General features: G+C 36.9%; 1 protein-coding gene and 2 long non-coding RNA genes across 14 annotated transcripts; all 3 read left to right on the plus strand.

Annotated features, from left to right (window-relative positions):
* The first annotated feature begins 48,613 nt into the window (after positions 1–48,613).
* LOC125689613 (uncharacterized) lies at positions 48,614–74,808 on the plus strand. 5 transcript variants are annotated; one of them, XR_007375362.1, is made up of 7 exons: positions 48,618–48,668; positions 48,882–49,124; positions 54,213–54,361; positions 55,412–55,576; positions 66,901–67,045; positions 72,400–72,467; positions 74,380–74,808. It is a non-coding gene; the product is annotated as an uncharacterized LOC125689613 (long non-coding RNA). The 5 variants fall into 5 exon arrangements; XR_007375360.1 differs by lacking the exons at positions 72,400–72,467; positions 74,380–74,808 and adding an exon at positions 67,738–68,547 and having other exon boundaries at positions 48,614–48,668; positions 49,004–49,124; XR_007375361.1 differs by lacking the exon at positions 72,400–72,467 and having other exon boundaries at positions 74,380–74,806.
* Positions 74,809–143,150: 68,342 nt separating this feature from the next.
* Positions 143,151–148,535, plus strand: LOC125689296 (uncharacterized). Of its 3 annotated transcripts, none has more exons than XR_007375174.1 (4): positions 143,151–143,180; positions 145,747–145,998; positions 147,825–147,999; positions 148,449–148,535. It is a non-coding gene; the product is annotated as an uncharacterized LOC125689296 (long non-coding RNA). The 3 variants fall into 3 exon arrangements; XR_007375173.1 differs by having other exon boundaries at positions 148,322–148,531; XR_007375175.1 differs by having other exon boundaries at positions 147,828–147,999; positions 148,322–148,531.
* A 4,178-nt stretch (positions 148,536–152,713) lies between these two features.
* On the plus strand, positions 152,714–408,314 carry CHRM3 (cholinergic receptor muscarinic 3). Of its 6 annotated transcripts, none has more exons than XM_048936918.1 (4): positions 152,714–153,022; positions 233,524–233,636; positions 294,238–294,343; positions 404,905–408,314. In XM_048936918.1, exons 3-4 carry the CDS (start codon positions 294,243–294,245, stop codon positions 406,724–406,726), a joined length of 1,923 nt encoding a protein of 640 aa, XP_048792875.1. In that variant the 5' UTR covers positions 152,714–153,022; positions 233,524–233,636; positions 294,238–294,242; the 3' UTR covers positions 406,727–408,314. The 6 variants fall into 6 exon arrangements, with proteins under 6 accessions (XP_048792875.1, XP_048792876.1, XP_048792878.1 ...); XM_048936919.1 differs by lacking the exon at positions 152,714–153,022 and adding an exon at positions 217,781–217,878; XM_048936923.1 differs by lacking the exons at positions 152,714–153,022; positions 233,524–233,636; positions 294,238–294,343 and adding exons at positions 339,514–339,561; positions 397,290–397,375.
* The last annotated feature ends 38,073 nt before the right edge of the window (positions 408,315–446,387 follow it).

Genomic DNA, 446,387 nt, shown 5'->3' on the forward strand with positions numbered 1-446,387 from the left:
CTTCTCTGGGTTATCCATGCAAAACAGCTTTCTATCTACCTACAGAGTCCCCTTAGTCAATGGAAGCTACACAGTTTTCCATGTGGCCGTGGCATTCTTGTTGACTGTACTTTTCTAGTCTCTTTCAAAAGCACATGAGCCAGTCTCTGTCTGAAAACCTTACTGAAATTGCAATATATCTGCTGTTTCTCCTCCAATCATGAAGCCTTTACTTCTTGTAGGAGGAAATGAAACTGGTTTGGCATGATTCATTCTTGACACACAAAAGTTGGGGATTATTAATTTTTCCACTTTACACAATATGTTCACAGGTTGCTTGTTTATTTGCTCCAATGTGTTTTCCATGAATGCAAGTTAGAATATCTGCAATTTTTGGACATTTTCTATAAGTTACATCTTTTGGCTTCTGCTATTTTTTCATATCCATCTGTCACAACTTCTCAAAACAAACTACTAAAAACACTGAGCTTCTATTACTGAATTCTTCCATTTTTCTGGAAGAAAATCAGCTGAAGGCAGTTTGAAAACATGATTAAATCAAGTATCAACTTGCTCTTCACTACACAAAACTGAAGTCTTGATCCTTCATGCCTGATATTAATTATGATAGTATCTGATAGCAAATTAGCTTTTTACAGACAGTGCAAAAAATCATTATTTAGAAACTTTCAGCGTCATACATCAATCACTTCCAATTTCTGCAGGGGCAAACTAACAATCTGTCTTGCTTACAATCTGCCTCTGGGATAGAAGTGGTTTCTTCTTGCCATTCATTTCTTCTATTAGATTTTATTTGCGACTTTGTTTTTCTAGTCCAGACTTTGTTCTGTTGCATTTTTACACCCATCTCTATTAGTACGACCTGGTGTTCTCTTTCTACATACTTAATTTTTGTCTTAAAATGTTCACCAAGATATTTCATCATATGTATATTTCCTTAACCATGTGTCCTTAGCATTCTTTTTAATTATTATTATGTTTAACACCTTTTACTCATAGAAGCTGCTTGAAATGATCTTTCCTTCCAATTCTCTGATTTCACTGAAGTCTTACTTTCTGAAAGCCATTTTTATTCTGCTCTTAATTATTTTCTCTGTATGAAGGATCATGAAACTATAATGGCATGCTCATTTACATCCAAGTTGTTTTTCAGTGTAATGATCTCAGAATTCTTTCAGTTGAAATGATATGTGTAATTCCTCCCTTAGAAGGGTCCTACTACATTAATTCTACTAGGAAAAACTTGTATAGCAATCAGTTATGTTCATTTTTCATGTTGAAAAGCAAGAAATATGTTATTAAACATTTCTATTGATGGTCACTCATTTGAGGATTTTGAAATGCCAGATTGACATCACTCTATGCCATCCTAAAATTGCAATAAATATTTCTGCTTGAGATTACTCACTGGATAATTTTATATTTTGAAAAATTTTGCCACTTAGTCCATTCTATTTTTCCTCATTTGCATTTTATTGCCAGTTCTCAGTGGAATTCTCAGCTGTGACTGAAGTGTGAATATCTTGAGACAATCAGCTACTGTGGAAAGATAACAAAAATTTAAATGTAAAAATTAAAAGTAATTTTTACACGCTTTCATAATAAACTTAATTCTGTTCAATTCCTTTGATATTCATGTTACCAGTTTGTCTCCTAATTTCTCGTTCAGCACTGTGAATGTGCTGACATTCACATGCTTCTCGTTCAGCATGTGTGTATCCATATGCACGCCTGAACTTTTCTGGATGTTGAGCTAAGAGGGCAATTTTGCAACCTATGGAGGCTAAACCATTACAGATTGAACTGAAGAGTATTTTTCTGATTCCTACAGGTGGCAACAAAGCTGCATACTGTCTATGGATTTAAAAACTTTTGGGTACAACAGGCCTGAGAAATATGAGATATTTATCAGTTTTGGAATTGAAGCAACGAGGAACTATGATTTCAGTCTGCATAAAAAGGAAAATTTTAACCCTGTGTTCCCTTAAAACCCTGATTCTACAAGGCTTTAAACACCTGTTCTATTTCAAAGTATGTGCACAATTGCTTAATTGGATCGAGTCCTGATTTTTTCAAAAATATAAATGAACTTTATTAAAAGTCAACAAGCTTGTGCTTTGTGGCTTACTTTCATGTTATTTCATTTAAAGTGCAGGGATGCAATTAATTCAGATGGAGCTGAGTTACAGATATTAAATTTACATATTAAATACTAAATTGAGGACAAATTACTAATGGTCAAAGTCTTCCAATTCTATAGTTGTCTGCAGTGCAAAACTATTTCTTCAGAACAGTTTCCTGTTATTAAGCAAATTTATAAACTATACACAACTCTTTTCACTTAATATTCACTTCATAAATATATGCATCTTTCTTAAACTACCTCACCAGAAAGACGTTAGCAGATAGTCATGGAATAATATTCTAATAGAGATAATAAGTTAGCATAAACAAATTATGATGTTTATCCACTGGAAATACTAAATACTGAAATCCCTAGAATTAATTTGCAGAACACTAGTTCTGTCTTGTTAAGATGAAGGTTGATTCTGATTTATAGGATCACTGCAAAGTTCCTTATTAAACTGTCACTCAGAGACTGTAAGACTGGAAAACCTATTACTGTGTTAATTAGGTCTGTGGTAATTTTCAGGCTGGTGATGACAGCTGTCCGCATGTGGTCTAGCATATACATACATTTATATACAATGAGAATGGCAATACTACCTGTATTGGTGTAAAAGATTCTGAACAGTTATTACAAAATAGAGAAGGATTCTTCTTTGCCCCTTAGAGGACAACATCACAATCCAGGAAAAGTCTTCAAAGGTTAGATTTTTCTTTTTCTTTTTGTATAATATGTGCAATAGCAAAACATGGTGCAGCTCCATTTCATTTTGTTCTTTTTTAGTTCTTTCTTACCCAGGTATGACTGCCTGGGAACATAAACACCCATTTATGTTCCTCTAGGTAAAAATTATATTGAGAAAAATTTAGGGAAATGAATACCAAATTAAATTGTTTATAAACATTATATTTCTTGCATGATCTTAGCCACAGAAATTCAGAAAATAATTCCTTTCTAAATCATATTTGAATTTCTGGACTATTTCAGATTGGATTTAGGTGATAGGTCCACCCACCACTTCCAACTCTTGATATCTTGCAGTCGATTAATCTTAGTTTCAGAAAATGGTGGAGAGAGATCTTCCAAATGTGCTCATGTGTCATGGAGACTAATCAAAGTTTGGCCCCTGGGCTGCACTGTATACATTTGTTAGGTTGTGAAGCAAACTAAGGTATGATATTCAGATTCATAGCTGCTCTAGAAAGGGTTTTATTCTCTTCCTTCATAACTTCACTACCAAGGCATTCACTTGTCCATGTAACAAGCACGCTGAGTCACATCTGAAAAATAGATTATTTGCTGAGTCACATGGGCAAGTTTTAAACGATCTCTCAAAGCTAAGTGGAGTCAAGACAGAAGCATTAAAAGTTATACCATCATCTCCTAAATCTTAATCATTTTTTCCTTTTCTTTTGTTTTAGCAAAAGCAAAAATAATTTTAAAAAATGTTTTCTCCCTTCTTGTTCCAGCATTGCATTGTATATGTTCTTGAGCATGGAAAGCAGATAAATTATACAATTTAAACCATTAAGTAAGCAAGTATTTGTAGGCTTGCAATAATACCTATAGTAGGAGAGCATGTCAAATGTATTTCTATGAATATTGCTGTTTCTGCTCATTACAATATAGAGCTGCCCAAGCAAGTAAAAATTTTGAATTCAGTGGACAGTCTCCCTTTGACTGGGTAGTAGGCTTTGTGCCAAGGTCTCACACACTGCCCTTCCAAGAAAAGTAACTTAATATGTATTTCCCCACCTCTGGCTTCAAAGATTTCCTGACTTTATTTCTCGCATTCCCAATCTCACTTTCATCTACATAATTTATTTCACCATATTTTCTTTCAGAACTTCAGAATTCATTAGTTGGAATAATACTGGAAATTATGAAGAACTTTTTGGCATTTAAAAAATCATGGACTGCTCAGCAGAAATAAGAAAATTCTGTTGCTTGGAAGACAAGCCCCACTTAGTGTGCAGTGAAAACTTCTCCCATACATACAAATTGTTCCATTTCCCAATTGATATTCAGGAAAGTCACACATTATCTTGCCCCTATCACCAGTTCCCAGTTTCTATTGGTCAAAGATTTAAAAAAGAAGTTGCCAGTGTGTAAAACATGTCAGAGCAAAGAAGTTGAAAACACATCTTCCTTTTGCCAACAAGTCAGTTTATAGTACCAACTTTACTGACTCACATTTCTGGTGTTGTGGGTACAACCTTTCAGACAGAGCTATTTCCACTGAAGCAGAGATGCTAAAAAAAAATGAGTTTTCAGAGGGAGGCCAAAGAAATCCAGGGCTGTTGTGAATGCTTTAGACTTTCTGCTGATTTTACTGAATTATTTTTAATGTCTGGTATAGCATAAAAGATTTCAATCTCGTGGTCACAATATTTCTTTGACTGACTTCTCAGAATCAGAGTATGGGTCATTCTGGATACATTCATATCTCGTAACACGTTAGGCAAAACATTATCAGAGCAAGATGTGACTTCATGTGTGTATGAGAACTGCTGAGTCAAGGCCTTGACCACTAATTGAGCACCTGCAGAAAGGACCCTGTCAGCCCTGGCAGCACAGGTGAAGGCAATTCAGCTGTGTGACCAGAAGGGGTGGAGCCTGGCTGCATCCCTCTTAGACTTCATTTAAGGGCTGACTGCCACCAGGGAAGGATCTTTGGTTGGAGATCTCTCCTTGCTGAAGCTTTCTCCTGTGAGTCTAGAGTATTCTGATATGGGTGAGAAATCTTCTTCCCTTTCTTTTTAGTACCTTTCTATTGTGCTGGTTCTTCTACACCTTAGTTGCAGTGACTTTCCTGTTGTATTGATCTATCCAATTACCACACTGTGGGAGTGGCAACTGGTGGTATTTTGACATTTGAATATTTAACAATTACTGTTTAATGCCGACAATGCTCAGACTATTTTCTACAACCTATGGAGAAATAAGTTATACCACACTATTGTGGCTTTGGTATGGTGACTAGCTTATACTAAATCAATGTTCTTTTTCTTAACACCCTACTAAAAACAAATCCAAAATGTCATAGTTAAATGATGGTGTATGCTGAACTTTAGCATGTGGCTTGTTGAAGGGGTGTCAGTGAAGGCAATGGGAGGACTTGATGATCTTTAAGATCTCTTCCAACCTGACCAATTCTATGAGTCTACATAGACGCATCATAATTCAGGAGTTAATAGCTGTTAATACAGCAGCTCTAGCAAAAATGGTAAGGTGTATCAGGTGTGATGAATTGCAGTGTATGTAGCATCACTAAAATAATTAATTGCTGGTAGTTGCACCAGAAGTAGTTACTTCCATGCTTATAATTATACTTATTTGAATAACTGTTATGTACAATATCTATTCTCATTTGTTTTCAACAACAATAATTTAACAGAGGTAGTAGAGATGTATAAACTTCTATTGCATATTGTAAGAAGTAACTACAGAAATACCTTAAGAAACCTGGATTTTTTTTTTTTACCTTTACTGATTTCTTACTACAAAAAACTCTATATTAGAATATAGCAGCAGCATGAAACATCAGTCTGTCAGTCTCTCATGCCAATATGTTTATTTCCATCTAGGAAGTTAGAAGAGCATTAAATTTGTAACAGCAGTGCTATAAGGAAATGCTTGGTCTCCTATCTGCCATAACTATCATGGCTTGTGAACTTACTGAGTTTCCTGTTATTAATGTTATTATTTGGCCCAGAATTAAAATGCAGATTTGGCTTAGTCAATTACTTAGCAATCTGTGAAGTGGCTTAACTCTGTGAAGTATGGTATTAAAAAAAATTGATTTTGGTTTTGAGGAATACACAGTCCCTGCTTCTGTCTGCAATTCAGTTAAATAAAAGTGAATTCAGTTGAGAAATTGCCATAGTTGGACTAATTGCGTATAATAGCATAGGAAAATGCAAGGATTATAGATGAAATTAAATCCTTTAGCAAAGCCTATGCTAGACATTTTTGATTTCTTTTCCCTCCCCCCCACCTCACCCTGCAATAAACCATGAAAAATTGAACCTCTTGCTAAATTATTTTCCTTTAATTAGTCAGATTTCAAATAGAATATTTTTCATCCCTTGTCTTCATTTCCTGGCAGCGAGCAGAACAAATAAATTAATTCCATTAAGACCCATTACAGAAATGATATGGAATACTAAATCTGGTCAATAATAAACTGACCTATTGAATCATCTTGTGGTAAATTAAAAATCATTTTAACAGCCCCCAAGCTAACCTATTAAAAACAACAAATTCCTTTTAGTTTCAGATGTAAGAATTGAAGAAACTGAAGGGCTAATAATGTCTAAACTGAGTTCTGTGGTTGTTTATGTGTATGTGATTCCACAAAAATGTCAAGCTTCCCAGAACAACTTTTACGTAAATGTTGTCAAGATTTTCATTTATATATGCTGGCATAATGTTGTAACTATCTGCACCACTCTACATTGCTGAAGGTACTGTCTTTTGTGAAATGCACCAGAAAGAACAGAACGTTCAAAAGCATAAAAAATAGGTCCTTGAGAAGGAAATTTGTTAAGAATAATAGTATCCAAAATTATGAGAAGTGTATTGTGAAAACAGCAGAGAATCATATTTTTGTTGGCTAGTATATAATTAAAATTTAGGAGTCATAATTATTTCATCAGTGTATTTTTCTACATTTTTCATTTTGTACATCTTTGTATTTCACTGGGTAGATAGGTGCGTTCATTTTATTTTCCTTGTGAGCTTCATAATCTAAATTTATGTAAAAAATGAATTTCCCTCCTGGCAAAATGCAGTCTTCAAGGTTACTGAGGATTATTGCAAAACATAATGGAATTATCTAACAGCATCTATCATGGATTGGATGAGAAGCATTGGATTCAAAAGCATGAAGAGACATTAAGATTAACCTTTATTGGAAGGATTTGTAGACTAACTGCAATGCAGAAGTAATCAAGAGGGGGAAAATACTAGATTACATGGAATATCTGTGGATATCATGGAAGTCTGTGTTTTTGGAGGTCTTTATAAGCAAGGTTGAAAACGCATACTATCAGAAATATACTTAATCCAACATTAGGGGGAGAACGTAGATTAGATGATCTCTTGAGATCCCTAGAGCTGTGTACATTCTTTCAGAAGCCGAAAATGTGAAATTAAGCTTAAATGTCTAAAAGTATATCTACAAGACATATTCAGGCTCAGGAACATGCCTTTGAAGTGAATTTCACAATTGCTTTCATTCTCCACATCTTGGTTTGATAGTAGATAGGCCTCAGCGAATGAACTTAGTTCATTTTGGTAAAACTAAGCTGGAAGATGTAACATGGGTTCACATTAATAAATGATAGCTGCTTATTAGCAATGAATTTACGGGATCAAACTATACTTAGTCTGAAGTAGAGCAGCTTTAGTGCAGACATAGGTCCTTAAACTATCTCTTTTGCTCTACGTAACTTCTACTGTTAGGCTATCCTTCTTTCCAGTGTAAATATTACTTAAGACTTTTGCTAATTATGACCTTTTATTCCCAAAGAACTAATACAGCCAGAATCTGTTGTACCTGTGCAACTTTGATAAAAGATAAAAAGAAAATGAAGGAAAGGAAAATAAGAGACAGAACTTAAGCTATTTGTAGTCACTTTAAAAAGCAACAAATTTTGTTAAACCATATTTATTCAACATATTAGAACATCTATATGAGTATCTTTCTGTCTCTTCATATATACACTTATATATTTGTAAATCACTTCATTAGTTGAAGGCAGACATCAGGAGTCAGCTCAGAAATCATTTTTATTATTTCCTAAATTTACTTTTCAAATTAAATATTTCTAGTACAGATGGTAAACTAAATCGAGAGCTTTTTGCTAAAAGAATGTTTGTTTTTTTTTCCTGATTAGTATCTCTCCCATTCTACATTTTAGGGAGAAACTCTTTCGAAAATGGTAAGTTGCCATTAGAATACAAATCAGCAGATCACTTAGCCATCTGATAGTCTTGCTTCTCTTGACTCCCCATGCTTTCAGTATCATCAGGCAACAAAGACATAAGTCCAACAGACTGGCATGTGAAAACAGGATTTGTACAATTGGCCTACATTTGACTTCTGATTTCTCTGATATTAGAACCTTTTCTTGCTGCACTTCAGGTTTGTTTCTAAATGCATAAATGGGTTTCATCTCCATTAATGGTGGCATGGCTGTGGCCACTCTTCCCTCTACAAAAATGTGCACAATGTGGCTTTGTTTACAACAGGGAAAAGGAACCTATAGTTAAGAGAAGTCCCTAACAGAGAAGCTGGAAGACTAGAGAGGCCTGGAGTCACTGTGTTTGAATAAATTTTTATGTAAGGTGCAAATTGCAGTGAGCTGTTGCGAGTACTGGATGAGACAGGGTAATTTGGTAAATATCAGTAAGAGAAGATTAGCTAGTGGGAGTGCATCCAAGTTCACTGCTATACTCAAAGTTGTGCTGCTTTTTCATGCTTTACCACATAAGCAAAAAGATAGTAAAAAAAGAAAAAAGTTTTGTGAAGCTTACATCTAATTACTATTGAAATTAGCTCTTCCTGGAAAGAGCTAAATGGTGAACCAATATATCTGCAACTTAGCGGAATTGCTAAGAAGTGCACAAGTTTGAAAACGGCTTTTTTCTAGTTTTAAGACTACAGATGACGTGACTCCAAGGCATTCTTTCCCACGAAGACTTGGGTATTTCCTGGAAAAGGTTTATTAAAGCTGAAGGACAATATCTGGGCCAAAACTACTACACTAACCTGATATCAAAAAGGGAATTACTGTACATATGTTAATATGCTTTTGAGATGCACATATACACACATATATAGCAATTACTAGAAAGTCAGTAACAAGCTGGTAATAGCTGATCAGAAAGACTGAAAATTGAAATGGTTAACTGCTTAGAATAGCAGGATCAGCTCCTCTGACGAATTCCATAACAAGGTGAGATTCCTAACTTGCACCCTATATGCTATTTATGATCCGGCTTCACAGTACTGCAGATCTGTCCTTTCCCTCAATCACTAGTTTGTTAGAATCTTTAAAGTAGTCTAGGCAGCTGACAGAAGATGAGAGTGGACTTCAGAATACATATATTCAGGAAATTTTGGACTCTGAAAAACATGCTGCCAATAATTGCCTCACTGTCTTATGAAACCATTTTTCTTTCTCCGGAGAGTGCTGCTGACTACTTCTATAAGCTTTGATTACAGAAAAACACAATCGCCTATTCAAGTAATGAAGAACCGTTTTCTCTTTTAAGTATACCCTGAGCTGAGGTAGGCTGTGGCATTTGTCAAGATAGCACACCTGACAAGGAAGAAGATAAAAAAGAGAAGCACATTCCTCTGTGAAAAGTTGTATTCAAGTTGTCTTAGAATCAGATAGTGACTTCCACCCTGTGCATGCATGCGAGACAGCCTCTGACAGCACAGCAGGGTATCATTTCCTTCTGCCCAAATCCACTGTCCCAAGACTAAAACTGCACCTGTGTTTAACTCCCTCAGTTAAATGCAGTGCAGTGTCACCACCTGCTTACAAGCTCATGCCCTGGTGAACTGCTGTAAATGCTATGATTATAGCAACTGCAGGAGACCACTCCTCATTGGGCTTTTCCTCCCAGGCTCTAACTTTTGTCTCCCAAAGGGCTGTGACCTTAAGCTTAAGGTTCAACATCCAGCCAGCTTTACTCCACAAGAACTATTAGGCTTTAGGAGTGACATTTTTGGTGAGAAACAGACTTCTAGCTGTGGTTGTTAGATAATAAATCCCACTTTTTACAAACAACAAAGGAATCTTTATTGAGACACAAGTCAGTGATCTCTACTGGGTTGTATAAGATGACATTAATCTTAGTGTCTTTTCTTTCCCCCCAAAGGGAATGAATAATGCCTTAATCAGAATCTTCTGTTAAAGTTACAGAACATTGTTCATTCAACAGTCCTTATCAAAATCATCCAAAAAAAAAAACAAAAAAAAAACAAACAAAATAGTTTAATCTCCTGTTCCATACTAGTATTAGACTTTGACGTATGCAGTCCTACTTGTTTGCCTTAAGTACTGTGCTGACAGTTCCCTAAATATGCAAACATAAGAAAAGAGTGATCTCCTATTGCATGCTCAGGCCTTTCCAGATACCATATCTACTGATTTTTTCATAGAGGGGGCAAGAGGAAGGGAAACTCTAGGCAGCCAGCATGTAAATATTCTTTTGAATATTGTCCAGACAGATGGCTCTTGTACATGACAGGTGGACTCCTCACAGCCATGCAAGTGTTTGAGGAAGTTGGTAGATGCTTCAATAACTGTAGTGAATATATAGCCCAGGTCAGAAATTTGTACCAGGAGACAAAGTTAGCGATGCTTTACAGAAGGCAGAGAAGGAAAGGACAATTATTTTATTGGTGCATTGGAGTTTCTTGGAGGACGGGTGAGTCAGTTGTGTATGTGTGAGAGAGAGAGAGAGAGAGAGAGAGAGAGAATGATACTATGTGGTTTCTCAAGAGAGCTCAAATCAACTAGCTCACTGAAAGCAATCCGGAAGTCTAGAAAGGTTTTTCATACTCCTACAGTAAAGTAAAGCAGTCATTCTCCTGGTGAGCTCAATTTTCTGCTAGTCTTATTAGCGTAGTCTACAATACAGTAATCTTTACTGCTTCACATAAACCACAATTTTTCATGCAAATGTGCTTGGTAGGATCTTGTAAGAAGAGACTGTGAGAGTATTTTTTCTAAAAAGGTAATTACTTCATGTCACTCACAGGTCATTGGAGACCTCCTCACAATGAGGCTTTGTTCCCTGCTTTGATGGGCTATTCTGACCACAGAACTGCTTATGTAACAGAACAGTTGCAGTCCTCCCTTCTAGAAAATGGTCATAAGAGGAGGTTTTATTTTTAAATATATTGGCTAAACAGAAAGAGTACATATTGTATGTATTATGTTCTGCTGTCAAATACCAGAGTTACACTCTCTAAAACACTTAGTCTCCTTTCCAAATAAAGGAACAGAAGTAGCAAGGAGGAAAGAAGCAGCAAAATCATTGGATCTGATACCCAGGAATGATCAGTATAAAAATCTTTTTTTCTCTCTGTCATTTTTATTATTTTATTATATTTTTCACAGAATCACAGAATTGTAGGGGTTAGAAGGGACCTCCAGAGATAGAGTCTAACCCCCCCTGCCAAAGCAGGTTCCCTACACCAGGTATCACCTTGTTTTTAAACTTGTAAGAGTGACTCAAGTTGTTTTTTTTTTTTTAAAGCTTTTCTCTTGGAATTGCACTGAAATTTTCCTCTTAAATGAAAATTAAGGTTGAATTAGACCAATAATTTGTTTAAAATAAAAAAGCAAATATCACAAGACATGAGTGCATTATACTAAACTCACCTCAGAAATGCTGGCTGTGAGTTCAAAGTCTCTTGCAGAATAATACAAGGCGTTCATGAATTGGTTTCAGGAGTAGCTGACATGAGAAGTCCAAGTAAATTTGGTGACATTTAGTCTCCATATCAGTAAATGGAGACCAGGAATAATGTACTTATTCCATCATGATGAGAGTACTGTATGTGGTCATGTACAGCAAGATGTCACGTTTGTAGTCCTTGAATGTCAGAGAGCTTCTGGTGAGGGTGAACTGCTGTCTTACTCTTACTTCTCCTTTGGCCATTCTTCTGTGCCATTTCTGCTCCTTTTTTGCAGGATTTTGAATTTTGCACTCAATTTTGACATAGTTTACATTTCAACATTTTTTTAAACTTATTTTTTGAGGAAAAATGTATATCTTGTTTACTTTACCACAGGTCATGTTTATGTCTTTTCTCCATCTCAGCCTTCAAAATTAGCTGTTTGACACTGTGGGGAGAAGCCTGTGCTAAAACTGGAATACTGACTTCACAGACAGTGCAGTAAAAATTAACATGAGAAGGTCAACTTTGTGCTAAAATATCCCTATAACTTTCTGACAAGGAAAAATGAAGCTTCTGTTGACTTTGCCAAACTAATCAGAAACAGTGATTTGCATCCACACCTCCCATTTCCTTAAGATGCTGAAGGCTGATATTCCTACATAAGCTGAAATGTAGGAGAGTTAATGTATCAGCTGATTTGTATTAGGGGAACAGTCTGCAATATCCTAAGCTATTTGAAATGGCCATGGTTGGAAAAAGCGCTGTTTTTAAGCAATATTGGCTGACATTTGTGAATCTAAATTCTGCTATTCTAAATAAATATGAATCCAGAGAAGCTACATTGACTCTGCTGTGTTCTTACTGGGGTTTCTGAGAATGAAGTTGTAACATGACTCTTAAATTTTAGATCTTCTAATTTCTAAATGGAGATGTATGTCCTTCAACGCATGAAAGGACTATTTGTTCACTTCTATTATAATGGGGCTTCTTACAGGTTGCTAATATGTTCCCTGGGAATCACATTGCAATATAGAAGGAGAGGCAATTCCTACTGTTGGGAATAAAGAAAGAGAAGTGATGGTGTGAGATTTATTCTACCAAATATATAAAAAGATTTTATTGGAAGTGGTTTTGATTAAGAATGCATTAATTTGAATTCTGCTAACTAAGAAAGTGAGCAGAAAAAAAAAAAATCTGGTGCTTAACATCCTGAAAAATGAGTTCATGTTTTGAGTGAGTCAGCAGGTTGTGTGGGAGAAAGAGTGAGGAAGATTTGTTGCAGAGAGGAAAAAAAAGCCTGAAATACACCAGTGCACTGAAAATGGTAAAATAAGGTTGCTGTTATTAGTGGGGAGGTGTCTGGTCTCCATTTTCCTTCTTTCCCTTTTTTTTTTTTTTTTTCCTCTCCTCAGTCCTCACTGAACCAGTGTATTTGGGAAGAGAGACTTTGAACTATTCAAATTTGTGTTGCTGAGTAAAGTGCACAGAAGAGCCTACTGATCTCTCATCTGAGTATATCCACTGTTCCCTACCACACAGAGAATTGTAGAATGATTAAGGTTTGAAAAGAGCTCTATGATTATCTAGTCCAACCATCCACTAATCTCCAGTACTGTCCATTAAAGTACCAGAGGGTATGGTTTATTTACTCTTTCCTTAGACAGTTCTAGAGTCAGTGACTCCACTGCTTCCCTGGGCAGCCTGTTCCAATGTTCCAATGCCTTACCATTCCTTCTGAGAAGAAATGTTTCCTAATATCCAACCTGAACCTCCCCTGGTGCAAGTCTCCCTTATGGAGACTTCCTCTTCAGACTGAGCAATCCCTGTTCCTTCAGCTGCTCCCCATAAGACTTGTGTTCCAGACTTCTCACAGCCTTGTTGCCCTTCTCTGAACACACTCCAGAGCCTTGATGTCATTCTTATAGTGAGGGGCCCAAATCTGAACACATTACTTCAGATGTAGCCTCACCAGAGCTGAGTACAGAGAGACGATCACATCTCTGGTTCTGTTGGCTATACTATTTCTGATACAAGCCATGATATCTTTGGTCCTCTTGGCCAATTGGGCACACTGACTGTTTTGTGAACGCCTATGATTATTAGTAGTCAGACATTCCAAGCAGATTCATCTCACTGATTTAAGCAACATTCCAGCTGTATAATTATGAGGAAGATGTGTCAAAGTCCATGTGCTAAAGTACCCTAGAATAACCTGTGTTTGCCTCTGATTATCTAGAAATTTGATCTTGCTCTAGAGTCTACAATCAAATTTCTTACACCACTGCAGTGTTATGCAAGTATGTTATACAAAATTCTCTTTGCCAAGAACTGTCCTTTTAAAAAGAAAATAGTTATCTCTGCAGAATACTGGTCATTTGTCCCTGTTAATTTTACATAATTTGGTTCTATTTAGGTTAAGATTTAATTTTTGAATCCAATTTTAATGATTAGCAATATAGCTTTTACTTGGTGAGTTCTTGAAATATTTCTTTGAGCATCTCAGGATATGTCTGGAACAGGAAATTTTGCAAGTACTTTCAAACAATCTATGGAAATAACAGGTATTGATTTTTCTTTATTGAGGAGGAAATCTCAAGTGCATTCCTGTGTGTTTGCAAGAATATGTTAGTAGGAGAAATACAGGAAAGTTGAGAAGTGAATGTTCAAAGAGAAATTCTGGGATTAACTTCAAAGGAAATGTAAATGTTCTCTTTGTTCTTCAGTAATGCATTTTGTGTAATTTGATGCATCTTTTAGTCAGATCCAAATAAGTAAGGGCTAAAAATGAGAACATATTTCATTTCTCTGGCAGCTCAAGTCACTTCTTTTGATCCCCAAGGTACTATCTGGATCTCTGAGCATTATAAATGACTTTGTATCTTTAGCCTGGAGTTAAACCTCCCCTCAGATATGAGTCAGCCATTCTTTTATTTATTTATGTATCTATTTATTTATATAAACTTAAATCCTGAAAGTGCTAAACTTAATTCAGCTAGAAAAAAATTGACACTATTTTTAACTTTGAAATATCTATATATGGGACACATGAGTGAATACAGAATTGAAAGTTAAAATGAAACTTATGTATCTAGATATGGCATGCATTGCTATTTTTACCGATTACTACATTGAATAACACTAAAAGTTAAAGTGATGCTGACTTGGGACTTTCATATAACAAACTCCTACAAATGTATATAATCACATCCTCATTCCTTGTACGGGATAAGTCAGAACATCTCACTCAAATTTAAGTAAAATCTTTCTTTGTTAAAGGGCAAAAATTCTTCACACTCATAACAGTAATAGGATCTTCCAGTAGAACAAGGTCCTGCACTGTAAATAGGTAGCTCCAAAAGTATTGCTTTCTATTTATTTCCATGAAAACTACAATGGATGGAGCACAACAACACTATTTGACAGAGCAAATTCTCAGCTACAAAACACTGTTTTTCTTCATAGCCACCACTTATAGCTGTGCATTTTCACCAGAGATGAACAAGACCCTACATGCCTTGCTCATTAAAATCTGTACCAGCAGAGGTGACTTGCTGTCACTTTGCCACTATTGTAATACACCATTCACACCTCACTGTGCTCACATCTGCTGTTTGGTCTCCAGAAATGTTTAGCAAACACTGATGAATATCAATGAGTGCGAAGTTTTCCAGATGGAGGAATTCAGTTCCACACCTTAGCTGCATAAGCACTTCCATGTCATATATCATTTTGCCAGTCTTCCCCTCTGCTGCTATCTGTCATGTGACAACAAATTGTAATTGGTGGGAAGGTTGAACTTCTACTACCATACCACAACCATCTGCCTCTGATGCTATGGGCTGGCATAAAATAGGAGGCATTACTTTTGGAGCAGCCCTTGTAAATAAACACATTTAGAGTCTAAAATACTACTGTTAACAGAAGTTGTAATCTTTATGCTTTGGAAACGTGCAAGAAGCATTATATTATGAAATATTGTAGTATTTTATATATTAAAGCATAAAAGTAAAAAGGTGTGGAATTTTCACCTAAAATTGTACAGAAAGCTGGTGACGTTTTCTGCCTTCCAGAGAGTTCTTCCTATTAAATCAAGCTTTGTACGTTCTTCAAATATATTTTCTATTGAGAATTCAATGATATGTGAGGATTTCATAGCTTTCCGTTTTGTTTTGAAGGAGTTATCCCCATCATCCTGATAATCCTGGAGATTAAAACTCACAAGAAGTGATGAGCAGGACACTTTCCTATCCATAGCAATAATGGGAAAAAATTATTTCTATAAGCCTTTAGGGGCTAAACAAATTTCTCTGGGAAATTCCTGCCTGAAAAGTGTAAAGCACCATCTTCAAAACCTGTTAATATGAAGTGAAATAAATAACACAAGTAAAAAGAGTTTATATATATGTGCTTTTTATGCATTTTTTTATTAATAACTGTAGTTCCATGTTAAGCGTATTTTGGACTTAAGGTCTGTGAAGATCATGAGACATCATCAATCTCCCTTCCAAAGAGTAGGATTTATTCCCATAGCTGGCAGAGCTGAATGGATTTAGCATGTGGTGCTTATAAAAACTCACTGTCTGTTATATGCTTGACACATGGCAATCACTTAAAATCTACTGGAAGTAGAGCATAAAATGTTCCTCTATATAGTGAGGGATGACAGTGTTGGAGCAGAGAACACTGCACTTATGAAGAAAGCCTATGGACACTGTCTTTCACATGCTGTTTTTCATCCTGCTGTGAGAGGCCTCACTGAGCGACGTGAGCTTGCAATGCTGGCACCGGGCAGACGAAGGGAAATCAGTCTGAGCTTCCAGTGCCCTATCAAACTGAAAACAGACAACTTCGATAGAAAAGAAGTCATGTTCACTTTCAGTGAATATGTCACTGCTGACTGCACCAGAAAATTATGATGACATGCGTATGTAGATACTGAATAAAAAGAAAAAAAGCAAGAGACAGAACACTTCTGGTACTAAGATGCCAAACATCAAGACTCTGCTTTGGAAACAGCAAACTAATAAACTGAACATGGCAGTCAATATCCTGACTTTCAAGCAGCTCTAGCTTTAAAGTGAGGATTTTGGGGAAAAATCCAGTGGTGCACATAGGGCTAATGGCCACAAAGATGACTGTGATAGTCCCTTTTGGCCTCGAATCCTATGAATACTAGGCCTAAATGTAAAGCCAACAGGAATAAAATTCTGAGTTCATTTTTTCTTTCCTACAGTTAATACAATCCAAACTCTTTCTAGCTTTTTAAATGCCTGAGGTAGACCATTGCATTGTTATTTACAGATTAGAGTTTGTTCACACTAAGGGAGGAAATTAATTCCCCAACCTCTTTCACTTAGTATCCTGCCAGCTTCCTTTTGTGTTATGACAGTGCTTACCTCCAGTGCATCCAGCTGGGGACAAGAGCACAGGGGGTGAAGGGGATAGGAATTCCTCAGGAGGCTCAGAGCTTGGTGTATGAATTTTCTTCTTTGCTTGACAAAGTGACATAAGCTTTTACAATGGGGTTTTCTGAAGGAATTTTGAAGTTGTTCATAATGAAATGTTGTTATTTCTGGTTTTTGTTTTTTTTTTTCTCTCCCTCTGTGTGTGACCTCTTCACAGCTACACTTTTCCCAAGATGTTCAATAGTTGTATTTTATGTGAAATATTTATGTTGGCTTATTGTCATGGTGTCACCTCATCAGAATAAATTTTCAAGAAGCACTTCACTAGGGTAAAGAAAGACCTCTATTCTAATATTACAAATTCAGAATTATGACCCTTTCTTCCAAGTGGGAATCTATATTCTTTTCAAACAAAATCTCCAGAAAAGTTGGAGCAAGACATCTGCATCCTGATATACACTCCCCTCAGGACATGGATGTCCTACTCTCCCTAGTTTTCAACTTCTGGCTCAGTTACTCCTTAAATACTGCATACAAACTGAAACTGTTCATCAAAAAAAGGCAAGTTCCCACTCTCCATCTCATCTCATGCCCAGCAGGGTACCTGAAGCATATGTACTGAAATTGCTTGAAAAAAGTTCCAGCATCTTGGTCTATCTCCTATATACGCTAATAATGCTTACTATAAAACAAGATTTGCTCAGAAAGAATCTGAGGAAGAGTAATTAATCCAAGTCTTGGAGTTAACAGCTGCAACCGTGATGTAACAAGAAGCAGCAGTTCTTTTCACTACAGGAGCAGAGAGAAGCTATATGTCATTTATGTAGAAGGAAGAGAAACAAAGTGTCCGTCATTGTCCCTGCTGGATTTGCAAATCCGTGAATGGGGTAAACCCTGACTTTAATGTATAGCTTGCTGCCAGATGAACAGCAGTGCAGTACTGCCATCTTCACTTACTCTTTCTTCTGTCTCTTTTATTTGTTTGCTAACCCAAATCACCACTGTTCACCTTCAGAGAGCAGGAAAACCTCTCAGGGTACAGACGCTCTGTTTGCACAGCGCTCAGCATGATCTTGACAGAAGCTGCAGAGCTCTTGCAGCACACGAGATTAACCTCAGTCATCAAATGCTTCCAGAAGGAAGGAGTATTTTGAGGGAACAGACTCCCATGATCCTGAGGGAATTCAGGATGTTTTTTCACAAGAATTGTCCAGTTTGTTGTATTGACAGTGTTTTTACCCTGGCTTGACAGTGCTGTATCCTTGTCACTCTCAGTTTAACCCCAGAAAATCCAGGGAATGAATTCTGAGTGCATTTTGTTGGTTGTTGTTTTTTTTTGTTTGTTGTGTTGTTGTGGTTTTTATTTTTATTATCTATTGTATTTTTATTAATTAGTTTTAATTCAAGAACTTTTATCTAAACAGACTTGTTCCATTTCATCTTTGAGATTTTCTGAGCATTTTCTCATGGTAAAAGACTTTTCTCCCTAATGTTTAGGGAACCAGCACCCAAAGTTCCATCTCTTTCTCTTCAGGGTTCTGTAACAGTTACATACATTCTTTTTCAGAATGCTTGAAGAGATTGAGTCCATATTCATGAAGACATTACTCACAGGGAGCCTTTCACTGCATGGTGAATAAGAGGCTAGATTTGTTCTTTTCCACTAACCCTCAACAGACAAATAGCCCTTACAAATCATAGGAAGCTGACATTTTGATTTTAAAAAATAAACCTTGTTTCTGTCTTATTAAGTGCTGCCTAAGCAGTCTATCAGCTGCTGAAAATGATTGAAGAGTGACAGTTCTCTCTTTTTAACTACTTTCCATAACTCTATGAAAGCTATGAAGGAAATCACTATTCAGCTACCTTAGGGGACTGCAGATCTGTTACCAAGCCTGGTAGCTTTGCTATTGAAGTGTTCTCTCTCCCTGTAGCTCTAATTACTGGCTTCTACTATCTACATGACTAGGTTGAAGGGAACACCAGTTCAAATGTGAAAGTCTCTTCCTGGCAGGTTTCAGCCCAAGAAGATTTTGAGAAAGCAACAACAAAAGTCTACAAGTCCAGCATGGAATTCAGATTTTCTGGAATATCTGTACAAAGTACTTTTGAGCTAGAGAGAACGATTCTGTAAATTCCATACGTATCAATGCCTTATTCTATTTACTACAATTCAGCAGAGAAACTCAGTTTCTCTGAGATTCTAGCCACAAGGTTTCTGGAAACTCATGAATCACTACAGCAATATACATTACCAATACTTTCTTAAAAATTCAGTCAGTCTGAATGTAATGTGCTGTCCTTACAGATGTTGTTATTAGCTTTATATTCTGCCACTTCTTATAGTCCTTATAATAGTGGAAGTCTGGGGATATAGGACAGTATATTTGCACAAAGTTCTCCTGCAAGTAATCTTTCCCAGAATGAATGGAAGACTAACTATAAGGCTCATTTCTTTCCTGTCCTTTATGACACTTCAGAAATGCAAAGACAAATTACAACAATTCACCTCAACAGCTGGTGAATTTAGCACTGATCTGCTTATAAAGTAGCAGCCCAATACAACTGTGGTACTTTACAAGCAGCTTATGCAAAAATGTTCACTGCCGTCATGAGACTGTGTCATTATCATATATCACTTCAAAAATGATGATGCACAGCCTCTGTTAGTTATTTTTTTTCATTTTAGAAGGAGCTTTTCTAAAACTTATTCATCAGTTTTCTTGTAACTATAGAATACAATTAGTTAAATCTAAAGATAGTAACATTGTAATTGTAATAAAGCTATGATTCTTCATGTCTGCTAAACAATTTCTCACACTGAGTACTAACAAAGTATAGAACATTAAACATTTTATCACAGTTCTTCATAGTAAGCAACTTCTTGCTCTTAAGATAAATACTATAAATATTGGAAACTGTTTTCTTCCTTTACAAAATCCAGGTATTGGGGAGTAAAGAATCCCAAATACACCATGCTAAAGTGCATAGTCTTTGCCAGAATTGGTGATCTTGACATAAAATACATGAAGAATTGATGTTGATTAGGAAAATACATCAAAAACTGTGCCCACTTCCGCAGTTAGGATCTGTGCTATCAGTTTTACAGTGTCTCCCTCACAACATACTAAGCAGAGAAACTGCATATGTTGATCAGCAGAGATAAGTTTCAGATAATTTTAGTGATTCATCTTGTTTTCAACTATCAGACAAGACCTGCTGATATAAAACCAATTATTTTCACAAGAACTTTTGATTATACTCTTATACTAAATTAGTATTTGTAGTGAAAACGCTAAGTCATGGCCTGAAGAAGTGATTGATCACCTGGTGAGAAGTCAGGGCCAACACAGGGGAGATCAGATGCATGCAATCAGGATCCGCCCCTTTACAGACCTCACTTAAGGGTTGGCAGTGGAGGTGATCTCTTGCTGGAGATCCCTACATACCTGTGATCTTCCAAAGGTAAGCAGATATTTTCTTCTTTTCTGTGGCTGCTGTGTTTGGGTGTGTTCTCATTTGCTGGAGCCAAAGACTTTGCCACCCTGCAATTATCACAGTATTTTTCATCCCTTTGTAGCATTACAGCATTGCTTTTCAACTAGGGCATAGTGTGTTTAGTCCTGCAAGTCAGCAGACAGGGTGGAGAAATTTTCTTCTTCTACATTAATCTATTAGATTTTGTGTTTGAAACATTGCATGTCAAGCTGATCTAAAGACAAACTGATATAATACGCTTATCTTCAAAAAAGCTGTGAAGAGGATGCAAACTAAGACTCAAGTACTTGTCTAAACCATGCTTTCCTTTATGACTTTTTCTTTCCGCACGCCTTCTCCAAGCCCCTAAAATTGCATTTGTCTTGTATGAACAACAATGAAAAACCAAACTGAAGCTGTTAGGCAAGTTCTACTTTTAAAGTCATTCTTACTCTTTATAAGCTATGCCTTGCTAATGGTGAATACTGGGAGCCTCAAGAAAGAACATCTCAATCTTGGAGTAAGCTGCAGGGGAACGTGTGTGGAGAAAAATGTTTATAAAACTTAAGATAAATAAAAACAGTGAATTGTTTCATAGTCTATTTCTATTTTTCAGTCTGAAGTTCTTCGGGTATTAGTATTTTAGGAGATTTTTTTCCAGTAATTCTGAATATACCTACAGTGGTAAACAACTTGCTGAAGTACACTGCCTGGACATTGACACACAGCAGCGTTGCATTGCCAAACTGTAGAGCTGTTCCTAGCCTGCTGTGGCCTGTGTTACAAGTAGTCTATCCATCTATCCCAGGAATGGTTTTGTTGTCAGAGTCTGGGAATGGCTACCTTATTGTGGCAGAAATGAGCACTTCATAGGAGAGATATGGGTTGTTTTGCACCTATTGGTCTCATTGCCACTTTGCCTCTCATACACGTGCACTTTTTTTTTTTTTTTTTAAGCACTCTCAAATTTAGAAGGAAGGTGGTGATTTCTTCTGCTTTGGCTTTCGTTTCTTTCACTTTTTTTCCTTAAAAATTTGCTGGTTACTTCAGCTGCAGCAGCACAAACTTCCCCACAGTAAACATAAACAAGAAAAGTGAATTTCAGCAGGCTAAAACATCCTAAAATAGGCTTCTGGTTATGTATTACTATTCTCCACGTATTTCCTCAATGAATTTAGCATTGCTATCTCCATGATTAGTCTCTGATAAATATTATCTTTTTTAGAAAATAAAAGCAATATTTATTTGTTCTGGTGCATAGTGATACATAGCTATCTTTCACTAACAAACTAGACTACCGGCTTCACTGGATAATTTAATTTTATTTACAAGGGAATAAAATTCTTCAGTGAGAATAACTAGCTGTGCCTTTAATTTTTGAAAGCGACGATGAAGTAGGCTTTCAGAGAACAAAGTAAATATTTACTGACAAGTTATATAAGGCAATTAATTCTATAGGAAGTGCACTTCCCCTTTTTTATGTAAGAGACTCATTGTTTCTGAAGAGGAGTTTTGCCAGAATAATGGCTGTACTACACACTTACATAAAAGCAGAGAATGATATTCATAAGTAGCCATCATAAGTAGTATGCAGCCATTCTTGCGTTCTGCTGTGGTAAATGTTTCCTAGACTGTACAGTACATATTAAAGAGTCCTAGTTAGCATACTGCATGAGGATCTACACATCACATGTGCTTACTGTATCAAAGCCTCAGAAATATTTCCTCCTTATAAGCTGGCAATTTTACTAACTCAAAGTATCAACACCTTATGGCTCTAAATCAATTTCCTCAGGGACAGTAGCATAGAATGGGTAAATATCTAAAAACAAAAATATGAAAAAGGCCAGCTCCATTTTGTTTTCTGCTGCTAACCATACCCCGGTATCCCTCTCCCCCAAGTTCTCTGCCTTTCTTCCACACAGGACAGCCCACAGTAGGCACTCAATCTCAAAAGTTACTACTGTCTTGTTTATGTAGCTGTACAGCTTCTTCCATGTGCAATTCAGGGTAATTAAGAGCAATTAGTTCCTGAAATAGCCCTACCCAGCTAAAATTACTCTTTATGAAGTTGTACTCAGTCAATGACCTGTTGCAGATAACTTAATTGAACAGAGATTGCAGCAGTCAGGAAGGCCCTTTTAAAATGATTGTCACAAGCACTGGGAAAAGAGGGCAAAGTGGAGTAATGGAAACTGAAAGCTCAATATTTACAAAAAAGAAGTGAGAAGTGCTCTCCTGAGGTTATTTTCAAACCTGGTCAGATTTGCTGAGGACCTCTGATATAGGATATTTTTCAGAGAGGGCATGTGGAGTGGTACAGCTTCTAGCACAGAAGCTCACAGGACGAGCAGGGATGATCTGATAAAACCCAGGCTGACGTCAAGGCTGCCTATGCTGTAGGCCTGAAGAATGCCTGGGAAAAGGCTCTTCCTTGTCTCTTGTTGGTTTGGGCTTGAGTTCTGCGCATACACATTCAGATGTGCAAGCCATAATTACATAAATGCTTCAATGCAGAAGTAAAACCTAACTTTTATTACTTCTAGAATCATAGGTAGCCAGCCTCGAGGATGAGTGCTGGGTCCTTGTTTGTTCAGTTTCACCTGTCTTTACTGTTACAAAGAGTAAATCTATATAATCTGGGATGTTCTTGCTCATGTAATTTCTTCCAGAAGATGCTGTATTCTTAGGAGACTGTAGGACACTCATGCTCATCAAAGAATAAGGTAGGAAATTGTATGGACTCTCTTCAGTAACATTTTCATAGTCTTGAGTTGTTTGAGGCAAAATCCTGAAACTTTCTTCAAGATAACCATGAGGTAATAATCTGAAGAACAACTCTGTAAAAGCCGAGGCAACACCTTACCTGATTTAGAGGGCTATTTGTGCTTAAAATTAAGCTCTAGATTCAAGGTTGACCTGGCTGTAAACTAAAGTCTGTAGTGTCTCAAACGACCAGAACCTTCGTCAATTCAATTTATGTGGTATTTATGAGCATGGCAGAATTGAGGGGGGTGTTGTTTTACAGAAGTATGCTACTTTAAGTTTTGTATTTAATTATGAAAATATTTCACTGTTTTATCCTGATAATATCACTCACAGTAGAGCTCTTCCAATTCCGAAGAATTGTACAGAGAGACAGATTTTTAGGTTTAAGAACTACATTTGCAACGAAGGAGAACTTGTTACTTTTTTCCATTTTTTTTTCTACTGAAGCATACTATTTTACAATTATTTTAGTTTTGTGAAAGCAAGAATGTATTTATTGGAAATGCAAAGATGTTATGATGCTGGACTCTCAAAATAAAATTGAGAGATCTTTGTTGTGATTGAACAAAAATAACATTCTTTTGCTTATTGTTGTTAGCTGTAGAGCTCAATAATGGGGATAAACCATAGGAAGAAGCTCAAAACCTGTTATGGAAAATAAATCACAATTAAATCTTCCATAACTTTATACCCCTCTGGATAACATAAGTTATTACAAACTAAAATTCTCAGATATGGTACCTGGTATGTATACCACTGTACATTCTATTTTTACATGAGTCCCAGGGTAAGTTGTTCTAAGATTTATGTCAGTGTCAGATTTTTCCCAGCTATGAGACTAAATTTTTTTTTTTTAATTTCTTATGGGAAGTTGATAAGGAATCATCACTGAGGACAAGCTGAAGTGAAACTACAGCTCTCCAGGTCCAAATTTTCCTGCTAAGCTCTATTTTATAGGAACATAGAATCATTATGTTTAATGAAAAAAAAAAAAAGTCATTAAACCTAAAATGGAAACCCAGTCAACCCTTCATTGCCTTTCACATTGTTCACAGAGAGTGTCCTAGACTAAGAAGAGAAAAAGACAATAACTATTTTTAATTATTATTTTGATCTGTACTTGTTAAAAGTGTACTGTTGTCTCTCAAAGAAACATGAGTGATCAAATTCAGCAAGGATGTTGAATTTTTCTATAAAAGAAATTGCAGTGCTTCCTCAGAAACAGGAAGGTACTAAGAAGATTGAAATCATTTCATTGTTAATCCTTGGAAGGACAGGTAAATGTCTGGAAAATGACTTTAATGAGGTGAGAAAATGCAGTACAAGCTCTCCCCCCCTCAAAAAGGCAAACAGAAATAAAACACAGGATATTTTTGTTCCAGGTTTAATTAAAAAAAAAAAAAGAAAAACTCTTTGTAAATACAAAGGTTTCTTTTACCTAATGGTAATCTGTAAACACTGCAATGAATTAACCAATTAACCAAACTTTAAAGAAAAAGATATAATAACAAATCAGAGCAACTTTTTGGTAATGGATTTATTTCAGCTTAAATGTAGGCTCAGACATATCAGGCTCAGACTTGTGTCACTGTCAACTAGATCAATCTACCCCCATGATTGGGGGCAGTAGGCCCCTGGGCCCCTCCAGCCCCACAAAATGGGAAGGAAAAGGCAAAAAGGGTAGGGAGATGGGAGCTAGGCTCAAGCAAGTGGGGGGGAAAAAAAAAACGAACAGTGGCAATGATCTATGGAGGAAAAATTATTTTACTAACTATGATATTGGAATGCAAGGTAATACAGTACAATCTAATTGAAATTGAGACTGATAAATCAAATAAAATAAGAGAGAGAGTGATCTCCTGAAAAGTTCCTGAGACTGATCAAACCTGAAGAGCTTGGTACGGCTAGGAAAGCACGCACCAACACCCCCTGCAAGTAGTAAGAGACCGCACAACCAGGAAGGGCCAAATCCCATGACTTCCACAACGATGTACAGAGACAGGTACCTGGAACTGAGCATTAACAGTTTAACTCCAGTGCACTACGTGATGTTATGATGTGGAATACCAAAAATCACAAAACCATGACAACCTCTTAGTTCTCTGTTGGCAGTGACAACTTTAGTCAGTTACAGTTTGTAGTTTGCTGTATTTTGTTGTTTTTGTTTGTTTTTTCTATAGGGGAATAAAAGACGGGAAGAAACAGTGAACACAAGAGGGATATTTCATGGGTGAAAATGAGTTAGTTTTCATTTTTGGTTAGTACTTTTTTTTTTTTAAAAAAAAAAAACCATTCCAGAAGCAAGACTTGCACGCAAATTCATAATGTCCTTTGCTTTCATTTTATTTTGAAGCACAGATTCTTTAAATGTGATTTTCAATCAACTGAGATTTTGCACAGTCTGACTTTAGATTCATAAAATGTATCTTACATGAAGTAGCTGCATCAGTAACCTGCAACACTTTCACTCCAGTGAAACAGCCCTTTATAATATCTTTATCCTTGTGTATGTTTGGCATCAGTGAAATGTATTTGTAAAGCAGAATGTCATAACATGTTATTTTGATTCTGAAACTGAGCGTTTGTGAAAGGGCACAGATAATGGGATCTTCAATGAAAGGAGAGGAGCACAAATTGAGTATACCAAAATGCTAAGTCAGGAGACAAAACTCTGCTTGGGATATGATTGTGTAAAAACTGAACTGACAAAATACTAGAGCATATTCAATGCTTGTAGTTTCATATCCTCACAGACATGAGGAGACAAAATCTGCTTTCTGTTCACCTCATTTTCATCCTGGCTTCTCTGAGATTAGTCACAATAGTGTATGTTTCAGTGTAAAATGTTCAACATCTTACTCTCCCTCCTGATACTAGGTTTTAATTAAGTGCTTATGGTTTGAGCAATGCCGAAATACAATAACGATATCATTTCAGTTGAAAAAAAGAACACCAAAAACTTCGTGATAGTCAAGGCCAACCATGACAACTAGTACTAAAAGGTACACTTTGCCTTCTTAAATTTATCAAGATGCCCAGCACTGATTTTATTCTTCCATCTTGAACCCTTTGTCTTCTGTTATTACCACCTATTTCTCAGACAGGTTGTTTGAAACACAGCTCTCAATTTTCAACTTTAAACAATTTCTCCAGGTGTTTTATTCGGTGATCTTTTTCTTAAAGCCTAAAAATAATGTTTTCTATGCTATGCTCAGAACAGACAACAATAATCTTTTTGTTTACTGAAGTGATCTCATGGGGAATCCTCACATGAACTTCAAAATCAAATCTCTTTTAAGCAGTTTGCCCTAGATGCCATCCTGTACTTCATTCTCACTTGTATTATCATATTATTTTATCTATTTTTTTTTTCACTTTACCTTTCACTGAAACCTTTTTTAAAATGCTCTTCCAAACTATTCCAAATTATCCAAAATTTATTAAGACACAATATTTTCCTGTATTTCCAATTTCCTAAAAACTTTTCTGTTGTTCTTGTTCTTTTAAATTTTTAACTATGAATTAAAATTCATTTGTAGACGTTACTGAAGGTTTACAATTCCCTCCCCTCCCTTTTTTTTTTTTTTTTTTTTTTTTTAGCAAGAATTGACATGTTTAGACTATAGAATGTGTTTACCATTGAAACTTCTCCACAGCTCAGTAGGTTTTCTTCAAAACTCTTTTCAGTGTGCGTTCTTTAGGAAGCCCTAACTATTCTTGTTTAAGGCAGAATGAATTGTTAGTGAGAACAACTAAACTATATTGCCTTAAAGCTTAAATGTATCAAGTACTTTATAGTTTGTGTAGTTTTCTTCAATTATTTCACTTTATCGCATAACAGTAAAAGGTCATTTTACTGCAAAGTGCTCTCTAAAATATTCATAATTTACTGTTTATAGTTTTTTAAAATTTCAAACAAAAGTGAATGTGCAATTTGTGTGTACATTTATTCCTTGAATTTTGAGTCATAAGATTCATTAAGTAATCCATTTTTTATTATGAATTTTGGTATTGAATTTACTTCTGTCTTGGTCTTCTTCCTGGCTTTTTAAAAATACTGCTTAGTGGTGTAATACATGATGTGCTAGCTAATGATCTAAAGTGATCAGGTAACCCACATGGATGCTATCTTTAAGTACTTCTTTCCTTCTTAGCTCAAGATATTTCTACTATTTTTGTGGTGGTTTTTTTGTTGTTGTTGTTGTACCAGCGATTAAATACAATTGCCCTCCTGTAGTAAACAGTCTACGTTGTACCTTGCAAGATCTTTCTCTAACACTTCTGCAAGAAACTTTTCCCATTTCTTTTCTGCCACTTTATAAGTCCTAATGTATTGTACATATTAAGATTAATATTATTTAATGACTTATATTTTCCAGTTTTCTAAATATCAACCTCTACAATGGCAGTCATGTCTATCTACGTGTTTTGATAGCTATCCTCCACTCACCTTTAAAACATACAGTCACTAGAAATAAGTAGCCAACATCATCTGAACCTAAGATTCAAGGCTGGGTGGAGGGAATGAAACATGGGGAAGCCAATTGCAATATAGTGATGAGGGATGAGGCAAACTTGGAAATATTGCTGTAGATGGCTGATAGAACTGGAAAGATGAATTTATGATGTGGTCATATCACTAAAATCTGCATTTCTGTTGCTGTGAAGTGATCCATGGTGTGACCCATCATGCCTGGTAGGCACTTATACTGGCCACAAATCAGTCTGGTAGCTGCTGTTCTACTCATTCCTAACACTGGAAATATCACATAATTTGTGATAACTGCATTTGGGTTCTCATCAGAATACAAAAATAAATTCAGCTAATGTGTATTAATAAAACCTAAAGTCTTTAATGTTGTAAACACTGAATAAGCTAGTTAATGTTTTCAAATGCCATGAGTCGGTCAGCATGTGTCAGGAGGAAAAACAGTAACTCTAGTGTATTTATACACTTCTTATGTGCCTGAATAATTCCATTCTTTTCCATACGTTTTCTTCAGAGGTGACAGTTTTGAGCCTAAGCCTGCTGTTCAAAATAAGTTGATTTTGTGCTCTGTTTAGGATTTCAGGTGAGGCTGGCATACACGCGTATGTGGTTACATTACTGCCAGATTTCAGTGTAAACAAAGATAAAGGTTTTTTTTTTTAACTTTTCTGTTCCACTCTAGATGAATAAGATATGAATTTTTCAAACTCCTCTAGTGGTGCACATAGCGGCAGAAAAATAAAGACCTACACTGCAAGATGCAAAGGTTCAGACTTGAGGCTTGGACTGGCATCAGATTTTTATTCCATGCTGGGGGTACATCAGGTTCCACACTGTGGTTTCAGTGCATCTGGGGGAAATCTTAACCATATTACTGCCTTGTTATATTATCTAAGTAAAGTAGTTTACACTTTACAGCATTTAAAAGTTTTTTTTTTTTTAACCTTGTTCTGATGTAATTTTTACCATAAATAACAAATCTATATTCCTGACAAAAGCTAATGAAAACCATTGCAAGCTTCACATTTCCCTGATTAGACACTTCACAGTTTTCCCTGTTCTTTTTGTGGTAGTAGGCAGCTGTCCTCGGGAAGTCATTTACTCTAAATGGTGAACACTACTGTGACTCTATGAAGGAGGGTGTTCTGGATCCAACCTGTGTTCTCAGGACAATTCATGCATTTCATATTGGACAGCGTAAGAGGCCTTGAAGCTCATCTCTTATCTAGTCAGCAGTGTACACTGGTTTCAGATGGTATAAAATGCAGGAAAGTACTGTTTTCGGCTTGCTAATTAGGCTGTTTATTTTGTCCTCTCACTTTGCTTCAGGCCCTTTGGAAAAGAAGTTTTAGAATGAATTAAGTTGGAAGAGACCTTAAAAACCAACTAGTTTGAAAACCTGCACTGTAGGCTAGATCAGGTTGTAAAAAGCCCCATCAAACCTGACCTTAAATATTGTCAGGAGTGGCAGATCCATAGCTTCTGTGGACAACCTGTTCCAGTGCCTCACTATGCCCATAGCAAAGAATTTCTTCCTAATGTCTGATCAAATCGTACTGTCTTCTTGTTTAAAAATGTTGTCCCTTGTCCTATCACTACGCTTCCTGATAGAGTCCATCCCCATCTTTCCTGCTGGCCCTCTTTAGGAGCTTGAAGGATGCTATAATTTATCCCCAGTCATCTTTTGTCTGTGTTGAACAACCTCTTCTCTTTCTGTTGGAGAAGTAAAGTACTTCCTTCTAGAAAATAATACAGTTTTGCTGTTAGTAGGATCAAACAGTCAATTCATTTCATCTAATTTTAAGAAACCAGATTATAAACATTGGATTTACTAGATTTAGGTCTTCAGGCTTATGTAGACTTTTGTGGCATCAATGTGCAGAAAAATATGCACTGTGGCCTGAGCCGGCAACTAGCTTTTGAGAAGGAGCTGTAAGAAAACTGTTGGTGAGAGACTGTTCTGCAGGTGTAACTAAGCATCCATGCTTTCTGTCAATGTCCTTGCTTATCCTGATACAAGACTATTGTCTCGTACTGTTGTATATACAGCCATGGTACTAAAGGGTTGCATGGTCATTGTGCCAGGCAGATGTCGCTGGTGTCTGCTGAGCATAATACCAGGGTGTATGCTCTATCAGCCTGCTGCTACTGCTAATGAGTACTTGGTGGAGACTCTACTGGCTGGCTGCCAATAACTAGTAACTACTAGTACTCTACTAATAGTATGAGTATCTCTCTATTAAATTAATGTACATTAACTCAGCACCGTGTACTTTCCTCAGGATCAGTAAACTTTACACAGAAGCGCTAGCGCTTTTGTATTACACACCATCAAACTTCTGGAATTACATCACCTTGGGATCAAGTGCTTAAATTTTTATTTTGTATCTTACCACACAAATAGAAATGGTTATGACAAGAGTTCTCCTAACAGGATTTTACAAGTTGGAGTCACCAGCAGCAGGAAATCACTGATATTTTTTCAGATTCTTGTGTAACTGGAGGTACTGATATGTCTTTCCCTGCCATAAAAAAAGCAACAATACAGTCCAGAAGACCACAGATATGTAATGCATGACTCTGGAAAGGACCCTGCCTTCCATGAAGATCCGATCAAGTCTGCTAAACCAGCTGCATACTTTCCTGACCTCAAGTCTCTCCCTGGTACAAAAGCAATCTGAATGTCTATCAGAAAGGATCAATCCTATGACTTTGTTTGCCTTTCACGTTTTTTGGAAGCAGCTAAGAAGGGGGCCAAGTCATGGTGTGTATGTAGCATTGGGCCCATTAAAGCAGCTGTTCTGACTCAAAATTTATTGTCCGCATTGCTGTTCTATGGAAGCTAGGCTCAGTTTGACTGAGTGAAATGTGTGAGAAAATGCTGGATCTTGAGCCGTACAAGTATTAGTAGGAAGTCATGCAGTTGCGGCCATTGGATCTGTAGCATTTAGCATCTCTAGGATTCAAGATAAGCCCCCTGACATGAAGAACTTAAAAAAAAAAAAAAAAAAAAAAAAAAAAAAAAAAAAGGCAATGGAAAAAAGGCTTTAAAGGGATCCTAAGGAGGGCAACTTAACAAAAGCAAGTCTTAGAGCTGTTCCGTGATGGAGGCTGTGGGGACGGCTGATCTCTGGTGAGATCTTTTGTCAAGTCTGAGGAGCAGATCTGTGGTTAGCCTGGCACCATGTTGGCCTTCTATTGCATGTGTTAGCCAATGAGTAACTGCTCTTTCTCTGTGCTGTATACAGCCTGTTTGCAAAGTATCCTTGCATATGGTAAAAGATGCCTGTTCTAAGGTGACTCATGAGGGAGGGTAATTTATGCTATTGGTTTAAAGATTCCTGTTGACTTCAGTGTTTGCACTTCACTATAAATGTTTTAATTATTTGATAAAACATGATTAGAAGGGAATGCAAAGGGAGTCAGTGGAAGAGGACAGAAATGGAGAGGAAGGGAGGAAAGCAAGGCAAAAGTATTTCCTCTGAACCTCATTTGAAGCACAAGTCAATGGTGCAATAAGAGTGCGTCCATCATGACCAGAATGTGCCCATACCTGAGCAGGAGAGGGTTGCTGAGAGATGGTGCTCCGTAGACAACCCTAATGTGGGGCTGCAATTCAATCCCTTTGGCACGGTGGGTGCACTGGCTCCTTCAAATTCATTCTCTCCTGATTTGCTCACCAAGATTGAGAATGAAGAACAAAAAGTAAGAAACAGGATATGAAGTTTCCTTTGTTTCTTAGAATTGTGTCATAGATGAAACATTTAATTATACACCAATCAAAATAAATCCCACATGTAATGAATATGAGTGCATTTTCTTTTACTGTCAAATAAAATTTTTTGTGTAATATAGCACAAAACAAATAGCTCAGTTTCTTTTACTACAAGCCTCCATGGAGCGTGGAAAATTCCAGATACATCTCATTAGCTTTTCTGCATATATGTCTGTAATTATGAAGTGCTATCATTGATCATTTTCTTTTTTCAAATTATTTTATAACGTAGAAAGATTTGATTGACAAAAAGTACAAAAGGAACAATTTGCTTAGACTTCATAGATATTTCCAACACTTTGGCTGATGTCCATCAAGATCATTAAAATCAATTAAGCAGTTAAGTATAGGACATCTATTGTTCTGTCAGAGAATCAATAGACCCTTTCAAATCTCCCATAATTTTGGGGATAACAGCTGACAATTTAAAGAATTACACTTTCATAGAAGCATAGGTTCTATCTCTGCATACAATGACTTTGCTAGGTTTATTTGTCTCTTTAAAGGTAAACTTTTTTTTGCGATTGGAAATATAATGTGATCTCTAAGATAGACATTCAGTCTACATTCCAGGTCTAGTATGATGAATAAGCTGTATGAAAACTGAAGTATATCTGATTGCCTTACTCCAATCAATTTCATTATAATTGCTAAATATTTAGTCCACTAACGGTGGGCCATTTGTAGCTGCAACTATATTTAGAAAAAAAGAAAAAAGAAATGTTTTTATCCAAATAAGAAAGATATGCCCCACATCATAGCTATGTGGCTGAATCACTCAGTTTCAGTCATTGCAGCAGCTGAAGCAGGATCTCTGAGGAAAGACAGACTGACAAAACACACAGGGCCCAGAATATACATTACTGTAATAGTAACATAGAAATAGGTTTAACCTATTTGGTGAGATAGAATTATTTCATATGAATTATGTCTCCATTCAGGAACCACAAATTCAGAGTTAGGGCAGCATTTGCTCCTATATGCGTAGCACCTCACAAGTAGGACTGATAGCACTTAGAGGCATCAGTGGTGTTGATTGGTAAGTGTTAAATGACTCTTGTGCTTTTTGTTATTTAACAGCAGTGGCTGGGCATTTGAGGAACTGGTGCTAATCATGCTGGAAACAAAGGATTACTGAATAACATTACCAGGAAACTTCTTTATAATTGAGTTTAATACTGATGGAGTGGAAAAGGAATTTCTTAAAGTCAGTATCTACAGTTATGTTCAAATCTAATCTGTGGTCAAAGAGGAAGCATGCTATTCATACAGGTATCAAAGAGTGTAATTGAAAATGAAAAAGTTTTTGATCTCAAGTAGTTCTTGCTGAAAAAGAAAGAGTAATAACAGGAAGAAAGCATAATAGTAAATTTGTATACAAATGTCCTGCACATGCTACTCTTTTCCTTGGGGTTATGTTCTCTTTTTCTCTATTCCAGCTGTGGTGGTTTTTTTTTTGTAAGTCATCAGCATCCTCACCATGAGGAAGAACTTGTTCATATTGATGGTTGCACCTCACTTGGGGTTCTTCTTATATGCTTACTAACGTGCACCTTGATCTTTCTTCATCAATCTTCAGCTCCGTGTCACATCCATATTAATTATATGTGGTGCCTTTTATATATGGTAAGTACAGTTTCTTTGTTCTTTCTGACCTCTAGTTTTTACAGCACCAGGGCTCTATTTCTTTGTTTGGTGAGGAGTTGATATCCACAAGGCAACCAGTGTCAGGTTGTGCTCTCCCTCTTGTATTTGGTTCCCACTCTCCTCTGCATTTGGTGTCCCCCATTCTCGAGGCCTGCTCTATCGCATCAGACTTGTATTTCTCTGAGGGGTGTTATTAGGATAGAGACATAAAATCATGTTAGTAGAGCGCAAAGACAAGCTTAACAAATTACTCAGACACTTGGTAGTTAGCAAAATGTTACAACTAAGCCACACTAAAAGAAAGTTGCCAGCTAGTTCAGACAGAACAAACTGGTAGTCCTCAAACCTGAGGACTTGCAAACTCAATACAAAGCTTATGGCCCTTTCAACAAGGTAATGCTTTAAGTTATGTGTAAGTCTAGCAGTATATCGTCTAAAGCTAGCAATTTGTTCATCTGACAAGATGTTTAGATCAATACTAATATATGGTCTGCCTTCGGTGAGAAATAATAACCTGCTTTTTTCTACTGAAAAGTCAAATTAAATTTGTTTCCGCATTCAGTAGGTGGGCTCTTAAGCACTTATTACAGTGTAACATAAACTGTAATAGAAGGTGTCCACAGTAAAATAACAAATAAAATATCATTAATGTATATAATTTCATTATGTAATGTGAGAGTAAGACTAAACATAAGCATAGTAGATTTCATAATCCATATTGCCATATATATTTACTCTATCATTGAAAGCATAAGAGTAATTGGATAACACTTTATTTGTTACTTTAAGAGGAAGTGCTAAATTTCTATAGTGGCAATGTTAATGAAGATACTCCGAATTATGCTGTTCTTCTCCTAAATTAGAAAACTATTCCTGCTTCTCTTTGTTGCTTATATTAACAAAAACATACCTGCCCTGGCCGCATTTTTCCCTTCTATGAGCAGCAGCAGGATCCCACCACCCTTATGAAGCAGAGGCTCAGAGATGCTGCATTCCTTGTGCTGTGCCATCAGCTCTGGCTGCCAGCATGCCCTCTGATGGCTTTCTTTAATCCTCTTTCTTGCATAGGTGGGGACCAGATACATTTCTGAAAATAGTGTGATGCTGTCAAAGTGAGAGGTTGGAGTTTATAAATAAACATCCTGCAGCTATTTGGCTTGCTAGAAAGAAGCAAAATGTTAACAGCTGAAATTCCACTGTGAAAATGTTCTTCAGCATCAGTCTTTTTTTCCCCTATCCTCTCATGTGCTTCAAGAACAAGGGCAAGTTTGACTCTGACAAACTGTTGACTGTCATATGTGCTAGCTATCAGATTTCACTACCACTGCTTTCTGTCCTAGCAGTGGTATTCCTAAATATGTATGAAGAACATGTCCTTCATCAGAAAGCAATAATCAATATCAGTAAAGGAACAAACAACCTAAGGTATTTCTGTGGTCCACAGTGTCTTTCCACTCTACCTCAGCACCCTTTGAAGTCCTCTTATACGTCTGGGAAATTTTATAGCCATGTGATAGCAGGGAAGGAGAAAAGCATTTGCCAAAAGGCTTAAATACTTCAGAATCAGCAGCAACTATGGTGTTCTCCATATGGCCTTCACTTGAAGCACTTGAAATTAGAAAGGTGTGAGAAAATATTCCCAGGGAAAAGAGGAGCTTTGGCAAGAAAATATTCTCTTAATACTCATGAATTAGAATCATTTATTTTTTGTGTGCAACACAGCACTGATGAAAAATGAAATGCTACATTGTCTCCTTTTTGTCTATGGAGTAAATATTAGAAGGGCTGCTTTGGAGTTAAACTGTCTGATATTTCTTCAGTTCTTACATTTTGGCATTTCAAATTGCACTATATTTTCTTCATAGAACCCATGGAAAGAGCACCTGCAGGTGGAAATCCATGTAGAGAGAAATACCTGCATATCTGTTCTATTGACATGTTTCTAACAAAACCAAAAGGATGTGGCCAAATGCCTGCAGCAAGTGTGGGATTCTGCTTTGCTACAGTGAAATTATATATAGTGCCACATCTGAACTGGGCAACAATTAGCTGAATATATATATCTGAAAGATACACATTTTTATATCTCTAAGTGGCTACTGTGGTTTTCAGTGTTAAATTTTGGTTATTCTGCTGTTTCTTATTTTTCTAAGCTTAAATTTCTTCCAGCTCTTTATCGTTCTCCTTGCTAAATTAGAAATATGACATCTTATGTTATAGAGTACATATTACATCCTTTCATTTCTGTGCAGTTTGTTCTATCTAAACCATTGGCTAATCCTGATTCTGCATATATATAATCTCTCACATAACAGCCGACTAGTGTTTTAATTAACCATCTTGTTGGCACAATCATCTCCATTCGTCTTTATATTACTGTCAGATGACAGGTCCTCAAAAAATCTATTAGATTTTTAGATGTTCTTTAAAGAATTGAGTTCAATAAATGTAATGTGGTACACATAAATGAGTAAATGACAATGTTATATACAAGTTCCTTATTTTTGAAGTACTGTAGTTACATTCTAAAAAATCTTTAAACAGAGCAAAACTGAAGCAAAAAAGTACTCCCTGTTTAATTGCATTTCCTCTGCTGTGCTGTTTTTTTTTTTTTCCTTTTTCTTGAAAAGTGCTTCCAAAAGAGCTCCCCAGAATATTTCAGAGCAAAGATTTATAATAGAGAAGATAATGGTAAATGATAGCAAACTTGCATATTGTATTTGACTGTTCTGCAGTAAATAGGGAACACATTATAAAATCTCAATGTAGAGTATCTCTTATGTGAGATTTCTGTTTCTCCATTTTAAAAAATCATATTGTTGTTACACAGAAATTTTTTTTTCCCATTTTTATACACAACCACCTCCTAAACAAAATCTGGATATCTGCATATTGTAACTTCTCGAACTTTTCATTAAGTAAAAGCACAGTGTATAATTCTTATGGGAAGAAATTCTGCCTTTCAAATGAACTTCATCTTTGAAAGCATTTTACCTTCTCATGCAACTTAAAAAGAAACAAAGAAAGAGATAATAAATGGCTATAAGTGCTCGTTAGCTCAAAGTCAAAAGGAATACATAATTTTCATATATATATATATAATATTTACCCAAGTCCAGTTTCGACAAAAGCTTTGTTTGTATAATCATTTCAAACCAGGTTCTCCATCTTTACTCTGCTTTCCTAATAATGCTAATGGAATGGGCTGAGTTTCTGGATGGAGCAAAGCAGAAGTGCAGCAGGTTTTAGCAACAGATGCAACTCTCTTACAGTTTGTCAGTGTGCTTATATTGTCATTTTCTTAAGTTAACTCCTTATGCAGTGGGAACAGTTAATTTAGATTCTAGCCTTCTCCAATTTTTTTTACATCAGTGCAGGCTCTGAGCGCAGACCGGCCTAATATGTTCAGGTAATGCAAACAGATGGGTTCTTTGCATTATACTGCCATCAGTATGATTTATCACAGCCACTCCCAGAATAAGACATTAGATTTACTATATATTCCCTCAAGGACCAAGTTTTAGAGCTTAAAGTGGGGAGCAGAGTTGATGAAGAGATGAAGGCGGTAAGCCTTTCTACGATCATCAAGTTGATTTTTATGTCCTTCTGGTGCCGAGCCATGGGTACATAAAGTTAGGCTGAAAGCAAGCTTTTCATGAAAACATTTCAAAAGCTCTTCTACACAGCAATACATCCTCCTTTCTAAAACACAAAAATGCCAAATGCTAAGTACTTACTACCTCAGCTACACTGCACCCTGTTAATGCATTAACACAGGAGTTCTGTTGACTACTCCTCTCCTTGTCATATATATCACAACAATGAATCAACTCAGGGTCAGAATATTAGCATTATGTTCATGTGGTCTGAAAAAACTGTAAATTGTCTTTCACCTATGCTCTCCCAAATAACAAACGAAAACAAACCTCAAAGCAAAACCAAAGCAAAACTGGAGAAAATGCTTCTTTTAACTATTTCTGGACTAATTCTAATTTTTTACAATAATTTCTTACAGAAAAATTGTTTCCACGTGTATGATGTAATCAGGTGTCTGCCATCTGCCACATGAAACTGCATCGTGCTGAGATATTTCTGCCTGCTGGTGGGAGAAGTAAGGGACTGAGTCAGTAAGAGGCAGCCACCTACACCTGCACTTAAGGGAGAATAATTTACATCTTAAGATATCAACACCAGACTTTCCAAACAAACAAACCGATAGTTCACTTTCTTATCTGCACATTTAGACATGACAGTTCCCTGTAACTCACTTGCAGTGTTTTGTTTTGTGTGTTCATTTCATCGCATTGGTGTTACATTTAAGGATTTTTTCATGCAGATGTACACAACAGAACTGTGAAGGTGCAGAGATTGTCAGACACAAAGTATGAAACTACTGCAGAAGCAAGCAGATGAAACATCATGAAATATTTCTGAACAATACACAGCTCAATTCTCTACCCTTATTTTGCTTTCTCTATGCCCTTAGCTTAATGTCAGTTTTCCACTAGAGAAGTCAAAAAAATGTATTCTGTTATGCTTACCTTTTTTGTGGTACATTCCAGCTAGCTACAACCTTCAACTACTGGACCTACAAGTTAAGTATATTATGGAGTTGGATGCATCTGGCCGTATGAATCTGTAAACCAAGAATATATTGTGTTAAAGGAATAAAAAAAAAAGCCAAAACATGCACTTTCTGCTGGGGGTGGTTTTGCTGACTTACTTGAGTTGGTTGCTGTGAGTAATGATAGCACCTTAAGAATTTAAGAAACAGTAAACTAAAATTTCTCATCACTTTCATTTTTATGAAAAAAAAAATAATGTTTTAAAACCAGTAAAATTAAAATGTATGCAAGTAACTTTAGTAAGGGTTCATGCTTTCTATCATTGTACTTGAATTATGGTTATGTAAAGATATATATGCTGCGATATGTCTCTTAAGAAGTACTTCATAAAGAGATTGGAAAAAGTAGAAAGTTACAGAATTACTAGAGAAGGATGTGCTGCAGATTTCAGCAAAGAGAAAATTACTGTAGGAACAGGTGACTAAATTCTCTATTTGTCATGAATACTGTTATCATTAGCAAAGATTAAAAAAAGAAGAAAGCAAACAAATAAATGAAAGATGAAGATAGGAATGATTTCCACAAATATGTTTGGAATTCTAGAAAATAGATATTTCAAAAGAAATAAGCCTCCTCTTAAGAGTTAATAATAATTTAAACTTGGCAATGTGTCCATAAATACAAACCGTCACCCTAAGTTCTGATTTCCACTAGTAAACTTCTAGATAGTGTTAATTTCAAACCCAGAAAACTTGTTTCAAAAAATAGATAGGCAGACATTCACCTGGAATATTGTATATTTTATAATAGGAATGGCTTTCTGACTCATATATTTAAATTGAATAAGGAAAACTTATCCCTTCCCCATGAGGCTCTCTGTATTAAATCTTGTGTATTGCAGTGTCTACACTGCAAGTGGTAAGTCAGTCAAAACAGGGGATTATCATCTCTAGCCATTTTCTCTCACATTTTTCAATTGTTTTTGTACTCCTGCTTTCTTACATATCTGTATAATATGTGAAAATAAGCCTTTTGATACTCTCAAGATTATTTTGCGATTCTTCATTTACTGAATTTCACATATCTGGATGAAAAATATTCTTTATGCATGTCTTTAGCTTGTTTTTAGCATTTCATATTTCCCTGAAAAATTACGATGATTAAAGTCATATCTAATATTAACAGGAACAAATAAATTTTTAAAAATAAGATGACAGAGTGGAGCTTTATAGTATAACATTAATAATGTCTTAGTTCAAATCTACATGTCGCAATGATTAAAAATAGAGCCAGATCCTACAACTGTATTCATATTTGCACTGATAGTCTCAAAGACAGACATGGAAACACACAGTGTAGGAAAAGCATCAGAATGTTGTAAGCATCCAAGGAAATATTTATCCTTTAAATGAAACATGGATAAATAAGTGCTGAAGAATGATGCTCAAAAATTCCATACTTTCAACCTAAATATTGGAGGTGCTTATAACTCTCTGTTTCTAGGATTACTGTCTTGTACCAGACTGATTGGTGTTGCCCTGAATGAAATTTCCCCAAGTGAGAGGATGCAAAAAATTCATTTTGAAATATTTTCCCATATCAATATTGAGATAACATCTGTTTCTCATGAGATCAGGCTACTCTCTGCTTCAATCCACCTCTAAAAGGGCTTAGTAAATCCAGTAAATGTCATAAATGTCTTCTTGATATTCTTTGTTTTCGTATTTCAGAAGATTATGGCATCTAGTTAGGAAATATAAAAAAGTAGCATGTAACAGTAAAAGCATTCGTGTCTTCCACCTCACACATTTTGAATTCTCTATATCACCAGTATGTTGAGATTGTTCGTTAACACATAGTTAAACTGTGAATGTGGTTCATATACATGGTTTGGGTCTTGATTTCCTGCTTGGCAAGGCTAGTGTTACGTGTGTACACATAGGATTCACTTACCATAAGTGGACTACACTGCCAAACTCAGGTCTCGGTGTAGATGAATTTGTGTGTATGTTAGCTTAGATGAAAGTCACGTGGTTACAAATAGTGGATAATTGCATGAATACAAGAATGATTAAATTCCTAGATAGTGCTTACAGAGTACTGCCAAAGAAAAGTCTTCAGGAAGAATGAAGGAATAAATCAAGACTGCACTATTAACAACCCACATCTATTCTACTTGCATCGCTTACATACTACTCTTTGGGACTTTCTGTTCCCAAGCTCATCATGTAGCACTCACAAAGAACAAGAAAACATAATTTGCTTCTAGATTTAGCAGTTTACTTCTTACATAAAGGCACATTGATGGATGACTGGACTCTTTAAATGAACTGGACATCACTTTAGGGGAAGTGGCAGCTGGTATTATATAGCTTCTTTGAAAAAAATCCCTGTGCTGTTTTTGCTAGCAAGCAGCTCATATGTTATTGTAGACAGGAACAATGCTTACATTAACATATTAGATAAGATACAGCTCTACCAGTGGTTACCATATTTGTGCTTGCTTACGTTAAAATATTATTGAGATCAGGACAAAATCAAACACCAAAAACTCTTTATAAGTCTATCTATTTGACATTGGCAGGTACAGTATCTCTGTGGATGGGGACTGGTTACCTGGAAACTTTGGGTGAAGTACCTCTTGTTGATATATTCACATAGATACAGTCTGAAGCAAAACAAGAGGCACTTCTTTCTTTGAAAATTGAATAAGCGATCACAGATACAAGAGCATTAAGGGAATGACATCTTTCATCAAATTCATGCAAGGCAGAATTGAGAGCAAATTTGAATTTGCTTGTCCCTTGTTCCATGTTGCTCTTGTGCTCTGATGGAGATACAACAGAAAACCTCTTGACACACGTTCTTTCTTTGTAGGCAAAAATGGAAAAAAATGAAGAGGCAACTTCTTTCAGAATTAAGTTACAAACCTTAAATGAAGGATAGAGGTAAAAATTATCTATGGTGTATAAATAGATCCATACATTCATAGAGATTCAGCCATCCTTTTTTTTTTTTTTTTTCCCTAACTGAATACTTTACTTTTAACATAACAAAAAAAAAAAAAATCCTAAAAATATCTCCTGTGCAAAAGGATACAGTTTTTTATAGTTAGAAATATAGTCTATATTCCTCTTAGACATTGTGTTCCAAGTGATATAGAAGAATCTATTGTCATGTTTTCAAGGGCAATTGCTCATTTTTACCTGTGAATTTTTGATAAATAGTTTTACAATAAATAATTCAGAATACATATGTAAATGACAAGTAACAGCTGTTCTAAAAATATTTCCTGGGCAAAGAACAATTTCATACTGCCAGTAAATATTTAAAATTACATTGCACTGAAGGAAAAAAAAATTCCTCTCACATCAAATAAATAATGTCATATCGTTTGCACTGAATGCTTCTGACATGCTGTAGATGTTCTACATACTGGCATTAGATGTAAATGTAAAATATAAACCTCGCATTTCAAGATAACCTTTTATTTTTGAGTTTTTCAATTCATACAATCAGACTCCAAGTCATATTCTTCTGTGACACTGACAGGCTCCTATGGTTATGTAAGGATTTCAGATTTAATTCTTGTTTGTTTATTTCTAAAAGCTTTTGTGTATGAGAACTGTAGAGAGCGGCTTACTAACTTAAATGAATCTTAAATCAAACGCAGAAAACCCAGGAAAAAAGTGCAAAATTATGGTTTTTTTGTTTGGTTGGTTGGCTTTTTAAGCCAAAATCAAGGACTGTATCACTTCTGCTGAAATTAGAGTAGTATTTAGCACAGCTGTAGTATTACATACTTCTACCTACATTTGAGAAATCAGGGCAAACTGTTATGTTATAACAATGTCATAGCCCATTCCCAGACAGATATAATAAAACCTTCAATTTTTCAAAGAAATGATGTACTCTGTATTTCTTAACACAGATTTCATTGAATATGTCTTTTGATCCAGCTGTAAATATCCTCTCTTAGGTATCATATCTGCATATCCTTCTTGGATGGAAAAGAATGGAGATAGGAGTGAGCTCAGGCTTTCTGTGAATACAAGAAGTACTCACAATACAGTACAGTAAGTACAAAGTCAACATTATTGAACAGAGCTGGGTGAAATAACAATTTGAAGCTGAAGACTCTTGTCTAAGAACAAAAGAATGGCATGATGGTTAAGATCAAAATGGTCTTTGACCTCTCTTACTGTCGTAAACAGTGGACAACCAAAGATTTCTCATAACAGGTTTTATGGATCAGTTCAGTCACTGAAGTTTTTGTTGAAATTTCCTAATATTCTTTCTGCTTTTCAAATTGCTATCCTTCAAATAATGATGGCTACTCTCAAAAAATTCTTTTAAAAATAATGATTTTAAAAAGGAGATGATAAGTTCTGCAATTAGTAAGCTTAACAACATGGTAAAACCACTCTGAGTTTATGAAAGTTATGACTGTTACAGCCTGCTGACTCTATAGCTCTGGGTGCATTCTAGCATTTGTGTGTACTCCCAAATAATCTCTGACAGACTGTCATAGTTCCCAAAGTGTCATTAAATGCCGTAAAACATTATGGTAAATCACACATAATAATTTGTTCTTGTCTGTTCTCAAATTTGTTATTAATGTTTCAGGTATGATTGTTGCCTTACTTTTGAAAGGGTAAAAATATTTGATTGTTACATATTTATTTGTAGTTGAGTTTAAAGACATTCTTACCTCAGTATCAAGGTGGCATATCCATTGATGAGGTCTAGTGATGACAAGAAATGACTTGTCTTAAATAAGATCTATATTTACATCATAGTTAATTAGTACAAGTATTTCTCACAAGAATCATTTTAAGCATGCCAGAAAATGGTGACATAAATAAACAAAAACAAACAAAAAAAAACAACAACCAGGAATATTTCTTTATCAAGCTAAAACAGGAACTCTTAGGTTACAATTTGTAAGTATGATTGCCAAGAAAATCTACAGCAGTGTGAACTATTCTCTAGACTAAAAACTGTTTCACTGAAGATAAATTCATAGAATCCGAACTGTAGAATATTTTGGATTGGAAGGGACCTGAAAGATCATCCAATTCCAACCCCTCTGCCTTAGACAGGAACACCTCCCACGACACCAAATCACTCAAAGCCCCGTTCAGCCTGGCCTTGAACACCATCAGGGAGGGGACATCCACAGCCTCTCTGGGCAACTTGGTCCAATGTCTCACCACCCTCATAGTAAAGTGTTTCTTTCTGATATCTAGTCTAAATCTACTCTCATCCAGTTCTGTTTCTACATGCCCTTATAAAATGTCCCTCTCTCCAAATTAATGTATCTTACTAAATACTGCTTATATGGATAATGCGTGCCTGGTTGCTAGCCTCAGTGCTAAGTCTTATGTTTCTAACTCTTCTTATGTTCCATTTTACTAATATTAGCATATGCACATGATGCCTTGATGCAAAGAACAGTAATCAAAAATAATGTTTTCACACATTACAGCTGTTTCCACAGCTGTACAGATGGTGGCTCTGTGGATGACACAGCAGATGGAACATTCGTCTGGAAGCAGAGCTGGGTAAATGTAGCATAATGGGACTTCTGAACACTTTTGTGAAATGTGCTAGCTTTCACACTTGTAATTTAAGCCACTTCTACTTCTTTGTTCACTGAAGAGCAAGAATGGAAGCTTTTTTCATTATTCACATAAAAGATCTGCAGTGGTAATCTAAAGGAAACAATGGGGCCTCCATCAGCAAAGAAATATAGAGTTATTTGGTGACCACATAGCATGTTACAAATATAAAACATGCATTGTAATCAATAAAAGACAACTTACGTGTGTAAGCTAATAATGCCAGCAGTTGCTCAAATAATTACTAACAGTACACACACAATAGTATTTGTGGTTGGAGAAAAGGTTATTCACAATAGATATAGTAATTATATCTAGTAATTGGCTGAGAGTCCAAATTCAGTTTGTTCTCAGGTCGACTACCTTTAGCTCTGGAGTCCCCGTACTCAAAGACAATAGCTCCTGTGCAAGCATCATTGCTTTTTAGTCAACCATACTCTAATCACTCAGAAAATGAAGACTTCAAAGAATAAAATTCCCCATTTAATGGAAACTCAACATTTCTGTGTAGACTTACACACTGTTCAGAACTCAGCAAGGAAATATCATATATCTTCATTAATAACTGACATATTGACACATCTCTTAACAGTCTCCAAGTGAAGGTGGACAAGAATGCCAGTAAGTGGAAAATAGTGTTAAAGGAGTGGTTACCAGTGATCTTTATCAGAGTAAAAGGTTGTGCTCTTCGTTGTGTTTACAGACAAGATTTTCACTCCTTGTGCAATCTTTTAATATCTATTTATTTATTTATTGAAACAAAAGTAATGTAGAAGACATGATCAGTGTAATGTCTTGTTTTAGATACCTCTTTCCTAACCCACATCTGTATATGCCTCAGCTTTGTTCAGACCTGGCCAGTATTACTTAGCAGTACCTTCCTTGTAAGGATTTCAATTCAAAACATACTTAAACTCATTTGAAAGAGATTTTGTTTCAATAGAAATGAATGTAATTGTATTTTAAGGTAGGGAATTACCACACTGCCAGTGATGTGAAGATGATTGTGGTTTGTAAACTAGGTATGTATCAACAGATGCATGTTTTGAAAAGCAAAGATAGTAAAGATGATGAAGGCCTAGGATGCAAAGGGAATGTAGCAGAGTATTCTTGTGATAGATTTGTAATAGAAAATAGATTAAACACGAATCTGGTAGAAATGATTTGGGCACTGTCTGAACGATGGAATAGATCAATTCTAAATCAGCTCTGCTTTCTGTATTCTTACACTTATTTTGCAGAAGGAAATAAACCTATCAATTTATTATCATTAAATAAAATAAAAACCAAAATAAAACAAAACAAACAAAAACACGTTCTGCTATTGCTTTCCAAAACTTGTAGAAACACATAAATTCATGTTAATGGAATAACATGAAGTCAGTGATGTTCTATCAGTTCTGTTTCTAGGTGTATTGATTTGAAGACAGAACCTGCGTTTATTTGTCCAAATGATTGGCAAAGCAGGAATAAATTAAACCTGATGGAAACAAGTTTTCTTTATTGATGTCAGTGGATCCAGATATACGGTTCTAAAACAGGCAATGAGAACATGAGTGATTTGATTTTCTTAATTAAAAGAAAATTGTTAGCAGTTCCAAGGGGACAAGCCCACCCAATCATTGTTCTCAGGGCTAACCCACCCATCCATTCTCCTTTCTGATATCAATTGTTCTATTTTAACTTCCTTATCTTCTGTATTTCCTTCTTGAATTATAGTATTTTAAAATATAAAAGCTAATAAACTATGCCAGAAACTTAAAATTCAAAACTACAGATTACAGGTGATTGTGATGTTATCTGAGTTGTTCTTCAACTGTTAGCAAGTATTTTATAATTACTACAGAAAAAACTTTATTAAGTGATTGAATTGATTAAGCCAATAATATAGAAAATCAGTAGGTTATAAATGAAAATATTAACAGTTTTAACTTCAAAAAAAACCTGCCATTATTAATAGCTGGATCGTTGCATATAAAAGTAATAAAACACATGCTCACTGGATTTTAGCTTTTTGAATGTACTCCATCTACTGTGGTTTGAAAACAATTGAAAACAACAGAGCCATGCTGACTGAATTGGATCTACTGTATTTCTACAGTTACAGTGCACCGTGCTTCTACTAAGTAACTATTTTACTCATGCAATCACTGCTGTTCTATACTTGTAATGCATTAAGATCATGCATATGGTCTGATTTGATGGCTAATCTAGCAAGCAAATGCATGACTGTGAATATTCATTTCATTCCTAAGATATACCAGTATTGGATGTATCAGTTGTTGCATCACAAGCTGGAGCTGTAGACAATATTACATTTATAACTAACAAAATTTAATACACACATATTGAGGTTGAAAAAAAGGATTTTACTAGTGTAAAACAGCAAGCAGTGAACACTGACATGACCAATATGGAACTTGGTTACAAATAATGTTCTGAACTACTCGGCAACATTGTCATAATAAGCATTGCTACCACTGGAAGCTGACTGAAATACTACAAAGCCCAACAGACTCCTGTTCTCTCTGCCTTGGTCAGAGATCTATCTCTTTATTTTGGTGACAATTGTTTGCTATTTTGGATAATAATAAACAACATCAGCATCTTTTAAAGGAAGTATTATCATGAGATGAGCAAAGCAAACTGGATGTCGTTTGATCACAGATTTTAAAAGAATCCCCATATATAGTCATGAATGGCATTGAAGTTTTAAATTTAAGCTACCTAATATGGCTTCTCTAATTTGTAAGTCTTCTATCCTTCTAATCAGCAGAAGTAATATTTAGCAAATTTCATTCCTTCTGGTTTTCTGTATCTTTTATCATACCTGAAGAATCACTTACTCTAAATACAGGAAAATGACATGAACAATGCCCTTGAAGAGCAATCCAATTGGCAACCACTATCTTTTGTTATTGATAATCAGACAGACTTAATATGAGAAACTTAATATGATCACAGATTGTTATAAAGTGTCATGTTATAGTACTCTGCATGATAACAGGTATATGACATAACTTTAAAACAACCCTACTAGAACGCCCTTCATGCTGCATCAATCTTTAAATAGGACTGTCTTTGGAGAAAATAGAAATGAGACAGGGAGAAGAGGCAGGGGATGGAAGATTATGATAGAAGAAGTACTAGAACACAGTCTACTAAGAGGGAAGAAAAAAAGAATCACTGGAGATATTGAGTATAAATAGACAGTACCTATATTGACTAGCAGATAGTTGCCAAGATCCATGGTATTGCAGTAATGAGAAATGTCTGCTCTCTACAGATACAAAATATCACTGTATGTTGTGTAAAATTCATTGCCAATATTTTTTTCATATCATATGTGCTAATAAAAAACAATAAATATGAAGACTGACATCGTGTAATTTCAGAAAATTTCTGAAGCATCTGAAATGTGTGCAAGAAATTAAAGGTTTTCTACCAAACGCTTAGGATCTTCTGACACTTAGGCCACAGGAACTGTAATTTGGAAGGTATAATCCAATCAGTATCTGGTTACCTATAATAAAATAATGAGATAAACCTAGAGAAAGATAGAAAGCCATCAAACTATTTCTATCAGCAAATATTGAGAGAAACTTACTGTGAAGAGGACAGTGGTTTCCTAACTACTGAACTCACTGGGATGTGAAAAAAATTAAAGACCCTGGTTTTAATTATTAAGTTTGATTTCCTTATCCGAGTACTCCAAATGAATCCAGAAACTTCTGTTTTGCACAGAAACTGAGCTTTTGTTAAAAATAATACACATCTGCATACTCTAATGAAGTGCTGTTTGAACATCCATAGATGTATAAAAGCCAATTCCTAACTTTACTTTACAAAACTTGTAAATCCTTTAAGACCAGAATATAGACGTGTCCTTATCCTTGACTGGTTTGATTGGGTACAAAGGATACCAAACAGCTTTTAGTTTAATGAATGTTATTCCACTCTGTCTTTCAAAACTTCTGAAGCCCATCTCTCAGATTCCACCCTTAGAAAAAGTACTTTCTAATCAGTGCTAGCCTAGCCCACTTTGCTAAAGCTGGTGATTTTCCTGATTTTGTCACAGCAGCTTCTGAAAGTTTTATGAAATTTAACTTCTTCCATCAACACAATACTTGTTCTCCCTTGACAAACAGAGTCTACTAAGAACCTGGAAGAACCTGAAAGCCTTTGGACTGCTTAATGGGTATAGAAACATACAGGTTTAACAAATTGCATTTATTCACTACACATTGCCCCAGCGAAGGTAATAACAGAGTCTATTTTGAAAGCCATTTTTTGGTTTAAAAAGTGGTGATAATCACTAATTCTATTCATCACATGAGAACAATTTAGGTAATGTGCCATATACAAGAGAATATGAACAGCAGCAAAAATATAAAAATATGAGTTTAGTAAGTGATTGCCCTTTCAGTGAAACTTACTCACCAAGGTGTCATTTCTCAGAAAAGTTCATATCCTATCTCAAAAATTATGTCAGTTCTTGGGAATCAGTAACTTGCTATATGTTACAACTAAATCTCTTTATACTAAAATGTTATTCTGTATGTGTACACAGCATATTGCAACTCCTTTCCACAAAACTGGTTCATCAAAATGAGGTTTTTTTTGTTTTCTTTCGGAATGGGAGAACTCAATAATCACACCAGATATTTATTTGTATACATTCTTTGTAAATAAAAAGAATTATGTCAATGTCTGACATCTCTGAATGCAACAGGAATCAAACAAGAAGGGAAATATCTGCTCCCTGGTCCACTGTTTTGTAATTTACACTATTGAGGATTTTGAGCTTAATTTCAGTTCGTACTATAACTTCTTTCTTTTTAGAGTCCACTGATTTTTGCTGTTTTTGAAGGGGCTGTCTCTGTTGTTTCTGTCAGACATATGCACATTGCTGCAATCCAGTCAATATTTTACCCCACCCCTGATAGCAGACCACAGGCTCTCTTTATGGAATATTTTTGCAGTATCATGCATCGTCCAACTATATTGTTTTAGGATAGTATTCCACAGAAAATATCAACTCTAATTTCTCTGATTGAATAGCTACCAAATCCAGTTTTCATGAGGTTTTCTCATACTTCAAGTATGCTTTTTTTTTTTTTTTTTTAATGGATTCATAGTTAGCCTCTGTATGGGACCTGCTGAATCACAGCCTGAACCTCTGATTGACCACCTGAGGCGAGCAATGAGTCAGCCATGGGAACACAGCTGAAGGCAATTCACCTGTGTTGCTGGAAAGGGTGGAGCCTGGCTCCACCTCTCCTAGACCCATTTAAGAGCTGGCTACCAGTGGGAAAGGGTCTCTTCTGGAGATTCCTTCTCTGGAGTTTTGCAGTGAACCCAGGATGTGAGTAAGCTTTCCATCTGTTTTCTTTCTGTTATTGTACTCTGTTTTGTCACTCTGTTTTTTTTTGTTTTTTTTTTTTTTTGTTTTTTTTTTTTTTTAATTATGACATCTTTATGTTCTTTGTTTATGCAGCCTCTTCTACTAAAAAATTGTAAGGAGTTTTTTTTGTTTGTTTGTTTTTTTTTTTTTTTTTATACTATGTTCAATTTTCAGAACAGAGAACTGATTGCAAGCATTTTATATACTGCTATTTAGAGGAGGTATTCAGTAATGCATCCCATTGGTGATAGCTGAACTTACTGGTTGACTGCAATCATCTACTTTATTCTTGAAAGATTGGCAGTCAGTGCACCACTGACTGCCACTGGTGGTGAGGGAGATCCTGGTGACAGTGAAGGCCTGTTCACTTCTGCTGAAGCAACTGTAGAAGTTGAGTATCTGAAAAGCAGAACAGAGGTAAGATTTTTTTTCATCTCCCTGACTGAATGTGATATTCACCTTCAGAAATACTAGACATGTTAGAGTTTTGCCTATTTATAATCACAGTGAAAAGTCTTGATATGACTACCACTTCCTGAGGCATCTCAGGAATTTCAGACTTGTAAATGACTAAGTTGGGTGAAAGTGAATGTGTACTTGAATAATGCCAAAAAGATTTAAAAAAAAAAAAACAACTAGTTTATAGTTAACATCAACAAAACTTGAATCTTCATTAATGTGGAAATATATTGATGTTGAAACAATTTATTGAATGGCACGCTTGGAAAAGACCAGATAAATATGTGGTGAACATTACACTGACATATAGTCTTAAACTCCATTTAAGCAATTACTTCTGAATCACTACTTCTAAAAAGGTAATTTATATGTGTCAAATGTATCTGCCTGTCTCTGGCTTAGTATAATCAAAAGTATGACTCTTTTTGAAGCCAGGGAAGAAGTAACTACGTAACATGTGCTAAGGGAATAGAAGGAGGAGTAGAATAGCCAAATATAGCTTTTATCCCTGTTCCTTCTCCATTTCAATTTTGGCCTTGGAAAACATGTTTATTTTCGTATTATTCCCTGAGAAGGTATGAATAAATATAAGGTCATAATCTTTTTTTATGCAACTGTTGAAATTCACATCAAAATTAACAGAATGTTTATAACAGCAGATTACTTCACCCTAAATAATTTGTGCAAAATAATTCATGTCATGAGTAGTTTATAATGTAACTTATTCCACAGCAGCGAATTTGCCTTGACTCATTACATCATACCTTGTAAACATGGTAACTCCTCCAAAAGTATTTCTCCCTTCTTAAAACATTTTTTCACAGTGTTCCACATCTTGCTGGCAAGAAAGATTTGAATTACAGCTCATAAAGCGTTACGTTGTTACCATGTGGATCATTCTGGAATTAGTTTATTCTTGTAATTAAAGGCATACTGCAGTGTGGTGTCTACTGTGCCATTCCATCTATAGCAGGGTATCAACTGCACTGAGGATTTGTTCTGGTTTTGTCTAAATGCTCCTGTTCCCCTACTAATAGCACTTCTTTAAAAAAAAAAAAAAAAAAAACACCTGGTGCTTATGAAAAGAACATGCGACAGAGGAGTTTCTAAGACACATGTTGTGGTATTAATAGAAGAGGGTCAGAGATTTCATAAAGCTTTTTTTCATTCCTAACTCTGAAGTCTCTCTAGTGCTTTTCAATTCACATGTAAATATTGCAAGAAATGCTGTTTGAAAAAAAGATATGAGGTAAATTGTATTTTAATTCAGTTTGAATTTAGAAGGCATTATAGGAATTGATCTTTCATGTACTTAACATACGTGTATTAATGTGGTTAATCTTGTTTGGAAGAGCATCAGTGAAGTTGAAACTAGCTTTTTAACACATCAAGAATTGCAGGAAACCTCTTAACGAATTATTATTTCTACAAAATTGTTTACATTCAGATATTTTAACTAAATCTAATGCTGGCTTTAAGTAGAACCACATTCATTTTAGCATACTGTTAAAGTGCATATAAATCCTAATTTACCTTTGTTGTGTAACCTAATGCAATCTATTAAGGAAATAGTTCTTTTAATAACAAGACTCCAGGAAACAGAGAGCTCAATCACACATAAAGAGACAATAAGATTACTGTTAATACCCATTTAACCTCTTAATAGCTCACTCTGGCTAGCACACACAGTTGAAGGGTCAATGTGTGTCCAGTTCAGAGATACATGAACAGCTGTCAGAGCAAGAAGATCAGAGAAACCAAGTGCCATGGGCCCATCTGAGCAGAGATGTTTGACTTTGCTGTCTGGGCAGCTATTCACAGGTTGCATAGTTTGGCCAGTCTTAGTTAATCCCCATACTTCAACACTTCTGCCTGAACTACCATCCCCCTAAGATTTCTTCTGTCTTTATCCACACACAATGTAAAGTGTGTATTTATTTCTTCCATACTTATCCCCCACATCTTTATTAAATTTCTCTTTTTTTTTTTTCTGGAGTTGCTGGCATTCATAAACATCTTCCTAATTAATACAAACATTGTTAAAGGAAAAAAGAAAAATTGATTCCTCTGCAATATTTATTCTAATATTTTTTGTGGTTCAAAGCATCTGTTAGTGTAATCAGTTAGGCTTAGTTATAGTGTGATTATGCTATTACTGAAGAAATTTTTATCTCATCATAAAGGTGGAAACATATTTTTTTACCATACTAAGCAAATAATTCCTTTATTAATAGTCTCTTAAATTCTTTATATTTAAATGGTCGTAAGGGATTGAAAGACTTACAAATTATCAATTGGTTTTACCACAAGTTTATAATGTGCTGCTGGCAAACAAGATTTTTTAAAGTTTAAACAATAGATTAGTGTGAGAAAACATTGATCTGAAGATTTTTGGGCCTCTGACACCTGTAAATCATCTCAGGAATATGCTTTCTATTAGGACTGACTGCACTTTTCACTTCTGATCTGAGCGTCACAAAAGTAATTTCTCTGAGGATGCCTTCACAAGTCTTGGCCACAGTTGAAAATGCAAGCCTTGTGCATTTATTTCCCAGTTGTCAGAGTTTTGCCCAGTATTTCATTATAAAGATGGCCATGGATGTAAGGAACTGCAGTTTTTCAGGAGAATTTGTTAGGTTTGGATACTGGTTCTCATAGTATTTTTGTGTTCTAGATTTTATTTCTTGCTTGAAGTAACCTGGTTAAATAACTAGTAGCTCAGAAAAGCGAACAATTTTTTAATCTCCCTCTAAATTATTATCTGACTGTTTTCTGGTGGCTGAATAGTCAGGAAGCACAGTTTACAGTCTCATTAAGAAAGCCGAAACAAAATTGTATTTTGTATCTGGTTTTTAAAACTCTTAAATGCACATGGACAACTCAGGACTCTAAACTTCCTTCCAGAAAAAGAATGCATTCACCAAAGGTACTCAAGGACATAACAGATCAAATGTTAGACAAGATTACCCATAATTCTGTCTTGCATCTTGTTCCTCCTGTATTTTGCTTGAGACATTTGTATTTAGTTAGCCATGGTTACACAAGCCACATTAGACTAATGGTATTCTCACTTTATCTTTTAAGCGATAAAGCTCCAAAAACATAAAGACTGCAGTGAAGTTGAAAAGAAAAGGGTTAAGTGAGGCAATTTCCAGCTTTCTTTTATAATGACCTGCTCATTCAAAATATAGGCACCTTTGCAGATAGGCATCTTGGCTAGCTGCACAGCACATCCAGAGCATTTAAAGGGTCTTTCCCAGGATTTGCTGCGATTCATCTCCTCCTTTCTGCACCCGACCTTCATTGTGTCTCCTCCACACTTCTGTGGCCTCCACACCACATGTGGGCCCCCTGAGAACAATGCCAGGCACATCAATCCTCATGCTGCTTCAAGGGCGTTTCATGAATCCTGTTATGTCTCCAAATTGTGAAAGCGACATTGAAACAAGGCTTAGGAAACACTAAGTAATCATAACATTACCTGAACTATTATAACATTTTAACAAAGAAATTTGGAGGTGAACTGTTTCATCAACTGATGGACTTCAGTCATTAGCATAACACCTCTCCACAGCCTCCAGGAACAGTGCCAGCAAACTCCTGCAACTTATCTTTTTCAAGGTGTCATATGGGCTCCAGGAGCTTGGCTTTATGACAAGCACTGACTGCCTCTGTGTCCACAAAGAACAGTCAAAGCCAATCATGTGCTGTTTGTGCAATCAAAGGGGAGAGATAAGATCAAAAGCACATAGAGAAGAACAAAGTAAAATTAAGCTTTGGTTAAAAATTAAATAATTATATATACCTGGTAAAAACATGTGAACAAACATATATATTATATAATAAAATCCCTAGGTAAGCAGAGAATGCTTAGCGTCTGAAAAAACCAAGAACACATGTAGATTAGTCTTAAGCACAGGATTTTTTTGTGTATCGCACAACTCTAGCTCCCAACTTTAACTTCTTCATGTCTGATTCTTTCATCTCAACTCAGGGCATGCACTTGAGAGGGAAATATTTACCTTATTTTTATCTGAATGAATAGTCACAAAAGCTACTTGTTACGCACTTTCTCATGGCAATATTGTCAAGCAAAGCACTTTGTATAAAAAATTAAGCAGAATTGTTCATGTTGGAATGGTCCCATATTCTCTCTGTGAAGAGAAATGCGTGAATAAGATTACTATTACCCAATACAATTAAAACAGCAAAATGCTTCAAACAGCATTCCAATGAATGCCTCCATATTTTTAAAAATGTATTTACTAAACACTAGCAGTAAGCTGTATTCTGTTCAGGCATATTACACAAATAGTGAGAGTATGTAGATGAAATGAACATGCTAGCTATAAATAACCCATTCAGATTTTCTTCTAATATATTAACAGGCAGAGGTCTGAAACACTGTATTTAGGCTTTCTTTTTTTTCTTCATATGAAGGAAAGAAGATGACTTTTAGTAGCAGAGCAGATTATTTGCAGTGCTAATGTATTTTATCCAACATCGGGCTTGAACATTTATCACAATAGGAAGAATTATTGCTACTGCTAGTTGTGGAGGTTTCTCTTTCATTTGGGAATGCTAAATTCTACAATATGAAAGTTTTGTTTGGGAATATACTGGCATAAGTTTACCTGACTCTGCAATGAAATTACTGACCAATGTGGAAAGATGGATGCCAGAATAAAAAGTAGGCAGTTGGTTGCAGAAGTGGAAACTGATTAACTGAGATATGAATACAGGCTGCACACAACTGGAGATTTGAAGAACTTTTTCCTTTTTTGTTATCTCCAACTGTTTCTGTGTCTGAAGAGTTTCTGTGGAAAACATTAGTTTTACTAATGTAATTTTACTTATGTGAATTTACTTATGTAATATAGTTTTACTTATGTAATTTTTGAAGTCTTGATCTTCTGAAAAATTTGAGTTAATTGAAATTTAGAGCTGACTCATGTTGTTGCCCGCCTGCAGAGCAAACAACAATGGACTGTTTCGTTTTTGTTTTTTTTCCTCAAAGCTGGGCATGTCTTCTCTCTATGTTTGAAGGTACTCTAAAAAGTAGTTACCGTTTCATGACCATTAAAAAGGAGGAAATAGCTGATCCTTACATCCTGTTTTTCATGCTTGGATGAGGAACTCTTGTACTCAACTCTTAAACACCAGCAGCTGCTCAGGAAAAATTTGCTAACTTTCAGGTATGCTTCTTTTCAAGAATATTCTTTCTTTGAAGAATATATTTATTTCTGTGCTTGTGCATTGCTGTGCATACCAAACATTTGCCATTCATTTTTCCTTGACAGAGAATTCAACATCAGCATAAATGCTGAATAATATAGATCAGTATCTATGAATTTTCAGGATGATAAAATGGTTCTATTGCCACCACAAAGTTCACTTTCTTGATGACTGTAAGATGCTTTGGAACATTTTTGTTCACTTGTTCTCTCACTAAAACTGATGTCATTTCACATAAGAGAGAAAGTCTGTTCCTGCTTTCTCCATTTTCAGCTTGCTTGCTTCTCTGTTTTGGGTTAAAGTGTTTTCATTATTCGAGAAAAGTTTGAATGCTTTTAAGTTGATACGCTGAATGGTAGTGTTGTCTTCATTCTCAGTCATATCAAATAGAAAACAATATTTTCTGAACTGTGGTTTCTGGCTCAGTTAAACTTCATATGGTCATTATTATCTGGTGTGCTGTTTTTGTAAGGCAAACTAAACCACAGTAGTACAGATTATTTAGATTATATCCAATATAGGACAAGGACAGTAAGAATACCTCTAGGTGGCATAACAAGATGACTTTTCCTGGCATGTAAAGCCAACTAATAACAGCCAGAGCCATTAACATGCCAAGAAGCACTTAGAAATAGCAGGGAAAACTGGATTAATGAAGTGCAATTAATAATATTTTCTAAAGTTAAGACAATATTCACTGAGTTAATGTAAGATAATTCCTTAATTTATGAATGTTTCCATAACTGAAATTCCAGAATTGTCAAAAGATACCAATTGTCAATATAAAGTCACATGATAAAACAGAAAAAGTATAATAAAGGAAACTATTTTCACCACAGTACACTGAGTTCATTCCATATCACTAAAAATATTGTTTAGTAGAGAAGTTGTGCATGGATTTCTGAATGGCATTTTGCTGAAACTGGGTGACAGTAACTGGAAATGGATGCTATTGTCTTCATCACTTAGAAAGCTTCTTGTACAAATGATTTTGTCCTCTTCCATCCCAGGAATTCATCATGTTGCACCATTAAGACTTGCGGTTTCTTCCAAAGAAATCAGCCAGGAATTAGATGAACTTCTGCTCTATCCTCTGTACTTGTGAAAGCAGGATATCCACATACTCAGCTACTAGATTCCTTACTACGTGCTTTCTTTCCTGGAATTCTTTCAAGGTATTCTAAAATTTTACCATTATCTATGTTGGTTCCAAGTTACACGTTTTTGTAACTATGGTGCTGAGCCATTATTAACACTTTTTTCCTCTCCAGCAGGTTTTATTAGGTTGGGCTAACCTTAGTTGCACAACTTCCAATTCAAATTTAGCCTACCTGTAGGTGGTTTAGGGTGTCCTTACATAGCTATCTTTAAAATGTCATGCAGCTACAGATTCCATTAATATTAGAAGAACATCTACATGGGTCTGAATACTTTTTTTTTTTCTTCTGTTAAATGACAAAGTTTATATTGTAATGAGTTCAGTTTGGTTCTTGTTTATGAGACTATTCAATAGAATTCAACTGAAGTATTGGAGATCATGACATTATACAGTTGACTACTGTTGAGAAAATAAAACAACAGAATTTCTAAATCAGTAGGATAATAGGTTTTCATCATATGAAGTCAATGCAGTTGGAAAAAGCCTTTTATCCTTCAATACCCACATTACTGCAATTTAGTGAGAAACTGGGCATAATCACATAGTGTCATGTGTAAGCAGTGCAATTGCAAGGAATATTATTGCTCTTCTGCAGAACAAGGGTCTGGAAATGTTGTATATATTTCAGCTGAAGGTCTTGAAACCCACTGCATGAAGTCTCAAAAGTGAAACTTCAATTATGGCTATCCTTAACAGAACAAATTCACTTTCATTATTAATATCTGCAAGCCTGTGTTTTCCACTTATCGGATACACAGATGGGTGTGCAGCTGTGCCAAGGACAAAGGCACTGAGACATTGCTCTGCATGTACAAAACAGTGACCTGACCCTAGTGGAAGTACAGCTATGGACCGGAACAACTGAAGCCTATTCTGAGGCTGCCAGCTCAGGGTACTGCCAGCATCAGGTGCACCAAAGGAACTATACATTAAATGGGTCTCCATCATTAGGAAGAACGTATATTCCACTCCAGTTTCTCATTATTGTTTTTAAAAAATACAATGAGATGATATATAGCAGAACTTCCTTTACGTAGTTAAAGTGTTTGTTCACTCTCAGCAGATGTGTCATAACAGTAGGCAGGAGAGCTGTATCATGCACTCCTCACAACTACGCTCTAGGTTCAGGACAGCTTGCAAAGAAGAGAAAGCTCTCCCTCCTCTAATGGTTAGTATGCATGAATTGGTACAGCCCAGAGAGGAGTTAAACAGTGGGAGAGGCAGAATGCAGGAAATTTTCAGCACAAAAAGAAACCTGGGAAATTCCCCAGGGGACATGGGACCTGGGGCAGTAGCTACTGGCAGAGTACCATTATAGCTGTGCCTGCATGGGTTGGAAAGCAGGAAATCGATGAGGTACAACCAAGGAGGAAGGTTGTGGAAAACTACAGGAAGAGCTGGAGAGAAGGGCTTACTGTGCAAGAACTTAGTAAGCAGCTGCAGGAGATATTTTTTTCCTCAGTCGTCTATTTCATCATCTTCCCTGAGAGGATCTCATAGATTTCTCCTTCTTCCACGTAGTTATTCAGTTCAATTTAAACCTGTCTTTAATGACAAGGAACATTTTGGTGCCTCTTATGATCATCTTCTTTTGATGGTTTAGGATTCTGTCACAAAGATAAGGTGTTTGCAGCAGGGATGGGGAGGAGTTTCTGCAGGGGTGGCGACTGTGAGAAGAGGCAGAGGGCTGTTCCAAACTCAGAGATGGTTCCAACAGATGAAGGAAGGATAGGACACTACTGAGCCCATCCGTCAAGCTAGTTAGGGCTCTGTGATAACATATTTAAGAAACTGTGGAAAGACGCTTCACAGAAGCAGAGAGAGAGAGGAATGGGAAAAAATGTAAGAACCACAATGCTGCAGACACCATGGTCACCTAAGAAGAATGGGGAGGAAATACTCCAGATACTGGAGAGGAGATTCTCCTGCACTTAGAGAGAACATGGTGAAACATATTGCCTTCCTGCAGCCTTCCTCCTTCCTAGGCAGGAGCAGTCTGGCTGGTGATCTGCAAGGTTCTTAAGTCTGTGGGTGACCCAGCCTAGGGTGGTCTATTCCCGAAGGACTGCACTTTATGGGACCACGTGCTGGAATATGGGAGGATAATAAAGATGAAGAGACAGCAGGGACAAAATGTCATCTGGGTAGGGTTGTGGCAGGCAGCCATTGTTAAACTCTCTACAGCAAGTACAATATTCTTTCTCTGTGAATGCTACAACAAATACAAAAACAGAGAAAAACTCATGTTTAACATATGAAATAACCCATTAATATGAAAGACTGCTAAAGGGCATCCCTACTACTTTCCAAAAATGATCAATCAAAAACTATTATATACCTGTTGTCATGGTTCTATGTTTTTTGTTTTTGTTTTTTTTGTTTTTGGGTTTCAGTATTCCACATCAAAACATCATGTAGTGTACGGGGCATTAAAGTGTCACTGCCCCAATCCCAGCTACCTATCCCTGTACATTACAGAAGTCACGGGATCTGGCCCTTCCGGGTGGGGGGGGTGCTCTCTTGCTGCCTGGCAGTGGGTGCTGGAGGGTGCTTTCCTAGCCGTTCCAAGCTTTTCAGGTTTGAATCGGTCCCGGGAACTCTCTCTCTCATCTTGTCTGATTTATTAATCTCAATTGCAATTAAATTGTATCTATTGTGTTATCCTGTATTCCGATATTATAGTAAAATAAGTTTTTCCTCCATAGATTGTTGCCGCTGTTCTTTTCCTCCCTTCCTTCCTTCCCATTTTGTGGGACTGGGGTGGGGGGGGAGGGCAGAGGCCTGTCGCCCCTGTCACGGACATAGATTGATCTGGTCAAATCCGTGACAGATTTTTGGCGCCCAACGTGGGGCACGATTGCTTTTTAGCTTTTTGAACGAATCTCTTTTTCTCTCTGCTCTTAGAGAGCTTCGTTAGGGAGCATTATCAGTAGTTCAGGTTTCTGTGCTGGAAAACCTGACCTTGAAAGATTAGGCGTACTGCCAGTGTTCTGGGATATTTGTAAACTTTGAGCACTACTTAGTCTGAGTAGTGCCTTTTTTCTTTTTTTTCTCTCCTCTTGTTAGCTTCAATTCATTAACCCTTTTTTAGCAAGCACCAGCGATGAACCCACTCGTTATCGTGGGGGTGCTGGGTAAAGGATTAAAAGCAATGGTGTTAGTCACAACCTACTGGCCAATAATCCAGCTCATAATTATGTGTTGTGGAATTGCAACCATATATAGGTACCTAATGACACTGATGGAGACACCTATGTTTTACCTATTTGCAATGTGGTATGATTTGAACTTTGACATCTACATCCCAGAAGGAATGGCTAATTTCACGAACAACTACATCCCAGAAGGAATGGCTAATTTCACAAACTACATCCCATATGGAGTAGCTAATTTCACAAACAACTACATCCCAAATGGAATAGCTAATTTTACAAACAACACAATGTTCAGACCAGTCTCCGGGTTTTCTTTTCGGTTTGTGAAACGTTTTTCGAATCCTGAATTAATAGTCATGTTGGTGTGCATGTCATCAATTCTCCTGAATGTATTCCTATGCATTCGTATTAAGGGAAAGGAGTCTCTTCCGAAACCAGAGAATGATGATTGGCAGGGAATATGGAGAGGTTTAGGAAAGGTTTTAGAAGCATGGGGACCCGCAGTGTCATGGGATTTTACTCTTGAACACCTGTGGGATCCTGAGAAACTAAGCCAGTATTTGAGTCAGGGACTATGCGGCTTACATAAATCTAAGGAGGTACAACTTATTTGGGGTTTGGCTTGTGCTTACCGTGCCCTATATAATACCATTCGGGAGAGAGAGAGTTTCCGAGCTGAGGTTCAAGCCAAAGGGGAAAATCCCCAAGTCAAATCTAATCAATCACAGGAGACACCAGTAACAATACCGGTTGCTCCTGTGGAGGGCAAGAAATGGAAACGAGTGTCTTCGCGTCTTGAACGAAAAAGAGAAGAAGAGGAGGAGGAGGAGGAAGATCCAGGCGAGGGGCCCTCCTCAGAACCACCACCACCACGAAAGGCAAAAGCGAAAACTAAGAGACATGCAGAAGAGAGTGATGAAGAGGAAGTCTCTATTACTACTCGCCGGCCTCTAAAGATGACTGAAATTCAAGGTTCAAGAAAGGAGTTCACACGGCGCCTGAATGAAAGTATTGTTTCCTGGTTGGTTCGCTGTTGGGACAGTGGGGCCCATAGCTTGTCTCTGGATGGTAATGAAGCTCGCCAACTGGGTGCCATTGCCAGAGATCCAGCTATTGATAGAGGAATTAGTCGATGTTCGGATGAGGCTGCCTCCCTCTGGGAACGGGTGTTAACAGCTGTGAAGGAAAAGTATCCCTTCAAAAATAGCTTGAAGATTGCAATGAAAAAATGGGATACAGTTGAAAAGGGTATCCAGTATTTGAGGGAAATAGGCGTGGTGGAAATGTTGTATGACCCTGACTTTGTTCCTAACCACCCACAACAAAACCGCGACCCTGAAAGAGTGAGGACAACGCCTGAGATATGGCAGAAAATCGTGACTACAGCGCCGGACAAATATGCCGCTACACTAACGTCAGCGTGTGACAGATACCAAGAACAACAGAGAACGCCCTTAATTTATGAATTAATTGTTACGCTTCAAAACTACGAACAATTGCTGTCTCCAATTCATTCTGCCGTTGCTGCAATATCAAGAATGACGGAGCAAGTGTCTCAACTGATTAACCGTGACAAACCTGTAGCAGTATCAGAGACGCTTGATGAAGATCAGGATAATCAAAAGAGTCTAATGAAGGAGATGAAGGAGGTGAAGGAGACGGTGAAATTTATGCGAGCCCACCTAATTAAAGACGATGAACCTTCCTTCTTACGTGCACGATCAAAAATCTCAGCTGTTAGAGGCAGATGCTCTCCGGCTCAAGTAAGGAATAATACACCGCGAATTGCCTTATGGTATTACCTACGTGACCATGGAGAAGACATGGGGAAGTGGCACGGTCAACCTACTCCTGTACTACGAGCCCGGGTGAAAGAATTACAAGGCAGATCAACCACCAGTGCAGTTGCTCCAGTTACCACAGATAATGAATAGAGGGGCCCTGCCCTCAGTCAGGGGGGGGAAAGGGATAATAGAGTATATTGGACTGTGTGGATTCGATGGCCTGGCACATCAGAACCACTGAAATATAAAGCCCTGGTGGACACTGGTGCACAGTGCACTCTGATGCCCTCGAGTCATGAAGGGACAGAATTAATCCATATTTCTGGAGTGACCGGGGGCTCTCAAGAATTGACTGTGTTGGAGGCCGAGATAAGCCTCACTGGTAAGGACTGGCAAAAACATCCTATTGTGACGGGCCCAGGGGCTCCATGTATACTAGGTATTGATTATCTCAGAAGGGGGCATTTCAAGGATCCTAAGGGGTATCGATGGGCCTTTGGAATAGCTGCTGTGGACACAGACAAGATTAAGCAGCTGTCTGTTCTGCCTGGCCTGTCAGAAGATCCATCTGCTGTGGGGCTGCTGCGAGTAAAAGAGCAACACGTACCGATTGCTACAAAAATGGTGCACAGGCGTCAGTACCGCACCAACAGGGATTCTTTGCTCCCCATTCATAAGTTAATTCGTCAACTAGAGAGCCAGGGAGTGATCAGCAAAACTCACTCACCTTTTAACAGCCCCATATGGCCAGTGCGTAAAGCCAGTGGAGAATGGAGGCTGACGGTGGACTACCGTGGTCTGAATGAAGTCACACCCCCACTGAGTGCTGCTGTGCCGGACATGTTAGAACTCCAGTATGAACTGGAGTCAAAAGTGGCCAAATGGTATGCCACCATTGACATTGCTAATGCCTTCTTTTCCATCCCTTTGGCCAAAGAATGTAAGCCACAGTTTGCTTTCACATGGAGGGGCATTCAGTATACCTGGAACCGTTTGCCCCAGGGGTGGAAACACAGCCCGACCATTTGCCATGGGTTGATTCAAACTGTATTGGAACAGGGCAGTGCTCCTGAGCACCTGCAGTACATTGATGACATCATTGTGTGGGGCGATACAGCAGAAGAAGTCTTCACAAAAGGAGAGAGAATGATCCAAATTCTTCTGAGTGCTGGTTTTGCTATTAAGCGAAGCAAAGTGAAAGGACCTGCCCAGGAGATTCAATTCCTAGGTATAAAGTGGCAAGATGGCCGTCGTCACATCCCGACAGACGTGATCGACAAAATCACTGCTATGTCTCCACCCACTAGCAAAAGAGAGACACAATCTTTTCTGGGTGCAGTGGGCTTTTGGAGAATGCATGTTCCAAACTACAGCCTCATTGTAAGCCCCCTTTATTATGTGACGCGAATGAGAAATGAGTTTACATGGGGCCCTGAGCAGCAGCAAGCTTTTGAACAGATTAAACAGGAGATAGCCCGTGCCGTGGCCCTAGGGCCAGTACGGACTGGACAGGGTATAAAGAACATCCTCTACACTGCTGCTGGAGAGAACGGTCCTACTTGGAGTTTGTGGCAAAGAGCCTCAGGAGAGACACGAGGCCGACCCCTGGGATTCTGGAGTCGGGCATACAGAGGGTCTGAAGAGCACTACACTCCAACTGAGAAGGAGATCTTAGCCGCTTATGAAGGGGTTCGGGCTGCTTCCGAAGTAGTCGGTACTGAAACACAGCTCCTTCTGGCACCTCGACTGCCAGTGCTGAACTGGATGTTTAAAGGAAAGGTTCCCTCCACCCACCATGCTACTGATGCCACTTGGAGTAAGTGGATTGCACTGATTACACAACGAGCACGGATGGGGAACCTCAGCCGTCCAGGAATCCTAGAGATCATCATGGACTGGCCTGAAGGTAAAAAGTTTGGAACACCACCAGCAGAAGAAGTATCACGTGCTAAAGAAGCCCCACCATACAATGAACTACCGGAGAATGAAAAGAAATATGCCCTGTTCACAGATGGATCGTGTCGTATTGTGGGAAAGCATCGCAGATGGAAATCTGCTGTGTGGAGCCCCACACGACAAGTTGCAGAGGCCACCGAAGGGAAAGGAGAATCAAGCCAATTTGCAGAGGTAAAGGCTGTCCAACTGGCCTTAGATGTCGCTGAACGAGAGAGGTGGCCAATGCTCTATCTTTACACTGACTCATGGATGGTAGCAAATGCCTTATGGGGGTGGTTACAGCAGTGGGAGCAAAATAACTGGCAAAGAAGGGGTAAACCTATTTGGGCTGCTGAACTGTGGAAAGACATTGCTGCCCGAATAAAGAATATGATTGTAAAGGTGCGCCATGTAGATGCTCATGTGCCCAAGAGTCGGGCTACTGAAGAACAGCAAAATAACCATCAGGTAGACCGAGCTGCCAGAATTGAGGTGGCTCAAATAGACCTGGACTGGCAGAACAAGGGTGAATTATTTCTGGCTCGGTGGGCCCATGAGACCTCAGGTCATCAAGGGAGAGATGCAACATACAAATGGGCTAGAGACCGAGGGGTGGACTTAACTATGGATGCCATTGCACAGGTTATTCATAACTGTGAAACATGTGCCATCATCAAACAAGCCAAGAGGATGAAACCTCTGTGGGAAGAAGGGCGATGGCAAAAGTACAAATATGGGGAGGCCTGGCAGGTTGATTATATCACCTTGCCACGATCTCGCAATGGTAAGCATTATGTGCTTACTATGGTGGAGGCAACCACTGGGTGGCTTGAAACATATGCAGTACCCCATGCTACCGCCCGAAACACCATACTGGGTCTCGAGAAACAAGTCCTGAGGCGACACGGCACCCCAGAAAGGATTGAGTCAGATAATGGGACTCATTTCAAAAATTCTCTTGTAAATACTTGGGCCAAAGATCATGGCATTGAGTGGATTTACCATATTCCCTATCATGCTCCAGCCTCTGGTAAAATTGAACGATACAATGGACTGTTAAAAACGATGCTAAAAGCACTGGGTGGCGGAACATTTAAGCACTGGGAGAAGCATTTGGCAGAAGCCACCTGGTTAGTCAATACCAGAGGATCTATCAATCGTGATGGTCCTAACCAATCCAGTTCCCTACATACCGTAGAGGGAGATAAAGTCCCTGTTGTACATGTAAAGAACATGTTAGGAAAGGCAGTTTGGGTTCTTCCAGCTTCTGGAAAGGGCAAACCTCTCCGTGGTACAGTTTTTGCCCAGGGACCAGGATCCACTTGGTGGGTAATGCAGAAGAATGGGGATGTCCAGTGTGTACCACAAGGAAACTTGATGCTGGGGGAGTGCAGTTACTAATTCTATGTATATGTACATAGCCATGTGTGCATTTTAATCATTTTTTGTTTGTTTGTATATATGTATATATATTTTAAGCATGATGTAACGATGTAGAATAAGGGGTGGAATGTCATGGTTCTATGTTTTTTGTTTTTGTTTTTTTTGTTTTTGGGTTTCAGTATTCCACATCAAAACATCATGTAGTGTACGGGGCATTAAAGTGTCACTGCCCCAATCCCAGCTACCTATCCCTGTACATTACAGAAGTCACGGGATCTGGCCCTTCCGGGTGGGGGGGGTGCTCTCTTGCTGCCTGGCAGTGGGTGCTGGAGGGTGCTTTCCTAGCCGTTCCAAGCTTTTCAGGTTTGAATCGGTCCCGGGAACTCTCTCTCTCATCTTGTCTGATTTATTAATCTCAATTGCAATTAAATTGTATCTATTGTGTTATCCTGTATTCCGATATTATAGTAAAATAAGTTTTTCCTCCATAGATTGTTGCCGCTGTTCTTTTCCTCCCTTCCTTCCTTCCCATTTTGTGGGACTGGGGTGGGGGGGGAGGGCAGAGGCCTGTCGCCCCTGTCACGGACATAGATTGATCTGGTCAAATCCGTGACACCTGTGAAATTCTACTTAACGAAATTCAGCCATCAGAAACTCGTACATACAGACATGGAGACAAGCAGAGCTTTTTTGGCTATTATGTTTTGATCCTTTGAGGATCACTTGAATTCCAGGTTAAATGTATTCCTCTTTTAAATTAAATATCTGATTTATTTTATTTCCTCAGAGACTAAGCTGAAGCGATAAGGCTTAAACAAAAGCCAAGTGTGATCAGTAATAATATTATTTTTGCAGCCATGACTCTAGATTCAAGCAACATTTCTCATATATTCAAGTTATTCTATTTTCTCTGTAGCAAATTGATTATTATGGTTAAAAAATAATTCCATTACCTTGGTCTCAATATTGTCTGTATTGCATAAAGACAGGGCGAAACTGAGCTTTGTAATATCTACCCAGTAAAATGCTATGAAATTCTATCCTGGCTGTTACTAAAAAGAAAGAGAAGGGAAATTCCACAGTCCATTAATGTAAAGATAAATCTCCCAGTTAAAAACACCAATTATATGTATGAGTAAATCTTTCTGTATATGTAAGTTGCAGAATCACTGTCTTTGTTGATCAAGTTTCCTATAAGTTTGTTCACTGCTATGTAGTCTGATGGTAACAGCAAAGAATGATACTCCACTCAGAATAGAATTCAAGTCCTGTGTACCTTGTATCTTTCTTCCCAATAAGAAAGCATATCTTCTCCTGAGCTGTAGTTTGCCCTATACTTTTAATGCGTATCGTTACTACATCTACTTAATGATAACTTACTTCTGATGTTTCTTGTTTCCCTGTGTGTGCTCTAGGAAACATCTATAGGAAATGCTTTTGAATTTAAAATTAAAATAACTTACCCAAAAGCAATGGAATATATATGTAAGCGTTAGCAGGACTGACTTAGATCACAGTTTTGAAAGTGACTTTGAGTGAAGGAAGAGTTCGATGGTTCTTTGAAAGCTGATTTCCTAGGAATTTTAATATGAAGTCTGATCAACTAGAGGGTTCTCAGAGTGATGGTGCTTACTGCAGTAAATATCTCTTCACAGACATTTATTTAAACTAGATTTCAAATAATTAATTAGGTGTTTGTGTTTTTTAAAAAATACTATTACTTTTCAAATGCCATTTTTTTTTTCTATCATAACTATCATAAAATAAAGTGTAGTTACTTATCACTAGCGTTTGGTTAGTGTGATAGAGTTGATAATTTTTTTGCCCATGCTTAGGAGAATTCCTATATCATAAATCTGATTTTGGCTTTGTTTTAAGTCAGCTATTTTACCTGTGGGTATTTAGGTTAGTTTGACTTGATTAATTCTGTAACATGTTATACTTGTTAAATTGTCCTTTCCAAATGTATCAGAATGTACAATTACTCTGAACATATATTCATTCAACAAATATCTTATTGACATCAGATTTTTAGCTATATAATTTCATCAGCATTTTTTCAGATTTTATCTTTTTAAAATCTTTTTTTTATCTTTTTAAGATCATTTCACATTATTATTCTGAAAACTTAAAACATCTGTTTCATGGATAGTGATAGGACAAGGGGGAATGGTTTTAAACTGAGACAGGGGAGACTTAGGTCAGATATTAGGAGGAAGTTTTACACTCAGAGGGTTGTAAAGCGCTGGAACAAATTGCCCAAGGAGGTTATGGATGCTCCATCCCTGGATGCATTGAAGGCCAGGCTGGATGTGACTCTGGGCAACCAGGTTTAGTAGTTGGTGACCCTACCCATGGCAGGGGGGATGAAACTAGATTATCTTTCTGGTCCTTTTAAACCCAGGTTATTCTGTGATCCTATATGATTCTGTGTAATATCAAAAGCAAGACTTTTTGATCTTGTCAAACTTCACCCACATAAAGAGTCTTTGGGTAACCCAAAAGGGATCCAGAAGTTTTAAATATTGAATAACTTGAGCTAAGAAATCCCCCAAAATACAGTTATCAGAAAAGTTAGCTAAGTTCTAGTCACTTTAACTTAGCTGTCTAAGGTAATGAAAAAAACACATTGACTTCAAAATATCACTTTGCATGCAAGCTGCTGATTGAAGCTAATTTAGAACAGAAGATACTGATACTGATTCCATTACAGTTGATGCAACTTGAATTTATCTAGATCTTGAAGACCTGCTTACATCCTTACTAACAGATAAATGAAGGAAAAGCAGTATGCATTGGCAGCATATCGTGTAGGAGCAGTTTATTTTGATTTGTAAACTCTAACACCCATCAGAGCAGGTGAACATCAAACTGATTTTATTGTGCTTTTTATATTACAGTGAAGTGATGTGTAAGTAACACAGCACTGTGTGGGAATGAGTTTATGTAAGTCTAATTAGTACATAGAGATGAATGTAAAGATACATATGTATGCTTAACCACAAAAAAAAACCTGGCATATTTGTCTCTAAATTGCACGTTTAGTATTATGCAAATGATACAAGATTTTTTTTCCTCTTTAGCAAAGGAATCACAATGTATTTTTATATATCCAATGGAAATCTGACAGAAGATAAGGCTTAATGTTGAAGTCTCAGTTCTAAAGGACAAAGTCATTCATCAGTGGGAAAAGGCAATTATCTGCAGAGGTGAAGACTCTCCTGTTGGGTAAGTCTGTGGAGGAACCTTTCATTTTTTTAAATTAGTAGACAGTTCATCCTGATCTTTGAAAACCTTTCAAGTCTGAATACTGCCTACAGTATACAAGATGTAATTGAAACTCTGTTTGTCTGAGATCAAACCTGGGGGAAATTGTCTGAAGTTGAGTGCACTAGTCAGTTCAATTTAAAATAACCTTCTGGAGATAGCATGAGCTTTGTTTGTTTGTGTGTTTATTTTTCAACGTGTAATCTTCCTACCAATTGTTGGATCAAACTCTTTAATTAAAAAGATGGGTGTTATTTTGAACAATCAGATTTGTTTTATGAAGAAACAGAATTTCAAGAAAAGGTCTATTGTGATCAACACAGAAGGATGTGGAACATTTGTCTTGTTTTGTGTCAGCATTTTTTTTTCCTTACCAATAAAGTAGTGGAGTTTTGAAGCTAGATGTTTCAGCTTGGGGAAAAAAATGTCAGCTAGATTTTGCATCACAAATGCAAGGCAAGTAATTGCAAGAAAAATCCTAACAGGACATCTGCCTGTGTGTGGAATGTAGGTGTATATCTAGCAGAAAACAGACACAGACAGCTTGCAACTTTGCTGGATCATTTATGTAACTTTCATATGTTATAGAAAATTAAGAAAAACATTAAATGACAGTGGAAAGGATTTTCTAACATTTACACTCCCCTTCATAGGACAAAAGACTCTACAAGCTGGAAACCAGTTGTTTCAAAGCCTGTTCCTCCAGGAGGAACAGCAATGCCAAGAAAATTATCTTAATGGTTTTTTTCCTCATGTTTGGGTCGACACAATTCTATCCTAGCTACATTTACTGGCAAACTTACTAAATAAACAAGGCTGCCCAAACTCTCCATCTCATGTGCTGGTTGAAAGTGGAAGTTTGATTACACACGCCCTTGTTATGGACTGATCATTATCTCTTTGTATATGGTTTGTGGGGTGGTATTTTTGTGAGGGGAAAAAAAGGGTGAACAGAAGTACATGCAAATAGAGTCTGCAGGTTTTCTGTCTTCTGCCAAGTAATTGTTAGCAGTCTATCCACTGGAGGTTCTATTGCTTCATTTTAATTGTTGGGAAAACAATATTTAGACAATGTGCACCTCTCCATGGTGAAAAGCAAAAGGAGTCAGAAGCAGGCAAAGAAATAAGTAACCTTCAAGAAATGTGTGGATGAAAACTATATTGGAGTCAAATTTGCCCAAGCTGAGGCACAGCAATATGGAGTATTATGACTGGAACATTTACATGCTCCAGATACATCCTTTATATAGGCCATTGAAATGGCATAAAAATCTGAGGGGACCAAGCTAGACAAAGTTATTTCATCTCACCACAGTCACTTATTTCACATAAATGACAGTATTCTGAATGGAATTTTTGTTTGGAACAAAGAGCACATAGCATGAGGAGTACTTTTGTGATTCTGCAATGCAAATCTTCTAAGTGAATTATTTCACAATCTTTACCATGAAACATATTTTAAATGAGGATATTTATTTTGGTGTTTATTCTCGCTCTGAAAACTTGCTATCACGAAACTGCCAATAAGATTGAAGTTTATACTGAAATAGAATTTGAGCCTAGAACCACTGGCAATGATTGAAGTGTCTAATGCACAACCAAATAGAATATTTGCAGATACCGTATTGGTCAAATATTACTCAGAAATTTTTTAGGCAGAAAAAATTGTTGATGTCTTTAGTGAGATCTTAAATTACAGTGTATACTAATTTGTGTGCCTCAGATTTTAGATAAGATTTTCATGTTCATTACAAGTGTTGAGTTAATTTTTTTTTTTCTACCACAATACTGCATTTTATCCCAGTACGTTTTTTCCCAGAATGTAGTTCCTAGGAGACTAGATCTAGGCAAAGCTAAAGGCAATCTCTACATGGTTCTTCATGTATATAACTATAGTTATAGTTATATAGTTATAGTATAGTTATAGTTATAGTTATAACTATAATCTGAAGGATATTCTACGGATGGGACTCAAAACTGCTCTTATACCAGCCACAGGATTCCTGCCAATGCAACTGTATTGTGCCCATATTTAGGGAGAAAAGCAAACAAGGCCAAAAACTATTCTCTTACATTTTGCATCTGACAGAACTGTTTCATGTCAGCCTGGCCCAAAGATCTTGGCTTTAGGAAAAACTACTTGAACTCAGTCCAGAAAAGCAATTTGAGGACCAATTCCCCAAGCAGATAATAGTTCTGGGGCAATTTCAGACATGGACAAAAATCTGGGCCAGATTGGGAGTTCAGCCGAGTTTTATATTTGTTTGTCCTTGGGGCATGAGCAGATGATTAAGAAGCCATGGCTTGTGATCATTGAAGCATCGTTGTGATCATTGCTATGAGTAGGACTGGGAGGAGGAGCCTGAGCACCCTCTTGTTTTGGTGCCTTGCCCACGCTTGGTGATGCTCTAGCTGCAGTCCCCCAGCTTGTCTCTGAACCTAACTGGCTCCAGGCATGTTTGGCCAAGACAGTCTGTCACCCCAGGGGTGTGCTTCTCTGTTCTACATTTGTTCCCTTGAGGTCAACCCTCTTCTTGCATGTTTATCAATGTAAAAAATTAGCCCTTGGTACCTTCTTCTTAGCAATTGTATAGTTTTGTTGCTTTTTTTTTTTTTTTTTTTGTCAGAGAAAGATAGTTTAGAGTAGACAAACCAAGTTTAGCACATTAACACAGTTGAACTTTTGTGATTAGAATCTCTCCTAGAAAGAGCATGCTATATCTTTGAGTACAAATGGTGATTTTAATATTAAAGTGACAAGTTCTACATTTCATCAAACATAACCCCAGATGCAAACCAGAAAAATGAAGTATATAACAAGCACGGTGAAAATCAGATGTGAAAGGTATACTTTATCTGAAAAAAAAAACTACTAGAAAATATTAAAAAGATAGTGAAATCATAAAGCATTGTCAGAAATAATTAAAACACTGAGAAATTATTTTTCACAAAATAGCAGCAGTAGCTTTATCCATGTAACTCAACATTTTTGCTTTTGTGCCATGAACTAGTAAAAAACAGGGAGGAAAATATCAAACTTCACACTGAATTATTCTGCTCAGCAGTAAACTATTAGCTGCTTCTGTACAATTTCAGAGAATATTATACACCGCAGTTCAAACATTGCTATGTAGGATTTTCTGTTAGTAATTCACAGTTGACACAAGTGCATTCAATCGGCTCTGCTACTGACAGGACACACAGCTTCTGTAGCTTAGTAAGGAGAGACACTGGTGAAAATTACTGAAAATATTCCTGTAATTATTACAAAATAATGTCAACTGTAAGATATTAATATAACGAACTTTTAGCAACAATGAGCAGTCATGGAAGAAAGATATTCATGGATTGGTGTATAAGATTTTACATGGTCTAACCATATATCTGATCTGGCTGGATAATTGCCAAATTTCCTATGTCATTCGAGATGGGAAGGAATGGGGGGCTCACAGTCACTCCTGCCCAAAGAAGGCCTCAGCAGTAGCCTTGAGGTGGGGAACACATAGCCCAAACAGCTGGTGAAGCCTGCAGCATGTCCCTCAGGAGAGGACATCATGATATTTCAGAAAGAGGCAGTTCTGTTTTTTCAAAAAAGTCCTTTAATTAATTCCCTTTTCATGGAAAATGTAAATATTATGTTTTTCCTGTTGTAAACAAAAACTTAAAAATAATGGAATTCCACCTAGGATGACTAATTCAAACTTTACTAAGGAGATCATTTTATTAGTTTTTTGTTTTGCTCTGTTTTTTAAATTAACCTCTGCTTTGTTTTGCATTTCTTCTTCATAGAAGAATAACATTACATCAATTTTATTCTTATATGAAGAATTATATAATAGGAAAAGAATTCTATTCTTCTGTTTCATATAAGAATGCAAGCTAGAAAGTTGTTTTTGGGCAGCTTGGCATAGTGAGAATCAAACAATTTCTTATTGGTTGAATTTTCAGAGCACTGAATCCTAATATGTTGACTCATAAGCTGAACTTATAAAAAGAAAAATACATTATAAGTTATTGAATGTATGCTAATTAATTAACCAAGAAAATGGACTTCAAAATTTCAGTTGTACAGTAGGTAGTCCAAAATTTACATTTTCTCATTGTGCAAGAGACTATTACAACATCAAGTACCATACCAGTGATCAGACTAGCATGCCTTGTGCACATTGCCTTCACAAAAAGGCCAGTTGTCATTCTAGAATCAGTTGGATCTCTCTCTAGGTGTTTGGAAACAAAAAGTATATCTTTTTTTGTTTAAAACTTTCTCTGGATGCTTGACCCCTGCTATTAATGAAAATAGCTGTGATGAAGCTGCAGTCATATAAAGGAATTCTGTTTTGTATTTAGCCCTTTGTGCTAGCCATGGTCTCTTTCACATATACAAATATTTCTATCACTGCTAAATCCCTACTGCAAAACAAGAGTGCAGAAACTAAAATGTAAAAGATTGGTTCATAAGCAAACACCATATCTGGTGCTGTGACATTTAAATCTTCATCAAAGCTGCCACAGACCAACCTGACCTTTTGTTAACAAGAGCTAGTCCTTGGTGTTGTTCAAATCAAAGTTTGCTTGAACAATTTACTCTTCAAAAGTGTAAAACACTTCATGTTTACTTCTTAAAAATTACTTTCTCATTACTTTTCAAAGTTAGTACTTAAAACAAAACCTGGAAACCTCGAAGTAAACAAAAAGTGAAGAGAAAGAGAACAGAGCAATTCTGAAAAGGTTATAAAAATAACTGTGATAACTGTTAAAGGCATTTTTTTTTTTTTTGAATAAGAAGTATTAAGTTTGCTTTGCATTCTTAATCCAGTAAAAAACGCAACACACTGATGGATTTTAACACAAGATTTTAAACAGGTAATATTGATAGCCTGCACTAAAAAGCCCATATGCTACTGATTCTTCCACAGCCCACATCAGACATTTGTGCAGGTAAGAAAGCTTTGAATCTCTATGTCAAAGTTTGAGAGAACAATAATAGCCACCTTTTTTGTCCTTTGAATATCCATTTATGTCCCTTGAATACCCACGTATGTCCATTTCCCAAGATCGTATCAGCAGTAGAATCCCATTCCAAGACTCTGTGGCACCTTATGTTCTGCTGCTGCTGCTGAGGTTTCCCTCATGGAGGCGCAAGGCTGCCGCTTGCCACCTATGCCTTACATTATGTGGGAATTACATGAGGAACAAGTCCCCAGGTGCCACTGAAGCTCTGTGAGAAATTAGGGACCCACGGCCCCTAATTCACTATCCCATGCAGGGAACATAACCCACATCTGCTCCTCTCACTCTCCTTTTCCTTTACATAGAATAAACCAGTCTGAGAAGACATATGTTAAGAGGCAGGGAAATGTCAGAGCACAACACAAGAAAACATGTGAGTGACATGTTTATACTACAGTTCTGTGCTTTGTAAATTCTTCCTTCTGTTTTTTTTTTTGTTTTGTTTTGTTTTTTAATCTTTCTTTCAAGGCCATTTGAAAGGCTACTGGTGCCTTTCATGCTGATTTGATTTTCCTCTTTTGTTTTCATTCCTGTGGTTTAACCCATCTTTCTCTGCAAATGTCTTCACTCTGGCAACGTCATCATGGTATTTTCATGTCATTTTTAACGATTATTATTAACTCCTGAACTCCTATATTATTATTATAACTGTTTAAAAGATACCTTTCAAAGAGTCCATCTTTTGCTTTAAATGCCACTTAGTCATTCATGACCTTGGATTACATTTTGGTACTCCTGTTCCCTCTTTTCCAAGTTCAGGAGTTAATCTCATTCTCCTTTTAACAAGCCATCTGTGGACTCTGAATTTCTTTTGGCTAATCCCCTGTGTGCCTCTTTCAAAATTTCCCTCATAAAAGCCAACTCCTTATCCTTTTCTCATAATCGCCTTCCTAGTTCTCCCTGTAATGTTGCTATACTTCCCTTTGACTTAAGAATTTTACTTCAACACATGGCTCAGCTGGTGAAACAATAGCCTGTGACCGACTGTTGTGCTTTAAACCAATAAAGCAGGTAATAGTTGCCAGCACTAAATAAACAGCACAATGAAGTTTCTATTTTGCACGGAACAAACACACTGGATTTTTTTTAAATTTAATTTCCACACTTCTTCATAATTGGATCACTGATTTCTAGCTTTCTCTAATTGCAAATACATCTTCCTAAGAGCATGGTCTCCTTGGGCACTCTTGCACACTGTGCAAAGGGGAAGATGTAAGGAAGGAGTCTACCTACAAATTCAGGTTCTGTTTTGGCTAGCTTTAGTATCTTTTGCACTATAGAAGCAATGCTCTTTAGGAGCATAGGAGCATGCTTTTGGTGTGTCCTTGCTAAATGAACACCACTGACAGTTTCAGATCAGATCAAGAGGCATCCAGAGCAAGAGCAATGTGATCGGGAACTGTCCCATCCCACATCCATGCTGTGTGCAAGCCAAGAGAGAAAAACCTCTGCCTTTACCTTTAAGAGTCTTATTCTTAGTAGGCAGTCTTAGAAGCATTGAAATCCTCTGGAACACAGGTAGCCTTAACATGGATAGATGAAAAGAATGGCTGTGAACTTTCCCTATTTTTTTTTTTTTTTTTTTTTTTTTTTTTTTTTTTTTTTGAGGTTTTGAGCATTTCTGGGCACTTTCTTGAGGTTTTTTTCTTCTTTCTTTGGAAAATGTTTTCACTCAAAAAAGTAGTGCTTTCACCACCACCAACAATGCAAACACAGAAAAATGAAACTATCTAATGTAAAAAGAGCCTCCAACCATAAATATTAAAAGGAATCTTAAGCAAGAAATAGAATGGATAGTTTCAAAAAGTTAAAATAAGTATGAAAACCTGTGTCAACACAGCACTTACTATAAATCAGAGATGTCTGTAATACAGTCAAAATAAACCCCTATAGTACTGTAGCAGTAAACCAGTTACTCTTTTTATAAATCAAATTATTTGTTAACAACCCTACGGGGTTTTTCCAAAGCAAGTTTGAACAGAAATACTCATTTTCAGAAGTATAAGGTATCCAGGTTGTCTTGACCTCAGGGCTTCTGACTGGTTTATCAAATTCTGCTGTGTTCATTTAATGTAATACAGATACCGAGATGGCGAGAGATTGATATTCACTTTGTGGTGCAAAGTTCAGTGATTCCTTTGAGGTGTGAGCACACATACCTCCACTTGCCGTCCATGACTGTGACAGCTATCTGCAACTCTCCTCTCTTATTTAAACATGCAGAAAAATAAGGGGGGAAAAACAGTTATTGATGTAATCCATTTTTTTGTTGCCTTTTATTGCAGTGGCAGGGAGCACAGGGCCTGGAAGACCTCATCCTCACTGGTCAAGGCAGGTTAAACAATAGCAAGAGAAAGAGATAATGAGAAGAAAAACACAACCAATAAAAGGAAAGAGAGAAAAGCGGAAAGCTAACTGTAACATAATGCCAGGCTCATGCTCTTGCCGTCAGACCCATACACAGCATGTGTTCTATTTTGGCAGGCACTCAGCAGGTGACTGCTGCCACTCAACCTATGCCACTGTGTCCCCTTTGTCCTCCCAGTCATGGAGAGGGCAGGTACTGCATGACCCAGGCATGCAGAGGAATGCAGTACCCTTAGGGACGTGTATTTAAACAGCTGAGGTTTCTCCTTTTAATTACCTTCTGCCCTTCCAGCCTGAGAGACAAGCTCACCACGGCTTTTTAAGATTGACTAAGAAACCACAAGTAATAATTTGCCCACAGTAAACAAGTCAAAAGCTGTCATTTTCCAGAAACAACATGATTTTAGGAACTTAGGCTTTAGAGAAATAATAAATATTGCAAGTTTTATGAAAACTCTATGATGGACACCATGATGGATGGAGAACTTAGGTAGTTATCCAATGATTTTACACATTCAGAACATCCAAACACAGTCACCAACACTGTGGAGCAGATAGAAGAATTGCAGGATGGCACGTTTCTCTCTGAATGGGATGGGAGTTGATCTCACTGAAATTCACAGTTGCTGTGGGAACATGCCACACAAGATGTTTTGCTGCATGGAATAGCTTTCAGTGGATAATAAGCTCTGGCCCCCATCCTTTTGGAAGGATATTTATGATATCACCTTGTAAGCTCAGAAATACAGCATCAGATATACAGCACAGTCCCATGTCACATTTTTCTTATTTGGATCCACAAGAACTTAGGAGTGCTAGCTAGATCTGCAGTTCCTGGGAGCTGTAGAATGGCTTGGGTTGGAAGGAACCTCAAAGATCATCAAGTTCCAAGTCCCTGCCACAGCCAGGGTTGCCAGCCACTAGATCAAGTACTAGATCAGGGTCCCATCCAACCTGGGCTTAAACACCTCCAGGGACAGGGTATTCACATCCTCTCTGGGCAACCTGTTCCAGCACCTCACCACTCTCTCATCAAAAAACTTCCTCCTGACATCTAATCTAGATCTCCCTTCCTTTAGTTTTAAAACCATTCTGCCTTGTTTTATCACTATCCATCTGTGTAAAAAGTTTATTTCCCTCATGTTTATAAATTCCCATTAAAAATTGGAAGGTGAGTCTTCTGAGTGCATTTTCTCTTCAGTGCAAAAGGATCAAAAAGAAAGCACACAATATGAGGATATTTGGTTGCTCTGGTCATTCTCCATTCTGCCTGGGCATTCGCACCAAGTTACTGACCATTCTCCACTGTGTTGCTCTCTCTATGCTTTTCCATAAAAATTTAAATAAGAGCATTGAATTACTCTGATTTTATCTCCAGGATAACCTGTTAAACAACTTAAGCCTTTTGTCTGAAACCTTTTTTACATGTTGTTGGCAAGAGGCAGTAGCCCTGTTTGTTCTAAGCAGAAGCAGTTTGCCAAGCAAGCCAGAAACAGACCTTGAACCCAAGTCACTCCAAATTTACCTGGTACCTTGGCACGTTATCTCTCACCAGCCTCCTCTATTTGCCTTTCACAGGGTGGCCAGGAGCCAAACTCCACACCTCTGTGGCTCTGGGTAAGGCTCCACTTGGGCTTTGACAGGTGTGGAGGTTTCTACCTGCCTCTACTCTATGGTTAGGGATGAATGGAAGTATATAAAGCCAAGTCAAACTCATCCAACACGAGACTTCAAAGGAGAGTTTCTGTTCACAGACCATAGCCTCTGCTGGCAGTAGTGTCACAGATGTGGGAAGAAACTAGATCTTATCATTTTTCTACTTCTATGTTTAAAGTCACAGTATAGCAAAGAGAAGATAAGTGGTGAGATTTTCTAATTTTCTTCTAATGAGTATAAATTACAGTGAGAGAAAACTGGCAATGATTTCTGTGTGGCAATATTTATACCTGTAAGTGAGAAAAGAAAAATGAAATAAGTAAAATGTAGTGTGTTCATAGTAGAGAAGGTTCATTTCATTTTTTTTTTTTTCCACCAGGGAACAATCTGTTCCAAATTTAAAATAGAGCTATTTTACATGCCTTGAATACCCATTTACTATTATTATCACCTTTATTTAAGAAAAATAAAGAGCCTACGCATTTCAGAAGAAAAAATCTGCCAATCTCAAAATTGATCCCAATGGATACAGATCTCTTGTACAAGGTAACAAAAGTTGCTGTGAGACCATAAGTCTATTGCTGCAATTACTTGGAAAAACATTGGGTGAGGGAACCTCGGATTTCTGGATAGTACTCACACAATGCTTTGACAATTTCTGCAGCACTAGGCTTTAGTCAGTATCCTGCCCACATATGGCATCTCAAAGATAGTGGATTTCTCTAGGTAGCTGCCTTATTATTATGCATACACTTTTTTCATCCTAAGAGACAATTATGGGGCAAGAGCAGCTTGGTAAGGACGTTCCCCATGTCTTCTGTGACACATATCCTCAATGTTACATTTTACATTAGAATTGTAAAATCATGGAATTGCTCAATTTGGAAAAGACCTTAAAGACCATTGAGTAAAACACAACTTAACCATACTACTCTAACTAACAACCCTCTGCTAAATCATGTCCCTGAGCATCAAATCCAAATGGTTTTTAAACACATCTAGGGGTGGTGACTCAACCACCTCCCTAGGGAGCCTATTCCAGTGCTTAACAACCCTTTCAGTAGTAAAGATTTCCTGATATCCAACCTAAATTCACCCTGGTGCAACTTAAGGCCATTTTCCCTCATCCTGTCACCCGTCACCAGTGAGAAGAGACCAACCCCACTCTTGCTGTAAGCACCTTTCAGATATTGGAAGAGAGCAGTAAGGTCTCCCCTCAGCCTCTTTTACCCCAAGCTAAACAGCCCCAGTTCCTTCAGCTAAGGAACTAGCTAAGTTAAAATATATTTTTGGATGTAACCTATGGTATAATTATCAGAAATGACTCTTTTACAGAATTCTTGGCTTGAAAGTTCCACAGATCAAAGAGAGCTGTATAAATAAATGAGTCTTCACATGCTTGGAGGATAGAAAAGCAGGAAAATAGCTTTTTGGAGAGAACAATATACAATTTTTCTCCAAATTAGCAATTTTTCAAATTAGCAATTTTTTTTAAATTATTTTTTCCAGCATGTATGATAATTGAATTAACAAGAGTATTTGAAACTGTACTCAATGTATACTTTTTTTAACCTCTGGAAGAAAAATCATCTATAATGAAGAAGTTTATAATTGTTATACAAGTAGTCTTTAAAAATACACTAAAAAACATGTCAGAATATTTTATAAATTCCATTCAAGTGATTATATCATTATGATATAAGGTTAAGGTTTAATAACCTGTAGTGGGAATGCTAAGTCACAGCCTGAAGCAGTGACTGAGCACCTGATAGTAAGGCAGGACCAACCCAGGGGAGCTCAGGTGCATGCAGTGAACTGGAGTGACCAGAAGGGGTGGAGCCAGGATCCACCTCTTCCCAGACCTCATTTAAGGGTTTTCAGGGGGGTGGCAATAGTGTTTTGTTGGAGATCCCTGATGCCTTCTAAAGGTAGGCAGTTTCTTTATTTCTGTGCCCACAACTGCTGTATTTGAGCATATCCTTGCTTTCTGTTATCTAGGACTTTGCTGCTATGCTGTCATTGTTGCTCTTTCCATCATGTTATAGTGTTATATAACCCAAGTGTGCTTCGATATAAACACTTGGTTTGTACAAGAGCTGTGCAGTTAATTCCTAGCAGATTTCTATCTGAGGTGATTAAAAAAAAGCATGTATATAGGTCGCTCTAAAAGTAATGTATCCTATTTATTTCCATGGAAGTGACAGTAGATACAAAGAGCACATTAATGTTATTTGATAGAGCAAATTCTTACCTAAAAAACTCTCATTTTCACCATAATCACCACCATGAGCTATGCAATGAACAAGAGCTTTTATGCTGGGCTTCTAACAACCTGTACTAGCGGAGATGACCTACTGTAGCTGTCACCTCTGCTAAAATGCACCACCCACCACCTCACTGTATTCATATCCACTGATCTCCATAAACGTCCAGCAAGTACTGATGAAAGTCAATGTGTGCAGTTTTTACTCCTGGAGGAATTCATTTCCATGACTTTGCTTCATATGCACTTTCATGTCAAATATCATTCTGTCAGGCTGCCTCTCTACAGCTTTCTGTTGTGTGCAAGCAACATGTAATGGAATGTTGGCAAGAAAGATCTATTGCTATACCACCAACATCAGCCTCTGATGTTGTGGGTCAACATAATAAAAAAGGAAACATATCTGTCTTTTGTCTTGAGGAACACTATGTAATGAAATACAATGGTAATTTAGATTAGCACAGGAAAGCAGAGAATGGCAGGGAATGCCAGAGTTACTTAACAACTTTTAAATTATCTCTTCTTCATATTTGTAAAATAAGTATTAAGAAATGAAATTTCCTTCCTAAAAGCAGTTTGCTTTTACAGGTGTATTGTGGTTGATAACGTCTATAATCTAGTACATGAGTCTTAACTTCTCATTTTTCAGAGATAATTTCATAGATGGGAATATTTGCTCTCTTTCTTCTCTAAATAAAAGAAGCAGAGGCTAGTATCATGTTGTCTTGAGATACATATGGTCTAAGGCTAACTCCTGGAATAGACTGCATGTCACCTATGCTCCTGGATATCTTCTGGTGCTTGTTGTATTAGGCCCAATATCATAATTTCTTGGGTTTTGTTTATAAGATATCTGATGTGATGTTAAAGTTCACCTCGTTTTCAGAGCAGGCAGCCGAAGGCTTTGTGTTTCGTGCCCTGAGCTCTGTCATAAAGATCTCTAAAGCTTTCTCAGAATTATTGCAGGGCAGTGGGAAGCCAACTGTAGAGTTTATAGAGTTCATAGCACTGTAGATTCTAAGTCTTATTTCATGGAAAGCTATTGTGACATCATTTAGCCTTGAAGAAAACATTGTAGGCTGAGTGCAGTGTGTATCTTCTACATAGTACATGTAGGGCCCAAGTCTGCTTTCTGTTATTACACTGTTAATTTGTGTAGGATGTGAGTTAAGAAAATACTTTATAACATGCCATTTTATTAAAATCTCAGAGATGAAGGATTGCTATCAAGATGAACAGATGCAGAATAATTAGGTACTAAATATATGATATAATTGACTTCCACTGAAAATATGGCTTGGAAGGATAATTGCTGATATCTTTCTCTTATATAGAAAATGATATTGCAGGTTATGAATAAATAAAATGAAAGGAATTGAACCTTTTAAAAAAAAAAACTTCACTGGAACAAAACGTCTTTGAGAACAGTAAGTAGCAATATGAATAAGAACTGCGATTAAAGATATATTCTTAGGTATTTGTTAAATTTTACACCAGATGATGCGCTACTATACCTAATACTTAAAGTTAGAGTTATGCTATTCTAGGCCCTGCTATTAGACATCCCCAGTAAATGAAACAAACTATTTGTGAGATGGTGGAAACCACTGTGTGAACCCCTTTCTCTGAGCACGTGGGTGGTGGCCACCCTACTAAGACCAAGGAGAGCTGTGGGGGACCCCAGCCCATTTCCGTGTTCACCAGTCTGGTTGGGCAGAGATCAGCTCGGGTTGCCATTTTGCAGAGCTGAGGCACTGTGTTTGAGCATGGGTTTCCATCACACAGGAAATTGAGGAAGTTGCCCTTGACATTGGATATGGCTTGAGCAGTTTAAAGTGTGAATTAGTTCATGCTGGGTATATGTGTAGTGTTTCAGCATTTCTCTTCACTTTTATAGCAAGTAAGATCCTTTCACTCCTGTGTTACACAGGAAGATGTGATATAAATCCACTCCTGCATGTTTCTTTGCATTTTGAAATATGACAGATGCCTCAGTCTGCATTTTCCTGTACATCACAGTTACTTGCATTGTTTAGAAAGGAGGAACACCTACCAGTTAGGTAGGCTTCCACTAAATAAGCAGCAAAGAGTTCATTTACAGGACCAGAATGACATATATATTCTTTAAAGAATCCTTAAAGTAGCTCAAATTTCACTCATGAAAGAAAATAAGTATAAAAAGCTTCAATTAATTTCTGCAAAATCAGTGTGGCTCTTTTCTTTTTTTAATCTACTCATTAAGAAACCACTAACGTTGTTTAAACTGGAATACTACTATTAATATTTTCATTGCATGTAGTACTGAGAATTTATTAACTATTTGAAAGGGGCAGATAATAGCAGGACAAGGAAAAATAGTTTTAAATTGAAGGAGAGAAGATTCAGGTTGGATACTGCAGGGAGTTCTTTACTATGAGAGTGGTTAGGTACTGGAACACACTGCCCTGAGAGAGGTTGTGAATAACCAATCCTTGGAAGTGTTCAAGGCCAGGGTGGATGAGGCCCTGGGCAGCCTGGTCTACTATTAAATGTGGAGGTTGGTGAAACTGCCTGTGGCAGGGGGTTTGGAGGTTCATGATCTTTGAGGTCCATTCCAAACCAAGTCATTCTATAGTTAATGGTTAATTTGACATTTAAAGTAGCATTGAGGACTATTTCAGGAAGAGGCTTTTTTTTTTTTTTTTTTTTTTTTTTTAATTCCAATCAAATGAAGAAAAATAAAAAATAGTGATCAAGATTCATAGAGAATAGCAGAAGATTAGGCAGTCATGGCAGTTAGAAGAAATTCCTGTTCATGTCCTTGTACTTCAAAGCTCATTTCTTAGTAAAGTTGTAATAATAAATTATAAATATTCTGCACAGTAAATTTTAAAGTATTTAAAATGTCATTTTGCTCTTTGGTCTCTGTTGTTTCAGTCACAATAATAGTATAGTCATGTGACATACCTATGGAAGTATGTGTGTTTCATTTTAATGTCTAAATGCAAAGAATATATAGAACAAATCCTGATCAATTAGATCTATGTCCATCATAATTTCGTGCCTTTCAAGAGCTACCTTTTACAGAAGACTGTAACACTAATTCCAGACTGGTCACAAATAGTCATTTTTCAAATGCATAGTTTCAGATAGAAACAAAGCAGCAGCAAAGCAATTAATGTTAGCAAAGTAGTAGCATGCACAGTGTCATTAAGGTTATATGCGGAAAAATATTTTTTTCTATTGGTAGCTTCCTAGGAATCCACCCAGTTTATCGTTCGAAAAAACAGTTATCCACAGTGTTCTATACTTAATTTAGGGCCACATCCTTTTCTAGAAAGCAGGAACTTACTATTTACCTAAATGGAGTAGGAGATACGAAATGAAATGTGGCTGATTATTAGATAAAATGTTTATCAGCAGAACTCTTATGTCTATTTGACTTCAAGGAAAAAATCCAATTGAAGTATACATTTCTGCAGTCTTTGCTGGTTTGAAAAATAGCACCCTCACCTGTGAGAAGCAGACTTTGCCATGGTAACTCACTGTTTATTCCCAGCTTAGGTAATTTCTATGGATAAATTACTCTAAGCTCATGCAGACACCATTGATAGCTTCCGGCATCTGTGGCCAATTCCAATGCAGCACAAAAAGGCATGAGCAAAACACATGTACTTCAGAGAGCATTGCTCAAAGGAGTCACTTGAGGTGTAAATAATTTGAGCAATAGACATTCCAGAGAACTCATCCTCTCAAGTTGTTAGTGTCACGAAACTGCGTCCTTAAAAATTCAATGCTGCTGTTCATTTGCTTCAGCTAAATCATATCAGAGAGCAAGGTACAATGAGAGGTTTAGAAGGAGAAATGTAAAAAGCCTGAACTGTTTTCAGCAGCACCTGCTGCTGCTGTTGACAAATGATCTGAGGAGATTGCATTTATTCCCTGAGTGGTATGATAGTATGGATATTTCATGGAAACCCACTTCCATGATGCAGGGAAGGGTAAACTATACCAAAGCCATTGCTTAGATAGAATTATCTATCTAATCAACGCCAGAGAGATTGCACTTCAATGCAGGCCTCACTGACTTGCTGCCCTGTTCAGAGCACATCTGCCCACACAGCCAGGATAGGAAGCTATTGGCTTTGTCTGGGCCTGGGGATGAGGAGAGAGAGAGTTGCTCCACTTGACTTTTCTTCTTGAGGCTGAAGGACAAGCAAGGATGAAGGGGCAGAAACAGCTTCTGCTGTGCAGGCAGTATCCCCTGCTGTTCTGGCTTCTGTCATCCCAAGCTTTTCTCTTCTTACAGTAGTAGGCTGTGACTGGTTTTGGTATTGTTATGTGAGGAGGCACAAAGATTCATTTACTGTAGCGCAAAGAGAGGGAATGGAGGACAAGAATATGATTATCTTGCTCCCAGGGGTGGCCGCTGCTGTTATGGTGGTTGTGAATGCTGTTGGAAGCCAGGAAGGCACATTGTGGAGGGATGACTCTTGCCCTCTAGCATCTTCTACATTGCAGAACACCTCTGAGCTCTAGCACACCCAAGTTGTACCGTGAAGCTGCCACATCTTTCTTTGCCCTTTGCAGACCTATAGTGTCATCTTTCTCTGCTGAAAACTCCCACATGAGAATTCTATCCCAATGCCCTCTGACATCAGAGAATGTCCCGAGCTGTCCTCTCCCCACAGCTGCTTTGCTATCCAGCCACAACAAGATCTTTCACCCAACTGTGTATTACATACATCTCAGCACTTCACTGAGTGCATTTATTTCGCTTTCAGACTTGTATGAAAAGCCTATTAACAAAGACATATGTCTACACTTCCATAACACCTTATCTAACAAAGACAATCTTTTCTCTTAATAAAGTGTGCATGGCAGAGCCATTAATAGTGAAGGCTATACAGCACCACTATTTGTTTTCAGAATGAGTTAACACTTTCAAATTTTCAGTGTTTGCTCCTTCCTTGCTACCTCATGTTTGAGCTTTCTGTGCACAGGAAACAGTTCAAATAATTATTCACCTATTTGAACAATAATACGTAGCCTCTCTGTAATTATAACCAGTATCACTTTGCTGTATTTTACACTTCTATAATTTTAATTCTACTAAATTAATTTGACAAGGAATTTTAATCCAATCCTACATCCAGGTTCAGGGAGAAACAATTAAACTGCCGTCAAGTTAAATTTAAATAGGTAGTATCAGGCACAAGGGAGAAGCAGAAAGACCAGTTCAAGGTTTGCCTTTTCCTGTAATATTTCCCTGCCTACCTCAAGCTTTTTAAAAATTCGTGCTTGAGGTATATTAGGAAGGTGTTTCAGAATTACAAAGCTATTCAGTTTAGTAGGGAAAAAGGGAAGCCCTTTTTTCCTAATTCGCTGATCATATTTTTATTTTTACTTTTTAGGAAAACAATCATCTAGAGCATGATGAGACAAAGTCTTCAGCAAAAAATTTGTTGATTATAATGTATTTTCTCAAAAAAATCAGTCACATCTCTCCTGTTAATTAAGTCCATCCTTTTGTAGCAGGTTCCCTTCTCTGCCTGGATAATTCACATTCTTCCTCCTAAGGCTGCCTCTATAGGTGCTGCACAGTGAGATGCCAGGAAATCTGGCAGCTAAAAATGCTCATTGCCTTATCAATTCCATTTCAAAAAGTTGAGTGAAACTTCCATCTCATTATTTCTCAAAGAAACTCTTGAACCCAGTGGAAAATATTTGTTTACAAGAAAATTTTTAGCAATTTGGAAGCATTCTTATAAAACACGTTTCTGACCCCTCTACAAAATGCAATATAACCGCAGCTTAGACTTGAAATGCTTTTTGCCAAATGCCATGTGGACACTATTAATATAAGCTGTTTACTACAAATATGAGAATGTTAAAACTGAGGATACAATTACTATAATGATAGCTCTTCACTGCAAAAGAAGTACTCATACCTGGTGCCGTAATAGCACTGTTGCATTAGAAACCACAGAGATTCACAAGCAGAGTGGTGAAGTAAGTTATTACCTAACAAGGAACTAACCATTGGGTAAGTTTTCCATAATATAAACAAGTCATGCCTCCTGGTCTTGAAATTCATCTTCAAGATATAAAATGCTTATTCTCAAGTTGTTTCGCAATTGTGGATTAGATATGTTACAGGTGGAGTTTAGATGTTAAAGGAAAATTGGCTTAACAAAAAGAACAAAGCAGCTGTATTCAGTGCACAGAACAAATAGAAACACTTCCACACCCTTTCAGTCACACATACCCATAAACAAATGCACCAGTAGTACCTGAATTTCCTGCCACAGGGATTTTCTGCCTGCTCTTGACAGCTGTTATGAGAATTCTTATATAAAGCTTATAGTTGATATCTGATACCAAGCTGGAAAAAATGCTTCTCCAGCTTTTAGGCTCTACACAAAATCCGTGATGTACCTTCACCAAGGTATGAAAAAAATGTCTTCACATCTGCATATCAAAACAGACTTAGTGAGCTTAGCAAGAACTTGAGTGATTCTTGAGTACCTAAAGGAGCAGTAATACATATGTCCTTCACTGATACTAAACACAAAGTGTGACATTTGAGGAGGGAAAAGGTATAAGACAGGAACCTGATGATGCTTCAATGGGAAAATCATCCTGCAGTCTTTCCCTCTGCCTTTTAAGTTTCTGTGGTGGTATTAAGAACATGGCTGTCTTAAGCTTCTTGTGAACAAGAGCATCTTGTGTCTGAGCTGCCCCTCTTGAGCTCTGTCTTTTTTGACCACGCATGCTGTGCCAATTTGGCTCAGAGCAGTGTTTATATGTGAAGTGAATCCTCTGGTTTTATTTTTCATGTATGGCTTGGTTCTCAGAGCAGTTTTGGTATATGTGAGAAGGGTACATTTCAGAAACTGCATCCCAAAAGCACTGCCTAAAGTTTTTCACTGAAGCACCATCCTAGTTCCTATATGCACTTTGTGATGATGAGTTTCTTTGTGACACAAGAAGTAGAAGTTCAATGGGAATAACTATCTTTGACTTTGCAAAGGGACAGTATTCTGCCTGTTTTGCTGTGCCGGAAAATGGGAGTTATTTCTGCAACTGAAGGCATATCTCATGGAGGTTGATGTTTTCATGGTCCACCATGGGCTGGAAGAGAGAAGGCACTGTGGATAGTGTTCCAGCATGGAATAGATTGATAATTTCTCCCAAGAGGTGAAAAGAAGTGTGAGATGGCTGGGACTTGTAGAATGGCACAAAGCCTGTTACTCAGGAGACTCTTTGTTGTCCCAGAGGCCGATTGGCTCTGCACCACCTCTCCTCTGTCTTTCTATTCCTTACCAGGATTCCAGAAGCACATTGTTTCACTCAGCATTTCCATGCAGATCCATAAACAGGTACACATCTGTGCTCAAAATATGTTCCCCTAAGTAGCTTTTGGCAATTGCATTTCCTTAAATAAGCCTTTTTACTCCAGGCATGGAGGACAGAAGTCAAAATATGAAGGGCAGCACAGGACAGAGCATGAAGATGTGTACTTCCAGATGAAGTAGAAAATGAGGACTTACTCATCTGTCTCTTCTAAAAGAGTGGGAAAGTAACTGGGAATGTAGTTCACATCTGTCTGTGAGAAAGCAGGAGGATGAGCATTCAGAAGTTGCAAAGGAATACCCTGAGATTCAAATGAAAATTTTAAATGTGAATATAGGTTGAGAAAATTCTGTAACTGTGACAAGAAAAATGCAGGTGCCTTTTAAAAAAAAAAAAAAAAAAAAAAAAAAAAAGCAACAGGATAGATATGATTTTGTTGTGTTCTATCAGGTTCATTAGGAAGAGTCTTACTCAGTTAAAGATGGGAGGGCTATAGGAAAATCAGATTGAATGAGTAAGTTCAAGGTTGTGACAAGATTCCCTCAGTAATGTTTAAAAAAAAGTTTCCTTGGTTGTGAGGGAGGAGACAAAGATCAATAGGCCATAAAGATTCTTCTCTTTGGAGAGGAAAGTATGTAAGTAAAGAAAAATAGTTCTGCAGGAAGATTTGGCACTTGTCAATCAACATAATTATTACTATAGATTATATAAATTATTATATTAGAAACTATTCAATCTAAATGATAAATCATTGTAATTTATTATGAACACTGCATGTAACCATGGATGCATTGCCAGTTTCACGCTGGTGACATTATCAAGACCTGAACTAATAAATGATGGTGAGAGATATTGTTGACTGACACGTCTTTCATCTTGGAGTGCAGGGTTAGCCAATTTGGCCTTAAATGAAAAAGAAATCATTTTCAATCTACATATCAGTTCTGTTTTGTTAGCAGATTGTTGACTTTTGTTTGCAGATCAGCATGAGTTCCTGATGACAGCTGACTCACACATACTGTAAACCAAGAAATATCAAGTAAAATGATGTTTAGCAGTAAAATAGCTAAAACACGTAACTAAATATTGACACGACTTCTGTCATGTGAGTAGCAGCATGTTTTTATGGGTCTTTTTTTTAAATGATGAATCTTGAATACTTAATATTTTGTTGGTGCACAAGATTCTGTCTACTGTGGAAGTCTTTACCACTTTAAATTTCAAAAGTGGTGCAGAGATGACACAGTTTTTCCATTTTAAAAGTGCAGCAGAATGAAGGAGTCCCCCACTGAGCGCTCAGCAATGGCATTTTGGGATCTTCTGCAAGTTCTGTTAGGGCCTATAGACACAAGGTGAGATGGTGTGGCATTTTCTGAAGACTGAAGAGTGCTGTGGATACCAAAGGAGGTTCCAACTCATTCATTAGAGTGTTGAACTCTCCTATTTCTTTCAGGCATTGTGCCATCTGACCAGAGCTGCTCAGTACTGCAAAACTGCTAAGGCTTTCTTTCACTTACACTTTGCTTCTGCCATGTACTCTGTACTTTCTGAAAGAAGAATGTGAGTTTTCAGCCCAAATTTTCAAAAGCCCAATAGCGTGATTTAACCTGCTTTGGCAGGGGGGTTGGACTCGATGATCTCTGGTGGTCCCTTCCAACCCCGACAATTCTGTGATGGATGCAGTGAATCCAACTTAGCAGGAACTGAGGAGTCACAAACAGGCTTGGATTGGCCACAAAACCAGAGGGATTCTCTGACAACTGACATCTCTTAAAAGACGAAACAGATGCACAGAAATAATAAATTATAACAAAATTAGTGCTGCATAATTCATTAGGACTTGTCATTTAGATGCAGTTAACATCTCCAGAGTATTGAGGAAAATAAAGATTAGTGTAATGTGTTTTCTCACCTGTATTTCTTACCTCATTTTTAAAAGGAAAAATACTCTTAGATATCTATACCAGATTTCTGCTTTCACAGATTGTATTTATTGGTAAACCTTGCTATCTTATTAGCATTTTTATGTAGAAATTATTGAAGAGATTTTTATACAGAAAGATTTCATACTTGGTTCAACACATTGGTTCTATGAACCTGCTATTTTTGGATCATGAATAGGGAAAGTGAACGTAGGGAGATGAATGGATGAGGTAAACTTTTTAATATGCCTAAGAAATTGTTTCTCACTTGGAGATCTTATAGGCAAATTATTTCAGCTAAACTGTTTTCTGATGGGAAATTAGATTCAATGACATGGAAAATTAGTTAATTTATTTTGCTTTTACCAGATTATTCATTCTGGTATTTTAATATTTTGTTGTGACATTGCAAAATATAACATTTGTGTCTCATCTAAAACAATCCCTTATTGTGATTTTTTTTTTTTTCAGTTTTAATGCAGAGGCTTTTAATAAAAGTAATGTCAAAATGGCAATTAATACTTGTGGTTTGTCAAAAAGTGGAATTTTGTTTGTTTTTAACTCTGTTAGTGCTGAAATTTTGCTAGCCAAGCAACCAGGCAACCAACTTAAAACCAATTAGTTTCACATGGTTAATTTAAAATGGTAGCAGGAAAACTATTTTATACGTTTTTCAGTGGTATAGTAAAGAGTAATGGTAATGAGTGTTTGGAAAGTTTACTCTGTTCTCACATGCTTCAGAGATGATTGATGACTTTTTTTTGTTGCACTACTGTCATGTTTCTCTATTACTGCAATTATATTGGATCTTACTTCATTAAATTTGTATTTCAGTTGGGCATCCCAGGAGCCTTCTTCCAATATACTTTTTTTCTAGTCAAATGTCACTGTGCCTGTTTAAGTGTGCAACCAGAACAGTTAAAAGGATGTCACACTGTTCATCTTCTGTCTAAGACACAGAGAACTGAAGAGCTCTTGTTCAGAGCCAGAACAATTGTTCTTTTTTTTGAATAGCATTCAGTAGTGATTCTTATCATCAAATGGATCTCAGTGGTCACAACTTTAGTTCAGAGCTTTACTGTATGTGGAGATCTACAAGAAAAAATAATTTACATGAAAAATTCGACAATCTTTCACAATGCTTAAGATTCTAGACTACTGTATTTTTAAGTTAAAATATTAAAGTACACTAATGAATTCAAAACACTAAAAAATGTTGTATGTTCTGGTCATTTTTGCTGCTCTTATTATGTGTGCTTTATGTAGAAGGATTTTAACTTAAAAATTTCAGGAAATTCTAAAATATCTGTAGGAATATAAAGTTTTTCTGGTTGCCATTAATATTGACCTCCATGGATTTTTATCACAGAATCATAGTATCATAGAATAGCTTGGATGGGAAGGGACCTCAAGGATCATCAGGTTCCATCTCCCAGCCACAGCCAGGGTTACCAGCCACTATATCAAGTGCTAGATCAGGTTGCCCAGGGGCCCATCCAGCTTGGCCTTAAAAATCTCTAGGGATGCATTATTCACAACCTCTCTGGGCAACCTGTTCTAGCACTTCACCATTCTCTCTGTCAACAGTTAGATTAGATGTCAGAGGGAAAATCTCACTTCCTTTAGTTTGAAACCATTCTGCCTTGTCCTGTCACTATCAACACATATAAAAAAAAATTGATTTTTTCCTTATGTTCTCATGTTTATAAACTCCCTCTAATTATTGGAAGACCACAGTGAAGTCTCACCACACACCACTTTTTATGAGAATAGATTTGTGGTTCTGTAACTGAATGAAAATTAAGGCTTTAGTCATTGCTTCTTTTCTTGACCTGTCTACAAAGGAAACTGAATTTTGCTTCAGCTATTCTTTGTTCAGTGAAAAATTAATATCAGATTCATCTTCACATGGTTTAAGAGGGTATGATAAGAGATGTAAACAAAAACATTGTTTTCTCTCGCGTCTAACGTCAATATGCTGCGTGAGGGAGGGAGTTGGGAGGAAATTGAAATTTCCCCATGAAGGATCATAAATCTAGATCTGTTACTTATTAATGAGTCCCCATCTAGCTCTTCACTCTCAGTAGACACTGCTTAGAAAAAATGTGTAGCAGATTGTTGGGGAGGTAATCAGAGAGCATGTAAGAACAGGTGTGAATAGTATGCTCTCTCCATTACTTTGCTAATGTACCTTATATCCTTGTTGAAAAAGTAGAAAAAAAAATTGAGTGAAATGGAATGTTTCACTTTCCTTGCCTGCTTGATCTGCACTTATTACCAAATTGGTAGCAAAACCAGTTGTGTTTTCCACTTAGGGCACTTACTCAGAGAGAAATAAAAAGCAACAACAAAAACGAAGTTCCTTGTCAAGATGAGTTTGGTGTCAATGTTTGCTCTCTTGTTGCTTTGTCACCCATTAGATTTGTGAGAGATGGCATTTGGCCCAAGGTTTTTGTTTTTTTTTGAAAGCTGGTGAAGGAAATCCACATAAAGACAAAGGGGATTTATAATTAGACAACTGAGCCCAAAATAGGACTTTGGGCCTTAAGTAGCTATTTAAGTAAGCTTTACAATACATATAATTGAAAAATGCAACACAAACCAATGTTCTATCATTGGGAAGAACAGTATTGAATCTGTATCTTCACGAAATGGCTAAAACAGAATAGGATGGTCTTGCCTGGGATGTGGATGGAGAAACTGCATTTTTTCTTTCAAGATGAGGTACTGAAATAATTGGAAATAAACAATAAAAAAGGAGCAGGGCTCTAGAAAGTTGCAAGGTAATACCATCCTTTCACTTTATTTATGTGAATCTGTCAGATTTATTACTAACAAGATGATGGAAAAATGCACTTTTTCCCAAACATCTAATTTCAATCAATAGGTCAATGGGCTGGAACAAATAAAATTTCTAACCCAAACAACTATGATCTGTTCTTGAACATATCCCAGTTAATTCGGTTTCATTTCAGTACTTTTCTGCAATAACAGTGACAAGAGCTCTGTTGTATCTCATCTTGCTGTTGTGCACAGCAGTATTCAGTAGGGGAGGCAGATCTATGGGAAAAGTCTATATCTTTTGTACCTGATGATAGCCAAATGTCTCCTAGGCAGTGGATGATGGGGACGTGTGTGAAAGAGCATTCTGCAACACATGCGTGCCCATGGGAATTGCTTTGTAGCAAGAGGTAAGCAGAATAAGCCAAACGTCTCATCTAGTAAGCAACAAGCTCTGTCTTTTGTTTTAATCAGTGGCCTGATGCTATTGGATGCACACACTTTTGGCTGAACGCAGCCATAAAGAAAAGACCAGTCAGTCTAATATCATGAAGGATATTGCAACCTGGACACTTGATGCCTCTAGTCACCTTTCTGCAATGGAGGGATGTGTGAAGCTGACGTAGAGGAGTCAAATGAGAAGTCTGCTTTGATTTGTCAACTTTTTCTTATTTTCTTTTCTTTTGACTGTGCTTCAAGTGTGTTATGTTCACTTAGTTGTTAAAACAACCAATGAAATTGGTGCTATAGCAGCAATAGACCTGGCTACCTCTTCAGGACACTGCACTGTGTCTGTTTTATTAGGGTTAATGTAATATAATTGCTTAGTAGCAGATCAGGAGTCACAGGTGTTACAGAAGAGGTGGACATCTTGAGCATATGGTATCTCATGTTTATTTTTCACCTGTAGTATGTATATAGGCTTTGATTTCTTTTTCTAGCTCAGCTGCAATCATATCCATTTCATCTATTTTCTCCTTCCTATCCTGCCTTCCCTTTGTCTCTAGCATCAGGCTACAGACAGAAACTTGAGCTGAGGTGTCGTTGCAGTTGATTTACTGTTTTAACCTTTGCTTTTGCTTCTACGTTCTTCAGCATTCTCTATCAGAGATGTCTATACTCCCTTTAGCGGTTCCTAATTCATCTTGAGTTTTATTCTCAGTTGTTACGTTTCTTGACTTTTCAATCCCAACTATTTGCCAGAAATATTCTTTCTGTTTTTTGGGCTCTCTTCTTAGATCTCACATCTATTGTAGAAAGAGGACATAAGGCCAGGAATGAAGGAAGGGAAGATTTTTTTTCTCAGGTGTTATCAGAAGTTTTTTCTCTTGCTTCACGTATAACTTAATTCTGTTTTGATTTACCCTGGTTACAAGAGCACATCCACATTTAAAATACCGTAACAGGTCACCTATATTAGTCCGTACACATCTTGCACTTAGAGACCTCATGTACATTATTTAATAGAAATGTCTTAAACATTTCCAAGATCTATGTCCAAAATCCAAGTCTGATGAAATTCAGATTATATTTAGATGTGTCTTATCCATGCAGAATAATCAAAGGCATAATACCTTAAGCCATGTATGTCTGAGTGGCCTGCTCTTAATTGGGATAATTCATTTTCTTCATTGTGGCTGACATGGTGCATTTTGGATTTAGAAGAAAAGTAATACTGATAATATACACCAGTTTTCTCCCAAATTCAACTGTGGAGAAGTGAGTGAACAGACATGTATTGCTTCACTTCCTGACAGTTTAACCCATAACACTGAGTATGAACAGTATTTTATTGCTCAGCCCCCTTAGTTTCTCATGATGTGTGAAGATCACATTTGCTCAGCTGTGGCTCAGTTGCATATAGGTGTCTAATCTATGATTGTTCCATTCTACTCTGTACTGATATGGTCTCACCTTCAGTACTGTGTGCAGTTCTTAGCAACACTAAATAAGAAGAACATAAAAACTATTCAAGTATGTCCAAAGAAGGACTACAACAATAGTGAAGTGTCTAGAGGGCAAGATGTATGAGGAATGGCTGAGGTCCCTTGGATTGCTCAGTGCAGGGGAGACTGAGGGGGACCTTGTGGTGGCCTGCAAGGAACAGAAGGGCAGAACTGATTTCTGCTCTCTGGTGGCAGCAGCAAGACCTAAGGGAACAGCATGGAACTGTGTCAGGGGAGGGTTGGGTGTTAGGAAAAGGCTCTTCACCAGTGGGTGTTGGACACCAGAACAGGCTGCCCAGAGCAATATGCAAGGCCCCAAGTGCCTTCAAGGAGGTCTGAACAATGCTCTCAGACATAAGGTTTGCATTTTGTGTGGTTCTGTGTGGAGGTGGTATCTGGACTCAATGATCCACCTGGGTTCCTTACAACTCAGGATATCCTATGATTCTATTTCATTTTCACAGAATTGGAGAATGTCAGAACTGTAGGGATTGGAAGGAAACTCTGGAAATCATCTAGTCCAAACTTTCTGCTAAAACAGGCTTATTAGGGTACATTGCAAGGACTCCATGCAAACTGACTAGGACTCCATGCCAATTTTTCTCTTTTCTTTGGATAGAATTCATGCAAGTGAACTTGATGAACAAGTTTCTTTCCTCAAGTGCTTTTTTCTATGTCATCTGGAATAGACACTTTGTGATTTAGTAGCAGGGAATGCATTGCAAAGTCTTTGACCAGCTTGAAAATTAACCCTTTGGCTCTGCTTGTTTCTATGAGAAAAAGCATCAGGGAACCCTGGCAAATATCACTGAAGCTAGTGTGTAAGTTTTTCAGCTGCAGAAAATTTGACATAAAAAATGGGACTGTGTAGCAAAGCTGTGAAGAAAACAGAAATTCTACTACTATAAACCTAATTTTTATTTATTACTGATTTCAATACTAACTGTAATTCCTTCTTTCATAAAACTGACAAAGTCAAGGTTATAAATTAACTTCCCACTAAGAAGAATAAGAAAGGGTCCTTCACCATCTCATGCTTTCTTCTTCAGCTTGAAGATTCAATAAGAGAGCGCAATTCTTTTTTTTTCCTGTTGCAAAATGATATATATGTGATAATGTACAGTACAGATGACTACAGAGTAATATCACATCACAGAATATAAATATCACAAACCAGAACATAAAAGTAGTTTTTCTTTATAGGTATTTAACACAGTTTTCTAATTCTGTTTTAACTTCAGTTTTGTTAAACAATTTCATTCTCAGCTACTCCTTTTACTGACATAACTGCTAAATTTTGAGATTTTTTTTTTTACAGCTCTTTATTGAGCTATATGGAAGCACTGAAAAAATAGGATAGAAATCTCAGCCTTTTTACCTTGTTGAAGACAAAGATTTATATCCAGATTGATTTTCAGTTAAAATGGATCTACAAGTCAATAATGAGGCTGATAAAGTATGGTTCCAACAAAGCAGGATATTAAGAAGTTTGTATTAGAAAACCTTGTGGATTCAAGCATCAGACTATTCTTTCAGAAAAGAGAAAGCTGACATTAGATTCAATATGCTTGAGTGAGCCAAGGCTTTTGCAATTTTTTAAAAATTCTAATAGAATTCATTAACAGTGACTAGGCATCTTATCAACTTACTTTCTCATTTGGAAGCAAACTTTTGAACTCTGAGGATTCTGAAAAAAAAAATCTATTTTTGCAAGAAACTCTCTTTTCAAGGTGTGTGCTCCTTTAGGGAAAAAAAAAAAGACTCGAACAAAAATTCTGCAGAGTTTAACTACAGTAAAATTCAACAAAATAAATTATTGTGTGGTATCTGATTAAATTACTAAATTAATGCTGGGTTCTGTACACTACCACAGAAATGCAGCCTCTTTCAATTTTTGTCAGTATATAAACAAATGCTGCATTCATCAGCCAACCATGCAATCTTCAGAAAAAGCACTCATAAACTTTGGAGCTGTATAAATCTCTCCCGTATCTATCCCAAATAGTACAGCAAATAAAGCAACTACATCTGTGAAATGAAGGACTGAGAATAGTCATTCGTTATTCTCCTTGTTAATAATCCTGTTCTATTTACCTATTTTATTTTTTTCCTTCTGTAGCTCAGTTCTCCTAGGTCCTTTGAGCAGGACCTGAGATAGCTCTCATTCTGAAGTTTTCTTTTTCATTTAACTGCAGTTATAAAAAATCATAGGTGTATGTGCTTGTTCTAATATTTATCTTAAATTTCCAAATAAAGTAAACTAATTTTCCTAGGTAATGATGCTACTGAATCAAGTGCCAGCTTCATTCATTTTTGAGTAGTGTGCTGGCAATTCTTTTCTTATCTTTTTTCTCACTTTTTAATTTGAATACTTCTATATTCTGACTACTCTGAATATAGAAGTAATAAAAGAAAAAGAAGAAAAAAAATACCAAAGCAAACAAACAAGCAATGCAAAGGAAAAAAAACTGAAAAAAATACAAAGCTGAATGCTTATTATTTTCCTGTAAGAGAGATAGGTTGCTCGGTATTTCAAACAAAAAGGCCAGCAGCATAGGCACGTGTGCACAGATATGTCCTGCAGTCTTATTAACCACCATGGAGTCATTGTGCATAGATTACGATGTTCTTTATCAAAATAAATGTTACCTGCTCTGTTTTTATGGAAAAAAACTTAGTCCTATGAAGTTGGGTTACAAAAAAATAATGTGTTATTTAGGGTTCTCCAATAACTTTGTATTAAGTTGAAAAGACATTCAGCAGGGCTCCTTCATCAGATGTGCCTAGAAGTGTTACTAATTGTTCAAGTAAACATGCCCATTTGTATGTTTCATAAGGAAATTATCCTAGCGCCTGCAGAATTATGCTGATGCCACAGAAGAAATCTGCGAAGACACATTGTGAAATGAATTGACAGTAGGCATTCTGTGGGCCTTTCTGGGCTAAGTAATTCTTGAGATATTCAATAGTGAAGAAAATGATTAATTCCTAGACATTATCCATATTTTCTATATAAGTTTTCCTGTGAATAGTCTTTGTTTCACATATTTATTTTTTATGATGATAATCAATTTATCAAGTGTTGTCTTTTTCTGTATTATTTTTTAACTTCTTTCCCTTCCAGTGTCTCCAAATATGTGCTAAAATACTGCAGTATTTATTTTTTCTTCCATTTTCCCATACTTGCTTCAGCTAGATCTCCTGTAGAAATACTATACAATGTGGCAGAGAACGTGAAGTGGGAAAGGAAAAAGGAATTTTTTAAATCTTATTATAGTTAGTCCATGTTGATACAAGTCACTAAGGCATAATGCACTTTGTATTTGTTCCTCCTCAGTCAAACAATGATATGTATGCAGAGGTTTATATAAGGGTTTCAAATAATGCTTATAGGGAATTCATATTACTTATCTCAGGCTGTTACAGCATTTTTTTTTTTTTTTTTCAAACTAGAGTTTCTGCATTTAGTCCTTGCATCTGATTAGGAGGCAATTATACTGCACATGGATGACATTAATGACAATCACTCACAGGTAAAAGGAAATTTAAACTCTCCAGTTGTTACTGTGTTAAAGTCTATACTATCGAAAAAAATGCTGTGATAGTTCAATTTATTGTATAACCACAGGGTGGACAGCTTTTCCTTCTGTGTCTAGTGGTAACTAAATTTCATGGTCTACCGTGTAACTAGACACAATGGAATACTAGAAAGTATGTGAAAGATTAAATTATTGATGTCAGCATGTTCCTCATAAAGATATTTACAGAGAAATAATTTATTGAGAAAACAATTATTCCCTTCCATTAACATAAATTTATTCTGTAAGGCATACCTTTTGGAAACATAGTGATGATGATCTGTCAAATCTGTGTCCTATATTCTCACTTGCTTGGGAAAAATATCTCACTTGCCTTAGCTGGGGAACTTCTAATCTACAAAATGGGATGTGAGCTGAAAAAAATTAGATTCCTTCAGCAGTATTTTGGGCCTTACTATGTTTAAAATATATAATTAAAAAAAAAAAAAAGCTTTATCGTAGTTTAAAAATGAATCAAATTTCTACAGGCTATTTACTGCAAATGACTGACAGGGGCTGCAGTAACACCTGAGACAAAATTCATTCTTTTCTATATTTCTTATTGAGTAAAAATACAGAGCAAGTAAAGCCATGTCTCTACCTGTGTAAAAATTCTTTTTAATCTGTCCTTATGGTTTATTCAGAAATGTCTCAGCTCAAAAGGCCACAGGAAAAAAAAAAAATGCATCTTGACAGAAATTTTTCACTTTTATGAAACCTATAGGCTGCTTAGCTGGGTCATGATCAAATTCATTCAGGAAGTTCCAGCTGAGCGGAGGTGAACACATCATTAGCTTCCATTTAAAAGGATGGCCTTAGCTAATGTGTCTTTGGTACTTGCCTTCCAAACCCAGGAGAACACATACTATCATCTATACTGTAAGTTTCATCAGTGTTTTATACGCATTGGAAGATTGTGAAATGGGATGCATCCGAATTAACTAAGAAACTGATTTCCGTAACAGGAGAAAAAAAATGCTTGCTAAAAGGGAGGAAAGAAAAAAAAAGAATATTTGTTTGCTGGCAGGTACTTTTGGTGTTTACAAAGAAGGTAGGGAACTTTCTGTCTCATTAACTTTGTACGTAAGAAGATGAATACAATTGCATGAGCTTTGAGTTTCTAACTGAAATATGAGTTCTCGGTGATATTGATGTCTATCTGAAGTATGAGTCAAAAGATAAACTTCAGCTTTACTTAACAGAACTCACTCACCTTTAAACCCTATTGGGGAGCATGGGGCATTTCTAGACTGCTATATAGCAATATAAGCTGTCTGAAAGCTGGAAATTGCATGTCTTTTTCCTTGGTGGGATTAAGATTTATGTAGCTGTATTTGGCAGAACGAAAGCCTTGAATAAACAGCAACTCTTAGGATTGACCTCACACAGTCTTTGAACTGAAAAATCAAAAATAAATTGTTTAGCAATGGACACTGACAGGAAGTCTGGACCAACGGTAGAAGAGTGGCATCCCTCATTGCTTTTCCTTGTTGCGGTATCAGCCAGCATCAGTAGAGAAATGAAGAGACCTTTTCTCTCCCCCAAAAATAAAGAAGAGATGCTGTTGGTTACAAACATACGTATTTTTATGCTTAAAAGAAGAAAAAAGAATGGAATGATCCATTTAGCTATATATATAGTTATGTTGGATTTTAAGGTGGGAACAATTCTATACCACTTTATAATGTTTAACGTCTGAACTAAGAACCAAAAAAGCTGAGTGTTTGCTGAGAGGTTTTATAGATTTTAACTCTTGTATTGCTGTGAAATCATTTGTTGTTATTAATAATACTGAATTATGGAAATATTATATTGTGTACACAATGAAAGCAATAGAATCACATTTAGATGCTACTTAATTGCACCAGATTTTAACGTGTGCTGCCCTGGGTATCATTTCCCTGAATGTGTCACAGCTTTCAAAGAGCCTGAGTTGGATAAGGTAAGTATGAGAGAAAACATCTCTCGCAAGTCAGCCGTTTTAAGACTTTATTCCCTATCATCATTTTCCTATAATGATACTAATAATATTAACAGTAATAAAATAATAATATATTACTATATAATATTGTATTATAAAATAATATAATATATAATATATATAATATAATAATTGTAATAATAATAATCTTTTTCCTTTCTCTATTATTTCAAAATAGTAGTTCAGGTATGATTTTTATCTATTTCCTTGAATGTACAATGAGTTTATTCTTCCTCCTTGGAATAGCTAAGAAACATGCAGACTGTTGCCTGAGAATTTTTATACACCAAACTTTATGGAAAGCTCCTCTGTTTCTGAGCTGTTATGTTCAGTTAAGAACTGACAACTTTACAACTGCATGATGAATTTTTTCCTACAACTAAGGCACGAAACAATTTTGTAGATGCCTAATAATAGTTGTGATAGAAGGATGTTTTAATTAACACAGCTTTTACTGCATTTCTATTTATCTAAGCATATCATGAAACTCCTAATTTGAGAACATAAAGAAAAGTCTAATGATACAGTAAATTTAACAAAACCTACAATGTAATTTTACAGTATGCTTTTCTCCAGTCAGATGTCCCTTATTTATCAAGAAAATGTAAGTGCAAAGTCCTGCCAAATATTATCAGACTTGAGCTCTGCTAAAGTGCAGGTGGCAGTGAATCACAATGTGTCATTATTTCAACTGCTCAGAAATGTCCTGGAAGAAAGCTTTTCACTTAAAAATACAGAGCCAGCAAGTTCAAAACTTTCTGTGAGCATTCATGCATGTTTTGTGTATCTGTCTATATAGGTATGAACATTAATATAATCAGTTCTTAAACAGAAGGATTTCTTGACTTCAGGATGCAGTATTGTGTTGGTTTGACATTACATTTCTTCCTACATCTCAGAACAAGCACACAAACACTTAGGCAAAGAACAAAGGGCATGTTATGTATCTCACCAAGTCAGCTGCCAGATGTGATAGTCTGCTGTCTGCTTACTGAATGTCAACTTTCTGACAGGTAAACTCATATCATCTGCGTCCAGCACTTTCTGCAATGAAATAGTTGTGTGGCTTTTTGTTTAGCTGGCTGCTTGTTGTTGTTGTTTGTTTTTTTTACTTTGTGAAATACAAATGGGCAATGTTGTAGCAGTGGAGTATTGAAGTTTTCTGTCAGATTTAATAAGATTTACAATTAGAATCTTCTCCTTTTCTGAAACTTAGGTAAACAAACAAACAAAGAGACATTTCAAGATGTTCTGATTTGAAATTTTCAGTTATACAAACTGACATTCAAATTACAGTGTTGACCTCAGGGAACTGTACTTTTTTTTACTTGTTCTGTTGTTGATTTGTATGGAACTGAATTTTAGGAAACATGGAAAAAATTAAGGAGTATAAGAAAGTGAGGACTTACAGCCAAGTTCTTTCAGCAGTTAGGTCTTCGTGGCAATCATCAAATGTTACACAGAAACAGGCTGCCTAGAGAAGCAGAGGCTGTCCCATCCATAGAAGAGTTCAAGGTGTCAGCTCTGCCCACGTCAGGGTTTTGGAGATAGATGCTAGTCAAAATCCTTTCCAACCTAAGCCATTCTATGATTTTATGATTCTAAGTGATGGAATTTTGAGAAAGAAAACAAATCTATTGAATTTATTGCAAACACTCATGGTTTATGAATTCACCTAAGTGAATTGTTGATTGCTTTCTTACTGGAACTGAGTGAGACTGAAAACTATATTTAAAAAAAAAATCTTCAACAATATGGAGTTAAATACTATTTATATATTTCACAAAACAGTCAAATTTCACACAGGTCAGACTTTTAAGATCAGCAAAAATTTATTGGCTGGCAGAACTTTGGTAGGTATTTGTATATATTATGCTTTATTATGGTATATTACATACTCTTTCAATGTACACTCATCTACTTTTCTACCTGTCTAATACTTCGATGAAGCTTAAGACTAATAGGCTTTATTTTCCTGGCATAAGGGGATGGCATAAAAATGCCAAATAAGAGGCAAATGAAGAATTTTTTGTGTGTAAGTGAGTTCTTATTGTAGTACCATCCAAGGATATAAAGGTAATAAAGGTTGTGATGCAGATGCAGATATGAGAGAACTCAGATATATTACAAAAACCTTTTACTGAAGGAACGGCTCCAGCATATTACAGGTTCAGAAAAGTTCAAAATGGAGTTGTATACTTTGTAGTATGCCTTTGTAAAGCACCATTCATTTTGCGTGTACTACACACTATTTATTACAGACTTTTCAGAAACTGTAGCATTCTAAATCTATTTCTATTCTGCTTCCCTCTTCCCTCACTGATCTGTTGCCAGTAAGAAGGTGTCAGCACTCAGAACTGTGACTTCGAAAGACATTTTACAAAGAGAATCTCCGGGATCAAAGGTGGAGCAGAACCAGTTTAGAGAAAACACATCTATCCCAGGAAAGGTAGAGAATGTGAACAAGTAGTAGCTTCCCCTGAATGTTATTATTTATATTCCTTGACTATATGTTTAGGTGAAATTATGAGTGGCTGAAAGTACAAAATATTTAAGACCATTTCCCTAGGAAGGGATAGTAGTTGTAAGTTGAGTGAAAAAAAAAAAAAAAAAAAAATGTTCTCTAATGATTTTTCCTGAATAAATTGTGACTTCTGGGGGGAAGAGAGAGAAGAGAGAAAAAAAAAAAAAAAAAAAAAAAAAAATTTGGTCAAACATACAAACTGAGAAAATAGTCTTTAGCAAGTCCCTTTGCTCTTTTTGCAAAATAATTCAAAGCACTGAAATAATGATGTGCTAAATGATAGAAGTGGTATTTTTCCCATCCACTGTAGCCAGCAATTGCAGGCTGTAATTTTCAGCCTGTCTAGGCACTCTTGATAATTGACACTAAACTGAACCTCTGCATGGATATTTTAAAAGGTATGGATATTCTTCTGCAAGGCTGAGTATTCTATCTGAAGCAGCCAAATTATATCACGTTGCTGTCACCTCTGTCTCTCTGCAAAATTCTACTTATGTGTTTGTATTCCTAAATAAAACAAGGGTTGTACTGGGAAGTGTCCGAGGCAAAGAATGGAAGCAAAAGAACCTCAGCATTATTTGAAAAGTACCAAATGATACATTTGGAAATAGATTTCTGTCCCTGGCAGAAACTGTAGAAAATATCAAGTGTTATATAAGAGGGTGTTCAAATGGACAGCAGGCTACTGTGAACCAAGAACTTCCTCATACATCCTGATTAGGTGACAAAATCGAACAGTTAAATGATCTTATTGAAAATAGCATTCATTTATTACAGTTCCCATTCATTACATACAGTACAACTAGAAAACAATAACAAAACAAACAAAAAAAAAAAACCTATTTATCAATCAACTGTTTCTGGACCTTCTAAAGCAAAGGTTGAAGATGGAAGGCTTGTCATTTTGTACCTTTTCAACTTTGCTGCATTTTTTTTTCCCATTTATTAATGCTATTTTGATTCCACCAGAGTTACTGTATATAAGCATCAGAAGTCCAGTATTTTTGTCTGTGTGCCCTAGCCTGCTCCTGGGCAGTATAAGTGCTTGATATGTGGTCAACACTACATTAAGTACCACAGACTGCATATGTAACTGCTCATAAACAGTCATATGACAGACAAAAACTTTCATTTAGCAACAGATGTCTCTGCTAATGGTTAGGAAAAAACATGCAGGAAAAACAGGTAAAAGATCCTGAGCAACACTGCCATTTTCCTAAGAAGATGGAACTCTTATTTTTAAATACTGCAAGATTTTTCATGAAATATACATATGTATAAGGAAGAAGAAAGAAGGAAATACATTCACCTGGAAGCAGGTACTGTACTGTCTCATGATAATTGAAATTGTGTAGACTCCCCCAGTATGTAGACCGAAGAATTAATCTCTGTCTGCTATGAGTTTTTATTTTCTCTTGATTCCACTGCTGAATTGAAAAATTAGTTTTCAGAGTTCTGGCCAGCAATACTCCTAGCAATGGATTTTCTTACTGCAAAGTAAGCCTTGTTCCTATAAAATAACCTGGTGATACGTGAGCTGATTTGAATATTCTTCTTATGTCTGCTAGTCAGTTAAAGGTAATGGTACACTAACTCCAGAGTGCTTGAGAGTCATACACCATCCTGCTGGAATGTTATCCATACCACTCTCTCTAGCTTCTGATGACAAGTGATTTTTAAATGCATTTATTTGGTTCATTTCTTATTTCAGAATCTGAGCCTAAATTCAGTCTCAAAAGGTTAAGCGTCCATAAATGTAATCTACAACACCATTTAGTGCTGCATTTACATTTGCAGCTATATGTACTTCTCCAAAATATATGATTTAGGCAAAAATAACTTGATTCAGAGGAAGCGCAGGAATATTCTCTGTCTTATAGTAGACAATTGAGAGTCAAGCTAATGGAATCTGCTGACCTTAATGCCTGTGAATCTATATATTTGAAAATATACTTTTTGAACACACTTATTGTTATGAGGAAGAATCCAGAGTTAAAATAATAATAATTATAGCCCTTTAGAAAACTGTTTACAACAACTTTGGTTTATACACTGATGCTCTCATAAAAGTTCTAGGAGGATCTTTTGGCTGGCAAAATATTCCATTCTGTAAGAAGGTTGCTTGATACTGCTGTGGAAATTAGATATGCTGTGAAGTAATACACCATGGAGCATGTCAAGGCTTAGAGTGAAAGGCAAATACAGTCGTGTTTACATTGCCAGGGCTCCAATTTATTCCTAAATATTTATTCCTAAATTCAGCACGGCGTTTCATGCATGAGCAAAATTTTATTTTTTTGTTAAACATGTAAATAATACAAAGTAATAGTTTCTTCCCTTTTTTTTTTTTTTTTTTTTAAGAAAGTGATTTACCTCAAAGCATTTGCATTCTGCCAAGTCGTTCCCAACATAACCTCAAGGATCATGCCTTCAGGAATGTGAGGTCAAGGGAGGAATGTCATCCTCTTAGGCTTTTTCTGCCACAGCACCTGAAAAATAATTGGCAAATGATTAAATCAGAGATTTTCAATTGCCATGGCATTCAAGGAATTAGAGCCTTAGCAGAAATATCTGTTCCCCAGCTGAATTTCTCCCTAGGGCTTCATGATCTGGATAACATTAAAATGCAGAATCAAGGATGAAAGAGAAAACTCACGTTTTTCTCTGGAGTGACAAAACTTCTCATATGGTAGCAGTTTAAGGGAATAGGCATCAATTGCCTTTCCTTCCTGAACAAAGATGTACAGCAGTCACGAATTGACCACTTCCAGGAGTCCAGTTCTTAAACTGAACACAAAATGTGTTAGTGGACTTGCTTTACAAAGGATTATTCTGTTGCCAGTTCCATTTTCACTCCCAGTGAGCTGCTTTATGTGAACCCCAGCTCCTTTAGCTCATCTATTTGGAAACTGTATCAAAGATTCCAGGGATGGAGAAGGCTGAATCAGTTACTATTTTGATCAAATTAGGTAACCACCTAAAACTCAGTTATCTATGTGTAAAGTTAACAAGGACTCCTTGAGATTAATACTTTTCATGAGAAGAAAAAAATTTCTATAGAAAATGAGAGAGGTCTCTAGCTAAACCCTGGATAAGTAAGTAATGCAAATAGTCATTCTACTGGCATCTACTGGGAACCAGGTTCATATTGTATGTGTGCGTGTTATTTTCATAGCAACTAAATCTAAATTTTAATCTTTCTGTTAGAGAGTTTTACTTCCCCAGTAAAAGAGCAGTCAAGATGGTAATAATTATGTAGTCTGAAGCATATTAGTGATGACTCTTCAAAAAGTAATTTCATATCTTCCCACTTTGCTGTCCCATTTATCTAGCTCTGAGCAGAGCAACTGCAGAAGAATGGAAGGTAAGTGGGAGGGAATTAACTTTAATCTGCTTCTGTTGTACTGATTTAATGACACGTTCACGTTCCGTGTTCCTCTGGGAAGGATGAGACAGCAAAGGACCAAGTGAAATAAGGAGGTAGTGGAAGTGGAAAATAAGCTGGAATGCAGTAGATTATGAACAGCAGCTAGAACAGACTAACTGTTCTAACCGAAGGGAAAGCTCTACTGTAGAGTAGGAGATAAAATAGAAATTGAACCAGGTGAAATTCAGTGCCAGCAGAGAAAGTGAACAGAATTTGGATGGGAAAAAAAAAGTAAGTAAAAATAAAACTGCTTTCTCAGGAGCAGAGATAGAAATTGAAAGACTTTCTGAGAAGATGTATGATAAAGATTCAGAAAACAAGTTGGAAGAGAAAATGCAGGAACAAGAAAAATAAAAACAGAAAGTGGGGGATTAGTGAGGTTATTGAAGAAATAAAAATTAAAGCAAAAGGTGCCAAAGAGCTGGAGGTGGGAAAGAAAGCATGTCAAGAAGCAAATGAGAGTACAAGCAATGAAGAAATTTCAGACAGAAAAATAAATAACTGTGCTTATGTCTATCATTTATAAAGTTAAATGACAACAAAAGATAGACTCAGTGTCAAGATAGTCTGAGGAGAGAGGTTCAGATAGTTTGGCTCCTGTTCTTCATGTAGAAAAGTGACTTATGACTATTCTACTATTGTAATTAATGCTGAGTAGTATCATGACCTGCAAGTGATTTGAATGAAATCAATAGGGCTGTTTTCTGAGGAAGGATTTGACTGCTTCTTTGCCCCAGGTCAATAGGAGAATTCTGATTGCCTGAAGGAAGGAGGGGAAAAAAAAAAGAAAAAAAAAAAAAAGGAGAGAGAGAGATAAGGAAGTAAGATAAAAAGCTGTTATGAGGGAGAGTTATAGAACAAAGTGCTTTCTATTACAGATAATACATGCACTGGGAAGAGTGTATAATAAGTACATGAACTAAAACAGCAACTAAGAATTGCCAAATTTGGAAAAGACCTCCAATTGTCCACATACCACCAATATTTCCTCATTAACCAATGTCCTTTAATACAGCATCTAAATCTTTCTTGAACATCTCCACAGGGACATTGACACAATCACTTGCTTAGAAGTCTGGTCCAGTGCCTGATCACTCTTTCAAAGATGAAAGTTTTTGTAATATCTAACCTGAATTGCCCCTGATGCAACTTGAGACCTTTTCCTCTAGTCCTGTCACTAGATATGTGGGAGAAGCCAACCCCCACATCACTGCAACTTCCTTTCAAATAGTTGTAGAGAGTGATAAGTTTACTTAGCCTCTTCTTCTCCATACTAAATAATCCCATTTCCCTCAGCCACTCTTCATAAGACTTGTGCTCCAGACCCCTCACCAGTTTCACTGCCCTTCTCTGGACATGGTCCAGGGCTTCAGTGCCTTTATGGTAATAAGGGGCTCAAAACTGAACACAGAAGGATGATCACTTCCCTGTTCCTGCTAGCAGTGCTATTTCTGATACAAGTCAGAATGCCATTGGCTTTCTTGGCCCACCTGGGCGTGCTGTTACCTCATGTTCAGCTGAGCATCAAACAACACCGTGATCTGTTACTTTTACAATGTCTTCCAGCCACTCTGCCCCAACCCTGTAGCATTGCCTGGGGTTGTTGTCGCCTAAGTGTGTGATCCAGAACTTGGTCTTGTTGAATTTCATCCCATTAACCTCAGCCAGCTATCCAGCCAGTCCAGATTTTTGAGGGCGTACTCAATTCTGTCATCCAGGTAATCGATAAACGTATTAAACAGAACAGGCTCCAGTTCTGACCCCTGGGGAATACCACTCATGACCAGTCACTAGCTGATCCATTCACCACCACCCTCTGGGCCTGGCCATAGAACCAGTTCTTTAACCAGCAAATAACATACCTGTCTAAGCCACAGGCTGTCAGCTTCTCCAGAAGAATACTGTGGGAGACAGCATCAAAGGCTTTGTTGAAGCCTAGGTAAACTACAGCAACAGCCATTTCCTTATCCACCGAGGGGGTCACTCAATCATAGAAGTTGGTCAAGCAGGGTCTGCTTTTCGTGAACCCATGCTGGCTGAACCTGATCTTCCAGTCGTCCTGCACATGCCATGTAATCTCACTCAAGGTTTCCACTCCATAACCTTTCCTTGTCACAGAGGTTTGGATAAGGGGCCTTACTTATATTACTTACTATGTTATTTAAATGTAGTATAAACAGCTCTTAAGAGTAGTTTCTATTCCAACCACTAAATACAGATGAAACTACTACATAACAAGAGGCTTCCATCACTGGAAATCCCTGGATGACTTGAACTTTTTTCACCAAATAATCAAAATATGTTTTAAAATTGCATGTAATATGAGCAATAGCCCATTAACCAACATGCTATGGCTATAGCTTCCTGGAATTTGGGTAAATTCTGTTTCATATAGATAAAAAAGAAATTGTCTTTATTTGTTACCCTTTGAAATAAAAATCCTGAGAACTTTTCTCAGGGATTGTGTAGTGCTCTGGGTTAAGTGAGAACATCCATTTGATTCATTTTTAGTTTTGTCTCCGTCCAGTTCAATCAGTTGAATACCAAGACCTGAAACAGAATTTGTGAACTAAAGCATCAGTCTCTTAGTATTTCAGAAGTTCATTTTAAATTCATAAATTCACTGAGGACTTGAGGTTTAATTGCAAATAATCAAATTGCATTTACACCAGAATTATATATTTGTTAAACAGAACTTTCAGTAGACAAGTTTGGAAATAAAGAACACAGAACAAAACAAAAACATTCAGCAAGCCACTCAAGAAGCAAAACAAATTGATATATACTAGTGAAACCAAGTAGTTCAAATTGTGTAATTATGCTGTTAAAGGAAGCTACAAAGAGTAGACAAAGGCACATGTAAGCTTAGAAGAATTCGTAGTTTTCTAGGTATTCAAGTAAATTGTATTTCAATATTCATGATCTTAAATACCGAAACGTATGTTTTTAGTTAGCATGACTATAAAATTATAGAGAAGGGAATAATTCAGAACAGAAGCAAGACGAATATAATGAGAACCAGTGACAAGAAAATAAATTCTATTATCATATTACCCATTGTTTTACAAAATGCCTCCATGCTATTGGAAATCCATCTAAGCCCATATTTGCTTATTGTCAAAAAATATCACTCCAAGATCTTGTTTCCAGACAGATCGTTGCTAAACAGGTCTATTATATCTATGAATAATTTTATTTTACACTTGTTTTGTTTGCAATGAGCCAGTACACTATGGAGATGTATCCCTGAGTGAAAATAACTTCATATATCTTCATATATGACTACTGTTGTGCAGCAAATGGCAATCAGTCACAGTAAATCTAATAAAAGAAAAAATGCCAGAAATGAATGCAGTGCTATGAATTTTGTCATACTGTCTGGGTTTGTGATTCAGTAGGTTTTCACAAATTAAAAAGTCTAGAGCCTAGTATAATAAAGTTGAGTGCTTACAGAGAAATACATTAACTAGATTCATCAAACAGGTATCTCTGTAGCCAGGTCACTACTTCATCCCTACTCCAAAGCCACCAGCTTCTTGAACACTGCTAGTTATCTGCCCATAGCTGCTGACATACTCTTGTTTCATCTGTAACCCCGTTACTGTCAGGAGAAATGAACTACATTTTTACAGGCAAGTCTTCAATTCTGAATAAATATTACCATCTTTTTAAAAAAAAATGTAGGTGGAGGTGAAGCAATTTATCAGAATAGAGCTGTTGTTGCACTGGCTGCAATAGAGAGCAGTTATGTAAATTGATGTTGTCCTGATTGATTGTCAAGGCTCTAGATTCCCATAGCACTCAGGCACAGGGTGCCCAGAGATGTTTTGCAGCTCTTCATAAGCCACTTGGACACAGGCCTGGGTAGCTTGCTTGGGCAGGGATGGGATTAAGTGACCTCCAGAAGTTCTTTCCAGCCTTAGCCATTCTGTTATCTAAGACGTTAGATGTCCTCAAATTTAATAATGCCTACTCATTTTAATGTATATATTTTATATATAATATATACGTATATAAGGTTTTTCCTCATAACTAGAAGTACTGCTTTGTATTGCAATGCCTCTTGGAAAAGCAAGATTCTCTCTCTCCTTCTCTGGAGACGTTCAAGACCTGCCTGGATGCCTACCTGTGCTACCTGGTGTAGGGAACCTGCTTTGGCAGGGGGGTTGGACTCGATGATCTCAGGAGGTCCCTTCCAACCCCTACAATTCTGTGATTCTGTGATTCTGTGATTTTTTCAAGTATTTTTAGGATAGGAGTTGGGAAATAGGAACCAAATGCTGGAAAACTGATTTTGAAACTTCTGAATATAAAAACATCTGAGCTTTAATTACTTATAAATTTAAGAATTATTCTTAGAGACATTTTCTCTGCTACTGGTAGATATTTAGTACTGTTGAACAATTTGGTTGTATGACTTAACCTACTAAAAATCCAATATATATAAAATGAAGTAAAATAAAATAAAATAAAAAACTGTTCATATTGGAATTTTCACTGAACTTCTCATCCCTCTTTTCGTGTAATTAAATTACTGTATCTTAGCTTAATAAAGAGATCTTTTTTACCTGGATACATTATTGATGAGAAATTCAACAGTTACATTTGCTAAAGGTCATGGTAACATTGTGGATTTTTTCATTCTTTATCCAATCTTTAAGCCAACAAGGACAGCAACAAATTTTGTAAGATCATTAGCATGTTTAGAAACAAAACATTAGCTGTGCTTTCATTTAATTAGCATTTCCTTCTTTCTAGATTAAGAATTTTGCCTTGCAGCCTGAATGTATTTCATTATTTTTATGCAGCTGATTTTAAGACAAATTAATGATTGCTGTCACCTCCCACAGTGTCTGTGTATGCACTCTGCATCATACATGTGTCCCAGGTAGAAGACAACATGGTAAGGACAATAAATATGTTCGAAAACAAAGCTTTCCTCTACTTCCAGCCTTCAATCCAATGCAAGGTCACAGATGACAGTATCTAACAAATACTTCTCCCTTATGATTCATTTGAAAACACACAAATTTTTTCCATCCTTTTCAGTTGCAGTTAAATACTGCAAAATTTCCAACCCTAACATCATCTGAAACTGAGTCCCTGCATTTTCTAACTGAAAATCTAACTGAAGACACTCTTGGAGGAGGTCAGAAAGAGAGGATGTAGGCTGGGAAGAATGGAATACTTCTTTCAATAAAGCAATGTTCTTTTCTGAGATTTTCTCTGTGACTCATTTGTTTAGAGACACAACAGTGAAGGAGGGCAGTGGGATGCTGAGATGCTAATCAGGAAAAGAGACTGCTCTCCCCTGCAAGCTGGAGTGTCACCGCAGTTCCTCTCTTATCTCTAAAATTCAGTCCCTAAAATGTACATTCATTTGGGTGATGTAAAAAGAAATTGCAGTCTTTACTGTGGTAATTGTTCCTGCATTTTACACCTTGATTCTTTTCTTTCTTCTGCCTAATTGTCACAATCTTAGTTCTCTGCTGCAACATGGGGGGCAGCACTAACCCCACAGAGGGCAGCAGTCAAATGGTCCCACATATCTCAGTTTTATTTTCAATCCTCTTATTCTCTGACATAATAACATCTCTTTAATCACTGCTGGGCTACAACAGACGTGATACAGGACTGATTTTTTTATCAGTTGCCCTGGAACAGATTACCTGTTACAGAGGCACCCAGTAATACATGTTTTTTATAATGCCTAAAACTGTCTAGTCCTGCCTGTCCTATCTGGAGAGATTTTGGTACCATTCTCTCTTCTGGTATCCCTTTATTAATTAGCATGTCACTTAATTTTAAATATTGCTCCAAAAACTGCACTGAAAATTGCTCATTTTGCATTTCAAATTTCTATTTCATGTTACAGATTATTTTTTCACTGTGCATTTTTACTCACACAGATTATAAGAACTTAATTAATGAACATACAATGTATTCCTTCAACGACTGTAACCAAAGTGACTTAAATGTTGACTGGTGTAACATAATATACAGCAACAGATCGAAGAAAAGCAAACATACAAAATGAGCTGAGCATATTTTGTTTGTATTTCCACACAAATAATTTTTTACATCAGCTGCCTGTCTGGCAAACTTCTGTGCCTATATATGGGAAAGTTAATCGGAGTAGGTGCCAGAAATCATACAGTAGATTCAAAGGAAAACAGGAATGTGACTGCGTGTCTCTGAGGATAACTGCTTGGTGCCAGTCCAGATATGTTTCCGGCTGAATAGAACTCACTTAAGAGGATACCTCAGTGGGCTTGCTCTATCTGAAGGCAATGTTGTCCATTCCTTCTGGATATTGGGTTCTGTGAAACTATCCTTTCAGTTGTGAAGCAGTAGATCCTGCTCACACAGTGCCTCCTGTCATCACTGAGACCTTATTTGACCATCAATAAGACATTAACAATGAAATTGTACACATGAGAAATCAATGTTGCAAAGAAATCTGTATGGCTTCTCTAGTTTGGGGTTTGCAGGCCACAGCTGCCATTTGAAAGAGTGAATAAACAGTGGGGCAGGGGAAAACTACTCTCATTACTGCAAAGGACTCCTCAGCTGTTCTTTGCCCGAGGAATGTCATTGTTGTATCCTTGTCAGTCATTGAAGTGCAGGGAAAGTCAGTTGGTGTTCTCCTAAGATCTTCCTTCATCATTGCAGAGTGATGCCACAACCGAGTGCTGAAGTGCACTGGCAGCTGTGGGAGCCAGGTTCCCTGGTGCTGGCTGAGGTAGCATCTTTCATTCATAATTGGATATTTTTAGCACTCCAGAATGTGCTAACTATGGGGACCTCTCTGGACAAAAATCATGATCAAAATCTGTGGATGCAATAATACCTATTCGAGCAATCCTAGGATTTTTTTATTATTATTTGGAGGTTAAATTCAGAAGTGTGTTTAACGTGTTTGAAAATCAGCCCAGTGGTAAAAGATGCTTCCTAGAGATGCAGAAAGAGATGAACAGTGCTATTTCTCCCATTGCAGTTCTTCATTGCTCATGTTGCTGTCTAGCAGTTAACCCAATATCTGCACAGCAGGAAGCAGGTTGGGACAATCAATTAATATTGATTCCTATGCAGCATAAGACAGCAAATAATGCATTTTGTATTTGTTGTTGTATTTATATTTGTTTATTACAGAGTAAACATTTAATCAAGGCTGTGAATAATAATAATAATGTATTTCAATTATTTCTTTTATCTATAAAGAAAATCTAATTTAAAAAACATCCACAAATTATCTAACAGTTATCTGACATTTCACATAGTAGTCAATTGAGAGGAAGTGCTCATATAAAAGTAAGTTAAAACAGCAACAAGTCTAGAATTTGCTATTATAAATAATGCAACAAGTAATGTTATTACACTGACATCTTTTCCACCAAAATTTGTCTACCAACACTTTTCTTTTTAACATATTTGTTTTTGTTTTTTTTACAAAGTGAAGTATTTTATGGATTACTTCATAGAAAAGTATGCACATGTCATTAAGAGGATAAACCACTCTAAACAAAAAGTTGTATTTATTGAAAAAAAAACACAAAAAAAAAAAAGAAAAAAGAAAAAAGAAAAAAAAAAGTAATTTTCCAGCTTTCATTTTGTGACAAATAAAAAGAAGGATAAAGAAAAGGCCTTTCTTTTTCTACTGGCCAGATTACATTTCCAGTTCAGCAAGTAATCTGTCCAAATGTGATCTGGAAATTCTATTTCCAAATGTGTCGTAGAAATGCATTCTGTTTCCAAAACTGCATCTATCCATTAGTAATTATTTGAAGCTTCTATTCAGGGCCAACACAAAATCATTTTTCATGTTTGCCCCAAGAGAATACTGACAACATGTAGAAATCCCATCTGCCCTCTCAGATAATGTCCAGACACTTTCAGTTCTAGCACACTGTATTTCTAGCAAGCAAACTTTTCCATTTGTTTCCCTCTCTTCAATCAGAACGTAGTATTGTAAGTATGAAGTAAATCCAGTGTTAAATAGACTATCGTAGACCAGCTGAAGCTTTGGTGCTTCCAATAAAACAGTTGTCTGATTAATAACTGCATATGTTCTCCATAACACTAATTACTCCTGCTTTCAGAAGGAAAATTAAAGTGTATCCATGCAACAAATGACTGTGCAGATGCAGTCTCAGCTGTGAAATTTTAGAACCTGTCTACTTCATTTAAGTCATAATCATGATTTTTAATTCTATTCGTTAGAGTTCCTTGCATTTATGTCTCGTTTACTGTGTAAGTACATCCATAATGATGCTGAGATTGAATTAATTTTTTTTTTTTTTTTTTTGTCCCTGTTTGAAATTCTCTTGAAGAGAATAACTATAATATAGTACTGGAATGGTATTTTATTTTTCAAAAGTTGTTAAACTTCTGGAATAAAATATATTTGTCTCTTCAAAAGAGCAGCACTCTAGTAGCATTGCACTTTCTTGTTTCATGCACATTTCATGCACTGCTTCTGAGATGTTCATTTACCTTTCATTGCCATAATTTACAGGTTTGATACTTCTTCTGTGCAACCACGGTGGAGCTTTCTCATCTGTTCCACAAAGAAAAAGCATGGAAGTTGGTTTTTAATTTTTATGAGCTCTCACTGTGATCACTGAAATGTAGTTCCACTGGAATTCCCTAGGTTACCTATGCAAAATTTGGATTGGAAAGTTTGCTTCTCTTTGGTTTTGTTTTTCTGTCTCTTTTGTTGCATGGCTCAGAGTTTTGTTAGGTTTGATATGAGGGCTGCCTAGGCTGCACTACTGACCAGCCACACAAACCAGGCTGGGGCACAATTGAACTCCACAATCTGGGAACAGCAGCCCACAGAGATGCCTGCCTCTCTGCCTCTGTGTGTACGTCCAGCCTCTCATCTGCAGGCTGAGTCAGCACTGAGTGCTGCAAATCTAAGGCATGGTCATCTATGCAAAACCTGAACTTTACAACAATTGCATGAAAATAAACCAGATATTATGCAGCTTTTACGGTTTCATAGCATTGAGGTCTATGAACAAAATTAATGTTGACTTGATAGTGATAGAGATTGAATACTGATAAAAATCCCTGCAGAATCAATGGAATGTCTTCAGCGTTAAAGATGAAAAAAGATGCAGTCTTCTTTTAAAGACAGTATCTGACATAAAATTGAACATTTTAATCACAACAAGAAGAAAAAGGAGAAGAAGAAGAAAAAGAAAAAGAGAAAGAGAAAGAGAAGGAAAAAGAGAAAGAGAAAGAAAAAAAGAAAAAGTGAAAGAAAAAGAGAAAGAAAAAGGAAAAGAAAAAAAAGAAAAAAGAAAAAAAGAAAAAGAAAAAGAAAAAAAAGAAAAAGAAAAAGAAAAAGAAAAAGAAAAAGAAAAAGAAAAAAAGAAAAAGAAAAAGAAAAAGAAAAAGAAAAAGAAAAAGAAAAAGAAAAAGAAAAAGAAAAAGAAAAAGAAAAAGAAAAAGAAAAAGAAAAAGGAAAAGAAAAAGAAAAAGAGAAAGAAAGAGAAAAAGAAAGAAAAATAGTAAAAGAAAAAGCGAAGAAAGAGGAAAAGAAAAAGAAAAAAAGAAGAGAAAAAGAGGAAAATACTGTTCTGACTGGGATGGATTTTAAAATAAAAGTTGCAAGCAACGCCAACCTATTTCAATACAGTGTTCCCATATGATTTTTACTATTGATTTCTAATTAAGGTGGAATTAAGACATGATTCAGAGCAGTCACTGATGGTTTGTAATAGCAATGCCTGGTAGTTGACTTTACTTGTTTTATTTTTGGCTCTGAACATCTGCTTTCAGTTGCTTGAAACTCTGTGGAATGCTCAATTTATTGAACAGACAGGTGGAATCAGCAAATAGGCAGTTTTGGCACCTTGAGAGCTCCAGAAAAATGGTTAAATAGGAACTGCTTTATTTTGGGAAATGGATTTCAGTTGTGTGCCCCAAGTACTTCAAAACTGTCCATAAATTCTTCTAAAAATCTTATTTTTCTGTTCTCTAGAAATTTAACTTGCTCAGGTCAAGACCCAAGGAAAAACACAAGCCCTTCCCTGGAGAGTGTTCTGGGCTATGTCTTGATTACTGTTGTTTAGGTTTTCTTTTCTTTTCTTTTTATATTTCTTTTTAAATTTGGCTTGACAAGCAGGAGAATAAGATGTTAGGACAAAGAAAAGCTATGTGTCAAACATTAATCTACAAACTGAAGGTCTGTTGGAAATGAATGTAACAAGAATGTGTGTTTAACAATATCACAGTTTTGATTGTAAACAAACAAACAAAGCCCCTTTTTTGTTTTATTTTGTTTTGTTTAATGTTTGTTATTACATTTTTTTAACTGAGAGTATATTGAGCTAAGGATTGAGACATTTAAAGAAAATATTTACATATTACATTGATAACGAGGTTTTTCCAGCACTGAACTTCAGCGCTGCATCCAGCTTAGAGGCCAACTGTGCTGCAAAATTCAGTCACTGAAATGAGCACGTTAACATCTTGTTGCAAAGCTGCATTAATGAATGTCTGAAAGGCATATGCACAGGGAAATGCCCTGTGTGCTCTGACAGTGCTGCTCCTTGCTTTTGCTTTTTGGGCAGGCTCAGCCCACCGCACTAGCAGTCAGGGAAGCAGAGTCCAGCTGCCCACCACCGGCCAAAATGGCATACTGGGGGGGCTGAATCACAGCAGCAGCCTTCGATACACCACGAGGTGAGAATTTCTGTCTAGAAAATTAAAAAACTGGTTTCAGTAAAACTGATTAATGATTTGTTCAGTGGCTCCAAAGGAGGGCCTGGAAATCTCATTGAAACCAGCTCAGTCTCAGGGATGTTAGAAAAGGACTGATTTTTTTCTTCTATGTAGAAGGTAAGTCTTAGGTTATGCTGCATAGCCCTGGATCCATAAGGAAAGCTAGGATGGACTCATTTTGTTACACGTTTTGAAAATAAAACACAATAAAATGTGGTAAATATGGCAATCATATTTGAAATACTTGGCTACTTACAGACAAATTGGAAGATGAAAAAATACTGTTTTTTAATCTGAAAATGGTGCTGCTTGTATGTGTAAGTGCTAGAACAGAGAATAAATCTAATGGCCATATGCCTTCTCTCGACTACAGCCTTTTAAGTGATTGAAAGTAAGGTTTTTGTTCTCAAGTGTCTGCTGTTGGTTAGTTGTGGAACTTGACCGCAACCGTTTTAGAAGGTTTTGAAGCATGTCTGTAATATGGCTGAGAAAACAGTTTTTGTGCTGAAAATTATTTTTATTGGTAACAGACTGACAAAGGAAATTTTATACATTCAATTGATTATCTACTTTTTTGGCAACAGTGTGGCTGTAGTTCACAGCCTGCAATAAACATTCATTTCTTCCTACATCCATTTGACTTTTTGCTCATTTTTTTCTGATGAAAAAAATTTAATGGGTACTAAATGGAGTTAAAAAATGAGGTAAGTATCAATATGATATATATCTACACATTTGCATTGTGCATATCTAAATGAAAGGCAAGCCTCAAAGTTGTTCAAATTGATAAGTAATGGATTTTCTGAAACTTGATGCCTTCTTAATCATGCCTGGAGGTGCTGTATGTGCAAAGCCGCTCGCTGAGTGCTGCCAGCAGTGGCAGGGTCTGCAGCTGGTGTTACTCATGCACTAGCTCCTCTCCTCCTTCTGTCAACACATTGCCCGGACTGCTCAGCCCACAGCCAGAGCCTCCCATCACCCTTCCTACTGATTTGTTTTACACACATACAGCTGCTCGTGAAAAAAAAAAAGAGAAAAAGAAAAAAGAAAAAAAAAAGAAAAAAAAAAGAAAAAGAAAAAGAAAAATGAAAATGAAAATGAAAAACAAACCTTGCAGGTTGTTTCTGCCTTTCTGCCAGCCTACAGCAGTTGTGCATAATTGGGGAATTTGAAGATAACATTCTGACCACACTTTGGAAACAGAATATTCATTATGCTATACTTAAGGATTTATAGTATTAAAATAAGAGGTAGAGAAAGGCTTTTTTTTGTTTGTTTGTTTTTTTTCTCTTTGATAACATCTCCCACAATCTGTAATTGGACACTCACTGCACAGTATGTGTGTCAACAGAAGATTTTGTTCTTACTGCTCCTTCATGGGCAGCAAACACAACTTGTGCACTGTGTGACTTCATCATCATGTGCTACCCTACAATAAGCTGATACTTTTATTGGGCTATTTATGGGAATTGACATGCCCTTTTTCCAAGGAACAGAGGTAGCAGAAGGATTCCACATACTTTGTTCCCCATTTCACAGCACTTTGGTTTCCTTCAGGGATTCACTATAAATAGTTGAATTCATGGTTTTTAGTGCCACCTCTAATTAAAATTAAGCAAGTTAAACCACAGCCTTTCATGTCCCCTGACATGAAGAAATCTTTTTTTTTTTTTTTTCTATTTTCTAATATTTTTGAGAAAAAAAAAATGTATTCTACTTTCCCTGCTTGACTGCATAGTTTAAAGTGACACTGTGCTGCAGTCTGAGTAAGAAATCTTATTTTCATATAATTTCAGGAGCCAAAAATATTCAAAATCTATAGAACAAGGTTTTAAAATGTAAGGGAGTAGAGAGAAACTTCCAATACTGTCATATCCAATTCCTCTATTATTACATGCAACATAGCTATTCTCTGATTTCTTTTCCAATTTAACTGAAACAAATTGCCAGATTTTTCAAATCAAAATATTGTATTGGGAGCCAGACTCGCCTCTAATAGCAAAAGAATCAATTCTACCAAATTTCTAATCAACTCCTTCTATCTCCAGCAGCTGAAAATATGGCCCTGCTAGGGGCTGCTAAATATAAGGAAAGGAAGGGGAAGAAGGAATGAAGAAGGAATTATTCTGCATAACTTTTATGATCATGGTGGCTTCATCACTTTGAAGCTCAACTTCGGAATGGTATTTACCTGTCAAAATTCCATCTCATCACAACCCAGAATCATATCAATAATCATTCTTTAGAAAGTCTTCAGAAAAGGTCTTTAGTTTTAGCTTTCAGAGCACATATTGCTGTCTCATTTGAAAGTATTCTTACAGTGTTACATTAAGTGAAATTACAGGAAAATAAGCGTGTGGAAAACAAGCATTTTTTAAAAAACGTCTTAGGCTGATTTTCCCTCTGGTGCAAATCCATGAGACAAAGGCATAAGAAAGAAAAAAAATGAAGTACTATTTAAAGACTTTGGAAGGAGAGCAGGGTCCTTCAGACAAACAGAGAGATCCAGAGTGTTATGACAAAGAATCAGAGCAGTGTCTGGACAGACCTGGATGTACTTGGAGCTGAAAAGCATAGAGAATTTTTTTTACGCAGAATCATTGAAAAGAGATTTATTGTACTTTTCCTTTTGTGCGGCTTAAAATTCCTCCAAACTTAAACCTGTATCAAGTACTCTTCATTAGTCACTGTATTCATTAAGGACCAACTGTCAAGTAAAAGTATAGCAGCTCTGGGCTTGTAGCTGAGTCGGGCTCCAGGCGGCTGTTGTGTGCGATGTGATGAAGAGCCTTTACCAGGACTGAAATGAGAGTGTTGTTTTTGTTACACGTTATGTTGTCCCTGCCTGAGTTTTTTCTAGTGAATGTTATAATCCCTTAGTTTAACCCGCAGTTTAAGTTGAAATATATAAATCAGGAAAGGAATATTTGTATGTGTGTTTGAATCCAAATTCCTTCTTTGTTTATTTAACCATGAGAGAAATGTTTCTTATTTACTAACTCTTGTATCTGATGTAGAGAAGCAAGAGATGTAATGCTTGACCTTGAAATCCTGATCGTTTAGGTTGTGGGGGAGGCATCCAATATTATTAGATTTTTCACTCACTCCAGCTACTCTTGGAAAAAACAATGGAAAATTTGGCTTCTCTAGAAAAGAATAGAGATCAATATTTTGTATTATTTATTTATATAATTGACTACATTGAGATAAATCAAACTGTAATTTTGAAAAGCTTCATGTTTCTTACTGACAGCTGATCAGATATTTGTAGAGAAAGCCATTAGCAAATCCCATGTGCAGTGCTCACCATTTATGTGGTATATTTACAGTTCTTTACAAAGCAAGTGATAGAAGAATAAGTACTTTGCCTTAAGGAGCAATCTGAGAGGCTGATTTTCTTTGAATGTGGAGTTACACAATGGTGAGTACAGCTTATGAAAGGGAGCCAATTTGGAAATCAAGTTAACACTCCAGAGAGAAAGACTGTGTTCCAAAGGGAGAGACAGTCTGGAAAGTATTCTAAGATATGAACAAGTAAACCTCAGTGTCGCAGATGCAACCACTTTTAATTGCTGTATTAATAGTTTTGGCATTCACCACAGCCTGGATTTTATAGAGCTATGAACAAGCCTGGCACAATGGTTATACCATAAAATAGTGCTAAAGGCTTTGCAACCAGTGATCTGAATTCTAGCTTAGCTGTGGTTGAAATTTTCCCCATATCAGAATTCCCCAGTAAGTGGGAAATGTGCACAGCCAAAGTTAAAGCATTTTCCTAACCAGCTGAACTCTGTATTCTCTATCAGCAGGAGATTTAAAAAAAAAAACAAAACAAAACAAAAAAACCCCACAATATTATTTGTGCAGGAAGGTGTACTTCCAGATTCTTTTCTGTCTTTTACAGCTCTGGCTTTCTCTGAATGGGGATTAGGATTGACTCCATGAAAACCAGTGTGGGTAGGTTGTTCAAATTCACTAGTAGGAAAAAAAAGTGAAGAAAGGCAACTTCTAAATCATTTGAACCGAGAATTAAAAGACAGCACTCTCTTGGACAACTTGAAGGAGAAAGTATTTAATATGCAAGAAACATCTTGGAGGAAATCATTAAGAAGTTTAAAAAGCAAAGAGTGAAGGATAGTGTCACTGCCATGGCAACATTTACTTTTCAGATCTGTATAGGTATGCAGTTGGATTCCTATGTAAAGTAATGCCTGAAATATTAGTAAAGAAAGTGGCACTGTTATTACTCTGTTCATAGACTTTGGGTTTGCAAATATAAGAAAAACTCAACATATGTGAAGACATTAGGCATATTTGCAATGCTGTGTACATATTGTCTTTAATTAATCAGCCTTTAGATTTGCTAGCAGAGTTTATTCATTTTGTAGCTTAAGTAGATGTGTTTTACTTCTCAGGGTGAGATTAGTGTGATAGTTGTGTCTTTATATCAGTTGCTCCAGTTGCCCCTCCATACATTTTTTTATAACATATCTTTATCATCCTACTGATTCTCTCTCTAAATGAAACAATACTTCAATTTCACTCCATATAGCAGTCAGTCAGTAATTCTAATATCATATCTTGTCTGTTTGAGAACATCTTTGTCATATCCTTTTTAAAGACAGAATGATAAGAAATGAGATAAATATTCCCAACAAGTACATATAATTGATCCTCATAATGACATTATGAGGTTTTTTGTTCTGTGTTTCAGTTCATTCCTTCCAGCAATTCAACAATTATTAGGGCAGAAGATATGAGCACCTCGAACTTCCCTTCCATTTTACAACTTGATATTTTTTAATAATTCAGTTCAATGACAGCTGTATTCCCTTCCTCCAAGCATTCTGACCTGTCTGAAGGTGCTCATAGATTTCTGTACTTACATTTACAGTGCAAACATTTGTTCCTCAAATGTACACACTAATATAGCCCATCTTACATTGCAAGGAGATCTCCTTTTTCCAATTAGCACACACAGAGTCAACTTCTCCTCACAAATTTCCAGGAGTAATTAAACAAACAAACAAATAAAACAGAGCAAGAACAACACAAAAGTGCTGAGATCTCAGGTTTACTTTTCATTATTGCTCTCTGCACTGCAGATGAGTCAGATTAACTTCCTTCTACTGATTTCTATCTGCTGGTAGTTAGGAGGAGAAAAAAGTTCCTATCAAATGGCTTGAAATATATGAAACATTATTTTTAAGTGATAACAAATTTTCTGAAAAAACAAAATGAAAGCAATAGCCCCTAATACATCCTCTTCCCACTTAAGCTGGAAGCCAGCATTCAGGGACTGACAGTACCTATGGCATGGGACTGCCTGTCTGCATGCCTTCTGCACATCTTCCCACCTCCTTGCTTCTGACAGCTGTCCACAACACTTAACCAAGTCCTCTCATGGAGGGTTTAGTGCTTGCACCCCATGGTGCTGCTCCTCTCTCTTCCCCTCTTGACTTCCTTACTCTTTTCTTCTCTCTTTCTCTTTCAGTATCCCCATCTTTCAACTCCCACCACAGATAGTTCCCCTCCTCTCTCATCCCACAAGATGCATCACTTCCTGCCCTCAGTTTCACCCCAGGGACTGATGAGGACAGTGGCTGTGGAAGGGTTAGGCCCATCACTCCTCCTGATTCTGGACTGGACTACACCCCATCTTGGCACAAGCCTATCTGCAGATGTCCCCCATGGAAGAGTATAACCATTTTATTTCTGCACTCTGTTTACCCTTTTGTTCCCCCACATCACAGAAATTACGCACAGCTAACAATTTTCTACAGCCTTTTGCAGTTAATTGCATCCACTGCCTTTTCAAAAGTCTTGTGGTGTAACACTTATCGTTCTTCCTTTGGGTATGTTTATGATAATTCTATTTTATGTTGCTTAATATTTCCAGCTTTATCATTTTCTCTCTCTATATAAGGACCTTTTTCTTGCTATTTTCCCAGAGTAGAGACTTTAGATACATAAATATACCAAATATGTCTGTTATAAAATGTTGCCTACATTTCCTCACATGCTAGTATACCTCTCAATTAAATGACTCATACAGATCAATGACTCAAAGATGCTTTATATGCAGATATATTCTATGTTTATCCCGCAGACCACCCACTGCCAGCAAATACAATTATCATTTTATAATTGAAGGAGAGCTGGAGGGATAGAGGAGTGTGTATACATGCATTTGTACGTGCTTGTGAGTATGCGTCTCACTTGCTATATACATACATATGGACAGATAAATGGATGGGCACATGGATGAACGAGGTGCACATTCATACTTACTGGAGTAGAAAAAGGAAGTTAAGTAAGTAAAATGTCCTGGGCAATATTATAGCAGAACAATCAAAATGTAGTATACTGGCATCATACGTACTGCAGATTAATATTAACGGCTGCATTGAGTGCAGTGCTAATGGTATTCCAAGCCTCCTGCCCAGGCTGACACTGATAGAACACCTGCATTACAGCAGTCAGGGCAGGAGATGGGAGAGCACTGGCCAGGCTGATCCTCTCCTCCTCGTCCACAACCACACCTTTCTGTCACTGCCTGTCTTTTACTCAATTAGGATAATCACGTTTAGCTGAGGAACTAATTGCAGAAGATTAGATAATGAGTTTGTATTCTATGTGAATGCATTTCATCTGGGCTTTAAAAGAAAGGCAATGCCAGAGCAACAAAACCTGGAAATGGTTTTGAAAGAAGAAAGCCTGCTGTGACTTGATTTGTAGCATGACATATTACAGTCACAATGAGTAAGTGTTTGCAGTGCTAACAGGTGTTTACTTCTATGCAGAGGTGGATGGGAATTTTTCATCAAATCATACTTTGAATTTCTCATGCTGGATTTGTCTGAATTTTCAAATTTAATTTGCGCAGGGAAAAAATTGGCATTTTTTTTTTGTCCTTTCTGTCATAATAAGGTCATAATAATTTATGCTGTTAGTCAAAATACTAATTTTAATTTTGGTATCTTATTTTTTATACAGAAGTGTTTCTATTTTTGTTGCAATTAAAACTTAAAACTGAGTTTTATAAAAGCATAAAAAGTACATATTTGTTCTGAAAAATAAGATAAAATATTTCAGTGAAGTAGCAATTCTCTTAAACCAAGTAGTAATAAAATTAATATAGCATATTTCAAATGCATGAATATGCAGTGTTGTTAAACTAGTGACTGCCATTTATGACAGTGAAAAACAGTGAAATAAAAAATATAACTTTGGGGCTTGGAAACAATCTTAAATTCTTCCAAACAACTTAAAATCCAAATGTTAAGTTTCTGTATTGAAGAATGCATTTATAGTGCCAGAAGGATAAAGGTATTTGAAGAGAGTGGAAATGAAAACTATGTGATTAATTTCACTATTTATTTTACTTTTTTGTTTTTTTAGACAGACATTACACAATGAAAACTGACATGCTGCATAAAGTAGATAATTATGGTTTACACGTGATCAGCAAAGAACTCAGAATACTTCTCCAGTCTTCACAGCAAAGTCAATATAGCAAAAAAGGATGGATTGCAGCAAGCTATGCAAAGTGAGAAAGCAGTTTTGACAACCCAAACCTCCTGACAACTGCCTGCAGAGCTGAGGGGCAGCCCTCTTCCCAGCCCTTTGGCAGAGAAGGCAGAGGGATGGTGTGAATTCTTGGCCAGCTGGCACAGCACCAGGGGCTGAAAAGGGCACTGAGGCAGCAAGCCTCACTGTGAATGTGTGAGACGTGACAGCTCTGAAAATGCAAAACTCAGGGTCTGCACATGTGAGGATGTTCATATCCTCACAGCAGGATTTCTCAGTGACCTTTCAAGTGCTGTTATTAAGCCAGAGGAATTTCAGTCAATTCCTTAGTAGTTAGGACAAGCAGGTTTCTTGTTTAGCTGCTTATATGTCTACCTTGGGACATATATTTAGAATGTTAGGTTTAGATATGATATTTTTTGATGCACCTGTATTTCTTCAACCATCTCACCCAATGACTCCACTAGAAGCAGCCAACCCTCACACTTTCACATGGCTTCTAGAAGCAGACATTTAGCAAGGAGATTTATTTTGAATTTACCATTGTGCAGTGAGATACATGAATTTTCAGTTCATGCCATTTAGATTTTCTTTTTCCTCAAATAATAATTCTATATATATTCTCCAGATTAATGGGATTAGGTTGGGAGGGGGAGTATGATTACCATGGGCCCACACCACCACTGGTAGTCTGATTCTGGAGCTTTTGTTCCTTTCTCATGGACCTTTCCATTTTCATCCAAGTTGCCAATTTTTTTTGTCAGCTTTCACGAACTGTATTTCCAGCTACTTGATAGTATGATACAGAGATCATGACCATGGTTTTGTAACAATGGTTTAGATTCTTTCCAAGAAGATGAAAATGGAAGTGGGTGTTGCTTTATATTCATGAAAGCTATCATCTTAATTTCATGAAAGTCACAATAACTGTTCTTGTACTACTGCAACCAAGACTGAGATTTTGGACAAGTGGTATTAAAAGAAAATTTCCAAAGTACCTGATATAGTTTAAATATTTGGAGTAAAATAAGGGGGGAAAAAAAAAAAAGTTACTGCATGTAATCTGCTGACATGACAGTTCTGCCATATCATTTCTTCCTTTTTTTAGTAAAGATAGAACAACTTTCATTCATTTCAGCTAATTATGTCAATGTCTAGAGAACTGAGACACAGTGATTCCAATGAACTCCTATATGTTGTGTCAAGTCTACTGCCTGCATCTGCTCATCAACTACAACATTCATTTCATATCTTATGCATTGTGTGACTGGAAAAGGAAAATATTTTCCCTCCCTCTCTGCCAGTTTATAGTGCCAGTGCACCACTGTATCATTCAGAGTATGACACAGACTCTCCAAACCAAGGTGATGAGGTGAGATCACCCACATCATATTTTTTATAAGCTTAAATCTGTATGTATTAGTAACAAGCAGAGCATGCCAGTTATTTGACAGTAACTTTATTTAACATGTTTCAAGGATCCTTCCAGCAGGATAGTCAAAACATAAATGATTGTCTTGAACTCTGAGAGACAGCCTGGAGAATCCCATCCATAAAATGACTGTTTATATGTTCATGTGCTTACAAACAGCAGGGGTGGTAGCAGCAGCAGATTCTCTATACTATGTAGAATTGGTGTGTTTCAGACTCAGATTGCATGAATCAACAACAGGGATGAAAAGAGAAGCCATTTTTCATGCTTTTCTTGCACATCCTGACTGCCAGCGTAGTGTCAGGCATTAGAGCAGTTTATTCACACAGGTGTCTCCTCTGATCACCTACCTCCATCTTCTTCATCTTTGCCTCATCCTACTGAGGAAAAACATTAAAAAGTCTAAAAAGTATTTGTTGATATAAGAAAAGTTCTTGACAATTACATATTTGGGAAAATGCATTCATGTTGAAATTCCTAAGTAAAGAATTTATTTTCTCCTTTAATAATGACCATTTATCCATTTTGTCTTTCTTTTGGGAAGCCTGTATCTTTAAACTTACTGAAATAAAGCAAAGCCCTCACTGGTCCATCACTGCCATTCACAACACCTTTCTCCTGCAAGAGTGCAGAGAAATCTAGAATTAAATTGGATACTGCGAGTAAAGAAATACAATTTATATTTAATCAGTTGGCTGGACTACATAATTCTGTTCAGGAACTTCCTTTACGTGCAGTTGCTGCAGCAAGCTGGGGAGGAAATATCTCCTCTTATGCGACAAACCTTAACACAAGTCTACAAGGAAATTTTCTTAATGTTTTCCCTCCATGCAAAGCCACCTTGCACTTCATCAAGAGCTGCTGAGAGCTTTGCCCAGAATAAACTGTGGCCAAAAATCTGACAGCCGCTGCTTGCTTTGGTGGAAGAAAAGGTCATCATCTTACAGACTAAGAGTAAACAACAAAGATCATATGGAAGGTGAACCAAGCAGCTCCTTCCCCCTCTTTATTGTCTTAGCTGAGCTAAACATTGTACTCTTGTAGCCACATTCTTTACTACTGCCAGACTTATTTCATGTACTTCTCTCTTCTTTTCCTCTGATGTCCTGATCAAGGTTGCATTGAAGAAAACAGACATATTACTTTAAGTAGACTTTATTTTGTATCAGTCTCCTTTCTATCTTTTGCTTTTTGACCAGCCATCCTTTGTTACAAAATAAGTAACTATTTTTTTCACTGATTAACCTGTTCTGTTTTTTTTCCTTTGGGAGGCAGAGAAGAGTTGCGGAGTGTGGCTTGTTTGTTTGTTTGTTTTTACAGTAAAAGGATGGAAGGAACTTGCAATTGCACTGATTTCTTTAGACTGTCTGGGCAGTTTATGTTTGCACATCTGTACCTTCCAACTTTCCTACTTCTGTGAGAGCTACCTCCAGCACATTCCTGGGTTGTACCAAATGACTTCCTTGCATTCCCTCAGCAAGGCTCATTTGTTATACACTTCTGTGTTTGACTGTACTTGCCTTTGAATTTTCAATTTATATCTTCCAATCAATTTTTAGGTCCACTGAAGGGTTTGAACAATTCTCTTTAATTACAGACTTTTTCTTGCATTCTCTGCAGGCAGTGACAATAATTCGGGAACGCTAATAGGAATTAGACAATAGTGGCTACAGTGTTTCTAAGCATTTCTTAGAACAGCTGTGTTTTAAAGTAAAAACACAAAACAAATCTTTATTTATGGCGTTAAGCAGTCTTGAATTTTCCTTAAGATGAAATGCACTTCTCATTTTAGATGTATAGTTTCTTCCAAAGCATTAGTGCTTTTGGCTGGCTAACCACTACATTCCTCCTACCAAATTATTAATTACACAATCTATCAAAGCACGTAGTCAGATAAATGGCTTGCCCTGCCTTCCTTGCCTTTTTGCTGTCTCAAATCATCTTCCCACACACATGAATGGATGAGCATCATGGCATACTCTCCTTAACCCTTAACCTGAAAGAAGTCAGGGTTTGGTATTCATGACTGAAGGCTGAGAAGAAGGAGGGAGTTTTAGAGCTAGTGGGAAGAGCACTGCTCTCTTCTGTGCCCATGGGGTGACTCTGTGGCCACTACATGAAAGGTTAATACAGGTCATAATGTCTTTACCCATCCAAAATCTAAATATTCTGATGGAAGGAAAACCTGTAAGGAGACCAGAAGAGAGACATACTTGACCTTATTTTTTACTGTGTCATGATAATCATTTTTGCTAATATTCATACTTCTTGTTTGAGTAATACAACCTTGGCCCCTAGGATTTTGTAGAACTCCTTCCAGCCTCCCATACTAATGATATTATTCCAGAATCCTTTCTACATTATTTTTTTCTGTTATGTTTGAAATCTTACACAGTTCAAATGGAAGTTTAAAGTTTACCTGCCCCCTCATCTACAGCTGTCAGTTACCCAATCAAACAACTCACCTACAGAAAATAAAGGAGCAAGTATTGATTTTATTTACTATTCTTATTTCAATATTCTCCTTAAAAATCTTAGTAATTTATCTGTAGTGTCCAAAAGAAATCCAGAAAATTTGGTAGTTCTGGAATATCTGTAAAAATTCAGCTCTTAATTATTCCCTCAAAGCCAAGGAATGAATTACGAGTTTAATCCCACTATACATCTTCTTTATTAAGAATATGTTTGGGAGAGTGGAAAATACAGCTTGTCTCACTTAAAATGCTCTGATCCCACATCAGCTCAGTTTTAACTTTGATCTTCTGAATACTAGAAAATATGAATCTCAGTAACTGAGGAATTTTCCTAGTGCTTTCTCTTCTTAACCTGGAACAAACACAAAGTAACTCTTTTCTTCTCAGGCTGCAGCCCTGTGTCCTGCTGTGCCTGAAGCACAATCTTTATGAAGATGCCATTCCAGCTACCCAACATGCAGATTTTTTCTGTGGAATCTGGCTCTAAGTTCTGACAGTAAAACTGGCATCACTGAATGCCTCATCAGTCCCAAGGTCCTCTCCATCAAAGTGATTTAAGACTAGAAAGATCTCCTGGTGGAAGTGTCTAAGCTAGCCATGACTCCTTGGCAGGCACTTGAGTAGTAGCTTCTAGCACTGAGAAATACAACTCTGGACATGTATGTTTCTCCTTTTGCTCCAACCCCCTCCTGGCATGCGAGCTGTATCAATCTACCATTGTCACTTCAAATTTGAGAAGTGAGAAAATGAAGTACTTTTGTCTTCAAAAGCTGAAATGAGATGTGATAATGTGTTTCTACATAACAGCTGACGATTTTCCCCTGCCTCAAAGAGAATTGTGACTATGTATGAAATACTATCTGTAGCTGACAGATCAAAACATATCAAAAAATGCTAAAGTGTAGACAGATAGGTGATCACTGTGATTAAGCAATTCTGATGGAGAGTTTTCAATGTCATTTGTCATGAAAAAAAAAAAAACAAAATCCGAAGTATCAACAATAGGAAGCAGGAAGAACCTGGAATGTGTTGAAATAAATATTACAGACTATTCAGAGATTTCATATTATGCAACACACACTTATTGTGACCAAAATACAGCAAAAAAAAAAAAGTTTTTTTCTTTTTTCCTTTTCAATTAATACAGTTGGATTGATTGCAACGATCCAAATATATACAGCTTATATTTTACTTGTATACCTTTGGTCTTATTGAACCTTGCATTAGGACCACATTTCTGTGTACTGATGACATTGAAAATAAAAGAGACAACTTCTATAGGTAGCAAATTTAGGTTCCCATGCCTTGATAAAGTTCTCTAAAGATGTCTCTACTCTGAAAAGAAGTATTTCTGTCACACTCCGTTCATCAGTGTTTTTAGTTGACCAGCTGAAATTGTTCAACGTGCAGACTGATGTGAATTTTCCTTGTGTGTATAATGATCACAACACAATTTCCAGAGTAGTAGTTCTAACATAGGGCAGTGGACTGAACTTCTTCCAGCAGACACATGAACTATAGGTGTGATGATGATATTTTTATGCATTTTCAGATAAGAAGTACTCAAAGCTGCATTGATTTTTCTCAACTATTTTAAGACAGCAATGTTGATTTTCAAGTGAAATTGTTAAGGTCCATATGGTATTTCCTTTATCTCTTTGGGGAAAGCATGCATGCCCATTGACTCAAAATAATAATAATAATAATAATAATAATAATAATAACAACAACAACAACAACAATGCTCACAATAATGATTTTGTCAGGAAAATTTGATTCATTTCAACATGAGATCTCTAATTTCATAAATCTATCATTTTGGAAGACTGCTGCATATCTAGGTAAAAAAATAATAACTACATTGTGCTACCAGCCAGATCAAAATAATGGAAGTGATGGATTCTGAGTTTGAAGATGTTGCAACTTTAATTAAAGTTAGGAACTATGATTCTCTGTCTGGACAAACTACTGAACTCACTGTCTCTATTAAAAGATAAGGAAATTGACGTATGCATTTGTTACATTTTAACATACTTTCAATTTGGTTGGTAGCAATCAAGAGGGTTGTCTTTATATAAATAAGGTGTCTTAGAGTTGTGTTAATTCATGTTTATTAAAAAAGGAAATAATTGTTACTCATTTTTAATATCTTCTTGCTGGAAGATTTCTTTCTTCAGTTAACTATTGACCATAAGAACACTTGCAATTATAATTACTTATTATCTTTTCTCCAGAATGAATATATTTTTAAAAATAATCTAATACTATCCTTATTGCACAGTTGTTCTAACTACATGGACTTATTTACAGCCCTTTCTGTTCCTTTACTGTCCTGATGGGAGCCTACTGGACAAGGTACAGTAACAGCATTTTATGTTATCTCTGTGCTATACCTTTTCGTTCAGACAGGCAAGAGAATCATTATTGCAACTGATAGAAACTCCCTCAGATGAATGTTGGAATGCTGCAAGGTAGACTAAAATATAATTGGTGCCAGAGACTTCTCACAGCTGATGGCAATTTGCCAGTCATGTTTAGATGTTGCAATTGCCCCAGTTCTCCATGATATCCCACAGTTCCTGCAAAAAGCAACAGCCAGTAAATCATCAAGCAAAAGCAGACAGAAAACCACCCACTTGCTGTTTCTTTGTGTTTTTTTTTTTTCATCTTGTTTTCATTTGGTTCAATCTAAATACTTTGCAGAGTTCATAAACTACAAAGTTTAGAAAGGAAAAAAAGGAGGTTTTTGAACCAGGAGGCAGGAAAAATCTGAAAGAAGTGAGGACATCCTTACCAAGTGCTTGATTGCTATCACCCTGAACTGCCAGCATCCTATTTCTGGGATTGAGATAAGAGATGTCAGGGTTCACAGCAAACCCTGAAACACAGGGCACAGTCCCTCCAACACCCCAGTTAAGTCACATTTTCAGAGGCTTTGTTCTCCATAGAAAGAGAGCTTCCTTGCTCTGTTGCAAAGTGGTTTTAATTCTCTTCCTTACTGAGTTTTTGAGATCTATAGCTGCTTTCATTTTTGAGTGCTTGTTTGGAAAAAATGAAAGAATGAAGTGTAACAAAAGAAAAAGACCTAAATGTATATGCCTTGTTTAACAGATGGTTGAGGAGAGTGGGATGGCAAAGGCATAATGATCTGAAAATAACTGAAGGATGGAGTTAGGAGACAGTACTGTGTTAAGAAAAGATGTTGTAGATTATTAAAACAAAAAAGGTTTCAAAAGAATGGTCTGTTGGAAGACTTTGTCTCTGTCTCTCTCTGTCCCCTTTCTTCCGTTCTTCTAAACAAATAGAATAAACCATCCTTTCCTATGGAAGATGAAACTACAATACAATGCAACACCTGAAAATGTAAAAGCTAATATTCAAAGAAGACACTTTCAAATGAAAAATTTTCCCAGATAATAAAGATGATCAAGATTTGAACTTACTTGAAAAGATTCTGATCAGTCATCCTGCTGCTGCTGATAACAAGAAGTACATTTCAGACAAATGCATTTTTTTTATTAAATTTATTTTTTTTTCTGGCTTTCACACTTGATAGGGATATGTCTGATTAAATTCTGAGGCAAATCAGAAGAAATTCTCTTTACACAATAAAAGTTAACTTATTAACTTACTCATTTTAGGGGAAAATAAAAAGTCAAAAAAAGTTAAAAAAAAATGTCCAAAGGTAGCATCAAATATTTACTACGTACAGAACAAACTCTACAAATGTTAAATTTCATGTACAGTGCTAATCCTCAGAGGAAAAGGAATAGCTTATCAATTAAGGGAAGATAATTAAGTATGCTAGATTTACCACATCCTTCTTTTTTTTTTTTTTTTTTTTTTTTTTTTTTTTTGTTATTGTTTTGTGTTTTAAGTCCTTCTGATGACATGTGACTGACTGTCACTCATGCAACCTAAAGTCTGCTAAAAATTTAATGGAAAGCTCACTGTGGCCAACTCTGTAGAATTCAACATTACTGAAGCTTCTCTCACTTAAATTAAGTTGAACACAAGAGCTAAAAAAAGGACATATTTTTCACAAATTGTATGTAAAATTGAGACAGATAAATTCCAAATTTCAATTTGAACTAATTTGCCACTGATTTTAGAAGTGAATTTTACTTACATCTTGTACATTAAGAAATTAACTAAGCATCCTAACTTCTGCTCCTCTGAATATATGCTGCAGTTTGAACATCTCAGTTTCTGGTTTCTAGCCCGATTTAGAAACAAATGTCTATACCAAATGCACATTCACATTCATTTTAATTCAGATAAATAAATGCGAATTTCCTGTTTGTCTCCCTCTACTAAGGATGGATGATAGGGCAGTCTCAAAACGTGTGAATTGTAGAATTTTTTTGATGAAATTGAATTGGAAGTAATGCCTGCTAGTGAGCTTTCATCTCAGACTGATAAAATGTACATACTGCTGCAGTCAGTGGTGAGAAAACTCATGTAGACCTGCATATCAAATGTCTCTCCTGCAAGCACACATTCACCACTCCTCCTCTAAAGGATGACTGAAGAGAGAACGCAGATCCATGAATCTGATTTTAGAGTACAGACCTTGGAAGAAGTTCACAGAAGTTATTTATGAGCTTTTAAACAATTGCTAGAGGAAAAAAAACAAAAGTCTTGGCAGCTATTCCCAGAGATATTCCTGGTTTGAAGCCAACGAGTAGCCTATCAGCTAGGTTTACACAGCCATATTCCTTCTTGGGCACTAGGGTTTTAGCACAGTGAACCTTTCACTGCCACACTGTGTCATAGTCTCAGCAGAAGGAACTAATAATACTGGCTATAGTGCCTGCGAGTGGGACTAAGAGCCTAACGGTTACAGCACAGTCCATACTCTCCTTGAAGATGTTCTTAGGCTTAGTTTTGCCCAGTTTACTAGTTTATGCACTCCCTGTGTTCTCCACACAGCTAGTCAAAACAGAGCAGCTAGCCAAGGCCCAAGGCATAGCAGAGTATGATTATGACATCTGTTTTGTAGGTACAGTCTTGTCCCAAAACAAAGCCTTTAACACAAATACTCTGTAGAAATCCTCCATAAATTGAGACATGCTGCTTGGGCACCCTGAGGGTGAAAACAGTACCAAACTTCAGTACCTGGTACATGGGTGTCCAACCTTTTTCACTGAGTGAAAAGGAATTGTCCTGGGCTGCATTCACAAAAGTCACTATGAAAGTAATGCCTCCTTTTTTTTTTTCCACATGGAAACTATCACAGCTACAAAGAGTACAACAACACTATTTGATAGGACAGACTCTTATCTACAAATCACTGTTTTTCAACACAGTCACCACCACTAGCTATCCATTTTCACCAGCAATGATCAAGAACCAGTGGAGGTGAACCATTGTCACTGTCACCAGAGCTAAAACTCATCACCTCGTGGTGCTTAGATCCACTGTTTGGTTTTCACGAACATTCAGTAAATGTTGATGAATGTCAACGGCTGCAACCTTTTCCACAATGAGTAATTTAATGACACACCTTTGCTTCGTACACACTTTTGTGTCAGATGCCATTTTGTTACCACCATCTGTCACAGAGCAACAAAATGGAATAGAATGTTGGTAGGAAAGTCCATCCTCTACCTCCATGCCACCAACTCTGACCCTCAAGTTGTTGACTAACCTCATAAAACAGGAGGCATTACTTTCAGAGCAGCCCTTGTAAAATATACAATATTGTCAATATATAAGTAACAGAACACTGTAATTTTTAATACTTTTCTTAAAATACTAGGAAAAAAAAAAAAAAAAAAAGAGGAACAAAAGCATAAAACTAGTGGAGAATTTGACCTTGTTTTTGTGAATCTGATGAACTAGTCTGCTTGCATGTCTGTGGCTGCAATACTTAGTGAGGTCTCATGGTGTTCATCAGGGATTTTTGATGAAATGTTACTCTTCCTGCACTTCATCCTTGACAATTTTTTACAAATATGCATGCTGCCATAAACCAGGGCCACTCCATTTGGTGAAGAGCTGCCACCTTTATAGCATGAGTAGCCACACTGCCAGCTGGGTTGGGACACATGCAAGCCTCAGGCCATCGGATGGACATGCCTGCTCTTCTATCTTGTACAAACATTTTAGACATTGTGCTGTGGTGTATTACATAAATACATAAAGAATACAACTATCAGTTCTCTTTCAGCAAGTCTTGGTTATTGCAGGTTTGAGGTCACTGTCCCATCCCTCATCATAACAGCTCTTGATGCAGGAGTCCCAGCTCTGAGTGCCTGTTAGCATTAGTGCCTCCATGAATCCCTGAGCTGGAAAAGTTCTATGTCCTTTCTGGACAGCTCTCGGTATTGCCTCACTTAACAGAAAAGAGGTTTTTTGTTTGTTTGTTTGTTTGTTTTTTAATTAGATTTTAACATTCTAATAGAAGAGAATGACTTGTCTAGGGAATCAGATCTTTGTAACTTGGGCAGTATGGCATCCAATAAATAGAATAAATAGAGAATATTTATGTGTACATATTATGAACATCTGCAGACTAGCATTTCATAGAAACAGCTATACCTCAGGGATTCAGAAATATACATGGAATATGTTCTTAGAAAATTCATTCTCACAATTTTTCTGACTCACTGAGCATCACTGACTACTGTCTGCTGGTGGCTGTGGTTAATTGGCTGCTTCTGCTTATTGTGCCTGGATTCCTTTTCTCATGCACACATACACTGCAAATTCCCAGCAGTAGGGATAACTATTTAGAGATAACTTCAGTTGCCTTCGGTTTACATTCCCTTCCCCATAGTTTAGCAAGGGTAAAAAAATAAAAATAAAAAAATTTAAAAAAAAAATTTAAAAAAATACAACAGAATTGGAGTTGTAATTGTATAGACTACATACCCAGCTTTGCAAAAAATAAATAAAATGAAAGCAGCTCACCATATTGGACTCTGTGATGCTTTGTGCCTGTGGGTGTAGGCTAATGATCACAATGCACCTCTTTGTAACTGAATGCTTTTTTATTTTGTATATATATAAAGGCAAAATACTAACAGCAAAAACAGCAACAATGACAATAAATTGAATAAGTCAATATATACCATAATTGGTGTTTCCTACGCAACAGACATACACGAACCCAATTTAGTATGGACAAAAGGGCATACAACCTCCTATTGTCCACCCACATATGTAAGGGCAGTTATACAAATTAGAAGATTATTTTTTCATCCAATATTTGTAATTTTTTTTTGCAGACCACAATCTAGTCTTAATGACAAGAGCACGATAATATCCCTGATAGTTTCACGCATTTTGTTTCAGCTGCAGAAAGTCTTGTAGGCAGACCTTTTGATTAGAGAGATTTAAAGAGTGGAAAATCCTATATTTTTCTAGGTAAATTTGTGCAGTGTTTTTTTACTCTTGTTACTAAATTGCATGTAATTTCTACTCTGAATTTGTCTAAATTCAATTTCCAGGCATTGAATTTCATTATCCTTTTCTTACTAAATTAAAAAAGTCATTATAGGATGTTTTCTCTCCACAGAGGTACTTCTGAAGTCCATGATCACATCACGTGTTAAATTAATTAACTACTCTGAGTCTCTTAAATCTTTCTAGGCCTCAAGCAAGTTTGGAGCTCTTTTCTGAGATTTTTTAATCTTTAAGAATCCTTTTCTGAAACGTGGGTGAAATCAGACTCTGTCTGTTGGAGTTTCCCTGTTACAACACAGGACTGGCACACCCCTGTTCCTCACCTATAGTCCCCAGGTCAAACAGCCAAAGCCTGTCTGGGTTCACCTTTTGTAAGTACAACTCTGAGGTGGGAATTAGAATGCAACTGTTTGGCTCCTAGATGTCTGACCTTGTATTTAGATATGTGAAAAGGCATTTCCTTCTAAAAGGAAAGGAAAGGAAAAGATAAACTTTTATAATTGCATTGTCCTCAGTATCATATAATATTTTACTATATTTTGTCTAATTAGTTTCTCTTATTAATAAAAACTTGGTGATTTCTCCACATGATATTTAGGACTGCTGAAAATCACCAACCTGAGGAACTCAATATATAAAGTTGAACAAAAGATTTATATTATGTATTTCAGTGACCATTCCTAGCATTAGATTTTCTGAGCAGAAAGAAAATGAATTTAGAGGAACGCTTTCAGACTAAATCAATGTTGGAGTAATGGTTTTTCATCCTCTTGCATCACATTTTGGAGTGAACTTTAATGAACTTGGGAATGGAACACTGAGTGAAAAACAGGTCAACTGGGATCTTCAAATTTGCTGTTTGTGCAGAAATTAGGCATCTTAATATCTTTTCCAGGGCACCTTATTTTAAAGATACTGGAATTTGAAATATACCAATGAAATAAACAGTGCAAGATTTGCAGAAAAATAGCAGATACTTGTCAGTGCAGAACTTAATTCTAACAAAAGAAAGTGTATTCTGCTGTCAATTAAACCTGGAAATTTGTTTAGTTCAAGGGCTGCTCTGAAAGTAATTTCTCCTATTGTACTATGTTGGACCATGACATCAGTGGCAGATGTTGGTGTTATAGCAGTAGAGGTTGGTGGAAGTACAAGCAAAGTTGTGCCACTGAATTCTTCCATGCAGAAAAAAAAGCACACATTCAGCGATGCTTGTTAAATGCTTCTGGGGACCAAACAGTGAATGTGAGCACACACAGGCTGTGGGTGGTATGTTTCAGCAGTGGTAATAGTGACAGTGGATCACCAATGCTGGTGCAGATTTTTATGAGTGCAGTATGCACGTTCTTGTTAATTGCTGACAAAAAATGGTGGAGACTGTGTTGAAATATGGTGTTTTGTAGCTGAGAATTTGCTCTATCAAATACTGTTACTGTGCTCTTTGTAGCTGTTGCAGTTTCCATGGAAAAAAAAAACGTAAGGCACCTACGTATCAGTTATCTGTCAGGAAAGGTGTTTGGTGTAGTACAGTGCACAAAGGATTAAAGAAGCACATTAGGTTCTGGGCTGTGCCCCAGCAGCTGTGCTGGACCTTCCGCTATGGTCTTGTTGTAGAAGTTGGAGCCAAAGGCCAGCAAGGACCTTGATTTCTGTATTCACTTGGGGGACCCTGACCAGGAAGTTTGGGATGAAGGTTACTTTCTCCTTGTAAACAGTACACAAGTTTTATCGGCAGTTCTCAGAGTGAAAATGATAGTGGAATGCATGACGCCATTTCCACTCTTACTTCTTTGAACATGTCTGCTCTTTAAGAGAATGGAAGAGGATAGCCTGACTGCTAGTTTCAAGATTCAACACTGTTAACTCCAATATGAAAACAATGCATTTGAAAAATGCATGTGACAGATTTTCTGTAGATTAACGAATATAATCATGAAGAACAAATTAAATGAAGGAGACTTCCAGAGAGAGTAAATTCACTTAACAATCTGGAGAAAGGGCAATTTATATCTAAATATAGCTCTTCCGAAGATGAGCATTCACGAACCCACAGCATTATTCATACTGTGGGAGAAAGTTTTTCTCCTTAAGGCTTCTTTGAGTTTTTGCTTTTATTTCAGAGAACAGAAATTTGATAAAAAATATTATAAATAGAATTTAAAAAACTGAAATAGAATGACTTCTCTTTTCCCTTCCTTCACTGATTCATTACCGTCTGAGAAATAAACATTCTCACACTGAACAGGTTTCTGTGGGCGAAGGTACAGTTTCCTTATCCAATAAAATAGAAGTTAAATTTGGACCTGGTCTCAGCTAGTTATCATCATGTAAGCAAGGAGGCAGCTGAATGCTCACTCAGAGCAAACAGACTATTTTGTTTTAATATTTCCTTCACAGAATGCATAACTGGAGTGCACAAATGGGCTTATTCCTTCTAGTAGGCAAAAGCTATTTCTTGTTGACTCCTGACCAACCAGAGGACAGGCTGAAATATCCCTTTTATGAAACTTTGTCTTCTTTTTTTTTAACTAGATAAATAAGTAAATAAATCAATAAATATTTATTCTCAGGTAATATAGAAAAAGTCTTAAGATCATTTGAAAATTTCCCAGACTAGAGACAGTCTCCTGTTCTAAGTCTTATTAGAAATGTAAGTCTTCATTTCCTCTGACCTTAATGAAAGCAGTGTGGTTAAATCCAGGGTAATCATTTTATGAGGCAGAGCTACATCTCTCCAGCATACTTGCATAGAAATCAACCGAAGCAAATTTTCAGTAATGTCAGGATAGAAAAGCTGCAGTACATACAGGCGGCATTGACTGTACAATAATTTGTCATGTTTTTCCAGCTAAACAGCTTTGCTGATTTTATGGAAGATGTCTGAAACAGAGAACAGTCATATGAGTTTTAGAAAATAGTTATTCTTCAAGCTGTTAATCTAAGTACTGTTTGACTGATAATACATCAATATAATATGATAACTATAAACTTAATTCTACAACAGTTACCAGGAAAGTGCTCCTTATTTACTCAGCTGTGAAAATAAATTCAGATATTCCATTGATAATTATCACAGATCTATGGTTCTATTAATGACATATATTGAGGATGAACTATAACAATGAAGTTCATTTTGGAGCATTTTCAGCAATTATAGAATTTCAGATGTCAGAAAACATATTATTTCAACAAAATACACTTACTTCTAAGATGCTGTTCTTAGACTTGTGCATAATTCATTTTTTTTGTTGTTGTTGTTTTAATAGTTCCTTTATAAAGCTGGTAGGTCTAATCAGATCTTGCAGAATTTCTGTTTATCATTTAGAAAAGTGAGCAAGACTCCACCAAAGAAAACCAGCTATTGCAAATAGTACACCTCAGTTCATTACTGAAAGTTGAGGGATTGTTTTTCTGAGAATATTAGTGGTAATTAGAAAGTTCTTTGCATCCATAAATGAAAATTAAAGGTCTTCAGATTCATATTTATTAAAACTTCATGGGCTTTTAAAACAAAAGTAACAGTACTATTACTAAAGTAATTTATTTACAGATTAGCAGTTTTTATTCCTACTAACACCACATCCAGTAAATATCGAAAAGGTTTTGGTGAGATAAGGCAACCAGAAATATGAATATATTACTAATCAGCTATGTTTTATGGTTGAGATGAAATTTTGATGAATCAAAAGTGAAGTGATGGGTGGTGCATTTCAGCAGTGGCAACAGCAAGATTAGGGACAAATCCCATTCCAAATGGCCACACAGACTGTTAGGAGTGTGGCATGCAGGCTCTTGCTCCTTCCTGGTGAAAATAAATATCCAATGATTGTAATTAAATTGAAACATAGTGTTATCAAGCTGAGAATTTATCAAATAGTGTCATTGTGCTCATTGTAGCTGCTGTGTTTTCCGTGGAAATAAATAGGAGGTATTACTTTTGAAGAGACCTGTATCAGAGAGTCATAGAATAATAGAATGATTTGGGTTGGAAAGGACTTTTAAGATCATCCAGTTCCAACTCCCCTGCTACAGGCAGGGACACATCCCACTGGACCAGGTTTCTCAAAGCCCATCCAGCCAGGCCTTGAATGCTTCCAGGGAGGAAGGATTCACAGACTTTCCAGGCAACTTGGTCCGGTGTTTCACCACCCTCACAGTAAAGAATTTCTTCCTGATATCTGCTCAGAATGCCATGAACTTTCAAATATGATGGATAGTAGCATGGCAACTTCACCTATCATTTCCCTGAGAACCCTTGGATGGATCTCATTGGATCTCTCACCAGTGAAGACTAAGGCAAAGAAGGCTTTGAGCACCTCAGCTTTCTCTGTATGTCTAAAATACACTTTCAGATGCATGCATATATGTGTAGAACAGCGTGTAACCATACTGCACACTCCAGCTAAGTTCATGCAATAAATGTTTTCAATTCAGCTGTGACTGACTGTGCAACATGCACTGTCTGAACACAGGCATTCTCTGAGCATGAATTAGGTTACACTCTATATGAAAAGCAATTTACAGATCTAGTCCCTGATAGATTTCCTTTACACTCACTTTTTACTACTGTTAGCAATGATAGAGCTGCAAAGGGAAAATTCAATAACTGCCGTTCCTAGTGAGTACTGTGTATCTCGAAGACCTAGAACATTATGTCTTAAAAGTTTCTGAACTTGTAAGCTAGCTCCTGTTTTGCACAAGGTAAAAGATAAGTATAGAAATAGAACTGAGAAAATCTGCTGCTTGCTTCTTCGTGGGCATTGGGAGAGTTATATTGAAATCCTTATTTTATCAGAGCCAAATCAGGGGAAGTGAACATAAGTATCTCATTCAAGGTCTTCTCTGTAACCCATTTATTTCCCTTATACCATATAAAAAGACATGTTCAGTCTGGATAAAACATATCCTGGAATCTATTAACTCAGAAATATTTCCATCTCTAGTTGTTTGAGATGTATATTGCTGGTGGAATATGTTCTAAAGAAGAAAAAATTATTCACTTGAGCAACATCCTGATTTATTAACAAACTTATTTATGAAGTTTTTCATTACAGCAGGAAGATTCTGGCTTATCTGTTTGCTTTTAAAATGAAGTTAATTCACTTTTAAAATGAAGTTTTTGAATCATGCCAGTGAGGCAAATTGGCAAGTGTTTAGGATGAGAATCTCACTTTTTCTGCATATCCCTTCTTTTCTCTTCTCACTCTCATCTACATGTTACTTTATCAGCTTAGTTGTTTTCCCCCTTCTTACTTGGTTTCTATTCTAACACAACCACGTCTGATAAGTGGTTGCAAACCCTAACCTTTGCCTTATGTTTGTGACAGGTTAGACTGCGCCCCAGTTTACAATGGGACATGACAATGTGAATGTCTCTGTATGAGAACGGCCCTGACATAGTGATAGCAGGGTCAGGCCTTTCATCCTGCTTGTTATGTCATCTGTGAGCAACCATATGGCCTTCTTCTGTACAGCTCTCTCTGCTTGCATGCCAGTAGACCAAACAATGACATTTATTTTGTGTGTGTTTTTTTATTGCTTTATTATTGCTGCCTTAATAATATCAGGTGAGTGATGATGGCAGCTTTCTGTGTACAAATACCTAAATACTAGCTGCTTGTTGCCATGGGACAGTATAGCATTCAGATTTAGATTTGGATTCTCAGGGCTTGTTGCTCTCACTCCAGATCTGAGGAGCTCTGCTACAATTTGTGCAACTTGTTGATATCAATAAAAAAGACTACCCATTAATGAGAAATGGTTCCAAGTGTACATTAAACCCATAAGCATGAGGAGAGATATGCAGGGTTTTATGACTTCAGATACTGAAATGCACTTAATATTTACAAAGTATTACATTCTTTCACAATAGCAGTAAGACAAGGAAGTTTATTTTGCTGCGCTCAGGTTTCCAAAAATAATACCTTCAACTAAAACTTCCCTCAACAAAACAGAAAATCTTTATATGTTCCAGTATTGAAGCATAATGCAGATCCTGAAGAGTATCTTAAAAATATGAAGAGGAACAAATTATTGTATGATTTTAATATTTTAATATGATTTGATACAGGATACATCAAAAGGTACAACATACCATTTCCCAGAATCTCTTCAGCAAAGTCTGAATAACCAGGAAAAATGCCTACTATGAAAATACTATGAAAAACAGTAGCCCCTGGAAAATGGTGAAAATAAATTACGTCAGATAACAGAAAACTGGAAGCAGAGTGTGTTTGGTGGATACAGAACAGGAGCTGATGTTTAAGAACAACATATAGGCAGAAGGAAAGAATTCAGAATATCAGGACTAGAGCACGTTTTCTTCATTTGCCATCAGATGTTTCCTTTATTTACTTGATTACAACTTTTTAAAGCAATTATTGAAAGGACACAAGCTCAAGGACCTATCACCCTACCAATTATCTCTGCCAATGGAAACGATACACCACTGAAAACAGTCTGGCCTCGCCATTCTGCCCCCCACACCTCAGATATTTATAGACCTGGATCAGGTCCCCTCTCAGTCTTCTTTTCTCAAGGCTGAACAGACCCAGTTCACTCAGCCTTTCCTCATAGGAGAGATGCTCCAGGCCCTTCACCATCTTCGTGGCCCTCCGCTGGACTCTTTCCAAGAGATCCCTGTCTTTTTTGATGTACGATACTGAGTTATAAGATGTTACTCTCTATAAAACTGGGTAAGTATACTAAAACAAAACACTTCATTCAAACATGTGATGCCTTTTGTACAATTTGTATGCTGATGTCTATGGAAAGAGTTGTCAGGAGGCTTTCTTAGGGTCTGTTTTCAGTTAGCTGAATAATGCCTGTCCAAGGATGTTTGATGTTGTCAACCAAAATTTGTTTGAATTCTTGCTCCAGCATCACCTCATTAGTCTATATCCAGCACTGATGGAAAGGATGGATGTGGCACTGAGGGACATGATTAGTGGGCATGGTGGACATAGGCTGATATTTGGAGTAGGTGGATCTTTTCCAATTTTATGATTGTATTATTCGATGATTCTATGACTGACAACTTGCAAATACCCAGCCACACCAGCTCTTGCACTGATAATAATTCTTTAGAATACACAGGCATGAAAAATTGCAGCATTTTTCAAAACCTGACATCTGTTTATGTACCTATGTATTTTTGTATGCATTAAATTTTAAATTGAATGCAACAACTATTGATAAAAAAATTGAGCTTTTATTTCTGTTCTGAATGAACATCTTATACCTAAAATTCAGTCCATTGAAACCAATACTCCTTTCATTTCACTAAAGCAGTGTGAAGTAGCATTACTGAAGATTAACAAATGAATACATGAAAATAACTACTTTATGGTACATTTTTTGCCCTCTCTTAGGCATTCTTCTTCTCATTTTAATATTGATAACACTGGCAATATTGTTTCTGCTGTGTCTTGAGATGCAAGTCAGGAAGAAAATATAAGACTATTTTCCAAATTAAGCAGGGGAAAATTCTCCTTTTGTAATGTGGTTCATAGTGTTCAATGTCATTTGGACATATGACTTAAAATTATTATATAGCCTAAAAATATACTAAGAGCAATATAACATCACAGGGTGACTTACAAAGGGTATATGAGCATATATGCAAATAACAGATGAGAAAGCAAATACACTGTAAATGTAAAAAATTTTTACATTTAAAGCTTGAAAATTTCCTCAAAGAATGTAAAAAATATCACTGTCCTGTGGAAAAAAAAGAAAATCTTACCTACTTTCAGAAGCTAAATTTCAAAATTTTGATGGTGTATTTAGCTGCAAAAGCTCATTATGAATATACTTAAAAGGCATGAGGAACACAATATTGGAAAATGTTATCACTTCTAACATAATTTTTTTTTTTAGAATTAATAAATTGTCTTCAGTATAAAAGGGTACCTACACTTAGACAAAGATCCTTGTACTTCCTTAGTGGCTTCTATTCTGACTCCTTTCCTATGCTGAAACCTTCCATATTTATTGTTTCCTTATTACATAATTTCCTTTTCCCACAGGTTAAACGTATGTTGCTTACCATGATTTCTAACTTTTGCTAAACTTTTACTTATTTTCTTTCTGAAGGATATTTTATTTGACATTTTGTGTAACCTTATGCCATTTAGCACTTATACACCAACCAAATGAATGAAGATTAAGTGATGGGACTAAAGCAGTACAGAAGTACAAACAGTGTGAGCACAGCCTGCCCTGAGAGCTCTGCACAGAGGTCAGTGACATAAAAAGTCTGTCCTTCATGGGCCTGTCATTTCATAGCTACCTCCTTTATACTTTCCATGGTATTTGCACCTTGATCTCCAGAGGTCTTACAGTTTCCCAGCTACACTTCCACAGCCCTGTGGAACAGCATTAATCCACTGCTCTTGACTCATATTGATTTGGTTGTGTGAGCAATGTAACCTGTTCTGACAGAACCTCTCTGAATGTGCTATGAAGTCAGAGGTTTTCCAGCCATTTTTCACTCAAGTGAACACAAAATAGTCTTGCTGTGCCAAAAAATAACAGGCCATCACACTAAGTGGTAATATTTGTGTTTACACTTAGGGTCATAATACTGTCATGACACAGCTAACAGCTGCAAGGTAGGCAGCTCTGGAAAAAAATATCTCTACAAACTGTAAAATTTCATCAGTCCTGCTACTACAAGATCCTGGATTTGCTTTCCTGAGGGCTTCATATAATGCATCTGAAAGGATCTATGCCTTCCTTTTCATAAAAATTTTGGAACACAAAATAGACGAAAGTAAACCAGAGCAGTTAGTATAATAACCATTTGGGTCACTTTATATTAACATTGCATATCTAACAGTCTGTCTATCAATACGTACATTTGTAGTGGGTAGTTTCTTAGTTTTTAGCTGTCTATAGTCTCTACAAAAATATGCATGCTTATCAGCGTGTGTAAGTTTTAGGTCTTGGCTTCACACAGCAAAATCAAATATTTACAAAATGTGTATAATAAAATCTTCCATTTATTAGTGTGATTTATATTTAATATCAGTGTGTAATAGATTCATAAAGCGTCAGCATAGCCATTTGTTTGTACTTTTCAAATGCTTAGAATTTTTGGGGGGGAAAAGCGTGTGGGGAAAAAAATTATCAACTCTATACTCTTGCAGGGCCTTTATCTCACCAATAAACTTTCTGAAGTTGTGCACACAACTTTCAAAACAGGTCCCCAAGGACAAAAATAAAATAGAATCATAGAATCCTTAAAGTTCGAAGGACCTCTGAAAGCCATCTAGTCCAACTCTCCTGCAGTGAAGAGGGACACCACAGTAAGATCAGGTTGCCAAGGGCCTGATCCAGCCTAACCCTGAAAGTCTCCAGGGACAGGGCATACACCATATCAGGGCCTTAGCACCACCACCACCATGGTAAAAGATTTTTTCCTCATATCGAACCTAAATCTACTCTCCTGAAGTTTGAAATGCATGGTTGAAATTAAGATTAGACACAATCAGAATGTCAAGAATAAAGTACTGTATTGCAAATGCTAAGTCACAGCCAGAATCAGCGATTGAGAACTTGGTAGGAAGGCGGGGCCAACCCAGGGGAGCTCAGGTGCATGGAATACACCTGAGTGACTGGAAAGGGTGGGGCCAGGATCCACCCTTTTCCAGACCTCATTTAAGGGTTGGAAGTGGTAGTAAGGGTTTCTTTTGCTGGAGATCACCGTAAACCTGAGGCCTTCTGAAGGTAAGCAGCTCTTTTCCTTCATTTCTGTAGCTGCTGCACTAGGGCTTGTTCTAATTTGTTGCAGCCAAAGACTTTATTGCCCTGCTATTATTGTGGTACTTTCTATCCCTTTATGGCATTACAACTACAAAAGAAAAATTAGAAGTCTGATTTCATTGTATATTATAAGATATAAGCTGTGTCACACCCTCTATCCTGCCTCGCTTTTAGGTCCAAGAGCTTTTCGGATGTGTGTTTCTTAAGCTCTTATCCCAACTGATTAATATATAATATTATCTGGTGGTATGACTCAGAAGAATTTATGGGCATGACTTCTGCATTTGGATATAAATATGAGCACAGGAAACATATGAAAAATCCACAAGTGACTCGGATGGAGATAATTAGACTCATATTGATAGCTGTTTTAAAAGCTCTTGATTTATGAACGTTTTAATAGCATAATTCACACAAAATTAATTATACTGTAAATTTCAAATAGTGGATCCTGAGCATTTATAGGCTGTTTATGTAACAATTTTTATTTAAGGTCCTCAAAGTGGATCACAAAAATGAATTTATTACAAAAATTAAAAAATCTTGCCTCCCTTCAAAACACTATTTCATCTTCTGGCTGCCCCAGCACAGAAATGAGCATTTTTCAGGAACCGTATGGGAAATAGCTTCAGCCACGTGCACCAGATTTTCAAATAGATAATTTCTACCTGAACATAAAGGTCTCAGGGAAGCAGCCACATCATTCTCCTGCACTGTTGAGCTGCAATGATTTTGCTGCAGTGATGCACCTGACTATATGTAAGGGATTTCTGTGAGAACTTTTAATACTTCTAATGATGATCAAGTGTTATAGTCTTTAATTTTTTTGAATATCTGCAGGACAGTACTTGTTGCTACCTTGTCTGTAGCATGACATACTCCACTGAAGTGGTACTGCAAAGAAATGCAGGCATTCCTGTATGGAGTGAATTGGAAAATCATGTGTTTTTCATTAGCTGTAAGAGGACTCTGAGACAGCTGGTTTATGGTATTACAAAGTATATGAAAAGCCTTGACAGGCTTTGACTCTGTGCTTGAAGAATCAGTGAAGTACTTGCCATTCTGCTGTGACTGATGAATGGGAATTCTATGGCTCAGAGAAGGTGTGGGGCTTTGAACACAGGCACTTTCACTTTTGTACAAATGGGCACTTGCTAATTTACTCCTGCTCTATTGTCTGTTTGTGGTTCATTAATGAATCTGTGTTGGTCGCAGCCTCCCAGAGATGTTTTGCAACATTTCTTGAATCACAAGCAGCTGGTCTGCTGTAGGAGCACAGAGCACAACTCCAGTCCTCCTCACTCTGTCCTCTTCAGTGCAGGGCCAGCCCAGGAGTCAGTGGGGGGAGTAGGAGCCAGTTCCAGAGTGGGATAGCCACCTTCCACGGGTCTACACACTGAGAATGGGCTGCAGCATAAGATTAGCAGGAAATCAGTGCTAACATCAAATCGTGTTTTCTGAGCTTTGCCACAGTTTGATTACCTTGGTGGCACTTCCGAACTGATTCTTCTAAAAACTTTTCTTTCCAATTTCTAAGTCATTACACTTTCAAAACAGTTGTGTAGGAATTTTCGTTGTTTCTAGCAAAACTAGTAGAAAGAGAATTATTTATATAGTAAAGAGTAGCAAACACATATGTTCTGAAAAAGTCAGATCAATCATCTAAAAATATAACCTGCACTTTAAAGGTGAAGTTTTTCAGGAGCTGCACGAATTGGCAAAATGCTGATTTGTCTCTGTTGCAATCACTTCTTCCAGATCATTTGATACCCTGCAGAAGAATTTCCTCACCATATTCTGTCTAAGAACTGGACTCAATCAATCTCAATCAATTTCCATTAGTGAGAAAGCTGTCTTAAAAAAAAAAAAAAAAGCTGGTTAATTCACCATAGAAGAAACACCATTTTATTTGTTTTAAATCTGTCCAAAATGAAATTCATGCTGACTTAAGAACAAGTAACTGAGATGCAGAATTGCTAAGGATATGTGAATGAGTATTTTTCTCCACTCAGAGTTACTCTTCCAAAAATTTTCTATTCTCAAAAACTGAACTAATGAACTTTTCTTTTTCCCAAGGTGTTTTCCAAAACACATTGATCTCATGGTACCAGTTCACCCATAGACGTATAGTAGGTTAACCTTGGCTGACAGATGCCTACCTAGCTAGGTAGCTACCTAGCTAGATGCCTACTCTTACTCCCTTTTCTTGACAGTCTGGAAGGAAATATTGAATGAGAAGCTCATGGCTTGATGTAAGGACTAGGAGGTCCTTAATGAATTACACTCATGGATAAAACAGTTCAAACCTGGGGAAAAATGATTTCATTTCTTGATAAATTGAGTTAGAGTTGAATGATGAGAAATAAAGAGAAAATGCAAACACTTCTCCCTTCCTTCCCCCTCCCTCCCCAGCTCATTTCCGGCTTTTCTAACTTATTTCTTGCGTTCCATATAGCACCTAGGGCTGAGGAATAAGAGCTGTTTTCTGCCACTCCATCTTTCTCACTTTTTTTCCCCCTCTCTTCTCCAGCATGGGTCCTCTCTCTGGGCTGTGATAATTCACGATAAATCTGCTTCACACAGGCTGCAGTATCTCTACATCAACTTGCTACGGTTTGTGGTCCATCACATGCTGAAGAGTGGATATCTGCTCTGCCAAGATGTCTTCCATGGGCAACAGGGAATCTGCTCTGGCTTCTGGAGCACCTGCTTTCTCTGCTCTGGCAGTGTGTCCTGCAGTACGCATGTCTTGCAGTTGGACTGAGGCATCAGTTGGAAGTAGGTATGTCTGGCATGGGACCACCCCTTTGCCAACACCTCACCATGTAAAGCCCCTTACGTGGGGCACAGCACAGTCCAGTGGCTTTTCTGTATCTTTGCTTTGTTTGTCACGGAGCTTGGTGGAGTGTTGGAAAACTCATGTTTTGATTCTTAAAAGCATTTGAGATATGATAAAGTGTTTATAACAAGGAGCAAGTGTTTAGATAGATACTCTCAAGTAACAGCTTGGTTCGCAATATCTGGTTTGCAATAAATGCTTAGACAATCTATTGGAATTTTTGTAATTTATTATCAGTTAAAATAAGATTCTCAAAACTAAACCTTGCCAACCTGAGTAATCTGTAAATTTTTGAGTTTAAAATATTTTGTCTTAAATGTTAAGAAATTTATGCTGAGCAACATTATCTGCTCTGATTTTTGCCCAGCAGATTCTCTGACAACTGCAACTTTACTGTGTCACCTTTTATGTCTGATTGATAGCCCTTCTCTAAGTCAGAGTCTAAGATTAATGATCCAGATCCCTAGTCTTGGTCACCTGATTCCCAAGAAGGACTTGGATTTGAATTATGAAGGTTAAAAAAAAGAAAATATTTTTCTTGTCTTGCAATGGCTGAAAGGTCATTCATGAGCACAAGTGGTTTAAATAATTTATTGTGAGTTACTGAGACATAACAGTTACTGATCTGTCTTTCACTACAGTGATGTTGTATTTTCTTAACTGTGTTTTTTTTTCTACTGCGTTAGAATTAAATATTCTGCAGTAACCAAAAATGCTTAAGTGCACTTTGTAATGATGCATCAGACCTTTGTCTTTCATAGTCTGACTAATAGAAAAGTGCCTTTATATGACTACCTTTTTAAAAAATAAATGTTCTGTTTGGGAATGGCATGCATTTATCAGATTTGAGTGCATCATTTATTTCTGAAGTAGCCTGTGCCTACTCACTTGATTTGAGACTCCAGTGCTGATCTTTTTGGACTTCTGTGTTGACATTGAGAGTGTTCACTCATTAAGCTTGTCTTTATTTTGTATGCATCATTGTTTGATACATACATGCCTACTATGTCTTTTAGTAACTCTGAGAAGTTGCCTAGAAGTTAAAAATCACTCTCTTGGCTGCTGGAATTTCACAACTTTCATTATGTCTTCAAGACAACTAACAAAATCTTTTTTCCCCCCATTTAACTTAAAATATTTATATAACCTGAAGATATTCTGGATCTTATTCCCTGAGAGAATATGAAAGCTTGATCTCTTGACAAGCGTACTTACCAAAATGTTTTTCCAATTTCTTATTTTTTTTGAATGCAAGTTCTTCCTTGACTATAACTGTAAATGATTCTGGTTGCTGTGCAAAACAACCAGAACACCTTTCTTCTTCCATCTGCTTTCTTTCCTTGTCCTTTGACAGTGAGAAATGACTATAGACAGGAGTTAAGATCTCATCATGAGGATAAGGCCATCATGGCCTTTAGTTCAAGGAAAAAGTAGTATTAAACAATCATATAATTAAGAAGTAGCTGGAAAACAAAACCATATCAGAAAGAAAAGGAAGCATGGGATTCTACTACATGTTTGTTATGCTCCATGCTGAACCAGCCCCCACACTGGCCACTTTTTAATGATGAAGCCCATTCCAGCCTGAAGCCGTCAATTCTTCTGTGTCCCTCTGAGTGGTCCAGGGGTCCATGGGCTGCCACAAATTCCCATGTTTCAGCTCTACAGCCCAGCTACTCCCTTAAGCCCCTAGAGTCTTACTCCTCCTCTGTCTTACTCAGTGTGTCCTGCCCAGGCTGAACTGGACACTCTTGGGGCTGTTCCTTCAGCAGGGCAAGAAGTGGAAGCTGAAGGTGAAGAAGCAAAGTGAAAGAATGAGAAAACGCAGCACTGAATAGAAGAAATGGGGGAAAAGGTTTTAAAAACAGAAGTGCTGCTGCTACAAAGGCTGATGCTCAAGTTGTACTTCTGCTGGCCATTAAAGGGAACCAGAGGAGGACTAAGGTATGTTCGTTTTCGTTATGTTAAGGAATGCATCTTAATTTCTGTGTGCCTTACTGCTAAATCTGTTATTATTTTATCCATTTAAAAAAAAGAAAAAGGAATAATTATATTGAGCTGACAAAGGAGTCAAAAGGATTAATTAATTGAAATTCAAGTGTTACAAAAATCCAATAATTAAGTTACAAGTAATAAGCCTGGAACTGGAGTTCTTGTTGTAAGTAGGCTGGCTTTATGTAGACAACACACTTTTTCTGTTAGACTGTGTATGTATATAACTTTCAAATGTTATACTCAAAGTTACTTGAAATGTTTATCATTTCAGAAATTTATGAACTACTTGCATCCTTGTTCAACATTCTCAGAAACTGTTGTGAAATGTGAATACAAGTGTGTTCTCAAGTCTATTAAACAGTAGAAGAAGCCATAGAACTTGCCTTTTTTCTTTCAAGGCTGCTCCCTTGGTTGGCCTTAGTGATGACTGTGATCATCTGCCAATGAAGCTGTTTTGACTTTGCTTGCACAGTGAGTATGACCTGGCTTTATGGATGAGTGTACAGTTTGCATTGATTTACATCACACAAAAAAATAAATCAGATGAAACAGCGCGAGCAGATTGTGCCAGACTGACTTGATCCCTTATTTTGGACAAGATAAGTATTCTCTTGATAAGGATAACTCTGTAGATTTGATCTCTTTGGCACTCAGTAAAGCTTTTGGCGTAGTGACACATGGGGAATTGTTCACTAAGCTGAAGAGGATGAGGATTAGCAAAATAATATAAATACAGTAAGGCACAGGCCAAATGGGGGACAATGAGATGCTTTATGCTGACAGTCAGCTGGATGGATGGATGCTGCTCGTGCACTTCCTCAGGGAACAGCAGCCCTTCACCCTTGGCTGAGTAGAGGGATCTGCCAGTGGGGCTCCCTGGGAGATGACACTTCGGGGCACTGCCAGTACTGACTGATGAGCGCCTGATAACCACATGAGAAGTAATTATGAGGGCATAGTAGAACATAACGTGGGAAATATGGTAAGGTGAAATGGTGTAATGCCTGCAGGGGGTAAATACAGGAATTTCTGCTATGAGCTGGGAGCTATCACCTGGAAACAGGACAAAAATTAAATCCTTTCTGGTACAATTGGGCCACAGGGTAACTGCTAGCCAGCAACGTGATGGAGCAGTGAAAATGGCAAAACACACTAACTTACAGTTCACAGTACTCCCATCCCTTCTGAGCCCTTTATAACTGGCCATATTTAGAACCTCATCTAAAATAGGTAATTCCACCTAGTCTGAAGGAAGCTCAATTCAGAATAAAGAGGATATGCAAAAGAATGATTGGATATGCAGAAGACCAGAGGGACAATGTAATAAAAAAGGCTAGGAGAGGATTAGGTTAGCTTTGCAGAAGGAAAGGTATGGAAGGATCATCATAAAAAATCTTAAAACATCTGAGAGTGGTGAGATAGCTAAAGTCAAGGCTAGTATTGTCAGGAAAGATAAATTGATATAAAGTATTCAGAAATAAATTGAGGAGTAAAATTAGAAGTTCCTAACTGTTATAGAAATGAGTTTCTGATGTCCCAGAGGAGTAAAAAGGAAGGAGGAAAAATTAAGAAATGATGTTAATCATCTGAACTTCTGAATGAAACTAAGCAACCTAATCTAATGTGATGAAGGAGATCTAGAGATGAGGAAGTGGTGTTGCCCAAAAAGGTCCTTCAAGGATGTATTTGAGGACTGCTTAACTGAGATAACTAAACTGGCTTCCTGCTGAGCTCACTTAGGTCTTAGCTGGAAGCAGAAAACCAGAGGATGACTACACTGGCTCTGTGGTCAGCAGTGGCATGAAAAGAGCGGGAGGCCAAGGATATGAAATCAGTGTTAACAGAGACCTAGCTGCAATGTATCCTTAATCCTTAATGTATAGCAAAATGTATACATGTATAATGTATAGCAAAAAAGGCATACTGAGCAGCCACTTATTCAGTTGTCCACCATCTTTCCTCACCTTTTTTGCACTGATGTTCTCTGTGAATACTTCCATGGTCAGAGTGAGTGGGTCTTGATCTCTCAGAGGCATCCCATATGTGGTCTTATGCTGGGCAGCAAGAGGAGAAAATAAGCAAGGCATTGAGAGGTGCGCAACCTCTCATGCCAGATTTACTTCTTATTCCCATAGACACCTCAAGAAACATAGTCCAGTGACATTGCCTATTTTAAAACTTATTCTTCTAATTAGTCTTGACCTCTGTGCCTTCTTCAGAATACATTGTGAAAACCCATCTCATGCCCAGGAGCTGTTTGAACCTCTGATCCCTGCTCAGCAAAGATCTTGTTATACTCAATGGATTTTTTTTTTTTTTTTCTCTCTGCAGAAGGTATTATTTAGAAGTGTCATTGCAGCATTTATTCCCTTACCTTAGGCTCTCCTGAACCGTTCCTTGACTCTTATGACACTTATTTCTTTATACAAGACATTATCCAATGAGTATTTTCTAGGATTGTTGATTTTAATGTGTAAACGCTTCCTTTAAAGGTTCATTTTGCATGACTCAAGGTTAAATATATTTATTACAGAATTGAACTAGGCAACTGTGGTCTGATTTATGAAGTACTGATAGGTATTTAAAAGCAAGGCAAATTCAAAGGCAAGCCTTTGTGATGAATCTTAAAACAAACAAACAAAAAAAAAAAAACCACAAAATGCACAGTTTTGTAAAATACATTCTGCTTCATATACATACGTGATTTTTACCACGACCTCAGACACTAATGAGGTTGTTATAGACACAAACCTGTGTATTTTTGACCCTACTCTAATCATACTGTGATTTACCATCCGTGTCTTCCCACCCCTTCCCCTCCGGATGGTTTCTGTGTTAATACATTATCCACCTCCACCTGAGATCAGCTTAGTTATATTGTGGATGCTTCCTACTGGTAAGCCTTTAAACAAATATAATTGCTACTATGAGAAACAAAGGGGAAATGGTGGTCAAATTATCTAAGAATATTTTCAGTAGAATAATAATTAAAAAATGAAAAACAAAAGCAAAAACAAACAAAAAAATCCACACTATTTCCAACATAATCTGCAGAAGCAGAAACTGCAGAAGCACCCTGTGAGCTTAGGGTATATCTGTGTGCAGAGGCTTTGGGTGCAAAGGCCCCAAGGACAGCCACATTCTGAAGGGCTGTCTGGGTTGGCTCTATCAGCACTTTGAACCCCACATGACGTTACAGGGTATGGTGTGATTTTTAGATGTAAGGTGAAGGAAAAGGTGTAGACAGTAAAGTAAATGCACACAAATCTGGAGAACAGAGGGATCTTTCCATGGCAAAAATTCTAGTTTTATTTTAATTATTATTATTTTACTTTTAATCCCAATGATTTATTTAGGACATTATGAATTTTTCATTGAATATAAAGCAGTACATTCACTAGGTATATGAAAATGTAGTACCCCAAGTATGACATACCCTTTCACTGGCTCTAATTCTGACCGGTTTTGTGAGGATCCTACAGCTCATGTCCCATAAAAATCCCAGCATTGTGTGTGACAGTGCAGAGCAAGGTGACCCCATGTTTGTAACAGGGAGTGTGATGATCCTTGAGGTCCGTTCCAACCCAAGCCATTCTATGATTCCTGCAGACAATAAGATTAACAGAGTATCTGAACCTTTCCAAGCATCTGCTAGTGCTTCCTTTGTATTTTCCAGTGTGCCACTTTGTAGACTTTGGTGTTACATGTATACAAGACCTCAACAGAGGAATGTGTCCTTCTCCCTGTGCTGCGGGAATCTCGTGTTGAACAGTACTGACCATGCAAGCACTGAAGTCTAAGCTTTCTCCATGTCGAAAGATTTCGAGTTGAATTTATTCATCTTTTATGACATAAGAAACACAGAAGTTCAGGACACCTCAATCTGTGGAGATAATTCAACACACATCTCCAGGATCTTCTAAAATGGGCAAGATTCCCCTACGTCTTTCTGGTCCAACAAGTTCAAATTACACATGAGCATCCATTAATGAATTATTTGTCTTGCTACAAGCTTGTGACATGCTCAGATTAGCTAGAAGGGAAGAATATTTCAAGGATATGTCTTGAAAGTTACCTAAAAATGGATCAGTACCATATTAAGACATGCTAAGGAGCTGTATGGTAAATGCCACATACACCATTAAGAGAAATATTGAATATGCAACGGGAAATTATTTCTTTTCCACAGAGAGGACCACAGACTTCAAGCAATAGTTGCTCTTCTGTTTCGGTCAAAACCAAAAGAAAGGAGAAGACACCGCAGCCTAGTGGAACGGTTCCTCCGTCTTCTCTTTTGCTGTGACCCCTTTTTACTTCACTGGCTGCTGGCAGGGGCCAGAGGCTCGCGCGCCTCTGCTCCGCGCTGCCCCGAAGCAAATCCCGCTGGGGCGCTGCGGGCACCCGGCACCTCGCCTCCGAGCCGCCGCCCGGCGGCCACAACGCGCCCGCTGCCCACCCGCAGGACTCCGGCTGGGCGGCCTCGGGGCAGCCGCCCGGGCCGGGCTGGGGGCGGTGGGCGGAGCAGTGTCCCGTGAGGTCAGCGGCGGACGGGCCAATGAGCGGCGCGGCGCGGCGGAGCCAGGGCGCCCCTCGTGCGGCGGCTGCATGGGGAGGGCGGCGGTGGCGGCGCGGGGCGGGCCGGAGGCGGCAGCAGCAGCGGCGGTGGTGGTAGCAGTAGCAGCGGGGCGAGGGGTCCCGGTTCGCCCCCGCCCACCCGGGGGCCGAGGCTAAGGGGCGGTGTCCCGCGAGGCACAGGTGCAGCGGAGCGGGTGGGTGTAGCGCGAGGCGCGGAGCGCCGTGCCCTGCCCCATTGCCCTTCTCTTGGCGGCGCCCGGCGGGGGATGTGCTGGCCGCCGGGGGCGCGCCGCCCGTGGGAAGCGCGCTGCTAACGCCACCTGGGCGCCGTGGGAGCGCCCGAGGAGGAGAGGAGCGAAGCAAAGCGGGCGGTGAGGAGTCGTCGGGATCGAGGCAGGTAGGATGCGGAACGCTGTTTCGGGGGGGGGTCTGAGCGTTCTGCTTTGGGTTTTCTTCCTTCTGTACGGGATCGACCGGGCTGGTTGCGCTGCGGGGCCGCCCGCGGTGAAAGTTGCTGTGTCTCCACCTGCTGCCCTCCGCTGTCCTGGGGTTCGGGGCTCTGCTAGGGGCGGTGGATCGGCCCCTTCCGCGCTGCCCTTCTTTGGGCTCGCCTCTCCCGCGGGGCGCGTGCGGAGCGAGAACCGCAAGAGTACAGCGCAGCCTTCTCGTGCCGTCCTGTCCCGCTGCGGGTGCCTGCACCGCGCCGCCCGGCTCGACGTGCCGCCCGTTGACCACCGGGTGTGCCGCTGCCCCGGCTGGGGCTGCCCATACGGCTCCTTGCTCTCCGCCTGGCTCCGTGTCTGGGCGAGGGCTTTGCTGTAGCTCCGCTTCCCCCGTGGGCAGGGTGCGAGGGGCAGCGCTGCCGCCGGGTGTTGGGGCAGAGCCCGAGTGCTTGCTTAAAGCCGGAGACGACCCTGTTCTGTGTGCTATTCAAGTGTCGGGGTAGAGAAAGCCGACTGCCCTCACGTCTGTGGGGCGATAGAGCTGCTCCTGTGGGTTTCTGTATCGATTCATGGGCTGCCGGTTGCCTGGGATTACTTCTGGAAAAATGCAAATCCCAGCAAATATCTGTGCTGACCATATATAGAAATAGTCACAGGCAGAGGAACTGTAACTTCGGTATTACTGATACATGTCGACAAACTTTAAAAGAAAAAAAGAAAAAGGGGAGGGTGGGAGGGGTGCAAAAAAAAAAAATAATCCAGGTCTACTTGTGAGAAAGGTTTTGCTGGAGTAATGTATTTTCCCATGCTTACACACCACACTGACTAAAAGGCTCATATTTATTTATTTCATTTTAATTTATACATACGTACATACTGCAAAGTCAGTGAATGGCCTATTGATTTTCCTTCCTCTGCTGCTGTGTATATAATTTGACAGTCTGTGGCTTGCTGCCTTGTGTGGGACCGGGGCTGCAGTAGGTAATGCTGCTTTGGCAGCATGGAAGCCCTGTTTGGTGGGTTTATGCATGGATGTGAGTTGGTGGCTTGTGTGGTAGCAGTTCTCTGTTGTATGGAAAAAGTACTACAGGGTTGTTAGTGTTGTGTGTCCCAAAAAGTTTTTGTGGCCCTCTTATTCTTGTCTCTTTTCAGTAGTTCTGTTATTGTCAGAAGCTTTTACATATGCAGTATTGCCTTGTAGAGGAATATGGTGATAATATTTTATAGTTCTGAATCTCACTTGAAGTAATGTGTTCTTACCTTGGTGTCATTCACCTGTTAGCAGGGTAACTTTAGCTTTAGCAAAGAAGAATCACTTGACTTGAACTGAAGCACCACAGGCTGTTCTTTTAGGCTATTCAGATGTTGAAATCTTGCTGGATCTTAGCAGTAAAGCAGTGCAATGCTCCAGGGATAATCCAGTGTGAAATTTGTCTGAATTGCTACCAGCTCTATCGAAACAGGTTGCACATTTTCTTCTTCTCTTCTACATCTGTATGCTGCCGCCAAACCCAGAAATTGGTTTGTTTCATTCAGAAGCAAGAGAACAGAACTTATTGAAGCTGTTCTGAGCTACAAAGCCATGTCATTCTTAAGTAGATGCATTGCAACTTTCTGGAGCAGCTGATTACCTACTTTGTATCGTGTATCTGGATACTGTCAAGTACAATCTACTTTAATTTATTTTACTGAGGGAAATTTAAAGTTCATCTTACTGTTGGCAATATATTAATAAATTGTGGGATGCAGGCTGTGTTCTAGAGTTGGAGTCTCAGAAGCAGATTTTCATGGTGAAAAGCAGCTGTGACTGCATGAAAGATTGCAAATTCACTCTGCTCAGTGGTGTCTGAAATTTCACTTCTAAATAGGAGTGCTAAGGATTCTGATCTCTTGGTTACTTCGTAAGCTGGTCTGAAAAACCCACTTACTCCTCTTCTAATTCTAGAGCTGTAGTTACTGCTTTTAACACTCCCCTTCTCTCCCTCTCTGAAGTCAGTGCTTGCATTTCAGTCTCAGGGCTGCAAATGATTTCAGGACCAAATCCTGAAATGCAAAAGAAAAAAAAATCTTCTTAGAAATTTCTCTCAAATAAAACAAAATTATGGTTTTTATGTTCATGCCTTCTTCCCTCCCTCATCCCTCCTCCCAGCAGACAGAAAGCTGCATGCCTTCTTGTAGTGTCGACAATTACCACGCTTATGCGATATTATGTGACTGGAGAAGGAAGGGGAAGAGTGCAAAAGGTGCTTGATGCTGGAAGAAAGTTTAAAGTGATCTGGATGGTGGTAATTAATTTTGTTCATTATGAAATACTGGCTTCTTTGCCATGAAGAAGAGTCTGTACTCCCAACAGACAGTGCTTGAGGATGAGAAAGTATCTGTGAGGAATGTGAAGGCAAAGAAAGCTCTGCTCTGTGCATGGAAATGCATGCTTGCTGAGCTGAGTACATAATATGATAGAACAGTTTACTAATATTATTAGTATCTCTTACTGTAGTGACAGTTTCTCATTTAATAAAGACTTATAATTAGGTTTCAAAATAGGGAGCAGTATGGAGCCATATGTGAGGGAGGATACACAGTGCCACCACCGCCAGTACCTTCAGCTATTTTTAAATGCCTTTGTTTGTGCCTGTGTAACAAGTGTTTAAATACAAGCTGGAATGAAAAGGAAGATCCTGTTAACCCCGCAAGTGGTCTGTTCTGCAAATTCATTCACTTTTGCTGTATCCTCCCCATCTTCACTCTGTTTCCTCTCCCAGAGCAGCCTCACGCCTGGCTGCTGGAATAGGTGAGGCTGTCACCTCCATCTGGCAGGTGAATGATTGCAAGTCAGCCACACCTCCACACAGTGACTCCATCCACCCAACACAAAATGCTGCAGAATGCATGGTGAAGTATATCCGTGGGAGTGCACAGTAGAAAAAAGAAATTAGTTTTAAGTTTAATCTAAGCCCTGTATACAATATTTACATTGGGAACTTGTGTCTTGCAACACAGCCTGCATGCAAGGCTGGCTAGGAGCCTCAGCAAAGGCAGGAAAAGCCATTATCCTGAGTATAACCTGTTGAAATTGCTGTGTGTGAAATAGAGGATGAAGGATTAACCCCCTCATTTATTCTGAGTATGTGGTTTCATGGTGGAGAGATCAATTAGTGTAAAGGAAGGCAGGGTTAAGTGAATTGTTTCATTAAATGTTTGCAAACTGAAGGCAAGAGCTTTACTGTGGCTGGAAGATTTTTCTGAGGGGGGAAGGGGAATCTGAAATATGTAATTTGTATTATAAATGATAAATATTCAATTACTGAAATGAGAGCTGGGGCAGTTTGGTACTTATGGAAATTAACCTCAATTGAGATAGGTACAGAGAAACATTGAGAGAACAGCTACATCGTAGATGATGGGAAAATGCTGCTACTGATCAGTGTTCATACGTTTCCTACTGGCTCTTGTGCTTTCCTTCTAAAGTCACCACAAACAGAAATTATTTACTTTAGAAAACTTTCATGCAACCAGACCCTGGATTTTGCTCTCTAAGGCAGCTCAGTGTGCCAAGGCAGGCCCGTGTCACTGAGCTCTGTGCCACTCAGTGTTCAATCCCTTGTCTTGTTCCTGCTGTGAGCTTGTGCCTGGCAGTGGCAGCAGTCTGTAGCAAGTCCTTGTCAGGCAATGAATGCTGTTCAGAGTGGTCAGGTTACTTTTAACAATTGATGGAGTTATGCTCAGAATAAGTGTTTCAGATTTTAATTTTTTTAAATGAGAATGTGATGACATGCAAAGATAATCCGGTGTGTGTAGACAGTCTGATCTTGTGCACTCCCAGTATACTCCCAATGGGAGGAACCGAGAAATCATCATATGAAAAAGTTTATAATGTGGAGAAATTAGAGGTTGCCCTCTTTCTTCATAGTCTATGAATTCATAAACAAATGGACTGGATGAGAAATATATTTTTATATAAATATTTATACATATTTCTCACTCACTTCCCATTTGTTTATATATATGTAAATATATTTACAAAACACACACATGCATCTTTTGTGTGTGGTGTGTGTGTGTGTACATAATTGCTTAGAGTGTCTGTGATAATGCTCTGGTATGCCTCACTTTTGGTAAAGAGAATAAGTACTCACAGATGCTGAGATTAGATCAAAGCATTTTTTTGTAGTGTTTAACAATTCCTCTAGCAGTACTCATGTATGCTATTCTTCCCATTACTACCTTCCTTGCAAGCACTGCTTGTGCTGGACGTGAAGATTGAGAAGTTTGCATTGGCCCTGGAGTTCTACATCTGGCATAAAGACACCTCTTCCCTGCCGAGTCTGCAGATTGTCACAGCACAATGTTGTACCACAGCCCACTTACTCCTGCTTGTACTTTCAAACAGGAGACAGTCCCTCCAGCACCCAGGACTCCAGGTTTTTGAGAAATCTTCTTAGCATCCCTGCGTGAAGGTCAGAGGTATCATCTGTGGGAAATAACCCTGATGGTCTTGAAAGGAAAAAGTACTGTATATTATCTACAAGGATTCATAAAAATAGCTCTAAGGGGCAATCTGCCACAGGCCTTCGACTCCATCATTCCATTATAAAATAAGTATATTTATTGACTTCAGTAATTATGTGAGCTTCTAGGAGCAGAAAATACATTACTAAGGAAGTCAAGTCACTCTTAAGAAATCTTAATAAATATGTAAAGAAGCAGCAAAGCAATTCACTGCTTTAAACCTTGCATTATCAACAGTTATGTGAAGTCACACTGCTCTTTATAGGATTGAAATAAAAATTCAAGCCTAAAAACCAATGACAAATCTCTCAGAAACCTTAAATACCTCATAGAAGGTACTGCAATGATGACAACAGATAATTTGCTGAGATAATAGAAGTTTCAATGTAGAATATTAATTACTACTTTTGGTTTCATATGACCTGGAAAGCATTTATCAGTTTCATGACTATTACTCAGGAGTGAGAGAGCACAGGTCATTATCTTGAAGGAACACACTTGCATTCACTGAAAATGCAAAGGACATTTGCAAATGCAAAACACTGGAACAACAATGTCAAATCCATAGAGAAAAGTATTCAATTCTCTTTCTTTTCACTGGTGTAGTGGAGCTTGTCCCGCAGGATGCTATTATGTATGGATGTGTGCACATCCTTGTGTTCTCATAGGACTTCCTGAAATACCACAGAGGCTGGGTCCAAATGGGAGCATTAAAGTAGCAACATGCTGCATGTTTTGAAGTGTAGAATATGTGCTATGCGTATAGAATTTGGTGATACAAAAGACTCGGTTTTATAGCTGTGAGCTTAATGGTGGTCACCTGCTCACATTCTTACTGCTTTCTTTTTAATCAGATGTTTTTTTTAACACTTTCATATTTCTCTAGTAAAAAATAAAGTGTATTAATTGCCACATCTTTTAACATTAATTTCTGAATCAACACAAAATATTGCTATAGCAACAAATCCTTTAGAACTTCACTGCAGACAATTAGTTGAAGAACTCAATCTCAGTATATAACAAGCACAATAGTAAGAACTACTGAAAGGAAAAAGGAACTGGCTTTCAAAAAGAGGAGCTGTACTGCTGGCACTCAAAGTTGTCATGGAAGAACAGAATTTGAAGATTTTTAGAATTATCTTTTTATTAAGCATCCCCATTTGCTGCACAAAAGTGTGTGCTTGCTTCTAACAAAATAATTACAGCACGCTGTAGAATACATCACCCCATGGAATAATCTGTGGATCTCTCTATCATTATAATGATGTTTCATTGTAAGATGCTGCTGCTTCTCTTAGGAATGACTTTTCTTCTGTCTTGACAGTGTATGTATGGGGAAACTCATAAAAATCATTTGGATTTGGTGCTCAGGGACATGATTTAGCAGAGGGTTGTTAGTTAGGGTAGTATGGTTAGGTTGTGTTTGACTTGATGATCTTTAAGGTCTTTTCCAAACTGAGCAATTCTATGACTACTTGGGCATTTAATGACCCAATTTTTTGAAGTCAGAACTGTATGGTGCTCTGTGTCTACTTTTTCACCAGTTAAGACGTTCTTCTCTTTTTTGTTAGAATGAAAAAAGATTGCTATTTAATTTTTGTCTTGTGATGTCTCTTGATGATGAATAGATAAGGGAAGTTATGTATGTGTAAACATACAGAGGTCAGGAGGCATGAGGGGTGTGTAATTCTCAAACAGTTGGGGAACAGTGTGTGTGTGAAAAGGTGAGTGGAATGGAATAATCTTGGACTGTGACTGGTGTTATAGTTTGTGACAAATTTTGAAAGCTTACACATTTTCAAGGGGAGCAAAGTTTCTGAGGATGATGATTGAGAGGAAGTAAGCTATGAGGGACCATAAGGATGGATGAAAGATAAGAACAAGAAAATTGTCAATTAAGGAAATGAAGGAAAGACTTAAAGCAGAACTGGTGTTTATAGGAAGAAAGCTTTATGGTAATATTCTGAGACTCGTGTACGTGGAACAGAGAAAAAGGGTAAAAGAGACATAAATAGAATAATTGGATTCCAGCTACTGAAGGAAGAACTTAACTGTGGGAGGGATCCTGGGGAGGATGCGGTAGGCTCCTGGCGAGGAAGGGATTTGTATCTATACACCTTTGCTTATCAGTGAAGTGGATGGCAGCTTCATAATAGCAATTCATTGAGTGTGAAGGCTGATTTTTGTGCATATGATTAAGGCATTTCTCTTTATGCTTAGTGTCCTTGTATTCCACTGTACCTTTTCTTGTTTTCCTAGCCAGACTGTTAACATTGTGAGTAATGGTAAATGACAAATGGTAAAAATGCTATTCCATGGAAGATCATATCTCAACAGTTTTCTCTCATCAGAAAAATCTCTGCTTTGATATCGTTCCAGGCATAACATCACTGTTTTCAAGCAGTACATCTAATTTCTTGATTGCTCCTCTTTTTAATAGATTTCTCTTTTGTTATGTGAGAAATATTAGCATTCCATAACAAAAGCTACTGAAGCATTACCAAAAAACTACAGTGAAACAATGCTATGAGTGTTTTACTTACAGGATTTTTGGGAGACAAATAATTCTTGGAATACATATGTAAAAATCTTTCTAAAATGCCTGCTACAGAAAGTATCTCCCAATAAATTGAGAATGAGGAAAGTCACTTTGTTAAAACATCTCTCAAGAAGCACTGAAGACATGAAGAATTGAAGTCATTTGTTGGGTCTGGAGACACCAAAGTAAATTCAGGGCAGGAATTTAAATCTGGTGATGACGTTTCAGGGTGCAGAGTTATGTTTATTTCAAGTTACTCCAGTTACAGTATTTTGTACTTACTTTTTGTATAAAAGCTCACATTTCCTGGAGAGAGATGGCGAAGTTCACTTTCTGTTGGATATAGGGGCATTGGTCTCCTTTGGAAGGCAGATGATCTCCAGACTCTGGATGTTTAAAGTTAATGAGGAAAGGCTTTGAAATAAACATTATTCCATGTGAGAGGAACAAAAAAGTCTATATTGAAGCAGGAAGTTGGAAGGACTCACCTTCAGATGTCTGTGGAACAGAATCTTATAGGAATACAATTGAAAGGGTAAAGGCTTATGATGTAGAAAATTGTTGCTTAAGAAATAATAACATACAATTAAGGCAGAGGGAATTAATATAACCAAAAAAAGAAAAAAAAAAAAAAAAAAAAAGTATCTTCTTTTCTGGAAACTGCAGCTCAATAGCTAATGGCTAGCGATGGCATTGCAAGATAAGTCATTGGTTACCTTTTTCCTTGGTCTTCTATTCCACGATTCCACTGCACTCGATCAACAACCTTGACAATGTTTGACACTGCTGTTGATAGACTGTCAGGTGTGTGCCACAGCCAAATTTTTCTGTTTCAGTCATATGAGCTGTTTTTGCTGGAAAAGGCTTCTAAATAAAAATAGGAGTGACTATTACTTTTCCTCCCATTCTGTATCTTCATCTAAAACATTCTGTTGTTCTGTGAAAGCAAGTACATGGAAGGTGCAGATACCTGTGAAGAGAAACTATATTTTTTCAGAGGAAGCAGATGGTCTTTATACTATTCACTACTGAATTAGTTATTTTCATTCTTACTCAGCTCAATGAAAGCTATGTTTGTTTGCTAAAGGAAATGCTAAAAAGGCAAAAAATGTGCAAGCAAATTAGAAAAAAGGGGTTTATAAAATACCAATAGGTTTGTTCATCCTTGAAAAATGGTAGGAGACCAGGAAAAGAGGAAAAATATGCAGAAACCTGTCAAGTCTTTAAAGAGAGTTGGGGAGAAAGATTACTTTCTGCTACAGCCTATCTAGAAATGTCTAGCTTTCTTTTGCAACTGTGTTAGCTCGAGTGTTTCCAGCTTGAGTTAAACTCTCATAGATGAAAGAGCCAACAGCAAATGTTTTCCTCGTAAGCACATTTGATTTTTCTGGGTGTACAATACAAGTGCAATACACCAAATCACAAATTTATATGAACCTGTAAAGAGCTACTGTGATTCTTTCCAAATGCTTTGAGAACTGATGAGTTTTTGTACTGATTTCAAGGTTCTAGACTCCAGAAATCAAAGACATCAGGTGCTTATTCTGTAGGTTAAACTTTCAGTAAAGTATACATTCAAATCTGTGTATTTATCCTATTACTGTGATTCTGAAAATTAAATTTTATCTAAGCCATGTTTGCTGTTACTATAGCCTAAGTGATCTATTGTTAAAAGTCCACTCCTAAAAGTCATGAAGAAAAGTTTGGGTAAGAAAAATGTCATTTGTCATATGACACAATGCAGAAGTGAATGTGTTTATTCACAGATGGCAACTATTGAAGCTGAATAGATAGTGTGATTCTTAGTAGTGTTTTTTCTCTGCCTTCTCCCCAAAAAGGTTACAAAAAGAAATTGTAATTCTGGAAAGGCTTTCTTATTAGGAGTACTAAGCAAGCATGGGTTTAGTTTTATATATTTGCTCTAGATGTTATCTAGAATTAAATTAAAAAACAAAAACAAAAAAAACAAAAAACCAAACCAAAACAAACAAGAGTAGATGTGGGACTTGAAACCACTCACTTGAGAAAGCATATGTTGAATCTACTGTGTAGGGATGTCATCCAGCACGTAGAGATGTAATTCTTCACAGAAGTTTTGTACTACACATGGAGATGTTTTAGAACAGTTGTGAGCAAATCTGCTGTTGATGCAAGTTTCTAGGAGCAGCTCATGAATTACGAGCATAGTAAAATACAACTTTAGGCACCTGAAATGGAAGAACGAGAGTGATGAGATTCCTGTAGCCTGCCAACAAGACCTGGGAGGTCAGTGAAAATCCAGAGTATACCAGAAGATGTTGTGACTTAAAAATACCAGATAAGATCTCAACTGAATTTCATTTAAAAGAAAATAATGTATGAAAAATATGTTCCATCTATTTTCATTTCCACAATGTTAGCTTGCATGCAGAATTCTAACTTGTCATATCTGCAACTTAAGAAAGTGGAGGTTCAAAGATGAATATGATCACATATGTTGTTTGCAAGAATAAATTATTTTTTTCTTGAAGAATTTGTAATGTACTGATTACTCTTCAATCTAGCTGAATGTCAAGCTACAAGAGATCAGACAATATTAGCATGCAGAGATCTTATTCTCTTATATCAGTTTGAAGCTTTCCATGGTACAGTGAGTCATCTGGCAGGCCAGTGTCTTTCTCTGTGTCAGATCTCATCAACTGATTTCACTTGATAAGATGATTGGGTCAGTTTTTTTTTTTGTTTGTTTGTTTCCAGGCATAATGCACTTATTTTACAACAGTCACTTTTTTTTCTTTTTTTTTTTTTTTGCTCCTGCTTCTCTTAAAATGGTTAGCAGTTAGTATTTTATGGTTGTCATAGAGCTTGAAGGTTCATTAAAATAAATAGACTATATACTTTTCTTTTCGTGAGGTGGTACCATTTTCTTCATATGGATTATGAATCAGGTTTGGTAAGAATTTATATTGTGTTGTAGCCTATTGTGATTGTGTGACTTGCCTCACACTGGTCCTCCATTCTAGGTTGTAGTTGGAATCAGGTGTTACAGTGTTGTTAAGTTTCTGAATATTAATATTGAGTGGACTGTGAAACTGAAATTCAAGGTTACTCAGTATTTTGTATTGATTGTGTTTGAAACTTATAGGGTTTTTTGGCTGGTTTTTTTTTTTTTTTTTTCCCTATATTTCTTAGTTTTACTGCATTAAAAATAATGGCTAGCCTTTCGTTGCATTTTTCAATTAGTAATGCTGCTGCTCCTGATCACAAAGCCTTTATTTTTTTATTTTTTTTTTACATTGAGGATTTACTGACATCTGGGTTTGAATCTCCAGTATTAAACAATTATTTTCTTATAGATCCTGTGAGGTACTGCACCTAATTTATGACCTGTTCTATGTTAGTATCTGCAGTATAGGAAATACAGGATTATTACCATACAGTTTTTGACAGAAGTAATGAGACTTGAGTCCTTATATATATATATGTATGTATATATATATGTATGTATATATATGTATATATATACTTGTGTCTCATATATATGGAGAGAGAGAGAAAAAAATTGAAAGTCTAGTGTTAAAGGTGGTAAACTGAGATCTAAACATATATACTAAAAAATTATAGTGCCCTCTAGCCTCAGTGCTGACTGTTCCAGGCTGTTAAGGATTAAGAGCAGTGGCTGGATGTAGAAAAAATTCTTTCAGCATATTTTGCTACTTCATCCAGGTTTTACCAAAAAGGTAAAACACTAAGAGGATGTGATCATAAATTTGATGTCTGTATGTATATACCATCTGGCTGTTTTCATCTGTTTGTTCTGTTTTGTAAATAGTAAGGAAACATTCCAAAAGGTGTGGGGTGAAACTTAGCACAGCTGAGTTAAGGTTGTTTACTTCGTATTTTACATGAGCCTGGACTTCTCTTCCTTTTTCAGGCTTAGGGAGTAGAAAATATAGTTTACTCTACTTTGCTCAGTATTACTTCAATATTTTCTCTAAGTTTTTTCAGCTTTCCAATAGGAACTGTTCAAAAAGCCCCACTACCAAAACCACAATTCTCTCCTAGTTAAAATGGAGCACAAGCCTAAGTTCTAGAAACATGTGGCCAGGCAGTTGTGTTTGAACTAATGAGATGTACTACATGTACAAAGCATACTTCAAGGCACGTCCTAATCAACTTAAACAAAATAAATTAAAATAAATATCCCAAATTATTTGCAGCATTTAAATTATATTAATCTAAATAGGATTAAAACTTTAATATGTGTAGCTATTTTCATGTCAAGATAAGCTTAAGCAATATTCTTCCTCTGATCCCAGCTCACAATAACAAGCAGACTAGAATGCTTCACTTAAGGGCTATTTCCTTTTTGAAGCTCTAGTCTCCACTTTCTGTTCTCCTTCTGGTTAGTTCTGTAATTTTTCTGAGTGCAATTTTGTACATATTTGCAAGTTTGGCTCAGAGACAGTGACCCATATCTCTACCTGTATCTATTTATATGATTTATATATGTGAATGTTCATTGAGAGAATTATAGAACTTAACAAATATTTCAAAAAGCTAAGTACGAAATCATGAGAGGTTGCTATTCACAGCCTCAGGAAGAGTTCTTTTTTTGTGTATGTCTACAACAGAGTTAGTAGAACATTAGAGTAAATGCACACAAAACAGTTTGACAGTTGACAGTTTATGCATGTACCATATCACTCAAGAGTTGAAGTTCTCCAGAACTCCCCAGTTGTATGGTACTAAGTAATCTTTTCAAATTGGCCTGCAAAAGTGAAAGATCCTCGTTAAAATATTGCTTTAGCAGGAGTAGGGTTAATTATGGATTTATGATGCCTAGGAGCTTTTTCTTTCCTCAGCAAAACTTACACTTGAAGAATGCTAAGTGAAAGCTGAGTAATATACAGAAGAGAGAGATGAGCATTTGGTCACTTCTTTCAGCTAAACAATTTTCAGCAACTTACTGAAACACTGAGATTAAAGTTAATAGATTGATATCCAAATAGTAGAGTATCAAAGCTTTACCTTGCTACTAAATCCTTTCTATCTGGGTTTAGTGAGATGTTAGGTCCAGTTGAGCTGTTAAGGTGGATTTCAGAGGTATCATCTAAATATGTGAATCTTCATAATTATTGTTCAGAATGCTTTAAAATGAATAAATGACTATTAAAATTTATTGTAGTTAAAGCTTTGTACTAAGTGACCTATAACAAAATAATCATTGAGTACTTGCTAGCCAGTGAAAGCTTAACTAAATTGATGGCAATATAAACTCCACTTAACTAAAATCAGACATTTTAGTTAAGAAAAAGGCACTGAAATATGAAGGTTATTCATGAATTCATTATATGACAGGAAGATGCACACAGTGTGTTTGAATAGCTAGTTTTACTTTCCACACAATATCTGCACTTGCTTAAAAAACAGCTGTAGAAGCATCACAATGTTAATGTTGAAGAGCTTAATGCAAAGAAATGTGGGTTTGAATTAGTTACATCTTACTAGATGTCATAACTTCTGTCAGTCTTTGTCTCCTCTAAGATCATCCTTAATTTTCTGCAGAGCACCTAGTATAACATATTCTGCTAGGATTCTATATAGCTGTAGCTGAAGCTTTTCAGGCCTCTTGGTGGAGGGGAAAAAGAAGAAAATGTAAAGACTGGTGGACAGGTTATGTAGACAGACCATACCAACTGCTTTTTTCCCTTTAGCTGTTAGTGTCCTGTACTGCATTCCTTCTGTGTTGTTTCTTATCTTTCTCGGGAGGAAAGTTGCTAAAAGTATCTGCTGAGTATTACAAATTTCACTTTGAAAAAGAAAGTGCTTATTCCGGTTATTCTCTTATATCTTAATCCATTTTCCTTTTCATAAGTATTGAGGTGAGAATTCCCATGTTGATATTTACGTGTTTTGGCTGCTGATCTTTCATATTGTTGTAATAATAGTGAGCCTTAAGAGCACAAAAATTCTTATGCTGCAGAGCAGCTTTATTGTGTAATGACTTCAGTACAGACACCTGAGAGAAGTAACTCTGGTCTGAAGAATTTGTTTACTCTTCTTACAAAGCCTGTGAAAATTAATTAATCAGTTAACTACAACCAAGAGAACTCCACTGATTTCTCAAGAGATGGCCAGTGGATCTTGGTAGTTCACAACAGTTGCATTTCTACTTCAGGAAACTTTTTAACTCTTTAGCCTAAGCAACAAACAAGCACATGCTGTCTCATTTTCATGAAGTTCTTGATCTGAGATTTATTTCAGCTATATCACAATATGCTTGCAAGCCTGTAAAATGCTGCTCACTAACAAGTTTATTTATGCAAAGGGTTTCATTTTTACCTTCTGCCAAATGGTGCTGCTAATCTCTCTGAACAAACTTTGTTTTTCCTATCTCTGAAGAACTGACTTTATTCTGCAGCCATTGACTCCATGGGGCATTAACTATGGGGCAGGTCAAGTGGTAATGTCTTTTCTGGGTACTTTATGTAGAGGAAGTTCTTGAAGTGAGTTTCCAGTTTTCCAACTGTCTTTTAAAGCTTTTTTTTTTTTTTTTTTTTTTTTTTCCTTGAAGATATTTATTTGAGTTTGTAGGAAATTCGTTGCTCAACTGCAGTGCTATAGAAATCCAAGCTTTCACCAAACTGGGTTCCTGAAACAGAAGTTCAATGACAAATTTAAGTCAGCACTGCTATATTCAGTGTAGCAGATGTCTTATCATTAACATGAACTACAATTAATATAATAAATTTATCAGAAGAAAGTATACTGATGAAAAGTGAGTTAAAATATGTACTGAGGTATTGGGAGCTCTCATACAAGGGAAAAAGGTAGAATTAGGGTTGATGTTGAAAGATTATCATTTTTTCTTTATTTGAAGACATGAAGTTTAAGTTTTGAAGTGAAAAGCTTTGTCCTTTGTGGTCAGGGATACTTCCTTAAGAGGGATATTCTCTAGTTCCTGTTGGTCACAGTGACAGGGCAGTTTTGACGTATGTAGATTTTCAGTGCTGTCCTGCTCAATAGCTATTGCTGTAATCAGGGTGGAAAGAGTTCCTCCATATGCTGGCACAAATTGAGCTCATTTTTTTTCCCCTCTGTTTGTCTGCTCTTTGCAGAAGGGATTCCTGCACTGGGCTGCAGTTGCAGACCTCCTCTAGACGTGCACAAGTCTGGCAAGCCAGCAGAAAGTGAGAATGTGGGCAAGAATTGCCAGACCATCACAGTCCATTAATTTTACCTTAATTATACTTTGGCCTGTGATTAATACAGGTCACTGCTGCCTGGTCACATTGTAGATCATGGTGAATATTGTACAAAGACAAGTACAGCTCCTCTAAGTCGTTTTGACTCCTTGGCTTAAACAATCATTGTTTAAACAGGGTAAGGAAACTGTTTATTTTAAAAATATTTCCAAGAAGTTCTAACCCCTTTTGGGGTAAATGGAAGTGTTTCTGCTCTGACATTACTTTTAACGGTAAAAAGAAAGCAGGTTAAATATAGGAAAGGTAATAGAAAACCTGTTTTTTCTTTCTCAGCAAGTCAAGGATCAAAATTTCTTTGCATTGGGCTGACCAATTCTTTAGCCGAAAGGCTAGGCAAAAGCTGCAGCGATGAGTTGACCAAGCTAGAATTATATACATGAGAAAGAGGTGTGCAGAAAATGCTGGTCTAGGGGTACGTAGATGCAGCCTAAGCTTCTGCAAAACTTGCATTTTTTCAAGAGGAGCTTTACCAGGTAAGAAGGCAGAAGTCATTAGTTTAGGGTAGTTTATTTGCCATACAGGTCACGTGCTTGGTTCTGAGGAGTTTTGAATATTGAGCTATTCATTTTCCTGGAGACCACCCCAGACATGCAGCTTTTCTGGTCTGCAGCACTTGCTGGATATACTTTGTGTAACCAGCTAGCAAGAACTTACCAGCACATCTTTCTTTCTGTCCTATTAGCGATTCAGATGTTTTATTTCTCTGTTTCATACCATGCAGCATAGCTTTGATGGGATAGTCCAGTACCCATGTCTCATGGACAAGGAAGAGCTACTCAGGAGTGCCCTGAGAGATTGCAATGACCCTAACATCACAGTGCTGACTGCCAAGCAGTTTGCCAAGCGCACACTTTGTGTCCTAGTGTCTTCAGGGGATCTGTTGTGCCTGGAGGTGTATGACTATGAAACACAGCAATTCTGGAGCTGTCTTGGGTAGTCTGCCCTGCGAGGGAAGAGGTAAAGGTGTGGCCAACAGTCTGTACATACCTTGTTCCTATTCATTGTTCATAATCTTTTGAAAAAAATTGCTGCAGTTTGAAGCTTAAATTGTTTTGGGAAGCTGGAAATGTATGCATGAGGTTCAATTCTCCCCCACCTCACTTACCGTGCAGCCTGAATGATAACTGTAGGCTATGCACATGGACTTTTCTTTCAAACCTAAGTCTATTCTCATGACTTTTCCTGGTAAATTGAGTATAACAGAGTTGTTTGACAGTAGGTGTTTCAGACTGGCTTCTGTTTTGCCAGAAAGTAAACCAAACTTGAACAATAGTCATTCAGATTGAACTAAAAAATAAAATAAAAACTGACTTCACAGTTTTATTTAAAAACCAAAAGATTAATACTTAAGAGTAACTCGTGTATCTATACAATAAACAGGAGGATTAAAATTATAAAATTATAAAATTATACAAAATACAGGAGGATTAAAAGTTGAGTCACTTCAAGACATAAAGCAAATTAAATTATTTACATGCAAAGCCATTGTAAAAACCATTGAAGACAAAACTCTTTATGTGTAGTCCTAATGAAGGTTCTTTTCTTGGGAGTAGTTGTTTTACTGGCACTTTCTTTCCAGGGTAATGAATAAGGCAATAAATGTGTGTATGCTAATACAGTTCTGCAACTGCTGCTCTTGCTCCAGGATTGTAGGGGTCTGGCAGTAACTTTCCTAAATGGTGACTATGCTCATCTGTTTTAATTATATGGCATAGATGCGGTATGTTTTTGGAAGCTCAAAATACCTCTGAACATCACATACAGTTTCATGAGATGCTTGCTCATAGGATCAGATGATAGCTATCCTGCGGTGATGAACAAGTGAGAGTAAAAGCTCTTTTCACTGAGAGTCTTACATAATTATTTACAAAATGATGGAATGAATCAAGGCTGGGTTGTCTGGACATACATGCATGCTTACAGGTTAATACAGGCATAGGAGCTACACTGTCTTAATTTTTATGTAAGGTTTCCACTAGCCCCTGCAAGAGTAGGAAAATAACATTCATTAATTGGTCAATAATAGCTTTCTGAAAATGACAACAAACTTTTGCAGTTATATCTAATTCTGTAGTACTTGAGTACTTGAGACCTCAGGAGCTCTTCCATTCTCTCATGTACATATATTCTTCATTGCCTTGATATCTTAGAGAATTTTGTTCTTGTGTAGAAGTAAACAAAAATGTTCCGTCTCTGCTATTTTAAGCAAGAAGTGGAAACTTTCATAGGTGAAACAAAGAGCTGAAATGTAAACTGAAACAGCTTTCAAGTAGAAGTTCAATTTTGGGGTTATAAACTCATTTTGTAAGACTTAGTGAATCTTTATTGCTTCTTTTGAATGTGAGTATGATTGCAAAACCCTGTTAGCATTTCTCTGAGGTAACAGGATGGAGGAAATGCTGGTTTGAGAAGACTAATCAGCACAGAAAATTTTTCACTCTTTAATTCACTCTGCGTACTTCTGTGGGGGCAACCAGCTAATAACAATAGTATTTTTCTAAAAACTGTGGCTTCCTACTGTTCTGTTGTTGTTTTTTTTTTCTTTTTGCCTCGTATTTCCTTCACCTGCTTGTTAGTTCATACAGAGTCTTGAAAAACTGTAGTCTCAATGAAATCTCTCATTTGGTGTTATAAACTACAGGATGTATTTATAATATTTTCAAAATTTTGCAGGATATTGGCTTTTTACAAGCTGTTACTATATAAATTTTAACTTCTGGTGTGCTTTTTTAATTCTCCTATTTTTGATTCTTTGATTGAAGATTAGGTGCCAGCAATAGCATGTCAAGTTTGATGCTGCTCTGCCACTGAAATAGTAGTAGGAGAACTGTAAAACAATTGCATTAAGCTTGCAATGATCCCAATTTGTCACACTGGATACTGAATACCCTTTCCTAGGGTGTAGATCTGTGAGAAATAAGTTGAACACTGTTTTGATCATCAAGCGCTTAAGTGAGATGAATGACACCAACATTGATTCAAATGTGCCTACTCCTTTCTTGCCAGCTTGCTGGAATAAACTATATGCTTAATCCTTCTCCCATAGGAGTAAATAGTATTTCATGAATTCACCTCTACAGAAATAGGGTCCTATTAATCTTTTAATGTTGAGCTGAAGCTGAAATATCTTCTTAGACTTAGTTTAAATTGTTCCTAGTAAGTAACTTAAACATAGTTCAATTTTTCTACATCTTGGTCTTTTTCTCTGTAATTCTCATGTTTATTCAAGTTTTATTTTAGTTAATTACCATTTACAAAATTGAAAAGCTACATCAGATGAGCTGAAGATGTATTGAATTAATATATAATATTAATTAATTGAACAGCAGAAGGGTTCTTATCTTAAATATCTGGTTTAAATTATATTTATTATTATCAGTGTAAGCCATTTTGAGTGTGAGGAAGTACTAAGTACTACATAATCCGATAAATATACTCAATGTACAGAATTTGTTTTGCCAAATACTGTCACATGCTATATTTTAATAATCCAATCTGATACACACCTGATAAATTCTTGATACTATTCTCATTCCAATCAAATTTTTTTTCCTATGAAACATGATTATGTAGGGGTAGTTTTACATTCGCGTAACTAATTTTCACTTCTAAACTGGGGTTAAACTGTGAAATAAATGTTTGCTCTGGTTCAGTTCTATCAGCTTATGTTGGGGAGGTGAAATGGAGGTAGGTGGAATACTGGTGTTATAAACGGTCGGGGTATGGCTTAAACAAGAAGTTGTTTGCTGCAGGTGAACCTTAAAAGCCAGGATCATCACCTTGCTCACTGTTGAAGATACACAGAAAATCTTAAAATCTACACCCATGCTCTATGGACATGCAGGAATGATACAATTATCTAACATGGAAATTCTACTTGAACTCAAGGTTAAGACTCATCCCAAAGAATGACATCAGATAACTGCTTATAAACGAACACAGAGCTGTTCTTAAAAGTCTTTTTCAAAGCTTCCATGTGAATAGTGCTTTCCACCAGCAAGCTTGCGGGATTTCAGTGCAGAACTGATGCCCATGGCTGGTGATTCCCATAAAGACACCATTGTGTGTGCACTGCTTGGTGCTCTTCCAACTGACATACCTACCAAAGGTAAACTGTATTTTTTTTGTTGTTGCTTTGCCAAATATTTTCTCTGTAAGAACCTAAGAATTTGTCTCACTTTTGGTTTTTTTGCATGATGCAATGTATGTTGCTCATTGTTACTGTAAGGTGTTTAGCATAGTAATGCTTCATCAATATTTGAATTTATTACATACCCTGGGATGCGATTAGAGCCTGTTGCAAAGCATTCAAGCTTTCATATGTCTTAAAGTAGTTCACAAGAGACTTATTGTCAAGTCAGAGAGGTATTTCCATTCTATTTCTGCATGACATTCTCTTAAGATCAGATAAAACTTGGTTCAGTTAGGTGATGTCATTTGTTGATACATACTGGTAAAGTGTCATCTTTGACATTTGTCAACCCTACATATCCATAGTTTTACTGGTAGATGTTTTACTAGAGGATGCTTTTACTTGATTTGAGTACTATAATCTTTTCTCCTTGGCTATGACAGACCAATTTTGTTTATTCTGTTAGACAAACGTTCCTTTGCCATATGGTAGTCTTCTCACAGGCACACACATGCATCTTCAAATAAATTGTTACTGTATTTTCTGTTAACTCTCAGTGTTTTTTTCTTTGAAGCACATCAGTTTCAGAACAGTTTGTTTCTTTAAAAATAACATACTCATTAATACAATAGAAAAAATAAATGAAAGTGATGAGAAGTAGAATGGAGTAAATTGTAAGAACAGGTATTTCTGAAGTCTTGGAGAGGAGAGAGAGTAATCAAAAATAAAATATTCTTTTTTAAAAAAAAGTTCATGCTTTTAGTTAACTAGATTACTTTCTTTCAAAATAAGTTTTTATGCCAACTTCTAAGTATTCTCAGATATTCATGGGATAACTTGAAAATATTAATTAGAACTTTGGTTTGCAACTGAGACAAAATCAACATCCAGAACTACCTCCAAAGACATGTGTATCAGAAGATAGTAGACTTTTTTAGTCTATTTGAAACTGCATTGAAAGTATTGCTTTAAAATGACATCTGATGATGATAATGAATGAACATTAAGGGGAAAAAAAAAATCAACACATTGGAAAGCTCTTTCCATTTATTGGTAGAAGGGAAATGAAATATTTGCAGTTTTAGCTTGCTTAATGCTTCCAGTTGTGTCTGTAGTCTAAAAAATCTGATCAACTTTCTTGATCTAAAACGCTTCTTCAGGTAAACAAAACATAATTTTTTCTGAATTTTTGTGGAGGAAGAAATAAAAATGCTTGCTTAGGACAAATTGACATGAGTGAGGTTATTTCAACTCAGGTTTACTTTTTAATATTTGCCTGAATAATTGTAAATGATGAGAGTTGCTGCTCTGTCTCCTGTACTTGACTTCTCTCTCTAAAGCATGAGAGTTGTTAGCATGTGTGTCCTGGCTCGTCCAGAAATTAAAGCTGACCCAAAGTAAAAATGTCTGTGTTATTTCATAAAAACTGTCTATTTACCAAAAGTGAAGCTTCTGTTAACTTTGCTTATGTGAGGGAGCCTGAGAATGTACTTGACACTAGTATTTCTGCCATTCTAAAGGGAAAAATGAAGCAGTCTGTGGAAGACCGTATACCCACAAGTTCTAAGTAGCTTGAGAGCAGAGGGAATGTGCTCTTTGCAGTGACCAAGTATGGACTGGGAGGAAAATAAAAGCACAAGATAGCTTTGTGGTTGTTAGCCGTTATTCATGAGTAGAAGGGAGAAGTTGCTCTCCTTGTCCCTCCCTGCCTGCAGATGGCCCAGCACCCTTGATGTGAGGGGCCAACCTGGTACAGGCATGGGAGGAGGTGTCTGCACTGTTGGGTAGCCAGCTCAGGCTGTGAGCAGGGCAGGAGGAGGACATGCAAGGGGAAGAAGTCCAGGGAGTCTGGGACCAGGCTGGGCACTTGGGGAGGGAGGATGCAAGATTTGTCTCTTGTTCAAAGCTTCTCCTTTCTTGGGAGGTGCCTTACCTGCGCTGTCTGGGAGGTGGTGGAAGCATGTGGCTTTGGCAGTCTGTTGGCCCCACAGGAGGAAGGAAAATCTTCTTATTTACAGGACAAGTGATCTGTTGTTTCTAGTGACTCCTGACACAAAATGCATAAGCAGTCCTGGAAGCAAGGAATTGAAGTTGGGAACGTGCTCGTCACTTTATTACATTAATTAAGCTATCAATGAAATATATGTTAAATTGATTGAAAACAGTCTGCTTTCTCAAAAGAAACTATTCAAAAGGAAGCCTGTCTCCTCAGTGCTCTAGAAATAAAGATGAAATCACTGACAATCATGCTGTCTACAGATTTGTCAAAACAATAAATAACTACAGCACTGTATCAAACAAGTTACACAAGTGAAGCAGCCACTCCATAAAATGGAGGACGGCAGACCTCATCCATGGGGATCATCATGACCTGAAATGTGTTAAATTTGAAGGGCTGGTGACCAAGTCAGATTCCCCTAGGTGGTGCTGTGGAAGAAAAGGTTAGTGGCGTTTCCATAGTCCTGTATATATGTAGCGAGGTAGTCAGTCAGTCAAAAAACCAATTTCTGTTATTTGTATTTAAAGAAGGGTGGGAGGAAAGGGGGAGGAGAAACAGACTAGAGAAAAAGACGTTAACACTATGAGTTAAGAGAGATGCCTCTGAACAATAAACTTTAGAGCTCAGTTTGCTAACCAAATTGAAGACTGTAAGTGCATATGATCATAGTGCAGAGGCATTTTCAGGATAGCAAGCCAAGAATTAAAGTATTCTTTGCTCTAACACTACATACAAATGCAAGAAGACTTGGAGCAAGGTTTATCTTTTTTTTTCTCTTTTTCTTTTTTTTTTTTTTATTTTTTTTTCCCCAAGCATTGACAAAGAAAAGTTACCAAAATCAAGAAGGTTCAGGTTCTGCAGCCTCAAGCACTCATAAAGCCTCCATTCCCTGCTGGCAGAACTGCTCTGGCAAGCTGTCACAATAATGTTAACTGTCATATGAATGAAATGCAGTGGGATAAATGGTAGAAATGAGAAGGCTTGCTAAGTGTGGGAGGCTACGGGGAGAGGAAGGACTTTGTGTAAGGATGTACTGCCTTCCACCCTTAAATTGGCTTAATTATCTTGGACCGCAAAGGAACATACTTGACTTTTTTCAGACGATTAATTTGCATATAGGAATTATCTGATGGCCTTACTAACAAGATATTTTGGTTAAAATATAGTTCAGTCACATTACATTAGTCACTTCTGCACATGTTCTTTAAGTAGCCGACATACTTGTCTGATCACAGACCACTTGCTTTATAATTATGTCCTCATGACATATGTGAGTTCATCTTATTGAGCAATTGCTACTATTACTAGAAAATGAAAAAAAAAAAAAAGCAAAACAAAAACCTAAAAACAAAAAACCACAAAACTCTTTTCCAGAAAACTTAGGCCCAGTTTAAGTCTACATTTTTGCTTTGTCTTGACTCTATATCTGACAATACTAAAAATCTTCCTGATGTGTTTTTTCAGGAAGGGTGAAACTTTGCATTTGTGTCTCTGCAGTTTGTAAACAGAAGTGTTTCTGAAAGATGATATTTCTCTTGTCACGTATTTGTATGAGCCTTTAAGTACTGCTCAGTGGAGGGAATTAAAGCATTTCTTTTAAAGTAATATATTGTAAAAATGAAGTTCTCATTGTTGACTTTGTTATGTACTTTGGATTTGTGATAAGGCTCTAATTTCAGTTATTTGAACAAAAAATTTAGAAAGTGCTGTTGATACTCAGGAAACTTGAAACTAACAAAAAACGTTTTCCCAACTCTTTTCCCTCTTTTCCCTCTGCTTTAAAAAATTCTATAGCTGGAATTTCGCTGTAACATTTCTTTCCTCAGCAAATGGTAATACAAAGGTAGGCCTGAGTAAGGGTTTAGACTAGACTCTTATTTCAATGATTAAAAGAAAAAAGTGATGTTAGTACGTTAGCTGCCATATGCTGTTTATTTTGGAGGACTCTGTGGGAATAATTCTTCCACAATACACTAATAATCGGGAGATGTTTAATTTAAAGTTGTCTTCTAAGTAACTATGATTAACTTCTACGTTAATGCTTAAATAAGAATTCAAAATGTGTAGGGCTTAAATAATTTGTATTCACTTAAAGAAGCTGCATTCAAGAAAGATCCCCTGTGCTTTAAGACCACAAAATTATTTTAAAAATTTAATGAGACTTAATTGAAAAAAGCTGGTGCTTCAGGTGCTTCTGATATTACGCTAGTAGTGTGCTACTCGCCTGAAGAATTTTTTAACAATATTAATTATTAGAGCTTGTTTTTTCAATTTCAATTAAGCTTTCCAAGCTAAAATACTGCTGCCCTCCAATCTCACCCCAACAGCTTTGACTGGGAGCAGCAGAGGGATTTGTCTTGCTCTGCGTCTGCCTTTTTCCCTGTGTTATATACATAGATACTGCTGGGGGACTTTCATACAATAACTGGGAATGGTCACTGTTGTCATTCATCTAATGGAGGAGATGGCATTCTTTAAGAAGAAAACCTTTCCAGTTTGCCTTCATTAATTCTTGTTCACACTTCTTTGAATAGAAGTGTGGCCTCTGAACATTTGATAAGTAAACATCAAAATGCCACTTACTTCCTCAGTCAGCTTTGTGCCTGGTATATTGATCAAATAATTTCTCTTTAATATTATGAATCAAAATTATTTCTGATAGTCAGCTGTTTTCAAAATGTTAGTACAATAAAAATCCTGTTACATTAAAATAAAGAAGATTTTCTTAGCCCTAATCACACTGCCGTGTTGTTACTATTCTTCTTTCAATATTCTCATCCCTTGTGAAAGGGGAGAAAGATGTAGGAAAAACAAACCTGTAGTGCCAGTGTGCACTCCACAGTTTGTTCTATTAATATCTACTGCGTTTTTTTTCACCCTTCTAGGAAACAGTGTTGTATATTCTACTGAGTAGTGGAAGCAGACATTCATAGGATTTAGCAAGCTAAACTTGTTTATTTTTCTCTTCTACCTGGCATGCAGTGCATTTCCTGAGATCAGAACATGTGTGGACAAAGAGTTTACTTTTGCATTATTTTCTGTTTAACAGTTTAATCTCTTCCTGCTGATCATTGTCTTGGGTCTTATGCGCTTTTTCTGTCATACTGCACTATGAACTCCTTAAACTTTTTGCATTGTAAAATGTTGAGAAGAGTCTTGCAGTACCATACTTCTGGACAGTGTTAAGGCAGAACATCAGTATTTCATATTTCTCGCAAGCACTTTGCACTGCTCTTATCAAAAACAACTCTCAAACTAAAAGTTTTCGCTTGAGTTCTGTGAAAGCACTTTGAACTGCACACTGTTTGCAATTCCCAACATTTGCTTATCCCACGAACATGCAAAAACAGTTGATTAGGACTTGATTATCTTTGCAAGCCTAAATATTTGCAGCTTCCAAGTCTTTGGGTCAGCATTTCTGTTGCAACTTCTATCAAGAACTGTGTACCCCTCTCCCCCTCACTTTTTATTTCATGTCTGCCATTATTTTCTCACTTATTTTTAAGCCAGTTCAAGAAAAAGAACAAGTTATTTTTGGTCTTGTTGTCATGCTGAATATCAGTTATCTATTCTGATATAAGTTACAAACAAACAAAAAAAAAAAAAAAAAAAAGAGAGAGAGAAACAACAGGAAAAATAGGCAACTGATTCAATTCATTGCTTCCTTATTCCCATAAGAACTTTTAGAAAATGGTCTGGGAGCCTAGAGACGGGGTGCTCTTGCCTCTATTCTGCAAACTGAAGTTGGTCACTCTGGGCTGTTCAGTCCCTGCTGACTCAAGCATCTGGTCTCATTTTTAATGTTGATATTATTAGCATTCTGTGTATATTCAACTGATACTACACTCAGTCATTGCAGTGAGTGTTTGAAACAGGGTACTGAATCTCAGCCATTTATCATACGTTGACCTCAAAACTTTTGGCACAAATGTGCCAAATGCATGTTCAGTAGTATACGCTAATGTCTGACTTCCCTACTAGGGCACAGTTTTGCTTCAGAGATGAGTAAGTAACTCAGGAAACACAATTTCACACCTGTCACTGTGCTGGGACGATACAAACATTGTTATGATTAAGGGCGCAGAAAAGGGTGTGCTGAAAGCAGGTTTTAAAATAAATAAGAAATCCTGTTTTAGCTGTGAATGCTATCAGTAATAGTCAATGGTGCAGCCATGTTTCCTTCTCCCTTGTAACTTCTCCGTGACCATAGTGTGCAGAGAGATTTAAAAGCTCATGTTCATATCCTTCTGATTCACCATGTAGAAGGAAGTGCACAGAATGGGTATTTACTATGATATCTGTAATAGTGTACGTAGTGATCTTGTGCATGTTCATTCTACATTTTTTTTATCAGGATTATGGGCATGTCTTCCTTATTTTCGTTATGCTATTTGTTATATTAAATATTTCATAGTACTAGAAGGCAGCTGGACATGAGTTAAAAAATAAAAAAACTGTTTTTTGTTAAGTGATTTCTGATTACTTAGTGCTTTCTGGCATATGTGATTGCATAAAAACTACATAATTACTGAGAGGGATGATGTCCAGAGATGATCCCTTCCAACTTCTGCCATTCTGTAATCTTTGTGCAGGTGCCTATTTGTATGTTGCTGAGCCAATAATGTCTGCTAGAATGCAATTAAGGAAGGAATAAGAAATCAGAGTACAGAAATGAGTAGTATAGCATTCAAAACTAAATAGTTTTGCTATTATCTGTGTAGAAAAGTTCAGAGAGCTGCTTGATTTTATTTGTAGATTTGAAACTGGTGAAAAGTGGAATTGCAAAACACGAGTAAAACTGCTGTAGCAATGCCTGAACATGATGCTGTCCGAGAATCACGGTCTGAAAAGGCAAAGCTCTGTTTTTATTTAGGAAAATAAGTGCTCTTACAATATTCTAGATTTCTGACAACCATAATAGATTTCTGACATAGTGGGATCATTTAATTTTCACTCCATAACATGTGTAGTCTCTAAACCAAAGAAACAAAGAGGCAAAGCAAAGGAAAAAAAGCTTCAGAGGAATCTCCAAAATGCAAACAGTTTTCTTGAAAGGAGCAGTGTGAAGCATGGGTTAGAGAGGCATGCACACTGGCATAAGCAGCGTTTTCTCTTTGGACAGAGATATGAGATTTGCAGAATGATTTTGCTGCTTAGAAAACTCAGAAAGAACATAATGTACCTAAAAAAAGAAACAGTATACATGTCCTGCAAAATGAAGTGATTTGTTTAATAAACTACTACATCCCCTATTGGAATAATTTCCCTGAACATGATGGAACCTGGGTGTTCCTTATGCATTTGACAATGAAATATTAATTGTAAGATAGCCAAAGGTGAAGCAGTTGAAGGTAAAATCTAATTGAATGCGAGAAAAGTAAAAGATGATGGAAAAGATTTTGCTACTGTATCACCTCTGACATGTAAAAATAAATAAAACAAAGAAGGAAAATAAAAATAGCCAAGGGTATTGCAAAAATTCTAATAAGCACCACTGGGAAAAAAAACAAAACAAACAACCCATAACAACAAGGCAGAACATGTACCATGAATGAAGAACATATTTAGTTAAACCACCTTCATAGGCACAAATAATATAGCATAATAGTGTAACGAGGACAATTCTAAAAGCCAGTATTCAGAATTCACAATGAAACTGAGGGGGAGAGATGGGGAATGAAAAGGCAGATGAGCAGGAAAGAGTAGTAAATATCTTCTCCTTCACTACAGAAAGCAAATGTGAATGCTTTAGGATGGTGTTGTGATCAGGAAGAGGTGCACGTAGTCACATTTCTGAAGTCTTCCAGAGCTGATCCCTGCTGTGCTGTTGTACTGAGGTTTTGCTTCGATGCTGCATCCTCCCCACATTCAGAAGCATACAGGAGAAACTCTTCCTTCTTTCCCCAGGTCATTCTTGCAATTGGTTTATGTATTGGTTTATCAGCTGCATTCCAGGGGTTCATCTTGCTGTTGCTCCTTGTTACTACTTAGTATAAGTATATAAGACAATAAGCTAGGAATATATCCACGGAGTCATAAATGACATAAATAATTCAGTACATGTTGATACACAGTTTTAGTGTGAAGCACAGAAGCACCAATTTTGTCAGATTGAGATTTTCACCTGCTGCAGAGCTGGACAATATTCAGCACTGGCAGAGCTTCACAAGCATCCAGTTGAGAAGATAGCAACATAATAATGTTGACTAAACAAATAATTTGCTGTTTATAAGCCAGGTTTTGCTACACTTCCTTTGAAGGATCCAAACATTTATCTGAAGTACTATGTTACCATAGTTCATCTGAGCAGCACTTTTATTCTTGAATTTGGAGGCATCAGGTGTGAACCTGGTTGAAGACCTGGTTGTCTATTAACTGACTTGCAACAGCTGAAGAAGCTTCAAGATAGCAAATATGCATTTAGAGGTCTTCTGGAATTATTAGCCAGCTGTGTCTGACTGTAAATATTTTTTTAAACTTTATCACATAGTGTTTCTTCTTTGAGGAGCATACTGATGCTGATCTTGTGTCACAGATTTTGATTAGTTAAAAAATAAAGCTTTGTCTGCTTGATTTAAACAGTTCAGTTTGTTTATGCCTTCAAGGAAACTTCTGCTAGGTTTCAGTTTTCAAACCTTTTGCTTTTGTATGGCTTAAAATGCATGTTGTTAGACTAAACATGATCTGAAACTATATGCAGACAAATGCACCAGCATTTCCACAGGGCTAATTCAAATCAGTTTTAATTAATTATCCTTATTAAAAACAATTTGATTGTTTGCCAGAATTTGACTTGTATTGCCAAATCTTATGCAGGCAATCGTTGAATGACTGGAAATATGTGGGTGTGTTTTCTATGTTACCTTACAAGAATGAATTGGGGCTTTTTCTATTCTCCAGATTTTGCAGCTAAAACAAAAAAACATTCTCACAAAACTGAAACCACTGAAGGCAGCAGCTGTTGAAATGTTGAGAGTAAGACTTGGGTAATCAGGCTATCATCTGTTTGTACACCAGAGTGCTTACATATGGGAGAACAGCAAACCTCAATACCTACCTGAGGTATGAGGGACCCTACAGTAGTGCTAAGCACTTCTTCTGGCCAGAGAGCTGCGTGAGGGGCAGCTGATGGGAGTGCAACCCCACTTATTAAATCATATGTAAATGCCTGTAGGGTACTGGGAGGGCTTGGGTTGGCGCATAGTTTGAAGATCTGTGTGGAATTAAGACACTGGACTGTTCCTGTAAGTACAACTCAGACACATACAGAATCAAAGTCCAGGAATTTAAGACAGCTTTTAAATATCTAAAAGCTGCAGGGTCTCAGAGGTTAGTGGGATATTTGAGAGCTGTTCTTTTCAACCTATGTATTTGAATTTCATCCAGTTGCTGGTCTGGGCCTAACAACCTCACAGGACCAACCATTAATATTTACCCTAAACCACAGGAAAAAAAATATTGTTTAAAACCTTGTTTAAATAAGGTATCTCCTGTGAAGGAGGGCTCTGATGCAGAGCAGTATGTCATGACACTTTTATAAGTGTATTTCAGGGTGAGATAGTTGTGCTTAATTCAGTTAAAAAAATAAAATAAAATCATGATAGGTTGCAGAAGTCTGAGGTAATCGCTGTGTATAACTTGTTAAGGACTTCTGGGGCCTGCATTGTTTAGCCCCCAGTTTACTTTCTAACTGTAGATATACAGTTAGCTGGAGGGGGGGAGAACAATATAACTATTTATAGCAGTTTTATTCTTTCAAGGACTTCTTTTCATATGTATTCACTGAAAAGACAAGAGATAGAAGAAATGCAGTATTTAGGGTAAATTCAGGTTACTCATTACATTTCCAAAGTATGCAGCACATATTAAAAATAAATAAAATTGCATGTCATTCTGGGGAGCGCTTCTTAAAATGCTTTTTCATTCCAATTGCAAATGAATCCATCCCACACTTCAAAAATGTGAAAAAAAAAAAAAAAAATGAAGAAAATCATTTGAAATTAAGTGCCAACACAGAGAATGTGCTTTTTTTGTGAAGCAGATCAATTTTGGTAAAGCAACATTCTCTGGTATGTAATTGTTCAATTGTAGCTTATTTTTGAACTATCTCTAGTAAAAGGTGACTCATTTATCCACTTTTTTTTATTATTTGTGCATGTTTTATTTTGTATGGCACATTTCCATTTCAGCTTGGGAGCTTTATGAACATTAAGGTTTATAGAGCTCTTTTCTGCAGATATTATCCCTATTACACAGGAAGGTAAGCAAATGCAGAGGAAGGTTAATTGAATTGCCCTGCTGCAGCAAGTATCAGTGCTGGAACTACAATTTGGGAATGATCGTTCCCAAGTCAGTACTTTAATATAGCACAGGGGTCTTTTCTCTAGATTTGTAGCCATAGAAAAAAGAAGGGTAGAAAAGACCAACAATAAAAATTTTAAGCTCTAAGGTACAGGTTTTCATCCATTAATGCTGTTCTTTTTTTTTTTTTCCTTTTATAAGTTATTTCCAATAATAGCCTTCTTTTCTTCATGTCATAACAGGCAAGATATATGGAAACAACTGTAGTCAGTAGCAATCATGCTATTCCTTTTAGTGATCAGTCTTTTCTTTTGAAAAGACTTTTCTGCTGGTATCTGCTTAAAACAGCTCACGTGACTAACAAAGGAGATTATGTTGCATTCTTAGTGATGACTATGGTATTGACTGTTTAAGAAAATACATTTACTGTCACTATACTTATAAAAGTGATTCCCTCTCACTCTGCTGTACAAGTGATCTGTGTGACACCTATGCATAGCTGACTTATACCAAAGCTATTAGGTGTTTGTTATAGCTTTAACTGTGTTATTGTTATGCTTTAAATCAGGACTGAAAGCTGAGATCTGGTTGTGAAGTTGCATAATTTCTTCATTTCTGGTATGATTTCAGAAGAAATACTTAGTTAAAGCTGCTACTTTCTTCTAATTTGAGTTTCTGTGAATTGCCTACTTTGGCAATTCTGTTAGACTTGTAACAGAGACAGAGGTGCACACTGCTGGCATGTGACCTATTTGATGCCAAAAGTCTCAAATACAAGGTGGTGCAAGGGAAGAGGGGACTCTCACCTCCCTTAGAAGGGAGCTTATGCCTGCAGCACTGTAATATCAGCCTCAGGTGCTGCTCTGCCTGTCACGGAGCCTGCATGAAGTTGCAGGGAAACGAAAGCTGCGTAGTGATGGAAAGATGATGTGCTGGAGGTTTGCTCTGCCTGTACCCTTGTGAGGAGCTGACCTCACAAGGCTATGAACAGTTTACACCCTTTGCAGGAGTGATTCCTTTGTAATCCAGTGTTTCAGTTGTGCATTATCCTGAACATTTAGCACAACTATGTTTACAGAAAACTTAAGACTTTTATGTGGCAGTGGAGAGGCAATGATCTCTGTTCCTTCAGGAGGGCATTTTAACAAGCTTTTTTTCTTTCTTTCTCTCTCTTTTTTTTTTTTTTTTTTTTTTTTTTTTTGGTCAAAAGCTTTATTACTTTCCTGGGACTGTTTTTAGACTAGTGTATCTGGGTCTTAAACTGCATATCAAAAAATGGTTTACCACAGCATCTGCAAAATGTTCTGAAGATGCTGACAAATACCTGATAATTACAGTCCATATTCAGATATTGGATACTAGTGCATATAGACTTGCCTAGTTGTGGCAATAGTTTTAATGCAGGAGCAAAACTTACATGCTTCCTTTTTCTTGATCAAATGCTTTAAAAAAAAAAAAAACAAAACCACAGAGCTCTAATTTTGCCCTTTCCCTAAAATAAATTAAAAAAACAAACACTGAAACAACATCAGAGTCCAAATGCATCTGCCTACTGAAGGAAAGCATCCTTCTTTACGACCATGGTTACTGTACTATGGAGTAAGGGAATGTGCCATTGCTATACTGCATGTTCACCTCCTAATTTATCCTTTCGTAGGGTGTAAGTATATCTGTAATTTCCCTAGTCCCAATGTCCTTTAAAAGTACCGCTGTATGTGGGGATCCCCAGCGCAGCTCTGTTGTTCTCTGGCTACAGGGGAATGAATATTGAACCTGCACGGTGTTTTTCTGCGTATCTCTGTGGAAACTGCACAATGTCAGTTGAATTTTCATTGTTAAGGATATGGAAAAAGCAAACAAACAAAAGTGTACTGGGATGCTATAGAACACTTTAGGAAGTATAAACTTTTAAAACTTGAGTTTACTGCAACTCCACTGATAATTCCTAACATGATGTTGAACTGTGTTTTGAGGGCAGTAGCAGAGCTTGGTCATCACATGAGACTACAACTATGAGATCGTCTATTGACTCGTAATACTGAACTTTTTTCTCAGCTCTGTAGAGGCTGCCTTCTTTCTGAACGTACCTGAACTAGTCTGAGTTTTAACGAACTCTAAAGGATCAATGCAAGTATTTGGTTCTCCCCCGATTTCCTGCAATTGCTATGACTCACTGAAAGAGATGAGGCTAGAAACCTGCTTGTTCCTTCTAAGCTGTTTATAAGGAATCGGCAGGCACTGATGATGAACGTCATGTGTACTTAAAACTGAAGCTATACCATAATACCTACTGTACCTATTGTGCATTAGTCTCTAATAATTCACATTAGCAAATGGTGAACTGTTCTGGTTCAAAGTTTCTGAGAAATGAGAAAATTATATAGTTCTTTGTAACATCAAGGTTAGTTGTGCCTAGCTAATTTCTAGAGACCCTGAGGCCCATGTTGCCATGAGGTAAAAATTTGACCTCTTCTCTGCTTTTTCCTGGTAATGCCTCAAATGAATAGTGTAGCTGTCTTCAGAGCATTTGAATGAGCTGAGAAACATGGGGACTGTTTGTAGCATGGATGGATTCCCCAAGTAAAGACCTATCTATCCTGTACGCGCTGTGCAATAGAGAGAAATAGGGTTCTTGTTATATTCATCTTTGAGTTAGCAGTCAGCACTTCTGTTAAATATTCAACATAAAATTAGGAGATATATTTTCTGCTTATGAGAAATAGGCCACTACTGACTGGCTAATTTTGTCTAATGTTTGACTATAATTTTGCAGCTTTTTCTGAAGTAATATATTGGGTAAAATACATCCCTGGGAAACAGCAAACCTGTCCGACTTTAAAGAATGAGATACAAAGCAAAAGAGACTATGGGCAATAGTGAGGCATGCAACATCTGTATATACTCCCTGTCTACTCTTTAGAAGAATATCACATTTTGAGAGTTAACTTGATATAATCTGACAGGTCTCTTTTGACCAGGCCCATGTTCCCAACAGGGGCAGTTAGTTGGGGTACCTGCAAAGGTGTGGAGCTGAGCATAGCCAAAAGCATGTTCAGCCAGCAGACCTGACATGTCAGCTGGTCAATGACACTGCTCTATCATGACATCCATGTGCTCTGCCCAGGTAGCTAGCGGGTGGCCTGGCTTCAGGGCAAGGAGCCTTTTGGAGGGCCTGGGCCCTGCTGGTGTAGGTCTGGCAGGTAGGTAATGTGCGGTGCAAAAGCAGAGCCTGGTGAAAAGGGGCAGCCATGAACCAGTTCCTGTCTCTTCACTTTGAAGACCCTTTTGCTTCATCTACTGTGGAGATGCTTCTACTGTGGCTGAAAATGAGTGACGAAAGAACAGTTTGAAGTCCGTAAAGCACTTGTGAGGGAGGTGTGATGTCCTTTGGCCATCCCTTATCCTGCTCTGTCCTTGTGTGAGAAGAAAGTAGTTGCATGTCCTCAGGCCTCCCGCTCTGGAGCTTTTCTCCTTCTTCTTTGCCTCATTTATTTAATAGAATGTTTCCATAGGTTGAAGACTTCATTTTATTTCTTTTCCCCTTGGATGAGTTTGAATTTGTGCTGATTATGCAGGGATTCAGAGTGCCAGGAGGTGGGTTGCTATCGTTGACACTATGCACTGGTTGTTTCAGTAGTTATTCAGATATTCTGAGTTCCTGGAACTAGTCTGACATCAGCCACTGTGATCCTTTCTTGCTATTGTCACTTGAGATTTTAACTAGTTTTATTTCCCACTGTATTTCCAAAGGATCACAAACTGCAAATCAGTAGGATGCTTCTGTGGCTTCTTTTGGCATTAGTATAGATGAGGCCCCGAAGGACAAAATGATGAATGGAATTAATTTTTGGCGTTGAAATGCATAGTTATATATGAGCTTCTGCATGGATTTAAAATATTAGAGTTGACCTTAACTGTTCAGGATGCCTGAACAGACCCTGAGCATGTAAATCTATATGGATAATCATGGGAAGCATTTTCTGTTTTTAAATAGATTTCACGACATGCAGTCAAACTTCACTAAACTTGAAGCCAATCCATTTTCAAAACTGGAAAAAACAAATTGAATGTCTGTTTAACTGACTTGTAGAAATTGATTAGACTATTACTATGAATAAACTACATTATCATTTTTAATAACAGAAATAATTCTAATTTCAGTAACTAAAACTGGAAGGTGAAGAGTTCGGAGCTAAAGAGTATGTTAGGTTTGAAGAAGATCAGAGTTGCAACTTTATATTAGATTTTAATGCAAGGTTCTGTTTATTGTAACAGTTTGTTACCATAGAAGTATAAACTGAAAGGTAGCAATGATGAGTTAGTGTAGTACATTATATTAAATAAACTTGTCCTGTTAGCGCTTCATGCAAGGCTTTGTTTACATTACAGTAAGCTGTTTTCTGCTGCATTTACAATTCTGCTATACAAATAAATTAAGGGATCTCATGACAGTATGATTTACTCTCTCTCTGCAAACTGAAAGACATTAATATTTTTAAGCATATTTGCTTGGAAGTGGTTACGTTAAGGCTGCTATTAGAGCATCATCAAATCTACCATCTAAAAAAGAAAGTAGATGAAAGTCAGTCTTATCTTCTTGTTCCTATGCTGGATAGGCAAATATTGAATATTGTGTTTAGAATTCAATGCTATTGCAAACAATATTGAATAAATTTTTAACAATATATTCCTGTCCTGCAGTAACAAATGAGCATCTGCAAAATGAAATAAATTGAAGGTAGTGAACACAATCATATACAAAACTTTGACTGTTTGAACTTGTGTTGTACAATGTTCTGTTATAAAAATCAGTGAGTTTATCCTTAGCAGCAAGGTGAATGATTTGGCTTGTAGTAAAGTTGTTATTGCTGATGATAGATGATCTGTGCGGAAGCAGAGTCTGAACTTCTAGTCCCAGAAAAACTTGCAGGTCTGAAATTAATGGTTGAGTACAGAAAAAAAAGTGATTTTTCTATTTAGATAAAGGAACAAAATTTGTCTGTACTCCAGGTACTGAAGTGGCATTAAACATTCATGTTTTTATTTTCAGTATATGTAGGACTGTGAAAGAAATTGTCGCTCTGTTATACTCAATGATCTGTGCTGTTGTGCTGTTTGCTTCCATATTTAGCAGGTTTCTTTATTCTTTTTCTCCTCCTTGTTTACGTGTTTATTTTGGATATTCATAGTGCAATGGCATCAGTTTCAAGGCAGTTTGAGCTGTTCACTCTGTCTTCAAAACATTTCCTCCAGTGTCGAAGGTTTTGTTTGTAAGACATCTAAGTAGGTGCGTATAATGCTCATGGAAATTAAATGTTGGTATTTGGAAAAGCTGGAAATATTGCTCTAGTTTTAAATAATGGTAGGCTGAGGGGACAGGGCTGGAGGCAGATACTACCACAAAATTATAGAATACACTGAGTTGGAAGGCATCCCCAAGCCAGGAATCCAGCTCCTGGCTTAACACAGTACCACCCCAAATACAAATTCTATGTCTGAAAGCATTATCTAAACACTCCTTGAACTCTGGCATTTGGGGTCATGCCCACTGCCTTGGGCAGCCTGTTCCATGCCCACCACCCTCTGGTGCAGAACTAACCCCCAGCTCGGGACACAACTCCTCCCTGGACACAGCTCTGTGCTATTCCCTTGGACCCTGTCGCTGTCAGCAGATAGCAGAGGTTGTATTTTTCATGGTTTTTCTTGTTACCTTTGTAACAAGTGGTGGGTAGCACTGTGGAATAAAATCTCAGTTTTGTAAACTCCTCAGCTGTACCCCCACTTAAATTATTAAATTATTATCCTATGTTTTCTTTTTTCATAATGAGCCTTCCATTATATTCCAGTAGTACAAAACCTTACAGAGAATACTGATAAGGAAATCTCCCAGGAAAACACAAAATACTGAAATACAATGCAAAATTTTCTAACTTAGAGATCTTCCTTGTCTAGAAACTTGTTAAAAAATTGTTTTGATTACTGTAGCCGTGTTAAAGCAGTATGAAGTTTTTTAAAAATAAATCCTCTTACATATCTGCCATAGCTATTCGGACAAAATAGCCAGTGATGACCAGTTTGCTATCCTAGTATGGGTGGAATCAAAATATAGTTGCATATGAAGGTTCATTTTTTATACTTACTGAAGTTTGTGTGGCTTAAAATTACACTGTCTATTCTGTAGTCATGTTGCGTTCCATTAATTACAAATTCATTTCCTCAGAGACTCTTATTACTGTTGCTTTTCAGCTTCTTCCCGTATATTAAATTATGAGGACCCTCAGGTGAGAGATGCCTCTTACTGCTAAAAAGAAAAGAAAGGGAAGCAGAAATCAGTCCTACCCAGGGAGCTGTTGTCTTCCCAGGAAGCTGTTAAAAAAAATAAAAAATAAAAAATTCTGAGGCATGCAGGTGTGGAGAGCAATTTTTTTTTTACATTGCCAAAGTTTTTTCTGTGTAAAAATCACATAATTGAAAGATTTTACTGTTAAAAACAGACAATTTAATTAACGTGATCTTTAACTTTTTCAAAATTTGAAATTCAATATAAGTATTTAGTTTAATAATTTCTTATTCTTTTCTAGAAAAATGCCCTCTTCCCCCCCCCCCCCCCCCCCCCCCCCCCCAAAAAAAAAAAAATAGTAGGAAATAATTTTCTTTTTGGTAGGCATTATTAATGGAGCTTTCCAATCCAATCCAAGCAGTGTGTACAAGAAAGTTAGAGCTACGTCACTTACTGACGTAATAGACGTGTTCTCAGCATCCAGACTACCTGTAAAAATTTTATGGAGTCAGTCGATAATGTTAAGCTGAAGTGAGATTGTGAGGAACTTGCCAGACTCCAATTTCACTATATGAAGAAAAAACAGGTGGTTGTGGTTTTGTTTCTTTGTTGCTTTTGGTTTATTTTTTTAGTTTTTCTGTTTGTTTGTTTCTTTCTTTCTTTTTCAAAGGGTGGTGTTGGGGAGTTGGTTTTTTTTTTTTATCTTTTAAGCTTTCTACTTACTGGAAAGTTACCCAAATTCTCTTTTATAGTCTAAAATATTACGAAGAGATGGTCACTATCTGCATTCTTCTAATTTTTCTATCCTTTTGTTAGTGTAATTCCTTTGCTGTATTAATACTGAAAGAAAAAGTAAGCTGTGGAAATGTATAAAACTATAGATCTGTAAAAAAAAAAAAAAATAAATAAATAAATCATAGAATCATAGAATTGCTTGGGTTGGAAGGGATCCTAAGGATAATCTAGTTCCAAACCCCCTGCTGTTGGCAGGGACACCTCCCACTAGACCGAGTTGCTCAAAGCCCCATCCAGGCTAGCCTTGAATGCTTCCAGGGTAGGGTCATCCAGAACCACTCTTGGTAACATGTTCCAATGTCTCAGCACCCTCACAGTAAAGAAATTCTTCCAGACATCTAGTCTGAATCTACCTTCTTCCAATTTTAAAGCCTTTTCTCCTTGCTCTGCTGCTACCTGCCCTTATGAAAAGTCCCTCCCCAGTTTTCCTGTAGGCCCCCTTCAGATACTAGAAGACCCCTGGAGCCTTCTGTTCTCGAGGCTGAAGAGCCCGAACTCTCTCAGCCTTTCTCCCACAGGGTGCAGCTCTCTGATCGTCTTCATGGCCCTTCTTTGGATGCACTCCAACAGTTTGTTGTTCTTCTTGTGCTGGAGGGCCCCAGAAATGGACACAGTACTTCAGGTAGGGTCTCATGAGAGCAGAGTAGAGGGACCTCCTTTCTAGTGCTGGTCACACTTCTTCTGATGCAGCACAGGATACAATTGGCCTTCTGTCCTGCAAGTGAAAGCTGGCAACTGCCAGCTCACATTGAGTTTTTCACTAACTGACACACCCAAATTCCTCTCCTCAGGGCTGCTCTCAAGTCATTCTCCACTGAGCCTGTATTTGTGCTTGGGATTAACCCAACCCAGCTGCTGGACCTTGCACTTAACCTCACAAAGATCAACAAGGCTGGCATGGTCCCCCTCTCAAGCTCGTGCAGATCCCTGTAGTATGTCAACTACACCAGTCAGCCTGGTGTAATCTACAAACTTTCTGAAGGTGCACTCAATCCCACTGTCCGTGTTGCCTACAAAGTAGTGAAATAGTACTGGTCCCAGCACTGATCCCTAAGGAATGCCACTCATCACCTGTTTCCACTTGGACACTGAATCACTGACCTCAACTCTGAGTACAACCACTCAGCAAATTCCTTTTCTAGTAAATGTCCATCCATCACATCCATTTTTCTCCAATTTAAGACCAAGTTGTTGTGCAGGACAGTGTCTATATCCATATTCAGAACTGATTTCAATTTTACTACCAGCTTTTTCCTTAGTTTCCTTAGTTAAATGTTGCATGCAGTGACAGGAGACTGTGGAGATCTGCTGATTGGTCTCTGTCCTTTAACATTGTACTTACAGTTGGGAAAATATGCCTGCATTTGAGCTTGTTCATGGAAGTACTGAATATTCCTTTCCTGTACAAAGAGAAATGGGAGATATATGGACCTGGGGATGAGTGCAGGGAGCAGATAAAAATTACAATTCTTTGATGAATACTGTAGAAATTTTCACGTAGTCAATTGTAAAGCAGCTCTCGGGGTTGCATCCTCAGCAGATGCAGCCTCTGTGCACGTTTGCTGTGGTGGGGAGAAGGCTGTTTAACACTGGTGTCAGGGTAAGACAAGTTTTGGACTGTGTTTGGAGCATGCAGAGGTTCTGGAGGAAGAAGCTTCCTCTTTGGCTTAAGCAGCCTTTGAAATGCTGTCATCAATCCCTGCCTGCACTGGTGATAAACTCTTGTTTCTCTTAATCCTGGCTTTGTTTGAATTATGCAGTGTATAAAAAATACAGCTTGTTGAAGAAAAAACAGTGAACGTTAAAAGTGAACCTGTGTCCAAGGAACTTCAGAGGACTTGTTACTCAAAGGATAGTTTTTACCTGCCAGTGTATGTCTGGTGTTATATGAAAGATTTTCAACTTTTCTTGTCTGTATATTACCACAGTTAAGCTAGACGTTTTCTTTGTTGTTCTTAAGTCACCTCCTCAACTGATCATGCAAAACTGGTTTCAGGAAGGTGCTGTGCATGTGTGCCATCATTCATGAAGTGCCAGGTGGAGCTGCAGCAGCTACATTGCCTCTGCAGTTGTTGATGGCATGCTCAGAGTTTAGTGGCAAATGCCTGCAAATTTTAACAGAGTTAGGGTACCAGAATCTCCTAGGCCACTTCAAAAATATCTAAACTGAATTATTATTATTTTTTTTTGTTAAGGACTCTACCCTAAATACACATTTCAGTTGGAGGAACATGTGTTTTCACTGTGTTAATTCTTGAAACTGTAAGGATCAGACTTTGGAAGTATTCTTACTACATAAACAAGTATTCATATAATTCTGAAAGATGTTGTTCCCTGTATCCTATGTACCAACTTTCCAAATTTATTTCTTTTGATGTGTCTGGTCAATTCATAATGCCTTTATTGTTTTTATTGTGTCAGGTGCTCCGGTGTATTATTCTTATACCTCATACTTCATGTACTATCAGTTTGATGCACTTATCATACATTTCTAATCTAACACAACAACGTATAAGAAAGCTCTTCTTTTACATCACCATGATTTGTTTAAACTGCTAGCAGATGATAAGCTTACATATACGAGTGTGATTCTAACCATGCAACAAGATCAGAACCAATCAGCCGTAATCTAAGGGTTTCAGGCGGGAATGGAAAACACTTTAGAGGAAAGTGTGTTTCAGAGGCATGTGGGATAGAAGGAGGCAGGACAGTGTCCAAGAGGACAAGTCACTTCTGTTTGTTCATTCTCTGTATTAAGTTTGATGCAAATTAGTTATTCATTACGCTGAATTACCAAAGCCATACAGTACTTATTTATAAAAAAAAAAAAAAAAAAAAAAAAAAGTAAAGCTATCCAATTAAAAGGAAGTCAGATTTCAAAATTAGTGCTGAAGGAATGATGTCAAATGACACTCATCAGAAATAGAATACTTACAGTTTTTCAAAATAAGTATTACATAGGTAATATATAGTTATAAATGTATATGGTGAAACAATGAAGTGGCTGTGTAGTGATTCTGATTATATACTCAACCACTTGCCTAGTGATATGAGAGGTCATGCTGGATGTATTAGACACAGAATCTACTTCCTTTTCTGCTAAGGACACTTGAACACACGGCTCTCCTGTCTGGAGAAAGTACTCTGTTAACCAGACTAGAAATAACTCGGAAATAAGTTGTGTTGTGCTGCTCTGTATAGAAAATTAAACATTCAGTGGAGCAGGGACTGGAACCAGATGTCTCATTTCCCAAGGGACTAATCTAGCCACCAGGCTAGAGAGTTATATTTTCTCATTACTCCTCCCTTTCTCCATTTATGTACAGTTTATCCACTGGAGACAGTTCCAATTGGCCTGTAGCATTAGAAATTATCACACTGGCATATAATTTTCCCCGGGGCATAATTGGGCCATGCCTAATTCAAATGGAAAGAGAGAATGATTAGCCAAAAGTTAGATATTTCAGTAGGTCAGGCATCAAAACCTGCATGATTCATCGCACAGATAGTGTTATTTTTATTTGCTTTAGCATAGGAATTTTTGCAGCCTCAGGGTTGCCTCAAGGAGCCAAGAGAATTTCAGTTGCAGTCTGAATTTAAAAGAATATAAGAAAATCATCCCTTGGGCTGCAGGTAGGGAGATAATTCTTCCCTTCTATTTGGCACAGATGAGGTATATCTGCAGTGCTGTGACCAGCCTTGGGTTTCCCAGTTGATGAGATATGTGGTCGTACTGAAACGAGTTCAGCATGGAACCACTAAGATGAGAAAATCACTAGACCCTCTCTCCTATGAGGAGAGGTCGAGAGAGCTGGGATTATTCAACCTGAAGAAGAAGGAGCTCGGAAAGGAATGCATTCATGTGAATAAATATCTGCTGGTAGGCAACAAAGAGAGAGCCAAGCTCTCTTTAGTTCTTCTCATTGACAAAGCAATGTGTCCATGCAAGGAGCAATGGGCACAATCTGAAATGGATGAGATTCCAGCTCAACACAAGAAAAATCCTTCTGTTTCACCACACTGACAGAAACAGGTTGCCCTGGGAGGCTGTAAAGTCTTCCTCCTTGGAATTATTCAAATCTCAACTGGACATGGACCTGGATACCTGCCTTATCTGCCTGTGCTGCCTTGTGGTTGGACTAGGGAGTCTTCAGAAGCACCCCTCCCAGCACCAGTCTTTCTGCCAAAGATGTTTAGTTCTGTTATTTTTCTTTTTGACAGATCTGCATTAACACTATAAATACTTCTCAGCCCTGTTTCTCTTGATCTCAGATTAAAATGTGAAATTAAAAGCTTGTGAACAGTATAAACAATACTGAAATCTTCTCTTAAATTCATAAGAGAGAAGCCAATTAGACTTATGAGACCAGCATGATTACATAAAGATAGTATTGGTGGAAGAGTCTCTGTCCATTTTTAACTGGAGCTGAGTTGTGTCCATATTAGTCATTGAATTTTCCTGAATGGTTGTAGTATATGTGATATTTTTGACATATTAGCAGTTTGATTCTGCCCAGTGGAAGAGGCTTGACCCCTCCAATACTGCAGTTTTTGGGTCTATGTTCAAATCTAGGTAAACTAGGGCAGGTTTGGGCATTGTTCCTCGAAGCATCTCCCCAGTGCCTTACACCACTCATCCCTGTGCACAGTTCCCTCGGCTGTACCACAGAATGTCTTGTAGCACTGTGCAGTGAACTGTACTAAGGTACAGCTGGAGGCTAAGAATAGTTTTCACAGAGCTGTTTTCAGCCATCATTGGTTCCCTGCCCCAGTTTACTGCTCGGCCCCAGACACCAGAATCTGAGTAGCTGGAAGGCAGGGCTGCTGCACAGGGAAAATGCTCTGCAGCCCACTTGGGGAAGCAAATACTGGGTTTGTGTGTCACAGGCAGTCAGGTAGAGAAATACTGTTGTATTTCTGAATAGAGCTGGAAAGGTATGTGTAAGTATTATCTCCATGGAATCAATAACCATATTTCTAAAACATGTTGTTTTAGTCATTTGTACAAAATTTGAACTGTCACGCTGTAAAGTCTTGGATTTTATGGTATTCAAAAAACATGCCGGTGCTTTCTGAGAAATTGAGTAACTGAGCAATTATTTTTGCCTTTCAAAATATATTTTCGGTTTCTTTACTAAAGATTTCTATTCTTCATGAAATGCAGAAGAACAGAGCAAGGTGTGAGCAAGACCCAAGCAATTTTCAACTTTCAACTTCCTTGTTTTAATAGACAGAGTTTATCAAACGGAATCATTTGCAGTTATTAGGAAAGAAAGCAGAGATAAGCTTGGTAGATATCAGAACGTGCATATTGCAAAGTCAGTCATGAAGACATCCATAGGGATTTGTTAAGCTGTGCAATCATGTCATAATGAATTATAGAATGGCTTGGTTTGGAAGAGACTTCAAAGATTATCTAGTTCCAGCCTCCCTGCTTTGGGCAGACTCACCAATCATTAGATTGAGTACTAGATCAGGTTGCCCATGCCCCCATCCAGCTGGGCCTTGAATACCTTCAGGGACAGTGCATCCACAAAGTCTTTGGGTAGCCTGTTCCATCACCTTAACACACCCTCTTTAAAAACAAAAACAAAAAACACCCCCATACCTCTCCTCCCTCTCCCCCCCCCAAAAAAAAGACAACAAAAACACCCACACAAAACAAAATCAGAACAACGAAAAAACTTCTCCCTAGTATCTAATATAAATCTTTCCTCCTTTGATTTAAAATTATTTTCCCTTGTCCTATCACTGTTTCCCTTTGTAAAAAGTTGACTTCCATCCTGTTTTAGAATCTCCCCATAATCGCTGTATAAGAAAGAGTATAAGGGGATTAGTTTGTATTTGATTTCAGTGCTTTCAAGCTCATTGGCTCAATTTGTTAGCCAACTGACCGGTAAATGAGAGAACAAATAGGATGTTCACAGAGGGGCAAGTTGTCACTTTGAAATTTGACATTTTTCTTTCCACAGATGAATATTAAATATCAAATACTCCTACTAAATTCCAAAGGATTGAGAATCAGAGTTAAATTAACCGAAGGGTACTGGAAGCAAATCTATAGAAAGTGGTCAGTGGAGAAAAAAACCCAAAACACTGAACAAAATGACATCTATGGTATATGAAGTGGTATTGTGCTTAGCTTTTCTTTTAATTTCCTTTCAATTAATCAGTTCTTTCCTTGTTCTCCTCCTTTGTTTAGTTTGACTGAAGGAAAGCAATTATGTCATTTCAGTAGTTATCAACAAGTAGGCTGGGACAACATCTTTGCTGCTTATTTACTTAATGATGAAATGGAACTCATTTAATGCTTTCCTTTCAGTCTTTTGTCATGTGTTTTTTTAAAATTCATTAATGATCAACTTTATGAAAATTTCCTTTTATAAAAGACTGAGGGAGAAATATATGTATTACATATTTTGTTAAATAAAGTTCAGAAATGAGTGGAAGGTATGCAAGACAAGGAACCTAAGTGCCCAAATGAATAAAGTACCTATTTTCACCTATATATTTCAAACTACTACTTATGCTACCCAAAACCTGGGTACTGAGAGACTCGTAGGCCTTTTAGTATCAGAGTAAGCAATTTTAATTGCAAAGACTTTTCTCTTTCAATCTTTTTTAATAAAACAGTAACAATGAGGACATTCAATTAAATTAGTTAATTTATATTATCTTGTCATATTTTCACTTTGACGTAATACAGAATGATAGCCAGTAGCTGAATGAGCAGTATAAGTGAAGAAAAGAGCATTTCTATACCTACACAATATATCGCTTGTGAATTATAACAGACTGAACAAAATCAGTAAAACAGTAAAATTTGAATCACTGAATTTTCTCTTTGTAGATTAAGGGAATTGAAAGTGATAGTCCTGTTTGACATCAATTTGATGAGTCAATGTTTTTGTTTCCAGCTAATTTCATTTCAGTTGTTGAAAATAATATACAATAATTTCATGTTTTTCTTGAGGTTTTTTCCCCATTTGCTGGTTGTTTTTTTTTTGTTTTTTTTTTTTTCTTCTGCCACTATGGTCTTTAAATATTACCACTGAAAGAATTTTTGACCATCTGACCACCTGTATTTCAATGGCAAGTTTCAATTTTACTCTGAAGTTCAGGTGTAAAAATGAAAACTTGTTTCAGATCTACCTAATTCAAGATAATTTTGGGAACGTATTCAAAGAAGAAACTATCTTGCAGTTCAACAAAATGTATGGTTGTTTCTTGAGATTCATTTCAAATCCCTTGAATTGTGTTTTCCATAAGAGAACTTAGCTTAATATTTTAGTTAACTTTCAGTAACACTTAACGTTTAACATATTTTTCAAACTTGTTTAATAAATTAAAATGAAAAATATTGGGAGTATCAAAGAATGTTTATTACTTTAATTAAAAAAATGAATTAAGTAATTTAAAATTTTCTATTTTTGTGGGGTATTAAAAAATCTTTCAATATGGAGAAATGCTAGTACTTTAGAAACCATAATAATAATGATTTATTCTGCAACTTTAAATAGCTTTACAGTGGCTTTCCAGCTAACTTCATTCCTAGCAATTTTTTTTTTTTTCTGGTTAGCTTCTTTTTAACACTTTTTTTTTTTGTGTGTGTGTGTTTTTAATTTTACCTTAGCCAACTAGTAATACCTAAATTATCTTTGAAGCTGTTCATACAGATGTTCTACTATTTCTAAGGAGAAAAATCTGTGCAAGAAATATCCATTGCTACTAAACCTTGATTTTGATGTATCCTGAAAAATGCTGAAAGTGGATGTCTGCTACTAGTTGGTTCTCTATGGGGAGCAATTCTTGAACTTGCTTAACAGCTCTCCAGCTGTTCCTTCTCAAACCTCTGTGCTGTTTATCTCTCAGTGGGGCTGCTTAAACTGTAAGGTGATGCTGGAAGTGATCATTGTACTGGTTAGGTTCGCTGCTCATCTGAAAACAGGAAAACCAGGCAGTAACAAATTTCTTGATTCTGCTTATTTCCTAGAGCAGGGAGGCTTGTGAAACTACTGCTGGAGCAAAAGCCACCTGATCACCTTCCCCCCCACTCCTTCCAAACTCTCTCCCTGAAGTTCCTTCCAGTCTCTCCTTTGGCATTGTCTCTGAGCATCCAGATAATTTTTTAAGTGAGTAATTTCATTGACTTTGGTAGGATAACTTGAATATGTAAAGCTAGACATATTTGAGTACTTTATTGAATCAGGGACCAATTTTTCATAATTTTCTCTTTATTTTTAATCTAAATGAGTGGGTCAGTCTCAGGAACCAGATGTCTTACTCTCAGAACTCTGTACTTTGTCAGTTGTAATCAGCCCATACTCTAGTTGGTGTTTTTTTTTAAACAAACATTTATTTGATGGAGTGGTGGCATTAGTGGACAAAGAAAGGGCAACTGATGTTAGCAACCTGTTCAAGGCCTTCAGCATGGTTCTGTACCACATTCTCATCTCTAAATTGGAGAAATATGGATTTAAAGGATGAACTATTTGGTGGATAAAGTATTGATTGGATGGTCATAGAGGGTTGTGGTAAACAGCTCTTGTCTGGATGAAGGCTGGACACGAGTGGTGTTCCCCAGTGGTCTATCTTGAGACCAGTGCTTTCAGTATCTTTATCAGTGACATAGGCAGTGGATTTAGTACACCCTTGACAAGTTTGGTGACAACAAGAAGATGAGTGATGCAGTTGATACAACAGAAGGACCTGGAGGTTTGAAAAGTGGGCCCATGACAATATAATGAGGTTCAACATGGTTGAATGAGGTTGTACTTGATTCAGGGCAAACCCAGATATGTGCCCAGACTAGTCAAAGAACTCAATGAAAGCAGCCCTGCAGTGAAAGACTTGGAGATCCTGGTCGATGAAAAGCTGGGCGTGAGCCAACAGTGTGCATTTGCAACCCAGAAGTAAATGCCTCCTATTTATTTCCATGGCAACTACAAAAGATAAAAAGAACACAATAACATTATTTGATAGAGGAAATTCTCAGCTGCAAAACACAGTTTTTCAATGTAATCACCACTATTAGCTGTGCGTTTTTGCCAGCAATAAGTAAGAGCCTGCATGCCACTCTCGCAAAAATCTGCATGGCCCTCCAGAATGTGGCTTGTTTTTCACATCACTGTCGTCACTGCTGAAATGCACCATCTACCACCTCACTGTGTAGTCTTCAGAAACCTTCAGCAAGCATCCATGGATGTCAATGAGTGCAATGTTTCCTGCGTGGAATAATTCAATGACATACCTTTGCTTCATATTAGGTTCCATGTTAGACACCAATTTAGTCAGGCTTGCCCGTCTGTTGCTATCTGTTACACAGCTATAAGGTGTAATGGAATGCTGATGGGAAAGTTCAGCCTCTCCACTACCATCTACCTTTGATGTCAATGGCCAACATAATAAAAAGGAGGCATTACTTTTGGAGCAATTCTTGTAGATGATATTTAAGATTCCTTTCACCCCAAACGATTCTATCATTCTGATTTTTTTTTTAATGACATGAAGCTGGGCGAAGGGTTTTTAAAATATTGAAGAAACTCTTTGTAAGCTTTGAGAGTGGATAATTCTTATTGTGCAAATTTACTTGGTCTATAGGATTTCTAAATTGTAAACACAGATAAACATTCTCCAAAAGTCATTATTTGCCATCATATTCATGTTTTGCTTGATGTTATATCTCTTCAGAAACTTTTTCAGATACTTCTACAGAGGATTTAGTATTAGCTTGTTAGCATTATGAGCAAGTGTAAGTGCACATTGAAATAAGCAAATATTTTCATTCATTTGGCATTACATTCAACCTAACCAATATTAATAGTCAGAATTCAACCAATCATTTAAATTTGTTAATATTTACAGTTTTTGTTATCAGAAAGTGTTGGTTAGAAGCTCTCAAGAGTTACGCAATTGAGTGATTCTTATGACTTTTAGTTCCAGTAGAGCTGCTACAGAAAGTTGACTAAATTTTTGTAGCCACAATATTTTTATTTAGAAAAGGAATAGCAATAGTCAGTGGTCCACAGCTAGTCTTTAATTTGTTTATTTTCCCAATATTATTGGGAGATTACAAATCTTATTAGGACTCAAGCTGTAATAACAATGATACTAGGTACAGAGATCATGGCAGAAATGTAGAGATCAATTCATTAGAAAAGAACTACACCTCTTCCATTTTATAACACTTTATTTTTTTCAGTTGTTTAATAGCTGTTAAAAACCTGTTTTTAAATTAATAGGAAATCCAAGTGATAGAGTATTTCTTGACCAGATCTTGTAAAATATTTGAAATCTAGCAACAAAAGAGGGCAGGATCACATGTCCAAGGTTTTTCAACTTGTATGCACAGTAGCCTCTATGTACTTCTTATGTCCATCATTGCAAAGATTACTTTAATTCCATGTTCTTTTTTGTTTAATGTAGTCCTTTTTAGCAGAAATAGTTTACTCTTAAAATCAGCCATAAAAATGGTCACATTTTCAAAGATAAAATATCCACCATCTAATCCATTTTCACATCTGCATAAAGGAAGCTCTATGATAACAATGCATTTTCTCAATTAATTGTATTCTGTATATAGTGTTTCACAAGTTTTCAGGAGGAAAGTATAACAGATAACTTTATTCACACCTTCCATTAACTAAGAGGGAAAGTTTTATTCCTTTCTTCCTTAGTTTGCTAAAGTTCCTTTCTTACTTTCTAGTTGTCTTTTTCATACAACTTTCTTAAGTTGATTACTGTATGAAATTTTTGATAGGATCAAGCAGATTTTTAGCCGTATACCTTTCTAAAAGTACACTGTTCTAAGAAAAAAAGGCAATGTTCCATTTGACTTTTTTTTTTTTTTTTTTTGCAAAGCATGTCTGTTTCTTAACCTTAAAGTATTCTATTCCATGTCCTGCTCTTTTATCTTTTTATCTGCTAAGAGTTTTTGATGGCATTAACAATAGAAAAGTATCTTTCCATGCATTTCCTCATTTTCCTCTGTCAGATTTAAATACTGTTCTTCCCTCATGCGTTCCTTGTAATTTTAGTATGGATTTCTCCTAGGTTCCTCTTCTGATTATGTTTGTTTTAAAGCAGTGTGAGCAATTGATACATCTCATTGAATGTCTTTTACAAAACTTTTTTCCCTTTTTGAGTGGCTGTCATTGGTGCACAAACTGCTCTAAGATACTGTTGCTGCTGTGTAAGCTACACAGCTCTTATTTGTATTTGCAATTCTAATAACCTTGTCATTGTCCTTTTTGTTGCCATTGGAAAGTTTTGCTGACTGAGTAAATTAATGTACTGAATCTTCTGCCTTTAAAACCTGCAATCAAGTCTGTTGTGAGGCAGAAATGATTTTTTTTTTTTTTTTTTGGCAGTCTTACCCCAGTCTTTCCTTGAATTTCTATTCCGGAATAAAGCATAACATAGAATAATTGCCCTTTCCTGCTTTGGTTGGTTTGAGTGTCAGGGATGCTGCAGGTCAAGGCTGAAGTATGTAAAAGCTTGCTCAGCTCATTACTACTCTTTGTTTTACCATGTTAGATTTCTTGTAATGGATTCTTGAAATCATTTATAAGGAAACAGTAAGCTAAACTTCTCATGAGAAAGACTAGCACAAAGATGAGAGGATTTTTGCCTTCGTATAATTTCCCAGAAGCACAAAAAATTGACTTTTCTTAACGTTTTTATGGTTCCCACTGTATATTCGTCCTTTGGTTTAGATCTTTAAACTAAAACATTAAAGTTTTAAAAATTCCTTTGTACATGATATGAAAGGTTAGTGATTGCCTTGTTTCACTGTGTCATGTTGTTCAGGTTTTATGTAGTAAGAATAGAATATAGATCTTCTTAAAGCATGCAGAAATTCTTAAAGCATGCAGCATTGCAAGAAATGCAATACTTAACATGTTAATTTACTAAATATGCTATCCACTGCAGTAGTTTTATTTGAATACCATCAACTTGGGTAATGATAACATGGTTAGTCTGCATTAATTATTCATTTAGTTTTACAGCTTTATTGTGCACTTGTTTGTAATGAACCAGATAAATTTGGCTTCTGTTATGTGAAGTCATAAAGAAAAACAGATCTACCTTTTGTTTCTGAGTGAGTAACTCTGATGCTTTCTCTCTGTTAAACTGTACTTGTGTTATTGTTTCCTAATGATGCAAGGTATAATAAAGATTTCAGAGAAATATTTAAGCACATTGCAAGTGCTAATGATGCAGACGTTGAAATCTTGGCAGCATCTTTCTATCTATATAGCAGTCGAGTATCTACCAATTTACTGAGAGAGAAAATAAAAAGCTGAGAGGATAGATGACATCTTCCAGGTCATTTCTGTAAGAGTAGATGATTTGCACTTTGGCATATGATTGTGAGCAGGTTACTAAAGGAGAAAACTCTTATAAACAGCGTGATAGCGTAAAGTGCACCAGTTGTCTTCCCAGTTAAAATACACTGAAAGGAAATGACAGCTGTGCAGAGGATAATTGAGACTTCAAAAATCTTCTGTTTTATATCAAGCAGGAACATCAGATGCAGGAGGTTCTTTCTTGCATGCACATTCTATTTTAGCTTCCGTATCCTGCTCTTTTTCAGCACACCTGGTTTACCTCTTTCATTGATCAAGGTGAGAATCCTCTACTTCCCATGCTATTCTCTCTCTTTTCTCTCTATCTCTCTTGTTTAAAATGTAGATTGGGATCTGTGGGAAGACAAGATTGTTATTTTTTTTTTCTCCTAGTTAATTCCAGTGACTGCCCGTGCAATTCAGAAGTTTTAATAGCTTAAAACTAAAACTGTTTTATTTTCCTTTGTGATTTAAGCCACCAAATATTTTTGTTACCATAAATCCAAAATTACCCTTTTGTTTCTCCAACCAGTTGTATTTATGTTACTAAATAGAAATGAAACATAACTTTCTCCACATTGAAGTTTACTCAGTGGAAACCATCCTCCCTGACAGAGATCTGGTGTCCTCGAAAGATTTAGCTCAGTGGATGATTTTAGATGACTATAAGTGTTATGGTCATTATGGTATTATTCAAAGTAGGTAGTACTGAATGGTTTTCTGGTTGTAAATTTTTCTTTTTATATATTTTCTCTTTTCACTAGCTGAGATATTGGAAAGCACCTACACCGTTACTGGCAGCCTTTACCTTTCATTAACAAGGTTTTCAACAGTTTGTTTCACTATGGATTTTGCTTTTAGTCAGAAAGAAAAATACTGTAGTGAGTAATCAAGTTGGCAGCTGTAAGTGCCTAATAACCAGTAAAGGGTAATCTGCAAATAAGTAATACTTTTCCTGTATTTATAATAAAAGGAGTTTTACAATCATTCAGGAAAGTATGGGGATTAATGTATGATAGAGCTGATAAGAAAACAAATGACAGACAAGGGCCATATTTTAAGTCCGTGTTGATTATTCTGATATTAAGCAACCAACAAAGCCTGGTGTGTGCCCTTCAGCTGACGCTTCTACTTTCCCCAACTATGACCGAGTCTTTGTCTCTTTAAGAAAACTACTCATATTTCAGAAGGGCCTTTATAAAGCTGATGTGAATAACTGTCCTTTGGTTACAAAAAAAGCAACAGAAAAGGAAGGATGTGTTAAGAAAACTGCCGCAGATGAAGTAATTGTCATCTTTATAAAATAGTTCTGTAACTTGGGCTCGGTTCCTTCCTCTGCCTGAAAGGTATTTCCTCCCTGGGACAGTGTAGGGACTGCTGGGCTGTAGGGAATTTAGGTGTTTTTAATGGCTGTTCTCTTAATTTCTGCAAATGGCGTTCTTGTTATTTCTTTGCAGAGAGTGGGAATAAAAATATTTTTGGGGAGCAGGCAGGGAGGGGGAAGCCTTTATAGAGCTGCTGGGGCATGTGTCTCCTATCACCTGAGTTAGCAAGCAGACTAGGACACTGGAAGGGGAATTATTGAATATAGTCTTTTTTTTTTTTTTTTTTTTTTTTTTTTTTTTAATCCACCCTCCTCTTTGTCCTCAGAGAGTTTCTTACTTTTTATTTGAGCCTTGTTTAGGGTCTACTAGACCTTAGTTTAATTTTCCTACCAGGGTTCCCGGAAACCCTGGTATGGGTGGGGCTGATGCCTGCCCAGTTCTTGCCATCTGCATGCCCATGGAGGAAAGCCAGACCCAGAGGTGCTGGGACCACTCACCTTGGTGTTCTGCAGACAGGCACTGCAGGACCGTGTCCCCACATTTTCACATCAGCTGGATTTGCTGTTTCCTTAAGAAATTTTGTAGTGCTAAGCTTTTTGTCAATAAACAGCCTCATGCGGCTACCTTGCATTCCTTGAGCCATGAGGCTACCTTGAGGAAGGACGGGTGTTATTGCACATGGAGCACTGAGTCCATCTATAATTTAAGCAGGGATTTGCTGTAAGCCATATAGTCTAATTCTTCTTGCATTCAGAGTTGAGGAAAATTATCTGTAGTAGAGCAGGTAGCTTAATAATAATAGTAATTATTACTTAGGTAGCATTTAAAATATTGTGTGTTCTGAGTTCAAACGTGAAGTTTCAGAGTTGTGATGGCAACATCAGTGCAGTAGATAATGCCTAGAAACAAAGCACAAAGTGCTTAAAGGCAAATGACTGTCAGAAACTTCAAAATCTCAGGGGGAAAAAAAAAAAAGAAAAAGGAAGCATAGTATTTAGACTACAATAATAAAAATTTGGACTGCTGCATGTGGATACATTCCTTGAGACAGCTGGAGTGGACACAATATTTTTGTTCTGAAAGAGGTACCACAGCCAAAAATGAGAACAGTTTCTTCTTTTCTCTTAGAAAAATAGGAAAAGATTTCTTTTTCCTGTCTTGATCAAATAATTATTTTTTTTACCTACCCAAACTGTGTTTTCAACATAGAAATGAAACTACAATGCATACAGTATTTATATGCTATGGCAGAAATAATTTTGTCATTAAGATTTATCACTGATCAAAGATGCTTGTGATAATCTAGCACTGATTTAAATATGTTAGCAGGCACACTTGCAGAATGGCTTAGACTATATGAATTTGGGTGTAAATATGGCAGTATATCTATCCATTTTGAGGGTATTACTATGTTGTGAAGAACATGTGTGACAGTGAAGTTGAGTCACAAGTATTAGAGCGCTACTAGAAACTGTGAGCTTAAATCTGAATATAAACATGCTAATTATGTGTGGTTTGTTAGTCTGTGCACGTTGTATATGAAGAAATTGGGCTCAAAGTTACATTTCACCTTCACTGTCTGAAATAACATTATTTGCATTCTCTTTATCATGGGACTTATCTCAGAAAATGTTAATTCTTAGATGTTCTTCAAATGTGAGCTGATCAACTTGCTGTTGATCCACAGAAGTACAAAGGAGAAGGAAGCTGTACATGATGCTGTTTGAGCTGCTGATAAATTTTCCCTCAAAAGGTACAAATTTTAGCCATAGAACATTGGACTTTTTTTTTTCTTTATGTTTGAGACAAGAAACTGAAAAAAGTGCCATTCAAATATAAAAATAACAGTTGCATTTTTTTCTAACCGCAGCAAGAAACTAAATCAACACTATGTATTAAAAGATACTGCAGCTCCCATTTAGCTTAGCAGCTACTGTAAACATCCTCTTTGGCTTCCACGTTTTTTTCTTCTCAAATGTGTGAAGTTTATTTTTTAAGGAAGAGGGCTAATGGCTATCTCATTTTACCCTTCATATGCTTATCCCTCTGAAGTGCTTTCTGCAGCATTGTGTCTAAAATTTTTTGAATGCAGGATTTTGTTTTTTGCTTGTTTTCCCCTTCAAAAATGTTTTTTTCTTGTTTTCTTGAGGAAATGTAGGCAAAATAGAATCATTTATTTTAGGAACATAGCAATACACGAGAAATCTGGTGTGCAGAGATACCCACATTTGCACCAGATTTGTGCATGGCTCTGCTTTCCTGGATGTCTTTAGCAGTTGCACTGAAGGTGGCACTTTCCTTGGACACATGTACGTGCTGTTACATTTTTCCCATGTGTTTTGACTTCTTGTCCTGGCCTCTCATGGAAATTTACTTTGGGGAAAGACTTGTCAAGAAATAAATGTTCCTGTCAAATATTCATGCCAACAAATAATTGTTTCTGATTGGACAGATTTTCATTGGTTAGATATAGTTAACAGTTGTTCATTTCTTTTCTTAAAATTTTGTTTCCTTATTGGGAGATGTAGACAGGGAGGACAAAGTAATGCAAGGGTTTGCTGTACCTCTTGTTTCCCTCCTGCCTTGATCACAGTCAGTATCTTCTTGGCACATAAATAAAGCTGAATTTCATTTATAAAAAGGACACGTGTACAAGGAGAGATGTGGAGTGGCATGCTCTGTGGAATCTGTGATATTTAGTCCCACTATGTATCACCTTCATTATTTTCAAAGAGTTTGTCCTTCAGATACATCATAACAGTAGTTTTTTTCCTGACTCAGTTATGTTTATTGCCAAACTTGTCTAACTTGCCATTTATTTTTTTTCCTAATAGTACTCAATCATGCTTAGATTTCTTTGTCTTTCTTGTACAAGTTTTATTTTCACTCTTTTCAAATGTCAGAAAAAATGTTCAAACATGATGGTTTTCAAACTCATTTTGATGTTTTGGCTTTGTGCTCTCAGTTAAGACTCCTTGCTTTTTGGTTTAATACATTGCCACTGTTCTTAAGAGAAAAAGATTTGAAGCATTGCTGTTTGCTAGCACATCTCTAGAAGCTGTGAAACTGTGGGCTATCGAAAGAGTGCTTTTGAGGAGTGATACCATTTGCTGAGAGTGGAGCTGGGGGAGCTCAGTTCCATCTCCACTTCAAAGCACTGTGGCCTGGTACCCTGTCAGTGCCTGTGAGGAGCCAGCTGTAGGCCTGTCCCAAAGGTAGATTAATGCTGCGTGGGACTGGAGGGGAGAGCAGGGGCTGTGGCCTGGCAGTGCTTCCTTCCTCTGCTGCTTCCTTCGAGAGTTCAAAGCTTTCTCATTCAGTACACACATAACTTAGTTGCCTGCCCTCTCCCGTGGAACAAATGTGAATCCTGAAATAGTACTTCTACCATTGCTTAGAAGTAGTCGTTGTTGTTGGTGGTGTTGTTTTGTTATCTTTCTTCTCAGCATTATTTGTGTCTTAATCTTTGTGCATATGTTCACAATGGTGCATACTTCTGCAAAGTAAAACAGGGAATGTCCTCGCCACTGTCCTTGCCTTCCAAATAGGATTTCATCTGTATGTGATGTCTTCCGAATTTAATTTCCTAGTGAACTTCCAAATATGATAAAAAAACATATTTCTTCTTTGCCTTTCATCTTAATACTACTTCCTTGCTTTGATGTATTATTTACTTCTGTAACTTTATTATTTGACACCTGAGATCATGCTAGACTACAGTGTATGAGAAGCCCAGCATATAGACATGCACAATATTTAAAACTAGTTATAAATGTTCTGAAGACAAACAGAAAATGGAAGCAGAAACAAAAAAGTGGAAATTAGTTGAGCCTAAACATTTTGTTTTAAATAACTGGGTTGGAGAAACAGAATTCAGAGAATGTGACAGTGTCAGAAGCTATGGCATTCTTCAGACAAACAAAAGCGAAATTTGAGGGGGGGGAAAAGGGGGAAAACTATTTTTGTTGTTTTATTACTGAATAGTCAATAATGATGGAGAGAAAAAAATATCACTATTTCTAGACCACTGTTTCTGATTCCTTAGAAATACCATAAGTCCAGTGAGAAATCCAGCCACCATTATGATAGATGACATCTGCGTGTTTCACAGAAAATGGCTCAAATGGCTGGAAAAGTCTAACTTTGTGAATGCAAAGCAACTTACATATGAAACAGAAGTGCGACCTGAACACTGCTACATAAATATTAGTAGCTGACTTTGTTTTTTTCCCCAAAGATACACAAGAACAACACTGTTTCTAATGGTCCTCCTTCCTAGTACATCTGTATGCACTGTGTTCTGCCATGAGACAATAATTGAGTTAAATGTGAATAAGTAGTGTAGCCCTGTCAGATTTGTGCTCTGCTCAGGTTAAATTTCGCTTCTCAGCAGTGCTAATTACAGTGTTGCACTAATATTAACTAAACTGCCTTCTTCACATTACTGACCTGGCACTTCTGATTCAATTTCAGTGAGCTTAGGCTTTTGGCTTTCTGCACAGTTCAGGATGTTTTCCAGTTCCATTCTGTGTGAAATAATTAAAGATCAGTAAAGACATAAAAAATGATGTTCTCTGTATTTTTCTGCCATCATTAGAAAGTAATTGCATTAAGAGTATGCCTAAATACATCTGTGGATTTTTAAAAAATGCAACAGTATTGCGTGCCTGAAAGTAAGACAGAATCAAACAACTGTTTCCTCCCACCCTCCCTCCTTGGTAGCTCTAACATTCCTGTTTTCTTCCCTTTGTGTTTTTGATATTTACTTCAAATTCTGCATTCAGATGCATCTTCTTGACCAGTTTAAGAGACTGCTGAGAGGATGGCTGTCAAAGGAGATTTCTTCATCTGTAAGAGGAGATTTACTATGACTACTGAGGGAAATTCAAATAAATAGTTCTACAACTATTAAATCTTCTTAGGCAAAGTGTAAATATATATGTATTTGACTGGATAAAACTACAAAACTTTTTATTATATTATATGGAATTTAAAATTTATTTTCATAGTTTTAATTAATCCTGGATTATCTGGAACTTGAGCCAAGTGACCAAGGATTCAAACTATCATCCTGACGAAGATATTCACACCTATCTGATAATTTGCTGTTTAGGTGCTGGAAAAATTCTCTACTCAATGAAGCCATGTGCAGATACTTACATGCTCTGTGATGGTACATGTGGCAGTGAACAACATATTCCCTATAGCTGGAGCAAAATTTCCTTCTTTCTTTGTGGCCAAGGACTGTTCAGGGGCAGGATTTCTGAAGGAATAGAGGAAGTTTGATGATCCTTCACATTATAACATTGTGGTAGGCACAGTTTTCTCTCTGACAGTGACACAAAACATTGGCTTGGAAAACTATAGGAAAAGATGTTTAAAGTCTTTTCAGTGTACTGAGGAGTAAGCAGGAGCCCTGTATTCTAGCTTGACAGCAAATAGAAGAAAAAAATGAAAATTAAAGCAAGGTAGTTGCTTCCCTAAAAGTGGTGTGGAAGTTTGGTATTCACACGCTCACTCAATACCACATAATCATTTATAAGAAACCTGAAGATTGTCTCAGAGAAACATTGACAACTCTCATGCTTAATGTGGAAGTGCCCAATAGTATTACTGTGTGTTTATCCTCTGAGAAGATAAACAATGAAGATGCTCATGGCTTAAGGCGGGCCCTGAAAAGGATTGCAGAGCATAAGTCTGTCTTTGCAAATGTTGAATTAAAGCCATCTTAATTTATAGCTATAACATAATACTATCTGAAGGTTCTGCTCATAAGTGCACTTCTTTATTATGGTTTCAATAGCTTCATCATTTTAGACACCAGCTTCTGCTTCTCTTTGATGCATCCAGATAACTTGAATTATATCATTAGCAAGTGAGATGCTCTTATGCCAAAATCTCCTGCCAGTCAGCGTCTCATATATCACCCTTTTACTTTCCTTACTGCTCTTCTGCATAATATTTCTCTATGTGTTTCTGCAGAATCTCTTTCAGCTTTCTACTTGCATAATGGCTTACCACTTAATTAAACTAGCTGGCTGAGTATAAACAGGACTATTAATGAGAGATAGCATCTATACATAAGATAAAAATATTTTTACTTTAGCTCATTTAAGAGGATACTTCAGTTTGTGCTAAGTGTAAGGGTAATTTGGGTGGGAAGTGCTGTGGGAACCGATGGAAGGAAATTATTGTCCCTCTTTATATAACTGTTCCTCTAAAGACTATCATTTTTAAAATTTAAGGAATTTATAGTGATCAAGCTCTTTTGGAGGGAGAGAGGAAAATTCTTGAAATATTTGTTTTACTGAAAGTGCAAATTTATATTAACAGGTCCAGAGCCACTGAAATAGTCACCTTAATCAGGGTGATTAAGTGATGTTTAAAATCAGGCTTGGCATTGCTTGGTGTATGTACCTCAGCAAGTTTTATCTTCCCAAGGTCAGTTTCGATGAAGTTAAATTTAGCTTTAGTGCTGCTGTGGCCAGGTGGAGCTTCCCTTTATCAGAATGGTAGGGGCTGAGCTGATGTGGGAATGCTTCTTTGAAATAAAATTCCTTTGGGTTGTTGACTTAAAAATTATGGTGATGTTTATTTCATCTAGCCTTAGAATATTACTCATCTGACTTAATTTTAAAACTAATGAGTTTAGTAGGGAATACAGTTTTTCATAGTTGATCTCTAAAGCTGTTCAATTCCAAAAAACGTTCTTTATGGCACCTAACATTACTCAGAAGGAAAGCTGACAGAATGGTTTCTCTTGTGGTAGGTTCTTCATTTACTGTGGTATGGTGGATAGCAGCATCCATCCATGTTTTCCTGCCTACCAAAGGGACAATTCAAGTCCTAAGGTTCATCAGAAAACAGTGGAAGCATGTAATGATGTGTGTGGGGGGGGGAGATGTGGATGGAAGAAGGGGAAAACAGTATTTTTAGTGCTTTTATCAATGAGCTCAAAGCAGTAAAGCTTTTTTTTTTTTTTTTAAACATTTCTACCTTTAAGATGCTCTCATGTTTAAAATAACATTTATTTTTTAAAAAATGTTAAGTTGTTCAAAAGAATGTTACGTGTTAGACTTTAAGTCATGGCCCATCTTCCATATCCTTGCTATTGTGAACAACTGTGGTAATACTGTTTAGTGTTTTGTCTTTGCTCTGCTTAAATTAATATAGCTACTTTTAAAAGCTTGATAATTGAGTCCTTTCTTCCAAATTGCAGTTCAGACAAAGGTGGATCATAAATTGTGACGTGTTCTGAAACAGTAGAAGGACTCTAATTGTCCAGGTGCCAGGCGTAATTATTTCCTATGATTTTACCCTTAAGTATGGAGTTAAGCCCATTCTCTATGAAATTTAAACTGTTAAGCTTCTAGAAAAACCATACAATACAAGTTATCAGGGGAGACACAAAGGCCATTGAATCACAAACATGAACATAGTAGAGATTTACAGAAGAGTACTTTGCTCTGATTAATAAACGGTCAAGCCGAGCACTAATTGCAATGCTATCAATTTCATGAAACAATAATTACAGTAGGTTGTCAAAGCTGAGAGGGCACAAAGTTAAGAAAAACAGAAGCAAGTTCAAAGGATGGGGCAAACTCATCAACAGTCGACTTTGATGTTTGATACATTTCCCCATGGGAGTGCTCAAAGAACTGGCATTGCCTTGCTTGAACCTCAGAACTTAGTCAGCTCTGCTTTTTTCCCTCAAGGAAGAGCACTTCAACTTAGCAAGATGAGATGGTTTAAAATAATTGTTTACATTCTAAAACTTACTAACTAGCAACCTTGCTGAGGGTCAAGGCAGCTGTCAGTACCCCAGCTATTTTAGAAATTTGGCTGCTTTGTTGGATTGATGAACAACAATTTCTAGATGCCTGCTCATCTCTGACAGTAGGCAGGGTCTGTGTGTGCACAATTCTAAATCAATAAAACACAGTAACATACAAAAAGCTAAAAACAGACCCTATCCAGGTTATGTATGTAATTCCTATGTATTTTAATACAAGTAAAATAAGAACAGAATTACTAAAAGCTGCCATTTATCATTTCTGATGTTAACTGATCTGCTTTATTCCCATCTGATACTTTGCTCCACAAAAGCAATCATGTGGAGGATTTTGTGGCACAGTATTTTCAGTTTTTCTCTTCTTCTCAATGGATGCAGGGCCAGGCATCTAGCTCCTCTTTAGATGTAACTAAAAGAAAATAATGAACCTAATTGATTTTATGTAAATAAGTTTCTTAAAGAAACAAAAGAATATTATTATTTCTTTCATGGCTTTAGCATTCGCCTCATTCTCATGAAAAAATAATTTTGCTATGCTTCAGTGTGTTAGTGTTTTTATCTATCTGAGGCTTTGTATACATGAGTGTTTGTTTCTGATCACTGATGTGGTTTAATACAAATTCCCTATTGGTCCCTGCTTAGTGCTTGGTGATTCTGTACCTGGTTTTGACAAGCATGAGCTGGTTTCTTCTCAGAGGAAATGAAACCAATTTCAGATCTGTACCAGTGCAGTTTATCCCATTCTCTTTCCTACACAAGGTATTTACATGAACTGGATTATAAAAGGCTTGAAATCTTAAATCTGGTTTATAATCGTTTTCAAGGCAGCTAAAGCAGAAAACACAATGAATTGTGTTTTTATTTTTTTTTTTAAGCTTTGATCTTTTTAAAATTCATTTTCTAAATTACTTTTTCTTGTTAGATGCTTACCTTTTGATTCTTACTGCATTGTCCTACTGCTCAGCTTTGAGGTATTCCCTCTACATGGCAAAGAGCTCTAAAAAGAATTAAGTTGTTGGTTTTGTTTATTAACTTCACAATTGTATACATAAGCATAATAGTTATAATTGTTGTAATTACTATCATTTAAAATTATAGGTGTAGTAAGTGTATTCTTTTAAACTATCCTAAAATAAAATTTACTTTTTATCTGAAATTGGAAGGTGGAAACTGGTGCTTGTTTTCCACCAATTTATACTGGTTGAGAAGTGATGTACATGTTCAGCCTTCTTTGTTAGTGTTAGTTGTGAATTACACACAACTTGAGCAGTCAATTTACCAATGAATGTTTAGTTTCCATGTCTGTGTGAAAGAAGTCCATAAGAAGATGGATCAAGCATTTCTCTTTCCCTATGATTTATAAGAGCAACTGAAAAATGCTTCTTTGTTATCCTCAACACATACCAAATGGAGAATTAATTTAAGCTTATTTAGAAAGTGCAAGGAAGGAGAAAAAGGGGGATGAGCTACCGTTAAGAGAGGATGTGAATTCCCAGTGTCGTGGATTAGAAATGAATCAGCAGCCTTGCCATTTCAAGGCATACGTCTCATGTGATGTATGGCTTCCAGATGATTGGAACTGACTAGTGTTAAAAACATGGTAATGGGCTATTACTGGAGCTTGTTGAAAACGTAAAGTATCAAGTTTAGGAAAGCACTTTTACAACTGTGGTTTTGTTCCAATAATGAAAGAAATGGAAAGCCTCCATTTTGTCTTGACAGAAGACAAGATGGGCGCCTTCTCTCCTTCCTCCCCCATCACTGGATTGGCACAACACCACACAGCGTGCTGGCCCAGCTACACAGTGTCAGTGAAATCCAGCTCTGTGCAATGAGTTTCTCTTTTCCCTGGTTTGCAAGTGGGCATTCTGGATCTTCTGAGAAACATTTATCATCCAGATGTGACTACAAGAACATTTTCCAGTAGACTGTAAGACTTTAAAAATTCCTATTAGCTTCAGCATATTCAGTCAGTGTGCTCCTGTCCAGGTCAGCTTTATGAATCTTCTTTGGGATGTGGTTTTGCTCACTTGTGGGCTTGTGTGACTTAAGGATTTGAGTTTTCTCCAAGATCCTAACACGCAAATATCCACATCAGGAACAGACAATGTCAGTATAAACATGTGTTGGGAATTATTGTGTCATGTGCCTTTTTTTCTGGAATTATACCTCTTAGAAGAATTTTTTCCTATTCCTCCAGCACTGTCCTAGTTTCAGCTGAGACAGTGTTACTAGTTCACCAATTTTTCAGTTGATCCTGTGTGATGGATGTACGTCTGGGGCTGCTCAGCAGGAAATAAATGCAGCTGTTATGGCATGTTGGCAGGGTGAGGGGTTGGGGTGGAGCCAAGAAAATGGGCCTGAAGGGCTTATTCCCCTTCCAAATTGTTTAAGGATTGTTTAGTCTGGAGAAGAGGAGGCTCAGGGGAGACCTCATTGCATTCTACAACTTCGTGAAGGGAGGTTGGGGTGAAGACGGTTTTGGCCTCTTCACCCAGGCAACGAACAGGACTTGGGGAAATGGCCGCAAGTTGTATCAGAGGAGGTTTAGGTTAGACATGAGGAAAAGCTTTTTCTCTCAGAGAGTGGTCAGACAGTGGAATGGCTGCCCAGAGAGTTCCTGGAATTGCCATCCCTGGCAGTGTTCAAGAGGTGTCTGGATGAGGAGCTGCGAGATACGGTTTAGTGCTTGTGGTAGCAGTGGTAATGAGAAGACGGTTGGATTAGATGATCTTATAGGTCATTTCCAGCCTTGTGATTCTATGATTCTATGATTCCATATCATGTGGAATCCTGCAGAAGGCCACAAAGCTGGAGTTGGCCCACTTCTTGGAGACTAACTGGATGTCAGTCAGTGGGTTGTGAGATATTGTGCTGCTACTGGATCATCAGTCAGCAAGAAGTTGTATTGTTGGTGGGTGGGTTAGCCAGTGGCAAATTTCAATGCGGATTTATACAAGGACTGCTCTGAAAGCAGTGCCTTCTAATATATTACGTTGCCCCATGACATCAGAGGTGGATGTTGGTGCTTGGAGGTTGGAACCTTCCCACCAATATTCCATTGCATTTTTTGCCATGCAACAGATGGCAGTGGACAGACAATCTGATAGAATAGTGCCTGACATTGAAGTGTGTATGAAGCAAAGATTTGGAATAGAATTCCTCCATGTGGAAAACATTGTACCCATTGATATTCATCAATGCAGCTGAACGATTGTGGAGACCAAAGAGTAGATGTTAGCACAGCGAGGAATGTGTGGTGTATTTTTCAGCTGTGGTGACAGTGGAAGCCAAGTTATGTTCTGGACCTTCGTGCACAGCTGTCACACCACAGAAATGAAGTGTCTTCATCAGCTCTTCCATGCAAATTAACTAATAGTGGTGACTATGTTGAAAACCATTGTTTCGTAACTGAGATTTTTTTCTATCAAACAGTGTTATTGTGTTCTTCAAGTCTCTTGTAGTTTCTATGGAAATAAATGGGAAGAATTACCTTCAGAGCAATCTACATATATTATTTTGTTATAATTGCTTTTTTTTTTTTTCTCTTCTCCTTTCCTTTCTTACTGAATAGTTTGTAATCTCAACTGACAAACTCTATTTTGCTTCCAGTTCTCCCCCTCATCTCACTGAGTGAAGGAGTAAAAGGCTGTGGTGCTTAGTGGCCTGCCAGGTTAAACCAGAGTGTGCATTTTGATTTGGATGAAATTTTGATTTGGTGTTCCAAAATTACCTGGCAAAAGGGGAAGGCATAGCTTTAGCATATTTGATGGACTGAGTTTGTCTGGTCATATAAAATGAGCAAATGCCAAGCGTGTTTTGAGGTGATGTTAACATAAGAAAATCAAGGTTTTCAAATACATTGCAACAATATATTTAACAGATGATTTAAAAAAAAAATTGTAAAAACAAAATTGCAGTTGGTTTTACAAGGAGATGGGGAACATCCATACTGTTATTTGAGAAAGGATGCCCAACAGTCAGGGTCACTGTACTGTCCGAGTAGGCTCTGGGGCAGTGCTCAATCACTGCAAGTTGACAACTGAAACACCACCCTCCAGAAATTGGCCCTGTTCCTATCCATCTGTAACTTGGAGTGATGGCACTTTCTACTCCATGGTAGGGGAAGAGCTCATGAGTGAGTCTGTATTGGATAGTTTGTTATGCTTCTACCTAGTGTCACTTGTGCACTTGTGACAGAAGGCATACAGCACTCTTTTTCTGAATACATGTGCTTCTGTCTCTGTTTAACGAGCACTTTTACACTGACTTTGCTCACCTTGTCTGTGTATTTAAAATTTATGTACTTCCTGAGTTATAGAATCATCTGGTTTAGAAAACATCTTCAGGGTCAAGTCCAACCACAAGGATCAAATCCAACCACATGCCAAGTGCATTGTCTTTGCTGGTGACAGCTACAGCAACAATTAACCATATTAATCCTGAGGGATACTGTGTGCTTTGAGTAAACTGAGCAGTGTGTTGTCACAGCACCTTTTGTTTAGTTCCCTGGTAACCCTATGCCTCAGTAATGTGCGCTATGAAAGAAAGTACAAACAGGGAAGAATTTCAAAGGACAGTTTGATGCAGTTTGGATGACTTTCACAGGAAAAGCTTCCCTCCCTCAGCATGTTTGCCATGCATTGGTAAGGGAATGTCAAGAAAGTCACTGGGTATTTATTTCTCAACCCCTACGTAAGTTTCACTCCTGAAGGTTTTCAGAAATTGCAAAGTAATTTATAGGTCTTTGAGAAATAACCCTGATTTCTGACTTCAGCTTGTGTCTTCCAGGGAGCAAGTCATTTCTGTTGCATGAGATATTGACATCGTTCATTATTAAATGGTTAGAAGTTCAAAGAATAAGTTTGGATGACTGTGGAATGGCTGGATTTATGCTTGTCATTAGAATAGTTAGAAAATTTTTGACAAGCTTAGATTCTTTTCTTATTAATAATATTTTCATACTACAGCATGGAAATGTCTGCTGGAATAAATCTATGCAGAAAGAATTACTAGGTAAGATAAGGGAAAAAGACAGGGATGAAAGAAGAAAAGCTTTCTGCAGTTCAAAATAAAATAGATATGAAATGAATCACTGAACCTTAAAAATAAAGGTTCACTTGTTGTCCGGTGTTTGTAAGCCTGAATATTCTGTCTTGTGTACTACTGATAACTGTACATCAAACAGTATTAATGACTGTTGATACTTTCAAAATGACTGTAGATACTTTCAATAATGAGAGAAAACCACTACTTTTTAACTGTATACAGAGCAAAAATAGGCAGGTAGTGGAGCAACATATATGATAAGGGGAATTTTTAGCAAATGAGAAAAATATTTAGATTTATTTTCCTTTGGGAATCAAGAGAGTCTTCTCTTTTTCTTTTTTAAAAATAATTGTGGATTGTCACATCTGGCATCTGGAAGACTGTATTCATCTTTGCGTATCTCTGTCCTTGGTAGGCAGAGACATAGATTCACAGAATAAACTTGTTCCCAAATTCAAATTGGTTTTGTTTGCAAAATAAGGATTTTTGCCTCTTAGTTCTGTTTAGGGTTCTTATCTGGGACTTCAGCTTCTCCAGCATCAATGGCTATGGTTATACAAAAGCACCTGGCAACACTGGAAACTCCTGCATCAGAATAAAACAAAACAACTTCATTGCTTTTGGTTATAGAAAACCCTGGAATTGTCTCTTTCCTGTGGCTTTCTAGCCAGAACTTGGTAATTTAAAAGTGATTGCATACATGAAGTCTTCCTGTGTCTCTAGAAGAGACGTGCATTTTTGCTTGGAAGTAGGTAGGTGCCTACAATTCCCTTCACTGTGCACGCTTTTTCATTCATTTCCATTCATTCTTTCTGTTGTCCTAAACCTAGTTTATTCTAGTTGGACATCAAAGTAATAAAGCAGGAGTGAGTCATCCATGCTTTTGATGAGATAAAGACATCTTAACACCAAGTTTTATTTTAATTGCTTTTTATGCTGCACAAGGGAATTCTAAATAGCCAAATGAGCTTTCTGTAGACATCTGTGATTAGTAAAACTGGCTGTTCCCAGAAAATGATAACCCAGAGAAGAATTGCTTTTTGACAATTGAAAAAGGAAAATGTTAGTTTTTTGCCCCTATTGGCTATGTGCCAAATTGTTGTAAATGCTTCAGAACTGATGAAGATGCTTACAGCAGGAAGCAGTAACTAAACATTTTAAAATTTTATTCTAAACTTCTACCTTTAACTTAGAAGTCAAAATACATATTTTAAAAAATTCAAATCCCCTTTTAGCTGTAGGATAGTTGATGAATCTGAGTCTATATGTGACTTGATTGGCTGTTGTATTAATATTATTCCTATATCTTGATAACCTGTCACACAGATGAGTCCTCTGAGTTGGAATGCAAAGAAATAAAGGAACTTTTCCAAGGCCTTTCAGGAATGGTACAATGAAGCAAGGAATGGATCATCTTACTAATGAAAGTCAGTCAGGTACAATCATCACAACCTTATCTGCTGACATTGCTATTTTTAAAATAGTGTCAGATCTTTTCCTGACACTATTCTGGGATAATCAGGTGATTTCAAGGGTGTAACACTTCCTGATTTAATTTACTTGTCTCTAGCCAAGCAATGAACTGAAAAATAAGCAAACTACCTGTGAGATGTTAGCAGATTTCTGACAAAATTGTACAGCTTCCTGGCACAACTCCTGAGGAAAATTTTCAGTGTAATTATTCATAGGGAAAAGTCAGTTCTACAGTCTTCAAAGTACTCGCTTTCTCACATAGTGATGAAGGTGTCTTTGGATGTGGGTGCTTGCTAGACCTTTTTCACATCTTGAAGTATAAGGACTTTCTGGATGTCCTTGATTCTTTCCTTTTAGGAAGTACAAATGACATAAGCATCATGGTTTTTTTTGCTAATGATGTACAAATGTGTACACCTTGACGTCTGCCTAGCCATAGTTGCATACAGCCCCCTATGATATGAATTGTCATTTAAATAGTTTTGTCTTAGATTCCAGAATAGTTGCAATAATTAACCTCTGAAAAAATGTCATCTTTACTACAGAATTGTGCTTTAGAGAATATTTATCTTTTAGGGAAAAAGATTCTTCACTGGAGACAGCAGACATTACTCTTTCATGTCCATGAATGATGAGCAATGCTTAACCTCAAAATGTCTGTGAATCAGCCTCTCATAAGAAGGCATTACATTTCCTGACTGGAGTCACATTTTTATTTTTTTTTTTTAATTCTTTCTCTCTGTCCCTTTCCCATTCCTCTACCCTTTTCAATGTGCAAATATCCATGCGGAACCACTGCATTCATACCACTCCTGCCTTTCCTCCATCTGCGTGCCCTTCGGAGCCCGCGTTTCGGAGAAAAGAAATATACAAACCGTTTATTCATTCATTCAGCTCTTTCCTGCCTCTTCCTTGTTTGCAGAGCGAGCAGGAAGCTATTTGTGCCTGGTGACTCACCATCAGATTTTACGAGGGGATTATGCTGAACATCTCTGATTCACACACTCACAGCTTTGTTGGAGGTCAGTGCCTTGGCAGCGCTCCCCTCAAATACCCTGTGAGTACTGAGCTGTTGATCTCAAGAGCTTGAAGTCATTTCTGCCTTCCATGATAGCTGCTGCAGAGCAGCTACCAGTGTGAAAAATTCTGTTTCTTTAGTGAAAATTTATACCAGGCACCCAGACACTGTCCAGATAAAGTTCCTGCAGGCCTCCTCCTTTCCCCTGTATTCTGAAGTGTGCATCTTCTTTTGCTTTCCTTAATTCAGAGATCAGTGGAGGTAAACACACAAAATCTGATTAGATGTTGGTTGTGGCCTTTCCTTTTGTACCTCCTCTCTTACTCCATAGCTGCTTCCTGGTCCTTTAGCTCTCTCTCCTAGAATTTTCTGCTGCTTTCCTTGAGGATGTGAATCTTCAGGATCCCAGCCTGGTAGCCTGTGACTCAAGCAGCTATCAGCTCTGAGAAGTTAAGGAGATTTCTGTGAATTTCAGTCAAGCTGCTGCAGCATGCTAACTGGTGGTTTGCCTTTTACTTTTTTGTATTTCTCTAACCCTCTCTGTGTGTTTTTGAGCGCATACCTGTGATGGAACTCTGATAATGTATGTATTCAGCAGCGTATTGAGAGGTCCAAGAGACAGTCCTATGAGCAGTAATAGCTATGAGCCGCCTAGTTAACTTTGCTTTCTAACTTTGCTTTCTTCCACCATACTGATGATACAGTACTTTATTTCTTGCAAAATGAGATGTAGTACAGGTTGTATGCAATACCTTGAAAATGGGAAGGTTAGTTGATGGTTTACCAGTGATACAAAATGTGAAAAATTGTCGTGGATTTGCAACTATTTTTGTGTTGTAGTCATTTTTAGATTAAAAAAAAAAAAAAAAAAAAAAAAAAGTTACTTCTCGAATGCATAGAAAAACCTTGGAAAAGTTGAAATAAATTCTTCAGTAATGAATTGCTAATGAATTCAGTAATGATTTTGCTATTGGATACTGCCAGCCAACCCCGCTCCATCTAGATTCCCCTGTATTGCTCCATTCCTGCAGAACTTCTACACAGAGCAATTCTGCCTCCCATGAAAACACCAGGCCCTTGTGAATCTCACCCTTCCTGTACAGTCTTAATTCATATAGATTTGTGTTTCTGTTTTAAGCTGTCTGCATCTTCCTATCCCAAACATATAAATTGTTCCTTATGTCTCTGGTCACATCTGTTTTACAGACTCGTGGGAAATTTTTTGGTTCTGGTTCTTCTCCCTGTTTTGCCCAATAATTCTCCTGCTGTTTACTATTCATTTTGTTTCCTCTCTTTGCAGACAGAAGTCTCCTGAGCTACAGGTGTGCCTGGTGCCAGTAACTTAAAGTTGGAGTTGCTTTCCTTGCACTTTCTGTTTGGGCATTCTTTCATTACTGATTCCTATTTCTGCTATGAATTCATCTGAAACTTGTAGAAATCTCATGTCTTTGAGACTTTCAGCTGCTTTACTTTTTTTGAGTGTTTTCCTTGAAAACAAGGAAGGAGGCAACTATCTATAGAGAGGAAATTTCTTCTTTTTGCATGGTTGTGATTTCATTGTAGCTGATTTAAAAAAAAAAAAAAAAAAAAAGAAAAGGCTTAGCTGGTATTAAATTTGTTCATTTGAGATAGAGAGGAAAGTTATAAGGAGATTTCAGGAGATTGAGATGATGCAATACACAGAAGACACGTGGCTCAGTAGTTTTGTCAAGTGGAAGGAGGCTGGGGAAATGGGTGTGCCTAGGGAACATACCTGGACATTTGCTTTTGGAAACAACTCTGATCTCACTGGGCCTTTTTCTGAAGCAGTGAAGCACCCCTGTACTCCTTCAGCTTTGCAGAAAGATGATGTGTTTAAAAATGCTTCAAACAGAAGAAAACTAAGAAGATAAAAAGGATAAAAGTGTTTGTTTATTTTAAAACATAAATTGTACTGGAAGAAAAACTCCTATAATATAGAGAACATAGAATATAGTTTATTAAAAGATATTTAAAAGTAAGTACAGTGTGTAAGATTCTCCTTCAGTTAAAGGAGACAGGATTGAATGCTTTCATCTTTCTGGGGCCTTCAACCCTCTTGACATCTGCTGGAAAGGTAGCATGGTAAGATGTAGGCAATCAAGGAGGCTCCCGGAACAAACTGAGGTTAACTTCCTGAGCCAGATGATAGACAGCCCTAACAAGAAGATGCAGTGATGGACCTGTTGATATCCAGTATGAGTGAACTGATTGATGACATCAGTATTAGAGGCTTCCTGGGCTGTAGTGATCATGCAGTGATGAAGTATCTCTCAACACTCCTGAGGGATATCAGACAAGCAAAGAGTAAAATCAAGAAACTTTACTTTAGGAAAGCTAAATCCCATCTCTTCAGGGAGTTAGTCAGCAGAGCTGTCAGGTTTTTAAGGAAACTTTCCCTAGGGCATATGATATCTCCATCCCCAGGTGTAGGAAGTCAGAGAAAGAAGGCAAGAGTCTGGCATGGCTGAAACTCAAACTGCTGATCAAACTGGAGAGACCAAGAAGATGCACAGGCTGTTGAAGCAGGGACAGATAATTTGGGAGGAGTATAAGAATGCTGCTAGGCTGTGTAGGGATGGGTCAGGAAGACCAATGCACAGCTGAAACTGGATTTGGCAAGGGGCATGAAGAAGAACATAGCTTCTTTAGGTATATCAACAGGAAAAAGAAAGTCCAAGAAGGTGTACTGTCTAAGTGAGCAATACAGAAGGTTGTTGAGAACAGAAAAAGACTGAAGTACTCCACAACCTTTTTTGCCCCAGACTTCACTGGCAACTGTTCTTTATGCTTCCTTATAGGGAATGGTTAAGAAGTGGGCAACGGTACAACAATGCCCTCGGACTGTATGGGAAGATCAGGTTAGCGACCACCTGGAGAACCTGAACATCTTTCTGTAAATCTGTGTGTCCCAATGAGATGCATCCCAGAGTCCTGAGGGAACTGGCTGATGTAGTTGCCAAGTCATTTTCAATGGTATTTAAAAAGTCATGGTGGTGTTGGTCAGGTGAAGTCCCTTGTGACTGAAAAAAAAGGCAATATAGCACCCATTTTTAGGAAGATGACCCAGAACTAGATAACTTTTAAAGGCCCCTTCTAACTCAAACAATTCTTTGATTCTATTTCTTAACAGAAAGTCTTCAGCTATCTCACTTCAGTGGCTTATGCTCTGGTTTCTAAAGGAGAATGTTCAAATCTTTGGAATAATGAAATGTGTTCAGGTCACTGGGCAAGAAAATCTTTATTTTGGCTGAATGTACAAAGTGGACTTCAGTACTAATTCTTCAATACAGGATTAAAATCATATAATTACTGCCTTAGACAACTGTAGAAACAAAATCTATTACAAAAATAGTTTGCTTAGCCTGGAAAGAGGTAGTAATTAAGGTTTGTTGACTTATCATGGTCACCATTTAAAATATTCAGCTGCCTGTCAAAAGGGAGTAAAGCCTGAGAAAGCCCCCCCCCTTTTTTTTTTTTACTTGGAGGAAAAAGATAGTGTGTTTACAATCTCACTTTCTGAGACTGGCCTTGTATCACTGTAGTTATTGATATAGGTAGTAAAGATCTTTATTAATTTTATTGGGATTTACTGAAGCCAAACTCCAATTAATGAGTATTTTTCATCTTCCCTCTTCTCTTTTTTTTTTTTCTTTTTCTTTTTTCCCCTCCAAGATGTTTTATCTGTAGAAGCCAGTTTCTGAGACAATCCTTAGGTTGTTACATTTTTGCATGTACTTCTCCACTAGCTTTGTTCAGGATCGCTGAGCACCTCATTGTTTTCATTAATTCATGGATAATTTGCTTCAAAAACAAATGGTTTTTTTTAAAGGCAGTGTGCAGTATTTGGCTTCCATGTTTTTTTCTGTATTATCTGTTTATATGAGGTTTTTAGTGCAATGGAGAAGTTTACTATCTTAATATCTTCTAATTCTAAAGAAGAATCCTGTTTTTTTTTCTTTTTATAGTTATAGCCAAATTATTATTTTAAGGCAGCAATCATGTCAAAAAGGTTTATTTTATTCTAATTACTTCTTATATGTTCTCATCCACCTGATTTTGAAAGCCTAACAAGCAGAATGTGATTTTTCAATTATCTTAAATGTCTGACATTTACTTCTGTGTTACTGACCTTGAGTCTGATACTACAGTGAGGACTGTTTTACAGCTACTTAAGAGGATTTTAGGAATTTCAAATATATGCTTCTAATTATTTAAACTGGAGAACAGGGTTAAACTTGATGCCCTTTTTCTATATAATAATACTATTTTTGTGTTACTGATGTACTGTATGAAATGCATTGGTATTTGAAATGTTGATTTCCTGCAGCTTACTTAATTATATATATTTTTGTAAGCAAATAAAGAAACAAATAGGCTTCAAGTATGAAAAACTCTCTGTGAAGGACATATTGGAAGATTATTATCTTTCTATTAAGAAAAAAAAAAACAGTAGTAGTGAAATTGTATTGAAAATGAAACTATATTTTTGTAGAGGTTTTTTTGTTTGTTTTGTTTTGCTTTGTTTGTTTTAATGGAAGACCTGCTTTTTCTTAGAGATGGAAACAACAAAATACAAATCTAAATAAAAGACTTCTGCCTTTATCCCATCATCCCTTAGAGTTTGCTCTTTGGAAACATACATGCAAACTTGCTTTGTATGTTCAAATTTCAAACTAGTTTTTTTTAAATCTTCTAATCCTTAAAAAAAACAAAAACAAAAACAAAAACAAAACATGTTATATGCTTAGAACTGATTCAGGAATATAATTAAGCACCTTTGTGAAATGGCTGTTTAGAGCAATAGTGTATACCTCACTACTTGGTATAGTAGTATATACCATATATATGTATATGGTATATATATACACGTATATATATGTGTGTGTGTGTGTATATATATGTATATATGTATATATATATGTAGTGTATATATATATGGTGTATATATATATACATACGGTATATATATATATATGGTATATATGTAGTATATACCTCCTACTTGGAGTCACTGTGAAGTTGCAAGTTCAGAGGACACACAGTTGAATTGCTGTTGACAGCACATGCTCTGGATGGTACCTGCATGGAATATAAGTCACTTTTTCACTGTAATCTCTTTTAAAAACAAATAAATATAGAATGTATTTCTTTAATAAAATATTTGTTTGTATTCCAGCAGGATGAAACAATTGTATCTATTTGTTTTCCCGTACCCTTCTGAAAGCTGTTGCAATGCAGGATTAGGTTTTGTACTTGTAGGATTTATTAGGTATACAATTATCCTGTTATGTTGTATAAAGAACAGTTATAAAGTTACACGGCTTTGTGGGTAGTATGAGATAATGATCACGAATAATAAAGATGAAGGGAGAAAGTTGTGACTGCACAAGAGTATTGTGTTTTAATCAAAGCATCTTTTGTTGATGATGTTTTATTGAATTATTCTAATTGTTTTATTATGGGATTTGAGATAAATACAGTGTAGAGATTAGTCTTCGCCAGCCTTAAAATCGTTCTCCTTTCTGAGGAGTCAATTGGTAAAGGACAAGTGCTTGTGTTCTTCTCCTTCACTACTTGTGCCGTATGTTTGTGCTCATCTTCATCAGTTCCCTGTTTCAGAGGCACACTGATTTGCACTGGGGATACTTAGCAGTGCTTACCATTCAAATGTAGCATTAAAGCCCTTTGCTATGCAAACTTCCCAACACAACAGGTGTAAGGCTTCTGTACTCAGAACAGCACTGCTTGTATTTTCAAGCAGACCCAGCTGAAATTTCCCTCCAAATTTATCTCATCCACTCCTGGCCAGAATAAAGAGCATAGGCTGGGGGACTAGAAAGTGTAGGAATTGCTGAGTTGTATGCTTGCCAAGAAGCCCCCAGAAGAGCTTGGGCTTGGTTGGCCTTGACTGAAGATGCTGAGAGAGCTCAATAGGAGAACCCTGGTCTCACCTTGCTGTGAGGTGGCACAGGCAGGAATGCTGGAAGAAAATGGCCTTGCTTGTACTTGTAGCATATAGTGGGGGAGGGGAGGGGGGGGAAGTTGAAAAGCATGTAAACAGAAAGAAAAAAAAAAAACAACTTTCCATTTTGTGCATCCTGTTGGCACATATCTGATAGAAAATGGGAAAATCAATTCAGAAAATAAGCTGTCAAATTCCATCTGACCTATGCTGAAAACATCTATTTCAGTTTTGTAATTTAGCTTTTACTAGGCCTTTTTTGTAGCATCTGAATGTAGAATGTCATGATGTCTACCTACTTTGCCACGTTTTGAGTCCAGGAGGTACTGGATATTCTCCAGAGTAGAAATTTGCAATAGCCAAAATGTAGTCTCTGAGTCTTTGAAAGCAGCAGAAGTCAAGTGTAATAGCAACCAATAGTCGAAATGTTTGTATTGACAAATCAGATATTGAGAAGAGAGATTGAGTTGTCCTTTTTCTATAACTCTACAAATATTGCTCTTTTTGAAGCACAAGCATTTATACCTGTTTTATCTACAAAAAAAAGATATTGGCATAGAGTATTTTAAAGAAGGGTGTTCTGAAGTCTATCAGGTTCTGAAAACTGTTTTTCATTTGCATTTCCAATTCTTATTCCAATTAAATAGATCGTATGACTCTTCAGACATTGTCCTAAAGTTTGCAGTGTGATTATTTCTCCATATATAGCATGTTCTTGCCTTGTTTTTTGGAAGCTTTTTTAATATCTGAAGGTTACTCTTTAGGTCATAGCTTTTATAGGTTTAGCATAAGCCTTTAATCTCACTTTAATGATTTTTGGTTGTAACTTACTTTCATAATTATTACTAATAAATCTACCACATAACAAAGTACAGAACATCCTGTAGTATCAGAATTCTTTATCTTATTTGTTTATATCGAATTAGTAGAAAAAATACTGCCCATCTCTTCTTATTTCCCGAAAAAGAACCTTCCAAGACACTGTAATAGCTTTGTGTCTTCCTAGCCACACAGACAAAGAGGGATGTAGAAGAGCATTCAGATTTTGCTGACAGCATCTTAGTCAGGGAAACGGCATCAGTTGTGTGGGAAAAGTTTGCTGATTTTTATTGTTTCCTGGGGTTAATTTAGAATAAGGATTATACTAAAACAGTAAGAAGAATAGATCTTAAAAATTGTGTTTTATCACCTTCTATAAAATCAGTGATACGATTTGACTATATAGGGCTTGTATAGTGTGTACTTATGTCTTAATAACAGAAGGCATCTGCTGAACTAATATGCTCAGCAATTTAGAGGGTTGCATATATTGTGAACTGATGGACATTCTCCATTTACCGCAAAGCTATTTGAATTTCTTGCATGTTACATTTCGTAGCAAAGTATTTGTTCTTTAGGCATTTTGCTGTACTATTTTCAATGTTTTGGTTTCATCTGGGACAGAGCTGATTTTTTATTTTTTTTCATAGTGTCAGGTACGGTGCTTTATTTTGGCTTTGGGAGAAAAGTAATACTGATAAAAAAGTGATATTTTAGCTGTTACTGAGTGGTGCTGTACAAAGCCAAGAGCATTTCAGATTTTCAGCTTCTCACACTGTCCTGTCGGGGGGGCACACTGGGGGCACACAGATTTGGGAGGGGGCAGAACCAAGACAGCTGACCTGAACTGGCCAAAGGTTCATTCTGCACCATATGGCATCATGTAAAATAACTTCATGAAACTGAGGGTAGTTGTCCAGTGGGGAACTGCTACTGATTGGTTGGGCATTGGTTAGTAGGTGGTAAACTGGTTTGTGCATAACTTGTTTGATAAATATATGTATTATTTTCATTACTGTTATTTCTCTCTTCCCTTTCTGTCTTAGTGTATGTTTTTTTCCTTGACCTGTGAGTTCTTTTTTTTCATCCCAGTTCTGTCCCCCATTCCACTGGGAGAATGGGGAAGTGAGAAAAAGGTTGGGTGGTGCTGAGCTGTCAATTGGGCTAAACCACAACATGCAGGAAAATAAATGTACTCAAATTTTCTAACCATTCTTTGTTACCATCTCTTGTTACTTCCTTTGTACTCTCAGGATCTTACTTCCAATGTAATTCTTCTAGCAGATAGAAGAAACTTGTGGTCTGTGCCTCTGGTATCTCCATTGTCTTTTCATCCCTCAGCAACAATGTTTTGTTAAATGAGCTCTTTGTCTTCCTTCCCTGAGAGACAGTTAATTGTTGTCCTAGCCCATGTATTTCCTATTTTGAGCTTCTGGCCTTCCCTTTCCACAAGCCTGCCGCTCTATAAAGTGTCTTGTGAAATGCAACTTTGAGGAGAAAGCAATGCTTCCACTGTTTGATACCTCATCTTTGTGATTTCTAGAATAGGGGAAATGAGTACCATTGCTTTTCAACTTCTTCCCAACTGAATTTTATATGTTGTTTTTTCTATAATGCGCTCTGTTGCATCCTTTTTAGAAATGCCTGTATTTTTCTGGCTTGAACCTGTAACCATGAGGTCCCTGGAGGGTTTTTGACTGATGCCTGACTCTTGTAAGCACACAGACACTGACTGTGTTTTAGCTGGTGGTATGATTTAATAAGAAAGCAGCACTGATGCTGAGCTCAGTACCGGTTTATGGTCAGGCAGCAGAGCAAGATGTGAAGTCTTAGGAATGTGTTTATCTTTCTTGTATGACTCAGAAAATTACCACAGAATCATAGAATGGCTTGGGGCTGGAAGGGTCGTTAACTATCATCTAGTTCCAACCCCCCTGCTGTGAGTAGGTTGGCACCCATTAGATCAGGCTAAGAAGAGAAAAGAAAAAGAAGTTTGTCTTACCAATAATTCTCAAGTCCATATATCTGCAAAATCTTTCCGATTTTGCAATAACTTACGTTGTTACGTCTTCTAGTGAGTTTTCTTCACTTTAGAATGTGCAGATGTGAAATCACTCTCCATTCTGAAGTGCTACTATTTCTTTTTATTTTTTCTTCTTATACGTTTAATGGAGGAGGGGAGAATCTTTGACATTTCACAACTGCATCTGTCAGAAGAAAATAGTGTGAAAGCTCCAAGGCCTCAAAGCTAGGGCCTTTGGAGCCTATATACATCACAGTGAGGGAAATCATAATGAACTCTAGACAAACACATTACGTCAATAGTTGCCAGATGAAGACAGCTAATGCAACTAATATGAAGGCCATGAGTTCTATTTATAAGGTTGTCACTAACCTCATTGTGTGCACTGCAAAATGGCCAGTTATTGACAGCTTAAATTACCTTATATAGTGAGACTGTATCCTGCAGGCTCTGAAACTGCAGCTTTCTTTCACCCACCTCTTAAATTCTTTCTTTGCTCTCAAGAAACAAGGACTGTTCTCATATTTTTAATCCCAGGTAGTATATGCAGTAGGCATCTGCAGCACCACATTGCATGCCAGTAGGGAGAAAGAATGACACTTCTAAGGGGAATAAAACCAGACCCTGTGCTACTGCCTCTCTGCTGATCCATCTCCCCATTGCTTATAATGGTTTGTGTTGAGGTGCCATGAAGCTGTTCCAACTTCATTTCTCTCTGGCAGGTTTTATTACATTGTATGTAGTATTTGAAGATTTGTTATTTTTTTTCTACAAGTGATGATATAGCTGGCATAATTAATTAATTAATTAACACCAATTCATTAAAGGGTTAGTAGCTATTCAGCAGGCATTCATTCAGGGGAGATTCAGGTTGGATATTAGAAAATGGTGTGTTTCAGAAAGAGTGGTCAGGTGCTGGAATGCGCTGCCCAGAGAGGTGGTGGAGTCACCAGCCCTGGAGGCATTCAAGGAACCTTTATGTGTTGCTTTGAGGGACATGGTTTAGTGAGAACTATTGGTGATTGGTGGATCATTGGGCTGGACGATCTTGTAGGTCTTTTCTATCCTTGGTGATTCTATGATAGACTACCTGTTATACCATCAGTTCTGACTTTGTTCCTTACTCCCTTGATTTATTCCTAACCTAATGGCAAAAGGTGAGGAAATGATAGTATGGAAAAATAGGTTGTGCAGGAGCATCTGCTTCCCCCAGCTATTGTTTGGTTCATGGAATATGAAGCCATAACTATTTGATTTGCAGTATCAGTGGCTGTTTACAGAATTTTACTGTGTTGAGAAGCGGAGTCCTTGGCAGGTGGCATCTCCTTTTTGCCACTGATGCATTAAGAATATTCAAAGAGGGAGGGGTGCCAACATAACCATTTTCTGCAAGGTGGAAAATAGGTCTGAAACTTTTCATTTAGGAGAGAAAGAGGGGAAAAGAGAAAAAAGAAATAAGTAGTTGACAGGTACAGATCACAGTTGTTCCTGACCTCCTTTGGCAGGGACTCAGTTGGAGACTGAATACTGCTGTGAAAATCAGCCTTGCAGCACCTGTAGGTCACAGAAAGGAATGTTCATGGCAGCACTGAAGACCGAATGTCACATTTGCATTACATATTTGCTCAGAACAGAGCTCCCTCACAGGAAATACATTAGCCCTATTTCTTTGCTTGATGCTCTGCTAATGAAAAAGAGTGAGTGACAAGGGAAGTTCATGCATTGATTTAGGAGGAAAGACTTTTAAAAATTGCACAGCAATTCAAAATGATGCTCAGATGATAAATGCATGGTTTATTCTCATCCACCCCCATGTAAGAGGTGATATTAAGCATCTGCCCATATGAAATGACAGTAGTCACTCTGCTATTCTGTGCTTTTACAGCAGGAAAACAGGTATTTTTTCAACAAAGAGCTTAAAAGCCATGCAGACAAATGTTAGCACAGCATTGAGCCTTCATGCCGATGACAAATAAATAGCCTAAATGCAGATGCAAACCATGGTTTGAAATTAAGATTAAGGAAATTAAGAGAAAATTGTTAATCTTAATACTTCTAATAAATACTTGGCAGAAATAAGATACCGCTAGTGACTGTTACCTACCTTCCTACCTCAACTTCAAGCCAAACTGATGCTGTTCATGCAATCATTCTTATTTTGAAATAAAATATTAATAATTTTTATATGTATCAGCATTTAAGTCTTAAATTCATTGCTATTACTGAATGAGGTTGAAGTATAGTAGGGGATTGCTGTGTAAAAAGCAATAAAGGATGTGCAAAGGAAATGTAACTTGTGTTCCTCAGTTTAATTTTCTCTACTATAAGCATTGCTCGCTGTCCAGAGATCACAGGTGTTTGGCCCTTTCCTCCTGAGTCAGAATTGAAAATCCATTGTTTGAAAAACTAGTATCAGCCAAATCCTTGTGAAAATTGAGATTTTTTTTTTTTTTTTTTTTTGAACAAAGCATGCTGCCAGATATACTTTTAATTAACTGTGCTCCTAGTACAGCTTAATTACATTTACTTTTTGGACATTTATTCTTTTTGGAAAATAGCATTTTAATGGAAAGTCATATTCTTTGGCCTCTGAGGAGCTGATTTTTTTTTGGATTGAACTTGATTGGTTACACTTTGAAAATAGGTCAGTAACTAATAGCATTTGTATAAGGACTAAAAAGCACTTTATCAGCACTCATTAGCCATTGTGGTTATAAGGTCTCACTGTTAAAACAAACTTGATACTTTCAAGCAATAATAGGCAACTCCACAGTTCTAAAATATTACATATTCATAACATAAACCGAAGATTGATTAAAACAACAGTTACATGAGTTGCTAGGGGCCAAAATGTTCAGTCATCTGGATATGATCCAGTTTAGTTCATTATAAAGGGACAGATGCATCCAGTTTCTCTTCCTGCTGTACACAATTAATATATTGTTATTCTTCAGTGTGTTATCATAATCAGTTGGCATTTAGCCTGCCATCAACGCAAATCTTGGCGTAATGAAACCTAACAAGAGATTTTCATGCAGATAAGGAAAATTGTATACATAGCAATCAATTTGAACACCATCACTGATTTAAAACGAGCTGAACATCAAGCATTTATCATGAAAGTTCCTTAGCATTTGTTTACACGTGTTTATTACAGATGTTTACATGGTGGGTCCTGATTAGCACCGTGTAGAGGTGGTGAGACCTTGGGGTTTTTTATTTTTTTCTTAATGCTTCCAAGTAGTGGCCATGGTTTGATTTTGAAAAGGAAAGAACTGTGCTCAGAATCAGTGTTGCATGCATGTAAAATACATTTTGATGAGTGAAAACTGATGAATGTAACAAGCAAATACATATTTTGGAGGGCTGCGTGCTTTGTTCCCGAGGCTGTCATTTAATGTATAGGTGAGCAGCAAGGGAGCAGGCCTGCAGAGCCTGGTTGAAGGGAACGTGAGAGATTCAGGAACATTCTCAGTGTCAGCTGAGCATTTGCAATTAGCTTTCCAAGAATCACCTTTCACATGCTGTGAAATACATTTGAAATAGCTCTGACTTCTGATTAGTTTTCAGTGTGGGATGCTTGTTAGAAAATAAACTTACCCTGATTGGAATGACAGGACAGAATTTGATAGAGAACGATGGTCTGCAAACTACTGTCAGTTATTATCATATCCTTGAAAACAACTTTTCCAGTTAGTGGAATCAATTGCTAATTCATGTTCCATCTGGATGCTTATGTAGTTACTTCAGATACTGAAAAAATTGCCCTTTTTTAGTAGTGCTTTTGTGGAGATGGCAATGAGGCATAGGCATGGTCTAAAGCGAACCCAAAGTTATCTCATCGTTGTAAACTGTGTCCTTTCTTGCTTCTCTGACCTTAAAACCTGTGTGCTCAGTGTGTGCTGCCCACTGTGCCGCTGAACTACTCCTTGTTCAATCCTGGGGCTGGTTGCACTGTCCCTTTGTGATGCTGATGTGCAAGGTTCATGGTCTTCCACCTGGCTGTGGGTACACCTCCAGCTATGTGTTTGCATTTAGCAGGGCAGGAATAGCCTCTCACCATCCCACCATGCCACTTGCATGCTGGCAACAGACCAAGACTAGCTGCTATGAGCAGATTTGTAGCTGTTAGTATTTTTAATATTTTGGTCTTTGTTTCCTTTTTTTTAAAAAACACTTAAAATATTATTGTTGTAAGATAGTCCAGACTGCTGCAGGAGAGAAATTGAGAGTTTAATAACTTTCAAAAATACTTAGAAAAAGCCTCTGTTGGGTATATTGCCTTATTTGTTCTTATGTGTACTCAATAAATAAATAAATAAATAATAAAAAAAAAACCCAACAAGCAAATAAACAAAAAAAAAAAAAACAAAAAAAAAAAAACAAAAAAAACAAGAAAAAACCCACAACAGTGTTCATCCTTGCAGAGTTCGTTTTTCTTTCTTAAGACATGGCGTTCAAAATACCACAGGCCAAAATGTGAGTTTTCCACTATTTTCAGTGGTGTAATTAGAGAAAGTAGAGTTATTCAGAAAATAAAGTTTACCTGGCCAGGCTGTGTTCATTGTACTCATTGACTGCTTTTTGTGTCCTACAACTTCTCACATTGCAAAGAAGCATTAGATGAACTTTGTGAAAATTCTGGGGAAAGTGCTGCTGTGGTGGAAAGGACAGTATATGCTGGTGTACATTGAAAAGAAAAACAACAACAAATCTTTTGGAGTCATCGCATGAATTTCATATATTTTAAGGGAGAGAATAGAGAGTGAAAAATTCTCCACATTTTTTACAATGTTTTGTTTGTTTTGATTTTATAATTAACTGAAGTCTAATCCTGTTCAAGAGATGTTACCCTGGAGGGGAAAATCTAGTTACTTGATTGTCTATTTTGTCTTGGCAAAGCCAGGCTGGTACTTTTTCTTATATTCAGAGTTAGGAATGGTGAAAAACAAGTCATTTAAATGATGCAAGTAGATGTCTTTATCTGAACACCTTATGAGAAAAGAATATTCTAAAACTATTGGTTCTTGAAGACTCTATGTGAAATAAGATCTTTTAAAAGATCCCAAATGACCATATCATTTTTTTTAACATTTTTTTTAACATTTTATTTGAACGTAATTGCCCTAATTAAGTGTAAATTTTAGAAATTTGTATTGCGTAATTCATTGGCGTGTTGTAATAAAGCGGACAATTTTTAATACTGCATTAAAAATACTACAGCAAACACTGAGATGCTGTCTCTGCAGATAAAATACTTCTCAACAAGGGCATATTATGAGTGCATATCCATAGCCGCAGAGTCAGGTTAAGATGTCTGACTTTCCTATGTGCCTGCCTAATCCTGTGCTGCTCTGTCCTTAATGCCAGCACTGCTGGGTCTGTAGCCAAGGGGTGATTGGCTGGAGGAGAAAGACCTGACTTGAAAATAAAGTATTCCCCAACTCCTATTCTCTTGTGCTGAAAAGACAGCAGGGATGCAAGAAGCAGGAACAGTAAGAAGTCTGGTGTAGGATCTGCTACAGAGTTGCTGAGCATCTGCACAAAGTCCAATCATGTTTGAAAATATGTAGTTTTATCCTTTTGAAAGAGAATTAATAGGAAAGTATTTATAGGAATGGGAAGTAATAGGAAAGTATTTATTTAGAGGAACATACATATTAAAAATGGTTGTTATTGACTGGAATGTCTTTTTCTAAGCATGTTTGTTTTAAATTTCACAGAAGTCTCCACGGTGATAAAATATTCCCATATTTTTGTCAGTTAAAAAATGATTTCCGCTGTTCAATAATTCTGGATAAGAATATTTAGTTCTAGAAAAATTGTGTGATGACATTTGCTACTCATCCAATTTTAATAAATTTGTATTTGACTTGGCTAAGTCCTTACTTCAGTCTTTATAACAGATTTTTTGAGAAGGCAGGACAGAAGATTAAGTATTTGGAAGGCTCATGCAGTTTCTTGAATCAACAGAATTTACTTGTAAAGGACAAAAGATGTAAGATGTGGTTGCAAACAATTTCCGGAAAACAGTCAGAAAATTATATTCATTTAAGTTGAGCTTTTCTCTTTAAATGTGAAAAGAAAATCAATTTGATAACATTTAAGATCTACACAGTTCCATGGAAAGTGTAAAACCTCACCTGAAACAAACCTCTGAAGTTTTATTCTGTGTCTGATTAAAAACATATTTGGGACTCCCATGGTTTCAAAGTGATTTGTGAAAGGCCAGCCACTGTGTTCTGATAACATGTTCACTTTAGTCATAACTTTATTTTAACTTCTAATTTGAAATAAAGATTCTTCTGCCAGAAAATACTGAAAACTGAAAATGCCAAAATGAGATTCTTCAAAATGTAGACCTCTACCATCCCTTTTCACTCTGAGCAGAAATGTATCTTCTCAAATTTGTCAAATGTTTTGTTGAATCAGCATTTCTGCAACATTTCTTGGAGTGTGGAGGTAGCACGAAAGAATGATTCAGTATTTTTTTTTATTTAGTAATTAGCCCTGGTGAAATTTGAGTAAAAGTACATAAAATGATTATCACAAAACAAAAATTAACAAAGACTCTGAATCTTGAAGAGTTTGAAAGCTACAAAACCTTCAAAAGAACTGCAGATGAACTAACTAAACAAAGTGCATTACAGCTGTTATAAAATAAATTCTTGCTAGATGATGATAGTATGAAACAAGATTTTTCGAACTTTCCTTAATAGTATGTTTTAAAGAGCAATGAAAGTTAAAATTGTGTTTTAAATAAGGAATTATTAGTTTTTATTATTTCTTTGTCTTATTATCTTTTGTGTTTTTGTCTTTTTTAGATCTTGATCGTTATGGCAAAATCTTTCAGTGGTGTGTGGTATATCCAGCTACAGGCCGGATGATCTACAGTCATCTGAAACATGATATATACATTTCCTCTTCCTTGTTCATGGTGAGTTTTGTTCTTGTATTGCATAGTCGATAAATACCTTTTTTATTTACTTCAGAGAAGGAACTAAAATCTTACAATAAACTGCATTGGATGGTGCTCACACTGTTTTTATTTGGATTAGCCTAGCATTGTTAATTTAACTTATGCATAGAAATCAGTTCTTAAGCTGTTCAAGGATTTTTATAAAATCAACTTGCAAAAATTGCCTCTCTCTTTAGATGACTTTGGAGCTATGCAAATCTTTATACACACCTTGAATTGCTGTTTCTCCTTTCAGATTGAAAGCATTTTTATCTCAGTGTTTAATATTTTAGGTCAAAATAGATTCAAGCCAAATGCTTTTTTTTTAGTATCAGACATATCACAATGTATTTTTTGTATTTAAGGGGAAAAAGAAAAGCAACATTGTTAGAAATATAATTAAAAACATAGGAAAAATATGTTGGAGAAAATATTTAGAGGAGTTTTCACTTTTGTCTTTGTATTGTCTATACTTTATGCCTACAATTATTCCGCTTGTAGTATCCATGAGTAGTGTTAATAATGTTAAAAACAAGGCTTTGCATCGTACAAGAAAACTTCCATTTATGCTTTCCACAGAGTCCAGACATGCAATAGTGTGATCCAAAGATCCAAAGCAAACTGTTCATTTGGCTAAACAAAAATTTAACACTGACAAACCAAATTTGGATATCACAATGTTTCACTGACTGTTCTTCAATACACCATAAAATAGCAGCCCAGAATCCTGCCCAAATATTAGGTCAGTCATTTGAAGTTAAAATTCTTATGGTCTTGTCCTTCTCCTTTATAATAAAGGATTTTAACCTGGCTCTTACAGCAGTTTATTTGTGGTTGATACCAAATTTTATGAAATAGATTATTGATTAGCTACTGTTAAAAACTATATGTAAAAGTTTGTTACCTTATGTGTAGAGTACAAGTTGCAAGAAAAGGTCTGACAAGCCAGCATGAAAAGTATTTTTTATTTCAACTCCTGTTCTAGATTTCTGAGTCCTTAGAAATATGCAAGAGAAAAAAAAAAATATCAGAGATGAAAGCAGTGAGAATAGAAAAGACAAAACAATGGAATTAGTCAAAGCCATTCTTATTATGTGCTTAAGTACTGTAATGAAGTAACATAGAAGCAGTACAGTTTCCAAAGATGTGTTTGCACTTGATAATGGAAAGACATGTTTAAATATCCTGTATAAATGGATAGGGATATTTGCCAGCAAAATTCATTACTGTTATTTTTGGTGGAAGTAAGTTATTTACACAGCGAAATGGCCAGAGGTATAGCACGCTTTTTTCATCCTTTGGAGGACACCTTTCATCTACCTCTCTTACCAGTGTCAACCTGGCTTTAAATTTCAAATGACATGCCTAAACCAGACAGATCTGATACCAGAGAACCAGATAAATAGCAAAGAAAACATCACCTCACTTGTTTCCACTGGCAAATTATTGGAAAAATGTGATGCTGTTTGATGGTTTTATCTAGTACCTGTTGATTCTGTGAGGCAGTTCCCCGGGTATTCATTGAGTCCTGCATTGTTCCCTAACCAGGCTTTTTATTTGCAGAATTAGCTGATTTGCTTCAAAGACTTGACCTTTTCTTTTCTCCTCTTCCTTATCAGCAGCGTGCCATGCATTTCTGAGCCTGTTTTTGCATCCTGAATGTGCACTGATTCATGGTGAAATAAGGGCTTTGTGACAGGTCTAGTGGAAGGACTAACCTCTTTAAACAGAGAAAAGGGTGTCTACTCTGTATGTGTTAACACTGCAGGATTTTGTCTCCTATTACAGAGATCTGCTGCACCACATTTTACTGAAATTATTCTCTGTGTCCACCCACGTGAGAACAGAATATAGTCTACAGTGTTTCCTTCGTGACCAAACTAAAAAAAAAAAGTCATATTTTAAATTCTTGTTTAGGAAATGTCATTGTATGTTGTGCATATGATTTAAAACAACAACAACAACAACAACAACAACAACAACAAAAAAAAACACCAAAACCCACACAAGAAAAAACTTCTTGCTATGGCAGTCTATTCATCAGTTGTACCCTTCAAGCAAAGAGGACAGGTGTGAGAAAGGCATATTCATCTCCCCCTCACTATCATGCCCTCTCAGCACGAAGTACAGATTCTCAATAATCCAGAAACTTAGCTCAAGGCTTCTCTTTCACTGGATTTAATTTAATGTGGACATAAGGAAGTAGACTGAATGTTACTACACGATGCAAATTCTGGAGGATGTTTTCCTACCACTGAAGCAGGAATGTTATCTTGAGACTAGATGGGTCTTATTTGCTGAACTCAAACCCTACAGAAGTAGGAAGATTCACAATAGGAATGGACATACAGAATCTGTAAAATAGTAATTTATAATCATTGTAACAGTACCAGTTTGCTCCCAAATCTCATACTCCTTTAGTTAGACCAGGGAAACCTATTAGAGAAAGATGTGTTGAGCTGATGGTGTCAGCCTTTTAGAGGGTGTGCTAAAATGCAGGAAGTTACATGAAAGGGAGTTGGAATGTCTTACAAGGAGTACTGGAAATGTAAAATTTACAATTAGAGCACACACTGTATCTTCATTTTGATTTAAACCAGCTGATAACAATTTTGGCATGTCTCTGGGGATGAAAAGTACAGCCAGCTCCGCTGAGATTAAGAACAGACAAAATCAAACAAAATATGAAACTTCATATAGTGTTTTAATATTTGAAGGCTTTTTTTTTTTGTTTTTTGTTTTTGTTTGATTATGAATATGTAAAGTCAGCACAGAATGACAAAAAAAAAAAAGCTGTAAAGAGCAGATGCTAGCTGCTGTTTAGGAGACATTTATGATAATCAAAATGAGGATATATAAAACATTAAAGGTCAGAACATCTACAAACAAGATAAGTGGGTGAGACCATATGTTAAGTTACAAGAATAACTGAAGAATTTTAAGTATATGATCTCATTATTTGGAAGGCAACTGAAAAAAAAAAAAGCCTAGAAAGCTCAATTAAAGGACTGCACTGGGTATCCCAAAGCCTGAGTACTTACAAGCTATATTTTGGAGTGTTACACAGTGTAGACAACAACTTCTAAGGATAACATCAACAATTGCTTGGTGGTGTTAGAACTATATAATCAGATTTTAAAAGCAAGCAAAGAAACAAAAATCCAGAAAACCCACACACCAGATTATCACAAAAAAAGACAAAACTTGGAGAAGGTCGAGCCCTGGATCTCAATTTCAGGTACCCTTCTTAGCTCAAAACAATCTCTGTCAAAAATCACATTCAGAAACTCCTTAGACCAATACTAAGTAATGGATCAATTGGGTGTTGGATGTTTATACTGCTGAACTCTAGTTTCAGCCTCTTTGCTGACGGCTCAATGCAGTTCAGTGTTGTAACTGAAGTAAGGTGTTTTATTTCAGTGTAAATCATGGCCAGTAAGTATGAAAACCAATCCTTTCTTTGTTATTCCCATTGCTTTCTTATTGTGAACATTCATTGTTCAATAGATTAATTTTTTGTTAGGGTGTTACTCCACCTGTTCTCACATAGATGCCTACACTGAATCTGGATCTATCCTTTCTGCTATGCTAACTGGTAGCTGGGCTTTCTGAACACATCACGGGCTTCCTCTGGATGCCAGAGTAAATGGCATAACAGGTACACAAAATGAATCAAAATGAAGCATGCATTATTTATGGAAGTAATCACAACCCTGCTGAGACACAGTCTGCTATGTGATGCCTGCAGCAAATAAACAGAAACAGATGACTAAGTGTCAGCATTTGTCTTGAAAATTTCTGGTCCAGGTGAATTTGAACCAGGTTTTTTGCTGTGTCTGAACATTCAAATAGTTAGTTTCCCTTCCTTTTCCTTTCCTTCTGTACTTCATTATCAAACAAATACTGTGTCTACCATGTGTCAAGACTCCTGGATAACTTTTGCCACAGAAGCTTCAAAAACTATGGAGAAACTCTCCTCAAAGTTGGTTATTGGTTAAGGCAAAGCTCAGTAACACAGGAGGTATTGCTGTTGGTTTGCACTCTGTTAGGGATTTCCTGTTAGTAGGGAATCTTAACTAATAATGTTATATCATAACAGATCAGTGCATCATTTTTCTTTTTTATTTCCTTAAGATACAACTTGTGTCCTCATAACATGACCATAAGATTTGGTTTTAAATGAACTGCTGCAAGAAATTGCTTTATCTGAATAGTAACAGTGAAAGATTTTCATTTGCTGTCAGTTTGCATTTGTGCATGGTTTTCTGCTGAGTTCACAAACTCTGCTATATAACTTCTGTGGGCTTTTTGCATTAAAAAAAAAAAAAGAAAAAAGAGTGAGAAGAGTATGTATGGTAGTGCTGCTGTTGTGTTTAAATTCTATACTGATCTGAGTAGCATCATTTGTGTACTAGCTTGCAAGGCAGGAGATGTCAGTCATTGTGTCCTGTGTCCTCACCATATCTTTTGGATTTCTCTTGATTATTGGTGAAAGTCAAGTTTTTGGGAACTGCTTTCACATGATGACAGACACTAGTTGTCAATATATTTTGATCATTCACCTCCAAGTTTTGTTTACTTCGGTCTTAAAGTTTAAGGTGAGTCTGCTGCCCAGTGCTTGTGTTGACATTTCTAAGGGCACCTGAGCTGGCAGGAGGGGACACGCAGTGTCACTCTGTGTAGCATTACTTCTTCTGCACACTTATACTTCTAAACCACACAGCAGTCTGGTTTTCAGTGTAATTAATTTCACTTTGGGCAGTTTAAATACCTAGGGAGTATTAAATATTGTATACCTTGGGACCGTTTTTTGCTATGAAAATTTAGGACCTTAAATTTTCCTAGAATTAACCACCCAAAAATTTACCTAGAAAATGAACCATGTTTCTTCTTGACAAAACCTAAATTTCAGTCTTCTGGGAATCTATGTAGTCTGGTGGGCACTTACATTGCACTGGAAACAGATGGTGCTTCCTACATCCCTGAGAAGCTTGAGTTTGGTAACTCACAGAGTTTCTCACAGAAAGGTTTCAACGGGGAGAAAAGGTTCTTCTTGGGAGAGTCAAGGGAGCATAAAAAAGTTTACTACTAAGAGTACTAAAAAGAATGAATGATGACATTTTTTTCTTTGTTCTTACATAATTATCAGGCAAAGTTCCTTTCTGTTATTACTTTTGGAGGTTTATGTTACATAAATATATATGTTGGAACTAAATTTTTTGATGAACACAATTCTGAAATAAACAAGTTTATATTGAGATGTTCAAAGCTGTGTGGTGTCAACTGTGGAAGAGGAAAGCTGTCCTTTGCTAATCATGGGGAGGAAAAAAAAACATTAAAAGCTTGACTGAAAACATTTTTCCAGTCATCTAATTAATTGGATTTAGATTTAGATTAGATATTAGGAGGAAATTCTTTACTCAGAGGATGGTGATGCCCTGGAACAGGTTGCTCAGAAGTTGTGGGTACCCCATCCCTGGAAGTGTTGAAGACCATGTTGGATGGGGCCTTGGGCAGGGAGGTGGAACTAGATATCTTTAGGTCCCCTTCAAACCGTAGGTATTCTGTGATTTTATGTGTTTGAGGGTCTTTCTTCTTGGAGGGTCTGCCATCACAGCCATGGCAGCACTCCCCGTAAATTAGCACCAACTGCATATTTGCCATTTGGACCTTTTGGCAACCTTTTAGCAGCACGTCACTGATGAAATTGCTGAATAACACAGACTACTCTGAATTGCCATTGTGAAGAGATATAGATCTGTTTTTCACTTTTTTTTCCCCAGTATTATTTATTGTTATTTATAATATAGTAATATTATTCTGTAATTTCCTCAATAGCAGAGAACTGTTTTAAGGACCTGTGGCAGAATTACATGTTAAACAGAACCAAAAAACCAAGGTCATGGGCTCTCACCCTGTACAAGCATTGGTGATGATAATAATTTTGACACACATTCAAAAAATGGCTTTGCAAAGCACAATTTAAAAATGGGTAAGAATCACTGCTGCTCTTGGACTTCCCACTGATCTAATGCCTATATTTCCTCTCTCTATGATTATAGTTTTTAGCGAGCATTAGCAATGGTAGAAAAGAGGAAACATCATTTGTGAAGACACAGTTTCTCAAAAGCAATTTGCATTTCTCAAATAATGGAAAAATAGCTAAGGTTTTGAAAGGACTAATGAAGTGCCAGAGAAGGGGAGGAATGAGATTCTTAAGTTTAATTCATGCTGTTATAGTAGGCATCCTTAGTTCAATTCTGCATCAATTGCTTTTAGATGTTATCTGTATTAAATCTGAGAATTTATTCATAAATTCAGCTTTTTCTAAAATGCTTGTCAATAAAAACTTTTAGGTATTAGCAATCTGTTAGCATGAATAGAAATTTCTCATGAAGACCAAACTGTTTGTCCTAGTTTCATTTGGGATAGAGTTAATTTTCTTCCTAGTAGCTCGCGTGCTGCTGCATTTGCAATTTATGATGAGAATAATGTAATCTAGAAAGCTACATTAGTGCCAATTTTTAAAAGTAGAGTAGCCAGACTTTCTGCTAGAATAATTACTTTTTTTGTAGATACTTTTGCTTTTTTTCAAGTCTGTGGTAGTGCCAAATTGTTACTATGTACCCTTATTTGCCAGGAAATTAATGAAGTTGAAGTAAAGCATAAAGTCATCAAAACTTTTAAGGACCTTGTCTGTTTTCTACAGCTGTACGTAAATATCTCTTCTGACTGCATTTTCTGTGATTTAAGTGCATTTTACAATGGTTTGTAGCAGCTCATATGAAATATAATTTTATGTGTTCAGGCTTTTTTTTTTTTTTTTTTTTTTTTTTTTTGCAAATTCTTATTTTTGTTGTAAATTATTTGCTGAAATGTCACTGTGAATAGAATATCAAAAAGTAGTTCTCAATCATGCTAAAATATTAAGGAAATAGCAGTTCAGGTACATCAGGATACTGGTTTCAAATAACTGGAACTATTGGCTTAGTGAGATATATTTATTATTTCAAACATTAATATATGCTTTATATGTTAATTTGCGGGATGTCATTAACTGTTGTCATTTTTGTGTAATGTGTATAGCTGTATGTACGTATATATAAACAAAAGGGAAGCACAGCTTAAATAATATAGAAGCAGATTAAAAAAGTTGTTTGGGGGAAACGAGCAGCATCTTCTTTTGTAAGATGAGCAAACTTGGCAAGTAATGTCTTTTCTTTAAAAAAAAGCCTGCACTATTTTGTGCTTTATCTGTGTTCTGAATCCATTACTGTGCATCTCTGATGATGGATATCTTTAGAATGACAGTAAGTTTCATCTGGTGTAGAGACAGGCAAATCCAGAAGGCAATTCTTCTCTGATATTATCTAAGATATTATTGTAGGAGGGGTTATATTATCCTCTGGAGTTGACTGTGAATGCAGTATTATTTTTTGTATTAAAAACGAGCCAAGATAAACATGAAGAGCTCAGTTCTATACTTCCTGTAGTTATCTTTATTTCGTTGGAGCTACAGCAATTGTGTAGAACCATAGAATGATTTGGAGTGGACCTTTAAGATCATCTAGTCCCGTCCCCCCCCCCCCCCCCCCCCAGCTATAGGCAGAGACACAATCCATTGAGCAATTGTACTTGAGCAAGTGATTCTGCATTTTAAGTGCACAAAGGCTCCCTCAAATGGTAGGATCTTTCTAGCAGGAAGAGACAGTTAACTATTGTTATTGTGCAGCACAATAATAAAAAAAAAATGTCTTCAATTATACTGGCACTTAAACCAAATCAGTGTTGCTCTTCAGATCTTTTGTTTCCTTGATGGTTTGACGTTCACAGCAATAACACTCTCCAAGTGTTGTATTTTACCTGCTCCCTTTTTATACATAAGCAGGATATTAAATTTCTTAGAAATTGGAGTTTATTTGGGAAATAAAAAAAATTGAAGAAGCAATACTCTTTAAATCATTTCCTACTTTTTGTTTGTTTCTTTTTTTGTTGTTTGTTGCAGGAAAAGACCAATGTATTTCAACAGTATCCACTTAATTAGTTTGTACAACACAATTTCTCTTTTGTCATTTCTTTTCTAGAAAATCCTAGTCTTATTTATTACTAATTTTTCTGGTTTGGACATGCTTGTGCAGCTCATTGCCTTTCATGCTAACTATGCTATCTATACTAATAATAATATTTGCTTCCAAGTAGTGTCTTTTGCACAACTTACAATGGAAGAACTGCACTGAGGGACGTGGTTTAGTCCCTCATGCATGGTGGTGATGAGTCAGGGGTTGGACTAGATTATTTTAGTGGTCTTTTCCAAGCTTAATGATTCAGTGATTCTGCAAAAATGGTGCTTTACACATTAGAGTGTTACCCATTATGGTAGCTTTTCTCCAAATACTTGTTATTTCTACTATTTTCAAAGTTTCCTGTCTGTGGTGAGAGTGCTTGTTTACTCATGTAGTTTTCCATGGATTAGACATTTCCCCTCCAAAATGAAATGAGCGTGCTGTTTAATAGTCATGTTTCAGCACAGCGGTGTGGTCATTTAAGTGGCGTAGAAATTATTTCCCACTGGAGAATATATAGGTTTCTTCAGGACATAATACTTACAATCTGAGTTTCATTGCCAGCCAAGTGAAGTTAATAAGTTGACTCTGCATTATGCAGGATCTCCTTGAATAGTGCTAATTTATCAGTGCCACACATTAGAGCTGAAACCTTCTGGGTGAGAAATAACAGAAAGGTTTCAATCATTTATACTAATAAAAGAGAATGTGCCATTTGGGGTTACCCTGACCAGATTTCAACTTGTATTACATCCCGCATAATAACCTTCTTAGTACATTTCAGTAGCATAGTCTGCTAGTCTTTAATTCTTCCTCTAAGCTGTTCTGTGGCTTGGCACAGCTAAGCAGCTGCTGTGTTGCCTCCTCAAGGTAAATTCACTTAAAAAGACTGGAAAAAAATGATTACTTTTAGAAACAGGTAGCACTGCAGTAACATTTAAGATGTGTTTAAAGTGTCCTATGGTCTGCATATTGCTGTCTGAAAGACAGTTAATATTTTGGCTTTACTTCATGAGTGGTAGAGAAGAACTTTTTTCATTTAAGAAAATCATGAAATTACGAAGTTGGGCTGTCTATAAAACAGCTATCAAAGAGCTGTTGAAGGCTTTTGAGAGAGGCTTTGTGGGTGTGATGATGCTCAGGGGAGAGAGAGAGAGAAAGTGTAAGGGATCTGCTGTGAAGTGTTGAATCCTGTGAGACTAGAAGCATCAGACAACATTTCCAACAAGAGCCTGGAGCAATGCATTAGCGTGTGCAGTAGGTGATGTCAAGTCTGAAAAGCTTAGATTAAATGAATTCAGGTGTTGATGCTAGAAAATCTCTGAAGAATAGCGTTAGTTACTATCCAAGGATTGCTCTTGCCAAAAGAAGTTGGGAGGTAATTTAAATTGCAGTGTGACACGACTTTGTGTTAACTCCAAGCAAGGTCTTAAAATGCAGGTGATTTAGTTCTGCATGTGAGTCAGCTCTGGAGTAGGAATACTTTTAGATTTCCTTTTGTTTTGAAAATGTACATATTTGAAATAATTCAAGCCCAAGTCACCATATTTGTTAAACTTCTAGTACAAATCTTTGAAACAGGAACTCAAGTCTAGCTGAGAAGAAAGAATTCAAAATGGATTTCTTTAATAAGAAGTGTGCCAGTTTTCTTTAACAGGCACAATAAGGAGGGACAACTCTATATAAATGTAGAGTATACATAGAGTGTGTCAATTTATTTTTGAATATATTAAAATTTTGTATAAGCAAGATGTTTTGATTTTTTTTAAAGAATTCTTGCAAGATTAAGGAACTTCTTGTCCATTGTGTTTCATAATAATTAAGCCTGTGAATGGAAAGGACAAAGCATAAAGAAGCTTTCACTGTTTTTAAAAGGCCTGGTCTTTAGGAATGGGTGATTTCATTTCTGTGTTTAAGAAGGATATGGTAATGCTACGTTGTTTGATAGCGTTCGGTGCTCCCAGACTTTGGCAACATGGAACTGATGGCTCAATGAGAGATAAGTAGAACTTCCAATTCTGATGCAACACGTGGGAGGGGCTTTGCACACCCTCTGCTGCTACCTTGCCTGTAATCCTGAGCCACTTATAAGCTACAAGATAATTCAGCTGTTGCTGAAGAGTCATGGCTATTTCAGAGGATGAACGCTATCACTTTATCATTGCTTTAGTGAGTAGCGTGAGAATGCTAACAGTTACTCTATTTGGTTGATTTAAAGAAAGCTATACACTTTGCTTGTGAACCATTTTGCACAGCCACTTTTAAAACACATTTCTCAGCCATATCACTGTTGACAGAATTTTTTGTTATGTTTGACTTTTATTTTTTGCTCTCAGTGTTATATGTACTTCAAATTGAATTGATGATTGTAAGGTGTCCAATTACTGATAAGCTCTTATCTACATGAAGGACTGAAGCTAAGCTCATTTACTTCCCCTCTGCCCCTCTTCTCCTTTTCCTTAAATATGTCATAATTAGATGAGAAAATCAAGAAAGGCACCAGTCACCAGTATTCATGTGCAGAAATGCTTGTCGTGGTCTTGTTATGCTCTTGCTCAGAATGCGCGTTGAAGTTGTGTGATGCAGTGCATTTAAAAATCTGCCTGTGGTAGGTCTGCATTAAATCACTGAGACAAATGGATGCTTTTCAAGCTTGATGGACTGCATAACTATAGTATTTTTGAAAATGCTTTTATTAATCCTTTAAGTTTCAGCTTCCTGATGAAGAGAGGTGAAAAATCATCCAAGTCTAGAAATTTTTGTGACCACAGGACTAGCCAAACCTCTCATGAACACACTGAGCCACTAGGATACATTCTTGAAGCTGAAGGTGCTCTCCCTCTCCATCCTGCCCCGTATTCTAATTCCTGAACTGTGCAGATGTCACTGTTTTCCATATGTATTTTGTGCATGCATTCCCACAAATTCTTTGTAGCTGAATCTTTGAGATTCCAGTACGCTTGTTAGAACGGTAGGTTTTTTGCATTTCCCAAACTCACTTTAATATTTTCAAGGATCAAAAAGGTAAGTTTACATTCTTTTTTTCCCTCAGTAGTTAAATTCATGCTTATTTTCCAAGAAATTCATGTAAAATTAATTAGTTTTCCCAAAGGGGAATTTGGTGCTTTGCAAGCTAAATAAAAATAAACCACTTTCTTTCCTCCACCCTTTCAAATGAGTAGTGTTTCAAGCGTGACTAACCCATCATCTCTGCCTGTAGCAGTGTGGGTTTCCACGTGCCACCCAGTCTTTGAGGGGAATTGTGCTAAGCATAAGAATTAAGAGCCTCAAAATTCCTTGTTTGTGACAGAGTAATGCTCTCAAATCCATGAGCATCTGTTGGATGTATCTCACTGCAGTTCTGTGGGATTGGTGCTGCCCCCAAACCTGTTGAGAGAAGGATGATTGCCCCGGCACAAGCTCAGAAAGAAAAGCTCATATTCTCTTGCAAATATTGAAGGCCCAAAGAAAATAGAGCAGAAAACAGGAATAATGGAGGGCTGAGCGTAGATGAGTACTGCATGAGAAAAAAAAAAAAAAAAAAAAGTAAAACAAAGAAGAAAGCATGTATCTACTTTGAAATAAAATATCTTTTGTTCTGAAGTTAGAAAGTTTCTCCTGACCAAGACTACTTGCCTCTCAGAACAGGAGAACTCCCTTCTGAAATATCTTCCTTAGAAAATAGGTCAAGCATCTTCTGTCACGGTGATGTTTTCTTTATGAGGGAAAGGGCAACATGAAAATTATTTACTAGTAATTCTTGTGAACTGTAGTCGTCTATTCATTGGCTGAATGCAGATGACAGTAAGTGGTGTATTAGGTTATGAGTTGAATTAGCAGTGTTAATTGGCTATCTGAGCTCTCCATTTATTGTTTTTTTTCTTTTCCATGTGTCTTTTCCAGGCACGTTTTGTGGACCACGCATGAAATATAGTCAAAGTAGTTGACTACTTCATACATATTTATTTACCTTCATTCTATGGTCTGCTTGTTCAAATGTGCAAACTCCTCTGATTAACTTGCTACTTGGTTAATCTGGCTCAGTGAATACTGAGTGCTGCTCTTTGAAGTGCAAAAAACTCAACACATGGACATTTTATCATTTTCTTTACTTTTTGAAGTTAAATGTATGTAGACTAATGGTGACAGTAACAGTGGTACAGGAGTGATTTGGGAATTTTTTTTTTTGTGGCTGAGAAACTTCAGTTTCAAACTTCAGTCAGTGTGTCAATCTTCCAACCTTATGTGGTGGAAAGTGGACACATTTTTGAACTATGCATGTATACATATAAAGGTTTTGCTTTAGTAAGATTTGGGTAAATACATTCCTTACAGGTATGTCTCCAAACCATGTCTAATATGACCTAGGATAATGATATTTTTGAAATGTCTGAAGGACAGTTGTTAACCTTAGTAGATTGCTTTGGACTGACTTTGTCAGTTAATAGTTGGTTTGCATGTAACCTTTATTTCAGAAAATGAACTCTTCTTGCACTGCTTGCGGAAGCAATGACAGCAATGAGTAGTGGAAGGTAGGGTGCAACGTAATGTGCCTGTCACTAAAGGAAACTTGAAGTTCACCATGCATTACTATATGATGCTGACATGGTTCATTATTTTTCCTATATCTTTCCATGCTTTTTTTTCAGATGTCCAAATCAGCTGTCTGATTCAGATATGCCAGCCCAGAATTTATCACAAGCAGCAGTGGCAAGTTCTGCTGTATCATAGAATGGGATAGGAAGTCAGATGCTGATCTGTGCAATACTGTGTGGCTTAATGCAGGGCTCCTTCAAAAGGATTTAAGTGATGCCTTGAAGGTGTGGTTTGTAATATGGCTTTCTGCAGGGCAATATCTGGACTGTGTCTCCAAGGCACTGGCAGTTGTCGCACAAAGAGGATGTTGTCCAGAGTTAAATGAACCTGCACCTAACCTAGAGTTAAATGCACCTCTGTGGTGCAGTTACCATCCTATGGTAATAATGCCTCCTATCCCTCTCTCCTCTGTTCACTGTGAGCCCACACTTGGTGGGAGTGGGGCAAGATTTTTTGTGGGAGCAGTGGAACAATTGCTTCAAATACTCCTTAGAAGGTTCTCATACAGTAATTTCTGATTGAGCTCAGATTTGTTTCTCATTTGTATTTCGTAATTTGGGGAAATAATGACTAAACTGAACTCCAAAGCATGTTTAACCTGGACTTCAATATAAATAGAAATGTACTTTTTTTTCTTTTCCCCAATAAACCTGTGGAGCAGCTTCTTCAATACTTACTTAGTTCTGTAAGAGGTCATAAAAAAATTGGGATCATCTTGTGAGGTCTATGATTATTTGGACCTGTGCTTTTGTATGGCCCTTTTCAGTTACCACAGTGTTTGTTCTTGCTTGTGAAAGAAACTCTAAAATGCATTTCTCTCCTTATTTACTGATGGATTTATTAATGTATTCAAAACTGATCATTGCCTTTTTTCCTGCCACCAGTTGCTTTTAAAACTTTGGGCTTCAACTGAGCTGGCGAGTACAATCCATGAAAGACAATAATGAAGACCATTAATGAAGAGAAGAATAATTTTTACACAATACCAAATGCTATAAACTATGTGTAATGTAGTCTATGAGTTAGAAGGAAATTCTTAGGGCGATTGGAGTCTGCAGCAACTTTGAAATTAAATAATGAATTTAATTAATATTAGTAGATGCTATGATTCTTTGTTGTTGAGCAGGTCGATATACCTGAAACTCACCTTGCTAGTATCATACCATATCATATCTAACCAATGGCCCACAAAAGCAGAAGTTTCTTTGTGAAAGATGTTAAATAGTTTATCACGCAGCATTAAGACATGGTGGCATAGTAAAATCATAGGGCTGATTCACCCTCAGCTAAACGTGATAGGCTTTGAAGAACAGCCTCACTTGTTCATGTGTGATGCCCTTTAAAACAAGCAAATACAGAACTTCCTTCCTGCAACTGGTTCATATAGCAAGTGCTGGCATCAGGAGAAGCAGAGCAGAGTATGATACCTTGATCTGTGTTTTCTCTTAAAGACCATCAATGCTCAGCATTCTCACAACAGCAACAACTGTTGTGTTGATGATATCTGATAGAGTTAGGCAGCAAAAGGGATGTTATAATTAGAGATCTTGCAGCACTGTGAAAATGTTGAAATCCTCTTTCTAACGATGTGCATTACAACTGCCAAAGTGACAGAGATGGCCAGGAGTACTTCAGCACCTGAAAGGTTCATTGCAAGAGTCTTAGCACCAAAAACTGGACAGATCTAGGTGTTAAAAAACAGCAACTCTAGTATGCCTTTTCTTACAGCTTTCAAACACTCTTGCATCCAGCTAAACCCCTCCATGGATTTGACAGATCTCTCCTTGTGCCTTCCCGTTCTCATGCAGGCAGCTCCCTTTCTCAGCTAGTCTGCTCTCCATCTTGAAGCCAAAAGCACTGCTTGATGAAACTCTTCTCTTTACCTTCTGACTGTGCCTGGTGTTTAAGTACTCTCCCCAGTGATTTTCTCAGACTTCAGAACATGTAGGACTCCTTTTTAACCTGAAGTTTCTGGTCTCCCACTGAAGAATTATCAGCTTTCTGAACTCTAACCATTCCTACAGGCATGGCAAAAGATAATTCCTCTATAGCTTGAGACTGCCAGTTGGATGCAGTCCAAAGAGGCAATTTGTTAATTTACACATTAGCTTTTTCTTTCATCTCTGTGGGGCACAAATACATAATTCCCTCAGCTTTGTCTTGTTCTCTCTCACCTCTGGAGGTTGCATTCACAGCCTAGCCTCCAGAGAGATCACTCATCCCTGGTAGGCAGCTCGTGACCTGACGGGCCATGGCTTCCCTTCTGCCCTATGCCAGCTGCTAGACTGCATGGCCACTCCTGCCCCTGTGAAGGTGAGTGCAAGAGGTGAGGAACCTAGAGACCAGCTTGAGCTGCCCCTGGCCTTTTCTCCCTTATCCCAGTGCTACCCTTCTTCTAGCCACAGGACTTCCAGCCCCAAGGGGAGGCCCATGAAGTCTGTGCAGCTGGTGATGTGCAATCCTTGCCTCAAGGAAGCTAAGCTCTGAGCTGGGGTTCTCAGTCACTAGACCTGATAAAGCAATGTGGATTTGGACAGCAGGAAAAGGAGATACTGCATTCAGTGAATGTGTTAGCATTCACTGAAACTAGCTTTTATAATCAATTTTTTTTTTTCAAAAATTTTAAATTCATTTTTCATGATTTTTTAATTTCTTTTTTTAATTTTAATCTATTTTTCATTATGGTGTTAGAGAAGCCGAGGCTCTCTCTGCCACAGTGGAGGAAGCATTACAATTTCATGGTCTACAGAATTGAGAATCATATGTTATTGCAGGCCTGTTAGCTTAAAGTTCCTGTAGAGTGAAGTTTTAAAATGTCATTGGTACAACAGTTTGCTAAGGTATGCTAGCGCTGTTTTACAGAGCTTTGGCATTTTGTGTTACAAGATATTTCTTGAATAAAGGAGATTATTTATTATCTCATCCCTCTAGGCTGAAAACCAATGCAGAGGTTGTCATTTCAGGTGTAGATTACAACATGTAACAGATATTATTTGAATTGTTTCAGATGTATTTGAGCAAGAGATATAAAAAATGATGACATAAATTTGTATTCTTGAAATTTAAAATATTTGGTTTCAAATAGAAATGGTACATTATGGTAAATTCACATTTAAGAATATCTTATCTGAACAACAAGGTACAATGCTAGTTTCCTTTTACCCATGTGAGGGATAAATTAATATTTAGGAACAGAAGTGAAAGTGGTTTGGTTTTTTTTTTTTTCTTAATCCTATCCTAGAAGTGCTGAGTCTACAAAAATATTCTGTACCTTGGAAATACATAATTTTTTTTTTTTGTCTACAGCTTGACACAATGTAATTTTAGTGCTGAGATGTTAATAGCATTTTCAAGGGAATAATTCATACAGTTCTATTGCTTATGTCAGTGTCAAAGAGAAAAGAAATTTACCAGACCTGTGGAGCTGTTAAAAGGCAGTGCAAGATTGTACAATGTAGTTAAGGGTGTGCACATCCTTCATGGTGCAGAGCACTGCCTGCCGGATGGGAGCTGGGAGCATGCTTCAGATTTCAGTTTCTGCCTTGCTTTTTAGTTTTGGAGGCAATAGGTGATATTCCAAAATTTTCCATTTTCTCATGCTTTACCCATTTAGTAGCGTACCTGAGCCATGACTGGGCTATGAGATATCCCTGACTATTAATGTGCTGTAGAACAAGTTGTCTGCAAGGATATATTTGCCTGACCCAGCAAAGTGATTGTATTAATGCTTTAAATTGCACTTTGCTCTTGTTTTTAATATGCCTTCATGGTTTCTGGGTATAATCTGGCTCTTCCCCTACCACGACTCTCCAAATTTCAGTGGAACTGCTGGCGTGTTTAAAACAAGCTGTGCACTAAGTGCTCTGGTGGACAGAGGCCAGAGCACTCCCTACAGTGCAGGACAGAGCCCTGGCTGCTGCTGCCTGAACGTATACCTGCCTCCAGACTGGGGTAAACCAGAATGAGAGCTATAGGAAGCCTCATGGTACTGTGAAGCCTCAGAAGACACCCACTTGCTCACAGTAAATAAAAATGTGAGGTAGTCAACAATGGCGGCTTCTTGCTTTCAGAAGCTACTGTCAAATGAGAGGTGCCTTTTGCAGCAAAGAATTGGTCAGTTAGGTGTTTCATCATTGTGCTCAGACAAGCTCCTGCTGCTGAGTACTGCTCTTCTCTTCATATGTTCTTCCAGACATCATTAAGCTTCTTTCCCATTAGATGGACTGTGAATGCCTTTAACGTTGAATAAATACAATTTGTGGCTTAATCTACTCACAGACTGCATTTCTGCCATTATTGTTTGGGAGGAAGCAGCAGGAGATCTCTATTCTGTCTCTGATTCCCATTAGACCACAGAGGCATTCCGAAGCCCTTATCAATAAAACAGTTTATATGTCTTTCTGGGTACACATAGAAGTGATGTGGGGGTGTCATATAGTTCAGACATGTACTTTGGCAAGCATTATCTGGTAGGAAAGTCTTTAACATGATTTTATGTGTATCCTATTGTACCAGTTTGTGTGATTCTTTTTTTTCCTGTTTAGGAGATTTTTGATAATCAAAACTATTTTTTAGTGAGCTTATCTTGGATAAACTAGCTTATTCTTTATAACAGAAGAGATAAGGAAAGCAAAAGGGGTGATGTTGATTAGTATAATGTTAAACTGAGTTTATTGATCACTGAACTCAAGATACTGATTCTTTTGCTCAGTTGTCTGCCTTATACTTATTCTGTTTTTATTTTTGTTCTTTTCTTTATTTAGTTGTGTGTAAGGTAATCTCTACAAAAAAAAAAAAAAAAAAAAAAAAAAAAAAGCTCTGCTTAGAATGGCATTTTTAGAGTAAAATTTAAGATGTTTTTAGGAATAATTTGTGGCCCTAGAAGCCCCTGTTACACATCATACTGAAGAGATTTTTTTTGAACTGCTTGTTCTGGCAGGTATATCCCCCCCCTTATGCCTGGTTATACTGCTTGTTCCAAATCTAAGTAGATTTAATGAGATAGCTCCAATGCCCAGGAATCATGTAGGGGGAATATTTAAAATGCTAGTCAAGCAAAGTTCAAGACTTGTGTTTACTGAACTAGTGATGCATAGAAAGAGGCAAGTAGCTCTCTAGGTTCCTGCAAGGAATCACTTGGCTTGGTGACAGAAGATGAAATTATGGTTTTAGGACAAAAATGGAGTGCAAGGAGCTAGTAAAGCTTAGAAATAGGGAAGCGTAACTATGTGACTAAATGCTTCCTTTCTGTTCTGCAAAGGCAAAATGGTAAAATACAACTCATGGCATTGGAAGGCTCTGCCTAGATGGGATAAGAACAGATTTTATGCAAATATCACTAAAACCCCTTTAAGTTACAGATCTGAACTAGCAAGATTTCTGTCTTTTAGGGTTTATTGCACTACCCTGACTATGCAGCAATGGATCACATCTTCAGAATGAAAATCTCTGGGTGCATAAAGACATTCAAGTACCTGAGTCCCTCTGCTTAATTTGCTTGAACAGAAAGAGCTTCAGAAAAGCAGAGGTTGTTACATATGTTATGTCTGCATCACATTAAAGCCACTGCTGAGCATTAAGTTTTGAAGGATATCACCCCCCAGACTGAAATAAATATTGATATCCTACAGTCTTGACTGTGGTAATAGAATGGTACAGATAATAATGAAAACATGGTAGCAATTCATTGTGATTGAAATAGGTTCTCTTTATAAAAATCTCATTTTTATTTGTATGTAGATGGATCATTTCCCCCCCTTTCATGATTATAGTTCAGTCTTCAAACTAGTTGCCATACAGTCAAATGTTTTGGTTTTGTGAACTTACCAGGGATACTGGAGCTTGTGGATTGCCTTTCTTGGTGATGCTACTTCATGCAAGCTGGTGTGAAGTGACTCAGCCCTATTCAGTTCCTACCTATTGCCATTGTTCATTTTCAAGCCTGTTTAATTATGTGTTTCTAGCCAAAACACATGCTGGCGTCTGCTAAGTGCAAAGTGCTTTGGGTGAATGAAAATAAACAGAGGATACGTTTTTTTCTCTTTTCCTCAGATACTGTAGGCAGTGAAATAACAACTGCAAAGCCATTTTTCTGTGCTTTGTGTAATTTCTGCAACATTCTGTATTTGCCAGTCATATCTTTTTCTCCACTGTAATACTGAGACCCATTACTTGCCTTTCCTTATCTCTGATCCTCTTTATTTTAGTAGAGATCAAATCCATTCTCTCTGACACTCTTTTATTATTATTATTATTATTATTATTATTATTATATTTTTAATTAATGCCAGGAAACATAAGGTCTGGTGATCCTGTGAAAAATCCTTTCTATTTTACTGCTCCAGTAAAAATAGAGGATGAAGAAAAATGGTCCAAAATCTAAAATAAGTCAAAGATTCAAAAAAGTGTTTGTTGGACATATGCTTCTTGATGGCTATATGTAAATTCTGTGCTTGTCAAAATCTACAGATTAAGAGATAAGAAAAGCATGTTGCTACATATGAGGGGATCTTCCTGTACACTATTTGGAAAGTATTTAAATCTTCCTTAAACTAAACAAACAACAAAATAATACTCAGCATGAGGAGGAGTTGGCACAGAAATACGCAGAAAACAGAAAGAACTAATATTGTTACACTCATGGATTAGCAGAGCTGAGCTTTGGTCACTCAGGTTTTGAAGACCCCCCAGGGATGGTGCTCTCCCTGCTCTGAGAGTCATAGAGTTGCTTCTGCTTAGCCTTCTGGTCCCTCTGACACTGCCAGGCTCCTCTGGTTCAGCACCTCCAAGAGGCCAGCAGGCACATCACTTTATGCCTGTGGAGAACCATGTGATGCCTGTGAGGTGAAGGTGACACATTTGCAGCAGAAAGACAGGGACCTCAGAGATGAGAGGACAAGGATGTTTCTTTAAGATTTCAAAAGCAAAGTAGTAGATTAAATAAGCAGGTTTCTCCCACTTCTGAGAGCAAATGTTGCTTTAATTAAAATCTGTAGAGTACACTACATCCCTGCTAGAAAGTGAGACTATCATTTTTTTCAAAGGAGAAATGGTAAAGTTTTGTCTTCTTTAATTACAGTGGAGATGAAGGGTATTCTAAACAGTAAAATCTTTGCCAAGTACCCTAAGTTGCCCTAGGTGGTGCCTTTCAAGATTGTCATTAAAATATGACCGTGCTGAGCATAGCTTTGTCTTTGCTAGTCATGTGTCTGCTAAGAGTCTTGTTGGTTGTTTGGCTGATAGTCAAAACTTCTCCATGACACAAGCCAGTCTAGTTCACTACAGTACTAAAATATATGTGTTTTCTGGAGAAAATGGTTTATATTAAATTCCACACTCTGCAATTCTTGCTGAAATGCCTTTAAATATCTTGCAAGATATTTCAGGACAGGGGACAATACAGTAGTAGTTTTACATGATATAAGGAAACAAAGTTCTCCATGTTGTATGAATGTTTATGATTTGAAAAATTAATATTTATTACCATTAAGTGATAGTTGTTTATAGAAAGTAAGTTGGTGTTTATTGGATACAAGTAATCCTATGAAAGTCTGATTCGGAAGGCTGTCAATTGCCTTCTTTTTATGGAATATAATGACAGGCTTCAGATCTTTTCCACTGAGCTTTCTCCGAAGGAGCTCAGCAACCACAGCAGTGTGTCAGAAAGCAGTTTGCCTTTCCACTCAATTAGCTTGTGTTGCCTTTGTCTCTTTTCTGAATTTGCTTTAAAATCCTGCTAAGCCCTTCCTTCTATTGTCTCATCCCCTTCAGGTCATAGGCGACAGTGCTTATGAAAGCTCTTGATGAATCATTAGGGGCACCTCTTGCCTTTCTCTGGCTGTAGGATGGCTGAGCAAGATGGGACTGACCAGGGAAAGGCGGTGTGTGGGGGCCTGGAGTCTGGCCAAGGGGCTGAAGGATAACTAATTTACCTTGGTGGCTGCCAGGTAGAGCTTTTGGCCAGGTGGAAGCGGGTTGTTGTGTTGTGTGGCTACTTAAGTGCATGCTCGTAGCCAGAGTCCATTCTGATGTTCTGGAAAGGTAGCTCAAAGAGTGCTCATATATCTGAGTGTCTGAGGAAGGATATTTGTTTTGCTCTTTATAGCAAATTGCATCATGTACTGTTTCCTTCATTTGGGAGATTTAGGTGACAATTTCGAAATGGTAGGAACAACACATTGCTTTTATACCCACTCATCAATGAGCATAAGTAGAAAACAATTGTAATAGCCTGATTTTGTGATTAAAGTTTCAGAGATGCATAAGTGGACTGATTTTTGTTGCTCATCTTCACACTTGTGCAGGCTAAGCAGGAGTTTGTGTTTGTTCAGCTATGGCTGTAAGCCTGCTTTTTTTTTCTGTACAGTGATTCTAGGGGATCTGTTTGTTTACAGAGGTTGAAGACATATGGGTATGAGACAGAAGGGAGAAATCTTATTTAAGATTTGGAATGGTAATAGAGATATGGCCATGAGAAAATACCTCCATGAAGTCTGAAAGTCTGACTAAATGCAAACTGCTTATGAAGTGACCGTGTATTTAGTCAAATTCCTGCACTGCAGTTATTTATGAAGCCATGTTTACCTCCAGGGTTCAATAAAATGGCACTGAAAACTGTAAGAAAATAAGAAAAAAACTATACAACCTTATTCCAGGCATCACAGTGGGGAAAGACATTAAGGATTGGCTTTTGAAATTAGCTTTTTCTGTAGGTTTCTGCATTTCAGTGCTTCTTTCAGTGTTATTTATCTATTGACAGTCATAAAATTTTTCTAGCAGTGCATCAGGAACTCATTCTGATTTCTGTATACTACATTTTGATAACCTATGTAGTGTTTCTCTTAATCGCGTTCAAGAGATGCAAAGTATCTCTAACAGACATTTCTAATACCAGTTCATGGTGTGCTATCCTTAATAAGAAACTTGCTGTCTGCAGCTGGGATCAGAGTAATATATTGCCTGTGACTAAGCAGAATGGAAACTTTCAGACTTGCTCCAGATAAAAGAATTTGAAGCTTCCAACTATGCAATTGTCACCTTAGTTGATTATAGGCATATGTACACATTCACGTTAACTAGACCTGAATTTTGTACATCATACTTAAAGAGGTACTGAACAACATTTTGGGTAACCAGCACAAAAATGTCCTGATTCCTTGGTGAAGGAAAGTTCAGAAAAGGAGAGCTGGTGTGGTTGTCGTCTGGAAAGACGCGTGGCAGGGCTCCAGCTTCCCCGCTGCACTTTCTGTTCGTGTCAAACTATGCAGAAAATGGCTCTTGTCTCCTACTTGGAGAAATAGTGCGGAAGGGCTCTGTAGAAAACATTTGAGACTTGTTAAGTAACTACTGGAGCGCTTCTGCGCTCTGTTCTGGGATAGAGGGGCAGAAGTGTTTGAATGCTTGGCTACAAGTGAAGAGCAGTGGGGAGGAAGGGATATTTATGTCAGTGAAACTCTGCAGATGAAAAGTCTCTGTTCTTGCCAACTGATTGCGTATTTAGCAACACCCTGTAAGTTCTCATTCTCAAAAGAAAAGGCCAAGGAAGATAGAAATCTTGTACTGTAATTTATGGGTAACTATGAGGGAGGGGCAACATCAGTGCTCAAGATAGCAAGGAAGCCTAACAACAAACCCTTGGTTAAAGTCTGGCCTCTTTACCTTCAGGCTGCTTCATTTCCAGTCATGGACCATGGTGCTGCCCCAGACACTCACCTGCCTGTCTGCTCCAAAGCTCCTGGTCTCTTTGCTGGCACTGAAGTGCCAGGTTTGCTGCTTGCTGGAGGATTGCATGTGGGACATCAAGAGGATGTCCAGTTTGATAAAACCTGACAACTACTATCCTCTCCTGATTTTTCAAGCTGTGTCTCATGAGACCTCGACCAGGAAATCAAAATATATCAAAAAAGACTTTATGTTCCTTGGGAAGATGTTGAGGGGATTGGGAGCACAGGTAGTGTTCTCCTCAATCCTCCCAGGTAGTATTCTCCTCAATCTTCCCAACTGGAGACTGGAATCTGAAAAAAAAGGAGAATGGATCGGCTGAATCACTGGCTGCGTGTGTGGTGTCATGCTGAAGGCTATGGCTTCTGTGATTTAGAACACAATTTTGACAAAGCAGGAATGTTTTCATGGGATAGGACAAGGAGGGTAATACTAGGCAGCAAGCTGGCTGGGCTTATTGACAGAGCTTTACACTGAAACTGTTGGGGAATGGGATATACCACTGAGTTATAGAGAATGAGGGAACACTGTCATTATAGGAAGCAGTGAGGGAAAAAATGATTTGTTCTGGAAGTTTGTGGGAGGGGTCCTCTAGGAATGTAATATGTCTGAAAGCCCAGCTGAAGTGCCTCTATACCAATACACTCAACTTAGAAAATAAGCAGGAGGAGTTGGAAACCATAGTGCACTTGGAAAACTATCACAGAAACATGGTAGTATGATTTGCATAACTGGAATACCACCACTAAGGGCTATAAGCTTTTTAGAACAGATAGGCAATGTAGGAGGGGTGGGAGAGTTGTCCTCTATGTTAAAAACAAACAAACAAAATTAGATAGACTGGGAGGAGCTCCCTCTAAGAAAGACTCAGAAACAGGTTGAGAACCTGTGGGTTAAGATTAAGGAGGAAATGTAATCTTAATCTAAGGATAGCTTGCAGTCCACTACAGGCCACATGATCAAGGGAAGCCTGTTGGTGAGGCCTTCTTGCTTCAGCTGCAAGAAGTCTTATGTTCACAGGCTCTCATCCTGGTCGGCAGTGTCAACAACATGGGAAAACAATATGGTGAGCTGCAAGTGATCTAGGAAACTCCTGTAGTTCACTGGCAATAACTTTCTGATTCACATACTGGGCAGACTGACCAGAAGTGAAGCAATGCTGAATCTGGTGCTCACCACTGCAGAGGAAATCACTAAAGACATTGAGACCAGAGGCAGCCTGTACTGCAGCAACCATGCTTTGGTGGAGTTCTTGAGGAATGTGGGCCTAGCAAAGACTGGAGACAGGATCCTGAACTTCTGGAGAGTGAACTTCTGCCTGTTTAAGGAATTGTTGGATGAGGTCTCCTGGGAAGCTGTCCTTAGAGACCAAGGAATGGAGCAAAGCTGGGTACTCTTTGGATGCCTTTTTGAGAGTGCAAGAGCTCTCCATCCCTCAGAATAATAAAGCGGGCAGAAAAGGCAGGAAACCAGCATGGCTTGGCAAAGATCCTTCTGGTCAAACTAAGGGAAAAGAAGGGCATGTATAGGTAATGGAAATGAGGACTGTCACCTGGGAAGAATATAGGGATGCTGTCCAGGGCTGCAGAGATAGGATTAGGAAAGCCAAGGAACAGATGGAACTGAACTTGGCGAGGGAGGTTAAAAACAACAATAAAGGATTCTGTAGGTATGTTGGCCAGAAGAGACAGACCAAAGAAAGCACACTCTGAGAAAGGAGAACTGACTACAACAGATATGGAGAAGGCTGAGGTGCTCAATGAGTTCTTTGCCTCAGTCTTCACAAGCAACGAGGATTCTCATATTTGTCATATACCTGACCTCTTGGTGGGAACTGAAGGAGCAAACTCCTCCCCACTGTAAGGGCAGAGCAAATCTGAGACCACCTCATGAGACTGAATGTGTGCAAGTCTATGGGACCATGGGACCAGATGACATGCATTCCAGAGTACTAAGGGCTGGCTGATGTGGTTATAGAGCCACTGTCCTTCATATTTGAAAAGTCATGGCTGTCAGGCAAAGGCCCTGCTGAGTGGAAAAGGGGAAACATCACTCCCATACTCAAGAAAGAGAGAAAGGAAGACCTGAGGGAACTATACAGGCCAGTGAGCCTTAGCTCTGTGCCTGGGAAGATCACAGAACAGACACTCCTGGAAGATATGTTAAAACACATGAGGAATGAGGAGGTGATCCAAGACAGCCAGCATGGCATCACCAAGGGCAAATAATTCCTGACCAATCTGGTGGCCTTCCATGATGGACTGACAGGATCGCTAGACAAAGGGAAGGCACCTGCTGTCATCTACCTGGACTTGTGCAAGGCCTTTGGCATGGTCTCCCACTACATCCGTATCTCTAAATCAGGGAGGGATGGATTTGAGTGGTGGATGATTCAGTGGAAAAGTAATTGGCTAGAAGGTCACAGTCAGAAGGTTGTGGTCAATGGCTCCATGTCTGAGTGGAGGCTGGTGACAAGAGGTGTTCCCTGAGGGTTTGTCTTGGGACTGGTACTCTTTAACATCATTATCAACAACATGGATGATGTTATCAAGTACACCCTCAGCGAGTTTGAAGATGACACTAAGCTTAGTGGTGCACTTGATACTGCAGAAGAAAGGAATGCCATCCAGAAGGACCTCGATAAACTCAAAAGATGGGCTCTTGTAAACCTAATTCAACAAAGAAGAGTGCAAGTATTTGCACTTGAGTCTGGGTAATCTCAGATGTATACAGACTGAGAGAAGAACTCCTTGAAAATAGCCCTGCTGAGAAGGCCTAGGGGGTCCTGGTAGATTAAAAACTGAACACAGGCCAGCAGCATGCACTTGCAGCCCTGAAGACCAACAGCCGCACTAACAGAGGGGTGGCCAGCAGAGGGAGGGAGGTGACTGTCTCCCTCTACCGTGCCCTCATGAGACTCTACCTGCAGTATTGCAACCAGGCCTGGGGTCCCCAGCACAACAAAGAAGTGGAGCTGTTGGAGCGGGTCCAAAGGATGCCACAAAGATTATCAGAGAGACGGAGCATCTTTCCTATGAAGCCTGAAGCAGATGGGCTTGTTCAGGCTGAAGAAGAGAAGGCTCCAGGGATACTTTATTGCAATGTTCCAGTGCTTATCAGGAACTTATAAACAGGAGAGAGACTGACTTTTTTACGTGGTCTGATACTGATAGGACAAGAGGGAATGATTTTAAACTAAATGAGGGAAGATTTAGTTTAGATGTCGGGAAAGTTTTTTGCTGAAAGGGTGGAGAGATGCTGGAACAGGCTGCCCAGAGAGATAGTGATGTCCCCTTCCTGTAGCAGTGGATTGGAACTTGATGATCCTTGAGGTCTATTCCAACCCAAGGTATTCTATGATTTGCTTAGCTCAGTAGCAGCTCAGCTTCCCGCTGTGATATGATGATGGTGCCCAGGAAAGGTCAAGGGAACTAGGACAAAGCAAAGCTCAGAAGGAAGCCTGGAGCTGACTCTTCAAATTCTCTCAGCAGAAAACAGTAGCTCCTTGGCCATCATCACACAGACAAAGAGATGATCTGATGGGAACAAATGGTGCTCTTTTTCGTCCTTTTCTCATCCTTCACTTCTGCTTCTTCAATCAAAGGAGGTCTTGCAACAACACTTGAAAATCAAAAATCTTTTAACCCCCATTTTGGTCTCCCTCCTCTTTTTTTTTTTTTTTTTAATTTTTATTATACAGTATTAGAAAGCAAATATTATTTTCTGTGCTGCGTTTTTCTTTCCTTTTCATGTTTGTGCATGTTACTTGTCTACGCCTTGCCCTGATCTTCTGCAGGCTCTCTCTGGAATTCTAGAGATGAAGAGTTGTATGCTAGGCTGCCAAGTAACATCTCTCTCTTTGCGGAAATAACTTCCTTTGCAAAGAGGCAGTCACTTTTCTTCTACAGCCACTAACCACGTTGACTCTAGCACCTTTTTCTCCTCCAAGCCTTTGCCTTTCCTGTCTCTGAGACCATTAATTGACTTGGGTGTCTTTTCTGTCTGTCCAGGAATCTTGTTGGTGATGCAGAGCTGCTCGTACACTTCTCGGCAAGTTGTGATGTCCAGGTTAGCTCCCAGTTGGATGCTATCCCTGACTTTCCTTTTCCTCTTCAGAAATGTGCAGAGCTGTGCCAGACAGCATAGATATTTTTATTGTAACTTGACTATAGGTTTTGAGTGTCAGTAGGAGAGAACTCAGGCAGTCTTGGCAACCACATATTCAGAAATGCAGGCACACAGGTCCTGTTAAGAACTCTTGACTTTGCTTTCCAATATATATTTTAGTGAGTTTTATTCCCTTTTTGCTAATCATATAACACAGTTTGGTTTGCTGGTGTAAAAAGCTTTGAAGGTGGTATTCAAAAAATAATTAGTAAGATTTTTCCCTTACAATTGCTTATCTTGACCTTGTTTATAAATATTATGTAATGCATTGTCTGCAGCGACAGGGGACCCTAGTCAGTGACTCAGGAGTCTGATCCTACTAAGTTAACGACTGAAACTCAATAACATTTTCTCTGTTGCACTGGTAATATGCATAAAGAGTCTTCATAGGAAACAAAATGTCTATTGCTTTGTCATGTGGCACAGCTAATCCCAGGAGTACCTAAGCATGCTGATCCTTTCTGGGAGATTGCTCCCCATTCTCCTATGTGTGATTGTCATGAGAAATAATTCACTAGAATTTTCTCTTTAGGCAATGGCAATGACTTACACCATTGAACTGTTTGAAGTATTATATCTCTAAGCTCTATAATGAGTAGACAGACAAGTCGATAAAATGCTGGATCATGTTAATAATTTATTGTAGGGATAATTATACAGGAAATAAAAGGGACAAAGAAGGCTATCATCTGCTTGCATCATTTCACAACACTGTGAGATGTATTATATGCCTGTCTCATTGTGGCTCTTAATGCTGTTTAAGAAACATTGGCCTGTAACTGCACAGAACACCTTAGAGAACTATTAGCACAGCCCATAAAATTCAGAGAGACTAGTTATATACTCAAGGTCTGAACATCAGGAGAAGAGCCTTAAAAGTTTTTAATCGGGCTGAACAGTAAATTTGTAATTAAAAATAAAAGTAATTTAGTATAAGCAATCAGTTTTATCAATATAGTGCATTCTTCTTTACCAGAACATTTCTCATACCCAGGTATCTATAGGTTCAGGTTACTTTCTGGTGTTTTCTTCCTGTCTGAGATACAATACATTAATCAATAAGAGGTGCTCTGGTACTAACAAAATATTCTTGCTTTCATTCTGCATGAATACGATGGTCATTTGAAAATTGAAGCCAGGATGGAGCACTGAAATCATTCCCGGTGTCAGGCTGTAGCAGTATTCTCAGAACATTTCAGCTGGACCAGAGATACTTTTCACAATGCCACCCCCCTTTAGAAAACTTTTAAAACAATATAAAGCGTACAGGTGCTGAAACTAAATGGCTGCTAGTATATTGGCCAGCTCATTTGGAAAAAAACTTGCACATTATGTCTGTGCTAAATGCTGTCATGGAGTCCACAAGACTGTGAGCATGTGGTTCTATAATTTGTGTGTGTGTGCACATAAGCTTTTTCTTCCAGCATGAAGAAACCATACAGATCAATCATATTCATTTTATTGAACCAAATAACTTGGGCTGACCAAGGGGAAAAAGGATGGGAAGGCTGAAGGTCTGGTTAACTACTTAATTTTAGATACTACTTCTGTTTTGATTGCCTAAACAGTGAGGATAATTTCACTACAGAAATTACAGTACCAAAATTAAGCTTATTTTGCAAATTACTCTCTCATTTGAGGCAGAAAAAGCAGATGGGTTACTATCTTTCTCGCTTCCCCTTTTCATTACAGCTCATGTTTCCCAGTGCTTTATGTCATATTTAAAATCAGTCACTGGAAGCAGTCCTTATCTCTTCCAGCCTTGCTCGAGCCCAGTGCTAAACTTACATTTCTGTCACATGGAGCTGAACTTGTTACAACAGGAGGGAACATGCTCTCCATGGACTTTTCTCTTGAATGATCTCAATGAAACCTGGTGGTGAACTACTGGGACAGCTCTCCAGCCTGCAGGCAGAAGAGAGCCCAATGCACAACTGATTGCCCCCATTCTCTGCAGGCTTGCTTGCCCTCTCCTGAAGCTGCCCTGTCCTGCCACAAAGGTCCCTCAGAGCTTCCCTTACACTGTGGCAGAAATTCTGTTAAGTTCTTTGGGCTACTCTTTTGAGAATGAATGCTCATGAAGTGTTGTTAAATTTTCAGATTAGTTCAAGACAAAGCTTTGTAATTTCATTGCACATCATCTCCAACTTTTTAATAGGTAGTTTAAAACATTTTCACTTCTGACTTTTCTTTTTGAGAAGGGTAATGTGTCTCCTTGATTGTTATTGCCTTTAACTTTTGTATAATTTTGGCTCAAAGAAGGAGAACTTCATCCAAATCAGAGATACATTAATGCAGATGAGCAGATTTTTGACATGTGAATCATGATAGATATTTAAAATGCAATTAAAATTATTTACCAATACTAAGAGAAGTTCAGATGCAACCATAGAAATATGGACTTTTTATAATACACCTAGACTAAGCTGTTTACATGTATCTTGTAAGATATATTTGAATTGTGCAGTGTCCCTCAGATATAGAATAAAGCATTCTCTTTGAAGAAAGAGAATCAAAGCAGCTGGTTGCAAGCAGGGTAACTTCTCTACCCGTGGAAATTAGTGCTGACCTGCACTTCTCCAGGGCAGGTGACATGGCTTCTCCTCACAAATATCATGGCCAAGGAGGAATTGGAGGAGGAACACCCTTTGCCTTTCAAAATTCCACAAAAACAGACTTGTCTCTTGGATCAGGTTCTTCTTGCTGCCTACACTCACAGATGAGGGCATTGATTGCACAAGCAGGGTGTGTCCCCAGTTGCAGCTGGGGGCTTTTAAAATAACTGAGAGATATTGTGCTGTTTTTTGTGCATCTCTGGACAAAGCCAGTAACATGTTCTTATCAAAGCAAGCTGCTCCTAGGGCATGATGAGGTAAAGATACTTGTCTGGGATGGCACAGGGCATGTTGTGAAGCAGGCACCTACAGCCTGGCTTGCATTTGTTCACTGCACTGCCTGCCTGGTGGGCCTTGCCACTTGCGGGTGATAGCACAGGCTGCCTCTGATGGATCCCCACAGGAAGATGCACTCAGTCCCCAGGAGACAAGGAATGTATTTTCTTTTTTTCTCTTCCTTTTTTTTTTTTTTTTTTTTTTCCTCCTCCTAGAAGCTGAAAGGTGTGTGTGAAGCACTTTCAGTAAAATGCTGCTGGATGCAAACCCAAGCACATCATAAAGGACAAGCTTTGTAGGGATGAGAGCTTTTCTAATGTGCTCAGGTACTCAGGGTTAGTTTGAGAAGGTGACAGTGCACTTTGATGTCCTGAGCTGCAAATATTTAAAGACAGCATACCAGGAAAGGAATAGTGGACAGGTGATTTGCTTCTTTCTTCTGAAATGTTATGCTGTGCAAAGAATGCCTTGAAACTGAAAGATCTGAGAAAGAAAAATCTTCATGTCTCGGGAGATATATTATCAGTCCTAAGAAGCTGAAAATCAGGTAATTCTGTAGTTCAATTTGTTTTGATCTGTGTATCATTTTATCTTTTGCGCTAATTCACTCAAGCATGTGTGGGTTTGGAGTTGCTGGGAAGGTTTTAATTAGAAATGTCTGAACAGATTAACAGTAGTTTCAAATATTTGAAAATCATGTTTTTGCAGTGATCACTAGAGAAGGTGAGATGTTTGCTGTTGCAGCCTCTCTCCATCTTCCTTTTCTTTACCACTGGTGTGTTAATACTGACAGGCCACTGACAGATAGCGTTTCAGATCTGCTTGTACTTCACTACAATCTGCTGCAGTGTTTTTAAAAAGTGTTTCAGTGTGTAATTGTATAGTGGTCAATTGAGAATGGATTCTGTTGGACACAGGTTCTGATTTCATATAGGGTTCTCCTGAACCAGAGATGCCTGAACCTGCACTCTCTGAACCTGCACTGCCAGGATGGGGCAGGAGCCTTATATTACTGCTATATATAGCAAAACAATAGCTGTTTTCAAACGATCCATTTCCATAATGATATATTAGCTCTCTTCGATCACTTCAGCTGATCATAGGAAGAACTCCAGTTAAAGCATTGCATGATGAGTGAAGTGATTGATACATTATTCCTCTACATGATATGTCCACTAGAAACTTTTTATCACCTCTGTAAAAAAGGTGAGGGAGTGGATTAAAATATTTCAGAAGTGCCAGCGAATTTTCCAGGCCTCTGTGTTTGACAATGCAGATTTATTATTTCTGTTGAAATGTTCTTTTGAACAGTGATGACATAAGGTGTACAAGGCACACATGTCTCACTAAACTTGGAATGACTTTTACTAGGATTTTGGTAGTGTCTATGCTACCCTCATAGGAAAGAAGGAATTTTTGTCTTAAATTACCCACCAGTAGCACCAAACAACAAATATATGGTGACAGTGCTAGCCAGACATTACAGATAACAATCTCCATCTTTGCTCTGTTTTAAAGAGTAATTTCAATAGTCATGCTGGCATAATTCTGGGGTAGCAGAGAATCTGTCCTCCAGGGCATTTGTTGTTCTAGACAGACAAGTAATTTTCTACCTTCTTCAGTGGCTGTGTGCTAATCAAAGTATTTGCTGGGTCACTTCAGAACTTCTATCTAGCACACTACTTTTGTGTTTGTCATTCAAAAGGTCAAATCAATATATGCAGAGGCAACTATGAGTGCGTGGAGGATTTCCTCATGGATTGCCAGAGTACTTTCTGTTGATGTCAGGTCAGCTGCTGGAAAGGGAGAGGTGGTATGATTCTGCAGGGTCAGGAGATGGCCCCTGCCTGCTTGGTGTTCTGGGGGGCACATGGACAAGGCAAAGTAAGAAAGTAATTGTGAGATGATGCCAATGGAATCGAAGCATCTTGGTGTGGTGTTAGTGCTATGAGCTGTGCTGAGGTGCCTCCCTCCTGTTTTAACTTGTAATTTCATTTAGGGAGTGTCTGAGTAAGAGCCGTGTACTGATCCAGCAGCCGTCTTCATTCATCATAATAGTACCCATGAGATGTAGCTGAGTCACTGAGCTGGGTTATTTTTTCTAGCATGCATCTGTGTTTTATTTGATTATAAAGTCCAGATCCTTCTGCTTTCTGTTACAGGCTTTTTATCTTACTCTGGTCGTGTCAAAATCAATTTGTAATTCTGTGATGTAGACATGAAATTACTTTTAGTATGTTATGTGTATCCAAGAGTGACTGACATTTAATATTTTATTCTGAGGGTCTCATTAGTACTGTGTACCCATAATCTACTCTGTGGGTTTAATGCCAGTGAGCAAGTGAGCTATTGAAGAACATCCATTTTTTTTACTTACAGAATGGACAAAGAGAATAAAGTGGAAAAGAATAGATTCGTAATGGTCGGCATTTCTGTGTTTGTAGTTAAGAAGATTCAAAGGATTTTAGTTCTCTGTGTCAGAAGATTATATTTAATAGTAATTCATGCACACCAAGCAATGGGAGAATCATGGCAAAACTTGAAGAGATGGAATTTCTTTTCAAGCATGAGAGCAACGGCTACACCATGAATGAAGTTTTGTGTCTCATACTCAGGGGCTAGTTGCCATAATCTAGAGTCCATTCCTTATCTGTGTTTCAGTCACCATGTGACTGCATGCCATTTATGACTGCTGGCTGGCTTTATTTGTGCTGTCCTGTGAGTGACAGATTCTAAAGACCTGAATGGAGCTGTATGCCAGGTGTCAACGGAAGTTAGGGAAGATTATTTTCTTACTGTGACATTACTGTGTGGCCACTGAAATAGTTGTACCCTTTTATGTCTAGAATTTAATGAGCCTGGGGAAAGGGCAACAACACGCAGGAGAAGAAACGAGACAGAAGTGAAGGAAAAAGAGAAATGTGGCAAATTCAGTTGTGCAGTGTGGCCCAAAAGGAGCTCAGCTGAAAGCGTTCTGTCAGAAATGTTATTAACAGACTTATCTAAGTCTTTGAGAATTTATCTGTCTTTCTTCCTTTTGTCTGAGTCTTTGCTTTGTTATCATTGTGGAAAGATACTCTCAGTATTTCTGGTGCACCTTAAGTTAATGTGGAAGAGAGATCTGGGTAGATATAACAAAAATCTATTTGGAATTTAAGGAACAATGGAGGAGTTTGTGTTTGTCTCCAGTAGATAGAAATATTTGCCTGTACTTGATAGCTGTAAGTAACAATGTGAGAAAATTAGTTTACCATGTGTTTAGACTGCAAATGTGAGGTTGATAGGTTGTATGGAGACTTGATATTTATGCTTCATTTAATATGTTCAGGGAAGTGCCACCATCTTCTCATATGAGCTGTTCATATAATACCATGCAGTGTGATCACTGCCACTCAAGTCCATTGTGGATTTTGTAGTATATGTGTACAGATAAATATTTTTAAAAAAACGTAGTATTGACAGCTACCACTAAAATGTCATCAGTTGTGACTGTTCTTTTCTTGAGTATTTTTCAAGGGAATGTGATTAAGCTATAGTAAGAAAGTTGCTGCAGAAATTTTGTATTTGCAATTTACTGCACTGATGTATTTTGAAAGGCTTTGTTTTTTGGTGTAGTTGCTGAAGATTGCTTGATGATTTTTCCATAAATTACATGTTTCTTTTGTACTAGCCATTTCACATCAGTATTAAGAAAAATAATTATCATGTTATTTTTTTTTCCTGTGGCAAAATCAATATCTGTTCACTCAATAAAATTATTTTTATTAGATAATATCATATAATGGATTAGAAAAATGTTTCATTCTTCCAACATTAGTATTTACTTTGCAATATTTCTGGGTTGCGCTAGATTTTTATTTTTTTTAACTGTAGATAATATAATAATAATAATAATGTGTTATATGTATAATTTTACATATATACATATATTGCACATTTATAATTGCCAATTGCTAGTCTACATCAAAAAATGCCTTTTACGATATAAATCCTAGAAGTCTAACATGTTCAATTACATCCCCCTGGTTGCTTTTGTAGTCTGTATTAATATGAAGTTATGATACGAAACATCCAATTAACCCCAATTATAGAAATTGCATAGCATCATTATATGATCTCATGGCTACTTTAGCAGCTCACTGAAAGGATAAATTGTCTGAATTCCAAATCTGAAAGAACTGTCTCAAAAGAACAACTATATTGCGTTAATGGTGTGGTGCTACATATAGGACATGCCACTACTGATTAATGATAGAATGCTGAAGTTTCTTCTCACTCCTAATCTTTTTTGCGTGTGTAGTCTTATACACCATTAACTTACTGAACAAGAGTGATGGATACAGTAAATGGGAGTGAGACTCTGACTTCCAGGACACAGAAAGTCATACCCCTGTGTTATATGTCTTCTATTGCAAACTCTCAATGTTACCTGAAACAGTGCTTGTGGGAAATTTTAGGTATCTGTGGTATCTTTAGAAATTCTTCCTGTTTTGTTTTTGTTGTTGTTATTGTTTTTGACAGCATTTACTGGTTTACAAATAAGTGTTGTTTTCAACTTTTATGGTTCTAAAAAGTCAAAAGATTTTCTCATATATTTAGGGGGAACATTTGGATGTACTTGTGTTACCACAAAAAATTGATAGTTTTATCTTGTTAGCCAAGGGGTAAATAGGACTTGTCAGAAAGATCAGTGTAAATACTGTATGGAAAGAAATGAAGAACAATGCAATGAATTGCTTCTGAATTAATAGAAATATCTTGGAAAGCAGGTAGAGTTTCACATTGTAAAGCACAGTATTTCAAATCTCTTTTCTCTTGGAGAATTCTTGAGATGATTTCAGAATATTTACTTCTATCACACTATGTCATACTTCATGTCACGTGTCTTGGTGGTTTTACTTCTGTTTGTTTAAAAAACAGCAAAAATAGGAAACACAGAATCTTTTTTTTTTTTTTCTTCTGCCTTTTCATCCAATTCCTTTAAAATCCATTTTGCTCTTGATGCTACACTTCATCTCTTAATGCTAAATTCCCCTACCCTATTCTGGGTACAGCTGACATGTCTGTTGTGGTTATGCAAGATCAAGATAAATGGCAAGGCAAGAATAAATCAGATTGCGCAGTCAGATTGCAGAATTACGTGTGCTAGGGGAAGGATACACAGATGAGATGATTGCTTTCCAAACTGCTCTTTCTAGACTTTCTGCAGTGTTTCTGAAGTTGGTTTTGATCCTTACAGTGACCGTCATCATTGAGCCTTTGACTTTCAGCAGTCCATCTGTCCTGCTGTAGTATAACATTTTCTCATTTAGAGAAAAGCTGTTCAGCATTGCAGAGAATGCCTTTTTAAATATTTTCGTTACATTGGATCTTACTTTATAGAAAACATTTTAAATGACTTTTGTTCTTTTATTATGCTAAATCCATGTTGAGTTTGTACTTAAAGAAATTGTAAAATTCTATTAAAATTGATATTCAGATAGTTATATATTTAGATGTTCTATCAAAATTATGTGCGGAAACTGTGTTTTGAGTAGAGAGAAAATAACTAAAAATATATGCCGTGTTAGTCTAGAACAAGTCAATTGTATTCCATGTCATGTGCTTGCAGAAAAGAGTAGACTTTTTTTTTTCTTTTCTCCTTTGTCTCCTTCAAGAATACGCTAGGCTTTTTGACTAACTTCATTTGATATCATTTACACTCAGCTCATTTCTTGCCCTCTGTTGTATCAAGCTAGAAAGCTCAGAACTGCATTAGAACCATCTTTTTATGGGAAATAGCATAGCTGTTCCTAATGAAGTGCGTAACTGTCAAGCTGATGTGGTTGTATATGAAGATTGGCTGTCAATTTACCAGATTATAATAAAAAGAAAAATAAATTGCAATTCTTAGCATTCAAAGTTATAATGTTTATTTCCTAATTTTTGTTCCATAGTCATTTTATCAGAAATTATTATTTTTGAAGATGAGAAGTACTGCTGTTGGCATCAGCATATTTTCCTGATAGATTTTATTCTCAGTGGCTCTTCTCCCTTTTCAGACCCTTTGGAAAAAAAATGTGTGGAAGGACAAGAGGTGGAGAAGGAGAGAGATGTCTGTTTCTGAAGTTCAGTTCCTATGCAGCGGAGCAAGATGTTGCAGACAGGCTGTCAGTTACAGGATAGTAAGCTTCATCTCTTATGTGCATGACTCCCTCCCGTGCCTGAGCTGACTTTAAGAGTTTGTTCACTTATTCTTAGACTTCTTGGCCTGTAGCAAGGCTGCCTTGCAGCATTTTAGCATTTCATGGCAATTACATCACTGAGAGTTCAGCTAAGCTTGTCAAGGTTGTCTGCCTGACTAAAGGAGAAGACAAGAACAGGAAAGGAAAATGTGGGGATAAGGATCAAGAGCTGAGTGAAGAAGTAGAAATAAAAAGGAGCAATAAGAATCTAAAGTTAGATACATAACATACTTAACCTTTTTGCTTTGGGTGCTCTTGCAGCCACTGTCTTTTGGACTGCAGAGGCAAAACTGCAGATTCTGGGAATCTTGCCCCTTCCAAAATTGTATAGCTACTTGTTTGATATTATTTTATAAAGGGAAAAATCAATCAGCTTTGTCATCTCCAGCAGAAGAATCAAAGTGAATTAGTAGTGAGGAAATATTGTCTATTTCTTTTTTTTCTAGTTTTTCTATTTCCTTCTCCATTATTTTAGGAAAGAAATATCCTAGTTTCTAACTTCAGTGTTTAGCAGCCTGTGTCACTTTGACAGTCAAAATGAACACACTAGAAATCTTTAACAAAGCATAGACAAGCTACGTGTCAGATTTTCACGTGCACTTACAGAAAGATGCACCATTTTTTTGGTCAAAGAATATACATTAAAGGAAAGGTGTAGCTTTAGTCTTTTAGCTTAGGATACTTTGTTCATTTTTTTTCCTTCAACTTTTAGAAATAAAGACTTAGTACTTACATGTGCCATGTTACTGAAAAGGAAACGTGCTTCAGTTGAACTGTCTTCAGTTGAAGTGGATATCACTTTTGTCATTGTTCTCAAATAGCTTTCACTGGGTGAGTTCAAACAAATATAAATCATACTCTTACATTTCTATGACAGCAAGTATTTTGACCCTGTAATTCAACAAGATCAGGAGAAAATATTAAATGTCACATACTCTACCTCAGTCTAATGTGGCTGTATATACAAACATCTTGTTTACATTTTCCTCAACACAAGGTATTTCTAGGAGATAGCTGACTGAAATGAACTGTGCCCTTTCTGGGACTGTTATTTCAGTTCACAAATGCACCTTTGATGCAAATCTCCTGATTTGCAGCTTTATTGTAGGAAAACCATCTTGGCACATGCAAAGTAGGTACCTGTGGTGAAACTAAACTGGAAGGGAAATGCAGTGCAGAAGCCAAAACTGTGAGAAAAGGACTTTTGGAATTCTGTGCATTTCGTGTACTTTAATTTACTGTAACCTCTATATCAAAATGCTTTGCTTTGGACTTTGAATCTCTCTTTCAAGCAGTGATATGGAAAACATTTAATATGAGTCTGTAGTCCTTAATTTCAGCCCAAAAGTCTGTCTGGAATCAAATACAGCATATTTTCAGTAGTTCCTATTGATCTGTGTGTGAAATATAGAGATGAAATAAAATACACATGCGTACACAAAAACAACAAGAAAGCAATCTAGATATATATATTTTTTTTAATATGCTCCACAGTATCTTGTTTTGTGCTGAAATATTGGGAAGGAGAATTAATCTTCATCTTGAGCCCTTCCAGTCTTTGTTGTATTACTTTCAAAACTGTATTTGATACACAAAATGGAAGATTTCTTATGTCACTGTTTTTGATTGATGAATTTGTTTTGCTTTAGTATTAAGAATGTTCCCTTATGAAGACATTCATTTCAGAAAAATTCTAAAACTAATTTTAAAAATTCTTATGATTCCCAATCTTTATTTCAGAGTAGCATTGCCTGGAAACTAACCCCCCCCCCCCCCCAAAAAAAAAAAAAAAAACAAAAAAAACCAAACAAACAAACAAACAAACAAAAAAAAACAACAAAAACAGTCTTACAGAGTTTCATTGTATTTAATTTGAAATATTTTATATATTCTGTTTGTAAACCAATTGTGGAAACAATTGTTTCAGGCTTCATTGTGGAATAAAAAAACTTAATCAGTCTTGAAACAGCTATATCTATCCGGAGACAATACAACCTCTTATCTATGTTTTGATATGTAGGATTAAAGATTATTAAACCTCTTATCAGCATTTTTATATATTATACGTAGAATTAGAAATATAGGTTGCCATGCTCTGTATTCTGTTTGTCAGCATTTGTTGAAGTTGCATTGCAGGGATACAACTCCGTGGTCTGGTCTTATTTTCAGTCTGTAAATTCAAAATTAAAAAAAAAAAAAAAAAAAAAGTAGTAAATCCTGCAATGTTTAAATGCATTAAATGTAAATCAGAAGACAGTGCAGGCAAAATTCAGCAAATCACTTGCATCTTTGGTCTGCTCTTTATTTAATTTGAAAAAATGTGTTGTTGGAAAAGAAAGAAATCAGAATATATAAAGGAAGGGAAAAATCTTTGTAGTAGGTATTATAACTCTTTTTCTATTAAGAGGTATACAAAATAAAGAGTGTGAAAACATTTGGTGCTTTTTACCTGACTAGGTTAGGATCATGTGTATGTTGTCTCTGAGGACAGACTGGGGTACTAATCCTTGTAAAATTGACAACCTGATGATATTTTTATTTGTGTCTTTGTAGTCAGTGCAGGAAGATTCTGTGTTTTATAGATGTGTATGTATTCAGTGTGCTTCCTTGGAAATCTTGTGCTGGCGTGATATTAGCCAGAGCCAATTTCATTCTTGGAAAGCACCCAGGCAGGGCTCCTAACTCTTCCTTTCAAAGTCTTGAAATGATGCAAACTTACCAATTCCCCTGAAGTTGATAAAGATTTATGTTCTGTTTCTCTGACTTCTGAGAGAATTTTTTTTCATATGCAAGACTATTAACATGTCATATGCAGTTGTGAGGAGTAAGTATACAATACATACTGCAGAATGTTTCATGTTAATTCATCTTTGTCAGTAGTAGATGTGACAGTGACGTATTACTAATAAAAGATATAAAAAGAAAACTGTACCATCTCAATGTATTATATTAATTATATTACCTTAATTTGGCTCTGGTATGGCAGCAGGTGTGGGGATGCTCCAGTACCTCAGAGTTCCCCACCCACCAGCTCTTCATCAGCCCACTGGACTCTGCCAGCTTGCTGCAGGATCTGGTACTGACTTTGCTGAATATTGAGCTGAACATGAAACTGGTTAGCTAAATGGTGTCACTGTGTGACTTCTGGCACAAGGTACTAAACTAAATTGGGTGAAAATGGGAGAAAAGAACAGTCAAAGTGCTTGTAAGTCATGCTGTAAGGGCAGATCACCTGTCGTTCTCAAACAAATCAGCCAGAAAAGCAATGCCAATAAAGATAACGTGGTGACATCTGATTTACACCTAACTTTCATGTTAGCTTTAGATCCTATGTGTATATATCAAATGAAATATAAAAGATATGACTTCTCTGCTTGAGTTCATCGAAAGTTCAGTAAGATAGAAAGAGCTGTCACTTCATGGAAGTACTTCTTTAGTCCAGAGATGTGTGAGAGCATGGTGCAACCTTGACATACCTTCCTCAAAGGGTAATCCCTGTGTTTCTCAAGTCTTCTTATATATCCAGCTGACTTCTACAGATGTCACCAAATGTAGAAGCTTTTCCTTTCTTGCCTGATTCTCTACTCTTGCAAAACCAAAGCTGAGCCTTGGGAGAACAAGTAAGGCTGGTAACAGCTCAGGGTAGTTGAAGTATTTGGAACTTCCTTGAGAGGAATGGGGAAGGATATCAACAGCAGTATCAACATGGAGAATGATGTTTTTGAATCTTGTTTGCCCCTGTAGCTTCATGTTTTTCTCAGTTCTAACGAAATCATAAGTAAGTTTCAGGGAACACTTTAGGTGTCAGTGGTTTGGTATAATTCTCCTTGGCTGAGTTTTCTCTTTGCAGAGATTTCTGTTGGGAAATTCCGACTTGTGGAGTGTTCTCATCCATAGAAAATTGTACATTCTCAGAGATAAATAAACTTGCAGTACAATTACATATGAAGAAATATTAGAGTGGCATTAACAGCTTGAAATTTAACTACATGGAAAGTAAGAGATAACCGTGAAAAGGAGAGTTAGAAATGTTTAAATGAGGTGTTTTCAAATTCAGCCTCCAGTTTTTCTTAGATATGAGAATTCCTTTGTTAGTCTGGTTTTGAGGATTTATTCTCCGTCACCTCTCAATTACAGTACTCTGCACTCACGTCTTGCTGTCAGCTATTTAGACCTTTGTAAATAGAAAGCTATGCGGTATACTTTCTTGCTGTTTTTTGTTGTTGTTATTTTTAAAAAATTATTATTATTATTATTATTATTATTATTATTATTATTATTTACTTTTGAGAGAATTGCTCTACTGTTATTCAACCTGTTGACACATGGCGTATGTAGCCATTCCATTCAAGATTGAAATTGTTGTTTTTTTTTTTAAAGAAAGCAAAAAATGATGTACTATTTTAAATGGAATGCTGAGCAGTGCAACTTACATTTCAGTAACACATCTGCAGTCAAAGATTTTTTCATAGCACACTGACACACAAGTGGTTAGATAGACTACTTTTTACTTTGTTAATCAGAAATATGTGTCCTGCTCAAAGAAAAGCTAGAAGGATATTGCCAAGACATAGTTGTGTGATTAATACTTCTCTGTCTTGACTTTTGTTGTTGTTGTTTTGAAGCTACATTTAGGTGTGTAGAGTTGTCAAGGCTACCACAGTCACCGCTCACTTTAGAAGGTTTAGATTTAATTTTACTTGAAGCGCAATATAACTGTTAATAAATATCTTTTGGATTTGAGGAACTTTGCAGATTGATTTTAATGATCTATTCCAGTGTAGTGTGTTTGCAACTTAATATGCTTGGTCTGGACCTTGTTAGAGTTTCATGTTACTGTGGTTTAACCCAACAGGTTGCTCAGCACCAGACGGTCATTCATTCACTCACCCATTCCCAATGGGATGGGAGAGTGAATATTAAAAAAATAGAATTTATGGCTTGAGATAAAACTATTTACTAAGATGGGGAGGGAGATGGAAATAATAATTGTGACAAATATATATGTATATAACAAGCGATGCACAAGGAAATGCATGCCACCCTCTGACTAATGCTCAGCTAACCCCCTGAACTGCAGAAAAGGAGGAGATGAACTCCCACCCCCTTCAAGACTCCTCCTGCATGATGTCTTATGGTGTGTAATATCCCCTTGGCCAGTTTAAGTCAGCTGTCCTAATTCTCTTCCCTCTCAGCTCCTTGGGCCCTTTAAGAATGGCCTTGGCTCTGTACAACACTATTTAGCAGGCAACTATAAACATTGGACTGTTATCAACATAGTTTTTCTCATAGAACCAAAACACAGGATCATATCAGACACTCTGAAGAGAACAATTTCACCCCAGTTGATAGTAAGATGCATATACTTCTTTTAAAATTCACAGGATATCAGAAAAAAAATTACTACAACATTCTGACTTCCTTCTTACATCATTACAAAGTGCATCACTTTATGTGAATTTGTCCTTAATAAATTTCACAGTTTTAGCAAAAACAGATTCAGATAATTGTTAAAATGCAACAATAATTAGTGAAGCACTAAATGTTATATGAAATTTATATAAAAATAAACTTCAGTGGAACAAGAGGAGTTTACTGAGCTAGTTGTTTTTTTTTCTTAACTCTTAATAAGTTGCAAAAATGATGCACTTCAAATACATTCAATTCCTCAGGTAATGTGTATTATTCGATATGCTGTTCTGAGGGTAATACTGCATCATTAATTACCTGTATCTAGTAAAATTTGGTAGTCAAATGACTTAAGCAACTATGCTGATAAGGAAAATATTGCATAAATCGTAGAATTTATGTTATGTTAGAAGCTTAATCCAAAGGCATATTGTTGGAACTCTGAAGGGATTTAGCTAAGCACTTTTCAACCATACTTAATGCTCAGAAACAGCCAAGACCCAATTCAGCTCTTAGACCAAGCCTCTGATGGCTCTGATTTATTCTTTCTACTGTAAAAATTACACTAGTTTGAAATCTAAAGAGTAAAATAGGAACTGTAAATTTCCCAGCCAACCATTAAGGCAAGTCTTGGGAAATTTTTGCACGGGGGAAAAAAGTGTATATTATAATATTATTGCTACAGTAGTTTACTTTCAATTCATCCGTTTTAAAATGGTGAGATGGTCACAAGGAAAATGGCCATGGAATCTGAAGTGATATAAAAATTTTAATGTATATATTTTTTTAATTTCCATTATTCCTGTGATATTTTTCCACTTGTAAATCATGCATGCAGTCCAATCTCATGGCAGTGAAAGCTTTTAACGCAACAGTCTATTGTAAGTCTTGGTCTGCAGGTAGTATATACAAGATAATTCTGTTAGGTGTGTTTTAAACAGAGTAGGTGGTTTTGTTCGTTCTTAGCTGTCAAGCTTACTTATTAACTATATAAGTAGAAATCAAAGCCTTTAACTTTTCTCAGAGTGATTCCTTTCTTTGTGCATATGTATGCCATTCAGTATTTGAATCTACCAGGAGAAGTTGTCAGGCTAAGGCTGGCATTTGGTGTCCACTGTATGTGGCTAAAGTGCTTAATCTAATACAAGCAAAAAAATAGATTCTCTACTCATTTATGAAACATGTTGGCTAAATCTACAGAATTTATTTCCTTTACAGTTTTCAGATAATTGTTTTCTAAATTTCTAAGTGACACTTCATCAAACACAGGACTTCACACCTTATCTCAAAAAAAAATATTTTATGCATTGTGGCAAAGGGGTAAAGTTGGCCCAATTTGGTTAAAGAAAAGACCTCTTCCTTCTGGTTTGATAGGAAAGTTTGGTTGCATTATATTCATCCAGAAATTGTTGAACACAGATTATTTTTCCATTATAAAATTTGTCTGTCACTCTTTTCAAATTTCTTCTGGACAAATCCACATGGATCAGGTTTTATTAATCCCAGTGAAAATCCAATGTGGAGGAGTTTAGGAATTTTAACTGGATTGTTTTCTGCATTAAATCACAGACAGTAATTAAGCAATTGCTAGCTACTTCCTAGCTAACAATTTCTATCTTCCATTTATGCAATTGATCAACATCAGTTATTAACAACTGTAAAATATATATATATATATATAAAATGCACTAATAAACATGGTAAATCTGAGCAAGCAGTTGCTGCATTACGTCCAATCCTGTGGTCTCCGTTTCTGTGGAGATGGAGCTTTAAGAGCTTTAAGAACTCTGAATAATTCATTTGTCCCAGTAACAATGTGTGAAGGCAAGGATACTCTACGGTTTCAGCAGCAAAAGCTTCAAAGCAGTATTAATCTTGGGTTTCACAATAGAGATATCCAGCTATGCTGAAGTCAGGTATTCTCTGTCTTTCAGTCCTCCTGTCACAAGTTTCTGTATTACCAGAAAAATGGCTGTTCAAATGTGTTGTGAAGCAAACTGGGAAACTGGTTCATCTCTTTTTTTTTTTTTTTTTTTTTTTTTTTTTCCCTTCTTGAGAGAGACGAAGAAGAAGAAAGAAAAACTACCTTCTGAAACAACTGCAGCTCTGGTCCAGGTTGTAGCAGAAACTTTTCATGTGGGAAATTCTGCTGTTGCAGCCAAGAGGGCAAGCATGGTGTCTGATCGAGTAGGAATAAGTTTCAGAGAGAGGGAGAAATAATAATGTATTCAACTAGTATTAATGCTGTCTAATATTTTATTTCATAAACTGGAATTTAAATCCTTCTGTACACATCCAGGGAGATTACTTACTGGTTATAACTTCCATATGACAAGAGTATAGGAAGTTATAAGATTTAAAGTATCTCAGAAGCATTTTGCAGCTGCCTCCAGAATAGCATATTTAAAGTTAAAATTGTTAAGTCTGCAAATATGTTTGCCCTGACTCAAAGACAGCTATCACGTTGTGAATAACTCTGCTGTTTTATGGTAAGACTTCTGTTAATCAAATCCAGCAGCAGATTAGCTTCAAATGTGGCATAGTAGCAGTAAAAGTGGTGATGAGTTATGTCTTTTGAACCTTTCTAGTTAAAAATGTTAATATAATAAATATCAACAATGATCAGGTTTTATCAGAATGAGAAAAAAATTCAAAATCAAAAGCATATTCTTCTGTCATTAAATAGAGCTTCCCATCTCTTGAGCAGTAGTTCTATCGTCGTTATTAATTTATCTGTGGCCTACAGAATCACCCAGAAATATGTGTATGATCTGCATCAAGAAGAGGCAAGCCATAGTTTGTTCCTGTAGAATTAATCATCCCATGAGATATGGAGTTTCTGCCATCTTTATCCTCCTGTATGTCAGTCTACCAGAACAGTACAGTAAACATGTAGGAACAAGGATAAACATGCAGAAGAACAAGCATAAGATGAAACATATTAGCCAAAGACAGTCGTTGTTCAGAAAAAAAACATTCCACAATTTGTGGTAGTGGTTGCTTAGCAAAAGTCAACATCAAACACATAGCTCTGAGAGAGCCAAGGGAGAGTGCTGTATGAAATGTGAAAGAGAAAATTAGTTATTGACTGCTGTGGTGGAGTAAGGGCAGGAGCTGTTGCTTACAGTCACATTCTCTGTTTTGCAGAAGTAGGGTAGGAGACCAAATGCTGCTCATTGCTGGAATTTGTAACACAGCAAGCATTTTACCTTTGTAGGGTCTGGGAAAAGGCAAGAGGATATTTTCCTAAAACACTCCTTGACATTCACACACTGCACTGTAATAAACAAAGATTTAATAAGAGCACAAGAATAAATCTACCTCTAAACACTTTTATAACAGCAGCTCTTAAAATGACACCCCTTTTGAATCCCATCTTAGAATACATTAAATTGGGATAGCAATTCATTTGAAGGCTTACTAAAAGAAGTGTTTTGTTTAAACTTGTACAAAAATATTTGAAAGATTGAAAAGTTGATACTAGGAATTAAAAATCAATTGTTTTTTATCAAAATCAGTCGCAGCAATAGTATTAACTGATACTGTTGAGTGATCAATAACATCATATCAATTTCCTTCTCAAAATAATCTTTGAATATTATATCTTACTCAATTTTGACAGGAAAAGGGGAGGATTTTGCTATTTTGGCTTTATGATGATGGGCTAGTTGCCACCAGCTGATTTCCACATTTGGAGTAAGGATCCTCATGGAGGACACCCACTTGCTCAGGTTTTGCTACAAAGCATAATCAGGCAAAAAGCACAAAATTGCAGTAAGAAAATGTTAGGTATGATAGGAAAACACATTTCATTACAAAGGTTCAAGCAAACCTGTGTAATAGATGTGTATGTAATTGTTTTGTTTGTGGTGGGTACCTTTGAGAATAGCAGCCATGTTTTGTCATGTGTGGTGTTGGCTCTTGTATAAAACTTTGTAATTTTTCCCCCCAACACTTCTCACAGTATTTCTTTTATTGATATAGCTGCAGGACAACTTCAACTTTTTCTTTAGAAAATACTATTTTTTCCATTTCCTATTTTGTGTTATTACTTATTCCGTAAAAGAAACAACAACTAAAACAATTCTTCAAAATTGCATTTAAAATCTCTCTAATCAAGTAGAGCCCATGTATTTCAGACTGCAATAGCTCGTTAACGTAATTGGTAGTAGTATCCTTTCATCTTATCTTGTAGGAGCTGGAATAATATTTGTCAATATAAAGAAGTAGTCTTTAAGCTGCCAGCATTTAATGACCATACCAGAGACACTGGGAACAGGGAAGGTTCCAAAGGAATCATCACTCTTTGTTGCAAATACTTTGTAAAACATTGGGTATACTACTTTTTATTAGATTAAGTATAAAATCATAAAACTTCATTGGATTAAATTTTTTCACTGCTTTGAAGGCAAAACTTTCAAAGAGAGAGTTATCTGATTCATTATTATTATTATTATTATTTCTAATCAAGGGAATGTTGGTTCAGTGACAGTGCTTGGGTTATGGAGTGCCTTTGAATCCCTGCGTATTGCTGTACTGACACAATTTACTCAAGGCAAAGCACACTCAGATTGCTTTTCTTTCTCTCAAAAAGGAGTTTCTCTGTTCATCTCCTCTAGCTTTTGAGGCAACAACACTCTTAGTCCAGATCTACTGCAGGCCAATAGAAAGAGGGAAGGTATGCTGTGGTAACAAGCAATTTACATTTATCATTTATCTTACTGTAAAACTAGGTAGCAGATTGAGAGATTCAAAAGAAATACATTTGTATTTCTGTTGCTGAAATATTCAGATTTTGTTAGCAAACATGCTGTCTATCATTAGATACTTGCTAATATTTGTCTCTTACTTCAAATGGTCTTGCTAAATCATTTGAACAGGATACAGCTCTGCAGGGATTGCCAGCAATTCTGTCACATCAGAGAATTCCTCCTTCTTTTTTTTTTTCTTTATTTTTTTTTCTTCTTCCTTGGATGACAATCACAGGGTGAAAGTGGCAAGTTCTTGCGAGATGTTTTCTAACATCTGGCTAATTATGAGCTCCTCAGGCACTTGAGCTAAAATGCTGGAAGAACTTCTGAGCTCCTCACATAATGAGGTGACTTCCTGGCATCTTACATGCAGCATCCCGTCCAAGTGTCCTTTGGATGAGATTTTCACATTCCATCTTGCTAGTGAGTCTAAAGAAGCAGGCACCCTGAATGAGAATGTTTACCTATGAATACAACTGAGACATGTTTTTGTTTTATAGTAAAGTTTCAGCTTCAAGTAAATGTGAGATTCAGGACTGTAAGATGTCTACCAGCCTAGAAAGTAAACAATGCTATCAGTAAACTCAAAAATAGGGAGTATCTTTTTGTTCATTTAATTCAACTACTGTTATCTAACCATAAAAGTAAACTGGACAGTTACTTGTAAAATACTTGCCTTCTGCTTTTTGTCACTGATTGTCTTAGATAGCCAACATTATTTTCTCAATCACTACTTGCTGGAAAGCAAACATTTAAACAAAAGATAACACTTGAGGAAGTTTAGGTTTCATATTAATGTATGTTGAAAAAATATGATAATGATAGACATCTGTCTTGAACAAATGCTTCTCAAAATGCATTAGCTTTTTTTTTGTTGTTTTTAAATGCAGTAGTTTTCTGCTTGAACATACCTGCTAATAGCTAAAATTCTCTCAAAAAATCATTTCAATTTCAGTAAGCATGCAAAACTGGAGTACTTTAATAGATTGGGCTCTATTTGTAGGAACAACCTAGAAAGACAAGACTGTGAGTTTGTCTGGAATCTTTATCAGCTTGACTCTTTATCAGTTTCTTTAGTAATGAAATGAACTTGAAGTAATCTTTAAAGTGTTATCATTAACAGTACAATGATGTAAAAATGCATTCCTATAAAAATGAACTGCTATATTTACTTTTTTTAATCTGAGGAAGAAAATGAGAGAATTTACATATAATGAACAAGGGGAAATCAGATCTTTTTTTTAGTGTATGTATTTATTTCTCCATCTGCTGAAATGCTTAGATTTGATGATACACCAACCGGACACAGGAATTTTGTTTTCTCATTTTTCAACTTAATAGCAAATGATTTTTCATTGGTAAAGTTCTTTCAGTGTTTCACTTAGAATTGACTCTTGTCAGGTGGAAATAATGCTTCCCAGAATCAGTTGAGGTATAATCAAGTAATTTCTCCTTAGAGCCTCTCATCTGTAATTTTCCCACATTGCCACAGCTCTGATCAACTATTCTGGGATTACTTACTACCAAAAGGCTGTTATTTTTTATTTATTTTTTATTTTCTAAGATTAGAAGAGTGAACAAATGGAGCATTTTCTTTCTTTTGAGGAAAGAATCTTAAATAAACTGACTTTTGGATCACCAATGGCTGTACTTTTCCCAGTAAAAGCCATGATTAGTTTTGTTTTTGAAACCACCTTTTTTGTTTGTTTGTTTTTGTTTTTGTTGTTATTTTGGTGGGAGGGGGGCTGTTTTCTTTTTTTTTTTTTTTAACACTAAAGTGATTTAAGAAAGAAAGATCAGTCTTCACAGCATCTTCTTACACTTCTTTTGAGAACTTGGACAAATTATTGTGTTATGTATTTGTGTCTATTTTCAATCTGCAAAATAATAATTATATTGTATGTCTTGTTCATATCTGTATTATATTGCTTAGTTTGATTTTATATCTGTAAAGCATTCAAATATTCTAGTGAGTACTTCAGGAATAATTAGATAACCAACCAACAAACAAAAACCAACAAATTGCTGTCTTTTTTGTATAGTTCTTTTCCTTTATGTAACTGTGCAGAGTTGTAGTGGTTTTGTTTGCTTGTTTCTTTCTTTCCTTTTGCTTTTTTTTTTTTTTTTTTAACTTGATCTGTATCTATATCTTGATGCTCTTGATGTTATATATTTGCTAAAAGTTTTGTACGACCTTTCACCTTTTGACTTAGGAATTCTATATCTATAAGAATTTAAATAGGTGAGATTGTAGAATTAGTTACTAGGCACAATTAATCTGGTTTCGGGAAACTTCGGCAGTTCACTGGCACAAAAAAAGTTGAGTTTCCTTTGGTGAATGAGACGCAGCTTAACGTATCCTTTTGATTCAATTTGGGATCACCGTGTTCTAGAATGTGCAGGTCCAGAGAGTGTAACAGTCTTCCCATCTTATTGATTCTTACAGTGCTTTCTGAAACTGCTTAGTGGGTTATAGAATGTGTAGTCTGCTAGTTTCTTTCACCATCAAGTAAGATGGGGAATGTATAGGTCTTTAAAAAAAACCTAAGTGTAAGTGGATGCTTGCCATTCTGAGAGCTTTCATTGCTGGATCAATAGTGTTAGGCATTGAGAGTCCCCTTATTCTACTTGCTTTTCTTTAGAAGTACAAAGGTGGATTCTTCCAAATTTCTTCCTTTTTAAGAATCTATTTGTCTGTAATATATAATAATTCCTGTGGCATCATCACAATTTTCAAAATTTCACACTGCTTTTTGGATTTGCACACCCCATCTAGAATACTGCGTCCAAGTGTGGAGCCCCCAGTACAAAGAAGATAGGGAGCTGTTGGAGAGGGTCCAGAGAAGGGTCACAAAGATGATCAGGGGACTGGAGCACCTTCCCTATGTGGACAGGCTGAGGGAGCTGGGCTTGTTCAGTCTGGAGAAAGGAAGGCTGAGGGATGGCCTCATTGCAGCCTTTCAGTACCTAAAGGGAACCTACAGAGGGGAGGGGAATCAACTCTTTGAAAAGGTTGATAACTGCAGGATTAACTGCAGGACAGGGGGAAATGGTTTTAAGTTGAGGGAGGGAAGATTTAGGTTGGATGTCAGGGGGAAATTCTTTACAGAGAGAGTGGTGAGGTTCTGGAACAGGCTGCCCAGAGAGGTTGTGGATGCCCCATCCATAGAGGTGTTCCAGGCCAGATTGGATGGGGCCCTGGGCAGCCTGGTCTAGTATTAAATGTGGAGGTTAGTGGCACTGAATGCAGCAGGGGGGCTGGAGATTCATGACCCTGAGGTCCCTTCCAACCCTGTTAACACTTTTTAAAATATTCCCAGTTGTTCATTCTCCTCATTGGGCTGAGAAAGAATTGTTTCTGTGTTCTGTAATCACACAGGTACTGGGTTCTTGGAAATTTCACTTGCTGGAAGTTACATGATAGGAAAGGAAGTTTTGTGATTGAATTTAACTGCTGAGAGGCAGGTATACTTAAAGGCCTTCAAAATTACTATTAAAATAGAACTAACCTATTGTTTGAAGTTATATTCCTATTTAATTAGATCTCTTATAAGATAACTGTAGTACTCAAAGGAACAGATGAAATAAAATAATACAGTTTCATCAGTGCTTCACCAGCTGTATTCCAGAAAAGAATGAATATTAGTAATGCTTACTTCTCTTTTAATCTTTTCATCACTTCAAGGGAGTTGATTCTAGAATTTTTTCATTGACTAAATGTAGATCAAGATTGACCTGATACTTAGTGTGGAAAAAAGGCACATACAGACAATTACTTTTTTAAAGTCATAAATAACTTTACAGAAAGGATAACAATCAGAGTTGAAGCAGTTTGTCTATAAGTAGAATTTTTACTTGGATCGCAATACTATTTAAAAAATAGGAAGGTAGAAATAATTGCCTTAGCACCTGTTGGAGCTGAGCTATGCTGTACTGAGGTTTAGAGGAGGAAAAGATGTTCACAGGGCCACTGAAACCCCTATGCTGATAGACAGGTAGCATGATTGGTGCTGTGTGGGTGGTACTGTAGCTCTGTGCTCCTGCAAAAGGCTTTTCAGTGCAATGACAGTCTCTTTCCCATGGATGTTGTTAAGCGATGCATCATCTTTGGAACTAGGAGAGAATTTGGAGAAAAGGTGCAGAGTAACACTTTGCTCAACACTGCTTCAGGTCTCGATTTAACGACATGTTGTAGTATTCCTAACAAAGCTAGAGCTTATGAGTCATGAAACTGACTGACTTCTCAATTGGCATATATTTATAAAGGTTAAAGGAGGAGGAAGGGAAACATGGAATAGAACTATTTTGGTGTATGACATCAAACTCCTTTTTACTTTATGCATTCTTAATGCTTAGATTTCCTTCCAGAAATGTCAACTTAAAAATAGTCAAGAAGAAATGTAGAAATTACTAAGTTAGCTGTGTTGCTTTGACAGACTTGATGTGCACACTAGAAGTTAGGTTTAGTAGTCAGAAGGTTTTAGACCATTTTCAGACTGTTGGGTAGAGAGTAGTATTTGCTGGTTTGAAAAATCTTCAGATCTTGCCCACATCAATACTTAATGGAAGGAAAAGAAGGCAGGATTTTTATTCAGACTCTGGATTTAGTTTTGAGGGGAGTCCAACTTGCTTAAAGTTATCTGTCAAGATGTTGAATGTTTAATCTAAATTAGCCATTGGGCTCGTGGAGAGAGGCTACTGCAAGGGTGATTCACATAAGACAAAAATAAATAGTTGTTATATCAGGAGCTCTCCTAAGGATTCCTGAAGTCACAGGGAAATCGAGCCTTTGGGAATTTGCTGAAGGAAAAGCTATAGTGTTTTTAAGAACTGATACAGTTATCCTTTTTGTAGCACTGGAGGGGTGTAATTCCTCCCAAAGTGAATTCACTCAGAAGTTACCTTTATGACCCATTTTCTGTGAGAGGAAAAAAAAACAACAACCTCTCACACACAAGTCCTGTTGGGTATTCTGTATTGGCATCTCATTATACTAATGCACGACTGCTATTTGAGCTCAGCCTTGGGGGTTTTAACTCCGGCTTTGACATTTTTGTACTGAATTAAGAAAAATAGCTGCACTTTGTCTCATTTTCTGTAATGTCAGTAAGATGCGTAATTTCTGTAATTTCATTGTTAGTTTGTAATAAATCAGGATATTCCTTGTCTCAAGAACCCATGAAAATGATCACAGAATTTTTTGTCTATACAGTCTTTATTAAGTAATCTAAAATCTTATTCCAGTGAGAGCCCTTGGTTAGGCTGAATGCATGCTAATGTTGTGTTGCCTTCCAGAGGCAGCCATTGTGTAAGGCAGTGCTGCTGAAGATCTTAATTGTCCCAATACATCTTGGTGTGCTTTAATGCCTCTAAATTAATAATGCAATTTAATACCGTTATTAGGTTTTGAATTGCATTACTTCAGCAGAAACATAAAGCTAATGTGATTGTGTACCATAGGGATGGAAGCACCTGTATTTTTAAAGGCTTGTCCCCCACACTGCAGTTATTTAGTCCAGTTTAGGAGGCTGACAAAATATTTTGCTTATATACTTCTGGGGGCCACTAAAGACCTTACATGTAGCTTATGACTCACAATGAAAGGTCAAAAGCCACAATTACACCATGTCTTAGGAACACAATATAAGAATTAAAGGTCATTGCCAATAGGTTGAGTGCCTATGGAAGCGATAAATATGTTAAACAAAAGGTATTTGTTGGTAATGCACTATACACCAGATTACAGGGGAAATGCAGTAATAAACAGAATTAAAATCAGTAGTCTCTGCTAATCTTTTCTGAGGATTTTCATTCTTACCTTCAAGTTTGGTTATTGTTTTGTACAGAGCTTTCATTATTGCATGAAATTTAAAAGGTAGATACTTGAAAATTTTAATATTGCTGCCGGCTTGGTTCACATCAGTTTCTGATTGATCTAGTATGCTAAAATAAATAAATAAATAAATAAATCTAAATCCTCTCCAGATGTATAATATACAAAACGAACAAACAAAAAAGTAACTGCATAATTTCCTTTGCTCCTTAAAGCATCACCATGAAAACTGTATACGTGGAAAAAACAGAATTGTTATGCTCTGTGGCGCATCACTTCTGCTCTGAATGTTGAATATGATTATGTACAAATAATATTACCACTGTTTGATTTAAACTGAAATAGAGAAAGAAATATATGTAAGTTAAGTGCATGGTTATCTCAGCTAGAAAATGCTTCTGGGGTTACTGTCAAAGGAAATTTATATTTCTACTTTTTTTCTAAATGATAGCACTGCCATTACTAAAACGATGTGTAAAATCATGGAATAGCAAAGTGGTACTGCAACATTGTAGTGATTATCATGAATCAAATAGAAGTGCCTGCTCTTGTGATATTGCCTGTGGAAGTCAAAGCCTACATCCGGTGAGAATAGCTTCTGGTCCTGTCCTGTTCTAGATCATTCTGTTTCCTCCATAGGTAGTGTGTGTATAGGTCTCATCAGAGTTAAATCCTACAGTCACCAGATGAGTTTATATTCTTCTGGAGTCACTTACAGTATTTTGCTCATATTAATTCACCTGGGTAAACATATATCAGTAAGTGTTACCACCCTGAACAGTATTTTGTTACTAACTTTTTTTTTTCTCTCTCTTTTTTCTTTTTCCATACTCAGATGTAGCAAATAAATATATATTACCTGAGCAGAATAGTTAAAACATTAAAGGAAGACTATTGGCTTACTTTCCCTGGATTGTTTTCTAGTTTTAATAATGTGTTGTGATTGGGATGTTGTGGTATACTTTGTAATTTTGTAAGGCTGTTTGGTTAAATTCTGAATTTAATGACAGAACATGAAAGTATGCAAGGGTTTCAAGTTAGGATTGTTGTCTTTACAAAATGCCAGTATATCTCATGTTAGTATACAACAATACATATTATATAGAGTATATAGATCCCTTATAGATGGTATATTACATAGGAATGGTGTTGTATGTACAGTGTTTTCCTTCTGTATGGGTTAATTTACATTCTGATGGTCTTGAGTCTTACAGTTATAAAAATAAAGAAAGAATCCTAACTTCTCACTTTAAACAAATACTGTTCTTACTGTCGAATGCAATTTTCAGAGAGTCAGAGGTAGTAGCACTGCTGCTTTCTTACCTGCGATTGCAAAGCAAGGCAGCGTTCTGCAGAGCAAACTATGTGTAGATGATACGTGCCCCCTAGAGGTCTGCAGGCATCAAAACATTCCTCGTTTTGCCCCTAACCTCAAACTTGCATAAATCATGAAGCCTGGACAGACTTGCAGAGCAAGGGGACGCTGCCATTAGGGAAAGAGCTCGTAGTTTTGACCCCATATTTACAATGTAATAAATCCTCCTAGAGCCTGACAGCCATGTTCTTCATTTTCTGCTTATTTTTTTCTACCATGTGTCCACGTGTCTCTGACATAAATGTGTGTGCTTCAAAAGCTGGGCAAGCCATTGACATACACACCTACGTTAGCCTAATTGTTACCTAAGTTAGTTGTATTATCCACTAATCATTCTGCAGCTATAATTCCCTGAAAGGTACTTTGTAAAACACAGTGGGAATAGGTAGCTTGTTTATTAATTTGTTTTGGTAGGAGGACAGTTACTTTAAAGACAGTTCTTAATTTAACATTGAGGCATTGTTTGTATTTTTAAAAAGTATTGGTAGATTTAAAAAAAAAAAACAACAAAAAAAAAACAACAAAAAAAAAACCACTTTAAGTCTTTCTTTCTATATGTCGTTTTTTCTTTTTCAATTTCTCCTGCTTTTTGTTCCCCACCCAAACTCTGTTCAGCTTTTTGTTTGTACACACATTCACAGAATCACTGAATTGCAGAGGTTGGAAGGGACCTCTGGGTCCAATCTAGTCCAACCCACTGCTAAAGCACGTTTAGTACAGTAGGTCACATGGAAAAGTGCCCAGGCAGGTTTTAAAACCTCCTGAGACAAAGACTTCACAATCTCTCTGGGCAGCCTCTTCCAGTGCTTTGTATCCCTCAAAGAAAAGAGTTATTCCTTATGTTTCTATGGAAATTCCTGTGTTGTGGTTTGTGCCTGTTTTTGTCCCATGTCTTGTCACTGGACGTTGCTAAAAAGAGCCTGGCTTCATCCAGTTGACTCCCACACCTTAGATATTTATAAGTATTGGTAAGATTCCCTCTCAGTCATCTCTTCTCCAGGGTGAACAGTTCCAGATCTGTCAACTTTTACTCATATGGAAGATGTTCCAGGCATTTAGTAGTCTTTGAATGACAGTACACAACCTTCTGGTGTGTCAGCCACTCCTCCCAGCTTTGTATCATCAGCAAACTTGCTGAGGGTGTGTTCTGTCTCTTCAATCCAGGTCACTGATGAAGGTGTTGAGCAAGACCAGGCTCATCACCAACCCCTGGGGAACACCACTAGCTGCAAGCCTCCAGCTAAATTCTGTTCTGTTGTTCACAACCCTTTCAAGATGTTAATAGGGAAAAGTAATTGCTAAACTATTTTTTCTGATGGTGATTTTCTTTATGCTAATTTGGTGGCAAATTTACCATACAACTTTGGATTCAGCTGCATAGAAAATTGCAGTACATGTGATCTACAGTAGAGATGTTGGCAAATGTTCAGACATGAGTAAAGGCGTGTTATGGAATCAAGGCTTACCAGGGGTAAGGAGCATGTCCTTGTGGTGTCTGCTTTTCCCCATTTGTACTCACCAGCCCTAGTGCCTGCACAGTTGTTCACTGTAACACCCAGGGAGATCTCTAGCAGTAAACTGCATTTTTAGCCATGAGAAATTGTAGTTAGAAGTCAAAATCAACACCTTCACCTATATTGTTGTGTGTTATATTACTTGCTGCTGTAATCTGTAATTGATATATAACTGTATTTGTACTGGAATTTATGCTACCTTTATGGAAGGAGCTGTGCTCTGAGACCCTAAGCAATCAACCTGTTCCTTTGATTGTTTGCTTCAAAGAGTACTGTGTGTCAAATCACCTAGAACAGCCTTTCCTGGATAGCGGGTGGATAAAAATAAAACCTCAGATTATGTTAAAAACCAATTAGTTGTAAATTTCACATCATATGGATCTGTAGCATGTGAGAGGTAATTTTCAGTCTCAGCCACCCAAAGCGCAGCCATCCTAAGCTGCATTTTGTGGGCAGCTCAGGTCAGTCCATAGCCCCTTGCTATGCTCTGTATTCCTTTCACTACTTTTGTGCTTCACCACAGGATACAGCTCCTTCAGAAAATGGACAGGACTACGATGCATTTTCTTGCTCTTTCTTAATTGCCTTTCCTCAGAGGTGCCACCATGCTGGCTGCAGGTCCAGCTCGGTGCTGTGGCCAAGCCACTGGAGCCAGCTGTGTCTCACACATGGTAGCCTCAGCCTCACCTTGCAGAGGCTCTGCAGCAGCTGCTTTTATTTCTTCAGCCCCCTCAAAAAGATCTAGTGAAACAAAAATTCAAGCTGTTGTTACATCTGTAGATGTAACAGTGGAAGGAGTTGAGCATTTAATATTTCTCAACATTTTTCTTTGTTTTATATATTTGAATACAAAAGCTGCCTTGCAGACAATGTCTGGGTTAATTTAGGAGATCATTTAAGGTTATATACATATGCTATTAACTGTCTTTTGATGTGTGAGTTTTGATAGGTAAGTGTGTGGGAGGTGATTGCACCTCTTGCCATAGCTAATCTCTTTTCTGCACTTATAAACATTTTCACTAACCCTGTAATTTCATGTCAGAAGTTTCACTGAGACAATTGTTGGATAATTTTGTGTATATTTTATACAAAATCGAGTTTTGAAAGGAGTTTATGATCATGGAGTCTTTCCTTCTATTGTGAAGCAGGCATAGGTATGAAAGAGCAGCTTTCAGGCTCCTTCCTGCCTGGGTAGCTGATGACCAGACAGCATCTTTCCAGTGAGAGGCTTACTGACTTTCCAGTGTCAGGAAATCCCACTTGCATTACCCACAGTGTACTCAGCAGCCTCCCGTGGTCATTTAGTATTTCAGTACAGTGCTGTCCTATGCTCTCAAATAGAGCACATCAAACACTTCTGTACGTAAGTCACACCCAAATGTTTTATCAAGTATTGATATTTTTAATGTTTCCTGAGAATTTCTTCTTTTCTTTTTGAGGTAATCAGTGACACTGACTCTGTAGGAGAGGGAAACGTCTCAATTTCAGTGATTGGAGAAAAAGGTTATTAGTCAGGGAGTAATGAATGCCTTAAAATCTTTGAATAGCTGTTACTAGTGTTTCTATATGGAAGAAACAGAGCAATATGTTTACCCAGGACGTCTTTTTCAGATAAAACTGCCTTCCATGAGAAAAGGTACGTGTTTTTTACGTGGATACATACACATATATATATGTCTGTGTGTATATGTGTGTGTAGGTATGTATGTAGGGGAGCCTTAGCTGATTCAAAATTGCAGGATGGATCAGAATATTTGTAAACTAAGGAGTGAATGAAAGAGTCATTTGTAAAGACTGTAAATACAGTCATTCTGGGTAACAATTTATGATAGTAAAAGTGAACAGTGAAAATGGGATTCATCCAACCAGGTTTAGATCTGCTGTGTAATAGGTGTCATGATTATCCAATAGTGTATATAAAATTATACATGAAATTTTAAAAACCTTTTAAAGGAAAAACAATCTTTGTTTTCTTAAAAAAAAAACGGAGGTGCTAGAGGTCAGCTATCAGTAAGCACCAAGAGGAATAAAAATCTAAGGGATTGTAAATTTCTCAGGTTTAAAAAGCTTTCATGATTATATATTGGATACGTGGAAGATATAAGTAATAAAGAGTAGTTAAACTGAAGTACACTTCTACATAGTATTTTTGCCAGCTGTTTTCTTCTTTCCTAACTGCTTGTGCTACTAATTATTTTCAGACACTCTAGTGTACTTACTAGTTACTTTGTAAGTGAAGTAAACTGACTTGAGCACTTTTAGGCTGACAATATCTGCAAAATAACCACTCAAATTTGCCAATAAAATGCTGAAGTCATTATCTGGAGTAAACATCATTTTACAGGTTGCTTCCACAGTGTGGAATGTGAAAATAAGCAACAACAAACAGTTCCCAGCAGCAAATTATACCCTAATCTGGGTGTAGCATTTTTGTAGCTCTGTTACCACAGACCTGTTATTTTGAGTTTATAAACATTGCACTTTCAGTCTCTTACTTTCATCTTGTCCAGAGTGATTCTAACATATATCTAATTAGATTCAGTGGAAGAAGTGCAAAGCAGAAATACTTTTAGCTTTTAGACTTTTCTATACCTGAAGCTAAAGAATCAAAAGACTTTCTGGCCTTTAAAGTCCATTGAATATAGAAGCTGCAGGGCAAATATTTTATAATGCTTTTCCTTCTGATGTTGTAAAGTCATCAAAATTATATCCATAAAACTACTTTTACACTACTACACTATGAAGTGCCTTGTATCTGTGTAGGTATATTTAAAAAAAAAAAAAAAATTCCCAAAGTTTAGTTCAAAAAATAATAAAGTACCCAGTGAATAATAAAGTACCTGGTGATGATTTCATGTGAAATTCATTCCTTATTATGTACAAAGTTTTATATATCTATGCAATCTGTTTCTAACAGTGAGAAACTTACTCCATAATACACTTCTGAATAAATACAGGAATTCAATTTCAAAGTGCAGAGTCAATGTATGTCAATTCATTTTATCAAGTAAACATAACAGAAATTACTGTATCCACAGTACTGCTTTCAACAGAAGTAGTTCTCTTATTTAAAGGCTTTTTTGACACTTGTCTCAAGTGAGGTTTTATCAAAAATAAATTAAAAGCAAAAGGCATTCAAGGTGCACTTCTTGCGCTAGATAATGTTTCTGATGAATAAAAGGAAGGAATTGTAAAGTGTGATCTTCAGATCTGGAACTTGAATAGAGAGAGTCCACCTGTGCAGATAGCAACATCTTTTAAGCTGTCATGGTCACAGATGTATTTGTAATACTGGAAAACTCAGATACCTCTTCTTCATAATTGCCCCCATGCATGAATCCTAACTCAAGTTTCTTAGTTGTACTAGCTCCCAAACCACACCCAAGGACTGGTATCACAATTTATTGGCCAATGCTTAAAAGCACCCCTTAAATTGAATTTCTGTCATAGAAAATCACCATTGAGTTCAGAGTGGCTGTTGTTGGATTTGGTATGTCCAGGATTCATGTTGATGGAGTAGGGCATAAGGGTTTTGTATTTCTTTTCTTTGGACAAGTCTCTCGGAAAAGAGGACTAGTGAACTATATCAGCATAAAAGAAAAAGTGCCACTGTTTCCCAGATGTAAAATATAAGTTAGCCATCTTCTGTGATTTTATCCTGGTATTTTGTACCAGATGTGTGGGGATACAACTTTCACATCATTCCTTCACATGAGCTTTGATTGTCTTCACAAGCTGAATGGCCAACTGTTTTTGATTGGTTTTCATGGTGAGAGGAGTTTGTTACTTTCATAGCTGGGTTTAGCAACAGTACAAGATTTTTTTGAGGAATTATAAAATAGAGCAGTAAATTCTGAAGCTGAGTCACTACCTGTGTGGTTAAGGGTGTAGATCTGAATACATGACATGTTTCCTTGTGCTACAGTTAGTTCCCTTGCCTATTCTGGTGGGAGTAGTGACACAAACAAGTTGCAGCTTGGAACAGAAAAACCTAGCTGCTTCAGGAGGTGTATCTGGAATTAATGTTTGTCAGCCAAATCTTGAACTCAGCAAAGAGGGCATCAAAGTGTGCTCCTACAAAAGGGTTTGCCACACTGATGTATCCAGGTTCCTTCCAGCTAAAAATTAAATGGCACTGCTAGTGATACAGTTATTGTATATTCCCTCTTTTGAGCTGTCTTTCATCTGATCTGCTTCCTTTCCAAATAGGAAAGAGAGACCTTCTTGATCAATGGCATATAGAGCTGTATTTATGTCATCTTTTGGTGAGAAAAACTGGACTAAATGCCTGTTTTCTTCAGAAAATGAATTATAAAGTGATCTCAGCCTTGTTTGTTAATAACTTCATAGAATCATAGAATCATAGAATCACTAAGGTTGGAAAAGACCTAAAAGATCATTCAGTCCAACCGTTCACCTATGTCTTATAATTGCTGTTGTTTTTTACTGGGAAAAAAAAAAACAAAAAAAACCACAACAAACTAGACATCCAATATAGCCAGTACACACTCTTTCTGGTCTTCTGCCTTGTTTTGTAACACCCGGGAGTGAAACCTATTGGCATGCTGGTAAGGCTGAAACACTGAGCAATCACATGCAGCATCTGCAGATTCAGAATCATTCTTCTGTGTTTAAGCAATTCAGAGGGGTTTTGAAGCCTTCAACTGCAATAGCATGTAATAAATGGGATAATAATAGCACGTGGTCCCACTTGGCATTAATTATATCTAGTTAATTGAAACACAGCAGTAAGTGGCTAATCCTGCTCCTTCACTTCAGGAATTTACATTTTTTTGTGGAGGAAAATATGTTGTATAAGTTTTAATTATTGTTATATAGGTCACTGAAAGTAATGTCTCCTATTTATTTCCATGGAAACTACAACGTATACAAAGAGCACAATAACACAGGTTGATACAGCAAATTCTTAGTGACAAAATACTCTTTTTCAGCATAGTCATAATTATGAGCTATACATTCTCACCAACATGAGTCTACCTGGCACGCCAGTGGAGGAAACCAACTGTTTGCTTAAAAAATGCTATAACAGCATTATTGCTAGGAAAGTGTTGCCCACACAGTCCATCTTTCATCAGTCTGAACAGATGGAGGTCAGAAGTTGAGAAATCTGCACAATACAGTGTATGTGCTAAGACAATCCAGCCAAGATTGGTAATGTATTTCACAGTTTTCAAAATGGTACCAGGCCTGGCATTACCTTGTTGCAAGAAAGGCTGTCTTCTTCTGGCCTGACTGGAAGTGATCCATCTCTGACATCACAGTCCAACATAATAAAATTGGAGGCATTACTTTTGGAGCACCCTTCGTGGTTTTTTTTGTTTGTTTGTTTTTTTTGCTTCCTCTGTTTGTGTCAACTTTTGATACCAACAGTATGTTAAATTAAGCTGAAAATAATATTTGGAATCAGATTCCTTTTGTTGTTGTTGTTCTACTCTTTTAATGGAAAGTAGTATTCCAAACAGCTTTCTAAACTGGTTAGTTTGAGAGACAGCATTATTTGGGGAAGAAAAGGAGAGCCATGTACTGATTTCTGCCCATGCAATGAGCTGTCCCTGGAGTCCAGGTGAGCTCAGCAGCTCTCTGAAGCTCTCTGAATAGCAACTCTGAAGGTGCTATCTTCCAAGATCCCTTCCTCACTCAGATGCAGACTCTTTTGTGTTGTCTCAGGCAAATAGTTATCCTCACTCCAATGTGGTCACTGTGTTTGAAAATTCATCTGAAAACATTACGATTATACTTAGCCCCTTGTGTAGCACTGTGAGTAACTGAAGTTGTCAGTACTGTCTTATTTCCAGATATATGCAGTATGTGGATCCTTGAGTTGTTCTTACTATTTTCAGCTGTCTAAAAATTTGTAAATATATTAAAGGAAAACGGTATTCAGCTACAGAAAGCATTAACAGCTTTTGTTTCCTCTTGATACACACAAGTACACTCAGCTTATATGTCTGTGTCATTGCTGTGCATTTGCAATCTGTTCTTATAATTCCTCCTCTCTCTTCTGTTTTGTTCACAGCCTACATGCTGACACACTACCAGTTATGTTTCCAAAAGAGGAGTTCACAGAAATACACAGTGCCTGATCCTACTAGCCACTTTGATGTTCCTCCTGGACCATGTAGGTAAAAGAAACACATCTATAATATATCTTTTTAAGTAGTAAGCATATCAACAAACAGCTGATTTTTTTAATTTTTTTTTTAATAATAATGCTCACTTTGCCAGCTTGGGTTCTTCTGGAGTTTTTGGACCACAAACTCATTGAATAATGCTTTCCAAATTTGTGATGTGTTTTATTATGAAGAGACATGCAGCTGTAAACCGTCATATATCAATAAGTGTTTGGTCTCTATGCCACGTGTATTGGAAATTGCTGTGCATGCTAGAAATGCTGCAATGACTATCATTCATGTAGGTGTACGTGAGCTAACTTCAATAGTAGCTGCAGTGATGCAAATTTTGGCTTAGGCAAAAGCCCAATAGAGAAACTGAGTAAATTCTCAAGCAGTTGGCAAACCCTGAGCTTCTTGTTATTACAACTGCATAACTAGCTGAATGAGAGCCAGGCTGAAAAGGTTTACAGGAATGAACCTCTAGGCCTGTTTTAAAAAGAATAGTACAATATAATGCTTTTGGCAAGTAGAAGAAAGATGCTTTCAGATTATTTCTGCTATTCATCTTGAGCTTCTGCAAAATGCATCAATTTTCTAATGGATTTCAGATAAAGAAAAAATGTAGCCCATAATTCAGTCTTGCTGTAGGAAAGAGTAATTTCCTGGAAAGTGTATTTTCTATTCCAGTTTTGATATGCTACCTGGGCTTAGGTTCTCAGAAGTAATTTCCCCTGTAAAAATTAACTTAGGCAAAGAACTAGATATTTCCAGATAAATTGCTAGCATTTATTAGCAGTTGTCTGATTTCTTCATTGCATGTTTAACTGTTTTGTGATCCAGTTGCAGAGGTATTTAAAACTATCTACATTAATTATGAATTTGTAGGCTGCAACATTCATATCTGACGTAGTCGGTGTTTTTCCACATTTCTTACATTTCTGTAAAACTTCCATGCTGATTTGCACTTTGTTCTTCGTTTTGTAGAAATGAAACATACTTGTGTAACAGTGATCTATATGGTCTGTATTTACATTTGTAGGCACACCCCTTACATGGAAGACTGCTCTTCTCACATACTCACTTGAGGGACTGTGGCACTGACAGTTTATTGCGATTGTTGCTGGAGTGTGTTGAGATTTCAATCAGTCAGTTCTACTTGTCTAAACAAACCTTCTAATCAAGTCATTTCAGGAAATCATTTACATAGCATGCTGTTTGAATCTTTATATCTTTGAAGCTAGCAACAAGCAGCTCATGTACATCCTAAATCAAGGCAAACCTCTAATTTCATATTCTGAAATTAGTACATAGTGTCTTGAACAACATTATACAGTTGACCATACTTGATTATAGTTTTTTTTGCCTTTTGTGTTGTGTTGGCCATTTTCCAGCTTTAGTTTGATTTTTTTATTTCACAGATTTTGAGTATGGTAAAGGCTTGTAGCTTCTTTTTCTTTCAGGTTAGTCTTTGTGAATAAAATCCTGAAAACACGTACGTTTTCTGTTTAAGTAGTTAAATTGAAATTGTCAGTATTTGTAAGTGAGTTGCTAGCTCTAGATGGAAAAGAAATCTATGCTGTTTGGTTGGAGTATCCAAAATCTTCCTTGGGTTGTAGCTAAGGGGGCAGGAAGAAATTCAATTCATTATACTGTAGAGGATACTGACTCTGCAGCAAATGTTGTCTTTTGGTTTCAGAGGCACAATTGCCATTCAACAAGAATTGTTTTAATTGTTACTGAAATTGAGAGTGTTCCAAAAGGATTGGAATTAACTATCTTTAGTCATAGCCTAAAAGAAAAGTAAAGAGTCCAAGTCATATAATTCATTTCTACAAATGTTACAGAGCGCATCTCTTTCCCCTTGTAAGTATGTTTGTCAATTAGACTATAATATGACACTGGGATAACAGTGAGCATATAATAAAGTGTTATAGCACCAATCCAGTCTATATCAACATAGCTTTCTTTTTTCCTGCTACTAAGTTAAAAATGACAAGAACCATTCATGTAAATATATCTAATGGATTGCTTTATGTTTATGCTGTTGTGCTACCTCTTAAGGGATTACATATGTGAAGAAATAATCAAATAATGTTCTTTACTCCAAGGAAGTGGAGTAAAGCACTGCACAAGAGTGCAATGCTTTAAACAGAGTTTGTCGGTTCATCGGAACGCATTATATTATTTGAGAGGAGCAGCATTGTTTTGCTTAGCAAAGGTGCATTAGCTCTGCTGTTTGGGCTGTCAGAATCCTAAAATCTTACTTTGAATGCAAGGGTAATGGTCATTGTGACATGCATTTGTCATTTAACACAAGTGATGCTTGTGCTTTATGAGCTTTTAGCAAAAAAATAGATGTTTGCAAAGTTTGTGGTACAAAATGACTCACTAATGCAAAGTTCAAAGTCTAAGACAATTGTGGTAACTTTCAAGTCTAAACTACATCATGTCTGATCTAAGAAGAGCCAGAGGAAATGTCTTGTATTGTTGTATTTTTACTTGCTTGCTTAGTTTTAGAAATCGTTATTGGTTAGAAGAAAAAAATTTTTACAAAAAGGAGTAACCAATACAAAGTGTATGTAATTTGTGAATACACTTGTCACGAGTTTATGCTGTAAGCAGTTGTACAATCAGCCGGATGTTTCAGTGCTTACTTGCTTAGTTCCTGTTTATACAGTCCCCTTGAAGTGACTTGGATTGACATTATTTCACAGGAAGCATCACAGTTTAAACCGTTGTGTATCTATGGCTCATGTGTTGAGTTAATGAGTCATTCACAAGGCACTGAACGCTATAATGTTTAAAACAGATGATAAATGGCAGAAATCGATTTTCTACAGACAAATTCCTATTTGTTTCTAGTTATTTAACAAAGTCTAAGCAGTAGCTCTTGATAGTGAAGGGAGGACATAGACTAGTGTTCAGCTCATTCATTCAACTTTGCTTATTTATTTTGAAATAGAATAGTTGAATTCCTTGGAGTAAAAAAGGTGACACAAACTGATCATTTGTAATATGTATCTTGAGAGAAAGCATACATTTTATACTAGGATTAGATTTGTTACTTAAATGAGTGATAGAACTATTTAGATACTTAAACTGAAGTGTACAAAATATATTTGCTCTCAGATATAATTCCCTGTAGGATCCGGCATAAGCAATTATTTCCTTACGTGCATTAAAAACTCAAGTGGAGTGGTTATGTCTGAATTCCATTCCCTCTAAAAACTCCAACTTTTGCAATGAATATCTTTCAGTATCTTTTTTTGGGGGAGGAAGACTGTTAGTTTTCACAATTACATATTTCTATTTCCTTTGGCAATAAAAACAAACAAAAAAATCTTGCATTTTCTAGTCACGTACTTCACCAGGCTGGTCATGTCTAACTTGTAAGGGCTGACTAGTTTGCAGCTGTAGGTGGTATGTGAGATATAGAATTCAGGAAGAGCATGATTTCCATAACCTTCAAAGGAAATACATTATAAATAAAATACAGTTCTCTAAGGGTTTACAAAACCATTCTGTTTACAATTTAAATTACATTAAGCTAAGTAAAATAGTACAGTAAAATCCTCAAGGGATTTAAGTTTGAACATTACACTACTTCCATTAATTGGAAGTATTTTACTGTCTCTCTAATAGTTTATTTTCTATTGAATATATATATATATATACACACACATACATATATATGAAATTGAAAGTATTGTCCTGATAACAGGACTAATTCTTTCCTACTCTGTATTCCAAGTCTTTCTGTTCAGTTGATTGAAATAGCTTTATTTGCTTACCAGTCTTCATTTCTCACTACTTCATTTTTGGTGACCATCCCTATTTGGCAGATTTTCTACTTGTAAGCAAACTCAAACTGACACTGAGACTCTTGACTAACCTGAAGTTCTGGAGAGCACTAGGCTTTCTTTTGTTAGAATATTTTAATCTACTCATCTAAACCACACAGCTTGTTTCTCCCAGGTTATTCTCAGAGGGAACTGTTATTCAGGGACTGGAACAGGAGGAAATCCATTTGTCTTCCTACTTTATAAAAGTAATTCAGATACAGAGAGAATATTCTGTAAATATGTGCATAGTGTATTGTGTGTGTGTGTAGCAATATGATTTGTTACACATGCAGTTTCCTTTCTTTTCTTGCTAGAAATGTATGCCTATTCAGTTTCATACAGGATCTAAATATGGTAGTCCACTTTAAAGCATTTAAAGATAGAATGACTTCTAAGAGAGGATGATAGGATCAGTACTAGGAAGGTTTTAGAATACCTCAGAGAAGTACTTAATTCTAAGAGTGATTTATTCTCTCTTCCTTTTTCACCCTGTGGCAAGACATCCAGACGGAACTTGATCAGGTCATCATTTGGAACAGCAAGGAAGACAAGACAGTAAATCTGTAGTGCCAGACTCCTCTGATATTCACAGCTTTTCAATATGGTTATCTAAGCACATATAGGCTTACAGAAGCTGACACAGCTTATATAATAGAAGCAACAGTCCCATAAGGGATACATTCTTATTCTCTTTTTAGAGTAATTTTTAAACCAGCTGCTAATTCCCATGTAAAGCTCTGTGTTTCATGTAAATTAATTTCAAGTGATTTTTTGAAATGGGAAAACAAATCTTTCCAACTAAATATTAACATTATTGAAAATGTAAAAAAAAAGAAATTACACACAAATTTTTATCTAATTAATGAAATGTTTTCTTTTTTTAAAGAGTACATTTAGAGGGCAATATTAATTAAGCTAAAGCTGTATTGAATAAAAACTTACTTACCTGAAGGTTTCAGGTTAGCTTGAGTAAGTCTTGCAGGAGGGGAGGTTATAGAAAATATCAAAGCTTAGACATATTTTCTATTGACTCAGAACCTAACGTTGTTAAGAGAAATGTAAGAAGGATTAGTCACAAAGGTCTAAAGAAATTATTTCTTCACGATATTTTTTAAGATTTTCATTAAGGATTAAATAAGTTTACAACTTCATTGTATGTACTTAGAAATCATTTATATTTCCTTTCCACCGTGCAAATTTATTTTCTTTTTTCAGTATTGTATTTCTGCTTATCAAAAATAACTTTTGTTCCTAGTGTCACACAGCCACTGCATGATTGTGAAGGTAAGAAACTCTGTACGAAATTTACTATACTGTTTCAAATAGTAATCGGTTTTTTTTCTGTATTATTTCTAACTTTCTCCAAATGTATGCAAGAGTAGTTTTTATTATGCAAGTAGATTATATCATAATTATGTCAGATTCATTCCTTTCTTTTTCCCCATCCCTTGTCATTAACTTTACAGGTAATATTGTAAGATTTAGTTATTATTGTCTATTTTGAAGCAGAGAACATAGGAGGAAAGGAAATGGTTCAAAAATAGAAACTGCATTTATGGTACTTTTTCTGCCTTTTTCCATTTTAGACAATAGATGAACAAGTGATTAGAAAATACAGCTTTATCTTCAGTTCTCGGGCATGCTGTATTAGGAGTGCATGAAAGCTGGAGGGTTCACAGTCAGCACTGAGCAAGATGGTCACTGCTGATTTGCTCAGTGCTGGGTGAATTACTAAGGTTATGGTTTCATGCCAGTACATATCTCCTGAAAAATGCTCGCATTTTATTGGGATGTTATTGCAGAGCTGATTTGACCAAATAAGGCTCCAAGGGCCAATGCCCTAAGATATAGCAACTCTTCAAACTCCACAGTCTCAAAGTCAGCCCCTGTATTCATTTAAATGTAACTTAATGCAGTAGTCTGTGTGTGACGAAAAATAAAAAAAGTTCCTTAGCATTCATTCAAAGCATTTTAAAATCTCTCCTTGTTTACTGAATTTGTATTAAGTTAATTTGATGGAAACTCACTGATTCTGGACAGAATAAGTAGGTTCTAGTTTATCCTTACAGAATGTGCTGATACCCTGCTATGGAGATGTGGATCTGGAAGATCTGGAAGCAAATTTGCTATAGCTTGTAGTGACTTTGTTGGGGACTTCTTAAAATTTATTGTAGGAATTAAGAAGAAGTTAGTAGCTTGTGTGTACATCTTCCTAAGAAAAATACTCCATCCCTTACAAATATTGCTATATTATATTGTTAACAGAGAAACAATACTGACAAAGTGATGAAAGGTACTTAGGAATTTATGTGTCTTAAATGTAATGGTGTAAAATGAATGATTCACTATGATTCTTCAATTTCAAACTCTCAATTTAATTAAGTGATTAATTAGTTAAAAAGGATTGTTTCTAAAGTGGAGTGAAAAGTATTTGGAAAACCAACATGTGGTAGTTTATACATCTGTAGTAGTTTACATATCTCTGGTCGTAAAGTAAAGCAGAGGTTGAAAAAATGTCATCAAGAAATTTATAGGCATTGCTGATCACAAACTTGAAGAAATGGGCCAGCAGCTAGATTAATTATGGAATCTTTTATGGAATCTTCGTGGCCAAATAATCTAAAAGCAAATTCTGTTGTTTATTTTAAAAAGAACTCCGATAACACAGTGAGAAAAAAAATAAAAAAATATTCACAGCAAGCTGTTAGACTGTTGCTTAAAAAAGCTTTAGCTTAAGAAACATTTAGCTTTGCTATGCCAGAAACTTATGTTGACACCAGATGTGACATGAAGTTCATATATGTGGTCAGAGCAGGACATTGTTTGGTGTCTCCTGAGCACTGAAACTCCTTTGGAGTGGGATGATGAGGATGAGGAGGCAGGATTGGCAGCAAGGGACTAGATCCCCTCCCTCTCCTCCTCCTACATTCATGAACTTTTGCTTCTCCCATGATTTTTTACATTTTTTAGTTCGGTTCATACAGAAGGGTAAGAGGAGAATGGCTCCTGCAGAGACATACTGTATGGCCTGGATTTGGACATGCCAAGGACAAGAAGGTTGAAGCACTGTCAAACCTTTAAAACCCAGGGTTGCCCAACGCACCACAGCCCTGGGTAGCTCACAGTGTGCAGAGCAGCCTGGGATGTGGTCAGGCATCCACTGATGTACCAGCTTCCCCATATCTCTGGCCTCATCTGGCAAGTCAAAACTTCCAGAATATGCTAGAGTATGAAGATGACTCTTCTCATGTGTATTTTTGGAGGAGAAATTTTTCTTACATCATGCAGGGCAAGGCTGGAGAGAGATTAATGTTGTGGACAAAAGAACCTGTCATGCTGAATAATTAATCAAAGAATATTTTAACACCCATATATTATAGGTAAAAAAAAAAAAAAAAAATTAACAGAAACTTTTTAAAAATATCACATATATATATCATATATAGGAATATATAATATATATGTAAACACATAATATATTATATATTATGTATTGTAACATAGTATTTATAGATATGTCTCTATATATCTATATACAGATGGATAGATATGGTTATCTATTTGTATATATATATAAATGTGAAGTATATATGTCATATTTATATGCCCAAAGGATACCTGAGACAGGGTATTGCAGAGCTTTGACAGGGAAGTTGTACAATCCAGAACAAAGCTCTTGGTAGCATGGCAACTAGGACTCAGTAACTCAAATGTCCTCTGCTTGTAGTTGTAACCTGAAGTCAGACAAAACATTCTCAATATTTCAGTTTGTCTCTGAGCCCACTTTTTAGCATTTCCTCATAGATTTTTCCACTGCTATGTGACATCTGTTGGTGTGGGTCTCAAGTTCTTTTATGTACTCATCGAACACTTCCTTTATAACCACTAGATGACTGATCTGCAAGCAACAGAGCTTGCAAGAGAAGACTTTTCAGGCTGATTTCTGATTTTCAGGTGAGCTCTGGTCCCGCCTCCTGTGCAACTTTCCCTAAAATTATTACAGTGATGGTGTGGCTTCACAAAGGAATTTGAACAGGTAGAGTCTGTAGTGGTCTGAAAAATACTACCCAAGAAAATGCCTCTTGATGAGCTTAATTTCTACTTACTGTAGAAATTCCTAGCAATTTCTTTTCCTTTAAATAGCAGCCAACTGTGATTATTACTGACCATTACCTTTACTCTGTCTTCTGGGGACTGTTTGGGTTATACACCTAAACATCAGCTGGCATCAAAAAAGATATGAATAAGGACAAACAATTTTTCTTACTAGTCTTTTCAAGTGGAAAAACTCAGAAATCTCAGGACTACCAATCTATCTCCCCTTTTTCATTTTAGCCTCATATTTTTATATTTGGCATTAGTAGATGTTCTATTAGCTATTTTTAAATTATCTGTAATTGCTGAAGACAAAGGGTATAGTTCTTGCTGAAGTCAGTTTGGACAAAGCATACAAAATGTCTACAGAATATATAAAGACATATAATTGGATATCACTGTATGCTTAAATTAAATGCATAGTGCACGTGCAATTATGACTGCTTGCAGTATGTTTTAGCAGTTTAAGCTCTAAAAATGTGAACTTAAGCTCTGTAGTAGTCATAATTATTAGTTTGCTGAGACTAAGGTAGAGAATTGTTGGAAAGGAACAATAATTAGTGGGATATTTGTTGGAGTTTTTTAATCTTTCTAAAGGAAGTTTAAAATGTTATTAGTTTCAATGAGTCTTTTTAGCTATGGCAATTTAAAGAAAAGAAGAGAGTTTGGAGAAATGACTATTCTTTTGGGTCTGATTTCTGCAAATCCTGCCTGTGGAGTAGGACAGCAGTGTCTATCATTTATGCCATCATAATGTCCATCACTTATGCTAAGATTGAAAATCAAAGAAATAGAGCTTCAAAATATTTGTGACAAAGAAGCTAGTGAACTATTTTTAAAAAGAGAAATATTCTCAAAAGAGTATTTAAAGTTTTTAGGATTTATTAAAAAAATAAAATGAGAGGAAAAGATATCGCATTTAACAGCACTCAAAGAAGACAGGACTTTATCTTTAAAAAATCCGGTGGAGGACTTCTATATACTATGCTACACAGAATTTAATCTTCTGATGAAAGGATGTGAGGTGAGCCTACCAAAATTCAAGCTTGGGCTTCAAGGGAGCTTAGGTTTTTCTACATTAGTGATTATATCTCAAAGCTATTTTCTCTGGCTATAAATCCGTCTACATCATTGCTTTTAAGAATTGTATACAAACCGACTGTGTCTCAGTGCGGAAGTAAGGAATGACCATTATGTCAACATAGGAGCCAAGAGTATTGTGAGTCAGGTATTTGAGAAGAATACAAACAATTGTTTGTTGGCTGCTTTGTTCTTCGTCCTTTTTCATTTAGAATACTTGCAGCAGAAATAGTTTTACAACTTTGAAATTTGAGTTCATTTTCCAATGTAAAAATCCCAAAATATAGGCATTTATTTCTTACATCTCAGATTTACAAAGTTCCCTGAAGGTAAAGATGAATGGATTTCTTTCTTTATCAATGTATTTGTGGATGTATATTTATTTGTTTCTACATTTGCTCTAGTGACTACAAGTTTAAAACCTAGATGCATCTAGATGCATCTATCATCAGAAGAGTATCAGAAATTTTCCATCGTAAAAGAGGATAAGGATAAATGAGACTTCAATGTTTTGGCTTCAGTATTGTTTCTTTTTCAAGTCTTAACTGTGATCTGGTCACTAGTTAACTACCCTTGTAGATTTTTATCTACTCAGGCTCTATGTGATCATTTATCATGGATGAAAAATAATAACCAGAATTTTTTTTTCATTAGTTAAATATGTATATTTGTATAAGAAAATAGACTGCAAATGGATTGATGTATTTATTTACTCTATTTTTATACTATATATATTTGTACATTATGTACATATTCATATATTATTTCTATATGTAATTATGGTATTTATAAGAAAGATGTAGCAGTGTCTTCATAAAAATTGTGGGGGGGAATAAAATTGGCTCCTGGGTTTTTGGAGGTGCCTAAGGGAGTTTAAACTTTCAACAAAAAAAAATTATATTATTTTTAGAATAAAATAATGTTTCTCAGGGTTTACTCATCTTTAGTACCAAACTTAGTAGCTGTCGCCGATAGCTGTGCTCAAGCTCTGAGTGAAGAATAGGCCAGAGAGGAGGATGTTGTGATTTACCAGGTGCTCCTAAACGTACAATATGTGTAGTGGCACTGCTCAAGTAGTGCATCCCCTTTGGATGATTCAGGAAAAGTTCATTTCCTTCTGCTCAGATCAGGGTTGGTTCAAACAGCTTTGTGCCAGCAGGAGTGACACAAATCCAAGATTTTTCTGCCCCATTTACTACAGGCAGTTGAGTAGCAACAGTGGTATTGCCCTGGGAAAAGATGTGCATTCCTTCATTTCTCACCTCTGTGCAGATGTACAGAAACCAGGGTGATGTGGATGGTTCTCCTTATCTATTTTTCATAAGAAAAAAACTCAAACACAATCAGTCCTCTTATAAGGGCAAACACATCCCTTAGAAAACTATGGACATCTGGCTTACAGTGACTGAATGAGGTTATGCACGTGTTTCACAAACACAATAGACTAAAAGAAGCAGAACGTTTTTTTTCTTTTTCCTACTTTTCTTATTCATCATTTTGACGTATATATGCTAATTTGATTAATGTGCTTACTACAAATCAACACATCATCAAAAGCTGTGTTTTCATCTGGCTTGATGGATAATACTAGAAACTGCTTCTGTGAAATTCCATTGGAAATCTCAATATTGGGCTGCTACCTATGTTCTCATTCTCACTCTATCTTTTCAGTTCTGAAAGACTGGGAAATATAGTAAATACAATGCATGCTATCTTATTCCCAAGTCAATTCCCTGCTTCTTGTTGTTGTTGTTGTTAACCTAATACAAAGTAATCTAGCCTCAAAAAAAAAAAAAAAAAAAAAAAAAAGGTGGAAAATTTGATTTTGCTTTTTTTCATTTGTAGGGATTGCTACTTTTTTTTTTTTTTAAGTATCATTTTATTATTGTATTTATGTCTGTGAAATAATCTTGCCTCTAACATTTTTTCTTAATGGTATTATTTTTACAAGCAGAGCTATTTGAAATCTGTTATTAGATTCCATGTTTGCAGAGAAATTCTAAGAAGAAAATGGCACATCCCAAAGAAGATATCTCTGTTTAACTAGAGTTAGGGCTAGTTACCCCAGTGATTAGATTAGCCAATCACGCATACTTCTTTCTACAGCCTGAACTTCTGCATGATTTTCAGCTGCTTTAGTTCAACAGTTAAATAATATTTGTAGAATTTCTGATCCAAAACTACAGTTTTTTCATAAGAAATACATTATAACAACACCTTAGCCAAAGTAGCTGAGCCAAGGACTGATCTGAAACAGACTGAATTCAGAGGAGTAGTGAAGTGGGCAATTTTTCTCCTTGCTCAGTTTCTACATCTGTGGACAGATTCCAAGATCTGATACTCCAGGCAGTATCACCTCTTCCAGAATTTGCATAAACTGAGAAGATTCAATCATGAATTACACATTTGATCCAGGTTTTGCTCTAGAGAAAACCAGAACCCCAAAAGGGAACACTTCCAGAGAAAGTTGGATTCCACATAATACATGATTTCTGCCCTGTCTACACATCCATTTTCACCTTCTCTTAGCAATCATATAATCATACAATATCCCAAGTTGGAAGTGGCACACAGGGACCATTGAGTCCAACTTCTGCCTCCACACAGGACCACCCAAAGTTTAAACCATATTTCTGAGAGAATTCTCCAAATGCTCATTAAACTGCAGTAGGCATGAGGTCATACCACTGCCCTAGGGAGACTGTTCCATGCCTGACCACTCTCTGGTGCAGAACACTTTTGTAACCCCGCCTAACCCTCCCCTGACGCAGCTCCATGCCCTTCCCTCCAGCCCTGTTGCTGTCACAGAGAGCAGAGCTCAGCACTGTCCCTCTGCTCCCTGTGAGGAAATATAAGCCACCACAGAGCCTCCTCTCAGACTCCTCTTCTCTGGGCTGAACAAACCAAGGGACCTCAGCCACACTTCATACACCTTACTCTCTAGATCCTTCAACATCTTCGCAGCCCTCCTTTCAATGCTAATAATTTTATGTCTTTCTTGTACAGTGGTGCCCAAACTTGCACACAGGGCTTGAGTTGAGGTCACTGCATCTCAGAGCACTGCAGGACAATCCATTTTCTCTTGGACACAGAAGCATAACTAGTCTGGGATCTCTTTCTGTAGCTTCCTCAGAAATTTGGTGTTTTAATACCTCTGAGGGTCTGTACTGAAATATGCAAAAATAACTATAGAGGGAATCGGGTTTCCATGTGGTGGGGCTGCTGGTACAGTTAGAATAAACATGAGAGTCTAAATAAGTCCATGGTTTAGAATGAGAGTGACCCTATATTATCAGAAAAGAACATCCACTTCTCTGTTACAGCCTTTGGCTGTCTAGGATTATTCTTTTGTCTTGCTGCTAGTCACTACTTAATGTTGTTTAACCTACTTCTTATTGATGTAAACTATGGTAATATGTACCATATCCCTGTATTTAACTTTTTATTATTTTTTACTAATGAATGGCATTTCCAAATTTGCATTTATAGACAGTATGGAATAGAATGCAAAAACTTTAAATGAGACAATAGTTACTTCTAAGTAGCAGGAGTAATTTACCACATATGATGGTAATTAAAGAAAATGATCTCAGCACCGTAAGATCAAATAATATACTGTTAGATCTCTTTGTTTAGAGCTAAATCAGTTGTATTGTGAAAAGCTTTTTTGTTTATACCATTGATGTATAAGGTAAGGAGAAGTAGGACACCGATTAAAAAAAAATTAGATTAACTATATGCATAGCTTGTCTGAAAGATCAATTTAAAATTCGCAAGTTACTCATTTTTTCCACCTTCTCTTGGGAAAGTGGAAAGACTATGGTGGCATCCAGAAGAGTCCTATAAAACTTATGTTGCTTTGTTTTCAGAATAGAATGTGGAATTTTTATCTGCCAGACTATGATAAATTGAAAACTGTATCAACAAAGTAACAGTTTAAGGCAGTGTGCCTCATATACCTCAAATTGGCTTAGATTTACTGAATCCTAGACAACTAGGGAGTTCAGTTCATGTTAGCAGTGCATATACCTATGCAGTATCTCAGACAAACTGTACTGCCAGTGTGTTAACTAACTCTGAATTTCATGTTACTGCAGCTCTCATTAACCTCCGATATCATCAGACTAGTCTCCTTGCCCATGTAATCTTTAAAGCTCCTAGAGCTTTAGTTTAACAAAATGGACTTCTAGAACCAGCCTTAGCATTGATTTTATGGAGCATATTTACTCACTATTTCAACAATGAGCAATTGGCCAAATGGAATCAGATAGCTATTGCTTAGCTTAGACATTAGAACAGAAAACAATTATAAATTATTAAGTATATCTTGGTTAATCTCATGCTCTACTGGTACATTTAAGTGTAGGTGTAAAATAAACAAATGTCCCTTGAGAGTCTTTAGTGTGGCAATACACTTTTTAGTTTAAATCAGCATACTCTGCAAACAACACTGAGACTGACCACACTGGATTTTAAATTATGTCAATTACTCTGCAGTGCCTCAATCCATGAAAATATTTGCAGGCTTCTCTTAGGCTTTCAGTGTCTCTGAGAAGTCAAGTCCAGCAAATATACAGCAAGGCCTTATGTTTATCTTTCATATAACAGGTCGAAAATGTCAAAGCCATTTTGAGCACAGCTGGAATACATTCTTAATTACAATTACAATCTGCAACCTCAAACTATACAGTTTGAACCACATTGTAATCTCTTTCCAAAGAATAAGACTGAGTTATTGCCTCTAGAAGCTTATACCTGGGCCAAGTAGAGGGTGGCTCTTCTGGAGTTTTCAAGCTTCTGAGGATTAATTTTACCCAGTAATAAACTAAGCAGGAATGACTTAAGAGACTAGGAGATGACTAGGAGAGCCACAAAGATGATCAAGGGACTGGAGCACCTCCCCTGTGAAGGCAGGCTGATGGAGCTGGGCTTGTTCAGGCTGGAGAAAAGAAGGCTGCAGGGAGACCTCATTGCAGCCTTTCAGTACCTAAAGGGAGCCTACAAACAGGAGGGGAGTAAACTCTTCAAAGGGATTGACAACTGCAGGACAAGGGGAAATGGTTTTAAGTTGAGGGAGGGAAGATTGAGGTTGGATGTCAGGAGGAAGTTCTTTACTGAGAGAATGGTGAGAAGTTGTGGAAGCTCCTTTCCTGGATGTGTTCCAGGCCAGATTGGATGGGGCCCTGGGCAGCTTGGTCTAGTATTAAATGTGGAGGTTGGTGGCCCTGCATGTGGCAGGGCAGTTGGAGATTCGTGAGGTCCCTCTTCCAACCCTGGTCATTCTGTGATTCTGTGAATGTTTGCTCCTCATTGGGGTCTGGGCATCAGGAAGGTCATGTGGCTGAGAGGGTCATGCCATGGTGCCAGTGAGCCCAGGCAGAGCCACCAGCTCAGATCTGGCCAGGCCAGGGAAGTTGAGGAATGAAACCCTGCCTTTAGTGTTACGCATTTGAGGGCGATAGGTCCTGGTCTGGGAGGAAGAGGAATGAGTGAAGCGCTGCGCTTCAGAGTTGCACTGTGCTAGGAAGTTGCTCTGTGATCTTATGCACAACCAGAGACATATTTTCCTACTTTTTGTCTGTCTGAGCATACCTAATGCTTTCCTTTCTGGCTAATGAATTCCGCAGTTCAGTACCCAGTTGGTGTGTGTACCAACTGTTACAGCCTTGTATCTTCAATATCCTTCTCAGTCCCCTTTGGAAGAAAATGTCCTGTCATGATACGTTACATACAGTTAGATGAGTGAATAATTCTCTGTGACCTCTCTTCATAATTCTGTGCTGTGCTAGCGTTAAATAGGAAGCTAGGTACTGAACTTAGCTTCAAAGTAAGGCATGATCCTTCAGATTAGAAGAGTATCTACGTTTTATTTAATTGGCCTTTCATGTTTATTTTTTAAACATTCTTGAAGGTACTTAACTCTTCAAGATGCATGTTTTTCATGTGTCATCAAGACAGCTTATTTATCTTCTTCCTCTCTTGATGCAACAGCTGTTGATACCAAGTAACCTTTTGCTTTACAAATTCAGTTTCTGGGGAATATATTTACCCCTTTTACTCTCATTAAATGAGAATAAAACACTTGTATATTTCTCACTGGATACAAATAAGAGAAAGCTGTAGTCTTAAAACAAAATTGATACATAAAACAATCTTCTCTCCACTGATCTTTCCTGCTCTCCCATCTCAAATTGCAAATTAAAAAATTAAATAACCCTGATGCACTTATATAACATTACAACACTTTTAAACTTAAGAAAACACAAGCTAAACCACTGTTTTGCTGGACTTTGACGAAAGATAAACTTGGCCTAAGCATTTGGGAGTGTTTCTGTTGGGAATTTTTGGGTGGTTATCTGGCTTTGTTTGTTAGGACTTATTAAGTACTGATATTATATTAACTCATCTGAGTTACAGCATTATTTCATTTGTAACTGGAGATCAACGCAGGAGGTAGAAAATATCTCGTTTCAGAACTGCTACCAGGATGTCAGTAGCGGGTGTCAGCAGGACACTGAGCATGAGCATGAGATTCAAATCATGCTCTTGCAAAGCAGGGCTGATACATTACAGGATTGTTGAATCCTCACTTGTGCAAGAATTGGGCGTGTTTCAGTGCCTGAAATGCTGTTCAGAATACCCTGCTCTGGTTTAAAAGCAGAAATGTGAAAAGAAAGTAGTCTTTACAAACTTGTATGATACTCCTGCAGAACTGAACAGAAAGTACAAAACAGTCTAATATTTTCCTGAATCATGTACACTATGGTCAATATACTGAATTAACTTCATAATTTCTGCTGACAGCTGTTTACACTGGTTCTAATAATAAGCACTTTTTAAAAAAGTCAGCGCAGATCTTGTAGTTGATATGACTACCTACCTCTCTTTCTTTTGTTTGTGTTCATTAATTTTATCTTACTATCATCTATTTCATTTAGTTTTTTTTTTTGTTTGTTTGTTTGTTTTTAACGTAGAAATAAAACATGAAGGGAAGTAAAATAACATTCCTATCAACAATCACAAGTGTCCTACATTTTTATAAACCCTTACCTTTCCTTGAATGGCAAATTAATTTCTCCTTCTGCCTGTAAAATTTAGGATATGATTAGATTAGAGTGAATGTATGCAATAAAGATACTAATCCATGGTAGGTTTTTCAAATAATACTTATGGTTATAACAAAAGCTTACTGTACTGGCACTGGACCAGTATTGCTTTATATGGACAAAGGGAAAGACAAAACTTCACTCATTACAGTATAAGCTGTTCATAGTAAGAAAGGTTTAGAATTGCCTAATCTCAGGATTTACCAAGTGATATCTAATGTATTCCAGATGCTGCAATTAATCTTCCCAAAGACATTAAATTTTTCCATATTCTCCAAATCCATCTATCCCTTCAGTTTCAGAGGAACTATTGTGGGTCCTTGAATATATTTTCTGTTTTGTATTTTTGAAGGTAAATTGTTTATGGATTATTCAAAGTTAATTCTGTTCATTGATCAGTCCCTGGGGGGAAAAACTACGCAATTATTAGGACTAAATTATTGTCAGACCAACTATTTTATAATCAATGAAAAGTTTTAAAGACTATAACACAAAAACAATGTTAAATTTGAAGTTATTGCATCAAATACAATAAATCCAATCTATGCATATAAAATATTTATTTTCTCTGAATGATTACCGTTCAGTTAAATTGCTACTTTTGACTTTAATTTGGACGCTATTCATAATCATTTGGCAAGAGCATGACCATGGGTATGTCTACTTAACCAGCTCTCCGTTGCAGACCACTGGCTATTGCAAACTGTTATTTTGGATGCTATGCTTTCTAAACTCTGAATGTAGACAGTGTACAGAAACAGGCCATCATGCTGGACAGGAGGCCACTTAGAGTAGTCCCAATCTATGGCATACCTTTCATGCAGAGTGAAACACCATCTCACAGTCATGGATTTTCTGCAGTAGTCAGTCTTTATCTCAGCCTTTGGCATGCGCTGTAGTTGGAGGAAAAAAAAAACAACTATATTTTGTTTGTTGGATCAGTGTTTGAGGAAAACAAATTGCCTGAAGGGAACCTATTCCTCCTTTTCCAGAAGTGTCCCAGCAGTGGGAGTGAAACACTGTATTTAGGGCTCCCCCAACCGTGCTGCCAACAGTGCCTGCCTTTTACTAAAACTCCAAAGTTCAGCTGCGCCAACAGAACTAGAGAATTACAGCCTTCAGAGAGTAGAGCTCCCCTCTTTTCTGAAGACTCTAATTATTTTCTTGTGAATGTGAGGATTTGAATCTTGGTACCATCACTGTTCTAATCTGCAGCCATTTTTGAGATGCCTCTGAAATCATAATCTCAGGGTCGGGTATCAGAGAAAGCCAAAGAGTAGGTTGTATAATACTATCTCTCTTACCTTGTTTTGGATTGTATTTTGTTACTGTTTTGTTGCTGTTTTTTCCTGCTTTAAAGCAGAATTTTGAATGAAATAATTCTCTAAGTTTGCTCAAATCTTACTGAATTATTTCTAAAGGTAGAAATAGATTTCCCTTGCTCAGGGCATACCGCTGAGTACAGATGTATGCTGACAGGTTACCATTTAGTTTTTATGCTCCAGAAAGAGTGAGTCATCTTCTGTTCCTGTAAGGCCTCATGTGCTGGGATTAAATGAACAAATGAAACTCTGGGATGAATGCAGACTTAGGCTTTCATATAGGGCTCTTAGCATTACTGCTGTGTAAGTTCCAGAGGAGAAAATCAGTTTACACTTGAATGTAGAGTAGAAGTAATGGTACCTACATAGCGTGTGACTGTACACTTGATTCGATGTATTTACATGTTTCTGGGAAAGTGTTTAATTCTTCAGTCTCTTGGGTTTAGTTTGGAGCCTGACTTTTGTATATACAAAATCTGTGGGAAAATTTAAATTGTCTTCATTTTTCTATTTAAAGGAAGACTTAGAGCCAAAATACTATTTCATCATCACTTTTTATTGGTTGATAAATATCTTCTGAACTTAGAACACTGCATATTATAAGATTATTAATACAAAATAGTAGATATTATAAAAAAAAATTCTACAGGAGGGACTGAATATTGGATGCATTTCAGAGAAGACACCCTGGAAGAATTTTTCCCTTCCAAAGAAGTGATGCAGAACAACATTTTGCGTTTCAAAACTTGATCTTGTGTGCAGTTGCTTTATTCTCACAAGAGTGTGCATGCGTATATAGGTAAGTAGGATTTTCATTAGTACATTTTGTGTCACTGGCTAGCAAGGGTTTTGACATTAACTTTACTGTTCAATGAGCAGTAAAAGCAATAGTACCTACAGTTGATGAATGTGACTTAGAATTGAGCTAGACTTATCCAAACTGGATTTCTAGTTATATTAAGATTGGCAGAAAGAAGATCAATTTTTTGTGACTTCCCAGCTGTGACAGAAAAAAAATCAACAAAACAACTATTTAATTAATCAATTTACTGTGGTATTTGTGGTATTCTCAATTATTCCTTATACTTAGCAGAGAGATAAGCTCTTCAAAAAGAGTAAATGTTTTCTGCTTATTCCTAGTTACTGATTTTAGAACTGCTATAAGTGGTAATAAAGAGCAACCTTAGAACTGTTTGTGCCTCTGTGTGGGTGCCAGAAGTATCTCTATTTTATCTCAGCAGTATCTCTGCTGCACCTTAGCACTTGTCACAAGCATTCTACTTGTCTCAACTTATGCAAAATGGCTGATGGTTTAGGTGTGTCATGATGTATGTTATCTATCTGATAAATTTAATTTCACAGGAGAAAATCATGTATTTACTGTAGTTCTGTTCTTGTTATATTTCTACAGATGCTGGCACTCATTTCTGGTAGTTGTATATCCAAAAACTTTATGTCAATTTTGTGAAATACTGATCATTATAACAACTTTTTTTTCCCCCTCTCTACTTTTTCCTGACTTTAAGGTAAAGCAGTTAACATGATCATAAAAATAACTGCTGCCTCACCATTGCTGATTACTGGGGCAGGCTATGAAAGTTATATTAGCTATTTTCTTTCTCAGTGCAACACTGATATTATAATACAAGCCTTTGTCAAAGAAAGTAGCTGAAGAAAAATGTTGCAACTCAAATAGGAAGCTGTTCAAAAGGTCTTTCATGCATGATCACGTCCAGGAGCAAAAGCCTTATAGCTCCGCAGGAAAGTGCAGAAGTATGTGTTCTTTTGGCAAAACATAACCTGAGGTTTTGCTGAGTTCATCTACTCTTGATCCAAATGTCTTTCTTACTCTCCAGGAGACACAAATGGGCATAGGTGCAATTTCTTTTGAGATGTCACAATTTCAGTCTTCCAAGAAATCTCTTTGACTCTATTTCCAATACTGGAATTTTTTTTCATTGATCCATATGCAGTGATGGAAGTGTTTCTTATTATTCTCTTTTTATGGACTGCTTTTTCATTATTTTAGCAAATTGAAGAAGTTTGAGGGGAATGGCAAATGAAGTTAACAGATTTTGTTTTCACACTTAGTATCTATGTGGGAGATTTGGGAAATTATGCCAATCCTATAATAATAAAAATAATTTGAATTATATTTGCACAAGCGTTAAACATTTACAGAATTTTTCAAAATAGAACTCTGGAAATTTTAAATTTTTAGACACCATGGCCAAAACCAATTACGCTACATTTCTTATGCTTCTAAAGGTAATGGTTATAACACTGTAAGCTTACAGCTTCTTCCTCATTTGTACTTTGAGTCCTATAATAATTGCTATTGTACTAGCACATACCTATTTATACATGGTCTCTGAATTACATCTAAATTAAGATGATCTTTATCAAGCGTGTTCTTTCTTACCACTTCATCTGACAGCTTTAGTACTTAGGCATCTGGTCTCTGCTAGTAAGCTATTACTATATCACTAGTATACCAAAAAATGTCTTTGAGCATTCTTTCAGCTTGTGCCTGTTAAAAGTAGGAGAGGGAAAGGTTTTCTGTACAGGAGAAATGTAGTAAATGCTGTGTGGAGTTACAGGATTAACAGCTGTGTGGGCCTGTAGTTGCTGTGTAGAAAACATGCTATTGGCATTGCACTATGCAATGGATTGGACCCAGAAGGAAATTTGTGAGAGGTTCTTCCTGAAATCTGTCATATTGCTATTAAAGTAGTATTTCAGTAGGGCAAACCTATGAATTCCCTCTATGAAGATATCTTCTTTGTATAAAATATTCAGCAGCATTAGTGCAAGGGGTATTTAGTGCTTTTATTTCAGCTCAAAGACTGGCAGTTTTTCTTTGTGTGCTGAAGCAAGGCAATGCTTGTTTACCATATTTAGTATTCTGTGAGGACTAGATAATCCTCAATTCTAGTAGATAAGCCTAAAAAGGATAAAAGTTGATTCTCTTAAAAATAAATAAATAAATAAATAAATACAAATTTAAAAAGTAGTCATTTTCTTCACCTACTTCTTTTTTTTTCTTTTTTTTCCTCCTTTTTCTTTTCCTCCTTTTTTTTTTTTTTTTTTTTTTTTATGTTGGGGGTGTTGTAAGGGAGTAGAAGGTTCTTTTATTTTTATGATTTATTGTACTGTATTCATCCTCTAGTATGGTAGATATTCTCCCTGGCTGATCTTCAGTATGATGTAAAGTACCACTAGAACATTTATAAGTTCTGATCAAGATGAAGCCAATCCATTTATTTGTCATTGCTTTCTTCAAAATGACAGTGGTTTGGGGATTTTTTTTATTTGACAAAATCGAGTTGCAAAATTCTGGAATTATCCTTGTTGCTTAGACTCTGAAGTGCTGACCAATCTGAGTTTTTGCTGCTCTTTAGTATATCACTGCAGTCAGATTAATTAAAACATATAATAAACGTAACATAAGAATACATTAAAATGTAAAAATAAAACATGAGAAGAGCTCTCAAGAGTTTACATGAAAAATATACAAATGTCGCCAAAGATTAATGTCTGTGTTATGCACAAAATATTTGAAACTGTCCAAGTGAAAATGAGCCTGCCTTCTGATACCAGTATGTAAACTGTTAAAATATTCATTAATATGTTTATACATATTAATATGGTTATACATTTTACACATACATAGTTTACATGCATTCATGTATTCTCTGTATTTGCTCAAGAAATGGGCATATGTCCTTTGGAATTATTTTTCAAAATAGAAAGATAGCATTAAATATAACTTTGCTTATGAGAGTTGTTCTAGGTTAGCTGTTTTATAAATCTAAATTCAGATCTTCAGCATAACTGAATTCATACAAGAAACCAAGCAGAACAAAATTGTCATGGTTCACCCAAACAAGGAAAAATGTGCTTGACAGAAATAAAAAAGCTATTACCATTTTGCTGCGTGCTTTCCATAGAGCACAGTGGTGTATCAAGCAGAAGAAAGTGGCCATTAATAGAGAAGCAAACCATTGTTTGGTGCTGTGCATGATAATTTTGTGTAAAATGCAGAAGATAAAAATTCAAATGTGTCTGAAAGGGAATACTCTGGCTGAGTTTAGATGCATCCATTTCAGCTGAAATCTGCTTTGCATCATCACACAAACACACCCATCTAGGTGCATATTACAATGAATTTCCATTGATATTTTAGCTGTAATAACACCTTAAAGTGTATTTTATTGCACATATATTTGTAGGATAACAACATAGACTAAATGCCTTAGTTTAATTCAGAGCTTTCTGCTAAATGCTATACAGGAATGTAATAAGTACAGTGTTAATGACTGCGGAGTTCTACCTGAATAAATATTTTCAGTAAAGCTGAATACAATTCAGGTACAAGCAGTAAAGCTTGTTCAGTTGTATCTGATAGAACCATGAATCACTCATCCTGTGAAAAAAAAAAAATAAAATAATGTCCTCTGTAGGAAGCATCATTTCATAAGCAAAAACAGATTGTAGAAAACTGCTCTGGCAGAAATGTAAGCTCTTAAATAGCCATTGCATCATCCAGGAAATTCACATAGGCAATCCATGCCAAAGAGAATAATGTAGTCTGTTAATCAAATGGCTTCTACGTTAGAGACCTGGTTCTCACATGCTCTGGCAAAGATACAAGTCAATAATAAGTTACAAAATGTAGCATGCAGCTTTCTTAAATGATTGCTTTTTCTCTAATGTTCCTCCATCAGGTGATAGCTCCTACATTCACTTCGTTTTCCATTTTGTAGTTTTCCCTCAGCACTGTAGTCTGGGAAATGCAAAATACATTGTGAATACTTAAAGTGCTCACAACAGGCCTTGTATTTCATTCCAAAGTCCTCAGTGCCTTTAATACTTGGACTTTTCTCAATCACTTTCTGCAAGAATAAGTTGAAAAGTGAGAAGTTTTCTTTAAACTGAGAGCTGTTTGTGATACAAAGAAGAATGCATAGCTGAAGCTGAAGTTGTTAGCTTACTGCTCCTGAATATGACAGTGGCTATATTTTAAATGTCTGATGGTCATGATAACAACTGCTGGCAGACTTTGACATCATTCCAGAAGTTTTCTTTACACAAATATTCTTAGATACTTGCTTTTTAAAAATATATCCTCACTTTCCCCAGTTATAAAGATATGTCATATTCAGCTGTTGTAAAGATTTTCAAAGATACCAAACTTTCCCTTCACTTATCTGTGTTACAGCATAGGCAAAAATCTCTGATAAATGCAGACTAAGATAGGCTGCTAAGATAGATGTTAGTTTAACATTTTAACATTAATTTAGTATTACGAGTCACATTGCTTAATGCCATTTGTAACAATATGATTGTGTTTGTTGAGTAAAACTAAGGAGACGTATGGCCAAATTCACATCAAGTCATGAACATTAATAGTTAAGGGAATGCATTGCATGTTATAAGAATAAATGATTTCACGTATGAAGAGCACTGCTCATTGTCATTTTTAGAACTCTCAGTTACATGACTGATGCTTTTCTGTTTATTCGACAGAAGGACTTATACTGTTAAACAGTGATATTGGAGAGAAGATCTTTCTGCAAGGCATTTTTTTTTTTTGAGAAAGTAAAAAGAAACAATCATGTTTGTTATGCTTTATTTCCTCATTAGATGTATGCCAATTAAATTACATTACTAATAATATGTTTTAAAACAAAACATAAATGCAATTCCTTTACCACCCTATCCTGCCTTTGTCCTTCAGAAATTGAAGGAGATACCTGCAGTCAGGACCAAATCACCTGAATGATAGTTGAGTTCAAGCTTTCTGTTCCAAAAGCAGCACCCAACTTTCACACTGATGCATATGCTCATGCAATATACTGGTCAGAGGATGCAAATTCTAATCATCGTTTTTCCCTCTCTCACTAGAATGATTTATTTAATGATTTATGATTTAATATGATTTAATTTTTAATATTAACTAAGAATGGAAACTATGATAAAGAGGCTTAAAACCTCTCTATCGTATTATCTATGAATTATAATATTACCAGAAAAAATTATGGCCTTAGTAATTCTTGCAAGGATCTGATCCTTTTCAGCAAAAGAAACCATAGTTGTGTACATAGCTTGCTCACCCAATCCATCAGAACCTCTGCATGTTTCTGTATCTGAGCCAAGATTTCAAAGGGAAGGAACAGTGGGGCCAGGATGACAAAATAAGTTCCTATCTCTGTAGCTTGATAGAATATGTCTAGAAGGTGTCTTCTAGATTGTAAAATATTACTGAAATAAATAGAAAATAAAATTGCTTAAACTTCTGCTTTGGAGGGACGCGGTGTTGTGCCTCAAAATCGAGGTATTTTAACTCCCTTCATTTGCCCTTATATTTGTAATGAAGCCTGAGGGCATAGAGTTTTACAGAAAGTACTGGATGTATACCTGACCTGCACTATTATACAGGTCAGAGCTTCCTGCACCCCATCTCAATTCACTGGTGCTGAACTCAGCTCTCAGTGGATACTAAGACAAATGCTGTTTGTTTTTTCATCCCTCTCTGAATTATGTCTCACTGATTAATTCTCACAGCTTAGTATTCCTGCTAATTAGATGATAATTTAATAATTGATTTCTAGCTGTTTGCTAATTAAATAAATGAATCATATATGTACACTTTTAATTTTATCTGATTTCAAAGAGTGTGATCAGAGCCATTTCAAACAGGGCAGAAGGAATGATTGCAGTGTACATGCATAATGTTGAAAACCGTGTATAAATGCTCCTCAGATTTTTTAAATGCTGTAGATTTATCTACTTGAGCTGAAAGTGCTGCCAGTAACTGATCAGAGCAGCTCTTATTTAATCTAATCTAATGAAAATTCTACCTGAATAGCTAAAAGGAAAGGACTGGGATTTCTCAGATCTAAATTGCATTCTAGGCTTTTTTCCTGAGCAGCCTTGGCTAAATTTCCAAGTGTATCAAGCATGTGCAGCCTGTGGTGACATAAATTAGAGGTGGGCTATCCAAAATCTGTCAGCATCTACTAATGCTTACATTTCTGCATCTGTATTTCTTCTTCATTCTCAGTTTATGTTGTAAGTGTAAATCATTTGAGTTTTAGTCAAACATTATCCACTGTGAGAGCAATAAGCAGAAGCTAGATGAATTTGTGCATTGTCCACATGCTATTGAATTTTAACTCTGCTTATATGGATCTAAACCGCACCTAAATCTTATGTATCTAATTCCTGGTGCAGTTATAGGAAATCTTTGATTAACCATCACCATTCTCCATGCTTTTTGAACTCTCTTAAACTTCCCTATCATTAAGATTCTCCTCCTGGACTTTTGGAAATAAAAGAGATAAAAGACATATAAAATATTTTAATTCCTTTCTCCGTATAGGACGTAAAGCTGATTTTGAATGCAATTGAGAACATAACCTGTTTAAATGGATTTGAAAGTGGAAGAAAATTCTTCTTAGTGTAGAGAAATGTGGGCTTTGCCTTTCCAGTGTGGGCACAGATATGAACAGCAGTGATGAAGCAGAGAGTTGGGCATGTAAGGAGATGTGAGCTGTTGAAAGTGCAGAGACACAGCTGGGAGGTCACATTGTTATCTGTTATTGTGACCTGCAGAGAGATGGAATGCACCTGCTGTAAGAGAAATAAATGCGTAAGGAGATCCACTTTCCACTTCTAAATCGGCCTGGCAGCTGGCCAGACACAAGTATAGCCTAGGTAGCAACTTCCACACAACTGAGAAGCTGCAGGTTCATTTCTCAGATGTAAAATTGGCCTGAAGTACATTAATCACCTTTGCTACACACCCAGCATCTTTCCTCACCCTGACTGCATAGTCCCTAAGTGGGTTCCCTTTTTTTTACCAGCCAGGAACTGTTGTGAAGTGTTGGTAAGAAATGTTTTGTTTGGAACTGGAGTGTACTAAAGTGCTCGAGTGCTAAGCTAAAGCGATAGCTGGTTAAGTGCTTTGCTGAGCCACATCCCACAAATTGCAGCTATGCATCATAGGCCTGTTAGTTTTTAAAATGCTCTTTGTTGTTTGCTATAGCTCCTATTAACTCAGATTTTGAGTTGTTGATCAGGTTTTACATCTTTCATTCCCTGATCCCACTCCTGCCCTGGCATCATGCTGGCCTGCAGCCAGGAACTCATGTAGGACAGGAGTCAGGGTTAGCGATCATCTTAGATTTGCAGCAGCTTTTATGTTGTGGGGATGTTTCAGGGGTGAGTAATGACATGAAAATATGGGCTTTAAGAGGTCAGAGGAACAGGAGGGCAACTAGTGAGTTATCCCACAAAATTGCCAGGGGAAGTTGCAGCCCTGCCTGTAACTAAACCACTATAAAGTGCCTGAGTTGCTCCTGCCTAGGTCTGTTCAAATGTCTAACTCCAGCAAATTTTCAGAAAATACATTTAAACAATGGCTCAACAAGCAGAGAACAGAGAGATGAAGAATAGGAAAAGATTTCCCAAATTTACTGGTTCTACATTGTTGTGATGAGTTTCTCTGTGCCAGTTTGATGATGCAGAGCAGCCATAAAGCCGATTTAACAACATGGTTTTGCTGGATTTACTGCTTTGCCATAAGCAGTGTAAAACAACTGGAGCTTTCTGAGGAATCAGGCTTGTTTATTTAATTTTGCTTTGTGCACTTCAACTTTACTCTCTATATTTTATAGCAACATTATTAATGATTAAAACTTGAGAAGCATTCATCTTTGTTTATAGCAGAAGCTAAAATAATTTGGGGAAAAAATGTTTCCCTCTAATCTTCTTCAACTTATTCAATTAAAATACATTTGAATTTTAAACCTCTTGGGACTCATGCTTCATTATATTTTCTCAGCATCGTGTGTGTGTCATCTCCTGAGAACTGATTTCCCCAGGGATAAGAGTCACTTTACATATTGTTTAAATATGAGACAATAAAGAACAACTGCATTCAACAAACAGTAAGGAAAAACACACAGTAGAAGTAAATTCATAACTGTGGGTGGTTATAATTAGTGTGTATTGTCCTCTTATATCTCTGCTTTGCCTCAGCTATCCTCCTACATACTTTTCAGTGCATACATTGTACTTAACTGTTACTTATATACATACTGGACCAGTTCTTCAGCAAACAGTCTCTGATGATGATTGAGAAACTGGAAATTAATTCTGTTTGTTTTGAGTCCTGACAAAGACTTTGGACTATTTCAAGTTGAGCTCAAAGATTATTTTAGCAATTTAAACTGTGGAAAGGAAATCTCAGTGTGTTAAAACCTTATCTTGAGTCAAAGTATTTGGCATTTTCACTTTTATTGCATTTATTCTTCCACTTTTTATAGTGACATGTAAGTGACATAGCTAAATCTGGACGCTCTCTCTCTCTCCTTTTTTTTTTTTTTTTAAAATTGCATCTGATTAGAACTGTGTTATGGGGTAGTTGTATAAGCTAGAAATTCAAAAGTGGGTCCTATGCTTTTATGTTCAGATGGAACAAAAGTCCACAGTGCAGGAATGATGGATGTGCAGCGTTCGCAGGGAAAACAGAGCAGAAGTTTCATACATCAAAAAAGCCATATATTCTCCATCAGAAATCAAATCATACTGATTTTTTTCAAAACTAATAAATAAAGTTATACACTGATTATTTACTCATGGATTTGAAAAATTTGTTTTTAAGTGAAATACAGCTTATTCACAATGACAATCTATTGAACTTAAGTAGAAAATTTGATTTCAGGACTTTTGATATCTGTGGTTGTCTGCTTAGTTATTAAGAGAAATTCTAATGGGAAATAAGCTCATTATTACATTCTGACACTGAAAACAATAATTCTGTTCCTTCATTAAGCAGGTACCAATAAGTTCTATTTCCCACCTGAAATACTTTTCCTAAGTCATATTATTACAATTATCTACAATAAATATCCTGATTTCTTTTGAAATTGCAAGTGGGTATACTAATCTGGAGAAACTTCTTATTACCCCTCCTTTTTTATTATGCTGATTAGAATGTAATTAAATTTGATTTTAAGGAACGCGTAATTTTGATCCATTAGAAAAAATGCACCATCTGTGAATTTAGCAGAATTCGAACATCTTTTAGAATGTGTCTATGTATAGCTTTCACACAGTTCCATATTAATTTCTGCATTTTATAGTAGTGTTTTGATATATACTCATGGGCATAAAAAGATCCCTTTGTTGTCACATGAAAGGAAAGTTCAGCACAGTTTACCTTACTTTACAAACAGGTTTCTTAAAGTAAGGAGGTCTTTTGGATATCCAGGATGGTTTTTGCCATTTATTTATTTGAAGCCGGAGTGTCAGCTTTTATTATGCTTTTCAACTTTTCTCCCTGCTGACCCTGCCATGCATCTGGATCCCCAGCATGAGCCTCTGTGTGCATCCTGGGAGCAACTGGGCCTAGCTCCGTGCTCTGACCCAGCAGGGCCACAACATGTGCCCACGCTGAAATGGGATAAAGTTGCCCTGGTATTTCCCTTTTCTGTGTGAAGGAAAGCTGCAGTCTAATCCAACCTCCTTACACATGCAGGAGGGATTTCTGATCTGCTAAGACAATATGGAGCTCACTGATTGTCACTGGGCAAAGGAACAGCAGCTTGTTTGTTGCTTGTATTTTCATTTTATTTATTTTCACTTTTAGTTCGTTGGGAGCTTGCTCCAAAATCTGGTGAATCTCCTTGGAGGCTTCAGAGGCTTTGGCTGCAGTTAAATAGGCAGTATCTTATTGTCAGTTCCAGAAGAGTGAGTGCCAAAATACACCTTTCAGAAGAATAACTTTGGGATTTGGAAAGTTGCCTGCTTTCTCATGTATGACCCTTTAAACTTCCTCTGTATCATGAATTATTTACACTTGCTTAGGTAAATTTGAACAAATTTGGTTTCTTTTTTCTTTGATGTTTATTACAGGGCTTGCAGTGTAAAATGTAAGAGGCTTTGGCAGTTACTTCATTTTTTTTCTTTTTTTGGAAGCACAGCAAAAGCAGACTTAAGATCCTGAAAGTATCAAAGTAGTACCAAATGTGTTGTGCAGCTCCATGCATTACATAGAGTTGAAAGAAACTTATAAAATGAATATGTGCTGTTTTCTGTGAAAATGTGCTTCCTTTAAAAAGAAAAAAAGTCCTTGAAAATAGTACAGAGGAGCTTGAATCTAAGAACAATCTTGGAACATAGCTATAATTGCTTATGAATATTCTGATTATAAAGAAGGCAGCGGTAAATCATCTTGTCTTCATAGAGAAAGAGGAGTATAGTGGGATGAAGACTGTGGGTGGGTAATCAGGACTGTAAAAGTTGAAATACTCCATTTTGCCATTGACATTCTGTCTGACTTTCAGCAGTCATTGTTATTTTTCTTGCTTCAGTTCTTTCAAATATCTTGATAATAGAAATAATCAGCTTAGAGGTATACTGAATAGTTGCAAAATGCTTTTAAACTCTTAGCATGAAATATGCAAAGATAAAATTAATTTATTAACTTACTAATTAGTAATTTTCTTCACTTGTGCTTTTCTAAATTGAAATGACAATTATTTTTCAATGGTTTCTTGATGAAAATTACTAAAAATAAAAACTTTTGAATGATTTTATGCAGATGCAGACACAAAGGAAAGTAATTCAACTTTTTCTTTAATTTAGCAAGTTTTGTAGTTTTCCTTTTGTTCTATACTGATTTTGATTACTATTAAGGTAAGAATAAGAGTAGAATTTACTAATTCCCATTAATAGACTGCTCAATAACATCTAAAGTATTACAGCAGAAAAGTTCTAGACTTTCAGTAAATTATTGCAAAAGAGCTGAATTCTGTGTAACCAGAGGAGTCTAGAAAAGAGTTTTCAGTCTTTGGCAATTGCCTGTTTGTTTTCTCCCATGATTGGATGTATCTTACATTTTATTTTTTCACTTCTAAAAAATATGTGTAATGAATCAAATGGAAGTGTAGAGACCTAAGTAGTATTGAGAAGATAATAAAAAGCCCATACAAATACATAATATACACAGCGTACATGTTAGAAGTACACAGAAGCCTAGTGAAGCTTGAAATGCAAGTGGAAAGAATGTGTCTTTTTTTTTTTCCCTCTTTCTTTTTAATATTTCATTGTTTACATTAGTGTCATGATGGTCACCAGTTCAGGCAACTGCCACACAAATTCATTCAGGAGCTTCCAGTGCTGAAACTGTTCTATGGTGAAATACTGAGTTTGTTTGGTATAAGAACAGTGCAGGGTGGAATTTGTTCCCCTTAATCTTTGCTGATTCACTTAGCCTGAGAGGACAACATTCCTTATGTTTTGTTTTCTAATGACATTATCCTTTGTGATTAGCTGGTTGGTGTTTTGTGCAGTCTATCTTGCAGTCTATCTTGTCTTATCCGCTTACTGCTGCCTGAATTTCACTGTTAAATGAATTAATTTTAGCAATTGATGTGTGACTTTATCTCATGTTTTATCAAACAGCCTACAAAAACCTGATAGGTAATTGCAGGTGAAGCAGTGCATGTAATCACTGAAGATGCTGGTTAATTTTTAAAAGTGCTCAAACAGTGGTTTAGTCCTTTAAAGTAATAAAATAGAACAAGATCCATAATATACTTCTTACACTGAAGTAATTTTAAAACATCCTCCAAAATATGTATGACATTTTGCAAAAGGAGTTTGTCTTCATATGGAGTGTTATAGATAATAGCAGTTATGGTAAACCATACAATAACATTTAAAGCTCCATAAAGTAAAGTACTCCAGATACTTTAGCCTGGGAGAGGAAAAAAAATCATTAATAATGTAGGAGTTCCCTTAACATATGGAAGTAAATTAGATTATGAGAGTGAAATAGATGTCAATTAACCATATTTACCATCCATTTTTAGATGGATTGTTACTGACTTTCACTGAAGCAGTAATAAAAGATGTGAATAGTGAGATAGATTCCAAGCCTTTTTATTGTGTGTTTCTTCGGTAACATGTTTCAACTGACATCTACTGCTTTCCCTTGTACCCAAGCTGCACCACAGTTTGTAATTTAGCTTTACAGCATAAATCTTATGGTGTTTATGTGAAAGTGGAATTTATGTCTTTGAACTTCTGTCAGGAAGAGAAGGAGACGCATCCTCAGCACTTTTACCCAAGTACAGGCAGTGTCCACGAGGCCAGCAATTACATCTGAGATACAGAAATAAAATGCCAGAGCACACAGCTTTCAGTGTCAGCACCTTAGCACTAACACGGTGTCAAAAGAAGTCAGTAACAATGCACAAACCTGTATGGCAGGCCCTGTGAGGTGATGGCCATCAGATTTAACTCTCTAGTGCTATATTGCAATGGGTGTAGTACCCTTAATTAACCACTACCAGACAAAACACGTGGACTTAAACACCAAATTTTCAAATCATACAAATCAAACGCAGAAAATTCTAGATCTTTATCATATAATGAATACAACTTCATGAAGCGTAATGTAAGGAATCTCTTTTGAATTCCTTTGCTGTTCACTGTTTTCTAATGAAATAATGAAAGTATTTGTATATTTATACTATATCAGTGATTAAAATTTAACATTTAAGGAAGAAGCTTCAGATTTTCCTTTCAAAATACAGTACACGACTTTTAAGTGCTATGTCACAATGGGATTCTGTTTAATACATCTTCAGCAATTGCTGTCAAAAGATAGAACATTTAATATCAGATGGTCCCAAGAAAGTGTTTTCTCCTGCCTTTTATTCCTACTTCAGTTCCTGCTTTTTTCCTCGCAAGTCTGTACAGTTTACGTCATGGGTAGACACTCTGACTCTTAGCAAGATTATGCTGCTGGACTGTACAACAGTCAAGTATGAGCAGGCTTGTTAATCAGTTTCTGTGTGATGTATGCATACCAAATATGTGCATAGTATACATATACATACAGAATAAGTGTATACACTTATTTTAGTGTTTTACTAAGACAAAATAGTGTTTCTGTTAAAGACCTGAATCCAGAATTAATTGTAGTAAAATGTAACTTATCCTTTTGTTTCACAAGTGTACATTCATAGATATTTCACTCTTTTGAAGATATTAAAGTACAATAACCACAGACAAAAATGAATTGAAAAAAGGTAAAAGGACTCCATGTTTAACAATCTATTTTTTAAAATGCTTTGAATTATCTCCTGCAAGACAATGCAAATGACGCTGTTTTTAAGGACATTTCTTGGAAACAAGTTCCATGTAAACTTTTTTTAGAGAGATTGAATTAATAACAAAAACAAATTTGGATTTCAGTAGGAAAACAGAAACCATGGGAACAACAAACAGTCATGGTGCCCTAATCACTCTGGGCAAAAAAAAAAATGTGCTTCAGGGAGAACTTTCATATTTCATGCATATTTTATTTTCTTCATTTGATGTGAGGAAAATCAGAGAAATTGATGCAGTCTGTAAATCCAAAATTAAAACCAAATGTGTATAATGAAGTCAGAAAATTTATCAGTTTGAGTAAGTGTGCATCTCTCGAAAAAGGAAATGAATAAACCCAGCACATGACCTTTTTTATACATAGCAGATGCTATGCTGAAATTATTCCCTCCAGTCTGTTTCACAGCTAAATAAGTGACCTATTTGTCATTTTTCATATGTCATGAGACATTTTTTTAGCTGTATCAAAACTGTAGATTTCTCCTGGCTTTTCTGGAGTTGAGAGGACAGGAATTGTTTATCAGGTTATCTAGTGGACACGCTGGCAACATTCAGCACGTGTGAAAATGAGAGAAAGTGAACAGCAGAATTTCTGGAAGAGCAATAGGTATCCAGTTTCAGTATAGTTAAGCGAGGAGCTGTTCAAGCAAACCTTTGTAACTGAGTTTTCCTGTTACTAGGCAAAACTGTTAGAGAAAGAAGTAAACACGTATCTGTTACATGAGATTGCAGCTGTACAGGAGCCTTATTCATGAATTTACTAGCCTGAATTCACACTTCCAAATACTAACTCTTTCACAAAAACAGAACTAACGTTGGCAGGAAATTAGGCACATTTTAAGCACCTCTTGTTCTTTCACTGTGTTTCACTTGTTCTTTCAGGTGTTTTCCTTATGACTGTAACAGATACATACTGTTAATAGATGAAGCCTATTCTTGTGGTCTAGTTTTGCCACTTGCAGCAGACAGCAGAGAGCTGTTTGCCCCACTGCTATAAAGTTCAGCAGCAAAATAGCCACAAGGTATGTGGTGAGTCCCCATCAAAGCCTACCAAAGAGGAATGTTCCTTCCAACAAGTGAATGGTTAGTTAGAAAGTGAATGTCTCCTAGCCAGAGGATAAATGCAAATAGTACATCTTTTCAACCAAATTAAAAAAAAAAAAAAAAAAAAAAAAAGAGAGAATTATTAAAGGAGGAAGGGGATTGGGTATCATCAGAGCTGTAAGATATAAGCACAACATAGGAATTAGGGGAATAGGAGACTATTATGGTAGGAAGAATTGGACAGAGAAAAAGGGGCTATGAAAAAGATTTAGTCTTTTGTTCACAATGCCTTTCTCTTCTACATGTCTTGGAAAAGCTTGTCCAGGGTCCTTCATTCTGAAGAGGATATTTATTTAGTGGCAGTTGTTCTAGTTCTGCACTGTTGATATAGTGAAGTCAAGCCTCTCTGAATTACTGATTTTGTAGGCAAACATTACAGAAATATAATACCTGTAACTGCTGACACTGGGAACCATTCACATGCAGCCAGCTTGAATCTTTGCTTAAACCTACACAAACTTTTGCACTGTATGGACACTTGGGTGTGCATCTGTTCAGGACGCTCTACTTATGTTCTCTGCATTCCCCCTTTTTGAAAGGTTTCCAAGAAAATGGGAACAGAATGCTCAAAATTTAGGAGCTTACTTTTTAGATATCTGGAGGCTGAAATTCTGCCTTATACTCTGTGCTTATATGGCACGTATAAATAATTGAGTGTCTAGAAACAGAAAGCATGTATTTGTGAAAGACATGTCCTTCCTGACTAACCAGATCTTCTTCTATGACAAAATGATCCATTTACATGAGGGTAAGGTTGTGGATGTTGTTGATATGGATTTTAATAAAGTGTTTGTCACTCTTTCCCATGCTTTCTGGAGAAATTGTCTGTTCATGGCTTACACAGGTGTACAGTTTGCTGGGTATAGAACAGTATGGATGGAGTCATAGTGAATGCAGTCAGTCCGGTTGGTGAACAGTCACTAGTGGCATTCCTCAAGGCTCAGTCTTGGAATAGGTTTGTTTAATACTTTTATGAGTGATCAGGATAACGGCATCAAGTGCACACTCAGTAATTTTTGCAGATGATGCCAAGTTAGGTAGGACTATAGCTCAGCTTCAGAGTAGAAAGGCCCTACAACAGGATGCGAATAGGCTGGATCAGCTGAGACCAATCACAGAATCGCAGAATGTCCAGGTTGGAAGGGACCGCAAGGATCTCCAACCCCCCTGCCACATTCAGTGCCACCAACTTCCCCATTTAATACTAGACCAGGCTGCCCAGGGCCCCATCCAATCTGGCCTGGAACACCTCCAGGAAAGGGGCTTCCACAACCTCTCTGGGCAGCCTGTTCCAGCACCTCACCACTCTCTCTGTAAAGAACTTCCTCCTGACATCCAACCTAAATCCCTCAACTTGAAACCATTTCCCCTTGTCCTGCTGTTATCAACCCCTTCAAAGAGTTGACTCCCCTCCTGTTTATAGGCTCCCTTTAGGTACTGAAAGGCTGCAATGAGGTCACGCTACAGCCTTCTTTTCTCCAGGCTGAACAAGCTCAGCTCCCTCAGCCTGTCTTCGTAGGGGAGATGCTCCAGTCCCCTGATCATCTTTGTGACCTTCCTCTGGACCCTCTCCAACAGCTCCCTGTCTTTCTTGTACTGGGGGCTCCAGACCTGGACACAGTACTCCAGATGGGGCCTCACAAGAACAGAGTAGAGGGGAACAATCACCTCACTGTCCCTGCTGGCCACCCCTCTACTGATGGAGCCCAGGATACCATTTGCTTTCCGAGCTGCAAGAGCGCATTGCTGGCTCATGTTAATCCATCAAGACCCCCAGGTCCTTCTCTGCAGGTCTGCTCTCAAGGACCGCTCCTTCAAGTCTGTAGAGATGCTGGAATTCCTCCGGCCCAAGTGCAAAACCTTGCTGTGTTGAACCTCATTATGTTCACCTGGGCCCACCTTTCAAGCCTGTTGATGTCCCTCTGAATGTCATCCCTTCCTTCCATCGTGTCAACCACACCACTTAGCTTGGTGTCATCAGGAAACATGCTGAGGGTGCACTCTATTCCATCATCAGTGTCATTGGTAAAGATGTTAAAGAGCACTGTTCCCAAGGCAGACCCCTGGGGGATGCCGCTCATTACTGGCCTCTACCTGGATATACAGTTATTGGTGACCACCCTCTGTCTGCAGCCTTTTAACCAATTTCTTGTCCATCGAGTGGTCCACCCATCAAATACACATCCCTCCAAGGGATGTAAGGGAGGTAAGGATGTGATGGGGGACCACGTCAAAGGCCTTGCTGAAGTCCAGGTAAATGACATCAGTCTCCTTCCTCTTGTCCACCAATACCATCACTCCATCATAGAAGGCCACCAGATTGGTCAAGCATGACCTTCTCCTGGTGAAGACGTGCTGGCTGTCTTGAATCACATGCTCATTCCTCATGTGATCAAGCAATTCATCCAGGAGGATCTGTTCCATGATCTTCCAAGTACAGAGGTGAGACTCACCGGCCCTTCCTCCAGACATCCAGGACCTCACCTGACAGCCACAACTTTTCAAGTATGATGGAGAGCGGTTCAGCAACCACCTCAACTAGCTCCTTCAGAACCCTGGGATGCATGCCATCTGGCCCCATAGACTTGTACGTGTTCAGCCTCAAGAGGCGATCTCAGATTTGCTCTACCCTTACAGTCGTAGGGGGAGAGTGGCTGAAAAGTTGCCCTGCAAGAAAGGAGTTAGGACTGCCAGTAAATACCAGTGTGGCCAAGAAGGCCAACGGCATCCTGGACTTCATCAGAAATGGTGTGGCCAGCAGGACTAGGAAAGTGATTGTCCCCCTGTATGTGGTACTTTTGATTCTGCACCTGAAGTAGTGTGTTCATTTTTGGGCTCCTCACTACAAGAAGTATACTGACTTGCCCAACTAAGTAAGTTGAGCCTCTGTGGAATCGAGGGGATGGCCAACATGCTGGACATCCTGGTGGGGGTCAGTTGTAGATCACCAAACCAGGATGAAGAGACAAATGAGGCATTCTACAAGCAGCTGGCGGAAGTTGTGCACTCGCCGGCCTGTGTTCTCATGGGGGACTTCAACTTCCTTGATATATTCTGGAAATACAATACAGCACAGAACAAGCAGGTTTCTAGAGTGTATAGAAGATAATTTCCTGATGCAGCTGGTAAGAGAACCTACCAGGGGACAGGCAATTCTTCAATGTAAACCTGGCTTCCTTCACCTCTCTCTGGAGAAATTTATGAAAGGGTTGCCCTCAAAGAGGGCCTTCATCTGTGTGTCTTCTCTTCATGTTCTTTGGACAAAATGGTCCTGTTTTCACTACAGGCTTTTTCATTCTGAAATACTGTGATCAGCGAGTTGATTCCAGTCACTTTGGTAAGTGTTATTACTTATTCATGGAGCATGATTTATTCATAATTTATTACCTATTATTTAGCCTTCTAAAGCAAGAAGGTTACTTAACAATATGACATTTTACATGTGACTTATTTACAAAAGCTGGTATGTAAAAAATAGAATACAAGTTCCTACTAAGTTTATTAACTTTGTGTCTGACAAAAAAGAAAAAAAAAAAATCAGGCTTACAGGCTCCTTGTTTTATAGGTGTTGAGTTGACAACAGTTGCTATCATTTCCTTGGAAGCCTTGAACTATTTACTCTGCTTCTGGCTCCACAGTTTTTTAGTTTCCCAAAGCTCCAAAAGATTTAGTATTCCCTCATCTCTCTGCCCTTTACTTTAGTTGTTATGAGCTGAACAGAGCCTAGGAGCAGTTCCCACGTGGCAGTTGGGCTGGTATTTATGATTTGCTTGGGTGCTCCTAAGTAACTTCCTTTCTTTACTTTTTGTGTCTGAAAACCTGTTAGATTTGATTCCATAGCAATTTGCTTTCATTGCAAACAAACACAAGTCAGGACTACATAAAAAATCCAGAAAATGTGTTGTATATTTTCATAACTATTCAGCATTCTATTGTTCAGCTGGATATTGCTTTCTGCCTCAGTAGAAGTTAAATTTGAAGATGTCCATAAAGGTATTGCTAACAAAATAATAAATAAGTAAATAAACAAGCAATCTCTCCCGCAATCTAGAGGAGAGGAATGTCTTCTACCAAAACAGTCAGTTGAATGATGCTAAGAAAGGACTCCTCAGCTCTGGTAGTGGTTTACTGAAATAGTTAAATATCTGTGTTTCAGTTGTATTACAAGATACTCATTAAAAAAAAAAAAAAAAAAGATTAAAAAATAAAACAAAATAAGACCGAAGAGAAAGTCAGTGAAAAGTTGAGAAGCAAGAAACCTTTTATTTGCAGGAGATTGCTGCAAGTAGCTGGGGAGTTCTTTGTCACTATCAAAGAGGAAAAAATCGAACCGTCCTCAGCTGTGAAATGCTAAAGTATGTCCACACCATTTTGCACATTTTTGTACATCCCTCATTTAACATAGAGAAATTAAATTTCACCAACTTATTTTTGTGGTTATCTAAAACACTCCAAATTAAGGAGCAAATGCCTATATGATTGATGTATAAAACATCAGGTGATTAAGTATCTGTTTTTTCTTTCATTGTTTTTTCCTAGTGGAGGACTCTACTCATTACAGTGGTTTTTTCCATTGGTTCCAAACACTCATTTCAACTTCAGGCCACTAACTCCTGTGCTCTTCTCTGTCAGAATGACAATCTTGTTAATATTTTCTCTTTGTGATGGCACAAATGCACTAGATGAATCATGGATTGGATTTCTTTTGAGTACTTTGGAACAAAAATCAGCTTTCTATAGCTTCTTTTACTGTTAAGTTTCTTCTAAAACAGATTTTTCCAGCAGATTTACACAATCTATTTATTGTAAGTTCTCTGAATTTTATCTGCAGAGATAAAAATTACCTCATCTCAATATATGTGTATACATATATATATATACATATATATGGGTGTATACATATCTCTTGTTTGTGTAATTCTTTAGTCTTATAATACCTTTATGAAAGCATTGCCTCTGTAAATCTGCTTGAATTATAGGTCTTCATTTTCATTGCTTTCTAGGTTAGGTACTTGTCCAGTAATGAAAGGCTACATGTCATGTACGTCCTGAACTAGAGCTCTCTGGAACAAACATTCCCCACAGACTTCTGTGAGGTTTCCTGAGGGATCATAGATTTCCCCTTTTGCAGTTGTTTGCTTAAGGAAACTATATCCTTCACATGCAGTCATATATATTATGCCCCTATTACTTCTCTATTGTGTATCTCATCTAGTGACATTATAAGAAGAAAAAAAATACCCACAAAACAGTACTGCCAACATTTTCCCTAATTTTGCCTTGTCAATTGTCACTATTGATGCTTAAGAAGATTTTATGTGCAGCCTGATTTTCACTGTGCTCTGTGTTTAGGGAAGAGAAAATATGTCAATGAATTTTTGAATAGCAAAGCTGTACTGTGACTGACAGTTATCCTAGTTATTTGAGATACACTGGTATCTATAAAGTAATGTCTGTTCAAGAATGAAATGCCTAATTTCACTTCATTTTGATTGCAGAGCTGATCCACTTAAGTTAAAGAGTGATAAACGACATCATTTTTAAGGCAGGTGTCATACATGCGTTATTTTTTAACTCCATAGTCCAAAATTTTAAATAACTGATTTTCTGTGATGGGGTCTTCTTTATAGACAAAGATGTCAGAACACAAATACAAGGACAAAGCAGTGTTTCATTTCTCTCAGATGTATCCAGCAGAATGTGTTCCCAAATTCTTCCACCTGCACATGAAGCTCCCACCACTGTTGCAGGGCAGCTTTGTCAGTAAATAGAGGATCCAGCAATTCCAGCCTGCCATTTTAGCAGCTACTTGCGGGCTTCAGATATCCCTGCAGTTTCGGCAGGTTTGTCTCCGCCCTCTGCTTAGTGGTTGTCTGCTCTGAGTCTCCTCTACCACTCTTCACCTCCGCTGTACTAAACATCTCTCCTGGTCATCTCTCCCACATTTCTTTTTTTGTCTTTTTCATTTGAGCTGGCCTTTTTTTCAGTGCCCCTTTCTTTTTCCTTGTTACTTCTGAGCCTTTTGTTCTTATTTTCCATTACAAAAATTTAACATTTGTACCTCCTTCCTCTTTGGTGCCTGTGTTGCTTATTTAGTCTATCAACTTTTCAGGATAGGTATAGTCTTTTACTATGTATCTCTGCATACTCTGTACAGAGTCCCATGAGGCTCCTCTTTTGTGTGGTTTCAGACACTGCTGTAGTAAACATGATTAATAATACTAACACGTACCATAATGTGCTGAGTTTATAGCTATCCTATAAAGGAAAATGACTTCTTTACACAGCTACTGATTGTACTTTGTATTTTATCTGCTCTAACTATATGTAGTTTTATATAGTAAGTTTTCCTGGTCTGAAATTGTAACAGTGATGTATTTCAAAGGCTTTTAAAGCCAAGCAAAAGCAGCCTGATCTCACTGAAGTTTAATCAGATTGCCTCTGAATCAGGTAGGACAGCCTGACTTATCATAAGTACATAATTTAATTTTAAGTACTACCACCACGCCCAGGGGCTTTCTTCAAAGGGCACAATGAAAATACTAAAAAGAGAAAGGAAGAAAGGAAGAAAAGAATGGAAGGAAGGAAGAGAGAGAGAGGAGAGGAGAAGGGAGGGGCGGGCAGGAAGGACTTTTTTTTTTTTTTTTTGCAAAAAATGATGAGGTGCCTCAAGGGACCTCATCTATCTGGGCCCTACACTGGATCCAGAAATGTTAAAAATTATATCATTAGCTAGAAAAAAAAAAAAAGAAATCCTGTTTCTTTCCCACAGCTCTTCAATGCTGTGGGTTCTCACAAACCCAGCATGATACATCTTGCATCTTTGTGCTCTAAATTGCTCTGAAATTGGGTCTTGCATAAACGCAGTGCCAAACTAAGGGATCTAGTTTGCCCCCCCCCTCTTTGGAGATACTTCCGCAGGTGCATTTTCCATTTGCTCAGGAAAAAAAAAAGAGAGAATTGATGCATTAGTATTTTCATTAACATTGTGTATGTATTGCCCACATTTCTGTACCCCTGTGAATACAACTGATGTGATGTATCTTACATGTTCTAATAACAATTCTCATCATGTCTGTTCCCCACATGAATAGTCCTCTCAACATGGTAGTCAGTCATTCATTTTTTGTCTTTTGTTGTTAAATCCAATTAAAATCCTAACTTAATTAAGATAAACACTGGTTCTAATCTAAAAATAAAATTCTCTGCAGCAGCAATGTTTTTGCTACCAAAGCTTGAGATCTGTTGCAATAAAATCTAGTTTTGAACCGACTGGTTGCAAAGCCATTACTGCTGCACATTTCTGAAACACCGATTTTCTTCTCCAAACTGAGCTCAAAATCTGGACTTCTGAAGTTCTTCTGTAAATGATAAAAATAAGACTACACAGGGATTTTCAGACTGAAACATAGAGTATAGTGTATTGACAAACAGCTGGGACACAATGGCTGAAATACATCACCTAATCTATCACTTATTTTCTCCTAAAATGAATTAAGCAGTAAAGAAAAAAACAGTGTTCTCATACTTTTGGAAATACATTGTAAACCCTTTTCTCTTTTCAAATACTTTTTCATTCATAAATATTTTAATTTTGCTATTTATCATAATTCTTATTATGGGTTAATTCCATCATTGGAATGAACGGACACTTTAAAACTGAGATGTTTTTTTCTAAGGCCTAAGGCCAGACATTGGCAATGTCATTCAATTCCTTCTAATGACTATTTATGTATGTTCTAGTCTATTTGTCTTTTTTGTATTACCATTATTAACTGCCAAGACATATTAAGGATAAAAAATCAAATGCTCAAATGTTCTAACCTTTAAAATACAGAATGAAACACCTGGAAAAGGTACAAACAGTAGTGCTGCGGATTTCCTTCACAGCATGAAATGTCCATATTGTCTTGAGAACAAAACTACTAGAAGGTAGAAAATAAAGAACATTGGAGGAAGACCAAAGAAACAGATACTTTTGTTGAATCCTTTAAGCAAGCTTTTTAAATGCTTTGCTCTCAGACCTGTAGTGGAATTCAGAAGGAAAAGCCCTCAGTTTCCATTACATGAATACAGAAAATATTAAATTGTTTGATATCTTATGGAAATGTTCTAAAATGAAAAATGTTGTGAGCTGATGCATACTCTCACATACTCTCATTCTGCCTTTTGATATCCTTAAACTCTCTGTGAATCTAACAGTCAGAAACATATTGTCAATCACACCAAATGTCAACTGTGGGAGAACAAGACTATGGAGAGTCAAAGACACAGCTGCAGTGCTTGTGTACCTTGACTGATCACACCAATGGCCAGTGCATCATTTCTTGTGGCATTTCATGGAGTAAAATTGTTTAGGTTGTCACTGAAAAATACTAATTATTGTGTTAAGAGACCCCTGAGTATTCAGTAGTTTTGGGGTGATATTCAGTGATAGAGGTTAAAATGAATATGAAATAGTTCACAAGCATTTGACAATTACCTAAGAAAACTGGAGTGGTCAGGGTAGACACCGATCTCCTTATGCAAGAAAGTACACTGACATCTAAGCTTTCATAAACCATAAATCACCATTTTCTTTTATAGTTGGTGTTCTTGATACTACATTCTGTGTGTTTTCTCAAAAGAACAGAAGTGCTTTTCTGCCAGGTGGTTACATTGGCAAGTCAGTTCTGAATTAAATATACCTTCCCTTAATGAAAGTGTTATAGATTAGAAAGAAGCATCATCTTCTAAGATCATTAGACATCTGATCCATTACTTGATATCCTTTTCTGTGCAGCTGTTTTATATTATATAGGAAGACAATGTCCAGTTATCATTGTAGTTGTGTGCTGAATTGTGGTGTAATAGAAATTTCACTTTGTGTCATCAGATGAGAAATAATTCTTTCCAACGTGGCCTGAAATTATGTCTTTGGCATATTGCTAACTTCCTTCTGTCCAGATACACTGACAGTAAAGACTTCTGAAAAAAAGGATTTGTTGGCAATACTTTTGAGAACCAGATGTACTTTGAATTGTTTTAGGGGTCTCTTGATTCTCACAGAAGTAGTGTGTTGATTATGGGAATGTTCTGAACTGAACTTCTGCAAGTGTTAGCATAAAGGCATTTCAGCAAAATTAGGAGATGAATTCTGTTCAAAGCATTAGCTTGGCTTTGCAGCTTCTACAGGGTGACTGATCTGCTGGTAGCGATGAAGGAGGAATACAAGATCACACCCAGATTTCAAAATTATAATGAAATATTGGCATGCTAAAATAAATCAGTGTCATCAGTGCTTAAGAACTGTCATTCTGTTTAGCTTGTTTTAGACCTGGAAACTATTCTCCGTGGTAGATATTAAACAGCATTTCAGTCTGTTTTGTGATCTAAATTGACAGCTCAATTAGCATTTTCTTTCTAACGTGTTTTTCTGAAAGACCTTTAGGACCAAATTCTGTCCCACACACTGCTTCTGATTTAAAAGTTCATTAGAATTTGTCTAAACACCTCCTTCTACTGTAATTCTCTCAGCTGGGAAAAGGTTAAGAGGCATTTGTTGGCTCACGGAGGCAGATGACTCATAATGCCTGGATTTTAGCAGGGGAAGTGGCTGCCTGAAAAGATAGAGTCGAGGGTGTGGGCTCAGAAATCCCAAAGTAGTCATCTTAGCAACAGCCTCAATAAAAAGAAACAGCATCAATAGAAGTTTCAAGCTGAAGTGTATCTTACTTTCTTTGTTAAGAGAGCCAAATCCCTAAAAGGGACTGGATTAGGATTTTGTGTAATGGATAGACTCTTTGGAGAGTGTGTGACTAAGGCACCTATTCACAGACAGGAACACCAAAGACATATCCAGACTATAAGAATATGATTTCAGTACTGAACTGTGTGATTTAATCAGTAAAGTTGTATAACCCACCTTATACCCTTCCCTTAAATATTTTATTTTCACACAAATATTTAATTTAAATTTGTTTTTTATTTTACGTGAATCAACAGCTATATTCTACTTTGTTCTCACTAAAACACATGTACTTGGCATGTAGCATGCATAGAAATAGAGATTTACCTCGAGTTTTATTTTCTGTGTGATATGAAAAGAAATGAATTCAAAGTGAACATACAAATAAAATAAAATAAAAGCAAACTGAAATCAATTAGATCATTTAGCTGTGTTTTTCCTCTGGCATTCTCTTTCCTAAGTGAGAAGAAATGTCTTGATCTATATTACAAAAAATAAACTTTTATATAATTATCTCTATGCCACCACTGGGTTCAGTTTACCTTTCTCTTCTCAATAGCGCCTAAATACTGAGCAGATTTTTCTTCGTTTATGGATTCAAACACCCTCTTATGTTTGCAGTCCACATCAGGTTGGATTTTTTTTCCTGTTCCATCATAACACTTTTGATGAGATTCTGATTCTGATTACCTTCAGAGGACCAAGCAGCCTGATCTATGGTTGGCAAGCAGGAGAGTTGGAACTAATGATCTTTAAGGTCCCCTCCAATCTAAAGTGGTCTGTGATTCTAACAGCCTGCCTCCTTTTATTAAGTTCATATGTTCCTGCAGTCTCAGCTTCTCAAGAGACACTAGCTTCAGTTACATTGAACTGATTATATTTTCTTGACCACAGCTGAAATTCATGCCCATGTTTAGGGACTGCTGTCTTTGCTATGGATGTAATTTTATTTTGCAGTAACAAACTCAAAATGCATACTTTGCATTAATGGGAATTGCTTCTAATCCAATATATTTTTAGTGTATTTCTTCAAATGGTTGTTTAAAAATTAAGGCACATACATGGAAATCTGCACAATCTTCAGTGAAAAACACATCTGCATTATAATCTAAGAATGAAAGGTTAAGCAGAGTGCAAGAAACTGCAAAGGGAGGACAAAGCTATCATTGAGCTTATGTTGTGCAGTGCGGAGAACAGAGAAAAAAAAAAAAAGAACATTGTTTGGCAAGCTCTTCAGTTTAGTAGCAATTCAAAGCCAAAATAATATAGATGCAGTATCTCAGGGCTCTCTATCAGTTTAAATGTTACAGAGTAGATAGTATCAGTAGATGCGTACCCAGAGTTCATTGTATCCCACTACTGCTTTTTTTGTTACATTTACAGAATGTTGAAATTGGAATTCAGTCTAAGGAACAAGGAACTAAGAATATATATAGAGAGAAAATATCAAGCCCATAGTACACCATTTTCCCAGTTATCATTATTCCCTCTGCTTTTATTTCTCTAAGCATTCTAGCCTATCTGCTTGGGTTACCATATCCAGTTAAAATGAATTTATGTGTGTATTTGTCAGTGGAGTTTCAGCAGCCTGTTTCTTTTTTTTTTTTTTTTTTTTTTTTTTTTTTTTTTTTAAATTTAATGAGATTTTTAGGTTAGACAGAATTTCCTTTCTAACATTTTCTGAGTGCTTCAGAGTCTTAGGGCTGAAGTCAGAGGGAGCTCATTAGTTCTCTAACCACTAAGCATACTTAAGTGCTCAAATCCTATCTTACTCAGACTGTTCTTCATTAATATGAAACAATTTTCTTATGTAATCTGTGATGTATATTAGAGGGAGAAAGAGTATTTTCTTAAGCAAAATTAAATAATATTTCAATGTTATTTTTTGCTATCATCTCCAAGGTCTTAACACTGTGATATTTTTGTAGCACATGAACACCACGTGTAACTGTGTAGAAATAAGATATATGCATTTACCACTCTTGAGGGTACTCAAAGGATAACAAATGTACTTGCACCATTTCTTGCAATCACACTGGACAGGAATTTCTTCCCTGAAAACAATTAGGTTATTCCTCTAAAAATCACTATGTCTGCCTCTAAACCTCCTTGTCCAGACTCTTGCCTCTTATGCAACACATTTCTCTTATGCAAAGACTAAGTCCCCATCCCACATGTCTGGTAAGAAACCTCTTGCCAATGCATCTTGCTCTTGCTGTCTGCATCATGCATTATTGAAAAAATAAATCCACCACCATAAATCTTTGCTTTTGCTACACTTCAGCCATCCCCAGGCCTCTCTGAAGTACATCCTCACATAAAGCATTATGTTTCTCTTTATGCACTACCATAGCCTGTTCAGCAGCTTAGCCAGGCCTGTATGCAGCTGCTTACAACTATACCATGCAGCTCATGTTGTTGGCTTGCTTGCAGATAATCTGCCTTCATCTGTCTGGCTGATGTGTGCTTTGGGAGGAAAATTAAATGGACAGTAATTAGTGAGTGCTAAACGAACAGGCAGAGTTCATTTTAGGTGAATAACATATTATATGGTAATTGTTAAGTAATGGCCTAACCCAGTGATTGAGCAGCTGGGGAAAGGACCTGGTCAGCCCTGGGAGCACAGGTGGAGGCAATTCAGTGTGTGACTGGCAGGGGTGGACCTTATTTAAGGATTGATTGCCACTGGGGAAGGTTATCTAGTTAAACACTTTCACTCGATCTTTGTGGAGTTTCCCTTGCAAGCCTAGCTCTTCAGAGATAGGTGAGCTCTTTTTCTTTGTAACACTATTCTATTGTGCTAGTCCCCTTGTTGTTACACTGCCTGTATCACTATTCCATCACGTTGATCTTTCTGATTATTACCTTGACTATGCCAGCATTTTTTCTTATTTATCTTAAATAAGGATGTTATTTCTCTGAAATAACAAACGTTCAGAGAACTACAGTTGTCCCACTTTTTTGTATTTAAAACATTAACTGTGGAGTAGAGGCATCTTTCTTTGCTTACAGAAATTGGCAGGTAGATACTGTTAAGCTGATTGGTCTTATCAAAGTGTTCACAGTCATTCTTAGCAAGTTACTCCCCTTCTAGCAAATGATCTCTATTCAGATAGTTAATTTTGAGATGAAGTGTGAAGACTTTATAGGTTCCTTTTAAATTCATTTCTCCTACATCTAGAAAGTAGAATTAGATGGAGAAGGGCATTGTGGCCTTCCAAGTGAATCTTGCCTGGTTTTTGTACATACATGATAACTTTCATCTGAATGTTGAGGGCACCGCAGCTTTCTGGATCCTGCAGGTGTCTAGGTTAGGCACAGTGAGAGAGACAGGAAACTATTACCTCTGGAGCATTTATTTAGTGCTTTGCTACTTTCTGAATACCTTGGTCACTATTACAGAAAGTGGCAGGAGTATGCTTTGAGTTTCCAGATACTAAGAACATTCAACAGGTCAGAGTCTTGCTGTTATTTTTGGGTGTTCATGAAAGGAGCCTTCAAGAAAAGCACTATCTCTTATGTGATTTATCTATGCAAATATTGAGTGAAGCAACACTAAAACTTGGTGCCTTTGCCGTGTTCTGTTACATGAGCAGAGATGCCAAATCTGAATGTGGATTTCTGAGCAATTTGTAGTAGTATGTAGAACTGATGAGGATTTGGTTTTTTCTTTCTTTAAATAGAAAAGGATTATTAATATTAGTTGCAGTAGAGCTCATGCTACTCTATTAAAAGTCATAGTGTACAAGCAATGTGAGTTTTTTTCTCTATCTCATTTCTGTTGCTGTGGTTCAGTGTTGGGTAAATGCTCAAAGAGAAGCAGTGGTTCAGATACAAGGTTCTGAGTTAATCCATGTGAATTCTTGAAGATCTTAAGAAAGATTTTGAGGTGGGGCAGCTTTTAGGTCTGTTATTGTCAAGGTTGAGTTATATTTCATTTTAGAGTGAGATTTTTGTCATTTTCTTTTAGTTTTTTTTTTCCAATACAGCCTGTTTTAACTTGTTTGTTTTAATGAACATAAACAAAACACTTACTATATAAATGTTATAAATAATGCTATTTATATAATAAGTACTTGGAAACTTGCTAGCTAAAAGAATGCTGCTGAGTGACTGTATGGTCAATCGTCAGGGAAAAAATATGTCAAAATGGACCATATTATCCTGGAAAATCTGAGATTCTAAGCTACTATGTACAGTCATTCACCAAAGAAGTAGTAGAAAAACTTCTATCTTTAGAGTTTCTGTTTCCCACCTGTATGTGGCTTTGTCTCATTATCTTAGCAACCTGGCCTCTGCTATCAGTGCTACCCTTGCTGACAAAAGGTGAAAATGCATTGTGGAAATAGTCTACTCCTGCCAGAGATGTGCTTGCATAGGTTTTCCTAATTGATTATCGTTATGGTGTTTCCGCAGTCGATAGGAACTAAATTCCTCTGAGAGCACTAATGAGATTGGCTAAAGATTCAATGAAAATAACATCCAGAGGGACTGCAAGGGACATCGTGATTACACAAGGGTCTATTTCTGCTTTCAAGCACACAGGAATGAATCAATTCAATAGAACACAAAAAAAGGCCTGACAGTTTCAGGCTCACCTCTAACATTTTTTCTTACTTCTTACTTAACGCTTACTTCTGGGCACAGCAGAGAAGTACCATCCTAAGACACAGCTCAGCATAGCTGTATACAGGCCTGTTAACTCAGCAGCCTGAAAAAGCACTCAAGTCCAGGATGCTGTTCTTTCACTACCAGATGTTGCAGACTTACTGCATCCCCAGCGTGTGTTCACCTAAACTGGGACAGTTGCACAGGAGCTGACATTCTTTTGGTGATCTTGGTGAAAACCTTGTCTGTTTGGTGGGCATATACAGCAGACTGTGGTGCTGGGGCAGAAGTAGTCCTTGTCCTTCCAAGAAGACGATCTTCTCTTGACAAAGAGAGAGTTCAGGCTGCATGTAGTGGAATATCCATTAAGAAGTTACTTCTGCATTTGAATGGAATTGAGGGTTACAGTCATTGGAAATTGAAGCTTTTAAAGTGATCTTGGCAACAGCAATAACAAAGAAATACAGTACCTCCCATGTCACATTTTTGGTTGCTGCAGGTTATGTTGCCTCTTTGTTATGACTTGAAATACTGTAGATGTTTTGTACCCCTCATGTACATGAATCAGGACATGCTGTCTTATATACAGTTATGGAAATAATGTATTCAAGACTGCAGTTGTGATAGTGCTGCAACTCCATGTAGAAATGTCCAAGTCAAACCTTTTTGGTGTTCAACTTTATGCTGTTTTGTCAGCAGTATTCTTTCTGTAGAGCCTGTTTTGGTAACCAAGGCAGCAATAGAACTCCCAACTCCTTTGGAAGTTTTACAGTTCAGTTCTGTACAGGATCCTATGCTTAAGGGCAAGCAGCAAACAAGCCGAATAGGATGCAGACATGCTAAAGAAAGTATAGTTCATGACAATGTGTTCATTTGTGTCCATATTTAAATAATGTTTTGCTTTCAATGATACCAAAGCAGGCTGAAGTGGAATGGCAAAGTCTTGTCTCAACAGAACAGGTAGAGGGAGGCTGTAACCAAGGTGGCAAAGTAGGGAAGCAGACCTACTGTTCTTTTGCTATCATTCACTGGAGAGTTTCTACTGGAGTAGTGGGCATAGCTCTGCTGCCATTCTCCATCACTCAGTAGTACAATGCAAAAGCCAGACAGAACAGCAATTTGGGAAAAAGGCAGTCTGTGGACCACAATTAGTGTTTACAATTTCTCTTATTTTAATTCTTGTTAGAAGTTAACTCTCAATTTTGTAGAGCTGATGAGAAACCTGCTTTCAAAAGGATCAAAAAACAATGCATTATGTCATAAAAATATGCTAAAAAAAGGTGCAGTTGTTAGGCTGTGCTTAAGAAGTTAAACACAATTAGGTTGTATGAAGAAGGAAACTTAAAAAATAAATAAATGAATAAAATTCACCCTTAGGATTTTTGCTCAGTGTTGTAGACAAACGCTCTGGCCTGAGCCCTCTGCTGTCCATGCAAAGCTTTCTTTTCAAAGTATTCTGGGCTAATACTATGAGAGGTTGAGGACTGGTACATTTATATTATACCATTAGAATGAAAGCATTCAAGTCAGGAATTGCTTTTGGCTACTTTAAGCTTATCAATTATTGCTCTATTTGAAAAAGGGTAGTGAGTCTTAGCTGGTTTGCACATCAGTGTTTCCATTTAAAAAAAAGTTCCTTCCTTCCTCTGCCTTGTATGTGTGATAAAGAAGTCAATTCAAATCCTAGATGCTCAACAGACCTTCTTGTACTCATCTGCAAGTAAAAATGGAGTTATGAGCTATTTACTTCTTTTAGCAATCAGTTTTCTGACCAGAATTTTGCATAGTAGTATATGCAGAAATAGGAATTCCTTTTTGAAGCTGGAAGTACTTAGGATAGCTTTTGCTTTAGGAAAATACAAAAGAAAAGCATTTTTGAAATATGAATTTTACAAATTATTTCCTATGTGTATATTATACATTTTCTGCCTTGAAAGAGCAAAAACCTTGATTGTGTTCAGACTGTGAAGTGAAGTGCAACTCTGCCTGGACATGGCCATGGGACATGGCTAGTACTGATTACTGTGTGCCAGGTACAAAGAAGGCTGGAGTCTGGCTTAGTAGAGGCAGTGAAACACTGTAAACCATGGGTATCCAGTTTTTGGCTTCCCTGGGCTGTGCTGAGTGAAGAGGACGTGTCTTGGGCCAATGTTTTTGTTGTTCCTGAGCATTGGATTTGCTCCTGGGGCAGGTCCAGGCCACTCAGCAAGGAAGAGCTGCTGCCATGATGGCACAGGCCACGTGGCACACCGCAAGCTCTCCTGGGATTTATGTGGCCCACAGGTTAAGAAGACCTGCTGGGTAAATGATCACGTGAGATCTAATGACAGTGTCAGTTGTTGTGATCTTGTAAGGAAGTTGGCTATGACATGGACTTCCAAATCAAATAAACTGAGGCCAAGGTAGGAACAGCATTGATTATGGGGGTCGTGTAAGGGGACCATATATATTGTAGGATTTAGCCATGTAAAATTATGCTGAAAAATTATCACATACTAGAAGCTCAATCATGGTTTTGCAATAGATCACAAGGAAAGAGCAGTGATTCACTGTTACCCTGCAAGTACACATCTGTGTGAGCCACAAGAGACATACATGTGCAATGGAAAGAAGAATTATTTTGTTGGCTCACAATAATTTCACTCTGGCTCCTGCATGCTTCACATATCAGAGACTGGAATAAGCAGCATCATATGAATTACATCTCACTTTCCTACCAGAGCTCCTTGCTGGCTAGGTCTTTCTGAAGGGAGCCTTGTATAGGTCAGCAGGATGTTTGGTGAGCTGGATCTGTGCATGAATCACTGTAAAAAATTAGCACTGTGAAATATATGCACAGTAAGTATTGACACGTTATTGTTACGACTTTATTTTGAGAAAGGTTAGCTAAAGGTAGGTAGTAGTAGAAGCAACACTGTGTGCTGTGATTGCATTCTGAAATGTAAAATGTTGGAAACCTGCCAGGCACTTTGCAATGAAAACAGTAGTGTGGACAACAGAGAGGGAAGGTTATTGAACACTGATTCAGCAAACAAACAATGACATATTGTGAAGATATGTACCTTCCCAGAGGAGACATTAAGTATCCCTTAGGATACTTAAGATGTTCCAATAGATATAACAAGTGTTCGTTGGTTAAGATGATTAATCCAAAGATTCCTGCAATAACTTGAAGGAAACTTCTCTCTGCTGTGAGAGAAGTGGTGACATAGCCATTGTTCTTATTTGTATTATTTTATTTTTCTGTATAGTATTTCCATGAGCTAATTTCAAAGTATTGATTAAAATATAGCATTTGTATATAATTCTAGCTAGGTTGGTAATTCACTATCAAGAATGAATTTCTTTTCTTTGAACTCAAAATGAGTTTAATTTGCATTCATCCCATGAACAGTTGACTTAGTGGGTAGAGAGTCAAACAAGTAAGTTCAAAGCAAAACCATTTCTAAGAGAACCCTGGAGAGCAGATAGTATGTTAGCAATGAGGAGAAAAAGCTACAGGGAGACAGCAGTTTAAATAACCAAGGCAGATTTAAAGGTAAGCTCCTAAAAGGACTTCTCAAAGGACTAGTCAATACTTCAGTAACTGGGAAACTTATTCCTATGTAAAGTGTGTTTTTATATATGTACCACACATATGTACCACTGTTCTCATCTGACTTGGGATGTGAAGACTGTCATGAGACTTGTCTGTGGAAAGCTGCTACACCAGTATGATGCTTCAGAGCTTTGCTTAAGAGTAGGATATTGCAAAATTTCACTTCATAAATGGACAAGGAATAGATATGTATTTGGCTCATTTGCGATTTTAAAGTGCTTTGTGATGAAGGAAGATCTTGCTGCTACTTGGGATGAATAAACATGTTAATGTTTAATTCAATACAAAGTTTGGTAATTCTGTAGTAGAGGAATGATCATCATACTTCAGAAAACAGTGAAATTCATCAGCTATAGGTTGGTAAAGGGCTAGATAAACAAACATAATATTACACCAACTGTTATGCATCTTAGACAAAGGCTACTGGCCTGATGTATTAGAATAAGAATGTATCAAAGTTACAACATCTCTTCATTAATTAGCTACCTGGCCAGTTTTGTCCAATTGAGATTTTTTCTATTATTATATTAACTTACACTAGGAGGGGAAAGAAATTAATTAGAGGAGAGTGGAAATAAATCAGTAATTCATTGCCTTACATAAATCTGCTATGAATAATGGTAGATTTTTTTTTATATTACTGTAACAGATTTGAAATATATCACTTTATAGAATTACTTAATTATTTGTTTTTTTTTTATCTCTTCCAATACTTTAGTGTGCCTGGCTTCAGTAAAACCTTTATTGTTGTGTGTGGGGGGGAAAAAAATAGTCTCACAAGGTCTAGAATGTTGGTACACAATCCAGTGAAAACAACTTCTAAGAGAATCATACATTCTGTGAGGTGCTCAGTCTAATTTCATGGTGATGGCTATGAGGATGTGATATGTTTCATATTACTCAGAGGTATCGTGTGTAATAAATGAGTAATGAGCCAGAATTTCAAATAGGGATGTTCCTAATAAGTTCAAATGGAGTTTACTTGAGTTTAAGATTAGGAAAATTGAACGTCACAGTATTTCCATCACGTGTTTACAAAGAAAGTAGCTTACTGCCTGCAGCGTAGCATTGTCCTAGGTTTATCAGTTTTACTTTTATCTTGTTTGAATTATCTCAAACTTTTTTTCTGCCCACTGCACCCTATGAGTGAAATGGGAAACAGGACATCCTTCTAGTAAACAGTCAGTCTTTATTTTTTTAACTGTAATTTAAAATCAATCAGAAATACGAATTTATGTTATCTCCATGTTCAAACCTATTGGCTGGCACATGGGTGATGCTTCAGTAGGAGTGGTGGCTAGTGCTACAGATGCTGCTGTGGAAGGTGATTGTGCATTGCCAGAGCACTGGGACTGGAGTATGGTCTTGTATTTATTCATTATTCACAGCCAGACAATGGAAGAGGCTTTTGTGTAGCCTTCTTTTGTGAGGAGTTACTGGATTTTCAGCTTAATATATGTGTGAATTACATTATTTGATTTCTTAAACATTGCCTTCACAATCCAGAAGATGTGTTCCAGTTCAGTGCTCCTAATACAAAGTTGCATTGTGCCTGGAAATTACAACAACTTCAATAGGGAAAACCTAGCAAATAAGTAGTGTAAGTAGGAAGAGTAAACGGACTGTAAAAGACCAACCAAGAATTTTGATAGCTCTTCCCCACCCTTGGGAAGGTTATATTCAAGAACACTAGCAATTCTTAATATCTATTCTAATTTGTAGAAATCCCAAATATCAAATGAAGAAGCTAATTAAAGACATGATTCTAATTACAATTAGTTTTTTTTGTTGTGAAAGTGACTCAAAAATTGCATGATGGGACTCCTTTATCTCTCAGGAATTTCAGAACAAAAGTAGCTAGTCTGTGAGGAGAAGATAAAATTACTTCTGTGAAGTCTTCTTCAGCTCTGTAAAACAGGTCTGGAACGTAAAATGGAAGCTTTAAAGCTTGTACATACATTTGTTCCTTGGTAATTCTTCCCAGAGTGGCTCACCAGACAGTTCAGTTCCTTGGGTTAAAGCTGCACATCCTTTTCTCTCTAGGCTTGGTAACAAACCTCAAGAGTTTATTAAAGGGGTCCCACTCAAGCATTTGCAGAGCTGGGTTGGATAGCTTATCACCTTTTCACCAACACGCAATGATACAGTATCTCACTGGTTCAGATCAGTACAAGTTGTGTGTTTCTTCTCCAGCAAGGCATGTTCATCTATGCTTTAAGATGACAATGCTTACAGTGATAAGGAAAAGCATGCCTAAAATGCAACTAATACAGGATTTTTAGAAGCTGTTTGAGCAGGATTCAGTTTTAGACTAAGACATAAATCTAGGTGCCTGTGTGTGGATGTCTTCATGCAAATGAAGCATCGAATGTCCTGGTCAGTGGTGATCTTGTCAGTAGTCAGTGGAATTTAAAGAAAGGTTTGTTTTAGCTGTTCTAATTGTTATAACTTGATCAGCTGAATCACCAGAACCATAACACATAATATGTGCTCCCTTCAAATAAGAGCTTATAAATCATGGGAACTACAAATACTCAATGCAAAATGCAAAACACTATATCTTGTGTATTTAATGCTTTCATGTATAATTTTTAGGTACATCAGCTACAACTATGTGTGGACTTATACAGACAATGGACTTAAAAAGAAAACTGATTAAAAAAAGATTCTGAAGGCTGATTTCCCTACAGTAGTCTCCTTGTATTGATCTTAAATCCAGTCATCATCACTATGAAATTCATGTGAAAGATATTTACTGGAAGAGTCTAGGAAGTGAGATTTAACCCTTTCCTGATTACCAAAATGGTCTCATAGGAGAGGTTACTTCTGTTTTCTTATAGTCTTTCTGCTCCCACTTCACTGAATTTCTGATTTACTCTTTCTTTCTTTGTTCTAGTCTACTATCCTGTCATTTCTTCTCCCTCTAAATTGTGTTATCTAACTTTTTTTTACCTTAACAACTGGAGAGCATTTAAGCTAACAACCCTTGCACCTGACCTGTTCCAAGCTGGGTTTTGCTTCACTGTGATAGACTGGATAAGGGAACTGCAAAACTGAATTTCCGTAAGAGAAAACCTCAGTACCATAGTTGCTCCTACTTGCTCTTTCCTGCTCCAGCATCATATTCTGCTGTCCTCTGAGTTCTTCTGATACAGCTGTTTATGATGTCTTGACTGTCTGTACATCAGTTTAACCACCAACAGCACAAGAACCACCCAAACGAAAAATACAGTGCCGTTATCACTTGTATTGACAACAGTGATGGTGTGGGGAGCTGCAATGTAGGGATAGGACATTTTTTCACATTGACTTCCTGACAAAGAATATGTATAACATAATGCTAAATTAAGTTTTCCTCTTCTCCTAATTCTCACATTTTGACTAATAGAAGATTAATAAATTACCTATGTCTTCAGACTGTTTCTCTTCTGTCCTCATACTATTACAGCTGCAAAAAAAGTTGTTTCAAAGAACAAAATTAAAATTTATTTTCTCCATAAGGTCAATAGGACTTCGAAAAGCATAAAATGATATCTGCTGAATTTAAAACCTTCGTATTTCATAAATTTCTCTTTTCTTATATAAAAGAAATATTCAACTTAAGTTCAAATTAGAGATATCAATACAGCGTTTCAGTTCCTTCCCCAAAGTGTAATTTTGCAGTTGGCTTAGGATTCACAGATGTAAAATGTATTATGCTTACCTCCAGTAGTACTTCACACAATCTATATTATTACCGTGTGTACAGGATTATTCAAACTTTTGAAACTTATTTTACTACCACTATTTCAAAATATGTTGTACTTGCTCATAGTCCTTACTGTTATCTTGCATCACAAATAAACTTACAATAGTGTGGAGCTATGATCTCATATTATGAACATTTAACTTAGTAATGAGTACATCCAGTTCATTTTATTTCTAATTAGTATTGATTCCATTTTAGCATAAAGATACTAATATGAAATTAATTGCTTTTCCTGTCAACGGCCACTAATATAATTCAGTTACTGATGCTTTTTTGTGTATCTGCTTTGTGACCTATTTGTCTTTTTTTTTTTTTTTTAATTAGAAATAGAAATATGGCATGTGTGACAAAGGTAAATTTGCTAGATACAAAACAGAGTAGCTGGACAGTCTAGCAGAGGTCCAGGTGGGGAGAAGAGGAGCAGCTGGGTCTTCTCCTTGTGCATTTCTCACTTGAAGGCTGCTTCCCTTCTCCCCCACCCCCTCAAGCTGCAGCTCTCCCCATCTGGCAGATTATCTGCTATGTAGGTGCATAGAAAATAATCTGATTTCAAAGCACATTGCCCTTTTTATAAAGGCTATATGTGTTAAATTATATTCTTATTATATTCTTTGGTTATCACAATGCTTAAAAATATTTGATTACTGAAAATTGAAAGTGGCTATTTGGTTACTCTTATTAGTTACAGAATTATGTTCTTTCCTCATACTACATGTCAGTCTGCACTTTCTCTGTCTTGCTTCATTGTTCTGTCTTTTGAATAGTCATTTGAAACTAATTTCTGACTAGTAAGATAGTTCCTATTTAACTATACCAGAACATTAAAGGCTTTCTGGTGATCAAATTGAACGCTGACCTGAAAGCAATTTCGGAGTGTAAATACTGTTGTATGAAAGATAGAACATTCCTGAAGAATTTTTGGTGCTTTGAAACATAGCTTTTAGATAAAAATTAAGCTTTGAAATTCTTTTTGAAGTCTAGTTAAAAATAAAATCTGTTTTGATATGATTCAGCAAAATTATATGAAATTGACAGACTCTGATGTTTATAAGTATGTAATGAAAATACTAAAATCGGATATAATGCTGTGTTGAAGTACACCACATTTCATTTACCATACATTATGACTGAGTGTTTAAATCATTTCAGTAGATTTTTTTGTATAGTAACCTTTGTCTTCCAATTAACACGTTCTAAAATTGAAATGGATGTAGAAACACTTCTTGGTTTTTTGCTAGTCCTTTTATTGAATTTGATAGATATTTTTCAGTTGATGAAAATGGTTTCTTTAGCCTTTCTGATTGCTATTAACTCTTGAAAGTTTGGGATCCTTCATATCTTCATTTACGGTGTCACATAGTCCTATTTGCTCTATACACAACATATAGCTTTGATATTGTTCTGTTTATGCCTAGGATCTTTGCTTTTCTTAGTACATATAACTAGATTTCAGCCCATATCTATCAGATAAGTAAAAATAAGGTTTACGTAAACACACAGACAAAATGTAAACTATATGAAGAGTTATTACAGAAAGTCTGAAATTTCAGGAGGTACAATGAGGGAGTGAATGGGCTCATTTTCTCACAGGGTTGCTTTTATTGGGGACTTCCGTAGTTGCATAAAGTGTGATTTCATATGTTTATTTTATTATGGTGTCTTTTAGAAGAGCTATACTCTAGTACACTGAGTTTCATGACTGGAACAGGGAAATTTGAGTTTGGGGATGTAACTTTCAGCAGTCTTTTTTTTATGCTCTGTGTATGAAAACAGTGTTTGAGTATTATTGCCTGCTGAAGTAGTACACAGTCAGCAGAGATGCTGAGACAAGAGCTGTGTTGCCCACATGCAGCAATGTGAGAAATGCTTTATCTATCAGTTTAGTAAGGAGGGAGGATTTCTGACATACAGGTGAGATGCAAGAGTGGCCTTGGGGGCTGTCAGCAGTGGCACAGCCTTCAGGGATCAAGGACACAGAGGAAAATGCTTCTATCCACTTCCCAAAGCCGCAAAATCCCAAGGCAAATCAGATACTTGTGTGACCCTTCTGCTTCACACTTGCGAGTAGCTAAGAAAAGCAGCAATGAGTCAGTCCATGAATTAAAATATATTGTGAACTATGTGTAAGGAGCCAGAAGAAACTGATTTGATTCAAAAGCAGCTACAGCACAATGTACTTTATGTATAAAATTCAGTAATACCATGCTTGGGTCCACAAATTAAGGAGAATTGAGGGTCTGTTAACTTCAGCTTGTTTGTTCATTTTTCTTTTTGGCAGATTGCAGGCAGCTGCTAGAACCATATATGGCCTTAAAAATAAATTAAAAAAAAAAAATAGGTCACAAATGGTATCATGTCAAAACCTGTTATTTCTGTGCTTAGTAAACTTGAAAACATAATAATCAGATCCTTGAAACATTCTTGTGACTAATAACTAAGTGTATGCATAAAGCAAGAATACAGTCATGCATTTTTAATTTTTTTATAATTTTCTTCATCAGTAGTATATTCAGAGTGATTTCCTGAGGTTTTCATCTCCAAGTAGTTTTCTAAGTATTAGGATTCTTGTCAGTGTGTATGTTTTATTGACCTTTCTTTAGTTGGCCTCACACTTCCATTACATCATTTGAAAATTGCCATTAATTTTGCTCAGTTGCCAGCACTTGTATTATGTTTGCCACCTACAGAGAACCTCAGTATTACTTGCTGATAATATCACACATTATTCTTGGCTGTACTTTGGCTCGAGGAGCAGAGAGGGGCTGTGTCTTTTCCCTATCTTCTCTGTTCCGTTTTTTCTTCATAAAATAATTTTACTGGGGTACAGAGTCCCTTTCCACTGTCCAGTTTGAAAAGCTCATTTCTGGACTTCAAAGGCTTTTCATTTCAGAGCATAATAATAGCAACTCTGAATACTGTACATGTAAGCATGTAGTTACTGTTTGTTTTTGTGATTCTTATGAATTTAAAAAAATGTCCCAAGTATTGTATTACTTGAACTGTCACAGACACAGAAACAATGCAAAGCCATCAAATGAATTGACTTTTGAAAATCTGTTTGCTGACTTTATATAGAAGAAAAATATTTTTGCAAAAGCAGAATTCTGCTAATACTGAAATTCTCCTAAAGCCAAGAGATTGTGGAAGTCTAATTAAAATACCACAATAGAATAGATACTTTTTGGATAATAAAGACTCTCTCTCCTTGTGACTATATGCAGGTTGTTTTCCTCAGCTGTATGTAGCTCCTTCTCTAAGCAATGTAGATATTACATTTCTATGTTTGCTTTTCTTCCTAATAATATGTGGTGGTGGTGGTGTTTTGTATTTATTTTCAAGTTATTTGTTATCTATTTGCATTTCTGTTTTGTATAACTATTTCATCAGATGCTGGTGAACTTAATCATATTTTACTACAGTCCAGAGTAGATATTTGAAAACACTGTAATGAACTTCAGTAATCAAAATTGCAGAAAGATTACTAAGCTGTAAAATTTAGCTTCAATTTAAATATTTGTTTAAATAGAGCTGTGGAAATACGTTTTTGTGTAGAGATTTGGTAGCTGAAACAGTTGTTTGATTCCCATTTTTTCTGTCTGGGTCCACCAGGCTTATGCAGTAAATGGAGACAAGTAATAATCATTAACTAAGGACTTGCTAGCATTTGCCAAGGTGCTTTTTAACACCACCACTACACCACTTCAATTTTCTATCTACATATTCCCTTTTCTCTTACTTCTTTTCATAGTTGCTTTGGGGCCCTACCACTCGCAATATTTTCATTCACATGATAACAGTTCTAAAATTAAAGATGTAAAATCTGCGTAAAACTTGAAATCACAGGCATGATGCTTATATTTAAGATCAGGGAAGTTAATACATTATACCTTTGTTGTAAGCATGTAGTAGTAGTACTGCACATCAGCTATTCCCGCAGAACAGTCTTTGTAGTGACACTAGTTATCTGGTCCCCGAATTTTGCCTAGGAACATCCAAAAAAGTCATACTGAGTACTGAATTAAAGGCCTCAAGCAAAGATATATGAGGTATGAAAAAGTGATGTAGAAAGATTAAAATCACAAGCAGCAAAACACTTTCCCTCTGTTCCCCAGGTAGGACTGTATGCTGCTTCAACTAGTTCCCATGAACCTACTATTCCCAACAATGTAAGTGAACTGTAGTACTGCTTTCTTTTCTTGTTCTCTCTCTTTTAGCTGCTGAATAATCAGAATGTAAATTTCTTTATAAGAGCTCTTGACCTATGTCTGGAGGTGCTAAAACAGCCTGTTTTGTCTTGAGGATTAAAAGTATAGGAGGTTTATGTCCAAGTTGTGTAAGTGGGAGGAGATTGTGTGATCCTGAGCCCACCTCTCCCCATGCTTGCCACATCATGAGAGTACTCCGCACAGCTGTCATCCTGGCTTATCTGATAAAGCCTGGATGTCAGTGGTGTTTTAGGAGAGATACAGGCACTCATCTATATAAAGGTATTGTTGGGTCTACGTAAGTGAGATTAACATCCAAGGAAAATTTCATCTCAATGAAGGTACTTAACACGTACTTTCAAGCATAAAAATTTAAGCTGAACTGACCTACAGGCTAATAATTGCTTAGTATCTGAACTTACATCATTTCAATTTTCATGGTATTGCTTTATTCAATTTTCATTTATGTTAATACAAGCTAATGGAGAATCCAACTGTTTTCTTTTTCAGAGAAAAAGAGAAAAACTATCATAGATGCCATTCTTCCTTAGACATAGGCACTTAGTACTGATATATGTAATACTGCACCTGAGGAAATCCTGTCATACTGACTTTCTGTACTTGTTTTCATTGCCAAGGCAAGCTTTCTTATATCACATTAAATGAGTGAGACAGCTTTTCTACTGTAGCAGATTTATTAGCTTTTTCAGTTTTTTGTATGAAAACTTATTCTGGCAGCTCCACACTTGATCCCTTACACTTTGTAATTATTCTCACGTCATTAAGCATTTTTTCCACATTTCCCCCTCCTTCTAAGATAAATGCTTCTGATTTTTTTTTTCAAGACTTCAAGTCTATAAAAGCTGTTAAAGCTTTTTTTTTTTTTTTTTTTTTTTTTTTTTACAAAATCTTGGTACAGTGTCATATCATAGATACAAAACAAAGTGTTGTACTTGACTACTATCTTCCTTGAAGTTGTATCTGTACTTCATGACATTATACCAAATAATTCAAAACTAAATAATCCCTGCTATCATATGTGGTCATTTTAAATTTCTGGAGAATGGGAACCAATGCTTTATTTTAATTATGTATTACCCAATTGAACAATATGTTATTGAACTATATATTATTTGCAGGAAAAGGTAAAAATGAAGCTTTTACACAATTCACCTGTCTCTTTGGATGACTCTCTTTAACTTTGAATAACACATCAAAATTTATGGTCATACTTTCCTACTACACAAACATAGTTGTGTCTCTTTTATCCAGAAACTAATTGTCATGAAACCTGTAGGAATTTTATACTTTGAAGATCTTCTCTATCAAAATTGAATTAATAGCTCAAAATATCTGGTTCCTTCCAGGAAAGACTTCACCTACAAATGTTGATCCTTGATCTCAAACCAAGATAAATCAAAATAAACAAGCTCCACCTCAGAAAATCTGCTCCACTGGTACCCCACTTCTCATGTAGTTCTAGTTATTTACAGAGCAGGGGTGCAAGATGCACACTGGCCAAGAGCTACTGAGAGCTGATAGGATGTGATTTTATTCTATAACACTTCATATCATACCGGATTATTTCATTCTTTGTGGGTAAATATTACTTCTGTACAATGGAAATTCTGATATTTTCTTATTTAGCTTTCATACAAGAAGAACATATAAATCAAAACTTGCATTTTAATATTTTATTCCTTGAAAGAAATGTGGTCTTGTTTTAACATGTTGTTTCAATGTGTAATAAAATATGTGGAACATATAGAGATAAAAATATAGATGCAGCGTATTATGCATACCTCATCACATATCACATGCGTTATTTCAGCTGAACAGCAGTTTCATTAGCATGAAGCAATGTATGCTGCAAAACAAACAGTTCTGAAATATTTCCAATGATGTAATCAAAGGGTTAGGTTCCAGCAAAACCTTTCAAGTCTGGCATAATATTTTTAATGAAAAAGTCTTCCATCAGATATTTTTTTCCCTAACTGACTCTGGCTGTTAAGCATTGTTTCTTGCAGGGAGAACATGACATGACATTTGTTTCACATAATTCATACTGATTTCCAGGACATACAATACCTAGAGATAACTTCAATTAACGTGTTGTGCCTCTTGTTTTGTCACTGATGCCTTGCAGTTATTTTACTTGAAGAAAAAAAAAAAAAAGTGATGCAGGAGCTAATACAGAAAGGAAATGGTGGTAGAAAGTCCCTTGAGAAAGAGCAGCTTTTTTTTTCTTATTCATTAATCACAAGTTTCAGGTTAACAAATGTATTTTGCTTTTAGAGTTTTTTCTTATTGAAAGGATTGAACAAACATGGGATTGTGTGGAGGGGGTGTCTATGATAAAACATTTTAATTATCATTTACTCAGACTTATACATGTGAAATTATTTTGTATGTGAGGTGAGTCTTATTGGCTGTATTTTTGAAAGCAATCCTTTACTGGCTGTATTTCAAATAGATAATACTTGATGTGTTGAATTAGCAGAGGTAATGTGAAGGTTAGACTTATCCAACATATTTCTAGCTTTTTCTCTTGCCAATTTCTATCAGTCTAGTGGTCTTTTTTTTGCCAAGATCTGCAGCAAGTAGAGTACTGGCCTCAGCTCCATGTAATAAACCAGACGCAGCAAACTACTTTCATAGCTGGCACTTATGATGGCAAGCCTTAGTTGCTCTTAGGCAGATTGGAGAATTGCAGTAACTCCCACAAAAATGCAGGAGCCATCACATCACATACGTGTGGCCTTTGTCTATTGCAAGAAGAGCTCTCTGAGTAATTCTGGTTTAAAGGCTGGGTAAAGAGAGGACTCAGATCTTCTTTCCTCCATTGCTGGTTTTGATACTAACCTACAACAGCAAAAATAATTTCTAGCTCTAACTTTCACTCCTTAAAAGTAGCCTTGGCATTTATAAAGAGGCAGTCCCAGGAGCTTTGGATTGTTCACATAAAAGAAGCGATTGCTTTTTCTCAATTCAGACCTATTTTATTTTAGACTAAATATGTGCAACGTCGTTTTTTTTTTTTTTTTTTGCATTTTTGGGATCGCTTTCTTGAAAGGATCTTGAAAAGCATCTCAGTTGGTTACACACACTGCTGTCTTTTATGTATAAACACAAAAAAAAATTGCTCTGTCTGGTGTCCTGCCCTGATGTTGTGTGCTAGGTGCTGCACTGAAATGAGACAATAGTTTTTTTTTTTTTTTTTCCTCCAGAATGAAATTGGAGGTGTCTGCCTTTTTGATATTTGACTCTTTGCTTTTAGTTTTTGTTTACAGACTTTGTCACCCTGACAGGAAATTCTCCAGTGACCTAAACAGTTAAATACTATTAGAAGGATTTAGAGCTTTAAACAAAATGTAACATTTTCGCACCTGACTGGGTACTGACTCGGGTCCAAGCTACTGATGTTTCAAAGTATTTTTAAAGTATGACGTAAGTCATTAAATATCTGGACATTTCTCATTTCCCAAGATGATGGTATTTTGCAAATGGTCAGATTCATCTTGTTTAGCTCAGAAAGGTTAAGATCCTAGCTTATTTTAATTCTGCACTCTATATTGCCATGTGAATTCACACATACTTAGCCATGTTTTGCTTTAGAAACTGTGGTGCTGTACATGCAGAATAGAATAAAATTATGGCTTACTGTCTTCCTTGTACTTTACAAGAAATATGGATGCAGAAAAACCCATTAAAAGGTTAAGTACAGCTTCATATTCCTTTCTGCTTTTTATGCTGTTACAGAGTGTTTTTGTGTGCAGTTAAGTGTGTGCAGTTGCTATGTTCCACCCTGAAATTGCACTTCGCTTCACTGAATGAAAATTCATCAAGATAACAGAGGCCAGGTCGGGGTAAGAGCACATAGCTACACTGACATGTGTGCTGTGCCTTGGAAGTGTTCACCCAAATGTTTATATGCTGTGGACATGACTGTGTGTACAAGCCTCGGGAGGCAAAATCTTGGCTAAAGATCAGATATTTTTCCCATTGTAAAGACAGGAAATCCTGGGAACTAAAATCATATTCTCCTACATTGCTACAGCATTTGTAAACACAACAGTAATTTTGAAGGTTGGCATAGATGATTTTCATCTTTCAATTCTGGATTTTTTCATGCATTTTCTAATTTTTAAGTAACAATTGCACAGATTCACAGCAGGCATTTACTGCTTCTTCATTCTGAAGAAGTTATGACTCTAACTAGGAATATAAATCTAGTGTAATGCATGTTGAGAGACCCGAGTGAAATGTACTGGGGGGGGGGAAAAGGTAACAGCATATTAAATCAAGTTTTCTATCTGTCTTGGGATGTTTAGTGGAGAGCAGTTTTAAACTGTTTTGAGCTTTTTGACCTTTTTACTTTCATACTGAAATAGTACTGTAACTCACTTTATATTTGTTTTTATGTCTATGTATTGTATATTTGCTTTTCTTCATAGTTGTCCTCCTTTTTACTGGGGCATAGAGAAGCATATTGTCTTTTGCAATGTTTATTGTCAGAAGCCTTGCTCCTCAGCCACCAGCCTGACTCTGCTCTGTGATGGCTCTCCTCTTAGGGCATCTCTGATCTTGTTGTCTCTGGTTTCTTCTTGAATAGTGGAGACCAGAGCTGCAGAAGGTATTCCAGAACATTTCTGCAGAAGAGGTTTTGCTGCAGCAAAGATGGTACTGCTGTTTCTTCTATAGTATCAGTACAATCCTACGTCAGTTTTGAATGTTTGCTATAGCAAATACATGTTTTCTCAACCACTTTATTTGTACGACAAATACTACATTTTGACATAGGGCTTCTTTTCCCAGTCTCTTGTGAGCAATGAGCATTTATCAGCTTCCAGATGTCACATAGCATGGGGGGGAGGGTTCATTTGTTTCATTTTCCCTTCTTACCTGCCATTCCCTGCTTTTACAACTGTGCCAATACCAACATCTTTGTGCAAAATATCATTTTGCGCCATATCAAACTGCAACTCTTTTGCCTAGCTTTTCTTGAAAGTTTCACAGCTATAAAATCCTGACATACGTGTCGTCTTATAGAAGATAGTGAATGGACAAATTCTGATTAATATTTAGAGTAGACTTACAAAAAATGTCTATGCTTTTTATAAATTATAAGGTGTAATTAAGGACCTTTAGAAATTTGATGCACTGACAGGAAAGTGAATACTAGACTATAGTCACCATCTATGCTGGCTATGCAACCACAAAGAAAGGACAACCCAACTCTCTGGAAGATGAGTGTGCAGGGGGAAGATCTGAGAAAGGAAGAAATGGAGGAGTTATACTGAGCATATCTCTCAGTTGCTGCGAGTACTTTTTCAACTGTTAAAAGAGAGTTACTCCATCCCACTTAGAGAATAAGTCATTGGTTTACAATAAACAAAAGGTATATTAGCTCTGTGCAGTGTCACACATCTAATTTTCCTAACTGATATACAAATAACCATTATTGTTTTGTCTGTTTTACAACATAAGATATTACCTACATAAGCTAGACAGTCTCCAGACACCACTCATTCTCTTGCCTTTTTTATAGGTCTTCTTTATGGCAGTATTGCTGTAATGATAGGAGTCTCCAATTATGTCTTGAAAGGATGCGTTATTCATATTTATTTTTTCCTTCTTTAAAAATCAGGGCATATTATCATCTGTTCTTCTGTTTGGAAAGCTGACAGCTGTTAGACTAGAAGGATTTTTTTCATTTGTTTTAAGCAATAAGTGTCTCTGCTGTGTTCTGGTATGGACTCTGCCTTTGCATAATATTATCTATGAAAGAAGCTGTTAGATATGTTCTTTGATTTCATCAGAGATAAAATATTATGTATGGATATGACATTTTGTAAGACGGTAACAACTTCAGCTCTATCCTACACTTACATTAAAAGCTGTGCAGAAGTAGTTACAGAAAATTATTAGACTCTGTGCTCACAAGAAGTGTTCCTTATTGGGTCAAAGTTGCTTCAAGGAGATTATAGAAATAAAAACTAATAGCCAAACCCAGAGTGAAGTCTGTGCTGTTGTCAGAGTTAGGAGAACTGTGCTATGATCAGAGTGCTGCCCTGTGAGGCCCTGGGCACATAACTCTTCATTGTTTTGTTAGCATGAACTGTGTAACCATCAGCAGTTTAATGTGTGTTCCTGTTGTACTTAACTGGGGGCGTTAGCATGGCTCCATCCAACAAGGCATCACAAAAGGGAGAGGTACCAGGGTCATAGGCTCAATGTAAACATGTAGAAAAGAGAGTGCTGTCTGCAGATATTTTTTTTATCGAAGTGCTGGAGCAATATGTTGATTTTATGTCCAGAAATGTGAAATAAAGGTGCATAAACTTATCAGGCTTCCTAATTCTAACACTCAAATATTTCATTCCTTAGAGGATGTTCTATGACGTCTTCTGCTCAGTGGTGTAGAGCTTTAGGTATCTAGCATTCTATTTTAGACTCCTCCAAATGATTTTTAAAAACTACGAAAAGCTTCCTCTATATAATGTTTACTGTTAGTTGACCTAAACTCTAAAATCTAGTTTATGGCTGTTTAGTTAAACTGTTCACCTATGTGAGGTGAGAGATGTTATTTAAAAAAGAATCTAGAGTGCCTAGTGAAATCAAATGTCTTAAGGATTTTTTAATTAGACTGTGTGTTTAGGTGACTGATTCATGTTGTTGCTGTATTTTGTCTTACTGAACAGCTGTTAAAGCAAAATGAAAAAATGTGGCTTTATCACAAGGCAAGTACACTCATTCAGAGGAATATGGGTGCATCATTTACATTTACTGTCCCTAGTCAAAAAAAAAACAGAATGGAAGGAGAATCTCTTCAGGTGCTGCCTAGCACCTTTGATCTGCTTCCACTGTGGAGGAAATAGGTTGTGTTAGATTTGTGCTTTCCTGTGTTCCTTCTTGCTTCTGTGTCAGAGAAAACACAGGTGAGGCTACAATTATGTGATTTTCCTCAGCTAGTTTACAGGACGGCTCTTCTTTTTGCTGTTCTTTTCAGGAGAATAAAAACAAAGCTGAGATTCAACCTTGGATTTTACAATTGGTTAATAAACAAGAACATAAAAAATAAACTAGCAGTCATAAACACACATATGTATGGAATGCAAACTATGGCTTAGTTGCACAGACTGTATGTCTTGTGCCTATTGCCAGGGTCAATGTAGCAAAAGAAATTCACATTTGTTTTCTCTGTGTGTGAGTGGGTCTGACACTTCTTGTTGCAAACATGCATATAACAGCATCTTTATTTAGTTCTAGCATCAACACAACCAGCCTCACAGCATTTCTGGAATGCCCTATAACTGCTTAGAAATAAAGCTTAAAATGATTCAAGCCTATAATTATCTTTTTCAAGTGGAGCATGGACAATCAGACTTGTATGAATCAGATTTATATAGTCTCAGACAACAAATACTCCATGAATATGCCAGTCACATCCAAGAAACAATGTTGTATTTATCTAACCAGACTCTGAACTTCACTTTTAAAAAGAACCCTCAGAATTTCTATTTGAATATTTTCAGGAAAAGTGGAAGAATTGTCAACCACTATAAAGTCTACCTATAATATCTGCTGAAGTCAGGAGAGGAATTATTCCTTGAGCAGTGCATGCTGCTTCTTGTGGAGGTACAGAAGCCAGCATTTAGCTCAGAGGTGGAGTCAGCTTTAATAACAAAGCTTTTCTGGTAAACTAAATTTTTCGTAGGGAATTTCATTCTCTTCTGTTAATGCACCAAATTTAAAATAAAAATATGAACACTTAATAAATTAATATTTTTCCACAATTCTTTGATGTTTTCCAAATATTTGGAAAACTTGGAACAAGTAGTCTTAAATGTTGTCTGTCTTGCACTTTTATTTACCTTAGTTCTGCAAACTGTTCATTCAGCTTTAACTGTGCTTTAACTAGCAGAAGCTGGACAGTGGTCAGAAACAGAAATCTAGTTTCTGACTGCCTTCCAAATTTTTGCAGCTAAAAATCAAGTGAAAAACAACAATGACTGCAAAAACATTTTATGTACAGGGAAGAAAAACTACATTCATGGCAAGAGTTGTGTGAAGCTCAGTTCTGAACAAAATTGGTGGACTCAAACTGCTACATGTTTTCTTTTAAATTACTGTATTTCTAAAGTTTTAAACAATTTCCTTTAGATATCAGTCCAAACCACAATTAGTACTAGATAATTGTTTAATGCAGTGGTCTTTATTTGAGGGATTGCAATTACTGCAGAGAAGTCCATGGCAGAAGTTCTGGCTGATTCATGTTGAAATCCCTTCAAGGATCTGGAGTGAGTGCGCACAGGAGAGGCAGCTGCACTGTCCTTAGCAGAGATGATCTTTTCTTCTCCATCTGTTCCACTCCCAGCCAATTCCACTTGGCCAGGTCCCTATTCTCACTGGGCATGGAGCACAGATGGCAACCTGTGGATTTTCTCCAAATGAGCTGGAGGTAGGGTACCCAGATTTCCTGGGACAGGACATATTTTCCTACATCTTTTTAAGTCTTTTATGCTTTTCCTTAGCTTTTCTTACAAGAGAAAGATGCAAAAACTTCCATGTGAAACTGATAGTTGTTCCGTGGCTTCAGAATTTAATTCTCCCCTTTTTGTCTAAACATTCTTCCCTTACTTTAATACTGGAAATGATGTTGTAGTGGATGTATCTGAGTGATGTTGGTATGCAGCTAGTGAATCAAAAATGCCTATTGAGTGTGTTGTCAGGTGACATCCAAAAAAAAAAAAGCTTGGTAAGCATTGTGTAATTCTCGCCTTACAGATTATCATGTTTTACATACTAACAAAAAATCCCAGATCAGCAGTAACCAGTGCTGAACTGAGCTGACTAGAGCGGCTGAAAACTACTCAGGTCTCAGTCAGACAGCCTGGCTGCAGGCTGCATGTGTTGGGGCAGGGGCTGCATATGAAATGCTGGGAGAATGGCTTTTCTTTGTGAGAACATGGAGTCATCTGGGCCTTATTTTGTATCTGGAGAGCCAGGCTTTTATTAGAAGTTTTAATTAAAAAAAGTTCCTACTGTTTGGTTTGATTTTAAACCTGAGAAATATTCCGTTCTCCATCATTATTCCAGCAGCACTGCTTCTGTTAGCTCTCCGTCTCAGCAATCTGGGAAGGGGATCCTGTGTAAATTAAGCTGTGCATGTTGAAAAGCACCTGCTAATATTCGAGAGTCATGTCCTAGAGGTACTGCAAGCCAGCACAGCAGAAGTTGCTGGACTACACAGGGAGAAAATAATTAGTCTTCAGGGAAACTTCTCAGGGCATGCAGAGGGGAATGAAGGAAGGGGAAACTAGACTGATATGTAAAGCGCCATTAAGAATTTCATCATATGGACAATGACAGTTTTATAGCCTTTTGGAAAACCAGAAAATGGATTTCTCACAAAATCAATAAGCCTCCTAGAAGATAGTTTCAAGAGGATAGAGCAGCACATATCAAAGTAATCAAAAAGCTGAAATAGGAGACTATTTAAGCTATTGGATACGTGGAAACATGCTGCTAAAAATCAAATGGTCTCAGCTGAGCTTTCTCTATTATTCTATGTATCTATCTTCTTTAATTTTCATCAGATGGAAGGCTGATCTTTTCAGATGGGAAATGTGAGGCTAAACTAAAAATTTCTGTAATGCTTGCTCATCACTATTTTGAGAAAGCATTTTAATTAGGTAGGCGAACAGACAATTAATAAAGCCCTGCGTAAACCAAGTACCAGTCAGAGTGGTTTCTTGGAGGATTAGTGTAGCTTGTCTTGTTAATCTGCCATCTTTGTTCCTTATGTTATCTGAGTTAAAATTCAGAAATATTCTTACTAAGGAAGGGTTGGAATACATTTGGTTGCAGAGTAGTGCTTCTCATGCAGCAAACTATAACCCCTCCTGAGTATCACAGAGGCTTTAAAGTTGACTGAAAAAGTCTAGAACAAGCTTAAGAAGTACTTCCTTTTAAGACAGCTCATGCTTTCCTACAACAGGAGTTCAGATAAATGAATCAATAAGTAGGAGTCAGATTTTCAAAAAGTTGGAGAAATGCTTCTATGATATTTTAAGATTGTATCCTGAAGTTTGCAAAAAAAAAAAAAAAAAAAAAAAATCCAAGCAAATAGGTTGTGGTAGTGGCTGTGTGATTCAAATTTAGGTGTATGGTTTGAGGACTACTTTATCCTTTTCTGATTTGGTAATCTTACAGCCTTTGATATGCTGATGCTCCATGTTCCAGCAGCCCTTACTGGATGGGTATGCTGAGCATGGGGATTCTTTTGTCACACTTTCTGATGTACTTTCTTATTGTTCTGATTCAACTTTTGAAGGTTGATTACATAAGGAGTGAATAATTTCCTCATTGTTGTTGATCTAAGGAGAACTATAGCAACGGCATGTTCAGTTGGAAATGCCCATGGAGTGAGCCCAGTAGGAAGAATGAGAAGGTAGAAGCACTCCACGGAGCTGCAACTTCAGCACGCTGCCTGTTCTCTGAGTCACATCCCACACCACTGTTTGAATGGTCTACGCTACTGCCGTGCATGCATGGATATATCTTGAGTTTTCAGACAAGCTCAGCCATGTACAGCTGGGCTGCTACAGTTGCTACAAAAAAAAAAAAAAAAAAAATCAAGATTGTATCCAGACAGTAATTCTGGAAGAGAGAAATAAAATAAATATATTTTCCAGATTTTACCTTAATCTGGTAGATCAAACTGGAGGAAAAAAAAATTGTTTCCCCTCAAGCAGTTGCAGTGAGACTAAAGCAACTTTGTAGAGAATCATAAGGTGCCAATCAGCATTTAACAGGATTTCAGAACCACTTCTATATCTCTCTGCTATTGATTTGCTTTAGCTTTGACTGTGAAGACTAGCTCTTTCAAGTACCTCACATCCCACATTGCCTCTTGAGAGTTGAGAAGAGTAGCGTTATGCGGTTGTCTCTGAGCACTGCCGCAGCGAGGCATGGCATCTTACCTTGGTGGGTTGAAGTTTGACTCAACATTATTTGCGTAGGTTGCGGTGTTCTGCTTCAAGGGGATTAAGATGTAAGTGTGCCATTGAAGCTTTTACAGCATTAGGTTTCCAGATATGTGCAGACACAAAGCTGAGATGAGTTTGCAACTGAGTGTGTGGAACTGCAATGTTGTCATTACCCTAAAACCCAGGATAATAACAGAAAAATTGTTTCAAGCCTAGCCTACGTGTAACATTAAGCTAGATTTCCTAGGAACTTTTATTCTGCTAATTAATGACAAAGAAATAAAGAGAAAAATGGTAATGGTCTTGGAGAAGGAGTTTACTGAGTCTATAAACATTGCAAAAGATTATTCCCTGGTGGTGTGCTTTAGTGTGATCTCAGGAGAAGTTTTATATTTGATATTTTAGAAGTTAACTTTTATTTTTGATTATGTTGTTAGTAATGCTTGCAGTTTTGAACAAAAAATTGTCTGCCTTGATAAAAACAATATACAATAAAATCAAAGAGGATATATCTGGCAGTACTTTCTCAGTAGCATTTTGCAAAAGTTTTTATTTTTTACCAAACACTTCTATACAGTTTCAATATCTAGGAATACAAAACAAGAAAACAAAATCCCGGAGATTGAGATGACTTTTGCTGAATTAAAATCTAATCCTTATCTGTTATCTTAGGCCAGCTGCCCTTACAAAAGAAAAAAACCAAACTGGCTGTAATAACCCTGGTTTGTATTTCTGAATGATTATATGCAGGAGATGGACTAGATTACCTTTTTTCAAGGGTCCCGTCTAACTCAAATGGTTCTATGATTCTGTGACCAGTGGTCAGCAGATGCATGTATTATCCAAAGCCTCCTTCTCCTTTGGCATGTGGTGGGACTCAAAGTGGATCTCCTTGGTCACTGCACTAGAGCCATGGGTCTCAAAACCAGTTTATTCTTGGAGGTAGAGCCTGAAGGAGGCTGGCCCTGGAGCAAGTGGGGGACCACCTGGATGCTTTCCTGTGCAACCTACTGTAGGAAGCCTGCTTTAGCAGGGAGGTTGGACCAGGTGATCTCTAGAGATCCCTTCCAACTCCTACAGTTCTTTGATTCTGTGTTGAAGAGCATGATTACACTGGGAGATTGAATGTGTCGCATGAGACTTGGTATCAAGTTTGATGTCAAAAGAAGTTTAATACAGTATAAAGTACATATAGTGCAAATCTCACTGCAAAATCACGAAATGATAAAAGAATATATGGGAATTATTCAAATCAATATATTTTAATTTGGGAAAATCTCTTTTTCTTCAATAGCATCGTTCTTTGTGAAGTAACAGCTTTCAAATGTACTTCATTCTGGATCTATTTCCTGCCTCCTGTCTTTCATTTCTCATTTTCTCTAGGACAATAAGGGCATATCCTTTTAAATAACTGCTTGGCACTTTGTTATACTGACACTTGTCCTTCTTTTCTGATTGTCTAGTCTCCTTGTCATTTTTTTTTTTTTTTTTTTTTCTAATGTCACTTCTAAATCATCACTATCTTTTTGGGCAGCAGCTATATCATTGTTTATTACTGAGTGACTTCTTATGCATATTTAACTGATACAAAGCTCCCAGTAAAGGCTGAGTTTGCCTGAGTAAAATCATTGATATATTCAGTCAGTGAAGTCTCAAATGAAAGGTCTGAATTTTAAGGAACTCGTGTTCCCTGTCTCCTTTTGTAACAAGATTGCAATATAAATTGCATTAAGTATTGTGTTTTGTGTTATCCTTTTGTTTATTTTGAACAAAAACAGTTTGACAGCTCATTTTATTCTACAGATGAGTGTGCTTGTTTTACCATTTCCAGGGGTTTTTTTTGGTGTTTTTGTATGTGGGTTTGTGTGTGCATAAATCTGAAGTTTACAGTTTGAGGTACAAGATGAGAACCTACGTAGTACTTAAATACCACAGTGTGAATAGCTGAAAGCCAAAACACAGTGACTGTAGATCCCCCTTAGCAAGTCATTAATACACTGTGACAAGCAGACCTCTTTATATAAAATGAGCTTTGAGTTTTTATAACTTCTCTGCTTTTTTAACTGCAATACTTGTGAGAATATTTTTTTTTTTTTTTACTACAGCCCGTTTGTAATTCCAAACAAGAAAAAAAAAATCTTGAATTTGAATACGTTAATATAGAAGACTTCAGATTTTAGAAGTTACTTTTATTTTTGATTCTGGTGAAGAATGAGTTTTTTGAGAAGACAATAGTGATAGCATGGATAGCGTAATATATTGCAGTCATATTTTGTTAACATATAAGTGTTATTTTGAATGGATCTTTTTACTGTTTTCAAGTATTGAGTATCAGAAGTATTGTAGATAAGCGTGGGTAAATGCCATTTCAGAAATAAATTCAGAAGATTTTCAAAGCTTTTCATGGATGCTGGCAGAATCTAACTGAACATTGATATCGTGCCTGTTGAGCGATCCAAAATTATTATTCTGGGTTTCTCTGGATAATAGGTCAGAAGAGTATTATTACTTTCAAGATAGAAGAGCCAGTGAATCTGAACAGTTCCCTATGCCAGAAGGAAATACTTCCAGGAAGTGAATTCTAACTGAACATTTCAACAAAATATTCACAAAATACCATGTCATATTTATATTTAATCTTTATTTAAGTTAGCAATGAAAGTGACAGGAAGAAGTGAAATATGGCAGTATAATTTGTAGTGTAAGAAAAATATATAATTTCACAGCAAAATAAGCAAAACACATTCTAATGAGCAAATTAGATTATGAAAATTGCCTGTTCTGTAGTATTTACAAGTCTATCTGTCACATCAAAGGAATTTATGCAGACTTTTTTGCATTAATTTTTAAGGAAGAGGCTGAACTCCATCAGTCTATTTGGAGAGGTTTTAGGAGGATTTTTTCATTTTGTGGTTTTTCTAAGATGTTCTAAATTATAACTCCTTATTTCATTAACTATTTATAATTTCAGTGATTTAAAAAAAAAAAACGTTTGCAACCTCTGCAATAATAAGCTCTACCTACATAGGCATGCTGAGGTGTGACAAAGTCACTGTAGAAGACTGCTGTACAGTGTAACACATGTACATTAAAATTCATGAATCTTCTGCAATGACAAGAGCTTCAAGTGTTGTCAAGCCTACACCGTCCTTAAGACAGTTTTTTAGGTGACTATTTCATTATTCTTCCTTTAATAAAAGTAACTATCAAGCACCAATTCATGAAATAAGTTCTCGACTTTCAGGGCCCCTGATCCCTGGAGTTTGCTATGTTGTAATAGTACATCTCAGAGACCTCAGAGGAAAGAAATGGTTGAAGGTTATGAAGCTCAGGTATAGGAACACTGAAGATCTCAGCTTTAAGAAAGCCTCTGTTAGGAAGTAATTTAGTGAAAGAAGTTAGTAGAGTCATTTACCAAAGATCTAGACCTCATCATATGAAAGAGAATACTTTCAGACAATTCAAACTCATAAATTAATTATGGCCAGCAAACAAAAAATAATCCAACAAATTTTCATTACTCTTCTAAGTATGTTCTAATCGGAGGAGGGAGCATTTCTAAAGATCTTGCTGGAAACAATGTAAAAAAAACATAGTGAATTACAACAAATTACATAGTGAATTGCAAGATGCCTACCAAGTTCACACATGGTGTTAAGCAATCCACTATACAAAGATTTCCAGATTGTTTCCATGATCATTCCCAGGATCATTTCCAGATAATATCCAAGATAAACTATAATAATTATACTGTGGGAGTACTTAGAAACATTTCCTTATCTTTTTCTGTTCACAGGCTTTCTATCATTAATATGTAGAATGATGAGGTTACTGTGTTCATTCCCAACGGGACAATTAAACTATATCCTGTATGAAGTTCTCAGCTCTTGCCATCTACAAACTAGGAAATAAAATTTAGTCATTAGTTTGTGAATTTGAAGAGGATGAAAATGATTTTTTTTTTTTTAATAAATCTAGGCAACTATGAATTAAACCAGAAAAGCAGCAACAATTAATGTGTTCAGAAAATGACTAAGATAATCTGCAGAAAGTGACATAATTTAAAGAAAGCTATTCAGTAATGTAAAATAGTCATTAAATCCAGCTAGCTCCCATGTTTTATGAAATGGGTTAATTCACTGACATTTTTCATTGTTTGGCGTCAGTACATGCTTGCAATAATACACATTTCCTTCATTTTGCAAGGATGTTTTCCTCTGAATGTAGGTCACTGACAGAAATGCCTCCTATTTATTTCTACAACAAAGAGCACAATAAGACTTTGATAGAGCATATATTCTCATCTACAAAACACAGGCACCACCATTAAGTGCTTTGCATAGATGAGCTGATCAAAACACTTCATTTTGCAGAATGGCAGCTTGCATCCACTCTTTGGTCTTCCTAAATGGTCAGCAAGAGTCAGTGAATATCATTGGGCACTACATTTTCTGCATTGAGGAATTCTGTCTGACACATTTGCTTCATACGTGCTTCCATGTCAGGCACCATTGTGTCAGACTGCTCCTCTACTGCCACTTGTCACGTGACAATGGAAAGCAACAGAATGCTAGTGGAGAGGTTCAACCTCTACTGCCACACCACCACCATCCACCTTTGATGTCGTGGGTCAACATAATAATATACAAAGCATTACTTTTGGAGCAGCCCTTGTATTTAGGGCAACCTTTATAATCTACCTGCTCCTTGTCAAAAGACTGTTGATTATTTAGAAATCATTAAAAGTTTGTACAGGAAACAGTCATCCTAATGTCTTTTTTTTTTTTTTTTTTTCTGAAAAAGATAGAATTCCTGCTGAAGATTTTAATTCTTTTTGATTAGCGCTACCTGCAGCAGGAAGGTTCTGTGCAATCAGTTCAGTACAATCAATATGCAACTTTCAGCCAAATGTCAGACTGAGTGATGTTTTAATGCTATTACAGTTTATCAGGAACCTGTATTATAATAATTGGTTTCTTGCAGGCTTTTTGATCCCTTGCATTCCTTCACTTCCGCCATATACTTACTTATTTATCAATTAAGTTTGCTATTATGTCTATTGTAAATTAAAATTACAGTACATGACTATGTATTATTCAATAAAAATAGAAAATATATCTATATCCTCAGGTTAGGATCAGGTGGAAAATAGAACATATAAACGGAAATGCATTTTTGTTTGGACAGATCAGGAAATAATCCTTAATGAAAAAGATTTCCTGAGAACATCTCAAGCTTCAGGTCTTTGAGGAGCTAGAAATCAGAATTACTTGTTGAACTCTGTGTTTAAAGGTTTGTTATTACTATTCCAAGATCCAAAGTTCTGGGGGGTGGGGAGGGGAAGTCAAAATTGAGATGACCTGTGCACATTGGTGAATATGGTTTTGATCCTTGATAACCCCTCTGCAAAGATCAGCTCAGGAAGGGATGACAAATATTTTCTTTAAATTTTTAAATCATTTTTTAATTCCTGTTCTCACATTCAATTTAATCCTCCTTAATGCTTATCTTTCAGTGTGCCCTCTCCCTATTATTTCTTGTTCTGTATTAATTTTTCAATGTATTTGGGAAGAAAACAAATTTTTTTGTCAGCATTATGTTTAAAGAGACAGAGGAGTAGTCAGCACAGGCTGGCTCTGCTCCTCCAAGCGCGCAATGCTGTCGACTAGTGTGAAGGTGACTGCAGTCACTCCCAACTTGTGTTCTTGTCTCTTTTCTTGCAACACTCTATCTCAGCAGCAATCAAAAGTCATTCTTCCTTCACTTTCTCCTCCTCCACGATCCTGTTTAAGATTCAGAAATTTAGCATTGTTTTTCTGGAAGGTTTGCAACAGTTATGTCTGAAGCATACTATCTGTGCATTGACACAACACCTGCACTGTGTTGATTTAAGATTTGGGATTTTTTTTTTTTAATCTGTCTCCTATTTATGTATTTGTGTAGTAGCTGAACCCTCTCCAAATGTAGTATTTATTTGGAGTGTGTCGGCCATTAAAATCTGGCATTGTGCTTAAAGCTGGCATCAGTATGTCAGAGAGAGCAGATGTTAATTGAGTTACAGAGGCACCAGTTAGGCCTTTCACTGTCACAAACTTTGGTTTCATTACCTACTGTACACATTAAGGACCTTAGTGCTCCCGGGTTACACTTCTCACCCCCTTTGCCTGGAGACTCCTGGAAAAGGATAGCAGAAAAAAATAGAGACAGTAGCAGGGAAAGAGTGGTGCCTACAGGTGCACTGGCCCATCTTTTCCGTGCTGAAGGCCCAGGGTACCCAGCCATGGCTCTAGGAGCTGCAGACCCAGCCTGGGGCATCACTGTGAATTTTTCTTTTCTTTCTTTTTTTTTTTTTTTTTTTTTTTTTTTTTAAATCATTCTGTATGATTTTTTTTTTTTTTTTTCCCCAGAGCCATGGAGTTATGGACCAACAAGTCAGCAGATCACAGCCTGTTTACATATATGTCAGTGACAAAATAATCTACAAGTGTGAATTCGTAGGTGTTACACTGAGAGTGATAAATGAGAACAAGAAGACAGGGATCTTTGCAGAAAAATACCTCTAAGGCATCCAGGTTTCTTTCAAATGCCTTTTTCTGAAGGACAAAAAATGTATTTGCACTAAAAAGTGAACATTTCCATTTCCAGAGGCAATATTTGTACTAAACAATTCAGTGCTATTGCCAGAAGAAACTAGAGTTTCATGTATCATGCTAGTAAACTTTTTAGCAGTTTTAAAAAAAGCTATTAGTACACTCATACATCAATATGACTTTTAAATATGTTGTCTCTTTTTTGACCACTACTGCCTGGGGTATGAATGAGATTAGTATTCTTTGTATGTCAGACTCTTTTTGTGTAGCTATTGCATTTAATAAAAGGCAATTACACAAAAGTCTGGGCTGTCATTCTCAATTTTGTACATGACCTTTATGGAAATAAGAAAAAAATATCAAATTGTCTATCTGTGATCCTGAAGAGAATTCATAACTAGAAATGGGGGGAAAAAAAACTTCTTGAAATAAACCACGAGGCCTTTATTTTAACACACATCCAAGTTTCTTTACAAATCTCAATTACAGTTGCTACATTCTATTTTGTTTGCTTTGCTAACCTGTAGCAATAGCTGTCGCAGTTTATGAATGCTATGCTATGATAGATCTGTGCATGTATAAAAATATCCAACATACACTTCCTATTTCTTTTTACAATTGAGTTTCAGACAGTAAAATAATATTAGGTCAGTCCTTCTTTATCATCGGGACTGCGTGAGGGCAGTGTTAGGAATGAAAGGAAATTTAACAATTCAAGATCCATATCTGTAGCTGTTATCAATAATCAGAAGACTAGTTAAAAAATTGCTGCCTTGTATTACTGACTGGTGATTGGATGACCAAGTAACTTAGAAAAAAAGTGCTGAGTTATTTCAAACTATAAGTATCAGAAAAAGCTCACGTAACTATGTGATAGTATAAAAATATTTAATTCCATTTAGAAAGTTTAAAATTTTGCTTCTTGGGACATCTGATTTAACTGTGAGAGGGAGAATATAGAAAGAAGAGTGTACAGAAGGCTGAAGGGCTTTTATGTCCCTCTTTCCTTGAGGATCAATTAAATGAAAACTGCAAAATCAAATACACTGAAAAGCAAACTTTACCATAATGTCAGACCAAAGAAAGTTTAGGATGTGGTTAGAGGGGAGGAGATATAGATACCTGTTGTACCTTAATGAGCTACAATGCCAATTGTGGGGGAAAAAAAAAAACCTGCTAATTATTGGCTTGTCTCGATGACAGTAAAATGAAACTTTCACTTGGCGTTGCAGGCAGGGCATGATATTGATGGAAATGAATTTGGAATGGCAGGAGCCGTGTTTTCAACTATTCAAGATAAATCAGATTTGATGCAAGCTGCAGTACTCATAAGCAAGATACAAACAGGCATTTTATTACCTAGTGTGAACGTCAACCCATCATGCTAGGTGAAACTACGATCTTTTAACTCCATTTTCCAAAGCCCCATTAAATAAATCTATGTCAAAATGTATAATTGTATGTGCTTAGCTGTGATAATTAATGCTTGTCTTGAGAGTCCAAGGGCTGATCATCTTAGAAGGGTGCTTATTCTGCTCTCATTACTACCTTGTGAATGATTCCTCAGCAGAACAGAAAATTGATGGCATCTCCTTTTCTTTTGAAAAGGAGGGGTTTGCAGGGTCTTATGGAAATATCCACTGGATAATTTCATAATTTCTTTCAGTTCTTGCTGTTCTTTGAAGGACAAATCAAGGAAGGAAAAGGTAAATGAACTGTATTTTACTTCAGTTCATATCAATATAAGCTTAGAGTGGCTCCTGACTTCTAGTGAGGTTGCTTTAAATTTACACTAATAAAAAATAATGGTCAACATTTGATGTTCTTAGCAATTGTTTTAACAATCTAATGCTTTCTTCCACATTACCCTGAAAGTTAAAATACAATTCAAAGGACTTAATGTGAATGTTACAATAGCTGCTTTTAAGCTTTCCTTGCAAGTGATTTAAACTCACTTTAGAAATGTTTTTAATTTAGTTTCACTAGTTTGCTCTTGGAATCTATTTCAATGTATGTCTATGTTATTTCAATTTCAGAAAATGAGTACTAAGTCATACTGCCTCTCAGACTGCAGTGACCACCTTACAGTAAACTAAACAAGGGTTCTGTGACTTCAGTTCCCAAACATATCTGAAAACATGCAATCAGTTCAACTCTAAGTAGTAAAGGAAATATGAAATATTTCCAACCTTTTAGTGGATTTTAACCATTAACACAAGTGCAGGAGCTGACATACGTTATTTATGTTGGAACCATTGTGCTTACTGCATATTTATTGGAGATTTTTCATATTAAAATAACTTGATGCTTCCCTTAGTGAGAAAACATTTTTCTGTCGTGATTAAGGGAGAGCTTGTTATTTTAGTAGTGGCAGTTAAATTCAGGGGATGTATTTCAGGGTCTGTTTCTATTTGCAAAGTAAAATGTGACTTCTAATGAAAATAAAATAACTTCTGGATTATTTAGGGCTTCCTGCTAATAACCAGATAAAGAGTGATGAAAGAACAGGACTTAAGACTGCAAAGTCTGAGTCTCCTACTTCTTGTTTGGAATAGAGTCTAAATACAGTGACAGTTAATAGTTATAAGCAAATAATTCATATAAGTCTATGAATACATAAGCACTTTAAAAAAAAAATGTTTGAAGTTGGTTGTGGGTTTTTTTATGTTCTGTTGCTTCTGTAGAGTCATAGAAATCTCCTAGGGAGGAGAGAGAGAGAGAAGATGTGGGTGACCAAAAATGTATCTTTTACAAGATGGTAATTATACATAGTTTGAATATCTTTAGAAAATATGATGAAGAAAGTGCATTTGAATTGTCATCTCCTGTCTCTATCAGCCCTAATACAGACATTATGATGTTATCTGCACCCTTTAATATTAGAAACTCAATATGCTTTATAGACATAAGTAAGCTACTTAAATAGTGTCTAAAATGAAGTTTCTTGAAAAGATTGAACAGTATAAGAACCAACACTTTTCTGATATCTTTTTAGATTAACTGAATTCACATTAACACATATTTGGACAACAACGGCTGCAGAAGTGTGTTCCCTCCTTATTTTCTTAAATGCCCTACACTTCACAGCCCCACTTCTGTGCAGGGAGGATACTGTCTCCATGCAGCCTGTGAGAGCAGTAGATTCCTCGTAAAATCCAGTATGGTGCTTGGGATTTAACTTACATAATTTCAAAGAAGGAAAAAAAATAAAAGCAGTCCACACCTTGTGGCCACTTTGTGCCATCACTATAGAGTAAAATACATAGAAAAGGAATCTCTCTATCCTCACTGAGATCAAAATAGTTTGAGGGGAGAAAGGTAGAGAACTCTACACTGAAGCCTTGCACAACACATAAAAATTTAACTGTACTTTTTTCCTCCTACACAGGAGCTTTCTCCTCTTAACTTCATTTTGCATACTCTACTGAAAAGTTTTTAGCCCAGTTTTGTGTTTGGCTTTCAATCGTAAAATCTAGCAAGGCATACTAAATAGCATGTGCTACCATCAGCTATATATTAAAATAGCCAGAAAACAGATTTTATTTTGAATTCATGCCCTTTTTGGGAAAATATATGCAAAGGCACTTTGTACTAGGCCAAATGCATCTGGTTCTCATGAGTGAACTAATCTTATTTCTAAACTATTATTAAAAATATTTGTTTATAATGCCCTTTACAGATGTCCTATACAAATACAATAGTAAGTATTATTATTGGGTCAATTGTGGGCATTTACTGAATTTATTTAGTAACCACATAAATCTTATTTCATTAAGATTTGATGAGGCATTTCATTTGGTTTGCTTGCACTCTGAAAAATGTGTCTCTTCTTTCTGAGACATTTTCTTTTCTTGGAATGTCTGTCCACTGCTGGTAAAATATATGTGTGTATATTGATATTTCACAGTTATCATTTAATTCTGTTATGGCATCCTATAATTCTTCTTGCTCATTTGCTAACTTTTGCAGATAAAATGCTGGTGGCACCTGAAAGTGGTACTTCTCTTGCTCTGTGTTTCAGCACTGGATATGTGTATGTATGAGAGCTGCTCTGAAAATAAAGCCTCCTGTTTTATTACGTTGGCCCATGACGTCAGAGGCGGATGACAGTAGAGGCTGAACATTCCATTACGTTTTGTTGCTACTTGACAGTTAGCAGCAGAGAGGCAGTCTGACAGAATGGCATCTGTAATGGAAATGTGAATGAAGCAAAGGTGTGACATTGAATTTCTCCATGCAGAAATAGCAGCACCCCTTGATATTCATTGATGCTTGCTGAATGTTTTTGCAAACTCAAACAGTGGATATGAGCACAGAGAGACATTTTAGCAGTGGCATTAACAATGTGGAAGACAAGCCACATTCCAGCTAGCCTTGCAGCTTTTTACAATAGACTGGCATGCAGTCTCTTGTTCATCACTGGTGAAAATGCATAAGTAAGGGCAGTGACTGTTGGAAAAAAAAAATGTTTTACAGCTGAGAACTTGCTCTATCCAGTAGCGTTGTTACGCTCTTTGTATCTGTTGTAGTTTCCATGGAAATAAATAGGAAGCAATACTTTTGGAGTGGCCTACATATGTACGTTATGTACATGCTCTGAGCCAATATGAATCAGTGCACATGCATATTTGAGACTGGCAGAAGGCTCTGTGAATGGCCACAAGTTCTGTTGCGCTACAGATTGAAGCAGCATCTGTCTTCTTCAATTTCTATTGCTGTTGGGTGGGCACAGTATAGTGCCGGGCCTAGATGTGAGGATGATTATTGCTATATCACAATATTCACAGATGGAAAATTACCACTTTCTCTATTCAGTGTGGTGGAATCTGTGCAGATGCCATGTGTGCTAGAAAACCAAGTGAGCGTCTGTTGGACAGATGGATTTTTGTTATTTTGAGGTGATGTAGACTTCTAAAATACAGTACCCATCCTCGGCTTACAGTAGAAACTATGCAAAAGACAGGGCAATTAGGCCTCGGGAAAGAGCAGATAGCTTTCTCTGGATACTTTTAACTGATATTTCTGCCTAGCTTTTCTACATAAATACATGATTTGTTGTATAGAGAGGACTGATAGACAAAAGATGGAGAAAGCTTGTTCATGAATGTTCAAAGCTAAAAAAAAAATAATCATGCAGTATGTTCATGTGAGATGATTAGATCCTGTGAAGTAGACTGTCTGTCTTGTGAGCTGTTTTCCAATACATTTGGTCCTTAAGACTTCTTTATGTATTTCTAATACCTCGCTGAGAAGACTCACTCATGTAGAATCTCACAGTAATAAGTATTTCAGCAAAAAGTAGCATTTTGTAAAATGTAATTTACTTCTTATTGCTAAGAAAACTTAATAATTTGCAGAAAAGTCTAGGGAACATAGTCATACCTGATATGAGGTATCAATGGATTCCAGCTTTTTCTTTCTGAAGATCCTGTGAAATGATTAACTGTAGTTCAGGACATATTGCAGATCAAAATCTTACCTATTGCATTTGAACTCCAAAATAATCAGCAGCAGCCCTTAGATACAGGCCAACGTTCAGAACAAGTTCACATCACACTTCATCTCCTGGCCTATTCATCATATATTTTTCCATTACAGGTTAGGCTACTGTTTGACAATGTTAGTTCATGGCTTAAAGGAAATTCTCTGCCAATTTTGTTTCACTCTTGCTGTCTTTAAAAAAAAATCCTTATAGACTAGCCTATGTACAGTTTTACAGCCAATACTGTTGGCTGTGAGCTAAATACATTCCTTTTCCATTATTTCACAAAGAAACTAAGCTAAAATAAATAATCATTTTCAGTTAGCCTGCTTTAACAGAAAAGATTGAACACTTTCTCATAACCTTCATCTGCAAGTAAATTCTACTGTCCTGTTGCCATCACTATTTGTAGTAGGGTCTTTCACCTTATTTTTTTTTTTCCTTCCCAATTTCTATGTAGCTTGCACTAGTAATTGATTCCTGCAGGGCTTTTCTATCTCAAACTTTCTTTTTAAAGGGTATTTCCAATTAGTCTAGCAGCATGTTTATACACCAGGATAAAAGAAGGCTGTTATTTTCAGTACAATAAATCCATTTCTACTTTGTGAACAAAATATGTTAAGAGTGACTAAGATCAAAGTTTTTAACCATGCTGACAATAAAAGTTGTCACAAATAAAAAAATATCTTTCTGCAGAGAAGAAAATCTTTGTTAAGGATCTTGCTATAAATATAAAGCTCTCAAAATGCATCCTTCAAAGTAGAAAGTGGAATTAGATATATCTGAGGGATCTGGGATTTACATATACGGAGAAATGCAATGTGAAAATTGTGAATTTTTTGTTGTTGTTATTGGATACTATTGTTTTACTATGAAGAACCACAATTAAATAATTGTGTAGTGTAATGTCATCATTCTAATAATGAAGGGAAAGGTAGATATGAGCAAGAGAGTAACAACAGTTACCTGACACTGAGGGTTTTATGTTTAGATACGCTGGCACAGGAAACATCTTGTTCACAGCAGCTTTTTAAGGATGAAAGTATTTTGCTTAAAATGAGTCATTACAGCAATTATCTATTTCTAGCATGTATATTTTTCACATAGGAAAAAAAAAAATAGAAAGACCTTGACATGCTAACACATTTACTTATTACTTTCCAGATTTAGCTCTGTTGTGTTTAGAAACAAGTGCATTATGAGCAATTAGAGACAATCTCTGTAAGAAGACTGTTTTATTTCAATCACTATGGACTCAGAAAAATTCTGTATTGACTTGCTGCAGTTTGTAGTAGGTGTATTCAACTACTATTTACAACAGAAAACCAAAGTTCATAAAGTTCTCATTACTGCAGCAATTTTATTAATACAGGTTCATTTCAGTGGTTGCCTTCAATACTGCCTTTGCTTTAGTTTTAAATGTGAGCTGTATGAAACTCCAGATGCATCTGGAGCACTTCCTCTAAGTTTTATTGATTATTCTTTAATTTACAGAAGCATTTCTTTCTTCATTGAATTTGCACAGTTATTTCAATAACTGCTCTCCAAAAATGACCTCAGGAAATAGAACACAAAGAAATTTTAATTACTAAATCTAAAAGTAAGAACACTTGTGCAGGTTTACAACTTTTACATGTAAGTTCCAATTTGACTGAACTTATGGAGAGCCTGTTCACCAACCAGTCATACAGTCACAGATGTGTGTCCAAACAGCAGGAGTGTGACCCCCTGTAGTGGTATGACTCTTCCGTTCACGCTTTTTTGTTTCACCTAAGCAAGATGAATAGCACCTCTGTACTGCTGAGCTAACATCTTCACCTCCCACTCTCCTGGTTATCAAGCTGTGGCAGAGACAGGTTTTCAATAACTTCCTATTTCTGCCAGTCAAATAATCTTTTTTTTTTTTTTTTTTTTTTTTTTTGAGATTTCTTTCCTGTGGTTTGACACATCAGCTTTCTTTCTCAACTCCATGTGAGAGAACAGGGCAGGCTCAGAATAAATAAATTGATGGAGCATGGACTTGTGAGTTCATTAAGCATCAGTAGACACGGTTGAAAATAATAGCACCTAATTGTCACTATTCCTTACTCAGAAGTGCTTCAGTTCTCTTAATAGACATCATTGATCTCTTATTTCTGAAGAGCTGCATGTTTCCACCTGGCCATTGCTTTGAAAAAGCTGCATCTGTAGTTTTCTAAGCAACAGGAATTTTTATGTTGGCTGGGGTCCATGAACATTAAGTCATCACTGTGAGAACAATTACTCAAATTATTGCTATTAGAACTTTTTGTGTGAAGGGAAACAAACCATACTTGACTCCCAAAAAATAGAGGAAAAAAAGTATGTTTCATTGGAGCTGAGCACTGGCAAGATCCTACAAGCGCAACAACGCACAAAAGGGTGATTCATGTAGTCAAAAGATGCTGTAATTCTTTTTTGTTACTATTGTAGATAAGAGACATTCAAATAATGGCAAATTAAAACCTGTAGTCACATTTTTGTGGAGTTTCAGGTATGAATGTTGTGAAGTGAGCTTTTTCTGTTTCTGTTGTTCCTGACATATATAATATTTGACCTGGAAAGGTAATATTCTCATACTCCCTAGTAGCAGAGAATGAAAGTCTTTGATTTCTCTAGTACTGAATTCTTCCATCATGAAATATTTAGACTCTGAAAAACTTCTCTCAAGCTAAATTAAAATCCTGTACATTTTCACAGACTTATAAAAGCCAGACAGCTAAAACCTGTGGGACCCTCTAGTCTATCTCCTTGTTGATCATTTTCTTCCTTACAGTACTTTCCTTCTTACTTTGCCAGTTTACTGTTCAGCATTTTAAGAATTTCTTTCAAAAATTCAGCTGTGTTCTGAAGGCTTTTGTTTTGTGCTGCTAGGACATCTACTCTCTTGCTCATATAAAATAATGAATGCTTTTTATAACACTATGTATAGTTCTCCTTTTCTTGGAGCAACATTGAGATATTTTTGCTCATGCTGACAGCCTGTGCGTTATTCCTAAGACTCTTGTACTTGTTCCTGGGAATAATTTCACTGAACCTGTGTGAGTAATATTATTTCATGGATTCTGCTAAGATTTCCAAAATGTTTTGGTGTACTTGAATATCTTAAGTGGTTTTCCTGTACTTGTCATTTCACTTAGAGAATGTTTTCTCAATCTCATAACTCAAGGACTCCTGTTCCTCATAATTCTCTGTTATTTTTTCTTTCTTTGATCTTATGTTAGTTTGTAAGTACCTTGTGCAGATCAAGTTGGCAGGAACAAAGCTCGGTATTGAACTGTGGTACACTGATGGATTTTTCAGCCTTCAGTACCACACGACTGCATATAAAACTGTGTCATGAAGATGTCTAAGGTTAACTGGAATTCATTTATAACTTAAGGATAAAACCATACTTGTATTACCAAAAAAAATCTCTAAATCATGTAAATTTGTTTTGTTTTCTTTCTATGGCAAAACTTCAGAACCTTGAGAGAGTTTTCTCCCTTTGTTGCAACAGGTACTGTTGTTATTGCTGTGAGGCGTATAGCTCCCAAGCAGGCTTATAGTGTTAAGAATATCAACTGCTGCAGAATCAATTATGAAACCCTAAGCCTGAAATCTATACTTACTTTTTGAGTTTTCAGTTCACCTGTTAAAAAGAACTACCAAAATAAGATTAATTCAGAATTAAAGAAGATGCATCCAGTAATGAAGGCATCCTTCCAAAGTAGTTCATTTTTATAACTTTTCCAGGCATCAGGGTTTATATTATGAACTACCAAGTTAATCTCAGTATTTAATATCTCAAATGAATTTGATTTTGAAGTATACCGATACATAAAAATAACTTTCTCACTTTCTTTTTCCTACTTTCTTATTCATTTTCTCTTACACGGACTCTGATTCTATGCTTTTAGTCTCAGATTAATCAGTGATATTCCATTACTTAAGTCAAAATCAATTGTGCAGATGTTTTTTGCCTAGGTGATTGCACCAGTCCTTGCATAGAAAATGTTTCTGATAATCAGCAATGGGTTTTGCAAAAGATGCTTAGTGAGAAGCAGTTCTGTAACATGCAGAAATGTGGTAAATGAGGGCAACCAATGCAGTGTTCCTAGGGAATGATTTTACAACTGTTTTTTATCCATCATTTTAGCTGTTGCCCTCAGTTCACTGGCAGTCTGGTCTTAAGGATTTGCAAAGTTACCTGTTTAGATTCAAGAGTTTTCTAAGTAAAATACTTAGTATCGGGGTTCATGTTGTGGTTACTTGGGAATGTAGATTCAGAAAAATATTTTTTTCTGAAAAATAGTGATAAAGTATAAATATTTTCATGAGTACTTTCTGCAGAATTCAATAGGAATTTCTAAGGAAAATATTACTCAATAAGGTATGAGCTAATTTTGTTTTTAGCTGGACTCAGTATGTCTTCAAAGTTTCTTACTTCTGAATACTGAGACAGCTGTAGCCTATCCAGCCATTAAAAATGGAACTTCAAGAGACAGTCTGTGGCTGAATGCTGTCTAATATTGCTGCAAAGCACTGTAAGTGCCTGCAGTCCAATTTTAAATGTGGGCCAAAATAAAATTTTGGAATGTGATAAGTTTCTGCGGGAAGGGAGAGAGCTCACATTTCACTTAGCACAAATGGTGCTAAAATGGTAATTTTTACACTTAGTAAAAATTATTTGCTGATCAAACTTTATCATAAAATTTCATAGGATATCAGTAAACATCTCTACTTTCACAACCACCATGCACATGCCTGTACATTTTAGTCTGTTAAAGGGAACTGCAAGCAGGAAAGTAATTTAAAAAATAGTAACTTGAAAAATATGAATGATTCTTTTTTGTGCCAGGGAATACTTTGTGCAAACTTGCTTTGTTAGGAAAGATCTGAGAAGTTTTAGTGACTCTATTGAAGCGCTGTTGGGGTTCTCAATTGGAGATACAGAGCAGAAGAAAAAGAAGCATAGGCAGCAAACCAGGAGGACTGTTAAAGAGGAGGGTGAAGGCCGATCTCAGTACTTCTGCTGCTGCTTGTTAATTTGTTCATTTCCAGAAAACATCCTTAGCGATTGGTGTTCTATAAAAGGAATAGGAAAATTCTAGATTTTGTACGTGTGATCTCCACTACCATTTGGAACATCTGCCAAATCTGTGTCCATGAAAGAAGATAGTGGGAAATATCCCACAATTCAACTCCTAACTATTCAACTATTATTAGGCAACTATTCAAAGTGTTTATGGGATTGCAGATATTCCTCACTGTTGTACAGTTGTTGCAAAAAAATTTTTTTCCTCAAGCAACTGCAAGCATACAGGTGAAGGAGGAATCTGAGGATACAAATTGTTCCTTCCTCAGAGTTGCTATAACCACGTTCAAGTTTGGATTGTTACTAACCTTACTCAGAGCAAAATATTACTAACTGAATGCTCAAGGCAAAAGAGAACAAAGCTGCAAAAATCTGCCCCCTCCTGAATTAAGCAGAGATGTAACTCCAGCCACAGCTTACTCTGAGTCAGATGTGTGTGATACCAGTGCTGAGAGAGTGAATGTGGTACCAATTGCTTGAAAAGAAAAACCTGAGAAAAGCCTGAGAAAAGTTATTTCTAAGAACCACATGTCTTGTGCTTGGGTAGAGAATACTCTGGAATTATTTTCAAACCACGAGTAACAAATCTGTCTGCAACTGACATTCTCGGGAGGGGAGAGAACTAACTGCATGATATAGGAGAGCATTTATATTTTTTCAGATTAGAGAAATTTAGAACTCCAATTTTGAAGCACATAAAACTAATAAATGCTCTAATGGAAACACATTGCTACATATACTGTGTTTCTTATGTAACAGTTGAAGATGGATGACTACATATAGTGCGATTTCTTTGATTACTTTTCCTAGTTACTTTCCCATTCATTCATTGTAAAAAGTGGTTACAAAAAAGAATTAAATAATAGGTATGATGTATATAAATAATAAAATAAAATGATGCCAAACATAAAAAAATTGGTAACATTCATGTTCTAGTCTAATAACTATTTCATAATCATAAAGATATTCAAAATTGTATGTGTATATGTATACACGTGCTCTCATATGCAAGTCTTCACTCCTAACTGATATGCCCGTTCTTCACTGACTTGCCCCTGACAATAAACTGCTTTTAGAAGGATTTGCCAGCAGTCGAACTGATGTACTTACACATTGTAGTGGGATTGGTAGAAATATCTCCCATGATTTATATATAAAACTTTTCATTACTATTATGATACACATATAAGTTTCCCAAGCCTATTTGTTTGCAAGCAGTAGCGTGTCCAAGTTTTTATATAAACGCGTAAATGGGCAACATATTTATTCTAGGCAAGGATGCTTGCCTAGAGCTCATGATCTGTTTTATACATATCTACTGCCAAACTAGAAAAGTGACAGAAGAATAGGTTTTACTGAATAATAATATTGTCTTTCACTGTTTTTTAAGAAGCTACTTAACCTAACTCCTTAAAAAATGTTGCACTTTTTTTAATGTATCAAAGTGTTTTTCTGGATATAACTCAGAGCTATAACTCCATGAGCTATCAAGCTGACAAAGTTTGAATGAGTGGGGATTTCAAGAACCTGGGCAGTGACCTACAGTAGGGAATATACTCTATAAAAAAAAAATAATAATAATAGAAAAAATCTTCCATAGTATTTGCAGCATTATCCTGCTTCAAAAACTTAACTAAATTATGCCTTGCTATGCTGCAAAATGTGATCCATGGCTTCTATGGTGGTGCTTGTTAAAAACCCAGTTGGATTTTAGAATAAGTTTTCAAGGCTTTCAATGGGAGTATTTTTGATGTTTGCCTAGAGTAGATTGAAGTGTTTACAGAAAATAAAAAATGAAAGATAAAGTAAAAGCTCTTTGAGACTTTAGGAAATGAAAAATTAATTACATAGGCCCTGTGGACTTGTAAATAATTAGCAACAGTTCAGAATAGTTTTTCCAATTAGAGAAAGGACCTCAAAGTTGATCTTTGAGGTCCTTTTCAAACCAGGTCATTCTAAAATTTAATTTAAAAATGTATTTTTTCCTCCTCAGATGATTAACTGAGGCACAGAAAAGTAAAACCTAAAATCATAAAACTGCATTTATGGAAGTCAATAATTTGAAATTGAACATGAGGCATTTTTGGTCTAGATGTTCTGAACTTCAGAGCACTTGTCTTATGTGAGGGATGCTCTGAAAGTAAATTTTCCTATTTTATTATGTTGGCCATTGGAGTGTTGGAGATGTATAGTATCAATATAAAGGTTAGACCTTCCCACCAATATTCTATTACATTTTGAAGCTATGTGACGGATAGCAGCAGAGGGGCAGTCTGACAAAACGGCATCTGATGTGGAAGTGCATATGAATTAAAGGTATGTTACTGAATTCCTCCATGTGGAAAAAATGGCACTTGGTGACATTCACCAATGCTTGCTGAATGTTTCTGGAGACCAAACAGTGAATGTGAGCACAGGGAAGGATGGGTGGTATGCTTCAGCAGTAGCAACAGCATTGTGAAAGACAAGCCACGTTCCAGTTGGCTGTCACAATATGAAATGAAGAGTGTGTCAACCAGTTCACTATGTGAATCAACTAATATTGGTGACTGAGTTGATAACTAGTGTTTTGTAGCTGAGAATTTTCTCTATCAAATAGTGGTATTGAGCTCTTTGTATCTGTTGTAGTTTCCGTGAAAAATAAACAGGTGACATTACTTTCAGAGTGACCTACGTACAACAGACAAGAGTGAGAAACCAGCTTAAACACCCTGACAATTTTCCCATAAAGAATTTTTTTCCAAAGTTATATAATAATTTCAGAAGAAAAAAAGTAATTTGATTGTTAGAGTAAAAGACTGAGCTGACCCTCAGCAGTGCAGAGTGACCCTCAGGGTGTCAGACTGAATCATTCCCTCCTTACTCACATTTCTTCCCTTTGGAAGAAATGGAAGCTTAGCTCTAAAATTATCACTTTAACTTATTGCTTCATAAAATGTGATGAATTCATCCTCCAGACTGTGGGACTTCAAAAAAATTTGGATCCAGGTGATTTTGACGGTTTTGATTTCACTTATAATCCAAATCAGCATAAGTTATAGTTGTAGAACAGTACTTGAATTCCATATGCCATATGTTAGCAGTTTCTAACATCATGTATGTGTAATCAGCATAACTTCATAACTAATTCAGACACTCAGTAGGATCCCATTGTTACTCCCATACATCATATAAGAGATTTGTTTGTGCACCTCAGCAGAGTAGCAAATAACATCTCTAAGCCTTGTAGATAGAGCTGCCTAGAAAGCTTTTGGTACAGCATTTTCCACTCCTAGATACATTTTTCATGAAATAGAAGAGTTCCTTATGAATATGCCAATTCTTAGGAAATGTAGACTAATAATTAATTACTAATATTTTTAAAATTTCAGTATATAAAACACTGTCTAAAGTTATTAAAGTAGAATATTTTGACACTGAAATATTTTTTCTCCAAAACTGTCTTGGATTCCAAAGCAAAAAAGACACTTTAAATTTGATCTATTGGATTTTTATTCTATCCAAAAGAAAAGTGATAGTATCTCTGAACAGAACTAGGGTTTTTTATGTGCTCAGTTGTATCCATGATCTGTGCTGAGATTCAACCAATCATCTGTCAAATGAGTGTTCTTCAAAGCTTTATCTGCTCAAAGTTATATCTTTTATACAGTCTTTTTTTTTTTTTTTTTTTTCCTTAACTCTTTCCTGAAAGATGCTGGAAAAAAAACGGCAGCTGGGAAAGTCATTTGACAGACACCTTTAGATACCCACATGTGCTTTACTCTCTTGTAAAGTATTAATTAATTGAAACTTGGTAACCAAACTTGCATTCACTGAGCTAGGAAAATGACAGCAGTACTTAGGTGCAGCCAGTAGGTTATACATCATCGTTTTGAATCTCAGCCATCAGCTGCCAAGTTATAGTTGTAGGTACAACTATAGTTTCTAAAAAGCTTTGATAAAAATAGGTGGAAAGTCAGAGAGAAAGAAATGGCCAAGATGTAGCAGGTGCTGAAGTCTTGAAGCATCTGGATTTCCTCTAAATTCGAGGGGTTTATTCCATTGGAGACATAGGATCAGTATCTTTCAGATAACTTAGTGAAAGTGCAAGGGAGACATTTTTGTAGTATTCAGGAAAATGATAGTTGATTTGATATGATTTTTTGAATAATCTGTTCAGTAGATCTTGTCTTGCTATCTGGTAATCATGCGATGGGTAAGGTGACTAAAGATCTCCACTGGGATTTATGCAGTGGTGCAGCAGTATTTTTTTCCCCAGATCTGCCACCTTTTGCTGTTTTGAGTAAACTACCATGCCACTCACAGCATCCCTTTTCAAAAGATATGCTTTCCTGTAATATTTTCCAGTCCTTAGTGAACTACGCAAAATGATCTGCAGGAAGTTTAAGGAAAGAAATGTAAGTGATGAATGAATGAAGCTGGGATAATTTGTGCAGTAGGTGGTAGAAATATGTTATGCTATGAACAATAAATACTATTATTTCACAATTATGTTTTGCCATTTTGGTGTGTGGGTAGAGAGTGTTTCTGTAATTAGGGAAAAAATCCAAATATTAGTACATGGTGAAACAATAAATATGTAGTGCTCTGCCTTGGGGAACTTTATATAATATATTTCCAATATTTTAGCACAGTATTTTAATACACACTCTGTAGGATGTCAGTAAAATGGAGTATCAGCTGAATTTATTCACTGTGGATCTTAAAAGCACCTGTGTAAAAGCTGCATCTTCATCAAACTAATTTTTTTTTTTTTGTCTGTTTTAAAATTGCCTAATATTAAATTCAGTTGCTTTTATTTTTCAGGCTTCTCATTCATGTCTCTGTGTGTAGTCCCTACAGGGAATATAGTCTCTAGAAACACAAGGGATTTAAGTACATCTTAAATCTATGGCAGATTTAACTGAATTTGAGAAGACTGGGGCATGATGACATTTAAATGCTTTTCTAAATGAAGACCATACTTATACAACAAAAAGTCTGAGGGTCACAGCAGGAATAATCGAATCTGCACTCCTGTTTCCATCAGAAATACTCTTCAAAATACACTACGCCCAATACATAAGTTTCAAGGGTTTTATGATTTTGTCTCCACTGCACTGATTTGGATGGTGATTTGGTTTGGTTTGATTCAGTCTGATTTTTTCAGGATTTATTTGTTTCCAGAAGTCAGAGATTTTACAGTCCCATAAAATAGAGACAATAAGTGCCAGTCTATTAATCTAGTTGAAGGAAAAAAAAATTTGTCACAGTTTGGAGTGATCTGAATTTCCCCACTAAATTTGCTTGCACTATACATGTCTGTGCCACTGAGCATGAGCACAGGGAGCAGAATCAGTCCTGTTGATTCTGCAGGTGACTAATAAGCTGTTATGGCATCACTGAACAGCTATGAAGATACAACTGTTCAATTTGCATTTCTCAAATCAATTTTTATAGATATGCAAGGTTTGATGTTTACCTGGATTCAAGAAAAAGGTCAAGATTAAATAGCTAATAGCTGTTTCCTATTAACTTTATGGAGATATCTTCAAAAGGTAGGAGTATTACAGAATAATTCATTTGGGATTTGCTTTTAGAAAACTGGATTTTATACCCACTTAGAAATATAAGGGACTAAAGTGACTTCTGTTAGGAACAGAGACTGTTGCAGCCTACAGATTTCTTTAACCATGCTGCACTGTTTCTGTATGTGTGCATTCATGCACAGGAGACTCGGTGCCTTAGCATATACAGTGGAAGATGTCTGAATAGCTCTTTTGTTGGGGAGAAAGTGTTGACATGTGAACAAGCTTTTACAACTTCAAGGGAAGCAGAGGGATTTGTTGTTGAATTATTTGGGAACTTCTTTACGTTTTACAAAATAAGAGGAGTGAGAGGCTTAATAAATGTGTTAAATTATTCAATTGGAAAAGAAATAGAAGTCAGAATTGCAAAATATGTTGAAATAAACTTGATGTGAGATCTTGAGCTTTGCAATTAAGGGCGTTTTTTCTAATTGTCAGCATTTATTATTTTCCACCGCTATTTTTTTCAACGTGTACATGTTTTTTTCTTGTTCTCAGGTAAGCTTTTCTCTTTTTTATGAAAAAAAAAAAACAAGTACTGGTGGGTAGAGAGGCTCTAGTGAAAAATTAATTCATCTAGGTCCTGTAATTTGAAAACTGTTTCAAATAGCAAGAAGTCATGTGTTTTATTACTCCTTCTGAACTAGGCCATGCAAATGGAATAGCAGAAACTCATATATGCTGACATTTGGTGCTTCAGAAATTGTTTCCTGTGGTACATTAATGAACGTTTGGTTTTGTTTTTGCCCTTGCTTGATACAATTTACCTGCATCTTGGCAGCAAAAGTCAATTTTTTTCCTGTGAGTAAATGTAAATGAATGATGAAGGACAGATAAAGGGCAGAAATGCACAAGTACCATCAAACCACTCATCTTTGGCTTTTAATATTCTGCAGCTGATGTGGAATATTTCTCTTGCAGTTGAAAGCACAGACAACGTGGGCATATTGATAGGTTTTGCATGTATCCTAGAGACTTGCAACTTATTTGTTATTATTCACTAATAAACTGAATCTTGGAGGATGCTGACCTTATGGGTACATTTTCAGCTGGAAACATCCTCAGTTAGGAATAAAGTTTAATGAGAGGTATTGATGGGGAAATAGAGGCATTTGGAAAAGAAGGCTCAGATCAAAACAGGTTACAGAGAGATCTATGCATTATTCTCCATTTCAAAATCTAAGGTAAATACCAATACATAGCAGAGTGAGTGTTGTTTGGATCCTTTGTGGATACGTTTTCCTTTTTGGAAGTCTTGATATTTCTCTGGCAACAATTAAGCGTCAACAATTATGTTAATATTATGTTCTTCAAGATCAGACTTTGAAATTCCTATATGAATTTATTAGCCTCAGTAATAATGCACATCATCACAATCTCTTAGACTGGGCCATGTTTGGTGATGATTAAGGGTAGGATTTTTGAAAAAGCTATAGACTGTGGATGCTAAATATCTATTCAAAGTTAATAGGTACTTTTCAGTAGCAGATAGTACTTTATTTTTCACCAATCATTAAATTAGAAACATTATTTTTGACACACAGTTTTGAGAGTGGCAGGGAGATTCAGCATCATTTTGATGATCAATTAACAATACAGCAAATAATCTAGAGAAGCCTGCTGTGAGCTGTAAAAGTGATAGTGATTCAATGAAATACTTCATACTCAGTGTAGATAGAGAGTAAATAATAAAAGCATCTTCCAATGTGATTATATCTGAGCTGATGCCCCTAAGATTTTCCACTGCTGAGTGTATTTCCAACCTGTTATAATGGAGTTCGTTACTACTAGCTATCTGATCCACAGGATAACTGGTTCTGACATAATGTAGACCAAAATGTACCTTTAAAGTATAAGTGAGTGATGAAATAATGCTTATTTTAATGTTGCAAAGTAATGATCATTACTGTTTTAAAACAATCATATTGAGAGAAGTGTCTTATCTCTCCTCTTAGTGTTGCTGGCATTGTTATGATAAAATATGCCGAATCTATATTATCCCTGAAATGTTGTTTAGGCTTTGCTGCCGTAGGAAGCATAAATTCATCTGGTGTCAGTATTTTATCTCTTAAGGGAGAGAGCAACCAGTGATTATGTATTGACATAAGAGCAGAAAAGGGTTGCTGAGCTACCTAATCTCTGAAAAACCCTTAAACATTGCTTCCAGCTGTTTGCTGGTGGTGGTTCGCATACCACCACTTTCAGTCCCTTTGGTCTGAGTATGTCACAGTGCATTTTTATTCATAGGTATAGTTTAACTTACTGTTACAAAGTTGAATTAGTCTTCTGTCACAAGAGGAAAAAATATCCCCCTAGTATTAGTCAACTTAGCCTAGCATGTTTTCTTTGAAAGCTTGCACTATTGAAACAATTTGGACAGACTTAAAGTGGAAAAATAATGATATTGGAGAGAAGTTGAGACTTTAAGAAAAAACATTTGGATGCCCACTTTACACTTTAATTTGTTTGGCTGAAGATTTAGCTTCTTCCAGTATTTTGAGCTCTTAAAAGCCTATTTAACATTTTTGGAAAGAAATGTCAAGAGTTCTCTCCAACAAAAACCTATAGCACTAAAAACTGCTTTGTTCCAGGGAGGTGAACTATACATGCTGTTTTAACTGAACACTGATGTGATATTTCTCACTGTCAGTACAGTCATAAGGGATTTATAACATAAAAAGTTTTGATGTGTAAATGAAAATGTTTATGTTGACCAGAAGGGCATTCTGTTGTTTACCTGTTTTCAGTATGACAACTCAGGTATATTTTATGTCCCTGAAAAGCAGTCAGTTTTGCATTTTACTGCACAAGGGATTCAGAGCAGGGAACACTTCCATTTTGTCTTGCATTTTGTTTATATGTCTGCTAACACAACACTGAAGTACAGAGTAGAAGTCAAGATGCAGGATTCCAGTAGCTACAGGTATTATTAAAAAAAATCCCATTTACCCATTGCTAGAAACACTGCATAAATGCAGAAGTTCATACATATTCCTGCATGGTTCAGTCTCTCCTGTCTAAATCAAATATGCTGATAATAATCATACAGTGCATGTGTGTTTGACTTCATCAAGACCAAAATTATTCAAGTGTTAACACAAAGCTCACTCAGTCACTTTCATAATAACATCATTATATGCCTTGCACATCACTTCTGGACTGAGTGAAAAAGACTAATCATCACTAATGTATGAACATCACTTAAAGAGAAAAGATAAGAGGACAGTCAGGATGTGGGCTTCAGCCTCTTACCATATTTCAGTACAGAGCCGCAAGACAATCCCCTTCCAGTTTCCTCCCTTGTCTTCCTCCCCCCCCTTCCCCCCCCATATTTCATGCCTGCACAGATAAATCCTTGCAGTGCATCATCCTCACATGCACGAGGAGCCACTCACTCCCTTTCAGTGACTATAACCTACCAGAGTGGCCAGTACCAGAACGAATTTGTTCGACACTGTTGGCTTTTATCATGGGGAGAATCAATGTATCAGATGGGCCACTGTTTATCTGTGCCATTCTTCTGCTACAGCAGTTCACTGATGTGAGGATAGGCCTGGGAACAATTTGCTTTCCTTTTTCTCATCTGTATTTTTTAATGTCTTCTTATTTTATTGGGTTTTCCCCACCCCACTCTCTCTCATGAAATTATACCAACTTGGAGAGGTTTCATGTAATGGCTGTGTCAAGAGCCAGCATGATGGATTTCCTTGTCTTGATGGTCCTGTGAGCTGCTGCAGCTTAATTACAGGAAGAAGGACTTAACCTGGAAGCTTGAGCATTCCTCTGCAGTCATCTGGCTTTGGTTCACCAAGCTGAATCCCTGGCTTCTCCTCACTCACGCTCTCTTGGGAAAACTGGTTCTCAATTTAGCTCTGTTCACGCTGCTGTACTAAGCAACTGCCATCTGAAATGGTGTATATCTGAAGCAACTGGGTGAGGGATTTATTTGCTTATTTATTTATTTTATACAAAGTGTGTTTCCTGAAAGTCTGAGGGGCGGTCTGCTTTTTCTTCCTCTCGCTAAGGTCACCACTGGCACTTCTACCATCACACATGAAAAATGAGAAATTGATTTGTTTATAATATATGCCAAAGCAATTGTGTGCACTAGTCTCTGTCTATAAACATCTGATATTATTAACAGTACTTTTGTCCTTCCTTTCCTACTCTTCGAATTTGTCTTTGTTCAATGACAAACTAAAATTTACATTCGTTAGCACTGGGGCTTTATTTTATTTTATTTTATTTGGAAGTGCTTAGAAAATATTAGTTGCCCCTGTAAACTATTTTGGCATCCAAAATGTTATCCTTCTACTCACATTCGTTTGGAGATAAAAAGAAAAGATTTAGCATTTGTGGCTGAAAATATGGTTCTTAAATTCAAAGGCTGAAGGGATTGATGTGAGCGTTAAGAAAGCAGGTGATGTAACAGTCTGTGGAGCAAGAATCAAAGGAAGATTTCATAGGTTTGCTCTCTGGAATGGAACTGTACCATGCCACATTCACTGCTCTGAATAGACATTAGTAAAATTGGAAAAGGCTACTTAGTAACTCAGTACATTTTGACATTTTAATCTTGGTAAAAATAATTGTTTTGTCAGGACTATGCAGAGTATTGTCTCAGTTTTCGATCGTGAATATGTTTGGAAAGGAAAGTTCAATAGCTTAAAATCTTTTCTGTGAACAAGCAGCTCTCAAGCAATTCTTCATTTTTGCTTCATTTTGAATAATCAATTACCAAGAATGCTTATTTCTCTAAACTGAAGCTACAAGACCCAAGCATTCTTGACATCTTCACTCCAGAACAAACACCTGAACTCCTTTCATAGCAGTAGCTATAGTTTCTAATCTAGCCTTGCCAGCTTACAGAGAAAGACACGAGGACTAGCATGGGAAGGACTGAGAACAGAGAATTGCTGCTCCATTCCAAAAGGACAAATGGAAATATCCTTTTACCTCAAGTGATTTTGTTGCTATGTTTAGATACAAGATGCCTGCATGCTTTCCTTGCTTTCCATCCTGACTTCAGGTTTCCAGAATTAGTTATCAGTTTGCATCTTAGTCATCTTTTTACAGTGCTTTACATATTTGGTTATTTTACATTCTCCCATTCCTTCCACTGTATTGAATACTCTGTGTTTCTTTTATCCAGTTTGTTATCGTTTCTACAGTGAAATCTCATTTAAGGCTCTGAAAGCTTTTATCATTTAAGCATTCACAAGCACGTGCACCCATTAGACTAACCATAGCCACATATCTTCCTTTTCAGAGAACATCCCGTGACCCACAGGGGGAATACTGCACTACTACATTACACTACATCTCTGTGAACACAGGAAAACAACTAGCAAGGAATGTATTTAAAAAGGATTTAAAATTAGTTATGGATTTTAAATGGCTTTAAAACTTCTCCAGGAGCTGTTGCTGAGATCACAAGTGAGAAATTAGCAGAATCTACACTGATTCTTTTACATTAAGCCTTTCAGCTTGAAAGAAATGTTAGGGCAGAGTACAAAGAGCAGCAACTGGGCTTTTTATTTCTCCTTTGCCCTGATGTTGACCAGCAGACCACGTATGTCATCAAGAATCTGACCAGATTGCAATAGACACCAACTTAAATAAAGATTCTCATTCATGGATCTTTACTCAGGTATATTGCTATAGTGCTTCCAGAAATATTTTAGAAATTAACAAATAAAATATTCTCCTGAATGGTAGCTAATTAGAGAATCCTTTTTTGATTCTAAAACAAATAGATCAGTTAGTTCCACAACAACCTGGAAGTTTGGCAAACTGAGGCATAGAAATGGGACAGCTGGATGATAACAGGCAGGTAAATGGAAGGAAATACTTAATGAATACTGATACTTCTTTATTGGTAAATGAGACTCAAAGAAACCACATGCAGTGTGCATCCCTGTTCTTAGTTTAAACATTAAAATGCCTCTCACCTGTCAGTGAAGGAAAGAGTTTTTCTAGGTAGAGGTTCTCTTTCTTCTGGCATTCCAGTTCCTTTCTGGAAGTTACATATTCTATCTACCATCTGAAAAAACCTATCAAAGCTGGAAGAAATATTTTCATTTTATTTTAGCTAGACCTCCTGATTTCACTTGTTGTTTATTATTATTGCTATTATTAGCTTACACTGTTAAGGGTTTGCAAAGCGCAAGTAAGTTTTTTATGCTTGAAAGAGCAAGTACAGAAAAACTAGTTCAATTTACCTATCTGATACATAGATAGCAACTTTTACACTTAACGTATTCATATATCCACATTTCAACCTATTTTGCATGTCAGTGTGCATGAAATCTCAGAAAGAGCAATCAGGAGAGAGTACAGAGTACCATGGGTATATTAGCTAGATAGTGTAGTGTAGTAGATGAATGCATCATGTTGAAATTAAAAATGATCTTTTTGTTGATGGAATGATTAACATTTTAGAAATATGCAGATGAATGCTTGCAAAGACAGTAGTTCATAACTGTTTGTTTTGCAAAACTGCTAATACAAAACTTGGGGAATGGATATGGAGTACTAATTTCAACTTGACATTATCCTTTTGAAGTAAGATGCTAAAAATACTGGCTGAATACCTGTGCCCAAAGAGCTGTGGTCAATGGAACTAAATTCAGTTTGAGGCTAGTAACAAGTGGTGTTTCCCAGTGCTCAGTACTGGGGCCAGTTCTCTTTAATATCTTTATCAATGATCTGGATGGGAGGAGCATGCCCTCAGCAAGTTTGATTACATTACTGTTTTGTAGTTGTTCGTCCTCTTGAGGGTAGGAATGCTCTGTGTCTGGATAGGATGGTCCAGGGGGCTGAGGCCAACTGTATGAGGTTCAACAATGCAATGTGCCAGGACTTGGGTCACAACAGTCCTTTGCAACACTACAAGCTGGAGTAAGACTGGAAAGATGTCTTGGTAGCAAGTGTAAAATGCATCTCCTGTAGTGTGTAGAAACCCTACGCCAGAATTAGGTGTGAACTTGAGTTCCATGTATAACTTACATTAATTATAAGTCCTACCTTTTCCCTCCTCAGCCTTGCACACCCTTACAACAGTAAGGCAAGAGGTTCCTAAAGAAACCTGAACTCCAGTGTGCAACTGTGATTAAGTGATGAGACAGATTCATTCTGCAGGCTGAATAAAACCACTGTTTTTGCATATGTGTTCCTTACACTATAGCTGTTTTTGTAAGGCTGTAAATCAGAAACTTTAAGCTCTTAGTATAGGAAGAAAAGGCAGATACTAAAGCAAAAAATGTACAGCAGGAAATGTTTTTAGAAGAGAATTCTGCCACAAGGGTTAGCAAAATACATTTATGTAGAATAAATTAAATCAGAATACATTTATCATTAGCATGTCCTCCCTCTCTCAGAAATATTTTCATTGGGCATGCCTCCATTTCCCTTGCTTTGCAGCTGGAAAGAAAAGCAAACCACCAAGAAAACTGCACACAAATCCTAAAAAAGATTATAGCATTGATAGCATTATTATATTGCTTGTCTGTCTGTGAATAAAGAATCATTGCTGACATTCACTGAAATCCACAATGCCTGCTATTGTTGCTTTCCCAGAGACTAAAATTTCATCACAGCATGCATATAAGGGGTTAGAGTTTGGAGTGAGCCATTTTGATTAAGTTACAAAATTCCATTGAGAATTTCAGATGTGTCTATCTTAGGGGAAAAAAAAAGAAGAAATAAAAAGTGAAGCTAGACTATAACTCAAAACATAGTTGTTGGTAATGTGGCTGCTAGTTTGGTTAAGTCAAGTACTTGGATTGTGTGCATTTCTTTTAGGTGCTGTCCCTATCAGGTAGTAGATAGAATTTATTTGGCTATGATTTCCACATATAAGACATATAGACTTTAAGAGAGACCAATCAAGATTCTGCTTTTTGCTTTTGAATATCTGTTGTGCCACCTAGTGGGTATTAAACCACACTTTCAAACAGATGGAAAGGTATTTATGTAAATATTTACAGCAAAGCACTGAAACAAAGCGTTTTGCCTTTTTGTCTGATTTAGTCTCAAGCTGTTTCATTAAGGTAAAAATATTCCATTTCAAATATACCATTGCATTTTCTTACAGTTATATTAAAGAAATATAAAGAGGGCAAACACAGCACTTTTCCTCCACTCAGCAATAGATTAGTTCCTTAATCAATTACTAAGGGGTTTCATATACTTTCCCAATTTGATCAAATTATCAGTATGAAAGGATATTCCTAAATCTGGTAAGTTAGGAATTCATACTCAGTAATCCAATTAAATAAACAAATACACCGAAAGTATTTTCTGGCCAACTACTTAAATTTTCACTTGATGAAACCAAGCTAAAATGTTTTGAAACTTTAAACATTACTATAATTTAGTGAAAACAAATAATACATTTTGATTAAAAGCATAACATTCTAACACAGTTTCTGTACAAAAATTTTCAGTCTAAGTAGTTCCAATTTGCAAATACCTATATAGAATTCATTAGGTAATAGATATCACTTACCACCTTTTTTCCCTCTAACTTTGGCCAGCTTTTAAGAAAACCACTTGTCCAATTGGGGACTGTTGTTTCTGTTGCGGTAGATAGCAATAATATTTCAATCATTAAGGGAAAAAACAATAAATTTTCCTTAATTAAATGTTTCCTAGCATTGTTCAATTCACCTTATTGCACCTATTTAAAACTACCAGACTGTGTATCATCCAAAAAGTTGTATGTGTTGGTTTGCATTTATAACACCCGGGTCCAATGGCACAGTTACATTATTAAAAGTAGTGTGCAGCAGAGGAACTGTTCAGAAACTTATAGGATTCCACCACACTCAAGATAACTTCAACCTTGTGTTCGCACATTTAAATGATAAACATCAGAGATCTCGCATGATAGAGGACCTAATGGCTGGTAAACACTGACATTTGAGCTGGTGTCCAAATAGCTCTTTGCTAGACCTTTATGTAAAATTTTACTATTTTTCTCTCTAGATAAATATTTTACTATTATTCTCTCTAGATAAATAACAATGTGTAGTTCATCTGCTCGCAGACACATTTGTAAAAAAAATAATAATAATAATTAAAACAAAAATGGAGTTCTGCTTGAATTTGACTGAAAATGAAATGTCTTCCCAAGGAAAAAAAGAAAGAAAAAGTAATTTTTTTATTGAGAAGGTAGAAAATCAAAGCAATGGGTTGAATATTTATTTATGGTGGGGTTTGGGTTTTTTTGTTGATGTTTGGTTTTTGCTTTGTTTTGTTTTGTTTTTAGACTATTAATTCTCCCTACATAGAACTTCCAGAAAAAAAATATTTTCAATTTCAAGGCTTGACAGCATCTTGTCATTTCATTTTCCTCTTGCAGAAAAATGAGATTGAGAACAGTGTCAGGTGTCTTCTTTAAAGCTCCATGTCCTGGCTCTCTGTTCTCTTTGGTAGTTGAAAAACATTTGTACTGTTTCCCAGTTTTTACTGATCGTGTATTGTCTCAGCGGGCAAACAGTAAAAGCAAAGAATGTATTTCTTTTCATAACAGAATCAACCGATTACATTGTTGTAAAGCAGTTTCCTTAAAGACAGTTTTGATGAGGTCTGTTATTGTCTGTAAATATTCTTAGAGGCTACTGTTCATGTTCAATATAGATTTTAAATACATCCAAGGATTATTAAAAGTAGGGTTGGATTATGAGTGTGGTAAAATGTATTTGTTTTATCTAGCATGTGATTTAGATGAACTCTTTCTTCTTGATACTGATTTGCTCAAATATGAGTATTGTTTTAGAGAAGAACGATGCATAGGAAAATAAGAGAATTTCACTCCAAGATCTTGATTTTTTTTCTCTCTCTACATTGGCTCATACTTTTCCCTGTTTAGTCAAGTATTCTGGCATCTAATGCCATCTAGAAGAAATATATCATTACGGGTAAGAATTTCCATTACTTTACATAACCAGCATTTTAGTATGTGATAATTAAATATTTTATAGAGAGAATTATAATTTATTGAGAGTCTGTGGATGGCTTTTTGCAAAGAGGTAGCTAAGTATCTACATATACATACTGCCATGTGAAATTTTAGATCATGTCTTGGATTCGTCATAATGGTAAGTAATAAAATATTAAGAAATATGTTAAAAATGTATGTACAAGAGAATATTGAAATGAAGTCTCTGAGATGGATAGGTTTTTACTCAAAGGAAAATATTTCACCCCCTTAATCTATTTTCATGTTTCAATTCAGTGTCAATCCAGCCCTTTACCCAGGCTTTCCTGTCCCTAGACACCTACAATACACATCATTTAAGTCAGTAAGTTAAACTCTCAATATTTGATTGTAATTCTGACTAGGTTTTGGACTGTATGTCTGTTTACTCCAATATCAATTAGACAGATGGAGTGTAATTCTAATAAGGTTCTCTGAAAGAGAATGCCTGGAATTTAAATAATTGCCTCTCCATATGAAGGCATATTGACGTTTTAACCATTATAGCTGGTAGTCAATATTTACTGTAATCTTAATTAAGACCTAATTTGTTTTTGTTTTCAGTAATTCAAAAATTTAAGGTACATCTAAGCTCTAGTTTTTGAAGGTTTCTCTTTTTTCTACAGGAATTGTTCAGATAATACCTGCAAAGTGCAGGAACCTGAGAATGGAAAGTGCAATTCCGTGAGCAAATCTGCTGCTATTGACCTTGGTAAAACAGACATTACACCTTGAGCTCATGTTTCAAGTTTCTCCCTGAAAGGTGTTTGGAAGAACAAATATTGTATAAGCAAATGCAGTGTAAGCATCCAAGGCCCACAGTGGATGCTGCAGGGACAGCGAGGTGGTATGACAAAGGGCTTGCAGTCAACATGAACAGCATGGTGTATGTTTGCCAAAAACTAATTGGAAAATTGAGGAATAAAAAAGGCTTTACATGCTGCTTTTAGATTCTTTGGCTATGTTAGGTAGTGTTTCTTCTGCTCCTAGTCTGGCATTCATGTGCATCTGAGCTGTAGTACTCTGAAATAGCTCTGGAGGGATGCTCCTTTTGCTGACTGTAAGGCTGGAAGGGAGATCACAGAACTGTAGATTATCTGGAACTGACTGGAATCCATAAGGAACATGCAGTCCTAACTACTGGCTTCACACAGGACCAACTAAAATTCCAACTCTATGGCTGAGACCATTGTCCAAATATTTCTTGAACTCTGGCAGCTTGGAGCCATGACCACTGTTCTGGGAAATCTGTTCCAGTGCCCTACCAATCTCTCAGTAGGGTGAGAGGCTGACTGGTGGGCCGGGTAAATTTGTGCTTTGCATTAGGTCTGGTAAATGCTCTCTAAAGTCATGGAAAGGAAATATATCATAGAACCATAAAACAGCCCATGTTGAAAGGGATCTCAAAAGTCCATGGACAAATCAAGTCCAACATTTCATGGGAAAAGGGAGCCTTCGTGTTGTGGTCTAGCATTCTGTGTAATTGCATCTTGAAAGCCTTCAGTCGCAGGTATTCTACCACATCCCTGAGAATGAGTTTGTTCATAGAGAACAAGTCTAGCTTGCTCATTACTAGGCCTCACACACTAACAGAAGTAATATAATAAGCAAATGATAAGTAAAATCTAATTCACAAATCACAAAAGCAGCTTCTTATTAAATCCAGCTAATTTTAGTAAGACTGAGCAAAACATCTTTATGGAAGGAAAATGGTAGAGATTGGGGTTGAAGTGTTTGCACCTTTCACCTTGGAGGGATATGTTTGACAGTTTATTTACATCAAGTTGACAGCTAATCAGCAAAAGGTTTAGTCTTTCCATGTAACAACATTTGAAAAAGTGACAAAGATATTTGTGTCTGTCTGCACATATCTGCAGTTATATACACATGCATACTTTTGTCCTATTTAATGTGATATATTTTTATGTACATAGTCTTAGGTGCATATGTGTATGTATATATAAAAGTATAAGAGCATATCGGTTACCTGTTTGTATCAGTTGCAAGTGTACCAGGATATTTAGTGGTGGGATAGACTTCTATAGCTCTGTATTTTTGTTCTGCAAAGCTGAAAATCTGTATTGAATGTATTATACTTTTAATCATCAGTATAGACAATTTATTATAAAACTGATGTCCAGTTCACTGGCAATTGCATTGTGCTTTCTATTATCACATACATATTTTTAAGGAATACTGTACCATGTGCTACAGCAATGCAGTGATATAAGTAATGTAGAAGAGTGAACAGCATTATAACTACTTGCATTTTTTAAATTATTATTATTTTTGTGTTTCGAAAAAGAAAATTTAGGTTTGAAAAATAATAGTTATATGCAATCTTGGGAGTAATTTCAGGAAAACTTTAAAATGTGCATGTATTTTTTATTTTAGCACATTTTGATTTTGTAACAATGCTTATTTCTAGTTTAAATAAGTATAGTAAACATTCTAAAGGCTTGGTTTTCTTTTATAATTCACTGCATGGAGTTGCCTTCGTTAATCACTGGCTTGAAACTGTAATGCAGTATTTCATACCAATGACTTGCAAATTCTTATCCACTTATTTGTGGATCCTCTTGCACTTATCTCCCCATCTTTTTGTGTTTGATCTTGGCTTGCTGGGAAGGCGATGGCAGGCTGTATTGCTGGATGAGCTCTCATTTTGTCGGAGCTGAAGACCTAGAACATTCTCGGCTTCCTTGGGGTGCTTCTTATATAGATAGTAGAAAATGTGTAGTAGATTTGGAAAATGAAGGATAGCTTGGCTTGTTCTGGCTTCCTACAGTGAAGAAAATCTGGTGGCACTGATTCAAAATAGAAAATATTATGACTGGTGATAGTGATTTTTCTATGCAGATGAACATACGGGTAATAGATTTTTTTCACTGAATAAAACAGTTTGATCGCAGGAACTAGGATACAAGCCAGAATAACAAATGACTATGTTCACCATCATGCTAGCAACTTTCAGTTTATGAAGTGAAAACCTAGGATCCCTTTAATACCTGAGGGATTTGGAAAGTTGAGTTCCAGCTTTCAGGATTGCATTCAGCATTCAGGATCTCATGTATGGGTGGTACTTGATATGGCCTCTTCCTCAGTTGCTCGTCTTCTAAAGGCTACTCAGGCATTCACTAAAACAATTACTTTACAGCTAGATAGGAGAGCTGACCTGAACAATAAAGGTTTAGTTCCAGTACTTTCTCAGCATCAGAAAATGCAGCTGAAGTAAGGTTTTCCCAGGTTTCCTCATAGTGACTTGATATTTCTGAAAGTATTTATTAGCTAATTTACATTGATACTGCATTTCAGTTTCTGCAGTTAAACAGAATTCTCAATTGTTTTAGTGGATATAGTGATAGTGCATTTATACATTAGTTTTACAAATTTATTTGCAAACTGCAGCTGTCTTGGACTTCCAACAATAACACTTAGGTTTGTTTATGATTTTATTACGTATTGAAAATGTGAAGCACTACTGAATTGTCAACAATTTTATTGCTATTTCTTAGTAATACTGCTATTTCTACCATCAGCTCTAAGGGATACCAATTTTTTAATCTTTATTCTTTAATGAAAGCTTTGTTTCCTTTATTCCTTTGTCAACATCTTCTCCCAGGTCCTTTCTCATCTATTACAAGATACTAGCTTGTGTTGCTTTACTTGAAAAAGCAATTAAATATTATCATCATCAAAAATTATCTTTCAGGCTTCTCAATCAATACTTGATTATGTTGGATGTACCTTGTAGAGTTTTTACCCATGTATGTGTGTTGAGGGCATGCTTAATGGCCTTTATCCTATGCTCACTGCCCCAGTGTCAGTGGAAGTGTCTGCACTCTATAAAATTAATTATTTCTAGAATATATTTGGCAAATATAATAACTCAGCTCTCTGCCATACTTATATTGTATACATATACATATATTATGTATATTATTATACATATATTGTTGTGACTTCATCCTCTCTGACAGCTGTAGAAAATATGCCTAGTTCCTATGTAAAACACTGCAAGAATACTTTACACTGACTCTATTTCTCATCCACACTGACCCATAAATAATTGGCAAGAACATCGCCATTGTTTGTTCAAGTGATTGCTCACAAGTGAACTGTGTTTTTGTTTCACCTGTGCATTGAAAGCAGCTAGGTGAACTTAAATTATGCTTCAGTGCCTCCTTCAAAGGAGAATATGTTATTGCACATTGAGTTTACACATACTTTGGTTTATAATTCCTGAGTATTTGAGATCTCCATTTTTCTAGCCATTCTACATAACAGTCAATAACTTCCTTGGTCAAGGTGTTTTGAGCAGATATGAGGGCACTGGAGGAGGAGTGAATGAAAAGCAAGAGTGTGCTTCTCATCCAGACCTCTTTCTGCCTTTTTGCAAATGGCCTTCTGCAGACTTTCACTCTTTATAATAGGTGGGATGAGTCTGTTTGACACTGCAAATTTGACTTGTTCACCGTCATTGAAGCAGCAGGATAAGGATAAGGTAGAACACATTATGTTTAGTGGCCTGAATTATACCAGCTCCAAAACCATAAGCAGAGTGCTTCTTGAGGAAGCAAAGAAGAAGTATGTTGTGTCTCACACCTTTTCTAATAGATGGCAAGAACATGGTAAAATAGTTTCAGAAAAGTTTGTGTGGATTTGCTTGTGAAAAGCAGTCTGACAAGTGTGGAAATTTTTGATTGAGAACAAAGGAAAAAGATGACCACATAGATATCACATAACAGTACAGATGGATCAGGCCTCAGAGAATGATTCACATGCCATAGTGTACTTTTAATCTAGTGTTATTTTTCTACACCTTCCTTTCAAAAACTTGCGTATGGATAGTTCTTGGAAACGTGCATAATGCTGCTCTTTGTTTTAGATATCCTACAATTGTAGAATCATAGAATAATCTGAGTTAGAAGGGTCTTAAAAAGATCATCTCGTCCAGCTCCCCTGCAAGAAAAAAGGACTATATCAGGTTGCTTGGAGACCCATCCAGATTGACCTTGAATGTCTACAAGGATGGGGCATGTTCTTGTTCATTTCTCTATAGCTACTTTCTAAAATAGATCTCAGTGCAATTCACTTTATAGAACCATCTTCATGATTTCATTTTGGTATTAGCTGTATGTCTAAAGATGCTGAAACCCAAGCTGGTAAATACTTTCTTTGTGAACTAAATTATTAATTTTGAAAAACAAATAGTCACCTGTTGTTAAATGTAGAGCAAATCCTGAGCTGACTTTAAAACTGATAGCCACTTCACTCTGTCATCATTAAAAAACAGAGTTCTTTCAAGGAGAGGTGTATGGTGTTTGAACACAGTCATGCAATTTGCACTACTCATTCCATAAGTATTTTGATAGCACTGCAGTTTCAAAACTCATATTTTTAGTGGTCCCAAGACACAATCATTCTTGTGAATTTCAGTAGGAGAGTAAAACAAGCTTAAGGTTTTATGCAAAGCATAAAAAGTATAGCAAAATATAAAACATAATGACTATTTAAGTATGCCACAAATTAGTGTGGTTCCTGGCACCATCTTCTAATTTATAGGGAACAATTTCCCATGACAGTAGCAAAGAGTTTCTTCTAGCATCTTGGGCAAGTATCTTTCTTGTGCCTTCCTTTCCCTTTGTCCTGCTTACTCACTCACATGTTTGCAAGCATCTTGCATGAGCCACTTTTCCTCACCCACTTTATCCTGTTGTGCCCTAAGTCCTGCATTAATTATGTATTTGATGCAAAATACGCATTTTTATGCAGCAGGTACAAGCTCAGGACCAATCTTCAATGTGTTGAATGCTGTCTGTTATGACATTTGGTATACCTTACTTTAAGCTGGTAGGAGTTGTTATTCTGATTGTTCTAAATCCTGTAATAACATTGCCCACAAAGTTTAAATCAGCAGACATGACAAGTGGGTAACAGCCATAGGAAAAGCCAAATATGCGTCAAGATAGTCACCTATACTGCAACATTTAACACAGGCAGAGTGATAGACTCTCTATTCTTAGCTAGGTCTATGAAAATCAGAGTGGGAATGTGGGGAATTCTAATTAGTTTAATACATTTTGCTAAAAGATTAATATTCGTTTTTACAACACGTAAGTTTTAATCGTCATTTTATATGATGGCAGTGTAATCTTTGTGATTAGTTAAAGTCTTGTGCTTTTGCTCTTACTTCCTGGGTTTTTAAAATTAGTTAATGAAAAACAAATAAGTGCAAGTTGCCCGTTGCTATTTCTGTTACATGGTTAATTCTTTATTTCATTTTTACTGTTTCCTTCCTATGAAGCCTATGAAGCCAATTCAGATCTTCTCAGTCTTTTTTTCCAAACAATAAACAAACTGTGAAAAAATGTCACTATTTTCCTTCAGAAAATAGAGTTTTCACTTGAGAAGACATTTTAGGATACTATATAGTTTTTCATGAAATATTCCACAATATTTCAATGTTGAAAAGAAATTCACAAACCAAATTCTGATTTAATTTCATTTACAAATTGACAAGTTTTTAGAACGTCTGTTTGTCTGAATTTTCATGCAAGCGTGCACATTTCCTTTCCAATGAAAATTGGATTTGGAATGTCAGCTTTTTTGATGAAAGATAATTTTAGTTTCAAACTTCCATCTTGCTATCTAGAAAGAAGTTGAATTTAATTCTGTGTTTCCCAGAGCAATATGTACAGTTATTATTTTGTTATTATGTTTTGGTATTGTATTTTTGTTATATATATGTGTCATGATGATAATGAACACTTTCAATGTAGATTGAATTAGACTCTGCAGTAACATTGCAATATTTTCTTTTTATTAGTAAAACAGAAAAGTTAATATTTCCTTGACACCAAAATATGGTTTATGTAATTACTGTACTTGAACTAAAGTAACAAATTGTTGTTCTTTTTAATGCATATATAAGAGGAACTATACAGTTTAAAATCACAGCTTCATACAGCTTGCTGACAAAACTAAGTGCATTTCAAAGAACAACAAAATATATACAGAACCAAAAAAAAAAAAAAAAAAAAAAAAATCCCTTTTTCTTTAAATATTTTCTGTAGTGCCAGTGCATTTGGCTTTTCATAATTTTCTCATGTCATAATATATTGACTGAAACGATTCTGTAAGAATACAAACGTTTGCCTTTGAAAGCATATTTTGTTCAACATTTATCATCTGCAATGGATTTTCTCATCAAAATTCTTGCTGCTTGATGATATAATTGATTTATTACAACAGATCTAGTCAGATGACCACAGAAGTTAATGAAATAAGGGAAATCCAAATCCGTATTCTGAACATGTCTTCATTTTACATAAGTACTTAGGGAAAAGGATTAAAGTTTAATTATGAATCCCTTTCATGCTTTTTTTCCTCTTTTTTCTGAAGTGTTTAATAAGTGCTTTGACATACTTCTGCTAAACATTTTCCCCAACTCTAGAGACCATACTTTCAAAGGAAATTTTAACGTATTGCCCCAAAGACATTTTTAAGTCATTACACATTCATGTAAAATCCTTAAACCAAGTGTAAAAATGTAGATACAAAATGACAAGTGTCATGCACAAAAAGCAGTGGTGAGAACTTCTAGTATCAGATTGCTGAAATATAGCAGAAAAGATCTTTTTATTTTGTAGCAATGTAGGGATATAGTAGCTTGATATATAGTTAAATCATGCTGAATCTCTGTATCTCTGTAATTTAAGGAAAGGTGGAAAAATATTTTTGTTCCATGTTAGCTATTTCTGGAGACTGCAGTCTGAGGCATCATTTTGCTAGAGCCATGGGAGCTCTGGGGACCAGCAGTGACTCAGTCTCACAGAATTTGTATCCACATGTGTCTGGCATTTAGTTTTTGAAGGCTCCAAGGTAGCAGGTTGTTCAGATACAGAGTTCCATGCTTCCATTAGGAAGCATTTTAATTAAGAGTTAGTGGACGTTTTAATGCTATCAAAGGTTCAAATTCTCCTGGGAATTTGGTTCTTCTGCTACTGAATGGTTTTGAGAAAACACTGTGTGATTGCTAGAAAGAGCTTTGATTATTCACAGCTGTAAGCTGAATATTATCACATATGTGTTTGACTTGGACTGTATCACAGGCAACTGTGCTTTTGAAGACATCTTTCAAAGTGCTAAAGGTTATGTATATGAGTATGTGAACAATTTTTTTATTTATCACCTGCACTCATTCACTTGATTTTTTTTTTATTTTTCTCTCCATTGCAGACTATGTCAGAGAGCCACAATGATCATGCACAATAGCAGTTCAGCCTTGCCCCTGTTTTCAAATGTGAGCTCCTTCTGGAAGAGAGATTCCCATGGACCAGGACTACTTGATGAAGGAGCATCGCTTATTGGCAGCTATGATTTTCCTCAGACCACAGAGAGCTTTCCCTTCTCCACTGTGGAATCAACAAACACATCCCTAAATGCCACAATCAAAGACCCTCTGGGTGGACACACTGTCTGGCAAGTAGTTTTGATTGCTTTCCTCACTGGGATTGTTGCACTAGTGACCATCATAGGAAACATCCTAGTGATTGTCTCATTTAAGGTTAACAAACAACTGAAAACAGTCAACAACTACTTCTTGTTGAGTCTTGCTTGTGCAGATTTGATCATCGGTGTTATTTCCATGAATCTTTTCACCACATACATTATTATGGGCCACTGGGCTTTGGGAAACTTGGCCTGTGATCTTTGGCTCTCCATTGACTATGTTGCCTCTAATGCCTCTGTCATGAATCTCCTTGTCATAAGTTTTGACAGGTATTTTTCCATCACTAGGCCGCTTACATACAGAGCCAAACGAACAACTAAAAGGGCTGGAGTAATGATTGGTTTAGCATGGGTCATCTCTTTTGTTCTTTGGGCCCCTGCCATCTTGTTCTGGCAGTATTTTGTTGGGAAGAGGACTGTGCCTCCTGATGAATGTTTCATCCAGTTTCTAAGTGAACCTATCATCACTTTTGGCACTGCCATAGCTGCCTTTTATTTGCCAGTCACCATTATGAGTATTTTGTACTGGAGGATTTACAAGGAGACTGAGAAACGCACCAAAGAGTTAGCGGGACTACAGGCTTCAGGCAGTGAGGCAGAGACAGCACGCTTTGTACACCAGACTGGCAGCTCCCGGAGCTGCAGCAGCTATGAGCTGCAACGGCAGAGCACAAAGCGCTCCAGCCGTAAGAAGTACAGGCGCTGCCACTTTTGGCTCACAATGAAGAGCTGGGAACCCAATACAGACCAGGGGGATCAAGAGCACAGCAGCAGTGACAGCTGGAACAACAATGATGCTGCTGCCTCCCTTGAAAATTCAGCCTCATCTGATGAAGAGGACATCACAGCAGAGACCAGAGCTATCTATTCAATCGTGCTGAAGCTTCCTGGTCACAGTGCCATCCTCAATTCCACAAAGTTGCCCTCCTCGGAAGATCTGAATGAGTCAGCAGATGAACTGCAGAAATCCGACACGGACTCACAGGAAAAGAAACCTAAAAAACTGCAACCTCCCAGAAGTATTCAGGATGGTGGAAGTTTCCAGAAGAGTTTTTCAAAGCTTCCAATTCAGCCAGGGTCAGCAGAGACAGCTACAGCTTCTGATGGCATCTCATCAATGACCAAGACATCTGCAGCCCTGCCTTTGTCCTTCAAGGAAGCAACTCTGGCAAAAAAATTTGCTTTGAAGACCAGAAGTCAAATCACAAAGCGAAAACGAATGTCACTTATCAAAGAAAAGAAAGCAGCACAGACACTCAGTGCCATTTTGTTTGCCTTTATCATTACCTGGACTCCTTATAACATCATGGTTCTGGTGAACACCTTTTGCAACTGTGTCCCCAAAACTGTGTGGAACCTGGGGTACTGGCTTTGCTACATCAACAGCACAGTGAACCCGGTGTGCTATGCACTGTGTAACAAAATGTTCAGAAATACTTTCAAGATGTTACTGCTGTGCCAGTGTGACAAACGAAAACGACGCAAACAGCAGTATCAGCAAAGGCAGTCTGTCATTTTTCATAAGCGGATCCCTAGGGAGGCTTCATAGAATAGTATTTTTTAAACAACTGAAAAAATAATGGAGAATGGGATGGGACAGGATTAGATAGGTTTGGAAGGGATGGGGTAGGATAGGATGGGATGAGATTGGGAGGGGCTGGAATGGGACAGGACGGGATGGGGTGGGAGGGTGGTTCCAGGGTGCTGATTCAAACATTTAAACATCAGGACATGAAAGCAGCTGCCGGGCATATGTATCCTTTTAATAAATCTGGTTTAATATAAAAATGAAGTCTGCATTCAGCAAAAACTAACAAACTTCAACGTTTTTACTAAAGAATGAAAGACTTAATAAAGTTTTCGTACAAATTTGAAAGAAGCTGTATAGCAATTGTAAACCCATTACTGATCTGCCCAGCTCTTTGATTGTAATCAACTCTGGGATCTCAGGTAAGCACATCTAGCTAGCCCAACTCTTCTGTTTCCAAGGAATCCAACAGCTTTCAATTCAAGTCACATGCGGATGTAGCAAGCCAGCAAAACAGGATTATGAAATTATTTGAGACACTGTATAGGTTGCAAAATTGCTTCTTGTTGTCAAGGTAGAGCTTCCTGTCTACTTCTCTTTTGGTGTATTATTATTAATTGTACCCCTGATTCCTGGTCGCCAAATGTGCAGCTCATGTGTGCAGCTCATGTTATATATGTATGTGTGTGTGTGAGTGTGTATGTATGCAAAAAATACATTCACATCTCTAAAATACACACATACCAGGAAAGAGGTAATCTATTGGTCTAGTTTTTTCAGGGCCCCACATCACTCTTGCATGTGAGTGAAATTAAAATATATATATTAGAAAATTGTATTATAAATATTTATCTCATTGTTCACCACCTGAAATTCAGGTTCATCTCTCCAGCCAAAACAAATGGAGAGAACAAAAGCGTTGCCTGTGAGCCTGTCTATAGAGTTTTATAATGGGGCGTGTGCCCAGTGTAACCTTTGCCTTGAGCACGGTATCTCTCCCCGCATGAGATTACATCACTTTAAAGAATATGAAGGTGAAAGGAATTGATGGTCACATGCAGGGCAGAGCACGTGTTTATCTTTGTAGAGTGTGGAATAGTGAGAGCTCACATCTGAGCTATCAGTGCTCAAAGGCTCAGTGGTCAGACGGGTGCAGACATGATCAGCAGCCCCATTTCATGCTCAACCCAGGTGATCTTCAGATGTGAAAGCTGTGTGTAAAAGAAATAATCTGTTTTTGCATGTGAAGGACACTCATTTTAAAGTGTTTCTTTTCCAGAATCTCTTTTAAGTAGAAGTATACCTAATTCTGTTTATTGCCATGTTACTTGGTGTTTCAGAAAATGTGGATATTGCCATTTGTAACCTGGTAATTTTTAATAAAGAAAATTTTTAAAGGGCTTTCATATTTCTAGCTTAGACATGACCAGTATTTCCTGGCATTTGTGATGTGGTCTGCACTGAACAGTGTGATTTATAGAAGTCAGAGGTCCCCCAGGGAAAGGATTGTACTTTAAACTGTTCTAAATCTGATTTATTTACATGTTGAAAGATAATTTTGTATTGTCTTTGAACTGACCAAAACTTTTTTTATTGCTTACACTTTTTTTTTTTTGCTGAAAATAAAACAAATTTATTTTATAAAGGGGCATCAGTGTTGTGAACACAGAACTGATGTAAAAGCTGCTTTTGTATTCAGTGTGAGATGGTGTTTACAGATGATTTTGACAACAGTGGAAATATATTAAATGGTGTCTGTGTATCTGAACTATTTAATTTTGTGTTATGTTCATATGAAGAAATATTTATACATACTTCACCAAATGTTTTATTTAATGTTGATAAATATTGCTCTTCAGTCTTCAGCTGTAATGTCCTTTTAAAGTGATTCATAAAGGTCTGCTTGAGAAATGAATAGAGTATACCTAGCTTTCTTGTCACTAAAACAAATACTCTTGACATACAAATCTTTCTTTTGTATGAATTGTTTAAAATGTCTACCTAAAAGTAAGCTTGTAAATTATATTGTAAGTCTACTTCAAGTGCAAGTTTAGTTAAAAAAAAACAAAAAAGTTAAAGCTTCAGCTATATGACACGAGTGCATTTTGAGATAAAGATGCCCAGGATTGGTTTATGAGTTTAGTAGACATATAGAACTTGCAAGGCACCCACTTTACAAAGAAAATTAAATATATTTGTTTATAGAAAGAAGCATATATTTGAAATATATTCATTACTCAAGTTGACCTAACTAATGTTTTAACATTTAAATATATATCTATATCTATATCTTGCCATATTATTATCTTCTGATACTTAGAGTAGTGCTGTGCCCCTAACACACAAAATGAGAGAGAGCATGTAAGGAAGCCAGAGTTCATCAGGGGGATTTATGGTATATTAGTATTGATTTTACAATGGGAAACTTATATTTTAATGAAGTTAAGCTTCTTTGAAAGCAGCTGTCACCACTGTTTACAGAATAGGAAGAGCTAAACCCTCAGATTGTTTTAAGGTAGAAATAAACAACCTGTATTTTGATGTGTGAACAGGCTTTAAAATGTTACTACAGGCATTATAAATTGTGTACGTATACACATGTTGTAGCACAGATCAATTTTGTTATTTATTTAATGGAATATGCACTATAAAATATTAAGAATTTGTCTGTGTTGCAAGTACAGAGGGGATCAAATTAAGTTGTATCCTTTATGTATATGTGTTTGCATTAAAACCATGCACACACACAAATTGTAATTATATGCACAAGTGGATATATTATTTATGAACACAAGCGCACATGATAGCTTTCAGAAGAAGAATGATGCAAGACCCAAAGGTACAATCTAACACAGCACTACTTTTTTTTAAGTACAAATGATAGAATACTGCAATTGTTTTCAGGAAAAGTAAGATAGAAAGCGTCATTCTGAGGGCAGACAAACAGCTCAGTCCCATTAACATTCCTTACATGAAAAGCTGGCTTTTCAGAGGCCAGGCATCATTCTCATTAACTGCAATAATACAAGATTAGACTCCATATGAAGAGGATCAGAAAATGAGAGGAGATAGCCAGACAGGAGCCACTGGATTGTCTGAACAAAGCTTTGCGGAATAGGCCCAGTCATTGTCAGTCACTGAACAGTTATAAGACAGTGAAACTCACTGTAATAATTTGGCTTTCCCAATGCAAAAGTGTATGACAGTTTATTGCTTCTGAACCAAAAAATTGTGTGAGAAATGCCTGATCCAGAGGTCCTGGAGTAGGTGTCGAGGGGCTCCATCCTACCACAGCAGAACGCACTTCCTAGAATTTAAACTGCAGATCAGTCAATCATTGTTCACAGGATAAACGTGCAGATCTGAGCAGTTCCCAGGGTCTGAAGATCTGGATCTAAATAAGCTGAACAATAAGCGGCCTCCAGAGATACAGCAGTTTTGTGAGAATGCCCACACCATTGTTCTGAGGCAGTTAATGACCTTCTTCAGTCATGTACAACTTTGCTTTCTTATTTTTTGGTTGTATTGATTATTATATTTCCTTACTTCTTCTGTAAGAAAATCTTAAAAACATCTTGGCTCGTCACCTTTGTGTATGTAAGAAGTGAATGAAACTCTTTAAGTGCACTCAGTTTGTCTGTATGGAATACAAACATCAAAGCAAAAGGATTTTTTGGTCTTTTTTTCCTGATCAGCACCATCAGTAAATTTGAGTATCTGGACATCATCATGCTACCACATACATAGTATGGATAGTCATGTAGTATTACGTTAAACCATTTATAAACTGCATTACACTTGCCCACTTAAGCATCTTATGCACCTCTATTCCATTTTATATTTGAGATTCCAAAATCTAATTCTCCTCCACATGGTTCCTAGGTTCTTTTCATAACATGTTTTACAAGCTTGTCTTACTCTCAGGCTTTCTTCCCTTTCGAAAGATTCCCATGCCAAGTTAAACTGCTCCAAGGGCATGTTACTAGCTCCAGCAGTGCTAATGTTGAGACTGATACTTTCTTCTTAAGGATGTATAAGACTGGTCAGAAGGAACTGAAGCAGTATCCTTTATATATATATATATATATATTCTTTTAGTCTTTTATTTATTTACCCATGCAAATACCACTGCACTTTCTTCTGGGAGCAGGTTGAAGTGGTCTGTATTACTTTTTGTTAACTAAAGCTTACGAACAGATGTGTGTTGAGTTTGACAATGGCTGTCTTTTCTGGTCCATTAACTGCACTCCTGTGATACGCAACCACTCCCAGTGGGAAGTTTAACTAAGTCATACATGACGTTCAGATTTTCAGAGAATTAAAAGTGAGTTTCTCCCTTTCTATCAGGCATAGATCACCTGTAGGCTGTCAACTTCACTATTTCTATAGACATAGAGAGCAAAATACTAGATTTTGCAATTCTGTTAATTGGGCATTTTTGCATTTCATCTTTTAGCATGAGCATGCATAGGATAACTAATTCAGTCATGCCATTTGTTGGAAACAAATTGATATGAATAGGATGTTTAGAGCTGCACATTTTTGGTTCTATTTCATACCCTTTGGCACTACAATTTTACACCCTGTGTATTGGCTCCATCAGCACAGTATTTGATGTCACTGATAGATCTTTACAGTCCTAGCTGGCAAACTTATTAACTGGTATTCAGGACATTGTCTACTTTTCACCACCCCTGCTGCATTTGAAATACATATTATATTACAATATAGATTATTTTTTTACTTTTTTTTTTTTCTCTTAAAGAAAGATTGCTGTAGTTATTTACAGATGCATTCCAATATGTGCTTGCAGATGTTTGGATTAATTTTAAATACTAAAATGATCAGAGAGTTTCAGTTAACCCAACAGGGATAATATAATGGAAGGAGTACAAATAACACAGTAAAGCAATTAGGAAATTGCTATTTATTTAATGGCTTATTCAGGTGTATATCATGTAGCATGTAGATTGTACCTAAACATCTATATGCAGTCTGTATATGTCAGAAGAATAACCTAAGTATGACATTGTGCTGTGTAGCCACATACAGAGAGATGCACATACATCTAAAACAATGTACATGGAAGTAGTTGCAAAATTATGTTGAATGGAGGGTCATAGTAAATATTACCTTTGATGCCTTATCAGTTGTACCTGGACAGTTTGGGTCAGCTCTGCTTAGCTGAAAGAAATGCTTCAACATCTTAGTGCCTATTTTTCAAAAAGCGTTATGTCTATTTCTGAGCATGCTGTTTTCTGTGTGTTGTTCTGGTTCTTTGGACATTACCCAAAATTTAGAAATGCATGACCAGATTTCACACACTGAGTTATTGCATCAGTACTCCACTAGGTTCAACACCATTAGTTTAATTAAATCACTCTGGCTTTGCCAAATATGAAAATAAGGGAAGGCCTCTATTTCTAAAAGTGGATTCTGAGATCTCATAAGAGAAATAGGAATCCCAATCTTCATCATTCATGTAAACATAATTGACTGATTCTCATCAGAGTGATGAGGAGTGAGCCTTCATTAATTTGCAGTTAATTATTTCACTTTGAGCATGATTGTCATTGTGACACAGAGCGGTCAACACCATGAGAATAAAGGTTGTAGGTCAGTTTACTTTGAACCCTGCACTGTGTGGATATATCATAAGAAAGAGACGTGCAGTATTACCTGATATTCAGTATGTTTTTTTTCCATTCATCATTTTTACTTTTCAAATGGATTCAGTCCCCTCTAGCTATACATACCTATTCAACACCCTCTTCCATCAGTATAGAAGTATCCCATTTATAGTACCTGCAAAATATTACAGATTTAGCTAGAATGAAGGAAATTCTTTCCTGTGTTGGTTTGAATTTTTTCCTTTTTCTTCTTTTCTTCTTCTTTTATTTATTTATTTTTTTTTCCTCCAGAATGAGAGGGCATGAATAGGCATAGAGAATTTTGAAGAGTTTTATTTTGGATTTCAAAACTGAGTATTTAATATCTGAAATTCTTGTTTGTACAGTACTCAAAACTATATTTCAGAATTTCACTGAAAAGAAGAAATGTTGTGTTGTCCGATTAAAAAATTAGGAAGGCTTTTCATGGTTTTTTTTGCTGCATTAGAAAAAACAAACATAGGAATAGAGGGAAAGTATAGATGGATCAGACTCATGTCAGCATTTCCAGATTTCCACTAAAAAGAAACAAAGTTGTTTGAATTTCACAAGCAAGCAAGCCACATTTTTGCATTTATCCAATGATAAAATGAAATTTTATTGGATAATTCATCATAGCCAGAAAATATCACTTTGATATGAAACTTTGTTCCTCAGACTCCTTCTCTTACCTATCCTTCCCTTCCCTCTTTTTTCTTCCATCCTTTCCTGGATTTCTTTTCACATAAACATAGTGAACCAAGCTGAAAAAGCAAAAAATCAGAAATACATTCAATTTGTCCATCTTGTATCTCCATTTATAGTGCTTATTTTACAACTGGTCCTTATTAGCACAAAACCTTTCTACTGTGGATGTATCTCTGAGTAAATATTTGGCTCCTTTGGCACTGATTCAAAATCAGTGTGGTTTCTTGGCCATAGGTTAAGAACAGACTTTGTTTTGTCTGCTGCTGGACCTGCACACTTTACTGAATGTGATAGAAGGTCCTTCCAGGCTTATTTTCAAAATAGTATAGCTCCATAATTAGTTGCACATTTCTCCACAGTCGTTGGTACTTTCTGAGCAGACTTAAGCTCATGCATTTTGCCTATTGCTATGAGGCAGGAATTATCTGTATGAGGGACTACTACACTGTTGAATGCAAGAGAAATTTAAATAAGCACTGGTGTCATTTTTGTACTCTATACAATGCATATTGACTGGCAGCTGCTGTTATTAGAGGCGAAATATGGAACAGAAGAATGTATTCATCACTCAGTGGCAAGAGGCACAAGGAGAGATCATTGGAATCAGTGTGCACAGTGCATGAATGCACCTGTTTAGAAGTTAAAAGTTAAAAAAGTATGAACTATTATTATTCACTGCTTTCTGAATGATGCTTTGCAGGTGTAGGCTGTTGAAGTTGTACATGTTCAGTGACAAAGGTGCAGTTTTTCTATATAACTTTTGTTTCCAGGATTCATGCCTTTCTTCCATTCTAAAGGCCTGGAGAGGTCATGGGATTTTGTCCAGCTTGAAGCTGGAAGCAAGCTCCTGCCATTTGCATCCTCCCAGGGAAGGGCGTGGGCCACGGAAGCCAAGACATAGGCTTCCTGCTACTGCTTGGAGATACTGTGTATTTTTGTGATACAAGTAAAGATAACATCACAGGAGTCTGATGAACATACACTATGTGTTTCCTGATGTGTTTTTCTGTTCCTATTAGTTGAAAGGTTTCTGTGCCGGTTTTCTGATGATGGATCAAAACAAGTTCCAGAAACCTTATTCAAATATGTGTTTTTAAGGCTCAAATATTTTTAATACATTTACATTTTACTATTTCTTTCTCGTTTTGAAATATAGGAGCAGATTTTATGCAGTAATTGAGCACCTCAGAAACCTCTTTCATATAAAGGGATGATCTGCAGTTTTACTTCTTATCACACCCTGCTTTTCTTCTGCCAAAACTGGTGGAGATGATCTTAAGTGGAAGCAGATAAAATAATTAGGAAGCAGTAGAAGAAAGACTTCCACCTTCTTCTGTATAAATAAGCAGTGCATGAATAGTCACGCCAAGCCTGGTATCTACTTTTCAAGTTGTAACTATCCATTCAGGTACCATACAAAATAAGAGTGGTAGTTAAATTGCTGGCAAAATTGCAGGGGTTGTATTGCATAACAATTCACCTGGTGACTAATTAAACTTCTGTGTCCAGGTAAACTGTCAGAAAGAATCACTGGTCATAACTGATGGCATCTTGCAAATTGTTAGCACATGAATGGGAAGAGTAGAGGTGGATAATAACAGAAAGAGACTGCTTTGCATTTGTATTCCTCTTCAGCAGTGTTTTGGAGTAACCTTCCCTCCTTTAGTCAGCAAATACGAAGAGTAGATACTGCAGAACAGACTCAAATGCTGCTGTAGGCATTCTGCCCTCTGTGGTCACTGCAGCCCTGAGGGCAGAGTACATGGCTGTGTGGTTGCAGGCAGAGTAATGCATCAGGCCTGTTCTGGAGCCCTCTGAGCCTCCTCGTTTCTCCTCTAACCAAATAGGTATCAGCCCAAATGCGCTGCACAAACTTGGTGCCCACTGAACTCCCATTGTGCAGCATTGTGCTCTTAAGAGATTTTGTACTGCCAAGCTGCTTTAACATCCTTATTTATTTATATATTCGTATTTTTTTTCATTCCTCCATATAAAGCTAATCAGGTGGCACCTTCCCATGTGGAATTTTCCTTGAAAATATATTATTATTGTAATCTAAAAATGCCTTTTACCCTGTATGCCCCTGATAACGGTTGCATTAGTATAAGCTGATAAAGCCATTTCTTTCCTTGCTGCTCATGGAGTGGCTTGTTAGTTAAGATAAAAAGTAATTGATGTGATACAAAGTCATATCTGATTGTACAACACATTGTCTGCCAAGCAGTTGGTGATGTAAGCTTTACATAACCACGAGGTTTTGGATGAACTTTTGAAATATATTTCCGTGTTCTTTTTTTCTCTCTCAATCCAGCACAGGGCAGAACACAGAACAAGCAATCAAGAAAAAAAAAAAAAAAAAAGTAATAACTTTAAAGTTATTTGAGATTAAGAGTAGCAAGGGCAGTGAGTGATTTAGAAAAAGTAGAAGTTTCTGTCAAGTCCATCCTTTGGTGACACGAATTCCCCTCCGTCTGGGATAGCTCTCTGCAGGAAAGTTTGTAGAAGGCAACGTGGACTGCATTTGTTTGCCAGGGGATCTTTGGCTGCTATTAATTGGCTTTAAGGCACGCTCAGTTGCTCGGTGACACCGCTCCGTGCTCCCGCGGCATCCGAGCTTCCCTGCAGGGCCCGACCTCGACCGCTGCCCTCGGCTGGGCTCCGCCGTGCTCCCTGCGCTCCCGGAGCCGGCACTGCCGTGATACTGCCCCCTGCCTCTGCCCCAGTCTCACCCCGAGCTCCAGCCCGCCGCCCCGCTCTGGAGGAAGGCGGCCGTGGCTCGGCTCTGCCCCGCGCCCTCTGCCGGCTCCATCCTCCATCTGTCGCCCGACAGCTGAGCCCCGGCTCCCCGCAACACTCCTAGACTCAGCGAGAACAGCACTGCCCGTTATTTCCATGAGCATCAGAGAAAAATGGAAACGAGGAATTGCTTATCGCTGGCTCATTTTTCAGTTCTTTCTTCCCTTTGAAATGATGTATGTATAACGCTTGTCTGTTTGGAGGAAGGGTAGTTTACTGATGCAACATTTTAATGTATTCAGAGAAGAGAAAATTCAGTCATAAAGAGACATCGTGGATCTTTTTTCATCTAATACCCGGCCTCTTCTCCCAGATACCAGTGATCAGACGAGAGGTAACGGACTCAAACTAATGCCAGGGGAGGGTCAGGCTGAGTGTTAGGGAACATTTATTCTCAGAAAGAGCAGTGAGGCAGTGGCACAGGTTGCCCAGGGAGGTGGTGGGGTCACTATTCCTGGAGGTGTTCTAGTAATGTGTGGATGTGGCACAGGGGAACATGGTTAGTGGGCATGGTGGGGGTGGACTGCTGGTTGGACAAGGTGATCTTATTGGCCTTTTCCAATCTTAATGGTTCTGTGGTTCTGTGAGTCTAAGACTCATCTCTGGTTGTACCAGTGTCTTCCTACACTTCTGACAACCGAGCAGTTTTCTCCTACACCAATTTGTGTAGATCTCCTCTGTCTGTTTCCTCAAAAAATGATTTCTGTATAAGAGAGTTTTTTCCTTTTGATGGAGAACAGAATCTGTTGGACAAGCTTTGTATTAACCACACTACCTTAGGTATCAGGAAGCTGCAGTATGAGCTTTCTACACCTTACTGTATGGCTTGAATTGGACCCTCAGCATTGTGAATTATTCACACACTTGCAGGCAAGAGGATTTGTCAAGTGTTTTTAATCTTCATAACATTTAGAAATCAAGTGCACATAACTGAGCTGTTTAAAATACCAGTCCAAAATCCACCCTATTACTTTAAAGTACCATATCAAAAGTATTTTCCCATTAGTTGTGGAAGCAAATATCTCGGTGCATAGTCAAGACCAGATATATAACCTATAATGAGATCTAACACAAAACAGGTATTTTTCACATATTTCATTACATAATATGACCTAATTTATCCTGACTGAACAGACCTAGTCTGGCCCAATGCTGTTGTTAATCATACTTCAGAATTCTCATTAGAATCAAGGGAAATTCTAGCAAGAGGATGTAAATCACTCTTAACTTATAGGGCAGATAAATAATGCTTTGGTTTTGTATTTCTTGTTAATGAATGTAATCAAATTACATAAAATATAAACACTCAAAGCCTGTTCTGTGCCCTCAGGGAATCCCTTTCACCCTCCCAGTGCAGTAAATCTGCATATAGCAGGATATGTTCCATTAATACAGTTATAAAATATATGGGTGTATGCGATTAACAGCTTAAAAAAAAAAAAAACAAAAATCATACTGTAAATTATGTGATTGAGTGAAATTGTATGTATATTTTTCAAGTCTTCAGAATAGTTGAAGTTTTAACTTATTTCAAATTTTTAAGTTGAAATCTATTCATATTTGGAAATTTTGTACAACCTTGTAAAGTTAAATACTATGTCATTGTAATTTATTTTTGTTGTCATTTATTGACACATGTTCATTTATATATGAAGTGTACTGTTTATCAATTGCTTCTAAGGCAGCAATAAAAACATGAAAGTTGTTCTCATTTTTCTGTCACAGCTGTCATTTATCTCAAGCAGATTTTTTGACTGTACATTGATGCATTCAGTCTATTTCCTCAGAAAAAGCAGACGATATTCTACTGAGTTTTAACTGTCTCTCTCTAGGATAAATTAATGCAAGGATAATTCTTGCCTGTTCAGCTATAAAGAATCCCTAAGAAGAGATTACCATTTTGTAGAATCATAGAACAGTTTGAGTTGGAAGGAACCTTATAGATCATCTAGTGCCACTCACTCCTGCCACAGGCAGGGTTGCTACCCACTAGATCAGTCTGGAAGAGGGAGAACAGTTTCCAGTACACTGGATACACAAGATACCATCATCTACAGATTTTAAAGTGTCATATCTAAAACCACTGTAAAACAAAAGGCACGTGAGCAATGGGCATAGACAGAGGAGCTACATAGAACACATCAATTTTTTTTCCTCTTTGCTGATCTTCTGTATGGGAACTGTTGAATCATGACCGGAACCTCTGACTGACCACCTGAGGCAAGCAGTGAGTCAGCCATGGGAGCACAGGTGGAGGTAATTCACCTGTGCTACTGGAAGGGCTGGAGCCTGGCTCCACCTCTCCTAGATCCCATTTAAGTGCTGACTGCCACTAAGGAAGTATCTTTTCCTAGAGATTCTAGAGAGTCCTTGTGGAGAATAGTGCAAGCCTATGACATTGGTGAGCATTTTCTACTTATTATCTTCTTGTTGCAGTAATCTTATTTAGCCTAATTTTCCTGTATATTTCTTAATTATAAGATCTGTATGCATTTGTATATTCATTGACTATACATCTTTTGATGATCACAGAATTATAGAATGGTCTGCTTTTGATGCAGCCCAGGATACAGCTGCCCTTGTGTGTTGTAAGCATATATTGCTGGCTCATGTCCAGCTTTCTGTCCACCAGGATCCCTAAGTCCATCTCCATAGAGTTGCTCTCAATGAGTTTTTCTCCCAGTCTGTACATGTATTTGGGATTGCCCTGACCCTAGTGCAGCACCTTGTACATGACCTGGCTGAATTTCATTAAGTTCACATGTGCCCACTTCTCAAGCTTGTCCAGATCCCTCTGGATGGCATGCCTTGTTTTATTGCATCAACTCACCACTCAGCTTAGTAACATATACAAACTTGTTGAAGGGTGTGCTCAGCCCCACTGTCTCTGTAGTTAGCAAAGATGTTGAAGAGCATCAGTCTGAAGGTGGTTACCTGGGAGGCACCTCTCATGACAAGCCTCCACCAGGACATGAGACCATTTATCGCAGCCCTCTGGCTGCAACTATTAAACAAGTCCATATTCTCTCTTCAAATCAGTATCAATTTATTTAGAGATACACATATTGTATGAGACTATATCTAAGACCTTGCACAAGTCCAGGTAAATGACATCAGTTATCCTTTGTCCACTGGTGCCATCACCCCACCCCAGAAAGTTGCCAGATTGTTCAGGCATAGTATGTCCTTGGTGAAGCCAAGCTGGCTCTCGCATGTTACCATCTTGCCTTGCACTTGCCTTAGCATAGCTTCCGGATGCATTTGCTTCACAATCTTCCCAGGCACAGAGGTGAGGCTTACTGGCCCATAGTTTCCCAGGTACGTTTCCCTTTTTTAAAAATGGGAGTGATGCTTCCATTTTTCCAGTCACCTGAGACTTCTCTCAACAGCCAGGACTTCTCATATGTGACTAAGAGTGGTTTGAAAACCACATCAGCCACTTCCTTCAGGACACTGGAATGCATGTCATTGGGCCCCATAGACTTGTATACATCCCTTCTCATGAGGCAGTCTTGGACTTGCTTGTCTCTTGCACTGGGAAAGTTTTTGCTCTCTCAGTTCACACCTAGAGGTTAAGGGATGTGAGAGTTGTGGGAATCCTGGCTGCCAGTAAAGGCTGAGAAAAAGGACGTGTTGAATACCTCAGTCTCCTCCATGTCCATTCTAAGTATACCATGTCTGTTCTGAGTATAACACTGACAGTAACAGGAGTCAGAAACAATAAATTGTGCTTTATGTTTCTGGGTGATTTCTGCAGTCAAGTGCTAGAAGAAAAACACAAAATTCTAACAAAAATAAAAAACAAACAACGAAATTAAATGGAAGACCACGACCATTGGCCACACACAATACAAAATGAGAAAAGATACAAGCTGTGGAGTGGATTTGTATAGATACCACAGAATGGATTGTTTTCTGGCTGGGTGACATTTGCTCTCTGTTTGTGTCACAAGCCTGTCTTTTATAACTAGCAAATTGCGGCTACTGACTTCTGAATTTCATAATCTAACTCTATCAGGAGGCCTAATATAACTTTTCAGTAATTACTAATTTTTGATTCTCTGAATACCACTAATGTAAAGGGGTCTGTGCTACACTCCTAATAAATATGATTCAGCCTGCTTTATTAAATAAAATGATAAGCTTTAACTTGTAACGACATTGATGCTTGTCATTTGATGGCTAAGCACATTTGTATAACATAAGAAGGAAATGTAAAAGCACAGATCCTTTTATTCAGCTAGTGAGCAGTTTCCTGATGAGGCCTTCAAAACGGGAAACTTACTTCAGCTTTATTGTGTAAGCGCTGCCATATGCTGGATTTTTCAACATTTCTGTCAGCCAGCTGATATAAACCTTCACAGCTTTTTAGTGGGCTGCTTAATGAAGCTAGACTTTGCTTTCAGTGAGTTGTTTATATCACTACTGAAACCACCTACAATGCTATGAAATAGTAAGTCAGCGGGCAAGCGTGGGAAAATGTTGGCTTAGTGAAAATAGTTCCCAGCATTTTTTGTGTTTATTGCATTCAGTTTTGGTCAAAGTCTCTAAAAAATGACACAACCAAAAAGTTCAACTGTACTTTTGGGTGCTTTTAGCAGGTTTAAAGATTTATCATCCTTGTTGAGGCCAATGTAAATGATAATTACACAAAAGCATTGGCTGGCTGTTCTATACAAAACAAACTAGATGTGATCTTGTAGAGAATGAATGTGGCTTGCCTTCAAATTACTTTAACAGTAAATACATTGTTGCTTGTGATTTACACTCTTGGGAGCCAAATATAATGCCAAAGTCAAGAATTATCCAAGAGATGAAGTAGATAATAAACTATTTAATATGATGTTTAGGATTGCAGCAAGGATTTCAGGGCTCCAATCAGTGTTGAAGAGAGTGCCAGTAACTCAGGTGAGAGTAACTTTTGTTTCTTGTTATAAATGAGTTAGTGAGGATCACTGAATCAAACAGCTTAGCTGGTACTACAGAAGATGCTGTTCAAGATGGTAATAGTCTTTTCACATGAGTTACTTGCAACTAAAATCTATAAGGATGTTCTCTGCACTGAGTACATGATGTGGTATTCGGTGATGTAGTACGTATCTGCTTATAGAAATTGAAGTTGTTTTACACATCAGCTGAGCTTCATCCAGGCTATTGCAGAATGACTCATCTAATGTCTCTGTCTAACAGAGGCCAGGTGATTCCCTTATGAAAGAGGCCTAATCAACTACAGAGACAGTTCTATTACTAGCTCAGATTAACAACTTTACTGCACATATTTCAAGTTAAAATTCAGGATTCATCTTGTCATCTGTTGTAAAGGTTGAGAAAATCACCATGTGCACAAAACAGAAGCATTTTCCTATCAGTATGTGTTCTTAGATTACATTTGCCAATATTGCATAGGCATAAATAAGCTGGCCACATTGGTAGGCAGAGCTGTGGTCTCTCTCATTCTGTTCCAGGAAAGTTCTAGTTTGGAGGCAAGGTGGCTTCAACAATATATTAATGTGCTGAAGCAAATTCCTAAACCTTGATGATGAAGTAGTTGCTTTCAAATCAGACCTTTGTTATATCTGACCAGCTCTTTCAGTTAAGGCAAAGGTGGCTCATCCAGCAGTGGCACACCCTGCAGCCCTGCTTTCCCAGCAGAAGATGGGCAGTATTGGTGCTGAGTGCAACAAACCCCAAGGGAACAGGCTACTAAAGTGCTATAGGGGAGAGTGTATATAATACTTTTAGAAATATCAGCTTATTCATGACATTCTGAGATGAGTACAAAAATAACTAAAATTATGATTGTGTTGCCTATGCCTGGAATTTCATTTACCTCCAGGTGTTCTTGATCCTAATTTATCTGTAAAAATTAATAATGCTCACACTGTACCATAGTCTGGTATTTCTCATTCTACCAAATCACCAGATCCATGTACCTCTGAACTCCTGAGAGTAATAAGAAACTGTAGTTGTGTTTGTTTTGTTTTGTTTTGTTTTGTTAAATTCAATCTTAAATCAACAGTTTGGGATATTTCATATGCATGCACATAGAACTTACAGACTTGTACAAAACTACAAACTACACTTTCAATTACATCAAGGGAATATGAATCTTATCATTTCCAAAGTTCAGACTGTAATAAGCTCTGGGGCTCTGATGTGGGACTAATTAAAAAAAAAGGATAAGACTAATTGTGATGGGGCAACCTAACCTAGTAAGAGAGGCCAGATCCTTTAATCCCATAAACACACAGATGAGCTAATTGCTGAAGCAGTAATTCTTGTGCAGAAGGTGATGGTGTTGTATGGCCTCAAAGACCAATTCAATAGGTGCCATTTTGCAGGAGTGAGGCAGCTTACCCAGAGTTTGGGTGATAGAGGTGGCTGCCATCGGGAGTCCAATGAAATACACGCTGCATCACCGAGGAGTTTGTTCAGCAGGCATACAGGAAAGCAATAACAGAAAGATGTTGGTCTTCACTGGAGAGGGATAAATGTTGAAGGGATAAGAAGGGTTTCATGGTGAGAAATATACTGGGAAAATTATCTTGGAGATCCTGTTTAGAACTGCCCACTGCTCAGTGAATTGCTACTGGGAAAACAAAACAAACAAACAAAAAAGAAAGAAACAGGAAATTAAAGGACATACAGAGAAGTACAGAGCTGAGCAGTTCTGACAAAAAAAGGCAGCACTGAGTGTCTTGGGTTTCTGGGCTTGAAAGAAAGCTATTGGTCTCAATAACAGCTTCAATCTGCAGAAGTGCACAGCAAAGGCAAAGTCATCAGTACTGTGACCTGTTGGGAAAAAAAGATAGCAAGGAAATATAAATACTGAATTTATACAGTGAAGGTGAAAGGCTGCTTTTAAAATGCTCTGTCTCATTAACTATTTCTCATATCACAGGGCAAGAGCTTTTAATTCTCCCAGGAGAAACAAAAATCACGAACTGGTTGGAATTGCTGCTTGCAGCTTTGATACCACGTAGTCAAGAGGGCAGATGAGCACATCCTCCCCCCTGAGCTTATATGTCACTCTAATCAACTCTGTTCTCTCTTTAAATATTTATTTTGAGCTTCTTAATATTCAGTAATAATGCATTCTTTGAGTTTTGGTATTGTGGATTTCTCAGCAGTACAGGGAATGAATTTTTCTATTTATTTTCTCTGATTAAGGGAGCTGTGAAGCAAAACCTAAGAGAGAAATACTGCATTTAAGTTTTAATCATATTTGGTATACTTGGAAAAAATGCTATTATGCATAAATATACATGGATATTTTTTATTCAGATGACTTGAAGCCAAAGGTACCTTTTGTCTTATATTTGTGTTTAAGTCTTCTCTCAAGGTAATATCCACCTCATTACACATGCATTATGAGAACAGATTTTTGTAACAGGTGACACTGGCTTCACCAAGAAAAAATCCAGTTTGACCAACCTAGTGGCCTCTTATGGTGGTGTCACTGCATCAATGGACAAGGGAAGAGCCACTGATGTCATCTATCTGCACTTTAGTAAGACCTTTGACATGACACTGCACAACATTCTTCTCTCCAAATTGGAAAGATACAGATTTGATGGGTGGACTGTTTGATGGATGAAGAACTGGCTTCAAGATTGAATCCAGAGAGTGGTGATCAATGGCTCAATGTATGGATAGAGATCAGTGACGAGTGGCGTCCCACAGTGGTCGGTGCAGGGACTATACTCTTTAATATCTTCATCAGTGACATTGGCAGTGGGGTCAAGTGCAAATCAAGTGCACCCTCAGCAAGTTTGCTGATGATAGTAAGCTGTGGGGTGTGGTCAACACACCAGAGGAATGGGATGCCATTCAGAGGGACCTAGATAGGCTTGACCAGTGGGCCCAGTTGAACTTCATGAGGTTCAGCAAAGCCCAGTGTAAGGTCTTGCATCTGGGTTAAGGCAACCCCCATTACCAATACAAACTAGAGGATGAAAGGACTGATTGCTGAAAAAGACTTAGGGGTACTGGTGGATGGGAAGCTGGACATGAGCCAACAGTGTGCCCTTGCAGCCCAGAAAGTCAACTCTGTCCTGGGCTGTATTAAAAGAAGTGTGACCTACATGTCAAAGGAGGTGATCCTGTCCCTCTACTTTGAACTGGTGAGGTCTCATGTGGCATGCTGCATCCAGATGTGGAGTCCTCAGTGAAGGAGAGACATGGACCTGTTGTTACATATCTAGAAAAGGGCCACAAAAATGATCCAAGGGATGGAACCTGCTCCTACAAAGGCAAGCTAAAAGAGTATGGGTTGTTCAGCTTGGAGAATAGAAGGCTCCAAGGTGAACTGATGGCAGACTTTCAGTATCTAAGGAGGAGCTACAGAAAAGAAAGAGGTAGGCTCTTTATGAGGGTCTGTGATAACAGAACAAGGCGAAATGACTTCAAGCTTAAAGAAGGTACTTTTAGATTGGATATAAGGAAAAAGTCTTTTACGATGAAAGTGTGAGGCAGTGGAACAGGTTGTCCAGAAACGTGGTTGATGCCCTGACACCAGCTGTGGTGTACATGTTCATTGCAGGGGTGTTGGAACAGATGACCTTTAAAAATCCTTTCCAACCCTAAGGATTCTACAAGTCTGCATTATATTCCTCCCTTCACAAATGTTTCTTGCATTAAAGAAATCCTTTGCTCCCTGCATCTTCAAATATTCAATCCTCATGGTTTAGGAAGCCTCAGCCCCTCTGCGTAGTAAATTATCAGACTTGTGAGGGAGGTTTTCAATTACAGAGCAGTGAGGAGAGCTCAAGCTGCAGGACATCCTTCAAGGTTTCAGCGCTGCTTGTGACTCAGCAGTCTGATCATAAGTGAGGTGGCTGGCTGCAACTTGAATGACTTATTATTTTCCAGATCTAAACTTGAGGGCATAAAACTGAACTTCTAATACATTTCTTATCTTTTAAAGCTGTTTGTGACATTAAACTATTTGACTAGGGCAGAAAACTACTTTTCATGTATGGAGAAAAAACATGACTTCCTTTTACTCTGAAAGAGGGATTTTAATTTTTTATTATTATTCAGAGTATGCATGTTGTAGCCATAACAACAGTTCAGCACCTAGAAGTGCGGAGATCCAACAACATGCCAGAGATTCTTTAAGAGGAGAAAAGACTGTTTTAAGATTTTCAAGTCACAAAATCATAGTCCCTTACTGGCTGTTTTACTTCGTTATTTTTAATCCAAGTGAGCTAAGGTGATCTACTCGGCAAGGACAGGGGATGATTTTGTTTTTGTTGTTGGTTTGTTTGTTTTAAATGAAAGTATAACACTTGATTCCTGTCTGCACTTCCCTTTCTAAGACTTTCACTTTATATAGAACTACAGCTTTCGATTTCTTGAACTATACAAACAATAAAAAATAACGTGAGTATCTTTGCAGTAATTTCAATGCAAAGGAAGAAAATAAGGAAGGGAGGTCAGCTGATTTATTGATCTCTGCCTCTGGCTCCTGGATTCTGGTCCTCCCCAGCTGTTGTGCAGGACTGGGACTGAGGGCACCCACCAAATTCAGAAAGAGTTTTCTCCTCGTCTCTAAGTTATCAGACCAGTACATATCCCTTATACTCAGGTTAATAATGCAGGGAGCATGTTAAAGGCTAATAGGATTTCCGTTTCATCTCCACGTATCAATATGAAGTGCCAATCTGTCAGAATGATGGGGGGAAGCTTTGGTTTCCCACAAAATCCCTATCTGATTGCTATGCTATATGAGGTCTTTCCCAGGAAGGAATCAGTTGGCTGATTTGATTGCAAATTATGCTGAAATCCTACAGCATAGGCCCTATATTGTACAGGGATGTGCATTCTTCATCTTTTTCCTTTAAGCAAGCCTACAAACAGAGCTGGCAGGAGAAGACTCAATAGCATAGACTTAATTTAACTCTGACATTGAAAGTGCTTTTGTTTTGTGTGTGAAATGTAGGTACAACCATGGATTGTGCTTATTTTTAATGGAATTAACCCTACAGTTCACAGAGGATGGAAGTCTCAGCCTGTTAAACTGTGGCAAATGTTCCAGGCAGTTTGTCATCTCTGTGCCCAAGCACGAACTGTGCAGAAGAAATTTCAGGGTCTTCTGTTCCTGCTTCACGCAGCACCTTAACTGTGGCACAGAATAAATGTAGGCAGGTGTGCTCCTACTGAGGCAAACTCTGAGGAGGGTTAACTTTTTATTGTATTTGCGTGGCCTCTGCATATTGTAGCATATTATGTTTTTCCAGAAATGTTGTTTTCCCTGTCTTAGATTGCTGCAAAGATGCTCAGAGTGCAAAAGGACCCTCCAGGAACTGGTAATTAGCAGAGACTGAATAGGAGACTGAACTAGAAAGTCTCTAAAGTGCTATACAGATGAAAAAAAAGGCATCATTTCTGAAGTATTTCAGTAAACTGTGTCTCTCTGTCATGTGTTTAGAAACAGAAAGAAATTATTACATTTATCAATATGTCAAAACTCAGTACTTGCAGTAATAGTACTGATAGTTTATTTTCTGTCTGATATTTGTGTCTAAGCACTTTCTATTCCAAGTAAACTACAAAATGTCAGAAATAAATTAACTTCTGTTTTGATGATTTTAACATGGAAGTAGACTTTAAGAAAGGTAACTTGTCTTAAATACAGTAAATTCTTCAAGGTGCTGGGTACACATAAATCAATTTGCAGCCAACCCTGAAATCTACCTATCCTTTATTATTTAGTAGATGATTCTCTACCTGCAAGACAACAGTGCCATCCACTGATTTATGTATGTTCTTACATAGACATTTAAGATGTTTTTGAGGATCCCTCTATCTTGCTTAAGATAAGAGAATCCTTTAAATCAAACCAATAAATTGAAAAGTAATAGTGCTAAGTCTATTTCATAGGCTGCTAGGGTTTTTTAATTGATTTGATTTTCACATCTAGAGAGGGCTTTTCTGCTTTTGCAGGAAGATGACTTCTCTAGTATTTAGACAACTTCTCATCCCCACCTGCCAAAAACTCCAATGTCATACAAAAATCTGAAGACCAATAGAAGTGAAGATCTTGGTTATAAAATACTAACTCTACTCCATTTGTCAAAGACCTAACTTTCTCTCTTTCTCTCTCTTTCTATCCATCTGGGATATAAAATCCACTTCTACTCTACAAGTTTATGGCCATTCATCTATTTTTCTTAATGGAAGCTGAGAGGTAGGAGAAATTATTTTTCTTTTAAACCTTTAACATTAGTTTTTTTTCAAATTGTGTTCTGTCACTATAAATGTTTGGAATAGATCCACTATAAATGGATCTATGGAAAAAGAAAACTTCTCAGCTCTCTGAAGAAATGAGAAGCCATATTTTAAGAATCACAAAGCTATTCAAGCTACATTTGCATAGTTAAAGGGAGATTAACCACTGTGCTACTGTTTTTCAGCAGTGCAGTGAGGAACTCAAGCCTGTGCAGAAGGGGCCACATCAAACTGTGCTGCTACTGCTGCAGATTTTACATGCGTATTTATTGCTCTTACTCACCTGTGGCTGCAAGGTAAGTTACTTTTTACACTTACTTCCATACAGCATTGTCACCAGCAGAGTTCTTCTTTCTCCAGCTGATTAGGTTCATAATAACTGCTGTTCTCAGGAATCACTTCTTAGAATCACAGAACGGCCTGGGTTGAAAAGGACCACAATGGTTATCTAGTTTCAATCCCCCTGCTATGTGCAGAGTCACCAACCACCAGACCAGGCTGCCCAGAGCCACATCCAGCCTGGCCTTGAATGCCTCCAGGGATGGGGCATCCACAGCCTCCTTGGGCAACCTGTTCCAGTGCGTCACCACCCTCTGAGTGAAAAACCTCCTCCCAATATCTAACCTAAATCTCCTTTGTCTCAGTTTAAAACCATTCCCCCTTGTCCTTTCATTATCCATCCCTGTAAACAGTCATTCTCCCTCCTGTTTATAGGCCCCTTTAAAATATTGGAAGGCCACAGTGAGGTGTCCCCAGAGCCTTCTCTTCTCCAAGTTTAATTTAAGATATAGCCTTGCAAATATTTTGTATTAGAAGTTTCCACATCATTTCACTGAAATTCCTGAGACAATTTTAGAGTTGAACTTTCAGACTTCGGCATGTACCAAAATATTTGCTAGCTTAAGCTACAACTGTGGTTACATCAGTCTTGGATTGTAACAGTAAATTAAAATATAAATTACCCATTTTAAACAGAGATGACAAGGTAATTTTACAATAAAGTTTACTATTAGTCTGGTAAGTTTATATGGCATTCAGATGATGTTTCATATGCCATAGTAATAAATCAGAGACATCTACATTTGAAAGAAAATGGTTAGAATTTTGAAATATTAAAAAAAAAAAATAATGTTGGCATACTACTGGCAGGAGAGGGGAAAGAATAAAAGGAAAAACAATAAACCAAGCAAAACACTCCCCTGTCGATGTACCTAAAGAAGTAGTGGTTTTACTTGTAAAGCGATTTCTCTCCAAAACTCAGGAACAACAAGTAGGTGGCACTGCATGATCATTTAAGACTTCAGGGCAGGCAGTAGAGGCAGGATGGAAGCAGAAAGTGTTTTGAGAAAGTACAGCAATCCATCAAAGTAGTTTTTGTTAAAGTTCAGAGTATAAGGATGATTATACTTTCCTCTTTAAAATTATATCTACTCTTTTACTGTGAATTAAATACATACTAGCTGAGTATCTGTGCCTATAGATCTATATATGTCCACAAAGTTGTAATCAACCCAATTAAAACACAAGTGGATATATATGATGGTATCTATTCCTAAATGCTGCTCTCTGTATACGTAAAAGCCAGAAGGTAACTTTTCAATCAAGTGGTTCTTCATCATGATTTTCAGATCAGTGTTCTTGATGTGTAACTGTGTGTTGTGATGTGTTATTAACATAAAAGGAGAAAAGAGGACTTATAACAGAGCTGTGCTTAGGACTGTTCATCCATCGTTTTCTTCATAGATTGAACAGGAGGGGTCAGCACCATTGCAATCTTTTCCACTTTAAGCAAATACATAAATTCTATTTCATCCTCCTGCACTACTCTGGAAACTTTCCAGGCTTCCCTTTTTAAAGCATGCACCTGAGAAACACAATATCTGAACCTCTGCTGCACAGATTACTCCATTTTCCAAAGCCTGCAATGCAGTGTTCACAAATACCCCTATAAGCAGGAGCAGGAGAGTGAGTTTGGCCTTCCCAGTGATATTCCACTCCGCAGCAAGTGGCCATCTCTTGTGTTGGCCTCTCTTCTGCTTGGCCAGCTGGTCTACTGTCCTGTCCTCACCTGCTGGGATCTTGTCTGGTGTCCTAGATCTTTAAACTGCCTATACTGTGCAGAGCTTGGTTGTAATACCAGTCTTGACCTGTCTGAACAGACGGACAGGCTCTCCAGCTAGAAAGTGGCCCTGGGGGCAGAGAACCTGATATGCTGAATCCTTAGTGCATGGGTTTGCCCATTTCAGAAAGTAGGAGCCATTCAGATCTAATCTCACTTAGTTGATTGGATTACATAGGAAGGTTATGTTCTGTGTTTAAAAACAAGGAGTTATCAGGAACCCTCATTTCTTCACAGAAAGTAAACTGGTCTCCCTGAAACACACTGCTGGGGCTTCTAGGCATCTATCTGGACCATTGGCCTCAAGGAATACGATGTTTTTTGGCCTAGCATAAAATGCTTTTGTTTCACCAATGCTTATTTTAATACATTGCTGTCTTTCAGTTATAAGAATACTAATATACTTTGGCCTATGTTATTTATTTCTTCTCTGCTGTAACAGATTATAATTTCTTTCACAACTTTTTTTTTTTATTCCGTCAAACCAAATGACAGATGAAAATGCTGTAACTCCTCAACAGTCCCACCGCCACATTTGGTTTTATAGTTCATGTGAATGCCTGGCTAAGATTTTATATTACTGTTTTAACAGAAAAAACAACCTAACAGATACAAACAAAAATACCTTTTGAAAGCAAGAGCCAGGAAGTTTAAGAACAAATAACTAGAGACTAGGGAAATAAGGTATACAAAAGGTATTAAAAAAAAAAAAAGGTTAAAAAAAAAAAAAAAGAGAGAGATCAGAGCCTGGGAAAGTAAAACATGGGAATGGGAAGATAAATATGGTGATGATAAAAGCTGCAGCACTGACAGCTTGTGTGGGCTTAGTGATATGCTTGTGATGTTTACCTTAATGCTCCACTTTGTGGAGCTGGTTATATGAAGTTTCATATCTGCATGATGTAGTGGAGAAAATCTGGACTCAAAATCTGGTAAACCTGAATATGGAATATCAGAAAAGGCATATCTGAATAAAAATAAAAATTATCATTCTCCCATATATTATAGTAGCCATTCTAAGGAAATTACAATTTTTGATGTATTTATTTATATGCAGAAGGAAAAAAAAGGTAGCTAAACAGTCAATCAGGCCTGCATACATGTGATTGTTCGTAAGCGCTGTCCTGCTGACATCACTGGAAATACTCATGAGGACATTGATTCCCAATTTCAGCATTAAATTTTTAATTTGGTATATAAGCCTAGCTCTCCTTCATTGGTTTTTCTATCAATAAACATGAATGAGAGTCCAGGCCTGGGGACTGTTTATTTTCCTGAGATTCTATTTTGCTAATCAGACTCTACATAAAAGCCTAACAAATGTGTGTGAAAACAAAACAAAACATTAGTTTTATGAGCATAAATGCACAAACCTTCACAAACATTTTCACAACTCAATTATAGCTGCCTCCTGATGAAAGTGTAGCTGACAAAGTCATGACAGCAGTATGCAACCCACAGCCTTTATTTCAGCTCAAAACCATCTGCGTGCTTGCCATTTTACATATGTTTAAACTGTTCTTGATTCAAAGATAAGCCCAGGAGTTGGCATACAGCCCCACACTGGGACCATCACCCTTATTCCTATGCAAAAATTAAATAGCTTGTAATTATCTCTGTTAATGATAGGAAAACAGAATTCATGCACTGGGGGAAAGCCTGCCATTCATTATACTGCACTTTGGAACATGGTAAAATTTCAAAAACTGAATTTAGGAATAACAGGATGTTTTATGGCATTTCTGTTGATTGAAGTGAAACATTTGTCAGTGCCAGAAAAAGAATTATATTCTTGGTGATTAATGTCAATTAACGCTCCAATTAGCGTGCACTGTCACAGGTGCCTCCTGGCTTCATTACTCTGCCAGCTTTATCCTGTCCCTCCTGTGGCTGCAATACAGCTCCAGCACTTGACTGGGCCAGGCTACCAGCAGATGAAGGTGAAAATTTTTTTCTACATGAGGAAAACTGCTGTTGCTTGTTAGTGTTAACTCCAAAAGACCTAGGATTGTGCTGGCTGGTTCTCCAGCCCGTAGCAGCTGGCTGTGGCTCATGAAGGAGCCTTTACTGCAGCCTGGAGAAAAGGAGCATATGTAGCTCAGGTGTGAAGCTGCTCAGGGTTAGGACATAGGTGTCACAGACTACACACACCTGTGAGGACATTTGTGTCTGCTGATGGCTTTCACTTCTCAGAGAAGATAGACATCCAGGCAGAGCACTCTAAGGCTGAAACTTTATCAGATTAGTTCCTCATGATGAAATCCATAGGGAAAGATAACTATCCCTCTACATTTGGAATTGCAGTTTTTAAAGGAAAATCTGAATAGCATCACTTCTCTGTGTCTTATTTCTCTAATATTTACCAGTCAGTTCTGAATTGTTATCTGTTTGACAGTGTGGTCTGGTACATACACGGTCTGGAAAGAAAGAGAAAAATCTTCCTTTTTCCTCTTGTAAAGGAGTATTATCCAAATGGTTCTTGGCAGCTGATGATAAGAGCACAGCCTGTAATACATTTCTCCAATTAATCTTAGGCAAAAAGCCAGATGTTACTGCTATTCAGTTTTCCAAGCCTATAGGAGTGCTTGGACTGTTTTTTTTCCTCCTTTGTTTCTTACCACTACAGAGGTGGAGAGAGTCAGCATTAACCTAAGTTTTACTGTAAGTATTTGCTCAGATACAAGGTAAAATGGAAACAACGTCCTCTTCACTGACTCTTTTGAAGGTAAGACTTTTGCCATTTTAATAAATTCTTCAGATTTCTAATGCATATTGTCTTAGGAAAAATATGTTTGCATATTCATTTAAATATTAATTGTTTTTGGTTTTTTTTGGTTTTTTTTTTCATGAGCCACTCTAACTTGTAATAGAGACAATGCTGGCTAAAACTGAATTATATTTACTCCAGAAAAATTCTTGCAAGAAACTTTCTGCAAAGAAAAACAATAGATATTTTTCAACCTCATTTTTAATACAGCTAATGTTTTACATCTTCAGGGCAGGAACCTTTAAACTGTAAGCAAAATGTAACTTCTTTTATCTCAAATAAAAATACAGATAAATTATTGTGTTTAGGAATGGGGATGTTCATGGAAACGCTTCATTCATGCATCTATCTTAAAATACCCCTAAGTTGCTGAGGAGAGGCAAAAGTTCATAAAACCAGGTTATGGTGGGTTGTTTTTTGTGTTTATTTTTAATAAGAAACCATGTACTGAATGAAGAAAAAGACCTGTATAGGCAGGGAGTGGCATGAGACATACAAACTGTATGTTAAAATGATGTATATTTTCAGTAGCAAACTTCTAAGCTGGCTGGTTGTTTTGAAAAGTAATGTCAGGAAATCTACCATGGTACTTGTATCTTCAGATTTGGGCAGGATATGATTTGGTAACCAAATGTCACAGGCTATCTCTGTGGAAGGTTTTCGATCCCTCTCTTATGTGAGGAACAGTTAGAAGGAGATAATCATACCTGCAGCCAAATTTACCTCTATTTTTCCTTAAACAGACGTGAAGTACTGTCTGTGAACCAAGTAGGAATCCCAAAACAGGGATACAGCTCTGATAGCAGTGACAGGCTTCACCTCAGAACGGTGGTCATCAGTGACACAGGCACAGACCTGGGGCTAGAGGCCATTCTACCACCTCATGGCTATCGGCTTCTGGACAGGTTCTCCTCCTGCTTGTACTTCCACTTTTGTAAAAGGGACAAAAGTGATTACAGTGAGATTGCTGGCTGTTGCTTACAAGACCTTCTTAAAGAGCTTCTTAAATTACCAAGAAAATGCTCTGAAAAAAAACCAACAGATGTTCAAATTCATTTCCAGCTTGAACCATGAGACTTTCCAAGTACTTGCAATTGTTGGAGAACAGTTCACTGGTTTCCTACAAAGTTAGCATCGTTATTTTCTTAATGATGGTTTTGTTTTTTCTTTATATGTTCACTGACTGTCTTACTACACAGACTCCTATATTTCAGAGGCTACATGATGGACATGCTAAGTCTGGGACTATATTCACTGAGATGTACTTCACTTTTGAAGGAAAGTAGTGTAAATCCTATAAACTAGGGTTCTGATTCTCCTCAGGCCTGCAGGTGTAAGAGTGTCTATAAGCTGCTTTTTCCTGCAGCCAAGAGGAACTAGTGAAGCAGCGAAGTTGCTGTCACCAAAGGCAACTTTTCCTAGTAGTATAGTGTTATGAAAAACATGTTTCTTACTATTTCTGTTTCTCCTGTCTGATGGAATACATTTTTATTTTAAAGGTAAATGCATAACCTTTCAATAGTGCCTCTCTAAAAAACTGTAGGATTTTTCCATGAACTCTATCTAGATCTCTAAAATGTAGAATGTGATTTAAAGGCCAAGATGATAATCTAATTGCTTTCTGACTTTCTCTGTCTGTACAATGTGTGCTACCTATGTACAAGATGCCATAAAATGTAATAACATCCATTCAGTGTTCTGAGAAGGTTTTATATCACCTAAAAAAAACCACTTATGCACAATTCCCATCTTAACTTACACTACACAGAGTTCTGTGGAAGCTCTGATGAAGCAGTATGTGAAGCAAGATTTTGGTAAGTGAGAGTTTGAAATAATGATCAGAAAGTAAAATGAATCTAAAAGCTGAAGAAAAAAGTAAGATATATTGCTTAATTTTCCTTGGGTTTTGGTGCCAGATAGATGACCCGCCTGACTAAAAGTCCACAAAGCAAAAAAGCATATTAAGACAGTTATTTTTTCTCTCCACGTAAGGATGAGATGCATTTGTCAGCAGTAATAATGGAAGTGCAAGCCTTCTTGCTTTATGATTTTGTTTTCGTTCACTCACTCTAAGATAGAAGGGGAGGCACTCAATCTTATTCCATAACAAAATTTTCTAAATTATGCAAGAATTTCAGTGCTTGAATCATTCCAGATACTGGCATGTCTGGTACATGACACAGCTAGAAGAACTGAGAAATCAGATCAAATGCTATATGACAGGATTTGAAAGCAGGGAACAGATTGTTATATGCTGAACTTTCAAAGAAAATTGTACTTTTAAACATATTACCTTACATTCAAGCTATTATGTTTACTGGTTTTTAGTTTCGAATCAGTGATGTGATCTGAGGTATGTCATGTTGTGTGACTTTCTGTCCTAAAATTCTGTCTTTGTAGTGGGGGTAAGATTTAGCACATGGCTAGCAGTTGATGATTGCTTCAAATTCTAATATAACTTTTCATTTCCAGTGCATGGAGGACCAATAGCAATGCTATTAAAAGTAATTAGCTGTAGCAATCAACTTGTCTGAGAAGAAATTTTGTAATTCAGAAAAACATTCCAACTTCTTAACCTTGCAGCTTCTTCATGCTCCTATTCACAACAGCTTTTGTACATCATGAGTAACTTCCTAAGGAATAAAAATTTCTAGCTTACCTGTCCCAGTTAGCGGGGACAAAAGGCACCATTCTCATTTCATCTTTCTAGATGCCATGTAGGATAGAGAGAGGGAAACACAGTTCTTATATTTCTTCCCTAGGCATAAACTTTGCAGGGCAATCATTTTTATGCATGCTATTTCACAGAAGTTAAATGAGATCATATTTGTGTCCTCATTGCCTCATCCTGCTTCCCCCAGAAACAAACAAAATAAAACCTCCAAAAACCACTCATCTTCTCTGCCTTTTCTATCATTAGCATTTCCTAAATATCGCTGCTAAATTTTGTGACTTCATTACTTTTTTTTTTTTTTTTCCTGACAGGTAGGAATAACAAATTAAAATCCACCTTCCTCCTTTGTCTTACTAGAATTTGTGGAGACGTGTTTGTAGCAAAACACACTCATGAAGGAGGCTTTCCGTATAGGGTGTATATATACACCCTATATATAAGGATCAACCTTAACCTTCAACATAAAGATATAATGATTTGATAATTGGAAGAGAACAGATTCAGGAGCAATTAGTCTGAATTTCAGCTGCAGTTAAAGAAACTTGTGTAGTGCCAAAGATACAAATTCTGGTCATGTGTAACTTATTAAATGATTGGTGTATAGCCCAACCCCCACCTCTCGTTGAGGACCTAAACCTGCATGGTAAGTTCAGGGAATTCCACACAGTCTGATAGCTGAAGTGGAAGATGATCTGCAGACTGGTGAGCTGAAGCATATTCAAGATCTATGCTACTGCTGTGACTGTTTTACAGCCAAAATGAGCACAAATTGAAGTTTCCCTTTTAACACTTTCAAGCTTTTTTTGTAGGTTCATTCTCCTTCCTCTTTTTCATATATATATCTATATGTATATATATATATATATATATATATATATACATAACATATATATATGTTTTCTGACCCTACTGCAAGCAGGATAAGAAGTTACTGCATCTTCCTTCTTCTATCATTTAGAATTTTTAGAACTGACTTCATGAAATAATCTCAAATGTTGTCTTCATGATAACCCCACTCACCCATTCAGACGGTGATTTTTGGCTTGTTTTCTTTAGGTCAATGTCAGCCTAACTAATGTTTGCCTTTAACTGAAGTTTCTTCTTTCATGAAAAGTTTCAGCAGCCTTCGCATAAACAGTACATGGTATGTTTGTGTCTTGTTCTAATTTAGCTGCATAAATCACTCTCTTCTTCTGGGCTGTGGAACTTTTAGAGGGCTATGATGTAACTGTTCTGTCTAATTCAGTATCCTAATAACAAAGATGTAGTCATTGAGGCAGAGGAGAAAATTGGGAGCTACTTAATCTCTTTTATATCTGTTCCCTTGAGTGTGGTTTGGGCAAGAAATTTCTTGAAGTAGGGGCATCATGATGTTTTCATGGCAGAGTTTGAAGGCTGCTAGTATACTTCCTTCTATTTTTTTAATTTATTTTTTTGCTGGTTTTTGTTTTTATTTTTTAAAGGAATACTCAGTTCATTAACTGTAATCTAGTCTGAAAATTTGACAATGAAAGCATAATATTTTCTCATGCTTTCAGACCACGTGAAACAACTGATTGATCGCTCATTCTATGTAGCTTTTGAAATGTGTATAAAGGATGGTGGAAGGTCTACTTTTGCCCAGCCATTGCATATCTTTCAAGAGAATTTTAAGAGCAAATAACAAGATTTCAACTCTCTAAAACATCAGACAGATCTACAATGTGAATGCTACACTACATTGATAGGAGCTCTTACCAAAGCCCTGTCTACTGTATATTCTTGCTATTTCCGTGGAAGGCAAGCACTGTCACTATGTAGCTTATGTTCTTTCAGCCTAATGTTACTGTATCTGAAACAAATACAGAAGGACTTGATCATTAACTTAGATCTCCATTAGATTCTGAATAGAATACTCCAGCTAAAAGTTTGCTAGTAAATGCATTTGCTTCTTTAACTGTCTATACAAAACTAACCAATTTCTGCCGAAAGTTGGATTAATTAATTAATGTAAAAATATGATGCTGGTAATCTGCCCCAGATTAGGATGTCTGGCATGCTAATGAATATAGGCTTGTTTGACAGCAGATTTTTCTAGTTGTGTTAGAATGACTGCCTTGTACTACTGCATACACATCAGTTTCTGTCATCTCTGGTGTGCTGCACAGAGACTGGGTTAGTTTTTCGTTTGATCCTCTTTGGCTGGAGGTACGAGAGCTGTGAGAACCATGTTAATGGAGAAAGAGAAAGGCACTATATTACAATATTCTGCTTAGAGAATAGAGCAAAGGCTATGAGGATATAATGTGCATTCATTGCTTTAATTCATCTAAATATAGCTGGATTTGAGATTATTTATTTATTTGTTTGTTTGTTTGTATCTTACTATTTTCATATTACTGAGATACTTCTGAACAGGTCTGGTAGGCTTCATGAAGTCTTGTTTGTTTGTTCACTTCAAAAGACCACAATGCAGAAAGGAACCATCTTAGGTGGGAGGAAGTATTAAAATAATCCATGTGGCTTGAGTTTACGCAGAGAAGTCTGTCAGATGTTTGAAGCCAGTTATCTCTTATCCTGAAATGATTCAGGGACATAGCTATTCCCCTTGGGGTCAACTTCTAAGCAGGAGATATCTCCAGAGAGTGAAATGAATTGGAAAACAATGGGAGCTGAACTCTGAGTGTCTACTTTACTGTAATCCTGTGAAATGTAAACCACAAATGTTCTTTTTTTTCTTCCTAAAACATTGAAAACCTGATGGAGATCTTCAAATCTAAGAGAATAAAAACCAATTCCCCTTACAAAATTGAAAAAGGATTTAAAATAAATGCAGAGAGTGTTGGGAAATTATTGGTATTACAGGTGCCAGTCATACTTAAACATTTTTGTACTCTGGAGTTGAAATTTATCCGATTTAATTTGTCAGAGTCTGACATCTGTGTAACACCAATAAGTCAGATTTTCCTTGACTTTCACAGAAGTCCAACTTCAGTGAACTTGTAAAGACACGAAAGTCAGGCTAGAATGTTGTTTGGTTTGCTCCTCAATGTACTGTATAGCTCTGTATCACGTTACCATGAACACTTACATAATGCTTCTTCTCCTCACTAATAACATGCTTACCATATTTTCAGTAACTTGTGATAAGCCTGTTAAGCACCAAAAATTCTCAAAGCTTTTATGATATTTTTTAAACAACATTCCTGCAAATGTCAGTGGCTATTAACATCTGAATCAAGCTGTTCCCAGTTCATGTGACTGGAAATGGTGCCCAGAGCAAAAAAAGCCAGACATGCTGACTCTCATATAAGTGTAGTCTGTTTGGAAAAGTTACCACTGAATGGAAGTAGAAGTTGCTGATTCCACCTCAGAATACATTCTGGCAGGAAACAAGGTAAGGCTGCATGGTGACCATTTTAATATTATTATTTTTACTAGAGGTATATTTTAGAAATGGTCTGACATCTGGAGGAAAACATGTTGAGCTGCTAAATAAGGATTCTGGCTGGACACAAAGCTAACTGGCTCACACATTGCTGGCAGTATCTGAAACACTCCTGGGATTATTTTGGAATTATCTAACAGGAAAGATGGCTGAATTTGGGATTTCAACTTATAGCCACCCTGGGGAGCAGTTCTGAATGGCCTTATGTTCTTAAGAGTTTTTCCACTCTCTAAATAGGTGGAATACCATGCAGTAACCAGCTGTGCATTAAGGGTAAAGGGCACTAACAGCAATGAAAAAGGAAAGAGATGAACTGAACTCTGTGCATATGTGAATGAGACCAATTTGGTGTGTTGTGTGGGTAGCATCAAAAACAGAAAAATGTACCAGTCTGATATGACTGGACAAGAAGGAGCTGCAGACATATGCATGCTTTTCACCTCCAAAACTGTTAGTGCAGTTAAATATATTTCAGACTTAACACATTGACATATGCACATCAGAAATTGGAAGGTCTAGGAACACAGCAGAAAATATGTAACTGAATCACTAACTACTTATGAAGTTTCTATTCCAGAGCAGAAAAGATTTTTTGTTGTTATCGAAAAATAAGATAAAAAATGGATCATGCTTAGAGGCCCATTTGGGTAATCTAACTTTCACCTGACATTTAGGAATAAGGCCTTTTTAAGACCAAGCCCTGGATGGCCTATGACTGTTAAGGTGCATGTAGAGTTAAGATGCTACTTTCCAGAATTGCAGAATTGTTTAGGTTGGAAAGGACCTCTGGAGACCATCTGGTCCAAATTGAAATTTTAGTGAAGGAGTAGCATAAAGGATAGTAACTCCTCCCTAGCTTCCAGCCACCCTTACTTATTGTTAAGTGAAACTACCCAATGTCGCTTAGTTGCTCTGGGCAATGCAGAAATTAACATCTCTGGCAGCAGAGCCCTCTCCTTGTACTTCATGGTGGCTTTGAGTCCTAACAGTATAGGGAAATTTGTCGAAGCAGTGGCTACAGAATATGTCAACTGCAGTCCTTTACACTCTGTTTCTGTTCTCTTTATCTCCTACCTTACTGGCAGTGTTTGCTAATGTAGGAGAGTGGAACAGCACAACAAAGTAGCTATTTCATACTTTTGCTGTCATCACAAGAGGTTTGCTGCTTTATCAGCCCAATGATTATGTACCTATGGAAGTACAGGGTAAAGTATAGCAAGTGCCCATGAAGCACTTTCGTATAATCATAGGACTCAGAGTACCTGGTTGAATAGATGTAGTTTTAGTTTGTATATTTGTTTGTGGTGGTGGAGAATTTTTTTTCATTTCTTTCATCATGTAAGTTTTTTTTTCCTTTTCTTTCTGCATGCTTTCAGAAAAACTCATTTGACAAATAATGTCTTTACCATGTTTTCCAAACAACCTTTGCGTAGTGTCAAACACTTTGTACTCACCCCAGCTATGTTGCATGTGTATTTTGATTTCAACACAAATCTTCCAAGAAAAAATATGATGACTGTGTTAAACAAATAAACAGCAGATAATGAGGTGTTATAGCAGCTCTTGTTCAGTCTTCCAAGATCTGCAACAGATCTCCCTCGAATAGATTCTTATCATTTCTAACTGTTACAAATTTATGAGCTGTCTAGAGATGTCAGTAGGGGTATTCTTAGACAAGAAGCAATACTCTGAGCATTTAAAAATAACTAACCAAGTAGGTAGCTTAGTACATCAGACTCATTTTTTTCTATTTGGGATGATGAATGAGATAACAAAATAAACCTAGTTTCTGTGGATACTTCTTCAAGCACCAAAAATTGTCTGAAGTGTATACAAAAACTACAAACTTTTAAAGTAACTGATACCATGTAGTCCAGTCACATCTAAGTACTTGCGGAAACCAGTTGTGCTCAAGAATACAGAATAATTTAGAATCATCTTGTGATCAAGATTTTATTAAAAAATGTTTTATTTTATATATAGTATATAATATATATTTTTTTAATTAAAAAATATATTTTGAATTTCATGTAGCCATCAGAAAAAAACAAAGCCGTAATCAAAAATGCATTTTAGTAGTAGGAAAACATGGTTCTGAAATAGTATTGTAATCAATTCTAGTTATTGGAGTTCTTGTTCTTTATATGATTTCTGTTATGTATTTACATCTTAGCCATCAAAAGGCTACAAGTTAAAAATACCTTTTAAATTCAGCAGTTTTCAAAGTACCTCATACCTCACAGTAATTTTTTGCAGATAGTTTGCATATACACACCTCCTACACCACTTAATTGCATCAAACATTTTTGAATTTTGTAACATCGTAAGAATAGAATTCTTTGTTCCATCTGAAGTCAGCAGTTTTTTATGCAATCAGAACTGCAATTTTTACTGTGGCTAAGTACCCTACAATGACATCTTCCCATCTGAACACAAAGAAACACTAAGTTTCATTGTGTAGAATTAGATTTTCCCCAACTCTTAATATTACATACCGAACAACTTTCTCCACTTCATGCAGCAACTGAGGCTTTTAGTCTTTCCAATTTTAACACAGCTATTTATTTAAACTGTACAGCAGTTTACATTCACACTATTGTTTTAATCTCAATTTTAAATTATATTCTCTAAAGCTGATTTTACACATACGTATTATGCAATATTTCAAGGCACTCTTTCCTTTGCACTTATTTTCATAATAGAAGAAAATGTGGAATAAAACAACCAACAAAGAATCTGAACAGCTAATACCACATAAGAATTAAAAAGAATATTTAAGTTGACACTTCATCTTTTTGAAACATTTGCAATGCTACATCTCAATATTTGCAAGAAGAATATTTTTTTAGATCACAAACAAGGTATTCCTATTTTCTGTGCATGCCACCTTCTGAAAACAGCAGGCGTGATATTTTCACTTTTAGTCTACATCAACTAGTATCAAGGGTTCTAAAACACACTTAGAATCGACCCTAACTGCAGGATCAAGGCAGCTGTGCCAAGACATGTTTAAGTAAGTGTATAAACACAGAATACTTGACCAGTAGTGTTGACTCAAGAATTTTCTGAAATCTTCCATATAATTCAGGCTTTGGTCACTAACAAAGGCAGTGTTATTAATAAATTATTTGGGCTGATATCAATTTAGAGAACTGTAACTGCTGACAATTGTAGGAAATGAACTAAAAATATATGTTAAAATCTATATACATAGAAAGTCCAATCATTTGACTTCTATTTTTCATTAGAATATTAGATCCTGCATACTTCTATACAAAAATTTACTGAAAGCTATTTCTAATTCTTGCCTATATTATCAGCCTTGAGAAGTCTGTTTTAGTGTAATGCCATCTGATTTCTTCTCTGGGACACAGTTGGATTTTCACATCAGGAGAAGTATCAGACTGCCAATAACACAAAATTTCACACAGAAACACTGGACTGCTTAGAATCCTCTTACAGCATCTGAAATATTTTGGATTAGTACTGAGTCAAAGGGGTAAGAAGAAATTTCTTTTGGTCTGACCAAATATTGGCAATAGTAATGGAAGAAAAATAATGGCATCATGGACAGTCCATAATGGGCATGAATAACAATAAATTCAGTAAAGTAGAACTGATAAGATTGGGATGAATTGTCTGAATGCATTCTGTCACTTTTTTTTTTTTTTTTTCCTCTTTGCTCCTTGCTGCATGTAAGATTGAACCATAGAATATTACAGATCACCTAGTACCAACCTATCCACCATATGCAGAGCTGCCACCCACTGGCTCAAGCTGCCCAAGGCCTCATCCAGCTTGGCCTTGGACACCTCCGGGGATGTGGCATCCACCACTTCTCTGGACAGACTGTGCAAGGGTTTCACTGCCCTCTGAGTAAAGAATCTCCTTTTAAGATCTAACCTAAATCTCCCCTCTTATGATTTAAAACCATTTAAAAACACTACCTACCTGACAAGATACAAAAATTACATATTCTATAACTGTTTGAGCCCTTTATCTAGATTAGAGCTTGTCATCAATATGGATCCTATGACTAAAATTGCCCTTACATTTGAATATTCCCATTTGCTAAAGTATCTTGCTGCAATAGCATGCAAGTTTAAAAATAAATCTTGGTACTTCAACATGAATAATAGTGTGTTACAGTTATTGAGTGAGAGAAGTTCAGCACTCTGGTATCTGTTAGCAGCAATAGTACGATATACTTTTCTCTATAGTACTTGAGGAGTGATGTGTTTCAAATGAAAGAATACATGAGGCTAACATCTAGGCCCAAAGTCATTCACCCAGGAGCTAGAGTTTGAGGCAATTCTCCCTTAAGATGAATTATAGAAAAAACTGATTTGCTATTTGATTTCAATTTCCTTTCTCTAATTCTTCATTTATCTTCTTTCATTTTCCTTAAAACATTACATTGTGATTGAGCTTTTTGTGTTGTATTTATCCCACCTATGTAACATGTAATCTGTTCTGGGCCTTCATATAGCTTATTGCCCTTTGCTGAAGGGCAGAAAATGCTGCCAGATTTAATATTCCTTCACCTTGACACTTACTAAAGCAGTAGTGTATATACTTACATGACCACTGAATGTTACTAAACTAGGCTGTCTATCTTTTCTACGTAAAGAATATTTCTTGAACTCGTCATTTCTGGAAAGCTAATGATTACTGATATTTGTCCATCAGATGCCTCTTTGTTGCACTTTTTGCAAAAACTGAAGCAGTGGAAGGCTGGGGAAAGTGACAAAACATAATTGAGTTAATGAGGTTATCCATGTGAGTCTACTTAGGCAGTAAGCTTTCTGTGGTAGGAACAGTGCTCTTCTAATGTTTTGCTCAGTTTAACACAACTGATCCCAGCTGTGAAGGATATGTCTATGAAGAGAATATGCAAATACGAGAGTGAAAACACCCTGAACTACAACATAGAATTGTTTAGTGTTGTAAAAATCAAACTGTGTAATCAATGAATATTAAGATGTTATAACTACAAAACAAACAAGAGCGTGGCAAAGTAGAAAATGATAACAAAAAGAGAACAGATAGAAAGCCCTATCCTGGACTCACTTAAAAAGCTCCAGCAGAGCAGATCTTCAAAAGAGATCCTTTCCCACTGGTAGCCAGCTCTTAAATAGGTCTCGGAGCCAAGCTCCACCCCTTCCGGCAGCACAATTTCCTTCACCTGTGCTCCTCTGGCTGACTCATGGCTCGCCTTAGGTGGTCAATCAGAGGGTCAGGCTATGACTCAGCAGTTCCCATACACTCAAACAAACAGATAAATAGAACCTCTTCTCTCAGGGCATACATTTGTCTTGATAATAGACTTCAGGAGTAAAGATTCTCATTGCTTATCTTCATATCTTGCAGTATCTTGCAGTATCTTGCAGTGTTGACCATGCAGATAACGGGTAGGGGAATGATGTTCAACTACGTGTACTGGTAGGCCAAATTATAAAATCATTTTTTTCCTTATAATCCTGAACTACTTCAGAAGCCACGAATACTAGAAAACTTCTAATGCAGAAGCAAATGAATAAAATGTCAGATGACAACGTGAATATTCCATTTAGAAGTCATGAGTTACCCTGAGCTACACTAAAGTAGTTTAACTGTACTTTAGTAATGCTAAAACTTCATGCAATAATGCCTCAGGTAATACACTGGCTCAGAAAAGACCACGAGGGTTTTGTTAATTGAACATTTAATTGAACATCTTTTCCCCAGGTGGTGTTTTCTTCCTTGGTGCTGAGTACATTATGTACAAAAAAAAAAAAAAAAAAAAAAAAAAAAAAAAAAACTCTCCTCAAAAAACACTCCTCTTAGGTCATAATTCATTTCTCTCTTTTTTTTTTTAAACATGTACAAAGAAGGTAAACTGCCATACTGATAGTTTAAACAAAACCTCTTTAGGTTAAATTTAAGACTACTCCTAAACATTTCAACTGTGTTTATTGAACAACTTCCTTGAATATAAATGAAATAGCAGTGACGTATCTCATGTCACTTGATGAATGAGGCTGACCGACTTCAATGTTAGGAAGGGCTTGTTCCATTTTCTAAATAATTTTATGTAAGCTTTTAATATTATGATATTGGCAAGGGTGGGGACAGAGCATAATAAAACATTAGCTGGAAAATTTCCTTGCCAACTGTTGCATAAATCAGTGCTTTAGTATTACTTCAGATTCCATAACAAATTTCCTAAAGTGCTCTAGACAGTGATATTTTAAGCTCAAATGTTAAAAGAGAAATTAAAGCCTTGAGACATGATGCAAACACTGTCTGAATTATAAATCTCCAAACTGTTTGCTATTTTTCTCAGAACTGAAGATTGCACTAGCTAGATATAGCTGTTTTAACTCATTTTCTATATTTTTTTCTCAATGAAAACTATAAGAAGATAGAGACATTTTTAATATTTCCCTTCTGCTTTTCATAGAATACTATGAATGTTGTGGTAGGGTTTCTCCAAACCTTCCCTTCTGCTTAGTGAAAAGTCCTAACTCCTTCAGTCTTTCATCACAGGGCAGATACTCCAGACATTTGATCATAATTGTGGTCCTCCTTTGGACCCTCTCTAGACTGCTTGCATCTTTTCTGAATTCTGGGGACCAGAATTGGACATAGTATTCCACATGTGGCCTGACAAGTGCTGAGTGGGATATTTATATCTCTTTATATCTGCTGGCAATGTACCTGCAGATGCAACATAGGATCCAATTTGCCTTTGCTGCAGCAACACATTGCTGTGTCACATTCAGTTTGTTTTCCCCCAGAACCTTTAGGTTCCTTTACACAAGGCTGCTTCCCATCCACAGTCAGTAGCCAGTACTAGGGAATTTGGTTATGTACTCCCAGGTGTGGAACCTTGTACTTTTCTTTGTTCAGCTTTATTCAGTTCTTGCTTACCCACTCTCCCAGCCTGTATCATAAGATGTATCTCCCTTCTGACATGTGCACCACATCACCCAGTCTATTATCATCTGTAAACTTGGTGATGGTGCCTTCCAGTCTCACCATCCAGATCACTGCTGAAGATGTTGAGTAGCATGGGGTTCAGTGTTGATCCCTGAGGGACCCTACATGTCCCTCATGTTACCCTGAATAAAAAGCAGCTCTGTTTGGATTGTGACAAAGAAGAAAGAATGAATGTCCACTCAACTTTCTCACAAAGGTGAAATGAATCTGCTGCAGAGAGCCAAAGAAGGTTTTCTAAGCATTGCAGATTAAATAGTTGATTAAAAGAATGTCTGTTAGATTATCGGTCATATCTTGCCAATATTTGAAAGACACAGACATTAATGATTAATAGTGTTAACTGAGAGTCAGGATATGGGAAGAAAAAGTAAAGGTCATTATAGTTATCTGTAGCACTGTGTGAAAGAAACTGATGTTTAGCACAGCATGCTTCTACTAATTATCAGATAACAATTAAGAAATTGGAGCTCCTCCTTCCATCACAGCCACAGATGTGAAATTTGGTGCAGTGAAGGTCTTGGATTAAAAATCAAAAGAGAATTATGTGATGACATATCATTTAAGGTTAGAAAAGTTAACACACATATGAGAGAATGAGCATGAGAAGCAGAAGGAAGAAACGGCCTTGTAGAGGACACCAAATTGGACCATAGCAAAAAAATATAGGACTTCAAAGTGATCGGTGATTTCAGACAAAGAAATGAATGAAATAAAATTACAGAAGAAATGCTGTTTTGTAGACAGAAGCAAATTAACTGTCATGGGAAGAACATTCTTGGTCTGCAAATGACCTTAGAGAAATCATGCAACAAAATGGGATACAGAAGAAAAAAATATTGGATTCAGTGCTGACAATGAAGTTAAAGGAGACTTGTTCAGAATGAGAAGTTCAGCAGGTTACTGTTACTAAATACTAGTTACTATGAGCCTAAAAGCTAGGTACAGTGCAGACATTTAATTGAGGTAGAAAGGTGCGAGAATAAAAAAAGATTGAGATTAGGTACCGTGATCAGGTATAGTAATGTGGCAAAATTTTAACCTTCTCCTGCTCATAGGAGACACTTCTAATCCCTAACTAGATCACACTAGATGCCTTAGGCATTTAGCCCTATAAAAGCTTAGTTTATTGATGGCCTCTATATATGGCATAACACTTTCAGTACAAAAACATCATCAACTTAACTGTATCTCATGACCTTTATCAGGGCATCTGTGTTATACAGCAGCATCTTTATTCTTTTGTCTTACTCTAGGCAAATAGATTGCCAGCTGTTCATTTATAGGGTGTTAGCTTTACAGAGACAATCAGCATCAGAACTCAGCTTACTAT

The sequence above is a fragment of the Lagopus muta genome, chromosome 2 (assembly GCF_023343835.1).
Source record: "Lagopus muta isolate bLagMut1 chromosome 2, bLagMut1 primary, whole genome shotgun sequence".
In the NCBI taxonomy this organism is placed as follows: Eukaryota; Metazoa; Chordata; class Aves; order Galliformes; family Phasianidae; genus Lagopus; species Lagopus muta.

Coding starts and splice junctions, on each gene's coding strand:
- CHRM3 (XM_048936918.1), top strand. CDS start 294,243: ATGCTGACACACTACCAGTTATGTTTCCAAAAGAGGAGTTCACAGAAA. Junction 294,344..404,904: donor GTTCCTCCTGGACCATGTAG/GTAAAAGAAACA, acceptor TCTCCATTGCAG/ACTATGTCAGAGAGCCACAA.